The 576,716-nt window shown below is 36.7% G+C and overlaps 26 protein-coding genes and 4 long non-coding RNA genes across 47 annotated transcripts; 17 read left to right on the top strand and 13 right to left on the bottom strand.

Annotated features, from left to right (window-relative positions):
- The first annotated feature begins 20,848 nt into the window (after positions 1 to 20,848).
- Positions 20,849 to 25,351, top strand: LOC127971655 (WD40 repeat-containing protein SMU1-like). The gene is made up of 12 exons (XM_052574832.1): positions 20,849 to 21,015; positions 21,384 to 21,594; positions 21,685 to 21,837; positions 22,241 to 22,351; positions 22,468 to 22,596; positions 22,687 to 22,806; positions 22,880 to 22,996; positions 23,832 to 23,959; positions 24,041 to 24,167; positions 24,259 to 24,426; positions 24,517 to 24,669; positions 24,989 to 25,351. Exons 1-12 carry the CDS (start codon positions 20,990 to 20,992, stop codon positions 25,085 to 25,087), a joined length of 1,542 nt encoding a protein of 513 aa, XP_052430792.1. The 5' UTR covers positions 20,849 to 20,989; the 3' UTR covers positions 25,088 to 25,351.
- A 416-nt stretch (positions 25,352 to 25,767) lies between these two features.
- On the bottom strand, positions 25,768 to 40,939 carry LOC127971654 (elongator complex protein 1). 2 transcript variants are annotated; one of them, XM_052574830.1, is made up of 37 exons: positions 40,798 to 40,939; positions 40,097 to 40,262; positions 39,776 to 39,928; positions 39,573 to 39,654; positions 38,957 to 39,037; positions 38,734 to 38,819; positions 38,485 to 38,584; positions 38,160 to 38,250; positions 37,939 to 38,062; positions 37,741 to 37,834; positions 36,692 to 36,922; positions 36,337 to 36,507; positions 36,177 to 36,261; positions 34,420 to 34,575; positions 34,120 to 34,226; positions 33,898 to 34,001; positions 33,751 to 33,804; positions 33,534 to 33,639; positions 32,641 to 32,756; positions 32,489 to 32,562; positions 32,215 to 32,293; positions 31,985 to 32,064; positions 31,767 to 31,904; positions 31,520 to 31,605; positions 31,273 to 31,421; positions 29,538 to 29,661; positions 29,322 to 29,419; positions 29,016 to 29,217; positions 28,872 to 28,933; positions 28,728 to 28,790; positions 28,462 to 28,522; positions 28,256 to 28,369; positions 27,960 to 28,071; positions 26,819 to 26,946; positions 26,405 to 26,556; positions 26,024 to 26,099; positions 25,768 to 25,948 (listed from the first exon to the last, which is right to left on the bottom strand). In XM_052574830.1, the coding sequence occupies exons 2-37, from the start codon at positions 40,244 to 40,246 to the stop codon at positions 25,881 to 25,883; spliced, it is 3,957 nt and encodes a 1,318-aa protein (XP_052430790.1). In that variant the 5' UTR covers positions 40,247 to 40,262; positions 40,798 to 40,939; the 3' UTR covers positions 25,768 to 25,880. The 2 variants fall into 2 exon arrangements, with proteins under 2 accessions (XP_052430790.1, XP_052430791.1); XM_052574831.1 differs by lacking the exons at positions 38,485 to 38,584; positions 38,734 to 38,819; positions 38,957 to 39,037; ... (2 more) ...; positions 40,097 to 40,262; positions 40,798 to 40,939 and having other exon boundaries at positions 37,939 to 38,076; positions 38,160 to 38,224.
- Positions 40,940 to 42,013: 1,074 nt separating this feature from the next.
- LOC127971531 (TBC1 domain family member 2A) lies at positions 42,014 to 57,504 on the top strand. The gene is made up of 14 exons (XM_052574600.1): positions 42,014 to 42,192; positions 43,646 to 44,085; positions 44,986 to 45,133; positions 47,831 to 47,954; positions 49,113 to 49,222; positions 49,305 to 49,495; positions 49,577 to 49,960; positions 50,587 to 50,697; positions 53,106 to 53,278; positions 53,443 to 53,943; positions 55,085 to 55,205; positions 55,372 to 55,557; positions 55,773 to 55,894; positions 57,164 to 57,504. Exons 2-14 carry the CDS (start codon positions 43,654 to 43,656, stop codon positions 57,363 to 57,365), a joined length of 2,805 nt encoding a protein of 934 aa, XP_052430560.1. The 5' UTR covers positions 42,014 to 42,192; positions 43,646 to 43,653; the 3' UTR covers positions 57,366 to 57,504.
- Positions 57,505 to 58,409: 905 nt separating this feature from the next.
- Positions 58,410 to 89,865, bottom strand: LOC127971532 (choline transporter-like protein 1). Of its 4 annotated transcripts, none has more exons than XM_052574602.1 (16): positions 87,457 to 87,608; positions 86,154 to 86,243; positions 84,609 to 84,751; positions 73,219 to 73,355; positions 72,309 to 72,402; positions 72,040 to 72,209; positions 71,577 to 71,666; positions 70,041 to 70,207; positions 69,756 to 69,942; positions 68,740 to 68,908; positions 67,935 to 68,091; positions 66,913 to 66,996; positions 66,680 to 66,817; positions 65,520 to 65,756; positions 64,022 to 64,126; positions 58,410 to 62,335 (listed from the first exon to the last, which is right to left on the bottom strand). In XM_052574602.1, exons 1-16 carry the CDS (start codon positions 87,526 to 87,528, stop codon positions 62,312 to 62,314), a joined length of 2,064 nt encoding a protein of 687 aa, XP_052430562.1. In that variant the 5' UTR covers positions 87,529 to 87,608; the 3' UTR covers positions 58,410 to 62,311. The 4 variants fall into 4 exon arrangements, with proteins under 4 accessions (XP_052430562.1, XP_052430563.1, XP_052430565.1 ...); XM_052574603.1 differs by having other exon boundaries at positions 64,049 to 64,126; XM_052574605.1 differs by having other exon boundaries at positions 87,225 to 87,575.
- A 4,465-nt stretch (positions 89,866 to 94,330) lies between these two features.
- On the top strand, positions 94,331 to 126,085 carry abca1b (ATP-binding cassette, sub-family A (ABC1), member 1B). The gene is made up of 47 exons (XM_052574235.1): positions 94,331 to 94,488; positions 95,956 to 96,056; positions 97,074 to 97,167; positions 99,528 to 99,669; positions 99,781 to 99,899; positions 103,230 to 103,351; positions 103,869 to 104,060; positions 105,794 to 105,883; positions 108,456 to 108,696; positions 109,164 to 109,303; positions 109,380 to 109,496; positions 109,596 to 109,790; positions 110,371 to 110,576; positions 110,670 to 110,846; positions 111,024 to 111,246; positions 112,126 to 112,347; positions 113,298 to 113,613; positions 113,827 to 114,001; positions 114,166 to 114,297; positions 114,394 to 114,533; positions 114,614 to 114,751; positions 114,860 to 115,080; positions 115,160 to 115,235; positions 115,336 to 115,574; positions 115,693 to 115,744; positions 115,845 to 115,958; positions 116,049 to 116,197; positions 116,561 to 116,685; positions 116,771 to 116,869; positions 116,971 to 117,255; positions 117,340 to 117,478; positions 117,567 to 117,647; positions 117,737 to 117,906; positions 118,001 to 118,178; positions 118,281 to 118,396; positions 118,778 to 118,922; positions 119,036 to 119,159; positions 119,983 to 120,112; positions 120,221 to 120,341; positions 120,447 to 120,509; positions 120,601 to 120,707; positions 120,864 to 121,005; positions 121,828 to 121,962; positions 122,394 to 122,497; positions 122,756 to 122,848; positions 123,478 to 123,721; positions 124,594 to 126,085. The coding sequence occupies exons 2-47, from the start codon at positions 95,991 to 95,993 to the stop codon at positions 124,735 to 124,737; spliced, it is 6,843 nt and encodes a 2,280-aa protein (XP_052430195.1). The 5' UTR covers positions 94,331 to 94,488; positions 95,956 to 95,990; the 3' UTR covers positions 124,738 to 126,085.
- A 117-nt stretch (positions 126,086 to 126,202) lies between these two features.
- Positions 126,203 to 132,172, bottom strand: nipsnap3a (nipsnap homolog 3A (C. elegans)). 2 transcript variants are annotated; one of them, XM_052574233.1, is made up of 6 exons: positions 131,993 to 132,172; positions 130,650 to 130,860; positions 129,689 to 129,850; positions 129,255 to 129,404; positions 126,654 to 126,740; positions 126,203 to 126,524 (listed from the first exon to the last, which is right to left on the bottom strand). In XM_052574233.1, the coding sequence occupies exons 1-6, from the start codon at positions 132,068 to 132,070 to the stop codon at positions 126,448 to 126,450; spliced, it is 765 nt and encodes a 254-aa protein (XP_052430193.1). In that variant the 5' UTR covers positions 132,071 to 132,172; the 3' UTR covers positions 126,203 to 126,447. The 2 variants fall into 2 exon arrangements, with proteins under 2 accessions (XP_052430193.1, XP_052430194.1); XM_052574234.1 differs by having other exon boundaries at positions 130,650 to 130,857; positions 131,993 to 132,171.
- Positions 132,173 to 133,109: 937 nt separating this feature from the next.
- Positions 133,110 to 135,111, bottom strand: LOC127971754 (uncharacterized). Its single transcript, XR_008156907.1, has 3 exons — positions 134,962 to 135,111; positions 133,846 to 134,234; positions 133,110 to 133,552 (listed from the first exon to the last, which is right to left on the bottom strand). It is a non-coding gene; the product is annotated as an uncharacterized LOC127971754 (long non-coding RNA).
- Positions 135,112 to 136,100: 989 nt separating this feature from the next.
- LOC127971877 (probable pancreatic secretory proteinase inhibitor) lies at positions 136,101 to 137,449 on the top strand. Its single transcript, XM_052575155.1, has 4 exons — positions 136,101 to 136,409; positions 136,535 to 136,566; positions 136,668 to 136,780; positions 136,910 to 137,449. Exons 1-4 carry the CDS (start codon positions 136,358 to 136,360, stop codon positions 136,953 to 136,955), a joined length of 243 nt encoding a protein of 80 aa, XP_052431115.1. The 5' UTR covers positions 136,101 to 136,357; the 3' UTR covers positions 136,956 to 137,449.
- Positions 137,450 to 137,660: 211 nt separating this feature from the next.
- Positions 137,661 to 140,049, top strand: LOC127971848 (probable tRNA(His) guanylyltransferase). The gene is made up of 6 exons (XM_052575102.1): positions 137,661 to 138,132; positions 138,251 to 138,427; positions 138,560 to 138,729; positions 139,135 to 139,223; positions 139,615 to 139,722; positions 139,806 to 140,049. The coding sequence occupies exons 1-6, from the start codon at positions 137,945 to 137,947 to the stop codon at positions 139,965 to 139,967; spliced, it is 894 nt and encodes a 297-aa protein (XP_052431062.1). The 5' UTR covers positions 137,661 to 137,944; the 3' UTR covers positions 139,968 to 140,049.
- Positions 140,050 to 141,465: 1,416 nt separating this feature from the next.
- Positions 141,466 to 168,344, top strand: LOC127971846 (disintegrin and metalloproteinase domain-containing protein 19). Its single transcript, XM_052575100.1, has 23 exons — positions 141,466 to 141,783; positions 141,947 to 142,059; positions 144,379 to 144,449; positions 151,516 to 151,594; positions 151,930 to 152,006; positions 153,352 to 153,556; positions 155,557 to 155,622; positions 156,904 to 156,975; positions 157,073 to 157,239; positions 159,521 to 159,605; positions 159,687 to 159,826; positions 159,951 to 160,128; positions 160,236 to 160,325; positions 161,004 to 161,199; positions 161,603 to 161,708; positions 162,616 to 162,829; positions 162,920 to 162,997; positions 164,117 to 164,225; positions 164,330 to 164,471; positions 164,576 to 164,663; positions 165,611 to 165,835; positions 166,884 to 166,977; positions 167,095 to 168,344. The coding sequence occupies exons 1-22, from the start codon at positions 141,660 to 141,662 to the stop codon at positions 166,944 to 166,946; spliced, it is 2,688 nt and encodes an 895-aa protein (XP_052431060.1). The 5' UTR covers positions 141,466 to 141,659; the 3' UTR covers positions 166,947 to 166,977; positions 167,095 to 168,344.
- Positions 168,345 to 169,069: 725 nt separating this feature from the next.
- Positions 169,070 to 170,020, top strand: LOC127971851 (uncharacterized). Its single transcript, XR_008156939.1, has 3 exons — positions 169,070 to 169,273; positions 169,598 to 169,699; positions 169,840 to 170,020. It is a non-coding gene; the product is annotated as an uncharacterized LOC127971851 (long non-coding RNA).
- A 5,691-nt stretch (positions 170,021 to 175,711) lies between these two features.
- On the bottom strand, positions 175,712 to 314,794 carry LOC127971849 (collagen alpha-1(XXIII) chain). The gene is made up of 32 exons (XM_052575103.1): positions 314,082 to 314,794; positions 313,163 to 313,232; positions 219,248 to 219,292; positions 217,921 to 217,928; positions 217,144 to 217,170; positions 209,890 to 209,916; positions 209,347 to 209,373; positions 207,378 to 207,404; positions 206,721 to 206,747; positions 202,020 to 202,091; positions 201,345 to 201,461; positions 185,694 to 185,720; positions 185,561 to 185,587; positions 184,259 to 184,312; positions 183,776 to 183,838; positions 183,565 to 183,609; positions 182,909 to 182,986; positions 182,660 to 182,683; positions 181,679 to 181,732; positions 181,472 to 181,516; positions 181,252 to 181,332; positions 181,113 to 181,166; positions 180,962 to 181,027; positions 180,765 to 180,791; positions 180,460 to 180,519; positions 180,210 to 180,281; positions 179,905 to 179,931; positions 179,738 to 179,791; positions 179,532 to 179,618; positions 179,188 to 179,256; positions 178,209 to 178,247; positions 175,712 to 177,614 (listed from the first exon to the last, which is right to left on the bottom strand). The coding sequence occupies exons 1-32, from the start codon at positions 314,352 to 314,354 to the stop codon at positions 177,564 to 177,566; spliced, it is 1,824 nt and encodes a 607-aa protein (XP_052431063.1). The 5' UTR covers positions 314,355 to 314,794; the 3' UTR covers positions 175,712 to 177,563.
- Positions 314,795 to 315,387: 593 nt separating this feature from the next.
- LOC127971847 (dual specificity protein kinase CLK4) lies at positions 315,388 to 321,051 on the bottom strand. Its single transcript, XM_052575101.1, has 13 exons — positions 320,884 to 321,051; positions 320,319 to 320,470; positions 319,145 to 319,403; positions 318,508 to 318,598; positions 318,136 to 318,202; positions 317,660 to 317,776; positions 317,320 to 317,486; positions 317,138 to 317,232; positions 316,692 to 316,821; positions 316,465 to 316,547; positions 316,280 to 316,359; positions 316,004 to 316,094; positions 315,388 to 315,884 (listed from the first exon to the last, which is right to left on the bottom strand). Exons 2-13 carry the CDS (start codon positions 320,468 to 320,470, stop codon positions 315,738 to 315,740), a joined length of 1,479 nt encoding a protein of 492 aa, XP_052431061.1. The 5' UTR covers positions 320,884 to 321,051; the 3' UTR covers positions 315,388 to 315,737.
- A 2,590-nt stretch (positions 321,052 to 323,641) lies between these two features.
- Positions 323,642 to 327,225, top strand: LOC127971803 (guanine nucleotide-binding protein subunit beta-2-like 1). Its single transcript, XM_052575033.1, has 8 exons — positions 323,642 to 323,878; positions 324,148 to 324,319; positions 325,062 to 325,209; positions 325,688 to 325,783; positions 326,029 to 326,139; positions 326,368 to 326,508; positions 326,760 to 326,870; positions 327,117 to 327,225. The coding sequence occupies exons 1-8, from the start codon at positions 323,770 to 323,772 to the stop codon at positions 327,180 to 327,182; spliced, it is 954 nt and encodes a 317-aa protein (XP_052430993.1). The 5' UTR covers positions 323,642 to 323,769; the 3' UTR covers positions 327,183 to 327,225.
- A 108-nt stretch (positions 327,226 to 327,333) lies between these two features.
- On the top strand, positions 327,334 to 330,277 carry nme5 (NME/NM23 family member 5). 2 transcript variants are annotated; one of them, XM_052575035.1, is made up of 5 exons: positions 327,334 to 327,748; positions 328,167 to 328,372; positions 328,736 to 328,836; positions 328,918 to 329,036; positions 329,788 to 330,274. In XM_052575035.1, exons 1-5 carry the CDS (start codon positions 327,605 to 327,607, stop codon positions 329,872 to 329,874), a joined length of 657 nt encoding a protein of 218 aa, XP_052430995.1. In that variant the 5' UTR covers positions 327,334 to 327,604; the 3' UTR covers positions 329,875 to 330,274. The 2 variants fall into 2 exon arrangements, with proteins under 2 accessions (XP_052430995.1, XP_052430994.1); XM_052575034.1 differs by having other exon boundaries at positions 328,736 to 329,036; positions 329,788 to 330,277.
- Positions 330,278 to 330,521: 244 nt separating this feature from the next.
- On the top strand, positions 330,522 to 334,494 carry LOC127971801 (heterogeneous nuclear ribonucleoprotein A/B). 2 transcript variants are annotated; one of them, XM_052575031.1, is made up of 9 exons: positions 330,522 to 330,670; positions 330,898 to 331,143; positions 331,479 to 331,647; positions 331,730 to 331,888; positions 332,148 to 332,303; positions 332,413 to 332,500; positions 333,163 to 333,327; positions 333,430 to 333,515; positions 333,781 to 334,494. In XM_052575031.1, exons 2-8 carry the CDS (start codon positions 330,926 to 330,928, stop codon positions 333,498 to 333,500), a joined length of 1,026 nt encoding a protein of 341 aa, XP_052430991.1. In that variant the 5' UTR covers positions 330,522 to 330,670; positions 330,898 to 330,925; the 3' UTR covers positions 333,501 to 333,515; positions 333,781 to 334,494. The 2 variants fall into 2 exon arrangements, with proteins under 2 accessions (XP_052430991.1, XP_052430992.1); XM_052575032.1 differs by lacking the exon at positions 333,430 to 333,515.
- A 742-nt stretch (positions 334,495 to 335,236) lies between these two features.
- LOC127971805 (eukaryotic translation initiation factor 4E-binding protein 3-like) lies at positions 335,237 to 339,263 on the bottom strand. The gene is made up of 3 exons (XM_052575037.1): positions 338,909 to 339,263; positions 336,414 to 336,587; positions 335,237 to 335,805 (listed from the first exon to the last, which is right to left on the bottom strand). The coding sequence occupies exons 1-3, from the start codon at positions 339,039 to 339,041 to the stop codon at positions 335,774 to 335,776; spliced, it is 339 nt and encodes a 112-aa protein (XP_052430997.1). The 5' UTR covers positions 339,042 to 339,263; the 3' UTR covers positions 335,237 to 335,773.
- A 647-nt stretch (positions 339,264 to 339,910) lies between these two features.
- Positions 339,911 to 349,573, top strand: hnrnph1 (heterogeneous nuclear ribonucleoprotein H1). 4 transcript variants are annotated; one of them, XM_052575027.1, is made up of 11 exons: positions 339,911 to 340,123; positions 340,538 to 340,635; positions 340,719 to 340,874; positions 341,318 to 341,461; positions 342,090 to 342,228; positions 343,699 to 343,877; positions 344,822 to 344,925; positions 345,042 to 345,177; positions 347,156 to 347,239; positions 347,324 to 347,422; positions 348,794 to 349,573. In XM_052575027.1, exons 2-11 carry the CDS (start codon positions 340,551 to 340,553, stop codon positions 348,895 to 348,897), a joined length of 1,230 nt encoding a protein of 409 aa, XP_052430987.1. In that variant the 5' UTR covers positions 339,911 to 340,123; positions 340,538 to 340,550; the 3' UTR covers positions 348,898 to 349,573. The 4 variants fall into 4 exon arrangements, with proteins under 4 accessions (XP_052430987.1, XP_052430990.1, XP_052430989.1 ...); XM_052575030.1 differs by having other exon boundaries at positions 339,912 to 340,123; positions 348,790 to 348,914; XM_052575029.1 differs by having other exon boundaries at positions 339,913 to 340,123; positions 347,324 to 347,554; positions 348,794 to 348,943.
- Positions 349,526 to 360,263, bottom strand: LOC127971799 (RUN and FYVE domain-containing protein 1-like). Its single transcript, XM_052575026.1, has 17 exons — positions 359,944 to 360,263; positions 357,171 to 357,344; positions 356,182 to 356,299; positions 355,971 to 356,072; positions 355,727 to 355,850; positions 355,583 to 355,644; positions 355,342 to 355,477; positions 355,102 to 355,203; positions 354,766 to 354,882; positions 353,822 to 353,989; positions 353,631 to 353,728; positions 353,312 to 353,431; positions 352,569 to 352,698; positions 352,367 to 352,461; positions 352,052 to 352,100; positions 350,734 to 350,811; positions 349,526 to 350,657 (listed from the first exon to the last, which is right to left on the bottom strand). The coding sequence occupies exons 1-17, from the start codon at positions 360,224 to 360,226 to the stop codon at positions 350,517 to 350,519; spliced, it is 2,097 nt and encodes a 698-aa protein (XP_052430986.1). The 5' UTR covers positions 360,227 to 360,263; the 3' UTR covers positions 349,526 to 350,516.
- A 1,260-nt stretch (positions 360,264 to 361,523) lies between these two features.
- On the top strand, positions 361,524 to 363,968 carry hbegfa (heparin-binding EGF-like growth factor a). The gene is made up of 6 exons (XM_052575282.1): positions 361,524 to 361,720; positions 362,305 to 362,514; positions 362,669 to 362,873; positions 362,978 to 363,133; positions 363,215 to 363,307; positions 363,401 to 363,968. Exons 1-5 carry the CDS (start codon positions 361,678 to 361,680, stop codon positions 363,285 to 363,287), a joined length of 687 nt encoding a protein of 228 aa, XP_052431242.1. The 5' UTR covers positions 361,524 to 361,677; the 3' UTR covers positions 363,288 to 363,307; positions 363,401 to 363,968.
- Positions 363,969 to 378,687: 14,719 nt separating this feature from the next.
- LOC127971061 (uncharacterized) lies at positions 378,688 to 380,388 on the top strand. Its single transcript, XR_008156739.1, has 3 exons — positions 378,688 to 379,323; positions 379,795 to 380,048; positions 380,294 to 380,388. It is a non-coding gene; the product is annotated as an uncharacterized LOC127971061 (long non-coding RNA).
- Positions 380,389 to 380,462: 74 nt separating this feature from the next.
- On the top strand, positions 380,463 to 382,034 carry LOC127971060 (uncharacterized). The gene is made up of 3 exons (XR_008156738.1): positions 380,463 to 380,514; positions 380,643 to 380,707; positions 381,372 to 382,034. It is a non-coding gene; the product is annotated as an uncharacterized LOC127971060 (long non-coding RNA).
- A 9,505-nt stretch (positions 382,035 to 391,539) lies between these two features.
- ctsf (cathepsin F) lies at positions 391,540 to 413,211 on the top strand. Of its 2 annotated transcripts, none has more exons than XM_052574495.1 (14): positions 391,540 to 391,659; positions 408,111 to 408,230; positions 408,538 to 408,619; positions 408,814 to 408,872; positions 409,442 to 409,514; positions 409,808 to 409,921; positions 410,112 to 410,260; positions 410,398 to 410,494; positions 410,707 to 410,787; positions 410,867 to 410,986; positions 411,534 to 411,598; positions 411,794 to 411,884; positions 412,046 to 412,104; positions 412,306 to 413,211. In XM_052574495.1, exons 2-14 carry the CDS (start codon positions 408,138 to 408,140, stop codon positions 412,378 to 412,380), a joined length of 1,158 nt encoding a protein of 385 aa, XP_052430455.1. In that variant the 5' UTR covers positions 391,540 to 391,659; positions 408,111 to 408,137; the 3' UTR covers positions 412,381 to 413,211. The 2 variants fall into 2 exon arrangements, with proteins under 2 accessions (XP_052430455.1, XP_052430453.1); XM_052574493.1 differs by lacking the exon at positions 391,540 to 391,659 and adding an exon at positions 406,936 to 407,410.
- Positions 394,357 to 404,295, bottom strand: si:ch73-43g23.1 (uncharacterized). The gene is made up of 2 exons (XM_052574492.1): positions 402,646 to 404,295; positions 394,357 to 402,258 (listed from the first exon to the last, which is right to left on the bottom strand). The coding sequence occupies exon 2, from the start codon at positions 402,165 to 402,167 to the stop codon at positions 395,049 to 395,051; it is 7,119 nt and encodes a 2,372-aa protein (XP_052430452.1). The 5' UTR covers positions 402,168 to 402,258; positions 402,646 to 404,295; the 3' UTR covers positions 394,357 to 395,048.
- LOC127971473 (tRNA 2'-phosphotransferase 1) lies at positions 404,437 to 406,559 on the bottom strand. Its single transcript, XM_052574496.1, has 7 exons — positions 406,318 to 406,559; positions 405,872 to 405,953; positions 405,524 to 405,693; positions 405,208 to 405,385; positions 404,957 to 405,013; positions 404,745 to 404,855; positions 404,437 to 404,575 (listed from the first exon to the last, which is right to left on the bottom strand). The coding sequence occupies exons 1-7, from the start codon at positions 406,444 to 406,446 to the stop codon at positions 404,553 to 404,555; spliced, it is 750 nt and encodes a 249-aa protein (XP_052430456.1). The 5' UTR covers positions 406,447 to 406,559; the 3' UTR covers positions 404,437 to 404,552.
- A 399-nt stretch (positions 413,212 to 413,610) lies between the features above and the next one.
- On the bottom strand, positions 413,611 to 473,103 carry LOC127971719 (storkhead-box protein 2). 6 transcript variants are annotated; one of them, XM_052574930.1, is made up of 5 exons: positions 432,768 to 433,194; positions 432,203 to 432,366; positions 429,227 to 429,379; positions 420,776 to 423,029; positions 413,611 to 416,051 (listed from the first exon to the last, which is right to left on the bottom strand). In XM_052574930.1, the coding sequence occupies exons 3-5, from the start codon at positions 429,357 to 429,359 to the stop codon at positions 415,862 to 415,864; spliced, it is 2,577 nt and encodes an 858-aa protein (XP_052430890.1). In that variant the 5' UTR covers positions 429,360 to 429,379; positions 432,203 to 432,366; positions 432,768 to 433,194; the 3' UTR covers positions 413,611 to 415,861. The 6 variants fall into 6 exon arrangements, with proteins under 6 accessions (XP_052430890.1, XP_052430886.1, XP_052430887.1 ...); XM_052574926.1 differs by lacking the exons at positions 432,203 to 432,366; positions 432,768 to 433,194 and adding an exon at positions 472,227 to 473,103; XM_052574927.1 differs by lacking the exons at positions 432,203 to 432,366; positions 432,768 to 433,194 and adding an exon at positions 451,742 to 452,420.
- A 5,518-nt stretch (positions 473,104 to 478,621) lies between these two features.
- Positions 478,622 to 495,396, bottom strand: LOC127971817 (trafficking protein particle complex subunit 11). Its single transcript, XM_052575056.1, has 30 exons — positions 495,262 to 495,396; positions 494,551 to 494,774; positions 494,247 to 494,416; positions 493,537 to 493,607; positions 493,335 to 493,449; positions 492,978 to 493,077; positions 492,625 to 492,698; positions 492,443 to 492,539; positions 489,128 to 489,261; positions 488,241 to 488,388; positions 488,057 to 488,150; positions 487,847 to 487,926; positions 487,555 to 487,633; positions 487,397 to 487,451; positions 487,166 to 487,311; positions 487,022 to 487,083; positions 486,737 to 486,869; positions 485,989 to 486,119; positions 485,746 to 485,901; positions 485,461 to 485,648; positions 485,107 to 485,255; positions 483,280 to 483,401; positions 483,054 to 483,173; positions 482,841 to 482,906; positions 482,459 to 482,615; positions 482,258 to 482,369; positions 481,987 to 482,078; positions 481,244 to 481,377; positions 479,258 to 479,425; positions 478,622 to 479,023 (listed from the first exon to the last, which is right to left on the bottom strand). Exons 2-30 carry the CDS (start codon positions 494,752 to 494,754, stop codon positions 478,985 to 478,987), a joined length of 3,396 nt encoding a protein of 1,131 aa, XP_052431016.1. The 5' UTR covers positions 494,755 to 494,774; positions 495,262 to 495,396; the 3' UTR covers positions 478,622 to 478,984.
- A 579-nt stretch (positions 495,397 to 495,975) lies between these two features.
- LOC127971830 (histidine--tRNA ligase) lies at positions 495,976 to 503,366 on the top strand. 2 transcript variants are annotated; one of them, XM_052575072.1, is made up of 14 exons: positions 495,989 to 496,136; positions 496,811 to 497,114; positions 497,949 to 498,038; positions 498,111 to 498,230; positions 498,317 to 498,412; positions 498,705 to 498,830; positions 499,084 to 499,191; positions 499,704 to 499,802; positions 500,739 to 500,832; positions 500,935 to 501,062; positions 501,402 to 501,674; positions 502,528 to 502,644; positions 502,735 to 502,881; positions 503,140 to 503,366. In XM_052575072.1, exons 2-14 carry the CDS (start codon positions 497,004 to 497,006, stop codon positions 503,191 to 503,193), a joined length of 1,563 nt encoding a protein of 520 aa, XP_052431032.1. In that variant the 5' UTR covers positions 495,989 to 496,136; positions 496,811 to 497,003; the 3' UTR covers positions 503,194 to 503,366. The 2 variants fall into 2 exon arrangements, with proteins under 2 accessions (XP_052431033.1, XP_052431032.1); XM_052575073.1 differs by lacking the exon at positions 496,811 to 497,114 and having other exon boundaries at positions 495,976 to 496,136.
- A 488-nt stretch (positions 503,367 to 503,854) lies between these two features.
- On the bottom strand, positions 503,855 to 509,035 carry LOC127971074 (dead end protein 1). Its single transcript, XM_052573829.1, has 4 exons — positions 508,903 to 509,035; positions 508,636 to 508,741; positions 506,944 to 507,405; positions 503,855 to 504,831 (listed from the first exon to the last, which is right to left on the bottom strand). The coding sequence occupies exons 1-4, from the start codon at positions 508,984 to 508,986 to the stop codon at positions 504,290 to 504,292; spliced, it is 1,194 nt and encodes a 397-aa protein (XP_052429789.1). The 5' UTR covers positions 508,987 to 509,035; the 3' UTR covers positions 503,855 to 504,289.
- Positions 509,036 to 521,987: 12,952 nt separating this feature from the next.
- Positions 521,988 to 555,178, top strand: LOC127970875 (GDNF family receptor alpha-4-like). Its single transcript, XM_052573567.1, has 8 exons — positions 521,988 to 522,552; positions 531,851 to 532,135; positions 536,243 to 536,335; positions 537,451 to 537,799; positions 540,330 to 540,439; positions 540,852 to 540,986; positions 542,904 to 543,034; positions 548,534 to 555,178. Exons 1-8 carry the CDS (start codon positions 522,510 to 522,512, stop codon positions 548,759 to 548,761), a joined length of 1,374 nt encoding a protein of 457 aa, XP_052429527.1. The 5' UTR covers positions 521,988 to 522,509; the 3' UTR covers positions 548,762 to 555,178.
- The last annotated feature ends 21,538 nt before the right edge of the window (positions 555,179 to 576,716 follow it).

Below are 576,716 nucleotides of genomic sequence, written 5' to 3'. Positions count from 1 at the left end.
TATGTACAAGTTTGTAACAATTTGCTGGGTATTAAAAATCTGCTGGAGGGAATTAGAGATCATATGCTGGCCTTTATTCACACCCACAGGACATCAGCAGCAGAAGAACCACCTGTGGAGATCTGTCAAAATACATACGCTCACTAATTACTTTACCAGAGGTCACTTCACTCTGTACAGGTGGCAGTAATTCTGCCAACAGAGTTTCTCAGAACTTTGGTTTTTTATAAAGAGCATTTTATTTGGAACATTACTTGGAAAAAGAAAATTTTGATGACACGAACAGCATAATAAAATTGAAAACAGATGAAAGAAACCTAAAACAGCAAATAAGCAGCCATACACTGTTCCTTAAAAGCACACGTAAAATTGTTTAAATTATTTATTGCATTAATTTTTTTTTTTTTTTTTTTTTTTTTTTTACTTTTCACTGGAGAAAGCATTATTATGGATAGAAGACTCATATCTTAGTCAATTTGAAGTTGAAAGGCATTAATGATTAATTTGTTATTTTAGAAACATGCAGCTTTTCACTTCACAAGACATTAACTGATGGACTTGAGTCTTTAACTGATGGACTGGAGTGGATTACTTATGGATTATTGTGATGTTTGGTAACACTTTATTTTAAGGTGTCCTTGTTACACATTACGTGTTCTTACTATTATAATAACAATAAATTATGGTAAATGACATGCAAGTAACCTTAAACCAAACCCTAATCCTAACCCTACCCATAAAGTATAAGTAGTTCATTAAAATTACTCAGTCCTTCTATACTGTACAATTACACTGTAAAAAGTGTGATGCTTTTAACAGCTGTTTAGACTCTCATTCCGATGGCACCCATTCACTTGCAGAGGATTCACCAGTGAGTAAGTCATAAACTCGTTCTAATAAATGAGGAGGAAAGCTCATTTGAGCACATTTTCAGCAAATTTAAATTTCTTTAATGAACATGTTTTCACATAAGGCACATTTTCATTTAATCAATTCACAGCAAAAAAAAAAAAAAAAAAAGTGTTTGTAAATGTGAACAATTACTTTCCTTATTTTTCCAATAATTAATATGACCATATATCCCTTTTCCATATTCCTAATTTACCATTTATTTATTATTATGATGATGATGATGATGATGATGATGATGATTATTATTACTATTATTATTATTATTATTATTATTATTATTATTATTGCTCTAGTAAATTCAATAATGAACATATTCTATACACTGAGTTTTCTTTTGAAAATCCTTTAAAAAAAAAAAAAAATTATATCCCCCATACAGGTGAGATAATTACATTCTCTCATAATTCACTAATATTTCTGTTTCTTTGCTTCTTCACCTCAGCTGTCTTATTTTTAGAAAGCATGTGGGCTGTAATTCACTATTTTTTCCCTTTACAGTCACGTTATGTTCCTTCTTCTTACATGGCCCACTTTCACTCTCCAGTGACACTGTGTACAGAGGAGCTCACTCCAGATCTCCACTTTAAAGGCACAGTCCACCAGTGCTGAACCACAGGAATTGCCTCCCTCTGAGGTCGTAGTTTATTGTTTTCAAACATCTGCTTGAAAACAGGAAAAGAGAGACATGTTTATATTCTCTGACAGTATGTTCTTGCACTCGCCTTTTCTCAAATGGCTGAAAACCGGAACAAGCTTATACAAAAGATTTCTATTTCAAACAAATGCTATATATGTATATATATTTTTTTATATTTTTATTTTTTTTACAATCCAACAAGTCTCTTTTCTACCAACCAACAAGTTACAGTATTTATGGCTAATATTAGGAGCACACTAGCATACAGATGACTTCGAAGCTACCAGACATGAACTACAAGCCACAAAAGTCTCTTTTCTGTTTTATTTTCTCCATCGGTGACATTTGCTTTTTCTCAAAGTGACAGTTTTGAAAGGAGCGGTACAGTCAGAAAATGTCACTGCATAGCATGTCAATGTGGGCAGAAACTGTTGATGCTGATCTGAAATCAGCTTTGTGGTGTTACCAGCAGCGGTGATATTTTAAGACGGGTGGAACTGTGTCTGACGCTGGTCTTGGATCAGCCAAATGTCCATCCGGACAGACTCTGAAATGCTTGCTAAAGGGCAGGTCTCCTGGGATATCTGCCGTCTCTCATCCTGCTGATGTCCTGATGCCGCATGCAGAACCACAGGAGAAGCAGAGAAATAGCACTGCTCTGTAAAAATCGTTTTTGCACGTTTTGATTTAATTTAGGTGTTGTTTCACAAAACTTTCATTATAAATATAAAATATAAAAGCTTTTCCCTGATTTATCCTGCTTAATACTTTTCTTTCTCCCACTATCCTGCACTACAATCTGATTTGTACTACGCTTGCTTTCAGAACTACTCAGCTTCAAGCGTAAGACTTGTCATGTTAACGTGTCTCATCTCAGCTTTGTACCTCAATATAGCACTGGAACTGCATAAGCACTTATATATATATATATATATATATATATATATATATATATATATATATATATATATATAAAATTTACTCCCAAAGAGATGAATTCATATTGCATTTGCATAGTATTCGTAAGATTAAATATGTAGCCACATGTAGTTGCTAGGGTGTTCAAAGTGGTTGCTTGGCAATTCAAGTTGGTCTATAAATATATTGTTTCAAAGCAGCTTCACGGTAATAAAAAGAAAAAAAAAACAGAATTAGTGATGTAAACTTCATCAAATTTGAGACAAATCTGAAACATTTTGTAAAACAGTTCTAAAAAGACAACAGTGTCATTCAGCACAAGTCTGATCAGTTCAGTTCAATAACAATCTAAAGTTCATCAATTATAAAACAAGCTCAAATCACTACTGAAGACAGTAGTGTCATCATTCAGTTTGAATCAGTGCGATTTTGATTCAATATAGATCAATTCAGCAAAATTTGTCAATTGTAAAACAAATGTGATTCAGCTATAAAGCGGCTCAACAGAAGACAATAGTGTTTTCATTCAGCTCAGTTCAGTTTAATCAATTAATAATAATAATGAATATTTAGTGCCATTTAAACACCAACTAATTGAGCTGAAGGAGACAGTGGCAAGGAACCTAAACTCCATCAGTTGACATAAACTGAGGAAAAAACCTTGGAAGAAACCAGGCTTATACAAAGGAATAGCCTATGCTTTGACTTATGATTTTAGACTGTGACACATGTCCATTTTAAGAATTTACAATATTAATGTGGTTTATTTGATTCTAAAGTGGCTAGGCTGGTTCTTTTTGGCCCAACTGCAGACCTCAACTAAAGACATTTCTAAAAGAACACATTGTCTCATTGATTCTTTTGCCCATTTTATCATCCAGCAACATCAACAAACCCATGTGTCATATGTCCATAGTTGTGCAGCAAATGTATTATTTAGGCTTACAGTTTGTTCAAATCAATAACCTCAAGAATCAGCAACACAAACGGCAGTCAGTATTTGACAAGTTTGATCTTCGTTTTAGGATGTTGCAGTCAGTCCAAGTGTACAGAGAACAAGCAAATTACATATTCAAATTGCTAGAGCTTACTCATTTGATGTCCCATTGACACAGAACATTGCATAAAAAGCTATTGATTTCCTTTGTGTATGTGATTGAAGGCGATGCCAGAAAGCCTGTCAGAATGCCACATTGTTTGGTTTCATTTACGCAATGAGAGAGATGTGTGTGCGTGCATTTGCTTGTAATTGTCCTTGAGAAGAAGTGTTTTCTCACAGAGGAATCTCCACACATCATCTTTAACTGTAGGTGACACATAATCTACAAATGGTTGGATGCCTGAAAATGGGATTTCAATTATGCAAAGGCCGACACTATAGAGCCAAAATGAAATTCAAGCAACTAAACGGGAACGTGCAAAAAATATAAAAAGATGTCAAGGAGCAGAACTTCTCGATGCAGGATTCGGCCCACAAACCATTTATCCACGCTGGGTTATAAACACTCGTGCTCAGCCAGAACCTCTCCTCCCACGCACCATATTTGCTATTGCTGCATGCATTGGTAAGCATTCATCTGCCTCTACTTCAGCATATGCAGGGGATCAACCCGGCTTGCATTTAGGTCTTATTCTTTACTGGACAGGAGAGCAGTGCAAAGGCTTTTCTTTCTTTGTGACTGCTAGCTTCCTGGTTTCTGCTCATTATACGTGTGGTTTCTTTTCTCAGAATGTTTAAAAAAAAAAAATCTTCTTACATGATTGCATCAGTATTTGTAGGTGTTCCTTTGAGCAGATCTACAATATCTAAGAATGAACAGCTTCAAAAACAAATCTTTTTATGCGTCTACTTCAGAGATCTACACATTTGTTATGAATTCTGTTTCTAAAGATTTGGACTGGAACTGGAATTGCTGGGAATTTTGCAACAATACTGCAACAAGTCACTAAGTTCAATATTCGGAAAAAATTTCATTATATTATGCGAACAATGGAGAAACATTATATTAGGAAAACATTTTTAATGGCTAAATTAATTATTCAAGGGTTTGGGCTATAATACTATAATTATATTATATTATATTATATTATATTATATTATATTATATTATATTATATTATATTATATTATATTATATTATATTATATTATATTATATTATATTATATTATATTATATTATATTATATTATATTATATTATATTATTTCTTCCAGATCCTAGAACAGACACAACTCTCTCTCTCTCTCTCTCTCTCTCTCTCTCTCTCTCTCTCTCTCTCTCTCTCTCTCTCTCTCTCTCTCTGTGTGTGTGCGTGTGTGTGTGTGTGTGGCCGACGCAGCTGAAGGCTGATCCTGACATATCGATTTGTCTTGCATGTTGAGTGTGTGTGGTCTGTCTTGCATATTGAATGCATAAGTGTGGGTTTGTTTTCAATGCTGAGTGACTATTTATCCCAGCAGTGTCTACAGATATTGACCGGGGAACTTCTGACAAGCCAAACCCTCCTCTGTTCTCTTCTGACTTTTTCTCCCCTGGCCTCCAGTTTCTCTCTACATACTAAATAAGATTTTGTATTTAACAAAGCACGGCTCATCTAAATGCCCTTGTAAGTCTGTGTGTGTGCACTTGAGTGTGTGGCTCTTGCTGGCCACTCTCCCTCCATATCAATGTGCCTTCTTCAGATGAAAGCAAAGTAATTAGCATGTTAACTGTATTCTAATTAAGCAAGCACGTTTCATTCATCCTACAAAGCTGTCTCTAATCATCCGTTCTTTCTCCGTTTCATTTAGAATTGGATGGGCATTGTGCAACAACATTGTGCTACGTACACATAATAGTGAGTGATTCAATATCATTTTTCAATAAAACCATAAAGTCGCCTTAATCTATCAGCTGCTTCACTATCGCCTTTCATAACTTTTTATTGAGGAAATTACCATTCAAAGCTGCATGATATTGCACCTATGAAGGCAATAGTAAAGGTGCAGAATTTACCCCACCTACAAATTTCATACTGTAAGAAGCGTTTCTTCATCACTTAAATAAGATCAAATCCTTCGTAACTTCACACATTGAAAATTAACCCAGAGTTACATTACACTATATTATATAATTGTGTCCATTCTAACATAAAGCCTCTTAATGATGGCCAGATTATTAGTATCATCTCACATGTGAGATAAATTTAACCTCTGTGAGTCATCCGCAGCAGGATTTAAGGGACAGACATAATGCTTGTAAAAGAAAGGCAATAAAAATGTATTTGTTCTGAAAATGTAGGGACTGTAGGGGTCTAAAAATATGGTTTTCTAAATGTGATTGCATTTAATGATCCAGTACTGATTTTTAAAGTCAATCATTTTTGCTTTTACTTCTTTGTATATGTAATATCTACTTTACTGTATATATAGAAATTATAAGCTGTATAAGCAAATTGACATTTGCAATTAAAACACTTTAATTGAATCTAAATTAACTGAATCAGGTAAAATCCACTCAAATTAAGACTTTGATTTGAAAGGAATAGTTGAAAATGTACTTATTCTTGCTCATCAATGGATCCTTTGCAGTGAATGGGTGCCATCAGAATGAGAGTCCAAACAGCTGATAAAAACATCAAAGAAATCCACAAGTAATTCACATGAGTCCAGTCCATCAATTAAAGCCTTTTGGAGTGAAAAGCTGTTTGTTTGTGAGAAATAAATTCATCATTAAGATGTTTTTAACTTCAAACCATCGTTTCTGATTAAAATATGCATCTATAATCCATAATAATGTTTACTCCAGTGAAACAGTCCATCCCCTGTTGTTCTCTCACATCAAAATCCACAGACATACAGTATTTGTTTAGAATTGTTTTTATACTGTTTGCGTAAACGTTGTTTGATCTGTGCATATTTCTCTCCTATTTCAGACGAGATGAGCAATATTATGTATAGAGGACTCAAATGAATTTAAAACATCTTAATGAATTTGTTACAAATATGCAGTTTTTACTTCAAAAGATGTTAACTAATGGACACTAGCCATGCTTATGGGTTGTAACTTACAAGTCATAACTTGTGGGTTATTTTTATGTTTTTATCAACTGTTTGGCCTCTTATTCTGACAGCACCCATTCACTGCAAAAGATCTATTAGTGAGCAAGTAATGCAATGCTAAATTTACCCAAATCTGTGTCACTGAAACATTTATATATATGGATGATGATCTGAGGATGAAAAACTTTAATTGTATGAAACATTCCTAATTGAATTACTATAAATTACAGCTGATAAGTGGAATGAAGACTTGTGATTAAAAGTTGATATCAGGAGGAAAAAAAACATCAAGGCCTACTAATAAAACAGTTCAGAAAGTTTAATTTATATTGCTCATAAAACTTTTGATTACATTTTTTTAATGCTTGAAATTAATTTTGAAGATACATATAAATTGTGCCTACAAATAACATGTTACTTCTATAGTGAACTTGAAAATATTTTCTGACAGTTATCAGCAATTCAATGTGCAAACGTATTCATTCTAACACACTTGTTTTGATATATAAAGAGCTATTTAATCTCTGAGTGTTTTTTATTTTTATTATTATTATTATTGACATATGCTTTCCTACAACTCTGCTGTCATAGGAATATATAGCCCTGACAACTGATATACAAGAGATACATGTTTAGATGTCATCACCGAGCAGCATGTATGACTGCAGGACCTGGTACATGTTATCAGACCACTCATCAGACAGCAAAGGCATCATAGTGGGGTGACAGACTGATCTGGAGGTTAGGACAAGATGAAAGTGATGGACACTGTGGAGAAGAGACTCTACACAGCATTATACTTGCAGCATGCCAGCTCTGATCAAAGCCTGGAGCATTGCAGAAACGACTCAGCAAACACACAGGAACATGGAGGAGAGCGAGAGACAGTATAAAACACCTTCTCAAGCAGCCTGGTGTCATTTCCTTTTCACTGCAGTCCTGACACACACACACACACACACACATACACATACAGAGCTTTTGTATTTTTCTACTTCTTGCTCCAGGACCTGAATTAGCACTCCTGGCTCCGGATCCAGTGCTATTTGGGACTAACTGCGTTAATGGTTACAGCACTGCCGTTGGCTGTTAATATGCTCTCTATTATGACATCCATCCAAAATATTTCAGTCAAAGGTCTGTGTCAAAATGTTCCCATACCACCATTTCTATGGCATAGATTGGACCAAATTCTGTGATTAATCATTCTTCCAACCCAAATTCTGCCCTGGATTATCAGAACTCCTTGTATCCAAAAATGATTCATTATTAATACGTTAAATTATGCAAATCTAATAGAATTTCACACATTCTAGAACATTCTTCAGGAAATGTGTCCAACTGTGCCTGTAATTTCCTGCCAGGTCGGAATTTTAATCATTTTGACTGATGAAGGTTATATTTTTGGAGATTAGAGCAGGATCGTTGGTCTTTGGTAACACATTGGGTCATTTTAGCAGCTCATCAAGTTTTCAGTGAAATCCGTCCCTGTTAAATCAAACTGAACCTTACAATTTCCATTGTTCCATTAAAAAGGACTAATTAACAGGTTCTACTTCCAGCCACATAGTAATTTGAATAAGTAGCTTTGATGTGAAACACGTTACTTGTTTAGTTTCCTAATCAAAATGTTCAGTTCTTGAATATTTTGTGCCAACTTACTTACTTTCTTTGTGTTCTGACTATAAGTTCATATTTTTGTTGCATAATCTGAAACTGGGCATGGGATTTTCAGTTCCCAGCATGCTTTGCACAAGACTGCAGTCACCCTGCATCCCAATGTTCATACTATCCATCCTAACTAGTATGTGAGATTAGAATAAGTTTGTCCCAAATTATATTATATTGAAAAGATTAAGTCCCCAGATGGTCTACAATTTCAGGAAGGCTTTTGAAGTGTGGATCCATGCACACTCTAATACATAATGTTACACAATCCATTATTTTAACCTGGTAAAAAATATTTATTTAATGTCTCTGTGTTATTTTTCATCTGCAACAACAATTTGAACTTTTATAAACATCTGTTTGGCTGTTAACTTTTAAATGCATCATTATGCAAAAATATGAGCAGATTTCTCTGCATAAAGACCCAAGGATGGCAGATTAACGTGTTTCTTCTTTTCTCTCCAATACCCTCTTAAGACCCGAGAAAAAGCTGCAGGAAAACAATATATTTTTTAAATCACAAATTCATTTTTAGTTTTCAAGATTTTTTTATACCAAACTTTCTATAAAGATGATTCTCTACTATATTATAACAGAATGACAATTTTTCTTTCTGCAAAATGTGTGAGAAATACATTATATACATTATATACAATTTATCTATAAACTAAATCAAATTTGCATATTAATGTGTTTTTGGGGCAACGTGTAATGAAAAAAGTGTAATAATTGGAGTAATAATTGACAAGATTTTCATAATAATATATAATATTTCATATAATATTGTAATTAGATTTCTTTCCCTGTTCATTTGTTATATCTCCCAAAATGCATAATAAACTGAGAACATCAACTGAAATCAACGTCCTGTTTTTTAACAGAAAGTCATAATTTGATTTGAAATCCATTAACATTTTCCTGAAATGTTGATTTATGACACACAATTAAGAAATTTTATTTAAATGATCATTACAAAATGTTATCATATTTCCATAAGAGCGTCACTTAATTAATTTCAGACAGTTTGAAGACCAAGGAGAGGGAGTGGTCATGGTGAAACATCCAATCATGTGGTATCTCTGAAAAGCCCTGAATGTGCTCTGTACAGAACATCCAGATTTGAAACTGTGGCATGTAAAATCTCAGAGAAATTCACAAAAATAGAATGTCCTCATTTGAGGCCGCAGGGTCTTAAGAGGTTACGGTAAGAAGTTAAATTAAATTATGTAAATGTGTAGAAAGTGAACTGTGACAAGATGATTGACAGGCCAAATGTACTTATTTAAAAACTGTTTAAAAAGTATATTCTATATTTTAAAAAATAAAGAATGGTCCCAGGTTGTGGCTAGAAGGTATACAGCTAAAACCTGAAGCATAGAGTGTATAGTCACAGAAGGAGCGGAACTCATGACCCTCCAGGAAATCCCTTATATGGACAAATGCATCGCTATTATAGCTGTAATTGAATAAACTGAACACATAAATGTTTTGAATAATAAAACAAAGACAATAAACAATTGACTATTCAAGCAATCTCTGGTATTTTCATAATAATTAAGTATATTATTTTTAAAGTAGCATATGGAACATATTTTCTGCCTCATTCTGTGATAAGAAGCCATATCAGATCATTTTACTGGTGTTGTGGAGTAAAAAGCTTATAATGTTCTCGTGTGCTGGACTACAGGTTTAGAAATGTAAATACAAGGGAAGTTTAGCTTTAGACATTTTAATTTAAGCATGTTTAGCTACTTTTAAGTGGAATGTGAAAACAACATGGACACTTTCTTTCATCCAAAGATTTGTTGGATTTGTATTATTAGAGCTTTCCGACTTGAGTTCATGTGCATTGTCTGAAAATTATTTATCATGTGCGATGCGGGTGATGAAGCTTCTTACATCCATTTCAGAGAACCAGAGGACAAATATTTCAATCGATCGCTCAGGCATACTTGCTCAGGCATGGCACCGCAATGAAGGCACTGTATCTGACTATTTCTGATTCGGTTCTAGTAAATACTAGTTACATAGATACCGGTGCCATGTAGGTAGCAGGTTTCGGTACCCAACCTACCCCTTACAATAATGCAAAAAATTTAATTACTGTTGTACAGTATGACCAAAATTACGCTATATTTATGTGCACATGCCCAGTAGTTTTACCTTCTAGCCGTAACCTTGCTGCCTACTGTTTTATAAATACTGTGAATTCAGAAATAATGCATTTTTCACATGCTGGTTTTCATCAAAGAATATTTTAATGTTTTTAAAAGTTGGTTCTCAAACAGTTTTGGTTCCCATTAACTTCCATTGTTAGGTTAAAAAGTATAATTGGAATGATAGGAATATTCAAAATATCTTCTTTTGTGTTCCAGATAAGAATGTTGTACAGGTTTGGAATGACACAAGAGTGAGTAAATGATGACAGATTTTTCATATTGGGGCGGGTTATTGCTTTGTTATTTTATGTGATTGAGGCAGATGAGGAAAGAATAGTCTGATTTGTGTACCTGAGTAGTACTAGTTTTATTGGGACTTACTCAGTTCAGTTCCACTATATAAATTGTTTGAGCCTACATTATTATTATAGTAATAAAACAATTTCCAACATGGAACCACCATACACAACTAAATCAACTTAAGTTTTTTTTTTTTCTTTATTATTATTTTTGGATGCAACAGATCATTATTTTTTTTTCCATAATGCATACTTAATGCATCATATTTGTATTATTATTTGTATATGTTCATATTTTTATGTATTCATTCATGAATAATTTGCCATTTTTCCTGTTACAAAATGTCACAACTAATATCAAATATCCCCTAAACAAAGGAATTTAGTTTTTCTGGCATTCTATTTTCCAGCACAGCACTGCCATTATGCCTAGAAAGCAAAACTACATTTGAAAGATGGCTTTGACCTGTTAACCTTTACTACTCATTTAGACCCTTGTTTTGTCTTCAGGGATGTGATACTGTATGCACTGAGTCCTGGTTATAAACAAGGTGTCAATCAAACGGGTGCATGCAGAATCTAGACTGACTGAGTCGCTACATGCCTGCAGAATTACCCACGGCATTCCATCTGTCAGACGTATGCTAAAAAACAGCATGATCAATGCATTCAAATATTAATCAAACATGCTACATGTGCTCTGTTCTCTGCTGGGCTCTGTGGATCAATGGAATAAGTACACAACAAGCCTGTAGATAAATAAGATTCTGTTTTCATATAGCATTTTTTGCTGTATAAATGCACAAAAGAATTGACTCAAAAATCTGATACGGCTTTCAAGGACATCATGGCGTCCACTGTTGGTAGTGAATGCTGTTTCATCCTCGAGTAGTTTGAAAAAGAATGTTCATGAAACATGAAAGAGCTCTCAGAAGCTCAGCTAATGCACAGCACTGGAAGACTGAACACAAACAGACTGCGCCACAGATTTACAGACCTGCTGTGAAATGCAGCATCTTCCAAAGAATCGACCAACATTTCTGCATAGCTGGGTTAGTAGAATTAACTCAATTTAAAACTTACACTAAAACCATAAAGCAATTTTTGTTACTAAATAGGCTACACACACACACACACACACACACACACACATTAATAATAATAATTATTATTATTATTTAAACCAATTAAAATCTGTTCTTTTTTTAAATCTAAGGTACTAAAATAAGTAAAACAGAAAAAAAAGATTGAAAACTGATTATTTAAAAAAATCTGTTATTGTTATTACTATTTATTTTTTATATATATATACTTTTTTTTTTACTTTTTTCCCCAAAATATTATGTTTTATCTGTCATGTCATCGTTTGTTCTTCTTAAATGGCTTTAAACTCCAACATAGACTGTATTTTGGAGTCGTTCATATTAGTTTTATTCTAAAACAGACACAGTCTCTCCTGAATCAGGTAAGCGCAGGAGTCAAAGCAATGAAAACTCAGTCCGCTCTCATAAAGAGTGATGCCTTGAAATTGCTATCGATCGTTTCCTGTGAGGCAGCGAGAACACGGGAATTTAACCCACTAAATGTCTGATCAGATGCAGTCACTGTGAGAGAGAAACATTTCTGTTAAAATTCACTTTACATTGGCACAAAATCAGTCCACATCTCAGGGATAGATCTGAAGACATCGTGGGCTGGCCGTTACATATCGTGGCGTGAAATGAGGCCTTTAGGGATGAAACCAGAGGGTTTTACGAAAACTGATTCTGTTTCTAATACTTCCAGAAGTAGTGGATTGTAATCAGCATCTTCTCTCAAAAGATCCAAGAGCATGGAAGATCACTTCAAAGAACAACGCATGAATTAAATAGACATCAAGATCAAACCAAAGAGGAGGCAGAAGCCTGTAGGTAAAAACCTGTCTGGTCCAGGGCAGCAGACATCTCTGAATCTCAAGGTTTTTTTTTTTATTTATTTTTTTATTGCTCTCAGTGTGAGAGATCTTTTAAGATAGATTGGCTGGCCTTTAATATCAGCAGCAGTGTGTCCCGAAACTCCCTCCAGTCGCTTTGATTCTGTTTGTCATCTTTTTGTAGGCTTGTGGGAAATAGGCCCACTCCTCAGAGCGAAGCTAAGGGCAGTACAGGTGATACATAGACATGGACTGAAGTACTCAAAACATTTCAGGTAATGTGGCATTTGTTTTGGTGAAGACAGATGAAAAACATTCTGAATGGTCTCAAATGGAAAAGAAGGGAATATGAGGCAGATATTAGATTGTAGAGCAGAGCTGAGATCTCACAGCTTTTTATATATTATAAAAAATGACTTGTTTACTTTCTTGTGGTAAAGCATTTCCTATTATAACAAGGTTTTTTTTTATAGCCAGTAGCCACGTTAAACAGTATTAGTAGTGTTTTTAAAACAGCAGCAATAGATTTGTGATAAAAATACCAAATCATTTTTCCTCCCATGTTTTCTTCTAGAGTAGTTTTTATTGTTAACTAAAACTTTAAAAATCTGTTTCGTTATTTAAATCATTAATTGAAATAAAGCTGAAATAAAATATAAATATATAAAACTATAAATACTGTAAATAGAAGTTCTAAAATTGCTAAAACTAAAAATGTTATACATTAAAAAAACATATTAAAGCTAAATATAAAACAATATTAACCTTCTCTATTAAAACAGCACATGTCTTTTTTCTGTTAAATGTTAATAAACTCTCTCAATTCAATATCACAGAACTTCTGGTCCTGATTTTTTGTCACTGGCCCTAAAAAGTGTCTCTCACACTGAAGCCTAATTCATTTACTGAACTGTGATTTAGTATAGACATCAAATGGTAAAATGAAGTTTATGGCAGCTTGCTTTACCCTTCATTGCAAAGTGAGATGCTAAGTATGGAGCACTGGCCTCTCAGGCGGAAATGTTCTTTATGTCCCATACACCATGAACTAATCTGTTTGAGTGGAGGACTGTTATTTTCTCTGTCAGGTGGAATCTATTCTGAGAAGTCGGGATGAATTTGTGCCACGCAACGAATGGAGCTGCGGATACTGAGCTCTCGCCTATGAAGGTTCAAAAGAGTAAAAACAAATTATCTCCACACTGTGATTTCCTGAACATGCCAATTAAAGCATTGCTGGGTTTAGTTGAGCCAGTGGTTAGCACAGCACGACCAAACTTAAAATACTAAATTAATGAACATGAAAGGCAATGATTTGTCTTTGGTGGCACTTCAGAGAAAAAAACAGCAGATGGCATCAGAAAGAGAAATGTGGCTAGTTGTTACTTTTCACACTTTTTAACAGCACTGAATATATCTTTAATTGGGTTTATTTTTGAAAGTCAGTTTCTGTACAGGCCAACCATAAAGTGTTAAAAAATATTTTCTCAGTTGCTACCCAAGAAAATGATCAAGTTAATTGAACACAATAATGTAAAATAAAGACGGTGACAAAAATAGTTGCAATAAGTCACAAATGGAAACTGCATTAAAATACTGTATGTATAATAGGCTTTTAATAAAAAATGTATAATAAAAAAGGGTCTTTTTAAAAATGAAATTTTGAAAACAATTTAAATGCTGTTTTGGTGATTCTTAAATTCATGCAAAATATACGTAAAAAACTAACTATGAATGTTTAAAATTATATATCGTGGATATGATGATACTGAAATTTTAGTTTGAATTGAAAAAAAAAAATAGACTGTAAATGATTGTAATTTAAAACCATTTTGAACCGAGTTTATTTCCTGTGGTCATTTGTATCTTAGTACTTGATGAGATTATGATCTTTGTGATAATCTACACCTCTGCTTAAATTGTAATAAAGAATAATGCCCTTTTGTGACTTTTTTTAAACTAAATTCAAAATGATTTATTAATATCACAAGTAACGCAGCCCATGATCGGTCTGTCTATAAACCAGAAAATAACGACATTTTACAGTGACAGCATTTTTAGCTCGTAAACAATGGGTTATCAACATGACAGGTTCTTAGAAATCCCATAATGATGGATGGATCTAGTTTCATTTATGTGTAAAATAAGTATCAGATTCTATAGTGTAAGTAAATACCATTCCAGAGAGTAAAGGATATTGGTTTCAATGGATTGGGTGAATGGTTCTAGACTAATCCGGTGTGGAACAACCCTGTAAACCAGAACTGTTGTGAGATCATAAGTGCATGTTAGTGAGAAGGCACCAGAAAGCCATGGACTGATCGATACAGCTGCTCGCTGCACTGGAGCACTATGACAGCATGTCAATGTTTTGCTCATACACAAGAGTCAGCAGATGTTTTGAGAGATGAATTTATTTTCAATCACCTTTTTTACTGGAATCCACAGCAGAGTATTTTGGGACCTGCACAGATTTGATTGGTACGGCCGCTCAGTACGAGAGGAAATTAAGTTTTGGAGGAAGATCGTGTGCTTTTACTGAGAGCTGTACAATATCAAAGCAATAAAATTGCAAATTCCTTTTTTATTTTCATGCAGAATAAGTTATGTAACATCCAGACAGTATAATTACCATAATTACTCAAAGAATTGCCCAAATCCTAAGGAGAGAGTAAAATTAATTTTATATTTAAACCCAGCAAGTCATTTATGCTCTCATCAGGATTAAAGCCATTAAAATGTAGCCTACTCAGGCAGATACAGTTGACCAACGATTATTCTCAAGACATGAATCAATTCAGATTGAATTTATGATATTATGCTTCTAGAGCAAATAGAACCCATTATAATCGGTGAAATACAGACAGGCTGTCAGTAAAAACAGTTAGGTTACATAGGCAGATTATGATCTGTGAGGCCACATCTCGTCAGAATTTTGCAAGAGGAAATTTGATGAATTATATGAATTACATATGAATTTATATGATGAAAACATGATTTTTAGAAATAAAGTACACGTGAAGGTTTGCCCCAACCCCACACCTAAGCATAACCTTCACTGGGATGTCTGCGCATCGTACATATATGTATGAGAGAGATTAAGCATGAATTCATAATTAGCCGCCAATTTGTATAACCTTAGTATTAATTAATTAATTAATAAATAATCAGGCAATAAAAGTTGACTATTTATTCTCAGAATTTAGACTTTTTTTCCAATTCTGATTTAACATCTCACAGTTCTGTTATATCTCGCAATTGTATATTTATCAATTCTGACTTTAAAAAAGGGATAAACTTTCCTCAGAATTGTGAGACATAAAAAAAAGTTTATAGTTATTTTTTTATTATTATTACATAAACATTTATATCCACTGGCTTCCCTGTAAAATAGAATACAAATTGGCATAAGATTGTGCTAGAACTGCAAGATGTAACATCCAAGTCATGAGAAACAATGCAAATGCAAGATATGAAGTTGCAGATGAACACATCATGTATGTAATACATAGCAAAACTTATATTTTTGACCTGGTTCTCCACATTCACTTATCAGATCCAAGAATCAGTTACATTGTTGATGAAAATGTTTGCGTTCTACTCCACCGAAGGAAAGCGCAAATAAGGACAACTTTTAAAGAAAGTGAATCAAGGCTTTGCATTTTATTCTCAAGAAGAAAAAAAAACAATGTATAGAAATACCATTTTAAAAACTTTAATGTTTTTTTTTTTCAAAGTTGAGCACACAATTTCAGAATGCTGTGTAATGCACGAGACCCTGCAAAATACTTGAGACGCAAACACCTCCATAGGCAATTTGATAATACCTAGAATATCAAAATCAACTGCGGGCGGCAGATCCTTTTCCTATTTGGCGCCTAAACTCTGGAATAACCTACCTAACATTGTTGGGGAGGCAGACACACTCTTGCAGTTTAAATCTAGATTAAAGACCCATCTCTTTAACCTGGCATACACATAACATACTCATATGCTTTTAATATCCAAATCCGTTAAAGGTTTTTTAGGCTGCATTAATTAGGTAAACCGGAACCGGAAACACTTCACATAACACCCTATGTACCTTCTACATCATTAGAAGAATGGCATCTACGCTAATATTTGTCTGTTTCTCTCTTGTTCCGAGGTCACCGTGGCCACGAGATCCAGTCTGTATCCAGATCAGAGGGTCACTGCAGTCACCCGGATCCAGTACGTATCCAGACCAGATGTATCAGCACCTAGAAAGGACCTCTACTGCCCAGAAAGACAGCGGAGACCAGGACAACTAGAGCCCCAGATACAGATCCCCTGTAAAGACCTTGTCTCAGATGACCACCAGGAAAAGACCACAGGAAACAGATGATTCTTCTGCACAATCTGACTTTGCTGCAGCCTGGAATTGAACTACTGGTTTCATCTGGTCAGAGGAGAACTGGCCCCCCAACTGAGCCTGGTTTCTCCCAAGGTTTTTTTCTCAATTCTGTCACCGATGGAGTTTCGGTTCCTTGCCGCTGTCGCCTCTGGCTTGCTTAGTTGGGGTCACTTCATCTACAGCGATATCATTGACTTGATTGCAAATAAATGCACAGACACTATTTAAACTGAACAGAAATTACATCACTGAATTCAATGATGAACTGCCTTTAACTGTCATTTTGCATTATTGAGACACTGTTTTCCAAATGAATGTTGTTCAGTGCTTAGACGCAATGTATTTTGTTTAAAGCACTATATAAATAAAGGTGATTGATTGATTGATTGATCGAAAACCAATGGAAAACAGAGGAATGCAAAAAGCACGTGATTGTTATTTTCGTGTAAACTAATCCTTTAAATACTAGCCACTGCTCTTTGATTAGTCTGAAATGTAAGCATCCCTGCTGAACGACTCTCTTTTATTTTTTTTTTATTTTTTTTATTTTTTTGTGATGTGTCAGCCCCTCCACTCCAGATTGGCTGCTGTGCTTCGTTCAGTGCCCCATTAGTAGGAGGCATTCCCACTGAGGTCTGAGAAAGGTGGATTTAGTTATTATCGTCTTTCTGCTTGTGCGATGTGAAAGACTCAAGAAAATCAATAGGCTCTTTGGAAAAGGCAACACCTCTGATTGTATATTAAAACCAGAAGACATCAGATAATTTATGGATCTTTAAAATGTGTTTCTTCCAGTCTGCTGCTCTCAAGTAGGACAATTATCAATGCTTAAAACACACTTTCACTCTCTCTCTCTCTTTCAGTTAGTTTTCAAATTCTGACTTTTAGAGTTTCTAAATGATTGATGCATTTATGTTGGATATTACATTTCCCATAATAATAACATAAATGGAATAAACAGTGCCTCACAGTACTGGCAAGGGTCTATGACTAACTCAATATCCATGGCAGAGGTGTAAGTGTTGCAGACATAATTGGTGGACAGATTCAATTACATGTAATCAAACCACTAGCACAGCCCTTAGTGGTGGTTGCAAAAAAAAAAAAAGTTATATATTTGTTCCTTACAAAGACAACTTTTCAACAAAATGTTAATGGATCATGTTGCATGGATAACTGTGATGTTTTTATCAGCTGTTTGGGCTCTCATTCTGACGGCACCCATTCACTTCAGAGGAGGGTGAGCAAATGGTGTAATGCTACTTTTCTCCAAACCTGTTACAATAAAGAAACAAACTCATCTTTTGGGGTGAATTATTCCTTTTAAACAAAAATTATATCTGTAAATGGGTAAAAAAAAAAAAAAAAAAACAACAACCATGTTTTCCCTTTGAATTAAGTTTATTTTCCCCATTTCAGAAAACAAGAATTAATATGCTGAGTCATTTTCCTTCTCAAGTAGATGTATCTTGGTTTAAGAATATTAGATATAATATTTGTAAACAAGTCAAAAATACCGAATGAAAAAATTCTTATTCTTAAAGTTATACTGCTTTCTTCATTGGTGCCACTGTAAAGGCCCACTGTGAAATCTGATATTTGTAACAATATGTGAGGTCAGCAAACATCAACATATCAGCATATGTATGGAATACCAAAACATCTAGGACTATTAGTATTTAAATCACTGAAACCTATAATCATTAAACTAGTACTTAATTATAATGCATATTACCTTAGAAGGTTTGTCAGCCAGATTCAGAGTCGATAATTCTAGTGCTGTAGAATGAAGAGCATTTATCATGTAAAAAGATTTTTTCAAGCTTTAAACCTCTTGGTGCAGTAAATTGTAAGTGCAGAGATCAGCTTGCAAAAAATGATCAAACGTTCACAGACACTTTAGCTTCACACATGGCCTCCTTTAAAACAATAATAGCACTCCAGCCAATGATCCGGGTACAAGCAAAGCGTGTGAGCACTTTAGGCTTTTTTGCAGGTGTGTAGATAACAAAAAACTGCTTATAGTTGATCAACACTCTCTGTCTTTTTTTGTGCAATAAGACAGCTGCTTTATCATATGCTTACATACAAAATCCAATTCTAAATGATGTTCTAAATTAAGATTTACTAGAGTTATAGCTTCAGACTATACAAAAAGTAATTGTGACTATTTATTGCACATTTCAGAGTTTATGTCTCACTATTTTTACATTTGAATTGTGAGATATAAGACCTTTCTTAATTCTTTATTTCTTGATTGAAACAAGTTTCCTTAGTTACAAATGAACATTTAATGTTCCTTTTTCTTTCAGATGAACCATGAAAATAATACACTTGGCAACAGGCTTTAAATGATATTAGAGTCTATGTTCTCTTTTCTCAGGATGTGAGTGGTGGGACTGTTACCAATGATGAACAGGCTCATAAGTCCAGAATAATATATTAGCTAGAAAAAAATACCTCTGGTGTTATAATGTGTGCTGGTTCATAATAAAAGCTGCCCGCTGTAGCGCTCAATCTATTTGACACCTCATATTGACTAGTTCATATTAAACTCAAAACAGGTATGAGGTATTGTGCCTATTTTCAAAATGTCACACCCCTGTTACTTTTAGTCCCGATGTTTAATGGCAAGGATTTAATTTTAATAACGAAAAGAACAAATGCACGCTTGGGTGCAAATCACACAAGTCTGTTTTCTGTGGTAGGCCCAGATTTGGCACATTAATAAGGATGGGAAAGTAAGTGTTATTTCGTGGTGGGCAATTAGATTTGCAGCAGTGAGCTGCTTTTTCTGGGCAGTTAAATGCCCATGGCGTTGTGCCCTCATAAAAGACCAGCATGTGAGTCTGATGCAGCAATGAACGCTTTAACCTTGAGAGACCTTCAGTCTCAGGGCGCGCTGGAATAAAAGCGTCTTTTGGCGCCCCCTACAGACAAACGCGGAACTGCAGCTAATTACGTGAACAAGCAGAAGCGATGCGTGGAGATGATGATGATAATAATGGCACACCGGCCCTAGACAGAGCCTAGAATACAAAACATGCAATCACAGCAGGATTTTTCAAGTGTTTATGATCGTTACAGTCCGTGTTCAGATAGAGGACTCTTACTCCAGACTAATTTAGATGATCTTGGAGGAAAGATTAAATGGCATGGATTGGATTAATGAGACATCATCTTATTAACCACATATATACTAATATACTGTGTGTGTGTGTGTGTGTGTGTGTGTGTGTGTGTGTGTGTCTGATAATTAAAGCTTATGATATATTAATATTAATGTTTTTAATTTTTTTGCATGAAATAATTTATTTTTGTTTTTACATTTTATTCTTATTTTATTTTAAAGTGAAGTGAAGTGAAAGTGACATTCAGCCAAGTATGGTGACCCATACTCAGAATTTGTGCTCTGCATTTAACCCATCCGAAATGCACACACACACAGAGCAGTGAACACACACACACACACACACACTGTGAGCACACACCCGGAGCAGTGGGCAGCCATTTATGCTGCGGCGCCCGGGGAGCAGTTGGGGGTTCGATGCCTTGCTCAAGGGCACCTAAGTCGTGGTATTGAAGGTGGAGAGAGAGCTGTTCATGCACTCCCCCCACCCACAATTCCGTCCGGCCCGAGACTAGAACCCACAACCCTTCGATTGGGAGTCCGACCCTCTAACCATTAGGCCACGACTTCCCCCTAAATTAAAATAAAAAATATTATTATTTAAATTTTAAATAATAATAATAAAATCATATATAAAATCATAATCTCTTTTGGTGTTAAAATACAGATTTTTTGTCACTGAATAGTAGGCTAAAAAAAAGCATATTTTTTACCATTACCATATTAACCTTGGCAAACATAAAATTGAGATGTATTATAATTTGGATTATTTCAATGCAAATGGTGAGAATAACTGGTGAGGGTTTTGGTTGTAGCCGCTAGATGTCGCTGTTGTGTTCTGTTCAGATTTATTCAGAGCCGTAGAAGAAGACGCGCGTGTTGTTCCTGTCGCGGTGTGTCTTCAGCTTCTCACTGAACATCATTATCATTTTCAAAAATGTCTATTGAAATTGAGTCAGCAGAGTAAGTAAATTAAATTGCGTGTTCCCAAACATCATACACATGCATAATTGTGTATTTAAACGATTACACAAACTTTACAAGCTGTTTTTTTAGCGGTCAGCTAACGTTGGTTTTCTGTAGCTAACTGCGTTAGCATCATCAGGAGCTTGTTTTGCAGACAGCTTAGATATTAAATAGAATTTATCTCTTTTAGACATTTTGTATTTGATGTACTGAAGATCAGCCTGGTTAGTGTTTTGCCTGCTTTTAGTAGCAAAGGCAGCTCGCGATACCTCAAATACATTTTAATATATTAACGTTACTTTTAATATATTTGCTCTCCAGTCTTCCAGAGTACTACAATGTCTTCTCTCCTCATGTTTTTCCAGCGTTATTCGTCTGATCATGCAGTACCTGAAGGAAAACAACTTGCAGAAGACTTTAGCAACGCTCCAGGAGGAGACGACAGTGTCTCTAAACACAGTAGACAGTATTGAGAGTTTTGTGGCAGATATCAACAGCGGTCACTGGGACACTGTGCTTCAGGCTATACAGTCCCTCAAACTCCCCGACAAGACCCTCGTTGACCTTTACGAGCAGGTGAGGGGCAGATCAAATCAAGATTTTTATAAGTCGGTTATTATGGTGTGGCTCATTTTGAATATTGATTGAGCTTTGAAATTTTTGCAGGTTGTTCTTGAGCTGATTGAGCTCCGAGAGCTGGGAGCTGCCAGATCTTTGTTGAGGCAGACTGACCCCATGATTATGCTGAAACAAACCCAAGCTGAGCGATACATCCACCTGGAGAATCTTCTAGCACGCTCTTACTTTGACCCCAGAGAGGTGAGGTATCTGAAACAATGCACTTTATGAAAACCCAGCAACTTATTTTTTTTTTTTACATATTTAAACATATTGCATATGAAATAGAAATACATGTATCTAATAGCTCATGGTTTTTCCTACAAGGTTTTGTGAGACTATATCTAAGGGGGCTCAGGGACATTCTTTTTTTTTTTTTTTTTTTTTTACATTTTATAGGTAAATGCATTGACCTGGTGCACTTAGAAAGCAAAATTAAGAGCACCGTCCCATTTTTCCACAGAATAAATGTACTTTAGAAACGAAATAAGAGCATACATGATGACAGAATTTTCATTAACATTGGTTTATGTATATCTACTTGGATGTTTAACAGTTTCATTTCCATTGTGGATGAATTCTGAGCTGATCTATCTGTTTTTAGGCCTATCCTGATGGCAGCAGTAAGGAGAAGCGTAGAGCAGCTATAGCTCAGGCTCTCGCAGGTGAGGTCAGTGTGGTACCCCCGTCACGTCTGATGGCTCTGCTTGGACAGGTGAGTTAAACTGCCCTTGCAACAGTTATGCATTAGACATTGTACACTGGTCTCAGAATTACACTGGAGGAATAGTTCACATTACTGTAGTTGATGGTCTGCCTCTGTCTCTAAAGTCTCTGAAGTGGCAGCAGCATCAAGGTCTTCTGCCACCTGGTATGACCATCGATTTGTTCAGAGGTAAAGCAGCTGTGAAAGACGTCGAGGAGGAGCGCTTCCCCACTCAGCTGGCCAGACACATCAAGGTACAGGACCAGCATCTGTCCTCCACAGGAATTTAAGATACAGTGGAGATTTGGTACTCACCTTAGTGTGTGTTTTTTTTCACATTGTAGTTTGGTCAGAAGTCTCACGTCGAGTGCTCACGCTTCTCTCCTGATGGCCAGTATCTGGTTACTGGATCTGTGGATGGATTTATTGAAGTATGGAACTTCACTACTGGAAAAATCAGAAAGGTCTGTGAATCTGCATTTGTAGTTTATATATCGTTTATGCACGTTTATTCATGGATTTGTGTGTCTTGGACAGGATCTGAAGTATCAGGCTCAGGATAACTTCATGATGATGGATGACGCAGTGCTGTGCATGTCTTTCAGTCGGGACACCGAGATGATGGCCACAGGAGCCCAGGATGGCAAGATTAAGGTCTCATACACACTATATTAAAATTGGACAAATGATTAAAACATTCAGTATTCATTGATCATTTGTTTAACACAGAGATGCCCAAAACAGCCCCTCTGAAGTTCTTTAATTTGGCCAAGCATGCCATGTCATATCTTAAATTCTGATTATTATTTCTTATTTTGTATTAAAATGTATAAAATCTAATCGATCAGATATAAATCTGAAACGATAAATGTTTTTGTTTACTTAATATATGTTTGCTTACTGTGTATATTTATTATGCATATATAAATGTACATACATGTATATATTTTTCTTATGTAAACCTATATAAAAAAATTCTTAAATATTTACATGCATCTGTGTGCATTTATATATATATATATATATATATATATATATATATATATATATACACACATAATAAATATGCATTTATATGCTATATAGAAGTAAAACATTTTTGGATGCAATTATTTTTTATGTTATTTTGTATTAACAACATTATTATTCAAATTTGCATTTTATTTTTAATAGTTATATTGTGAATTTGTTTTCATTTTAATATTTTTGTTTTCAATTCCATGTAAGTTTTTGTCATATATAATACATATTTTTTTGTTTGTATTCTTTTTATTTGTTTTAGACAAAACTACAAATAAGATAATTGATATTTTCATTTCTGTATGAAAGGAACCTTTTAAAATATTGTATAATAAAAATAAAAAAAGATGCAAACACGATTCTGTTTGAATGGCAGATCATAGGGTTGCTTGCACTTTTCTACAGTAGGAAGGCTGATTTATTGGTTATTTTTAATGCTGAATGGGTCGTATTTATTTATTTTTTTCAGGTGTGGAAGATCCAGAGTGGCCAGTGTCTGCGGCGATACGAGCGTGCTCACAGTAAAGGTGTCACCTGTATCAGCTTCAGTAAAGACAGCAGTCAGATTCTCTCTGCATCCTTCGATCAGACCATTAGGTGAGCATCTCTTTTCACTGTCTTCAGTGTTCACACAAAAACCACAGCACAATTCACTTATGCTTGTTTTTTTCCCCCCAGGATACATGGATTAAAATCAGGCAAGTCTTTGAAGGAGTTCAGAGGTCATTCTTCATTTGTGAATGATGCCACACTCACTCCTGATGGCCATCACATCATTAGTGCCTCATCTGATGGAACTGTGAAGGTACAGATGTTAATGCATTATCTCGACTCTCTCAAGGAAAGGCGCATAAAATGTAACTTGTGTTTCGGTTTGACATCATCTTTCTTCCCAGATCTGGAACGTGAAGACCAGCGAATGCACCAACACCTTCAAATCTTTGGGCACGTCTGCGGGAACAGACATCACTGTCAACAACGTGATCCTGCTTCCTAAAAACCCAGAGCATTTTGTTGTGTGTAACCGATCCAACACTGTTGTAATCATGAACATGCAGGGCCAGGTGAGAAGGTCAAGTGTGTTGTTAATGTAAAAGATGAGAATATCGAAATGATTTGGGTTATTGTTTAGTAATCTCTTGTTCCTGTTGCAGATTGTGAGGAGTTTCAGCTCTGGTAAGAGAGAGGGTGGTGATTTTGTATGCTGCTCTCTGTCTCCACGTGGCGAGTGGATCTACTGTGTCGGCGAGGACTTTGTGCTTTACTGTTTCAGCACTGTCACAGGCAAACTAGAGAGAACCCTGACTGTAAGCACCTTTCATTTACTAGTTTTTATTAAATCAGCATGTACAAATGTTTGTATTTTTACGCAAAAGCTTAATGTAGCTTTAAGTCCGGTTAAAAAAAAAAAAAGACTATAATACATTTTCAAATAATTTGATGAAAAAATGTCATTGTGTAACAATAGTATATTGTAAATATATTATGGTTTCTGTGTATATAAAATCACATTTTAAATTTAATTTGATGTGGTCATTAAATTGGGATGTGAAAAATATAAATTATGTACGTGTATTTTTCTATGTATTAAAACAAATGCGATTTTTGTTTTGTTTTTTCCTACAGGTACACGAGAAGGATGTGATTGGTATTGCCCACCACCCACACCAGAATTTGATCGCCACATACAGTGAGGATGGGCTTCTCAAACTCTGGAAGCCGTAACCACGCAGATGTGATGTAATGTGGGGATTTGGATCGGTTGGGGCGGGAAGGAGAACATAATTAGAATACGTTGCCTACTTGTTTTTTTTTTTTTTTTACCCTTTTGTACATACCTGTTTTTTTTAATGCAGTGGATAAGTTTTTCAAATGGAAGCATCTGTAATTTATAGTAACAACAAGTTTTGTTCTTTTGATTCAACATTAGATCATTTTTTCTTGTCATTCTCTTCCTTTATGTCTCATAATTAAAGCATTTGACCACAAGTTGTTTCTTGCACATTGAAAAGCTAGAGTTTTAATAAAAAATAAAATTTGGATTTCTGTAATTAATCAACCCGAATTAAAAATTTGTAATCAAAGTTCAAATTTAATAGTATTTTAATATACTATAAATGAAGGCAAATAATGATGAATTTTTATTTTCAATTTATAGGAATAAAATGAGTCATTCAGCAGTGGCGGGCCCCTACACTGCAACTTATGAGATTAATCTGTATATGAATCTGAAGATATTAATTGGATAAGTAAAAAAAAAAGGAACATGGGTTAGTTTGGATTATGGGATTTAACAAGAAACTACCATAAAACGTAGAGTCACACATTCTTCACTTTACTCTAGTTTCAGACTAAATATGATGGTGAACTAAAGCTATGAAAAAATAAACTCAGAAGACAAGAAGTAATTTATTATTTTTTAATTATATCATAATTTCCCATTAAAATACAAATACACTATTTGCATAAAATGACCACAAAAAATGAAGGGGGAAAAAAGCCTAGAGACACATGCAAACTATTTGAGTATGCTGAGTTTCCACTTGACCGCGATCCTCATCTTGGGAGCCGACAGGGTTTCTGTGTCTGAGGAGTGAACAGAGTTATTGGAAATTCACAACGAATCCCATGAATGAAAAGAGCCTCACTGAAAGTACTCACCTTGCTGAGGCACAGCGGGTCTCTGCTGCTGAAATGATGCCATAATGCTATTGGCTGTTGAGTTTGGACCTGTGAGCTGAATAATTCAAGAATTTAAATATGAATAATTTACTGTCTTAGAATTCATAGAAATGTTATGAAAATATTTTTCCCGGAGCAAAAAAAAAAAGAAAAATGATCCTGTAAACCTAAATTATAAAACACATTGGCCAAAATGAAAAATATATTTGAAAATGAAACCGTATTAATAATATAAATGTTTAAAAATCTGAATATCGGTTCAATTCATCTCAAGTTCTACTTTAAAAGTATATTCAACTATAAAACAAAAACAACCCTAAATGCGCTGGAAGGGTCAGTGGGAGCCTGTGTGTGACTCACTGGGGTTTGGCTCTGCTGCTGGTTGTCAGTCCAGATCTCTGGAAGAGCGCTCTCCACGAGCTGGAGCAGCTCACCGTAGTCTCTCTGCAGGCTGCTGGCCGCAGCGTCAAACTGGAAGAGCACCAGAGCCTTCAGCAGGCTGTGAACCTCCTCTGCAGGGTCAGACAACAAAAATCGTCAGAATACAGCTACATAAGGAAACCGATCAGATTCATGTCAATACTGTCGAGTCCAAACTATGCCAAACATAAACTCTAAGATGCACATTTCTTGATGTCTGATTCACTTGAAATAGGTCCATATTTATTCATCAAACATCCATTCTATCCATCTTATAATTGCAATTTAAATGCATATATTCAGATTTAAATGAGTATTACATGTTTTGGTGTTTCTGTTGTGTCCTCAGCTCACCTCTCATCTTATCAACGATGGTGATGATTTGAGTAAGTGCGTTCAGGAGGGCGATGTCCTCGAATGGGCTTCCCTCCTTCAGACTGTGTTTCTTTCCCTCTGCTTTCCTACGATTCTTAGACGACCTCCTGCAGATCAGTTAGCAAACTTCAACCTTCACATTTGAGCTGCTGACAGGTTATAAGACACTGAAACAGTGACGTGTTTGTTGGGGATGCACCAAAATGAAAATTCTTGGCCAAGGCCTAAGAAAATTAAACACTGGGCCAAACACATAGCTTTTCACATTTTTTCCGCCAATTTTTTCACCATTGCATAAACGGAGTAGCCAAAATATGCTTTTTACTGTTTTACCTAGTTAAAAAAATCATTTACAAAATTACTATTTAAAAATATTTACTGAACACTGAATTTTTTTTTTACATTCTAGCAGACACTATACCAACAAAGCACAATTTAACTTAAAATTAACAAGTTAGTTTAAAATATTTTAGGCCATTTCTGAGACCTCCTTCTTGAATTAATAATGTATTTTTTTTACTGTACAAATAAATGCATCCTTGCTGAGCAGAAGAGTCTTCTTTTAATAAAACATGGGAAACATTAGGCTACAGAACCCAAATTGATAACTGTTTTATAATAAATGTATAAAAAGGACTGTTCTTATTTTATTTTAGAAATACATAAAAATGTTACTGAGTAATAGGTTCAGCAAATATTTCCCCGTGCTTTGGACTTTGAACCCTGGTGCTGTGAGCTCGCGCAGCTCTGTCTTTTATACATGCAATTTGTGCATGTATTAGAAAACATAACGTTCTTCGTTTTGTTTATTATTTCAATCATCATCCAGTAATCAGCAATGATCATCCCTTCCTCTTCTCATGGGTGGCATGGCTGTCTGTGTTTGTAATGATTTTTCCTTCTTTCTTGGACAATTTGAAATGCTTCCTCACTGCCAACATGTTTGCTGCATTAGTGCACGCCTCTACTTGATCACGTCACATTATTGTTCGGTACAATTTATTCGGTCTTTTATGGTTATTATACTTCTTTTGCTATTTTTGGACAAACAATTTCGGTTGCCCATCAATCAGTGTATCCTTAGTGTTTGTAAATTTGTCTTAGAAAAGATGTCACTCACGATGAAATGCGAGAGTTGCTGCGGGAGTATTTTGAGCCAAGATGGCTGCCGGTCAAGACGCTGCTGGCCTCCGAGTAGAGCTCAGCATCCGCACAGTCAGGGCCATCCTCGTCTGAAACACCAAGAGGTTGTCAGTGAGCAACAAGAAATAGAATAAAACCAAAAGTGTACTAATGAAGGTTTAATGTGATTCATGTAAGATAAAAAAAAATACAATATTTATTCAAAAAGGACACACCCAGAGTCTTCAGAAAAGCTAATAATATAAATGGAACGGAGAAATATTTCCTGTTTACCAAATAACTCCAGTCTGGCCTTGGCTTTGAGTTCTCGGACCACAGCAAGGCGGTTTTTGTGACGGATAAACAAAGCCTTCTGGGACTCCAGGAAAGACGTCTGATTACTGTGAGCTACAGGAAACCAATCATTCAATTAAGATACAGCACAAAATAAATAGAACATTAACAGGTCAATAAAAAAAAGAAAAAATATGATGGTTTACCATCTAGAAGAGCAGACTTCAGATCAGTCTCAATGATATCCTGTCTGTTGTACAAATAAATCTGAAACAAGAAATAAAAAAATGTAGGTTTTTATATAGCTACTGACAAAAAAAAAAAAAAAAAATTATATATATATATATATATATATATATATATATATATATATATAATGTATGTATATATAATGTATGTATGTATGTATGTATGTATGTATGGGTATATACATATAGTAAAACGGAGGAAAGAGATGAATGAAGAGGCTCACCAATCGGAGCGCTTCTTCCCATGCAGCTCCCTGTATCAGAGCAGAGATGGCCTCCTCACAATCCTGCCAACACACAGGTATGAGCACATGACACAGCAGACCACAGTCTTGGAAACAATGATGACTATGAAACATACACTCTACCTTAGCATACTGCTCCAAACACAGGGCGGCTTGCTTGTGCCTCCTGGCCTCCAGAAGTTTCTCTGAAAACATCAGACATACAACATGGCTTCCGGATATTCATAATCTCAGCAGGAAACATGCATACATGACAGAGATCTCCACCTGCCAGGTCTCGGGCGAGCAGTGCCAGCTGTTCAGGTGGTAATGGGATGTGTGTGGCCACAGCGAGGGCGTTTCTCCAGCTCGTACAGCTGACGAAGGCCTGCAGGGCACGAGCGTTCTCCCCACATCTCCACAGCAACAGTCCCGCCTGCTCCGCCTGCTCCTGCTCCACTAGATGCTCTGCATAGGCCACGCTCAGGGTCTGATGATGTCACAGGGGTCAAGGGTCAAGATCACGTCATCACTGCATATTTATGTCAATTCTGCTGTGGCCTTTTAGGTAGGATTTAATCAAATAAAACTTGCCTTGTACTGCTCACTGTTTGAAGAATAGAGCTCAAGAGCATCACTGTACAGTCTCTGATCCTTCACCAAGTTTAACAATTCTGTGAAATGTTCTTCACCTGAAAAACATGAAGCAGAACAGGAGAACCAAACAGGGATACAGACGGTAGAAGGGAGTGAATAAAAACAGAGGAATTTGCTGTCGGATTGCTCATGGATGTCCAACAAGGCTCTCACCACACTTGCTGAGGTGATGTAAGGCCTTCCTGTATCTCTTGAGGTGTTTATCGATGGTGTAGCGCTGGTAGTTCGGCTCCAGGGTCTTCAGCATGTTCAGAAATGGGAGGTACTCTTTAGGGTCCTACATGTTTGAGGAAAAAAACAAACAAACAAACTATAAACCAGTGCTAAACAGTGTCTACAACAGACGTGTGCTAGAACTAGATCAATCTCAGATCAGAAAAAGCTGTGTACATGGGAAACGCCTGTTGTAGTGTTATAATGCGATCTCTCTCAACTAATGGCCAGTTTCTATTTTCAATGTGTTGTACATTCCTTTTATAATATAAAATAATGTAATTGCAATAAAAAAGTATCTATAATAATAATACAACATATTATAGTAATACAAATATGTAAAATGGATGCTTATATGTGAACAAGAATTGAATTTATTATGTATTTATTGTATTTTGTTTCTCGTTTATAATATGTTTTAATATGATATAATAAAACAAATATGTCCAATGGCTGCTTATATGTGAAATTACAAAATGTATTATGTTTACTGAATAGTATTTTTTTTTAACTTCATACAAATTTTATTTGTAAAACAATAAATATATAACATAACAACATTATATTTAGGGCTGTGCAAAAAAATTGAATGCAATTTTCATGCGCATCTCGTCAGTAAAGGCGCTCCTGTGATTAGAAGTACATCTCCAGCACATGCGTTCAGATCAGGGTTGCCAGGTTTTCAAAACAAAACCCACTTGCTTCTCAAAACTAGTCCAAAACTAGCCCAATCACGTTTCCAATAGGTTCCCCGAAAAAAATTGTGTCCCTGGGTTAAAATACATGTTTTTGGCAGGGTTGCCTTAGTAAAATATTTTTAGGGGCTAAATATCACGTTATTTGTATTGGGGTCGCTTCGACCCGCGGACATGAAGAAAAAACAACCGCAGACTTGGCAACACTGGTTCAGTTGGAGCTGCATTTACTACACAGAGCCATAGTCCACCAACAAACTACACAAAAGCGCTTTCAAAATCGACAAAGAATCGCCTCTGATTTTGAAATCGATTTTGTGTAGATTGTCAGTGAACTACAGCTCTGTGTAGTAAAGGCCAACCAGTGTTGCCAAGTCTGCGGTTGTTTTTTTTTCATGTCTGCGGGTTGAAGCGACCCCAATACAAATAACGCGATGTTTAGCGCCTAAAATGCACATTTTACCAAGGGAACCCTGCCAAAAAAAAATTATTTTATCGCCTGAAATGAAACGCGATTGGGCTAGTTTCGAGAAGCAATTGGGCAGGTTTTGTTTACCCTGATCTGAACGCATGTGCTGGAGATATACTACTAATCACAGGAGTGCCTTTACTGATGAGATGTGCATGAAAATCGCATTCGATTTTTTGCAGAGCCCTAATTATATTATATTATAATGTATTTGAAATTCTGAAATTGTTAAATTGAATTTTAATTATATTAACAACATTAATAATACGTTTCATATGCAAAATGGCTGATTATGTGAAATTTTAAATGTAATTTTGTATTTACTCAATTGTACTTGTTTGTCTTGTAATATAAAATAATATTATACGGCAATACAAATATTAGAAAATGGCAGCTCATATCTGAAAAAATGTATTGTATTAATTTAATAATTAAAAACAAATTATATCATATAATAATGTTATAAAAACAAACAGTTAGGATGAATCAGAGTTGGAATCTTCTGACTGACCTTCTGAGATTTTTCAGCCACCATGAGCACTAGGTCAAAATCGTAGGTGCCGAGGGAGTGTTCATACAGCTCATTCACGTTAACGAGGAAGAGAAGATACTTCAGGGCTTCCTCTGCGCTCACACTGATGCTGCCACTGGCTGGGTTCACTAAATATTCAAGCACACACACACACACACACACACACACATGTAACAGACACATAATCAAACTTATTTTTATTGGGCTTGAGTGAATCGAGGCTCACCTCGTAACTCATGGACCTTCTGTAGAGCGATTTCTAGTTCTGGTGTTGTTTTTCTCACGTGTGATGTCAGAATACATAAACAATACCTGTGTATAGATGAAAGCATCTCAGAGGAGGAAGATCAGGGCTTGATGTACATCCTGTGTAAAATGTAATCTTATCTCATTTGGAGAGGGAAGTAGAAGGGCTGTACTATACTTCCTTCAATTTACATAACATAAGTAACATTTATAACCGTGGAACTGACTTTTGTGGGTCCAGAGTCTCCATTGTTGACCGTAACGCATCACAGATCATGTCCACCTTCTTTCCTCCTTTCCCTGAGGCAGAACTGGAGGCTGAGCGTGAAGGACATGGGTACATTGTTGTAGTGGTGTCTTCCTCTCTAAGAATGAAGAAATGTTTTTATTCAAAGACAAATGAAAGGGAAAAGGCATCAAAAAAGATTTAATCAATGCGTTTTACTTGAGTTCAGTGAGGAACAGGTTGATGTAGTTGATGGAGTCGATCTGTTTCAGGAACATCTCAATGTTTGCAAGAAACGCCTGCGAGAGGAATCATGGGATGGGGGGTAAATGGGAGTGGTGTTAATTATTTAGTGCCATTCTCTGAAAGAAAATGAAACCCATGGTGTAGAAGAATGTGTTTAGATGTTACTGTAAAAAAAGAAATGACAACAGAGGGAGGTCACTCACAGTTGGATTGTGGTCATAAATGAGGTTGAGGTTTATCCTCAGCTTCCTCATGCACTCGAAAGCATCTTTAAACCGGAGACTGAAACAAACAACACCAATTCAAATTATTCAAATCATTTAATTTATCAGGTATCATGTTTTACGTTTTATAGTAAACATATAATGCAATATAAAATAATGTGGAGAAATGAATCCCTTTTTTTTTCTTTTAAATAAGGTCAGTATTCTCTTTGTATATGTCACATTGTCTCAAGTTTTTCTAGATGTAAAATACCCATCAAGCCACTTTCTGAGCTGAGCAAGTACAAGAGCTTGATGATGAATGGTTTCCAGATTCCCCCGTGGCATCTGAAAACAAAACGAATCCATTTATCATTAAAATACATAATCTAAAAATACATAATCATATCAAGATGTTCAGCTGACCTGCAGGATGAGTCTGGTGTCCTGGGGAACCACAGAAACGATGCGAGAGCCTCGTTCTACCTTTCGTACAGTCTCATCATTCTGATTAGCATCTGAGCTCAGAGCTGACTGCAGACCTGCACAGGACACCAATATAGAAACAGAAGTAATTCAACATATTTCTATAATTATGGAACATATATATTTTAATAATCAAAAAATTTAATTTTAATTTTCAGCAGTCTTTCAGAACAGTAGCTTTTTTTTTTGCTGCAGCAGGAGAAGGCACTCTACACAATAATTTGTGTGTACAATAACTTACGAGCCTCAGAGTACGCAGACCAAAAGCGGTCATGTTATCTTATTTTCAAAACCTGCGGTTTGTGAATGTAGTTCTGGGAGTTATAATAATTATATAATTATAACAAAACATTTTGACGAGACTTTTAGATGCTGTGCAATGTGATCGGTTTGATGGTTGTTCCAGCTGTGCTGTCCCATCGCAAAGTCATGTCTTTTCAAACACGCATAAAGGAATTTATTCAGTGTTTCCATAGTAGTTCATGTCCATGTTTTGTTACCGGATAAGATATGTATTCTGCTTAATTAAGAGCATAAGTTCATTTATGCAAATTTTAAGAATGTATATGTATCTTTACATTTCTATCAAGCATTTTCTATGCAATATATGCATTAAAATAGGTGGATGGAAACATATCATATCATGTCATATCATCCTTTATAAATCATTCTAATATGCTGATTTGTTGCTCAAAAAACATTTCTTACCATCAATGTTTAAAACAGTTTTGTTGCTTTTCTTTGCAACTTTGATGCATTTCTTCAGGGTTATTTAATGAGTAGAAAGTTCGAATGAACAGCATATTTTTGTAACATGATGCATTCATGTGTACCTTTGACAGAGAGTGTGCTGAGGTTGAGACAGTGGCACATGTGAGAGTGTGTGGTGAGCAGGAGGAAGTCGTCATAAACTACAAACGAGGAGATATTGGAGGCCACCTGCGGAAGAGACACTCCAGTGAGCATACCAGCCAGGATTCTGGCACTAACACACTAAATGTAATGTGATTTAAATCCTTTTTATATCATTTTTGGGGTACTCGCACCTACCAGTGAGTCACCGATGTAGAGATGGGATCTCTCTGTGAGGCCTATCAAATGTTCCTATTAAAAGACAAATACATATGAAGCATTTATTGAAACTGACGGTAGCATGATGAAATAAAGGGCAGTGATAGATGGAGACTATATATTCACCTCTCCGCTGAGGGTACATAGTGCTGTCTGAACACAAGGCCGGGGGAAGTTAATGGTATTGCCAGAGGAATCCTTCCATTCTGTTAGACTGAGCTCTGAAGAGTCTGTATAGAAAATGATTCATTTTTAAATTGCATTAGGAAAAAAAATAAACAAGACAAGTGATGAAACAGATACTACGTAAAAGCCAAATCCAGTTCCTGTTATAATTAGTGGACTGACCCGTGTGAACTTTCCGGATCTGTCCGTCATCAAGTTGCAGTGCCACAGTGCCATTTCTGAGGCTGTGACACAAGCTGATCACAAAACCATCCACTGGAACATCTGACCTGAGAAATGACCAACACCAAGACTTTAAGAAAAAGAGACACTGCATAAAAGTTAAAACAAATTCTTAAGTTGTTATAATTCCCAGCCCCTGAGCTCATGTCTACGCTCGTTAGATCAGTCTGTCTTTGCATGAGCTACACGGAATACAAATGATGACAAGACCGGAGGAGTTAGTTGTTTTGGCATCAGTACCTGATCTCCAGCGTGTCCTTGGGGTCCTGGCTGTCTGATGGGGTGATTTTCAGCAGGCGGGTCAAGTATCTTCCATGAGCCACAGCCAAAAACAAATCGTCCTTCAACCACAGCAGCAAGCGCAGGGTCAGAGGTTCCTCCTGATCCATGGTGACCCTGAGAGAGAACATCTGCATCAGAATATATCCTACATGTAATAATTGATATGCTAGCCCGATGAGAAAATGACAGAAAAGAAATTAGCACAAATAATCCAAAAACAATGGAGAGTAGAACACAGTGGATTTTGCAGAAAATCACTGTGGAAACAGTCAATTTGTCAAAACAAATATGGAATATATTTTTATTTGTTGTATTTTTTCATGTTGTATATTGAGTTTGAGATCACTAAGCAGGGCTCCAAACCAAAAAATTGAGTAAGGAGTCAGTGGCTTCTATAAGAAAAAAAAAAAAAGGTTTTATGGGCCACAGAATAAACATATTTTATTTTCTTTATTAGTATTTTAATCCATCTTGTCTTGTAACTAAATGTCTTTTCCGACTTGAAATAAACAGTCACAAAGAATTGTTCATTATCTGTACCAATGTGGTGGACCATAAACATCACTTGGCCAGTTTCGGCTTCTCCTAAATGCATCCTGTAAAAGTTGGCATACACTATTAAAAATAAAGGTGCTTTCACAGTGCCATAGAAGAACCTGTTTTGTCTAAATGGTTTCATAAAGAACCTTTAACATCTGAAGAACCTTTACGTTTCACATGAGGTTCTCTGTGGCGAAAGAAGGTTCTTTAGATTATAAAAAGTTGAGAAAGAGATGGTTCTTTAAAATGGTTCCGTGAAGAACCTTTTATTTTTAAGAGTGTATGTCTTTCACATTTAAATTAAAGAGCGTTAAAGAGCGGCAAAAACGTTATTTATTGTTTGTATTTCATTATGAATTTGGAATAATTTTAAAGCCATTACTGGACGGTAAGTGTGCTTAAAATAATAAAGAGTCCAAGCATTAACAGAATACAGCATAGACCTAAGATCTTGTTAAGAAGAAACCATATTATTAATGATTATAAATGAAAATTGTTAACGCCGTTGCCCATACAGCTGACAGCTTTACATGTTGTAGTTTGTTCAAGTTGTGCTTGAAATAGACTTTGCTTTTGTGCACTTTCACTTCTAACATCTCCATCATTTCTCTTTCTCTCGCGCTGCTCAACTGAGCTGTTTTTATCAGGTGTGTGTCAGCGCTGCAGCACGGCAGAGGTGAGGATTGTTTGAAACTCTTTTTTTCCTCTAAAACTGTGATGTGCATTGTCTGACGTGAACATAGTAAATGATCGGATCGCAAAACAACCAGGAAAAAAGGCATTACATGCTAATTTTTAAGTTATAACAACATAAATACATAGATCTAGTCACCAGAAGCGACCTAAGCAAAAACTTGCAATTTAATATTTTTGGACACAAGTGCGACCATTTAAGTCGCAATTTGGAAACCTGCTAAGATTTTTAAGTAATAAATACTTTTATTCAGCAAATAATGCATTTAACTGATCAACAGCGACATTGTACAATGTACTTTTATTAATTATTTTAAATGGGTAATAATTATTTTTTTCTTACCGACCCCAGACTTTTACAGCTACACTACCATTCACAAAACATGTAAAGATTTTAGTGACACCTTCTTGTTAAATAAGGATTAGAGAAACATGACCAAATGTAAAACACAATCAACAGTCAAACTCAAAATCATCTGTACCTGTATGTCTTTCTTAAGACTAATGGTGCTGAGATGACTTTAAAGCCAGATACCCCAGGTACACCTTCATTTTCAGCTCCACCACCTGAATATTGGAAATTTAAGTCAGAAATCCTAAACAATGTAATGTTTGAATCAAGTTTCAAATGACATGACTCACCTGGTCCATAAACATGAATATGTCCATCGGCTGTGAGTGCAGCGAGCTCATTGGTCCTCTGGGCTTGAGAACGGAAGGTGACCAAGTTCACAGGAACAGGAAGTTGAAGTTCAAAAGCACACATAGGTGGAGGGATCACACACTGGCGGAAAGTTGTCACCAGGACTTTATCTGCAAAACACATTAGTTAAACACTGAAATCATTCAGACCATTAATTGTTGGACTGTACTCAAATGTCTTATTTACTCTAAAAAATTATGTAAAACTAGATGTGAGAAACAGCGTGTTGTCTGCAATTTATTAAAGTATAGAGATGAATTAATTATTCATGAGTTAGACAATGGTCAAGCCTACCTCCATCAATCACTGCCACATTGGCGTTATCATGGCAATCTGTGCCTCGACTGCGGTCAGTGCTCCAGCCCCAGTCATAGGTGTAGCTGGCCCATCCTCGAGTCAGGAGGTGGAGGCGCAAGGACTTCTCCGGATCCCAACATACACACGCCGGAGCCCTGAGGGGCTCACTGCCAAAATGCAAGCTTTGCTTCAGATACCAATGATAATTCCCGACTGTCCACAGCTGAACTGTGAAAGAAAGAGGTCAGATGTTTAAAACAAAGCATTATGGCGGTCTTGTTTGTGCATTTTAAAATGTTTATTTAATTAATTTTATTTTGACTGAAAACCACAGGGAGCCCTTCCCAGCTTTTGTTGATAAGCACATTTCATTACAAGCTCTTTTATTGATGAGTGCTTTTCATGACAAAAATGGGAAGATGGTTTGGTCTGAACTTCACAAACACATTCTGGGGACACCAAAGACCAATAACACATCTTGTAAGAAGGGGCATAAAAGGTGCCCTTAAATTTTTTAACTAGAAATGCATCAAAATGCATAGAACATACATGTCTGAGTACCATAAATATTCTTTTTCTAAATTCGTCAGGCTTGTAACTTTAAAATATCATAATATACTTCAAGATTCTGATTCTTAATAAGCTTTTCTTTTGGGATCTCCGTTGCTAAAGTCAACAGATTTTACTAACAGACCTATCAATCTCAGTGTAAAGATAACAATAATGCTGCCAGCTTTCTAAAGTCATTTTTACCCTCCTGTAATTTGGCTCCAAATCTCAGGTCAAACATTCCATTCTGACCGCTGCTAAAAATAGTGGATTACACAGTAAATATATATCTGTGGCATTTAATATTTTGGCTTTCATCACTATTTATGTATATTAGCAAAATCTAAAATCTGAGTTTGGAAAGCTTCCGAAGTTTAGTTGATTTGACACAGAATGACTTTGGTTTGTTTTGATTAATCATGACGCCATAATTAAGCAGCACTGATCAGTACTGGACACATCACTGAATATGAAAAGCAGTTCTATCTGCATCTTACTGTATGTGTTGGGATGGTTGTTCTCTCCAGGCTTTAAGTCCTCCATCCAAACAGCCAGAACAGTAGAGTCACTGTTCCACAGCAGCTCCTTTACCTGAGAAAAACACCAGCTTTTCAACAAAATCATCAGCTTTTCATGCACCATGACTTGTCTTTCAGATCTTTGAAAATGACATATAGAGAGTAGATGAGATCTACCTTGACCTGTTCCTTTCCAAAAGGCAGATTAAAATCTCCATGCAACAGTCCATTCTTTTCCATAAACACCACGCTGTGTTTGTTAGGGTGCCGCTGTGTGGAAGCGATCAGGCTGCCGGAGGGTCTAGAAGAAAAAATCTATTTTTGTCAGTTCACATCAGATCAGTCAGACGAACCACGAAGTCAAAGAAAAAAGTAAAAAGACATTCAGAATATTTTACTTCCAGCAGAGAGGCTGTTCCAGACCATTAACAGCCTCGCTGGTGGCCTGCAGAACACATTCTCGGTTCCAGATTCGAACCTTTCGAGCACCTGCAACAAAAAGTTGCTATATTTGACATTCACATTAATGCATCTGGCAGACGATTTTATGCAAAGTAACTTTCAAGATACACACTTTATCAGTTCATGCATTCTTTGGCAACCAAACACATGACCTTGGTGTTGTTAGCGCCATGTTCAGCTGTTTAAGCTACAGTAATAATGAACAATATTAACGGTCACAACTTTTCATGCAATAGCAATAACAGAAAGTGAGAGTCTCACCAGTCTGAGGACAAACAGTGCTGACTGCAAAGAACTGCCCATCACCACGCCATGTGATTCTTGGCTTCCTGTCGTCCCATGGCAGAGCAGGCTGCACTTCCTGTGAAAGTGTATGAGAAGAACTAGGTGAGAAAAAGACCATATTCAAACCAATGATCCCCTGATGATCCTCAGGTCAGTATCATACTTCCTAGCTGCAGCGAGTTGATTTGGTAAAGCAGAACGATGCTAAATGGAACAAAACCTTACTGCAGATTTCCGCTGGGCAGCTTGCTTGCCCTCAGAGCCATGAAATTGAGTCTCCTTCTTCCCCCAACCAACTGTGATGAACTTATCTAATGCACAGAAAAAAATAAATAAATAAAAAATCACTCATCAGACATGATATCTCCTCAAATACAGAGAACACAAGTCATTTATAAAAATATTATCATTATATTAAGAGGTAAATAAAGACTTTTATGAATTATACCTTCGCCAAAGTCATCCTGATTGATTGCAACCTCAGTTATTGGCTCAAAGTCCTTGGTCATCATGATAATTGTCTCCTGACCTGCAATATAAGACACAAACAAACACAATGAGAAAGAGGGAAATGGCACTATTATGCACTTCTAAACAGATATACATTGAGTGTCAGGGTTGTTATTGTTAACTAAACCTAAAGCCATTAAAAAAATTAAATAATAATCTGCTACTTGAAACAATATAAATGTTAAATGAAAAAAAAAAAAATTACCTAGTAACTTTTAATTTAGCAACACTTATCTTTTCTATTTAGTTTAACTGAATACCCTAAACATTTCGAATTATAATATAAATAAAAATGTTAAATAATCATTCAATTAACATAACATTTCATATATATATATATATATATATATATATATATATATATATATATATATATACACACACACACACACACACACACACACACACACACAAAACCAATAAAACTGACAAAAACACAAAAGTACTAAAACTTTAAATTAAAATGGAAAATATATACATAAAAATGAAATCAAAGTATATAATAACTATAATAACATCAAGTATTTTAAAATAGCACTGCTAGTGATATAGACCTGTGGTCAGAGCCACCAACTCTTGATCTGGGCTCCACGTCATGCCTGTTAGACCGCTTTCCACACTGCCAACACATTCTAACTGTGAGACAGAACTTGATATTGTTAATTAAAAAATACAACAACAGCATATATATTTCACATAATCATTTAGCAATCATTTTATACAATTATCAAAGCATTCAAAAGAAATGAATGATGACCTGACAGGTGTTGAGGTTGTAGAGAATGACATCACCACTGCCAGTGGCTACACACACTGACTCCTGATCTGGCAGATCTTGTATGGCCACCACAACCCCACTGCCGTCCTCTGGGAGGTAGTCCTCTGCCGTCAGTGAAACCTCTTTATGAACCTATCGAAACACATTATACAGTAAAATTCATGTATACCTATGTTGGTATTAGACATCCTGAACCAGAAACAATCATCCTGGAACAAAATGGGGTTACAACTATCATAAATCACCATTACTGGGATTTAAACTTCTAAGAAAACATTTTGTTTTTATTCTAAAAAAAACCTCTTCAGTCCGAGGGTCAAACTCTGTGATGGCAAGCTCAGAGGCCACCAGCACGGTTCCAGTCTCGCTCCTGATGGTGAAACACTGTGGGGATCCCGGGGAGGACAGATCCACACACCTGAAGCGCTGCAGCAGACTGAGGTTTCTCATTTTAGGTAGATGAGATCTGAAACAGTTTTGCAGTTTTTGTTAGATATATCTGATTGCAATCACTTATAAAAGACATGCATGACATGCATCGTGGGATGCTTTTTAAACAACTATGCATGATGGACATTCATTGGTTGCTTTCCCTGAAAATACATGTATACTTCAAAAAGTTTAATAGATTATAAACAATACATTTAGTCAAGTGTGTCCGAACTTAACCAGTGTTTCCATGGTACTGAGTGATTTCCAAATTGATGTATCATGGCATTTACATGATGCTGGTACTAATAATTCATCTCAAAAATACCATGTTACATGTCCAAAACACACGACATTACCATAGTACTAAAACATGGTAATTCATCTGACATCTGTTTAACAGGATCTACCTCCTTATCCAGTAAACAGTTGCTTTCAACATCAGAATAGTTCTTATGATTACAAAATGGAAAGGAAACTGGCACAAATCAAGACAGCGTATGTTTGAAAGATGTGCACAGCAAATCTAGTTGTAGTTATATAGAGACAACCATCAGTTATACTTAACTTACCTTGCTGTGTTTTTGACCTTTATTTTTTATATGAGGTAAATGATCATTTGCGGCATACACATTCACAACACACGCACGTTGTTGTCAGTGCAGCCTGTCCTGAACTCTGCCGAGAAACCGGCAGTGTGTGGTGACGCGAGCAAGTGCGCGCTCTGTCGTCTTGGAGGAACAGTAGGGACGTCCGATTCTTTTTTTTTTTTTTTTTTTTTTTGCCAAAGGAACCAAACAAATCACTGCCTGTCGACATGTTCGACAGAAGTGGTTCTCGGTTCAACGAGTCGGTCAGTTATAGGAAAGACTTTGCTTGTAGTCTGTGTTAACAGAGTTCAGTGGATTTACGACTGTAAGTTAGGAAACGTTGCTTTTTTAAATTGAGGTCAATTCAAGTCAATTTAAAATTTGCTTTATTGGCTTGACTATAAATTAATATTGCCAAATAAGATAAGTATACATGGACAGAAAAAAAAGAATATAATAGCAATGATAATATATTAAATGAACATCACAGTAATATAATATTATAAGATCTTAGAAGTATTAAACGTGTGATTATTAAAAATTATAACATCTGAACATTTGGTACCTAAGTCTTTAACTTAGAAACACACAAACATACTCAATGTGGTGGACAGTAGGGTAACACACTGAGGTCAGACACAACACACACATTCACCTGCTGTCTCTCTCTCTCTCTCTCTCTCTCTCTCTCTCTCTCTCTCTCTCTCTCTCTCTCACACACACACACACACCTGCTGTCTCTCTTTCTCTCTCTCACACACACACACACACACACACACACACACACCTGCTGTCTCTCAGACTGTGGCAAGTGCTCAGTCTCGAAGCAAGTGCTGCTGTCTGTCCCTCTCCTAATACCTATATGTTCCGTTTCACTAATGGCCGTGAAGTTCTGTATTAAGGTGGTGAATATGTTGAAGTAGAGGTTTCTTATGGAAATGTATTTCTAACAGTGAAGGAGGAAGTGCATCTCTGTCTCAATCTCTCCTGTCTGACAGTGAGCACCATCAGGACCCTCCGCTGCCTACCCCCTGGTTTTGACTATTAAAAGTTTACAAGTTTCAGAAATTCAACAGATAGCCTACTTGGTATGTGTATACTTATTTGAGACGAGCATTAGCCTACTTAAAAACAGTTTGAAGGCGATTAAATTCATGACACGCCCCCTAAAGACGCACGCAACACAATATTACACATTCCTGATGTGTAATATTTCCTGATTTCCATAATGCTGGCTGGGACTCGCTGAAAGAAATATGAGTCACTGGTAAAGAAAGGAAGTGAGCGGTGTGCGAGTTGTTTAGATCTGTAAGTGCCACGAGACGCGCCCTGGACAGACACATGGAGTAAAGAACACTCCGCTTTTCAACAAAGAAGGTATGTGATTATAACTATGTGCTGTAAACAGTGTGCTTCATTCAGTTTATTTATGTGATCGCGCATGTAAGAAAAGCTTTTTATGAGAATGACTTGACTACGATACAGCGAAGAGTTTATCCATTTTCATTTTTTCATACATTAACATGCATTATACTACTATTTAATGCTCGATAGTCCAGTATTAAATACAAATTTCATGCAACTTTATTGGAACTGTATTTTCCTATTTGAATTAATAATTTTTCTATTTGATACGAAGCATCATATAGCCTAATGTTTAATTATTTATTATTACAAAGAATTACCTGGAGTTGTACATTAATGTGCGTTGGTGATATGTAATTGTGAAATATCCCTATGTGGAAACTGAAATGAGGTAACAGCTACGCATAGGCCTATATTGTGCCATGGAATTTGCATAATGTATTGTCCTCCATGCTGCTACTGCTTCTTCTTTTTTAGTATGATAATATAGGAGAAGATGCCCTCCAGGACAAGATAACCTCCCCACTTATTTAAAAAAAAAAGGTTTAATTGTAGTGTATAATTTGTGTACCTGGTAAACAGTTATTTGTGGCATTATATGTTGAATATATATATATATATATATATATATATATATATATATATATATATATATATATATATATATATTTTATTTTATTTATTTATTTTTTTTTTTTTTTTTTGTCTATTTGTTAATAAGGGATTTGTGGGCGTACTGATGTTTCTATTAAAGAGTAGAAAATATTGTTTTTATTTTAAAGTAAAGACGATTTTGTAATTTTGGGGATTATTATTTCGTAATTCCACAATTTAGATGCACATTTAAGACTAATTGATTGAAATCATACGGTTTGAATTCAGTTTTGCTATTATGACATATTGTTAAAAAAAACAATGCACATGTATATGAATATGCTGTAATTCATAGAATAAATGTCCTGTTCATTTTAATATTTTACTAAGATTCTGCTTTGTCTGTCCTTAATTATTTATTTATACAGCTAAATTGTCATAACAGAAGAGAAAATAGATCAGATTATATATTATTCTATCAATTACAGTTAGAAAATATAAAAAAAATAAGAATATATAAGTAGGGTGGTAAGATGGATATTTCTAAATAATGTTACATTTTGTGTTTTACCAACTAAATTGGCAAATGTTTATATGTATATTCCTTCATAACACATTTCCTGCTACATCATCATCCTACACATGATAAACTTATACCTAAATATGTTACAGTTTAAAAATAAATGCACATTATCTTGCTCCTTCATACCCTAATATTGATGCTGTTTCATTTAGATATAGTGTATTATACATATCTTCTACAGAAGCCCAAATTACCATATTTTTATGGTGTGGCTATGCTAATAGATTTAATTTGATTACTTGAAGAACATTTTGTCTGATGTTACTTATTTCTATATATTCTCTTTAGATAACCAGATGGAGAGCGATGGAAGCTCCAGCACGCCGCCTCCACCGGACGTGCACGTATCTCCTGCAGATGAGTGTGTCGGCTCTGAGGAGACCCAACAACAGCGTTTGGGACGATCAGATGGGGCTCGGGATAAGAATGACACCCAGATCCATAACACTCTTCCTGATGGGACCTCTGCCACCCTCAGAGGGACACCCACTTCTTCCAGCACTAAACTATGTGGCTACCTCAACAAGCAGGGTGGACCTCTCAAAGCCTGGAAGTCCCGATGGTTTGTCTATGAGGAGAAGAGCTGTCAATTGTTTTACTACCGTATGGCACAGGATATCAATCCTCTGGGTAAGGTGGATCTGTCTTGTGCCACGTTCAGTTACCCGCTGCAGGGAGAGGAGGGAACCTTTCACATACAGACACCAGAGCGCACTGTCATTCTCAAGGTAAAGTAATCACATGGTTTGAAATAACAGATTTAAAAAAATATATATTGTGAAGCAACAAAGGGTGACAAGCTTGGGATAGGTTGGTACAGGAATTGTGAAAAAAATCACTGAAATGAACAAGGCAACTTTAGATTATTTTAATTTAAACTCATTTTATTTAACTACACAATAACAAAAAAAAAAAAACACATAAACATAAACTTGAAGGAAAATTAGAAATGATGCCTTGGTTACTTAATGAAATAACAATTAAGTTTGTTATTGCTATTAAAGCTGAAAATAAATAATAATTAAATATAAAGTTGTAGTACTTTAAATATTACAAAAAGTAAAACCAATAAAAATTAATTAATTAAATAAATTAAAACCACAGTAATGAGCATTGGAAGGAATATGTGCTTCACTGCAACAATACTGAATAAATCCCAGTGTGACTGGGAATGCCCCGTGGAAAAAAAAAGTGAAAGCAAAATTATGGCAATTACTGATTTAAGATTAGCAGTTCTAAAGGAATCTAATACTTTCTTCCTTTTTTTCTTTCTTTCTTTCTATCTATCTTTCTTTCTTTCATTCTTGTCTCCAAAGAGCTTATTTTTATTGGAGTCAGACAGCCTTTAAAATGGCACAGTGATCACATGACTGCACTTCATATTACACGCACCACATACTTACAGTATCAACAGAGAGAAAAGGCTGCTAGCTGTTCACATTTTGATAAAATATAAAGTTCTGATAAGTGGTCATTGGTTATGTTTTTTTTCTTAACTCTTAAAATATGATCACCCTCGAGTCTCTCTTTTGACTGTTAGACATTAGGGTTATGTATGGAGGAACAGCATCTTGAGTAAGACAACAATATTTCCTTTCAACAGTCTTCAAACATGATTTTGTTTTTAGGCAGCTAACAGGGATGCCCAGATGTACTGGTTGCAGCAGCTGCAGTTGAAACGTACCTTATACAGGGAGCAGCAAGCTGAACATAAGTCCATATCCAGACCAGACAACCACAAATTGGAAAGCACCCCATTAGGAAACAACTCCCATGGTAAGAGCCTAACATCTTAGTAATAGTGAAACCTGACACTGAATACATGAAACTAAAAAAGGTTTTTACTGCATTATGGAAATTACACTGTTTATGTAATATGATATGGTTGAATGCACTTTATTTTTCCAAGTAAAGTTCAGTTGTTTGGCCAGTCACGTGATATTAAGTTAACAGAAAGTGAAAGATAATCAGAGCCAGTCAGATCTTGAGGATAATTCCAGAACGCTTGGAATCTGTGCACCAAAATAGTGTTTTAACTGACTGTTTCTATTGCCAGAGGAGCTACTTCACCTTCAAACTGATCAGATAATGATGAAAAAAGAAGAACAATGAAAACTCAAAATGTTGCCTAATTATAATTACTAAAATTAAAAATAAATTACATATAAAAACTAGTAAAAATGTCAAAAGCACTTAACAATGAACTAAAAATGTAATAAATACTATAATGATATGTACTGTACAGACTACTAAAATATATTCTAGGACCATTATGTTAAAAAAAAATTCCTTTTTGTTTTGTGACCGTATTTTCAAGACAAATAAGCACATTTGTATCAACATTTTTATTATCAGAGTGTGTCACTATTTTTTGAGAATTTAACTTTGTTTTAATTATTATTATTATTATTATTATTATTATTGTAAATCTCTTTATTGTCTAAAGTGATTCTCTTTAAAAAATACTGTAATTTTGTATTTATTTTTTTAATGACAGCAAATACTACCATAATGTATATACTTTTTTTTTTTCATTAAAAACTGAAAATATAACTCAAATACTTTGATTGCTAGAGTTACTTCACCTTCAGACTTTTATAAATTCTTCTTTCAATTTTCTGACTGGGTGTTACACCCAAAACTATATCTGGTGTTCAAAAGAAAATATCAATTTCCCAAAATAGAGGCCATTGTAACTAAACAAAGTTACTAAACCAAGGGCTCTGGATTATGAGCCCAGGCCAGAGACAGAGACAGGAAGCAGAGTGAAGAATAGAGGGAGGAAATCAGAAGATTAGCTGCAAGGGAGCTGCTAAAATTGACCAATCAGATGCCACGTCACTCTGCAACAATGTTATAGTCAGTCATCATGATCTGTAGCCCCAGGAGGAGGCTGCAAAAGCTCACTCTGATATTTCGTTTGATATGTCATCAGGACTCATTTGGTCTCCAGACAGTTTGTGCATGTACTGTCTACCCTCATTCTGTTATCTGTCTTAGCAGAAGGGTGTGGAGACATGACTGAAAATGTTCCGCAAACTTCAAGACAACATTTTGCAATTCTGGAAAAAGGGTGGGATGGATATTGATATCCATCTTTTTTTTTTTTTTTTTTTTTTTTTTTATTACACACTACATCTCTCAAAAAATATAAAAAATTATAAAAGCACATGGTCACTAAAAAACATAATATATGATTTTTGAAGTGTAATTTAAACTAATTTTTGAGGCACCCAAAATGTTTGCCAATTAAAGTGGAAATGTGGCAGCAGTACTTTGATACTAATTACTTTTTGGTGTATAACAGCTATATTCGGATAACTGGATTCATTAATGAATTAATTGCAAGTTGTTCCCGGTCTCTTATCGTTTCCAGTGCATTAATACATAATTTCCAGGAATCCCAAGTATACAGGGTTGGGCTCCTCGTGCTAAAAGCACATTCATTACTTACTTTGACAGCCATCCCTTTCCAACCTCAGGCTGTGGTATCCAGGCATTAAGCAACAGCTTTCGAATAAGAGTCAAATGCAGAAAAAGAAGAAGTGAAAGTCTGAGCAGCTGAATCTGTAGAAAATCTGGAATATTGCATCACCAGACAAAGACAGACAGTATGGATATTTATTTATTTTTTAATCAATGCTAGCTTGTGGTTAGCATATAGATCTTTTAAAGAGTACTTATGTGATTATTAGACATTCCAGGCATGCTGGGACATGTTCTGTACCTCACCCTGTGCTAAACAACATTGTTTTGTTCTGTCATTAGAAAAGAGGCAGGTAAAGCAAGATAGAGAAGAAAACAAATATAACATTGTACTGGCATGAGCTTTATTTTTCTTTATGAGTTTTTTTTTTATTTTATACTCTACCATTCAAAAGTTGGGGGTCAGTAAGATTATTTTTCTTTTTAAAGACATTAAGAAATAAATACATCTATTCTGCAAGGATTCATTAAATTGATCAAAAGTGACTACAATTATACAATATATATTTCAGATAAATGTGTGTTCTTTTTTTAACTTCATATTCATCAAAGAATCCTGAAAATAAATGGCATGGTTTCCACAAAAATATTAAGCAGCACAACTGTTTTCAACTTTGAAAAAAAAAAAAAGAATGTTTCTTGAGCAGCAAATCAGCGTATTAGAATGATTTCTGAAGGACCATGTGACACTGAAGACTGGCGTGATGCTGAAAATTCAGCTTTGCATCGCAGGAATAAATTACATTTTAAAAAATACATTTATATACAAAAGTTATTTTACAATTCTCAATATTTTATTTCCAAAACATAAAATCTTACTGTGATCTCAGCATTAAAAAAAAAAATGGTTGCATGTGTCTCTTACCAAACAATTAAGAAACAAGAAAATCTCATGATCTGAAAGCATGTTTTGTCATACTGGTTTATCAGGTGTGTTTAACCCAGTGGATTTGCTGCTGAACATTCTTTCTGCCTTCTCTTACACAGCTGACTTCTTGCCCATAGTGAAGACACCTTCTGGCCTAGTGGGTGAAGAAGCAGCCAGTCTGCCTGCACCTGGGTTAAACAGCCCGCTCAACATGTCAATCAAACATCCACTCATTGAGCTGCAGTGAGTACATGTGCTTATGATGTTTACTCTGTCTATATATGTCTATATATCTATGTTTCTAGGGAAAAATGAAAAATGGTCCACGCTTACAGTCTGCGTCAGTGCCTTCCCAAAAAAACTGTTTTGTAATTCTTCGAATTTCTGTAGAATTATTATTTTAAGGAAGTTAGACCCACAAGCATATATGTCATTTCCTGGGATGTTATTTTACACAGTGACCGCATTGTTTTATGTTCTCGTACTAGACAACATCAGATAAAAGAAAACAGTAATGGGATTTAATCCTGGTATTTTAAAAGGCAATACTTATTTTAATAATAAACCAAGAAACATGGGCTTGTTTTTTGTTCAATGTTTAATGTGGGCATTGTACAAAATAATTGATCTAATATATGATTAGGAAGTAATATTAGTTTCAGCTCAGTCTCAGTGAAAGTGGGAAGTTGCTTCTATTTCTTAATAAAACACACCACGACAAACACTATTTCATCGTCATCATCAATGTCAAACATTACTAAACCGATTACATAAGCATACAAAGGGGCCTTTAAAAAAAAAAAAAAAAATTCAGAAAAATTCTGAAGCATCGCTATTGCTGTTACTTGTATTTACTTTGAGACTGAAACTAACCAATCAGCACTTGACTTTCACCAAGTGAGCTATGTGTGTGTTTTTTTGTTGTTGAGTATTGTTTTTAAAGCATCAGATTTTATGACTCATACAGTGTGATATAGGAGCATTTACATCTCTTATTCGTGAAGGGAAAAAGAACAGACCCAAATTGAGGAAAAATTTGGTGCTGATGAAGGCATTATAAATTTCGATAGCTTGTAATGGGGGGAGTTTTATAGAATTATACTAGAAGACAACAATCGTGTTTACAACAGGTTTTGCAAGAAAAGTTTTGTCATGTTTATAATTTACAGGCCTTAGAAATTTGCCTATCAAATATAATCCAGTAGAGATTGATTAGACTTTATCTTATGATTAATAAGATGCGCACTGCACAATTAAACCCTACAGTGCCCTTTGTTCATTTAAGCCACCTAGCATCCATCTACAACACACTTAGCATCATCAACAAGTTTTGTACCCGCCCTTCTCTTCCAAAAATGAAGTTATTATTGCTAATCAGTTGTTTCTCTGTTTGATTTATAGGAACACAATGCGCAGTTTCCGTAACCGGCACTCACAGGAAATTAGACAAAGTGTTTTCCATATTGATGACTCGACTGACAAACAAAAAACACCCTCATCTAAGACATCCAGTAAGTACCACAACATTTCTCACTAGAAAAATAATAAACTATTGTTTCAAATTAAAATGCTCATGGCCACCGTCCTCCTTAGCTTTAGCGGTCCCCACAGCCTGTTCTTCTCAAAGCCCAGAATCCCCTGCTAATGCCAGGTCTGAGCAAGATCTCTCCAGCATTTCAACAATCAGAAAGAGTAAAGAAACGTCCAAATCACTGGAGCTCAAGGACACATCTCGACAACAACATGAAAAACTTTACCTGGCAGAAGAGGTCAAAGCGCAGAAGGTAAAGTGAGAAAGTTAATAACCTCTTCAGATTCTCATATAAGATTAATCAACTGAAAGTCATGTATGTGTGTATTGTCAGGAGTTGGTGTTGCTGTTGCATAAGGTGCTAGAAGCTGCTCAGCTGGAGAAGCGCACCTGTGCTCAGTTTCTAGCCGCTGAGGGGGAGCAGGAGCGCTTGGAGCTCCTCAGACACGGCGAGCGGCATGCGGCCGAACTGCGAGACCATCTGGAGTCCCTGCAGCAAGAGAACGAAAACCTGCGGAGGGATCTAAACCAGAGGGACGCCCATATCGCCGAACTCCAGGAGAGTGTCCAGCTCCTGATGCACAAGAATCAGGCCAAACAGGAAGTGATATTGAAGCTATCTGAGAAGTTAACAGTCTGTGGGGAAGACCAGCATTGCACCAATGGGCTGCGGTCAGAAGCCTTAAAACAGCTAACAATCGAGAATGAGAATTTGAAAGTGAGAAAATACAGCATTTTTACATACAAATAGATGGTATTACAATATATTTCTCTATATTTACATAAAATATTGTCCTTTTTGTAAGTATTATTTTATTATATACTATATATTAGATAGATAGATAGATAGATAGATAGATAGATAGATAGATAGATAGATAGATAGATAGATAGATAGATTAGAGAACATTAAATTGATAAAAATTAACAGTAAAAAAAAACATACAAAATGTAAAAATGGAATTCAATTTCAAATAAATGCTTTTCAATTTTCTAATCAGCAAGGAAAAAAAATGATTGTGGTTTCTACATGATACATGGTTTAGTATGGTACAGAGTACAGCTGTTTTCTATAATGATAATAACAAACAACAGTTATTTAAAATTGTATTAATATTTAACAATATTACTATTTTTACTTATTTTTTATCATATAAATGCAGCAAGAGACTTCTATAAAAAAAAAACCTACATCAAAACTTACCAACCCCAAACTTTTGAATATATATCTAATAATATAAATGTGCATTTTTTATGAGGAGTTTAACTACATTTTATGCTTCCGAAATGACTGTGCCAAGCAACTTTACTCTAAGCCCAAACATGATCATATCTCTATTTCAGGATGATTTGAAGGCATATAAAACGCAAAACCAGTACCTGAACTCTGAGATCTATCATCTGACGACACTTTGGAGAAAAAGTTGCGCACAGGAGCAAAGTCTGATAGTAAAGGTACATTATTTTTCACTCAAGATTTCTTGCACCAGAAACAGATAAATTTTGCTAATGTCTTTACACTTTTACTGATTGGCTAATATAAACACTAAATGTATGGAGTTAGAAATGTGTCTTTATTACATGCGAGAAAATAAAAGATCTGAGAGAAAAAAAAAAGTTTGAGAGAAAAAGTTATCACACTGATAGCAAAAAAACATTTCATGAGAGAAAAAAGAATATTTGAGAGAAAAAGTTTTCATGCCAATAGCAAAAAATAATAATATTTGAGACTAAAAAAAGTTTTGAGAGAAAGTATTTTCTCATAGAACATAAAAAAATATACATTTGAAATTTTAAAAATTACTTCTGAGAAAAAATCTCTCTCAAAATACTTTGAAAAAAAAACTCTCAAATATATATTTTTTGCTATCAGTGTGAAAATATTTTCTCAAAAAAAAAAAAGTGTTTCTCTCGAAACGCTTTTCTTTGCTCTTGATGCAATTTCTTGCTCTCGTGTCAGGATTTTGCTTTCACTGTGAGAATTGTGTCATGGGCGGGGCCACGTTCCTATTGGCCAGTCAGGTGAGCATCGTCTTGTCTTGGGAGTCGAACTGAATCATTACACCATTGTTCGGTTCACCTGCATAGATGCCGCCTCTGCCTTATGGCTAGTTAAGTTGAGCACAGACACTCCAATGTTTGGGTAAGATGATGACACACAGCTGGCTGAGCAAGTTCAGTATCACTGAAGATTAAACATTAAAAAATAGCACTCATATTCATGAATGAATGTGTATTATATTATTTGCTTGCTAATCGCTAGTAAAGCTAACCAGCCATCATGCTAGGTAAACTTGCAAACTCACCTGGTTTATACTATGTTTAAATCAAATGCCAAATTAATGTTTTGATTTAGATAGTTTCACGCCTTATTTAGTGAGTAGTGAGCAGTGATTGATATACCGTTTGAAAGTGTCCCACCTAGTTTTGTTTAAAATAGTCTTTGTATGGTTGTTGCACTACATGTTTAGCTACACTGCATGTATAGCTCGCGAACTCAGCTACACAGGGCTTATTCTAAATATTTTTTACCATCTAGCTGAGGTCTAGAGCTGACAAGGTTAATTGCAGGTCTAGGACTAACTCTTACATTAGCAACCCACAAATATGTTTGTGCCTGTACTGTCATGGTAATTATTTTTTCTTTTAAATCTTTCAAACGGTATGTCAATCACTGTCTAACGTTAGCTAGTTGTAGGGTTGCCACCTTCCATGCATACTAACGTTAGTTGAAAGTTGTGCGGGAGGTTGTAAGAACAAGCAGTTACTCTTCAGGTGCTTTGAGGCTAGCAAGTGCAAAGGTAGAAACTAGCTCACTACTCACTAAATAAGGCGTGAAACTATCTAAATCAAAACATTAATTTGGCATTTGATTTAAACATAGTATAAACCAGGTGAGTTTGCAAGTTTACCTAGCATGATGGCTGGTTAGCTTTACTAGCGATTAGCAAGCAAATAATATAATACACGTTCATTCATGAATATGAGTGCTATTTTTTAATGTTTAATCTTCAGTGATACTGAACTTGCTCAGCCAGCTGTGTGTCATCATCTTACCCAAACATTGGAGAGTCCGTGCTCAACTAAACTAGCCATAAGGCAGAGGCGGCATCTATGCAGGTGAACCGAACAATGGTGTAATGATTCAGTTCGACTCCCAAGACAAGACGATGCTCACCTGACTGGCCAATAGGAACGTGGCCCCGCCCATGACACAATTCTCACAGTGAAAGCAAAATCCTGACACGAGAGCAAGAAATTGCATCAAGAGCAAAGAAAAGCGTTTCGAGAGAAACACTTTTTTTTTTTAGAGAAAATATTTTCACACTGATAGCAAAACATATATATTTGAGAGTTTTTTTCAAAGTATTTTGAGAGAGATTTTTTTTCTCAGAAATAATTTTAAAAATTTCAAATGTATATTTTTTTATGTTCTATGACAAAATACTTTATCTCAAAACTTTTTTTAGTCTCAAATATTATTATTTTTTGCTATTGGCATGAAAACTTTTTCTCTCAAATATTCTTTTTTCTCTCATGAAATGTTTTTTTGCTATCAGTGTGATAACTTTTTCTCTCAAACTTTTTTTTTTCTCTCAGATCTTTTATTTTCTCGCATGTAATAAAGAACCAAAACTCACTCCATACTCTTCCTGAACTGAGAGAATAGTGTTTTGAAACTTAGAGTGTGTTCACTTCCATATCAAAAGTTATTGCATTATATTTTTTAATAATATACATTACATTTTTATAATATAAGCGCTTAAAAATGGCTCAGAGCCAGTTGCGATGGTAATCTGAGACAGTAAACATCAAAAAGTGTTTGAAAGTTGGATTTAGTGTTGTTACTGTGTGTGTGCCAGTGTGCTGTTCTGGAGGCCAGTAGCTCTCAGACGGAAAGCAGATACCTGGGAATCCTCCAGAAGCTCCAGGAGAGTAAAGAATTGAATCCAGAGCAGAGAGAAGCAGTCAAAAAGGTGGTTAAGGATGCAGTTCGGGCAGACCTGAGCACTGCCGTCAAACTAAACTCAATCAGGTAAACGGTCCCATCAGTTTACCCCAAATACAAATTCTGTTCATCCTGTTCTTTTCGTCTGTGGAGCCTTGCTGTCAGCAGGCCTTATATCACAAACATTTTCCCATAAATGTTTGTCAGAGTTCTATTTATGTTGGAACTCACAGTTCCCTGACATTCCACAGGGACTACGATGAATATGGATTTAGGATTGCAATGGACTATAAAGTTGAGGACCTAAAGCTCCTTGCTAAGATCCAGGCCCTGGAGATCCGATCCCCAGCCCTGCTGAACCAGGAGGAATGCGATGGGCCATTGTTGGCTCGTTGCGCTCAGCTCCTGTTTGGACGCCCTGAAGGAGAACGGTCTTCATCCACAGAACTGAAGAATCTCCTCCGGACGGGTTTACCACGCGAGTACCGTGCGAGGGTTTGGCGTTTTATGACACAGACTAGGACCAAATCTCTAAAAGAGCGTCATCCCAACTGCTATCAGGAACTGTGCGAGAAGAGCAGAACCTCGCCTCACCTGGTGCCCAGACAGATCCAGCTGGACCTGGATCGTACGCTGACCTCCAATCAATACTTTTCCCCTCCTTCAAGCCCCTTGATTCAGAAGCTGGAGAGAGTTCTGCAGGCGTTCTCTTGGCAAAACCCCACCATCGGCTACGTGCAGGGACTCAACAGGTAATTAGCCTCCATAGACATTAAGAGATTTGGATTTGATTAGAGGTGATTATAGAACTATTGTGAGTATTACAAGTAATGGCCTGTCACAAGCTATTAGAGTAAGCAGGCCACTTCTTGTTAAATTTTTTTTTAATAAAATTAAGGGGAGAACTGGGTATATTACTTAAGAACAAAAAAATGGCAAAAGCTGAATAAGGTTTAAGACAACTATTTGAAAATCTGGAATCCGAGGGTGCAAAAAATCTAAATATTCAGTAATTCGCCTTTAAATTTTCCAAATGGGGTTCTTAGCATTGCATGTTACTAAACAAAGGTTCAATTTTGATATATTTAAAGTAGGAAATTTACTAAATATCTTCACAGAACATGATCTATACTTAATATCCTAATGATTTTGAGCATAAAAGAAAAAAATGATCATTTTGACCCATACAATGTATGTTTGGCTATTGCTACAAATATCCCCTGTGCGACTTATGACTTGTTTGGTTGTCCCAAGGTCAAAAATTTGCATAAAAATAGAAATAAATAAAATAGAATAATTTAGTATAATGCTAACAAAAAATAAAAACTGTCTAACTTTGTCAAGATTTACTACTAACCACTTTATAAAAAGTCTTTATCTAATCATTTAAAATAAATATATTTTTTTATTAATTATATTATATAATTTATTTCAAAGTTATAGTTTATAATATCTTATATAATATAAAATATGATATAATTTTTGAAAGAAGTCAATATCTTATTACATAATTTATTTATTGAAACTTGCTGATTTTAAGTGTGGTCTCAGATTCTCTACTTACCAAAGCTATGTGGTAAGTGACACAAATGACATGCAAAGTAATAAGTGCCTCGTGTGCCATGCTGAACACTGCGTACTAACAATTTAATACCATAACATGTATTGTACTGACATCTGCTGGTCATTTGTAGATCAACAACATTCTGATGGAGGGTACCTTACCAGTGTTCCAGTTTTTTGAGTAGCAATTTGGAGGGTTTTGTTGTGAAAACCTGGCAACCCTTCTTACAGGCTAAACATAGTTAGGTGTAGGTTTACTGTGAGGGCAACAATATCTATATGGGGAAAAAAAAAAAAGTAAAATAACACCATCAATGCCACTGTGTGCAGACTGGCAGCCATTGCTCTGCTGATACTACAGGATGAAGAAGATGCCTTCTGGTGCTTGGAAGTGATTGTGGACTACATCATGCCTCCCCATTACTACACTAAAGACCTGGTGGGCTGTCAGGTGGGAACTCCACATTAATCCTAAAACTTGCTGTTTATTAATTTAATGGTTCAGATTTTCAGTCCCAGATTTTCAGTATGGTCTCAGACTATTATACACTACTGCTTTTAAATGTTTGGAAGCCAGTATTGAAATATGTTTCACTTTCTTCTTCCCTTCTCTCCAGGCCGACCAGCGTGTGCTAAAAGATCTCATGTCTGAGAAGCTGCCTCGACTCACGGCTCATCTGGAAGCGCTGAAAGTAGACGTGTCACTCATCACTGTTGAATGGTTTCTGGTGTTGTTCGTTGAGAGTCTGCCTGCACGCATACTGTTTAAAGTATGGGACGCCTTCCTGTATGAGGGCATCAAGGTACTGTAAAGCATTCTGGGGAGATGCTGTATGGATCAGTACCTGGGGCTCTAATAGTTTGAGCTTTCTGGATATTCCGCTGAATATAACCCTCATTTTGACTCCAATCCACTTGTGTAAAATATCTACATTTCCCATCATTTTCACAAAAATGACAAGCCTACAGGCCAAATACGAGGACACAACATTGAACCAGATTCCCTTGTGTTTCACAGGTGATATTTCGTTATGCATTGGCTCTTTTCAAATACAAAGAGGAAAGCATCTTAAAGATCAACGACAGTGTTGAGATGTACCAGTTTCTCCGCATCTTCCCCTACACCATTGCAGATGGAAGGTAAGATGAAGGATAGCAAATGGAAGAAAGAACAGAGCAGAGCACAGAGTGTGAAAAAAAGAGCAAGAGTAACATAAAATATACATACAGAATACCGTATATATAATGACCTAACATGCTCTTCTACAGTATGGAATAGTAATATTATCGTGCATACGATGCATTCTAAAAGTATTAAAGCATTATACAGTAAATTTACTCATGCCTTATGCTATAGGATATAATTATTATGCATGGTTGCAACTTTGAAGGAGTATAAAGAGTTTCCAAAGACTTTCTAAAAGACTTTACTCTGTAAAGATATCGGCAGGTATTATAATGTATTGTTTGTGATAAGAAACAAAGGAGGGTATATTAATAAGCATTGTAACCAGTACACATTTTACACAATAAAAATTGCATAATCAATATATATTGTACTATTGTAATTTAAATAGTATATATTAGTCCATCTAAATGTATACCTGTTATATATGTACCGTATTTTTCGGACTATAAGTCGCACCTGAGTATAAGTCGCATCAGTCCAAAAATACATCATGATGAGGAAAAAAACATATATAAGTCGCATTTATAAAAAAAAAAAAAAAAAAAAAAGTTGCATTTATTTAGAAACAAGAGAAAACATTACCGTCTCCAGCCACGAGAGGGCGTCTTCAGTGGTAGACTACAGGAGAACTGAGCAGCATAGAGCGCCCTCTCGCTTCTGTAGATGGTAATGTTTTCTCTTGGTTCAGGTCTCTTAGTTCATTTCTCTTGGTTCATGTCAAATTAATTTTAATAAATAAGTCGCACCTGACTATAAGTCGCAGGACCAGCCAAACTATGAAAAAAGTGTGACTTATGGTCCAGAAAATACGGTATATACAGTAAATATTACTTCATAAATGTGCTACTAATTCCACAGATCTCAGTTTCTCTCTGGAGCTCCTGGTATTGTAGAAATGTAGCTATTTTTGCAGCAGTCAGACATCACCATATATAATTCATTGAGCCATAGTAAAAACAAAGCAGCCTGCATCTGTAAGAAACAGAATATGGGTCAGATGCCTCTGTGGTGTGGCTATTTTAAAAAAGTATTCCCCTGATACTGTGCACACACCTGCTCACTCCTGTTTCCAGTGCATGGCATCGTTTCAAAAACACAATGAAGAAAAGCTGGCTTGGGGAGAGTTTTTCCAAACCACAGGTTTCTGCAGGAAATAAACAGAGGAGCTAATTCGTCGCTGGAGTTTCAATCTCAATATAACTCGTCTTTCTCGTCCCCAGGAAACTGACAAGCATTGCCTTCAACGATATGAACCCGCTGCCCATGAAGCTGCTACAGAACCGGCGCGCCGCACATCTGGAACGCCTCCACGCTGAGATTAAAGAGCTGGAGAACTTACGGGAAGCATTCAAAGCTGAACAAGTCCAGTGCAAAGACAAAGAGCTGGACACCCTGGCCAGTGAGGACGAAGAGGAGGTATAAGATATCAAACATAAGCTCTTGATGCATGAAAACACTAAAGAAAAAGAACTCATAAATTAATCTGTAACCATATTCCAAGTCTATATAATGGGTGGCTAATATATGATGAGGAATAGACCAAACACAAATATCATTTGCTTACAAATCTTTCCATCAGCTACTTTTTAGTGCCTTTATCAGAATGATATGAAGGTGAGTAAATGATAGCAAAGACACTGGATAAATGGTTTGACCAAAACGGTCATTTTATCAGCAAAAAAGCAGCACTGATCTTAGTATTAGGTGTGTTGAGGCCCTAATTATTTGGTCTGATATGCATGTGCAACTACACTACTGTTCAAAAGTTTGGGGTCAGTCAAATGTATAATTATAAATTCATTAAATCTTCAGTTCTGCAGGGCCACATTAAAATTATCAAAAGTGATAGTAAAGGCTTGTCAAGTTTTCCACTAAAATATTAAGCAGCATAACGGTTTATAACACTGATAATAAGAAATAATTTTAGCAGCAAATCTGTATATTAGAATGATATACTGTGATATATATATATATATATATATATATATATATATATAAATTATTCAGCTTAGCCATCACAGCAATTAAATTATATATATAAATATATATATATATATATAAACTACGTAAAACAGGTATTTTACATTGTAATATCATTTCACAATATTGCTGTTTTACTGTATTTTTTAATCAAACAAATGCAGCATTGAAGTTTTTAGAAAACTTACCAACCACAAGCTTTTGAATGGTAGCGTGCATGTAATGTCTTTGGCAAATATTTGTTTTTAAATTGTCTTTTATTGTGTTGTTGTTTTTTTTGTAAAAAAATGTTTTGTTTCTACTGTATATATATATATATATATATATATATATATCACATGCAAGCCTATATTATCGGCATCATGCAGAGTTCACAGACTAATATGATATAAAATAAATGCACATAATAAAACACTTTAAAAAATAAACGTTCACTTCACTTTGTCTTCATATTGAGGGTGAACATCTGACACATCTGAAGAAACATTGTCCTTTTTTTCCCGCACTTTATTACTTTAAAAAACAGGATACGTATGAAATCATAAATATAAAAATCAAACAAATCAACAAAAACTTAGTTCAGTGTTACAAACAACTTTACTGCAGGTAAGAGCTATAGCTAATATCACACCAGAGGAGTAAACTGATGTATTGCCCATCCATAACTGTGTCCGATAACAGAATTGGTCTATTCCCCGTGTGACACGTGTGAACAGAAGCACAGTTTCCCAAAATGAAGAGAAATACACTCACAATCTCATCTCGAAAAAAAAATCAAATAAGAACAGTGGCTTGTCGCATAATAAAGCTATTGTTCTATCAGTGTTAAGTCACATGTATTCTAATGCCAAACAGTTCACGTTCCTACAAAAATGGCTCATTGTTTTAAAGAGTTAGAAAAGTCCCAGGTCAGGAGCATGCAGGTCGTGTGTGTGTGTGTGTGTGTGTGTGTGTATACAGTGGTTATGGGTCTACTAGCTTGCCTCTAAGCACAGCTCATCTGTTTCGTTCTAATACACACTGACAGGACGAGAGAAGTCACGGCTGATACTGAGATGCTTTCAGTGATTTAGAGAAAGAAGAAAAAGGCTGTGATCAAAAAACGAAAGCCAACCGGTTTTCCACCAGGTAGCAGAAGAGAGAGTTTGTGCACTTCTTACATTTCCCTTTGTGCACATTTGGCAATATAAAGTGGAGTTGTGAGCCAAAGCCGATGTCTGAGGCCAAAAAGATCCTGTTCCAGTGAATATGACACAGGAGTCCGTATAAAAAAAAAAAAAACCTTCTCAAGCAGTAAATGCTCATTGTAAGTTCAGTTTTCCAGTCCAAATCCTTAGGTTGAAACCCGCCGAGTCCAAAGAACTGATCTTAGTTCAGCATCAAAAGATGCATCTCACAAAAGCTTTTTTTTTTTTTTTTTTTTTGCATAAACAAAACATTTTTAGATTTCTTTTTGCATTGTTGACATTATTGTAAAAAAAAAAAATCATAATTGCACAATCATAACTGCATTGTAGTGTGATGTGATGTGTGTGTGTGTGTGTGTGTGTGTGTATGTGTTTTAAATTGTATTTGTATGCCGTTAAATTACATTACATACATTTTGTTCAATTAAACAAAAGATAATTTTTAATAATTATATAGTATTAGGCAAAACATTTGTATAAAATAATTACAGTAGTGATAATTAAGCACATTTCCCTTCAGATTTTCCTGAAAATAATGTCACAATGACAAATAACCTTAATGGGTCTCATTTTCTTTATGCAAAACATTTTTTTCCTTTTGATTTTGGGGTGACGTTTTTGTGAGATTCACCCTAAAAGACAAGTTCCACCATTCATCTTGAAAACACAACCTACTTCATCAAGTTCATGTTACCTGATAATACTGTGGGTTGCGGAACCAGAAACTGCAATGTCAAACATTTAAAAGACAATTTTGTTGACAGAGAAGATTTTCTTTAAACATTTATGAAACATCTCTATATTGAATGCGCTATATAAGACGATTTTAACTATAAATGTTTTACAGCTATAATTAATTCATCTCTGTGTTTAATGTATGCCATCTTAGTGCAATATTTAACATGCTTTCAGCATAAGTTTTGTGTGGCAAATGTTAAATCTCTTAAGATTTTTTCTTCTTAATTCATGCTCATAATAACATAACTCTGGTACACTGTGTTCATTTCTGAACCCTTCCCCAAAAAATCTCATTTTAAGATAATTGACAACATTTCCCTCCAATGCAAGACAAAAAAACATGGAATAAAAATGATAAAGAACAACAATTCCTCAGTCAATATTTATCAATATGTAACATGACATTCAAAACATCCATACAAAAACTGCACACATCGATTTAGCTAAATCGGACATTTGTTAGAAAACTAAAAACCAATAGACTGCAGAATCCTCTGCGCGTAAATTAATTATAAATATTCTCCTCAGCCAGACTGAACACACTCTGACAGATGATGGGTTAGTTAAATTACTGTGAATGGTTAGATCTGTTTAAGGCTTATGAGCTGTTTGTTCTGCACTCAACTAGTCTGTGTAATCCAGCAGGGGGCGACATTCACTCGATTGGTTAAGGCAAAATACAAGTTTCATGTGACTCTTCTCTTCCACTGCAATAGCAGAAAAAAAAAAAACTGTTTCCTTTCAAGATACTTTGCATGAGTAGGAAGACTTAAGTTTGATGCGGATATTAAAGTCGGTGCCCCAAGGCATCTTGCTAGATAAAGACCAAACTCTCCATTGGTTGCAAAGAATCAAAGCGAAAGAGAACAAATATTGTGCTGTAAAGACAACTATGTAAAAGTTAACATTAGTTCATTTCTCCCAAAAATGGAAATGCAACATTTTGTTTGGATGATGAATTGCACCCAAGGAGAGCTCGGTGCTTTATGCCGTGGATCAACATCAGGGATGCTCATGCACTTAATTTCTGTTGAGTGAGGCGAAGTTCTGTTACTTTAACAACCAAAGACAATGTCCAAGCCACGTCGCAGCACCAGAATTGCCCCGCTGCTGATTTATGAACAAGACTAGTCTTGTGTTTCTGAAGTATGAACTGTTTTGTATTATTTCTGAAGATAAGGTAGACATCAAAGATTTGGAATTATTACAATTTTACATTTATGGAAAGAATCTCTTATTCTCACCAAGGCTGCATATATCTGATTAAAATACATTAAACAGTAATACTGTAAAATATTTATATAGTTTTAATATATTTTAAAATGTAATTTATTCCTGTAATGCACAGCTGAATTCTCAGCCTCATTACTCCAGTCTTCAGTGTCACAAGATCCTTTAGAAATCATTCTCATTATTATTAAAGTTGAATATGGTTTTTTGCTTCATATTTTTGTGGAACCATGATAAACTACTATACAAAACGTCTGAATTAGATTTTTTTTGTTGTTGTTATCAATGGTAAAGTTGTGCTGCTTAATTTCATTGTGGAAACCATGATTACATTTGACCAAGTTTCTTTATTGATGAATAGAAAGTTCAAAAGAACAGCATTTTTATTGATCAAATAAATGCAGCCTTGCTGAGCAAAAACATAAAAAAAAAAAAAAAATCATAACCATTTATATTTTCTTGTGATGTAACTGAACTGTTATTGTTTGTTTTATTTATTATTATTTTTTATTTTTTTTGCTGTAATTTCACTTCAGTTACAGCAACTGTGGATTGTAGTCAGAAACCATTAATGTCTTCCTCCCAGTTTAAGGTAACCAGACCCAGTTTCTATCAGCACTAACAGTCACTTTTTCAGTTGACTTTTACAGTTTTATCGCAACTCAAAAACAAACTAAAATTACCACCATTGGAGGGAAACCAACCAACCTCACACAAATAAAATACAAGGACAAGACCCTCATTTTCAGGCATGGTAACGTTATTTTAGTAAAATAACACAACCGAGCATTTTGTTTTTTCTTTTTTGAAAATTAAGAAATAAAAAGCGTAGATGCTTCATTATTTGAATTAAATGAAACAAAAAGAACAAGTGCTGCACTGGAGTATGTGGGTTTCTCATAAACGCAAAGAAAACCAATTAAAAAAGGTTTGTTATGAAAAATTGACATAATAAAAACAGTGATTCTAAACATTATTAATACTGTGTTTCACTAGATGGCAACTGGGTTTTTTTAGTCTTATAAAAAGGACATCACTACGAAAAATGCATCAGGCTTTTTAAAATATGCAGCGCTCCAATATAAAGTGCTTCATTACATTGTTATTTCATTGTTTTACAGTTTCTTATTAAAATATTGTATTCCCTGGAGTGAAACCATAGTAAACATGTTACACATTGGTAAAAATAAACATTTTGGAATGTCTCTAAAAAGTCCCATGGGCTGATTTTGGTCAAGCAGAGCTTGTCCCGGGACCCTACAGGAAAGAAACATGTTATTAGTCTTATTTACTCCTAAACAAACCAACAACCAATCAACTCATCTGGATCTGGAGGAGTTAGTCCACTTCAATCAATTTCAAGCAGCAGAATGCAAAAAATTGGTTAATTATTTTTTTTAATTGCATCAGAAAAAGCAGGTGTGTGAAGCATGCATATGGAGCATACGGCTGTTATGATGGATGTTAAAGGCTGTCTTGAAACCAGATTCTCAGCCCTAAAACACATCAACACTATTCATAGTAACTGAATTTCAGGAACATGGGAAGTATATGGGCAGTTGACAAATGTATTGTGCACTTTTAAAAACGATCATGAATTTCTAAAGCAACTGCATGTAGTTTTGTGTATTTTTGCGACTTCTGAGTCCCCTACAGCTGAGTGGAATTACAGTCGTATTTACAGTGGATAACTGAACATGTCCATTTGTTGTTGACATAAAAAAAATCCACACTTTCTGCTGAATTTCGTTTCCTGCTTACCAAACATACATACTCCCATAGCAGACACATGGAATGTTTTTGCTCATCAAATGAAAGTGGAGCCTAGTTTGTGCAAAAAAAGTATTCATGTAGCTTCATAACATTACGGTTGAACCACTGATGTCACATGGACATTTTTAACAATGCCCTTACTACTTTCAGGGCCTTGAATGCATCTATTGGATTGCTGTCTCTACACAGGGTAAGAAAGCTCTCGGATTTCATCAAAAATATCTTAATTTGTGTTCCGAAGATGAATGAAGGTCTTATGGGTTTGGAATGACATGAGTGTGAGTGTTTTTTGGGTGAACTATCCTTTTAAATAAAGCATGAATTGTCAATTACTGAGTGATCAGCGTCAGATGGTTTTCTTTAAAACTAACTAGACATCCTACAATACACTGACTATTCAATTTGAGGAACATCATACAGAAATGATTAACATTTCATGTTAACAACCCATATACAGTCAGTCCTAATCTCATGCTAGCAAACAAACTGTCTCCCTCCTGACCCACTTATAATTCTAATAGTGAAACTGCATAATTTTCCATTGTTTATCAAGAAAGCAAGGAGTCTTGTGGTTATCAGCTAATTTGCTAATTGAGAGTCGTGGAAATATGAAGATGAATATCAGCGTGAGAGATAATGTCTTTATTTTTCTCTACTCTTCTTGTTTTTCCAGCTTGGTAGTTTCAATTATCTTCCCTCCAAATAGCAACATGGTGATTTTAAGGCAATGGATATACAGTACAATACAGTTTATAGCTGCCATATGAGTTCAAGACAGTCAATAAAAAAAAAGAAGAGGCAAGAATGGAATGAAAAAAAAAGATGAAAAAATAATAATAATCCACAGATAGAAAAATAGAAGTTCATGCTCTGTTAGTGCGATGCATAGAAAGTATAGATGGAGTGATAGATGGATGGAAGGAGGTGAGGAAGCGTTAGTCAGCATGCAGCAGCAGCCACCGGCGTGTTCTGGAGCAATGTGACCAGGAAGAAGAGGGTGGAGGTGGGCAGGCAGACAGACAGGAAGATGATCATGTCTTGTGTGAGGCAGAGCACCAGTGTGTGCTCCGACAGGACCCAGTCCATCAGCACACACAGCAGCAGGTAGTACAGGTGGAACTCCTGCAAGGCCTGCCACTCCGCCCCTGCCCCACCCACGTCACCACTCACCATGGCCTTAACCTCCGTCAACTCTACCTCTTCCTTGGGACGGGCGCGCTTGCTGCGCCCCCGCTCCTCCATCACCATTGACCTCCTGCTGTTCTCCACAAACTCCTGCAGGAGAGGAAAGTAATAAATCAAACTATAGTCCAGTACAACTGCTTCCTAGAGGCTGTTGTCACACTAGGTTTGATATCTTCGTCTGAAACCCACTATCTCTGCAACCGTTCGCTTGGGTGAACATGCAAATCATATCTCAACCCCCAAATAATACAAGTAATAAAAGATTATTAGCTTATGTAAGAAGCATTAAGACCTTTCAATGATAATTAAGCAAAGAAAATTCCCAGATATTCACTACTGTAACGTGAAAGAAAATCTAATACCGGCAGAACAAATACTGTAGATTATATATAATGTTTTTTAATCACTATAAATTAAAGACAGAACATACTATCAACTTGTATAAATGCACATATAGGTGCGTGTAAATTAAATACATAAATATAAATTGAAAATAACTAGAATTATTTTATTAAAAACATCCAACATGTAAAACATCTGGATTTATTATCTGATGACAATTTGGGGGGAATATAAAAAATATTCAAATATTATTCAAATGCAATAGTTTTAAAACGTGTCTAAATATATGTATAGAAAAAATGGGGTTAAATGTCTGTTTGATGCAAGATGCCTTGCAAGAAATGCTTACAGTAAGATATATTATTTGGAATGTTGAAAAAGCTTTAAAAGCATTTACACTGGAAACAAAATATTGGTGTAGAAGAAAAATTATTCACTCAAAAATTGATAAAAGAAATTGTGCGAATGAATTACATAAAAATTAATGTCATCAATAGCAGATCCCTTCCGCAACTTTCATAACAACAGCAAATTCTATTCCACACTCCTTACACCAGAAGACCATTTTCAAGCAGACTAGGCTACTGTTCCTCAGCTTTCCCACCGAAAACATGCTGAAATGGAGCCAGTAAGTGCAGACTGAACAGATATTTTCACCCAAAGCAGAAAGAAAACAGCTGACGTTCCAAAGCTAGTTTTTTTTGCTACAACCTTTACTGTTAGCGAGTTCGCATTTCTGAGGTTTCTGTGCAGCACCTCAAGGCTCAAGCCTTCTCCTTTGATATCTCAAAGCTGTTGGCTACACCATTTGGCTGACGATGTAAAAAAGTAGAAAGCAGCTTTAAAGGAGAGAACAAGAAACCCCCCTTGTGAGTTTTTCCCCTTGAAAAATCAACGAGCTTTTCAAAACAAAAGTTGAAAGTTGTCCAAAGAGAATATCTGGGACACCATCTGAATCTTAAAATATTAACGTATCCAGGCCAGCAGAGAGCCTGCATTCAAAAGACGAACGAAGCTACAACACAAAACAGAAACGTGACTCAGATGGCAAGTGCGCTCTCAACACTGAGACTATTTATGGCGTTCTGATCCAACAGCAGACATGAGAGAATTGCACAGATTCTCTTCAGCGGTGACTCACCATCAGGGCCTTGTCCATGTAGAACTCCCTCCCGTGTGTGCCGTTGTTGTATTTGGTGTCGATGGCAAAGCAGAGGAAGAGCACGTCCACCACGATCTCGAAAATGGACAGGAAGCAGTGTGCCACCAGGAACGCGAACAGACACACGATGATGAGCGGCAGGACCCACTCGGTGTAATCTCTCTGATAGTTCAGAGCTAACACCCCAGAGAACGCCGTGCACGCCACAATCAGGATCTGCACGGGGAGAAATATGCAAATGATGATGTGTCTTTTAGGCTTCTTAACTAGTTCATCCATCAAGACTTGCTTTGAAATCTAGCTTCATAAATAAGATGGCTGAAGTGACTTAACCTAAAACACGGTGTGTTAACATGAAACTTACTGTCTGAACTTATTGCTTATTCTTGAGGCTTTTAGTGCATGTCTGTTAAACTTTTGGACTTCATATTCATCAATCAAAAAGCTTGAAAAATTGTAGCATGGTTTCCACAACAAAATTACCGTATTTTTCGGACTATAAGTCGCACCTGAGTATAAGTCGCATCAGTCCAAAAATACGTCATGACGAGGAAAAAAACATATATAAGTCGCACTGGACTATAAGTCGCATTTATTTACAACCAAGAACAAAGAGAAAACATTGTGGTCTACCCCTAATAAACATAGAGCGCCCTCTCGCGGCTGTAGACGGTAATGTTTTCTCTTGGTTAATTTCTCTCGGTTAATGTCAAATTAATTTTGATAAATAAGTTGCACCTGACTATAAGTCGCAGGACCAGCCAAACTATGAAAAAAAGTGACTTAAAGTCTGGAAAATACGATAGTGTTTCTAAGTTGATAATAATAAGAAATGTATCTTAAGCAGCAAATCCGCATAATAGAATGATTTCTGAAGGATCATGTGACACTGAAGACTGGAGCAATGATGCTGAAAAAGCAGCATTGCATTAAAGAAATAAATTAAATTTTTAAATATATTATAATAGAAAACTGTTATTTTAAATTGCAATAATATTTCACAGTATTGCTGTTTTTACAGTATTTTTTATTCAAAGAAATGCAGTCTAAACTGCACTATTCGAATAACAGTTTAGCTGGCTACCTTTATCTTTTTTTTAATACTTAACGACCACTATCAAAACTCATCTGTCTTTCACCTTGCCCAGGAAGAGAACACAATCTCCAATGGTGTTGATGGTTGCCACCCTAAGAGCGTTTTCCACCAGGATCATGAAGGCGTCGCGGGCCGAGGTGCAGAAACTGGTGCTGTTTATGGCCGTTGCCGCATATGCATTCTTGAAACAGATCGCAAAAATTAATACATCAAACAAAAAGAGCTACAATTTCGACTTCAATTTGTACTGTATAAGTTATCCATCGACTAACCTACCTGATTCAAATAATTGAGGCACTTCTCCAGACACCACAGACAGCAGATACAGGCCTTCAGCATGCAGCGTGCACAAGCATTTTCCTGAAACAGAATCAGAACGAGCACAAATATTTTCCACAGTGCATATCTGATGCACATTTGTCAGCCGCTTGCTTTATGCTCCAAATCTGCCTCTTTAAAGCTGGCACTGTTATCTATTAGAGTTCATTATATTCCCAAGATCCCCAGCCATATATCAAGTAAATGATACGTCACCTAAGTGGAACCCAAGAGGACAGTAATAAATTGCTTTCAGTACTATCTTCAAAAGATACCCACCCAACACACCAAGATAATACCAAAATAAGTATGTAGAAGAACATTTTCAGACAAGTTAAGTAATGATCACCTGACTGCTGATTCAAAAAGCAAAAGCCAATTCAATATATTTTTCCACTTAGCTTTTAGCCACTGCATTATTCTTAAAAATGGCAAGTCAAAATTGAGCCCATTTACTTTACTGATTTTATTGTGCATTATTTATTAGTAAACACCATTCTAAAGAAAAAAAAAACGAAATTGTTCACCCAGGATTACCATTAATAAAATTAAAACCATAAATATAAATTAAACATTAACTAAAATAGAAAAAGAAAATAGAAAAAAAACTATTTTCTTTTAACTTGAAGTATTAAAATAACTAAAACTAATAAATAAAAACTATATAGACATTCAAAAAACTGATAATAAAATACAAATAACACAATGAGATTAGTAACCATAAAAACATGAAAATAAAATCAATTCTCAACCATGAAAACATTTAAATACAAAACTCATATTTAGCATATAATATTATCATGATACTCCTAAGTCCCTTATGTTAGTTAATTGTGTATGAAATAGTCCCAAAAACTCTGATGAAAACTGTGTGCCATAAGCATAAATATGCATGACATCAGTTAAGATTCTTGCAACGAGAGATATTTGCAATTTAGATCCAACAACCCAAGGACACGTCAAGCGAACTGCCTCCCTACCTTTCCTTTGAGTTGGTTGTGGATGTACATGAGAATGAGGCGTGGGATCTTGACGAGGGTGATGATGAAGGAGCCCTTGGCCACAGTGCCCAGGTGATAACGCACCAGCCGCAGCACCGATGACAGGATGGGCGTCACCGGGAGTTTGGTTTTGTCCCTGCATTGATAAGAAAAATAAATTACTGCAAAAAACAAATGCAGTCTTCTTTCCAGGTGGCAACTGTGAGCTATTTCAAGAACAACTTCATGAATACAGGATAAGTTGAAGACAAGTACAATTATAGGCTTATAGTTCAGCCAAAAATAAAAATGTGCTAAAATCTAGTCACCCTGGCCTCAGGCAACAAATTTGCATAAATTTTGCATTACATGATTTGTTCACCAATGGATCCTCTGCAGTGAATGGGTGCCGTCAGAATGAGAGTCTAATCAGCTGATAAAAACATCACAATAATCCACTCTAGTCCATCAATTAACGTCTTGTGAAGCAAAAGGTCCAAAATCCATTAACACATATTTTAGCCTAAAGCAACGGTTTAAAGTTATACATGGAGATAAACTGGAGTTGTGTGGATTATTGGGATGTTTTTATCAGCTGTTTGGACTCTCATTCCGACGGCACCCATTCACTGCAGAGGATCCACTGATGAACAAGTGATGTAATGCTACATTTCTCCAAATCTGTTGAAATTAAGAAACAAACTTATCTACACATTTTCTTGTCAAAGGTGATGCTGTTAATATACAGCATCCCCTTTAACAAGAAAAGTGGTATTTGAGGGCATTTTTTACAAAATATACAGACCTTGTGAAATAGTAGGTTACCACCGCACCAGCTACGGTCATCTGCTGACAAGCCAGGATGAACTCACTGATCCAGATCAGTCCCACTGCGTGGTACCAGGTCATGTACTGCAGCACTCCTGTGAGCCTGAACTCAACCAGCCCAGTATCCTCGCTCTTCTCGGGGTTCCCTGTGAACACAAGTGTACAAGCTAATGCCTGAGATTACACATTTAAAATGAGAACGAGATGCCCATGCAAAGTCGGTTCATTTGTGCTGCAGTATGTAAATGTCCTACATTATCTGTACTAAATGACTTGAACAGAAGGCTTGCACACATTACATCTGAGAAAAAAAGCTAAGCAAAGCAATTCTTAAAATTGTTCATATTTCCTTTTGCACATCTTTACTTCAAATTATGCGTTTAAGTTATTTAAGGGACAACCAAATATAATTACATGATGAGTGATAACAGACTGCTTTTAAATAAAAATAACAAAACGAATACCTTGATTATGTTTCCCGAAGTGATATCAGACATCAAAACATTATGATGTACTGTATTAGGAAAGATAACTATTTAATACGTTTAAAACCTGGCAAAGAATGTACTGTGACAATAAAATAATAATGAATAAATAAATCAGTATAAAATAAAGATTACATTAAAAACTAATGAAATAAACTAAATAAAATAATAAAAAGAAAGAAAAAATTCTTCGAATTACCAAACTGCTCCATGCATCTGATTGCACTATTGTGTATATTTTGCACTTAAAATGCAGATCCATTATAGAATGTGCAATTCGATTTTAAGTTCATGGTTTAATGGATATTGAAACCAAAAATAATGAGAAGTCTGATATAATTTACCCATCAAGTCATGACTTTCTTTCTTCAGTAAAAACTAAATCAAGTTGTTAAACAAAATGAATGCTGTTTTTTCTCCATACATTGCAGCCTCCATACAGCCTAACTGATGAAAGAAGTTGATTTTTTAGTTTTATTTTTAAAACCCACAGGGATCTTCATCTCACCAGTGGTGCCGAGGAAGAGGAGGACCATGATCCAGTAGACCCAAAACAGAGAAAGAGCAAGGAACGTGCAGAAGGGCTGCAGTGCCAACAGCGGCAGGTGGATAAACACTTTTCCCGCCACGTGGAACAAGGCGATGGTCAGAGCAACCCTTTTTCTCATAAACAACATCAGAAGCAACAAAATTCCCTGCAGGAGCAGAAAGATGGAAATTGGCAGCATGACACAGCAAAAACACCAGCCTGGATCTCTTTCATATTTCACTTTCCATTTCTCTGAGGGCTTACAGTGAACACGGTCGCTGAAACAGCGTAGATGAGCAGTCCTTGAGCGTGGTTTTTGGTGGTCTTCATGCCACCGTTGGGTTTTTCTGTTTCTCTCAGATCTTTAGTCATGGTCTCATTCATTGTCATTCTATAGTCTATGTACAACCACCACAGAGCACTGGTACCTCCTGAGAAAAGCCAAGAACAGACGTCACATTCACATTCAACACTGCAAAAACAGGTGTAAGCCTAAAATAAAACCCACATTTTTAATTATGATTCAACTTTGTGTGGAACTGCATCCCTTTGGAACAGACACATAGCTCTGGCTGATAGTCAATATCAGTTTGTCTGTTTTTCAGGCAAAAATACTATTTACAACACAAGAATCTCTTTCCTGAAGTAGAATAAGACATCAAATCATTATAACATTTGATATTAAGATAGATAACTGTTAAGTACTTTTGAAACCTGGAAAAAAATATATATTTTGAGAAAAATGAAATGAAATAAAATTCATAATATATATATATATATATATATATATATATATATATATATATATATATATATATATATATATATATATATATATATATATATATATATAATATAACAATAAAATAAAACAACATTATTAAATATTAATAAAATAAAAATAAATAATAAAACTATTAAATCGATCGAAATAGACCAAAGTAAAATAGAAAAATAATATGTATATGAAATAAAAAAAATAGCAAAATAAATGTTTAAAATATTATTTAAATATTATTTAAAAATATATTAAAAAAAATATACAATTTTGTGCAAAAATCTTAGGCCACTAGCATTTTCACCAACAAAAATGGTTTTAAGTCAGTTATTTCTATATTTTGCTGTAATGTGTCAGTATTAAATATCACTTTACATTTCCAAAAAATATTTTTGCCATTAATTGTAATAATCCAGAGAGATTTGAGTCTGACAGCAGCCAGTGTTCCACACAGAGATCTGACCTCACCATCATCAGTCTGTCTGGAATAACATGAAGAAACAGTTGTCATTCAACTTTGCTTTGTCATTCTTCCACATACACAGTATACAGAAGAACGTAATGTTGTTTCTAATTGACCAAGGTGCAAAGACACTGACCCTTGTTGTCATGAACACGTGTGTATACTTGGTTTGTCAGACATAAGAGTACATTAAATCCAGACGGACTGGATGATGGTGAGATCAGATCCAGTGTGGAGCAATGGCTGCTGTCTCAAAAATCTCACTGGATTATTACATTTAATGGCAAAACATAATGTTTGGAAATGTAAACTGATATTTCATACTGACACACTACAACAAAACATAGAATTAACTGACTTAAAACCATTTTTTGTTGGTAAAAATACTAGTGGCCTAAGACTTTTGCACAGTATATATAAAAATAAAATAAAATAAAATGTTGACAAGTGTCCAAACTGTTCTAATTAGAATGAGCTATTCTGCACTCAAGATTAGGATGTGCAAATAGAAAAGGAAAAAATTCTGAGCTTGGGAAAAGAGCAGAGAAAGCAGACTTGCCCAGGGAACCCAGAATCACCAGTCCAGTGAGGATCCAAACCAGGACAGCAGAGATGTAACGAATGATCACCATGAGGATCATAGACAAAACTGCAGCATGCACAGAACAGGATCAGCATATAGAGGAAAACTCCAGACTAAACTACAATTAGTAGTTCAGCGTTATCTAAATGCATTGGAATATGAAACTTAAAAGTGTTGCAAATGCTGTTTCATGTCATCTTAAAGAAAGGACAAAATACTTCAGCTTTCATTTGATAGTGGCTCAAAATACTATAAAAATTACAATGGTGCATCGATTTAGATTTTAATTCTTTAATAGTGTAGAACTTAATTAACCTTGATTTGATATGGGTAAACTGTAATTATCCATTTCAACTCATTTTACAGATAAACACACAATCAGAAAATTGAATCAAATGAGCCTCAGCAGCAGCAGCAGTCAGAGAAAGTAAAGGGTTACCTAACGCCAGCAGACACAGCCCAACAATGATCTCTTTGCTGGCTGCCACCCCAGCAATCAGCCTGTTTAACATGCTGTTATCACTGACAAACGTGACCACCGCTTCAGCAAACTTAGCATAGCAGGAAATATCCACCGGCGTGCAGCGGTTAAACACTGGAAGAGCTTTGCTGCAGAGATCGAAAAGGCCAGAGGATAGAGGACAGATCAAGAGAGAAAAGAGCTGTGCTTTACAGGGAGAGTTTGTTTGTCAAGAGTTTGTTTCATACCTCTCTGGGACTGGAAGTTTGGGACATTTTTCGAAGCGCTCTGAAAGGCTTGGGTACTTATGACCAGGTAACTCGTATGAACAAAGCTCAGACCCTAAAAGAGAAGAAAAATAGGCAATATTATCAACATCACCCCTATAATGCTAGGTCATGCTAAGACAGTCTGTAAGTTTGATATTAAACAAGCTCTGGCTAAGAATAGCTTAAATCTAATTTTAATAAAACATTTTAGTTAACAATAATAACACTGATTCAATGGATAATTCACCAAAAATATATGACAACAGAAATATTTTCATTATATTGACAATGTTTTCAACAGAATTTAGGGAAAAAGTGGGACTTTTATTCATGTGGTCCTAATCTTCTTTACATGGGCAAACATCACCCTGTCATTAAATGGCCAGGCCAATATATCTGTATATATCGGTTTGAGCAGGGATGTGAAATGAGACAAATTAAATCACTGTCAACTCACTAAGCATTTAATATGAATCTAAACTCCATTATGAACTTTCCTTATGTACAGAAAATACAGTGAAACTCCAGCCAAACAATGATGACATTCATACTCTCCCTTAGTGTTTGATGGGACGTGTCAAACCGTATAGATGGCAAGACTGGACTGCAAACAATCTTTGTTTGAATCTATATTTAGTTAGTTCAACCCTGACCGGGTCTTACCAGCTGTGCCTGACAGAAACATATGTGTGTATTTATGTGTGTGTGCTGCTCTTGTTGGAGCCCCTGAGTAAAGAAATATTGAAAAGACACACACTCAGGGTCACAACCATATATATGATGGACACTTTTGTCTCTTCCATGGGTAGATGTCAAGGTCCTGCCATTATATCTGTGATGATGACATCATGTTACATGCCCTCAACAGCTAGTTGGTTGATCAACTCACCATTCATCATGGCAAACTTCTTGAGGTCGTAGTAAGTTGCCAGTTCCTCAGAGGGACATTGTGACACGCACAGCGCCATGGACTTTATTTTTCTCTGAATGATGTCTATGTTGCACGGATCCAGGAAAAATACGAATCTGTAAATAAAACAATAAAATTAAATTTTTCAAAACACTAAGAGTATCCAACTTAAATCTGATGACAAATGAAATACCAAAGCATGTTGTTTATTTCGTGGAGTTTGATCGGATACTATCCTGACTACGTCAGACTTCCTACTTCCGCTCAATTTCATTTCGCTTCTGTACTCAGTCTGATACAGCGTTTCTGTCCAAATTCAGGGTCTGCATCCTCCTTAGGATCCTTCCTACCTGGTTGAAGGAGGATGGGTCCTCCGACGACCGCAAAAACCGGAAGTCGGTGTTTGTGAATTTGGACAGCCTACCCTTCTTTCAGTTCCCTCCCTTACCCGTTGCTCATATCCTGTCGCCTAGCAACCGTGACAGCGCTAAGCAAGACGCGGGTGAAGAGCTCATCGTTCTCTCCCCGGAGCTTTATAAACACTTCTGTCTGCTCTTTCGTCCTTAGAAGCGTTAAAAACAGCTTCAATCACTAACAAATAAGCTGTGTGTAAGGGGATATTCACACAGGCAGTAAGGAAGAAGCTAGTTTACGAAAGTAAACTTTTTTTTTTTTTACATATACACGTACAAATGTAAAAAAAAATGCTTAAAGCTAAAACAAAATGCCTAACTAGAAAACCACTGAAAATATATATTTTTGAAAAGCCAGTTTTTAAAAAACATCGAAAATAATACTCCTCCCCCACTCCGCTACCGCTCGCTTCGTCCTGCCGAAAAGAATTATGGGATAGGTAGGACGCGAAAGGATCCACCACACCCATCCTTCCAATTCGGGGAAAAGAAGGACGCATTTGTGGGCCGCATTTGAAGGATCCTACGAATTTGGACAGCCTTCGTCGCGGCGCTGTGACGTAACATCCTTCAAATGAGTCCTCCGAAGGATGTAGACCCTGAATTAGGACACAGCAAGTATCAGAGCTTTCTGTTTGCCACCGGTCTGGAAACAGCCGGGCCAATCAACGAACAGAGGGCGGGCTGAGAGCCGTGACATAGATGCTTAGCGTCGAGTTTTACATTGTAGGTTAGAGAAATCGAAAACCGAAACGACCGCGGAAATGGGAAACGAGACACGGGATGCAATTCGCTCTGTTATGTAGAACATTCAACTCTTTTTCAAACTGCAAAAGTCGTTTACAGCCATGTTCACTCCGGTATTTCGCTCACATCATCATGTGTTAACAACAGGTTTACATTTACATTTACATTTAATCATTTAGCAGACGCTTTTATCCAAAGCGACTTACAAATGAGAACAATAGAAGCAGTCAGGTCAACAAGAGAACAACAACAGAATACAAGTGCCATGACAAGTCTCGGTTTACAGTGGAAGTTCAATCATAGATTTGAGTTCGATGCATGATGTCTGTGCTTCGATGCGGCTGTACAGGCGCATAACATACGTCATAACTAAACGTATCTGATTGGCTACGGGTAACCAATGATTTTAAACTTCAGACAAGCGCCCCCTAGCGAGAGAGAAAACACTTCTCTATTATGCCATTCCACACTCTGTCTACGAAGCAAAGTGAAGTAGCAGAGTCTGGTATTACCAGGCTAATCGGATACCACTGTGGGATTTAAAACATGGCATTGTGTGTTAAAGATTTACTCTGGACAGCAGATATTTTTGTCACATGACTATCCAGCCCTGTTTTTTGGCAAAGGGGAACTGAGAGCTTGTTTATGAGGAAAGCCTCCTCTACGGCTTTACTTCAGCGTTTCATGCATTGTGAAGTGGGCACGGCACCCACATGGGGACGAGGGACCCATTGTTTTGTGTGTTCAGCACAGAAACAGACTGTCAGTAGAAAATGAAGATGCACACGCTTGAGGAAATAGCACTTCAGCATTAGTAAAGAGCTTGTCAAAACAGCCTGGCCTAAAAAAAGGTTTACTGTAAGAACGTAGCCCAGATCTGACCTGAAGCTAGTCTAATGTGGAAGCATTGGAAGAAATAGCATTTTTAAAAATCTCAAACTACAAATTCAGGCATCTAGAAAAGCTTAACGAGATGCTGTGTCAGAGAACGCTTTGGGAACGCCTCCAGCATGTCTGGCTCTGAATCACGTGTGTAATTAGTCCAATGGATGGGCAAGGCGTCAAAGGCGGGTGATGTCAGAGACCAAAAACTCAAAAGCATGTGTAACAAATCCAGCATTAGCCTCTAGGAAATCAAGTCAAGTCTGCATTATTATCAATTCTTCCACATGTACAGTACATACATACAGAGAATTGAAATTGCGTTACTCTCAGACAAAAGGTGCATACAGATAACATTAACAGTACAGCCTAAAAATCTAGATTAAATATAAAATACAACTATACAATAAAGGCGTGTAAAAAAAATAAAAAAAAAAATAAAAATAAAGTTAAATAAAGCAGTGCAAGACACATGGTAGATAGAGTGCATACCAGTGAAGTGAACAAACAGTGCAGATAAAAAGATTTTAGTGCAAAAAAAAAGCTTATTCAGTATGACTGAAGTGACAATGTATTTAAACTAACTGATGAGGTAGTAGAATACCAGTTCTATGCTGAATGAGGTATTGAGCAGACCAATGCTGCACAAAGTGACTGGTGCATCTCATCATATGTTGGGGTTGGGCGTCATAGTTCAGTGGTGCCTGGGGCAAAGGGGGAAGGGGGGCAAGTTCGGGAATAAGTTCAGCTTCCTGACAGCCTGATGAATGAAGCTGTCATTCAATCTGCTGGTCCTGGCCTTGAGACTCTGCAGTCTCCTCCCTGATGGAAGCAGACTGAAGAAGCTGTGTGACGGGTGAGTGAGTTCACCTGCAATGCAGAAGGCTTTGCAGGTGAAGCGGGCTCCATAAATGTCCTGGAGGGAGGGGAGAGAGACACCAATGATCTTCTCAGCTGCTCTCAACATGCGTTGTAGAGTCTTCCGGCAGGACGCGTTGCAGGCGCCATACCACACAGTGATGCAGCTCGTCAGGATGCTCTCGATGGTGCCTCTGTAGAAGGTTACATGATGGGGGGTGGGGCTCTGGCTCTTCTGAAGAGGAGGGGGCATTACAGTGTGATTCAGTGTGATGTTGCTGGATGTGGATGTGCTGGACTGCTTACACATATTCCAGTCAGTGGTGTCAAAACAGTCTTGAAGAACCTCTGACGACCCTTCCTGCCACACTTGAATTTGTTTGTGAACTGGTTTGGTGACTTTAATGCTGGTGTGCTGGTGTACAAATTGGGGGGGGGGGGGGCGAAGCAGGCTCCAGCATGGATGTGGCGGCTTAGTTTCCAGAAAGCACTCATCCAACTTGCTTTTCTGCAATTCAGCCTTTTTCTTTGTGGGCCAATCGATGTTTAACTTGGCCACAGCACATGTTACCACCTCCAAGACATCTGCATTCTGGAGGGACTGAGGGGGCGAATCCTCATTGACATCCACCATGTCAACCTCCTCGGAGGAAGACAGGTGAAGTGCCGAACCCACTCCCCGGGGAGAAATAGCGCCAGAGCACACTTCCGATCTCAGAGAACGGATGCTTGATCTGGTTGGTAAGGAAAAAGAAAGGGACTCGCCTGTCTCCATTCCCTCTGCCAGATCCATCTGTGAACCCCACAAGCATGATCGCCGCTCTGCCTCGCAGAAGCGAGATCAGTGCTGTGAGGAGCGGAAAACATGCAGGGGAAGCTGCTCAAAAGCCGACTTTGCATGCTCCGCTCCAAGGCAGACAATGCACAAACTGTGTGTATCCACATCCGTAATGTAACGCGGGCAGGGAGGAACACACATCTTGAAACACTGCCTGCCCTCGCCCAGTTTGTGTTTGGTCTGTATGCAGGCATTAGCATGACAGTGATGTGGTCTGAGGCACTGAGGCGGGGGAGGGCTTTGTGTTTGGTGTAAACAAAGTCTAAGATGTTATTACCTCATGTCGGAAAGTTAATGTGTTGGTGTATTTTTGGAAACACACTCTTTAAGTCTGCATGGTTGAAATGCCCAGCTATAATGAGAAAAGCATCAGGGTGGGCTGTCTGCTGCTAACTGATGTGCTGGTACAGTTCATTTAGTGCATCATTCCTTTTGCTGGTGTTCGGAGGAATGTAAACAGCAATGAGCAGTATGGCAGTATATTCCCTCGGCAGACAGAATGGCCTTAATAATCATAAACACCACCAGGGGTGAGCAGTGTTTGCAGACCACAACAGCATCGTGGCACCACGCATCATTGATGTAAACACAAAGCACACCGCTGCGGGTTCTACCTCCCGTGACGAGAGGGAAGCATGCGAGGTGACACTCTGTTTTTGTGCCTCCCTGTATGAGGAGCTGGTACTCGGTGAAGACTGTCCCCACCTGGCAGCCTTCAGAACTAGAGAGCGATGAGGGAGGAACCAGTGGAACGCCGCCACCTGTTTGCAAGCCTCCTGGTACCTGTCGAAGATGGTGTTAATGGCATCATCGAAGAGGCCCTGAGGACACAAGTGGGGTGTCCATTAGGCAGATCCTATCTTTCTCTCTCATGTCAGAAAGGGTCAGCCATAAATGTCTCTCCACTGCCACCATCACTCCCAATGGCACGGGCAGTCTCCTTGGTAGCATGGAGAGACAAATCAATGGTCCTCCTGAGCTCCGTGAAATCCAAGGTTTTTCTCTTGTTCCTCGAGCAGGTCGGCTTGGAACGCCTGTAACATCGCCATGGTGTGCAGACATGCACCAGCCTGACCGGCTGCCTAGTACCCTTTGCCCACCAGTGCTAAAGTGGTATGCAGTGTCTTAGAGGGCAGTGCTGGAGCCTTTAAAGACGATGCCAGGCCGGGAGACAGATAGTTCATGAGCATCTGTTTTACCCAGGGAATTGTCTTATAATAACACTCACTCATCCCCACCATACGGCCATAATGAACGGAAGCAGGAATGAAGAGGCGATGCAAGAATGGCTTTGCCCATCATTTACACACCTCGATGTGCAAATTGGGGGGGGCAGGCTCCAGCATGCATGTGGCGGCTTAGTTTGCAGAAAGCTCTCATCCAACTTGCTTTTCTGCAATTCAGCCTTTTTTTTGGGCCAATCTATGTTTAACTTGGCCAAAGCACAAGTTACCACCTCCAAGACATCTGCATACTGGAGGGACTAAGGGGGCGAATCCTCATTGACGTCCACCATGTCAACCTCCTCAGAGGAAGACAGGTGAAGTGCCGAACCCACTCCCCGGGGAGAAGTAGTGCCAGAGCACACTTCCAATCTCAGAGAACGGATGCTGGATCTGGTGGGTAAGGAAAAAGAAAGGGACTCGCCTGTCTCCATTCCCTCTGCCAGATCCATCTGTGAACCCCACAAGCATCATCGCCACTCTGCCTCGCAAAAGCGAGATCAGTGCCGTGAGGAAAGCTCAGGAAGGCTCCCATGGCAAAGAGAGCCTTCCTGGAGCGGAGAACATGCAGGGGAAGCTGCTCAAAAGCCGACTTTGCATGCTCTGCTCCGAGGCAGACAACGCACAAACTGTGTGTATCCACATCCGCAATGTAACGCGGGCAGGGAGGAACACACAGCTTGAAACACTGCCTGCCCTCGCCCAGTTTGTGTTTGGTCTTGTCTCATATTTTTGACATTATTATGGACAAACAACACCAAATAAGACTTACAAACAAATTTCAGACTGACACACACAGAGAGCAACTCAATTCTCTGCATGTATGTACTGTACATGTGGAAGAATTGACAATAAACACACTTGACTTGACTTGACTCAGAGGCTAATGCCGGCTTCACCACACGTGCTTTTAAGCTTCCAGGTCTCTGACGTCACCCGCCTATGAAGTCTTGCCCATCCATTGGACTGATTACACACGTGATTCAGAGGCGGTCATGTTGGAGGCGTTCCCAAAGCGTTCATCAATGCAGCTCAAGTTCCTTAAGAGGAACTGGAATTTTTAAGGGACATCATAAAAGAACAAAAGTTTTATTTACTACATAGACATCAGTGATGTGCGGGTTGATCCAAAATGAGCGGGTGCCTGCGTTCACCCCCGCGGTTGCCCGTGTTTACGAGTCATTCAAAATTATTTTTTAAGATATTCAGGTCGCGGTCGGTCGGGTCCTAGTACTAAACACATTTTTTAAATACATAGGCCTACACTTTATTGGCTGAATAACTGGCATGAAGATGATGCACGAGCTCAGTCTGCACGTAGATGGAGGCAGCAAAGAAGACTGCATGGGGAGCAACGGCGCTGTTTTTGGTAAAACATGATTTCAACGACTTCATTAAGTTTTGTTTTATAGAGAACTCTTTTCTTTTCATTTTGTATAAATTTTATCTTAATTTTGATCAATGTTTTATCAATCAGTTACCCGTATTTAATAAATAAGAAGCAAATATATAGCCTAGCAGACAATGTAATAAGGCGTCGGCACGAACACTTGCATTGCATGTGAACTAAACTCAGCGTGTGCCTCACAGATTTGAGAAATATAGGCTACATATTACAGACAACTTGAAATGTCTTCTTTTAAACTAAAATATTCAAATCAAAATAAATGGGCTACTCTCTGATGATGTAATCCACATGAAATGTGCATTTCTCTCTGGCGTTCATGGCGAGTCTGCATCGTCAACTTCATCTTTGCAGTGACACAGAAAACACCAGTTTATTACTAAACAATTAAATGACTCCTTGCATATTTTCAAACCAGCAGGCCATTCTGGGTTGAGTCTGGGTTGAGTGAGACCCCACGGAATGAGCGAGCGGATCGGGATATTCCCAAATGCGCTCTCCACTCACGAGCTCTGATCGGAACCAACACTAGCCTCAATGTCTGCTGACCTTGCAGAAACATACAAATAGACATAGACAGACTAGACTATTTTAGTACAAATTATGAGCTTACTGACGATTTTTTATAATTCTTGACAAAATTATAACAATTATTTTTTTTTGCCTAGTTAGTTTTGCCTACGTTCCTATGGCCCAATGACGTTACGATGAGCATTTACTGCTTTTTAAAAATGTGGGTCAGGAAGAGGGTCGGGTTCAATATTTTATTTTTATTTTTTTGCGGTCCGAGTTGCGGGTGGGTTAGTTGAAAACGTTGGTCAGGTGCGGGTTATTAATACATTGACCCACGCATCACTGATAGACATACACTGATCTTTAAAAGTTTGGGGTCAGTAAGGGTTTTTTTTTATGCTTTTGAAAGAAGTCTCTTATGCTTACCAAAATTGCAATTAATTTATTAAAATACAGTAAAAACAGAAATAAATAACTTTTGTATTTTAATATTGTAAAATGTTTTCCTGTGTTTGAAAAACTTTTTTCAGCATCATTAGTCTTCACTGTCACATGATCTTTGAGAAATCATCTAATATGCTGATTTGATGTTCAAGAAACATTTATCATTATTTTCAAAATTGAAAGCTGAATATTTTTTGTGGAAAACATGATAATGGATGAAAAGTTCAAAAGAACAGCATAAATCTGGAATATAATTATTTTGTTACACTGTAAATGTATTCGGTTTAATTAATGTGTGGTGAATAAACATGTTAATTTTCTTCCCAAAAATAAATAAATAAATACATAAATCTTACTGACCTAGCCTGATGAACAAAAGTGAGAAAAATCGCAGGCATCTAGAGGTTAATGCACAGAATCTTGGCAACTGAAATTATTCTGCCAAAAATAGCAGAAACAAATGTGTTTTTGGCCAAATAAGCAAGGATGTACTGAATGTTCGGCAACCGAATAAGCAATTCTGAACAATGACATGACGTGATCAAACAGAGGTGCACACTAATGCAGCAAACAGCAAAAAGTCTCAGAGAAAGACCCAAAAATCGATACAACCACCAACAGCAAGAGACTGTTTAGTGCTGCATCTCATGCCTCCAATGAGAAGAGGAAGGGGTGGTTGTTACTTGTACGATGATTGAAATCGTGAAATGGTCTTAAAGGTTTAGTTCACCCAAAAATAGAAATTATCCTGTGTTTTACTTACCCTCAAAGCATCCTAGGATGTTCATTTCGGTTATTTTTCCTAACTGACAACCAACGCTTGTTAACCGATTAATAACTATTAATCAACAAGATTATTTTAAATTAGAATCTATATAAATTAGAAAGGATAAGTGTTTGTGAACTGTTAAAAATACTAACATTTGTTTCCCAGGAATTAATTTTACATATGCAAAAGCAACAAAAAACAGAATATGAGGATTCACATGGTCTTCATATCACATAACACACCTGCAGCGCTTCTGCGAGCGGAGAAAAACATAATGAAGCTAGGCTATATATAGTGAATAAATTGGCCTATACGAGAAACAGATTTTTACTTGAATAATAAATTACGAAAATAAACGAAAAACTGGAGGGTTTGGATTCATTTCTGTGCTGCGCAAAATGGAAACAGATGGCAGAAAGCTGCATTCTATTTTTCTTTAGGGTTATTTTACACACAAAGATTTGTTTTTATTGTGAATGTGCACAAATATCAGAACAGCATGCAAAATAAATATTTAACCTGCAAGACTCTAAAGCACATGCAAATAATGTACTTTTGTGATTGCAAATAAGTGTAGTGTCTAGTTGGTGTACCGCTGAGATAACATTTGATGTGAATGTGTGACGTGTTGTACAGTATATTGAGACGGAGGCACGCTGTAGCACGATACTACGGTATTAGTACAGAAACAAAACCATTTCAACTTACTTCTACAAACCTTTGAGCCCTTTTATGATGACTTGTTGTACCCAAGCACTGTAAATACTAAGTGAAATAGCATACTAGTTGAGCTGCCGAGCAAGTTTACTACGTCAGAAAAGCCATATATATGAAGCTGATTAAGTGATGCAAGTCCAAAAGTTTATAAATCATGCATTATGGTAGAAGTGTTTTGAGGTCATAACACAGTATTGTCCCAGAAACCACACAAAAATCATTGTTTATAAATCAATAATCTTCCCGTGTAATCATACATTTTTGTGAAATGGAATAAAAGTTGTTGGTGTTTTACTGCCACTAGTGTTCACTGTAGCTTGAAATTGCTGTGAATTTATATAGGTATATTTGTATAGGTATGTTTTGAAGTTTGCAAAACCATATGAAGAGATGCATATTTCCAGCGAGTGTAGGTTGGCATTGTGATGTGTGTGCGTGTGTGTGTGCAAGTAAAAAGGAGAAAGATATGGAAATTAGTGTAGTGCTGCTCAGGGGTGATTACACGTCTCTAGTGGTTCTTTATTTTGAGCCACAGTTAAAGCTGTAATAAGAGGAAGACAAGAAATGAGCAGTCACGCCTTCCTGTAGGAACAACTCACTCTAGGTGGTATTTACCACATCCGTCTCTTTTATGACATGAATAAATAAAGCAATTACTCAGAGCTATGTGGTTGTAATAGGATAAGCAAACACCTAGACACATACTAATTCACACAAAGGCAGCATCAACCTCATGAAAAAAAACAACTAAATGTGAAACGCCAAAATAAAATCTGCTAATCACAAAAGAAAGATTCTGCAAATGGCCAGTTGACATGACATGTAATTTTACTGTCCTCAAAGGCTATAATTTGCATCTTTTATTTTCATCATGACTGGACAGCAAAGAACTTTCTTACCATAAACATAAAATAATATATTCAAATTGTGCATTGTTTCATTAGCAATTTCATGTCGAATGTGACTAGAAAATTGCCCTGGGAGGTGATTGCCCCCTTCATGAACTGTGAAATACAGACATACATCAAAATGATTATCATGGATATAAATGGCATTTAAATACACTGCTATTTAAGGGTTTGAGTTCAGCAAGAAAAATAAAACATTGTATGCTTACCAATGCATCAGTAATATATATATATATAGCAAATTATTATTATATATTATCAGTTTTCTATTTGAACATATTTTAAATGTTATGAATTCCTATGACAAAGTTGAATTTTCAGCATCACTACTCCAGTCTTCAGTGTTATATGATCCTTTAGAAATCATTCTAATTTGCTGCTCTTATTGCTGCTTTTATAATCAATATATTTTTTTGCTTTTTTTATCTGCTTTTCGTTCAATTATTTTATTTCAGGATACTTTGACAAATATAAAGCACAAAAGAACAGCATATATTTGAAATAGGAATTTTCTGTTACTTTTTTAATATCTTTACTGTCACTTTTAAACAATTTAATCATTCCAGAATAAAAGTAGTAACTTTTTTCAAGAAAAAGAAAGAAGTTTTAAAGAGTAGTGTATGTTGACAATTTATATATATTTTTAAAATATTTTTTTACTTTTTCATCATCATTATTATTATTATTATTTTTGATAGTGATTACATATTACCTTAAACATGACATAAATGCTCTTTAAAAACCAATATCCAAACAAGAATAACACATTTGTTAAGCTTTTAAGTCATTTGGTAATACAAATAGAGAAATTACCCTAAATATTCTTTCATCTGCAATCCTGTATGACTTTGTTTCTCCTTCAAAACATTAAAAAAAGACACTGGGGTCAAAAAAACACAGGACCCCACAGACTTTCATCATATGGGCAATTTTAAAAAAAACACTTCTTTTATCTTCCACAAGTCGACAGATGGTAAGACATAAGGGTGAGTAAACAATGACAGAATTTTAGGGTGAGCATCTCTTTAACAGCTTAAAATTGCATTTGTATGAAGCCTAAATATCATTAAATATAGAGGTAAACCGAATGCACTCCGCAAGTGCAGCCATCTATCTTTGACAGCTCCAGCAAGACATTTTCAAGCCATTAAATTCACATCTGCTCTTACAAGCCAGTGAATACTCCACCAAATGAATCACTCTGCCTCGTGATGAGTCAGATCTCAGACCCATCTCTAAAAAGCTACCAACAATTCAGATCAACCACACCTGAAAGCCAAAAACCATCATTTGACAGTGCTGCAAATGAAAAGGCCCATAATACCGGTCTTTTCTGCAGGCTAGCACCCATTAAGGGCTGCACACTGTGACAGTACCTGTCCTCAGGGCCTGTACTGAATTATTCAAGGCTCGTGTGTGTAGCTCAGATAGTCCTCTGCGATCTCGAGGTGAAACGCCAGCCATTTGACATTTTCATTGATGTGATAATCGAAGGGCAAGAGCTGGAGCACTCTGATTTTAACGCTGACCATTAACGATGGAAAAAAACGAGTGTGTAAAAGCAGAGCATGAAAGAAAAAATGAGGGTTTGTGATGGGGCCAAGTGTAAAAAATAAATGGGTGAGAGAGGGAGGGAAGGCAAGCTGACTCACTTTCTGTCAGTATGGTCAAGACCACTCAGCCGGACCCCTTCGATGGGCTCGTTGCGTTGGCCGCATGTATTCCCGTAGCTGTCATATCCAAAGACGAGCCGTGCCGCCCCTCCAGTCGCGATGGTAAACCCACAGATGCCACACTGGAATGATGAGGGTCAAAAAAAAAAGAAAGAGTCAAACTCATTTGCAGCAAAGACTAAATAATTAACAGGACAAACATCATTACAGAGAAATTCACCACTAAATCAAAAGATTCCTGTGAATTTCTTCATTTGTGTAAGACATGCATGTTGAGACATACACTAACACTAACATTTTCAATGAGAAACTGCTGTGAGACCACATACAATCACAGCCAGTCAGAATACATTTCATGTCTACTGGTATGTGGAGCAGGATATTTTAGAGCAGTGAGATTTCACACTGGCTGGAGGTACCCTGTAAAACACCACAGAAATAGAAACCAAAATGACGCTCATCGTGACTGGTTGCAAAAACCACAGCACGGTGACAAAACATTATTTATCAAAAGAGAAATTTCAAGAAAAAAAGCTGAGCCATTAAATATTTAGGCCTGGTGTTTCTGCAATATCATGTAAACAGCGATGGATGAATGAATTACCATGGTGAGATGTTGCATTATATTGCTACTCACTAACTATCTATCAAAAGAAAACTAATAAAAAAATTTTTACAGTAAAATTACAATACTAATATTTATAGATGCCTTAATTTCTTCTTTTTCAAACATTAAACCATTCAACATTTATTTACACTATTAAAGCAGCTCTATTGTTGATAAGCACTTAATATTACAAGCATGGGAAGATGGATGCTGCATGTTGTGTTTCCAAATGCACATTAAATCAAACTCAGAGCACATGCAGAAATGATTTCATGTGGAGCGGCATTTAGTGCAAACTGAGCCGCTCCAAACACTAGCAGATGAGCTGCTCATGTGTAAGAACACTCTGAAACATACAGTACCCTTATTTATTATTATTTATCAACACATTTATTTATTAATTAAACCACACTGCACCATATTGTGATTTAGTTTTTATCTAAAATATTCATGCAGCCCCAGCGTTAATTATTGCTTTTAGCTTTTTTATATATCTATTATTGTTTTTTTGTTTGTTTGTTTTTTTGTGAGAGACGAAAAAGAACATAGCCTGTCCAAGAATCCTAAATTCTACATCTGCTTCACATCATAGTCCTGATTTACCTCTCTGTGTTTATTTTATTTTTTTTAAGCATGTACATTATCTTTATTTTCACAATAATAAATTAACAAATGCATGGATAAGAAATACAGAATTGCCCTGGACAACTTACTGCTGAATGCAAAAACTGACCAAGTAGAACTATAAAAATCCCTGTTAGTATATCATTAAGCAGTATATCAAAACTACCCAGTACCTGTATATGTAAATACAAAGTAACATGAGCACTGACTATAATACAGTGTGACCAGAAGTACTTTCATAACCTGCATAAATGAAGATAATATTGTCTATAAATTATGAACTGTTGACTTACCATTCCCATAAGGAACAATGTAAATAAGAGGAACCATGGCAGATCCGTGCAGTTCCGCTCCTCCAAAGGTTTCCAGTCTCTTTTTGGCCTCTGAAATACAAAAGACACAATGCTGGCTGTTCAATCATGCTTAAAATGATTATCATTTAATTTTAAACAACACGTCTTCACATTAAAGACAAACTGATAAGCAATACTGTCTTCCAAGATTTATACTTTTTCCACTTAATTGGTTCACAACTTTTTGATACAGAAATTTTTAAATAAGTCTTTTATAAAAACACTGCCCATTAAATTGGGAAAAAAACATTTATAAAAAAAGTTACATTTACATTAGTTATTTATTACTATTATTATTATTATTATTATTATTATTATTATTATTGCTTTATTTGAGTATTATTGTATTATTGTATGAATATGATTATTATTACCTATTACTTTATAGGTCAGTAATTGATAATAAATATATATTTGTGTAACTTTGTTTTACATATCGGTTATCAAGCACTTAAATATAAAAATCATCAAGAAAACAACCTAACTCAATGTCTTCTTTACATAACTAGTTAGCATGCTGCAAACGTTAAACAGTATTTTTATATAAGGCCTCGCAAATGTAACCTGTCAAAACGGGCATATTCAAAAATCAATTTCACATAACGGGTACCGACCAAAATTGATATGCATTTATAAATAACCCTCTTTGTGTAACCAGTGTGTTATAAGAGGACAGCAGAGCCTGTAAACATCTTTTCTAACACACTTCACTATGATGATGGGAAGCAAAAAACAAAGACAACGGTCTAACGCGTTGTATTTTATTGCAAAGGCGAAATCATCACATAACGGTCATTATCAAATGCATTCATTGCTATGTGCGAGCGCATAGGACATAATAATAGGATTACATGCAGTGCAAGCGACAGTACAGCACTTCACTGGCCCGTCAAAGGCGATCAGCCGTGAAACAATGTATCACAGCGACAGCAACAATGTAACAATGCATCAACACATCCGGGCGAGATTCGATACATTGTGTCGCGTATTGTCGCGTGCAGCATCGCTTACCTCTGCGCTTCCACAGCATCCCATTGCCGGAGGGAGGTTAGGACCGCAAAAAAACTAAACGCTACACCGCAGGAAAACAATAACCCCAACTTGCAGGGAGTTGACGGTGTGTTTTTTACCCTGCATTAATCGCGCGCGTCGATCACATGAATCTAATCGGAGGGCTTTCCCCGGATACACTGCATAATAATGTTTGTTCGCTCCTTTCGTTCCAGGTAAAAGGGATTATTACTTTAGGATTTATCGCCCAGCACTTCCTGGTGGGATGAGCAGGTGCAGCCGGAAAAGAACGGCAGCCGTCCATTCACAGCACGAGCTGGATGAGGAGGAACGCGCGCTGAATGCAGGGACGCTGGAGGAACCCGGGAACTTCAAACCTGCGGTTTCATTGTGGACCGTTTGTCTAGAATAAATCTAGTTTAAAAGATGAAGCTTGATAAAACAAAATGTTTGTCGACTAACATTTGACAAATCACATTCTAAACATAATCGCTTCACTGCTTGTTTAGAAGAAATCGAGAAGAAGAAAAAAACTATATGCATATTTCGGACTTTAAGCACCAGTAAAATATCAAAATTGATTCGAAATTATAATTGTTTAGTGTATTTAAGTAATTTTTAAACGTTTCCAACATCAAGCTATTACATATTCTCACTGTCACTCAAATCCTGGAAAGGAGAATACTAAAATTGTGCTTTCCATTTAAAAATAAATAAATAAATAATAATAATAAATAAAAATTTAAACCCACAAAAATCAATTAAATATTTATAGTGGTTTAGTTTTGAGATGTGAGTGTTATCACAAAAAAAGTGAAAGATTTATTAATAAAATGTATACTGTGAATCAATAGTTCACCCAAAAACAAGCATTTGCAGAAAAGTTTGTTTCTTGCTTACCAATGGACCCTTCTGCAGTGAATGGGTGCCGTCAGAATGAGAGTATAACAGATGATTAAAACGGCCCAATAATCCACATTTGAAGTGAAAAGTCATTAAAGTGTTTTTAACTTCAAATCATTGCTAAAATACGAGTCTTCTATACATAATATTGCTTTCTCCAGTGAAAAAGTAATCTTGTCTGAATGAGGAGAGAAATATGCATGCAGAGATGAAGCACAGTTTACAAGTAAAAACAGTTCTAAACCAAGATCAGTGGATTTTATTGTGAAAGAAGAACAGGGGATGGACTTTTTTTTTTACTGGAGGAAGCGTAATGGAAAATGGAAGCTGTGGTTTAAATTAAAACGTCTTATAATGAGTTTATTTCTTCTGTTCCGATGAAGAAACAAACTTTGTGTACAAACTATCCTACTGTGTACCCAAGGAACTTCATTACATTTTCCAAGTGGTTTTGATGACGTCACTGAATGAACCATTCTCAGTCTTTTTCACAGTCCATGCAGGAATGTATGGGTTCCATTTTTATGTTTCTCAGAAATCTGACCATTTAGAAAAAGTGGGTCCAGCCAGTGATCTCAGACTCCCAAACAGGGCCTTAAATATCCTTTCACTTTCAAAACACATGGAAAAGTCCAAATGTGTGGGAGCTACAGTTATTGTTAATTCTGTAGCAAAAAAAAAACAAAAACACATGTACCCTAACAATAACTGTAGTAAATTTAATATTTCTGATGGAAAGTAAAGTTGTATATAGCTTCATATGGAATTTAGTCATAAACATTCCTATCTTCCGGTGATATAAAAATGAAATAACCCTGACTGAATGAATTTAAGAAAGATTAAGCTTTGGCTTTGGTCAGACCTCAATGCATATGAGTACAGATTTCTATAAAATTCTGTAAAAATGGAAGTGAAAGATCTCTGTTTGACCACTATGAGCAGCACAAACATAAGTCGATATGGTCAACATCACCACCCTGTTGGGAATCTGCGTCACTGATGCCACTCAGTGTGCTAGTCACTGTGAAAACTAAATCAAAACACACACGTTTATACAGGAACTCTATTTCCAAAACTCTTCTTTGTGTACTTAAACTGGAGATTTCAAAATTTTAAATAGTACTAGAATAATAGTAAATTACCACAATAGTTGATGGTGTGTTAAGAACAGCTTAATAACTCCTAAAACAGTTCAAACTCTCAGAGTATTCAAAATATCACCAAATAAACTTGAAACTTCAACTTTTCAAAGTGCTGCAAGTCACAACCAGCTTTGAAAGTTGACTTCATTTCTTTAAAACTGTTTAAGAAAGTTAGACATATGTAAATAATTATAGATTTATTTTACAGCAAGGCATTCCTTCGTGACAACCTAACAGTAAGAACATATCTGTTTTTTTTTTCTATGTTCTGTTTACTTTTAGAAGTCGCACTTTTACTTTTGGCCTGTTCAAAACTCGTCAGTCATTTGAATCGTTTCAATTATCATTTGATAATGTCCCACCTTTATCCAGCTGGACCTCGGCCGATTGAAGCTTGATGTTGACCGTTTCCCCTCGCTCATCTTCGGCGGTGTGCAGTATCAAATCGCTCAATCTGTGAGGGGTAGAGCCTCAGCTCAAAAACCCCAGCCCGGGACACAGAAGAGCTGCATTGTTACATTGTTCTTTGTAGTACCAGGGAGAGAGTGAACAAAGTGAGTTATTGTGTGTGTGTCATGGCGAAAATTAAGTAGAAAAAGAGAAAGAAGGAGAGAAAGAAAGAGGGAAAATCCTCTCCATATTACTAGACAATACAAATTATTTTTATTGTCAAACTAAATGTGATTTAATGAGTCTGCCCACTAGAGGGAGCTCATAAACAACAAATACAGTATTACTCAAAACGGACGCTTACACCTTCCAGAATGTTTATACCAGGTGCGTAGATTACGCGGGGGACGTGAAATTCGGGGAAATATCCCCCGCCCTTGTAAATCAAATGTGTTCGCATAAAGGCTTTCAAGAGCTTTTGTGAATAAATAAAACTCAAAGAGACGGGATAGTTTGCGCATGAACTGATATTTTATTCGGACCCAGAATACAGCGAGATGAACTTCACTAAACACTCGTGCAGTGTTTGTTTGTTTGTTTGTTTGTTTCATTCATCCTCGAAGCCGGAGCGCGCTCTCGCGCAGAAAGTCATAACAGGAAGCTCCTAATATGGACAAAAGCGTCCAGCTATCGCTGAATGAAGAACTGACAGAAGAAGTTTGACAGAAGAACTGAAAATTGTGTGTGTGTGTGGGGGGGGGGGGGGGGGGGGGCATTAATATACGATTGCTACAATATATGGTTTTTCAAGTCATCTCCAGCAGGTGATAAATACAGTACATGAACAAAACAGTGCTAATTGACATAAATTTATTACAGTATAGAAACTATTCTGCCTTTTTATGTGATAAATAAGTGTTTGTAGTATATATTTTAAAAAAAAATCATTATTATTTGTTATTGTCCAGTAGTTATAGATTTCTAAGCCAATTAAAAGCTAGAAATTAGAGAATAATTAAAGTTGCCTATAATATCCACTACCAAGTCTCTTCTGTACACCAAGCCTGCATTTATTTGATCCAAAGTACAGCAAAACAGTAAACAGAAATATTTTTTACTAGACTATTTAAAATAACTGTTTTCTATTTGAATATATTTCAAAATGTAATTTATTGAGATTTTAAAGCTTGCTAAAAAAAAATATTAATTTCTATAATTTATTTTCCAAAAAAAATATTTTTTAGGAATGATATACAATGTTGCAAAGGTGTTTTGTTTCACATAAATGATGATCTTTGGACTCTTCTATTCATCAAAGAATGCTAAAAAAAATGTTTACTCATGTTTTTGATAATCAGAAAATCAGCATATTAGAATGATTTGATTTCTGAAGGATGTGACACTAAAGATTAGAGTAATGATGCTGAAAATTCACCTTTGATCACAGGAATAAATAACATATTTAAATAAATTAAAATAGAAAATAGTTATTTTAAATGGTAAAAATATTTCACAACATTACTGCTTTTGCTGTACTTTGGATCAAATAAAGGCAGGCTTGGTTAGCAGAAGAGGCTTCTTTTAAAACAATAAAAATCTTACTGTTCAAAAACTGTTGACTGGTAGGCTATAGATTAAAGAAATGTTCTATTGTAATGTTTTATATTATATTGTAGTGTTTAATATATATATAATTTCTGTCCCTTTCACTTCTGAAAAAATGGCTACGCCCCTGGTTTATACTGTATGCTAAAGTATCACTATATTTTGAATATTATAATAATTTTTAAATAATGAAAGTCAGTTAGTTTTCAAAGCTTAATATGAACTCAAATCTGTTTGGGTTTTCTATTCACTGTTTAACTTTGCTGGTATAGTCCATGTCAGTATGTTAAGTTCTTATTATCTGTCTTTCTACGTGCTTGGTACTGCAAATATAAGGGTCATGACCAACTTTATATCTAACATAACTGGGTGAAACATTCAATTTACTCTCCTACTCCATGTTTATGTGCAATCTTCACCAGTTTAAGTGAACATCTAGACTTATTATGCAGAACTTATACATGTTTAGAATATATTTTGCAGTCTCTACAGCAGGAGGCTGTTTCGCGCTTACAAACAAAACAGGCCTGTTTTACTCCTTAAACCCATGTAGCCTGAACTTTCCCCTTAAATGTGCTGAAACAGCATTGACGTGTCTGTCACACTCTTCTGAAGTCAGCATGTATTCCTTGTTTATTAGTCCATTGTCAGCTTAGGCATTATTATTGTTCCATAAGAACCTTTACTCTATTTCTAACAAAGAGTAATGTGATATTTATGTGTCATATTAACATTCAAGCTCTCTGCTTCTAGCTTTCCATGCTACCCTTTCAAAGAAAGTGTCAGCTGCTTATATTTTATGGACATAAAACCTTGCAGGTATTTTCTCCGCAGGACACACTGACCTCAGAGTAGAGGAATGACGCACTTCACTAAGAAACCAAACTTATAGGAAACGTTACATATCCTCAGATTTAAGCATCACAGTTTAAGCAATTTGTATGATTATTAATTAAACTAAATAACAAAATAATATATTAATTTGTTTATTAGGGTGACCATACATTTTACTTTTCCTGGACAGGAAAAAGGATTTCAAAATTGCCTAAAATGTCAGGGTTTTGGTTTTATTTTTCTATTGACATGCTCTATAAGGACTAATTGCACATTATATATATGTGAATTTGCATTGCTTTGACCATTCTTTGTAGATACAACCTTCCTGCATGTCGCAATGGTACGGCAAGTAACACACTGAATTAAATGTGAAATATATATATATATATATATATATATATTTTTTTTTTTTTTTTACAGAATAAACAGCAGAAAAAAGTAGCAGAGGCAAGCCTAAAATGCATAGTTATCCAAAGAAGACATACAACAGGAAAAAAATATATATTTTTACAGTAGCATCTAAACTTGTTATTGTAGCCAGTGTTTCAGAAATGAAACTTAACTGGCTTCATCTGGCGAATTATGACATTGGCAACACTTTCTAATCGTTTTTTTTATGGTAGCAAGTGTAGAGCATGTGTTCCCAGGGTTTTATACAGATGTTTTCCATTATTTCATCACCCTCCTCCACTAAAAATGTCAGAAATATTTCATGATGATTCCTGTTAGCAGAGTAACTGACAGCAGTGGATTGTATGTGCCAACAGATAAAAGCACTACATGAAGTGGTAATATCAGCTGACCCTTCCTCCAGAAAGTTAGATCATAGTCAGGTTACTTAAGGTCACTGGCTGTTTGACTGGAGCTGTTTTCAAACCTTCCTATTGTCTTCTTGATCGCACTGCGTACTAAGAAATCATTTTAGGATTGTCATGTATAAATTGTATGGGAATTAAATTGTCTGTTTTGTTCAGTTAGTATTATGAAATACCGTTACTGCCCCTATAAATGAAGATAGCACTGGAACATTAAACAAGGTAAATTTAGATACTGAGCTCTGCAGCATTTCTGAAAATTAAGATGACTCACTGTTTGCGTTTCTCACAATGCCTGAATACCGGATTTGGTTTGACTCTAGGTCCAGGATTTTACAGAATTTCACTATGCCAGTTACATCTATATTGCAACATCACTGACAAACAACACACACAGAGAAAGTAAATGTTGGCATTTGCCATGTCACACGATTGTAATTCAGTTTGTACCTGTGTTTACTCAGATGGTTTATGGAAAATAGTTCCCTGATCAGGATCAAAGGATTAAGAACACAATAATAATAAGTGGCAGTGCATAGCTTGAAACATCTTATTCTGGACCAGTTTGAAGTCTCCGCCTACATTCACCAAGAAAAAACATCAAAAACAATACAGCCTACCTGGCCATCACAAGCCATCTTGCAGATACACCAAATACAGTTCCTAATGACGGGACATTGAGTCTGTCGAGCTGAAGATGACCTTTGACACAGTTCCCATAAATGGTCTTTCACTTAGCACTTCATCTTCACATTCATGGATCATTTCCCATCAATGCAGATGATTAAACTTGGATAAATCCAAACTAAATGGTAATATAAACCTTATTTACCATTCTTCAACCACTGTGAAATTTCACTGGCTATTAGAGGCTAAATGTTAAATAATAACATTTTATGTTCTAAGGCAATGTCTCAGTTCTTATGTTTATATATATATATATATATATATGTGTGTGTGTGTGTGTGTGTGTGTGTGTGTGTGTGTGTGTGTGTGTAGGCTGTATTTAATATTTTCTTAGCAAATTGCTGTCCTTTTTGCATTCAAAGACTTTAATTACGGTTGAGTATTTCATCTCATCAACTGTATACAAAGAAATAGATCCCAATGTTGTGAAAAGGGAAAGGGATTGTGCCAAGTGTTGTAATATGCCAGATTGCTTGCTTTTAAGACCCCAGACTGCATAAAAATACTTTTTCATCATATATGTAATAACTCTTTTATAATAAGATTCTTTCATTTATGGCCATTAAAAAGCAAAAAAAAAAAGTCATATTTTCCCAAGCACCAGTAGTGTTGTTTTCATGGTACTCGTTTGTCAGCAGATGTTTGTAGTTATGCCGTTTAAGAGCTGTTTTGGGCTCCACGTGTTGATCCAGACGCAGTTAAATGAGCAGCTCACTGGATGACCGACAGTAACCCCGGCGCCCAGAGCGGATGCGCTATAAAACCACTTCAAAACCTTCAGATGCTCCTCCACACGAGAACCACCGACCAACACCGGCGTCAGTCCACAAGGACGACTATACATCCGATTTATTTGGATTACAGTGAATGTCCATCCGCTGTCTGGTAAGATATACTTATGCTTCGTCTTCTTTGACATCGTTATGTATGTTTTTAATGTTTTGGAGAAAATGAACGGCAAACGCAAATGTTTCAGGTAGCGTATTATGGAAAACAATACAAATACCATGACAATATTTTTGTGTTTATGACGAGAGAGTAGACGTTGTCAAAGGAAATCGTTGAATGAAAGTTAATTTAGTTGCTGTTTTTTTCTTTGACGTAACACTTAACATAAAATTGTGCGACACGTAGTTTTTATTTAACTTAAGAACAGCTGTTGAAACAAAACCTGACGTTTTTTTTTTTTTTTTTAAAGTAAAAATAACACTAGAATATCAAAAGGTGGCAACGTGTGGTTCTTGATCAGCAGATAAAAAAGACGAAAAGTGCTGTAAGAGATAGGCAACAGAACAATGAACAAGACAGACAAAGGTAGCCCTAAGTTTACATTCCTTAAAGTAACAAGGAAAATCAAAGTGATGACAAATCCACAACCTGGAGTAAAAGAAAAAAATTAGATGTTTTCCCACTTTTGGTTGAATTTTTTTTTTTTTTAGACATAACATAACTACTGTACCAAGCTAAATGAGTGGTAGTGTTTAAAACGTGAAAAATGAAAAAGAAAACGTCTACAGTAGACATGTTTTCTTTTTCATTTTTCACGTTTTAAACACTACCTCTACACTTATCTATATGAAAGCTTTTACCACCTGCATCTGTAATAGTGGAAGACATAATGTGCAAGTTGTCGGGAAAGAAAAGCTGTCTGAATTCTCAGAATGAAATGCAGCCTCAAGCATTTCAGCCGAACATAATGGGGAACACCTGGAATAGTTGATGACCAGATGAATGTATATAAACATTTTCCTTATTTTACTTTACTTTTTGTAATATTTTGTCTAAAGGTTCAATAAACAACAACAAAAAAATCCTATTAATTCTTATGTCAGGCTTTACAGGCATAGGTTATGTTTCCATCCAAGCTCATCACAAACCTGATCATTTCCGTTTTAGTTTACCTGATTAAATCACTGAAAGGATCAGACAGTGAGAACAATGTATGCGTTAGATGAAGATCACTCAAGAATGCCTGGACCCTTTTCGCATTTGAATAGCTTTGTTAGCATAGAGCAAGGGCACTATGATTCTCTCCCTGACTTCCAGCAAATCTGTGCATTTTAAATGAAGCTCTTTGATCAAACGTGACCATTAAGAGGGAAGCTACCTACCCCAGAGACCCTAATGGCCTGTGAAATAACTTGCTTGATTATTCTCTGACACTATAAAGTCCATCACTTTCAGGAATTCTGGGGATTGGCCTTCCCTAAAATGGGGCAGGAGAGGAGAGATGAAAAGGGAAGACGTGAGCGAGCAGCAGAGAGTCAGATAGGAGGGCTGCACTTTGTTCTGGACTTTTGAGCTGCTCTGTTGGTTTTTTTCGCTCCGTACATCTCCGTTGTGTCATTGCAGTTGAGAGCTGAGAGTGAAGAGGGACCCGAGTGAAGATGTCTATCTCCACTCAGCTGGGTCTGCTGTTGTGGAAGAACTTCACCTACAGAAGGAGACAAACGGTAAGCACCACAGATTCAGTATATAAATATATATATATATATATATATATGATCTATTTTTTTTCTTCAGATTTTTTTAATTGTTTTTAATATGCCATCATAAAAAAGAATAACATTAATTAAAATACAAATATAATTTTTTTCCCAACATTATGTAAAATTTGTTATTGTTATGACAGCTCTTCATTCCTTATAATATAATTATAGAATCTTGAGCTGTTTACAGTCTATAACAATCCACATATTAAGTAAGACATTTTTATATAATTTCAATACAGAATGCTTTTATACTATGATTCTCAGTTCACTGCTTACGCAAACAGTATTTGTGTTGCTCTTCTAGAGGTAAAAGGGATGCAAATACAGACAGACATAGAATTCAAATCTCCATCACCTCAAAATAGGGTATATTACTCTTTAAACCATTAAAAAAGCACTGTGGTTGTACCATACTATGGTAATTTGATGTATAGCGTGGTACTGTAACGTGTATATTTACAAGGTTCTTCCCAAATGTCTTGTTCCATAATACAAACAATTCAAAACATTGCATATTAATTACGTTGCAAAACCTAAAGACATGGTGCGCATGATTTAATTTTATATTGTTAAATGGCTTGAAACAGTACAATACTGATGCATTTAAATTTGTATGCATTAAAGTAAATAAGCATTACCCATAAAAGTGCTAAAGAATGACTATAGAATGAGTGGTCAGGTGGGCTTCATTCCCCGTTGGATCTGTGTAGACATGCCATGTTCCCAGTGGATGTTCCTCTCTGAGGTTGTTCTATATCTGTTATGTCTGATCGATCCCCTGTCATATATTAATAATAAATGTTGTTAATAAAAACCTGCCCTTGATGACATTACACACCAGAAGCCCTTACCTTAGACATTAGCTTTTTCCTGATAACTCTATTAGTCATGTTTCACTGGGGCCAAAGATGGTCTCTAGTGTCTGCACTTTGCAGAAAACGCTGACTGTTTTTGTCCTCTTGTGTTTAACTTGTTCAGCTCCAACTGCTGACGGAGATTGTGTGGCCTCTCTTTATTTTCTTCATCCTGATTGCTGTGAGGTTGAACTACCCGCCTTATGAGCAACACGAATGTAAGTATACTCCTCGGTTTTGTACCTGTTAAAAGAGAGAAATCACATTTTAGAAGTAGCGGTGTTGTGATGTGTCTACACAATGCATCATTTATCCTGTTTGGTAGCATTAATTTCCTGACATTACATTGAAAAACTAAATGGCTGCCACGTGTTGATGCAAAATAACTTTTGGAATGTAACTTGTGCATATTAATTACGTTGCAAAACCTAAAGACATGGTGCGCATTGTGCAAAAACGCACGTTTCGTTTCGTTCCATGGCGTTTTATGATCTATCATTATCAGATGTGTCAAACTGGCAGGGTGTCTATGAGTTCATAATGATAACTGGAGTAATTGGTGTTCTCTTAGTCACACTGGATGTGTATAAAGATGATGCTATCAGGAGCATGTCAGGGTTTAAATAGTGCCATATAGACAAAGTGACCACCATTTCTGAGCACAAAAAAACACAAAATGGTCTATATTTTAATATTAGCTAGTCATCTGATTCATGTTTATCTGATTCAGCTTATAAATGCGTTTATCAGTTTATCATTATTTCTTGTTTTTATAGTTTTTATTGTGCTTGATTGGCTTTCTAATAGATACATTTTATGTCACCATGTCCTGAGTAATGCTACTCATGCCGAGCTGTAAACTAGCCAGGAATTCAAAACACAAGTCTTGACTAGTGTTCATTTGAAAAGACATACTACAAAACAGATCCGATTTTGTGAGATTGTGAACTTTCTGTTCTTCTTTATGGAATGGTGAACCTTTGTCACAAGATCCTGTTGACGTACAAATGTGTCTGTGTGCTACCACTTTGGTTTATAGAGGAAATAGAAGGTCCTGTGTATAATTTCACTTCTCCCAGAGTCTGGAGTGTGCTGATGGACAAATAGATTTGTCATATGCGAGTACTTGCATGTTGCAACTTCTCTTTGTGAAGTGATTAAATGGACAGAAAGAACAATGTCCATCATGTAGGTAATAATATATTTTAAGTCTTCAAAACCAGCAATATTAAGTTGCCCTAAGGCTGTAAATACAGGATTATGTGGAATTAACGGGAATTATTATATTCCACAAAATAGTAGATTTTTTTGTTGTGTGATATTTTTTAAAATGTATTACTGCTGTAAACACAAGATTAATGATTAAGTAGATGAATAAAAAAAAAGATATATATTTATAGTTTTTTTTTAGGTGAAATGTTTTCTTCCATATAATGTCGTGTTAACAGGGAACTTAAAAGTGCTGGTTTTTTGCATCATAAGGAAATTATTACATGAAACGAAATATTGAAGTTTGTTTTGTATTTTATTTTTGAAAAATATTTTTATGATGATTAAATTAAAATAAATCTTTTTAAATTAAATTCAACAAAAATTAAAAGGAGCAGGACAAACATTACCATGATACACACATTTTTTACATTGTAAAATTTAAAAAAATATAGAATCGTTTTTTCATTAAATTTATGAAAAAGTAATGTTTTTACATTACTGTAGCGTGAACTCGTGTTTGATTACCGTACATTAAAAACATTTTCATTATATGATTTTCTTTCTTTTGATATTATGACCCAGTTATGTTCTTGATAGATATTTTGAGGGATATCCTCTTATAAATTATTTGAAATTAAATAAATATATGAGGAATTGAACAAATAGTCCCTGAATTGATTACATCACATTTGAAGCATTATCTTATCTTTGCTGTGCTCAGCAGTGCAGCAGCTGGCAGTCTTAAGGTTGACTGATAGCAGACCTGAATATTTGACTCATTATAGAAATAACAGTGAGTCTTTGGGGAGGCATAGGTTGCATATACAACTTAGGTAATCACTTGATAAGGTCCCCTCATAAGGTACGCATCCTCGAGGGATGGACAGTCAGATGTTTGCTGATGTTTTTTAGGTCTTTGGGAAGATAAGGCAGTCTAAGGGTACACGTCAATCATTTGTACTGTATATGGGGATGGGCCACAGCATTGGGATATAGAAATAATGAAAATCTCATCCGGAACATCGTGCCCATGCAGTTAGATGTCAATCTGATAATGTATCTGCACTATCTAGAACTCCCTTTATCAGGATCATGTGTCATATATTAAGTAAATGTACTTTTGAAGTCAAAGATGCATTATCTGGGGGTGGGGGGGGGGGCAAGATAGATTATGGTTTTACTGGGAGAAATAATGCTTTTTAAAACTTTTTCAGATATCATTGCTCTATGCCAGTGTCTCGATTATGCTGGTTTTATCGTGTAGACTTTCTCTTTTTCTGCTCTCAAAGAAAGCCTTAATGTGGAAACTCTCTTTTCATTCCTCTTCAGTGAGGTATTTCATTTAGTCTCCCTTTATTTGTTGCAGGTCACTTTCCCAACAAAGCCATGCCCTCAGCAGGCACCCTGCCCTGGATCCAGGGCATCGTCTGCAATGCCAACAATCCCTGCTTCCGACACCCAACCCCCGGGGAGTCTCCAGGAGTCGTTGGAAATTTCAACGATTCCATGTAAGTTGTTGCCTACAGCTGAAGGTTTCAAAATGGCACTATAATGTGGCCAATTACGTGTAATACAAGACCATGCATGCAGTTTGGTAGTAATTCCCATTTCTTTTTCAGAATCTCACGCCTGTTTTCTGATGCCAAGAAGATCTTACTGTATAGTCAAAATGACAAGAGCTTAGACGGATTCAAGGAGCTTATCAGAGCAGTTAAAGTCATGCAAAACAACACAGCTGGTGAGTACAGAATTGCCTGGAATGAAAACAGTTCTTCATGTGTTTCCAAACATCAAATGCTGCTCTTCTCCATAAAGTGAAGGCATAAAGTGACAAAAAGCTCTAAAAAGGACAAAACACATCATTAATAATCCATATGACTTGTGTGCTGTATTCCAAGTCTTCTAAAATCCTATTATAACTTATATTTTCATCAAGTTTGAATATGCTTTGAGCCCTTTTTTTATTTAATTTTTTATAAATGACTTGAAAACGTATATTTTAGCTTGTACCTTTTCATGTTCCACCAGAGTTGGTTGGGTTTGCAGTTACAAAGGGCATAAATGTCATGTCATTTTTGGCTGAACTATGTTATGTTTTTTTGCCCTTTTCAGCAATTGTACTGTTCCATAGCGAACACATCTCCTAGCATAAAGTGACTTATTCTAATTATCAGTTAATCCTTGTAAGTATATAACGAAAGGTTAATGCCCATCAGTCTTTGAGGATTTGTTGGGACAGTGCAATTTTTCCACTGGGAGAGGAGGAAGTGGGTGGATGAATGAAGGATCAAGCCTTTTTATACAAGCCATGACAAGTAACTCTCAGGGCTTGTGTGGGTGTAAATATGCACAAACATCCCAGAATCCATTCCTTTAGCATTACCTGCCCTATTCACTTAGTGTGTGCTGGGTATACAGCATGAATTGTCTCTTCCCGTTCACAGACTTCTCTTCTCACGCTAAGTGGGCTTTAATTGCATTTCTCTGCCTAATGGAGAAAAGGTTGCACAGACAACATCACAGAATGTCTGTGGTATAAATATACAGAATGTTTTTAACAAAAAGTGAAGTATGATGACATTTTTAGATCTGTGACAGAGTGAAATGGGGAGATTACTTCATTGTTTTCATAGATGACAGACAAAAACAGGATCAAATGGTCCAAAACTTACCTAAATTCACAGTTAACCGTAATACACCTTCAGAATAGAGTTCAGAAAATTCTCGAGGAAAAAGAGCCATGGCAGTCCACCTGTTCAATTAAAGCTTCATCATTGTCGTGTATAACAATAGGAATGCTTTGAACTCGCCTTCCAGTCACTGTGGGGCTCGTCGTGGCATCCGCATGCTGAGATCTCATACATTTTTGTCTTTATTCTCCTCTTTTGATTACAACTAATGGCAACAGAGATAAAAGGGTTGAGTTCTCTGGGTTTAGGTTATATTTATCGCTTGAACCCATTCGCACCTAGATCTTTTGCTATGATTAGCTGTGATGCTGAATTCACAAAGAGCTTTAAATAGCTGCTTTACATTAGCCTATAATAATAATAATAATAATAATAAATTACAACATTTATGAAAAACATCATGCCCAGAATATGATGCTAATTGTTGTAATGGACAAAGAAAATTGTAATGGTTCTGTTTGGTTATTGAGGGTTGAGTTGAGCAAATGACTTGTATATTGACATAGCTGTCCTGATCACTACGACTTAGATGGTTTGTGCAGTTTCTGGAAAACAGAAACATAAAGGTACACTACTGTTCAAAAGTTTGGGGTCAGTAAGATGATTTTGTTTACAAGAAATTAATACTTTTATTCAGTAAGGATGCTTTAAAATGGTCTAAAGTGACAGTAAATACACTTATAACGTTACAAGAGATTTCCGTTCGAAATAAATGCTGTTCTTTTGACTTTTGAACTTTCTATTCATTGAAGAATCAGTTTCCAGAACAACTGTTTTAAACACTGATGATAATAAGATTTCTTAATGAAATCAGCGTATCAGAATGATTTCTGAAGGAGCGTGTCACATTGCAGACTGGAGTAATGATGCTGAACATTCAGCGCTATTTGTCTTCACAGGAATAAATTACATTTAAAAAATATATAAAAATAAAAAGCCATTTTAAATAATAATACTGTTTCACAATTTTTGTGTTTTTACTTATTTTATAAAATAAATACAGTCCTGTGAGCATAAGAAACTTTCAAATACATTTAAAAAATAAAAAATAACAATCTTACCAACCCCAAACTTTTGAATGTCGGAGTGAATTTCAAGACAACAGTTTAAACTGTCTGAGAACTGGATTATGTTTGTTTTTTTCACCACGGCTCATTTAGACTCTTTAGACCCTCTCATTTTATGCTTGCATATGCCTGTACTACCTAAAAATGCCTAACAGATGTAATTGGCCATGACTTTACAGATGTCCCTGCACATGTCTTTTCAGACCCTAGTTTACTCCCCTATTTCTCTCCCTTTACCCTCTTTTCAAAAGAATAATTTGTGGGGAAGCGATTGAATAGTTCAGGAATCTGCCACCTCCTGGGGCTCCGGCCCTCCCTAGCAACAAACACACTTCCAGCCTTTGTTTCCCTGAACAGCACAGATGGAAGACATGGAGACAGTTGGGCTGCTCCGGGTGAGGGTTATCATGGGTAGTTGTCAGCTAGGTGTGAATGGCTACACTTTTCCATTCACATCAGGTATAACTTTAGACGTATGGATTGGAGATGGGGTTTCTTCTATCAAGCAACATGAGAGACGTCCTCAAATTTACAGACTTGATCCCAGTTTTTACACACATTTCCATCAAAAAAAAAAGGGATCTGAAAAACGTTTAGTCTGACCAATCTTTGACTTTCAACAGATCCATCTTTGCATTTAAGGATTTTTGTTTCAACTGTGAGTTGTCATATTCAACAGATAATGTAAAAAAGCGACTTCACGTTTTAAGATTCATATGGTTAAGGAATTGCATTATTAGCATCAAACATTTGAATGATAGTGTGATGCAACAGATTTAAGGAAGGATTTCTCACACAAGTCTGTACAATTTTTCCTGGATTTGTGTGGGCTACTGCAGCCTCTGTTTTAAACTCCAGAACATTTAGGAAACTAGACTCCCTGTACGTTGTTTGTGGAATCACGCGATGAATCCGTCATCACTTCTTTCCACGCCCAGGTCAACCGTACCTGCCGGCCTGCTCAGACATGAACCTGAACCTTGAAAGGGGAACGAAATTTAAGGAGAGCACACGAGTGTGTAGTTAACACTCTCAAAGGCTCTTCACCTGAATGAACAGCTCTAAATTCCAGCATGTGAGAGCATGTACTCTGATTAAAAGTTTGAGGTTTTGTACGAATGCAATTTAAATCTGAACTAATAGTAAATGGGGTGTGTTTCCAAAAACAGTAATCCTAAAATGTGGGGGGCGGGTCTTCTGAAATTAAAAGTCTGGTCAAATTGCTGAAAACCGATAACTACAGCCATTGTATGGTGGTTTTGTGAAACATTGCTTAACACGCACACACTAAAGTGGTATGTTTGTCCTTAGGTTTCAAGCTAAAGGACTTCCTGGGTGAAAATGAAACCCTTTCCATGTTCCTCCAACAAAACGCCTCCTTTTCCCATAATCAGGTGCAGAATATTCTGGAAGCTGATGTAAATCTTGAAAAGGTGAGAATTTGAAAGCATTATTTTCAGAATAAATGGTGGCCATGACTAATTAAGTACTTCTTCCATGCCCAAAGACCCAAACCTCACACTTGCTCTACTGTAACTACACTGCATACAGTTTGGAAGGCATGGTCATAGTTTTTAGGTCCTTTTTGATAGTTTACCCCACACATGCTGCTAAATTGACCCTAGGAATCCGTTAAAGAGAGGCAACCAGCATGCAACTTGATTATTGTTTGTAAATCAATAGCTGTTAGCCATGTGACATGCCCTCGGGACATTACATAATCTAAAGTCCTCATAAATGACCATAGACAGCCTAGTTTTACCCTAATGTAGCCTCTCATTCAAGGCATCTAGTCTAAGTGCCTTATGATTCCCCTGCCCTGATAACAAACTCATGGGTCATATGAAAAGCTCTGTCCCCTTCTATCTCCAAAACCCCTCACAGATCACATAAACACCTTTTGTCTGCTCTCACTCCTACTGCTTATCACCGATGCTCCTCATGTTTCAGGTGCTGATCAAAGGTTTTGGCGTCCATCTGAGAGACATGTGCAGCACCACCACACTTGAGGATTTTGTGAGCATTCCAGACGAAAGGGTGGCGAGATTCACCCAGGAGCTCATCTGCAGCGCTCCCAAAAGCTGGCTAGACCAGGCCGAGGGACACTTCAAGTCCAACTTGGATTTCCTCAAACCTATTAAGGTAAGAAACATCGTACAGTGAATCAAAATGAACAGATTTCATAAATGTTTTTAATAATAAATAAATTGCTATTACCATAAAATATGTAACATTAAATAAAATTACCATGTATTAAAATTATCATAATGTAAAAAAGAAATATATATATATATATATGTCAATGTCATAAATTCCACCCAAAAAAATAAATAAATAATTAAAACATGAATAATAGTAATAAAATGTCTTTTTTTTGGGGGGGGGGGTATTTATTATTATTATTATTATTAGTATTATGCATTTAAATAATAAATTTATTTTTCTATATATTTTAAATGGTCATTTTTAAGGGTCAAATAATAACGTTTAACTAAGATATTAAATATTTTTAATGAGAATCATAATTGAGAGCAATTTAAAAAAGAGAGTAATTTAAAAAAGGCACAAAAAAAAAAAAAATATAAAAGATTATAAACTTTTATGTTTAATAGTCAAGAAAATAATTTTCCAGTGCACAAAAAATCCTAATGGTCCTAAAAGACACTTAATTTTCTACATGCGATTCAGATTTTTACATTCTACCATTTAGCATCTTCAGATAACTTTGTTCATTTCATAAGAGTGTCCAGATTATACATAATTAGTTTTTTGTTGCAGAGGACACAAGCGGTTTTACTGTAGACAAACGTAAATGGCAAGTCTAGAGCCCTAGACGAGTCCAGATGGGGTGGCTTTGTTGTCAGGAAAAGGTGTTAATTAAACTGTTACTTAATAAATTCCCCCACCTTGTGTTTGAGGGTGACAGAGGTCATCATCTTATCACCTAAAGAAGTGCAATAGAGTCCTCCGCTGCTGTTGCTGAGTTGTTAAAAACAAAACCAGGTGACTTTATCATTGGCATGCAATGTGCTGAGACACAAAAAACTCAACAACCAGCTTAAAGGGAAAGAGGAAAAAAGAAAGCACGAATGAGCTGGTTATGACGAGCGTGGGAGGACGCATGTCGCTGCACGTTGCCCTACACACCTACCTTCATATATATCCTGAAGGCACAGCTGGTAGTTACAACAGCTTCAGTTCCTCTCTTCTGCTTCTCCCTATGAGCGTTTAAAAGAGATACGAAGATGTCCGTTTGACTCACAGATCTCACTGGTCAACGAAAGATGATTTTGACTCATCTTTAGGATTCTTGGGAGTGAAGTGCAGTGGAAAACCAGATTAATATGTCATCTTAGTTTTATTTCGCTGGCTGATGGCATGTAGAATACATGAAATAAATATGGACTTGTGTAACTTTTATGGTTCTCTGATCATTTACAGACATGCAAATTAGATAGAAGTAATTACACGAGGGCAACTAAAGGGCAACTAACTAGATCTGATTTAACAGTCATATAAACTCAGTGACACACAATACTGTAGATGACATAACCTATTCAGGTTTATGCATATTATCATTTCATTATAGTCATCTACTATAACTTCACGTAAATGAAAACAGTGTTTCATAAAAAAATATATATATATAAAACATAATTTGATAGCATATATATGTTTGTTTTATTTAATGTAATGTAAAACAAAATGTTAATTATATTAATAAAACATATACACTATACTACTACTTTATTTATTTTTTTGTTGTGTGTGTGTGTATAAATATATATTATATATATGTATATGTACATATGTATATGTATAAATATATAAACTAATCAGTGTATTTAATGAAATCTTTTCTCTGCTTTTTACAGTCAGAGATAAGGACTAATGCCACTGATGTCCGTCTAGTTGCCAAAGCTACAGACAACCTTCTGGAAAGCCTGGGATCACTGGCTGTGGAGGTAGACTTCATATTATTCCCTTATCATCAAAGTGTATGCGTTTATCACTCCAGACAATGTAGAACAATCCTGAGCAGTCCTGTGGTACTAGTAGTTGTCTATCATATTTAAAACAACCAGCACACAGCAAGGCTCTAGAATCATCCCATGAGAGTGTAAGTGACATTTAATGGTGAGGACAACTGCAGGGCCAGTGACGCAGCAGTAAAGGTGTCGCACTGGGCCTGTATGTGTCGATGGGTTCGGTAGGGTCTCGTTTGCCAGCTGTAGCAGTGCACAGCAGGAGGAAGAGAAAGTTGGTTCAGCTCCTAGCTGGACAGATATACAACCAAGCACAGCTGAACAAGCATCCAGAGAGAGAGTAACACAATCTACTCAGCAGTCAGTATCCAAAAACCGCAAGAAAGACGTTTGCTTAACACAGTGAGATGGGCGTTCATGACCTGTTTGCCCATACAAAAGCCTCTCTGTTTTCTGCTCAACTGAGAGGGAAACCTTTGGCTATTCAAGTCTACATGAATGGAGCATTAAAGTCAACCCACTGTCTAGTTCGCTGGCTCACTTTCACGTTTGAGACGGATGGTGAATTCCATTAACCTTTCAATGTGTTGGTAAGAGACTAGACGAAGTGCAAAAAAACATTTTCATTACTCTAGTCTTCAGTGTCACAATATTCTTCAGAAAGTATTCTAATATGTTGGTTTACTGCTCAAGAAACATGTTCTATTATTATCACTGTTGCAAAGATTCTTTGATGAAAAGATATTGCAAAAGAACAGCATTTATTTGAAATATAGATCATAGATCAAGATTATAAATGTCTTTGATGTCACTTTTTATCAATTGAATGCGTTTTTTTCTAAATGAGCTTACTTATTGCAGCATTTTGGTTGTGGATCACGATTTCCCAAAAAATATTAAGTAGCAAAAAGTTTCTTGTGCACCAAATTAGCATATTAGTAATAGTATGGGTTCATTCTATTTATTCTGGAACTCAGAAGCTGCATGCAACTTTTCTCTGTACAGCTTAGTGAAGTTTAGATGGCTCATTATCCCTTGATTTCTTGCTCTCTCCCCCTCTGTGAGAGTGTTTTGTTTTTGCAGTAGGACATCTGTTGCACCCTCCGCCCTTCATTCTCTGTGCACTTTTACACAAAATCAGCGGCACGTGATTTGTTTGCTTGCTGAGTCAGATCCGTAAGGCTCACATGGTTTCATCCTGCAGAGTTGTATGCCGTACACCACACCTGCTTCAAAACAAAAGACGGGCAGAAGCAATTTACTTGGATGTGTTCGAAACACTTACTGCTTACTGCATACTGCCTACTATTTTGTTTAACTGTACACACTATATACTCGGTATAAATACTGTATACTACAGAAAAAGTAAGAGTAGTGTGCTTAGCAGAACCTCCAAAAAAATCAAGTTTACAGAAGAAGTGAAAATACACCTGTAGGAAAGAAAAAGCAATAATAATGTGTTATATTTGTTTCTCTTACACAGCAGGCAGATTAAATGGAGACACACAGACTTTTTCTTTATATTTATAATAAAAATTAAAGTGTTCTCAGGGCATTTGGGTTTTTTTAAATGTGAAATGTCGTGACCAGCACAGAATAACATTTCTTTTCCTGTCAGCCAACCTCGAAAAGCAAACCTCCCAGCTTAGAAATGCATTTATGAGAGACTTTTATTTTATGTTTGACAAAACCCTTTGTGTGTTTAAAAAGCAGAACCAGTTTTCATGGGAGGGTTTGTTTGTCTAAAGTGAGTTGTGTTGGGTTTTGTCAGGCCCTTGGGGCATTGACTTTCTGGATTCAGGATTGTTGGGTAAAACCTCTAAACATGAGCTACACAATGACAGTAGCTGTCGAGGATTAGGCAAACACCATCACTAACATTATCTCTCCTAATAGCAGACAATTTTCTCTCTGATGAAATGTTACAGGGATAGTTCACCCAAAATGTACATTCTTCTGTTATTTACTCACTCTCAAAAACTGTATGACTTTATTTCTTGAGTGAAACACAAAAGGAGACGATTGTTTTGCTTCTTTTCAGTTAGGATGAATAGAAACTGGAGCTTTCATGCATCAAAAAGGACACAAAAGCAGCATAAAAGTATCATGACAGCAGTTCAAACTAGTTGCGCACTAATATTCCAAAGATCCTTTGGATTTGGGAGTTATTTGATTTAGTTTACAAAAACAGTCTGAATGATTTGGTCACAAACCAAAGATCTTCAGTGAATAATGACTTGAACTCTGTTCTGTTCCAAATACTGTTACTATTATATGGTTTTAAAAGATTTGGATATAGTGTGCAAGTTTTTTACTTTTACTTTTATAGTACTTTTGATGTTTGAAACTGAGAGTGATTAGTCATTTTCATTATATGTCCTTTTGTGTTCCATGGAAAAACAAATTCAACAAATTCTTTAAAGATACACCAGTTTAATATAAAACCTGACACGCCTGTTTAACAAACTAACGGAAACCTCTTAAGTAAACTTGTTGTGTATCAGCCGTCTTGACTTGGCGATTATAGTTGTATCCTCTGTCATTCTTTCAGCTGGCCAGTATGAGGAGCTGGAGTGACCTGCGAAACGAGATCCTGTTTCTGTCAGAAAACGCCACCGGCTCGCCGAGTCTGATGTACCAGGCTGTGTCCCGAATCGTGTGTGGACACCCGGAAGGCGGTGGCCTCAAGATCAAATCCCTCAACTGGTATGAGGACAGCAACTTCCAGGCGCTGTTTGGCAACCACAATGAGAGTGATGACGAACCAGTTTCAGTCTATGACAACACCACCAGTACGTCAAAGCTACAATAGTGTTTAGTATTTTTATATACTATTATAGTTTTTTATTAATATTTAGAATTAGCTTTTGTCTTCATTTTTAGAATTTTTTGGCCTTTTTTGTCTTATCATTTTTTATTTTTTTTTATTTTTTTGTTATTATATATATATATATATATATATATATATATATATATATATATTTAATTAACTTGATATATAATAAATTCTATGTCTCAGGGCAGGTTGATGTTTAAAAAAAAAAATCAATACATGAATATAGAATTTCCCTATAAAATTTATGTTATTTTATTGCGCCTTTTATTTAAATTGCGCTTTTTTATAGTTTTAGTTTTAGTTAACAATAATATCCCTGAACTACATCAGAAATAACCATGCTTTTTCATAAACAAAATGAATTGCGTTTGAAATATGGTAGTAGCGTACTTAAATGCATCTTCTTATGTATTGTGCTTCTAGCTCCATACTGTAACAACTTGATGAAGAACATGGAAGCCAGTCCTATCTCTCGAATGATCTGGAGAGCACTGAAACCTCTCTTGATGGGGAAGATCCTCTACACACCACACAGCCCTGCAACACAGAAGATCATTCATGAGGTAACCATCCTGGAAAAAAAAAAATGTGCATGGTACTTGCCCTGATTTGTTGCTAAAAATCTTTGTTCTTTCCCAGGTCAACAAGACATTTCAGGAGCTCGGAGTTCTACGAGATTTAGGCGGAATGTGGGAAGAAGCCAGACCGAAGGTTTGGAACTTCATGGAGAACAGTGAAGAAATGGATCTGATGCGGGTATGATCTGCCTAACTCTGATTACTGCCTCCATTTGGCTGGAGTTTACCAATGTTGAAGCTCATTGTAATTTCCATTTCATTGTTCTTCTAAACACAGATCCTTCTTCGAAACAATGCCACTGCTAGTTTCTTCAGTGCCCAGTTGGCTGGGACTCAATGGAGTGTGGAGGATGTTATAAGCTTCTTGTCTAAGCACTCCGAGGACACACGTCCCCATGGGACAGCATTTACGTGGCGGGATGTCTTCAATGAGACGGATCAGGCCATTATGAGCATATCCCGTTTCATGGAGGTCAGAACAGCTCTCTTCATGCTACCTTTTCCTTTCTTTTCTCCTCCTACACGTGTCCTTTCTATCTCATAATCCATCTGTCTCCCACATACATACTTTCACATAAAACACATCAACAACCATTCATAAGTCACATAGCATGTCGCAACCAGCACATTTGTCGAGAGAAAGGCACATGCAAGAGGTGTTTGTACGTCCTGTTCCAATGAATTGTGTGGGTTTTTTAGTTTGTAATATGTCTAAGTCAGCAACATGACGTATGTTAATATAACAAAATGAGATGTGAAAGATAAAAAGGAAGTGAAAATCAACATGAATGTAGGCTCAAGTGATGTATAACATGACTGGAGAAGACAAACAACACGCAGTCATTTCTAATGGGTCAAAAGTTCCCTTTTACAGTAAAACAAGACCAAGCTATTACGGATCACATAGATTATTCTAGGTCAGCTATAAAAGTTATTGATTAAATTACCCACTGGAGCATGCTTATAATCTAATATGGTCAAATAAAATCAACTCATTATCAAAAGATAGATAAAGCCACATTGTGACTGAATGGTGTTGTTTTTTTCAACAGTGTGTAAACCTGGATAAACTTGAACCTGTGAGCACAGAGGAGAAAATGGTGAACGAGTCCATGATTCTTCTGGATAACAGAAAGTTTTGGGCAGGAATTGTGTTTCTGGACATTCAGTCCAACAGCTCTGAACTTCCCCAACACGTCAATTACAAGATCCGCATGGACATCGACAATGTGGAGCGCACAAACAAGATTAAAGATGGGTAAGTTGGTGTTTTCTTTTCTTAAATGCCTAGTGATGGAAACGAGACTGTGTGCTATGAAATCACATGCTTATTGTGCTTTTTGCCTGGCAGGTATTGGGATCCCGGTCCTAGGGCTGATCCGTTCGAGGATATGAGGTATATTTGGGGAGGATTTACTTACCTACAGGATATAGTTGAACACAGCATCATCAGAGCAGTTACTGGGACCAAAGAGAAGACTGGTGTTTACATCCAACAGATGCCTTATCCATGTTATGTAGATGATATGTAAGTATTCCACTTCACTGCAAATAAACCTAGTTGAATAAAAGAGACTGCAAATTATGAAGGACTATCTTTAAACTATTTCCCTTGCAGTAAAAAGACTGCTTCGTGCTAAACTTTCAGAATGTTCTGTAACAGTTGGAAGTGGAACAATTATTTAATAAAATCTTTTTCCTGTAGTTTCCTTCGCATTATGAGCCGTTCCATGCCGCTTTTCATGACTCTGGCCTGGATGTACTCAGTGGCCATCATCATCAAAGGTGTTGTCTATGAGAAGGAGGCCCGGCTCAAGGAGACCATGAGGATTATGGGATTGGACAATGGTATCCTGTGGTTAAGTTGGTTCATTAGCAGCTTCATCCCTCTTCTCATCAGCGCAGGCCTGCTAGTTCTTCTACTCAAGGTACTAAAAAGACAGATCTTAAGACCTTAAGTTGTTTTCTAGGAAGTGCACTTTTAGCCTTACAAAAAAACATTAAGTACTCAATTTAGTTATGACAAATTATTTATACTGTAATGCAATTTTGACTTTTTTTTTTTTAATGTAATGAAATTACATTTTTATTAAATTAAATTAGAACAAAATGAATTAAAAACTAAATAAAAATGAAGATGAATAAAATAAAAAATATGAAAATAATAAAATATACAAGAAATAATGACAAAAGCACAAAAAATTACTGCAAACAAGTAAATGTAAATAAATAAAAAATGAGAGATAAAGCTAATTCAAAATACTATAATATAAAATAAATAAGTAAATAATACTAACTTAATAATAAGACTTATTATTATTAATACTGTTATTATTGTTATTTTAGTATCTTTGAGATACTATTTTAGTTTGTATTTATATTTTGAACAATTTATTCATATTTATATTTTCATTTTAAGTTTTAGTAATTTAATTATGTTTAGTTCAAGTTCAACATTACAGTTGATAGGAATTTATCTTGGTATGCTCATACATACTTTATGTAGTTTTAGTAACAAAAATGTACATATATATGCATGTGTGTGTGTTTGTAAAACACATTTTTTTATTTCTGTTAGTTTTAGTTATTTAGTTTATATATATATATATATATATATATATATATATATATATATATATATATATATATATATATATATATATATATATATACATACCCTATAGTAACCCTGATTATTATTATTCATTATAATAAAGATTATTATTCATTATGTGGCATTCTTTAAGAAATCGTCATTAATAGAAGCTTAACAGAGTCAATAAAGCTGATTTCTTTTATCTTTCCAGATGGGTAATCTCCTGCCCTACAGTGACCCTGGCGTAGTCTTCCTCTTCCTCGTGTCATTCGCTGTGGTAACCATCATGCAGTGTTTTCTGATCAGTACGGCGTTCGCACGTGCCAACCTGGCAGCGGCTTGCGGGGGCATTATCTACTTCACCCTCTACCTGCCTTATGTGCTCTGTGTGGCTTGGCAAGACTATGTGGGCTTCAGCGCCAAAGTCATTGCTGTAAGTACCAAAAAACATTTTTTTAAATATCAGTTACAAAGTTCAAATGTGTATGTGTGCAGCGTCATTAATTGTTGGCCTTAGGTTATCATACTGTATATTGCATAAGAAAACTAATTTATACTGCTCTCTTTATCTAAAATGACTTACAGGTGCGATGAGAATATCGTAACTGTAAAATCGCACTTTAAACCCATTGTAGGCTTTGGTTCCGGACTCTAGATTACAAGGAATCTTCACTTGGGTGTTCCTGCTGAAACTAGTTAAATGCTTGTGCTAGATTAAAGGTCTGGGCCACTAATACAAGAGTTCAGTTAGAGGTCAGCCAGTGTTACTGAGATTACTTTGACCAAGGCACTTAACCCTAGATGGATTGATCCTGCGCAGGTCCACTCCAGGTCCTGCTGAAAAAACCTGAGATTAAGTGTCCAGCTCAAGGGCACAGATTTAATAGGGAATATCAACCAGTACATTTACAGTACATGGATTTTTGAAAGTAATTTGAACTATTTGAGTTTAACTAAACTATTTTTAAAGAGCATGATTTAATCTGACTCAAATCATACCAGATTATTTTTTCTTTTTTATATTACATATTATATATTTTTATCTAAACACTCCCAAATCAGTTATCAAAATTAAGTGAATTTAAGCTTGAAATAAGAAATAAATTTGCCTTGTAGGGTTAGAAAAATAAAATAATTGACCTTTTTTTTATTCCCAATTTTAAGCATAAACTAAAAAAAAGCCATACTACTCATTTTATGTAATTTCGCTTCAAGTAAATATATCTTGATTGAATTAATTTTTTTTATATTTTTGTACAAGACAAAAATACTGGGTGAGAAATTCCCTTTATGCATTGTAGATAAACCTTGACTAGCATTATAAGTGGACTTCAGGTGGAAAAAACTGAACACTACTTACTTTTAATTTGGTTGTGTTCACAGAGCTTACTGTCTCCAGTGGCATTTGGATTTGGCTGTGAGTATTTTGCCCTGTTTGAAGAGCAGGGAGTGGGCATCCAATGGAATAACCTCTTCTCCAGCCCAATGGAAGAAGACAACTACAACCTCACCACCTGCCTCATCCTCATGTACTTTGATGCCTTCCTGTATGGGGTCATGACCTGGTACATTGAGGCTGTGTTCCCAGGGCAGTATGGCATTCCCAGGCCATGGTACTTCCCTTTCAGTAAATCCTACTGGTTTGGAGAGAGCAACACAAAAAATACTGCCGTTCATGGAAAGAAGGGCAATGCTGGAGGTAAGAAGTTTTTATAAGTGATACACCAATATTAAAATTCTGAACTGATGACTGTTTTCACATTATGGCCGATTACTGACTATAAAGCTAATTTTTATGCTATTTTTAAAAAGGCACGTTAGTGTCAGTTTAGATCTTTGAATTTGTTTACTATATATAATCTTCAATACAATTGATTAATAATTTTTTGTGTTGTTGTTGTTTTTTTTAAAGCCGTCTGCATTGAAGAGGAACCCACTCACCTTGAATTGGGAGTTTACATTAAGAATCTTGTGAAGGTCTACCGTCATGGCAAAAAGCTAGCAGTCGATGGGTTGACACTTGGCTTCTATGAGGGGCAAATAACTTCTTTCCTAGGTCACAATGGAGCTGGAAAAACCACCACCATGTACGTTTAAATTTCACTTTATATTCACCCTAGATTTGTCACTTTCATAGTAGAATGGTTTCTGAAGGATCATATGGATTGGAGTAATGGCTGCTTAAACCAACAAAAGTTTTTCTTTTTTTGGTTATAATATCTAACCCACCAATTTGCCTTCATTGTTTTAGGTCTATCCTAACTGGCCTATTCCCTCCCACCTCTGGCACTGCATATATCATGGGCAAAGATATTCGCTCAGAGCTCAGTTCCATTAGACGGAGTCTCGGAGTGTGTCCACAACACAATGTCCTCTTCAGCATGTAAGTGCTTTAATTCAAAAACAACACAAGTCACATACTAGATGATGTTAAGATTTGTATAGTTCTGTGAATTCTAATCTACCTGTCATATTTCAGGTTGACAGTAGAGGAGCACATCTGGTTCTACGCCCGTCTGAAGGGTCTGTCTGAGGAGGATGTGAAGGCTGAGACGGAGCAGATTCTGACTGATACTGGCCTTCCACACAAACGCAAGTCCAGGACCAGCCAGCTGTCAGGTGAGTGCCATTACAGCCTCTGAAATTATGATTTGATGGTTGTTTGATTTGTTGCAAACTGACATTTTTGTGCTCCTCAGGTGGTATGCAGAGGAAACTCTCGGTAGCCCTTGCTTTTGTTGGAGGGTCAAAGGTTGTCATTTTGGACGAGCCCACTGCTGGTGTGGACCCATACGCTCGAAGAGGCATCTGGGACCTTCTTCTGAAGTATCGTACAGGTAACTACTCCATTCGTTTTGTATTTTAAAACAAAGAAAATTTCCATTAGATCTTATTGAATCTATTATTTTTAAAATAATTAATTATGAAGACTGGGTATTTCTTAGGTCGGACTATCCTCCTTTCTACCCATCATATGGATGAAGCAGATATTCTGGGCGATCGTATTGCTATCATCTCCCATGGAAAGCTTTGTTGTGTGGGCTCTTCGCTCTTTCTTAAGACTCAACTTGGAACTGGATACTATCTTACCTTGGTGAAGAAAAACACTGAGCCTTCTCTCAGCTCATGCAGGAACTCGAGCAGCACTGTGTCCTTTGTTAAGAAAGTAAGTGCACTTCAGTTTGCAAAAACACTCGATGAGCACATTGATTTGTTGTTTCGCTTATAAGCTCATTGTTTTTTAGGATGACAATGCATCTGAGAGCAGTTCGGATGCTGGTCTAGGTAGTGATCAAGAAAGCGAGGCCGCCACTGCGATAGGTAAGACACCACCTGACCTCATACTTTCAAATGATGAATAACTTTTCAGTTCATGAGATTAAAACTGAATCTTCACTAAAGTTTCCAATATGTCCTGCAGGAACTACATGGCCTGAATCTCCTGTTGTTCCTGTTGATGTAGACCTCATCTCCAGTCTAATCCTGAAGCACGTTCCTGCTTCTCGCATGGTGGAAGACCTCGGTCATGAGATCACATATGTGTTGCCGTACGAGTCTGCCAAAGATGGTGCTTTCGTTGAGCTCTTCCATGACCTGGATGATCGGCTCGCTGACCTTGGCATTTCCAGCTATGGTATCTCAGATACTACACTTGAAGAGGTACTGTATGTGCAGCTTGTCTTGGCTTTCATCTGTCAACAAAAAGCTATAGGATGTCAGCTATGATTTTTTACTACATATGCAAGTTACTAATCATCTTTCTTGGGTGTCTTTATAGATTTTCCTTAAGGTGGCAGAGGACAGTGGAGTTGATGCTGAAATCATCTCAGGTAAATTTGTACCTCACTATTAGCTCTCTAGTCATCTGAATAATCAGTACATAGACAAAAATCCAGAAAATATCTCATCTTGTATTTTTAATTTTGTTAGATGGAACTGTGCCAGTTCCCAGACATAGACGACACGCATTTGGTGCTGACCACCAGAGCTGCCTCAAACCACTGACCGAAGATGATGACAGCAACGACTCTGACGTTGATCCAGGTAAACCTTAAAAGCCCTACAACATCTATAATACTGTATCTTTACAGTAGAGTCAGCCATAATTTTCCTGTTGATGTATTTGATCACCAGAATCAAAAGAAACAGACTATTTGAGCGTTTCCAATGGGAAAGGGTCATATCAAGTGAAAGGCTGGAGTTTGAAGAGGCAGCAGTTTGTGGCTTTACTGTGGAAGAGATTTCTGTATGCTCGCCGCTCAAGGAAAGGCTTCTTTGCACAGGTAGGAATGGGAAATATAGTCAGTAAAAAATAAACCTAGTCTCCATTTACCAAAAGCATCATAAGACTAAGGAGATGAAAGAAACTACCAATGGTTTCTACGAATCCCAAATATATTGTAAGCCTAAGTAGATCGTAGACACTGTTAGTGCCAGTGGTTTCTTTGATTCCCCAAAACAATGTAAGCCTAAATAGATTGTATACACTATTGGTGGCAATGCTTTCTTTCACAATCCAATTAGATCGTAGAGACTACCGATGCCAGTGGTTTCTATAATCTAGTTAGGCTTATGCTATTTTGGGGATACACAGCCCATGTCAGTACAGTTCAGTTTTGATCAACTCACTTTGATTCTCTTTGCAGATTGTTCTTCCCGCTGTGTTTGTGTGCATTGCTCTGGTATTCAGTCTTATTGTGCCACCATTCGGAAAATATCCCAGCCTGGCTCTCAATCCCTGGATGTATGAAGAACAGTTCACATTTATCAGGTATGACAAGGATGTTCTACTCAACATTTAGTTGAAATAATTGCATGGAACCACTGAAATTAAATACAGTGTATTTTCATTGCAGTGATGATGCTCCACATGATATAAGCACACAAAAGTTACTCAGCGCTTTATTAGATGATCCTGGCTTTGGAACACGATGCATGGAAGGAGAACCAATTCCGTAAGTATCTTTTTTTCTGTACGTATTAAACCTTTATTTCTTTAACAGCTAATATTTTTAATTTAAGAAAAAACTAAGCTTGTCGTCTCCCTTGGTTTTAGCGATGCTCCCTGTACAATGGGCGATGAGGAATGGTCTACACAAGAAGTTTCAGAAAGCGTGATGGAAATTTTCACGTCAACAAACTGGACCATGGACAACCCATCACCTGCTTGTGAATGCAGCTGTAATGGCAAAAAGAAGATGCTTCCAGAATGCCCTGCTGGTGCAGGTGGACTGCCACCTCCTCAGATTAAGATGAGTGAAACTGAGACCCTCCAGAACCTGACGGGACGGAACATCTCAGACTATCTCGTGAAGACCTATGCACAGATCATTGGGAAAAGGTATGGCCTGATAGTCTATCCACATGAAATGAAGTAGTTCAGTATAGCGTCATTCAACACATTAACAGACTGTTTCTTTCATAGCTTAAAAAACAAGATATGGGTGAATGAATTCAGATATGGAGGATTTTCATTGGGAGCTAGAAGCACTCAGGTACTTCCTCCTGCTGAAGAGATCGACGACGCCATCTCCAGAGTCAGGGAAATCTTCCAACTGGGGAAGGTAAGTCGAAACGTTGACTCTTAGGAAATTAATCAGATATTTCTCCGGAATTGTGCATTAAGTATTTCTTCTTATCCTACGATTGTAGGACTCAGGATCAGCGGCCGACCGTTTTTTAAAAAGCCTGTCTGGCTTCATCAATGGGCTGGACACTAAGAATAATGTCAAGGTGAGTCACAACTGGATGACTGCTATTTTTAAACCCATTATAGACATTCTAGTGAACTTGAAATGATCTTTATTGACATTTTTTTCCAGATATGGTTCAATAACAAGGGCTGGCACAGTATTGGAGCCTTCCTCAATGTAATGAACAATGGTATCTTGCGTGCCAACTTACAACCTGGCAGAGACCCCCATCAGTTTGGCATCACTGCGTTTAACCATCCGCTCAATCTGACCAAGGAACAGCTTTCTCAAGTGGCCCTGTAAGCATTGAAACTGAATGAATGCAGTTTAAATAACGTTAAGCAAATTGTTCATGTGGGTCTAATCTCTGAACCCTGATTCTTGGGATTTCAGAATGACCACCTCAGTGGACGTGCTGGTTTCCATCTGTGTGATCTTCGCCATGTCCTTCGTCCCCGCCAGCTTCGTTGTCTTCCTCATTCAGGAGCGAGTGAATAAGGCCAAGCACATGCAGTTTATCAGCGGAGTGCAGCCATACCTCTACTGGCTGGCCAACTTTCTCTGGGATATGGTAAGTGTTTGATTTCACTTTCAAATCTCATAATACACCACTCACCTACTTGGCTGCTGACCCAAAATCTCTAATGCACATTTCTGCCTGTTTTTGGTACAGTGCAATTATGTAGTTCCTGCTACTCTGGTGATCCTGATCTTTGTGTGCTTTCAACAAAAAGCCTACGTCTCTGCAACCAACCTGCCTGTTCTTGCCCTTCTACTGCTTCTTTATGGGTAAGACAGACAGATCCACTTAACTGATAATTCCAGTAAGGAAATAGACAGTCTGATCCCTAGATATTGCTGTGGTCCTACATGGGGCCTCTGTAAATATCTGCAGTGAATGAGCCCACCCTCATATAGATAATACACTCTGTTCCGCAGATATGTAAAAACCCCTCTGGGGTCCCAAATGGGATTATACATTATACTTTCTAAAGTCAAAAGAGGCCACAACCTGGGAATCTTCCTTAGTGAAAAGAGCCCACCCTCATGTTTCTGTGATATAATAGTATCTAGATACACTTGGGGCCTGACATGGGACCTCAATACAAAGCCAATTTGCACATATAACATTTTCTCTGATAATAAATACTTATTCTTGTCTCTCTTCAGATGGTCCATCACTCCTCTTATGTATCCGGCTTCATTCCTCTTCAAAATCCCCAGCACTGCTTATGTGGTGCTCACTAGTGTCAATATCCTCATTGGGATCAATGGCAGCGTGTCCACTTTTGTCATGGACTTATTTGGAAGTAATGTAAGAAATGTGTTTTTTGGTTTCATCCTAATGCAGTCTTACGATTTGCTATTCTTAGCAGTAATTCTCAAGCACACAACATGATTTCTAATGCGGCTCATCCTCTGCTGCAGGAGGTTGGTGGCCTAAATGACATCCTGAAGAACGTTTTGCTCATCTTCCCGCATTTCTGCCTGGGTCGAGGTCTCATCGACATGGTGAAGAATCAGGCCATGGCTGACGCTCTGGAGAGATTTGGTAAGATTAGCTTGCTCCACTTAAAATTTTAAAGGATAGTTCACCCAGAAATGAAAAATTTCATTAATTTCTCACACTCATGTCGTTCCAAACCCCTAAGACCTTCATCCATCTTTGAAACAGATATTTCTGATGAATTCTGAGAGCTCTCTGACCCTACCATTGACAGCAAGGATCCTTACACGATCAAGGCTCAGAAACATAGCAAAGACATAATCCAGAAATCCAGAAACCATAGCAAAGAAATAATCCATGTGACATCAGTGGTCTAACCATAATTTTACAAAGCTACAAAGATACTTTTTGTGCACAAAGAAACAAAAATAATGACCAATTTATTCAACAATTCATGCAATGTATGTAAATGGATATGCTGTTTACTTTAAGATCAAAGCGTAAACAATGTAAACAGCGTATTTGCATATGGTGCTGCAGACGCAGAACAGCAAATGTTGTTTACGTATGTTATACTATCCAAAATGGTGCTATAGGGTGGAGGAGACGAGTTGTTGAATTAAGTTTTTTTTTTCTTTACACACAAAAAGTGTACTTGTAGCTTCATAAAATTATGGTTGAACCACTGATGTCACATGGTTTATTTTAACAATGCCCTTGCTATTTTTCTGAGCCTTGATATTGTCTATGGGAGAGTCAGAGAGCTCTCAGAATTCATCAAAAATACTATCCCTTTAAATTTTTTTGACAAAGATTCCATGAATAAGAGCAAAGAAGTTCAGAGTTTGACCTCATCAGCTTGATCTATGTCTACTGTCTACTAAGGGTCATTATTATAGATGCTGAATGTTCTCTTACTTTGCATTAGGTGAGAACCGTTTCCGTTCTCCATTGGAGTGGGACATGGTGGGCAAGAATCTTTTTGCTATGGCTGTGGAAGGATTGGTTTTCTTCATCATCACAGTCCTTATCCAGTACCGTTTTTTCTTTAAACCCAAGTAAGCAACATCACAACACGACTTTCTGAAACAAATTACATTTATATGAAATGCTAATGAAATTATGGATAAGAAGATTTAAGAAGATGTTTTAATCATTTTCCACAGGTCTTTAAGTGCCAAGTTGACTCCGATTGGAGAGGAAGATGAGGATGTGGCCAGAGAGAGGCAGAGAATCATGAGTGGAGCTGGACAGGGAGACATTCTTGAACTCAGACAACTCACTAAGGTCTGCCGAAATCCTCTGCTGATGATCACAGACATCAACTTTAGTTTTTCAAATTTAGTCAAATAAATGGGGCCCTCATCATTATGTCATCCTTGTCTTTTTCAGGTGTACAAGCGGAAACAGAAGCCCGCTGTCGATCGTCTGTGTGTTGGCATTCCTCCAGGAGAGGTAATTGATGACAGCTGGCTCATGATCAGCCTCATCCGAATGAGTCACGTCTAGTGTAAGACCACAAACTTTTCTTTCCTCCTTCTTTCAGTGTTTTGGTCTGCTTGGTGTCAACGGAGCTGGAAAGACAAGTACTTTTAAAATGCTGACTGGAGACTCTGTGGTCACCAAAGGAGAAGCATTCTTGGCTGGGAAAAGGTATGGACAGTAAAATACATTTAGTTATTAAATTAGAACAGATGGTACTTCCTTATAGCAACTTAGTCTGTTATAAACACATAGGTCATAGGTTAATCCTAAAATTCTGTGAGTGTGAATGCATTGTTTGATGACCTTGCTCTTTCTCAATTCTAGTATACTCCGAGAAATAGATGAAGTACATCAGAACATGGGCTACTGCCCTCAGTTTGATGCCATCAATGATCTGCTGACAGGACGGGAACACCTGGAATTCTATGCCATCCTGCGCGGTGTACCCGAGAATCAAGTTTGTGAGGTGAGCAGAGTATATGAACTAAAATGAGTTTTTAAACAGTGTTTTGTTATCATTTTATTATTTTAATATAATTTCAAGGTATGTGAGATTTAGGGTGAATCATATAGGTCCCCGTCATATTTAACCCCAAATAAAAAATAAACCCTGAAATTGTACATGCTCCAAAAAATAAAATGAGACCTATTTTGTCACATTTGACATGTATAATTTAACAAGTAGGTGCTTGCACCATCATATTGTTCAATTAAAAAAAAAAAAATTAAAGCATTTAGACAGACTTAAAGGTATGCTGATTTAATAAAAAAATAATTGTACAAAATATAAAAATACTGTATTTCAGTAATAATTTCCACTGACAATACATTGAATTACAAAAATATATATATATTGCATAAATGTTTTGCATTTTGACCATTAACCACATTTCCCCATAATTCTCATCTCATTATTGTCATGCATAAAAATTATTTATACAGCCTTCAACTTATGCTGATTTAAACTTAAAATACACAAAAAATATGAAAAAGGGAAAACATTTATATATTATAGTAATGATAAATCACAATTAAGAACAAACTGAATTCCAAAAAATAGGATATACATACATACAGTACATATATATATATATATATATATATATATATATATATATATATATATATATATATACACACACATATATATATATATATATATATACAATGTTTTCTTTGTTTTTTATAATAATATAATATAATAAATTCCTTGATTTTACGTTAAATGTGACCTGGTTTTGTGAGATTAACCCTAATAGGAACTATTAATATGTTGTTTCTTGGGCAGGTGGCGGAGTGGGGTATCCGTAAACTAGGCCTCGTGAAGTACGTGGATAAGAAAGCAGGAAGCTACAGTGGTGGCAACATGCGCAAACTCTCCACCGCCATATCACTCATTGGAGCCCCACCAGTGGTCTTCCTGGTATGTGCATCTCTTCAAACACACACACACACACGTATACACAAAGACACTTACACAACTGGCTCGATGTCTTATGCCTCCCAGGGTGAATGTCTGCAAAAGAATCAACAAAAACAACATTAGTCTAGATCAAATGACCACTGTTTGGTTATTCTCTCAGCTGGTTTTCCTGCTCTGGTTGTATAAGAAGTTCAAGACTATGACACCCCCAGAGCTAAACTATCCTGACCTCTTTAGCCTTTGCTTTCAGAGAGGCCTCACAATGGGTTGATTACACAAAGATCACATGAGCACACTTGATAGCCAGCAAGCCTGTTTCGGTTCACTTGAGTGTGCGATACACTTGTGAAGAAAAGATGGTGTAGCTAATCAGTGTGTGTTTCCTGTTGAAACATGGTCGAATATGAGCCTGGCTGTGCTTTTGGTTACAGGATGAGCCCACCACTGGAATGGACCCCAAAGCACGACGAGCACTGTGGAACTGCATCCACAGCGTCATCAAAGAGGGACGCTCTGTCGTACTTACCTCACACAGGTACATTCACCACAGTCAAAGTTTATGCACTTAAACTGAACACTAACAGTCAGCTAAAGTTATAGACAAGGACGTTAAGTGAGCTAATGCTAGACAGCTACACTGGCAGCGTTAATGATAGTATTGTTTTCCTCTAAAATCTCCATGTCTTCTTAGTTTAGCTTCAATTTATGCTAAGCTTAGACTTTCATCTATCACTAGAGGGCAGTATTTAATCGGTTTTCTTCCACACTAACCTGTGTTCTGTTCACTCTTTAGTATGGAGGAATGTGAAGCGCTGTGCACCAGGATGGCCATCATGGTGAACGGCAGGTTCCGCTGTCTGGGTAGCGTCCAGCACCTGAAGAACAGGTAAGATCCTGAATAATAGAGTGCAGCGACCGGGTTCTAGAAGCAAGAATCTCATTCATTTCCTGCATTGGGGAATTGGTTTTCAAATATGTATAGACAAACCTAATGTGTGCTGTGAGGTTGTTAGTCAATCATCTATGCTTTGTTGAGTTCATCAGTTCAAACTGTTCGTTTTTTAAAATTGTGTGTAACAATGGAATTCTTGTGGAAAAACTACATTACCCATGATTCTGCAAAAAAATCTCTACCAATCAGAGAGCAGCAACAAATCAATAGTTTTATATTTGTCATTTTAATCAATTTTGTCATTACCAATGCTTCATGAGATTGTAGTTCTTTCCCTCATTGAAATGATTAAGTACACAGCCTTTTTGTCCAAATTTCATAGATTTTTTGACTCTAAATTAAAGTTTTTGATTCACCTTTTAGGTGGATGGTTTGGTTCATGCTATATTTAAACTATTAAAGGTATAGTGTGTTAATTCTGCACATTAGCGGCGTCATTTAATTGCAAAAATAATGACTCAAATCAAGAACATTAAGCATAAAGCATACATTACTTTTTACACATGTGGGAGGGCTTTGATGCATATATATGTATGTGACATCACTTGCTCCTCTTCCTGCAGATTTGGCGATGGGTACACCATAATTCTGAAGGTTGCGGGCCCAGATCCTGACCTGCAGCCGGTGATGAAGTTCATTGAGAGCGAGCTGCCAGGAAGCACCCTGAAAGAAAAACACAGAAACATGCTGCAATACCAGCTTCCCTCGTCCCTCACCTCCCTCGCGCACATCTTCAGCATCCTCGCTAAGAACAAAGAGTTTCTCAGGATAGAAGACTACTCTGTGTCCCAAACCACTCTGGACCAGGTGAGGGGGCATTTCCAACCCTAAAATATAACTGGCACATTTCTGATTAGGGTTTATGTACTGGGGACAAGAGGAAGTTAAACAACAGTCAACTGTTGAAAGGATAGTCATCATTTACAGACAGAATTTTTATTTCTTGGTGGACTGTCCTTTTGGGACATGGCATATGATAAGTATTCATTAAAGACAGCAAAAAAAATTGGTACTACAACAACATAGTATAATTAACTAAAACTTAAGCCATTAAAAACCTTTGTATTACTTAAAATGAAATAAACGCTAACTGGAATCAAATGCATTTTAAAAAATATACATTTATTTTAGCTAATTGCCAAGGCAGCATTTTTCATGTTAAAGCTTAACACGATGTACTACAATAACTAAAAGAAAAACTTAAATAAAAATAAATAAATATCTTAAAAGTTTGTGGAAGAATATAAAATATTAAAGTTACTACAAAAATATGGCAAAAGCCCCACAAAACCACGAAAAGTTTAACTAATTAAAATTGCAAAAGATTCAAAATATTAATAAAAACACAAAAGATTATCTCAATGCTTAGAAAATAACATTGATTCACAACACATTTAATTCCCATAGTGTTAAAAGTGAATGTTTGGCAGTAAATAATGTTAAATAATTATTGGATAAAATTACTTTTTCAGCAGAAAAGTTAGATATTTTTACATTTTGATTTAAAATAAGGAAAATTACAACAATTTAAAAACTTTTTTGTAAAAAAAATGTTTTATATAAATGTCTGCCTTTAAATCTCATAAACTAGTATAGTATTTAGTATATAATAATATTTATTATGTTTCTTTTTTTTTATCTTGTTGTGATTACTAAATACTCTTCTTCCCAATCATCAGGTATTTGTTAACTTTGCCATGGACCAGAGTGACGATCACTCAGACAGCTCCATTCATCGTAAAGACACAGCAATCAACATGGCCCTCCTGAGCCCTCTGTCTGCTAAAGAGAACACGGAGAAGCCAGTAGAAAGCTTTGTGTGAGCCGGAGACTCTCTTTACACTACATGCTAACTGAAACAAGTGGATTCCACATATTTCACAATGTTTCTGTGGCCTTTGAGTTGCGGTCTGCCGTTCTGACCTCTGTCTGAAGATAAACGTCTTCACCGGTCAGCGGAGAAGCAGATGCTGCAGCTGAGACACTCAATGCAAGTCAATGCAAAAAGAAATTAAAAAGACTTCCCTCGTGTTTCTAGCCTGGCTGAATCCAAACCACGTTAGTCACAGTGTTAAAAACCTGAAGCCAAAATTTCTGGACAGACTCTATTTTGTGCAGTCGTCGACAGAGATCGATTTTCATCGTGCAATATAATCGGCTCGATGGAATAATACCAATGATCGATAATTCAGGGTCAGTGTATTTGTATTTTATTTTTTATTAAGACTAGAAGACTGGGAATCACATGCTGAAGAATCAGAATCGTTTGTGTGGCCCAGGGCTGAACTGCAAAACTGGAAACTGTACTATGTTAAAATGATTTTGTCCTTGATATGTCTTTATTTATAAACAAGCAATTGTTTTAGGTGTTTTAAATAGTCAGAAGGGGCATTATTTTATAGGCTGTTCTATCCAAGAGTGCCTCATGTTATCTTAATACTTGTCTTTGTGCATGGGCGAAACAAAAAAGTGATTGACTTCGTAGTAAAAAAAAAAATATATATATATATAAAAAATAATAAAAGAAAGTTTATACAACTAAGCTTTTGGGTTACAATATGTAACATACCTCGACTGACAAGGGACATCCTAGTGGATGCTCCAGGAGTCGCATGAACAACTTCGAAGGAAATCATTTAAAACATACCATTTATGTGCCTTCTTTCATATAAGGGCATCTGGTCTGCCCTTCATTGGATCTCTGGACAATTAAATTCAGAAATCAATAAACAACACTGATTCCAGCTGTATAACATAGCTGTTCATTACAGTAAGTGTGATCTCTGTCCATACATTGGATTGTTAAATCAGTATTTTGGATCTCATTGGGATTGGCGACAGCGTTGTCCGCCTTTCATCCAAGCACTTTACTTGCTGTGTTAATTGGAATTTATTTAAAGTCAAAATGTGTTAATCTTTTTGCACTGGATTCTCCACAGACAATGTTTTTACTGTTTGTCATTTACGGTTTAGTATTGGTTTGGGTTCGACCAAAACCACAGAACAACAACAACAACAAAAAACCTTCAAGGAAAAAAACGTTTTAGTGCCACAGTGATGTTCCTCATTTAATACCTGTTTACATTTCAAATTTATGGCTGTGGATTGTATGTTACTCGCTTTGTACACTTACTGTATTTAGACAATTAAATGACAATTCTACAACCCTAACACTGTTTGATCTGTGACCTCATATTTGGGACGTTCAACAGATGGTTTGTTTTCAGCGTCAGACTGCTTAAAATGTAACCAAAAGAAGCTATTGATGAAAAAATGCACATTTTGACATTTCTGACTTTGATATGTAAGCATTTATTTAGAAACAGAATGACATTGTGAAACACTGTGCAGTAGCTTGAAGACAGAAGTCTTACTGTGATGCAAAGCATTATTTTGATTCACAATCATTATTTGACCATCAGCAGAAACTTGCTAGAATTTAATCGGTTTATCAGTTCACTGATCTCATGCACTGCATAAATACAAATTTCCTCTACATTTACATAAGTCTGGAGTCAAAGCATGAAGCCATTTTATTTCATTGGTGAGAAAGCGCAGGGGAACATGAGTTTGTTCTTCTGTGATACCAGGTACACCGCACTTTCCCTTACTGCAAAAAAATAGAAAATACAAACAGTAAAATAGAAATATATAATTTTTCAGAGACAGAAATTCCCAGAATGCTCTGATAATAATGGTATGATAATGTCCTGTGTAATGAGTTATATTTAAGATTGACCTGCCGCCACCACTCTGGCGTCTTCATGAGATGTACGCCGTATCGATGCCCGCTCGTCTGCACTCTCATACCACCATAAAACATGCACTGTGCATGGAAATAACAGAACATAAATATATATATATATATATAAAGCTCACCAAGGCTGTATTTATTTGATCAAAAATGCAGTAATATTGAGAAACAATTGCTATTAAATAGTTCTATATTTAAAATTTAATTTATTCCTGTAATGTTTAAGGGTTAGTTCACCCAAAAATCTTAATTATGTAATTAATAACTCACCCTCATGTCGTTCCAAACCCGTAAGACCTCAGTTCATCTTCTGAACACAGTTTAAGATATTTTAGATTTAGTCCGAGAGCTCTCAGTCCCTCCATTGAAACTGTGTACGGTATACTGTCCATGTCCAGAAAGGCAAGAAAAACATCATCAAGCAGTCCATGTGACATCAGAGGGTCAGTTAGAATATTTTGAAGCATCGACAATACATTTTGGTCCAAAAATAGCAAAAACTACAAATTTATGCAACCGGTTCTTGACTCGTGAACGAGTCATTATCTGGCTCGGCTCTGTGTTCATCTTCAGTTCTCTCTTCACAGTAGTTCAGTCAATGTACTGTTTGAGTGCATGCATTACTCCGGGATATTGGTTTGTTTGAACTCAGAGGGAGTGTCAGCCACATTAAAACAGTGAACAGCTTAAGTCATTTGTGGATTAATGCGTATTAGAGATGAGAACCGTTTAAAACGATTCAGTTCAATTTGGTGAATTGGTTCAAAAAGATCCGGTTACATCAAATGATTCGTTCGTGAACCAGATATGACAAACTGCTTTGTTTTTAACTTGCTCGCAACAGACACGGAAGAGAAGACAATGCTGAATAAAGTCGTAGTTTTTGCTATTTTTGGACCAAAATGTATTTTCGATGCTTCAAAAAATTCTAACGGACCCTCTGATGTCACATGGACTACTTTGAAGATGTTTTTCGGACTTTTCTGGACATGGACAGTATACCGTACACACAGCTTCAATGGATGGACTGAGAGCTCTCGCACTAAATCTAAAATCTAAAATCTTAAACTGTGTTCAGAAGATGAATAGAGGTCTTACGGGTTTGGTACGATATGAGGGTGAGTTATGGGGTAGTTGCATATCTCCGCCATCTTGGATTTCCAGTCTTGCGAGAGTGTGCGTAGATATTTCCGGTTGTGCTAAACGCCAGTGCAGAGAACCAGAGAAATTCTAATATTACCTTCTATATATGTTTACAGGATTTATAATATCACTTCAAATGCAAATAAGATTTACACTGCTATTATTACTATTCTATAAGTGTTAACTGAGCCAATGCATTTGAAACTGTGTATGTTTGGGTCCGGTGAATGAATTAAATACACTTTTGTTCCTATACTGTTCACGAAATGAAAATTGAACTCATGGTGTGTACACACAGATACATAATTTATTTTTACATTATACAAATTATGTAAATGTAAAAATTACTTATTTCTCGAAAATGTTTGTATTACATTGATTATTATTTTTTTGTTTAATGAAAATGTTCACCTTGTAAGACATGGGCTGTGATTTATCTTCACATTTCTCAATTGTGCACATACATTAGTTTGTTTTTCTTCATCATTTACACAACATATTTTATTATTTGAGATAGTCAACTTTGCATCAAACATTTTGAAATGAAAAAAAAAAACGGGCTATAAAATAATAAAACTAACACATGACTAATTTTAATAATTGTTTTATCTGAAGAATTCGTAACAAAATACATGCGCTGCTTATAGACAAAATTATTTATGCTGCAGATATTTTAAAAAACAGATAAACATTGATAAAAACACATGAATGCAAACAGCGATCTTTTAATTAATGCAAACCTACCATAATAGCATTACGTTAAATTTTACAAAGTTATAAAGTTAATAAAACATACATACTTTATTAGAAATATCTGTCTCGTTTGACAGTCAGAAGCCTTATGATCTTATAGATAACAGTCAGAACAAAATCAGCTCTCCGAAAATGTAAAGTATTGCATATTTGAGTGGTTTGTGTTTGAAAAGAAGAAATCCCTGTGGACTGATTAACCTGAAGCTGACGCTGATCTGCATAATCAACAGAAGAATAAAACAATCTCCGCGTTGTATCTTGATTAATTTCCACACAGAGGTACGCAAAAATTTAGGGAGGAAGTTTCCTTGTGTCTTTGATATACCACTATTCGCTGTTAAATTTGAAAAACATGAATTATATCCATCTAGCCAAGTTTCGTATGTAAGTTTCCCTTACAGTCAATGCGTGTGTCTCAGGACCGGAAATAAGTATGTACACACTCGCTTCGCTGAAGCTCACCGGCGCCATCTTGTGCACCTAGCCCATTAATGACATCATTTTGATTTTTGTGTGAACTAACCCTTTAACACTGAATTTTGATTCACTATGAACTGATATAGCAATTATTCCAAGATTATTTCATGAATATAAATATTTTTTTACATTATGAATGCCTGTACTGTTGTCTACTTCGTAGACTAAAAGTACCCCCCCCCCAAAAAAAAACAAAAACAAACATACACTCACCTTGATTGAGCGGTCCAAATTCAGAGTGAAAAACCCCAACTGCGTGGGCATATCGTGACCCGGTGTGGATGCCCACTGCTGCCTGAAACGCCTTGCCCCACACCGCAGGACCGCCTGGCTTCATCTGGAAGGTGGACAGCTCGAAAACTCCTGCAAATAAACAAGATTTGAAATAAAAAGCCAATTAGATAATTTTGCCTAGAATATTTGAAATCTGTGCAACTTTGTTTTGTTAATAATTTATGAATTTGTATGCACAATTATAATGACAGAAAGGGGACTATTTGGGAAACCTCTTTGAAAACAATCATTATGATCAATGTATAAGTTTTTTTTTTATTTGATTATGTTTATATCACCTATAGTACCATGTGAGCATGCACTGGTGGCCCTCTGAAAATCAGTGTATGAATGTTAATGCACATAGTTGTCACCTCCATCTTTGGGTGGCTTCTGAACTTTGCTCCATGGTACGAGGTACAACACCTCATTATCCTGAGAGCTCAGCATGGGCAGCGCTTTAGAGATGTACTGCTCAATCCAGTTGGGGTCTTGAGCCAGGGCTGCCCGCACAGATGCACGCTGAGCATAGCTGTCTAAACACCATCACAATAAAAACAGAAAGAAGTGTTTCTTATAGAGTAGCAAGTGAGCTGCATTGTGCTTTTAGACATTTTAAATAAAATGCATATTATCTTAGTAAGATTACTTGTTAACTGCATTAACACTAAGAATGTTTAAAATTATTATACCTCATTTGTGTTATGGACATTTTGACCTGGAGAGGATTTTATTTTTCATGAAAATGCAAGTTAATGTTATCACATTAGACTAAAAATTACTAAGTCTGGTCACAAAGGGTATAAAAACTTCCCACCAATATTTTTGTACTTTTTATTTTTCCATCTTGCACAACTGTGCTGTTCCCAGTCAAAACTTCCAGACTACAAAAAATGCTTGTAATTTCTTTGTCTTGTTCTTTCAGTTAGTACATTTTTTGTTTTACTTTTCTGGAACGGATCAATTGTAGGCCTCATTGATCTGAACTCAGTTTCTGAGTGTGAAAAAAAATCCTTGTGGTCATTTTGAGATTACTCACTTAAAAAACTGGGGTGCATAATCTGAAAAAAAAAAAAAATTTGATCCACAATTTGGTGATAATATAGCATAATGAGAGATTAACATTAGTTTTTTAGTAATATTTGACCAGGGAAAGAATTGCCAGCACAGCACAAGTGTTTTAAATAAGTAGTAATGTGGGACACCTCCCAACCACTAGAATTTAAGAGTAAGGCTCCCTAGAAGAGAAATGTTTGGTTGCATTTTCCTTATTTATGAATCCTATAAAGTTTTTAAAAGCATAGATTAAACATTGAAGAATTCAGTCATTCTCACCATACTTCCAGATGTGGAAAACCTGATTAAGACCTCCATATTCCACACTCCAGTATCCAACGAGCTCTGAGTGGGCTGTCCGCAGGTGGATCTTCTCATTGGTCAGTTTGAGGAAGGCAGCGTTGAGATGTGGCTGGATGTAATAGGTGCGGAACTCATAGAAGGTTCCGTTCTGCTGCTGAGGTCCAGTGGAGATCCATGCCTTGGGCTGCTTGGGAAATGGAAAACAAACTGCTAGTGTCACCATGTGGTCATTACTGGAACGGTTCAACTTCAATACAAGATCTACACTTGTCTGAATATATATGAACCATGAGATCACATAAAACTGACTCTAAGAAAACACAGCTCCAGGCTTCTGCTTCTTTTTTATTTCAATTTCCTAGGATTTTTTAAGGCACTGTCCCTCATTCTAAACAATGAGTGGATTTTAAAAACCTTGAAACTAACATGTGATGTTTAAGATAAAATGTACAAATGTTTACATTCTACAGGCTTAGACAAGTCAATTCCCACTGAAGTACAAAGGCCTGGAAATTATGTCCCTTATCCTGTATATATGATATACAGCATTTTATAACTCCATGCAAGGACATGTTAAAAACTGAACAGCTAGACACACTGTGTATAAATATAGAAGGGTCAAAAAGTGTCAGACCACATTGGGAATTCATTTTCTTTTGGACCTTTAAAGATGAAAATGAAAGAAGAAAGAAAATGTGTTTTTGCATTTATTTGCATTATAAATCAATCTTGTGAACTCCACTAAAGGTCAGGTTTTCCTAATTTTCACTAGATATTCTTTGGATCTTTCTCAAATCATGCTGTTGAACAAGGACATTAGGTTTGACAAATGTTTGGAGCTTATGCAGCTCAACTGCTGCTGCCGTGAAGAGTCATATTAAGACATTTCAACTTTTCACAGAAACTGTAATGCTCATGATCTATTTTGTTATGAATTTTTGCAGTAGAATGTAAAATATAAGCAATTTTACCAGTAGCCTCGAAAATTTGGAACTCACTTATTAATATATGCATTAAAAATATGGTCCTTTTTAATGAAACACATTGTGTCTATGAAACACTTCTGCGATTATTCCATGCTTTTGTAACCCATGACCCTGCCAAGGTCTTAACAAATAATGTTACAATGGAGTTACATGATCATATGACTACAGTGGTGGGGCGTCCTCTGACACACCTCCAAAAACTAGCGTTTGTCTTTTAATTCAGTGCCATTAAAAAGTAACACAGGTTCAGAATCATACAATTGTTCTGTAAAGAAAACCTGAATTGTTGAATGTGAGCCATTTCCCCATGTGTAAATATATGATTAAACTCACCGTAGGTCGGCTTTTCACAGACAAACAGTGTTCTGCGTGACGTGACGCGTTCCGGAAAAGAGCACGTAATTGTATCATTTTATCAGTTTGTCTCTGAACAGTAGCTTCAGCGTGATTGACAAGTCAGATGAGACGTGCAGGACTGAACGAAGTTCACTGTCACTACGGAAGCCGGAAAGTACCAATGCACAAATTCGCTGCATAAAATCAGCTCTTGTGCAATATGTAAATTTATTTTAGTGAGTTGTTTTTATTTATTTATTTATTTTTGTTGTTGTTATCAACCTTTAACTTATTACATTTATTAAAAAACGTACAGCATAAGGAAAGAGGTTGGAGAGGGGGTTCAGCGAAAAATCGGCAGCTGTCAGCAGGAAGTGGCTGTCATTGGCAGCAGGAAGTGGCTGCCAATAAAACCGGATGGCAGCTGTCGCTAATACCCGGAAATTGGAGGAGGCTGCCGGCGGCAACAAGACAAATAAATAATTATATACACTTATGATTATGTTTAATACTTTTTTAAATAAGTATAAAGGTCAGTATTGTATATTATTTGATTTAAAATATTGATCAAATATAAACAAAGAAATAAAATCATTTTGCTAAACGTTAAGTTCCAGCTGAATGTTTATGCATGCATGTATCATTGTCTGTGTGAAATAAAACAATTTATATTTATATACGAGAGTGGCACTTACTGGGTGTATGTTGTATATTTATTATAGGCAATATACACAAATGACTGAAAAGAGAGAAGTCTCAGAGACCTTTATTTAAAATCATAATTTGCGGTTATATTTGTAGTATTTCAAGAAACAACTATACATATATATATATATATATATATATATAGTATAAAGTAGCTGTTAAATTTGTAACTGGGTTAGTAAGTTGTCAAAGTCAGTGCTTTACAATGTAAACAGTATAAAATATATCCAGTAAGCAAGCAGACTAAAATATCAATCAGAATCACTAACAACAATCCGGAGGTATTTTCAAGACTCTTAGATCAGAACTGATGAGGTATACAGAGTTACTTCTCCAGCATCTTGCACCAATCACTGTAAAACCCATCTCTCCTCATTTTCCTCTTGCAACATGGTCAAGTCAAGCATCGTTTATTTATATAGTGCTTTTAATAATACAGATCAAAGCAAAGCAACTTTACAATATTAAATAGGAAAATAGTGTGTCAGTCAATAATGCAGAAGGACATTAGTAAACTCAGTTTTTAGTCAGTTTAAAAGGCAGATTATCATTCAATTCAGTGATGTCATCCTTCAGCTTGGTTCAGTTTAAATCGTATCTGTGGAATCATTTGCAATCATGTCAATGATATCACTGTAAATGAAGTGACCACAACGAAGCAAGCCAGGGGCGACAAGGAACCAAAACTCCACCGGTGACAAAATGGAGAAAAAACAAGGTCTTTACAGGGGATCTGTATCTGGGGCTCTAGTTGTCCTGGTCTCCGCTGTCTTTCAGGGATGTAGAGGTCCTTTCTAGGTGCGATCCACCATCTGGTCTGGATACGTACTGGATCCGGGTGACTGCAGTGACCTTCGAATAAGAAAGAAACAGATTAATATAATTGAAGATGTTAATATCTATACGATGTTTGATAGGGAGCCAGTGAAGTGTTTACAGAACTGGGCTAATCCGGTCATACTTCCTGATTCTAGGAAGAACTCTAGCTGCTGCATTTTATTATTCATAAGAAAATGGTGACTTTAATACCTAAATTGCTTTATTAACAGTAGACATGCATGCACAGCCATATTAATGATTATTCCCATTGCATCTTGTCATCATGTACAGAGCAGTGATTACATTTTCATGCATAATTTGCACACCTGGTAAGCAGTTGTTGTAAACCTCGTCGCAGTGTCTGCAGGGTGTACATTTTGTTGAATTCCTGACATGGCTTAGACTTGTTCTCCATTTTGTTCCACCTGTATATTGAGATGAGGAGCATGAAAACAGCATTATTACAAAGATAAACATTCAGACATGGCAACTGAGAAATGTAATGTTATGGCACCTTTTTAAACCTCTAATCAAATATGTAAAAGAAGATACTCAGTCAAGCCAGCTGGATTGTGCCCTCTTTCGAAAGGAGTCTGTATACAGTACAGCAGACTTCTGAATTTGGAACAAACCAAAGACGGACTTAGTAATGTAGCATCACCCCCTCCTCCAGGATCACGTAAAGAAGAATTTCCAACAGGACAGCATCTGGCAACTATTGGGTATTACAAAAAAAAAAAAGGTGTCAGTGCCATGGTTTTGTCTCAAGATGCACATCAGTAATGTTTTTTTTTTTTTTTTCTAAATGCATGTTTACAAAAGCTACTTCAATGTTCTAAATTTAACTACAGCCTAATCCTGGCTTAATCCAAGCCCTGTCTGTGAAACTAGACCTAAAAGTTATAAGGAATTATGAACCGGTCCATTATATTTTGTATAGATAATAAAAAATAAAATAGTTTTGCATTCACATGCTTACAACTTCAACTGGTACACAGAACAGTTCTGCACATGCATAGTATTAGAGAAAACACACCTCAATAGTGCAAAAAAAAAAAAAAAAAAAAACTTCTTTTAAGAACGCTTAAGTTAATGTATATCACACAATCTCCTGAAAGACTTAACATGCAAAAATATATGGTTAGTGTTGCACATTTATCTTCTATCATTCCAGTCAAACAACATTCTTTTATATTATTCAATAGACGGTTAACACGCTAACAAACGTTAATATTTAATGGTACATCAAACGTAATTTGAAGTTAATGGTAGGCCCCTAACAAGGTACACAAACAAGGTTGCTACCACTAATTAGATTTCATTGAACAATTAAACCAAAGTAGGCACCAAGTCTACCAAGTCGTCCACCAAGATAACAATTAAAATCAAACTTACAACGCAAAAAAACATTAATTACTCCGATGACCAATTTCTGAACTTACCGTTTGATCAATCGCAACCATTACTGAAGCGTTTGGGTGCAGTTATATCTGATTGGTTGCGCCCACGTTGGTCGATACTGATTGGCTCCCACCGAATGGCAGGTCCCGCCTACCACCCGGCTGCCAGTTACTGCCTTCCGGCTGTCAATGGCAGCCACTTCCTGCTGCCAGCTGCCGATTTTTTATCTGAACCCCTGCTGGTTGTCGCGTTAGATGTTTCTGACATAAACAAATACTAATCCTTATAGTTTGCCTTAAAAATGCTAGAAATGTTTTTTTTTTTCCATATATATATATATATCACAATATGCAGAATCTTTATTTATTTATTTATTGCAGGTCACACACACAAGGACATTTTAAATTTACAGCTTTCAAACTCCAAAACACATTAAAAATCCATAAAAGTACCAATTCGGTGATCTGTGATTTTTTTTAAGTTATTAAAACGATTGACCACCAAAAACAACAATTGTCATAATTTACTCACCATTCCAAACCTGTATGCATTTCTTTCATCAACTAATTATTATTATTATTATTATTATTATTATTATTATTATTATTTTGATAAATAATTTTCAATTTAAATTTCAATGTATTAAGTTATTCAAAGATAGCCTGTTTGGGGGGAGGGGGGGTATTCAACAATTATATAATAATAATTGTAGTTTTAAAAAATCATGTAGAATATAGTACCTTATATTTGAATACTTATTGCTTTAATTACTTGATTTATTTTTGGTTAAATTTGCCAGAATTTCTGTTTTGTTTTGGGCCATATTTTCACACCTCTATAGCTCTATATAATTGTTAAAATCAGGAGTTCCATTTTGCACTTTTTCATAAGTATTAAAAATTATATTTCAGGAATTTTTTAACACGAGGTTCTCTTTTGCTAGACATATGCATTTTTAAGTTCAAAGTGTTTATCAATCCAATATTCACTGCTAAATTATGTAGTGAAATTTTACATTACATAATTATTGTTAAATGCATTCCATGTTTGTGGAATTCCATTAATTTCACTTTGGGGCCAATAAACAGGGACACACCTCCCAGCCAGACCTGTTTTGAGGGATATTATACAGACCAATGCATTTTGGATTGTGCTCAGCAATTTTTGGACAGACTGGAATGTTTATCCCTTAATAAAGAGAGAGACAATAGAGAGGCTCTGTTCTCAGTGTTGTTGATGGTGGGTAGGTGGGGCAGAGAGCCATGAAAATATCAGCTCCTCTCCTCCTCCTCCTCCTCACTTTCAAACTATATGTGGCTGGGCATCAACAATACAATACTCATAAACGAGCTGGAAGTCATTAGTTGCTGAGTAAAAGCTCTCTGGCAGAACAAATACAGATTACCCTTTTAAAATCCAGAGTTCTTTCATTTAAGTATGACTGGAACAGCAGTGGTTCTGATGAACCTGCTCCTCATCCTCTCTGTGGGTAGGTCACTCCTATTGGAATTTTTAAAAAGCACTGTTATTATTTGAATCATTTATGTGTGTCATTTGCAATTTACTACAGAATTATTGCAATGAGAATAATCCGACAGTTCCCCTTTTTTTCAGGTGCAGAGGATAAATCAAGACTCCACCGCAGGGTAAGTCCATTTATGCACTAAAACTCAGAACAAACACCTATTAGAAGATGATTTATGATGCAGAACTATGCACTGTGTATGTTTTTTTTTTAATCTGACAGCCTGCGTGTGGGGGTTTGAGTGTCAATCAAGCATGCCCTCTCAACTATTCTCCCGTATGTGGTAATGATGGCATCACATACGTCAATGAATGCACCCTGTGTGTGCAGAGAATGTAAGTCCATTGATTTGCTTCTGTTTGTGTGGGATAACAGCATTACTGTACGGATTTTGCTGTTAGTTAGTAAGAGTTATGGAACGGATGCTGGGATTTTGAATCACTGAAAGGGTGTTTGTTTTTTAGGCACACTAATGCAGACATTTTGATTGTGAAAGACGAACAATGCTGAGGTGGAGGACCTTATGAAATCAACGCTTTGCTTTTCATATCTATGTTTGTTTAAGAGTGTTGTTTGCTATGGTCATCTAGGGGATGTGATCAGTATACCTATAAACAGTGGATGTGTGAACACCTAGCAAATGTTAAAATTAAAAATATTAGTACTAAAAGTGTCAGTTTTATCACATCTCAGTGACTTTGAGTGAATAGCGTTTCATTTTCTAAGTCTTTTTAAGTCTTTAAGATTTCATGATACTGTCTTTCTTTAAAATATGTATTTCTATAATATAAATGTATTCCTTTGTTTCTGAAGGAGCTTGCTTTGAGTGCAATGTTTTAGGAGTGAAGATTTGGAGTTACCGCTTATTTTTCCAAATATAACAAAATATAACAAAAATGGAAATGTGACATGATAACAGATGACAAACAGTGGGAAGACAAGCATTTATACATTTACCCTTTTTTGCTAATAAAATAAACATACTTGGCCAAACAAATGTAAAACTGACCAGCTTCACTTTGTCTTACTTTTCTTTGCATGATCTTTTAACTCTCTTCAAAATTACCAAAGAAACATCTCATTCTATTAAAAACATTGCTGACAGAAATTTTGGATTTGTGTCAGATGCAAGTCATTACGTTTTTTAAATCTTCTAAAGCAACGGATGTTGGGTAAACTGTGTGGCGGAACAACATTTTCAGAACTGTATTTGTTTGAGGGACTCTATAAGGTGACGTACCAATACAATGACCGCTTACGCACATGTTTTGATACCACATACTTCCGGGTGAAGAATAATATTTTGTAAACAGCATAGTGTTGAATATTTAAAAATACAACGCGTTTTATGATAAACACTCGTTGGAGTTCATCACGAGATAAGAAAATAAACATTTGATTAATGACAGCAATCCGGTTACGCCTCACAATTTTTCAGAACTAACAGCATGATTTAATTTAAACATATTAAATAACTCGTATTTTTCCTGAATATCCTTATGCTAAGACTGTTATCGGTCAACTTTAGAGGACTTGCAGACCACAAGACACCCTTAAATCTTAATTTCAGTACATCATCTGGCATGGCCAAAAGCAAATTTGAATACGTGAGAAACTTTGAGCTCGACGATACATGTTTGAGAAACTGTTACATTGTGGTTCGGCTAGATGGACGCAACTTCCACAAGTAAGTGCTTCTGTACACCTAAAACATGCTATTGCAGTCTTGTGTTTTCACAATTTCGAGGAGGGTAGAAAATGAGTGATGACTGAAGTGATTTTCAAAGTGATCTTTTTGATTCCAGGTTTTCTGAGCAGCATAACTTCATGAAACCCAATGATAACCGAGCTCTGGGTGTGATGAGCCGCAGTGCCCATTCAGTCATGGAAGAGCTGGAAGACATCACTATAGCCTATGGACAGAGTGATGAGTTCAGCTTTGTGTTCAAAAGATCCACCACTTGGTTCAAAAGAAGGGCCAGGTACAATGCTGTAAATAAAGACATTGACAGAATCTGCATTAGTTACCATCTTAATGGAAAACACCACAGCTGGAAGTTGTGCAGTGTTATGCTTTCTAGGAAACTCACCCATTAAATATTTTCTCTCTACAGTAAACTAATGACCCATGTGACGTCCCAGTTTTCCTCTAGCTTTGTTTACTACTGGAAGGAGTATTTTGGGGAGCAGCCGCTACTGTACCCCCCCAGCTTTGATGGCAGGGTGGTTCTGTATCCGAGCAATCGTAACCTAAGAGACTATCTAAGCTGGAGACAGGCAGATTGTAAGTGAATGTATTTTGTAAATGGATTAAGTTATAAAATGTGTTTGACTGTAACATGCTTAAAACTGTATAATAGAATGAAGTAGAATCATTGTTGACTTTATCTTTTTCCTGTGATTGTACTTTTTTAATGACAAGCCTTTGATTGTTAATATGGTTGTTGTATTAACATGTTTGCTTGTAATGGAGCATGAATGTACACACATTCTATATTTTTATAACAAATATATTGTTTTATTTTGATTATGCATTAAAATATAAATGCAAAATAAAATCCATTATTTTTAGGGGTCTTAGAAATGAACATCTAGCTATAGAGACTATTTCAATATATAACAATGGATTTAGAATAGTTTCAGAATTGCACATTTTTTTGTAAATTTCACATTTGTTATTTCTATACAGGTCACATTAACAATTTGTACAACACAACATTTTGGACGCTGGTTCAGAAAGGTGGACTGACCAAAATACAAGCTGAGGAGAGACTCAGTGTATGATCAATTAAAGTATTATTTGTTTATTTGAGTTTTTTTTTAATGTTTGTTCTGATTTGTTTTCTTTTCTAGACCAGTTATCATATAGATTTGGTTCGAGAATCTGGATTGAGAATGCTTGTCACTAATGTAATATGACTATCACAGTTTATAAAAGCAGACTAGGTTTTGTCTGTCTTTTAGGAATATTATCCAATAAACATATAACCAGATACATAATCAGTTCTTAATTACCAATATAATACATACATGTCTAATTGTGCCTTAAAATATTTTATTTTTCTATGTAAGTTTAATTAAACACCTACTTCCAGTAGGTGTTTTGTCTGTTCACATTACATAACTGTAATGAAGAAACTAAATGTTGCATGATTTTTCCCATACACAGGGAACACAAGCGGCAGATAAGAATGAGATCTTGTTTTCTGAGTTCAGTATCAATTACAATGATGAATCCCCAATGCACAAAAAAGGCACAACTTTAATATGGGAAAAGGTAAGCTGCAGTTGCAAAAATAATTCTTTAAATTATCTATTATTTTAAGTGAAAATTGTATTTCTCAAATTCTTTACTTTTAGGTGAATGAAACCACAACTAAATGGATCAAGAAGCAAGATGAAGGAGAGACAGAAATGAATGTAACCCGGATAAGAAAGCAGGTCACAAGTCATTCCTCTGATATCATTGGAGATCAGTTCTGGGAAGAACATCCAGACATTCTGGAAAGCGACCAGTGTTGATCACATGGTTGAAAGACTGTACCACACCAAATGCAAGTTGATTTTTCTCTTTGGTATTTAATAAAAAAAATGAAAAACTCTACTTTGTGTTTTATAGTTTTTCTAGTTTGGAGGAAAAGCAGCAGAATGAAGGGGGATGTTGCCATGTTATTTTCCCCTCTTAAGATTCCTAGAAGAGATAAGGAATAACACAAGGATCTTATTCTCTCCTGCAGGGATGAGCATCTGTTTCGCCTCACCCCCTACTGTTTCCTTTCTGTGTGGAGATGACTTTAAAAAGTCAGTTTTTTTTCTCAAGCCAAATTTCAGTGTCATTACATATCCTGTACGATGGGGCACATTTAATGAAATGAAAATTAAATAATTACTTTAAGAAATATTTCAGGTTACACTTAGGCCACAGCATTTGTGGCATAATGCTGATTACAACAAAAATTACTTCGATTATTGACCCCTTTTCTTTAAAAAAAGGAAGAGGAAAAAATTAATTAAATTATAATAAAGTTTTGGTGACAGTTTTATGGTAGAAGTAAAATGTCCAATGGCCAATTTCCGGATGATTTCAAATAAAAAATGTGAATCTTATAATTCCATAAAAGCACATAAAAATTGTGCGTTGTTTAAAAAACTGTTCAAGTTGAGCTCAATCCACAGCAAGAGTTGTAATGTAATGTCGAAGCTTTAACAGATCTTTAACAGCGTGTGCTGGTCCTTCCTGTACTTTGATGTCGGACACAATTAGATGAAGTCACAGAATTATTGCTCACACAGCATGTAGTCTGGTCACAAAATCTCTCTCTCCTTATCTGTGCTTCTAGTTTTAATGAATCACTGCAAGCACCAACATCTCCCTTCTACTCTACTCTTTCTGCTAGCTGTTTTGAAGCCAAGGTGTATATTATTACACACAGTGTTGTGTGTAGTGTGTAATATGGTATCCCTGACCTTGTTTCGTGCTTAACTTATGACAGCAAATATACACTGTCACTGTAACAGCTGTAAGTGCCTTTCAAGACCAAGCATGAACCAGATATTTTTACCACTAATATTTAAGCAAAGGTCAGTATTATAGCTCTCCCGGTATGTACGCTGCTGATGGAAATCTCAGTTTATTTTCGTTTTAATGAATTACACTTCACTCTGTGCTAGTTACTTGGTGTCAAGGAGTATTTTATTTCATATAAGGTTATATTGGGTAACCCTGACCTCATTTTGTGCTTAAATTATAAGTGAGTACTGTATAACAGCATGTTGTGTGTAACAACTGTACATGCCAGCTAAAGACCGAAGACGTCTATTAGTAGAGGAGTTATTTTTCTTCATCATAAATCATGTAATTTTTATTGTAGGATTCTGTTACTGTAATAAAGATGTGATAATGTAAATAGACGGATGGATGGATGGATGGATGGATGGATGGATAGATAGATAGATAGATAGATAGATAGATAGATAGATGGGTGTTTTTATGAATGGTGGAGGCACGAGGCAGGCTGAAGCGGGGAGGTGCTTAATAGAGAGCTGTAAAGATGCGCTCCGGCTCTCACTGACTCTGTCGGTCTCTGCAGACACACACACACACACATACCGGTGCTGTTCATCATGAATGCTGTTTATAATCGATGATAATTCATCGTGCACGGCTCCTTTATTTCGTGCTTTTTTATTTATTTATTTTTATTTTTACATTTTATGATGCATTTGGATCGCTGCATGGTCGCGAGCGCAGTGCAGTTCCGATTATTTGTATTGTTATGTTGTTGTTGTTTGCATCTCTCTTTAAGATGTGCTGCACATGGGGAGGACATATACACGGGTGAGTGTTATCGTTCATAGTCATTGTACAAGAATACTGAGTGCTCGTTGTTGTCTTTCGTGGAAGTCTACGTGGAATAGAAGATGAGCGCTGGAACTCTAGCTAGAAATTGTGTCAGATTTATTATTTATTGCTTACGTGATTGATTTTTTTGCACTTTTAGATCAACGTTGCCATAGAGACTCATCTCGCATCCATGACAACCCGGAGCACTTTATCACTTATCCACAGTGGATCAGCTCTGCCAGACACAAACGATCTCATGAGAGCCATAAGGTATTGAGACAGACTCTTAAGAACTATTGTTTCGAGAATGAGAATCATTTTAGTATAGTGCATCAGAGGTTTATTATGCTTTATATCGTCAAACTACATCTTTGCAGGCTTAATTTGTCGTAAGATGGTTTGTGAATCAAACATTTTATTTTTCTAATTCAATACATTAAATTTCAGAATAACAATGTCAGTGAAAAGTTGAACTAAAGCGTTTTCAAAAGTCTTGGTGTATTGTCATGAACTCCTTAGTGTGTGTTATCCAGAATTATTTAAAATAATCAAAAAATCATCTTGTGTTTAACCTATTATAAAGGCAAAAACATTTGTCCTTTAGTAAACCAAAGTTCAACTAATCAGTTTAACAAGGTTTCTTTTGTCATAAGTGACTTAAATGACCTATTAAACTAAATACATTTCTGCTTTTAGCATATATTTAGTTTAAATTTGCTAAATTTAGTTTTTCTCAGTGTGTGTGTGTGTGTGTGTGTGTGTGTGTGTGTATATACAGTATTGTTCAAAATAATAGCAGTACAATGTGACTAACCAGAATAATCAAGGTTTTTCGTATATTTTTTTATTGCTACGTGGCAAACAAGTTACCAGTAGGTTCAGTAGATTCTCAGAAAACAAATGAGACCCAGCATTCATGATATGCACGCTCTTAAGGCTGTGCAATTGGGCAATTAGTTGAATTAGTTGAAAGGGATGTGTTCAAAAAAATAGCAGTGTGGCATTCAATCACTGAGGTCATCAATTTTGTGAAGAAACAGGTGTAAATCAGGTGGCCCCTATTTAAGGATGAAGCCAACACTTGTTGAACATGCATTTGAAAGCTGAGGAAAATGGGTCGTTCAAGACATTGTTCAGAAGAACAGCGTACTTTGATTAAAAAGTTGATTAGAGAGGGGAAAACCTATAAAGAGGTGCAAAAATGATAGGCTGTTCAGCTAAAATGATCTCCAATGCCTTAAAATGGAGAGCAAAACCAGAGAGACGTGGAAGAAAACGGAAGACAACCATCAAAATGGATAGAAGAATAACCAGAATGGCAAAGGCTCAGCCAATGATCACCTCCAGGATGATCAAAGACAGTCTGGAGTTACCTGTAAGTACTGTGACAGTTAGAAGACGTCTGTGTGAAGCTAATCTATTTTCAAGAATCCCCCGCCAAGTCCCTCTGTTAAAAAAAAGGCATATGCAGAAGAGGTTACAATTTGCCAAAGAACACATCAACTGGCCTAAAGAGAAATGGAGGAACATTTTGTGGACTGATGAGAGTAAAATTGTTCTTTTTGGGTCCAAGGGCCACAGGCAGTTTGTGAGACGACCCCCAAACTCTGAATTCAAGCCACAGTACACAGTGAAGACAGTGAAGCATGGAGGTGCAAGCATCATGATATGGGCATGTTTCTCCTACTATGGTGTTGGGCCTATTTATCGCATACCAGGGATCATGGATCAGTTTGCATATGTTAAAATACTTGAAGAGGTCATGTTGCCCTATGCTGAAGAGGACATGCCCTTGAAATGGTTGTTTCAACAAGACAATGACCCAAAACACACTAGTAAACGGGCAAAGTCTTGGTTCCAAACCAACAAAATTAATGTTATGGAGTGGCCAGCCCAATCTCCAGACCTTAATCCAATTGAGAACTTGTGGGGTGATATCAAAAATGCTGTTTCTGAAGCAAAACCAAGAAATTTGAATGAATTGTGGAATGTTGTTAAAGAATCATGGAGTGGAATAACAGCTGAGAGGTGCCACAAGTTGGTTGACTCCATGCCACACAGATGTCAAGCAGTTTTAAAAAACTGTGGTCATACAACTAAATATTAGTTTAGTGATTCACAGGATTGCTAAATCCCAGAAAAAAAAAATGTTTGTACAAAATAGTTTTGAGTTTGTACAGTCAAAGGTAGACACTGCTATTTTTTTGAACACACCCCTTTCAACTAATTGCCCAATTGCACAGCCTTAAGAGCGTGCATATCATGAATGCTGGGTCTTGTTTGTTTTCTGACAATCTACTGAACCTACTGGTAACTTGTTTGCCACGTAGCAATAAAAAACTATACTAAAAACCTTGATTATTCTGGTTAGTCACATTGTACTGCTATTATTTTGAACAATACTGTATATATATATATATATATATATATATATATATATATATATATGTATATGTATATACCTGTAAAGAAACTTGCCTCTTTCATAGTCTATTTTTTTTTTTTTCATTATCATGTATCTACCACCGTTTTTGCATAATTGAATTTATTGGGTAATTCTATTCTAACCTGATTGATTTACCTTCCCAGCATCCATCTGAGGTAGAGGTCAAAATTACTGCAGGAGGAGAAGATCTGATTCTACAGCTCCAGAGAAATGAGTGAGTTTGTGCACGTAGCTGTATAAATAAGCATCTCCATTCACTGTCCCGCTTTACTCCACTATAGCCACATATAACTTACCAACCGGAGGTGTCGTGATATATTCGTAATGAAATTCAGTTCATAGCGTTGTGCCATAAATACACATCTGAGGTTTCCCTTTTCATTTTGGCACAAGCAGATGTGCATGTGTTGATGGAGTGCGAGTATTAAGCCATATGGAAATGACATTTGATACGCCTGCTCCAGGACACAGGAAACTGGGTGCATCACATGGTTTATTTTCTCCCCCAGGAATGCATTGCAGAGTAAGTAAATTAGTGGACATGATAACAGACAACAGAATAAATCAGGTCTATTGTTTCTGAGGTGTATCATTGGCATTAAAAGGCTAGTGACAAGACTTCAAAAGACCTCCCGCTTTGATTTTCTGTGGCAAGGATTGTGCTGGATGCCTCAGAAAACCCAGGTTGCAACCAGCATAATCCTAGTCTAGTTTTGACATAAAAAAGTATTTTGTTTTCCTATGGAATCTAATCTTCCTTAAATCAAGATACATTTACTTGAGATGCAAATGTAAGTTTTTAAAAATTATCTTTATGCATAAAACAAGAACAAATATCTGTCAGTGCATTATGAAAAGCTTGTTTTCCCTTTGAATTAAGCTGAAGTCTGAACCACTTGCCAGATTTTTGTTCTTGCTTTACTCATACAGTTCTGTGGAAGAACATCATTTTTATGTGATACAGTTAAAGTTGCTTCCTTATCCTAGTGGTAGGGAGCATTAGTATTCTTTTTTGTGTAAAATGGATTATTCTCTTGATTTATTCTTATATTTCTTTCATTTATTCTTAAACATTTCTATAAGACTTTAGGGACCAATTCTCACTATTAACTATACTCATAGCATGCATTATTAACATATTGGCTGTTTATTAGTAGCCTACTTATAAAGCACATATTCTGCATGACCATATTCTACATCCCTAATCCTACCCAATACCTAAAAAAAAATGCATTGAGCCAAAAAGTATGACCAAAATGTATTTATTCTTATACATAAAAAGGCACTTCTATGGCATCCCTTTTGGGTCCTTTATGTTTATAGTGTACATTCTTCCTCATGCACGAATTGTGAAACGGCTGTGGTGCAACTCTGCAAGTTGTGTCAGATTAGTAAAGGTATTATCTGAAAATCAGAGCAGACTGAAAAAGCCATGGGCTAGCAACTGAAGATCCATCCAGAGCACGACTCCATGGTGTCTGACTGAGATAAGCCCAGTGGACAACACCCTGCTGTGTGCATTTGTTACAGATGCAACTTTGTTGAAAACGTTCTTTGGTTTGATGAAAACAATAAGCACCGTTTCGCAGGCACTACATTGTGTCTGTTTATTTTTAGGAAGGATGTGGTTGATAATTCGCAAGAATTTAATCCTGTTTTACACATAATATTGAGTAACTAATTCACAGAGACAAGTTGTTATAGGATTCCAATCTGATGCAATGTCAAACTGTTAGGAAGTCATGGTCACTGACCAACAGCAGTGTTTTGAATAGCAGCATCATTAGATAATATCCATACAAAGTAAAATCAATTTTCAGTTCTGTTGTGTGTGAAGTATTGCAGAAATATAGAATAACTGGAAATTCGGGATTCCTATCCAAGCACTAAATATTAATACAAGCTGGGTTTAATTTCCTCTTGTGGATAATTTTTTAATTGTGTGACAAGATAAAAGCAAGGGAAATGGTTTTAAAGATATCCATCTCTGTACGAATACTCGGGGTTAATACTAATTGAGGTCAAGTTTCTCATTAATTCGAGATATTTTAGATAGTCTTTTGTGTGTTTACTATGAGTCACTCCTACTTCTGAAAGCCTGTGAACTAGTGTGTATCCCTCTGTTTAGCCTTTAAACCTCCATCTTCACCCATGGGTTATTCAGTGGGAAAAACAATCAATGCTAATTAGGTTTCTTGACAGATGATTTTGAGTGCAGGAAATTCTAACATAAATTTCAGCTTCTCTCACATTAAACTGCAACTGAGGTCTCACTAATACACAATTACATACTGAACTGATAAATCTTTAACAGTTAAAGCCAGTTTGTGCACTGGTTTTTTTATATGCACATGAACCTTTAGCACTTTCAGCTAAAATTTTATATGAAATACACTCTATAATCGAGTGAATGTTTGGCTGTCAGTGATGTAAACGTTAAACATTTTCTGCAACAATGGTATAAAGCTGAATCTCTGTGCTTTCTGCCTTCTTGTTTAGTCGTACGCCTTATTTGCTCCATATAAAAGTAAGTGCTCATGCATAGAATATCAAAAAGCAGCTGTGAATCTCCAGGCATCTGTAGTCAGTGGCCGTCATCCAGGATAGATCCATCACAGGCTGAAGGAAAAAGCTTTTGTGTGTGTGTGTGTGTGTGTGTGTGTGCTGGAGGGGTAGCCAGGCTTTTATTCTAATGAATGTTTGCCCTCATGGACCCAGAGGAGGTGATTGGGTTTAGTTCCAGCCAGGGCGCTGCTGATTTAGTTTTTTTTTTAGGGTGGCAAGTCTGGGCTATGACTTGAAGGTCAGTCGAGAGATGTTATTCATGGCTCAAGTTTTACGAAGTAGCAGTGAACCCCAAACTAGAGTCCTTGTTCTCTTTTCCACCCATATACATTAGGATAATTCATGCCAGACTTTAGACTGTGTCTGCTGATCTGGCAGTACAGTTTCTCTCGCTCTATCCCTATTGTATTTCTGTCTGTTTTCTCTCTCCATAGGGCTGACAGATCTCAGAGGATGCATTAGTCTCGGCTCTGCCGCCATGTCCTCCCTAATAGTTATTTCTAAATGCTTGCTTGTGACATCAGAATGATACATAATCAGGGGATTGTTAGGTCACTAGTGGTTATTTATTAATAAAGTCAACCTGAAATGTCATTAACAACCATTTTGCTTTTATAGTGCATCATATTTTGGAATCAAATAGAAATTAGGTAGAGGAGGACTTGGGTTTACCATCTGGAGTTGATTGGATTGTAAAAAATGGGTGTTAGGTAAAAAAAAAAAAAAAAGACAGGCGGTTTGGTGTATTGACTTTTTTTTGATGAAATATTACAAAGACTAACATTTGTGCACCAACATATCATTCACAATAAGTCCAGGAATGTGCATTAACCCTGTAAATCTGTAAATAATAGTCAGGAAAATGTTTTTCTCTCAATGATGTATGGATAATCAAAGTTACTCCAGGCCTGTAAATGTACATCTTTAAGTATTACCAACAAAATCCTTAGGTTTACTTTATAAAAAATAAGTATGGACTTCAGAGCAAAAGATTACACCTGTAGAATTGTACTAAAAAGACTTAATCAGACGACAGAAAGTTTCGATCATGTTGATCATTAAGAGGCCTCAGAAATTTGTGTATAAAATATGATACAGTCTTTATAGGGTTAAGAAAGTAAATAGTTTCAATATAGACTTTATGTTACGTTTAATGTGTGCGCTCTGCATTCTGTTGCTTTTGTTTATTTCCTGAAGCATGCATTGGCTCATTTGACTTTCAGATGACCCCTCTGGGAGCCTGACTGGCTGTCAGTTAGAGGGCAAAGTGCTCGGACAGGCTTTTAGGCTTGCATACGCTCTAGCAAAGGGCAATAAAAGCCCCTCCATCACAGCGATGGCCAAGGCAATGCCCTCAATTACATCATCCTCCCCTCCAGCCCATTCTCTCTCCTTTTTCACCCTTTCCAATCATTCTCTGTCTGTTTGTGATGTCCTTATTTCATCTTTCTCTCTCCCTCCTCCCACGCCCTCCATCTAGAATGATGTCATTTGATATGAGGAGAAAATGTGGCCCACTGACCCTTGAGACGCAGCCCGTCTATACTGAAATGAGCTCTTTGTTTCAGCTGCTGCCAGACGGCCGTGTCTCAAACACACAGCTCTTCATCACTGCATCTGTCGGGCCCCGTTCCAAACCTTTTGCTCCGAGGGTGGAAAATCATTCCTATCCATTTTGCATCTTTGTGTTGTAATATATGAATATTCTTTTTTTTATGTTACACAGAGGGAGGGAAGAAGAAAAATGACTTATTATCATTTGAATGTAATTTATTTAAAGCAAACTTGAGCTAAGGAATTTGACAAAAAGCTGATTTGCATGCAATCCTGTTCAATTTCGACCAAGAGTTTACAACAGAACACTAAACTTTACAAAGGGCCTTTATTATTCTCAAATCAAACACTTTATTGGACCTTTAGACAAAATCTACATTTATATGTTTTTTTTAAGTATCATATTTGTTACACACATAGTGTGACATAGGAGAATACAGAGCTCATACTCTGAGGAGAAAACACCTTAATTATATTCAGAGGCCTAAAATCAAAAACATTCACGTTAGAGCAGGTTCTTATATTTATGAGGACGGAAATTACTATGAAGCTTGTATATCAGTGAGATCTTTATAACAACAAACCACTTACATAAAATGCATATAAATATCAGTTGTCACTCTATATCATCCAGCACTATGTCTTCAGCTAATATTTAAATTCTTAGTTTTATGATTGATTCTGTCGAGTGTTTATTCTGTGGGCAAAACATAATGCAATGCAATGCAATAGAATATCGTTTGAGAGATGTTAATTTAACATTGCTTAACAGCATGATGTATCATTTTTGATAAACACACTTTTTTGACGTTTTTTTTTTCTTCCTAAAACTGATGGAATATGAATACAATATGGTTATCAAGTAAGTTAAATCAAGTTGGTTTAAGTGTTCGTCTTTAAATATTACTAATATTATAAAATGTATTCATAAAGATAAAGATTTCACAACAAAAAAAAAAACTGTATGCTAAATAAAAGCCTTTGTTATAGAGACATTTTTTTTTATAAAGATGGGAAATAAAATTTGATTGCCAAACATTAATGGACGGTCACGATGATTGGCGCGTTAAGAAAACAGTTATTCGAGGGCTCCTTGTACAGTTAGTTAGTTTGGGCCGCACTCAAACTCTCTAGAGAGTCTATTTTTGCCAGCGCTTGTTTTATAGGTGTCTATTGTAAGTGTTTGCTATCGCGTAGCTAAAACAACTGCCAAGGCACCACTTAAAATGTCTGTTAATCGCCCACCTGGTAGGCACAACATCCTTCTTTCTGTCAGTAAAATTCCTCCTATCTCTTTCTCACTCACTCTGTTTTTCCAGAGCCTAAGGGACTATAGCATCATGCTCAGCCAGAGTCAGTTTATTGTGAATTTATGAGTCTTCTTGTTTGCCCAGGGGCTGTTTAAGACTGGGCTCAATATAGCATGACATTTTGGGTCATTGGGCGGCAGTGTGGCAGATTAAGTGCAAGCCTTGTTTTAGTTCCCTCAGCAGAGGGTTGGATCAACAGGCGTGCATTGTTTAAAAGGGTATTAGATACACTCATGAAGCCTTTTGGCCTACTACCCCATATTTTGTCTTGAGTGCTTCTCCATACTCTTTGATTGTATTTGGAAGCAGAATGACCTTGGTGGTGTTCGCTGTCAAATAAAAGATTTTGACATAGAAAATTATACGCCTTTATTTGTCCATCAAAAACTGACTGGGCCACCAGTATATGTTGCCTCAGTTTGTTGTTGTCTGTTAAAAAGATGGTCAGTGCACACTTTTTCTTTCCAAAAGCATGACCTTGTAAGTTCCTATTCTTAATTAGATGTCAGAGCTAATACATTTGATAACAGGGTGAAAAATGTTCATGCATAAGTGTTTTGCATGTATTTGCATATATTACTTTAAAATCAAACAGGAGAGGCTTTTATTTTATAAAAATCAATCACAATTAAATTCAGAAGTTGAATTGTATGTAACTGTAAAAACCTGATAATGTTCAAATCAGTTCTGACATAGCTTCTATCCAGAATTGCCTTCATATTAGCATTAGGGGACATAAACTGTTAATGTGATAAACTGTAAATATGATTATATGACCTTAAAGGACCCATGTGTGATCGTATTTCTACTTGTGGCATTATTTTAAGACCCAGTGTATATCAGAAGGGTGTATGACCGGTATATCTCTATGCACTCGAGTCCATGACACTTTTTCTCCCTGGCAGAGATCCAGGGTCCTGGAGGGCCAGTGCAGACTTGTGCTGCCTGGTGGGTGTTCTTGTTTGGGGATGATGGAGGTTGTGGCCCAGTAGGTCTGGATTGTGTCCAGCAAGTGTTGTTGGGCCAACTTATTTAAACAAAGGGGGACAGATGCTTGAGATGTATATGTTTGTGTATGAGAGAATGAGAGGCAGAATGAGATCACAATATGTGGTTAGGTTTAGACAAACTCATTAGTAAGTCAAACTGTCACATCAAATCTAATTTTAGTTGTAGTCTGTTTCAGTTCTTATTTTTTTGGTGTACATACTGCATCATTTAATTTTTTTAACAAAGGTTAAAACAAGGTGCTACAAACAATGTGGTTTATAAACTGGCTGTCTTTGTTGTATGCTGGTGATAATTTGGATGTCAGATGTGGGGGTACAGAACAAGAAAATCACCATAATCACAATTATTACTGTGTCTTCAATGTATATCTCAGATCTGAGTGTTATTTGAAGTCATTGTGAAAATCGTTTGTTAGTCTTGTTAAGGGAAATTAAATATTTAGGGCCAGTTTAGCACTAGTGGTCTTGTTTCAAGGAGGAGAAAGAAGAGTATATAAGTACAATAAACAGACTGTTCTCAGTCTGTAAGCATTTTAACTGAGTATCTCTGATTCTCAAAGCATTCAGCCGCTTTAGATGGATCTTTAATGAGCTCAAGGACATTAAAGGAAAGAGAACTCACACTGTCAGACATTTCTTTGTGAAGAAATGCTCTCATATCATCTGATACGAATCAAATCCTGATTTGTGTGTGACTCCAAAAAAGGAATGGAAACCAGTTGGAAGTGTTTATGTTATTCCTTTATGGACGTGATGGAAATTGTCTGGTTATATACCAGCTGTGCGCTGATTAAATGTATAACTGAATGATTTTGTCTTGTTCTGTATGTTCTTCTCCAAGGGAGCTGTTCTCCTCTGAATATCAGGAAATATGGTACAATCCGAATGGAGACCGCCAGTTTTCCAAGCCTTCCAACAGGGTGAGTGCAGGGGTCGTCCCACAATCTTTTTCCTTCTAAATTACATATTAGTAGCTTATATTGTCGTGGTAATTTTGTTGACACCGTATTCTAATAGGCTCTAAATCACTACAGGAACAAGTAATTTGTTTTGCTATTCCTTTTATCAGTGCTTAAAATTATTCAGTTATGTCTGATGTTAATTTTGTGAAAGTAATTCCAGTTAATATAAATGAATATGACATCCATTAGGCATGATCACATGTTTTTCCCTTTTCCCCCACATTTTTTGTGTGCTACATATATATATACTGGACCTAGTGTATATGATGTATATAGTGCTGTTTTGCTTACAGGATCACTGTTATTATCATGGGTCAGTCAAAGGGATCCAGGGCTCAAGTCTGGTCATCAGCACCTGTGCTGGACTCAGGTAAGATCCACAGCAGATCTGCATACATGCATATTGTGTGAAAAAATGCATGTTCTTTAGCTATTCTTTAGTAATTATTTATAGTGACAACAGTATTGCAATCAAGTCATTTTAAAAAAAAACTTTACAATTATTTTTCTAGTTCCTCTTAGTGCCAGTAGTGGTTCAGAAATTACACTTTCAAAATGTAACCAGGTAAAATCAAGATAAATCATTGCCTGCTTTGAGCTATAGCTTCATTTTCTTATTTATACACGATACATTTCAGAAGAAAACACACTATATTTATTTCTTCTTTACTTTATATTTTATTTACTGAATTTATTTTTATTTTTATTTTCTTTTGTTTTCTTTTTATTTCGTTTAGTAATTGGGACTTTCACAAACCATTTTAGTTCTATTTTCTAAGCTGTCAGACTCTAAAAACTACAGCACTAGTGCTATGACTTTGCATTATGAGGACATATTTTCCGTTGTGCAAAAGTTCTAGTTTATTAGCCCGGAAGTGAGTTCAGCGAGTTCACTGTAGTAGCATGGCCTGGTCTCTGAGTGGGCCGAGGGTAGATGTATAGAGTCCTGTTGAGTGCTCAAACAGGAGAAGAACAGACATGCATTGACTGATCCAACAGATCAATGAATATTTAAGCAAGCACAGTTTGAATGGGTGAGGTTTGACTGGAGAAGGGGAAAACTAGAGCGTTTTATAGTGTATACACACTCCCTTCCAGATGATTTTCACAGCTGCGGTGTATGATTCCACTAAATGAGAACAATGAAGGCATTTTGTTAATGTTTTAATGTATTATGAACGTGTCAACAGATACCCAGCATGTTTTAGTTGACTTTTGAGAATATTGTTAATGTTACTGAGCATTCTGCAACTTTGTAGCATTTATAGACAATTAGCAGTTCCATGAATCTTAATCTTATGTTTTGGCTTCTTTTTATGGTTCTTGTGTTTTGCGTTTCTGCAGTGGAAGCATTTTTATTGATAGTTGGCCATCACTGCACATCTGTGAAGGATTGTGTGTAACTATGCTTGTATTTGGGCAAAACTGGGGTATCCAGGAAGCAAGGAAATCTGTTTTTGCTTAAATAACCAAGTTCAGCATAAAACACAAGTTGGCTATCAATTCATTTTTATTCCTTTATTCCTTCACCCTCCCATCCGGGATAAAGATCATTTTGTGTGGTGAAGCTACTCTGCTTCCCGTGCGAAACCCTGATGAGTGGTTTCCATCCTGTCAGCCTGTTTAATTGTCCATAACTACAATTGTCCCCTTTGTCATTCAGTCTCAAGGTTTAAACATTCTCATGACTGACATGTTGTCTTCTCAATCCCCAGGGGCATGATAACGGTCAATAACAGCGTGAGCTACATGATCGAACCGCTAGCTAACCAAACACACTCTCAGGGACATGTCGTTTTCAACGCTCAGAGTCTGAAACTGCCAGTGGGCACCTGCGGACACTACCATGGAGACGGGAATCACCCGGAAAGCCTTCAAGAGCTGATTGATGTCATGGCAAAGCCTCATCAGACCAATAGGGTGAGAACATGAGTAACATTTTGAAACCTTGAACCAAATCCAAACTAGAGATCCTCTCAAATCAGTGTATGGTTAGTTAGTATGTTAGTTTTAAAACTATTGTAATATAAAATTAACACAGGATAAAAAAGCAAGTAGTTTTAGAAGGAATAAATCTTTATTAATAAATCCTTATCTGTAAAATGTCTGTACACTACTTTTCTCTCTCATATATATTTATTTCACAGTGTTATGAAAAAGTTTTTGCCCCCTTCTGGTTTTTTTATTTTTATCTTTTGCATATGTCACACTTGAATGATTCAGATCAAACTACTTTTAATATTACACAAAGATAACTGAGGAAATACAAAATGCAGTTTTACAATAATGATTTAATTTAAAGTGAAAAAAGCTGTCCAAACCTACTTGACACTACGCGAAAAAATAATTGCCCCATAAATCTAATAACTGGTTGTGCCACCCTTTGCAGCAACAACTGCAAACCAAATATTTGCTAAAACTGGCAATGAGTCTTTCACATCGCTGTGGAGGAATCTTGGACCGCTCTTCTTTGTTGAATTGTTTTAATTTAGCCACACTGGTGGGTTTTCGTGTATGAATAGACTGTTTAATGTCATGCCACAGCATCTCAATCTTATTTTAAGTCTGGACTTTGACTTGGTAACTCTAAAGCCTGAATTTTGTTTTTGAATCATGAACACTCACCATAACTGAGGCAAGTGAAGCCTGCAGCTCTTTAGATATTGTTCTGGATTATTTTATGATCTCCTGGATGAGTCGTCGTTGTGCTCTTGGAGTAATTCTGGTAGGCCAAACACTCCTGGGAAGGTTCACCACTGTTCCAAGCTTTCTCCATTTGTTGATAAATGGCTCTGAGCATGGTTCGCTAGAGTCCCAAATCTTTAGAAATGGCTTTATAACACTTTCCAGACTGATACTTTACACCAATTTTGTCTCTCATCTGTTCTTGAATTTCTTTAGATCGTGACATGATATGTTGCTCTTTAAGCATGCTTCACTTTGTCAGACAGCTTCTGTTAATTCAACAGGTCTGGCAGTAATCAGGCTTGGGTGTGGCTAGTGAAATTTAACTCCGCTTTCTAAAATAATGTGCTTAATTACAGTTCTTTCATGATTTAAATTGCAATTATTTTTGGGCCAGGTAGGTTTGGGCAGCTTTTTTCCCTTACTAAATTAAATAATCATTTAAAAACTGCTTTTGTATTTACTTGCATTATCTTTGTGTAATATTACAATTTATTTAATGATCTGAATTTTTTAAGTGTGACAAATATGCAAAAAATAAAAAACAGGACGTGGGCAAAAACCTTTTCACGGAAATGTATATATATCTAAGCTGTGGTGTTCACATTAGTATATATTTATAATATATTTATATATAACCAGGTATATATATATATATATATATATATATATATATATATATATATATATATATATATATATATATATTATAAATTGCCTATATGTTTAATGTTTCTTGCTAGGTTTAGGTTATTGGAATTGTACTTTTTTTTTTTTTTTTTTTTCAAAGTTTTGAGAAACATTATACCAGATGAATATAAAATATAAAATTTGGTTTAACCTCCTTAAAATGACATTAAGTAGACATTTATTGATTAAGCACCTCCTTTCACATTTTGTTTAAAAAAGAGTTAAGAGTTCAGGCCCTATTTTGTATATTATTCTTGGAAAGTACCAGATAATAAACTTGTTATTTAAATAAATGTGAAGAGCTGACTAAAGTGGTACTAAACCAAAGACACATTGTTCTTGTGTTGGCTTACATGAATCGAGTGTCTGTCCCTGTCCGAAGACACAGGATGTCCCCCAGTCCCAATTAGTCATGTCTCACAGTATTTAAATTCATAAACTCAGACTTAGAAGTAGTGACTCAGCGCTTCTTCTTTAGTATATCAAATTAGCCTAACCTAGCCTCAAATTATGCTCATCCCTATCTTTTCTATCTCTTCCTGCAGGGAAAAAGGGATGTCAGTAGTAGCATGAAATACGTGGAGCTGATGGTGGTGGCCGACCATGCAGAGGTAAAATCTCTTAAAGGTGCAATAGGACATCTTGGAAATGGTTAACTTTAGCCTGATAGCACTGAAAGCGAACATCCCATCCTTCCTGCAAATATCCATCTAAAGCCATGCCTCCTGAACGCATATGCGCACACAGACCAGAGACAACATTACTACAATACATCAAATATGTCATTAACCTGTGAAAAAAACTTTATAGCAAATAGATAGAGATTTTACTCTTGTCTTATTCATGTCAATGTAGATTAACTCAAACAGACGAACAATAGACTCTGCTCAAAAGATAAAAAAATATATATAGAAACACAACGTATGAGATGTTTAATCAGTTTCAAACTGCTTCAGCTTAAAATGATTCAGACAGTTTGTTTTTCTTTTTATCAGCATTTTATGTAAGTCATATGTATCACATAAATCATCACAATTATAAGCCAGCTGGCTGCTTTGGATAGAACTGTCTGGGAAAAAACAATGACCATTACCTGATAGCTCTGGAGCTTCAGATATTGTCTGTTTGTTGACTCACTCCACTGTACCTCTGCAGATCTGACTCGTTTCCTGTCATGACTCATGATAGAATTATCTCATCATCAACACCTATGTCAGTGGTTCTCAACTTGATTGGCCTTGGGACCCATGTTTTTCCATGGTCGTCAAGCCGCAACCGACTTACACGTATATTTATATATATATATATATATATATATATATATATATATATATATATATATATATAGAAACAAACCTGATTCCAAAAAAAGTTGAGACACTGTACAAATTGTAAGTAAAAGAGGAGTGGAATAATTTACAATCTTATAAACTTATATTTTATCAGAATATAGATAACATATCAAATGTTGAAAGTGAGACATTTTGAAATGTCATGCCAAATATTGGCTCATTTTGGATTTCATGAGAGCTACACATTCCAAAAAAGTTGATACAGGTAGCAATAAGAGGTCGGAAAAGTCAACATCACTGCATTCTGTTTTTATTCACAATTTGTACAGTGTCCCAACTTTTTTTGAATCGGGTTTGTATATAGAATTTTTTGAAAAACAAAAACAAAGCAAATTTATTTCACAAAAATAAAGTTAAGACTGTTAAAAATATTACAATTTGACCAATACTGAATAAAGATAAATAAATATACGTTTTTTGTTGTTGATGTCATTTCTGTGGCCGTACACCCACCAGTTGAGAAACACTGACCTACATGAAACAAAATTTATCTCAGCCATCTATGGTCAAAGAGGCATATTAATAGTGTCTCTTTTTCAGTTTGTGAAGCTCGGTCGGAGCCTTAACAATACCAAAGAGAAGCTGCTTGAAGCAGCTAACTTTGTGGATAAGGTGAGATTGTTGTGAAGTGTACTATTAAGCACACTCTTTATCATTTACCTGCTTCTGGACACTTAATATACAGTATTATGTGATTTGATGTTCCCAGTTTTACAAATCCTTTAACATCCGCGTGGCTCTGATCTGGTTGGAGATCTGGAATGATCAAGACAAGATCACTGTGACCGACAACCCCTACAGCACCCTGGGTGCATTTCTGAACTGGAGGAGGAAAAACCTGCCACAGCTGCCCAATGACAACGCTCAGCTAGTAACGTCAGTCTTGCTCTAGCTCCTCCCACCTCATTAACATATGAGCAGAAAATAATGATCTCTGATAATAATCTTAAAGGGGTAATGAACTGAAATAAATTAATTCCCTTGATCTTTTGAAATAAGAGGTCATTATAATATAAAAACATCCGGTCTAAAAAGAGCTTACATTGAAGACAGCTCAATACAAATGACAGCTTGTGGAATGTACAATTCTATGAAGTTAATAGTGTGGCTAAACACCACCTCCACAGAAGATGATCAATGCCCGCTTCTACATCACTGCCTGTTTAGCCCCGCCCTACCCATTCGCACCTATAGGACCCTATAATACACCCGGCACAATGCGACGCAAGCGGTTTGCTAGTTTCAGTCCGGCAATGTTCGCATATTCCCATCCCGCGCAATGTCATTTAATTAGCAAATGCATGCTGGCTCAATGCTATTTTAATGAGCTGAAAATAGACTGCGCCATAGACCAACTCAAACCTGGTCTAAAGTCTTGCGCAATGTTTTTCTTTAGGGCTTTACACTTTGCGTTTAGATTGTTAAAATAGGGCCCATAGTGTTTATGAGAGTTACAAACGCAGGTCTACGCAGAACTCAAAGAATAAACTTTATTTTATGAACTTTATTCTAAATGAAGTTCGAGACTGTCAGTAAGAACTTGATCCTTCGTTCACTTAATTTTACTGTGGATTCATTTGTAAACAAGGCACAGTTCAAAGTGGGATTTTCAGAAATATTGAAACAAAAAGACAATGCTTGGATCTGACAGTAATGCCGGAACCCTACAAGTGCGAATATTTTATTGCGTGGTCACTATTGCTTTGTCTGTTATTACAGATCGTTTGATATGTACAGAGTACTTGTGTTTTTAATCAAAAACACAGTAGAGTCCATCTATGAAGGATGTAGGCTGTCAAACATACACAACCAGTCATATCAGTGGGTGTTTACTTCCGAGTCTAAAATCTTCCACTCCTGTTCAAACAGTGTTCTGATGAGGGGGGTTCAAACAGATAAGAAAATAGCTTATTCTAAATTATGATGGTTTTTGAAGTAAAAATCAAGTGGTCACCTGAGAACAGTACAAAATAAAAAACAAAGGCAGTACATGACCCCTTTAAAATTTTTACATTTTCGACTTTACAGTCTACTGTCCATTATCAAGTGTCAAGTGTAGCCATACATGAAGCTTTCTGTTTGTTAACTTGAACCTGATATGTGGATATCTTTTACCCTCACAACACAAAAATATGAATCACTTTGATTCCTGTAGAAATGACTGGATATTGCACATTAATTGTGCAATAACAATAATGGTAAAAGTGACTAGTTCCTGGGGGTAAAATACTTTTCTTTTTTTTTTGGTGAGGTTCCCTGTTGCAGAAAGAAAGCTGCCAACAGGACATAAAATTATCATAAAACTTGTCCATAATGCTCTGTAATCCAAATCTCCTGAAGCGATTTTATAAAGTTGTGTGAAACAGATAATTCTCGTCGTCCAGATTTGAGGATCCCTGATCTAGACTTTACAACATGGGGAAATAATAGCTGGGATTATTTATCTATGTTGGAAATTAGTAAGTAGAGGACACTTTTACATATGATTTGGGAATGTTCTTTAATTCAGCCATTCTGGCATAAAATTAAAAAAATATTTGAAGAGTGATTGTACTTTAATTTACCTGTGGAACCACAATTATGCCTTTTTGGATATAAATCAGTTCACCTAATATAGAAAAAATAATGCATTTACCCTTATTAAGATTGGTTGTATCACAGCTGCACGGATGATCTTGCACAACTGGATATGCCCTAAAACCCCTGAATTGAAAGATTGGATTAATGGGATGATTGGAATTGCATCATATCAGTGCATGTTGGGGAGACAGACTAAGAGTGAGGGAGAAATGAAAAAAAAAAACATGGGATAATTTTTGGCTGCTTATAAAAATAGTGTGATGAGCAGGACTTCTTAACAACTGTTTAATTTCCATGTGCTTTTGTTTTGTTACATTGATGGTGACAAGTGGCTGAATATGTAATTGATTGGAAAGGTGAGTATGGAATACTGTGGTGATGTACGAAGTCATGACTGTTGAACAATGAAAAAGTTGGATTATGCGAGTTTGAAAGGAAATGTGAGCGAGGAAATGATAAAATGTTCATTTTTGGGTGAACCATCCCTTTAAATGTTCTGCTAGTCAGTGCATTGGTTTGATTTGATTCCTCATTGGTTTTATTGGTATTTCATCAGTTGTTTTTGTTGTTTTTGTAGGGGTGTTTCTTTTAAGGGCACCATCATTGGTCTGGCTCCCCTAAAAGCCATGTGTTCTGAATACCAGTCCGGTGGAGTCAATTCGGTAAATTCACCTATACAGCATTATTCCAGTTTTATAGCCATGTGTGCTCAGTTTTTGTTTCATCTGTCTCTCCCTCTATAGGACCACTCTGAAAAAGCTGTGGGGGTGGCTGCCACCATGGCTCATGAAATGGGGCATAATTTTGGTATGAGCCACGATAGTCCAGGCTGCTGTCTCGCTAATCCCAAAGATGGAGGCTGTATTATGGCTGCTGCCACAGGGTGAGAACCAAAGATGCTATCTCATCTCAGCTCTGCATAACATTAGTAAATAATGACAGAATTGACAATTTTTCGTGAACTGTCACTTTAAAATAAACTTAACATAAAAGTCAATGTTCTTCAGGGATCCGTTCCCTCGTGTCTTCAACTCCTGCAATCAGAAAGAGCTGAAGCACTACCTGAGCTCCGGCGGAGGGAAGTGCTTGTTCAACCCTCCCAACACCAGGGTCATGTACGGCGGGCAGCGCTGTGGAAACGGATACCTGGAGAAAGGAGAAGAGTGTGATTGTGGGGAAGTGGAGGTCAGGAGAGAGTTTCATTGCTTCCTCTGTTTCCTTTTCTCCCACGCTTTTATTCCGATTGATCTTTCACTCTCACATTTTCCATTTCTGTTTCCTTTGCTACAAAGGAGTGCTCAAGTCCCTGTTGCAATGCCAACAACTGCACGCTAAAGATTGGAGCGGAGTGCGCACATGGAGTTTGCTGTCATGAGTGCAAGGTGAATCCCTGCAAGACTCATCTCACACTCTCTCTACAAAATTCCTGTGGTGACAAACAAACAAAAAAGGATTTTTAGCATGAATTTTTTTATATGATTTGTTAGTGTTACCTAATGGTGTGAATTAAGGAATAAATAAATAAATAACATGTTTTTTGTGTGTGTTTTGTGATGTTTAATGTAAATAAGCAAACTAACAAATAAGGATTTTTTAAAAATTGGTCGATGACTTTAAATGGTAAGAATAAATATATAAATAAATAAATGTTTATTAGTGCTCTGTGATTTTATGATGAGTTTAATTAAAGTAAATAAGCAAAAAAAAAAAATGTTTTGATTACTTTTAAATGGTAAGAATAAATAAACAAACAAACAAACAAAAAGCATGTGGTGTTGCATTAGAGGTTAGTTAGAGGGTTTTTAAGAGAGTAGTTTAAGTAATGTTTTTAACCTTAATTATTAATTCATCAGTCAGCTAATACAACAAAGCTTTTATACTCAAGATTTGCCATCTGCATAAAAATGTGTTATAATTATAATTTTTTTCTTTATAATATTGTTTGGAATTTAGACAGGTCTCAAATGCAAGTGTAGTTCTCTGTTAATATTTTAAGAAAAACCGACTGTATTGTAAATGAGTACAGTTTGATCTGTTTGTTTTCTCCCACTCTTGACCAGCTGAAGAGTCCAGGAGTGCTGTGCCGTGCTCCTTCAGGCTCCTGTGACCTGCCTGAGTACTGTGATGGGAAATCAGAGTCCTGCCCTGCTAACTTTTACCTGGTGGATGGCAGCAGTTGTGCGGGTGGCAGTGCCTACTGTTACACAGGAAATTGCTTGACGCTGGAGCAACAGTGCCTCTCTCTCTGGGGCAAAGGTCTGTGAGGTGCTAAGGTCTGATGAAAGAAGACCAATCGCCCAATATTCAGTCACTGTCTCCACAAATATAGCAGTTAATCAGCATATTAGAATGAATTCTGAAAGTGTAATGATGCTGAATTAGCTTTGCGTCACAGGAATATATTAAAATTATATATGTTTGTTCCTTTTTCAAAAGAAATCCATGGTTCAGTGTACTTTAGTTTACTGTATGGTAGATACTGTGCTTGGCTGTGATCTTAGTATCTGAATGTGAGGCCATCTGCTGCTCTCTGTAGCCATCAGAGAAAGCATCTGAGATATACCTTAGATTATAGCATTCACATAACCATTAACTTAAGACATGAGTGTTTGTTCTGTTCTGTTTCTGCTGTAAGGCTAATTTTCTGTCTCTGTCATAGATGCCCGTCCTGCTCCTGATATTTGCTTTACTGAGGTAAATAAAGCAGGCGATACCTATGGAAACTGTGGCAGTTTCATGGGTACATACAGGAAATGCACTGAAAGGTGAGATGCACTTACTTTTAGTTACACTACTGATCAAATGTTTTAAATTATTACGATTTTTTTGTTTTTTCTTGGAAGAGCTCTGTTATGCTCAACAAGGCTACATTTATTTGCTAAAAAAAATAGTTAAAACCGTAATATTATCTATCATTTCAAAAAACTTTTTCTTTTGTAATAACACATTTTAAAATGTAATTAATTCCTGTGTTGCGAAAGCTGAATTTCCAGCATCTTTACTCCAGTCTGTTGTGTCACATGATCCTTCAGAAATCAGGCTAATATTTGATGCTCAACAAAAAATTTCTTATTTTCAATGTTGGAAATAGGTTTTTGTCGCTTAATATTCTTGTGGTAACTGTGAAAGAAAAATAAATTGTTATGAATTAAATAAAGCAATTAAATGGACAAATTAAATAATCAAATTCATTAAAACATCACAGGAATAATTGCATTTTAAAATGTTATATTAGTCGACCGATATTTGTTTTTCAGGCCTGATTAAGTATTATCAAGTAGACCGAAAATCTATGTTTATTTTAAAAATTAAAATTAATGTAAAAGTTAAGAATAACAAGGGCTCTGAAAAAAACTTTTTTTCAAATGCTTTTAATTTATGTAACTGGCAAATCAGTTTTGAAAATGACCAATACCGATAACTATAGAAATGCTTAATATCGGCGCCGATAACCAGTTGACCCCTTATTCAAATATAAAAGTTATTATACATTTTTAATAATATTCAAAACAGTACTGCTTTTAATGTATTCTTGATTCAGTAAATGTAGCCTTGGTGAGCATCAGAGATTGAAAAGCATTATTAAATCTTAATTATTCTAAACTTTTGACCAGTAGTTTATGTCAACATCGGTTGGGCCTATCACAGACGTTCTTTTGGTCTTCTGTTTAGGAATGTTAAATGTGGGAAGATTCAGTGTCTGAGCGCTGCCAGCAAGCCTTTAGAATCCAACGCCGTCGCCATAGACACCAACGTCCTGGATGGTCAACAGAAGATCCTGTGCAGAGGGACACATGTGTACCAGCAAGGTCAGGCCAGTGAGGAGAAGAGTGACAGCCTAGACCCAGGCCTGGTTCAGACTGGGACCAAATGTGGGGAGAATGCGGTAGGTACTGATAAACTGAACAGATCTATCAATTTAAGTGTACTGAGAATTTATTACATTAACTTTTTGCTTCATTTTCTATCTGAACAGATCTGTTTTGAAGGGGAATGCCGCAATGCGTCCTTCATGCAAGCTGATGAATGCAATGCCAAATGTCATGGCCACGGCGTAAGTTCATATAGCTTATTTATATGTAGAGCTGGCTGAGCTTTATTGTACATACATGGTCAACTTATAGCAACTGAAGCATGTCCTCTTAACATCATTTCCTCTAATGGTAAATACTCATCTATTACGATAAGTGAAAAAAATCCCTCACTGTTCTCGCTATTAATCACATGTGGGTTGTGTCCATATATATATATATATCACTAATTCAAGTAATGAGGTCACTTGAGGATATGACAAAAGTGTTTGGGGAAATTGGAATATTTTTGGATGTGCTAAACTCACCGCAGACTTCAGTAGTATAACCAGTTCCACTGAATGTAGGTCACTATTACTGTATAAGCTAGTGTTTTTTAATAGAACAAAATCATTGTCTGTACTGTGGGAAAGATAAAAAAAAAATTAACTCACTCTTGTGTTGTTCTCTAACTGTATGATCTTTAGAAAGGAATATTTCTGAAGACTTTTTAAGCAGCTTTTTTTGCCCACAGTGTCTTCCGAGGTCCTAAAAGAACAAAAAATACATAAAACAAGCAAAGAAAGTACTGTAATCCCTATTTTGCATTCTATATATTCAAAGTCTACTGAAGTAATACAAAGTAAAAAAAAACAAAACAATTATATCTCATATAAAATATCATTGATTATGGTAACACTTTATTTCGATAATCCACTTTAGACATTCTTCTAACAGTAAGTAACTTTGCAACTACATGTCAACTAGCAGTTAGTAGAGTATTAGTAGACTGTCTGCTTAATATCTTCTGACACTTTCTTTGTCAACTTATTTAACTAATCCTAAACCTAACCTAACCTTACAGTCTACTCTGAGAGTTAGTAGACATGTAGTTTCAAATAATAAGATTTAGTTGATATGTAGCTGACATGAAGTTGACATGTAGTTACTTATTGTTAGTAGAATGTCTAAAGTGGACTATCAAAATAAAGTGTAAGCTTAATTACTGACGATCTTTCCATCTGCTGTAGCCACATCAAAGCTAAAGTAATAAGTCTAATCTAATGGTCTATATTGTAGTCTGTTCTTTTCAGGTTTAATTTTGGAGCGATCTATTCCTTTATATTGTTTTTCTAAAAATGTTTTTACGTTTTCCCTTGCAGCTCTGTAATAATAACCACAACTGTCATTGTAACTCGGGTTGGGCACCACCGTTTTGTGAGACGTCGGGTTCAGGAGGGAGTTTGGACAGTGGGCCTGTGATCACACACAGTACGTCAACAGGCTCTGAATGAAAAAAAATGAATATTTCATTGAATGTTATCTTAAATTTGCTCTTTTGTTGATGCATTTTGTTCTTGTCTTATCTTATGCAGGCAACCTTTATCTTGTTCTGGTTCTCCTGATTTTTTTTGTCCTTCTGGGATTGGCTGTCCTTGGTGTCTATTGGCGCTGCTTCAAACAGAAGCTCCTTTCCACCAAAAGCCCCACCCTCCCTGCTACCCAAATATGCATCAAGTAATCTAATTTCTTAACTGTCAAATGCAAACACATTTATGCAGTGATCTTTATGTATTTGGCACTTCTTGCATTAGAAAATGTGTTATTTCTCGTCTTGTCAGTGTTCCAGACACCCCTGAGACTAAAAGTCACACCACGGGTCATGTCAACCCAGTGTTCCTGCCAAAGAAATCTCATGCTGATGATCAGGTGTGAAGTTGTTTTGTTGTCAGCGTGGGTTTGCAGTAAATGCATCCAAAAGCACAATTTCGTGGATCATTGGCTTCGTTCCAATATAGAGAGCAAAAATATTCTGTATCCAACTCAAATCCATTTAGATGTCTGTCGATCAAACAGCAACAAACCGTCTATATCAGAGCTGTTATTAACTAAAACTAAAGCTATTAAAAACTATTTTCGTTAATTTAAATAAAGCTGAAAGAAATTGTATATTTAAAAAACTATACTTAAAATTAAAAACTGGCAATGTCAACTAACAGAAATGAGGGAATTAAATTGAACTAAAATAAATAGAAATATTTTAAAAAGCACATTACAAAATTACTAAAATGAAATAGAAATGAAAACTGAAGATATAATATATTAAAAGCTAATTCAAAACTATTAATAAACACTGATACGTATGTGATTTTAAATCTTATTAAAATCTGATTTTGGGGAATGCACAGGCAAGATGGATTTCTGGGGGTTTATTCTGTCATTTTGGACACAATAGAAACTAACCAGAGCTTAGGGGAGAAATGCCTCAGATATTTACAATGTGTGAGCAATGATACCCATGAAAATCAATTTCTGGGGTTGAATTTCATCTAAAACGCATACTGACATGAGCAGAGAAAAAAATCCTTTATTCATCTTTCAATGCAGTGACAGTGAATCTTATGTCTCTTGGCATTCATTCATTTCTATAGCAACTCTTGTAGAAATACTGTATATCGACTACGCTGTCTGACCAATTATTTGATACCCTGATTTGATTATTTACAAAATGATAGTGTGGAAATTTCATTTGAATTGGTGCAGCCATTGTCACTGAAAATAACCCGCATTCCACCCTCCCAAGAATCCTTGTGAAATGTATTCATTGTTATGATCGAATCGATTATTCATATTCATATTGTGCTTGTATTGTTCAGGCCAGTCCTCGAGCGAATCCTATAGGTCCACCCATATCCAAACATTCTGCCGTTCGACCCGCTGTGAAACCACCTCCAATCCCAGCCTACGCTGCACACACGCAGAGTTTACAGCATTCAGAGTCGCCCAAGCCGTCTCCATCAGCACCCCCCAGAACAAGACCGCTACCACCCAACAGACCCCCTCCACCCTGTCCCATAACCAAACCCTCCTGGCCTGCAGAAGTGAGTGTCTTCCTGAGCAAATGCACCTCTAGATCAGTCATGCAGTGCAATATTTCTTAACATTTAGTCTATCTGCATAATTGTAGTGGATTGATTTGATGTGCCAAGCAGGTTATTTAATCAGGTAAATGTTCTTTCAAGTCTTTGAGTCAGTCGACCCTACAAAGGATTCACATTTAATGGAGTGGAAACCCTGATAAGAACATGGGTGAAATATTTAGGTACAATCATCAAGGGAACCAAACAATGGAACTGTTTTCACTTTTAAGCAAAATACAGATACAAAATAGTTCAGAAATTTACAATTTTCAATTAAGGAAAAGGGTTCACATGACAAATGATATTCAACAATTCAGAATTAAAACAAGTTCAGTTAAAAGAAATCTATTCAAACTGCAAAATGAACTGATTAGCATAATGCTAGCTTGAATAAACTTGAGGATTCTTGAAGGCTTGATTGTATATGGACTGATTTATAAACTTCTATTTTGAACAGTGGACCAATTTAACAAATTACATTTTCATTTTATTTGCACAGCAGACTAATTAAGAACGGTTGGTTTAAAACCCTATTGGCCCCATAGCCCCTCCCCCTTCGGTACATAATTAAAAACTGTGACAGTTAAGTGAATGAAGTGTCCAACATTCCTCACTTAGTTTTTTTTTCTCCCTTTTATTGAAAGTCATGAAAACACTATTGTGGAGTTTTTTTTTTTTCTTCTTTTGCTATTTGAGCAAATGAGAATGCAAGAAAATATATTAGTGGTACTCTCCCATTCACTGCTATTCAAGTTAACCCAACTATGATGACTGCTGAGAAACCCAATTTATACGTGGGAAAAATGTCCATTGTAAGAATAAATGAAATTAGTTTTTCTACTTCTAAATAATTAGACATGCTAAAACATTTGGTAAGAATTTGGTAACAATAAAACATAAGGTTGTAATTTCACCTAAAATGCTGATCAAGTGACTCAAAACATCATGTCGGTCACATAATAAATGACTCTGATTGTGGGTTATCAAATATTTGTCATGTTTCATTCAGATGCTGCCTAAGAATGGCGTGCCAGTGTCACCAGCCATGATGCAGAAAGGGAATCCAACCTGATGCCCCCTTCTGGGCCTTTTCATAATGCCAGGTAATCAGAAGGGAGAAGTCAAAAGCACAGAACACTAGCATGCTGTTAGAAATAATAATAATAATGACTATTATTATAAATGATTAGTTGGTAATTCTTAATATGATTGTGCTTTAGGTTCCAAAGAGAAGTTTCTGGAAAGAGCTGAGTCACAGTGAAGGTCATTGGAGTGCTATATTGATCAACTCTGCACCTTTAAGATGTCTGTAAGAGTGACCAATCAACCTGCCTCGCTCATAGTGATCTCCGCCTTATTGACTTGAACACAGAATGAAGGATACCTTCCAACTTTTTTCAGGGGGTGCCATATGTTGCATTTTCTTTATTATATCTATTTATTACAGAGACCTCAGTGAAAAGAAAAACAAAAAACTATGAAGTATGGCATTATAATATAATAAGAGCATGGGTCATCTAAAAAAATATCTTGCACCGAGAATATGAAATGTAAATTTTTGCACGCAGGTGTAATACATTGTAAGTACTTTATATACAAATAATGAACTGGAAAATGGGAGCAGATTTGTCTAGTCTTGAACTAACTTGCACTGTCAGTCCAGTTTAGTTTAGTACTATGAATAATCTGTACTCAGGAAACAGCTCTGCAAATGGATATATATATAAAAAAAAAAAAGATAAAAGATTTCATAGCAATAATAATTCAAAAACTTAAACGGTTTAAATTGTATAGCACTGGGTTAACTTCTGTGTTGTCATATAATATGTATAGTATGTTCTGTGTAAGAAGTTTAAAAAAATGACCTGTCTTGAAGGGTGTTTTCAATGATGCTGGACAAGAAAGGGTTAAAATTACAAATGGTGCTTTGCTTTTGAAATCTTAAATGAGAGAAATTCGCTAATTACCTTTTCAGAAAACTCTTGATTAAATGCTCTGTTAAATACGTCAATTTACCCAGGGATTTAGGTTTATATAACCTATAAACATGTAAATATGTAGCTATTTTAAGTTATTTTTTTTCTATGGTTAGCAGTCATTTGATGGGGAGGGATCTCTGGACAATGAATTTTTTATTTCTCCTTTCATAATGTTTTATGACCTACTATGACCAAGGAACTTGTTTTCTGTCAGATTTATTTATGTTGTAGTTAAACTTCATACATACATTATAAAATGCAATGACGCCTTAAATTTGGGTTTACATGAATGTTATTTTATTGGTCATAGTGTTTATCATGGAAGTGTTTGTGTACTTGTGGATGTTTAGTGTGGCTTGATATTGCACTGCATAGGACGTCAGAAAGAGTCACTGTCATTTTTTATTGCATTTTATATTACTTAATTTTAGTTTCTTTATTAAAAATAAAAAAAAACATTGTCATATTAAAATGCTGTAATGCTGTGCCTTCCACGTGATGACAGAATTTTTTTTTCGCTTTATCTTTAATTAATCTTTATCTTCATTTAATATAGTTTTAATCCATCTATTCAGTTTATATTATTTCTTATTCTTGTAATGATTAAATAAGAACATCTGTGTAAATGTTTGAAGTAGAATAATATTTCTATATTCCTGCCTTTATGCAGAATTGCACTTTTGAATGCCCTTATGAAAAAGTAGCATACTTCAAGTTTATTTTAAGTAAAAAAATACTTAAGTAAAGTTCAAGTATATTTTTAGGTATACTTCATGTAGCATACAAAGTATACAAATATCAGTGTTCTAGTAGTATACTTGCAAGTGTACAGATTCAATACTCCTTACTATTATTATTACCTCTTCATCGGTCGACATTTTATTCCATAACGTTACAGTTTTAATACTTTTTCATGTCAGATGATCGTGTTACATGTGTTAGTATCTGTTAGTTATGCTAACAGAAATTCTGTGCAGAAGAAGTGTACTAGCGCCCTCTACCGTATAATAATGAAAACTCGGATTCTAGTAGTATAGCTCAAATATGTTTAGAATTTTTTGTAAGTATCAGTCAAGTATACTTAAATGTAATTTTAAGTATATTTAGGAGTAGCCTACATAAAGCCCATTTCTGAGAATTTGGCTGTACTGGAGGTACTTCGGAAGTGAACGCCCTCATTCTCCTGCGGGTGACTTTTATTTTGAAACGCTGAATTCCTGTCCGTCATTTTGCCAGTAATTGTTGTTCTTGTTCTCGATTGGATACCCTTGCGCTCGCTTACAAAATCCGAATTTAGGAAAGATTTTTCGGTGTTTCCGACTTCACTAGCAAACCACCAACGAAAATTTAATTTAATAAACATGGACCAACTGGAAGACCCCGCTGGATCGGATAATAAACGAGCTATAGAGCGAAAAAGGTAGGCTCTCTCTTGTAAACAACAGCCTGTTTATCAGCGCTAGGAAGCTTCTAGTGTTTGGATCGCAGCCATTTAACCTCTAAAGAACCACTTAAATCTAGTTTATCGCTGATTAATGTCAAAGTGAGCTGGGTTAACGTCACGTTAATAAATTGTTAACATATATTACTATCAGCTTTTTAATGTTGCGCATTAGTTGTTGGGAACCGGTAGGTCATATCGTTAGACTGGTGTATCATGACCCCGAAGCTCCAGCATCATGGTATTTATTATTATATATTTTCGTTCTCATAGGTTCTCATATGTTTTCTTTCGTTTTCATAGGAGTTAAAGATGCCAAAGGAGGACTTAAGAGAGGACAAGCTTTCAACATCAGCACCGTCCATCACTTTGTTCCTCACCCAATCCCCTAAACATCAGGCACAGGTGGAAACACTCACAGCCACGTTTTGTAGATTTAGACAGTGTTCAAATACATTATCGGATTTTAATATACAATAGAACAAGCTACAATGTAATGCATTATTCTGTTAAAGTAATATGTCTCTCTCTCTTCTCCCTGACAGGCACTGGTTTAGCCAGAGTCCTCACCCCAATACTCCATTTAAGTTCAGTGGTTTCATACAGGTGTTTTGATGGGAGGTAACGAAGGAGGTGGACAAGGAGGAGAGCGATGGAGCCTCTTCGGAGTGCGGCCCATCGTGCAGAAATCCCCCACTGACCCAGGATCAGAAACCAACACACCTGGCAAGAATCTGTTATATGGAGATATTCATTTAGCTAATTATAACCTAAGATTTCTTTGTTTATCCTTTATACAATATTTGTTCAGCAACAAGATTAATTTAGTTTATTCCGTTCTGAAATTAACTATCATCGTCCATTTTTAGTAAAATTTGCATGTTCAGCGTTATCAGCATATAATCATTGATAACGTAGGGACATTTATAATATATAGCATATTTCTACTGCTTTTTCGAAGATGTCAGTAAAACTGAGAATTATTGGAGTGTGTTTAAATTCAGTGTGTTATTTTTCTTATTCTTTGTTTGCATGATTACAGGGGGATTCACGCTGCACTCATACTTTGGAGTTCAGAAGTCCAATACGATGGATGCCATGAAAACCCAAATAAATCTCACAGTTGAAGATCCCGCCAATTTCAAATCTCCCAAGATGGAGATGAGCGGCGAGGACGGAAAGAAAACATCCTGTCACAGACTCAGACACCGAGACATGAATATTCTTACTCCTTCCGGCTTCTGAACTCCACAAGTCTTGAACTCTCCTAAGCTTCCTCGCCTTTTACATACACTGTACAGCACAAAATAACTCAACCATTACTTGTCGTTTTAGGGTCTCTTGTGACAAACAACACACCAATTCATCCTGTTTCCCCATGTAACATATAGAATTTCCCTTTAAATTAGATAAGAGATGTAGAATCTCTTAGATTAGTGCCAAGCTTTATTTATAGTTGTTTTTATTTGTTTTATCCCCCCAAAAGACCATTTTTTTTTTCTTTTTTAGCATTTTGAATGTTTTTTTTTTTATTATTACTGTGTGCTATGATAAAGTGATTGCTTTTGAATATTGTGGTTTAAATCTACCACAGTAAAAACCTACAGAAAACTGCAGTCAAAATATGCATAATTATCAATAGGCTTGTGTTTTTAGGCGTGAGATACATTCATGAGATCATCTGTTTATAGTAAATCTACATTTTGTGAACCATTTTGAAAAGCTTGTGTATACATAAGTAGACCTGTTTCAACAGCCTTTTGCATTAGGTTGATGGATTTCATCAATGCATGTGTAGTAGTTCTAAAGCACATCAGCAGCGTAATGTACTGTTGCACACATCTGTTTATTGCCACAATAAAACATGCAATCCAAAAGTCAGATTTGACTAAACAGTCAGGTATGCATCTTTCCACATAGTTGAAAAATGTTTAAATGCCATTTTTGTGACTTAAATGATCTGCTTATGTAGTTCAGGCTACTAATTTATTTTATTAATTGATGACATTCGATTAACGTAGTATTTTATGTGGTGTGGTTCCCCGTGTGCAATAAGCTACAGCATTGTTTGTATCAGCATGCTGAAAGCACCTCATTTCTATCACTGGGTTTCACACTTCATTTTATTTATTTTTTTCATATAGTTTTGTTTTATTGTATGTCCCTTTATCAAATAAAGCAGTAAAGTACTTTTTACATGGTTGCTGTACATTCTAAAGCTGGGAATAATTTTACTGTTGCTGTAGTGTAGTGAAAATGCTTCGGCTTTACAATATCCCACATTTTTTAACTTGACATGTTGTTGTTTGTTTTCTGTAGTGCTTTAATCTGTTTTTATTATGTTATGTTTTGTAAGACTGAATTGGCTTTTGCATCTTAGGCCAAAGTGTATAACACCCGTCATGTGTTGTAGTACTATCACACATTTCCTGTTCATATTGCTCAGTTTGGGTATTTGATTTCTATAATAAAACGTTGCTATCAAGCATAAAAAGACATTTTGATTGTGATTGTATTTGATTTATTTTCAGAAACAATTAATGTGATACAAAAAAAAAAGACAATACGACTGTATCTGCAATTTTATATATATTCATTATATTTAAAATGAAAAGTTACAATAGGAACTTTACAAAATATCTTCTTGGAACATGATCTTTACTTAAAATCCAAATTTTTGGCATAAAAGAAAAATCAATAATTTTGACCGTTACAATTTATTGTTGGCTATTGCTACACATAGACCCGTGCAACTTCTGACTGGTTATGTGGTTCAGGGTAATATTAAAGGATATATAAAGATATAATAGAAACAGAATAAACATATAATAAGACCTGCCAAGGACCAGAAGATTTTTTATTATATATATTGTATATACAGTACAGACCAAAAGTTTGGAAACATTACTATTTTTAATGTTTTTGAAAGACGTTTCTTCTGCTCATCAAGCCTGCATGTATTTGATCAAAAAAACAGAAAAAAACAGTAATATTGTGAAATATTATTACAACTTAAAATAATAGTTTTCTATTTGAATATACTTAAAAAAAAAATATTCCTGTGATGCAAAGCTGAATTTTCAGCATCATTACTCCAGCCTTCAGTGTCACATGTAACATCCAGTCTATCACATGATTATTTAGAAATCATTCAAATATTCTGATTTATTATGAGTGTTGGAAACAGTTCTGCTGTCTAATATATATATTCTATTAATATATTTTCTTTACTATTACTTTTTATCAATTTAACACATCCTTGCTGAATAAAAGTATTGATTTTATTTAAAAAGAAGAAAAAAAGCAATAAATTACTGACCCCAAATTACTGACCAGTAGTGTATATTGTTATTACAAAATATTTATATTTTAAAAACAGCTTTTTTTTTTTTTTTTTTATTCATCAAAGTATCCTCATCACATCACAGAAGATCACATGTTCTGAAAAAATATTAAGCAGCACAGCTGTTTCCAACTTTGATAATGAATCATCATATTAGAATGATTTCTAAAGGATCATGTGATAATGATCCTAAAAATTCAGCTTTGCATCCCAGAAATAAATGATAATTTAAAGTATAATAAATTTAAAAACAATTATTTTAAATTGTAATAATATATCACAATATTATTTTTTTTTTCTGTATTTTTGATCAAATAAATGCAGGCTTGATGAGCAGAAGAAACTTTTCAAAAACATTAAAAATAGTAATGTTTCCAAACTTTTGGTCTGTACTGTATATATATATATATATATATATATATATATATATATATATATATATATATATATATATATATATATATATATATATATATTGTGTGTGTGTATATATATATTTACAAATCAACTGTCTTCATCATTATTGTGGTTTGAGATTTCCAGAATTTATATTGTAGGGATGGTCATATGTGTGTGTGTGTGTGTGTGTGTGTGTGTGTGTGTGTGTGTGTGTGTGTGTGTGTGTGTGTGTGCAGGCTCATCTGAAAAAAACTATATCATTTTTGGTAACATTTCAAAAAGTGAAACTTTCATATATTCTAGACTCATTACATGTAAAGTAAAACATGAAAAAAAAATGATGATTGATGATAAGAGCTTACAGCTCATGAGGGTAAAAAATCCAGTATCTCAAAATGTTAGAATATTTCCTAAGATTAATAAAAAAAAAACTAATAAATAAATAAAATAAAAGGATTTGAAAAACAGAAAAGTTTAAGGTATGTTCATTTATTCTCTAAATTCTGGGGTCTGGGCTCCTTTAGCACTAATGACAGCATCAGTGAGGTGTTGATATGAAAGTGATCATACTGTGGCACTATTGAGCCTTCAGCTCATCTGTATTGTTGAATCGACTGATTTCATCTTTCTCTTGAAAATATCTCATGGATTCCACATGGGGTTCAGGTCAGGCATGTTGACTGGCCAGTCAAGCCCAGTAATATCATGGTCAGCAAACCACTTGGAAGTGGTTTTGGAACTGTGGGCAGGTGCTAAAGTCCTGCTGCAAAGGGTTTGTTAGCTGATGGAAGCATAAAGTGCTCCAAAATTTCCCGGTAGATGGCTGCATTGACTTTGGACTTGATAAGACACAATGGACCAATATCAGCAGATGTCATGGCACCCCAAATCATCACTGACTTCGGAAACTACACCCTGGACTTCAAGCAGCATGGATTCTGTGCCTCTCCAGTCTTCCTCCGGACTCCAGACCCTGATTTCCAAATGAAATGCAAAATTTACTTGTATCTGATAAAAAAACTTTACAACAGTCCAGTTCTTTTTCTCCCTAGCCCAGGTAAGACTCTTCTGTTTCTGTTTCAGAAGTGGCTTGGTAGCCCCTTTCCTGAAGATGTCTTAGCTTGGTGACTCTTGATGCGCTGACTCCTGCTTCTGTCCAATCCTTGTGAAGCTCTCCCAAGTGTCTGAATTGGCTTTGCTTGACACTATTCTCAAGCTTGCGGTCATCCCTGTTGCTTGTTCACCCATTTTCCTCCTTCCTGTCAACTTTGCATTTAATATGCTTTGATACAGCACTCTGTGAACAGCATGTAAATATTCTAATATTTTGAGATACAGGATTTTTTTACTTTCATGAGCTGTGAACTCTAATCATCCAAATTAAAACATAATAAACCTTTTGAAATATTTTACTTTACATGTAATGAATCTAGAAAATATGAAAGTTTCCTTTTTTGAAAAGTTACAAAAAAAACAGGATTTTTTCCATGATTTTAACTGTTTTTTTTATATGCATCTGTAAATACTGTATATTTTTATTTAAAAAAATCTTGTTCTTGGCAGGACATATTAGATAATTTCAGCAGCTGCAACATGAAGCAATTATTTTCTGTATGACCTTATTAGTCTCTAAAATCATTCTTGGCCCACTCTTCTTTAAAACGGAGTACCAGTTTGTTGAGGTTTGTGGGCATTTGTTTATGCACAGCCCTTACTACAGCATTTCAGTCAGGATGAGGTCTGGACTTTGACTTGGCTATTGCAACACTTAGATTCTTTTACTTTTCAACTGTCCTGTTGTAGATTTGCTGGTGTGTTTGGGATCATTGTACTGTTGCAATTTTTGCCAAGCTTTAGCTGTCGGATGGATGGGCTCAGATTTGACTCAAGAGGAGTTCAAGATCAACTCTGGCTGTGGAGGTAAGGAAAACAAGTCCCAAACCGTCAACCCTCCACCAGCTTGTGACTTTTGTTATGAGGGTTTTGTTTCTTCTGGCACATCTTCCTAACTTACTACACTTTCGGTTGTTTTCCTAATTGTACTGTCTTTATCATTTAACATGTTAACTGAGGCTTGTAGAGTCTGAGGTATAGTTGTTGGACTATTGTCTATTGAACCAAGTATTATAAAGTCTGTCCATGGGATACATTTACCTGGGATGTCCGCTCCTTGGAAGATTCAGTGTCTTACACTTGTGAATAATCTTCCTCACTGTGAAATGATGGACTTCAGATTGTTGGGAAATAGCCGCATTTCCCTTCCAAGATTGAAGGCAGCAACAAAATGTTTTAAAAACATTATATCCATATAAATCCATCATTTACAAAGCATTATGAAACTCTTTACTTACGGTTTGCCATGCAGCTGCTTTATCTTTCTTTACGAACTTTCCATTACACTGTGCCTTGTTCACAAAACAATCTTTAGTCAAATGCTCAGAATAAACATATAATCCACCAGCAAGTTTTTCTGCTGTCAGAAGACTCAAACGTGTGGAGTATGTCAGAAAATGAATGCACACCATATCCAACAGACATAGCAAGTGATTATAATTAGTTAGATTTGTTTAATTTGCATCTGGCAAACACACGTGGGTGGGGCTTATAATATATGATCATATGCAAATATATTTGTCCATATGATGTCACAGATCCCACAATATCTAAACGAGCCATTTTTGGAGCTTTAATAAATGCTTTATTTATAACGAGGAAGATGAAACCTGCAGGATGTTTAAATGGTACAAGCATTTTTATATGTCAAAACCTCAAAAAAATCTTCTGTCATAACCTGTTTAGTTACCTTGGCATTTAAAGTCAACAGAAAACTACACTCTTACTCATTACTTGTGCAATGTGACATAGTTTCCAAGTGAAACAGAATATTTATGCAATAATGAAAAAGAGCAGGATTCGATTTCATCCATCATTGACCATGAAAAGTGTCAGAGAAACAGTCTGAATGTGAGTTTACAGGGGATTGTGGAGAAGTTTTGAAACACCACACACTTTTTGACCATGACCAAGGTCAAAGCCAAAGGAAACACAGTTTTTACTAATTTACTAGTAGCAAACTTTAATTTCTATTTTATAAAACATCTTTGAAAGCAAACCTATGCATGTAATGGCTGTCAGGCAGTCTGTAAGGCTGTTTTCCTTACCCCATTTCAACTATTAAATACAAACACTGTTTCAGCAGCAAAATATCCCCAAAATCACCTTTCAATATCTTCAAAATCAAACATTATTTGTGTTTAAAAAAAAAGAGAGAAAGAAACACCTGTAAAGAAATCAAAAAGCAATCAAATGTTTTGAAAATGTCCTCCCATTCTGTTTTGTTTCTATAATGCTATTGGTCAATCACATTTTTCTTTTACAGTTATGTATATCACATCATAGAAACATAGCATCATTTTGTCAGCCATTTAACATCAATGACAGCCTTATAAAAATTCAAATGCAGTATCTGTAACATATATGCATTATAAGAACTTTTACATGATCTGACCACCAGTTATTTTAGAATAAACAATAAATATTTCAGAAAAGCTTATGTAGAAAGGTTTTAAATCCCTGAAAGAGGGTACACCATCATGGAAATGTATGCTGAACATGCTAAAATGCCTTTAAAAAAACATCTCTTCTGGATGTCTTTTCTCTGTGTTAAATCTTGAAAAGCCAAAGAAAGAAAATGAGATTGATAAAATGGAATCTCCAATGTTTTCTTTGCTTTCATGCTATGAAAGATAATAGAGCAATACTTTGTCAAACTTGAGTCCTCGTAATGGCTGAACTGAGGCTACGAAAACACCTCCAGTTCACCTGGCCACCTTCAAAAAGCACTTCAGTATATATATCATAAATTACTCTGAACAATAATATGGAATATGTATCAAGGATTGTGACGTTAAAAACAACGGCAGGTAGTCACATTCAACTTACACTCAATCTCAAAGTATCACAAAAAATGTGAGCAACATGTAGATGCAGTAGTAAATAAACAGGTACGGCATAACACTCGAATCTCGCTCACTATATGATTTAAAACATATGTAGTATTTATTTTGTTACCAATGATTTCTGCATTAATAAGTAAATGCTTGCCATCCAAAGTTATTCTTTGGGCGTCAATTCCAGATGGTTTGTGTTTTTGCTTGCGGGTTAAAAACTACAAAAAAACAAGCATTAAACAGTAACACATAAGAAATAAATCATTATAAATGACTGTTCATTGATATTCTCAAAATAAAGATCTGTTCTGTATAATCTCCGATGCTAAAGCCTCTTATATCAGACTGCTGTTGCTGTCCTGTGGAGCAACTGCTTCCATGAGGCCAATCCCCGATCTCTTATCATCTTCAAGAGCTCAACTATGCTCCTCCATGAAAAATATTGACCATATCGAGGGCTGTCTGCACCCTCATTCGACCTGCATACTGAGGACAGTCAATATTAACCAATATTATTGAGATGCCGTCACTTGAGGGACTGTAAAGTTATTTAAACTCCTCGGGTTCTTGAAGAACATCAAGGCTGGGAGAGACGTTTCCTTTTGAGTTTCTGAAGCATTCCCTGTTCCTTTGAAAATAAAAAGGAATATGATGCAAAATTCTTGTACTGGCACCAGTTGAGCAGGTCGGTCCAGCATGCCCATGCAACATTCCCCGGGCACATTACAGGCATCTTATGGTGAACAATACTGTCATTTTATGCTCCAGGAATAAAAAAGAAAAAATTCAATAACCCAAATGGACACCAAAAAAAGCAGTATCCACTATTTGGTTTACAATTTCTGATAAAAAAGGTTGAAAAAATAACACTGATGAATGTTAATCGAAGTCTCTTGTCTTTATAAAATGTAAAAAGATTTAAAAAGTGAAAAAGCTGTATGAAATTGCAATATATATCACATCAATATGTACAGACGACATGCCTCAGGTTACACATCACTGCAAAAGAACAACAAACAAATGACATTAGTGATGAGCAAAGCCGAATCCAAAAGAAAAATCTAAAAATGTAACATTAAACAGCTATGTGGCATGTGTACTGATGCACACTGCAGTCGATTCATTTCAATATGCAGTTGTTAATATTACAGTCACACACATGAACTGCACAGTCAGGGTTATGGAATATTCAAGTATCATAAATGCTTTGTTTTTTACTGACCTTGTGCCAGCAACCTGGTATTGGAAGTCCGTCAGGACCCTTGAATGTAAGAAAGAAAAAAAATGGTGTAAGAGCAAAGAATCAATTTTTAACCATATTGCAATTCTAATTAACAAATGCATGTGTTAAAATGTTTTTAAAAATTATCAGTTTTAATTTTCACAATTATCTGTAAGCAAACACTGCACACAAAATCCAAATAAAACTGTATATTTTATTAATAAATATGTAGACTTCAGCCTAAAAACTCAAACTCCACAAAGGATCACAACACCACAAAAAATAAAACAAATTATAAATGCATGCTTGCAAAACTCACAATAATGTCGTGTTATGGAGTAACGCTAATAAAATATGAATGAGATTTTGCTTGACAAGTTACAATATTTCTCGTTGATCTTAGTTCATAATTAATGCATCAGTTTGGGTTTTATAAACCTTGAATAAACACGAATGTTCTCTAACTGTTATCTCTATTGTGTTGTACATGCACTACCATTTAAATGTTTGGGTCATAAGATTTTCTAATGTTTTGAAAAAAGTATTTTTGCTCACCAAGGCTAATTATTTGTATTTTCAGCTTCATTACTCCATTCTTCATTGTCATATGATCCTTCAGAAATTATTCTAATATGAATCATTTCTGCTGCTCATGAAAATTTCTTATTATTATTAAAGTTGAAAAGAGTTGCTCTGATTCTTAAAATAAATATAAAGTTAAAAAGAGCAATTATTTGAAAAAGAACATGTTATAGTTTGAGCAGCCACTTTTGATCAACTTAATGCATCCTTGCTGAATAAAAGTATTAATTTCTTTCAAATAAATCAATCTGACTGGCCCCAATCATGTGAACGGTAATGTACCAGGATGTATATGGCAGACATAGGATAGTTTAAAAGAAGTAGTTAAAAGGCGAAAGCAGGAAGTGTCAGAAATCTGCAGGTATAAACAGAGCAGAGAGAGAGAGAGATACTGTACCAGTGGGCAGGGGGCCTCGGGGGCCGGCAGCCCCGTTTCCACTGCCTCTTTTTTACATCCATCAGCTCCCTGTCAGCGAGAGCACACATATACAATATACACTGCCATAATGACTAAAAACACACACTCGCGCTAGAGAGACCAATCAAAGAGAAACTGAAGCAGAACATCAGTCTATAGAAACATACAGAAGAAAGGGGAGGAAATGTGGAAAAGGGGAAAAGATGTCTGTGAAATATCGGTGTTCCCAGATGGGCACACTTTGTTGTTCCTGACAGAATTACCCGGTGTGAATCTGTAACACATCACCACATATAAACATGAAAAGTAGCTATAACACGCACCACGGGACAGGGCTGATCCAGACCCGGCGGCCCCTGTTCGCCTTTCATTCCCTTGAGCCCTCTCTTTCCAACAGGACCGCGATCTCCCTGTGAACAGGAGGATCAGTGAGATCATTGTAAGTAAAGGACTATGTACAGTCAGTAAATGAATAAATGAACATGTATGAAAGCTCCATTGGTTATCTGAGGTAAATATCATACAGTACCCGGACTCCTTTCTCTCCGCGATCACCCCTGTCTCCCTTAATGCCAGGAAAACCCTACAGTAAATTCAAACCTTATATTACACTGGAAAACTTCTATTGAAAAACCAAAGCTCAATCCTTAAGACGTATGTACAGTAAGAATGCATGAATGAATGAATGCTGCTTACATCTAATCCAGGTTCCCCTTGTTTTCCCTGTGAAAGATAACAAAAATGTTTTTAGCTACATTTATATTTAATCTGTGGCTTATCTGGAAAGTACTAATGTAATATTATTTTACAGTTAGGTTTAGGCATTATTTCTGACATTTATCAAATCGAAAATCATTCATAAAACCACAGAGGGGTTAAAAAAGGAATACTGAAATAATGAAATAGAGATAAAATAGAATGAAATAAACCCCACAAATACATCTGGTCAAACCCAATTGTCATTAAGAACAGTAATTAGTTGAATTTATGATTTGATTTACCTTTTCACCCTTTGTGCCGGGAAGACCAACTAATCCTGTTGCTCCTGGGGGCCCTTGAGGACCCTGAAGGCCCTATAAAACATAATAATAGGTATGAAACATTTGGATATGGTATGGTTATGGCTTACAGATGTTATGAGCATGGATAACACCATAATCACAACATCCACAGGCCAGTTTTACGTTTGTGAATATTGCTTTTGTTTTTAAATCCTGGACTACTGCATTATGGGATTAGATGTGGTCTCACTTGTATTCCTCCGGCACCAGTTTCTCCCTTCTCTCCTTTAATACTCTCCCCTGGATCCCCCTATGAGAGATTCAACACAGCGTTAGTCTGATACTATGCATGGAGTGTGATTTTACTGGATATCTCCATTTATTAGGACGTTGAAAGTAGTTAAGTTAGCTTTGTGATGACAGGTTTCATATCAACACAAACAGTTTGATAAATCACAAAATTTAGGATAAATCACTAAATTAATAGACTCTGTTTAAAGTCTGAAAAATAAAATAAAATAAAATAAAATAAAATAAAATAAAATTAACACCTACTTTGGGGCCTGGCAAGCCACGGTGACCCTAAAACACAAATAATATCCGTCATAATCTTTGAATGATGTTATGATGACACTCTTAAAAGTCAAAATCTTGCAGTTAAATGGCAAAAAAAAGATTTTATGAGAATTTATGGTCAGGTTTATCGAATTAACTGAAAGCATAATATCATGCATATCTAAAATGTGCCTCACCATGTATCCAGGCGGTCCTGGTGGACCTGGAAGCCCTGGTGGTCCAGGCTGTGAAATCATCTGAACCTATAGACAGCCATAAAACCACAGCTAAATATAACTTAATTCATAATGCTAGAATATTAATAAATAAATCAGCAACTTTACTGACTAGATTGTCTTCTAGTATAGAGTCTCCTTTCTCTCCTTTCTGCCCATCCATTCCCTATAACACATTTGATTAATATTATAAATCATAATATGACAACAAATAAATAAGATTTAGAAGATTTATCACTTGGAATACTTACAGAGGGTCCAGAGAGGCCCATTTCTCCTTTCTCCCCCCTGGCTCCAGGTTCACCAGGCTCCCCAGTGTCTCCTTTTTCACCCTGATGATCATAACAATCCAAATATTGATTAGCAACTCATCTGCAAGAACCTCCGAATAGCTCATTTACTGTAGGTTCTATATAGGTGCTTGTCCTATATATATATTTATATAAAATAAAGACAAAACAACTGATTCACCTTTTCGCCATCAACCCCAGCAGGGCCAGGCAAACCAAGTTCACCCTGTTTGAATGAATGAAATGGATCAGAGCTGATATTTGTCTTGATACTAATAGTTAGATCGTTTAGTTCTAGCACAAGCTTTGTGTGGCTTTAAATACAAAAATTATGGAAATGATACACTCTGAGCCACTCATTAGGAGTTTAGCAGATTTCAATATTCACCTGTGAACCTTCTTTTCCGGGTGGTCCCGGGGGTCCAGGAGGGCCAGGTGGTCCCTGTTAGTTAGGCAAGCAGAACAGACCGAATTAAAACGTATAAAATGGTCTTTTTGCAAAACCACTTTGCTTTTTGAGAACCACAAACCTCTGATAGACCTCATTTTACGACTGCTATAAAACAGGAAATGTTGTTCCAATATAATTCTTCATGTGAAATCTTGAGGAGTATGAAAACAACATCCTGAATGATACTTCACAATGTTGATGGCATTCTTTGAAGGAAATATTGCTGTTCTTTAGTCTGATACAAACCATAATTATGGCTGACATTTTAGCATTTCCTTGTCACCATATTCAATGTATCTGTCACGCTTTGTGGCTCGATAAACATTTCAGACTAATTATACTGTTGATAGAGATGACCACAAAGCCTTGCAAATGTCCAAAATGATCAAATTCCTATTTTTCCTCCTATTTCTCAATTGCAATATGACAAAACACAGAATTTCAAAGAATGGCATCATCTAGAGCATGCAAACAGACATTATAAATGAAACCACAAGAAGAATTAATTAATCAAACAACCAAGATCCACATTCTCAGTACAAGAAACAACAACATTTGCAACTAACGACTTCTAATTTTATCAAAGATGTCTTGGCATGTTACATAAAGAATATGTTTCAAAGCATACTTATTTTAAAGGTTTTTTTTTTTTTTTTTTGCATTTCATTTTGTCAGCGATGTTTGCTTCACACCATTTTACAACATAATGTTGCATGCATGCTACCAGCTTTGATTATAATATTTACATTGAATTACTGAACATTAATCTTGAATGATATTTTAAATTAGCATTATATGCTGAAATAATAATGAATTTTCAATTCACAAGCACACACAGTGAGTATTTGTTAAGGAGAAGTAGGCCACACATTCAACTGAAATAACCTAAAATGGCAACTCATGCTATATTACAGTTACCGAGACACTGATGGTTTTGATAGCCTGCCAGAACAAAAAAAAAAAAAGTAAATCAAGTCTGACTGAAATTTCAGAACATATTATGGCATTTGGTTTTAATATAACCAGTCATCGGTTGTTTACATAATTGCATTTCAAGAAGTTTAACCAGTAACATCGAGTTTACATGATTCCAGATGACCAACTGGCAAAAATAACAGTTGTTAGGAAGTTTTTCTAGCAATTACCATCAATAAAATCGCGGCTCACCTGAAAGGCATCTAAGAGTTTGCCGTTGAAGTCAATGATGTCACTGGATCCTGATGTGCCTTTTTCACCAGGGTGGCCCTGCCGCGATCAAAACAACTGTTACACAACTGATCACACACATGTAAGTATTCTCAGATGTGAAGAGGTGTTTCTCTGCTTTTATTTTATCTAAAGCAACATTCTTTGCAATCAAGACATACATTATATCAGTTCATGTATTAGCTGAGAATTAAACCTATGATCTTGGCATTGCTAGCAAAATTGACTTTTGTTGCAGTTGCTTGTTCATTTCTAAATCTATGTTTTCAAAGGTATGCTCAATTTTTATACATTGTATCCCAAGTTTACAATACTATAGTATTTTTAAATGCTGACTAGGTGTATTATAAAAATCTTAAATAATTGTAATTTTATTTCATTTACAGAAACTCTGGAAAGCTATGTGTGCTACAAACCGGTGCTTATTTATGATTATGAATTTAAAAAAAAGTTAAGAAATAGTTTGCAGCATAACTGACTCTTTGTGTACAACTAAAATAACTGAAAGCAAATGACACTCGAAGCCTCTCATTCAAGGTATAAAAGTCTTAAACAATGGTCAGCATAAAATTGATCTGAGCACACTTTGAATAAACATATGATGCATCGTTCCTCACCGGTTCGCCCTGGGGCCCTTGATCTCCAGTGTCTCCCTTATCTCCCTGTGAAATACACAGCCCAAATCCAACCAATACAGTCAAGAACACTGATGTTTCTCATTTACTATAAGTCTTGTCTTTTGTAGAAATCACTGTGTGTGTGTGTGTGTGTGTATATAAATATATATATATAATATATATATATATATATATATATCCCAACGCTCACCTTCAAGCCAGGCAGTCCATCGGTTCCTCGGTCACCCTGAGGACCTGGCTCTCCCTGCTCACCCTGCCAAACATATAAAGAGCATTTACATTAATACAGAACAGATCGCAGAGAGAAATACTGCAGCAGAAGATGCTTGGACAGAGCAGTCAGATCCATATGAAGCCCATTACTCTATGAAATCATTCTAATTACGCTGCTAATGATTAAAGTAATGGTCAGAGGCTATGGTGAAATCAAGCACATGATCAAATCCCCAAAATATGCTGAGAAGATTGAATGAAACTGAACCTATGAGACTAAAGAGTGCAAAACAGAAGATAAATACACAGAAAATTAACAGGTTAAACATAATATTGCTTGATGTCTCTTGTTTAAATACCAAAAAGAAGGAAAAGGACCTTGAAATAGTATTTTTTTGGATCATAATGGTGGGTTTTTCGATATTTTGGTGTCAAAACCAGAGGAAGAATGACCTCTGACCTTTGGCCCTGGGGTTCCCTGTGGTCCTGGGTAACCCTGATCACCAACTTCACCCTGTAAAACAGTTAAAGATCCAGTTTACAGGCATTTAAAGACATTCAACACTAAAACATGGAAGAAGCAACAGATTTATTTTTCTATATTGTGATATCGTGGGGACTTGGATCTGTCCATCAGTTGTTGATTGGATGGATGCAGATCTGAATGTGAGTTTGACCTTAGTTTTGACTATATATATAATTTTTTATTTGTTCTGTTTTCATTTTTCTTGTTGTAAAAGGTTTAGTAATTTTGTTGAACATTTTATATTATTATATGAATTATTTTAATATATCTAACTCAACTTAACAAAATAAAAAAATGGTGCATTGGCAACTAGTTAAAATAAAATAAAATACTGTAAATTTTATGTAGTTTAGTTTAAGTAATGAATGTTTTCTTTTGGTTTTAGTTTTAATTATCAATTATAACACTGACACTCACTAGAAGATTAAGTTATGACATTTTAATTTAAAATTATGGGCTTAAAGGTAAATAATTATATATTAAAAAGAAACATATGCATACATGAATCGTGTACAATAAGATAAGTAATATGTATTTAGAAAACCAACTACTTACTACAAAAACTTCCCTACTTACTTTCTTAATATCGATGGTCTTATTGTGAACAATACATAATTGCATATTATTAAAAAGAAAAATTCTGGTCTTGGTAATTTTTCAATGTAAAAGCTTTCTTTTTCCTTATTGGTGAACATCACCAAAAAACCCTCCAGTCACATATGAATAGCACTTTCATATGTATAAAAATACAGTCCAGCCCTACATTTTCTTGTATCCTGTTTCATTTAGAAATAAAATCACATTACAGAATTAAAAATGGTTGCCCCATTTTCCATTTCATGCTGACTTTTTGTAGAACAGGTCCATGTGGCTGCAACACCACGGCTAGAACTCACTCGCATACAGTATGTTTCTCATCTTAGTCTCACACACAAACGTACACATGTACTAAAACCAAGCTGATATTACACATTAGAAGTCATTCCAGTGAAACAGGCAGAAACTAATTTAAGACCTCATACAGACGTCAGTGTTTAAGGACAGCTGAAGTCAGCAAGCACTTACTAGCACAAAGGGCAAAACACTCAAACATGCTGTTCATATTTATGCCAAGAGGAAAGAATTTAGTCTTTCAGAAAATTGCGAAAGCTAGACATTTTCCTAAAAAAAAAAAACAAGAAACATCTTAGCCTCAAGGATGAGCACACACACAGGTTTGATATGTTTTAATCTTACCGGTTTTCCTGGTAAACCTCTTTGTCCCTGCAGAGAGAGAAAACTTGTTTGAAAGAAAGTAACATACAATAATATAATGTGAGCCATGAAGACCATGACCATGCTGATCAGAAACAGTGCTGGTTACACTCACCTCCATTCCTTCTCGTCCAGGAGCACCCTAGAGAGACAGAAAGTATTTAAGAGTTACTTTAATAAACCAAACTTTCAAGATGTATGTCAGTGTTTGATTGATGCCAGAGCTCTTTTCTGAAAGAGACTGGAGAACCAAATGTCATGTGCCAATGCTTAAGTTGCAGTTCATCATTATAGACATTAAATGGCTTGTTGGGTTAGTTTGTGGTATGAGTTTCACATTAAATATTAAGTCAAGTCAAATGTATAGCACAGTCCACACAACTCCAGTCCATCAATTCATGTCTTGTGATGTGAAAAGCTCTGTTTGCAAGAAGCAAATCCATCACTAAGACACAATTTAATTATAAAATGCAATTAATTCTCAAGTCTAAACATTTTCTTGTCTGAAACAGGAGAGAGATATGCACAGATCAAGCCATTTATATGTGTCTTTCATTTAACCACCAGGGGGCAGTAATGCACGACTTTGCTTATTTCGGTTGAACGTTTGCTATCAAATATTATAACCACCAATAGCAACCACCTGCTCACATTGATGCGAAGTTATCATACATTTCTTATCATTTTATAACAGAGGTTTTGAGTGTTTTTGCCATACACAGAGAGAAAAAGAGTGTAAATAACTGCATGCATCTTTTGGATGTGTGTTAGAATACTATAAACTTAATAGGATGTTTTTCATTTTTTGTAATCGATATTCTTGTCCTCATTCTGGATCTAAATTATCAACAGAATAAGTGAAGACATGGCACAAATATGCATACACACAATCTAGTCAGATGTAGTATTTTATGTCAAGCAGACTTCAAAGCTGGTATTCAGCCACAATACAGAGAGAAATAATTTTCTGTTCCCTGTCAAAAATGAACAAAACCAGAGGAAGCGCTTGGAAAAATCAGAAGCACTGTATTGTTCGCTTTCCCCATCTTCCTTCAAGCTGTGCTTCTTAACAAGGTGGTTTTGCCAGTGAAAAACACAACAATAGGAGATAACTAGCTAGTAAGTTATGTCAGGGAAACATCTGTGACCAACATGTTGCAGAATTTCATAGATTTCAGCTTTCATAAAATATTTCTTTATACACAAGCTTGACAACAAAGTAGAGCTGTGCAAACAGTGTGTTTTTTATTTTTCACAGGACTCTTATGAAAAGCTCTACTTCTGCACAGTCACACCGACTCCTTGTGCATATGCTGTTTTAGCCTATTATGTGATTTTAGACTCATCAAATGATATCACAATTGTGTTACTTTGTGCTTGAAGTCAGTGATATAGATGTTGGTACCTGGTTTATATATATTCATAAGTATCTTGCTTATATATGCATATTAGATCTGCCAAATGCGACTAAATGCATAACATAATTAAATTTAAAGGGTTAGTTCACCCAAAAATTAAAATACTGAATGTAAACAAAGCTGATTACATTGATCATGTCCTGGCATACTCTCCAAAATGACGGTAACTCGGGGAAGAGAATTGCTGAACAAATTATGTTATTATTGTTTTCTTTGTGCATAAACAGTAGCTCGTAGCTTCTGTGCATTGATCGTGGTAATATCATTGCTGTCTGTGGAGGGTCAGAAAGCTGTCAGATTCCATCAAAAATATCTGAATTTGTGTTCTGAAGATGAACAAAGTTCTTATGGGTTTGGAACGACACGAGGGTGAATAATTAATGACATAATTTAAATGTTTGGGTAAACTATTCCTTTAACCCCTTTGCGTGCAAACATCGCTGACGGCCCCAGTTTATTATTGTTTCACTTTCACAGCACATTAAACATCACTGTCTTACTTCATCTGGACAAACTGTGCATCAATGGAAAGTTTAAAGACTCAAGCTTCGATATTTGACCAATATTTTGATAAAACATTGTTGCAGTGACAGATATTTAGTGATTTATGTCAGGAGTGCAAAATAATAAATCCGTATTATGCCACATTTTGAATAGAAATTCACAACTCACTCATATTCAGTCACGTCAAGAGCGGTTTATTTGTGTTCACATAGACTCACTGAACAGCGTCAATAAGGATTTACAGACCAAAGATGCATATCTGCGGAGATATATGGATATATTTACTCTTGTTTACTTCATATTTCTTCAGACAGAATCGTCATTTCTATTCATTTTCCACGGATTTACGCGATCAGATGATAAACAGCCTCTCCCAGCGATCTCTGTGTGCGTGCAGTAGTCACAGCTCGTGCGGTGTGTGACTCAGACTCTGATTGGGTCTTTCAAACATCAATCTTAGAGTTTCATATCTGGACACCGCCCCATCGTGTCACATGCTTCCTGCACACTTCCTGGTAGTTATCTGGCCAAAACAACACTGAAACACCTCTGTACACACAAAATATCCGAATAATAAACCCGCGATTACGATAGTAAAGCTTGGTATGAGAATTTCTTGAGATCTGGGGCGTTTTTATAAAAAAAATCGAAAATGTACATCGGAAATGCTAACTTGTGCAGCGATGAAAAAGGCTACAAATAACATATTTTTACAACAGTAAACGACCAAATTCCACCCCTGATCGCTAAAGGAAGTTATTATAAACACTCGATCGGGGTTTAAAGTGAGTTTTGAGTAAAAGTGTACTAATAATTTCATAAATTGTCAGATGTAGCTTGATGCTAACGTTAGCACCAATGCTACTAATAGCAGGTGCTTTTCTTCTTCATAATGCATTTTTGTCTCAATAATTCACGTAAGGTCGTAAGAAAATGTTTTGTTGTATTTTTATAGTAAGACTTTTGATAAATAAGGGCTAAATGCAAAGAGAGACTGAAGTGAGATCGCTGCTTTGTTGCTTTGTAAAGCCTGAAAAACCACAATCAAGGCTAATAAAGGTGGAATAAAAACAAAAGAATAATGATAAAAGAATAATGCGGATAATGTGTCATACTTGGCGGAGGTGTGAAAGAACCGTTTGGTGAGAACAATACAATCATGATTCGGGCAGTTTTCAACAGTGAAACATACACAAAGAGCACAGGAAAGTTTACATGTGAGATCTTACATAGATGACAAGGGCCATAAATCAATCTGATTAGCCTTCTCTAAAAACACACATGACATGGCCTTAGAAAATATTTCATAAAATTCACAGTTTTACAGATTCGATTATGAAATTTTTTATGAAGTCTTGGAAGACTTGTGGCCTTAGCTACACTGTGTTTTCAAACTCATTTCCTACATCAACATTTTTTTAAATACATTTAAAACATATGTTTTTAATATTTTTATTTTTGTTTTTATGTTTGAGCTTATATATCTCTATTATCATAACAGTCTGAGTGATTCTGATTCCTGAACAGTAAACTTTAAAGTGTCAGCTTTGTGAACAAAGGTTGATTATGTATCTAGTCAGAAAGAATCATGAGCAGAAACCTTTTTATTTTGGGTATGTAATTTCGGTCTCCATGCCAAAAAAGGGGGGTTACTAGTAAGGGGTTAATATAGTTAATGCATTTATGTAAGTTTTCTTTGTTTCTTTTTTTTTGTACACACACACACACATACAGTACAGACCAAAAGTTTGGACACACCTTCTCATTCAAAGAGTTTTCTTTATTTTCATGACTACTGAAGGCATCAAGGGCTATTTGACCAAGAAGGAGAGTGAAGGGGTGCTGCGCCAGATGACCTGGCCTCCAAAGTCAGCAGACCTGAACCCAATCGAGATGGTTTAGGGGTGAGCTGGACCACAGACAGACGGCAAAAGGGCCAACAAGTGCTAAGCATCTCTCTGGGAACTCCTTCAAGACTGTTGGAAGATCATTTCAGGTGACTACCTCTTGAAGCTCATCAAGAGAATGCCAAGAGTGTGCAAAGCAGTAATCAAAGCAAAAGGTGGCTACTTTGAAGAACCTACAATATGACATATTTTCAGTTGTTTCACACTTTTTTGTTATGTATATAATTCCTCATGTGTTAATTCATAGTTTTGATGCCTTCAGTGTGACTCTACAATTTTCATAATCATGAAAATGAAGAAAACTCTTTGAATGAGAAGATGTGTACAAACATGTTGCTGCCTTCCACAATTTATATTTCCTTCAGAAAATGCTAATATATAGGGTGAATACTGGTAAAGTGGGACGATGGGTAAAGTGGGACAGTTAAGCTTAATAATTTTTATCTTTACATGGATATGTTTTTTTTTTTACTAAAAATCAACACTGAGCTCATCAGTAGCAAGTATGTGATAAAAAAAATTAATAAATTCTGTGGCTATGACATCACTTCCGGGATGTGGCACATCATATTTAACAACCTTGCAGTGAACTATGATGGTAAGTAAAATGACATAGCATTCTGAGGTAAATAATGTTAAGGTTATAAAAATAAAACAACTCATGGATCATTTATAATTGTTACATATTTTGTTATAGGATGTGATGGTGAATCCGAATTTTTAAAACTCACATTCATATTAATCTTCTTGGGGTTTTTTTATGCAATTTTGACACTGTCCCAGTTTGCCAATAGCATATTTTTAAATTGGGACAGGGTAGTACTGGCAAACTGGGACAGCCATTCAAGTCATTCTAATGGAGGAATTGAGTTACCTTTTTATATGTCCCTCATACATTTAGTTAGTTAGCTAGATATTTCAACAAAGACTGACTTAAACTACGCCAGCTCTCAAGCATTCACCATGAGACACACGCAATTAACACTTTTCACACCCTCTCACGCCACACATCCATTTTCTCACGCACAGAAAAATCGCACGGAGACCGACAGACTAGACAGAGCGGGTTACTTATGATATAAAAAAAAAATCTCAGCTCTCTCTGTTAATGAAGGTTATTATTATTATTATTTTTTATTTGTATGAAATAAATTTAACCCAATATAAAATTTTGTGGGCAGGCGAGGGAGTGGGTGGGTTAAATTTGCTGTACCTGCACCCCTTCTTAAAAAAAGTGATGTTTATATTAATGTTGTTGTTGTTTATATTGTTATTGCGTCATCAGCGGGGGATACAAGCAAGAGAAGGCTCGGCTGGTGCTGGAGCTGAGGGAAACCACTGACCAGCTGGTGAGAGCAGCGGGCACCCAGATAAGAACGGGAAGAAAGTGGAAAGCCCAAGAAGAGGTCAACATGGCAATCGCTAGGCTGAAGCACCGCGAGGTGGTTGGCAGAGTCCAGGAGGGTCGAGCAGGCCTTGGGAGGGGCGATGTTCCCTTGTTCTGGTCAAAGGCTTCCAAAGAAGACCGGAAAGCCATGGTGGTGGCGGAAGTGGCAAGAACTGAGCACGAACGCCTTAACGTCAAAGCTGTGTCCCAGGGCCAGCAAGGACGTTGGACGTCATGGGAAGGCCTCACAGACAGGTCCATGTCATGGTCCGACCTATGGAAGATCCCCCAAGCTAGGCTCAGCTTTCTGATCAGAGCAACCTATGACACCTTGCCTTGTCCCCGAAACCTCCACCAATGGTTTGGGGCCGAAGAGACATGTTCCCTTTGTAACACCAGCAACGCAAGCCTCCAGCACATCCTGTCGGGCTGCACGACGGCATTGTCCCAAGGCCGCTATAGGTGGCGACATGACCAAGTACTGAAAAAGCTGGCAGAGGTATCAGAGTCATGCAGAAAGGAGGCGAATAGTAGACCTTCCGCTCGAGGTTGGCATGCCATCCAGTTCGCGAGGGCTGGAGAGAGCATCAGACCCTCCCGCCAGAGAGACACAGCAAGGCTCCTCTCACCGGGAAGTGAGTGGACTATGAGGGTCGACTTGGGAAGGCAGCTCCAGTTCCCCAGGGAAATAGTGGAAACATCCCTGCGGCCCGACCTCATAATGTGGTCAGAGACTTGCAAGACCGTCCTCCTCGTGGAACTCACTGTACCATGGGAGGGGGGTGGGGGGGTGGAGGCCGCGTATGAGCGGAAGCGAGCCAAGTACTCTGATCTGGCGGCAGAGTGCAGGGAGGCGGGCTGGAAAGCCGTTATCTGCCCTGTGGAAGTGGGGTGTAGGGGCTTTGTAGGTTCCTCAACCGCTCGCCTACTCCGCGACATGGGATGCACAGGAGCAAGGCATCGGAAAGCCATGAAAGAGCTGGCAGAGGAGGCAGAGAAAGGCAGCTTCTGGCTGTGGCTAAGGAGGAAGGAGAAGGTTTGGGGGGCAAACACCTAGGGCATCAGCAGGGGGTGGCAGGGAGAGATCCCTGCCATCGCTCCGCCACCACGAGACGTACTGGGGTTAAAGGAGCGAAACGTCGATGAGTGGTGGTCCCCAGCTGACGACCCGCTCAGGCTCACAAAAGTGTTCAGTGAGGTGCCATGACACACAAGTTCAAAAGGCACCGGAGGAGGTGCGTCAGGCAGTGATGCCCAGCAGGAAAACCAACACCTGTATCTTGATATGCACAATCTGGAGGAATCCAGTGACTACTGTGAAAGGGCAGTTGGCATCCAGGGAAGTCTGGAGGACAACCAGGAAAGACTGGATGACCGCAGGAAAGTCTGCACCGGGAGTGGAAGGCTAGTTACCTAACCCACTAGTCCCACAAAAGGGACACCCTGATCTCACTACGAAAACGAATAAGGAAAAACAGCCCGAAGGCCCTCCGAGAGGCGGGATGGAAGAAGGGCCAAGACTGACGGATTTCCCGGTAACGACTGGAACGGATACGGACAAAGATTCTAGGATCACGAGAAGATGCAGGTGTGGGTGGGAGAAAGAGACCACCTTCAGAGGGTTGCGGATCCACCAGGGTAGGAAGAAGTGTGTAGAGGGAGGCCAACAGCAACATTGCACTGCAAACGCAGGTCAGACAAGAGGAACCCAAGGCCAGGTCGCAAACCACAGCGCTGAGGGATCCACCGTTGCTGTAGAAAGGCAGGTGGAGGACACAGGAGGGCCCGTGATGGACGCCAATGCCTCTGAGAGTGGCACTGACGAAGACACACACAGAGCACAAAGCAACCCCAACAACCGCGAGCAAAGCCATAGGACAGAGAGGAAAGAACCCGGAAGGAGGCAGATGGTCAAGTGGCCAAAAGCTAATGAAGTGGCGGTCTGGCAGAAGCTGGACAAGGACCTCAGCCTGATCCTGGAGCACTCATTGCATGGCCAGGTGGAAAATAAGCTGAACCGCATCGGAGACATCCTGTACGATGAATGCATAGGCAGACTCGGAGTAACAGCTGGAAAGCGGAGAGCTTGCCCAGTGCAGAAGGGGAGGAGGGAGAGGGAGATCGGACAGTTGGTGAAGAGGCGACGTCAACTCCGGAAACAGTGGAGGAAGGCAAGCAGAGAAGAGAAGGAAGGCCTGAAACCACTGTGGGACGAGGTGAGGAAAGAGCTTGCCGGCCTACGGAGGGCAGAGCGCATCCGTAAGCGCAGAAGGCGGAAGGAGAAAGAGAGGAGTAACTTCTTCAAAAATCCTTTCAAGCATGCCAGACAGCTGCTAGAGGATAAGAGAAGCGGAAAGCTGGAGATTACCAAGTCTGAGCTGGAGAACTACATAAAGGAGCAGTACAGTGACCCAGCGAAGTCAACTCCGCTGGGATCCCCTGGGTATGTTCCTCGCCCAGCTCCCCCAACCTCCCTCTTTGACGCTGCCCTCCCCAAACTCAGCGAGGTAACAGAGGCGGTCCGGAAGGCAAGAACAGCCTCAGCCCCAGGCCCTAACGGGATACCATACAAGCTGTATAAGTATTGCCCGGGGGTCTTGAGACACCTCTGGAATCTGCTGAGAGTGGCTTGGAGAAACAAAGTCATCCCGTCAGAGTGGCAGAGAGCTGTCACAGTTTTCATCCCAAAAGAGCAAAACTCCAGCACGATCGGCCAGTTTAGGAGTATCGCCCTCCTGAATGTCGAAGGGAAGATCTTCTTCTCCATCCTGGCCAAGAGGTTGACCAGCTACCTCACAGGAAACGGGTACATTGACACCAGTTGCCAGAAGGCAGGTGTGCCAGGCTTCCCAGGGTGTGTGGAACACTCATCAGTGATATGGGAGCAGATCCAAAGGGCGAAAAGAGAGAGAGGTGACCTGCACGTAGTATGGCTCGATCTTGCCAACGCATACGGGTCAGTCCCCCACCAACTCATCGAGTTCGCCTTGGACTTCTTCCACGTCCCAGTCGATATTAGAGCCCTGGTGGCCAAGTACTTTGGAGACCTCCAGATGTGCTGCACCCACCAGGACTTTACAACAGGCTGGCAACAGCTGGAAGTAGGCATTGCCATGGGATGCTCAATCTCGCCCATCTTGTTCATCGCAGCCTTTGAGATCATCCTCATAGGGGCTAGGAAGATGGTCGGAGGAGTGAAACTGCCGTCAGGACAAAGGCTACCAGCAGTTAGAGGTTACATGGATGATATCACCACCATACTCCAGACAGCAGCATGCACAACAAGGCTGCTGAAGAGGATTGACGAGCTTGTGGGCTGGGCGAGGATGAAGATAAAACCATCCAAGTCACGCAGTTTGTCGATCAAGAAAGGAGTTCGAAATGACAACACCATCTTTGTCGCAGGCGGTGAAAATATCCCATTGGTGAAAGATCAACCTGTCCGTAGCCTGGGTCGTACCTACACAGCAGAGCTCTCAGACAGGCAGATGGGGGAGACGGTGAGGAAGCAGCTCGCAGATGGCCTGGCCAAGATCAACCGAAGCCAACTCCCCGGAAAGCACAAAGTGTGGTGTTACCAGGCCATACTGTACCAAAGGGTGATGTGGCCACTGAAGATGAGCGAAATCCCCTTATCAGTGGTAAACAAGATGGACGGGCTGGCAAACTCGTTCATCAGGAAGTGGCTGGGACTACCAAGATGCTTCTCGGAGGTAGGCCTCTTCGGGAGGAACACGCTACAACTACCACTGCGATCCATCAGCGGGGGATACAAGCAAGAGAAGGCTCGGCTGGTGCTGGAGCTGAGGGAAACCACTGACCAGCTGGTGAGAGCAGCGGGCACCCAGATAAGAACGGGAAGAAAGTGGAAAGCCCAAGAAGAGGTCAACATGGCAATCGCTAGGCTGAAGCACCGCGAGGTGGTTGGCAGAGTCCAGGAGGGTCGAGCAGGCCTTGGGAGGGGCGATGTTCCCTTGTTCTGGTCAAAGGCTTCCAAAGAAGACCGGAAAGCCATGGTGGTGGCGGAAGTGGCAAGAACTGAGCACGAACGCCTTAACGTCAAAGCTGTGTCCCAGGGCCAGCAAGGACGTTGGACGTCATGGGAAGGCCTCACAGACAGGTCCATGTCATGGTCCGACCTATGGAAGATCCCCCAAGCTAGGCTCAGCTTTCTGATCAGAGCAACCTATGACACCTTGCCTTGTCCCCGAAACCTCCACCAATGGTTTGGGGCCGAAGAGACATGTTCCCTTTGTAACACCAGCAACGCAAGCCTCCAGCACATCCTGTCGGGCTGCACGACGGCATTGTCCCAAGGCCGCTATAGGTGGCGACATGACCAAGTACTGAAAAAGCTGGCAGAGGTATCAGAGTCATGCAGAAAGGAGGCGAATAGTAGACCTTCCGCTCGAGGTTGGCATGCCATCCAGTTCGCGAGGGCTGGAGAGAGCATCAGACCCTCCCGCCAGAGAGACACAGCAAGGCTCCTCTCACCGGGAAGTGAGTGGACTATGAGGGTCGACTTGGGAAGGCAGCTCCAGTTCCCCAGGGAAATAGTGGAAACATCCCTGCGGCCCGACCTCATAATGTGGTCAGAGACTTGCAAGACCGTCCTCCTCGTGGAACTCACTGTACCATGGGAGGGGGGTGGGGGGGTGGAGGCCGCGTATGAGCGGAAGCGAGCCAAGTACTCTGATCTGGCGGCAGAGTGCAGGGAGGCGGGCTGGAAAGCCGTTATCTGCCCTGTGGAAGTGGGGTGTAGGGGCTTTGTAGGTTCCTCAACCGCTCGCCTACTCCGCGACATGGGATGCACAGGAGCAAGGCATCGGAAAGCCATGAAAGAGCTGGCAGAGGAGGCAGAGAAAGGCAGCTTCTGGCTGTGGCTAAGGAGGAAGGAGAAGGTTTGGGGGGCAAACACCTAGGGCATCAGCAGGGGGTGGCAGGGAGAGATCCCTGCCATCGCTCCGCCACCACGAGACGTACTGGGGTTAAAGGAGCGAAACGTCGATGAGTGGTGGTCCCCAGCTGACGACCCGCTCAGGCTCACAAAAGTGTTCAGTGAGGTGCCATGACACACAAGTTCAAAAGGCACCGGAGGAGGTGCGTCAGGCAGTGATGCCCAGCAGGAAAACCAACACCTGTATCTTGATATGTGTATTTAATTTATAAGGCCTACACTTGAATAACTACTGAATGTGTTTTAAGGGTCCCAGTTTTCCAATAAAGGTGTCCCAGTTTGACAGTAGCGCCTTGAAAAATGTGGTTTAGGGTCATTGTGTGTTTGAGGAAGAGTCATCCATCCTGTATTTAATGTTTCTTTCTTTTTTATGGTCTATAGTATAGTAGAGCTCCTAAGCTATTTAGAATAGTATCATATGAGCGGCTAAGACATTTGGATCATAATGAAAAAATATGCAGAATATAAATTATCAGAAAGTGTCCCACTTTACCAGTATTCACCCTATATATATATATATATATATATATATATATATATATATATATATATATATATATATATATGATACCATTCAAAGCCTTGATTTGTTGTAAAGCTATTTTTCTTTTTGAATATATTTAAATTAGAGGTGGGCATAGATTATTTTTTTTAATCTAGATTAATCTCACTGTGATCTTGAAATTAATCTAAATTAATCTAGATTAAAATGGCTCATTCGAATTCTGCCGAAGACATTCAGAATATGTGTTACCCAAATAAAATTGACAAAGAGTAAGTCTTTGAGAAGGGGTTTATCAAGCTAGGTGGTGCATTAGAAAAGGGGCTCATCTCCTGTTTCCAAAATGTATCACAAAGTGCTTGAAAAAGCTGTAAACTAATTCCACATTGCACAAGGTGCAAACAACATTACTCCTGTTTCACACCAATGTTTAAGTTTTTTTTTTTTTAAGTTTGTAGGTGTCAAGGTACATTTTTGGTTTGACTGTTAAAACTACAAAGAAATTCAGTCAAGAGCAGTGAGTGATTTTCATTTTCATTTTCTTGGATTAACATTACAGCAGCCAGTCGCTAAATTAGGCGTGGTCACTTTAAGAGACCATGAACGCATCCAATATAATACACATCCCATTTTTTTCCTCAACTGTTTACTTTCACTTAAGAAATAACTGACAGTTTTTTTCGAGCATAATTTCCAAGGTGGATATTTTGACATATTTTGTATGTATTTGTCGACACGAGCAAAAATAAGCAAATTCGATGTTCTAGTGTTTTGAGACGCCTTTCTCTGCGTGAGCCCTGAACACCAGAACACTGTGGTGCTGAATTGGGCTCTTTCACATCTATTTGTTTGTTCAAACTGCGATTTGAATTTGTTCATTCGGGTGCAGGAGGAACTTCGAGGTGAACTTCGCAGAAGAGAGCTCGGTTCAGTGTCGCTGTCCGTGATACACGACTCTCTCTCTCGTGCGCACCTAACGGCACGCGCTACTCTGTTCAGCTTTTCCGCGTCTAGTTTTTGGATGCTTTAATGTTTAAATCGACAAGCACTTTCGTGACGATGCGCAGCAGTGGCCTGTCAACTGTCCTGAGCATCTTTTTAGGCTGGCCTCAGCGAGTCAGTTATATAAAATATCAAGGTGAAAGTTACCATAGCTTGCTTAGTATAGACCCAGCTCCCAACCCAACTTTGAGAATAGATTAACGGCGATATTTTTTTTATCACCCGATAAGAGTCTCGCGTTAACGCAGCACGTTAACGGCGATAACGGCCCACCACTAATTTAAATGTGTAGTTTATTCCTGTGATGTTAAAGCTGAATATTTAGAATCATTACTCCAGTCTTTAGGGTCTCGTGATCCTTCAGAAATCATTCTAATATGCTGATTTGCTACTGAAAAAATAAATCAAATATAATACTGTTGAAAATTATTGATGAATAGAATGTTCAAAAGAACAGCTTTTATTTGAAATAGAAATCTTTTGTAACATTAAAAATGTCTATACTGTCACTTTTAATCAAATTATTACATCCTTGATGTAAAAAGCAATAATTTCACTATATATATATATATATATATATATATATATATATATATATATATATATATGTATGTATATATATATATATATATATATACACACACACACACACACACACACACACACACATAAATATATTTGAACTATAGTTTGATGCAGATAATCCTGAGTAAATGAGATTTCCCAGATGTTTGCCAAACCCCCAAATGTCATATAAAATCAAGCAAAGTGAGTTTGGTAATTTAAAATGTCAGTCAGAGGGCTTCTTCATATATGAATGAACAGTTGTTGGTCAGAGTAAGCTGTAATATGCTGCAGATTTACTGCTGATAGTCAAAACCTTGGCTTGTGGAACTAAAAGTCTAATAAGAGCAGCATTACAGACTTCCACAGAAGAGAGGATATACCGGCTCTCATAAGTTGCCGCTATGCAGAAATAATTTCTGCATGGTATTGCAAAATAAATGGACAGACCAGTATACAGTACCACTGAGAACCAGCCCAGTTTGAGAGAAATAAAACCATTTCTAGTTCGTTTTTATTCCAAATTAAACTGCCTTCATGATAAGAAACTAAAAAGTATGAACTGAATTTGAAGCAACCTAAAGCGAGAAATGGTGGTAGGACTGTTCCTGATCCTGGATTTGTGCCATATCTCCTTTTGGGACGTTCAGAAACATCAGAGCTTGTCAAGAACACACTGTGGCTGTGTCTTACCCAAACCAGATGAGTCTTTAGCCTTAAAGTCTATATTTGGTTTAGCTTTAGGTGAACAGCAGTGCACTGGCATAGACTGTGGTTTTCAAACGCCCCGCCGGGGGGATGATGAACTGAATTTGCCCCTTTCCCCTCTAACCTCTCTCTCTCAACAAAACACAACCGTCAGATGACAGAGGCCAGAGCGGAGCAACGCTAATGCCTTTAACCTCTAATGTACAACCTGTAACTGTTGTAAACCACAGGCTGCTATAGTATAAAAACAGCTTCAATGATAAATCCAATTGTACAATTAGGCCCCCCTAGGTGAAAAAAAAAAATATATATATTAGTGCTGTCAATCGATTAAAAAAAATTAACTAATTAATTGCACAATTTTTTAAAATTAATCGCGATTAATCGCGATTAATCGCAATTAAAAGACTGAAACTTTTTGGATATGTAAATGTAAAATGTAAATAATTAATGTAAACTCAAGACAAAGAAACTATTTAAATTCAAAATATGATTGTTTATTGGAATTTTTGTTTAACTTGTAACACAGATTTTCTCATGTAAACAACATACCTGCAATAAACCATCAATATCCTCCAAATTAACTGTTGGCTTGAAAGCCATATTTATTACAGAAATAAAAACACAGGCATGTAAGTACCATTTGAATTTCAAAACAATCAATGCCAACAAAAATGATTTCCATGTTGAATTCTAAGTGGACTGCAAAAAAATTCCAAAGTATAGTCATTGCCAGTGCTTTAAGTGGGCCGGTACGCACCGGTACTCAGTACCTCCACTTCCAAATATAGCTCTTGAGCGTACCGCCACCTCTCCGTGCGCCCAGAACGTGCTTGTAGCGTACCGGTACGCTCATTTGGACATCTGTTTTAATAGAGGTTTTAATCTTTTACCTGCACTGCCGATTTTCACAGCGCCCTTCACAATGCAAGCTTCCTAATTCATCCCACCCAGAGCAGAAACTACATTACCCATTCACCCTTAAGTTATACAAGTGAATAGCGCATGTGTCGCCTTTCCCACTGTTAAGTGTCAACAACTCAACGTGGCCGGAGAAGGTGTGTGAAACTCGTTGTGAGTTATACTAAAGCAAAATCTTGAGTATTAATTGTCTGATAAACATTAAAAACTGTCTGCAGAGGTTGAGTCGTCCTGCAGCCCCCGCTGGCTGTTCATTGGCTGCAACATCTTTTTTCTAAGTTCTAAAAAAATACCGTAGATGGCAAGGCACAAATTTAGATATTCATTTATCTAATTAATCTATAGCCTATGCACAAAGACAATATGATCTTTTTGTCCCCTTTTTGTTTTAAAGCTTGATGAAGAGAGAGAGCGCAAGTTGCTGCAGCTGCGACGAGGACAGTGATGCACGCGTACAGGAGTGATTGACAGTTCGCGGCACTGTGTACAAAAAATACTCCGCTACACAATTATTTCGTTATTTTCGTTTAAGCTTATTAACGTTAGCGTTACAGAAAGGTCTGATTTACGCACTGTTACAGTGATTGTTTTTTTTTTTTTTAAACAATGACATTTGTTCATGATTTTAATGTTGCTGTTTCTTGTGGCAGACTGAAGAGTAATCCGGCAGAGTTTTATACTGAAACTTTCCGTCTAAAAGTCCTTCCTTGGTCTTAACCATATTTCTTTGCACGTTGAACACACATAGGCCACAACTGGAAATAAAAAAAACTGCAACCGCGTTAATTGCGTTTTTTTTTTTTTACGCGTTAAATATTTCAAATTAATCGAATGCGTTAACGCGCTAATTTTGACAGCACTAATATATATATAAATCGAAGTTTGTGGTGTTAGTTGGTGCCCCACACCATTTACTTACTCTGTGTATGCTTTTAAATAACATTTTAAAATAACTCTTGTTACAATGAGCTGAGCAAACACAATTCTTGAACATTTGTCCCAGCTATTTTCATTATGTGATTATGTTTAAGCAAACATAATGATTTTTTGTTGAGACTGCATGAATCACGAGTGGGTTTTGTTGACAAACAGTAACAAATTGGGCAGCAGATTTGTAGTTCCCTGTGTGCTTTGCATGGGACTGCACTCCCAGAATAAATGATACAATTAAGTGTAATTTTGTATGTTTTTGAGTAAAGAATAAGACTTTTTAGTGTTTATTGTTAAGTAATAATGGACATTTAGAAGAGTTTCCATTCTGCTTTTGAGATTCTATTTTGTTTAATTAATTAACTTTTTTGTTTTGTTGGTCACTTTTTTAGTCTTGTTGTGTAGTTTTATTTCAGTTAAGTTTAGTTAAATTTAAGTACGGCTTAAGCATCCAAATCCACTGTAAAAAAAAAAAAAAAAAAAAATGGGTTGAATGAAACAGATTATTGGATGACATTTTACAAGAATGTACTATTTCACTCCTACTTCAATTTGTTACATTGTTGCTCTGTGTTTCTCTCTAATAATTGGCGATTTTTTTCTACATCATGTTTCTACACCTTTTTGTCAGTTTAAATAATACTCTTTTTTCAGGCCACTGTGAATGCATTTATCATATATGAAAATGCACATATAATTTATGAAACTAATTTTAAAGTCAATTAAGAGAATAAGATCTGTCAATATCTTTCAGAGGTTATGCAAAATATATTTGCCTTGACTGGACCTAGTATAGGTATAGTCTGTTCCTGATTTGATTTGAGTTGTTATATTTGAGCATTTAAAAAAGATTCAAATAATCCTGTTGTAGCCTGAACAATTTTCAAGAGATGACCCATTTAAGCAAGGAAACGTGTATTTTTTTAAGGCATTACAGAAGCAGGTAAAATGAGCGGAGCGTCTTACTGGTTCTCCCGGTGGGCCGCGGGGACCGTCCTTCCCTGTGTTTCCTGGGGGCCCTCTTGCACCGGGTGCTCCAGGAGGGCCTGGAGGTCCAGGTGGCCCAGCTTGTCCTTGATCACCCTGATGGAAACATAGACATGTGATATATTGTATTTTATATATATATATATATATATATATATATATATATATATATATATATATATATATATATATATATATAACAATTTTTTTCTTAAATGCATGCGTGTCTGTATTTATATAAACATAATAAATATACACAGTACACACATATATTATATACACAAAAACTTTTATTTTGGATGCAAATAATAATGATTAATCATGGCCAAGAACTAATCTTTGCAAAGTGACATTATTTTAGATACATTTCCTTATCCAAAATATAAAGTCTATTGTTTTGTTGTTGTTTTTGATTATGTGGTAAAATATGACCCAGATATTTTTTCGTGAGATCCACCCTGTATCAGCCTCATTCACTAAAACAGCAAACTTGCATGCAATGCTCTGATCCTTCACACATAAGGTTATTTGATGGTAAATACTTAGACACACAAACAATAATACAAGCAATCACGCAAAAGGACATGGGTTAAAAACGAGGAAGATGAAGATGTAGTAAGGGGAGTGTCTGCACATGCCTTGCACACATGCTACCTTCAGCATACGCCTCTGGAAGCTGGGCTGATCGGCCGAGATATAGCTGTGATCGTAACGAGGAAAGACCATCTGTGCATGTGAGTCGTCAATACAAGGAGACAGGAAAAACAGATGGAGGGAAAGACAAAGGAGAAACAATAAGAGCACTGAAAACCTCAGACTGAGGGATAGTGAGGGAACAGAGCAAGATCTCAGGGGCCATGAAGGGAGACGGCCGTCCCGGACATGGAGCGGCTTGGAGATGAAGGCAATGGCAGCAGAGAAGAGACAAACCTTAATGAGAATCTGATTACTATGCAGCCCTGCATGAGTGCCATGACCCTGCGAGAGGAACAGGATGAACAGAGGAGCAGAGATACAAAGAGCAGTCATCAAAAAGCACTGACAGGGCATTTCGCTGCCACTGGAATGAAAATATCAAACCCAGCTGAGCACCTTGCAGGATCTTGGTTGATTTACTTTTAGTTCAACATATACCCTACCCTTCTAATGACAGACCTGTGTATAACAGTCAGACCAATTATATTTGACTGTTCTGAAATAAAAGAAACAAAACATTTTCACACTACCTTTCAAAAGTTTGGGGTCAGTAAAAAAAAAATACATATTCACGAAAGATACATTAAATTATCAAAAGCGACATTAATTTATAATGTTACAATAGATTTTAATTTCAAATAAATGCTGTTCTTTTAAACTTTCAATTCAACAAAAAAAATTGTATCATGGTTTCCTCATTAAGAAAAAAAAATAATACTATTTTCAACACTAATAATCAGAAATGTTTCTTGAGCAGCTGAAAATTCAGCTTTGACACCACGGGAATAAATTAAATTTTAAAATCTATTAAAATAGAAGAATTATTGTGTTTAATGTATTTTTGATTAAATAAATACAGTCAATAGACTTATTAAACAGGTGCATCTCAGTGAATTAGAATGCCGTGGAAAAGTTCATTTATTTCAGTAATTCAACTCAAATTGTGAAACTTGTGTATTATGCTCAAATTTAACAAAAAACAACCAATTCACCATCTCAACAAATTAGAATACTTTTTAAGACCAATAAAAACAAAAAACAGCCCAGTTCTTCTTCTCCTTAGCCCAGGTAAGACGCCTCTGACGTTGTCTGTGATTCAGGAGTGGCTCAACAAGAGGAATACGACAACTGTAGTCAAATTCTTGACATGTCTGTGTGTGGTGGCTCTTGATGCCTTGAACCCAGCCTCAGTTCATTACTTGTGAAGTTCACTCAAATTCTTGAACTGATTTTACTTGAGAAAATCCTCATAAGGCTGCGGTTCTCTCGGTTGGTTTTGCATCTTTATCTTCCACACTTTTTCGTTCCACTCAACTTTCTGTTAACATGCTTGCATACAGCACTCTGTGAACAGCCATCTTCTTTGCAAATGAATGTTTGTGGCTTACCCTCCTTGTGAAGGGTGTCATTGATTGTCTTCTGAACAACTGTCAGATCAGCAGTCTTCCCCATGATTGTGTAGCCTATATATATATATATATATATATATATATATATATATATATATATATATATATATATATATATATAGAAATATATATATATATATATATATATATAGAAATATATATATATATATATATATATATATATAGAAATATATATATATATATAGAAATATATATATATATATATATATATATATATATATATATATATATATATAGAAATATATATATATATAGAAATATATATATATATATATATAGAAATATATATATAGAAATATATATATATATATATATAGAAATATATATATATATATATATATATATATATATATATATATATATATATATATTTTTTTTTTTTTTTTTTATAAAATTAGGGCTGTCATTGGTAACACGTTAATGACTGCAATTAATTTTAGAATCCTTAAAGTGTTCAAATAATTTAACACAACGCAAAATTACTGAAGCACAATTTCTATTCTAACCCTTTAACCCAATTTTGCTTCTCCGCTTGCAATCAGATAATTTTAAGCTGCTAAACTCCGGGAAAGTTTTCAGTCTATTGATCAAGTAAGCAAATGCATTCAAACCATCCTTCCAAAACAACATTAATTCAGAGATTGCAGATAAAACAGAGAATTGCGTTTTCAGTGAATTATTCATTCCAGTGTCTTTCGCTTTTAAACACGAGCTCTGTCATATTCTGTGATCGTCTCTAAAGTGTGCAAGCCCTCACACGTCACACGCGCTGTGTAAAGAACAGACTTAACAAATTGTCAACATCTCGCCACTGTATGGCCAGATGAGACGCAAACTACTTTTTCTCAACTGGATAACCAGTCTTGCTAGTAATGTTTTGATGGATGAAGACTGTAATCAAGGTTTTCACTTTGGATGGGTTAAATGCAGAGCATGAATTGTGAGTATGGGTCACCATACTTGGCTGTATGTACGTCACTAACACTTTTTCTTTTTTTTAATACTGAATGGATCCGTGTACTATAGTAGATATATGCAGTCAGTAGACGTTTGGTTTAGATTTTTTTCTGTCATCTCCATGTTGTCCTGATAGGTATCACAACTTGATTTCTCTAAAATGTAAAAAAAAGCTCTTTGCTTTTGCACTGTACACATTCTATAAAATTCCGATTTTTTTATTTCATATGTGATTATATGGGCCCCTTATATCATTTAGTTCTTTGATGTCCTTTTGGAGTTTCTAAGTGTCTTTTTTGGAAAAAACATCAAAATTTATCTTGAAAAAAGCGAATTTGATAAAAAATTGTAATCGATTGACAGCCGTAATAATAATATAATATAATATAATATAATATAATATAATATAATATAATATAACATAATATAATATAATATAATATAATATAATATAATATAATATAATAATTAAAAGATTATGAATGAACTCCCATTTCTTCTCATTGGATATGACTGGATCGGTTATTCAAACTCTATGCTATGTCATGAAAATTAAAAACAATGCTCGCAATTTTGACTTGCCCTGAACACATCAAAAGGGCAATGTCTTTGGACTGTCTGAATACAACTGTGATTCAAATACAAAATGAGCAAATAACGTAAAATTGTTGGTTTTGCCACCCTGAAATAACACTGAACAAAAACCATGGCTTTATTTTTGTCTTCTTAAATCACACTGGTCTGGTCAATGTATTTATGTTTGCTTGTCTCTGTAAACCACAGTCTGAGGACTGGATTGTGCTGACAGCAGTAACAGAGAGCAGCTCGAGAGGCACAGACAAATGTCACATGTCTTCCGCAAGAGATTTTATATAAGTCTGTGCCCTTCAGGTGAGGATGGACGTCTCTTTTTTCTCTCCTTAAAAAGACTTGGAGAATGGAAAGTGACAAAAATGAAAAAGCGAAAGGATTATTTTAAAGCTTTTCACTGTCTTTTTAAATCATGTTGCAGGAAATCTAAGAAAGAAAGTTAGAGCCTTGCAAATAAGAAAGAGAAATGAAGAAGAAAACAGAGAGAAAGTGGGAGTGACAGAATGTTGATGCCAGCGTGAGCATGAGGGTTGAGTTAGCAGGGATGTGGTGACCCGAGGGATCCTTGAGGTTTCCCACACTGCTGCTTTACTCAGCAATACACACACGCTCAACTAACTAAGCTTCCCATAGACTTCTATTGTTCCAACGCTATCTAAATTACGCTAATTATATTTACTGCAGACTAACCTCAATCCTAAAATAAAACTTGTGGCATTTTTAGAAGAGAATAAAGACATTATTTACTCTATATTTTTCCTTTTTTAGTGCTTCCCCACAGGGAGGTTTGTTAAGATTTAGTTATGGCCTCGAGACATTTTTCATTGTTTTTATGCTCAGAAACATGCGATCTCTTACATATACACAGATTCACACACAGCATACACTTTAGTGAATCAGAATAGATTCAAATCAGAACTGCCGTGTTTATATATATATATATATATATATATATATATATATATATATATATATATATATATATATATATATATATATACACTGTATATATATACACAAGTTTACATTTTTATACTGAATTGCAACAATTATATTGCAAAATAATAAATAGAAATAAACAGAAATTTATAATAGGGGTACATCAAATTGCTTAATTTAAATAAATACTTATTTTACAGTGAATTCAAAATTATTTGAAAAGTAAACATTTAAATTATCCATTGACACAGATGATGGCAATTTCACATTAGGCTAAATAAATACTTCACCGTTTATTGCTGATCATTTCAAAATAGCCAAATATTAACTTATAATGATAGGGGCGGGGCTACTGGCACATGTGGGCATTGTCACTCTAAAGAAATTACCCAACTTAATCAAAAAAAATTTGATTAATTTTTTTTTTCTTCTCATGTCTACTTTAGTTGCCCATCTCGTTTATCTGGACATCAGTGTCTTGCCATGTTTTTAAATGTGTGTTTGAAAAATAATAAAGAAAGATCAAGACAATATGAGCAAGAGAGAATATTGAATCTATTAAATGAAACACACACAGTTCAGCCCTTCATTTCTGATTTATGATGTACCATCTATCTTCACAAATGTCAGGTATCGCCCTCATTACTCTGAGGCAAATGTGACATTCTGTTCCTCTGATGGTAAGGGAAAATATGAATAATGTCTATACATTTATAAGTGACAGAAATATGTATGTACTGACCCTTGGCCCAGTATCTCCTTGATCACCCTACAACACAAACAGACAAGAAATTCAATTAGCAACACATGTGAACTGAAATAGATGTTTTGATATTCTAAAGAAGAGGATTTGCATTTTGACTGATTGCTAAGGTGTCTATGTGATTGTTTATGTTGCTGTAATTCATCCGTTCACACCAAAGGTTAAAAAGGTGTTGGAAATAAGAAGAAAAATTTAATTGACAAACACTTTTAATAATTTAGCCTCAGTCATAATTTGACCTGGTTTACTATTTACTATCTATTTAAAGTACCATAACAAGAAAGCATACAAATAAAATCAGGGCAGAGAATGTACATAACAGTTTACTAATCACTATAAATGAGGAACACTGATCTGGGGGAAAGAGCATCCTGATGCTCCATGTTTTAGTTTTGTTGTGCATATATTATTTGTCACTGCAATCAGAAAAAAAAAGACTTCAAGAAGGTCTTCATTTAACACAGGTTTCTCGTTTCTCAAATTCGATGCCTGACACGGTTTACATCCCGTCCAAAACATGTGTTTGAAGAGAAAAGCCAATGCATCTGCTTGATGAGAAACTGAGATCGGAAGCAGAACGAAACATCCTGTTTGTGCATGTGTGCTGTACAATATTGACCAAAAAAAATGGTATACCTTATCTCCTTTTGGTCCTGGCAGCCCCTGGAAATAAAAGAGTAGGGTGTAATGATTAGACAGACTGTCCAACATGAAAAATTGATATGACAAAAGTCTATAGGAAAATAGCTTAGCATAGTTAAAAAAAATACCATGTGAACCATAAGTCATTCACTAAGAGTCTTTAGTGTCTCAATGTCCTCTTTTTCAAAGTCATCTATTTCCCCAAATAAAAGTACAGGCAGCACCTCACATCTGCAGTAGATATAGCTGTAATCTTTGATCTTAAAAGTCATTTGCAAATAACATGATCAAAAGTCTGGGAATACGATGAACGTACAACTGACTGAAACTAAGAAGATGGTTTGAGTGAATGTGAGTGGAAATGACAGGGAAGAGAGTCTATGGCAACATCCACACCTCAAGACATGTGCCAAATTCACATTTTCTGCTCAAATCTTTCATTTTTATGAGCTTGTTCACATGACCTTCTTACTGTGACCCATATCAGACAATGGTCTGCACTGACAAGGCTTCGAAACTGATCTACATGTGTAAAACACATTGCTTTGAAAAAAAAATATATATAATAAAAATAGAGCCAATGCTAGGGAAGGTGATGCAAAAAAAAAATATTGGTTATATTGGTTTCCTATTTTAATATACTATGTATTTCTGTGATGCAGCACAGTCTTCAGTGTCACATGATCCTTCAGAAATCATTATAATATGCTGATTTATTGTCAGTGTTGTTTTGTTGTGCTGCTTAATATTTTCCGGAACCTGTGATACTTTTTTAACATACTTTATTCAAAATATAAATATGTTTTAGTCTTTTATCAATTAAACACATTCTTGCTCAATAAAACTATTAATTTCTTTAAAAAAATTGAAAAAATTGACTGACCCCAAATGTTTGAATAGTAGTGTATATTGTAACACAACATTTCTATTTTGAATAAATGCTGTTCTTTTTAACTTTTTTATTTATCAAAGAATCCTGAAAAAATATCACGGGTCCCAAAAATATTAAGCAGCACATCTGTTTCCAACACTGATTAAAAATATTAGATATATTAGATTTCTGAAGGATTACGTGACACTGAAGACTGGAGCAAAGATAATAAAAAAATTCACAGGAATAAATTACATTTTGGAATAAAAGGGAATAGATCATGGTTATTTTAAATTGCAATAATATTTGACAAAGTTACACTTTTTTCTGTATTTTTGATCAAATAGATCAGTCTTGATGAGCATAAGAAAACTTTTTTTTTAAAAACCATTTAAAATCTTACTGGTCTTACTTATTTTCTCAAAAACCTCAAATAAATAAATAGCTTTAACTAATTAATTTGTGTTTGTTTGTTTGGAATAAAATGTAAAATGTTAAATTGCTGTAATTACCGTTAACACTGAAGTCACATTGTAGAAACACAATTTTCAGCTTGAATGAGACCTACAGAGAATGACCACGTCTGACTTTCTTTCATGCGAGTCAAAACAAAACAACTGTCTTTCACAGGAAGCCACAGATGAATGGCATTTTGAGGTGGTCTGCTTTCCAGAAGAAGTGGTTTACGTTACATTGGACAAATGGGCTTTCCTTTGGCAGCGCTAAAGAGCGCGACAGGGTTCATAGACGACCGCCTGCAGCTCAAGCTAACAATGATGAATTCTCTCCTTTTGGTGTGTAATCCATTACGTCCATCTCATTTGCGGATAGACATACAAGGTAAAAGACACTTTGTGGTGTAGGACACCCAATCTGAGGTGATAAATGGCTTGAAAACTTAAATAGAGTTTAATCCCCCCTTTAAACCATAATTCCTTATGCACACAGTATGAATGAACGACTTGCAAATGTGTGTAAGGGTTTGTAACTTCCATAAACCACTGAATGAAGCAGTTAATAAGCAGCACTTATTTATTTATAATATAAGATGATAACCTTCATGGCACAGTAGAGATTTGAAATTGTATTTACCTGGCTTCCTTTAGGTCCAGGAATACCCTGCAAATAAACAAAATAATTATTATATTTAGATTCAAAAAGAGCTTAGCAACACCAAGTCTCTATGATATTGTGGTTTCTAATCATGATTCAGGTCCCTCTTTCTTTTTCTTCTTTTTCAACCATTCAAAAATCATAACTCTGATTGCTTATGAAAGTCACACAACCGAGGCATCATTTATATTTGCAATATTTTATATTTGCAATAGATTTGCATACTTTGTCAATGGGGTGGTATAAGGTACAAAAGCTAAAAGGCACATCTTTTTACCTTATTTATCGCTAAATGGTACATATTAGTACCTAAAATGTACATAATAACAACTTTTGAAAGGAAACATCATCACTGACAGTTTTGTACCATTTTTTTTTACCTTGGAAAGCCAGATTAAGTAATTAAATGTCCAGTAATGTGAGAATCCAGAACCTGTTCTCCACAAACACACACACACACACACATACACACACACACACACACACACACATATTGTCTCTTTAAAGCTTAGGAATACTCACAGGTTTGCCATCCAGACCGAGTGGACCCTGAACAGTGGAAAAAGAGAAAAAACAGATGATTAAACTCCAGGAGTCCACCAGACAGCCAGTCAGAAAAAGGGAAAGTGCAGATAGACTCTGAAGGGACGTGTGAGGGGTAAATCAAAAGATGAAGATCAGAAGAGAAGAGAAAAACAGAAAGAAATGAAAATGATCATGTTGGGCCATGTTGTCTTTCTTCTGTTCTTAGGAATAGCACTAGAGTCCAGTTTAATTTTACTTATAAGCTAAATCTTGTTATTGAAACCAATACCACTAGTGAGCACAAATTCTAAATTCAAGATTAGTATTGTCGTATTAATCAAGTATGATTCATGCACCAACAGTTTTCAGACTTTAATCCTTTCAAAAGATTCAAATGCAAGAATAGTCAATGTCTAGAAAAATAGTTGGGCATGTCTAGCCTGAGCTTCTTCATGTGTTTTGTTGCATTATACATATGGCTAGAAATAAAACAACCTAATTGATAACTCATTTCAATATTTAACAAATATAATTCAACACAAATTTATCATGTTTTAAAATCAGTTTTAGTCAGACCAGGTAATTAAAGGCTGTGCAGATGTGCCACGTTGGCAGTATAAAATAGCTTTTATTACTTTTATTTTATAGAAAACTTTGTGAGACTGTGGGACTGTAACGGGAGCAATCCAGTATGGACACTCATCTATGCAGTCATGCAAAAGGTGACCTTACAGGATTTATTTTTGTTCAGAACGCGTGATGTCAAAGGTGAAAATCCCGATTTAAAAGTGTCATGAAGCACCGAGACTTGTTCTAAAAGTAGCAGTGCCAGATAAATCACATACTTTTGAATGAAGTGTGGGAGGTCATCAAAATGCCAGAGACCTTTGAACTTTAAAACATATATCGCTACAATTTCAGGTCCTTTTTTTTGTTGTTGTCCCAAAAGTTAGTTGGACCCTTGTAACAATCCCACGTCAAAAATGCACCATCAGTTTATTTCCAGCTATTCGTTTGTGTGTGTTAAGGTAGAAAAGAGGAAACATGTTTCCCAAAACAATGCATAAACAAAGTTTTGGAAACAGAGAGAGGGACATAAGCCTCAGTTGCAACATGTGTGTTGGTCACTCAGAACTGTCTTAACTAATGCATTAAATTTTTTTTTTTTTTAAATCCTCATAAAAAGTGTAAATGTTCTGTGTAAACAATGAGTGACATTATGAGTGACATTCCTTTAAAGTAAAGCCTACAAAAAAAGTTTAAAGTTTTTTAAAAGTATTTTAAACTTGCTTTGATCAGAAACTGTATTGTACTTCATCTATGTCATTCTTTGAGAACACAATATGAATTTGCAGGTCAGAGTTCACCAAATGAAAAATTGGTGCCCATGTGTTTGCGTGCGTACGAAGTGAACACAGGGTCTATTGTGACAGGCCCTTCAAACTTTAATGAAGTACCTGGACCCAAAAGTAAGGGAACATCCTGGGCTAAAATAACGAACACTAAAGCTTCTGCCTTTGAATAAACAGACAAAAGATGTACGAGTCCATTGTGGACAATAAACAATCCCTGTTCTTAAGCGTTCCCAGAGGTATGTTAAGGACAGGACGTTTGTTTTGAGGACGTGCTACAAGCTCTAATCATACATCTGGGAGCGTTTACATGGCTTGCTCTCTGCAGAGCCTCCTCATGCTGAGCAGACACCATGTGCACAGGTCAATGCCAGCGGACTTCCTGCAAGAGAAATGAATGAATCAGCGAAGACATTTAACTCTGATTTATGAGCATAGTACTCAGGGTCTGAGACACTTTAAGTTCATCATTGTGAGGAGGAGGTCGGTCTTCCCACTGGTCACTGTTGCTGGGTCTCAATCTGTTGACCCTCAGGGCCGAAGACTTGCATTTGTAATTGAGCAATCCATCCAAATTATTGGGGGATTAAAGGTTTTCATCCTCAAAAATCCAAGAAACGTGACCAAAAAACAAGCCACTGTTTACTTTTTTCACGGACAAGCATCACTCACATTATGATCCAAGAATGTATCCTTCAAATTTTGTTATTTGTCTTGAACCTGAAGGTCCATATGGATGCCACACATGAACTAAGACAACTCAATTTATGACCCCCTGAAGAGTGAAGGTAGTGACCGTGAAAAAATCAAATCCATTCGTTATTCCCAAACTGGCTTTTCATTCCTCTCCTGCAACATACTGATTGGCCAAAGTACAAAACCTCCAAGAAAAAACCTATAATAAAACAATTAAATGAAGATGAATCCTGGCTATCTAGTTTTGTTGTGTGCACTGCTGAATTCCGAGGAGGAACGGCAGGAAAGCATTCCAAAGTAGCACAGATTTACCACATATATTTAACCACAAAGTGCAAAGGAGTGAGAAAGAGGATTCGAATTACCAGTAAAGCCTCAAGAAAATGAAATAATGACTTTTTAGTCTGTTGCCCTTTGCCAGCGTTAAAGTTTTTCAACTTTGCTATAAATCATAAATTCATCACAGGGTAATCGAAACGCTTTGAGTTCAGGCCTACAAAAGCATTCCTGCAAAAATTGGACTTCGTGGTGGGCTCAATGGTGCTTCGCGGGAAATCTGGAGGGATTGTATCAATAGGCCCTTGGAGTCAAATTAAGACTTAAATGTTTTAATTAAAAGAATCTTTCACAGGTTTTGACTGCCTTCACCTAATTAAGAGATTGTGTTTGGGTTGGACGGTGTAGAAATGACCCATCTATTGTTGCCAATCTCTCGTTTTAAGCCTTTAAATGCACTGCAACTTTTCCAGTAAAAATATCTAAACATGATTTACTTGAAGAATATTGCACAAGACACTAAGAATTGTTTTTTAGAGAACATATATCAAATGAAATTTTAATTTAAGATTTTTCGTGTCCCACTTGCAAATTGCAGCAATAAAATGAAGCATAAACCTCAGAAACCTAAATTTTAAATAAACAAGACAAAAATACTGAAGACAGCATGAAATCACAATTCACCCTTGTCTATTTTGTAAGCGCATGTAACTGATCTTATCGTGAATGATTTATCTATGTGCATGTTTCATTTTTATATATATTTTTATACATTTTATCATTTTAATGAATCCTGATATATTCAAGGATTACACAAATCGAATAAAATTAGATATTAAATGGATTATGAATTCATCTATTTTTTTGACTGAGAAAAACGTGATTAGGTCAATCATTTGGGGAAATGAAGTGGACAGCGAATAGAGATGCATACAGTGTTGTTGTTCAGGTTTCATTTTTCTGCATGAAAGAAACCCAAGAAGCACAATCTCATCTCCGTGTGGCTCTGCAGGGAGAGACGAGCCCTCATCTGGATCCAATGTCTATGAAGTCTCCACGTCTCTCTGTTCTACTTTCTTCTCTGAAGGGAATATCATTTATTCGACTCTTTATACTTCAAGTACATGGAAATACTTTGAGATATGTGACATTCATTTCTCTCCCGCCGGACCGCCAAGAAAGATGTTCCTGGATTTCAAAAAAGAAACACTACCATGCCAATATTCATGACATATTTTGGCCCCAATGTTCGGTAACAAGAATTGGTATACTAGACATTTTTAGATAAAATAGATTTGTACATTCTCTGAAGAAAATAAAAGTTCTGTGTGCACACATACAACTGTCGTCTTTATCAGTGGGATGACATAACACACCTTTTTTAGTTGTTGACCTTTTCAAAAACATTTGTAGTACATTGTTGTTCTGTAAATTGCCTAAAATGTCAACGTTTTGGCTTTGTTATGTTATTGATGTCCTCTTTACAGTCCTCATACTTTATATGTATTTGATTGCTTTCACGACTGGTCGATTATATATATTGGTCAGACTACTTTTCAATCACTACCTTCAGCAAGTATGAAAACAACAGGAAAACAAAGCCTAAACCAGGACATTTTGTGCAGTTTAGTAATCCTGGCCACGACACGTTCGGAAAAAAGAGTCACCCATCCATCATATGCACAAATCCAAAGGGATCATTTATAAAAGAACCTGAACGACAGTCTCGTGAGAGCCGTTCTCAGCAGCGTCTGCATGTAATACAGTCTGTTTACGATACTGCTAATCAAATCACAGCCTCAAATGAGCACCGGCAACATGTGGGCACCACCTGAGCTTATAAGAACAATGTCGAAGCTTCTACACACACGTTGTGTCCACATATGTGAGTAACATTAACCCAGCGCACTTAACAGAACAGATTTAACCTGGATCTACCTGGATTCCATCAAATGTATATGCGTACACTTCCTGTTTAGCTCCTGTTGCTCATCAGCTAAACTCCTCTGGGCTTGTGTAACAGTGTAAATGATATTTACTTGAAATCATCTGCTTTTAGTCATTAATAATCCCCACTATATGACGTAAGTTAACACAAACTGTCTGTCAAACCAGTTTACAGGATAAGAACAATCACGTTGTGAGGGAGTAAAGGGGGTTGTTTAAAAGATGGCTATTGCTGGTGAATGGAGAGAAATCACTAGCGTATGTTTCACAGTTGCTGGCCCGAAAGCATTTTGAGATTGCGTTGTAAACCGTAAAAGGATGTGGATTTGGGGCGAGTTCACACACGCACCTGTCGTTCTGTACCAGATGCTACAGAGGCTTGGCAGATGCTAATGGACATGCTCCAGTTTAGGAAATCCGATCCACTCACATATAGTGAGCTATTCTACTATTGAGCCCAATGAGCTTCAGCTGTATTCCAAACAAATGCCAGCACACCCCAAGGTTTTTCATTTTTTAATGTTTAAATCCTTTACTCTAAGTTAAATGTAATGTTACATTTAATTTGTTTGTGAATATTGCATTCCTATTATTGTAATAAATAATGATGATAATAATAATAATTATAACCTTTGGTAAAGAAATTCCCAGCTTACATTACACACATAACACACACACACACACACACACACACACACACATACATATATATATATATATATATATATATATATATATATATATATATATATATATATATATATATATATATATATATATATATATATATATATACATACACACAGTATATATATATTTAAATATATCTATATCTTCATCTATCTATCTTATTATTCCCATCAATATATAAATAAAATATAATGTAAATATGTATTTTTACAACATGATTTTCATTACTTTATTATACTATTTTACTAGGAGTGAATATATTTCATTATGCAGATATTGCATTTCAATTAAAATAAAAATAAAAAAGTCAATTTATTAGCTGATTTAATTGTGTCAGATATATTTTTATTACTTTATCAATGTAATTAGAATTAGATTTTTCCCTGTATAATTTAGTTTTGCATGTATACATATACACATATAATAAACCAAACAAAATCTTTAGGGTGAAATATGACCCAGACCTTTCTTTGTTTCAGTGTGTGACAGTGTGTGTAGCATGTACACACACACACACCTGTCTATAATTAGCCACAGACTTTTCCCGGCAAACACACAAATCTGGGAAAACCATGAGTGTACCTCTGATACTAATTTGCTGGGCATGACTGACCCAGCCTGGCACAGACCGTTATCTAGAGGCTGATCTCACAGCAGATACGCCACAGCATATCAGCACAAACATCACTCTGATTTACTGCAACGATACCAGAGATAATGGGTACAGAGACAGGAAGTGGTAATGTAATAAATAAAGCTGCAGTATAATTGGCTAAAGAGCACAGTAAGGCTTACTCAGAGCTCCTAGACAAATATACACTTAATGAACTCACACTTCACGCCGCGAGGTGAGTAAGGCCTGTTAACTAAACATCTCTTGATATTTGGTGCCAAACCAAGGGGTCCACAATTAAGATCTAGACAAAACAAGGTACAAAGCCTCATTCGATTTGCGACTAACCACAATCTGACCCCAGGTTCACCTTGACATGTTCCAGATCAGCCTGCTGCTTATCATTCTGCTGTTCCACTGAGAGCCACTAGAGGCCCCCAGACCACTTCTCCACTGGATCACACAATCAAAGCAATGATCCAATTCAGATGGAAATCTGGACCCCAAGAATTGATCTCATGTTTGTATCTACATAAACAGAGATACTTAAAAATATATAAACTGACTATTGATTGTTTGACTTGGGGTTGTTTCATAAGTGATTCAATTATGACTTACAGTTTACCAAGCAAAGATCTTTTTATTTGAACACAAACAAAGTACTCTAGTCAAATCCCAGTTTTCAGAAAACAATCATCAGATGTGCTGTACTTGAACAGATCAGAGTAGCTCTGCCCGTATGTCACAGTTCAAATGTTTTTTCTAAGCTCGATTCATTTCTAAACGCCTGACTGCCTTCCCAGTACTTTCCATTTCAAGGTTCAAGAAACCAGGAAATTATAAACTAAGAGTCCTAAGTGTCTCTGGCCTGCTGTCCCGCACCCACGTTTAGCCAAAGGGATGAATCTACAGCGTTTTCAACAGAGAAACACCATTACCAGTGTAATTGAGCCCAGGAGCGCTTTCACTCTTTCCAGGAAACTCAGCATCATTATCGGCCATGTTGCAGAAATACCAGCGAAAGGGTTCATTCTTCATCAAAGATGAAGGTGTCGATGATGAAGAGAGCAGGAGAACAGTTTGAAGCGTTTTATTCCAGGCTTTAGACACTATTCCTAACAGACCTTTCACTGCATAAGCTGTGTAATTCATTTTCCTTTAAAAAAAAAGATATATTGTATGACCCAGCTAACAAAATGGTGTGCTATTGTTTCCGTTAAGTTTCGAAATTGTTATTTTGGAATGTTCGCTGAACGTCCAAAGCATTTTTAATTGTTATGTGAATGTTAGAAAACACTTTTTGAGGGAACATTCAATTTCATCATTTTGCAAACATTATATGAAACTATCTTAAACTATCTTAAACTATACTTTTGAATGTTATGTAAACCATCTAAAACATTTAACTTTTATTAAAAGCTATTTAAATTGTTTAAAACCAGAAGAACGTCCAACTAAATTGTTTCAGAAAACAGAAAAATTTTCCATGAATGATTTTGTACAATATATATTGTATTAATTAATATATCTGTTACTGGGGAGCCGCACAGGTATTTAGTGAGACAGAAAAGAAAACATTGAGATCAACAATAAATCAAAAGGAAGTGATAGAAGCAATTAGAAAAAGATGGAGATTAAAACCCAAGAAAGAAACTAGATAATTTAAAGGACATTTACCGGGTAACCGTCTCGCCCAGGTTTGCCCTGTGCAAAGAAAAATTAGATATAATAAATAAATATAGACCTACAGTAGATTCAAAAAGATAAATCTCAAGGTAATATAAAGAGAACTTCAAGTGTTTTAGGGTTTCTTTATGTTGCAATAGCCCTCAAAGTAAATAAACTGGTGGACCTCTGCTTTACAGAAGACTAGAAACTAAACGTGAAATTTATACCTAAACTGTGAAAATGTCGAAAGCTGTCACATAATATGACATCTGCAAGCATTAAACAGATCAATGAAATCTATGGATTAGAAGCCACATATCTGTTTGCAACAAGGTGTTGACGGCATGGTTTTAACCTAAATCTAAAGCAGGTGACACACAGTCTGCAACCTGTTCTTACACTGAGTTACACTTTTTGTTGGATACCAGAACTTTAATGCTGGTTTTGAATATTCTAGAACTTTAACATCAGAAGCACCAGATCTCCTAAAGCATCCAGCTGCTCTGAAGCGAATATTCCAGAACTTGATTCTTTAAGCTTTATTCTGGAATCTCAGAAGCATGCTAATTATAGAAAGCACATTTTTTATTTGAAGGTTCTAGAAATGTAAGAATAAGTCAGACAAACTTGGAGCAAATATTCAGAATGCATGAAAGATTCCAGAACTTGAAGGCCATTTCTCAGGTTTTATGACTCACCCTTCAAACGTTTTGTCAGCCTTACCACAATACAGAGCCCATATCTGCCTAATGTCATTATTTTGAAGTGTGAGGACAGGGTACTTACTGGGGGTCCTGAAAAATAAAACAACAACAAAAAACAGACCTTTAAAACAATTCAAATGTCTTTTAAGTTTCAGTTGATAACACAAAATCACACTTCCACTCTTTTAACAAAAAGGTAACCTCTAAACCTTTTTTTTTTTAATGTTCTTCGGTTTTCTGAAATGTTCATCAGGTAGTTGTTATGACCCTCAGAGGAGACAAAGGAGTTTTAAAGATGTGTTGAGGTTTTATGAGGCAGAAAGTTGTTGGCGTATTGGTGTATTTACACACGTCTAGACGCTGGCAGACTCTTTAAGAGTTTAAAAGATAACATTCACTCAGCACAGTCAAGCTCTGAGCATTGTGAACGACACGGCTTCACCATTTGGAAAGCATTTAGGAGTAGGATGTTGAAAGAGAAAAATAACGAGAGTGTGTTTCACGGTTTAATTGAGCACATCAGTATTGTTTAGCAAAAAGACTAATCTTTTAATTGACGAGGGTTCTAATGAAACGAGCGCTTTTAATGATTGAACTATCATGGATGTATAAGACCAGCCTAATGTTTGCGCTAATTAGACTGCTAAATATCTTCCAGCTTTCCAACCATATTTTCTCCTTCATCCTAGAGAAACAAACAGACTGTTGTGCAACTAAGAACCTCTTCCTCCATCCACCTCCACACTCGACTCGTCCCGTCGCTTTACGGCCCAAACGACAACAAGCAGACGCAGCTAAACAGAACCACATCTAGCAGACTTAGTGACAAAACGACCCACTATCTCTCTGTAAATAAAGTGCTCTGCCAACGTTTGAAGTTCCTCTCCCAGGGCAGCGGGGCTGGAACAAGTTTGAAAAACAGATGTAAAGAATTGCCATTGTGTGGGAACGCCGCAAACCCAGATTTAAACGGATATGGTCAGAAGGTGAATATAGGATCTGCTTTACAAACTGTAAACATTATCCAAAGATAATCTTATGGCGTAATGTTGAGACATCATCTGGACACCTACTTAAGATTCCCAAGCTTTACTGATGGCTTCCTCTGCAAGTGATGCGATATTGAATCATTCTATTCATTAAAACCTCTCTCAGTCTGTGCCCTTGAGAGCCACATGTGTGTCTACAACACAGCTCACTTAGAAATACATCAGCAGATTTATTTGTATCAGTCTCGAGTTTAATACCTCTGAATCATCTGAGGGTCTACGGTGACTCAAAACCACAGCCATTGAGGACTTCCTCTCAGTCACATCTAATGATTATGAATTAGGGACTCTAGTAACAATGTTTATAGAAAAGTGCTAGCCATCAAGCATGAGGAACATTAATTGAGAGATCACACTCACCAGGGTCGCCTCTTCTGCCCATCCGTCCACGTTTCCCAGGAGGACCTGAAGTCAAAAAAGAAGTGAAAAGACTTAATAAATATTTTACATAAAACAGTTTTTGCATTTGACTTCCATTTATGAGTCATTAATGAGATTTCTGAACATACGGATTCACTAAAATGATTTTCCCTAGAATCCTGAGTGAATGCAGAGCTGAAGTTGTTATGAACTTTCAAATGTACGTCAGTTCCACAAAGAAATGTCTGGGTTACATTAGAAAGCACAATCAAATCAAAACATTTATTGTACATTTTAGTAGATTTTAATTTGATACGATTTTCAAAACAATAAAAAAATCTCATTAGAATAATGCAGCAATAGCGAAAATAGTTTTGGTTAAAATGATCTTGTATTTTGGTTTTTATGTCTATTTTATTATTTCCAGATCAATGACAATTGGTAGATCCCCTGTTAAAGTCTCCTGCTGTAATGTTAAAAAAAGCCTGATTCTCATTAAATGTAACATAGTAATGAAAATCATCTTACCAAGACAAAAATATTTTTTATATAAATGATAAAAACTGCATTAATTAAATTGAGTACAACAAATGCTATGAAGTAGAATTGTACTCCACAGTTTAAATAATATATATTTTTTTGGTTTACAGTAATGGGAATGAGATTGTTGTCTGCAAACAACGTACTGACAATAGAAGAAGGGAGTTTAAATTTGCTTAATTTTCATTAAAGTGGTCATGAACTGAGAAGCATTTACTTTGCCTTTTTCTAATCCTAACGCTAGACGTAGTTTAACGTGGTTACAAACAATGCACAATTCAACGCAGTATTTTTCAAGAAGATTGAAACTAAAAGACTACGCTCTGCTCACTATATTGGATCCAAATGTTTTCATAGTCACTATTTCTTTGTCTCTTCTTATAGATTGTTTGATATGTATTAAGTTATTTATGCATTTTTGACCTATATCACAGCAGTGTACACTGTGTTTGAATGTAAGCTGGGCGTTTTCTTCTGGGTGAACAATCTGCCATGCCTGTTCAAACAGTGTTCTGATGAGAGGGGTCAAAACAGGAGAGTTAATAGCTTATTACTTTTTATGTTTTTTGATGCCAAAATCTTGATAACATTATAAGTGAACCTAAGAGAAAAGTACAAAATAAAAACAGAGGCCATTCATGACCCCTTTAAAAAAATAAATAATACAATGCAATACAATTATTTTCTAAAAATGTAACTATTTTCTTTATGCTGTAACAGTTTTTATGAGATTCACACTAGCAGAAGTCCATATGATCCAAATTTACGCAGTAACTTGACCAAGGCAGTAGAAAGGTGTAAAAACAGCACTGCATGTGTGATGCAGAAACCAGGACAATTTCAGATGAAATGATGGAAACAGTCTGGATTAGGTGAAAATCCATTGTTCACAGACAAATGCAGATGAAGTGTGCATATCTGTGCACCTTGCATTACTTCCTGTTCGTGTATATGAAAGTCAGAACAAAGCGACAAAGGGGATTCCTCCCAGACGGTAGCCAGGCCCCCCTCCTCTTTGTTCCTCTGGTTAACCGATTAACCCCACCTTCTCTCTGTCCCCTGGGCACTAAATCATTTCCATCAACCTCTTTCCCTCCTCTCTTCTTAAGGTACTGTGAAATAGAAACCATATCTGAGCGAGGCAGGAGAAGGGGATGCTAACAAGCTCAGGTCGCAGACACACTTTTCTTGTTGGCATTATTATTATTGTTCTACGTAAATCAACCCCTGCTGGTTAAACCCCTATTAGAAAAATTGTCAAGAAAGGGTCTCAGGGTTTCACTTCCCCGGTGCGGTTCGCATAACTAAATCTAGAGCATCCGGCATCGTTATTGGAATGTTCAAGGTACAATTCAACTTAAAGGAACAGTAGGTCTAAAAATTGTTTTGAACAGATTTGGAAAAATTTTACATTATGAATCCTTTGCAATGAATGGATGCTGTCAGAATGAGAAACAGCTAATAAAAGCATCACAATACACAAGTAATACCCACAACTCCAGTCCATCAATCAACTCTTGTGGAGTGAAAAGCTGTGAGTTTGTAACAAAACATTCAATTATTAAGACATATGTAACTTAAAACCATTGCGTCCAGTTTAAATTCAAGTCCTCTTTCCATAAATTAGTTTTCTCCAGTTTATGCCAAACATGTGACTTTTCACTTCACAATATGTTACATGATGGACTGGAGTTGTGTGGATTACTGTGATGTTTTAATCAGCTGTTTGGACTCTCACTCTGACGGCACCCATTCACTGCATTCACTGGTGAGCAAGTGCTGTACTGTAATACTACATTTCTTCAGATCTGTTCTGATGAAGAAACAAACTCACCCACATCTTAAATGACCTGAAGGTATGTACATTTTCAGCAAACTGTAACGTTTGGGTGAACTATTCCTTTAAACTCTATCTGTGACATATTGTTGATTAACAGAAAATACATTCTACAGTACATTCTACAAGCTAAAATTAGGTTTATACTCCTAATGCAATTAAAATTCAGCAAACTGTGTGCTAACCAGGTGTTTCCTGCAATTTTTCTATCCATAGTGAATTTTAAATCAGAGTGTCAAAACACAATTACAGTCAGAGGTCTTGATAAGATTTTTTTCCAAAACGTTACAAAATTCTTATCAACCTCAAACTTTTGAACAATATTGCATATTGAAATAACTAATATTGTTAACCAACATGGCAACAAAACCTGTTTGAAATCAAGCAGTCATACAATTCCATTTACTGCCGCTGAAATTACAAACTTCACCTAATGGTTTTAACAAAAATGAGCTTCACATTACTGCTTGGAAATCTCTCCAGGACAAAGTGCACTGTTGACTTCAGTTGTAAATACGTAAGTGTACACAATTTAGTTTTATTTTTATGAACTGATGAACTTGTTGAAGTAATTATCCAATGCAAACACCAGGACCTTATTGATGCTTAAATTAGAAAATGAACTCAAACTTTTATAAAACCTGTATATAATTTTTTTTTTTAATTCTACAAACCTGTCTGTCCTTTAAGATGCACTTTCAATCTTTATCTTCTAACATTCTCTTTCTATTGCTCTCTCTTTCTCTAAAGTGGTCTGTTCTATATCATATACGGCTTTCAGCTCAACTTCCCCTATTGTAATGACGTCCCAGAGTTTGTGCATGATAACACAAATCATTGTCAACATAGTGAAAATAGTGAGCCGTGGCTTCATCTTTGAGCTCTCTTGCTTACTGCACTACACACTATCACGTTACAAAAGACCAAACCACAACGGCTATAAATACAAGTCTAACTATGTTCTTCACCAGCAGAGCTCATAAACACTATGAGGAACTGAGGATGAAGGCTCTATGCTGAAGACGCCGACGAAAGGGGCCTCTCGTGCTTTTTATCTGTCAGCATTTGATGAACTGTCTCATGGACAATTATCGTAAAAGTAACAACTGCGAGATTAAAAACTTGAATCTGGATGCAATCGAGGTCTCTGGCATTTTAAATATCTCCTGTGTTCTCCCCTATAGCTGTCCCGTTACATTAACATTAAGAAATCGGATCATTATTTTCAGCTTTGACGATCTAACCGCTCAAATTCCGATCCTTATCCGATTGAGAAAGTCTGGTTCTTATAGTCACGCATAGGATTGATTTAGCTACTGTGACATTTTGTCTTAAACTAATAATAACGTCATTGTTTTCCTCCGGCTTTGTGTTGGGCGCAACAACTGTTCACAATAAGCATCAACTGTGAAATCACAGAATTTGATCCTCTCAATTTCTAAATCACAACTGTGTGTTTGTCTCCAATATCCCTTGTTGACAAAATGAATGTCTAAAAATGGAAAGGAAATGAAATTAATAGCAGAATGAGTGTGTGTGGCATGTGTTGGCTTTACACTGTGACAACGCTTTAGGAAATTTTTACGTTATCTGTCTAACAGGAAGTTCAAACATTATCCCATTATTCAATTATTTAACACTGTTAACTCAATAAAATAATACATTGAACTTGAACCAGTTCCTCTTACATACCTTTAGAAAAATCAACCACGAAATGGTAGAAACCACTAACTTTAAATGGGTAGTTGATTAATAACTAGACTTATTAAAGTTAACCTAACCAAAAATAATTTATTAATGTTAAAAATAAATGTTAACTGAAAAAATATATATATATATAAAAAAGTAAACTTTTAGCTATCTCCTTATTTTCATTTATTTGAATTAAAAGAACTAAAACTAACAAATAAAAATGCTAACACTGTATATTAAGGCCCTATTAGTTATGCATTAACCCTCAAAGACCGAAACAGCCGACTGCGGCTAAAAATAACTGTTCATCTTTAATGTTTAATAACTTTTGAACAGATAATCCAATCTGAATGCTTGAAAAAATTGATGTAAAGCAGAGATTCTCCACGTTATCTCATTTGGATATTCACAGGAGACGTAGTGTACATGATTACGTCATCACATTTTGACAAAATTGATTCAGATTGGTTCAAACTGTCCCATACTAAACCAATAAATAGTCTTTTGAACTACTACTTAACATATTTCTTTGGAAATATGAACGAAAACAAAGTGAAAGTAAAGTCTGTCATGAGTGCATGAATACAAACACAAAATAACACATTTGCATGAGAAAACTCTCTGAAAAAGCACAAAAAAAACACACAACAGAGTACTTTGACATAAAACAAATAAAAAACAGGGATGAAACAGTGGTACATATCTGATAAAGCACTGGGATTTATGTCTTGGGTCGCTAGGCGATAGGGATGGGCCATACCACATTTTTTCCATACGGTACGATACCGATACTTTTGTTACAATTTTAACGATTCTGATGGTTTTGTTATCATATAACACTCTTTCCATTTCCTCTACTCATTAAAATGTTAACATCTCTAATGTTAGTTAATGAAATAGCCCTGTTTTTCACTTAAAAGCGTGAATAATAATATTGTAATAAATGGCTATAACTTGCTTGGGGAATGGTATATGTAAACAAAATTTTATTTGCAAGTATAAAACACCCAGGCACAACTTTGTAAAGAAAAATATCGAAACTTTAGGATTTTCTGTTTGAGTACACAGTAAAAAACACCCAACTGTTGCTTGCATTTTCCTTAAAATTATGTAATTTTATTCATTCTTAGAGAAAACAAAAGTAAAATTGAGACTTTAAATTAATTAAACTTAAACTAAGTTCTCCTGTTTAAAACTATATATGGCAATTGATGCCGACTGCTAGACTGCAAAACATTTGTTACAGTATTCATTAATATTGTTAACAGTAGTTAATAAAATACATATGTTCATTATTTGTTCATGTTAGCTCAGATCCATTAAATAGTATTACCAGATAAAGATTTTGTTTTTAATAATGTACTAGTAAATGCTGAAAGATAAGTATGCTTTAACAGTACAGTATTTTCATTCTTAGTTTGTTGAGTAATGAAGTTAATTACGACCATTCACAAATAGAACCTTATTGTACGTGTTTCCAGAAAAAAGTTTAAAACTGCATATTAAATTGTTTTTTTAAATAATATAAAAAAGACAAAGTCTCACAACAAAATCACTAAACTTGAACTAAAATTCAAGTAAAAACAATTAATATTTAAAATTTTAGTATTTTATGTATATATAAATATACATATATATATATATATATAAGATTAATCGTGATTGTACTGTGCATTTATTATGTATATATAAAGAAACACATATACAGCATATATTTTTAAAATATTTACATGTGCAGTATGTATTTATATTTATAAAAATTATATCATATAGAAACACACTTAATATATAAACGTAACATTTTCTTAAATATATGCATGCATGTGTGTGTATTTATGTAACACACAGTACACACTCCTATATTATGTAAACAAAAACTTTTATTTTGGATGTGATAAATCGTGATGAATAGTTTGACAGCACTTAAATAACAGAAGAGGAGAGGAGAGGACTTTTATACAAAAATGCATATATAACACACCATTGAGGATAAGTGTAATACTATACTCCAGAGAATGTATGGAAATTTTATTGTCTTTACATTGTAACACCCATGATGACATTTTGTTTAAAAAAAAATCAATTTATAATAAATACAACATAAAATTAACATAATAACTATGTCATGTTTTGTCTGATTCATCCAGGTAGTGAATTTCCATTTATGTTGAAAAAATTATGATTCTAAATACCAAAAATATATAGAAAATCAAGACTATATCTTCCGTATTACCATATGTTCTTCCACAGACAAAGCATAAAACAGCAACCAACATACATCGAAGAGATATTTGCCAGTATCCTTGTAATATATAAACTAATATGACAATGACCAGACCTTCATAGTTTGAACATGCTTGCTTTCTAGTCATGCTTTTCATGCACTAAACAAAAGCAATAAGCAATTTTTGCATCATTGTTTCAGAGAACATGTGTAAATCTTTATTTTCTGTTCTTATGAACAGTGTTGTGCTGTACTGAATTAACTGCAAAAACACCTGACTGTTTTTCAGGCTTAAATATGATATGCACTGCACAGCTTCATTGAGTTTCCTCCTATTTCTGTGGCTTTATGGTGACTGTTTTGTATTGTTTCAGCTTTATTAACCAGCCAAAGAAGAGCAGATGAAACCTGGCCATCGGGTATTTTGAACTGAATAACACTTTTCGCTCAAATGATTTTAATAATACACATATGATTTTTTTTTTTCATAATAACCGTTTGTTAGCACATTTTAGCTTTAAATGTTCAAAAACTTGAGATTTTTTTATGAATCTGCAGCATCTGCGCACATTTATTGTCCAACCACAGCAAAACAAACACGGATTTCACTTCCTCCAAACATGACCCATTTAACATTGCTTTTGTGCAAAGATTAAATCAACAATTTAAGCGGCAATGCACCAAAAGAAACACATGGAAACCCACCATTAGCATGTAAATGTAATGCGTGCGGGTCGGCGTTTGCCCGTGTAAGTGCGGCTATTAGGAGTTTGGCCCTTGCGTGATGGAGTGTTAACTCGCTTGACCTCCAGATAAACAACTCTGTCCCTCCACCCCCAACCGCCTGGCAGTGAAACATTTCCATCTGTTTGTTGACGCTGGAAGTGTTGGTGTTTATGAGAGGGGCCGGACTCGACAGGGTCCCAGACGCTCGTTGGGTGGCTCTCCCATTAGAACGAGTGATTATACTAGTGAACAGTGAGAGGATGTTCAGACTCACGCTCCGTCAAATGCTACATGACAAAAGCAGCTTGGGATCCAGGTTAAAAAGTCATGAAGTAGTTACTGATTAAGACAAGTTTGAGGTTAAAGTCATTAATCACGAATAGCACAGGAAATGTAACTGCGCACAAATTGATAACACACTGCGTAAACCTGATATTTCTTACATGTTTTTAAAGTCATAATAAGCCCCATAATGATGTATTTATGTTATCTGAAAATCAGCAAGGCCACCGTGTTGTTTCTGATGGTTGCAAGTGATTGTTGTCTCTATACCACTCTGGAACAAGTTGAGTGTAAGACTGTAAGATTTTCCTGATACAGTATAAACATAAGTGGAACATTCCAGTGAAATAATCAAACCAGACAGCATCTGCTTTCTACAAAGGTGTTAGACCCATTAAATCCAATTACAGTTACAAAACAACAGTCCAGCGTCCAAAATTAACACTCGCCAAGTATTAGATGCTAGTAAAAACAAGCTTTGGGGTACAGTAAGTAAGGAGACTTTGTAGTGAGTGATTACAATGAGTTTCCTTGCCAGTTGGCTGAACATAATACATGAATAAAATAGAAGTGGGAGAACAACAATCTGACCCTCGTTTATTTCAGTGACACACAAGTCATCTACTAAGATCAGTCACAAAACTTTGCTTCATCAAAGACTTTGATCTAAAAAAAAAAAATTACTTTAAACTGTTTTTCTTTCGATACATAAATAAACATAAATTAATGAAATTATTTCATTTATATATATTAAAATCTGTACAGCCTAAAACAGCAAAATAACCAAAATCCACAACGGCTTTTGTGGCAAATAAATAAAGTAAACAACAGGATAAAAATTACAGATTATTTCAATGTTTTTATGACAAAATGTAATTTTCTTACGCACGGAAAACATAATTCTCCAATTCTCTCCTTTAGAAACACAAACACATACAGCATGTATCAGATCTGCGCCATGTTTAAATATAACTAAACTGCGCTCCTGCCCACCTCTTCCAACCAAGCCAGGGACTGCTAAACGAAAGATCACACTAGTCAATCAGGTTCTGACACGGTTAAGATTGCCTAGTGTGAGCACATCCTAATTATTCTCCTGCATCCCGCACACACGAGTCTCTACCGGCCCATCAAGTGTTGTCCCGCACAGCACTCTGCTGCGATGGGTCCCACAGTCATGCAGGTCTCTAATAGGAAGATGCCTGGCTGCTATTATGTTATGATCAAGGCTCTGGACTCTGAGCATGACTTGTTTTCTTATAACAAACTATAAAATATTTTCTATAAAAACTTTAATGTCCTAGCAGTGACAAATGGCTTGTTTTAAATTGAATTGGATTGCATTAATGTTATAAGTTGAGATTTAGCCTACAATAAAAAATTTTACTGCTACTATGTAAAAGGAACACTGCTGTAAAAAACACCTTATTTGTTTGCAAACCAAATGTTATTACACTTTTGTCCATATAGCAGTAGACTTACTTTTAAATGCACAATAAAATTATTTTGGTATACAGGTTGTAGGAACTGCCTCTAGAGGGCACATTACCAAAACAATAACAATCGTGTGGTTTGATGACGCTAAGAAGGAGTGTGGAAGGATGGGATTTGTTGTCTTCTACCCAACCGCTCAAGGCCATCAATCAGTTTATATGAAAACGATTACCACTTGTTCAGCAAATATATACACTTGTTTACATTCAAACACAATAATTGGCCAAACATAGCAAATGCGAGTTCAACGATTTGCGCAAGAAGATTACATACAAAGTGAATGCAAACGTGATCAGACTATGCATCGTACGCTTACGTTTACAGGAGCTGTCCTTGTTGACAGAACCAGCGGCAGACAGTAAACAGTAATTATGTTCCATAAATAAGTAACACAATCCACCATAAAATGTGCAAGAAGAAGTAAATAAGGAACTGCTTGAAGCAAGCTAGTGGTTTGCTGGATGCTAGAAACTACTTCCGCATTTGCCCACGACACTGTTGTCATGTGGTTTCTACGTCAGTAAAGGTGGTCACAAAGGGTAACTAACGTCATTGAAAGGCGACTGCACTGCCCCGTGTCCCTGTTTAGAATGGGAATTTTTTCATGATTTACAAGTAGTTGAAAACATTAGAGATATTGTTAGTAATCAGCTGAACAAACTATAAACCACTAGCCTAGTGGTTTTTGGATATTTTACTGCAAATATATTACAAATTGTACCTTTAACTGTGATTAATGATTAATCGCAGACAATAATGTGATATACTGTATGTATATATGTATATTTATATTTATATTTATATATATATTTAGTTTGTTAGTTAGTCTAAAATAGATCTCCTGTCAACATGAAAGTTATCTGTGGTATCTGGTTAAAAATCCACATGCAATGCAGCAAACAGGTACATGATCATATGGTCTTGATTACACACTCATATTTTGGCGCTCCATTAAACCCAGTCTAGGCAAAACTCTAGACTGAATGAGCATGCAAGGTATGAAAGTCGGCACAAAAGGCATGAAAAACAGTTTGGACAATCATCTGCTTTAAAACTGCTTTACTGGAAGGCTTAGTGATTCCCTGGGTTTTTAAATATTGCAGACAAACTCACAAAGTCTGAGATGAAAACATTCATAACTCAAGCATTAGACATTTTAAATAGAGCATTACTGCAGCCTGTTATCATTAAGTCAGTTTCTGATGACTGTAAACCACAAGCTCAGGTTTTGGGGAAGCGGAAATCTTTTTAGCAGGTTTTAGTATTGATGTGAAAATCACTGTAAAGTAAGCAAAGATTTTCTTATCCCTATTGGAGGAAAGAATTTGTTTAACCATGCCTAGTGACCACAGCATTAGTCAGCGGGTATCGTTACCTTTATGTATGCTTCAACTTTGCAGCCACTTCAGCTGTTCATTGATAAAACATGTTTGATAGTGTAGCATTTTCAGTTTAACTACTAAGACTACAGGGGGCGATATTCAGTCTCAAGTAAACTTATAATTGGGATTTCATCTCATTAAAACGCATGAGAAGAAGATTGCAAGAGGAGAGGAGTCCAGATTGACAGCGCTTACTGTTTAGGGTGACCTTGGGAACATATTTACAGCCATGCTGTAAGACTTGTGAAATTCTGCCAGATCACGAGCCTCTAAGCATTTCAGACATTTGGTTGTGCAGCCAAATACAGTCAGACAAAAATGACTGGCCATCCTTTACAGCTCTGAACACCTAACTTATTGATTTCACAGCAGAGACTGCCAGAAGCCAGAAGCTTCAGTGAACAGCTCATTCGTCACCAGAAAACTGAGAAAGTGTGGAGAGTGAGAAATAGAGAGAGGATTCGCAGCATGTGTTGAAATTGCACAAACTTATATTATGATTGTCTAAAGCATTACAGATCTACTATTTATCCCTGACCATCCCGATAAAATAAAAATATATGTTTAAAAGAATATAAAATAATACATAAAATAATATACATACTATTTTAAAAAATGAACATTCAGTTCACGGGGCAACAGCTCTGGTGGACATTCCTGCATTCAGCATGCCAATTGCACGCTTCCTCAAACATGAACATCTGTGGCATTGTGCTGCATGATAAAACTGCACATTTTAGACTTTTACTGTGGCCAGCCTAAGGCACACCTGTGTAATAATCATGCTGTCTAATCAGCATCTTGATATGCCACACCTGTGAGGTGGATGGATTATCTTGGCAAAGGAGAAGTGCTCACTAACACAGATTTAGATGGAGTTGTGAACAATATTTAAGAGGAATAGGCCTTTTGTGTAAATAGAAAAAGTCTTAGATCTTTAAGTTCAGCTCATAAAAAATGGGGACAAAAACAAAAGTATTGCATTTAGAATATAGTTCAGTATATATATATATATATATATATATATATATATATATATATATATATATATATATATATATATATATATATATATATATATATATATATATATATATATATTAATAAGCTCAAAACTTAAATTCTAATGAAAAATTATGAGAACTTCTCCATATTGGACCTTGTTCAATAGTTCAAAAAGAAAATAGAGGGCTAGATTGACATTAGAGTGTAAAATAGACTACATTAATTAGACTATTCTTCCCATATTAATGCAATTTTTTATTCATATTCTGTGATTTAAACTTAGTGAATATTTTGAAAGAAAATAAATTTAAAATTACTAGTTTAAAATGAAAACATGTCTGGAATGAAACACTATTTCTGTCAAATCTATCTGTGCCAGGCACACTTCACTCAACAAGATCGGATTCTTGGCCCTTCATTGCTCTGAAAACACAAAACCACACATGAAAACACCTCAAAGAACCTTCCATATGTCACTTAATACGTAAGTGTTACATGGTGGTGAGAAAGATCTGCATGACATCAGCAATATTATTTTAAATGAAAATCAATAGCATATGGTAAAAACACATTTGGAGTGTCAGTGAAATGTAGACCCTTGCCGAGGTAATTAAGTACTTTTCCTTCGAGATATTTACACACGGGATGTATTTTTGACAGCGGTGAAGATGTGCCAAGTCCATAGTGCTGTCTGGATTACTACGTCAAGCTTCCATGTTTAATGGGACATTATGATTGTCCAACTTTGAGGAAACTCATCTCAACTTAGACAATAGGGTATTCTCTTCTGGGATTTCGCTCACTGCTGTTTAACTTTCCGCTGGCAAAATTGTTTTTGGTGGCTTGCGAGATCACAGCCAAATGCAACTGAGGTTCCTGGAATAAACACTGCACTAGGGCAGAGCACTGCCATTGTCTTAATGTGACTCGAGGAGCAAAATAAAAAAAAACACTATACATCTCCGTCAAAATTACATGCTCGGATGCCAGATGTGAGAAGGCAGCTTACAACTGAATCCCTCAAACTATTACGCTACAATTACCCAACAAAGATTAACAAATGCAGGAGCAAACCATGCGTTTCTGAAGAGCTTCAGCATGTGTCACACTCTCCAAGCAGACTGGCCTTGGGCTAGACGTCCCTTATGAAAGACTGGATTGTCCATCTTTTCAGAGACTTTAAAAATAATCAAACACAATACGTTGCTCAACATGATCTGGTGCGTGTCCAAGTGAACTGATCGGGCGTAGTCAACCGTTCCTGAATGACACACTCACTTTGATTACACTCAATTTGGGCTCTTCCTGTGCTTTTTGGACCATATAAGATGGGAACGATCTAAAAATTGTAGGCTATGTAATATTAAACAAATGCAACATGTCATGTTTGACTTTATACAGTCTGGCATCCCTGTTCCCACTCAGTTTTCCCAGTTATTGGCTGTTCTCTGTGGTCGGATGTGTTCTGTTGTCTTAATGCCTTCCAGCAATATTTCTGAATAAACTCTGAATAGACTGCTCATCTGTGCTGCCTGGTTTAAATATTCATGTACTGTATGTATAATTAGTGTATTGGGCTGATTGTCTCTTTTAACACTCATTTCCTGTTTTTTAGTATACTGACTCTGATTAGGTGACTCACTATGATATGGACAAATCACAAATTACTAAATCATAAAACCGTAGTATTTTTCCTACTAAGCAATGAAACTAAATAAAGAACATATGGAGATGTCTCCTGTTTCTCATATTTTTCGTCTAGAGAAAAAACCTCAGTAAACTCGCAAAAGATTATAGTAATGTCTCAAACAGTGCTCAAGATATAGAAAGATACCACAGAACATTACACATTTCTCATCAAATACTATACACAGCTATACACAGTTACTTTATAGTTTTGTAATCTCACTTTATCATACGTTTGTTTACATTTATGAACTGCTATTGTCAGTGTTATTTTAGTATCATTGAGATACTATAATTTGTTATTAAGAATTTTAATTAGTTTTTATTTTTAATTGTAACTGTAATTAATTGTAAGTAATTTGGATTTTAACTAAATACTATAATAGTATATAAGTAATACCAAAATAACACTGCTGTTGTTTGCAACCTACATAATTAGACAGTATTTTTATGCTACAAGTGGATGTTACACACTAGAATGCCGCAATACCAAATAACTAAAAAGATAAAAAGGGTCAAGTTTGACTGCATGTTGACTTGCTGATCAAGTCTCCAGAGTTAAAGCCACTTCTGAGCAATACCACGTTTCTCTGGGATGTTACCACAATTTCAGCAAAGTTAAACACTTTCCAGAATATTTTGTAATGTTGTTTGCGTCAACATAAAAAAATGCCCTGGATAAAGGGGAAAAGACAATAACACCATCAAAAATCCATTAAAAAACAATCAAACAACATTATCCAAAGTGATGCAGACATACACAAACACAAACCTATTTAATTACACAAGTAACTGCTCTGCTCGCGATACTGGGCCACATATGGCGGTGGTGTGGGCGGATGGGCCATCAAACACTGCGCCCTGCAGATTTGCCATCCATTAGTCGGAGTGTGAGAGATCCCCTTCATGTTGACAGCACAAAGCTACACGTGTGTTTGAGTTGAAGCTGACCCTGAACCAACCACATTTTTTAAAGGTGATTTATGATTCGCTAATGCCAGAAATGATGATTCGGTGAACCAGGCACTTCATCATGTGGGAAAAGGCCACACAAGGAGGCTAAAGGTCACACTGAAAGTCCACCGGAGATGTGGTTTAACACAAATCAGTTTCTGTAGGCCAATGTAACAGACTATAATCGAACTTAAGTGCAACAGGTATTTCAGGAGCAGCTAGTGAGATGCTGAAAAAAACAATAACAAAATAAATAAAAATGATTATTAATTCTAGCGTTCCAAAGGTTGATATCAGCATTCTTTATTTATTAAATAAATAATTAATACTTTTATTTATCAAGGATACATTAAATTAATCAAATGACTTTTTTGTGTTTGCTATCCATTTTTACCAAATATTTCTATTACAAATAAATGTGTTTCTTTTGTCATTTTCATCAAAGAAACTAAGAAATGAATGAAGAAATGTTTCTGAGCATCTAATTAGCATATTAGAATTATTTCTGAAGGATCATGTACTGTAATTCGGAAGACTGGAGTAATGATGCTAAAATAAATGTAAGACTTTTTTTTATCGATTTCACTAATACCAAACTTTTAAACATGCTTCAGTCAACAAATTTTTAACAGCTGGATTAAACACAGACTATTATAAAATGTAATGCATTATCACAGTGTGTAAAAATAAATTTTTATTGCTTATACTTCGGATTTGTGACTTTAATGAACCAGTAAACCTAAGTATTAAACTTGCCTCAGATGAGTCACTGAAAGTAAAGAAGCAAATGAAACCACTGTTTGTGGTTGAACACTATCTAAATCATCTTTTCGACCAATCAGAGCAATCTAATGCACTCAGAGGTCACACCGGCGGCCTGCCAAGTAATTATTGGATTTGCTAAATTTAAGTATCTATCAGCCTATTCAAACACATGAAAGACATTTCTCAGAAAAAATATAAAAAATGTGCAATCTGTTTTATATAATTGACTTTAGCCGCTGGCCAAAGGAGGCCCATTTCTTGAACATACAACAGGGGCCATGATGTGCCCTGTATACTCCATATGCTACTTATATAAATATTTAACCGCAAATAATAAGAGTTTGTATGTAGCACACAGTTAACTAGGAACATGATTATGTTGAAATTAAGTTAAAAACACATTTATCAGTTAATGCTGAACATGCTCATGTTATTTTAAAGAAAGAACACTATCAGACAGAAGAAAGACATAACAATGGGCATGTGTCCAAGCTGCATTCAAAAATAAGAAACAAGCTGTACCTTCAGGGTTACGTCTTTATTTCCTTTGTGGTAGGGGTTTCCTTTTCTGGGGGGTGGTTTTCTCTAAGACTAAAAGATTCATATATGGAAGCCTGTTTCCACCATGGAATGAGTGAGTGAATGAGTGAAATTTAGAAATTTAGAGATCATGCAACTTTGAGTTTATATTCCAGAAGTCTTGTTTTTTCCTCAGAATTCTGAGTTTACATCTGCAACTCTGACTTTGGAACCACTGATGGCACATGGACTATTTTAACGATTTCCTTACTACCTTTATGGGCCTTGAACGTGTCAGTTGTGTTGCTTTCTATGGAGGGTCAGAAAGCTCTTGGATTTCATCTTTGTGTGTACTATATCTTGAATGCATATGCATATTTACATGCTATCTGTGCCACATCATAAAGTTGTGAGTCGTTCAATGCTCTTTTTGGACTCTGGGGACATTTGACACCTCATGATATGACCTTTTAAAGACCTTTTATTAATGGAGTAAGAACTTTCACAGTGACCTTTAGGCTTACCTGATGTCTACGTTATCATATTTTGCATAGCAGGATTGAGTCCCTCAAGCTGTACATACAGCAGGCGCTGAGGATAGTGAAGGGAATGCATGTGACAGGATTCCAGGAGACAGATTATTGAATTATGGAGACGTCAGAAATGCTTGCCGGTCAGTGTGGAAGCAGAGCAGATGTAGATAACAGAACAAGTCATGATGTGTATCATAAAATATGCCAGTCAAGAGCAGAAAACAGAGCTGGTCTGAGGGAAAAATACTGTGCAGGTATACGTTTACAGAGCACTTCCATCTCCTCAAGTGAACTGGGATGGGTGCACAAAAAGTGAAGTGACATTCAGCCAAGTATGGTGACCCATACTCAGAATTTGTGCTCTGCATTTAACCCATCCGAAATGCACACACACAGAGCTGTGAACACACACACACACACTGGGAGCAAACACCCGGAGCAGTGGGCAGCCATTTATGCTGTTGCGCCCGGGGAGCAGTTGGGGGTTCGATGCCTTGCTCAAGGGCACCTAAGTCGTGGTATTGAAGGTGGAGAGAGAGCTGTTCATGCACTACCCCCACCCACAATTCCGTCCGGCCCGAGACTAGAATTCACAACTCTTCGATTGGGAGTCCAACCCTCTAACCATTAGGCCACGACTTCCCCTTTAAATGATCTGCAACTTCAGCTTGCAAGAAATAAATTTGACATAGACTAGAGACACTAACAAACCATTAATAACAGAACCAAAAGAAAGCTATGCACAAATAAATTATTCATTTACATTTGTTATTGTTTGACAGCTCTAATACAAAGCTTCTGTTACCAATCCCAAAGCGCCATCTCACCTTCATGTCTCATCCAATTTCATTCTAACCATAAATAACTTTGTAACTACATGTCAAGTAACTCTCATTCATTTTCAACTAAATGCCATCTAACTCTCATTATGTCTCAGTCTATTCATACTATTTATTAGTAGGCAAAATATGGCAAAAATAAATAAATAAAAATAAATCCCGGATTGAGGACATCCATTACATGTTCACATAGGAAACAACTGAAAAACAGCACAGCAGGTGGATGCAAGAACTGTTTCGGTGTGAATGGCCGCTTATTCACTGGATTTAGCACAGCAGTAGCTGAATTTTTTTTTGTTAACTTACAAAATGTAACGTGATTACAATAATTTAAATAAATGTAAATTAATAATTATTTCATTATTTTATTTAATTTCAACTGTTATTCAAACAACAAATAAATTATATATCGAAAGTGAGCAGAGAAAATGTACATTATCACTGACTATAGTTTAGAATTTGTGAGAGTGCAGAATTCAGTCATAGAGAAAACTCAAAATGGCAGAAAGCGACATTCTATTCGTTCATTTGCTGTTCTTCTGCTGGTGGTTATCAAACAGCGTTGCACTACTGCGGGCGCCCCCTTCTGGATTGAGGGTGAATTGCCTGTATTCGGTGTAAGGCCTCATGCATTGAACCGATGTGTCCGTAGACTCTGTACCATGATGTTAAGGTATAAATACATGTATCGTTACACTCCTAGTAGACTCTTAACGTGTTGAGGTTAGTAGAATAAGCTGACATGTATTTGCAAAGTTATTTATAGCCAGTAGAATGTATTTTGTGGGACCAGCAAAATAAAGAGTTAGAAGATGTTAAGCGGACACTATACCAATTCTTTGGTATAATTCAAATGACATATAGTGGCAAAGTTATTTATAAATAGTAAAGTGTCTAAGGTGGACTATCAAAATTAAGTGTTACCCATAACCTATTGAGTATGCATGCACATGTGCTGTTTTCACAAATTGGCAAGACATAACGGTATTGTTGAAAAAATATGTACTTTGAAACCCATTTTAGAAACTTTAGGGGGAATTTTCGGGTCCCCAAAATGGCATTGTTGCGTAAATGAATTGCTAAAAGGCAAATGGTGTTGTGTAAACAGTCCAAAGAGGATGTTCATTTCAATATTGTGGGAAAAAACTGGCAACAGAAAGAAAACTTTTCCCATAGGTGTGGTGGAGCCACAATACCCACTATGTGGCCCAAATGGAGGCCGAACTTATAAAGAAAACAAAAGAAATGGGAGATCAAAAGAAGAAAAAAGATATTACCAGGCCGCAAACAGGAAATATTGATAAAGATTTAAAAGCAAAAGTGGATAGCTAGACAATACTGTGTTCTGACCACCATCACACTGATCCACCACAAGAGATTTCAGACCTCCTCTACACCACTACATCTGGGATCAATGAGCGTTCAGGGCTTCTGATTGGTGTGGGATGAGTGGGAGAAGCCTAGAGCAATCAACCAATGACAGAGCCAATAGGATGCCTATGTGAGCGTCCAGCTATAGTTTGCTACCAGAGAGGTGTAATCTGGAGCACAGACACAGGACAAACATCTTTTATGGAATACACATCTGTAAGATCTGTAAAATTCGCCTTCCCTTTTAACCGCTGTCTAAACTCTAGAAGCTACACTAATCAGACTGGAAGAAGAGCAGCTTTAAGAGTGATGAATGTCGGCTGCTTCAGAGCTGGTGTGTGTTTACTGTTTGTGGTTGAGTTTTACAGAGGATGCAACACTGTTTACAGAGGGACTAAAACTGTAGCTGACCAGAGCTCAGAAGAGACACCACTGGCACTTGAGATTTAAAAGCCCTTCATTCCCACAAGATCAGAAATCTGAATTGTTCATTATTAGGTTTGATGTTCAATTGTGATTGTTAATCTCAAATAAAGTTTACATTGGGGTGAATACTGACTGTTTATGCAGGCTACACATCCGACACAAGATGAGCAGTTTAGAGGAACATTGGTGGACATCTTGAACATTACAGCGTTCAGTTTATAGTAGCTGATCATCAAGGGAAAGTGTAGAGGAGGGGAAAAAGTAACTCATGTATACAGAACAGAACACATGATTTATACATCAGCTCTCTGAATGTATACAGATCTCCACTTTTTCCAAATCCGTGTTGGGTTTGTTCAGTAATGTTGTGATGGCAAGAAAGGTCAAACTGCCTTTAAATTTCACTGATAAACTAAATACTCATGAAAAATAATGGCTTTTTATTACGTAAGGTTTACTATTTGACTTAAGGACTTTTCAAGTTCTCCTGGGAAGTTCCTTAGATATTGCAATTATGTGATACATGTAGCAAGTAATATAAATAAATGATAAAATACTGTTTGTTCTCTCTTTTCACTTCCTGACAAAGACAGGAAGGTTTTTAGTGCTATTGCAACCAAAGCAAATGATACACATTAAATGTGTAATTGCTGCTGTATCTGTGGATTTTTATCTTGTGCATTGCCACAGAGCATTATAGAAAACATAAAACATAAAAATCCCACAACCTCATGAACCAGCTAAATTACTTGTATTTTTTTGTACCTTTCAATTCTCAAGAGCATACAGTAAAAACTGAATGCCATAAACCAAACATTATTCTATGCTCTAATTCAATTCACTCACTTAAAAAATCTCCCAGCAATCTGAAGTACTATATGAAACATCCTAGATACTGTAAGACCTTTATTTTTCGGCTGAGATCGTGCCTTTTGAAGCTGCATCTAACTGAAATTTGGACCTTCAACCCATTGGATCCAATTAAAGTCTACTATATGGAGATATGGATGTTTTCCTCAAAAATCTTCATTTCTTTTCAACTAAAGAAGGAATATCTAGGATGAAATGGGGGTGAGTACCTTTTCAGGTTTTTTTTTTTTTTTGAAAGTGAACTAATCCTTTAAAAACTGTGTCTGTAGAAACTGAGACATAAATGCATGTTTGTTATAAATAGCTTAAAATCAAACGATCTTGTTCCATATGACCACTCCATGTCATTCATAGCTCTTACCCCAACAAACTGCATCTCCTCAGGGGCAGCAGCTGTGTCTCTGTCCCCGTCTGCCTCCTCAAGTCTGGGATGCCCCTTCTTACCCCCGTGTCTGACAACTGCCGAGTTGAAAGTGAAGGCCTAGCTGCTTTTGATTAAGTTATTTGCTTGCTATAGCACAGGCTGAAGGAAGTTCCTTACTGCCAACTCCTGTCAACAATCTGCGGTCTGTAGAGCAGACGCATGTCACAAACACAGACCCAACAGTCACCAGGACATACATCTGACATCACTGACATGCAAATGGATCCAGACTGAGTATGTGGTTTGTAACATCTCTGTAGAATTCAAGTAAACAATTCAAAAATGTATTAGAATAATACAATATATATTTAAAATATAAAATATTATGCTTATTTAATTCATTAATTAATTAATAGATGATTCATTCAAATTGTTTTAATACAGTGTTATACACACTAAATAATTTGAATATAAATATTCTACAAATATTTTAAATATATGTTTTAAATCTTACCCTATATACTATATGTGGTTTTGTATACAACCTAAGGTTTCCTATTTAGCAAGAATCTACTCAATCGAGTGGTCAAATTCATCTTAATTAGTCACTCACAATAACAATCTGGGAAAAATCAGTTTAAAACTGAACAACCAGATGAGATAAATCCGACAGCAAACTTGAAAAAGTTGAAAAACTTGCTGAGAGCACCAATTTAATAAATTACTTTTGGATTAAATCATTGTTCCCCATCCAATGTCATCCATTCACAATGTCACAATGGTTTCTAGCTGGTCATTTGGTTTTGGTGGATGTTCTATCAGCTCTGGTTAGCTGGCACACAGTAGGGAACTGTTTAAACATGTTTCCAAGGCTTGTCCACCTTTGGTAAGTGTGACCTGATTTTTCTAGCTGGAAGTGTATTCAAATAAAGTTGACATGAGTGCAGATCCATTTAAACAACTCAGGTTCTTCAGGGCAAAATCTTTTAGTCATTTAGTCTACAGATCCTAGGGACGGTAGAGCCTCAGGACTGAAGAATGGAGTTCTGAAGAAGTTCTGCGCTGGTATTCGGTTTCACCTTACTTGTCATAGGTCAATACAATAGCCTGGTCTGATTATGTCTTGCAGGTATTGTCTGAATAAAAAACAAAATCAGATCAACGGTTCGGTCTGTGAATAGTTATGACTGGAGTCATCCAGTACTAACAATAACAGTAATACAATTTAGTTATTAATATGAAAAGTAATGTTTCAAGGCCCGGAGGTAAGCTGAGTGTATATGACACACTGATGAAGCTAATGAAAGTTTCAGATGGCTCTATCAGAAAAGTCAACACAGATGGCCTGGGACTGCAAACCTTTGCTTAAGCCTCATTTCTGAGTCATGCCAAGAAATAACAGAGAAAGAAGGTACTTATTTGACAAACTACATGCATAGAAAACAGAAGTGCTTAAACTGAATACGCGTTACAGAATACATAACCAGAGCTCTTCCATCACTCGCTTTCACTTCATTCAGTCTGTATGAGTTTGGGATTGTGTGTGCGCAATCATGCAAAGAGAACATGCAGATGTGCTAAACAACATTTTCCCAGGTTTGTCCCTCTGAGCCCAAGTGCTGGCCCCAACATTTATCTTCCAGATCACTCCATCTGATTTCAATAATAGAAAAATAGAACAACAGAACAAACATACAAATGTAATAACAAATTTTAGAACAAATATTGGAACAAACAAACAATAGAACAAATGAACATATGATAGATTGATGGACAGATGGACAGACCGACAGACAGACAGACAGGCAGACAGACAGACAGATAGACAGATAGATAGATGGATAGATGGATAGATGGATAGATGGATAGATAGATAGATAGATAGATAGATAGATAGATAGATAGATAGATAGATAGATAGATAGAGTGTGCACTAGAGTGTGTTGCATTTGAGAGTTGAACCCAAACTCCTCTTGAGTTTATCAATGTTTTGAGAGACGATAGGTACAGTTGGTGTTCTCAGGCCTGGGCTCTCACACATGGTCTAAGCACGAACATGCCGAGAGGCTTGAGCGCTCTATTTAGAAAAGGTTTTAAACATGCTACACATTACTTGTGACCACATATTTTGGCACAGTCCTCTAAAGGGTCGCCTTACCTGTGTAAACGTCAAGAACGTGGCCTTGATTACTGTCAAAACAATACCATCAAAAGCAAACCACTTAAAACAACTCACCTAAGATTAAGTCTTTACCACTTCCACATGTAACATTGCCTAACAGCTTCTTAAGTGTGGAAGACTTCTACGCTAAGAGATGATGACAGAATCACTGTTCAAAATGCATAAAATAACATATTATTACTGAGATTATTACTGATAAACATTTCAGTAAAAAAAGTGTCTCACATATCTCAAACATTGGTTAAATGTAATAATTACCTGACAAAATACACTTGTTGAATGATTTTTGTTGAATGCAAATGTTAAACGTGTCTGGTTTTCAATTTCTGATTTGGGAGACACATTCACAAATGATTAACCTGATCACATTTTTTTTACTTTATTAATACTGATTTTAATTGTAATGCAAAGAACGGTTATCAGGACATAAGCTGTCATGCACAATAAAAGAGCCTGTGCAGCGACATGAAATATAATTTAACACAAAAAGCCTGCCTAGACGGTGGACTTGCGTTTTTTTACGTTTTTTTTTTTTTTTTGAGCGCTGTGTGGACAAATTGTTTCTATGCACTCACTATTTTATTTCTTGATAACAGACCGCTGCTAACTATAACACACAAATATCGAGCCTCTTCCTTCGATCTAGAATGTTGTAGTCGCTCATCATTCATGTTCGCTCCGGGTGTTGTGTGTTCAGCAGTTTCATGTTGCAGCCACAGGCTGGCAGCAACAGGAGTATGAGACCTGTAACTTGAGCAACAGCGTGAAGCTGCGAACTCATTATGAATATTTTAAGGCATAACAGCTGATGATAAAGCAGACACAATTGTGGATGAAATTGAAGAGAGATTTTATTTTAGTTTTTATTTTATACAAAACATTTTCGTCTCGTCTTTTTTCGTCAACAATAATGCATGTTAATTTAGTCTTTGTCAGCATTTTTGGACAGTGGTGCAGTCTTGTCATCGTCTCGTCTTAGTCATGAAATAAAAAATTGTTGACGAACATATTTCATCTCGTCTCGTCTGACGAAACTAACACTATACTGTACATTATTGTAGGTCCTCTATGCCCTGCCTCTCTCAAATGCGTTGTTTTCTACAAAGTCCCTCCTTCTGACAAGCACAGTTGGCTCTGATTGGCCAACTGACCCAGTGCATTGTGATTGGCTGAACACCGCAAGTACTCATCAGAAATGTAACACCCCTTTCCATAATCACAAGTTTCATCTTTCAAAATAAATGTAAAGACAGTTAATAATGTCCTTAGTTTTACCATCAGTTCAAGCTTGAAAGAAGAATAGAGTCGTGTGACAGATGAAGCTTGTATGTGTTTACAGTACACAAGCCACGGATGGTTAAGACAGCTGACTCCACTGTGTGACAGTCTCTCGCTCTCTCGCTCTCTCTCTCTCACACACACACACACACACACACATACGAGCGCACACACACACACATGCGCAACACACAATATTCCCCATTTGAAAATTCAACAGCAAATCCTTAAATTAATAACAAAAAACATACTTCCAGTAGCTTATTCAGAAGCGCCAGATTGTCGTAGCTAAGTCAGAATTACCTCTTCTCCTAGGTTCCTGAAAAGGTCGTCCATTAAATGCGTTGCTGTTCTGTTGTAAGTAATCTTAAAGATTCCTAAATGCATGTACTATTGGAAGGTCAAATAAAGTGCTTTTGCTTTCAAGTAGATACACACAGCATCTCCCTCTCATGGCTACTTCAGCACTAACTGCGCTTAAGGCGGGTGTACACGGTGCGAATTCGGATGGTCGGAAGATCGTATGTCCACACACACGGCACGAGTGAGTTTATCTGAAATCGTACGGACGAGATGATATACGACACGATTTTACAACCTGTGAATTCCAGAAGCAATCGCACGAAATTGATAGACACGTTCGACTCCGCTGCACGCACAGAAGGATCACTGTATGACATTAAAGTACAGCTAGAGCGATAAGAGAGCACACATATCCAATGCATTCGAATCGCTCTCGCGGTACTTTGATGTCATACAGGTGATCATTCTGTGCAGCGCTGCTTCAAGTTGAACGCACCTAATATAACTGCTCTCCCTCTCTCATAACTGCATATAAAATATTGATACAAGCTGTGACTGTTTCCTACACGTACAGGTTATTTTTTAGCAATAGGAAACCGGGACGTTTGGTCACCCTGTGTGTGTGTTCTTGTATATATAAATATCTGAAATAGGTATTACAATGTAAACATGGTTTGTGAGGACAATTCCTTTGACCTCGTAAACCAAATGGCTTTAAAAAATAATATACAGTGTTTAATAGAAATTTTGAAACATTTATTTTCCGTGATGGATAGAGGTATTGGATGGGGATATACAGTATAGATAGCTCATGAACTTTTTAGACATGTTTAAAAATGATCGGGAGGTCGGGAAGTGCTCGTAAGCCACTCTGCTCGGCTCATAATTCATCGCAAATGATACGAGCTGAGACCATACGCGCATATGCGATTTCCACACGATTGAAAAAAAATCGCATGCGAACTCGTAAGACAGCAAAAATCGCACCGTGTACGCCCGCCTTTACTGAAACCACGCCTTCTTTCTTTGCGTGAACATTTGGGCAGCATTATGAAAATATTTCCACATAGTGACGTAGTCATGTGGGTCATGTTTGAATGAGCCGTTTTATTGTGGCGTGGCAGAGTCTTAACTTTAATAAAGAATATCTCTTTGGATTTGAGACTTTAGTCTTTGCATCTTTACAGATCTTCTTTATGCACCAAGAGCTTGTAACACTCCAAAGAGAGAATTTATTCTGCAGACCATACTTTGAGAAACCCTGCTTTAAAGAGCCCTCCAAACAAATCATGAAATAACACACACACACACACACACACAAACAAATATTTAGGGCCCTATTTTAACGATCTGAAACGCAAGTGTCAAAGCGCGAAGCGAAAGTAAGTTTGTGGGCGGGTCTCGGCGCTGTTGCTATTTTCCCGGCGGGATAAATGGCTCTTGCGCCCGGCGCAAATCTAAAATGGGTTGGTCTGAAGTAGCTTCATTATTCATAGGTGTGGTTTGGGCGTAACGTGAAATAAACCAATCAGAGCGTCATCCAACATTCCCTTTAAAAGCAGGTGCGCAAGTTCCATTATGGATTGCTATTATTATGGCGTATTTACCAGGCGCACGCCAGGAGCGGTTCACAGCCGAGGAGACTGATGTTCTTGTAAGAGCAGTGAAAGACAGAGAAGTTGTGTTGTATGGGGATGGGAGAAACCCACCCAAAATAGCGTCGGTTAAACAGGCGTGGGAGGAAATAGCCACAATTGTTTCATCGATTTTTTTTTTCCTGGTTCTTGACGGACAAACCAATTTGTCAGATGTCCTTATACATATATGACCTCAAACAGGTCTGATCCTTAATTACTACAAGTAGCCTGAATAATTTGTAAGCTAGATTTATGCCTATTTTTTCACATCTTCGTGGCACACCACAATGATTTCCGTCATCTCATGTGTTAATATTTTTTTTAAGTGTAACAATTTATAATTTGCAAAAATAACTGTTGCATCTGTCTAGATTACATGAACAAAGTGTATGCGCGTTGTGCACGCTATACATTATGGTCAAGCATGCGCCCTTAAAATAGCATAATGAACAACGCGCAACGCGCCACTGACTTTAGACTAGGTTTTTTCTGGTCAGTGGCGCAATTGTTTAATGGAACATCAAAATAGCACCAGGGATTGTTTGCGCCGGAACACGCCTCCTTTTTTGCGCTGAACCGCCCAGGGAGCGCAAGTTCATTCACTAGTTTAGCGACGTGCTTCTGTGGAGGGAAAAGCACGCTTTGCGCGGGTGCAAAATAGGAATGACACATGCGTCGGTGTACAAAGTCAATTGCGCTGGGTGCAAGATAGGGCCCATTATGTATTTAGCTAAATATTCATTTCACTACATTATCAACAGTACACTAATATATTTCTTGCAAAATATAATACTTCAAGAGTAAAAGTTATAGGCTACTTATACATAGTTGTAGAAACTTTTGTATGACTTCTCTCATATCCATGAAAATGTTTCCAGATGCCTACCTGTCTGCAAACTCTGGGAAATGCAGCTTTTCTTAACAAAGCCTGAAATAAGAGCAGTAGTGAGTGAAAGAGAGTCTGGTGAAGGGGTGTGGGAAGACAGAGGGCAAGGTCAGGGTTAAAGGTCACATGTCTGGACCAGGTCAAGCGAGGGGGCAGATATCCATTAAAAGCACATCCTGTGCATTTGCTGTGACTGCAGGCATACTAGATAAAGCCTGGTAGATACTAAATAATGATTATTCTTTCTGCCTTTTTATAAGATATATAAATAATACAAAATATGCAGTAATATATATATATATATATATATATATATATATATATATATATATATATATATATATATATATATATATATATATATATATATATATATATATATATATATATATAATTTCATAGAAGAATCCTAAAAAACATTTTTTATCAAATGCTATGTTTTTTATGTACAGTATAATATCTCATTTTAAATATTCATGTTTGTTACACTGTTTATCCATAAATTAATACAATGATGAATAATATTTAACTATTTGAATTAGAACCAATATAAAATATACTAACAAACAGCATTATTTATCAACATGCATTTCATAAAATATTTACATTTTACATCACCAGCAAAATTACTGCAAATTCATAGTGAATATTTGCTCAGCCCTCACAATCAGATGCAGTTTTTAACACAATTTTTCACAAACATAATGTATAGCTGTTTGTTTCAGACAGGACATCAGTGCTGTGCTAAGTACTTCTGTTAAGGTTAAGGGTCCTCCAGAAAGAAGCAAAGGGCACAGGTCATGTGAACTGGCTGATCTACTCGCTGTGGTTTGTTTAGCAGAAATAATGTTCTCCGGTGCCCTCAGGAAGAGCTGTCGCAGGTGAGTCAAAGGTGGGTCAAGAGATGAGTGTCTGTATTTATACATGTGCATTTGGGAAACAGAAAGGAAAAAAGACAAAACATGCAAAGATGACAGCACTTTTGTCATGCATTTTGAGGCTTTGAATGTGTTGTTTACACCAGACAAGTGCAAAGAATAAAGCGACTCCGCACATCACACACTGACAAATGCATCAACATTTTTGTTCCGCTTGTTGTGAAATCACACCAACCAAAACAATAAGTCAAACTGAGACAGAGAATGAGTCAGAAAAGGACAGATAGTAAAACAGAAAATCAAAGAGGTTTGCTCTCCATCTGAGACACAAATACACCCTGTTACCGAAAACGTCTCAAAACCCAGACGTTTTTCATGGAGATCAGAGAGATAAATAGCATAATAAACAAGTCCGTTAGACAGAAGATCAAAAATTTAAGGAATGAACACCAAACGTGAGGAAAATATTTGTAGTAACTCTATTAAAAAAAGCTTCATTTTATCACAGCTGGCCAGCGAATATCCTCAATTTTATTTATCATACAAGTATGAGAAAATGTCTGTGTGTTCAGGGCACAACAATTACTATTCACTATTTAGCAGCTTTGGGACCAAATGTATTTTTAACTTTTGCAAAAGACAGTTAAAACATTTAAAAACAACCAGATTTAAAATTAATAACAACATTTGAATAAAAAATCATGAAAAAACAAAAACATATAAGACTGCTTGTATTCTCAGGTCTATAACATTAAATTATTTTTTTAAAACCTTTAATATAAAAAAGTTGTTTTTTTTTTTTTTTTAAATTTAAAATTATTGGAATACATTTTAAAAGAAAATACTATTTCATTCTTTATAATTTCATGTTCAATTCAGAGTGTTACTTGCCACTTGTAATTATTTGTGAAATTTAATATTAATTTCTGAGTGAAAATTTAAAGTATTTTTTTTTTCTCCTTGTAGATAACGTAATGATTTTCACCCTAATAATGCAAATCACTATTGTGTGGTGAGCAAAACATATATTAAACAATTGAATACCTTGTGAATATATTTTTGACTAGACGAGACATGAACCACATCTAACAAGAGAGAGAAGGAAAACATATTGTCATCTTCTGCTATGTAGTTTCTGTTAGTTATACAAAGTAACTACTAAAATTACAAAGATTACAAAGCTTAAAGCCTGTGTTGTTAAGCCCCTAAAATCCTTAAAAAACAACTGGTCTTCAGGGATGTTGCTTTTTCTTTTCATGAATCTCTTTTGAATCTCTCATGAATCTTGGCATCTCAACAAAGAATTTTCCATTTTGAGTTGTCTCTTTGATTGCTGAATGATAATATTGTGGTTTTTCCTCCATAGTCTCTGCTGGGGGGAGGGGGTCCCACATTCCACATGTGGGACTGCAGTGGCATTAAAATAAATGCAGATGACATTATAGATGTGCAGATTTCATCTTAAGCTTCAACAAAAAGCATTTAAATAATCAGTCATGCATGGGAAATTCAAATTGTTTAAGCTGTTTTTGTTCTTTAAGGTCTGTGTCTTGTATAACTTCCTTGTCTTTTTCTCTCATAGAATTTTTTCTTGTTTGAGAAGACCATCTAGCAATCATGGAAATTATTATTTGTTTTTTTCTAAACTGTAAAAAAGATTTGGAAATTAAAATATTTGTATAGGAGTATGTTTAATGAAAATTATATGTACAGATTCAGTTTACTACATCAATATTCTATAATAATAATTATAATACACAATTATTAATAGTAATACTATTGTAATAGTAATTATAAGTGGGACAGTATCAAATTCACTCGCTCACATAATTTAGCATAGGGCCATTCGCACCGTTTTAGTTCCAGAACTAAATGTACAGTACTAAAGAACTGGGGTGATTTTGCGCGAACTATTTCCCAGCACCATTTTAAGGGTTGAATTCGGACCAACAGTGTGTTCTAATAAGTGACATAAGCTGGTCCATAGCGATGTCATTTGTGCATGGTGTTCAACAACGTTAACAAAGAAGAACAACATTAACAACAGGAGGATGGAGGATGCTTTGATCGGAGCTGTGTTTATGTTGCGTCTCGCAGGTTTCATGGACATAGAATGTCGACATATACGTAAAGCGATTAAAAGAATGGAAAAGAAGATTAAGAATCTCCAACGATGACGGCAGTGCTACATTTGCTACAATTGCCTGCACTTCAGCGTCCGTCCATATATCGCTGTTCATCATACTTGCGAAATAAGTTGACACAATGTTTACATTATGTTTACACTGTTTTAAATCATGGCGTGTGAGGGCGTTTTCGAACGCTTCTGACCAATCAATGTATACTTACGTCACGTGTAGTACCAGTTGCGCTGGTTAGACCCTGCTCCGGAGTAGGAGCTAATTTGGTTCTCGAACAAGGCAGTCTGGTACTAAAATAGCACCCAGTTCCGGAGATGTGAAATGCCCAAAAGTGGGTAGTTCCACAATTAGTTCTGGTACTATAAAAAAGGTTCCTGTGTGCAAAAGGCCCTTACGACAGGTCATTACAGTTCCACTACAGCAAGATGGCTGGAATAACAGGGAAAATTCTGATCTCTCAGTAGGTCAGCATCTTCAAAACACTCCCTGCTCCCCCAAGCAAAGGTAGTGTTTGCCAGAGGGGTCCGGTAACCCCTACGGCCCGCTTGGAACCTAAGAGGCAGCACATCGCCCAGATTCAGTTAGCCTGCCAAAGATGTTAGCCAATTCCCTTTACTGAAATCAACATCAAACCAGCTGATGCAAATTCCTGTAGGAAACACTGAATTGCATTCAATAACTATACCATAAAGGTTAAAGTCATGGCATAGCGATTAGTGCATTGGCTAAAAGTGGCAAAAAGTCTGAAAAGATCCAAGGAAGCCAAGGAAGTTGACACTAAAATTATTATTATTATTATTATTTGTATTAATTATGTGCAAAATAGGCCTTGCAACTAAAAAGTTTACATGTATTTGTGTTTAAAAATATAAGAAAGTTTAAAACCCTGATTTGCAGGATTTTGCTATTTTCTTGCAATAAAAATTAAAGCTGCAGTCTGTAACTTTTTTGTGTTCAAAACTTACAAAATGTATTCTGTATTCTGTAAGTTGTAAATAAAACAAAAATCTACTTCAAAATTTCACATTAAATTTGATTACTTGCGTTTTTGTAAGTGAAAAATTTAATTAAGTTTTTGAGTAAAAATGATTTCGACACCAGTGTAAAATAAAGTAAAATAAAATTAATACTAGATAATAGTGTGTCAAACATATCTAATGGGTCTTTGAACAGTAAACATGGAATATTTGCCTTTAATACATTAAAAAAGGCTACTGTAGGTAGAAGCAAAGTATGAACACACCTGTTTAATTCCAGCTGGTTAATATTACTACATGCATAATCAAAACTTGAAACGGTCTCGCATACAAACAGTTCTACGCATCCCACGTGCAACTTATTTGTGACAGCAGCTGAATTGAAGATAACCCAACTTCACTACTCACATAATCACATGACTCAGATCAGATTCCTCAGTCTCTGCCATTGAGAGGTGCAGAGAGGAAACCCTGTAAGCTCATGCTGTCCACAAGCTGGATATTTTAATTTTAACAAGGTCGTGTTGAAATGTGTGTACTTGTGGGGGGTTTTGTTTTTAATGCTGTACTATTGTTCACATATGTACAGCCTGGGCTAAAAATTAACACAATTAGTACAAATTCGGCTTTAGTGAGTAAATAAAATAGCCAGATGGTCTGTAACTGTTCTCTAAACTGCAAAATAAAAACATGGTTGAAATTGCAATGCATGGAGAGATTTGACTGCATGATGTGTTTTCGTATTTAAAGGGGGGGTGAAATCCTAATTTTCACTCAATATCGTGTTAATCTTGAGTACCTATAGAGTAGTACTGCATCCTTCATAACTCCAAAAAGTCTTTAGTTTTATTATATTCATAAGAGAAAGATAGTCTGTACCGATTTTTCCCGGAACAACACGACCGGCTGGAGGCGTGACGTGTGGGCGGAGCTAAAGAATCACGAGCGCCAGTAGGCTTTTGCGTTGAGATTGTTTGGAAGCTGTGACATTACCGTAAGGAAAAAAACATCCAAAACAAACCATGGCTAACAGTCAGATTCAGCGTATATTTATGATCCAGAATCAGATCCAGAGGCTGAAATTTAACAAGAGCAGCATCAGCAACGACGTCTCTATGTGGTATGTACTGAAACTGTATATATTTGCTTAGCGGTTTTGGAAAATGACTAAGTTCCACTTTATGTCGTCTTTTTTTTTTTTTTTTTTTTTTAAGCTGTACATGTGGAAAGTGCAGTTTGATGACAACATCACATGTTGTTTACTTGATGTGCTTACGCGCCGATAGCTAAGTTAACAACACAGAGATATTTGAAGCAGTTTTACTCACCGCATGCGGTTCCAACACACGATCGTGACCCTTTTTCGTTGGGACTGCATTATCCTTAAGAAATAAACGATATGCAAATCCGACGTCAAACTGGGCCTTGTTTGTAAAACAAGCATCTTCGAAATGCAGGGAACAAACAAAAACACTTGCACAACTCCGTTGATGCTCTGTAAAAATAAACTCCATCCACTGGTCCCTTAATGATGTTTTTTTTGGTAATCTGTGCAGGGTTGTCTTGCCCTGGCAACCAAAAACACACTCCTTTTGTGACATTTCGAGACGCTCTCGCTCTGATCAGTGAATGCTTGTGCTCAGACTCTCAATGCTCTTCTCTACGGGAGCGCGCGCTCTTCCGGCAGATGTGCCCTCAGGACCCATATAAGGAAATTCCGCTCCATCTAACGTCACACAGAGCCATACTCGAAAAAAACTTTCCGAAACTTGTGACAAACCGGAAGGAGTATTTTTGGAACAGAAATTTGTCCATGTTTAGCATGGGAATCCAACTCTTTAACAGTGTAAAAAACTCAGTATGCATGAAATAGCATTTCACCCCCCGTTTAATGCATGTATTTACACGTACAGCCATGGTCCAAAATAAAAAAATTGGCTTTGGCAAGTAAATGTAATGGAAGCTGGTCTGCAACTGTTGTCTGAAAAAATAATGTAAAGACTTTTCTAGTAATAAAAGAAATTAGAAATGACAAAATATATAATTTTTATTAAGAAAAAATATCTCTAAAATTTTGAAAACAATGATCTAGTTAAAATAATTAAACTTACACCTAATGCAATTATATTTCATTGTGTGTGTGTGTGTGTGTGTGTGTGTGTGTGTGTGTATATATATATATATATATATATATATATATATATATATATATATATATATACATATATATATATATATACATATATATATATATATAATTTATTTAATAATTTTTTTGCATTTTGTTTTGCTTTTTTTCATTTTGATATGCTGCCTACCTTAGTTCAGGAAATGAATTACAATTTATTTATGAATGGCACACAACCCTTCAGAGGTTATGTATGGCATGAAATCGTTGATAGATATGGAAGAAGAAATAAAGAGAGAGAGAGAGAGAGGAAGATGAATAAGGCGGCATGCTCTAATACTTTGGGAGAAAGAAAGTTTTGCCAGAGCGAGACTAAGAGGTGTTGGAAAGATTCACTCATCCTGTTTTCCTGTGCTTGATTCTGAGCCAGCTTATAAACCCTAAGCAACAACTAAAACATCCAAGTGCCTCAAACTCAGTAACCTTCAGTTCATCTACATGATGAATAGATGCAAATCCTTGAATTCATCAGTTTATTGCTCTGGATTGTAATGGTTATGTGCAGGCCATCTGCAAAATGTATGCATAATTGTATAAAAAATTGAAAATGGTGAGAGAGAAGAACATTAAACGGTGACATCATTACTTCGAGTACATCTGGAGGCAACACTGTGGCCTTGTTCTAACGGGCAATTAATCTGGTCCAGCAGTGAGTGATGAGTGGAGGTTTGCATAACAGCGTTTTATCCATCTCGTCTCTTTTCTCCTCTGCCCTCTTTTTCCTTCTCCCTCCCATTGCTCAGACAAGACTCTGATCCAAAAGATCAGGCAATGAACCAGTAAATAAAACTGCTTTATGTATTTAAGCTAAAAAGAAAAAAATAATTCTGACTGGAATATTACAAAAATTATGTAATTAAACACTGAATGATTGAATGAGCATAATAATACAGCTTATAAGCAACACCTAAGCATATCTAAATATGCTTAAATCAAGATAAATTGTGCATATTTTCACAATGACTTAAAGGTACAGGTTGTAGGACCTGCCACGAGAGGGCGCACTATCAAAACAATAACAATCGCATGGTTTGATGACACTAAGAAGGAGCGTGGGATGATGGGATTTGTTGTCTTCTACCCAACCGCTGATGGCCATCAATCAGACGGAAATATAAATCATGGATTTAACGGATGAGGTAAAGTTTTATAAATGTTGTGCTTGATGTGCTAATTTTCAAACGCGAGTTCAATGATTTGCGCGAGTAGATTACATACAAAGTCAATGCATCGGGTCCTCGCACGGATCTAGAGACGCGATGCCCCGTGTTTGGCCTGTATGCCCCATAATACTAATCTTGTTGGTCGTTATAATAGCATACGTTTTCTGTAAAGATACGAATACAAACAACGCACCTGTCGAGCAAAACAAAAGTTTACGGGAGCTGTCCTTGTTGACAGAACCAGCGGCAGACGGTAAACAGTAATTATGTTCCATAAATAAGTAACACAATCCACCATAAAACGTGCAAGAAGAAGTAAATAAGGAACTGCTTGAAGCAAGCTAGTGGTTTGCTGGACGCTAGACACTAATTCCACATTTGTCCGTGACACTGTTGTCATGTGGTTTCTACATGAGTAAAGGCGGTAACAAAGGGTAACTAACGTCATTAACAGGCGACTGCACTGCCTCGTGTCCCTGTTTAGAATGGGAATTTTCTCATGATTTACAAGTAGTTGAAAACATTAGAGATATTGTTAGTAATCAGCTGGACAAAATATATAACACTAGCCTAGTGTTTTTTGGATATTTTACTTCAAATATCTTACAAATTGTACCTGTAGATATTAAGGATTGTTTTCTGAAAATTTGGTCAGAATTAAGTGAATTGATGCTTAAAACAGTACAAATATACTCTGCTCATGGGGTAATTATATATATATAATTATATAATTATTTAATTATATACTAAATTTACTATATGCACTTTGTGAATGTCATCAGCTTTTAACATTTTTGTGTACCTAATAATAGAATTTTGTTAATTTTTTCTCATTTGTTTAAGCACTTTACTTTAATGATACATCACATTTCTATATTTATTCTGATTTAAAATATATATATTTATAATACTATAATTCAGTAAAAAAATAAAAATAGAAACTAACAAACTTAAGTAAAACTCATTCAAAATTAATTCTAGTGGCCCCATAAATGGGTCCTGACCATGTGTGTACACACAGATGAGGAAGTGAAGTTCAAAAGTATCAAAGTCATTTGTTTCTTTACTATTTTAAGTACCAGAAACAGACCATAATAAGCCATAATGGGCAACATGATATTCTCTAAATAAAGGCCATGCATCACTGTCCCATGCTTTTAATAAACTCTTTGTAGTTTCAAGACGTCAAACAGCCTCAGATACTGTGGCTAAAGAGATGTTTGATATGATTCAGAGTGTTTACTACTGTTACTCATGTAGTAGATGACTTCAGGAAGTATGAGGCACTGATTGCCTAGAACAGATTACGGTTGTGGACTGAAAAGCTTATTGGATTATAGGAACGTTCATTTACACATGTGACTAACATGAGTAGTTTGTACAGCAATGAATGGAACATGTAATCAAATTACCATTAAATACACTAAACATGAACGCAATGTGCAGTGGCATATTTTACTCCACATATGCTCTTTGCTAATTTGAATTATGTACAGTACAGGGTTGAATATGGTGATATGGTAGTATCAAACTGACTTCCTTGTGAAGTGTTTAAATACATTTACATTAACAACATCTGAGTCATGAAAAAAAGAGAGAAGATATCCAATCCCACATGTCTGATTGGGTTCAGCAGCCTATCAAGATCTTTTGGTTGAAGCATAGGTCTGGAGAAATAATTTACGGTCTTGGGGCCCCAGTTGTGCGTCGCCTGAGACAAATCAAATTATACATTTGATGTACTACAACCAAACATTCTCAGAGGCTGTGAAAGCCTAAGATAAAAGGATGTAAACTGTCTTTTATGTTATGCATTTGGAGGACTGATGGACGCTTTGAGAGGTGCTCGGCTGTTCTGCTCTGCAGTCCTTCCAACTCTCTATTCAACGATTAAAGTGTTTTTGAAAATATGAGCAACGCTTTATGGGCAGTTAATAACTAGCCGCCTTCTCGCTGGTATTACTGCCAAATATATGTCTGCTCTGTATATCTGATGCTGAGGTGAAGAATTGGCCAGTTCAAGTAGACACGTTTGCTGGTGACAAACCTACAGGATTTCAGCTATCACATTTAATCATTATCTAAAAACACCAGCTAAAAAAAAGAACAAATGCATGTGGAAAGAAAGAAAACAGGTGGCGTAGTTTTCTACAAAGCAGAACACACATCTAAAATTAGTATGGAAATACTTAATGCTTGATTCATGTCTTCATTAAACCCCAGTGAATATACAACAGGCATGTAAACCGTAATGTATTTTAGACTCATGTGTACTGGCTTTCTTCTGTGAGCAAGTATGCACTCCCACACAAACACATTAAGACCTCTTTTATTTCTAAATTACAACAAGAATCGTTAAAGTCTGTTGCGCAAGTCATTACAACTGAATGCACCATTTTACAACCAGACCAAAGCAGACAGGAACAGGAACAACAAAAACAAAATGTGCCTTTTAAATCAGCCACAATCATTTCACACGTTGTACGCAGAATTTAATATAAAATGATTAATGTTGCCGTTTTGTAACTTTTAATTGCACATATATTGTAATTGCCAGTCTTAAAACCCCACAATCAAAATCTGTAAGTTAAAATACAAGTTTTCAAGCTCTCTGAACTGAATTTGTACAAAACACCTGAAGTCATTTAACCATAATGAATAAACCACATGAGAATGAACAACTGTAGCTCTCCAGAAAGATCTGGATTAGATATAAATTACAGATACATTTTACCTTCCTTAGGCTGATAATCCATACTACCCAAGGGAATATTGGAAAATTTGTAAATATTATTTTACACACCTGTTTCTCCTCTCAAAATAACATATCTGCCTGATGACCATCCAAAAGTCTTGCAAAAACCATTTCTGGTTAATCCAGTTTCTCAGTGGAATAATCCTGACCAAAGTCTATAAATCTCTTGACAGAGTTAATTCTGTGTTTGGTTACACAAGAAGCAGTGATAGTCCATAAGTCTAAATTTAAGCATCATAGTCATAACCCTCAGAGAAACCATGAACAATGTAATGGGCAGCATTTGCTCTTTGAAACCAAGCCACTTACTGGAAAATAGCAGTTCTATAGTTCTGCCAACAACTGACATTTTCTAACTAACAAGCACAATATTTGGTGTCTGACTACCAGTGTAAGCAATGATTTTGCACCATAGGTACTGCTTCAGCTTTATAAGATTCCTAAAAAAAAACAAAGAATGTGTAGAAATCATGCTTTGCATGCCAAATTGTATGACATTCAATGGTACAATAGCTCCCCTTTCAGTTGGTCACATTCTACATTACATCGACTGACATTAAGGTCTTCAATCGGGAGCCCCAAATTACCTTTGAGCATTAGAAGAAAAGACCAATGAGAATTGGCGAGTGGAATTTGCATTCCAAGCCACTCCCCCATAAGATGGTGGTGTGCACTCACTCATTCAGATTTTTGCATCGGAGCCGATTGCTATGTGAGTGCTGCTTTCTAAAAGAAGAAGAGGAATCTTCATCATCTACAAGCTACAGGAGTTCTCACATTTTCCATAGGGACCCCTAACATCAGTCAACGTAACGTTGAACGTGACTTATTGAAAGGGAACATCTCGGTTATGTATGTAAACCTCGTTGCCTGAAGGAGGGAAACGAGATGTTACGTCCCTTATGTCATAACCTCGAACTACACTGAATGCCGTGTTACATCTCGGCTCCTCAGCACAAACCTGAATGAGTGGGTGCACTCTGCCATTTTATATACCAGTATGTACAGGGGCGTGGCTTGGCATGCAAATTCCACTTGCCAATTCTCATTGGCCTTTTCTTCTAAACCCCAGAGGTGATTGGGGCTCCCGAGTGAGACCCCTAATGTCATTATACGTAACGTCTCTGTTCCTTCCTTCACGGAATGAGGGTTACATACGTGACAGAGACATTCAGCGGCTCTCAATCCCAGTCCTCGCTGATTTCTTTCTTAATTAACACACCTGATTCAGATAACTAGCTCATTAGAAGAAAGTTACATGCATGAACTGTGTTCCGACTGATATGATCACTACATTGCTCCGTACTCCCTGAGCAGGGGAAATCTGTTGGAAGTTTACTTCACTTCGGAACATTAATTCACGGATTTGCTGCCTGCAGCGTCTTCAAACACATTGAAGTGTGACATCATAGACCACTTTATATAAATAAAATGTAAATTCACATCTCGCACACTTTAATGACCTTTGCATGGAACATATACACGGTCAAATTGAACAACTTGATGAAATAATCACAGCAGGTGGTGGGGGTTGGGGAGATGGGGTGGCTACTGGGTTTGGGAAACACTGCAATAGTTGAGCTAAAATATTTGTACTAAGATGAGCAACTAGATATAAAATGATTGGATTATCAATGTTTTTACTTAAAATGTCACACCTTCACCCATTCAGAGAAATTATGAGACAAAGAAACACTTATCATTAGCGCTTACAAACCAAGCTACATTAAACATTAATGTAAATGCCAAGTGAAAATACATCTTTAAAAAAAAATTCTACACTTTAGCATCACATTCAACCCTCAGAGAAACTATGAACAAAGTAGCATTTGATTTATGAAACAAAACCTCATGATGATATCTAACTATCTAACTGGTTGTTAACCAGTGTTAACAATGTTTTGACTCCATAGAATATTCTTTATCTTTATGTTTATTGTTGTAGAAAATATTAGACAAAAGTTATTAATTATCCATCTTCAAGAATCGGCTAAAAACACATCTCTTCAATCTTTATTTGACCCTCTAACTCTAGCACTCTCTATTCGAATATATATATATATATATATATATATATATATATATATATATATATATATATATATATATATATATATATACACACACACATATAATCTTGCCATTTTTAGACTTTCACTCTATTCATTTACTAAATGCTTGTTTTCTTGAAAAAAATACCATTAGCTTCTCTATACTTTTTGTATTCTTTTTCTTTTCTTTTTATATATGATGTTATAAATTACATTAAGCTAACTGAGACTTGTTATAGCATTTGTGTATCATTGCTCTTTTGTTGATTTTGATTGCTTCCATTGTCCTCATTTGTAAGTCACTTTGGATAAAAGGCTCTGCTAAATGACTACATTTAAATGTAATGTAAATGTATGTTTCACAATTTGCATTCACACTTTGCATTCAAACCAAATAATATGAAACGTACCGGTAAGTTGTTAGCAGAAGCCATCAATAGCCGTGTTTCCACTGTCGGGCCAAAAGCGGGCGTGCTAGTGCATGCCAGGGCCACTCACGTTTCCACCATCACTTCCAATGTTTGATCGTGCCTCGTCTTTGCTTCCTCTGAGCCAACGACCTGGGTTTTTTGGACAGACGAATACCTTGGGCCAAAGCGGTCCAGCTGGGGCTAGAGGAGTGGCTATGAACAAAGGCAGAGTTTCTCCATGTCTGGAGAGCGTCAGCACCGTGGATCATTTCATAAAGCCAACAGCTACAACACCACCAACATCAAAAACTTTTTAAAACAAGTTGAGCTCAAAACTCACTTTCATTCAGCGTGTTTGAAATAACTTGATCCAATGTGGATTATAATCACCATACAAGGCAGAAATATTTATAATTGATGCAAAAGACTATGCACGGTAGGCATTAACGTTATCATAGTATGCGACCGCTTGGAGAAATCAGACATTAGTATTTATTTACCTACATATTTTATCTGTCATAAGTTTCGCCTCGAGAGTTTAGCTCCATGTAGGCTAATGGTTTTTGTTCTCAAGCTTTTAAAAAAATATAGAAATGTCATTCTTTCTAAATGTGATATATATAGGCTACTGTGAATACAAATGATTATGTTTGACTATGTTCATAACACTTTTTTTCTGTGTGACTACTTTTCATTCCTGATCAATTAATTCATTATGATCAATGTATCACTTATTATTGTAAAATATAAATGCTTTTGGAATTAAATATGTAACAAAGCATGCAACCAAACAGCCGCTTTTATCGTGTTCGTTTTGTGATCACGCTATTTCCAGTGACTTATTTCTTATTCATTTTCTGATAACTTCTCTTTGTTTGTGAAATAATGGGGTTGCATGAAGTTGTTCCTGAGAGGCGTGTGAAGGGCGGGTTTCAGTGAAGCACAGCAGAGCTTCTGGCCCGACGGTGGAAACGCAGCGCTATGTTGGCCTTGGTGCTACAGGTCCGAGACCATTAGCCCCACCCGGCCCGTTTAAAGCACTGGCTTGCACTGGCCCGACTGTGGAAAAGCAGCTAATGTAACTATAACAATTCGTGCAAATGATTATCATTTAAATTGATAGAGGCCTGCATAGCATTAGTGCCTTGCGAACCAAATTACTTGAAATGTAGCAATACAACAATAACAACTACAGATATACTGTATTACAACATTTACAGTGGTTAATATAAGTAAGTACTGCAAATAGTCACAAGCATTGGTTAAACTACAAAATAAAAAACTGCTTAGCATTGACTACTGTAATAGTCTTCTGTCAATAACTTTCAGCATTCAAGAGATTTAGTAGCTACAACGTTCATCGTTCCCATAAACTGGGATCTACCACTAATTGTTTGGTTTGGAGATGTACACATCCTTCACTACCTCAATATAAAAACAAATAAGCATTTCTATGATCTAAAATGCATCATAATTAAAGCTCACAGAAGCTTGTGTTCGGCACAACAAGGCCTGGATGGACCCTACATTTTCTTGTTCAGTCATAAAATTTTTTGTAGACTAGGGTGAGGAACGACCGTGTTCGGGCAGGGAGGAGTTTATTATTGAACTGTACGCAACAGCGTTTGATCTCACGCTACGAAGTTCCCCATGGCGAGCTCCCAGCATCACTCAACTGACACAGCCATGCCCCATAAAGTACGCTAAACTGTCAAGCTCTCATCTCCACATTTGTACAGCTGTCGTTTTACTACCTTTTATTTGGTTTCAAGTGTAATGCAAGTTCTCTCGCTGGGCCTGTTTTGCTAGATAACCATATATCTGTTGTTTGACTGATGGCTTGTAAAGCTCCCCAACACCATGTCCGCTGATGCTAGCTTGATCTGGCAGTGGACCACTTTTCTAAACATGTTTTTGCAAGTTAAAGGTGAATTCCCATTTCCCTAAATGGACCATCATTGGCTTCGTGTTTGTTGTTCACTCGGAGGCCAGCCAACCAGACTGCTTGCTGTTTTCACAGTAAAGAAGTTCAGTTGTACTTCAAGACAAGTTGTCTTCTGTTCTCTGACTGTAAGGTCGTGGAGGTTAAGACCACACAGAACGATTATTTGGGAAGAGATCTTATCACACCCCTTGATTCCTTGATCTCTGAAAAATGCACCCGCTCACTGCTACTACACCCACTCTGCAATTTGCAGCAGATCACCAGTCCTATACCTTGTCAGTGAACATAAAGTAGAGTTTAAGAGATGCTAATCAGTTCTGGGGTTCTTTGCCAAGCTACGTACACTAACGCTGCATTAGCCTGGCTCTTTCTCTGGTTAGACCGTGTGGACAGACATCCCCAAACCGATGACAAGAGGAGGTCATAGTCCCCACTGAACTCCCACTGAGTACGCCATAACTCAGCTCTAGCAGGAATGAGGAGTTTGGGGAGGCAAATCGTCTGTGACAGGATCACACCATGAGTGAATATGTGTCTCTGTGTATGTACATGTTTTTAAGGGTGAGTGAAAGGGAGGTTTATTACTGTTTGCTAAGGCAATTGCTCATTCATTTCTTTTTCTTTTCTTCTTTTTACTTTGGCAGCAACTTTTCCCACAACATTTGTGCTATGGACAATGCAATCAGACTTACAAGTTTTCCTCAGATTTGAAGGATTATTGCAGAAAATAATCTCTGTGACCAATAAAAGTTCATGATCCTTACATGCTTTGTTCAGCATGATAATCTTCACAAATTAACACAACTTTCAGGAATTTTGAAGCCTAAACACTAGGAGTGGGCAATATACGGGTGGATACGATTAACCGGTAGAAATGATATTATACAGTAAATTGGATCTGGGAAGCTCTTAAAGTGACAACAGTCTAATATTCCTGCTGTCTGTTGTTCATTTTAGTCAAACTAAAAAAAAAATCTTTCAGTGCTCTTGACTAAATCACTTTTGCAGAATATTTGTACATATTTTGCATATTACTTTTTGCATATTTTGCAGTGCAGAATATGTTTTATACATTTGATTACTTTAACCAATGTACTGTATGTAGCATTTCATATTTATTTGTTCTACTGTATTTTTGTCCTATTATTTGTTATTTGTTTTTTATTCTTGTTTATTTTCACCTAACCCTAACTTGTTTACTTTCTATGGTATCAAAAATGTTGATATGATAAATACCTAAACAGAGACCTAAATCAAAAATAACTATATTGTGATATATATTGTTACAGTAAATAAATTTACTCATATCATGATATTAGATTTTGGTCATATCGCCCATCCTACCAAACACAATCGGCAGAAGTAAAAAGCTGATTGTATAGGCTATAAACAAACTACAACATTATGGTATTACTTGTCACTAAGCTTCCAACAACTTTTTTTAAACTTTTCTTTATTTAAAAACAAAATTTGAACTGCAAATTTGAGTTCTAATAGTTTGACTGCAATTATAAACACATGGAGAAAAAGTGACTAGTGAGAAGTTTAGGTTACCTGTTCAACGTGATAACCATTATGTAGGGGTGTGCCGGTTTCAGAATTGGTGATGACGGTTATGACATGAGTCAAATGTGACGGTTCATAACATAACCGTCGGGGGGGGGGGATTGGATCTGCTGTAGAGTCAATTGGTTGTTCTTGGAGATAGCGGGTTAACTCCGTGTCAGCGCGCGCTCTGATCGGTAAAGGGGCAGAGATTTCAGACTAGAGATCGACCGATATGGGTTTTTCTATAGCCGATGCCGATGCCGATGTTTAGAGGTCAGGGTCAGCCGATGGCCGATATGTGCTGCCGATTTTTAGGGCCGATATCTTGGAGTTTTCCCCTTGATTTGCATGCTAAAATGTCACACTAATAATAAGTGGATGCACAACACATTTTTTCTAAACCTATCATAATTTATTGAGCACTGACTTGAACCATCTCTTCATTCATCTTAATTTAGTGCACTAAAATTAATAAACTGACCAAGTATTAAATATATAAAACAGGTAATATATATATATATATATATATATATATATATATATATATATATATATATATATATAAAATGTCAATAATTTACATAAAAGTTTTAGAGCATTTACATTTATCAAGTAGAATTTTTCAAGTTTGTTGGAACATAAATGTAAACTTAAATATACATTTAAATAAATACAATTTTAGAAATAAAAATCAATTAAACTGAAAAATATAAAAAAAATAAATATATAAAAAATAAATAACAGTAGTGCTGCAAAGACACTAGCAACCAGCAACATTTGTGTTTGGTATAAATGACACAGAACACCTAAAGTGCATTCTAATTTCGAACTTACATCGCAGTCTGTTCATTATTAAAATAAAGTAGAGTCAACCAAACATTTAAAAAGTTACACTGGTCAGTTTAAATACACCGTATACCGGTCCTCTCTGCTGTTATGCAAAGGACGTTTTTGCTCATGTGAAGAGGATGATTTTTCCGTCTAGTTTACATTTAAAAAAATATTATAGATTAACATTCAGATACATTGCGAATATGGAAACATTTGGATATGTGCAGAACGAGACGTGAGCAATAACCTCCAAATACATCTAGTCAAACCCGCGCTCGCTCGTCCTCGTATGGACTTAGTGCACATGGCATAATATCTTCTTTTTAACATAATAATAAGGACTTCTCATCTCCCAGTCTGCTGTGATGAAGTGAGCAGTTATCATCACAGAGCTCTCCGTCCCCCTGGACGTCCACCCGTCTGTCGTGAACGCAACAGAGGATGCTCGGGATAGCTCATCCACAACTTTTTTCTTCTCCTGTTCATAAAGATCTGGCACAATCTTTTCACTCTAACCTCTTTCCTTCATCATTATATCTGACAGGGAAGCCAAAATGCGCGGGGCGTTCAAGCTCCTCCGCTCGGCATTATCACTGAGTGTGGACTGAACATGCGCAACTTTTTTTCTTTTTTTTTTTTCATAAATCAATCCGCGGGTCACGCGTATGCCGAACTGAAGATATTGATCTGAACGGATCACGGATCAATGATGATTCGTTGCACCACTACTATAGTGTCATTTGAAAACATTGCAGTTGCGTTTCAAAATACAACAACGAGCACCACGAAACCATTTAAAGAGGCGCATTCAGCGGTCTCCTTGACAGGAAACATTCAGCAAAGTAAAATGATCTCAAACGTATGGCGCGCTCTCTTCATTTTATCAAACGATCATAATCACATTTATTCATTTTACAGTCCTGCTACTAGCATTTTATTAATACTAAAACCCCTTTAATTCAGGTGAGAAAGCTTTTTTTTCCAAGTGGCTTTTGCACATAATAATAATACCGCTGCAGACGCATTTTGCAGCATTAAGGTTATTGCTTGACCGTTAATTTAAACGACGATCGATCATGGAAATTATCAAATATTGACATCCCTAAATACAAATGAGTTGGATGGAAAACTGGTTATTGTCTGCATCAAACCATGCTTCCGAACACATGTGATTCACCGTTCTGGGCAGCTCTCAGAGCGCGGTGCTGTCTGTGAGCGGGGCGGAGAACGGAGCCCTCAATCACGCTGCAGTGTTTGTAGGAGCTGACAACTTCTCCACCCCATTTACAGAGTGAAATTCACTGACTACCTTTATCTCGCAGGTCTGTTGTTGAATCTTCCAAAAGCTTCACATGCAGTGGCTGCAGCAGCACTTTCCACCGCACCAATAACACGGGGCTGTCCGCCGACGTGCCTGACTTTAAATCGGCGCTAATAAACACGGATATCGGCCGATGCCGATATATTAAAAATTGACAAATATCGGCCCGATTTATCGGCCGAGCGATATATCGGTCGACCTCTATTTCAGACCTCCGTTTATTAAGGAGATCTGACAAAACTCATCATCCGCGCCAACGTTTTTTGAGCATATTTCAAAGCCGCACCCGCCCGCCATCCACTGATTGTTTTGCGGTCTATGGCGATGCAATGCTTTGCTGATGCGAGCCGCAAAAAAAAAGCCATTGTCTGTTCTAGAAAGGATGCAGCAAAGATATTTAATGTTAATGTATGAGGCATAGGCCTACACTGAGTTTCATTTATGATGAGATGCGCTCTAGTTCACAGTGCAGGGCAAGTGAACGCGGCGCGCTAGCGCTTCCATGTCACGATTATCACTGTCTGCTATATTTGCTTTTTATTTATTAAAATACATGCAATGGGTTGATGAAACATTTATTAAAATTAAGATAAAATTTGTACAAAACGAAATTTTTAAGAAAGGTTTTCTACAAAGCAAAATTTTATGAAGTGGTAAATGTCATGTCTGACGATTTACAAAACTTCATTAAGTGGTAAAAACCATGTCTCCCGATATATTGCGCATCTTATGATCCTATCTAAAAAATGAAAACAATTTTTGATAAAAAAAAATGTTTGTAAAAAATATTTGAATGAGACGGTTTTGGCGGTTATAGAGTTCTAATGACGGTGTTCAACTATAACCGCCGGTCTCACGGTTATATACTAACCGTCATACCCCTACCATTATGATGATGAAACCCCATTTAGACACTTAAAGCCACTAAGAACACTTTAGCATCTGCACTGCAACATCCTGGCATCAGTGTGGCACGTTTTGCACATGCAAGCACTAATAATTTATTCAAAATAACTTTATTTTGTGTGTCTTAAGGATCAAGTAACAAAATGAACTGTGCAGGACAAAACTGTCCTAAATGCATACTTATGCATACTTCATTTTCGACCCTATTCCATTAGTCATCCTTATGTTTTCAACAGAAACACTCTAATTTCACCACATGCTGTAGACCATGTACTCCATCAGAAAGACACGTTAGCAACGGTGCAATAAGCACTACATATTTAGCAATTTGTCATGAACAGACAACACAAAGCAGCTCCCTTCTTAACAAGTAATTCATTTCCTCAAAGCATGAGGAGGGGGGTATTTTTAGACAAGGTGATTAACATTGCAGCAACTCTCAATGAAGAGCCAGTCAGATGAAAAAAATGAACAATTGTATCCAGACTCACTGCAATACACAAATCACTTCCATATGAATGAGGAATACCACAAAGACCAGACTATAACTCTCTTTTCTCCATCAAATTTATTCCCAACAAGCTTAGTTCCTGGTGATTGTCTGACAGGACCTTTTTAATTGTTATCGGAATTTTATAGTGTAAACAAACCATTACTAGGCACAAAAAAAAACATAACCCGAAAATGAGTCGGAGAGAAAGAGTTGGCTTGTTAAATCTCAAGCAACAACTGTTATTTTTCAAAATTAAAACAAAATGTGTACATTTATAAAGAAAAGGAGCTTTAGTACAAATAATATACATTTCTATTTACACTTTGTCTGAATAGCAACAGTATTTGTATGTACTGTAAACAAGATGCTATTTGTTGCTATTTACACTTGGAGCAAACAAAATCTACCACTATTTACACTCGCTGTAAGTAGCATCTACCTTCATTTACAATTAATGTAAATACCCACTGCTAAATATAAATATCATCAAGTTGATTTCATGTTGTTTAAAGTATATTTTTAGTTCTTTGTGCATACATAGTGTATTGAGAAAAGGTCAGGTAACCTTGCTCGCTGTGGAAGAACAACAGCGGAGGGGCCCATTGTAAGACTCGTGACTGCATGACAGCCCATAAATTGTATTAATTCCCGGTGATGGACAGCTGCTGACAGAGAAAGAGAATGGCAGACACAAAATAAAAAAAGACTGAAATACCTGATGGAGGAGAAGGTGGATTGGCCCAGTGAAGCCACAGCCAGTGCCATGAGAAAAGAGAGAGAGAGAAGGGAGAACAAATTACTTTGGGCAGTTAAATTCTCTTCATAGCACAAAATCTGTATATCAATTTATGTTAAATTTATCACTGTAACATCTATAAAATGTACAAAAAAACACCTGAGATCATCAGAACTTGTTAAAAAAGTATTACAGCAATATTCAGTAATATGTAAATGTTCCTGAAATAATCTTAATATACCAAATTCTTAAAATGGGTTTTCAATGTACTGACAGCTTTAATATACTGAAAAAAAGAAAGCCACATGATAGATAGATAGATAAATAGATAGATAGTGTAAAAGAGAAAGGGCAGAGATAGAGACAAATATGAGTGTGTTTGCAGTAATGCCAAGCGTGTGCCCTTTGACTGGACCCCCCTCTCTCTTTTCCCCATCTCTTCTCTGCGGGATCCTGTTTCATGAGACACTCACACACACGACCATCAATCACACACACACTCACCACTGTCTTCCAGCAGCTGCCCGGCCCTGAACCATCTCTCACATTGTAACACAATAGGGGAGCGTGTCAGGGGTGTGTGTGAATGTGTTCTGTCCAATGCAAAGTCCCGAGAAGTACAACTCTCTCCCGCTATTCACTTTGGACTTGTACTGCACAGAGTTTCGCTGCCTCTTTAACCTCATCCTGCATGAGAGCAACAATGGGTACACAATCACAATCATTGCCTTGCCGGACTTTGGCCTCCCCAGTTTCGGTAACAGTTGACGATCGTTAACAGTTGATAAAATAAACTTTTCCCAAAACCTGTCGCGATTAGGGCCAACAACATCACCTCCATTCAACATGTAAAACAAACACTCTGCGAATAGCATCCCGTGTCTCCGTGTCTGCTGTCGTTTTCGATTTCCCTAACCTAAACTAAGAACATTCGGCGCTTAGCATCTATGTCACGGCTCTCAGCCCGCCCTCTGTTCGTCTCAGACTAAGTACAGAAGCGAACTGAAATTGAGTGGAAGTACAAGGACTTGAACACAGCAGTAGTTCACTGACAAGCTAGGCGATAGAACACAAATTCAAGTTCATTTCAGAGTTGTTCACAAAACCTCATTATTTTCTCTCTATTTATTTAAAAACTTGATTAGTTGTTCATTCTGCTTCATTACATGAAAATTAATTCTGACATTGTGTATTTTTCCTTCATTTGGCTTTTCCCTCTTTTCCAGAATATTGTGGGCTCTGCGGTCAAACATTATCAAGCAAACGTCTCACTTCTATAAAGAAGATGAACCTCACATCCAAATCAAACACCATTGTTGTTTATTCAGGATCTAACTCCCCCCACCTCTTCTTTCGTATCCTGTTCAGTCTACCCCCAAATTCCCATGATACCTACTCTTTGACATCTCCTGCTTTCTGCATGCCTTCAAATCCTTCTTTCCACTCTGTATCCCACTCTCTCCGTCCAACACTGACTTTTATGTGTTTATCTTTGAAGGGCTTCTGCAGACCCAGCTGGACGACTCTGATGCGAAGGTCCATAAGACCACCTCTGACTCCAGAGGGTCTCTGGCACACGATCTGGCACAGGGCATATTGAAACACCCCTTCTTGCAGTGAATTGAGCCGTTCGTGTCAGTGATTAGGAAGACACAATGGAAAGCCCAATCCATATTCACTTTTTAGAGATTTATTGAACTGAGACTAAATTCAGTTCACAACCTTTTTTTTATGTAAAATGAAACCCGGGCAAAATTTCAACCTGAAATGGATCATTGCTTGACACAGTCAGTAAATCGTGGTGTTGAATCCTTGACTAAAGACTTGTGCAGACATCTTAAGTTTTGGTTTCCACAAGACTGATTTTCAAAAAAGAAGCCTTTGTGTTATGAATAACTGTTAAATTCCTTACAAAATCCAGTGATTTCTGTTGTATTTATGGCGTCTATAAAGTAAAACCCAGGATCTGCTCACTTTTCACATACTGATTGCACTTTCTCTCTCGTTTCTATCATTTGTTTCCCATTGTAATATTGCATGTCAAAAATGTTTAGTACATTGTCAGGACATTAACACCATAATATGCCAAACATTTTTTTTTCCTCTCTTCTTCTAATAATTTTTGTAATTATTCATATCTTGTCTTCGTTAGAAGCTGACCAGCAGTGCTCAGCGTTTGTGTCAATCTGCATTCAGTTTTTAGAGACTTATTGAACTCAGATTCAATTCTGACCATAACCTTACAGCCTTCTTTTTGTAAATTGAATCCTGGGCAAAATGTCAACCTGAATGGAACATTGACCAACACAGTCAGTTAATCGTAGCTTTGAGGCCCTTCATTTTAAAGTAATTGACTAAAGACTTGTGTAGACATTTTAAGCTTGGGTTTCCACAAAACAAATATTAAAAAAGAAGGCTTTGTTACACATTATGCAAAGAATAACTGTTAAACCATTTGCAAAATTCAATGTTTTCTGGAGTTCTGTTTAAAAATAAACGTGTAAACTGTTTTCATTCAGAAATTGCTAGTAAATTACAAAGAAATAGCAAGTAATACATTTAATTAAATACATCAAAATATTGAAGTAGAAGACTGAAACTATATTTTGTTTTATTAATAACTTATTACAAAGTATTAAGTAAAGCCCCAGATCTACTCTCTTTCACAAACCGATGCCACTTTGGCTCTCTTTCCCATCATTTTCAGTCCTCACCGCTGTCTTTATCATTAAAAGTGTCAAAAAGCTTACAAATAACAATTAAATCTCATTATTTTAAACTAAACCCCACAACTGTGTGATTAGAAACATGGTGCAAAGTGCTGACAAATGTTTCCCACGGTAATATTGCGCGTCAAAAATGTTCAATTCATCATCAGGACATTAACAACATAATATGCATGAAAAGCTCCCTAGTAAAAACATATTTTCTTTCTCTTTATTGTTTAGTGATTATAAACATCTTGTCTTCATCAGAAGCTGACCAGCAATGCTCAAGCATGCTATTATTAACATATGGACAGCATAGACGTCTGAATTACCATAAAAATGAATTACTATTAAAAACATTTGTTTCTGGATGCAGCAACTTTTTTATTATTATTTTTCCGCAACAAAATATATAGCCTCTAAACTGTCTAAAAACTGACTGAAAGACAGGAAAGTTCAATCCATTCGTATGTCTTCCTTGACTTCTTCCTTCATCCCTCAACCTTTCATCAGCTGCACCTTTTGCATCTTCAGTTTCAGAATATCCCATAGTGTGATGTGAATCACAGCCATGCACCATTATTACCCCCCTCAGAAATCAAATTATCTGCTCAGCTCAGGAACAGCAGTGCTGCGTGTATCTGGTATCATTCTATTTTGGCTGTGTTTTAACCACACATGGATCATCAAGACTTCAATGTGGACCACTTTGAACAAGCTCCCCATCTGAAGCTGCAACTAATTCAAGCCAGAGACTATTATAACAACACATACCATGTACATATGCATACACAAAACCAATTACAAAGCACTGGACTGAGCTATGAAGCCATGCAATTGCATGCCCAAATATGGGTGTTCCTTCAACTAAAGGCCTGGGGGCATTTAAAAAAAAAAAGAAAAAAAAAAACTTTATTAAAGCACACGTTTCCAAATTTGACTAGTTTAATTCATTAATATGCTAGCTTCAAGAGTAAAAACACAAAAAAAAGTAATTTTCCTGAACTCTCAATCTTCTGACTCAACAACTGTCAATTCCACCACATCACAAAGTAAGAATTGTATTTAGTCTGTGATGTACACGTCAGAGGTAGAAATGACATTTTAAATATTTGTGGAATAAAATGGAAGACTCTTTTGGCTTGCTTATGTAAATACTAAATACACACAATTCTGTGTCCTAAATACATACTGAAATCATATTTCAATTTTTTGCCATAATACAAAAAAGATACAGTATGACTGGAAAGCCACAGTTACAATTTGTGTGTGTGTGTGTGTGTGTGTGTGATATTTACCTTTATTTTTAACATTTTTATGATGGATTTTCATGTTTTAAAAAGCAAAACTCTGGGTTTGGACTAAAATGCATAAAATGATTTTTTAAATGATATTACAAAATTACAACTTCACTGCAAATGCAGCATAATAAAATAAGTAATATTTACCTTCATTTTTACTTATTTATTTATGAATCACATCTTTTGAAAATGTTATTCGTACAAAATTGCTGGAGAACTGTCTACAAAGCTTACATTTATGTAGAAAAAAACGATTTACATTCTCTGTTTAGGTTATCACAATTTAAAAAAAAATTCTTACGCAGGTTTTTCATATTTTAAAATTAAATGTCTAGGTATTGGACAATAATAAAACAAAATTTGAAAAGTAGCAAACATAAATAATGAAAACCAAGACGGTGTTAACAAAACAAAACGAAAAAAGTTCAAATCTGTTGGTTTTAATAAAAATCCATGCCTGAGATATAAAATTACCCACAGTCAGAAAAACACCCAAACACAACTGCTCACACACAAGAACAACAACAGCGCTTCAATGCACCAGGCCAATAACCTTAAATAAGCCAGGCCCTGGAGATTTTATCACTTGAAGTTCCTCTCCCCAGTGGGCTAAAACAACATTGCACAATATGTGTCCTATTTCGCAGGACTCTTTTGTGCTCTGGTGTAAGCTAAACACAATGGGGGGTTCAGAGTCGTAATATGGAGCAGACTGCGAGAAGAACGCCGGCTCTGGACGACTAGCGAGCACCACTACGGTGGTCCAGCTAACTGCCATTGAGGTAGACTTTAGATTTGATGATGTGTATGTGAACTGACAGGCCTTTGGACAGCCTATTTTACGTTAATGAGAGCACACGGTCTATGCCATGCAACCAAAGACTCAAGCTAAAGTAAATACGGGACTTTAATGAGGTTTATTGTTGTCTTCTTGAACAGAAATAAAGATGTCAGAATGAATATGTGGTTATGTGGCTGTAAATTAATTCCATCTCCAGTTACACTAACAAAACAATGATCTCTCATGCCAAATCTGCTTGTCCAGCCAGGAACAACCACGTTTGGGACAGTTTGTGAGCCATTTAGTTTATTTGTGAGTCAGTATGTGAAGGGTCTGCTCACTGTTAGGACATTATGTGGTGCTCTTCTGAGAAGTTTACTCCAAGTACAAAGAAATGCCTTGGTCTGTTTGTAGTCTGCAAAAACAAGCATGAGCTGGATGGAGAAGGATTCTCAGAAGATTCTCAGCAGCGACGCTTAATCACCGTAGTCACACGATCGTGGATGCAATGCTTTATCAGAACCAAACTAAAGCCTAACATGAGGATACCTTTGGTTAGACAATATGCTTAAAGGGTTAGTTCACTCAAAAAATGAAAATGATGTCATTAATGACTCACCCGCATGTCGTTCCAAACCCGTAAAACCTCCATTCATCTTCGGAACACAGTTTAAGATCTTTTAGATTTAATCTGAGAGCTTTCTGACCCTCCATTAAAAATGTATGTATGGTATACTGTCCATTTACAGAAAAATAATAAAAACATCATCAAAGTAGTCCATGTGACATCAGAGGGTCAGTTAGAATTTGTTGAAGCATCGAAATTACATTTTGGTCCAAAAATAACAAAAATGTTAAATTAACATTGGCACAGAATCAGTTCAGAATCAATCACCAAAAGAATCAGTTCGGTTCAGACACTCTGTGTGTCATTCTGCTTCACGCTGAATCACACTTGCGCAGTATCATCAGCTCCTCGGTTCTCGAATCGGACGCGTCTGACAGAAACGGTTCTCGGTTCAGTGTACTGGTGATCCAGAACTGATGCAACCGGTTCTTGACTCGAGAACGAGTCAATCTTTTGTTCGTTATCTGGCTCGGCTCGGTGTTCATCTTCAGTTCTCTCTTCACAGTAGTTCAGTCAATGTACTGTTTGAGTACATGCATTACTCCGGGATATTGGTTTGTTTGAACTCAGAGGGAGTGTCAGTCACATTAAAACAGTGAACAGCTTAAGTCATTTGTGGATTAATGCGTATTGGAGACACGAACTGTTTAAAATGATTCAGTTCGATTTGGTGAACTTGTTCAAGAAGAACCGGTTACATCGAGTGATTTGTTTGTGAACCGGATATCACAAACTGCAGTGTTGTGAACACCCTCACAACAGACCCGGAAGAGAAGACAATGCTGAATAAATTAATAATTTTTGTTATTTTTGGACCAAAATGTATTTTCGATGCTTCAAATAATTCTAACTGACCCTCTGATGTCACATGGACTACTTTGAAGATGTTTTTCTAACCTTTCTGGACATGGACATTATACCGTACATACAGTTTCAATGGAGGGACTGAGAGCTCTCGGACTAAATCTAAAATATCTTAAACCATGTTCCAAAGATAAACGGAGGTCTTACAGGTTTAGAATGACATGAGGGTGAGTCATTAATGACATAATTTTAATTTTTGGGTGAACTAACCATTTGATTAGTATGCTTCATTTTCAATTTTGGTTTAAACTATGACCTGGACATTTTTCGATGAGATTAATGCAAGAATTTGAGTGAGATGAAGGCATTCAAACCAGATTTCCTGCAGTCCTTTGGCTGACACGCTATGGCTGGTTTCTATGTAACATGGGGTACCTGTATTGGAGTTGATATCTACACATGTGTGCAGATGTCTCATGTCTGACTTTCTGGCTGTTCGGGTGGTTGCCATGTGCCTTGTGTTCAGCAGCAGCTGGGCTGACACTTGTCTTACAGGTTTTTCAAAACATATGGCACATCTGGCAACCCCAAACAGGGACTCCCTCATCAACCCCCATGGACTTTTACTGTGCTGATTGGAAAGAGATCTTTCATTTTCATTTTATGCCCCTCCGAATATGATCAATGAAGGAGAAAAGATGCCAAGGATCTGTCTTTGATCTGTACTGAGAGATCCTGGGAAATATGACATGGCAAGATTACACTTCAAAGAGCTCTGCCATCAGGCTGTTTAGAATTGCTTGGTGATAGTCAATATTAACTGCCACATAAATATTAAAAGACTGTAAATGGTAATCGAAAAGTTACATGTGGCTGAAAAACTTGTCATGCTGTATCGTTTTGTAACTCCATATTGATTTGGTGTCTTAGACATTTATAGTGTCCTTAATAAAAGCAAAAAACCAGAGTGAAATGTCATAATCACAGCCGATCAGAATGTTTTTGATGTGTAATGTATTGTATGAGTCTGATTTTGGACCAATGAGATTTCACTGTGGGTGGGGCTTACAGAAAAAGGCCAATATCACGTTGCGTAAACTTGGGACAAAAAAAAAAAACATGAAAGTGTTTGGCAGATATTTCTAATAACAAAATTTCCAGAACACAACAGGAGGTGTTAAGCGAACTTGTTCCATCCAAGCTTTATCAAAGCAATTCTGAAGCAAAGCACAACCATCTGACTGTCTTTGCTGACTCTGCTCTCCCAAAACTGGTCTAGTTAAGCTCAGGGAACACAGGCAGGATAGTTTTGACAGCGCTAAACAAACTGACCCGGGCAGAGGAAGGCCGCTAATTCACCCTGGTTTTAATCCTACGATCTAACAGGATCTGTTGAACTCAAGCCTGGACTGTCTTCAGCTTTTTACACATATTATTTCTGACTGGTAAAGGAATCAATAATATGTACAGTACAGGGGCAAGTTTGGTCCTAAACTCTGCAAGACAGCGACTCTTTAATTGGCTACTCTTGATTTAGTAATGCAAATACACATAAAAGCAATATTAATTATTTTCGAGGCTAAACAGATCTGGTTAACTTAAATACTAAAAACAAGCCCAATACAATCACAGTTATTTTCAATAATGTATTATCTTCTCATCAAAATGGATTTTGAGCCTTAGAACTTGAAAACACTCTGCGGGCAGATGTAACTCTACTGTTAGTGTGGAGATGCAAACAAAAGAGCCGAACAATTCCCATCATATGCTTCACTAAAAAAAGGATGATTTGCTGTGACAGTCCGATATACAAGACCAGACCAAAGGCTGAAATGAATCCAGACACTCATGATGGTTGAAGGTACACTGGGGAAAGTAGCGTGTGTTTCTTCCTCAGTTCTCTCAAACCTACAAACAAACAAGTACAGAAGGAATACCATGATGCAAACAATTACCTCAACCATTGAATCAAAGGCCTGGCATTAATTTCCCTCTAGTTCAAGACATATTCAGAGCTCAGCTGAATAAATAAATAGCCTAGCTTTGGAAGACCTTTTATTTTTTTTGGTTAGGGAGGTTGAGTAATTGGTGGCCATCTCATTTCTTCTCATCTTTGGAAAACCACACTATGCTTCTATTCAGACTTGAGCATGGGGAACAATACATCTACAGTATGATGCCATAAGATACACTCACACAGAGATACACACACACACACACAAAAAAACTGAGATAGTATTTAAGCCAAGTAAGATTAAGTAAACTGCATTAAAAAAGGGCGCACAACCGTATTCAATTTTATTTATGACTCAGCCGATGGAAAATTATGACTGGGGGAATCAACTTATAACATAAACTTGGCTCTAGAAAAGGTCTGTATTCCACAATAAGACAATAGTGGTATTTTATAAAATCAATCTTGGCAGCCCATTCTGTTACATAATGGATATTTGCCCAGATCGGTTAAAAGTGAAACAGTGCATTGCAAAACAGAGCTGAGTATTTATATTAACAGCATCTTGGAACGATACATCCGAAACACAAGATAAATACACGGATAAACAGACGCACACAAAGCTTGGGTATTCAATAAACACTTTTATGTAATTTCATGTAAACCAGTGAACATTTTCAAACACAAAAAGTCAAGTTAAAGTTTAAGATGCAACAAAAAACGTCTGAGTGAAGAAATGCAATGCAAAGACAACTTCTCTTATAGTAAATGTAATGAGAATTCTCGTACAAGTTCTCTGGGTCGGCAAACTGGCCGCTGAAAAGAAAAGCTACTGTAAAACCTTTTTCTGTGTGTTAAAATTCTGCATGCACTAGTAAAACTGCTGTTAAACAGAAAGCCTTTAAAACATCTGAATAGTTGCCTGAGCTCTAATCTGCCTCTGGATAACGTGACTGGAGCCAGAGGAGTAGCCTGAGAAGACTTTGAGAGATCTCTTGAGCTGAAGAGGTTTCGTCTGAAGTGCACCTGGCTCTGGTCGACATTGGCACAGGTGCAACACAAACATCGATGCACAAACAGGAAACTACAAATGCGCTACAAATGTATCCCTTTAAGTCGAGTGCAGTGTTGAAAAGAACCCCGAGGACTCACTGAGATGATTCTACGAAAATAAACAGTCTCTCTTCTCGGGCCTAAAAAGGTCATTCACTTTCACACAAATACTAAACAAATGGAAATCAGGTTGTGTGAGTCAGACACCAATTAATGTCAAAAATATATATGTATATTCACAGTTCAATTGCAGTGTTTACATCAAGAGGTTAAAGTCTGGATGGTTAGTCTGCCCCTGCTGGTAGATAATGTAACTACATCCTTCAGGGGTTTAATTTTTTCATCGATAAGCCATGTGTTCTTACTAATATTTTTTATATATATAAATGTATTACAATTTAAAACAAGATTTTCTATTTTTCTATTTTTACAAATTTAATTAATTCCTATGATGGCAAAGTTAAATTTTCCGCATAATTACTCCAGTGTCACATGATAATTCTAATATGCTGATTTGCTACTCAAGAAACATTTCTTCTTATTATTAATGCTGAAAACAGTTATGCCGGTTAATATTTTTGTTGAAAGATCATCTTTATTTTTACAGAATTATTTGATAACTGATAGTAAAAAATAAATTTAAAATTCTTGAAATTGCTGTCGTTTTTGATTGATTTAATGCATTCTTTTGAATAAAATAATTTATACTGACCTCAAACTTTTAAACAGTATTGTACATTATTTTTCCAAGGGAACAAAGTTGCCATGTTGTGATGTTAAAAAGGCACAACTATACATAAAATTTATTTTATTTTCCAATTAATTTTTCTATTTTTATCAATTTCCATCTACATTTATGTATTTTTTATTCTCATCCTATTTTTTTATTATCTTCTGTAGTTGTTGTCTCTGTGTACTGAAAGCTTGTGACACTAAAACAAATTCCTTGAATGCGCAAGCATACTTGGCCATAAAGCTTTTTATGATTCTGATTCTGAAATGGGTGACAAAAATCCAATAAACTTACATTGAATAAGTGATCTAAACCATATCTAGAAATCACAATATGTCTTTTAATGTGGGTCTGTAAGCAACTAGTCTCGCATAGTCAGACCTTCAGACTGACGGCTGAAGGTCAGGAATTCATGGCAGCTTTCATTGGCCAAGGCACCGACATGTCAAACAACCAATCACAGTTCGTTTCGTTCATTGTCACATTTCGGGGCATGGAAATGTTGCGACAATAACAGACCGGTGCGTAAAACTCGTTGCTCATTTTCAAAGTTGTAAACACAATTGCCACCTTCTTTCGTGAAGGGTTTTGGTATCACAGCATCAGTTTCCAGTCAGAATGTTAAAGAATGCAAAACACGCAATTCAACCAATCCGATGACGACTTCAAAACTCCTGAAGGGTTTCCACTTTTGTGTTCCGTATCCATCAGATATTTAACCAACAGTCCATGGACATGACGTCTGAAGCTGAGGCTAGTAAGCAACCACCCAGAACAGAATCATGGAAGCAAGTTTTGCATAAACAACCATCACTCACACTTTCCCTATAAAAAGCAAAAATCTAGTAAAATAAGTCACTCTCCAAGGCGGAGAGTATAAGGTTGTTAAATCAAAGATCACTTTAACTGGGCATATTCAATGCATTTTTTTTCCGCCCAAATTTCTTGGATGAATTTCTCCTTCTTACTGGAAATAAATGTTCATTCTGCTTTTTGTCCTCATGCCAGGCAATTCCCTATTATCTGTACTGCAAGATTTATTTTTTTTCCTTCAACCTGCTTCGTGAAAGAACAAAACAACTCTCAGTTCAGAATGTTTAAGGTTTAAAAAAAGAGAGAAATGTCACAATGCCACTTTGTAAAAATATATATCTTTTTCTTCCAAGCTTCTAAATTATATTGTTGCTGTCCACCTCCCATGCTGGCAGCACACCACAAGACCTGTGAGCCTAAATCAAAGCCAAACTTCTTCCACGACCTCCATGACCCGCAGGCTTTGACAATATTAAATGAACCTTCATCATGCAACAACATCCCACTGAGCCATAGTTACGTTAATTCACACTCCCTGCGAATAGAGAACCACCATGAGTCACAGACATGGTGACCTTTGACCCTGTGACTGCCCCTGTAATCCTGGCCCAGTTTATTTCTGCTGCTCAGTGAAGGGAAAGGGAGAGGGAAACGGCTGATGTCATAAAGGGAAATGCAGTGAGGTGTGAGAGGAACAGGAAATGAGCATCCACTCCACAATAAGATGGATTTCAGGCCAATCAGATTGCTGGCTGGACTCCACTGGACTAAGCAGAAAAGATGGAAGCTTCTGTGAGGTTTGATCAGAATATACAAAGTGGATTAATCTGTCTGAACCTCTCTTATGTCTAAGAAAAACTACTAGGATTGACCCCCTGGAGAATGTCTGAAACACTCCATTGATGTGAAACTAGACAGGAAGAGTTTCTAATAAACATCTTTGGGTTTTGACTGTCTTAAAGGAATAGTTTGTCTAAAAAGGAACATTTATAGTTAAAAATCTGTATGACCTTCTTTCTTTTTTAAACAAAAAATGACAAATGTTTTGTATGACTTGGAATACAGTTTTATGGTGTTGTTGAAACCTTTCTGAAGCTTAAGGCTTTACATTTTTTTTTAAAGATATCAATAAAAAAAAGATACTTTGGACTATAGAAGGTTTGATGTTAAACTGACTTAAGGATGAAATTGTTTCTTACAAACACAAACCTTTCACTTCACGGTTTAATTGATGGACTGGGGCCTTGTGGATTATTGTGATGTTTTTATCGGCTGTTTGGACTCTCATTCTGATGGCACCCATTCACTGCAATGGGTCCATGGATGAGCAAGTGATGTAATGGTACATTTCTGCAAATCTGTTCTGATAAAAGAAACAAACTCACCTACAAACAGAACGGTCTGAGGGTAAGTACATTTTTAGGTGAATTATTCTTTTAATTTACAGTGATTGATCAACAAGGGAAAGTATGGCTTTTAGTTAAAAATGTTACTGAATTCAGCTTAAGGCTTTCTTGTCTTAAAACATATTGTAATTGCATGGAAATCATGCAGCAACCAAGTACTTCTTACAGAAAAAGAAAGTCAGACAGGTTTGGAACAACAAGTGGGTAAGTAAATGATCATTTTTGGCTGAACTAGTCCTCTAAGACACTGAGGTATAATTTTACAAAATTATGATCATAGTCAATTGCAATAATACCTGTCAGTTTAAAGTTTTGGCTGCAGTTGAGCTGAATATGCCCTAGTGCTGCATTAAGTCCAACATTCATGGTTGATACTCTCTCCCTGGACGGCACATGTTTACCCAGCATTCCCTTGCTACACATACTGTAGAGTTCACCATTGACAAAGAGAGGTTAAACACAGCCTTTCTTATGCTGCTGCCTTCATGCGGATCCATTTCATTAAATACGGCATTGAATAGCACTGAATTTAGCAGAAAAATAAGATCTGTCCCTATGGGATGAAAATTTCCCGCTCCAATGAAAACAATAATATTCTCGCTCAGGGCTAGAGTGATTTCAAGAACGCTACACATAAATTTACATCCTATATCTGGTCTACAAATGTGAAACATAATATAAGGAAAATGTACATCCTATATCTGGTCTACAAATTTGAAACATAATATAAGGAAAATTCCAAGGTAAGATACATGCGGCACATGGCATGACTCTCTACGTTAATGAGCTGAAGAGAACATGGATATATGCAAACTCTGATTACTGTATGTATCTGGTTGCAAAAATGACTGAAAACAAAACAATCAAAACTATGCATGACCTGCAATAATTTCTAAAAATACTTTCATAGTCCATACCATAATTTCTTAAAATCTGGATTGTGTAAATATTGATCACAATAGGTGATTATTTTAAATGAGTGTGATTTTTTTATTTTTAGATTTTAGATTTTACTTTGAAAGACAATTATTGCCATTATAATAATGCACAGAAATATCTCATTATTTAAAACAGATAGATAGATAGACAGATTAACTTATGCTAATTTAAATAAAAATGTATATACATATTGTATTACAGTTGAGAGATTTTAAGGGGAAACCTAGAAGGGAAAAAAGGCCTGATTATCTTCATGCAAAACATAATTTTGGATGTATTTTCTTGTTTCTTTTCTGTCTCGATTGCCCGGTGTAACCTAGACATGTTTTCCTGAGATTCACCCCAAGAGCTGTTTTCTCACTTGCTTTTTGAACTGTATATACATTGCTTTTAAGTGTCGATGATTTCAGACTTGTTGTGACCCATGTTACATGGCCTACAGTTATTTTGAGGAAATCGAAACCATCCTTTGAATCTGAAAGATCGTGTTCTCTGTGTGGGAAGGTTCACCATTACCCTGCACCTCATCCTCAGTCAAACCTGTTTCTGCTTCAACATCAAAAACATGCCAAGGAGAGGCCAATTTAGGAAGAATTCACTTTCTCAGCGCACGCACGCAGACTTGCATCCACACATCCACGCACACCCTCAGAAACCGTCACCTTTGCATGCAGATACATGGTCACTGCAAATAATTCCTGCTCCTTCCTGACTAGAGAAAATAAGAGAGAGCTGAAAGATGCCTCTGTGAAAATGGAACCATCTGCTGACATTTGCCCACTTCAAAAGATACTATAGATGCTGGGATGAAGTGATTGAATGCAACGCAAATAAACATAAAAAGAAGATAAAATCTGTATGGCCATGTTCATTTAATAATCGAAGAAAAGCACCTTTCATCACTTACTGTAGCCCCCAGTCATTCATTTGGATGTTTTTTATGGGTACGAGGATGCTGTATTTTCTGCCTGTTGAATATGTAACAGACTTGGTTCTCTGTCTCAGGATCACAATACTGATCTCAAAATTACATTATTTCTGTTACATGCACACTAATGTTTAAAAGTTGAAGGTCAATAAAATTTTAAGTTTTTCTCTTATAATCACCACGGCTGCATTTATATGATCAAAAATGTAGTAAAACATTAATACTGTGAAAAATAATAATATAAAATAACTTTTCTAATAATGTAATTTATTTCTGTGATCAAAGCTAAATTTTCAGCATCATTACTCCAGTCTCCAGTGTCACACAATCCTTCAGAAAAATGCAGATTTGTTGTTAAAAAAAACTTTCTTATCCTTATATATACACACACACACACACACACAGACAACATAAATAATGTGGTGTGCTTGATATCTGAAGTCCGCCGCTCACAACTGATGTTCAGTAAACTTAGCCAGTAACAGAGGTTTTCCCAGGGATCTTTAGTAAAACATCTCAAGAGCTGTCAAGATGCTGTTATTATTTGCACTTCTGAGAAGTTCCTGTTTGCATGGACTGGTCCCCATCCAGGTATACTACACGAGTGGTTTTTCAAAGCTTTTTCATTGCTTGATTTCCTTGGAGCAGATTTCTATAAACTTCCACAGGTGCATAATAAAACAAAAGGGCTCGAACCGAGTGAGAGTTATGTACAGTAAGTGGCTTTTACTGACAAAAACAAGTAAGATTGCTTGCATTAGAGAAATAAATGAGAATTTTGGGCCGTAAAACAGAACTATTTTTACCACAATACAGTTTTTCCCCAAAGGCACTAAAAAATGAAACTTTACTCACCCTCATGTTGCTCCAACATATGTCACATATGACTTTCTTTCTTCCATGAAATGTAAAAGGAAAGATTTATCAGAGTTTTCCCAGGTGCTCTTTTTTTTGTAATTTTTATTAGATTTTTAAGTCAATATATATATTTTTTATAAATTTTTATTTAAGTTTTATTTTGAGGTGTTTTAGTTCATTAAGATGAAAGTTTTCTATATTTTATTTAAGTTCACATTTATTTAGTTAACTTTTTTAGTCAAGTATAATATTCATGATCCATAAAAGTCAAGCTCTATATTTCAAATCATTTTGAAGCTGTTTGATTTCTTACATTTTGGTCGTTTCCTCAAAGCTATCAAATGGATTCAGGAGACATGGGAAACAGCAGCCTGTCTTTGTATGGGAAAAAAAGTTGTGCAAAGGTTATTTAAAAAATAAGTTTGTGTATTACACAGTATAAGTAACTGTAATAGTTACATTAAATGGTGACAGAATTTTCATTTTTTGGTCAATTATGGTTTTAAAATCATTGAGCACAAACCGTATTGATTTCTTTCTTTTTATAGAACAGATGGTTCGGTCAAGACTGAATGCAAATCAGCTCACATTCAATACAGAAAATGTGGTTTTTGCATTTTCACAGCAAATCCAATCCCTACAACCACAACAAAAATGAGAATCAGTGCCAGCCACGTCTCACTTCCATCTGAAATCATTCGAGCGAGTGGACAGGGACAGATTGAATGTTACTGCTATTAACTCCAGTGCTCTTTTCCCTCATGGATGAAGCCTCGCTTTAAATGCAAGAAAAGAAAACGCAGAAGCCCTTTTCACTCTGTAAGGCCAAAAGAGCTGCACAATGTGTTTTCACTTTTTGGCATGCCAAAGAAAAGATCTTTTTTCATTTCAAACTGGATCTAGTATTATATCTCTTCTGAGATTGCCAGGTTGACAGTTGGACCTCGCAGAGCATCTGGATTTTCCTCATTGATAAAAATGCAATTGAGAAAGTTCTGAATACGAAACTGACACATGCGGTTCTAATAAAGCCATACGTAAGTGACACTCAAACCCTTTACTTATGCTGCCTGGGTGTCTCATCTGTCTGGCTTACCGTTGTCTTATCACACTTAGCCATCTCACAGGTCCCCATAACACGTTGTGTTTGAGACGATAACCGTGTCACCCAACCCTTCCAGAAGGCCAGAACCCCCTTGAAAAGCACAAGCTCTTGCAAGATGACCCCTCGTGTAATAATGTGTTCGTTTTAACCCGTCGTATCGCCACGCACCGAATCCAGTCTCTCTCAGAGGAAAGTCTGAGGAATGTATTTGAAGGGGTAATTGTAAGTGCCTCTGAAACTTCTCAAGGTAATTGATTTAAAATGCTGCCAGAGAATCAACTTTGCGTCTTTCTGATGGACTGGCCATGAATGAAGCAGGAGTTGTGAACTATATCAATGCATGCACTACTATTCAAAGCTTTGGGGTTGGTAAGGGTTTTTAATGTTTTTAAAAGAATTCTCTCATGCTCACCAAGGTTACATTTACTTAATCAGAAATACAGTAAAAATGTCAAATTAAAAATAGCTTTTTTTCTTGTTCCTTATTTTATTGTATTTTTTAACTGTAATTTATTCCTGTGATACCAAAGCTGAACTTTAAACAGCATTTATATTATATTATTATCAATAAGTTATCATTTATATTTATATTCTGATTTTGTAGGTAAGAAACCTTTTTATTGGTATCAGTGCTGATTAATATATTTGATAGCTTTTTTGGTGGGGGTCTCGGAGTCATCGATGCAACCAGGAGATGAAGAGAGCTGAGATCCACATCGCCTAGCACATCTTCGTCTCTGCCACCCCAGGGTGCTAGCGCGACCAGTGCCGTTGCTAGGAGGGCGCTAGCGCCTCTGCCTCATGAGTGGACGATAGCCCTGAAGACGCCTAGCAATGGTATACCTTTAGTGGTAGTATACCTTTAGTTAAGCTATATCTTAAGAGTCTTCGTAGCACACTGAGACACAGCGTTATTGGGAAAGGCAGCCCAAGTATGATGCGTATGATGCGTAATGGAGATTCCAAAGCGCTTTTCTTTGGTCAGAACCATGGAGAGCGATCGCGGATAGGTTCGTCCTATGCACCAAATTGTTTTTTACAATGCAACAAAATATTTAAAGAGCATCAAGCTATTAAAATCTATATTATGTATAATCACAGATAATCTAACAGTATATTTGTCAGTAATTTTTATTAGGTGAAACAGTGATTGGATAACGTTTTTAATTTAACTTTCACAATTTGTCAGGCCCATCCAAACTGGAAACTGGAATGATGTGCCATGTGCCATGCCTGGTTCGTGCTTAAGTAAAAAAAAAAAAATGTCTGGCCAATCCGAGGCCAGTGTTTAAGTGTTTAGCTGTGTCCTGTTGCATTAATTATTCAGATATTAAAAGCAGGGAATGTGTCTTATCAGTTATATCCATTGCTTCTGCATTCTAAGTCTTGCATTCGACGATGACACACACAAACCAGGATGAAGACGAGGAAGAGGACTCTGAAAGAAAGCAAGCAATTTGGATGCTAAAATAAAAGAGGAAGTCAATTAGAACTATAGGAAAAACAAAGGGCATGGAGAAATCAAGAGTTTGGAAACTACCGGCGACATCAGCTACCAACGACGACCTGATCGGCTGAGAAAACCAACAGTAGTTGATGACAGACAAATCACAAAAGCTTTGAAAATGAACCATAAAATACATGTCTGTAAAATCAGCAACAACCTCCAGAAATCTGGGGTGATGCTCTGTCAATCTAAAGACTGCAGGAGGATTTAACACAGAATTACAGATGCTACACAGGAAAATGCAAACCTCTTTTTTGACACGCAAACCTCTGATCAGTTGATGGACCAATGAGACAAAGATTAACCTTTCTCTAAGAGATTGGAAAGCAAAAGTGTGGAGAAAACAGGGAACTGCAAATGATCCCAAGCATACAAGCTCATCTGTAAAGCTTGGTGGAGGTGGTGTCATGGCATGGGATGCATGGCTGTCTCTAGAACATAACCTCTTCATTTTAATGATGACTTCATGTATGATGGCAGTACATGGCAGAATGGATTTGGAAGAGTACAAAATACAATACAAAATGCCACCAAACTCATTAGAAACCACTTCATATTGGATCAGGACAATGACCCAAAACACCCTGACAGTTCAGTCAAGGACTTTATCAGGGCAAAGTAATGTAAAGTCTTAGATGGCCCAAATCAATCTCCAGATTTAAATCTGACGGAATATGACTTTCACCATCTGAAGAGGAGACTAAAGACAGAAAATCCCCAAAACAAGCAACAGTTGGAATTGGCTGCATTAAAGGCTGCATTTCAAAGCATAAGACCAAGAGTCTGGTGATGTCTATGGGTTTCAGACTCACTGCTCTGATTGCATGTGAGGGATATGCAACTAAATTCAACTGTTCCAATACTTATGCTCACATCTATTAGTGGGATGAACTCTAAAAGTGCTGTCCTTTTTATTTGGTAAAACATGTATATGTGGAAAGACCTAATAATAAAATGTGACATCTTGTCTTTAATGTTCCAATACTTATGGACGGCACTGTATATATATATATATATATATATATATATATATATATATATATATATATATATATATATATATATATAAATATATATATATATACACACACACACATACATACATACACACACACACATATATAACAGTCATAAAAACTTAATGAATAAATTAACTTTATTAAAAGACTTTGTGAGGAAATGTGCTTTATTGTCACAAAGATAATTTCATAATGCAAAATATCTGGTCTTAATGGTCTTAAAATATGCAAAACATAATTTCTTATTTTATTCCTTTGTATTATGGTGTAAACTATGATATAGAGAATCACCTGATTGGTTTTTGGACACACAAGCCATGAAACTATTTTATTCTATTTTTACATTCATTTCGAAGATAAAGATCAGTCTTATTAAGCTGAATGCTTCCCAAATGCCATTTCAAAACAAAGGCGAAATCATTGTATGCTAATGCTCATGGCGTGTTTGCAGTAAACTTTGGCCTGCTCTTACAAATAACTATGTAAATCTGTTTTTAGTCATGCCAATTATCTCTTAAAAGAGAACACAGGAAATGCTTATCTGCATGGACAGGAAGGTCATGTGACAGCTCTCACACATATAGTGAACAATCATCAGGCAAAAATTATTCTCAGATGAACTTACAACACAAAATTTGGTTTCATTTTTCATCAACAAATGATTGTGGACAGGATATGGGTGACAGGCTCAAATGTTAACATCTTTAGCTGCTCAGCAGATGACAAACTACCAGAGCCTAGCAAGCCTTTACACAGGACCATGCACAAACAATGGCTAGCATAACCCAACTGACCCTTCAGATACCCGAAACCCCCTGCTGTCCCAGACATATATCACCACAAACACACCAAATAACAATTACTCGATTAAGTAAATTTTTTCTTTATTTACTTAATAATAAGTATCCTTGAACTAACAATCTAAACTTTACCTCTGCTTTGGGGAAAGTACAAGGATAAATTTGGGCAGCAAAAAAATAAAATGTATGCAGCACTATGGTGCAAGACCTTACATAACACCACATTTTGTCACATAAACATAACAAGATATATACATAAACATAACAAAGTCTATAACTTGATGACTTCAACATGAGATGAGTTCATGCAACACGTTATGCAACATTTATTTCAGTGACGTCATTCAGCTTTGTCCTATCAAAGTGAGCAGTGCTAGAGAACAACTAATTATTCTACAAATTTTCAATAGCATGAATTTAGTTTTGATGTTTTCGGCTAACAAAAAGTAGCATGTGGTTATACTTAGGACATTTGATTCATTTTAGTGAATAAGTTACTTTATATTTTTTGAAAATATTTGGTTAAATCTGTTCATCACTATGTGTTAAAATAATTGTAACTATTCATGAATATTTTCTACTTGTAATATTAGTAACCCTTACCTGTGAGATGCAAAAAAAAACTTGAGATTGATTGGGTTGATTGGGAAAATGTTACTGTTAATGTTAATGTTGTTAAATGTTAATTCTATCAGTAGTGCTGAGTGTTATTTCAGAATGTACGGAAGACGATATTGCAAACTGTGGATTAACTAATTGATAAATAATGATATTTACCAGTCTCTTCTCAATTACTTCACGATGGCCGGCCAGCCTAGTCACGCTCCTCTGATAGCCAGCGTCCCGCCATCCCAGAGGGAAACATCTGGAACAGCGCCGGGGAAGAGCCCCTCCCCCCCACTCTTAGTTAAACACTGCAGCGCTGCTAATAAGAACCAGTTGCATCATTTAGCAAAGTGCTGATGAATGACCCGTTTCAGTAATGCTCGTTGTTTTTAAGAGAGCAGGGGCGCGCTTTGACACTGGCCATGAGAGATAGTCTTGTAGTCAGGCAAGAGACAGGCTACAGGATAACAGACACTGTGTTCATTAACACTGCTCTCGTCTGTAAAAACATTACTTTAGGCATGAAACAGCTACTGTGAGTTAAGCTATATTTGACACAAAAATGTCATACTTCATACTTCAAAAAGGCAAATCTGTCCGGACACTCTGCTTTTTAGTGCCCTTCTGTTGGTTTATTACAAGTTGAGCTGTATTGACAGCATCTGATTACCAAATAAAATTATTTCTGTCCTCAATTTCAATCCAAAAAGCACTGTGCTTACAATGGATGTTTATTGCAGAAATTGAAAAACTGTTCAAATGCACCTTTATCACACTGTTTTAAAAAGTATTGCCACTATATGTGTTAGCAAGTAGGATAAAATCTTCACAAAACAACAAAGTCACCACAACGCATAGAACTAAATTTGTTGTGTTCTACTATTTTTGTTTTGTTTTGCTAATTTAGTTGTGTTGCAACTTGTTTCCGTTGTGTGGTGGAGAGTTTGTTTGTAGAGTTCATTAAATCATGTCAGTAATGCATAAACATTTTTTTTTTTCAATTATTGTTCATGGGAATCAACAACATACCAAGTTTTCGATGGATCCAAAATTGTATTAAACTCACAGGATGAATCTAAACAAGTAGGCCGAGAGAATGTGCAAATGGTGCAGAACTGATTTCTAGATTAAGAAAAAGCTCAAGTATATTTTTGTAAAATAAATGTAATAAATGTAAAATACATTTAATAAATTGTTCATTAAAATGGTTTTATATAGAACCATTTTGGGGTTCCATACATGAAGCAGCTGATAGAACTATTTGTGGTTCTAAATAGAACCATTTCTTTTAAGAATGTATAAGAGTTTAGATTTTTTGAATATTGTGTTAAAAATGCAAGTTAATTTTGCTATTGGTCTGATTATTACCAACTAGAGGAGTTAGAAAAATATAATATATGCTGTTGCATTATTCTATGATTTAGCCTCGGTTAGAGGATATATTAATTTGTTTTTAGAAGCACTGTATTGTAAGTTACCAAGTTTAATTTTTGCAATTTGTGAATGTATTTGTATCGGTAGACGATAGACTCATGGACCATATATGAACTGATTTTTCCCTCACCCCTATTAATAACAGTACTCTTTTTTTCACTGTTTCATTCATTCACACACAGACACACACATATCAGGCTCTTGATCCAGTGGTCTGCTCAGTCCAGCTGTGAGGTCAGATGTTAGTGGGGTTGATTATGAGCAGTGAGCATCTGTCTACACCATCTGATAAACCTGCTCCTTCCACCTTAAAACAGCACGTGAAAAATGCAAAAAGGGGGTTTCATCACCTAACGACCACTCGAGACCTCTGTCTTTATACACTGACCTCAGGTCTGTAAAGGAGGCGGCAGAGATCACGGGGCAAATGCCTGACCGTGTCAATCAGACGAGCATCAAGCACATGTGCCACGTTAATGAAATGACCTGTCAATCACAGTGTCAGTGGATGTGCACAGGTGTGTAGAGTGAGAGAAGAAATGGCATCAAACACCATAAAACACTCACACATGCCTCCTAATAGAACCACAGAAAAGGCCATGGCGCAAACATTCCCAAATAAAGACATAGTGCTTTAAAAGAGCAGACAGCGGACAGGCATCAGTAATTTAGATATAAACGAAGCCTGACAGTATCACATCTACAGCAGTCTGAAAATAACTGAAACCATTACATGACTTAAAATCAAGCAATATCTATTACAAACAAACCTGTCTAAACTTTTTTGTTCATTGGTTTTGTAGTATTTGTAACAACCGGCTAATTGGAAATGCTATTTATGACTACATCTTCACATTTTCAGTGTGTTTGATAGAGTGTTGCTTTGCAGTTTTTAAAGAGTTCTGAGTGGTTGCTGTTGCAAAAACATGTAGATGCAGTAAATCCATGTAAGTCTTCACCTGTTTTATCATGTTAACCACTTATGTATTTTTATGAATTCAATTTTATATATATTATATATATATACTATATATATTAAACAAATTACATATTAATAAAGAATACAGAATAGAAGAAAAATATATTTAAAGTAAATATATTTAATATTCATATTTATTATAGATTTTATTATAGATTATAGTTGTGTCTTTCCTAATAATGCAGTCACAGAATCATTCAGCCAGTCAATTCCCTCAAACCCAATAATTCATTCATGAAAATAAAATGTTCTGAATTCAACAGTATGAGTGACTCACTGAACCATTCACTCAACTGACTCCTTAAAAAACAATGATTCATTCGTTTTTGTTTTGGCTTTTCGGTGATTATGCTAGAAAAAAAAGTAAATGGCACTATTGTGTCTAAAATGTAAATTACTTGAAATGATCGTCTTTTTTTAACTTTTGTTTAATAGTAACATCACATGCTGTTGGTCTGAGCATCTTTTGCAACTGTCTGACTGAGACGACTTGTTAGCTTTCATAAATTGACGACTGGCCATCTAAGAAAGTGCCAATGAGAAGCATCATGACAAACCAGTTTCCGGTTGAATAAAATATTTAGACTAGTCGACAAGTAAGTTAGTCATCTTTTTTTTCTTTTCTTTTTTCCTAAAAGACTGGTAATAACTTTTCAGTTACATATAAAGATAAGTTTTTCTAATGTGAATATGAAAGTAAATACTAATGGTATTTGGTTAAACCAGTTCTTAAGACACAGTCTAAATATAGTAAATATGGTTTTGCAACTGGCCCCAGACCCTTTGTAAGTCCTGTCCTGTCATTTTTGCCATGTGCCTGCTGAATATTACAAACACGAGACACTAAAAGGCAGTGTGTTACTGATCCAGCAGAGCTGATTGTTCAGACGGCTGGAACTAATGTATTGTCCATCAGACAGATTATCATCAGCAGTCATCTGGCCACACACACAGGCCACAGATCAATGATACCAGCGCAATCCACCAGTTAATGGACCATGATCCTCTCAATCTGATCTGAGACACTGCAACAAAAGCCTGGATTTATTTGATTCAACTGGAATTTAAAAAGCAAGGGATATCATCTAAGCAAGATGCATGCAATTCAAATAACCAAGACGATGGCATATGCCTGCACAAAACAACATGTTTACTGGAGCTGAACATATAGGCCAACATGCTGAGTGTAAACTTGGCAAATATCAGGGCCAAGTCATGCCTCATAGAAAAGACTTAATATGAAGCAGTCAAGCATTCGGATGGAGGAGATTTTTTAGGCATGATTCTAAACAAAGAGGAACAAACAGATTTTTTTCCACATCACAAATTCACATTATGCAAATACTCCAAATCTAATTTGATAACACAACACGCACTTTCTGCTAATTTTCAGATCACAAATAAAGAGCTCTCCAAATGAAATAAAAGTGTAATATTGAATTTCTGAAAGACATATTTTGAATCATTTCTTATTCGTTTGAGCCCCCTAGCAAGGGCCTGAAGAACCACATCATTAACTTCTTACTTTAATGAGCTCACGACTTCCTCCATTTGGGGCAGGGATCCTGTCTATTGAGGGCAGAGGATCTCTGCAGGGGTACTGCACAACGTGTGTATGTGTGTGTGTTTATGTGTGTAGGATGCTAGAGGCTGTAAGCTCAGGGTTTTATGAGCTGGTACCTCCTGTCTGACACAAATTTACAGAAAAGAATTGTTTCCTGAGGCCCACACTGCCAATCAAACAATTCTTAAAACCATATACACACATATATGTAATTGTAAACTCATAATAAAATATATTTATTAACAGTTTTAAATGTACGGTTTTCAAAAAAAAATATTAAGCAGCACAACTGACACAAAATGTAGCTTTTTTTTTTTTTTAAATACATTTTTAAACGTACTAAACAGAAAGCAATTATTTTCATTGTAATAATATTTCCCATGTTCCATATGGGAGACTTAAATAATCTTACTAACCCCAAGTTTTTGAACAGTATTATATAGTTCTCACACACAAACACAAAAATCTTCTATAACAAATTCCATGCCAAGCTCTTTTATTAAACCAAAAAAGAAAAAAAGTAGAGTTGGATCCCCTTCTATATGGTGCATTGGAGATTTCATACATCATCATATTGGTGTAACCCTACACAGCTGCTGACATGTGAGAAAGTCCTCTGGAAAACCTCCATTCCCTGATCCTCATTAACCTCTTCGGCCACAACTGCGGCCTTTCAGGGAGAATCAAAACACGGCCGCTGATTAAGACAAACTTGCCGTACAGGAAGCCTGTAAACATGCGGTATGAGTGCACAGGGTCAAGGTGATTTAGCATTCCCAGTACACTGAGAGGATGTGTATGACAGAAACGCAGGACATTTCACAGCAGAATCCACACAGAGAAGACGAAGTCACACTTTGTTGGTAATTCAATCCGTTCCCTGTGTATATTTAAATTATGTCTGACCAAATCCCCCTCTGCCATGGGACAACATAAAGGTGGCCAGGCTCAACAACATGCTGCCATAAATACAGGGTGAGCAATCTGCATGAAATGTTGTGTCAAAATATTTTTATGGTCTTCATGCTTCATTGGTGTGTGTGTGTGTGTGTGCTTGTGTGTGTGTGTGTGGTAATAAAAAAAAAAACCTAGTCATCTCAGATTTATAAAATTCAATGTATAGATACATGTAATGAGATATTCAACTTTAATATCAACCAATAATATGATTTGCACATAAAGTTCTATTGAATCAAAATTTCTGTTAATTTTTACAATTTTACTGAGAATGAAATGTAAAAATATCCATGACCACAGCTCCAGCTAAACTGTGAATGAATCATATTGACAACTGACAGCAACTAACAACAGCCCAAGGACTGGCATGTGGCGTAGTGTGATTTCCTTGGCATGTCTTTATGTTGTATAATGTAAGGAGTAAAACATTTGATCAGCTGTTGAAGAGAATCTGTCAGTGGCATGAGAGTTTACTGACCTCTGTTAGGAGCTGCTATTCAGAACTGTCTTTAAAGGAAGCCAAACTCTGTCCTCAATGAGTGCAGGACAGCTGTCCCCACACCCAAATGGACAGGATGACCTTGGACTCGGTGTATGTGCATGTACATGCTTAGCCATATGGTTGGATTTGGGGCTGACAAATCTTCCCTTTGGAGATACTCATACCCTCATAAATTAAATACATAAGAAATAAGGGTAACAGTTTAGGGGATCAATTCTCACTATTAACTAGTTGCATAGTGGTTGTTTATTAGTACTTATAAAGCACATATTCTGCATGACCATACTGTACATCCCTAATCCCAATACCTAAACTTAACTACTACTTTACTAACTATTGATAAGCAGCAAATTAGGAGTTCATTGAGGCAAAAGTCGAAGTCAATGGTTTGTTAATACTGAGAATTGGAAACAAAGTGTGACTGAAATAAGAAGTTATAATTTAAATAATTCTATTTAATCTAAAAATCTAAAACATTTTACTTTAGGGTTAAGGTAATATTTCAAAGTGTTGCTGTTTTTGCTGTATTTTTTATCAAATAAATGCAGCCTTGGCGGCAAGAGACATTTTTCAAAAACATCAAGCCTTAATTATTCCAAACTTTTGAGCATGTATGTACAAAAATAGGTAGAGAAAAAAGAGAGAGACAGCAAAGGAGAGAGAGAGAAGGCGGAAAGGTTAAGTAAGAGATGGTATGAGAACAGCTTGTACCATAATTCCCAGCTGCTACATGCCAAGGCAACTTCAGTGCTACTAGCTTTTCACATCTGAAGAGGGCTTTAGTGAACACTTCTTGGGCAGAATATTAGGCAAGCATGTATCGTTCCTGTTCAGTTTGGCAATGGCAATACCAAGATCATGGGTTCCATTCCCAAGAAATGCATGAACTGGTATGCATCAAATGCAATGTAAAAGAGACGGACAAACCCAAGAGAACCCCAGTCTCTAACAACTATTACAAACAAAAACTGAAAGGCGCTCTTAGGAAATTCTGAACAGATATTTGAATTTCAAGTCATGTTGTCCTAGTTATATTATATAACTATGGTATGCTGCCTCTTATGTCAGGTCACGTCATACCTCTGCTATACTCACTCCACTGGCTTCCAATCTCAGCTAGGATCAAGTTCAAAACACTTGTCTTGGCATACAAGGCCGTCAATGGACACGCTGATGTGTAGGGTCATTATTCGCCAACTTTGACTGAGATCATCACAGTGCATGCTTTTTCTGTCCTCACAACCAAATGTTGGCCTCAATTTCTTCTATATCAGAGAACAGCAGAATCCTCCCATTCCCAATTACAGCAGTTTGTGTTTTTAGCACTCTGAATCTTTGAAGTTCATATGTAAAGCTAAATCACTTTACAATTTTCAATTTGATTAAATGAAGACCAAATGGAAATGTTTCTGAGAGAAAACATGCCAGGATATCAATATGTTCAATATGGACAAAATGTTTCAGCTTTTTCTTCCAAGACCAAAACTATTATTCATTTAATTGCATTTATTGTTATGTCTCAACAAATTTTAGGAGAAACATCTGAGACTAAATTGATACTTAAATGAAGCATAACAGATATGTGATTTAATAATAATAGTAACAATTAAAACACAAATAAAACATCTACTGCGATAATTGCAACCAAAAATATTGCTGCAACCAGAGAAAAATAACTTTTCGAAACTTAAAAAATGCAAATATTCAGATTTGTCTGGAATAGTTTTGGAGAGCTGAAATCATTGACGAAACAGTTACATTTCATTGTGCTTCTTCAATGGAGATTGATTTAAAAACCCAAGATTGATATATGCTTTAATTGTTAATATGTGAACAAAACTAAACATTTTGCTACTTGTAGCATGCCTGCCATTCAATAAAAACAATAAGATTTGTGCTTTTGATATGAAACAAAGTGTCATCTTTCAAATTCACAACAATTTCTAACAATAAATGTCATGTTGCCGCTTTTTAAAGTGGTGTGACAGATTGCTTTATCCATCTTGAGTTCAAGCAGCAGCACAGAGTGCATGGGAACCACGAGTGCATTATCTCTTCCTCTTTACTAGTAGTTATAGCACAAAATAAACATAAATGTACATTAGAAGGTATAGGAACAGTACATTAGAAAAAAAAAGAAACACTACATGTAACTCATTCAAGATTTTAGCTGCAGAAAGACATCATTACAACAATGTAAGCAATCTCACGTGAAGCTACATTTACTTAAAGGGTTAGTTCAGCCAGGAATGAAAATTAGCCTGTGTTTTACTCACACTCAAAGCATCCTAGGTGTATGTGACTTTCTTCTCTCAGACGAATCATATAGACGAGTTATATAAAAAATTGTCCTTGCTTTTCCAAGCTTTACAAATGGCATGGGCATGGGTGTTTTGGTTCAACAGTCCAAAAGTAGTCAAATAAAGAGCATCCATCCATATTAAAATGTGCATCACAAGGCTCGTGTGTGTGAATAAAGGCCTCTTGTAGCGAATCAATTCATTTTTGTAAAAAAAAAAAAAAACACCTTTGTATGTGTGTTCATGAGTGACTGCCTTTCTGGCGGATGACATAGGACATAAACGCAGGGCATGCGCGGGTGAGTCCAACATTTGTTTATAGGAGCAAAGGAAACAAAGTTTTCTTACATTACCAAAGGAAAATCAGTCTCTTCTTGGCTTATATCGAAATTGTCTGACATTTTCTTAACAAATCCTGTTTCTGTGCTTCTAATTCGTGACAGGCTTTTTGCTATGTTCTCCCTCCGTCGTGCTTTCCGCATTCGTCAATAATCACCAGCGCTTACACTATGCATACATCTATACTTCATCCCCCGGGACAGCTTCTGCCAACAACAGTTAGCAGAAGTTAAAAATGGATGTTTATATCTTTTTAAATATGGATATTTTTCTTACAAAAACACATCGTTTTGCTACAGGATGCCTTTTTTTAACCTCCCGGAGCAGTGTGAGGCATGTTTTAATATGGATTGATGTACTTTATTAGACTTCTTTTGGACTGTTGAACAAAAGACACAGGACTGCCTAGAGGGTAAGTAAAACATGGACTAATTTCTATTTTTGGGTGAACTATCCCTTTAATAAGAAAGCCATTATATGTCCATAGCTCATTATTTTGATAGAAAAAACATATCTTGAGGAGAATTTTCCTAGATATAAACACTATTACATATTTACTATATTTTTTCTATTTCAAATGTTAATGATGTCTTTATTGTTACATAAAATGTATTTTCAGTTTTTGCCTACATTAAAACTTTTTTGTTTTGGTAAAAAAATGCATTTCTGTAAATCAATACAATGCTTAAAAGTTTTCAAGCTATGTGGCCTGAGTGATTTGGTCCAGCATTCCACACATTTTTTATCTAACTACCACACCAAGTGGCAATTATCAAGACGGACAGAAACATCTCAATATAGTCCTCATCTCTTTGTGCGTGTAGTGGATACATGCAAACAGTGGAACGCACACAACACTTTCCCTCTCACGCTTACCTTGGTAGCCTATAAACGCACTGCTCATGAAAGACTGTTTTCCTAGATGTCAAAAATACTTTCTGGTCACACGCAAGGAGACAGGATGCACCATTCTGTGTGGTATGAGCTTGTCAGTGTCAAAACGACCAGACTGGTGGATTCACAAGGCCTGCAGAGCATTTAGCAGCATTTACAGTCTTGTTACAGCTTACATTGAATCCTATAATGGCTTTTAGCATTAGAAAAATTCTGCAGAAAATCTGAGAATCAATTCTGCTCATGCAGAAATAATTAGTTGATCATTTCATTTTGTGAGTCAGGAATCAAATCAGTCTGAATAAAAGTTTAGCAATTGTTTATGACATCTGGCTCTGTGACAGGTCTTTAAATAATCCTTCAATTGAGAAAAATGCTTGAATGGTTTACAAAACTGTTCCTATGAAAGAGTACTATTTTAAATAATGACTAACAAACTGCCAGTGCTTCATTTATTAACATTTTCATTTTGAGTAACTTAACGATTGGCCTGTCGTAATCTGAGAGATCTTAAGACAGAGTGGGTGGCAATAGGGCTGCGGTTTTTGGAGGAACAAGCATTTCAAACCCCAAAGCTCTTTGGTTTTCATCTGACATGTTACTCAGTAGACAAATAATCCTGTAAAGTGCGTAAGACGGCCAAAAAAATAAATAAATATATGATCTTTGAAAAAAAGTACATGTAATGCAAACAAGGTGCATTTTTTTTCTCTTTTTTTAATGAAAAGCTATTATTCGGATATGATCAGATGAAATATTAACATACTGTAAAATACAAATTATCATTTTAAAAAGATCGTTATGCTAAACTGCACAAACTGCTAAACAGCACAAACTTTTTAAAAAATAATTTAATAATAATTAATAAATAATTAAGAATGATGTAAATAAAATTAATTCTAACCAGTGCAAAATATTTTTTATAATAATAATAAAATTAAAAAATATCAACGCTTAGCAGTGTTCAGTCAAATAATCAGCCAATATGTGGGGGGAAAGCACTATTCACTATTCTCTGCTGCATATTGCACATTTTAGCAAAAAAAAATTTTTTTGATACACACAATATCTACATAGTTTTCACAAAAAAACATATTATATAATATGTATATAATTTATTATTCTGCAGCACTCATAAGAATAGTATGTTATTCCTGACAGTTTTAATTAGCTAATTTTATTCAAAGATTGTATTCTATTATCTGTCCTCAGTTTAGTTCTATATTTACATCAGGTGTTACACTGTCTGTCAGTCATTGGAAAAGAAGTCAAAGAACTGATACCCAGTAGGAAGAGGAGGATGTTCGTAACGTGACGGCAAACATTAATTCCTAACATCTCATGCTGCGACAACAAGCAAAGATCCCCCCACCCCCCACCATTCCCAGTCTGTCTCAAATTCCTGTCCGGGCCATCCACCTTTGGATCTCTTAATCTCCCTCAGGGACTGACGGCTGTGGGGTCTCAGACTTCATAATCCGTTTCATGACTGTTCCAGATACATCCCTCTAACCCTGGAGGTGACGATCCACACTCATTTCCAGCACCAGTCAACATGAGACGGGTTTAATGCCCTCATGTTTAACCGGGTGCACTCTCAAGCCGCAGAAGGGAATCGACATCGCTAAATGCTAAAATTAGAAATGAGATTCTTGTTTGCAGTGGTTGAAACACGCCATATCTTGATCTGGACAATCAATTTAAAATAGTCCAAACAAGGAGCAACTGAGGCCTGATAGTGACCTTGGCATTCTGGTAATGACGTAAACACAGACACTGACAGTCAGTCAAGACTAAACTGAATCAAAACAAATGGCTGAATTTACAGCCTCAAGGAAAAAAGTTGCAGTCCGAATTTAATTTTGATGAGATAAAATAATTTGTGCCACGAAATAATGGCAAGAAAACAAAAGCTAAACTCAATTACATACAGCTCAACCAGAGTAATCTGATTAATTAACAAATGACTCTTATGAACCGATTCGTTACAGTGAATCAAAAACATACAGCGCAAACTGTGTACGAACAAATAGCAATTCAATTACTTCAGTTATTTTTAGTGATACAAAAACATACAGTGAAATCCGCATGATAACTCGATGAAACCAATATATAGATGTTTATGATATATGATTTTGTAATGATTATACACATTTCAATGTAATTGATGGACATCTGATTTAAAGTTAAATTAATTTAAATAAAGTTTAATACATTTATAAATTAAGTTGGTCACTGAGCAGTTTTTGGTTGTTTACTATATCTGTTAAAACAAATAGCATTTGAACTGCAGGTTAATTATTTTTGTACATTTTTTATGTTTTATTTGCGTAATTTAAGAAGTTAAAAGATACTATTTACAGCATGAAAATGTATTCTGTATGCAAGAAAATTGGGCAGTATAACTGAAATCTCCCCCAAATGGATCAGAAATGAATCAAAATTAGGAAGTCAATACAAACTATTAAAAAAAACATACACACACGCTCTGGCAAACACAATGTGACTTTTCTACGGTCAAGTACAACTCACAATGTCTTCAGAAAAGAAAATAAATTATAGGCAGACTTATGATTTGTTCAAATTCAACAATGTATTCTGGGTTCATTAGCATGAAAAGTCTGGGTCTCGGACACATGGCAACCACTTGGAAGCCCTTTTGAAAGTATGGCACATTAATGAAAGACAGGCAAGCCAAAGCCCAAAAGCCTGTTCAAATCCACACTAACAGTTTTTTTGAGAACCTCCCCTGGAAAGTCAAACTAATTAGACATATCAATGAGTGATATAAGAATCATTTAAAGTGCCATATGATTTCATCAGATGCCCATTTAGTTGTTTTGAGGTAATCCGATCTTGTTTTTCCTGATTTAATGAAGACTGCATGTTCTGATGATGAGCTTGTCTGCTCTTTCCACTGTATTCAATTAAGACGCTCAAATCTGTCTGTCACATCTGTATGTTTTCATGTTTTGCTCACTTTCTGTAAGCTCTTTATGTTTTATTATTATTATTATTCAATGAAAACTGCATGCTCAAATCAGGAAGACATCTATTCTTCCTGCTTTTCTTCCTTACAAGGAGTCAAGTTTTGCCAGGTTAGCATCAAAGGCTTCTATTATACCTGGAGAAAGTTATCCGCTAGCATTCATCTCAGTAGCTGCTGAAGGACCCCCCAGAAGTATTTGATTTGATCTTTGCTCAACACTAAGCTGTCACTGGGGCAGCAGCCTTTCAAAAAGGTACTAATATTTAGGTACTAAAATGTACACTTAAACAGTCCCTCCAGAAAAACTTGATTTAATGCATAATCAGCCAAAGGCCGTATATTTATGCGGGGTCGCATTTTTTCAAATACGCCGATCTTTTGCCGCATAAATTACCGATTTCAGAAAGTAAAATATGCGGGGCTAGTATGATTTCATAATGCCTGTATTTTGTTGCAAAAAACTATATGCAAATATATTAGCAGAAAGTTGAAAAATGTTGCGTTTACTCCACACAAGTAAAGTGCCATTTCCCCCTATTGCCATGGGAACCTTATGAAGTGACGTAATTACGTGACGTGAACATCATCTGCAAACCCCACGGTGAAACTAAGGGGAAACTTGAAGCACACAAATCATTCTTATTTGTCAACAAAAATATGCGCAAATCATTCTTATTTGCCAACAAAAATAAGCGCAAAAGAACGCGCTAAGCAGTTTCCCGATTTATTACATGACAGTGGAGCCAAAATATATTGCGAGAACTTGCGAAAACTGCGGTTTGATGAAATAGAGAAAAAAGGGTGATTCCTCCAACAGCCCCTTCTCACTAGGCTACTAACACTGTTGTAGTTTTATTCAGAAGTTGATGCAACTTTACAGTTTTTGCTACAGAACAGTACCAAAAACTTACAGTTGTAATTATATTAGTAGTATGTAAAATAATTTACGTTGCAGTAAGAGATTGCAACTTAAATATTCTGTGATTTAGAATGCTCACTTATCATAGGAAGTAATAAGAAATTACTCTTTACATTAAGGTAGTAGCCTAGTGAGCCTTTTTTTTCTCTTCTTCATCAAACCGCAGTTTTTGCAAGTTCACGCAATTTCATCGCATAAAATTGCAAAAATATCCTGCATATTCCATCGCATTTTTTAAGAAAACGTGCCGCAAAATCAAGGATTTTTGCCTGCAACAATCACAAAAAAAATCAGTGTTTTTCTGGAGGGACTGCTTAAAGTACTAATATGTATATTTAAGGTACTTATATGCACCTTATAAGGGTAAATAAGGTACAAAAAAGTACCTTAGTCCTTTCTTTTTTTTGTGAGAGAGAAAGATGCACAAACAGATGGCAACTAAATACCACTGACCTGTTTAATTTATTTTTTTCTTTTCAGAAAAATTGCAAACAATCTACCTTAAAAAGAGAAGCAATGCATAATTTCCAAAACTCAAAGACATGAGGCAACTTTAGTCACAGACATGCTGAACTACTAAATGGGCAAAATCCTGATTTTGAATTTTGTCCAAACTGTCTGTTTGCATTGCAAGTGAGCCACTCAGTCTAAAATTAATAGAAGCAAACATCCTAAAAGGATGAATACCATCATGTTTTATTGTTTTGCACCCACCGCTGGGGCTGCAAAAGGTGAACTGCTGATGGACAGTTAGCAGTAGCTGAATCATTAGAGGAGAGGCCAGGTTAATGAGGTCATCTGACACAGCCAGTGCGCTGATGGAGGTCTGGTCCTTAAAGAGCAGAGTGGGGGTAAGGACAGCGGGATATTGGGTTCAGGAGGGGTGCGGGGGAATGGAAGCGGGTGTTGCGTTGGTCTAATTGTCCAGTGAGGCCAGCAGGACGCCCTGAGGGGTATGTGCTCAATGCTGACATGTGAGACATATTATAAACACCATCATCCCCAATGTCACCATCAGAAGACTTTAAATCTACTTTTGAAAAGTAGATACCTAACATGAGACAATTTATTATTATACACATTCAAAATATATTGTGCAAACATATATTGCAAGTCACAATGACATTTTCAGTATTTATTCACATGGGGACCTGTAAGAAGGACTGGATCAGTTCACACTTAAACACATAAGTTCTGCTCTTTTGGTTTACTATAATATTTACCTGAATTAATGTGATTAATCTGAATATTTATGTGTCTATGTGGTGTCTTTCTGTTGAGTTGTCTTCACACATATAAACTAACAAACAGTATGACAAATATGGTCTGATTCACAAACAAATAACTCTCTTTTAGCGAATCAAAAATATACAGCATGACTCTGACTCATGACTATGTAGCTGGACTCATGAACAAATGATTCCTATGAGCCGATTCGTCTAGTCAGTAATAAAGCATACGACCAGAGTAGTCTGTTTCACAAACTAGGCTCGTAGCCATGAGGTCAACGAGGTCCAAATACAATTTGTTCTCTGAATGACTAATTTGCTGTTTAAAACTCCTCATATGAATCTATTTATGTATAATTAAGTTTAACACTAATAAACGGATCTGTAGAACAAGTAGGTTACAGACTGAAATGAAATCAAACATTAACCATGAAGAAGTCTAGTAGTTCAGTTTTCAAGTCATGCTTAGAACATTCATAAGAGCAGTAGACAAAGTTATCATCTATACAGCAAAGATAATTAATGAAAACTATAACTTAATATATATTGTTGCATGATTAATAAACAACTGATAAAATTATCCACCCCTTACATATAGTAAAATATTCACAAATTGTTCTTTTTGTGAAATAAATACATACAACAAAAACATTGTTGTTCGACTCACATATAAATTACTCTTTTGAGCCAGTTCTTTTTAGTGAATCCAACACATTAAGTGTTGCCATCTCTGTTTGAAACCTGCAATTGCCGTTATTTGTGAAATTTTCATCATTACATGGGTTGTGCATTGACATGGCTTCATCTGAACAAGTAACATGTCTGCCAATTTTGTTATGACCAACTGAGGAGGAAAAAAAGTATAACAATGCATTGCACTACCAAGGGTGATTAAATCTAATGATCTCTTAGTTCATATCACATCCATGCAAATTATTGTTTTTATACTTTTTTCTCAAAATGTTCATGTTAACAACATCAGCATTGCGTGACTGTGTATATAGTGTGTATTAGCATTACCTAATACACACTATGTGCGCCGCCGCTCCCAACACGCGCATAACGCACTGTGCGTAGGGCACCAAGTGCTGAGGAGGCACCAAAAATAGCCTAATGATTTTTTTTTTTTTTTAATGCAGGTATTATTTCATTAGCCTATAGAAATATTAGGCACATTTTAGCCATGTATATGTAACAAAAAAGGGGGAACAAGAAAGATATTTAATAATTAATATAGTGAATAAAAAACGCTCTTCTCTGGACCCCGAAAATTTTGCCATGAAACTTCATTCCAATAAATAACAAATATTGCTGACTTGAGTGTTTCCAGCTCTCTCTTTACGTTCGTCCGTTTATTGACGTTGAAAAAGGAAACGTCTTTTTTTTAGACATTTTACAATCGATTCAATGAACACTTATGTCTTAAAAATCGAAAATGATTTTTTCACAAAAGTGACAGCCCTAGTACTTATTGATGATTATTTCATTTAATTTATTCAAAGTGACATTGAATTTGCCAAAAAAAAAAAAAAAGTCTGGATTATTTTTTTATTTTGCTATTCTGTTGACTGTTTACAAAGTCAGCAAAGCTGTGAAGATTTTCCTTCTCTTTTAAGTGTTCTTAAGTTTTATACTGTGATGCTGCTATTGTGTGTTATTGTTATTGAGTTATGTTTGGTAATAAAAAGTTAAACTGGCAAAAACAAACATTTTTTTTTTCTTTCTCGGGGTCGGGGGCATCATAAAGGAATTATGCTTAGTGCACCAAAATGGCTAGCAGCGGCACTGATTACCTGTAGACTACTGGTGACTACGAGTGAATCTCCAGCTGTCTAATAATTGTCGTATAGACCTCCGCCATCAAAATGATAAGTTTATTTATTCCAGCTGCTGAGAGAAGAGCTATTAATGATCCACCACCTGCAATATCCTCACATGCGATTTAGCCTAGCCAGGACTCCTTCTTCATATCAACAAATGCAACATAATAAGTAATGCAAAGATGAACATTGCCGTGTTTATATTTCTCACGAAAACCAACCAGTTCTACTCAAATTAGAAAACATTGCTACAAGCTTACTGTTGGGAATTGGGCTAAGGTAAGGAGATGAATACTGGCTGGTTATGTACTTGACCAAAAATATATTTTGGATCATTTTTACCTGAAAAAGTTACAGACTAGTTTTAACTGAAACACATCAGTTAACAAATCAACATCTGATTCACATACTAAACTGCAATTTGTCGTTATTTTCAGTCAGTATTTTTGGGTATATTTTCAGATCTTAAAGAGAAATGTATGTGTAGGCAACCATTTATATGTCTACAAAAGTCTTTATGTCATGAGATCAGAAGAAAAGGTAATTTTCAAGATTAATGAAGATTCAATCAAGTATGCAAATCTTTGACTAATAGTGCAAGTTTCGAAAATTAGCATTATTAAGTCCATGATGAACAAGAAATAAAACTTGAATACATTTCAGATGCCTTCAATAGGCTTAAAATATCTTTAACTGAGTGTCCAATAAACAGTCAGAATAAATCTTAGACACACAACAGCTGACAATCTGTCAGCATAGCAAAGTTACTAAATATACTGGACAATTATTCTACCACACAGGAAGGGATCGTTTTCTGTTTTCCTCCACCTGTTGAAAGAGAATTATCCTTCACAATTCATCTGATGTCCACAGAGAGGAATAGATGACTCTAATCCACCTTCTATGAGGTTAGAGTTAAAACAAATAACTTTTGCAATACCAAACAGCATGTACCACAAGGTTAAATGTAATAATTAATGTATTTTCTGCAGTGGTTTACCACAGGGTTTGCTGCCAAACATTCATACACACTTAATAGCTAACCCTTGCAGTCTGGGGATTCCGGGACAGATATTGGCTGACTACATACCATAGAAATTTTGTGGTTAAGAGTGTTCACCAATACACAGTGAAAGCAATGCACAACATCTGGAAAAACTTATATATATATGAATATTTGGGATCTGATGTTTGACACTTTTTAACATATCAACTTGGAAGAACAAATTGCATTCTTGAATATCATGAGATTGAGACAGGCTTGTTATAGTTAACTAAAACCATATATACAATCATTGTTAATTTTTACCTGAAAAGTTTAGCTTTACATATATATAAAAAAAAGGATTTTCATATTCGAATTGGATTTTTCAAATTTTGCTGATATTCATATAACATTAGGACTAATATGCTTGCTATCTGCAAAAAGAGCCCGAATGCACATGAACGTTTCTGCAGGGCTCTGAATGAACTCATTTTGTGGACGCATTCTTCACGAAACAATATGCAGAAACACTGCAGCAAAACTCAAAAAATTCACAGCGTCTCATTATAATGGTATGGGTGTGACAGTCCAGTCATAGTTATTAATATTCTTCTTTGTTGTTTGTCCTACTCCTGCTGCGCGGTAAAGAGATATCACCATAGCACTACAATAAAGTGCTTGACTCAAAACCAAATGCAATTTATATCAGATAAATAATATATCCACGATATATAAACTGGCTGAAATGTTTTGAAATCACTTGTACCTTACCTGTTCGAAAAAATCCAGTCTCTGCCTGTGTCAGTTTGAGTCTTGGTAAAGTTTTTAAATGTCTGCCGCCAAGATGCTCCTCTGTCGGTCACGGATTATAGAAGTGAAACATAAATCTATAGGGGTGGTTGGATTTATTCACGCACTTTAAAATATTTATTTGAAGCTTCTTTCTTTTGAGATTCTTATTCACGGCTTTATCATAATAGGCTGCATATTAACTTATTGGGAGAAAACCGCAAGTTCTGTGTGAAATCAGATATTTGAGCGCTCACATATAGTCAGAATGGCATAATCATAACAGCCCGCGAATATTCGACTGTGAGATTGGTAGTCGAAGCAGGCTCCTCGAATCGAAGCATAGAATCGTCGACTATTTGGGGTCACCCCTATAAATTATATAGACATACATAAAAAATTGCAAAAATCACTTTAACTCAAAAATTAAATAAAAAAATTAAAATAAATTCAAAATATCAATAATAACTATTATAGTATTGAGATAGGAATGAATTCCCAATTTTTAGGATATACATTTCAGAGCCACACACTTCTTTTACAGTGTCATAAACATGTAAACATCACTCCAATTCTTAGATCTCTACACTGTTTGCCGGTTTGTCAGAGAATAGACTTTAAAAAATATTATCTTTGTATATACCCCTATATAACCTAGCTCCTGTATTTCTCTCTGAACTTCTTCATCTTGACACTCCGTCTAGAAGCCTACGATCCTCTGATCAGGCTTTGTCGATAGTCCCTCATGTAAGGCTTATGTGTAGTGGGGAGCGTGCATTTGCGGTGGCATGGCCATGACTTTGGAATACCCTGCCTTTAGAGATTAGAATAGCCCCTTCTCTGTCTGTTTTAAAGTCATTGCTAAAAATGTACTTGTAAATATTCTATACAAATAAAATGAACCTGAACTTGCACCCTTGTGTCAAATAAGTGCTTTTCAGTGACACATTCAAATATTCATCAACTGAAGTGTTCATCAATTTTCATTTATTTATTTATTTTTATTTTTGGAGAAAAGATGTTTTAGTTTTATTTTGTTATTTTAACAACCATCTTTTATCCCTGTTTTGTGTAATACTGGGAGTTTGTTTGCATTACCAAATCTAACTTAAGACCATTAAAGGATCATTCCAGGCTCATTTAAGAACCTTTTAAGACAATCCATATAGAAACAGCAGGCTCTAATCACAGTAATTGCTCATTGAAGCCAGTCATTGCTATTAAAACACATTTAAATGGATTTTTGGCTCAATATCAGCAAGAAGGATTTTAGCAATGCTGTTCTGATTAAACGCTCCCTTACTGCATACCTATAGCATATCTCTCTCATTAACTCGCTCTCGTTACAGAACGAGTCTCAATCCTTAAAACATTTATAAACAGGCTACTGATAAACACTGATTTATAAGACACATTTGAGAACACTACTGAACATATAATGAAGATAGTCTTTTAGCGCAAACGGCATAAGACCTTTTCGACTACTGAAGTTGGTTTACTCATGTCTGTTGTGTTGAGCAAAAGGCAAATTAATGACGACCCCCTAAAAGCATGAAGCCATTTGCTGTAAACTCTGAGTAAATTCAACAAACCCAGTTTTACAGAGGTAATAAAAAAGACTACAACCCATAGTATTTCCGTTTCATAGTTCCCACAGACAAAACAAAACATGCTGAATCCATGAAGGACACATACTAATAACCCTGTTTTAGAGATGGAGAGAAACAAAACAAATACACATATATTTTGAACAGATAACATTACATATAACAGTAACTGTTATAGATAACATATAAGTATGCTTGTTGTAATACCTGCTGTCCTTCTCAATTGTCTAGTAATGGGAATAGTTTTACAAAGCGCAGTGCTTACAGCACACATCTGGATCTTTGAAGTACGTCAGCAGAGCGATGAACTTTCAACCAGTAATCAACTGTTTTTCATCCGTTTAAATGAACGATAATCTTCTATAATTTGATAAGATGTGGTTTAAAGATAAAACGTCTGTGTTGAGAAGCGATCAACCTGTCAGTAATAAACGTTACAATCTTTAATCTATAACGTTTTCTCAAACAGCAATAACTCGAATTTTAGAAAGATTTAGCAAGAATGACTTTTAGAAAAAGGTATATCCCATACACCAATTCTATTTATGTGTGTGTGTATATATATATCCATAAATTATATATATGAAAACTAGTAGAAATCGTAACAGTTCCATATATTAACATAAATATCTTGTCATACAAATATGTATGTTTATGTGTAAGCATTGTTTATATTTGTTATGTACATGTATATCCATTCGAAACCTGTCAATAAATGCTGATATTATATAAATGAACATAAAAGATAGACATGTTTAAAATGTGAATGTGTTCTTATATGATTGAAATATTTACTTGAAAACCTCACGGGTACTTTAGATAAATATTTTAGGCCAAAGTGGTTTGGTTGACAAAGTTTTGTAATCCCTGGCTTCACAGTAAAAAAAAAAAAAAAAAAACATTAAATAAAGGCAAGTCTGTATGGCTAATTGCGCAATACCACGAAATAACTGTTTAACGATCTTAATTAGCTTACAAGCTCATGTATTTTCCTTTTCTTTATGTGAGCAATTTAAGGCTATGAAGAAAACCACACACACATACATTGGTAGCATGCAGGCTCAAACACACACATTTGCACATTGAGAAGAAAGACAAGCACTAACTTTTTTAACAGGTGCTGAAAGATTCTCACTCAGGCAGAGGTCCAGGGCGGCCCATGCTACTGCAACCCGAAAGTTATAAAAGCACTCTTCCTGCCAAATGGGATTTTAGAGGTTACACAGAACGTTTACGACAGAAGACTTCACTCGACTGCGGTTAGGGAACGACAGGATAGATCGATACTTAATTGTAAACTGCCTCAAAAGTGGTGGGGAAAAGTCGGAGTTCTGTTAGTCTTTAAAGTGTACATCAAAGGAGCACAAATGGCTTCAGGAACGAAAGTATCATTGTAAACCGTGTCTAAATCAATTTTCTCTGTTTATCTTTAAATAATTTAAAAGATCTAATAACACCATTTATCACCAGGCTGCATCATTGGATTTTAAAATATGCTATTTATTCATTTAATAAGGACCGTTTAATGATAGTATAGGTTGGATGGTTTGAATGTTACAGACAGATGCGACTACCACAGTCATGTTTCAGCTCAGTTTGGGTTTTGGTCCACTGAAAACATCACAAACATGTAGACATATGAGAAGTGGTGAATAAAACCAAATTTGACATTTTCTATAGAAAATATGAGCAGTAAATTTTTTCCCCGGATTCTAGAGTGCTAATGGTTTACCAGGTTTTGCTCTGCAGAGTGGTTTTTAGGTGACTGCTAGACGTTTCTCACATAATGCATTTATTAGTGCTGTCAAATGATTAATCGCAATTAATCACATTCAAAATAAAAGTTTTTGTTTACATAATATATATATTTTTCTGAAATACATACATGCATGTGTGTATATTTGTATATACATAATGAATATACACCGCATACAAACATATTCTATAATCAAAAACCTTTATTTTGGATGTGATTAATTGCGATTAATCTTTTGACAGCACTAGTTATTCTATGGAAACATGCTTTTTTCAAAGATTTTTACATTTTAAAAAGTTAAACTTTTAAGAAATGCATCTGGCTCAATATTTTTGGCATAAACTAATTTTTTAATTAACTTTTTGATTATCAAGACCATTTGATTAAGTGTATTTGATTAATATTTTATTCATATTTTAAGTGATAAGTATTAATACCATATGTATATATATTTGTGTGTGTATGTGTGTGTGTGTGTGTGTGTGGATAAATGTAAAATAAATTTTTGCACATTTTAGCATCGTCCAAATGAAAAGCTTTATAAAATATTTACAATTTTATTATCTGGCACAATTTTTTATATCTGGCACAAATCTAGATGACCAAGTGTGCTTCGCTAAAATGCAAGCAGTTATCAGATTTGCCAGTCTTTATGAAGCTGCCCAGCCTTGTCAAGGGAACAAAATTTGGGTTCAGTATTGAATTCATACAGGATAGGATCTGAATGTGGCCTGAAACTTCACACTGTAACAGCAGACTGAACAAAGAGTGAACCAGGATAGCGCTTGAATTTTTCATATCAACATCAGGGACATTTTAGACTGCATATTAAAAGGCACCTTGCACTTGAACTTTTAAAATTAACATTTCAACAGAACATAATAGATCTATTAAACATAGTGATAAATATCAAAATGAACAAAATGTAAAAAATATATTGTAGTTATTTGCCATTGCACCACGTCCTAGTCTAATCAAGAAAGCTTACTGAAGTCTACACTGCGGAAACATGCAGCTGTATACAGATGCACATCTGAGATCAGGTTCAAGGTGGGAGTTCAAGGAGAATCCATTGTGTGAAGGTGGTAAGCCGCTCAAAGCAACTGATGCACACAAGCGTAAAGTGTTAACCGTTTTTCACGCTCTCCCTCGTTAAATTTAATGGCAACTTTCCATGTCACCTGTAACATTCAATAATGAAACTTAACACAATATAATCACTTCCATTCCCCCATCAGCGCCTCTCGTTCCCATGCAACACCTTGGCGCACTGGAATCTAGTGACCTACAGTAAGAGCGCTGTGTCAGACTCCACAAGGGGGAAGGCAATTCTGGAATGTGGCCCACACGTGGTCACAAATCTGATCAAATTAAATCATTTTTAACAAATGCCAGTAATGAAACCTTTCTATATGAGGTTTCATGACTGTGTATGAGGCTAAGCTACGCAATCCACTGCACAAGAGTTGTTGTACAAAATTAATTTTCCATGCTGTATTAGCCGGGTCTTAAAAAGAGACATGCTTTAATAAATTCGCCCCATTATCAGCCTTGAACTCCAGGGACAGTAAAGGTCATCAGGCACATGAGGGTTAGCAGAGCCTTCTATTTTAGTTAATACTGCAAGCTATGCTGAGAGACTGTTTGAGATGCCACACTGCAAATCTCCTCCGTACCAAAGACAAATCATACTCCTTGTACAGTACAAGCCCGCAGGCAAAAATGGCGAGATATATTAAGATATTATTGTCTGTTCACTATTTTTTGACCCAGTGTGACGTCAACATACAGTAACAGGCAATAAGACATCACATGCAATTTTCTAATCTAAATCAACTGATCAGTGCTGTAACAAAAAAGCTGGATAAATGTGCATTTGTTCATTTTTAATGAAAATATATAATTTAAATTATTAAAAAATATTTTATTTTACTTTACTTGCAGTATGAAAATTTAGAAATTGGCTTTTGTTTTCGTTAAGCCAGAGTATGAGTTAAATCATATTTCTTCTTGCTCATTTGGATGAAGGAATTTTTTTTTTTTTTTTTTACAATATATTTAGTTTCATCTCAGTGTCACTCATGTTATTATACATGATTCATATATACATCATTCCCTACTGAATATTGTTTTTCAGTCAAAATATGTCACATTAAAGATGTTAAATGCATTTGAAGCGGTTTCAAATTGTTTTTAAACCATAAATCTGAGCACACCACCTGCCTCAGTGAACTATTAGCTAGAAATGTTTTATAAGCGGTTGGGGTCGGTACGGTTGAAGTATTTAGACTCCACCAACAGGGCTGTGAGCTGTTTATTTTTCAGAAGGAAGAATGCAAAGAGTGTGGTTTTACAAAGCAAACTTTAATAAGATGGCTGTTGAAAGACAAGTAAAGGGGAACGTTTCGAGGGGCCTGCCGTGCCACCCATACAGAGACTGGGGTCAACATCCTTTGCTCCTCTTAACCTGCTGACTACTGTCAGAACATAAGTGCTCAATATCATCAGTAATATAAAAGATGTCGTAACATTAAATGATAGTGGGTCATGGCCTAAAAATGCAAGACAGGAGAAAACAAGCTATATGCAAATAACAATATAAATATTAATGATATTCGTAAATAAATAAATAAAATTAATTCATTAAAAGTTTGAAACTGACATGAAATTATTGTCAGAATATTCTTAAGCACAAAAAAGACAATATATTTTAAACAAAAATACTAGTGTCGCCACTTGACATTCAATGCAAAATGAGTCCTGCAGCAAAATCTGCTCTGCTTCATATAGCAGTTCTGCACAGATGTGCATGTGCGCATTCATAACTGCATACCACTAAACAACTGTGAGTATGTGTACATATGTAACAGAAGGAAGGTCCTAATTCTTAGTTGCACGTCCCGTCTCTTTTGCACAGCCATGGGCAGCATATCTAATTGCACCACTTCCTGGTGAGATATTACACATATGCACATGCCCTGGCCGGATATTTTAAGCCGGACCTTTTGGAGGGATGAAAGTAAATACAGTGCTGAGTCCATCAGATCCCACTGCCACACCCGAAACCCTCTCTGATTTCTGAGTGCTGCTAAAAACCCATCCAGATTAAGCCTTTCTAACACCTTTTGTATGTTAATACCACTCACAGTCATTAACAGGTCAAAGATCAATTATTCACTGGTGTTTAATATAGTAATCTCTAGCAGGCAAAATATGAAACACTGTATTTCACTGTTGTTTCAAATGAGATGAGCCCAATACTTTCAGTTGTGCTTTGATGTGCTTGATAGAAATGGAAGCTTTAGCCTAAGTTCTGCCAGGAAGACTCAATCACTTCGTCACTAATTACCTTCATCATTATCCAATCACGTCTTTATACTCCTGTATAAAAGATCGTACTTACACATGTTTGAGTTCGCAGATGCCAACGCGACAACAACCTCCACCCTCCCCACCACCACCAGGATGGTCCTGTCCTTACCTTCCAGGGGGGGTCTGCTGCGCCCCTGCCTTCGTCTTCAGGCAGGAAATGCAGATTCGCTACCCTCGGATTACGAACCATGGACGGGGCCTTCCGCCAAAGAAATTTATAATTGTGCTCGCTGAGCTGTCAATAAATGTATGCTTCGTACATTCCTCTATCTCCCGAGTCTTTCTGGTAGAACTGTGTAACTATGAGTAAATATGATATCCTGGCCACTCTTTTTGTCCACTTATGATGTTGACTATGTAAGGCCAGGTCACAGTTCACCAAACTTGAACGTTCATTTGCAATGGAATGCAAAATGTCTATGAATCAGCTTGCATTTCCAGTCTCCCATGTACGCATATGCAAATGTGAATTGATGTCAAGGAAACACAAAGTCTAGTAGTTGCATTTTTTTCAGAGTTTTATCAGCTATTTTTTTTTATCATCCATTCACTGCAGATGATCCATTGGTGCAAAATGCTACATTTCCCCAAAGCTGAAACAAACTCAATCACATCTTGGATGAACTGAGGGAGCATACGTTTTCAGCAAATGTCATTTTTGGGTGAGCAAATCCTTTGATTAATGATTAATGGGAATCAAACCCTCAGTCCTGGTATATCAGTAGCATTCTCTACTGTTTCAGCTGCATAATGCTGTGAAGCATCATTTGGATACCAGCCAGCAAATCAGATTTGAGGTTAAGAAATTGATTGCCATTTTTCTGTGCAGCATGCATCAGACTTTCAGCAGGTGGTCCATGAGCATGATTTTTGAGGCTTAGACTAGGCAAAACGTGGAATGCATTTACATTTATGCATTTATGCTTTTATCAAAAGACATTTATATTGCATTTAGCAAACTCATTTTATCAATTCATGCAAATCCTCGGAACTGGTCCCATGATCTTGGCATTCCTAATGCAATGCTGTACTGTTTGAGATACAGGTTCACTATACACAACAAACAGGACACAGATAATCCTAGTCCATTCACACAAAGTATTAATGTGTTAAAAAATGAATCAGTTAATCAGCGTTTCTTCAAGTGAAATAGGCATAAGACAAAGAGACCTCTAGCTTCAGTCAAAAACTACAAAACACACACCACACCTACAGCTCAGATGTTTCCTGAATAGACTTTCAAAAAAGGGTGATGAAAGACAATAAATCCTTAGAGACAATGATTGTAGGAAAGGGGAGAAATGCATCCATGACCTTGTCCTACCTTTCCAAGGACTAAATAGAGTGACAGAGAACATGCAAGCCTGAAAAATGAAACAGGGAGATTTGACCGAGTTAAAGACCTCTCGTGCTTTCATTTGAGAGTTACAGCTTGTTGTCAAACAGGGCCTGGTGTTTGGTGGAAAAGGGTGATAACAGATGGGGAATTGTTTAGCATGCAAGGACAACCATCTCAGTCGACAGATAATTAGGGGAACTCACTCTACTGTGGAGATGAATAGAGGAAGTAGAAATGAAAGAAACTATGTGCTTAAGGAGAAAGACATGACAGCGACCGTCTACAACTCCTGCAAGTGCATTTCTACAATTCTGAAAAATCTTAGAAAGTAAAAAAAATCACAGTTGTGGTTAGCATGGTCAATTCTTTCCCATTTTAAAAATTCAACTCTTCAAGGGTGTGTTCAATAAAAGTAAAAAAAATAATTAATTAATTAATTAATTACTTTAAAAAATGCTCTCCATTTTCTAAATCCATTTTATTTTTTATTAAAAGGCTTTCACAATCAATAATAATGATAAAAGCCCTGAAATAATTATTATTATGTATGAGTTTTAAAAAAAATGGAATTTTCCAAATTAAAGTAGACTGATTTTTTTATATATTTTAATATCATGTTTTAATTATATAAAAAAATCTAATAAACTTTTGTGCTTAACAAATAGTCAGTCAGGTTTTAAAGAGGTCATATGATGCGATTTCAATTTTTCCATTCTCTTTAGAGTGTTACAAGCTCTTGGTGCATAAAGAAGATCTGTAAAGTTGCAAAGATTAAAGTCTCAAACCCAAAGAGATATTCTTTATTAAAATTAAGACTCATCCACACCCCCCTAAAACGGCTCATTCTAACACGCCCCACATAGCTACGTCACTATGTGGGAAGATTTGCATAATGCAGTCCAAATGTTCACACAAAGAAAGAGGCCGCGGCTCATTCAACACCTCCGGCATAAACACATTGCATTACACTAAATAATTTTCTTTTTATCAACATCATATGACCCCTTTAAACTATTCCTCCCATCAGTGTCCTTCCAAACATCTCCTGTAGGGGGCATTATATCCTGCCCAATGGCGAGCGCTTTGGGCTCATGTCTGTTGTGCAGACAGAAATACTTCTCCCTCTGATCCTGCCTGCCAGGACCGCTCAAAACTCTTCAGGTTTCAGGTGGCAACCATTGCTTCTAAAATGAAAGGGTCTCACCTTACAGTTCAGTTCTTCTGTTGGGCCTTCTGCAGCACTACTCACACAAACAAACAGAAATACACACACACTCACACAGACGCATACTCGGGGCCCCTTCACACACACACTCACGCTCAGAACCTATAAACAGATGCTTATGACCTCCCTCTTGTCCTGCGACATCAATGTCTCCCCTCAGATGTGAACCAGCATACATTTATGGAAACACTGGATTTTAAAGGGCACCATGACTCAATGTAAAGAGGGATTGTGAAAAAGAAGGACAGCAGTTCCTCGAAGTTTCTCAATGCACCCAAACTCAAATTACCACCAACCCCATGTTTAACAACCACATTTTGTGAAAGAGGAGCCCAAAAAAAACCTCTCCGCAACCACCAATTCATCAATATGCAACAGCTGCACGTTTTCTCCTCCCCTCTGTATTTATAATCACAATTGGAAATGCATAGAGCTGTGTAAAGTGAATATAATCTTTACTAATTGTAATTGCCTTAAGAAACCCTGCATGTAACGACTGCAGTCAGCCAAAATAATCACTCAATAAACTCTAAAAGCATGAAAGACTGATTATATTACTTCTAAACAGACATTAAACATTTAAGGTATCTTTAAAAGAATGAAATGAGAAACATCAAACTACATAATTATGTAGGAAATAAATGACTTTACAGTTAAGCATCATTATCCAACAATATTTAACTGACCGATCAGAATCAAATATTCCTCTCATCCACATCACAGCTTTGCAATCACTGTTCAAGAACAAGAAATTGATGAATTTATCAGTTTCTGTAAGGTTTCATCCCACATTTTGGAACTGAACACTGTTCTGAGAGCAGATACGTGGACGTACCTGGAGGACAGTTGCAGTCTTGTGTCACGTCTCTTGCCACACGCAACTTCGGCATCGCTTCATTCACCCTCTGAAATGTGATAAACAACATGGAGGAAATTAATTATTACAATTTTGGTTATAGAGGTCAAAGGTCAAATTTTATGAATCAGTCATCAATAAATCCATCCTGATTATCACTCTGATAATCAGAATATTGAATAGACACCAGAAGTGTCAGTGGTCATGGGTCTACATATTTGAATAGAAAAAAGGTGTGAATTTGCCATTACTGCTTAGTTTAAATAGTTTATAAAAACACTGGCAAACAACATAGTATGATTACACTAATAGTACTGGATTACATAGTAACCTACTGATTATTCAGCGGCGTTCCTTTATTAAGATGTGACACGTAAGTAATTTATGTTGATTTTACACACTTTACTATATTACAATATACATTTTTTATATAAACTGACGTATACAGTATATATTTGAATACTGTAATTCTTGATATAGGACGGGGAAAGAATGTAGTCTATAGCACATTCACTTTAGTTTATTTTAATACATCACAATTAGAAGAATTATCTTTAGTACAAGAATTTAAATTAAGCATGTTTATTAAATTAAAAATCACTCTTATCACATAAACGCACCTGTTGCTCCACATGCAGAATTATAAGCTATCTATAATCCTTTATGCTAGACAGATAGATAGGAGTTTTCAGATTTCATACTATTTTGGTAAATGTATTACTTAGTTAAATAGGTTTAAAACTCTCTGGCAACAGCGAGCAGGCTATGCGTTGATTAATGGTTTTAATTAGAACAAGCGGCAAAATTAATCAGAGCCTAAATTAAATTGGAAAACATACTACAGAAACACGTGAAACATGTGTTGCAGCTTTCCTTTATGAAGAATTCAAATGCTTGCCTCCTGTAAGAGTGTTTCAATGGATTCCCGCAGTTCCTGTGGGACAGAGATGTCCTTGGGTGATTCTTGACAGATGTCAGTCATCTTTATCTCCAGCTCGCGCAGCCTGCTCTCCATCTGATGCGTTTTGAAACTCATGAGAAAACACACCGCTATTGAACTCAGCGATAACACTAGACACACTATGGTTGGAAAAGACACCAAATAGCGCTGACAAAACGGTTTCGCAGAATTCTGTTTGCTTTCTATATTTCCGTCCGCAGATTGATCCATTCTGTTAAAAGTCTCCAGTTAGTTTCCGATAGTTAGATGACTTGTAGTATTGATCAGCTCTTGATCGATGAGATGTGGCTGTCAGAGTGAGTAGCGCGGAGCAGCACACGGTGCTTTGAACAGCATGAGTGTCTCAAAACCTTGTATGAGGACTACCTAGTGAACGGCGTTTTCGTCCGTCATAGACGCGTGTCGATTCATAGATTCTTAAATTGGCCAAATGTTGCGCGCGCCTGTGACGTCTGTGAGTAACGAGCATGAAATGACTGGCGGAGAGCGTCCAAAAGCAGCTATGAACAATGTGTGAGAGTTTTATCTATTTCAGGCTGTTTTCTCCACACACAGAATCTGTTTGAGAATTAGTCTGTACAATATTTTGTGGAGACATTTTAAAATGAATTTCTTTAGGAGTTTTTGCGGATGCATTCTGTTCATCTTGCGCCCATGGTACAGCTGTACAGACTGGCAAGATTAATCTTTTCTGCGAGATTAAACGTTACACGTACAACCGACAAATAATGCCAGTAATAAAGTATTTGTCTATGCTTCCACCGATGACGATAACAAAAATGATTAAGGCAAAACGTTGTTGCGATGTTCGTATCTTTCAAATACATTTTTATAACGTTTGTGAAAAGTTTGAAAACCAATGTATGCGTTTGTTTGTTTGTGTATGTGTGTGTGTGTATGTATTATGTATATATATACAGTAGTCAACATTTTAAGGATCAAAGCCTTTCATCAGTTGTTCTAAAACCAAAACCATACCCATTCTTGTCTTATGACAACTTTTGATCCACTTCAAATGTTGACTAATATATATTGTTTATCTATAGTATATAGTGTATCTAGTATATGTACACACACGTTAAATATAAACCAAACTATCCCTAAACCACACTTTGACTGTCCCTCATCGACAATGCTTTAATAAACACAGAAGCAGAAATACATTTTGCAAGTGAAAATTGAGTTGTGATCTACCGCCCCCTATTGCCCGCCTGAGAACATTACACCACCATGAGACAACCGATATTGATCAACTTATTTTATTTACATAAAGGAAAAACTGAAAAGACATTTACAAATATCACTACGTTTATATTGATAATGCTAACAAATCTGTGACAATTATCGTACGTTTAATACCCTAAAACCTTGCCCCATTCACAGTTACTCATCATTCTGTCATGTAATGCAGACAACACAAGCACAAATCAATGAAGAAATCCAGAGCAATAGGTCACACTAAACTGAAAAACAAGCACAATAAATATAAACAAGAAGGGAGCAGAGTATGATCTATACAGAGGACTGATACAGTCAACTGAAACAGCCTCTCTCAGAGAGGAACTATAGCAAAAAATCAAGAGAATCCATCACTTATTTCTTTGTCTTCCTGATCAAGTCGAAAAAAGGGTGTTTGATGGCTTCATCCAGGGTGATCCGCTTCGTGACATCATATTCCAGCATCCTCTCTATGAGATCAAACAGCTGTACATGGTCAGAGCTACTGGATGCCATGTATTGCTGCAAAGAAATTAAAAAGTCATATTTCTTAAGTTGCTTGTTTCTAGATGTCTCATCGGCTTCAAGTAAAAATAAAAACCACAACTGACCCAAAACTTGAATGAGAATGAGAAACTTACTCTCAACGGCTTGCACTTCTTCCGAACATAACGACCCGAGGAGCTGTGAACCTCCCAGTCCAGCTTATCATGGTGAACGTATCTCTTCTTCCTGCATAATTAGAGAAAAAAAAAGCCATTTTGATTCTTGTTTACATTGTTTACTTCAGGCATCTGTGGTTCCTAGATAACGATTTTTCCAATTTTACCCAAAAATGTGTTTTCCATTTCCATGACTAAATTAGAGTTGTAAAATGTATATATTACCACAAATCCTGCAAAAAATCCTGAAATTACCTTGTTTTCTGCAGCATGTGTGTGGGTATAGGGCCCAGCACTCGCTCCATCATGGCCAGATGCTCTTTACTGTCATGTGTCTGTAATTTAAAAAAACAGAAACTAATTTATAAGTTCTGAAACAACAAGTCATGTGTATCCAAAGTGACCATAAATGAACTAATGTGAACTCAGAGGAAAGTGACCTGAAATAGAGTCGATCCCAGATAATACTCAATAAGAATGCAACCCACACTCCACACATCACAGGAATGACTCCAGCCTAGATCTGTTAGAAACAGACAGATAGCTCCGTTATAGCTCACAATAAATGCAATCATATCAAGTGTGCCATGTACCTCAGAATATATATTTATATATATATATATATATATATATATATATAAAAATCAATGGATCAGTAACTACTTACCCAGAATAACCTCTGGAGCTCGGTAATGTCGAGTGGACACCACTGAGGTGTGATGCTCATGCTCGTATGTTGCATTCCCAAAATCAACTACTTTCACATCAGGATTCTTTACCGTTCTCTCATCCCTCTTCTACAATTTCAAACAAGACAATTAATGCACAATCAGTTCTGTTTTTGTTAACTAAAACTATTGAAAGTATCCAAGATTGGGCTGAACTGGAATATATTTAATGACAAATTTAAACAAAAATTTGAAAAAGTCCCACTAACAAATAACTGAAATACGTTTACACTGAATTACTACAATTACTAAAACTTCAGTAATTTTGAGTATTAGAATTTTTTTAAAAATAGAATTGTTCTATAAAACCTTAAAAAAAAACATTTTTAAAATATTAAATATTATTTATAGAACATAATACTAAATGTAGTCAGTCTTTCCTTACCATTTTTGGATTGTACTTGATGTCAAACTCTGAATTAATAAAGAGGATGTTCTCTGGTTTCAAGTCAGTGTGTGTCAGCTTACTCTTGTGAAGAACTAAGACAAAGAAATACAAAAAAATTACATCAATGTTTTGTTCAAAATACACTTAAAAAATGCATTCAAGCTAGATCCATGACTCACATCTGACTGCTCTGATGATCTGGTAGGCCATGTGCCTGATGTGGTTCATAGAGAAGGGCTGAAAGCTATTTTCCTTCAGAAAATCATACGTGCTCAAGCCCAGCAGCTCAAAGGCGATGCAGATGTGTCCGTGGTGATCAAACCAGTCATACATCCGGACACAAGCACTGGAGAAAGGAAAAATAGATATGAAATACTGCATTCCTAATATGCAGTCTGGACTTCTATACACTCAGGAGGCTGTAAATTTCAAATTAAGCGTGATATATTATACAGCCATGCATCACAGAGGCATAAATTACTTAAGATTTCTTTCTTATCTGTTTTCAACGGCACTTACTATCTTCTGTCACAGTCAAGTGAGTTAATCTGCTCCAGCACCTCGACCTCAGACACAGCCGCATCACGATAGCGATCAATGTTTTTTATGATCTTCAGTGCAATGCGAGCTCCTCCCCTGAAATAAGAACATACAGTAGTATCATTTACACACAGGAGAACACACACAAATGCCTGCACTTATTATCCAACACTTAATCAACCCGAAGCATTTCCCAAAAAACATTTCAAATTTAAAGCAGTCATGAAATAAATTATATTTTTTCTAAATTTGCTGAAAATGTAATAAAAAAAAATCTATAAATAAAAACATAATTTTCGAGTGAAACGGCATTAATTTCATAAATTTTATTTTAATGTATGCCACAATTCAGAAGGTCTGTTGTTATTTCCATTTAATAGCAAACTTTAAGTATCAGATTTGTCTTGGGGAGACCAATAAATTTTAACATGGTAAAACATGGCATGAAGACTTACTTTTCATGATCAATGCACTCCACCACTTTACCAAAGGCTCCCTCTCCAAGTGTGCACACAATCTCATCTACGGGTTTAAAGACAGACAGTTAGAAACATGAAATTGACACAATGGTCCATCAAACCCTTTCAAAAGACTGCGCTGCGTTTTGAAACACTCAAATTAGAAAAGCAATGCATAAATAATCAACGAACTTAAGACAATACTAGACTGGTGATACACACATCTGGATAAGTCTAAGTGTTCTGTCACAACTGCATTTATCAGGAGCCCAAAATTAGTGTGTAAAATTAGTCTGATCCCACAACAGAAAATAAGCAGTGAAAGAAATTAAAAGATACAGTAGATACAAAAAAGTGTGTATTCTATACATCTTGCTCTCAGCATGTCTCCACTGTGATAGATCAGGTGCCCCTCCTCATCATCCTCAACACTCCTGGATCTTTTCCTGCGATGGCTCCTCTGGGGTTTCGGACCAACGCCAACATCATCATCACCACCATCATCATTAACCCATGAGAATCGGGGACCAGAACGCGCCATTCATTCATTCACGATTGGGGGGGGAAGTGATTCGGCCCATTCAGATACCCGCAGCAGCAAGGCCCGGCCACAGGGAGCAGTCAACGCAAATTCAGCCCGCGAGAAACACACAGGGCCCACCACATCGTGTGTGTTACAGAAGAAAAACAATGGCAACATATTTTTTTAGATGAGATACTTTCTCAAACCATTATGTAGACAATTATAACAATTCACCATTGAAAAACATTGTGTTTTTTATTCCCCATTCATGAATGAGGTGCTTTAAAACAATTTTATGTGCTTTGGATATGAAACTAATGTTATGTCTTGAGTAAGAACCCTCTTATTATATCATAATATTAGCATAATTTCACCCAACATTCTTCCTGTCCAATGAGGAACTCCCAAAGTGCAAACAACAAGAAAGAAGGCACAGAAAACAGACAGTTGCACATGGCAACAAGAGGCAGACAGTGGTCATACCGAGTCAGAGTGACGGTGCCGGTGTCTGTGCCGGCTGCTCCGCCTGCTGTTGCCAGAGGATTTGCTGTAATGGTGCCAGTCTCGATCACGCTCCCGGCCCCGGTCTCCATCACGGCACCTGGATCTGTCCCGGTCTCCACCTCGCTCTCTCTCTTTGTCTTTACAAGCACCTCGGCTGTCATCCTCATTGTCTTTGAATACAGCTCGCCTGTCTTTAGCTTCCAGCCTTTCATTTGAGCTCCTTGTCTCAAGGTAATGCCTATTAACAATAATAAAAAGAAACAATTTGATATACAGGCAAATCTACAAAATAAAATGCATCTTATTCTTAGTTTCCAGCCTACTATTTGTGCTCCATAAATCAGTGCATACTGACTGATTCACATTGGACTGAAGATAATAAAAATCACTCTAGTTACTGTTTTCTATCCGGTGTCTTTATGAGCGAAATTAGGAAAAATTTATATTTATATACATTATTTACATTTATGAAAAAAAAAAAAAATCAGCACCTAAAAAGACATTGCTGGGACAAAGACCAAAAAAGTTTCATCATCAAATAAATAAATAAATGTTTTTAGCTAAATGTAGTATGACCACTTTTGCTTTTATATTCTTTAATAAGCATAGACCAGAATAAGAATGTTGTTTACGTTTTATGTAAATATATTTATCACTTTGAATGAAGACATTATGTTCACAAGTTATTTAAAAATATATTGCTAAGAATAAAAAGGTTTTTTTTTGGTGGGGGGGGGACTTTTGATAGAAAAACATGTATATATATAACGCTGAGGCGCTGATGACAATCCAGACAAACTCCAAATGTTAGGGAAAATTAAAGGATCTGGATTTTAGTTACTAGCTTAAACCAATGCACTAACAGATGATAAATCACATCTAAATTAACAAGACTGACATATTGAGGTAATGTTATCAAATGTTTTCAAGGAATCTTCCAAGAAGGTGGCAAACCAGTCAAACAAGTATTATACAACACACTGCCAGAAGATGTCCACATAAGGCTCAGTGGGCCCTGGCCAAAGATCACACAACCCTCAAATTAGTAACTAACGTTAACTGGGAAACTAATATCAGTATAAGATGCCTTTATACAATTTGTTGATTTAAAAGGACTCAAAATAAATACAATAAGTTAGAGAATGGTTCTCACCCGTCGCTGTACTTGTGATGATGGTGTTTTTTCCTGTATTTATTCTCTCTCTCGCTGCTGTGCGAGTCTCGTCTGTGTCTCTTTCTGTTCTCCATTCTCTCCTCCAGACTCTCTTCTCTCAGCCAGGGAGAACGCAATCGCATTTGTCTCATCTGATAAAACAAACATAATACAAATAAATAACGTTTATATTAAGTGACGTTACACATGACGTCCTATATCCTCAGAATCTGTGCAACATATAACGTTAGAGCTGGGTCCACAAATACAGAGGCCTCTTTGTTCTAACGCCTCGTGTCAGGGAAGTGTTTGCACGATGCAAATTTTTATCTTTAGGAAGTCTAAAAATTAAGTTTTGAAGATAATAACAATAAATGAAACCCATTTAGACAACAAAATGCATTTTTGTGACTTAACTGAACAGTTGAGATTAACAAAGCACACCGTCAGTAAATTAGTAGCGACGTCGTTAACGCGTTTGACTAAATAAATATAATACATGTTATAAAGAAGATACTACAGTGTGTGAGTGCAGTAATTAGTAAATATGTAAACATTACTTTACCTGGCTTAAGAAAGTCCTCTAAATAAAAGCAATACTCGGTGATATAAACGGATTTATTTCCTCCGTCTCCTCTGAGTTTGATGTCGTTGGTGTGGTTCAAAATGGTGTCTGTCGAGCTGGAATGTTCGAGAACTAGTCCTTACGTCATCGGATCTGGAGCGCGCCTGCACAAGGCGCGCGAGAACTAGTGTGTACTTGGAGGGTGCTGTTACACAAGTAAACAAGAGGAGCAGCTAACCTAAACATTACACAAGATGTTGTGCCTTAAAATAATGGTAACCTAACCTGTTAGTCCAATATATTTCCTTCTCTATTCTTTCTTTCTTTTTATTTTTTAAAAATAAATAATTAATTTATTGCTTTGAATTAGAGAAAGTACTTTTTCCTTGCCCTTTATTTTTGCCCTTGTTATTATTATATTATATTATATTATATTATATTATATTATATTATATTATATTATATTATATTATATTATATTATATGTATTATATTATATTAGAATCAGAATAAGCTTTTTTGCCAGGTATGTTTACACACACGATGAATTTGTTTTAGTGACAGGGGCTCCACAGTGCAACAGTATGACAGTGACAAGACAGGACACAGATAATAAAAAAAATAACATAAAAATAGACAATGTACAATATAGACAATTATGTATGTTGTTTTGGGGGGGTTGTATGGGTTTGTTTGTCCTCGGCTACGGGATGTACGATATGGTACAATATTTCATTTTATTTTATTTTATTTTTTTATATCAAGATTTTATCACGATTCTTTGTCATGTTGGTTTTTCTATTTTGCAAGCTGTTTGAGCATTACAGCCAAACTAATTTCCCTATTATAAAGACAAAGCCTATTAAGGTACAAAAATACAGAAATTTAGGCCAAAGTGGGTGAAAATAAAAAATGTTGTTATTATTTTTTCTTTGTTATTAAAAAAATGAGAACTAAGATGCACATTACAAATACACATAATATACAAATAAAATAAACAGTGTTTTATTTTCAGGTATAATAGGTGTATTTAGCAGGAGCATTAAAAAAATGTAATGAACAAATATAATAATAAAACACTTTATTCATTGATCCTATTAAAGCAACTGTATTAAAGTTTTTCAGTCAAGTGTATTTAGTGATTTTTCTCTTTGTGTTTGGTGTTTTATTAACATTAAAGGAATAATTATTCTAAAAATTAAATAAATTAGTGTTTTATTTTTATACCTTCATGTACTCACTCAAAAGTAGTTTTAACCCTTAATGGGTTTCCTTCTTCTGCTAAACGTAAAGCTATTTTGAAGAACAATGTGTCAACTGTTTGGTTACCCAGATTCTTCAAAATATCTTCTTTTGTGTTCAGCACAAAAAAAGAAACATGTGAGTGAATAAACAATGAAATAAATTATATTTGGGGCTTTTTTGTTTTCATGCGTGGGATAGCTGATTTAATTTGGGCAAGTGGAGGTTTGACTATATACATACATATGCTGTGTGTGTATATAGCTTATACATACATACATACATACACAAAAAAAAAAAAAAAAATTGACCAAACCATCCCCTCTGAAATTTGATGAACATTAATTTAACCAACACTTTACTCATATATTGGTAAAATTATTATATATTGTTATTTTTATATTTATATTAATATATTAACATTTTATTAATATTTTAAGTATGGTAGGCTGTTGTAAGCAGTCTATATTTAAACAATACTATAGTATTTTAACTATAACAAGCAAAAAATAAAACATTATAATTTTTTTATTGTATTGTTTGTGAAACTGAACCAATTGTCATTTGTTTACTGGTTCACTGTAGATTTTTCTTGGTGTTGCTAAAGGTAATATGCATATATTTAGGGATGGGCAGTATTTATGATGAATGTATTTAGTGTTTTGTATTTTTGTAGTTTTAAAATACTGTAAAATGTCTACATGATGCCATCATAAAAATGCGTCCTCTAATTGGTGCCTATTCAGTAGTTTGACCAGACTTGTTAGTACACTATTACTAGTACACTATACTGTACTTCTAAGGCTTTCGATAGTTTCAGTGGTTTGAGTTGGGTCAATACTCCTTGACCAGGATACCATTAGGATACCATTATTATGAGTAATTCACAAACTGTTACTTATTAAACTGTTACTTTAAAAGTATCCTTCATCTGATATGTGAATATTTAATCTGTTAACTGGTTGAATTTGTTAGATATTTTGCATGACTTGAGCAGAGAAAAGCTACTGTCAAACATTGTTTACTTATTTACTTGTTAAATACAAAATATAGTAGTTTATTTTTATACATGGTGTGGCTGCTGTATTTTGTAATATTTTTGATACACTTAAAATGAAGGTATTTGGTATCTTTACATACATATTGGTGTATCTTTGCCCAGTCCTGCATATATTCATGTAAAAAAAAAAAAATAACCACTTGAGTCTACTCTACACCATTTTAACAACTTGCACCTTATACACCTGTAGCAAACATACTGTTTTAATGATTGTACAACACAGGAAACATTCAAGAATGTAAGTCCCTCTAGTCTTTGGTAAAACATCACATAGATTTTGTATACATGTATAAATATAAACATACATATCTTAATGAATAATACACTAAAACACATACACATTTATTAACATTAACAATAAAATAAGACGTCTGTAATATACACACTAGATGGCAGTAAACTGTTCACATGAGCTATCTGACGCGAAAACGCGGACTGAAGAAGACGGTTCACCCTCAAGAGTTTTGCTTCCGGTGTGCTCCTTCCTTTTCCTCTTGCCACAGTGTGAGAGATATAGGGGGACTCGGCCCTCCGACAAAATCCAAGTCCATCCACCTTCATAGGTGATTTTTTCCTAAGCCAAAATGACCGAACAGATGACAGTAAGGGGGACCCTCAAGGGCCATAGTGGATGGGTCACCCAAATCGCCACCACACCCCAGTTTCCCGACATGATTCTTTCCGCGTCCCGGGGTAAGTGTCTTCAGAGCCGCGCTGGAGCACAACGAACACACGAGCTTTTAAACTGACGCTGAATAACTCCGTTCAGTTCTTGTTCTGTATAACACTGATATTTTAATCTTTTACACTATTTTAATATTTTACACTATCGAGAGCTCGTTTATTGTAAAATAGATGTTTATAATGCAACATTGGTGAATGGTAGTACTTACGTTAGTGTTTTATTAATGTATAAAATGCTTCCAGAACTGTTGGGTGATCTTCTCTTGTCCTCTATACAGACAAGAGCATCATCATGTGGAAGCTGACCCGTGATGAGACCAGCTATGGCATCCCCCAGCGTGCTCTGAAGGGCCATTCCCACTTTGTGAGTGATGTTGTAATCTCGTCTGATGGTCAGTTCGCCCTGTCTGGCTCCTGGGACAGCACCCTGCGCCTGTGGGACCTGACCACGTGAGTATTTGGAGGGAAAGGGCAGTCATTTGAAATCTGTTCCACTGGATCCGAAGTGGTGATGAAACTTGAATGCCATCTGTGTCACTGTGATGATAAAGAGGCTGTTTCTGAACTTAAAACTCTTAGAAACCCAATGAATGTGCAATTGTGTGTCAGAAGTTTTCAATCTGTTAGATGCCACAGACCCCCAAATATGATAGTCCTAGATGCCAGATGGAAAGATACCATCATCTGTGAGCGAGAGACCTCCTCCTTAAATTCTTAATAGTATCTTTCATGAAGGCCGTGATTATACTGTGAAAAATTTAATATTATGAATGTCTAAATATTATTTGGAGAACAATTTGTTATATTACCCCAGCCCCCCCACACACACACTTATCATATAAGTGTATAGTATTTAAGGATGAAGAACCCCCCCAACGTAAATATTGTCTTTATCTGGTCTGTGAACATTTTTTGGACAACAATTATAAATATACTTCCACAAGATGGATGCAGAAAAACTTAAGAATTGTAAGCACAAGTAGTTATGTAAAGTTTAGTCTTTAGAATTTTTATTTTCCTTAAAAAATTGTAAAATAGCCTGTTATGGTGATAAACTTTAAAACCAACTTTATAGTCAGAATAATTCCATACCATATTTTTTCTGGAGTGTGCGATCAGATTTAAGAACATAGTTTGCACCATTACATCTTGATGTCTGATTAAACTGAATTTGTCTGTTTTTCTCACTCAGTGGCACTACAACCCGCCGTTTTGTTGGACACACCAAGGATGTTCTGAGCGTGGCTTTCTCTGCTGACAACCGTCAGATCGTGTCTGGATCCAGAGACAAGACCATCAAGCTGTGGAACACCCTGGGAGTCTGCAAGTACACCATCCAGGTGGGCCTCTAAATGCTCTTTATACAGGTTTAGAGCTCACTTTATGGAGAGGTTGTTAGTGGACGTAGTCTTTGACCATCTAACATAAACAGGGAAAATTTAATCAGGGTTTTCTTAGGGGTCCTGGAAAATCATATTAGTCTTGTATAAGTTCAGTCTGATTCAATTTAAGGTCATTAAGTCTTCATTTATATGGTACAACAAATCTTGTCATCTTAAGAGGACTTAAATCGAAACGGAATCTCAATATTTCTTAATTTGATAAAGTACAAAAGGCGATTAAGTCATCATGTAAATGTCTGCCTGTTTAAGTGAAAGAATCTGAGATGCATTTTATTTAGAGTTTGTACTGGATGATCAAATGCAGTATTTAATGTGCATGTCATAAAGGCTTTAGTATTAAAAACTCCACAGATACCCTGATGTTTAGGTTAATGTTTGGTTTGCTGTTCTGAAACCCTTTTTGACTCGCCCACAGGATGACAGCCACACTGAATGGGTGTCCTGTGTGCGTTTCTCTCCCAACAGCAGCAACCCCATCATTGTGTCCGGCGGATGGGACAAAACGGTCAAGGTGAGACCTTTGTCTGTCCCTTAATGTAAACTAGAATAGTCGCTCTGTATTTGTAATGACTTTACCCTGTGATTAAACAAATCCACAAACATATTGTCTGAGCTCTTGGGCTCTGATGACAAGTCCTGCAATTATGATGGGTAACAGATTGAAACCTAAAAAGGGAACAACTTAATCAGGGCAGCTTGCATGGATAGACAGACTGTCTGCATTGGCAAATATTCAAAGTTACGTGTTTGTTACAGGTATGGAATCTTGCTAACTGCAAGCTGAAGACCAACCACATTGGCCACACTGGATACCTGAACACCGTGACCGTGTCACCTGATGGATCTCTGTGTGCCTCTGGTGGAAAGGTACTGGTCACTTTTTTTTTTTCTAGTTTTCACTAATGCAGTTAGTCAACAGGTTAGAGTTCTGAGATGACCAGGTAAAGATGATGAAACCTTAATGCCATCTGAATTCATGTGATTATAAAAGAGGCTGTTTCTGAATACAAAAAAACATGGGGGGGTGGGGAAAAAATTCAGTTTTCAGAACTCCTTTTTAAATTTCCTATTTGAATTTGTTTGTCCTCATTACAGGATGGACAAGCCATGCTGTGGGACCTGAACGAGGGCAAGCACCTTTACACCCTGGACGGTGGTGACAACATCAATGCCCTTTGCTTCAGCCCCAACCGCTACTGGCTGTGTGCCGCCACTGGACCTAGCATCAAGATCTGGGTGAGTTTATGTACATGAACGCATCCCATTCATATATGCTCCATATGCAAGGTTTTTCAAATGCAAAAATGTCCTTTTGCTGTCTTATATATTAAATATTGGAAGTATATTGGACCACAGAAATCAGTGATGAAAGTTCAATGCCTTCTGTAATTCTATGATGATAAAGAGGCTGTTTCTGAGAACTGTTGGCCCAACCAGGTTTCATATCATACATTGCTGTTGCAAAGCTGATGGTTTTCTCTCAACAGGATCTGGAGGGCAAGATCATTGTTGATGAGCTGAAGCAGGACATCATCACCACCAACAGCAAGGCTGAGCCACCTCAGTGCACTTGTCTGGCCTGGTCTGCTGACGGACAGGTATGTTTTATTTACAGTAGCCTTTACTGCCCAGAATGAGTTTCTGAACTATTCCTTGCATTTCATTAGTCTGCAAATGTTGGCTTGATCAGCTGCTCCCGTTGATTATTCCCAATCACTTCTAACATCTGAAACCTTATGGTGACAGTCCTGCAAATATGAGGGGGCAGTAAATGATTTGAAATCAGTAGCAAGTGCTTCTAAAGAGATGCATGATTATAATTCCTGTCTCTTTTCTCATCACAGACTCTCTTTGCTGGCTACACTGACAACCTGATCAGAGTGTGGCAGGTGACCATTGGAACCAGATAGACACCTTTTCTAATGTCTAAATAAAAAGTCTTTTAAAAAGTTACAGTTGACTTTGTGTTTACTTTTTACAATTTCCCTGCCTTTAAAGTACAAAAGAAACGCAACTATGCGAATCATTGAACTAGGATTGAATAGCCGCTAGATGGCGCGACTGTGGATTTAATTTATTTGACTGTTGCCTAGCAACAAGGTCAACAAACCAGAATCAACGGTGAGGACTAGACATGAAACAGACGCTTGAATTAAATGAGCTATTTTACTGTTGTAAGAAAACGTTAATTGTCCTTCCATTCTTGTAAACGTTTTGCACTTTATAATTTGGGAAATGTTCCCTTGGCTGTTCAACAACTTTAATTGTAATTGTTAAAGTCCAGCACCTTAAAAACTGAAAAATAGCGTTAACAATAACTTAGCTGTTTGAAATGGAGTGCGACAGTCCTCAAAAACAGATGCCTGCTCCTCGTATCTTCGTGGAGAGAACCCTGGCTTTAATCAAACCTGATGCCATCCACAAAACTGATGAAATTGAGGATCTTATTCTTCAATCTGGCTTTACAATTCTTCAGGTAAGTTACGTATTGATCGGACATGTCACACGTGGCATGTGTTTTTTATTTTTTTTTTGTACAATACAATTTTTGCACTACGCATAATGTGAAATATTCACGTGCTGAATTGACAATCCCTTATTCTGGTCATTTTGTAAGCACAAGACAGTCGTGTAGTGTCATGCCATTACATTGTTTAAAATTAGTCTGATGAAATGTATTAAAACGGCAAAAAACTATGCTATCACGGTATCTATTTCCTTCCTTCTTGCCGGTACTAATCGCATGTATTTCTCATGTGTAACTCGCTTGGATAGAGGCGTCTGTTTATTAAATAAATATAACCTTATCAGCTAATAGTTAATATTGTGTAGCCAGTGCTTTATTTTAAGAATTAGATTCGCATCGTTCTTATTTTGATTTTTCCATTTACCAGAAAAGAAGACTTCAGCTAAGTCCAGAGCAATGCAGTGATTTCTACGCTGAGCATTATGGGAAGCTGCATTTTCCCCATTTGACTGCCTTCATGAGCTCTGGACCGGTTGTTGCTCTAGCACTGGCCCGACACCAGGCTATTGCCACCTGGAAAGCCATAATGGGACCAGTCAGCAGCATAAAAGCTAGAGAGACACATCCTGACTGGTAATGAGTGGCACTGAAAGAATCTTCTGTCTATGCAGGTGGTTTAATGATAAAATGGACTTAAAGTAATTTTGTTCATGTATTGTAGGGAGAACTATCACAGTGCACCAATAACTGTGCCTTTTAAATCCCTGGCAAAATAAATGAGATGCTTTTGTTGGATTTTATGGACTTCGGGATAATAATTTACAAAACCAGTGTTCACCAAAACCAATGCCTAAATCAATCACACAGTTCATTTGTCATTACAACAAAGCTATATTTATTATGCATGCTGTAATATATGTAGGCTAACAGTCATATTTCTTCTTTCTGGGAAATACACCTCTGGGCACACATCCTCAATGTGAATGCCACCCTCAGTCTGAGAGCGAGATTTGGCACGTGTGACCTGAGAAACGCTGTGCATGGCAGTGAATCCTTCTCTGCTGCGGAGAGGGAGATCAGGTTCATGTTTCCCAACTGTGAGTCAATCCAACCTTGTCCAGATGAGTTCAGTGAACAGGATATGAAAGCGTACTTTTGGTCTTTGTCATCTGTTTCAGCTGTGATTGAACCTATTCCTATGGGAGATGCTGCCAAAGATTACCTGAGCCGGTACGTCAACCCAACACTTCTCACCGGACTGACAGAGCTGAGCAAGAAAAAGCCACTGGACCCTTTTGTAAGTCTCTCTTTTGATTTAAAAGTCCTTCAGATAGATTTGAAATTAATTGAGGGCAAATACATAATGAAAGAATTGTAATTTTGGAAGTATTTCTATAAAATTGTTAAACTGGTTTCCTGTCTTTTGACACAGAAAAAAGGACAATTGATCTTAATCCAAACCTTCAGAATGTTGTTTAAAACTTTTAAGTAGGAATGGGATGCCTTTGATCCCCAAAAAAAATCAGGATAATACCGATCCTAGCAGATGGGTTGATTTCATGCACAAAATATAATAAATCTCTACAACTGTTTACTACAAAAACTTCCAGTTTAGTAAATGCTTTACATTTACATTTATCGCTGAAAATTAATAACAATGACTGACACAATCAACAGAGATGAACCAGTCAAAAGAAGTTTCAACTATTTGCATCACTTATTCCATGTATATTTGTTTGTATTTATTTGCTGTTGGTCAGGTGAGGGGTTGATTGTTTAAAAAAAGCTGATTATGGAAAGGGATATTTATATTGTTTTACTGTGCTGTTCACTTTCTTCAAATAAAAGACTTGGACAGTTCTGATCCAGATTAAACTTTTTTTTCTGGATTTCATAAAACAGTAGTCAACATTTGAGGTGGATCAAAAAAGTTAATCAAAATAATGCATTTAGGATTTAGGACAACTTGATGAAAGGTTTTGATCCACTTCAAATGTTGACTCTTGTATATCGATATAATATTTCTGCACTGTTATTTTTCTTTACAGACATGGCTTGCAGACTGGTTGATGAAGAATAACCCCAATAAGCCCAAGATATCTGATGGAACAGTAGTAGAGGAGGCAGCAGTGTGATTTATTTTTTTCTTTCCTCAAGCAAGAAGAATCGACCAGCAATAAGTTACTGTATTGCTCCTTTTTGGACGTCTCATTTGAACTGTTTTATAAAATAAAGTTTGGCAATTTTGTCTAGCCCTTTTTATTGTGCTGTCTTAATGTGTAAGTTCTGAATTGTCATGGTTAATTTAAATTGTAAGATACATTTTCTAATTTACAGTATCCTGTCACTGATTACTTGTAACAGTAGAAACATTTAGCATTATTCCGCATCAAATAAAATTGTAAGATTAAAAAAAAAATACCCTTCTGCTGGTGATAAATATTTAATTCACTAAAAGTTTTGAAAGTGAAGATTATCTGATCTAATAATGAAAATAATTAAAGACCTATTGCTAAAGCAGCTGTAACCTCCTTCCTATTATTATTTTCACTAAACAGACAAAAAAAATCCAAATTCAAGCGCCTGTTTCTTGCATTATCTGCTTTATAGCTCGCTTCTCTTTAAAAACCTTTCTCCCTTAATTTAAAAGTGCTAAACAACATGAACAAGAACAAAAACACTTCTTCCCCCTACTCGACACGAAGGTTCAGAAGAAGCGCGTTTGGGGGAGGGTTTCTATGACGTGAAAGCGACACGTTTGATTGGCTATTAGAATGATAGGCGTTCAAAGCCAGCCAATCAAATGAGCCCTTACTAAACTTCCTTTAGCTTCCATCCAGTAATATAAAACCGACCGCTTGTCGGCGCAACAAGGAAGGGCCCACACCGCGGAAAGCATTCCACGAAGAGTTTTCACTTGCTGCTTTTACGGTAAAGTATTTACGTGTAAATTATGAATTTGTTAGCCTCCGTGTACGTATTAGTTGCGTTAACGCTTATATTAAATTATAGCTCCGTAACGGTGTGTATTTATGATGTAGGAATACGAAATGTTTATGTTCTTGTTGCGTATGAGAATGCAAGCGCCGCTGTTCAAAATGGTGGTTCAGATGCATTACATAAGGCTTCCTTTCGTAACCATTTCACTTTCGCTGCAGTTTTAGGTTTTCACATTAAACTACCACCATGTCAGACGCCGAGCAGCAGTATATGGAAACCTCAGAGAACGGCCACGAGGACGATCTGAACGGAGCCGGGCAGTACGAGGAGGGCACCGGGGAAGCGCAGGCCGCGGCACCGGGAGACACCGGTGCAGACGACACGGCCGGGGACGAGGAAGACCCGCAGAATGGCTCATCGGACGGGGGGCAAATTGATGCCAGCAAAGGAGAGGAAGATGCGGGGTAGGTTAAAGGAATAATTGTGCAAAATGTTGGGACTTAAAATCCTTTGTTCCTTCCCGTCTTTGTTGGCGCCATGTGTCTTTTGAAGGGGGATGGGCGTGCGACGGTGAATTGAACACGGAGAGGGGCTTTAAAATGCACTCTTAATTGTTTCCTAAAGCGAGCGTTTTTGTATTTTTGTTTGCTTAATTAATATATCTGTGGTGTCTTGTAGTTATTTCTATTTATTTGTAGAAATAGAGGGTTTTAAATGCAAGAATAGTGGACATTTATTAGATGTGTGCTACCACGCCCCCTCCTGGTCTCACTCTCGATCTTCTGCTTCGTTTCCTCAGGAAAATGTTTGTTGGAGGGCTCAGCTGGGACACTAGTAAAAAGGATCTTAAAGATTACTTCTCTAAATTTGGAGAGGTGACAGACTGCACCATCAAAATGGACCCCAACACTGGGCGATCAAGGGGATTTGGGTTTATTCTTTTTAAAGAGCCAGCCAGTGTAGACAAGGTAAGCTTTCGTGCTTCGGTAAAACCCCGAAGTCTTGTGATTTCTTTGATGGTAAGCTAAATCGTTGTTTCTCTTTGCACAGGTTTTAGCACAAAAAGAGCACAGACTTGATGGACGACAGATCGACCCCAAGAAGGCAATGGCCATGAAGAAAGAACCTGTTAAGAAGATCTTTGTCGGTGGCCTGAACCCTGAAACTACAGAAGAGAGGATCCGCGAGTATTTTGGTCCCTTTGGCGAGGTAATGAAGCACTCCTTTAGAGATTAAGCAAGTTTAACAAATCCTGGAAAAAATGCTTTGGCTTGTGTTTGTGTAATTAGAGTAATTGTAATGTAATTACTGTATGTTGCCCATGTCAAGTTTCTAGATTGATCTTTGCACATTTTCTGTGCATAGTTTTTTTTTTTTTTTGACTTTTTTATTAACAGATGTGTTTGCTGTTTTGGAGGTTTTATTTTTTTGTACACATTTGTTAACATGATCATTTTTGCCACTGCAGATTGAGACTATTGAACTTCCAATGGATCCAAAGACAAATAAGAGGAGAGGGTTTGTCTTCATTACCTTCAAGGAAGAAGAGTCTGTCAAGAAAGTTGTAGAAAAGAAATATCACAACGTCAGTGGAACCAAGGACACGACTGGAAAAGAAGGCCTTGTGAGTGTTTCCAGTGTGAAGTTTAGCTTGAAATCACTGATAGATGTGACACACATTCTGCCATTATGATATCAATCACTCATTTAACTTTTTTCTTCTTTTTCCCCAGTGTGAGATTAAGATTGCACAGCCAAAAGAAGTGTACCAGCAGCAGCAGTATGGAGGTCGTTTCGGAGGAAGAGGAAGGGGGCGTGGAGGTCAGTACCCCTTCAAGTTCACTCCAGTTGGACTGTCTCACCAGCCTCTCAAACTGTAGGCTGCATTAGTCTGTGCAGAGTTTACATAGATGACTGCACACACATGTACAGAGATATGCATTAGAAAAACAACTGAGGCACGTCACTTATTTATAAAGAGCTTCATACAATGCAAATTGTTTCAAAAGCACATAATAGTAATAAACAGGAAGAATGGGAACTTCAAATATGACTAATATAAATGCAGTTCATTGAGCCAAGTCAGTTCAGTAACTGAAGTTACTGCGGTTTTGGAACAAGTTCAATTCTGCTATAAGTAGCTCTGCAGCAGATCATGTTTATGACAGAGGCTGGTTTAAACAAACTGATGAATCTGAATTTCTGATTTTTTGTGAAAATGAAATTTGTAATGCATGGTCTTGTTGGAATTTATTCTTGCTCTCATGCAGGTATTTTAATGTAATTCCTCTTGCGCATAAGTCTTCAGATGTAATCTGTCTTAAAAGCTTTGGCTGATCCCAGATCTGATTAATCTAAATCCGTTCTAATGTCCCACAACGCTTGAGTAGAGACCAATCGCTTTGTGGTTTTACTAGTTTCTTACAGATATCAGCACATTACTGTGCCATGATGTTTAAAAATGGTTTGGTTTCGTTTTATAGGCCAGGGTCAGAACTGGAATCAGGGCTACAATAACTACTGGAATCAAGGCTACGGTAACCAAGGTTATGGCTACGGCGGCCAACAAGGTTATGGTGGATACGGAGGCTACGGCAACTATGATTACTCGGGTGGATACTATGGCTACGGCGGCGGATATGACTACAGTAAGCACTGATTGTCCTTGGGGTTTCCTCCCTGTCCCCGTCAGGTTCTTGTGAATGCAAGGGACTCAAGTTCCTTTCTCTGCTCTTTTCTTACCCCCCTAGACCAGGGCAATACAAGCTATGGAAAAACTCCAAGACGTGGGGCTCACCAGGGTAGCTACAAGCCATACTGATCATGTGTAGTGCAGGTATGCATTTTAATTATATTTTTCCCACCACTCATGGTAAGGTTAATTTGGTTGTGTTGCTCCATAACGAAGTCATCTCCATTTACCCAGCCCAACTAGAAGGCAGATAGAGCGATCCAATTGGGGGTGGGTTTTGGTGGTCCAGTAGGGTTGTAGCAGTAGATCATGACAGGCCCCCCCCCATCTCTTCACCTCATTTTTTTTCACATGTTAACGGTTTACATGGATTCATGCAGCTAAATCTCAGTCTTTTCTCTGTTTGAAGGTCGTAAAGCTACCGAGCAGGAGCCAGCGGTCTGGTCACAGTGAACATTGGGGTCTTTTACTTTTGGAAGTTGGCGGAATCTGGACTTCTGCTTCATTTTGTACAGAAAACATAAGGAATTGGGGGGCACAAATGTCACTTCTCACATTTGTTTTATAATTTTTTTTTTTTCGTTGTGTCCTTTTTACATTTCCAGAGATGGAAGTGTTATTTTTTTACTGTACTTTTTGGTACCTTTTTGAATCTAATGTTATTGTGTGGTTGTATTTTACATCATGGCTGTGTCTACCACATCTAGGCTCAGAGCTCTCAAAATGCTTTCAAAATAAGCAGGTTGTTAATTTTTCTTTAGTGCTTCTAGATTATTTTTTTCCCCTGTGTCACCTGTGCTCTGTTTTGCAAAGTTGCATGGCTTCAAGAAGAGATAAAAAAGGGATTTCCTTCCGATTGTAAGCTTGTCCATTGAAATCTGTTAGTGGCCAGTCTTTGTGACTACCCTATTTTTATTTTTTCTTAATTTTTTTTCCCTCTACTGCTTTTAGGGAGATTTCCTCCCGTCTTGTTAGATATTTAAGAGTGGCTTTAATAGTGATTCAACTATACCTCAAGACATACACAGGTAACTGTAACAAGATTCTTTCTCGAAACACTGGATACACATTCCTCCAGTGTCTTGGACAAATGTCAAGAAATAAACTTGATTTTTAAGATGTCTATTGTCTAAGTCTTTTGCTTTCAATTTTCATAGTTATCTTCCTGATCCAACAAACCCTAGTTTGCATTTAAAGAATTTAGAATGACTATCTAAAAAGTGCTGGAAAGATTTAACATTATTGTACAAACTGACAGTGAAAACTGGGTTGTTGTGAAGTTAAGCTCGTACAGTCAGGATTGTTTTATAGAGGCAGCTGGAAGTATAAAAGAAGTGGTCACTGGTTAGGCCCGTTTGTATCTAAAGCTGATGGTAATAATTTTTTTTGGAACACAGCTTCGATGGACATGCATGGATAAAGCATCTTGTTCCAAACTTAACTTGTTATATAAAGAGACAGCACATCTGCATCTTTCACTTCTGCTTTTGTTAAAACCTACAGTTCTATTTAAAGCAACGGCAGACTTTTTACATTTACATAAGTGTTTTTGAGGTGATCTATGTAGTGGATTTGGAGTGAGTTTTAAGTGGCATGACCGTGTGTAGTTACAGCATCTACAAGCAGAGGCCATGCTAACCAGCCTGTAGATAACCTATAGATTCTGTATATAGGGCACACACTACTGTTTAAGTTTAGTGTTTTTTTTTTTTTTTGTAAGTAGTACAATTTTAAGAATGCATGTAACTGATTTAAGGTGACAAAGACTTGTATATTTCATTAAATGCTGTATTGCATTTTCCACAAAAGCAAGTAGCACAGTGGTTTTCAGAAAGGTTTCCTGATATTTTCCCAATAAACTCTTTAACAGATCAAATGACTATTTATTTTTTTCTCATTTTTTTATTTAATTTTATTTCATTCAAAATAATAAAACCTGAGGAAATCCAGGCAAATGAAACACCAGGATAACCCTGAGGGCACACAATGGTGTACATTTATGTTCTGATGTGCTTTTTTAAGTGAAACACCAAATTTATGCAACAGACAGTCATTTGGCATACAGTCCATCTTTACCATTAAACAAGAAATTAGAAATTGTGCCATGGTTTTGCCCGGCTCCCGCACAATGCTGCATTTTCTTAAAATAATAAAAATAAAAAAGTACCATATGTACAATAAAGAAATTTAAAACACTGCCACTTGTCAAAGAATTGTGTTTTCTTCTTCTGGTAAACACCTAACAAATACTTTTAAACAAAAGAATAAGACACCCTTTGGGTGTTTAGCTCATTAAAAAGCCCTGTAATCTGGTGAATATGTAATGTCTGCTGATCGTGGGGTGAGCAGCAACATCCCGACAGATTTAATAGAGAATTCTCCACAGGAGGTAGATGAAAGACTCAAATGTCCATTTCAAACTGGTTGTCTTCAGCTAAAAGAAAACAAAAAAAAGAGGTTGATTAGAGTGTTTCTTTGAGATATTCTATGGAAGCCTGTTCTCACAACAAAAAACAATTGTGACACTCAATATTCTTGCAATTTAGACTTTATCTGAATTCAGAGTTTCAATCTGGCAACTGTTTGACTTATATCACAGTTATAACTTTTTCCTTGAAATAGCTAATTTATCTCGTAAACTCAGAATTCAGAGAAATGAACACCATATTGCATCTTGTTTTTATTTATTATTTATTTTTAATGTAATTGCAACTTTTTTCTTGCAGCTCAAACTTTTTGTCTAGCAATTTTGAGTTCGTCTTGGAATTCTGACTTTATATCTCTATTTTAATTCTGAGATTATACATCACAATTCTGATTTATCCTTGCAATTGTGAGATTATATCCTGATTACATCTGGCCATTCATTTTTTTGTTGTTGTTTTTCAAATAAAAAATGTAATTGCAAGACTAAACATAGTCCAGGCAGGATTTTCAAAAATAATTAGTTTCGGGAGAAATCAGAGGGCTTTAAGTTTCCTGGAAATTTCATTGAAGAACAGGTTTTCTGTTATTTATTTCTAGAACAGACATCAGTTTTACCTGCCAGATCCTTCTCCTCCTCCAACTCCTCTTTGAGTTCCTGCAGTTTGGACACTGGATGGTGTGAAGGAACGGTCACTCCAGGAATCTGGGGCAAACAACAGGGTGGGGTCCGGGCAATGGGAGAGTTCCTGCAGTCCAGGAGGAACTTTCTGTCATAAATGATCCGAGTTCCTGCATGGAGGAGGGATAGAACGTATATTACAGCCACCAATCAGACAGCTAGAAAAACATTTACATTCTAGGCTGCAGGGTACAACGTGCAAGAAAAACAACAACTTAGGATTCCAGCCATGTTTAAAGCACTCAAACACAGACAATAAAATGTGACTGAAGAGGATTTCTTGAACAGCAATTTTAATCTATTTAACAAGACAAAAAAAGAGAGATAGCAAGGAACTTGATGTGCCACTCAACACATCAGCACTATCAGATTGCAAACAAAGACTGAAACGTTTGACATGTCACATGTGAAAAGAAGCACTCAAGCTCCCACAATGCAAAACAGGGTGAACTGAATTGCAGGACTCAGCACCTCCCATTTTAGTTCTAGGAAATATGAGCACATCTGCACGTGAGCAAGGAAAGCCGAGGCATGAGGGAACCACGATGTAACAGATGAACATGTTGTGAACAAACCTGTGGAGCTTAAGTAGCCCCGGTTAGGTTTGTTCTGATTGCTAGCATGTGTTCAATTGTATCTGAAGCTATACTGTACCCAACAGTCCTACCAGTGGATGATAAACATGTTATGCAATCTTTTGCCATTTAGTTCAGTGTGTTCTGGACGAGAGGGCTGAGAGACGGGGGGAGGGGCAGGGTGTGGACGGAGCTGGTGACAGGGGCTGGACGAACAGTGGTCTCAACTGTGAGCTGCTCTGCTCGGAGGAATGCAGAGAGACCAACCCAACAGTTTCAGTGGGACTTTGTTCAGCTGGAGCATGTTTTGTTCCCTGATTGCTCTTCAGCTTCTTAGAATTCAAGATAGTAGAAGTTTTTAAATCACAGGACAATTAAGTATAGCACAAGTGTGCAATTTTTGCAAATTGTGACATTGTGTTAATTTATTTGTTATTTAAAGAAACGGTACAAAAAAACTTCCTTAGTGATGTATGAATTTTTTCACCCCAATAATAATAAAAAAAGTTATTGGGTCATTGTTGTTGTTTTCAATCATTTTAATTGTTGGGAGTAGTGTGTAATGTAAATATTGTGACATGTTCATGACAATGAAGCACAACTTTTACAAATTTGTTATATATACATATATACATACACACATATACACATATATATATATATATATATATATATATATATATGAATGCAGATGCCTCTGATCTGTTATTTTGCTTCCACCCTGAGGGAAACATCCATGATACAGTGGCTCCAATGAACCCATTTCCCCGAGCACATACAGTTCTGTTATTCCTGAAATCCACAGCAGCTGTGGAGGAGGAGGGGTGTTTCTAAGAATTGCCCCCTCCTCCTCTCATGTGCTACAGTTACAGCCACTTGCGAAAGATATTCTAGTGAGGGACAAAGGAGATTGAGAAACATGTGGGGTGGAGGGTCCTGCCCATTAAAAAAAAGGGGTCAAGCATTTGTTTTTCGCAAGATAAGATTAACTCAATGCCTAGTATCATATGGGACATGCAAGTTGCAAATCAGATAACCAGACATTGTTTCATAACAAGTATGGCAGTTGGGCTATCTTGCTGCAGACAGCCTGCCAAAAATGATTAACTTGTTGTTCAAAACAAACGTTTGTGTAGCAACAGAAATGCACACTATATCTCAGATCATTACAATCCAATAAAATGAACATAGGTTTTAGTTTTAATGTACTTTGTTCAAATACATGCCCATCCTCTAACTTAATGCATGCATGCATAATAAATAAAAAACAGTGTCTTTTTGCAAGTCAATCAATGTAGCATGGTTAAAAAGGATTGCAACAGAATTTCATATCACTTAAAATAGTTGAGATTGTTCAGTTCAACACATGGTGAGTGGTGAGTTGGAACACCATTACTTCAATCAGTTAGAAAGGAGATTCATTGCTTAAAAAAAAAAAAAAATAATAATAATAATAATAATAATAATTCGCAATCATTCTCATGCAAAAATATAAAAGATTTAAAGGACAAAAAAAATGCTTAAGGGGAAAAAAATGAAAAAAGTGTCTTTGTGGTTTTTTTTTATGTGTTAAGAAGGGGATTGCAACATGTCTCTCCAAAAATGTTTTGCACACTACTGAAGTAAAACCCAGCCTAAACTAGACCAATATGGTTTGTTGGTCTTGGCAGGAAAACATGGTCTTAGCTGGTTTAAGTTGGTCTCACAAACTGATCAACTGAGCAGTGCACAAAACTCACCTAAAACCAACAAACAGACCATGCAGAGAGCAGAGAGCAAAGAAGAATCTTTTCTATTCCTCTAAATCCATGTCCACCAACCTACAGTAACTGTACAGGCATGAAGCACAGTCTTACCCCCTGGTGTGGTGGAGAAGAGGGTTCCTCCAGGGGTCTGGCTGTAGCAGTCTGGGAGCTGGGACCAGTCTTTGAGGTGCAGGACACGCGTGGGAATGGGGCAGCTCTTGCTCTGCTGTGTGTCGGCGGACATCGTGGCTGAAACGCGCTGTGTGTAAGGGCTCTGAACACTCGTCTATATGAAGTGTTTGGTTAGGATGAAACTTAGCTCAAAGTTTCAACAACATAAAAACTTCAAAGTTATTTCTAGCGTGTTGCAGACAGCGCTGGTCTCGTGATCTGTCTGTCTGCTGGGGTGAGGGGTATTTAACAGCAGCTCAGACTACGTGACTCGCATCATGTGATAAACGACACTTGAGCAACAACAAAAACAGGCGCTGTAACACGCAGGGTTGCCAGATCTCTCGGGGAAGTTGATTTGTTTTTTTTACAAAACTTCTGCCAAGGATTTGAATTTCCACGGCACTTAGACAAATATATGTATATATAAATATGGAAGTCAAGTTTCTACAAATATAAATAAATAAACAAATAGTTCGTTAGTTATAATAGTAATCATGACATTAAAAATCTATTAGATAAAAATCAATCTTTTTTTTTTTTTGTAAATTGCATTTTGTTAATTGAAAAACAATTAAATTAATAATAGGGTTGTAAATGCAGCCGTTATAGAAGGATACATATTGTATATTTCTCAGAAGAAGAAAAAATCTATATTTTACAGGCCTGGCAAATGCGAATATAAACCTTTCTATCTATGATACAAACAGAATCTGTTCAAAGGTGTGAAATGTTTAATTCGTTTAGGATTCTTTGTATGTAAATAGTAACATATAAGTTCCTGATAGTGATAGAGATAGAGAATGTACTTCGTGTTCTGAAATAATATGGCACACCTCTTTTTTACAGTCTGTGTGACACACTAAATGTATATACTGTGTCGTGTAGATTTAGAGCGCTGTAATGTCACATCCCAAACAGAAGGTGTCGCCAAACGCCTCTGTAGTTTCTCAATCCGCCTCAGGTCAGGGAAGAGCACCGTTTATCGCTCGTTCATACGTGAGCACACTTCAGCTTCTCGCGTTTTATTATTATTTACTTATTCTCGACATATATAAGAAGTCGTATGGTAAAATACGTAATTAAGGGGTAGATAAATCACTTCACTTTGCTTCGGTTGAGTAGAGGAAGCGTCTTTGCAGGGTTTATCAGAAGGTATGCGGTTCAGCTAACGTTAGCTCTCAAAGCTAACAGTTTCGTTTCCTCAATAAAGAGTTTCACTCGTTTATTATGTAAATAACTATTTGCTTTTCACATAGAGCCTTGTTTTATGCTTTAAAGGGATTTTCTTGTTTTTTCGTTTTAACTGAATAGAGAATGAATTGGTAATGTTTAGGTGCATGATTGATTAGATTAGCTGTAATTAATAGCTGGCCCTGTTGTTTATTTATTTATTCTGTCTGAGAATTTTACTGTATATGTTTTTAGTTTGGAGTTTACCATGCAGACATGCTTAATTTGATATGCAGATAAGTGTCTGAAATTCGGATCACTTTAAAATAAATATTAGTTTTGGTGTTATGTTATAGTGAATTAAATGGCACTGTCCTGTATATTGTGTTTTTACAGGGTTGTGTCCAGCATGGCGGATGGAGAGGGTTTTGTGGTGAGAGTCAGAGGTTTGCCGTGGTCCTGTTCTGTTGATGAAGTTCAGAGATTTTTCTCAGGTAAAAAAAAAATCCTCTGCTTAAATCTTTTGCAATTAGGTTTTATTCCTTACCTGACTAATTCTAGCTAAATATCATCTCAGAGTGCAAAATTGCCAACAATGGGACAAGCATACACTTCACATACACACGGGAAGGGCGACCAAGTGGAGAAGCATTTGTAGAGTTCGAATCAGAAGAAGATCTTAAAATTGCGGTGAAGAGAGATCGTGAAACAATGGGCCACCGTTATGTAGAAGGTAGGCAGCTGCTTTTGCCTTAGGATCCTTAAAGGAATAATTCACCCAAAAATGAAAATTTGCTTAAAATGTATACACCCACACAGGCTGTCCTTGTAGTTGAGTCTGTTTCTTCATCAGAACAGATTTGGTGATTGCTGTGGATCCTTTGCAGTGAATGGGTGCCGTCAGAATGAGAGTCCAAACAGCTGATGAAAACATCACAATAATCCACATGAATCCAGTTCACAATTAATGTCTTGTGAATGGCACCCATTCACTGCTGACAACAAGTGATTTAATACATTTCTCCAAATCTGATGAAGAATCTGAATGCTGATGAAGAAACAAACTCATCTACATCTTGGATGACCTAAGGGTTTTGGGAAATAATTTCTTTTTTGTTGGTGAACTACACTAAATATTTCAAGATAAAATACTGATCGATTCACATGTGCTTTCAGTATTCAAATCCAATAGTGTTGAGATGGACTGGGTTTTGAAGCACACTGGACCGAACTGCCCGGACACAGGAGGGGACGGCCTGGTTAGGCTTCGTGGTCTGCCATTTGGATGCAGCAAGGAGGAAATTGTCCAGTTTTTTGCAGGTATGTCCGATAGGAATTTAGAATGGCCCTTTTTACTCAAAATGAAACAATATGCCACCATTTATCTTAGGTTTATTTTAGTTCATCGGACCATCATTTGCACTTAAATGAACTTTGAACATTTAAATTAAAGAGCTCAGTTTCAGTCATATAATCTTTAAAATTAGGAATAGTTGAAATTTGCATTGAATCTTAAGAATTGGACCATCCAGAAGGACCAAGATGGGTCACTTTTTATCCAGCGTTGTCCGTTTATGTAATTGATTAATTTGTGCTTTCTTTTTTCTTCTAAATTAAACTGCCTCAGCCCTTTTTGTATTTTTATATACCTAAGATACAGGTGCACAACAATCTAGGTACATTTTGGGGCTTACCAAATAAACAAGAGATGGGTTGAGACAGAAGCTCAAGAGGCATTTGATTTAAGTGACCCTTCTTTTTCTTGCACAAAATTATCCGTAAATTGTGCCAGAAAAGGTTCAAATGTATTGTGGCCCCATTTGGAATGTTTATCTAGTACCATTGCTCATTTGACATAAAGAGAAACCCATAGAGTAATTTAAAGTCTTGTTAATGGGCTTGTGACTTAATTTGTCCCCCACTGGGGTTATCTGTCCTTGGGTTGAAGGGTTGGAAATCGTGCCAAATGGGATAACATTGCCGGTGGACTTCCAGGGGAGGAGTACGGGGGAGGCCTTCGTGCAGTTTGCTTCACAGGATATAGCCGAAAAGGCTCTAAAGAAACACAAGGAAAGAATAGGGCACAGGTGGGGATGGCTGGTTGGTTGCCTGGATACGTTGCTTTTCTTATGGTGTTCACCTCAATAAATCATCCACTGCAGAAATGGCAAGATATGACCACAGATGATTGACGGCAAACACAAAAAATACAAGGAAGATGAGGTCCAGAAGCCTTAAAGATTATGTATTATTAGTGCTGAGTGAACCATTGAGTTGCACTGTAGATTTATGCCCCGTTTACACTAGTACTGGGACTGGCAACCGACTTCTTGTTTACACTTACGCGCATGCCAAGTGTGCATGTATGGTCACATGATATGTGTTTTCGGTGATGTGTAGACGGAGATAGTTTCTGAAACGCCAGTGTGAGCGCAGATCGTTTTAATTCTATAACGCCGTTTAAAAACGGAAACTAGTGTAGACAGTTTAGTGAATTTTTACTCATTTATATGTGCATTCAAATCATTTTGGGTTGTAAAAGGCAGTTATATCAGTCAGATGTATTAAAGTTGCAGTAGAATTTCTGCAAAATTATTTGGCAAAAAGCATTCATGGTAAACTGTGTTTGGTGTAGCGATGTATGAAGCACAGTTCACAAAGAAGACACTTTCAAACAGCTTTCTGATGGTTGTAGTGGATTCATAAAAAGCATGAACCTTTTGCTAAATCTGCAAGGGGAAATCTTTTGTCCTCACATGAAATTCATGATCAAGTGGATTCCTATGAAATGAATGGGTCTCAACTATAATTGCACCTTAATCAACGTATTAAGTATGTATTTGGACTTGTTATATGTTTGACGAGTAATATTGTGAAATATTATTACAATTTAAAGAGATAGTTCACCAAATTAATTTAGAATTTTCTTCCTCACCACTTCACTCTCCAGTGTCACACAATTCTTGAAATATGGTGATTTTGCTGCTCAAGGAACATTTCTTTTTATTTGAGGTGTTTGACGTCAGCCCTTCCCTGTTACCGATAGGCTAGTCACACGTTCACTCAGCACTAAGTTTTATGCAATAGGGATCTCTCAGTTTTTCTACCATTTGAAGACTTCAGATCACGAGGACCCAGTTGAACAGGTAATACAAAGTTAACCCTAACAGTCTGAAGTGCTTTGCTAGCAGAGAACGAAAGCAGCATGTCAGTCCAATAAGACCCAGACCACAGTAACACATTGCCAGCTGCCTTCGGGTGACCATAAGAAAAGTTTTTTTGTAATTAAGGGTTGAATGAAACTCAATATTTAAGGGTTCTTTATTTTCTGTCTCTCTCTGTCTTTTTTTTCTTTTTTTTTTTCGGAAATACTGTTATGTAAAGTCACTGAACGCAGAGGCTGACTCTTAATTAGTGTCATCCCAGACTCATTCTAACTAAGGGTGTTTGTTCATTAGACCCGTTTTCAGACAGCCCTTATTTATACTGCACGCAGGAAATGCTCTTGTCTGTTGCCGGTAGACCCTGGTGCCATTACTCTGCATTTATGTCCTTAGGTACATAGAGATCTTCAAGAGCAGCCGAGCGGAGGTGCGCACACATTATGAACCCCAGCGTAAGGTCATGGGCATGCAGAGACCGGGGCCCTACGACAGGCCTGGAGGCGGCCGCGGATACAACAGTATGGGCAGAGGAGTCTCCTTTGAGAGAACGAGACGTGGAGGCTACGGTGGAGGTGAAGTATTTTTGGTTGTTATTAACATTTCTACAAATACTGTTGATAGAGCTTAATAATATTCATTTTTGTGTACTGCTTTAATATATCTCACTATTGTTCAAAAGTTTGGGGTTAGTAAGATTTTTTCTAAAGTATTTTATTCTCACAAAGGCTGCATTTTTTTTTTCAATAATATGGTAAAACTGTTACATGATCTTTCTGAAATCATTTCTAATATGCTGATTTTCTGCTCAAGAAATATTATCTTGAAATGCTGTAAACATTGTTATGCTGCTTTATATTTTTGTGGAAGCTGAGATACTTTTTTTCAGGATTCTTTAATGATTTATATTCATTTAATAAAAATATAGTCTGTATATTAAATTATTATCTGTTACTTTGGATGAGGTACTGCCTTGCTGAAAAAAAGGTGTCAATTAAAAAAAATCTTGATGAGCCCAGATACATTTTTTGTGGATGTTTCATTTTACAGGGTTATGTGATTGATAGAAGGTTAAAGAACATTTGCTGTCACTTTTGATTTAATGCATCCTTACTAAATTTAAGTATCATTAGAATCATAAAAAAAATAAGAAAAAAGTACCACAAACTTTGGATGGTAGTTTGCATATAGATAGAAATGCAGACACTATGGCACTCGGTTAAAGTAGTTCCAAAATAATAGTTGCAGATTTAGACTGCTAATAGTTGTAGTTTCAAACCTTATGTGATTTCAAGGAACTTTCCTTGTAATAAACTGTTTTATGTCACTTTAGATAAGACCGTCTCTGATAAATGAAGAATAAGGGAATAGCTTTGCTATTTGAGATAAATCTTTGCATTTTGCCCTGTTTCTGCAGCTTCCTGTCAAGATGCTTGTGCACAGTTAAGTAAAACAGCTATAGGCTTATCAGGCAGAATATTTTTTTCTTAACCTGTACTTGCTCTTATTTGCTTCAAAGATGGCCGTTATGGGGACAGCAGCTCCTCCTTTCAGAGCACAACGGGACATTGTGTGCACATGAGAGGCCTTCCATACAGAGCCACTGAAACTGACATATACAATGTAAGTCCTTATACACACACACACACGTTTTTCAATTATCTGTTAATACAAAGTATTTATTTGATTACATATATGTTTGATTATATATGTGTCTTTCGCCATATTTTTTTCGCTAGTTCTTCTCTCCACTGAACCCAGTGCGTGTTCACCTGGAGATCGGCCCTGATGGAAGAGTAACAGGTGAAGCGGATGTAGAATTTGCCACCCATGAGGACGCAGTGGCAGCCATGTCGAAGGACAAAGCCAATATGCGTAAGTGTTGGTAGAGGAAGTAAAACTGAAAGCTTTTTATTAAAGGGATAGTTAACCCAAAAATGAAAAGTCTGCAGTTTGTTTACCCACATCCTTTAACCTTTTAACTGTCACCCCCATTTTTGAACATAGACGTGAAAGTACACTATTCACGCTTAAATTGTTATAATTCATAAACGCTTTTGAATACAGACCAAAGGTTGGTCTCTTTTTAAAGAAGACAATCTGCAGATTATTGCAGAATTTTTAAAAAATGAAAGCATAAAAAAGTTATAGAAGTTTACATTTACTGTAAATACATTTATTATTTTATTTTTATTATATTTTATTTAAAATAAATATTTTATAAAATGTTTTAATCCAAAATTGTTATAAAAGTAAAGCCATATGTCTAAATAAGTTGTGTTCCAAATTTGTAGTTGATATAAAAAAATTGTAGGTTCATATGCAATTTTGTTTAGGCGTTATACCACAAAAAGCCACCGGGGGCCATTGAAACTCCATTGAATTTTTTGGATGCATTTTTCTGTCACAAATGTATCAATTTCTCCCTCAATATTATGTCTATGACAAAATAACCACCAAATATAGAATCTTGAGACTCAGACCTTTCCAACGATATGTATTTTGTCAAGATTATGAAAAGTTTTGATTCTAAAAGACCGTAATATAAATGGAATATGACCCCTCCCACTAAGGGGGAGGAGCATGCTAAAATATTTTAAAGTATGATTTCCATGGTAACGCAGTGTCCGATTTCAAAATGGTTTTCACAAGATGAATTTGGAGTATTTAAGCTTTCAAATGATATATAATTTATGATGATTACTAAAACATGTGATAGGGAAAAAGGAAGCGGAGTAGATTTTTTGTGACAAAGGTCAGAACTCCTGTTATGATGTATATGTTTTGAGGTGCACTCTCTTTATAAATTAATCTTTTACTGTTCCTTCATCATTTTTAACAACAAAACGTGGTCAAATATCTATTTAGGAGTCTTAGACCTTTCCAACGATATATAGTTTGTCATGATTAGATTAGGATATAATTGTAATATATTGAAGTAAATTTAGGCGTCCCGTATACGGGACGGTGACAGTTTTAAAATATCTTATTTTGTGTCAGAAGATAGTCTAGAAGAAATCTAGGTTTGGAACTACTTGAAATTGAGTAAATTATGAGATAAATAGTTTTTGAGTAAACGGTTTAAATTCAGTCCTATTAATGGGTCTTGAACGTCTGGATTCTTCTATTGAAGGAAACTGAACACCTTAATTAATAAATGATGGATGATATTCTGGAGCCTAAAGCCCAAAGTATACTTTGTTTTTTGCGTTCCCTAGTGTATGCAAACAGTCGAATGTGCAACCTTTCAAAATATTCTCCATTTGATTGTGAGAACGAACGCAGGCGGTCGACACATGCACTATGGAAATGCATAACTTTGTCCAGCATGTTGTTTTTTTTCCCTAGAAGTTATGTTCGATAAAAATGTCTTTCCACTCTTTTACAAACCCTCTGACGCAAGCACTTGACAGCCACAGCTGTCTATTGTTGTTGCATTCTGATATTTTGTTGTTGTTCCGTTTCTTTAGTTTCTTATTCCACTGTAAAACAATGGCCTGGGGGCAGTGCTGCCACTTTGTGGAACAACTGATTACTGCAAAAGCAATCAGTGTACAAAGTAGGGGCAGTTACAAAAATCACAGGGTGCCCATACTATTCTGATGATTAAAATTTGCATCACGCACTGTACACTGACCCTTGCGTGCACGTAAAAACTGAAGTATACTTTAGGCTTAACCGAGAGGTTTTTTTTTTTTTAAGTTTATAAATCACAAACACCTTTTAAGAATCCACTTAGCATTTAAACCGGCAGACGACAAAACTGCAGCATATCCTTGTAATAAACCGAATGTTAACTTCTGTTGGAGTGGATGCTAAATACATTTTGTCATCTGTCTTTATCCTCATGCAGAACACCGTTATGTGGAGCTGTTCCTAAACTCCACGGCAGGGGGCGGAAGTGGAGGATATGGTGGCCAAATGATGGGCGGTATGGGTAAGACCCCGTCTTCACCTCTCCTTCAGACATTAGTAACTTCTACTGAGCAGCGCTCATAAATGCATAATTGTGGCTCTGCAGGAAACCAGTCGTCATATGGACACAGCAGCCAACAGATGGGCTCTGGCTACAGTGGAGGTTATGGTAACCAGAGTGGCATGGGGGGCTACAGTGACTACAGTGAGTGTCAGCTCTTCCGTAGCTCTGCTAGCCGGTTCCCTGCCAAATCCTATCGCCCTTGGACCCCTAGGGGTAGCTGTTTGTAATGCCTGATTAAAAAGCCTTTCGTGTTATCCTGTTGTAGCTGATCAGGTAAATACAATCACAATTAAACAGTACTTCCAATGCCAATAATACAATTTTAATAAAGTTTGTCTGGATTTTACATTGACTACTTACATAATATCTTTCTGTTGAATAAATGTGTACCTTTTAAATATCAATGTTCACATATTTAACAGAGAACAATTCAGTAAAGGTTGCATGTAAAATGCGTTGATTATGGTGATGGTTAGCTTACTAACCAAAAAACAGGCATTTGATAAATGACATCATCTGTGTCCCAATTCAGGGGCAAGTCTCTGAAGGCCAAACCAGATTTTGTTTAAATGGGATGGTCCCGCTAATGGTGGATTGCTGCTGTTGCACAAAAAGATGCAGTCTCTGAATTAGGATATCCAGAATTTGTACACAGTTATATATAAAGAAAAAAATTCTAATGTTTTTATTGATTGCATTGTGCTGGTTTATTGATGCATATTGCTGGTTAAGGCTTAGTATTTTAGGATTTATAATTGGGTTCCAAATAGACCATCCAGAAAGTTCTTCAAGCTGCTGGAATCTTTTAGGGGTCCAAGTGGGTTAGAATTTGACGCATCGCTCAAGGCTCTATCACATGACCTCCATCAAAGTCTCCCAATCATCAAACCAGCATTATCTCTGACACTGCATCGCATGCACTTTAAATTATGTAATGTTTACACCCAAAGTTTAAACGGTTTCACCTTTGACCCCATCTGACTATTTGAACTAAAGTGCAGGTATTGATTGCCAAACAGTTCACCTGATGTATTGTTACATGGCTTATGCCATTAACTAAAAACAAACTAAACGGGTGCATATATATATATATATATATATATATATATATATATATATATATATATATATATATATTAAATTTTTACCCAGTTATGTTAGTAAACAAAAGCAATAAGCAGTATCATAAGAGATATATCACTCATTAAAACATCGTTAGATAACTATGGTAGCTAACTATTTATTTATTTTTTAAATAGTACATTGTTAAATTACATTAAAATGAAAACTTGGCAGCTAGCTGAAATAAATCTTATATTTCAAGTGACAAATGTTTTTGTAATGGTTGTAATGTTTGTAAAGTTAACTACAATAACCATGTAAATCACCCATCCATGACAAACCTGCATCACTTGTCATGTGACCAGGCCTTGAGAGTCGTAGTATATACGGTGATTCTTTGCGCACTGAGAACTCCCTGGTCCTAAAATGTGTATTTCTTTCTCCTGTCAGGTAATCAGGGCGGAATGGGGAGCAGTTACTATGGTGGAGGGAGCCGCGGGTCCATGGGAATGAACGGCCTCAACAGCTGCATGGGAGGAGGCTGGGGGATGTAGCCTTCAGGCCTTTCAGAGCTTTATAACCTTCATTTGAACAGTGTCCTCTTTCATTTGTTTGTTCTTTGTTCCTTGCTTCCTTCGAAGTTGTGTTTGGAGCTGTACACAACCTAACTTCTTTTTCCCTTTTGACATGGTTGAAAACAAATCCTGACTAGAGGTAGTAATTTATGTTAAAGAGAAACTTTATTTGCTGAAATGTGACACAGCCCATGTATCACACTGGAGAGGTGCCTGTAAATCTGTTATTACAGTAGAGTATTAAAGAGGTGATTTTTGTTTCCTCTAAGGGCCAACTTTCTCAAAGCCTTTCGTACAGCTTGATATCTTTGCACATGGAGGTCTAACTCTTATCAGTGATTGTAGCATCATATCTTAAACTTTTGGCTCCTGCAAAGGTGTTTTGCCTGTACTTAATGCTTACTCCAGGCTGATCGTTTAAAGAGTGTTTAAGTTTAGAAAAAAAAAAAAAAAAAAGATTTTTGTATAATTTTAAAGCATGGTGGGAAGTGGACAGGTTTCCTTTTAGATGCATGTTATTGTTTGCATTTGATTTTTTTTTCCCATGCATTGTATCACTTGTGATTTCAGTGTAGTGGACAAATGTCCTCATGGCTTCACAGATGGATTAATACTTTGAGGCAGTGTTTATTAAACCGTACACACTTCTATAAAATCTTCGAAACTTCATTACAGCTTTATGAACAGAACAGGAGACAAAAGAGGGTACAACACAGGAAAATGTCATACAATGTAAAATACATTTTGTATTCAGAGAGCCTTAAGAATTTTATATTTTAAAAAAATGCTTTTGTTTTACTGGCATGAGCAAAAAGTTGGAGAAAATACAATCCATCTGCTCTTTAATCTTGCATACTATTAATGTGATCTTTCCTTTGGACAATGAAAAATCATTTACAGACTTGGGGCCTTATTCATGATAGTAACAGAACAAATGTGTTCATAAAACCATCATTTTTCAATTCTGTTTATGTAAGAATGGTTTTATGAATGATTTATACATTTTGTCGAACAATTTGCATATCTATTATCTTCATACGGGAACTGGTTCCAACTTTTGACCTTTGATATTGGTATGTTTTTTGTATGACATGCACGGGTTAAATATTTATAGCACAAGCACGTGCTCCCAAAAAAAAAAAAAAAAGTGATAATTAGTGAAAGATTACAATTCAGTAATTACGTGTCTCCTTAAAAAATTTAATTGAACACACCAGAATTTAAAAAATCATTACAAAAATTAATTCTGTCCTATTTTGATAAGTATCGAAATATGTATCCTCTGCATCCACTCTTGGTGAACACGTGAAAGGCTTATATATGTTAGTGCTCTCCCTAAAATGGAGACTATCATTACAAATACAATCAAATTAATGTTAGTTTCTAATTATCCATGCGTCTTCCTGTCAAAAAACAAAACAAAAAAAAAACCTCTTTGCATATGATTTTGCAGCGATCAAAAGATTTTAGTCAAATGGAAGCCAGTGGTGCCATGAGTAATTAATGCATAAGTGTTAAAAACAGAGATTGAGAGTTTGATTAATACACTTGGCCTTGTAGTTTCTCGCACACACGGTCAGCAGAGATGTTGAATGCTGTCAGGAGCTGATGGAGCTTCTCTGGAGCAGGAGGGAATGGCAGACGTCACACACGCGGACAGGTCTGGGGTATGAGGGCAGAGCCAGCTCATTGCTGGAGCAGCTGTTGCAGTAGATGTCTCCACAGTTCCTGCAATGGTGCTTCAAGCAGAAAAAGCAAGAGTTGAGTACATGCCAAAGCCTGCCGTGTAGTGACCGAGAGTGGAGCATTACTCACCTTTCTCCGAGAGATTGAAAATTCTTTTTGGCACTGCTTGCACTGTGTAGCATCATTGTCTTTTAGCCAGGTATGACTCTTGAGAAGACAATTATCGAGAGAAAAAATAAATCAATTACAATTATCTGGATAACTGAACGTTACATAAATTATTGGGGTGAAAAAAATGAATACCTTTATTACAAGTACTGGTCATATAATTAGAATATCATCAAAAAGTTTATTTCACTAATTCCATTCAAAAATGAAACTTGTATATCATATTCATTCATTACACACAGACTGATATATTTAAAATGTTTATTTCTTAAGTTTGATGATTATAACTGACAACTAAGGAAAATCCCAAATTTAGTATCTCAGAAAATTGTGAAAAGGTTCAATATTGAAGAGACCTGGTGCCACACTTTAATCAGCTAATTAACTCAAAACACCTGCAAAGGCCTTTAAATGGTCTCTCAGTCTAGTTCTGTAGGCTACACAATCATGGGGAAGACTGCTGACCTTACAGTTGTCCAAAAGACCACCATTGACACCTTGCACAAGGAGGGCAAGACACAAAAGGTCATTGCAAAAGAAGCTGACTGTTCACAGAGCTCTGTGTCAAAGCACATAAATAGAGAGGTGAAGGGAAGGAAAAGATGGTAGAAAAAAAGTGTACAAGCAATAGGGATAACCGCACCCTGGAGAGGATTGTGAAATAAAACCCATTCAAAAATGTGGGGGAGATTCACAAAGAGTGGACTGCAGCTGGAGTCAGTGCTTCAAGAACCACTGCACAGACGTATGCAAGACATGGGTTTCAGCTGTCGCATTCCTTGTGTCAAGCCACTCTTGAACAACAGACAGCATCAGAAGCATCTCAAGACAAAATGGTATCCCTGTTCTTAATTGGCCAGCAAACTCGCCTGACCTTATCCCCACAGAAAATCTATGGGGTATTGAAGAGGAAGATGTGATATACCTGACCCAACAATGCAGAAGAGCTGAAGGCCACTATCAGAGCAACCTGGGCTCTCATAACACCTGAGCAGTGCCACAGACTGATCGACTCCATGCCATGCCGCATTGCTGCAGTAATTCAGGCAAAAGGAGCCCCAACTAAGTATTGAGTGCTGTACATGCTCATACTTTTCAGTTCAGTTTCAAAACCGACAGTAAAGATAATTTGACAAAAGTAAATCACATCAGTAAGTGTACAAGAAGTTACACAGCAAAAAAAAAAAAGAAGAATACGTGGAAAGCAATACAAATAAGTGATCATTAGCTTTGCTGTGCAAATGGACACAATAAAGGTAACCTCATGAAGCTCTTTTACCTTCAAGGCTTTGTTGACCTCTTTGAAGTCCTCCATCTTGAGTTTGGATCTGAAAGCAGGATTTTAGTTCAAGACATTTAGCACACTGCAAAGTTTTTCAGCTATAAAATTAACACTTTCAGCTGTAAAGCAGCTCTAAAATGACAGAAGCATCATTCAGCTGAAGTTAGTTCAGCGTTGACTGAATTCAGTTCAAAAAGACTGTCAGTGTTGCAGAGTTCATTAATTATGATACACAATCGGATTCAAGCAGCTCTACAGAAGACAACTGTGATTGTTCAGAAATACCAGAAAATATGAGTGGAGGTGTCTTACTGGCTGAGATGAAGGCCCATCTCCTGTAGACCCTGTTCCTGCTCCTCACACAGTTGCTGGAGCTGTTTCTTCTCCTGTCGAAGATCAAGAAGCTCCTGTGGAAACAAAGGTAAGAGTGTCATCGTTTATTAACACCATAATACAAAACCTTCACTCTTGCTTTGATTTTCTGTTTTGTGGCTGAAGCAGCGGTGTATCTGACCGTCTGCAGGCCCTGCAGCTGCTGCAGTTGTGTGCGCAGCTCTGTGCTGTTGTCCTGTTCTCTCTGAAGCTCTCTCTGTAGCTTCTGCCGCTGCTCCTTCTCTGTGCTGAGCTCGGACTCTAGGCCTGCCCTGAAAGGAGAACAGAAACAACACATGAATCGCAAAAAAAAATCTAAATCTAAATCTAAAGGGGTGAAATTATTGCCCCCTTTTTTCACCTCATCTTTTTTTACTTAATTATTTTTGAACTTACAGGTCAACAAAAAATACATCTTTAGAGAACAAAAACAATTGGGGGAATACATAAACTACTAAAAAATTTAATAAATGTATAATATAAAATGTATTTAAAAAAATGTTCTCTAATGCAGGATGAGATTTCTAAAGTGACTTTAAAAGTAAATGTAAATTCGAAACAAATACTTTACAGCTGGTTTAAATTTAAAGGGACAGTTCTCCCAAAAATCATAATTCTGTCATCATTTATGCCCTCTCCACTTGTTCCAAACCTGTATGGGTTTCTTTCTTTTGCTGAACACACAAGACAACTATGGAAGTCGACTGTATGGTTACCAACATTCATCAAAATATATATTTTTTTTGTGTGTTCATCAGCTGAAAGAAATCCATACAGGTTTGGAACAACTTAAGTGTGTGAGAGAAATGACAAAGTTTTTTTTATTTTTGGATGAACTATCCCTTCAAGGTATCTATGCATTTTAAGAAGCTTGATTTACACTACCGGAGTGTGTCGAGATCAGCGAGACGCTTCTGCAGAGCGTTCACTTTTCCTTTCATCTCCGATCTCAGCTCATTCTGGCTTTCATCCGTGTTCTTGCACACATTTTCTGAATTTTGAAGCCTAAGGAGCAAGCACTCATGTTTATCAGGTCTAGAAAAACAACATTCATATCATTTCATACATGTGGTTTCAAACCTGTATGACTTGTTTCACCTACATTCTTCCAAAGATCATAAAAAAAAAAAAACTAAGTCATTAGGTTTGGAACAACATATGGGTGGCTAAATAATGAATTATTTTGAGTGAATTGTCCCGGCACCTCTGCTCTAATTCCTTCATGGCTGCTTCCATCTGAATCATCTTCTCTTCCAGCTCTTGCATGTCCTCCACTTTTTTCTGGGCCACTCGGTCAGACTCCTAACAGGTTAAATGACAAGAATTAAGTTTTGTCTGATTACAGCTAATCCTATTCCAGTAACATTAAGTTTTTCAGTCAATAAGATGTAACACCTGTGCTTTGTTGAACATCTGTAGGTTGAGATTCTTGACTTGGTCTAGTTGTTGTCGAAGCGCGCCCAGCGAGTCTTGTTTCTCATGGGTGTCCTTTTCCAGGAGTTTCATTGCAACTTCCATTTCCTGCTTCAGACTGATCTGCAGCTCCAGCTCCTTTTGCAGCTCCTGATTTGCCAAACTGTTTATTCAGATACTTTGACTGGCTCCATTATATATTATAAATTACATTAATGCATTAAAGGGATGAAAATTCTGTCATAATTTATGAAACCTCAAGTTTTCCCAAACCTTGTATGGGTTTCTGTCTTCTGTTGAACATATAAAATGATATTATAAAACAAATAGTTCCGGCCCTTGATTCTGATTGGTTGAGCTGTGTTCGAAGCTGTTAAAAATTACTCTATAAACATACACCTTTGTGTACTTCTGTATGTTGCTTGGCCACCACTTTGTTGGAACCACAGCTGTTTCTGAGGAACTACATTGTTTGGTGGAAGAATGAGGTTTTTATTTATATCATTACACTTTGATATAAATGCTCCGTTTTATTCTGTGAAACCTTACTACACATATGGAATAATTGTTTAAGCAACAAGCCCCATGAAGCCGTGGTTTACAGTGAATTTATAATACTGCCTAACAATGCTCCTTAACTGTTATAAATTCACTGTAAACCACAGCTTCTTGGGGCTTATTGCTTTATTTTGAATACTGACATTCATTGTATTTTTTTCCCCATACTATGAAAGTAACTGGGGAGCAGCAACTGTTTGGTTTTTCACATCCTTAAAAATATTTCAGGAAAAGAAACTACATGAGGGTGGGTATAATTTCTTTTTTTTTGGGGTGAACTATCCTTGACTTATTCTGACCCTGTATGCAATATACAATACAGACTCAAATCCGATTTTACATTTAGAGCTGAATTATTTTATTCTTACCTGCCGGATTCGTTTCTCCTCCTTGTATTGCTTCCAGACTACATTGTACATTTCATCCAAACCCTGCCGTGTCTGTCGATATGTTTCTAGCTCAACCTGGCTGTCATGTAGAGTCACCTAAACAACAATCCAAAGTGAGGCAAAGCAAGCAAACTTTCTTTTGGAAAGACAAAATATCATTTATTAGTAATAAACCAACAGACAGGCCTACATTTGGCCATTTTTAGGGTCTGGCATAAGTTGTTCCAAACTTTTTCTAGCGACTTTTCCAGTGAACAAATTATTTCACACTGATTGATTGCGTTCATAATATAACATTTCTATTGCAATTCTCACCTCCTCTTTCCTCTGACTGGATTGGAGAATATTAGCATTTTCTTGTTTAAGTTGTTCCTGCTCTTCGCGCAGAACATTGATTCTGTCTGTGGCTGCTGTAAGCTGAACAAAAGACATTAAATACATTTATTTTTCCATGTTAATCCCGTATTTAATAATGTGCACAATAAAGACCAATAAAAGACAATATGCAAAATATAAGGACATAATAAAGTAAATCAATCAATCAAATATTTCCACCTCCTCAATGAGTTTGCTGTTGGTCTTCTCCAGTGAGTCCATCTTGGCCTGAAGATCGGTCACTGTGCAGCTCAGATGCCGGTTCACTTCTTCTATGTAGTGCTTCTGGTCAAGAATGGCTGTCATTTTTGAATCACTGTAAGCAGTTAAAGAATTAGAAAGAGTCAAAATGACTAAACCAGCTCTTGCCATGTAATTAGTGATTTAATGCTAAATCTTTGCTAAGTGATCACACACTCACTCCTGTGTGTTCTCAGTTGTTTGTTGATCTTTTAGATACATTGAAAAGTCAATGACGCCCACCTGCAGCAACAAGAACGCAGTGTTTAGCGTCAGTGTTAAAGAGCACATCTGATGACATGGTTTGGACGGCAATATGTTTCACCTGGGAATCCAGATCCTCTCCTTTCACACACAGATTGGCATCGATCACATTCAGACCCACCAGCATCCCTACAATCACAGCCCCCTCCTCCTCCATTAAGAGAGCCCCGGGGTCATAAAACTCCCTGAGACAGAAAAAAAACGCAGAACTGAATAGCACTACAATACTGTATTTTATATGACATAACACAAATTCTGTAGAAGGGTCTAAATATTAAAGATCATTGGAATTGAATTGTTCTTACCCAAGAAGGTCTCTTCTATTTATTAGCACTTTCATGTAGTCTGCAATTTTTTTCTGCATTAGAGCCAGATGAAGCCATGCTCGAGCTCGCCCGAGGCCTGTCCTGAAACAACACAGAATCTCATGAGTGTAAATATATAATCACGCTCACCTATTCCACTGTTTCAGACAGGATATTATATTCAAGACAAACGCCTGTGATGGGAACCTACTTGATTCCAGGCATATCCCGCACACTGGTGGCAATGTCAGCTGACTCTGGGCACAGTTTCTCGATCAACTCCAGGGGAGCCCAGACAGACTTATTCTGACCAATGAAAGTCTTCTTCACTGCAAAGGAGGAGAGAGAGAAACATGCAGGATTTAAGCCATAACCTGTCAAGAATATCTAGGTTTTACACTCCAAAAGTCAAAACAAATAAATGAGAAAGAAATCATATTTTCCTTCAAGTAATAAAGCCTTTAAGTTTTCATAACAATTAAACATTTCCCACCTGAAAAAAAAATGTAAGTACCTCAAAACCCCGAAGCAGCGTTATTATTGTCGACTTAAATTAAAAAATATAAAACCATAAAAATACATTGAAATAAAATATTTAAAAATACATATTAAACGTATTGCATTTCAGCTAGTAACCAAGGGCACATTTCTCATTTTCACATTTCTAAAAAAAAAATAAAATAAATAATAATAATATACACACACATATATATATATATATATAAAATATTCATTAAAAACGAAAACAATATATCAATGCTTTGAAAAGAACACTGCTCTGAAGTATTTTTAAAAAATCATGCAAGGACATTTATGTCATTTTCTAAACGAATTACATTGCAGCATTTTATTTTTAGTGTACAATAAATATTTTTATATAATAAAAATGACTATTAAAATAACTATTAAAATAACTCCGACTGAAATGTGCAACATCCAAACTAAAAGTCAGACTATAAATATGCTTCATGTTCATAAATAAGTAAATAGCTAGATCATGTATTGTGTACAAACAAATAACTAGATACATGTACATAAGTGTAAAATATTTATTTAAAAAAATACAGCATTTTTTTATTCTTCTCATTTGATTCTGATGGTGAAATGTGACCGGAGTATGTTTCTGTGAGAGTTAACCCTACGAATGCAGTCACATTTGGTAATTCTACATTCACTTTTAGGATTTATGGCCCATCTCACCTTTAAAGCCATGTTTAAGGCAATGCTCCAGAACCACAAAGAACTGCTGCAGAGGTGGATATTCAGAGTCCAGCGTGCGGCCGAGACTGAGGGAGGACTGGATCAGAACCTTAATGCTGAGCTTCATCATGCTGAGGAGGTTTGACCTCTCCACCACCATGGGATCCTTCACAGCTGGACAACACAGATGCATGAACACAAACACTTCCTGTGGCATCTGCAGGACTAATCAGCTCACGGTCGCTTAGTTTAACTGGTGAGTCAGTGTAATTAAATGCAAATGAAAAAACAATGACTTCAATATTACAGTAACTTAGAATAATAAATTAAGAGTCTAAAACTGAACATGAGGGGAAGTGGAAGTTCCTGCTGGAAAAAATACAAGAGTCAGGAAGCAGGTGCATTTTCATTTCCTGTATACTGTAATGGTCTACAATACAATTATGTCACATATTGGAATCACACCACAAAAACATAACACTAGCTGCATTCAAATTTATAAATGACTTGTTACACTCATTGATGCCTAATCAAAAAGGATAATGGCCCGATAAGAGTTGCAAGTAGCCTGTGTGATGCAATCAACTGGACCTGTACATTCTTTTGAATGGTAAACTTCTAGATCTCTATTACAAGTCTGTACTGTTTGATGGAGCAGTGCTGCAGTCACAAGATAAAATGAGTTTTTGTCTTTTACTAAACTACATCATGTTCATATATCATAGTATTTGGGCAGCTGACATGATATTTCCAGCAGTGTCAACAGTGTTCTCTAGGTTGGCATTTTATATTTTTGAGTATATATACTCTAATCCACAATTACATTTTTACTAGTGCAGTTTCATACTTCTCACCAAGAAAATATAAAAGCATTGATTATTTTCTTGTGATTTTCAAAACAGTAAGACACAAGGGAGAGCTGGGGGACCATGGAAAAGTAAAAAAAACAACAACAAAACAGAGTAAAACCGATAAATAAATAAAATAATCCAAAAAATATCATTACACTAAAATAAATGCAAATTTTGGATAAAATAAATAATTAATAAAAATAATTTGATTAAAAAAGGCATTTTGATTTAAAAAGTAACTATAATTCAAATAACCTACAGTATTATTGTTTAAAATGACATAATTAAAAGGTTGATTCAAATAAAGCGGAAATAATAAAAATAAAAAAATAAATTATTTAAAATAGAATAAATAAGAATAATGTTAATAATACGCAGTACAATATATTAGGTAGAAAATGTGAAAAATACTTTAAACATAATATACTGCACATATGTTTTATTATTAATTTTTACTAAAACAAAACTGGGTATTTACATACAGATGCAGTAGCTGGCATCTAAAATATGACACTGCATGTGATATTTGTAGTTTCAGATTGTCTTTTCCCACAGGTTTATTTTAAGGGGTCATATTATGCTTTTTTTAAAGATCATTATTTTGTGTATTTGGTGTAATAGAATATTTTTTCAAATACTGTACATTATTGTAGGTCCTCTATGCACTGCCTCTCTCAAATTCTCTCATTTTCTACAAAGTCCCTCTTTCTGACAAGCATGGTCTGCTCTGATTGGCCAACTGACCCAGTTCATTGTGATTGGCCAAACACCGTAAGCACTTGTCGGAAATATAAGGCCCCTTTCTATAATCACAAGCATCATCTTTCAAAATAAATGTAAAGACATGTCCTTAGTTTTACCATCAGTTCCAGCCTGAAAGAGGAACAGAGTCCCATGACATACAAGCTTCATCACTGTGTCTGTGTTTGCAGTACACAAGCCACAGACGGTTAAGACACCTGACTCCACTGTGTGACCATGCGTCTCTCTCTCTCCCTCTCCCTCTCCCTCTCCCTCTCTCTCTCTCTCACACACACACACAATGTGCAAAACTCTGCATTTAAACAGTCAATAGCAAATACTTAAACTAATAATAAAACATATTTACAGTAGCTGATTCAGAAGCCCCAGATTGTTGTAGCAAAATCAGAATTGCCTCCTCTCCTAGGTTCACGAAACAGTCATCCATTAAATGCGTTGCTGTTCTGTTGTAAGTAATCTTAAAGATTCCTAAATGGATCTACTTTCTGAAGGCCAAATAAAGTGCTTTTGCTTTCACCTAAATACACAGCATCTCCCTGACATGGCTGCTTCAACACTAACTGCGGTTACTGAAACCACACCTTCTTTCTTTGCGTGAACATTTGGGTGGCATTATGCAAATATTTCCACATAGTGACGTAGACATGTGGGTCGTGTTTGAACGAGACGTTTTATAGCTGTGTGGCAGTCTTAACTTTAATAAAGGATATCTCTTGGGATTTGATACTTTAATCTTTGCAACTTTACAATCTTCTTTATGCACCAAGAGCTTGTTACACCCCAAAAATAAATGAAAAATTGAAATCGCATCATATGACGCCTTTAAGAAAACATCAAGCTAAATATAAAATTAAATAAATCAAATAAAGTAAACATACACACATTCCCTTATTCATTTGTACCAATCTGAAAGTCAGATTTTCATATTGCCTTTAAACATGTTCAGAATCTTGACGCACCAATTTATGTAATGTAAAAGTACTGCGCGCATGTGTATTTATATTCAATATTATGGCAATACTAGTTACTAGTCCCATTTCAAAAATAAGGTATTATCGTTGTACGTTATGATTTCTGTTATTGATTGCTTATCTAAAGCGCAGTCAGTTAACTTTCTTATTCCTATATTTAAATATTAGAGAGCTGAACAGGTGTCATACCTGCCGTCTTCAGGGGGTGTGAGGTGTCAGAGGTGTGTTGTGATGTGTCTGATGCCTTTAACCCCGCGCTGTAGTGATTCACTCCACTGCTCAGCGTCTCCGTCGCCTTCCGAGCAAACGACAGAATCGGCGCTGACCAGGAGCTGTCTGCCCGTTTGTCCTTATGGACCTCGTCGGTATCGTTGGCGACATCATTTTGCCCAGGTTCCGTAGCCCCTGGTTGTTCTTCTTTTGCAGGAACGTCTTCGCATTCAACTTTGATGTTTGGATCCTCGTCCGCCATGTTTACTTGTCAAAACATGTGACTCGAGACCAGAGCAATCGGCTTTTGATCGCTCAGGGGAGACAAATCAATCAGCGATCGAGGTTTATTATTATTATTATTATTATTATTATTATTATTATTATTATTATTATTATTATTATTATTATTATTATTATTATTATTATTATTATTATTATCTAGACATCAATAAAAAATAGATTACTAAATACGTAGAAATTAGACGAATAGAACAGAAAGAAGGAATATATTGAACATAAATCAAATAAATCAAATACAAAATAAACCAACATTAATTAAAAAAAAAGTAAAACATATTCAAAATAGATTGAAAACTTACCCACATACGTACAGACATGTTTTAAACATTTTAAAGTTTAATAAATTATGTGTGCATATTGGTTGGACTGTCGAATGTATCCACTAGATGGCAGTAGCGAACGCCGCTTTGCTTTCTTCAAATGCTGCTCTGCTTTCTGCTCAGTGTGTTGTAAAATATCCAAAACTAGGGAAAGACTTGCAAAGTATTTTTAATGATTTTAAGACAACTTGAGTTTTAAAAAAATAGATAGTTGTGATAGTTTACCAAAAATAAATCATTTATGAAAGAATGCAATCGTTGGTAATAATGTCAAGGATTAAAAATAATGAAGGATGATTGATTTGTTAGATCTTAAAAGGTTTTGACCCGTAACTTTCATTAAAATTTCATTATCAGAGCATTAGTGAATGTCTGTTTAAACACATTAACATATTTTGAAAGAACCATATTTTCAACATGCTTTACATAAATATTTTCCCTTAATGTGCTTATACTGATCCACTTGCATGGCTCTCATGCAAATGAAATTATAATGACATAATATTATGTTCTTTTTATTACTTCAACCTCGTGATCAAAACCATTTCAGTAGAGAATGCTGATTAGCAGATTTGTTGCGATGGATTTTCAAAGTGAGCCTTTATTTACTGCTGTTGAACGTGTAAAATTGTATCTATAATGCCAACTTTACTAATACCAGAATATACAATCTGTTATAAAATTTGTGAGAGTTTATGAAATATCTCATCTCCTGCTTTTTTATTGTTTACAAAGTAGGTCAGATGATCACAGGTGGGTGTATTTGTAGCACAGTAGGAGGGTTAAAACTTATGGGGGAAAAAAGAAGAAAGAGATGCAGACCAATAAAACAGCTAATAAAACATCATCAAAGGATTTTATCTTGATACACGATCTGTGACAGCTCTTATAGTGGGCGTGGCCACACTCATATTTAAGAGGCTGTGACTGGGACGCGGCTGATTTTTAACCTTGACGCAAGAGAGACGCTCACGGTAACAAAGTTAGCCACGAAGTAACAGTCTACGGTGGCTTCAAAGGAATTAACACTGGTGGAAGGATTTTAATTTTGAAAGCTGAATCTATCGTCTTCATTACCAGAAGGGAAAATATGAAGTTTTTAACTGTTTTGCGTCTTTTCGTCTTTGCCATCGGTGAGTATAACTGACAGACCGAGGTTGCTTGTTGCTAAAGGGTGTCGCATTACAACCCCTTGCTAGTCATACAAGTGTAAAATGCTCAGTTTTTGGTAAAGAAACGTGGGAATTACTAATAAAATGAGGATAAATTCATAACATGACTTGTTTCATATTCAACTGATGCTTTTTTTTTTTTTTACCGTGCAAAACATCTAACCTATTAATGGGTCAACAATGTCATTCAGTCATTCTGTTTTAAGAATATTCTAGGATAGATTTATTTTTGTCTCGTGCGTTCATTCGTTAGCTCAGTGTCTGTGCATGCAGGATTTTTGTAAATGAACCCCCTCAGCACCCACTATGGGTTTTAGGTAATGCACATAACCTATTATTAGTTTTAAAACATGCTTATTTGTATGTCAGTCTCTGGATCGTGAAATTAACTTGACTGTATTCTTTCTAGTTTAAAGGGAAACTATTAGTGGGCTCTATGCATTAATAACAAAAATAATACTCCAGCAAGTATATCATTTACATTGTAGTCAACAATCAATCAAACTGACTAAGTTTTAATGTCTATTCACTGTTTTTCCATTCAGTGGCTGTCACATCAGTGAGCAGTGCGTCTATAGAGCGGTTCGAGAGCGAGAGGCCTTCACAGACCGCTGTGATTGATCTTCTGGAGGCACTGAGTGAGAAGAGATCTACTGTGGACAACAAGCAAGTGGACTATGAGGGGGAAGAGGAGTATTACTATGATGATGATGAAGAGGAGGATGAGTTTTCAGGGGATTACGCAGTGCCACTTGGTAATTAATTTAAACATGCGCATTTAGCAGATGCTATTATCTCAATAGAGGGCCATAAGCAGTTTGACACAGATTTTGTGATTTTCATTTATGCTGTAGTTTAAATTTTAGGATGAATAACTGTACATTTCTTCTTCTTCTCCGACCAAAACAGTTGCTTTTTCAAGCAAACCCAAAGACCCGAGTGCAGTGTTGAATGCGGAGAAACTTGAGGGCTCGAAGAGGAAGGGGCTCGGAAGGAAGAAGGCCAAAGGAAAGGGTAAAGGCAAGAAAAGGAATCCATGTCTAAAAAAGTACAAGGACTTTTGCATCCACGGAACCTGCCAGTATTTCAGGAACTTAAAGGGCCCCTCATGCATGTAAGCCCTTCCTTTAACCCATTTCTCCTGTCATTTTTGTCACTCTTTCATTGAAATGGTTATTTATAAAACAGTTTATGAAAAAAAAAAAAAATTTGTTCCAGATGTGACAAGGGCTATTCTGGAGAGCGATGTCACCTTTTCATCCTGGAAGTAAAGCAGAATGAGGGAGCGTATAACCCCACTACAGCGCTTGCTGTGGTGGCCGTGGTTCTCTCTTCATTGTGTCTCACCATCATTGGACTTTTAATTGCACTCAGGTTTGTATTTAATCACCCCCACTAAATTTCTTTCATCAGATGTTTGCAGTCTACTATAATGTCAATCTTTGTATCATCTAGGTTTCACAAGCAAGGTGCATATGATGTGGAAAATGAGGAGAAAGTGAAACTGGGGGCAGCCCCACACCACTAAATGAGACGAGAGAGAGAACGGTGAGTGAGCTCATCCATTCATACACGCTGCGTAAAATCAACCAGCATGATTTGACTCGGTCGCCTGACATCTGCATTCTGGTTTTATTTCAGGGCAACCGTGTGGAAATTCTACCTCAAAATGAAGTGGCAAAGTTGAATGTTGTGCGGCGCAGCGGGCAGAGCGGGCTGGAGAGGAGGATAGAGTGACAGCATTTGTTTGGCAAGAGTCATGGCGCCTCCGTGAAGGGCCTGACTCACGAATGACTCGCTAAATGGTTCATAGGAGAGCTCAAAACCTGCCATGAACTGGAACTCTGACAAACAGACTCGGTCAGGAAGAGAAACCGAGCTGTTCGATGCAGAATGAGAAGGAACTCTTCGGGGTTGGGAATGTAGTTTGAGTTTTAGAGGCTAGGCTTTTTCTAGTCCTGAAGAAGCTTGGCCTGAAATAAGTATTCTTACAAATAAGCATTTTTGTTCATGTCTTGTGCACTGTGTGTTTAATCGTTGCTGGCTATGCTTTAATTTATTTATTTATGTATATATCTATATAAAACTATTAATATTTATTTGGATTTAGACCAACTTTGTCCAGACCTAATGCACTGGCAATGTATTTGAAAGTCTCTGTGTTGTATGTTGATGTAATATTTTATTTATTAAAAAAAAGCAGTAGTAATCCGTGTCTATTCAGTAAATGAGTACCGAACAATGGTAGACTGAAAATCAAAACCGTATATTATAATGGTATGTTTATTTTTTTTTTTTTATGCATTTAATTAAGATAATATTTGCAATGATTATTTTTTTTTGTATTTTGATGTACAGGACTGTGTTAGAATGTGTATTTCAGCAAACTTTATGAAAAGTCATATTTCAAAGAATTTTTTTTTTTGGCCAGTAAAATGCGTACACTGTTACTGAACAGTGTTCCTAATAAGAAATGTGAACTATTATTTCGTTTTCTGTTTATTTAATTTCAGCATCCTGCTATATAAGACTCCGTAGTGGTTTTCTCATTGTATGTATGGAGTATTAAAAAAAATGCTCCGACAATAAATTAAGGCAAAAAATAAAACCTCTTTATATAAAAGACCACGTTATTGTAATTTCATTAAAGAATTGTATGCTCATTATTTTCCCAAGGAGGAAGATTCCAGTGTGATGCAATGAGTCATTTCCTCATGAGAGCAGTTAGGACCGGTTTCCCATTTTGAAGATATTTTTGAAAACTAGAATACTGTAATGTCTACATTTTGGTATAAAAAGACAATTTTGTCTAGTCTGTCTCCTGCTCTCAATTCCAAAAATGTCTTTCATGTGACATGCACCTGTATCCTGAGCATGTGATCTGCATTGTGGCTTTTTGACAATAAACACTCTTTCACAAACACACCCATCACATGCAACTTCTCACCTTGCATTATCTGTTTGCATCATCGTGAAATTGCACTTCCTTGACAGAAAATTGCAATACTTGTTGGACAAGCATTTTATACTCAACTGTAATTACTTCTGATCAATAAAAACTGGATCCGGGACGGATTTAAAAGATTTAAAATTCTGATTCTGATTTAAAAGAGGAAACCACACCACAGAGCTCATTTCCTTTTGCATGTTTGAAGTCGGTTTCAGATCCTTTTGTTGGTTTTTTTAACCTCTGACCCTCACTGTTTTAAACCAGCGTTTAAACATTTGTGGCAAACCACCTCCGCAAAATGCATTAACAAGCTCAGCTTGTTCCACAGAGTGCCTGTCTGCTTGAATGAATGACTCACGCTGTTTGTTTGTAAAGCTCCTGTTGGGTGACATCATTCATACAGGGGCTTCGGAAGAAGTGTCCCACTGCTGATAAACAAAATAAATAATAAAAGTTCACTCAGCTTTGGGGTAATTGGATATGGTGGGGTCAGCTGACCGATCTGGCAGGGGATTTCGGTTGTTCAACACACGCTGGGTGGTCGACAGCCCTCTTTTAGGGATGACATCATTCTCGTGTTTTATGAGCTATCCAATCTAGCTCTGCCACATCTGTACATATGGGTTTGGGTCACACCCTGGCAGTATGTTGAGCTTACATTTCATAATCTAGGAAGGTTATGATGACATACCAGAGCAGAAATGCCCCTCAACTAAGTCCAGTTTCTCCTAAGCTTCTTTACAAGAAAATACTGTCAGTCTTGTTTCATTAGAATTAACTGCGAAACATACTAGTGATTTTTTTTTTCTGAAACTATCACTGCTCTCAGATGAGGATAAAACTTCAGCTCATTTAACACTACAGTGTTGTGTAGAGCTGTTTTATAGCTAAATTGAATTTGTTTCATAACTGATGAATCTTGCAACATCAGCACTGTTTTGGGCGGTTTACACAGAGCACACTTTTGCTTTTAAAAAAGAGGAATGAAGAAAAGGCAATGCAATGCAATTTTCCATAGTTTTTCTACGCACACATGCACTAGATGCATTTAACCATTGCGGTCGCGTCTCACACATGATATGGCATTCAAACAACACTGCCAAAGCCCCTTTAAGGCAAGTCATTTCACTCGGCAGCCATATTTGAAATCTCTTTGAATAGGGAAACTTAAAATTCTCATTATCATTTTATGATTAAATTTCCTATCTGAAATCACGTATGAAAACTGACAACAACTGTCTAATATATGTTGTTTCTTTTGCCCAAATAGCCTATTTTTTCATGCTAGACCAGCCAGCTCTCATGAGCAATCCAGAGATTGTCTTACTTTACTGTCTTATTTAATGTAGTATTTACTGTTGGAAAATGTGTAATGGCTAACTTGGATCACATGAGGCACCTTAGTCATAAAACGGCCTCTGGTCTCCTTCCTTGTGTACCACCAAAGCCACAGCATTAGCAATATCCATTACACTTTTATGGCTAAAGTTTGCAGGCTTGCCTCAGAAGCTGCTGTCACTTAGAAGCCATTTTGAAAACTGTATTTTGTCGACTTAAAGTTTTTTTTGGAAGGATATTTTGTCAACTGAACAATCGGTAGCCATGTTGTAACGCAACAGTTCAATCCATTTAATTCACTGCACTTCTTTTCCTCAAGCCTAATTTTTATTCCTGTCAAAAATTGAATATGAACTGAATCACCACCAAACTGGCATAATCTAAATAATAACCCTATTGTTTTCTGTAGAGGTGCTTATAGCTAATTTGCACTTGTTTAATAATTTATATACTTTACACAGCCATTGAATTGAAGTGAATTAGCAAAACTGACTTGAGCTGCTTTACAGTGGAATTTCAATTTATTTTATATTTGATGAATTTCGCATCACTGATTTTGTAACTTTCCTGTTTATTACTGTGAATCCGCTTTGAAACAGTCTGTATTGTATAAAGCAGTATATAAATAAAGGTGACTTGAAGTACACTCAGACATTTCTTGTAGTGGCTTTACCTTTGAGACATCTCCACCGGTTGAGTAAGATGACTCAGTTGAGTAACATTTATTGTTTGCCAGTAAAAACGTGCCTTTTCTCAAAACCCATTTGTTGAGCAAGGTGTTTCCTGCTGTAACAATGGCTCATTTCCAATGTACAATGGAAGTGCGCACGCTGACAGTTGGGGATCTCATTAGGCCACCAGAATGTGTTGGGCTAAAGGTTCTTTATACATATCTCCAGAAGGTGTTGTGTCTTAGGTGTCTGTTTTCACTCACTCACCTGTGTTGAGCAGGGTGTGCATGTGGTGTATTACTGACTATCTGGCAGCGCAGAAGAGCAGCTGCCGCAGAGTCGGACACACAGTCACTCCGCCGGTGAAACACAAGATCTGATGGATGAGGTGTCGACAGAGCCATTGTGATTCAACACTGAAGGTGCCTGATAGAGACACTCGTTCACTATTTACAGCTCAAAGGGGAATCTAGAAATACTGTCTGAACATTTGCAGAATTTTGCATTTGTAGGATATAAAATATAGGGAGTTGTGAGTGGTGGGTGACAATGTGTTGCTATATTGTTCTCAGTGGTCATCAGCAGGTTGCTAAGTGGTTGCTAGGTGGCCACAAAATTTGCTTCCATAGTCCTTTACAATAGAAGCAGCGAGATAAAAAGTAGCAATTACTTTTTTTTAAAAATTATTCCGTGGTGGTAAGGGGCTTCCAATATTATTGGCTTTCCATAATGGACATATAAATATAAAATATTTATGATATATATATATATATATATATATATATATATATATATATATATATATATATATATATATATATATATATATATATATATATATAAAATCTTTATAATCAATATTGATATAATACGTAATGATGAAGTTGCATTATCCAAAGCACATGGCAGTCTGAGGACATAGACAGGCTCGGGATTATGGGTAGGAATTGAATGTTTACAGTAATCAGACTTCTAATGTCTCATGGTGCATCTCTACATAAACAACAACTGTCTGACTGTCTGTTTTTCTACTAGAGAGCCAGTAGTCCACTTCATCTTCTGTCCTGATGGCCCACATGAGTTGCTCATCTTTCACCATGACCTCATGCTGCTGGACAGACACTTGTGTATCTTTATCACGTTATTAAATTCTCACCCGTCTATTTAGATCCCCTGGGGGGTCCGAGCCGGATTGTATGTCAAATGTGAGGAGAGGATATGATAACGCTGGGAGGAGTGGAGCAGAGAGGAGACAAAATGACTAAGAAGCCATCTCTTTTTTTGCTCCAGCTCCTGCACAAACAAATTCAGTTGCTTTTTCAGTGGACGCTATCAATAAATGTTGGAAATCAGATTGTGTTCCAGGGCTGTGGCTTGTGTTGAGCATTTTTACCACATTGCAGAATTCAGTCAGAAGGGTGGGAAGGATGTCTTGCACTTTACTCACAAATTTAAACAAGAGCCTCCACCCCCTTCACAGCCTCACATTTCCGGTGAATGCGGTTGGGCAGGATTAGGCTAAAGCGTGCATGCCTTTCTTCCAGGATGATTCTTCCATGAGCCACTGTTTTGCAGAGCATGCTGATTTTAAACAGTTAACCAGGTCAGACTTTCTGAAAATGTCACATTAGGTTGCAGCTATGGTTGAATGACAAAAAAGAGATCGCAACTTATACCTCACTACTGAACAGATACTAAAAACAAGAGGGAAAAAGTCCACTTACAGACAGTGGCAGCCAATGGGGCAAGTACACAATAAATGTTAGCACATTTTGTTCATATGAACATATCGTAGTATGAGTCAATATGATTTTTAAACATGTAAAAAGACTGACAGGAGGGAATTAATAAGAAAAAGGTTTTTGTGCTGAAATACTATTTAACTGTTTAGTGAATTTGGCCCACTGAGGACTCAAACATAAGTAAAAACCTCTTAGTGAATAATGACCAAACACACAACAAAACAATTTAAAGAAAATTAAAAGAAACCATCTCACGCCAAACATCATGAGTTCACGTGAAAAATACATCACGGAGCAAAGAGGAAATGACAATGCACCAACAGACAAGACAGAGCAGGATTCATTTTGGTATGAAACAAAGTCTCAGTATTCAAATTATTTCATTTAGTAAGAAATTCAAACAATAAATACTGGGCTCTTTAATGTGTCGTGACAGATCTCTGTAGTGCCTCAGTTAAAGTGGCTTGTGAACCGATGATATCTTCCTCTTTACTAGTAATAGCACAAAATAAACATGAGTGAGTGTCAGAAGTTATCTTTTCCAATCACAGAATACACAGCATTTTCAGAGCTGTAGCACAAGAGCATGCACTGTGTGCCATTTTTCAAGTTCAAGTCCACTGACGTTAATCTACTCTCCCGTCTGATTTGTTTGTTGGACAAAATGGTAGATTTCCCCATTATTACTGGTTAGATCCCCCGTTAATCCAAATTGGGTCTGGAGAGAAACAGTGAATGAAGGAATCCTTGAATTTTTGTGTCTTATGGTCACCAAGGCTGCATTCATTTGATCAAACATAGAGTTAAAATATCTGTTAAAATTAATATCTGTGACCCAAAGCATGGATTTTCAGCATCATCACGGTCTTTAGTGTCACGTGATCCTTCATAAATCATCTGATTCATTGCTAAAGAAATGATCAGTATATATTATTATCAGTTGCTGAAAACAGTTGTGCTGCTACTTATATATTTGTGGAAACTGTGAAAGTAAAAAAAGCTCTGGTACTTTGGCTCTGTTTTCTGTTTTCTTGATGAAGCCAAACTCCAAGAAGTTTCCTTTAAGAAGCCTGAATCAGTCTGGCTCTCTGATTTGCATGTTGTCTGGTTTCTGAACAGCGAGCCACAGAGAGGTGGGAGCTGTAGTCATGGCCCGAGGAATGCTGGAGGGGATTTTTCACATTGTGAGCTCACTGCTCTCCAGTAAAAGCTTGGCTTTACAAAAAAGAGATGTAGTAATGGCAAGAATCATCAACATGCTTTTTAAGGAGTGATCCATCCCTGTAGTATTAGAACAATGTCCAGGTTTTTCATCTGCACGCAGCCCTGTTCAAAAGACCAGCACAGACATGTGTTTTTGTTTTTACATCAATGCATCATTTCCTTTATCAGTTTTTTTTGTCACGTTTTGCAGTAAAAGTGCTTAAAACATGAAAAATCCTAACACGATTCACAACAATACACTTCTACAGTAAGTACAACATCCATTCTAGTCCCAGATCCCTCAACTTTCGACCTTTGCAATAAGCGGAAGCCGTAATTTGACCACAAACCAGACCAGATCCCAGAGTCATCGACTCTAATGTCACAGCGCAGGGTTTTGGCATTTCTTCCAGGGATGAACAAAGCCTGGCTCAGAGCACTTACAAGTGATTTTTTCTGTGTGCTCCACACTTCTTACTCTTTCAAAAGCTGACTGGACAGAAATATGAAAAACGCTTTATTGCTAACAGTCACTTAGACCTGATAGATCATTAAAAGTATCTGCGGTGAGCGCTGATTACTCAGCCATGTCCCCCGGTGAATGTGTAAGCGTGAGTCAGAGCACCCAGCTTTTGTGTCTCCATGTGAAACCTCTTCCAATCGGTGCCCCCTGTTGTGTTTTCCAGGGTTGACGGGCAGATGAGTCGCCCCCAGGGACAATGAGATGATGTAGGCTTGTACAGGTCTGGCCCATCATCAATGAACTCGGATCAAACACTCACCACAATATATGGCATCAGGCAAATGTTACACTGATGACCTCGTACGTTCTGTGAGTCAACGGACAATTTCATTCAGTGAATCTGAAACACGACTGAATCACAGCTACGAACAATTAAGCTGATTATGCAAATACTAAATAAACATGGTGAGAGTGGCAATATTGACACTGACTCCATTATTAGATCAATGTTGAGGCTCCATCCTTTCTGGGTCCACATCATAAAAGCTCTAAACAAAGACCTGTGAATGTGACATGGTTTATATTCAGATATTGTACTCGTGTGTTATCTTACAGCTTGACCCACTACTTGCGTCTGTGACTGTTTCTGGGGTCTAATTCATGTTCTACGTAAATCTATGATAGTCCGTTTCCACCACTGAATAAAAATAAATAAATAAATAAATAAGGTAATTGTGACTTTTTATTATTATCATTTTTATTTTTTACTAACAATTCTGAGAAAGAAAAAAAAACTGCAAGATGTTATTTTAGATTTTTTTTTTTCATTCTCATTTTATTCATGTTTTGTTGCATCTCACAATTTTGACTTTTTACCTTACAGTTTTGGCTTTTTCCCTTCAAAAAAAAAAAACAATAAATTTTTTTTGTTATATCTCATTTCTGTGTCTGTGTGTGATTTTCATCTTTGGGTTTCTGCCACAGATTAAAAGAATTTAAAGATAATTGTTTGATTTTATCTAATAATTCTGACATGTTATCTCAGAAATGCAAGCTACGCACAATACAAGACTTTTTTTCTTGCAATTCTGAGGAAATAGTCAAAATTTTGGGATATAAAAACAGAATTGCAAGATATAAACAGAATTGTTTGTTTCTTTGTTTATATTAGTTTTTTTTGTTTTTTGGAAACAAACTTCCAAACTAATCTGAAGACATATTAAATGTGTTTAACACTTAAACAGGATATTAAATGAGAAGAAAATGCATTTTTAAATTGGTATATTAACCAATATTTCTGAAAGATTGAGGACAGTTTCCAGACCACCTGCAGGAGGGGCTTGCTGTAAAACCAATATTCCCCTGCTAATAAAGCTGTACTGAAAGCAGGAACGAGACCATGGAACAGAATACAAAGACAGACTTTTATAGCTAGTCATTAGCTGGTGATTAAACACTGTGCAAGTGGATCTGTGGGCATAAAACACACATCTGCCGAGGTTGATGTTGAGTCTTTACTCCCTGGCTCAAAGAAACCCAATGGAGATTAAAGGAATGAGTCTGTTCCCTGCTAACATTACGGGTCATTCCCCAGCATTCCTTGTGTAGGCTCGACTGATATTATGGGATGGTCACAGAAACTGAGAAGCGGCTTTTGTTTTCTTTTGCTTCTCACGCCAGCTGGCCTATAACAAGAATACAAGGTGGATCCTGTGTAGATGCCCTTCCTTGATATTGTAATATGAAATGTTATGAAACGTTCTCTGGAATATTTGATTCTGATTGACACAAAGAGTCAAAGAGAGCCCTTATTGTCAGTATGTCATGTTTTTGGGAAGAAATTAATACATATATTTAGCAAAGACTCAAAAATATTAAGCAGCATAACTGTTTTCAGCATCAATAATAATAAGAAATGTTTCTTGAGCAGCAAATTAGCACATTAGAATGATTTCTGAAGGACCGTGTGACACTAAAGACTGGAGTAATGATGCTGAAAATACAGCTTTGCTTCACAGGAGTAAATATTGTATTTAAATAATATAAAAAAACATATTCAAATAAAAAAAATATTTTAAACTGTTTTAAAACAACGACATTTGAACTGTAGTGTATTTCTGTAAATTGACTATTAACTGCATATTTGGCCTTTTTTGTTTGACTTCTCCTTTTTCAGTGTCAGATTAAAGGTGTTAGATCATGCAACATGAAAAATTCCCTAATCTTTTAAGATGAAACTATGATAACATGCTGTAACTCAAAATTTCCTTGCCATTTTAAAAATGCATAATAAGTGAAACTATCTAGAAAAATGCCTCACTCTGAAATCATTGGATTACAGATGTCAAAACATAAAAAATTAACATTTACACATCCAACAACGCCTATTCAGAATTCAGAAACATGGCCCGCCTAATCACAGTGAGGAAGTAAAAAAAAAAAAGTTGAATATATACTATTAACCTTAAAGCCACATGGGAAAGTCCCCCCAAATGATAGAAACCAATGTTATTTTTAACAGGATTCCGCATCATTTCAGTATTTTAATGGTTTGTGTAGAACATTTCAGTGCATATTTTTTTTCTATCAAATGTAATGCATAATTTGCGGTCAATCAATCAATCAATCAATCCATTTTTGAAGAAGTATAGGCACAGCATCAGAAAATGGTCCATTTTGTTCTAAGGGTCAGGAGAGGGTTAAAAACAGTCATTAAACTCATGGCTATCTTGGTACAAAAAAAAACCTTAACAATAAAAGTGAAAAATACATAAAGCTGTTCTGAAGGCACACAAACTTTGACGTCTCCTTTCAGCGTTCAACAAACACTGTCAACAAGTAGCTCTGACAAATTGCAGCATAAAATCAGCCTTTATTTTTTTTTTTAGAAATGAGAGCAGTTGTTTCCCATTTCCATTCACCAGAAGCTTATGCTATCTTTCTTCTCCTTGTGGGATCTATTCTTGGGTGTTTTGAGGCAGGGTTCTTCCCCTTCTGGGTTTTCTATAAATAACTTCAGACCTTTAAAGTGTCAGTTCACCCAGAAATTCATTAATTACTTACCCTCATGTCCCATAAGACCTTCGTTCATCTTCAGAACACAAAGTAAGATATTTTTGATGAATTCTGGGAGCTGTCTGACCCTCCCATATACTGCAATGTAATTAACACAATCAAGGTTCAGAAATGTAGCAAGGACATCAGTAAAATAATCCATGTGACATCAGGGGTTCAACCGTAATATTACGAAGCTACGAGAATACTGTTTGTATGCTAAGAAAACAGAAATAATAACTTTATTAAACAATTCATCTCCTCTGCGTCACCCTAGCACCATTTTGGAGATTATCCACTGAATGTAAGCAGTGTACGCTGTTCTGTGTCATCCGCAAACGAATCATGAATCAGTTCAATGAACAAATCAATGGCTCACTCAGAAAAACACAAAAGAAGATATTTTGAAGAATGGTAGCCATTGACATCCATAGTATGGGGGAAATAAACACTACTGAAGTCAATGCCAGCAACTGTTTGGTTGAACATCATTTACATTTTTAGGTTAACTATCCCTTTAATTACTGATGTGCGTCACGAAATGTCCTGTACCTATGTAGTATGGCTCCTTTCACACTAGCGCTTGGCTGAAAATACGGTTGTCAGACCTAAAATATAGGCTACGAGGGTGAGTCTGGTTATGTGGTTGTCAGTCACATAAATTCTGTCTATCTTCCATCCAAGCCGCTCCCCTCATTTTTGTGTAGTTTTGCCAGGTCTGTGGTTTTCCTGTGAAATTGGGCTACTTTAAAGGTGACATATCATGAACATTTTAAAATGACTCGGAAAGTCTCCAAGTTTTAAGTGCTATAATCAGGTCCCCAGGGAATCTAACAATCAAAGAAATGGAAAAAATGAACCCAGTAACTTTGTTTTGGAAAACCTTTTTCTGCAAGCTTCTAAGAATACGAGCGTGTCAGATTTCGCTCCCTTGGTGACGTGGCAAACGGAGCTCTTTATAATATTACCTCCCCTCAATCTGTGAGTTTATACCCACAGCGCCTGTTTGTGCGCGGCAGTTAGGCCTTTAATTTGTATTTATTTTATTCTAATTTTTTTTAAATGTTCACTAGTTCCCGCCTCAAAATGTAATAATAAATGATCTCTGGAGTATTTTGAAACTTCAGACATATTTCGGGGATACCAGAGACTTGTAAAAAGGGGCATAATATGTCTCTTTAACACCTTTGCCAAGGGTTGTTGCAACCTCAATAACATGATATTTAGCCCCTGGAATGTGAATTTTACCAGCAGAACCAAAGCCAAAAAATATATATTTTACCTCCCGGAAGGTGATTTATACTATAAACGCTACTGAAAATTAACTTAGATCTGATGGATAAACTCTCGTCTCGACTGGACTTTCATTGCTTCATATGTGATAAGACTTTATAGTTTTATGGACATTTGTCATATTAATTTAGTCACTGTCGCTATGGTTAAAATCAACAGAATATGGGTTTGATGTGAACTCACACCTATAAATGTGGTTGTCCCGGACACTGACAGTGTTTACATTGCTTTGATTTAGTGTTTTGAGCAAAAAAATTGGAATAAGTAAATGAATTGTTTGTACATACAAACAGAAAACATAGCTGTTGTTGTTGGGAATGAAAAACGATTTATATGACGCATTCGGATTCCCTGCAGGTCATTCCTGAAGAATGCCACCTACATGCTAAGACAGAATGTGTAATCTGTTGCTACGGGCTACATTCTTTATCAGATCTTTTATCTGATATGAACCCTTCCGGTGAGACCTTTTATTACAAAGCTGAGACTGATGACTAATGCTGTGACTGTCAACGCCAGTAGCGTCAATGGAGGGATTTTTTCATCAGGGGTGTTCAAGCAATGGAAGCCCAGGAACTCCCTGAACACCCACGACACACTTATCACGTTTCCTTTGTTTATTGAGAGGCCCACTCTGGCCTCACTGGATGCTTGTCATCACAGAGTGAATTGTTCTTTTCTAAGCTAACACAAAACCCAGAGTCGGTGAACTGTGTTCTTTTACCAGGTGTCAAATCTTTACAACAGGTAAAGAATGAAGGTCGTACTCAAGGTTTGTTAATGTTAACCAGTGTACAAAGGTCAAATTGAGCCTCAGGAGCTTTCGTGTGGGAGGTTAATCTTTATTAGGTATAGGAGTGTTTGTGTGTTTATCTATAAGAGTTAATTTTAGAGAACCTGTCAAGAAAATGTCCTAGTCTTAAAGAAAATTAAATTAAAGAAATATTATACTTTAAGTAAATGTCTATTTTTTAAACATTTATTTTAAATCGGCAAAAATTTTCAGCAAAGTATTGCAAAAATATCATTCTAAACATAAATGCTTATAATTATTATTTTGATCACAGTTGCGACTAATGCTACCAGAATTTGGATGGAAAAGTTCTTAATTTTCCTTCAATCAATGCTACAGTGCAATCCTCATGGTCTTACATTTTCCATGCAATTTTTGATTATATGATTTTGACATGAAATATGATTTGGGCATGATTCTGCGAGATCCAACCACATCATCCGATTGCTGTAACATCTGTCTGGCAAACCTGTCATCAGGTTTCTGTAATAAAAGAGGTTCCCTTCTGGTTTATCGTGATGACACCCTAATGACTGATAGAAAAACATACGGTTTTGTTTTGGCATGTTATTTCTGTTGCTCTTAGTTTCTCAGAACAGCTGGACTTTAACCTCCGCTCCAGACTTTCCATTCACTGCCGGCAAATGACAATTCTGAATTTATTATAACATGCTGTAAGCTTACACAGTGTGCATATTGCATAAATAAAAAAGGCCACAACCCAAAGTAAAGACCTCTGTCTGGCTTACCCTGCCATGGTGTCATCAAGAGCAGCTGTCCATACTGAGGAAAGCCAGGCCAGTGTACTGTATCAATGCTTCACAGAGTTTCCTGACCTTCACACAATGTGGCCTGTGAAATCCCACAACACCATATCAGGGCTTGCAGCAAGATCATTCTAGCAAGTGCTGCATTTTAGAGTTTCTTAAAAAGGGTTACTGAGAGTCAAAACACACAATACACTCTAAAAAACGCTGGGTTGTTTTTTCAACCCAACTGCTGGGTTGAGGCCGTTGGATAGGACTTTGGGATGTTTTAACCCAAGTTTGGGTTGAAAATAAGGTTTAAAAAAAAAAAATTTAACCCAGCGGGTCTGGGTTGAGGACGCGGACGTGAAGGAGAGCACGCACGTCACGTCAAGATCGTACGTCTCCAGTGCGAGCAGCCGCCATTTTCTCAGCGTGATAGTGATGGGAAGTTCGGATCATTTTACCGACTCGGACTTTTGAGTCTCGTTCAGCAAAATGAACGAATCTTTTTTCGAGTCATTTCGTTCATTTCGTTCATTTTAGCAAAATGTTATTAAAATATTAAGTGCTACCTCCTCAACACATCTAGTACTTACGCAAACGTTGATCACACCACAAACAATACAAAAATAAAATGCTATGAGATAAAGAAAAAAAATACTCATTCTTTACCTGGGTCTTCAGTCTGTGATTAGCTCATCTCACCTCTTATCTGACAAGAAGTCCTCGGGTTTAAGTCATTCCTTAATCACGTGACAGCCCCATACGCAAAACTAACGCGGTCTTGAGCCGGAAAGAGAATTGATTAGTTCATCTCATGAGTCTTTCGGGTCGAGTTTGACTCGTTCCTTAATCACGTGACAGCCCCATACGCGAAACCAACGCGGTCTCGAGCCGGAAAGAGAATTGATTAGTTCATCTCATGAGTCTTTCGGGTCGAGTTTGACTCGTTCCTTAATCACGTGACAGCCCCATACGCGAAACCAACGCGGTCTCGAGCCGGAAAGAGAATTGATTAGTTCATCTCATGAGTCTTTCGGGTCGAGTTTGACTCGTTCCTTAATCACGTGACAGCCCCATGCGCTATTTCTGACATTTCTGTCACCGTGTTTTTGTTACTGTTTGTTGAGGATCTGTGGTTTGTTATTATTTTATAAATAAATAAAACCCTGTTATAAATAAAATTTTGATTAATTTGTCTTCTTGACTGTCTATCGGTAAATAAACACTAGGCTATATAATAATATAATAATCCAAGCTTACAATAAAAAGTATTTATAGACTAGTTTGTTCATTTTTACTCCAATTTTGAGTTTGCTGGTATAATAATTGCTTTTCCTAGGCAGACTTGACATATTGGTGTAATATATGTATAAGAAGATTGCCCAAAAAAGGACATAATGACATACATTAAAAGCAAATAACATTTTGAATTGAATTATTAATGTTAAAGACAAATGTTAAAGACATTAAGGTTATGATAACTTCAGCTTTAACAGTTTTAACCCAGCTCAGAGTGAGGAGTTTCAGATCCTGGTACACTGCCAGTGCAGGGCCATGTTTTGGGAAGACTTTGACAAGAGGGTAGCAAGCTTGAGGCCTTCTGCTACCTCTTCTAAGACCTCAGATGCTATGATGGCCAACCTTGCAGAGCCACTCTTACCCCGCACATCAGACCCTCTGGCCTGGTGGAGGAGATGTTCACCAGTTTACACAAGCCTTTCTGAAGTCACAAAGACAAGACTTTGCATTGTGGCCACATCCGTGCCATCTGAATTTTTTTTTTCTAAAACTGGGCAGATTATCTCAGATAGAAGAACTCACAGACTCAGCCCATCCAAGGTCAGGGAGCTTGTTTTTTTTTTAATAATGTAAACATGCCTTAAAGCAAGTCCTAAAAATATAGCCACAGTGTGTTATTTATTTTAAAGCTTATTTATTTTTATTTATTTAGAAAAAGACTAGCTTGTTGTGCAATATTTTTGTTGTTGTGATTTTAAAAGGTAATTTGTTATTGTTATAAGGCTCCATAGCTTTAGTATCTCTTAATTTTCATTTATTTTTTATTCAAATGGTTTAAAATTATTTTGTGAATAGCTTGTTGTGCAATATTTAGTTTTTCTTTTTTTTTATATTGTACTTTTAAAGTTCATTTGTTAAGGTTATTAGACCCTGTGGCTTTATTATCTTTTAATTTTAATTTCATTTTTAATTATTTACATTTTTATTATTTTAATTTATTTTGGAATAGTTGTCCTCTTTGTTACAAAGCTTTTCTGTAATAAACAATAAACAACTATTCAAAAGTATGTACAGTGTTTTTAATGTTTATAAAGTGTCATATGTTACAAAAGTATGGTTTACACAGACAATCTGATTTAATAACTGCACAACTAAACAAAAACAAACAAACAGACAGAAAAAAAGATCAACATTTTAAGCATAACCAACTCTTTATTTCCACATTCAGTGTTATGGAAAAGTACCACCATGACAGAAATTAAAAACAACAATTTGAAACCAGAAATGCATCACGTTACTGTAAGAGTAAATAATACTAATAATAAATAAGTACTACGCACCCATTTTGTAAGGAAAGTTGTAAATGAACTAATTACTCTAGCCAATGTTGTCTCACAGTACAAAAGAACGAAAAACCCGAAGAACCGAAAGATGAACTATTCAATTATCTGCATTCTTTTACTGTCAGTGTCTATGGTTTTAGCGTATGGGTCTGTCACGTGATTAAGGAACGACTCGACCCGAAGACTCATGAGATGAACTAATCAATTCTCTTTCCGGCTCATATTGCATTGGGTTCAACGTATTGGGCTGTCACGTGATTGAGGAACGAGTCAAAAACCCGATAGACTCGAACTATGAACTAATCAATTCTCTTTCCGGCTCATGCTGCATTGGGTTTAATGTATTGGGCTGTCACGTGATTGAGGAACGAGTCAAAAACCCGATAGACTCGAACTATGAACTAATCAATTCTCTTTCCGGCTCATGCTGCATTGGGTTTAATGTATTGGGCTGTCACGTGATTGAGGAACGAGTCAAAAACCCGATAGACTCGAACTATGAACTAATCAATTCTCTTTCCGGCTCAAGACTGCATTGACTGACAGGTGAATTACTACGACTAGAACAGAACCCATAGAATAATGCGCATGCGCGACTGAACGAATCACTCCCCGAGACGACTCGTTCTTCCCGAGTCACATTAAAGATTCGTTCAAAATGAACGAATCGTTCAAGAACGACACATCACTATGATAGAAGCGAGAAGCGAGTGAAAGACTATGGTAAGTAAATATTCAAAATGTAAAGTTATCTTTTATTGTTTACCCGGTTGTATGAAAGGCGGAAGGTTTTATGAAAGGTGGAAACAAAGGAGCTTAAAGTTATATATATATATATATATATATATATATATATATTTTAAAAAAAACGGACGCGGTTTTCGCCTCAGACACGGAGTACTTAACTGCCTCATGTAACGTTACTGAATGGAGGATGTACTTTTAATATAACGTCTGTGAATGTATTTTGTCATATTTACATAAGATTTTACATTATCTGTACTTTTTGAGGCGTTAACAGACGGTTATGGTCACGGTTACGCTCATGTGAATTTGTCTTTTTTTTTCGCGGTTAAACTGAATGTATGTTTGTCTCCTAAAGGAAACGGCATTGTGTAGTAAAGACTAGCATAATTATTTTGAGGCTGTTGAAGTGTTAACTGTTAAAAGTATGTTTTACATGTACTATTTCAGACTTGTCCGGCTCCTGTTTTCATTGTCCTCGCGCTGAGAGTTAAAGACACAGAAGCTGTTTGTGTGAGGAGTCACAGACCTGTGTGAGGATGAGGAGGAGGTGTTCTTCTGAAGAGAGGGACAGACGGTTTAAGGAGAGTAAGCTTCAGAATAACATCAAGTTATCTTTATTTTTACTAAGACTAAAATAATGTTGTTGTTTTTTTAGATGTTGCAATCCAGAGACAAGATAACTTCATTCTTTTGAGACTGATGTAAGTTAAGTTATTATTACTTTTTTTTTTTTAGAAAATTAATGTTTATGTTGTGTCCTGCCTGTTAACTTCACATTTTGATGCAAAAACAGTGTGATTTTATATATATATATATATATATATATATATATATATATATATATATGTGTGTGTGTGTCTGTATGTGTGTATATATATGTATGTATATATATGTATGTATGTATATGTTAATATTTTATTGAAACCATTGATGTCCCTCTTTGCAGAACTCAAACTAACTGGAGTTAAGGACACAGAAGTCTGCTTGTGTGAGGAGGAGGTTTTCTCAGCTTCTTCTGAAGAGAGGGAAAGATCGTTTAAGGCAAGTAAACTTCATAATTTCATGTTATCAGTTGTTGTTGTGTTTTACTAAGAGTAAAATAATATTTGTTTTTGTAGATGTTAAAAGCAAGAGACATGGGAGAGCATCGTTCCTTTGAGATTTTATGTAAGTTATTTTTAGAAAATAAATTTTTCTGTTGTCTCCTGCCTGTTTAATTCACATTTTGATGCAACAACAGTGTGATTACGTGCTCATTTCATTAAGACCATTGATGTCTGTGTTTTTTATTGCAGAAATCAAACCAACTTTGGAGTTGTCTGATTTGGAGAGTCATTATTCTTGGTCTGCGTTCTTAGAGGTAAAGTTCACACAAAAAATCATTTACTTGCCCTCAAGTCATTCCAAACCTATAAGACTTTTGTCTGTCTTTACAACATAAATTAATATATTTTTAGTTTTCTCATAATATTTGTTAATCCATTTATAGTTTAGATAATCAGTATTTTCAAGCTTCATAAATATAGTTATTGTAGAAGTAAATTCTGATATTTATATATGAATACATCTTAAATTATATGATAGCAAACATGTATGTTCAAAATAAAATACTGGTCTCCCAGACCAGCAATGGAGGACACAAAAAGAGAATATTAAATATATTCATATGCTTTCCAAAAAATGAGCAGAGTTTGTATGAGTCTGGAAAAACACGGGGAGAGTAAATTATGAACATTTTAATTATTTGGTGAACTAACGGTTTGAAGAGAATGTCATGTCTGTTTTAATGTTTCAGTAAAGAAGCTTTCTGAAAGCGATATTTATTCAAACAATATTGCATGTCCTCACACTAGTGCTGCCATTAGACTTCATGAGAGCTGTGATAGACAGACATTAAACAACCTCACAAAGTGTTGAAACTTTAAAACCGATTATTTACCTATCCTTACGGATGTGAATACACCTCTACCTGAAAATGGATAGTTTAATTAAATGTTTAATTTTTTCATATGTGTTTCTCTTAGGCCACTGACGAAGAACAGGCGGTGACTGGGATGAATGCTGGTCAGAGAGGAGAATCTTCTTTCCCCTAAACTGATGCAGCGGTGGTTTTAAAGGAGGACGCTGCCCTGGATGATGTAGAAGATGTCACATGCTGTGCTGATGGGGCTTCTTCATGACTACATCAGTTATGCTAAAGAGATCATGAAAATTGACCGTGATGCATGATCTGTATTCATGGACTATGAAACAAACTGTAAGTGTATAATTTGTTAAAAAAAAAAAAAAAAAGTTAAATGCTTTTTCTGTGTTGTTTAGTAGAAGAGTTTACACTCTGTCATTCATACACCTGCTCACATTTTCACACACACACACACACACATGCGTCTGTTAAATGTTATAATATCAAAGTTAATGTTGTGATTTATTTGTGTACAGTCATGCCAGAATAGTTGGAAAAAACCTAACTAATTGTAAATTTATTGTATGTGTTTTCGTATATTTTTATACAATATATACAATTGAACAAAGTCCAATTTGATCTTAAGTTATATTCATCAAATGTTCAATGCTTTGTTTATGAACTCTGTAGCTGTTAATGCCATCCTTTTCTGCATTTCTTCTAACATGTTACTTTTTGACTTTTCTCTTGTTTTTAATAAATATTTTCCTTTTGATAATTATTATTTGTGTGTAAAAGTGATATTTAAAATGAACAACATTTCTAGGTTTAATGCCTAGCTCAATTTGGGTTAATTTTAACGTAGAAATGCATTGTTTCCCCACATGGCTGCACTCTGCGAGTTTATTTTCTGCCAGCAGGAGGCGCTAAGAGCGGGAGAGGTAGGTTTCTCCGGTAACGGCTGCAGAGCGGTACTGAGCTCACAAACGCTGCCTTATCAAGCACATGCGAAATGATATCGAACATTTTCTAAATACAGTAGTTTTCCTTCTGAAATACAGTGATAAAAAACACCCGCTCTGTTTTTTGAAACCTTGCAATATAGTCATTTTAAACTATAAAAAAGGCAACCCAGCAGGCTGGGTTAAATATGATAACCCAACTGGTTGGGTTAAAACAACCCAGCGCTGGGTTCGTCCCTTTTTGACCCAGCGCTGGGTTGTCAAAATAACCCAAATTGGGTTGTTTTCAACCCAGCAGTTTTTAGAGTGTAGAACATGTCCCTTGACAGCTATATTTTTCCATTGCTGACAGCTTAGTAACAACCGAGAAAATGAAATGTGTGCTAATGTCAAACACAGAGGTTACATCACATATGAAACTACATTATTATTCTTTATTTAGCGAGCATTTATTCTTATCCAAAGGGTCTTAAAGGGATACCTCACCCAAAATAAAAAATCCTGTCATCATTCTGTTACTCACCCTCATGGCATTGTATGCTGCTACTTTTTTTATAGGATGCAAAATAGAAATTCTAAACAATGTTAATGCTTTTCTTTTATATAAAATGGCCATGGCTTTTAAGTTGCAAGATGTTAAAGATACTTCCAAATATCATTTAAAAAACAAATTTCACACCATATGTCAGGTCTTAAGCTCACACTGGTTTTAAAATCCTAATCGATTATGAAATCTGATTGCAGAAAACATAAGGAGAATCTTTGCGGATTACCCTCCCTCAAATCTTAAGCATGCACACACTACAAGATTTGAAAACTGTGGCACATCACATGCTACAAGATATTATTAAGATTATCATGCCAGAGTGAGAGCCTCACGTGATTTTAGCAAGCAGATCATTACTGATATCAAAGACAGGTGCTGATATTTCAGTGATGTTTACATGTAATATAGCTAGCAGCTTTTTGCATTCACCCGGTATTTTCAAAACTGAGGCGATTTCACTCCAGCACTTCTCTTTCTCCTTATGGTTGTGATACGTTTTCGACACATTATACAGACAACCTGTGGGCCACAAACTTAGACTTCAACCCCTATGCTGACCATCCAAATATACACTCATTTAGATATGAAAATCTGAAAGAGCATATTTTTGTTTTTACAGTCGTTCCTGTTTGCATCAGTGGTTAAGGGAACTGGTATGAAGAAGCTCAGTGATCATAATTATGGCTTGGGTGGAGGTAAGGATCTGCCTAGGCATGCTGGGTGCTCCCTGAGCTTTGCGACGCTCTCACAACTCTGGAATGCTGTCCAAAATTTCCACAAAGCCCAAAATGAATCTGGTTTCTAATACAGCTATTATTTTCAGGTTGTGTGTTGGATATTCTCAATAAACAGTTCCTGAAATTTTTAAGCTACTGCAATGCTGTTGTGGGAAATATGGCACCTTGGATGTGACTCCACCAAGTTTTAGATTAGTGCTCTGTGATTATTTCGTGATTTGACTGTACCGTGTCAGGCAAGTATGTTCATCCAGAAACAAATAGAAGTACTAACCATGGAACACACTGTCCCACAAATAAAAGAATGCGAAAATACAGCAAGTAAACTTACATACTTTGATTGGTTAGACTGTGGCTCATCAGACTTAACATATAAGGGAGGTTTAGACGTTGTTTTACTGTGACAACATATTAAATTTTGTGTAATGCAGTGGAGAACATTCTTTTGCTTTTTTCCAGCACTGTTATTTTAAATTATTAGTGGTGAATGCCATGGTTAGGGATATATTATATAAATAATACACTTAAGCAATAATATTAGTAATGCTTGCCTGTGTTACAGTCTGTAACTCAGCAAAATGAAAGCCTCGTACCTTCCAAAACTGGATTTAGCAGCAACTGCCTGGCACAGTGACAGAGGGTTTCATACTCTCATCATTGGAATGACCCCCAAGAGTTTACTTTGGTCTGAGGAAGGAGATTCATGTGTGACTTACACCATCAATCACAACCCATCATGTCGTTCCAGATCTGAATGTGATTTGAAATGGGATATAAATAAAGCTATACTTTTTGGAAGTGGGTTGCCACAGAAATGCAGTGGACAGAATGTTTCTACTTGGTGTTTTACAATTCAAACATGAGCGTGCTTGTTCACTGAGGTCATCTTGTTGTTTTAAAGGGGTCATATGATGCGATTAAAATTTTTCCTTTTCCCTTTGGAGTGTTACAAGCTCTTGGTGCATAAAGAAGATCTGTAAAGTTGCAAAGACTAAAGTCTCAAATCCAAAGAGATATTCTTTATTAAAGTTAAGAGTGCCACGCCGCTATAAAACGTCTCGTTCAAACACGACCCACATGTCTACATCACTATGTGGAAATATTTGCGTATTACCATGCAAAGAAAGAAGGTGTGGTTTCAGTAACCGCAGTTAGTGTTGAAGCAGCCATGTCAGGGAGATGCTGTGTGTATTTAGGTGAAAGCAAAAGCACTTTATTTGGCCTTCAGAAAGTAGATGCATTTAGGAATCTTTAAGATTACTTACAACAGAACAGCAAAGCATTTTATGCTCGACCGATTCGTGAACCTATGAGAGGAAGTAATTCTGACTTTGCTACGACAATCTGGCACTTCTGTATCAGCTACTGGAAGTATGTTTTATTATTAGTTTAATTATTTGCTATAGAATGTTCAAATGCGGAGTTTTGCACGTCATGTGTGTGTGTGTGTGTGTGTGTGTGTGAGAGAGAGAGAGAGAGAGAGAGATGGTCACACAGTGGAGACAGCTGTCTTAACCGTCCGTGGCTTGTGTACTACAAACACATAGGAGCTTCATTACTGTGTCTGTCACGTGACTCTGTTCTACTTTCGTGCTTGAACGAATGGTAAATCTAAGGACATTATTAACTGTCTTTATATTTATTTTGATTGATGAAGCTCGTGATTATGGAAAGGGGCGTTACATTTCCGACAAGTGCTTACGGTGTTTGGCCAATCACAATGCACTGGGTCAGTTGGCCAATCAGAGCAGACCATGCTTGTCGGAAAGATGGACTTTGTAGAAAATTACACGTTTGAGAGAGGCAGTGCATAGAGGACCTACAATAATGTACAGTATTTGCAAAATAATGTTTTTTTTTTTTTTTTTAATTAGAGCATGTCAACATATTCTGTTACACCAAATACATAAAATAATGATCTTTAAAAAAGCAACATGTGACCCCTTTAAAGCACATTTTAAAGCTCAAGTGTGTTTTCTGCGGGATTGCAGGCATAATGATTCTTGCAAACAGGTTTCATGCGTCATTCATTGGTGAGATAATCAGATAGTTCTGCCTCAAATTCATGCCATTAGTAGAACCAAAGTCAATTCATGAGTAATGAAAGATCAAAAGTAAATTATATACTATACGAATATAACTTTGGGGTATAATTGTATCCAAATGCATTTATTTTACTAGTTTATTGCAAATTTGCAATGAATATATTTATTTTTGTAAAAAAATTTCTGTGCATGGTTTGGCCAGACAATTGGTGAGTCTGTCCAAGTCTCAAATGTAAATTCGGCATTCAGTCTGCTGAGGTGTCACTATTCAATTCAACTATGACCTGATTGTGCTGGCAGTCAGGGTGTCTATGGTCTGTGATGGGTGATGACATCTAGTTTCAACACCTGTCAGATGGGTGCAAACCCCCCAGCTCTCAGCATGTGTGAAGGCAGAGAGTATTTGTGGTCACTGGGCTTGTGGTTGTAGAAAGAGTGACATTTGTATAATTAATGGGACCCCTGTCGAGGTTGTGAGAGAGATTTATTGAGTATTCAAAGACTCCTGAAGTTTACTCACTCTTCAAGAAATTCAAGAATGTATTATTGTTTTAAACAATGGCAGATTTTCTACTCTATCTCGCAGATGACTTTATTCAGCTTTCTTGAGTGATTTGAAAAAAAAGCAGTGTCCTTAAGGACTAAGGGTTAATGCTTACAATTGCAGAAAGTAATTTTATAGTAGTCAAATGTTTGGATGACGCAAGGACCAAAAAAAAAAAAAAAAAAAGTCTCACAGTGAATGAGAAACCAAAGCCAAACCAGAATGCCATAAAACAAACCTGGATTAAATCAGCTTTTGTTTGAGTGCATGAGCCTCTTTTGAGCCGGTTAAGCAACCATGCAAAACCACACAGAACTGCATTGCAACATTCAAAAGAATACCTTACAATCCACTGAAAAGCAGAATACCTTGAAAACCACATAGAAATTTCCTAGTAGCATTTTTGTACAAGAAAAAATGACTTATATTTACTCCACAAAACAAAACAAAAAATATCTATCTATCGATCTATCTATCTATCTATCTATCTATCTATATATATATATATATATATATATATATATATATATATATATATATATATATATATATATATATATTGTATGGTGCAAATAGAAACCACACAGAATTTACTGACTGACAGCGGAGTGACAATCTTGGGAGACAGAGTACAGAAAAAGTTTTCCTTGTTTTTAAAATACCACCAGCCAATTAGCACTAGGCCATTAGCAAATGCCTTAATGACAAACACATCCTGCACAGCATAAATCTGCCACCACTCACACACATATATAAAGCCACATATGAGAATTTACTGTAAACACCAACAAATAATCAAAGACTTAAAATAATTAGACGTGTAAACCTCAGACTGTAATTGCAGGAATAATGTCTGGTGGGAAAAAACACAAACACTAAGACTTGCTATGGGGCCCATATGAACCCCTCTGTGGCCACAACCTGCGCCAAGCTTTGCTGTAGTGATGGACACTCCCCCACTTGATAAATATAGCCTGCTCCCTCCTTATTATCATGGCTGGAATAGCATTAGCCAGCCATCATGAACTCGATATACAAGCCGCATAAACATTCACAGACTCTGTGAGCGGCCAACTGAAAAACCTGGACTCAAATCCTGCTGGAAACAAAAACGATGTGGTCGCGTGTTTTGCGTAAAAGGACAGTGAGTGAGAACTAAATATGATGTTGGAAGGTTGTTTCTCGCAGACTCTTTTAGCCGCATTGTGATGATTGAAGAACTGACTCACGCTGTTGGTTTGCCCACTCTTGAGAATTCTCAGAAGGAAGGGGTTTTGTCAGGGGGCGGGCAGGATGTACACAACAGTGACCACAGGAAACTGATGCAGGAGTCATGGATAGGTGTTTTGAGTAAACAATAAACCCATAGGAAAGAAAAACTAAAAATGACACCTCATGACAATAATGAGCATGTAAGGAGACTTTAAACACAATTTCACTTACGCTCATGTTATTCCATTCCTTTAAGACTTTAAATATATGTTTTGTTTTTTTACTCCAATGTTCTCTAGAGAAATCAAACAGATTTACAATGGCATCAGGGTGATCAAACGATGAAAGGAACAATAACGATAACTATCAGCGGGTGTTGCATGCATCAGTCCAAAAGAAGTTATATAAGAGTGTCTCTCCATAATAAAAAGTGTCTCACATGGCTACGGGGGGAGAAAAAAGGCCTTCTGTAGTGAATTGATCTGTTTTTGTAAGAAAAATATCCATATTCAAAATATAATAAACACTTTAATGTAGCTTACGCTCACTGTTGTACACGGAAGCAGCTAGGGGTGGATGACGTATGGAGGTCAGCTTTACACATGCGCTGCTCAGAAGTGATGAATGCGGAAACGCAGGGGAGAGACCAAAACAAAACAATGGTCACTACTTAGAAATACAAAATGTGGATTTGTAAACAAGAATGTTGGAGGATTTCGATATAAGCCAAGAGAAGACAAATTTTCCTTTGCTCCTGTTAACCACCATTGGTTTTCACGAGACTCACTGGAGCATGCACAACTTTGACCTCATAAGTTATTCCCCAGAACTGCTTAATTTACAACTGTGAGCACAAGAGAGATTAAAGGGATTATTACGCTTTGAATATGGATATTATTCTTACGAAAATGCATCGATTCACAACAGGAGGCCTTTGTTCGCCCCCTGGAGCCATGTGAGACACTTTTTTGTAACTTCTTTTGGACTGATGCATGCAACACCCACTGAGTGGCATGAAACAGCTTGAAAGATCAAAGACAATTTTTAACATGACTCCGAATGGATTTGTCTGAAAGAAAGTCATATAAACCTAGGATGACTTCAAGGTGAGTAATTTATGGGCTAATTTTCATTTTTGGGTGAACTAACCCTTAAAGGCGCGGTGGATTCTGACTGGCTGTAAATGTTTTTATCAATTATTAGTTCGAAATCATTTTTAAAGTGATTCCAACAATATCGCTCCTCTGTATTACTATCATAGATGTGGTGTGGACTTCCCTGCTCTCATAGAATCTGAAAGGTTACTAAAACTTTCACTGTAAAAATATTATTAAAATCTTCTCTGTATCTTAAAATGTACTGATAACCACCATAATACAGGTGACACAGTAGAAAGCCACATGATGAGCTTATCATAAGTTGCCTGTCCATAAAACATAGCAAGTATTCTTGTACAGAAGGAGCACAGGGTCATAAACATAATACAACAACTAGGTAACACACATGATGCTAAAATAATGCAATAAACTACAGAATTACTCATAAGAATAATAATCAGAAACAAAACTATTTAAACACAACCATATGCGATGTGTCACACAGGAACATCTAGGAATGTCCTTTTGCTATTTTTCACCACAAATTACATGGTAATTCATAGTGAAAGTATTTTACAATAACATTACATTTAATGCAATCTTGAAACATTTACAGTTTTTCACCATTTATGGCAAAGCAACTTGAAGTTAACACTTAACATGTTTTCACCATACAGTACTGTATATGGCATGTTCTTTTACTGTAGCATTTTTACAGTCATTTTCTGTAAACATTACAATTTACAGTGTAGGACTCCTGAGCTATAAAAGAAAAACTTGAATCTCAAAAATGTAAATAAAAAAATGTTTTAACAACAGATGCGAATCAGGATGCATCAGTTTGTGTGGCATGATTACTGTGGCGTGACTGGTTTGATACATCTCTGGTCTGGTAATAAATATAATTATTTTGCGATTGTTTAACACAGCACTTGGACTTTCCTCACTAATGGTGTCATACTGACTGAGTAAGCAGGGCAATATCTGCGGAAATTAGAAAGTGTTTTGTTCTGAAAAGTGATTTGTCAGCATTTGTGTGGACATGATAAGAGGAGAGGGAAATAGGGAAGAATTGAAAGACAAAGAATAGAAACAGGAAAAAGAAAACAAAAAAGAAATTTCCCTAACAATAACTAGTGATGTGTTCGAAGTGAGTTGACCTCACTGTAAATGCTGTCATTTCACAGGAATTCTCAGTGCTGTGTCATCAATCCAAGAGCTTTGCCTACACTGCATTAACTATAACCACTATTTCTGTTTACTATTAAAAATCAAAAGATTATTTATCGATCGCTGTCCTTATCAATCTGTCTCAACCTAATACATCCTCAAAATTAGACTTTTTGAATAAACAGTCACATGCAGCATGCCACCACCCACTCTTTCAGCTCAAGCATTTGACTTTAAATTTCTGACATGCCTTTGGGTTGCTTTATAGTGTCACCACAGAATTTCAAAGCCTTCCCCAGCATTCCTTGGGGCTGTGTTGATCAAATGCCATACTGACATCAAAGTGAGTGAGTGGGCATCAACAATAAGCAGTTTATTATTGCAGGAGGTAAGAAGAGATATCAAAAAGAAATGCATCTGTCATGCTTTCCGAGATTATCGGCACCCTACTGATAAGGGTTTTGTAGTAGAAACCAATCGTGGGTGTCTCTAAGAATAACTGGCGGTGAAACATGCCACCATAAGGCAATGAAATTCAAATACATCAATTCTGAAGCACTGTACATGCTCACTTACATATGGTTGTGATCAGACACTAAAACAAAATACTTAATAAAAATCCAGACACCCTAATTTTTATATTTGTAAAACATACAACTGGGGATGTGACACATCAGGGTTCTTGAGAAAGGGTGATTTCATAGATGAAGTCAGTATTTGGATACACTAATCCAGAAGTAAAAGGGAGACATATTTTTACCCATAAGTCACCATAAATGTGACACACTCTGCTATTTTTTGTGTCCAGACTCCTGTTCTGTAATCTTTCTGGAACTATAATGTCAGTCTAACCTTGTGTTTTCATTTAATATATAACAAAATCCAATAATGTGAGATCCAGATTTGATCCCTCAGCCGTGCCGGGAAGGGGAATCCCCTCGTCTGAACTGTGTCACTGGAAACAGGGTTTCACTTTTCACATGTGTATAACACTGACTGATTAAAACCTCTTGCTTCACGAGCCATTTCCTTCTCATTTTATGTGCGTTTTACAAGGGAATTATCGTGTTGCCATAACACACACATATAGTAGCTTAATTTCCCCTCACCTTTGTCCTGTAATTGTTGATAGTTTAGTGGTTTTATTCTCTCAACACACACCGAGGCTCTCTAGGGGAAACGTCCCACTGCGAATTCCTTCCAACCCTTCAAGTTTCAGGCCTCAGTGAGAGTCCAGTGTCCTGTGGAAAAGACATACCGAAAGAAGTGCTTAAGTGCTTACATCATTAAGTAACATTCAAAATATGTTCCGTACGTTCTTGAGGAAAGGGAAAGTAAATCTGTTTAGTGTAAATCAGTCAGAGCTTTAAGTTATTACACTGTTTGATTTAACTTTTTTTTTTTAATTCTATTTAACCGATGCAAATGTATTGTATAACCAAAAACAAAAAAAAGCAAGGGATTTATTTTCCTATTTTACTTTATTTTATATATTATTTACATATACCTCATGTTTTTGAAGATACATAGATATAATTGTATTTGTATTATATCACCAAAAAGTGGCATTTATTAAATAATAATAATAATAGTAATAATAAAAACAAGGTTTGTTATATTATGTTTTCCTAATGGGAACTGAATTCATACATTCACACACTATTTTAAAATAGTGGTTCAGAAAATTAAAATGGAATGCAAATGCAATGAAATTCAGACATTTTTATGTGTGACTTACATAGCAAAACTTTGGGACCACTGTATATGTGACTGTGGTTAATAAGTCAATGTCTGCAAACAGGAATTTAAAAAATGCCTGACGCAATAAAATAGCTCTTCAGTGAAATATAAGCAGGTGAAGCTTCTTCTCTCGGTTGTGTATGTTTGTGGGTGTGACTGCACCACCTGCCGGTACCTCAGCAAACAGTCTGTTCTCCGCCCTCTATCGGGGTTGGGCCTGCAAACGGAAGCATTGTTTGGTTCATTTGTTGCTATGTTGACCCGACCGGAAGGGCAGCGGAAATACGTTTCCTAATCTAACCTGAGTACCTGATTCATTCATCCGGCAGGTACACAGACTTCATTCATCCTGCAGGCAAGTTCATTCATGACTGCGCTTCTTGCTGATGTCATCCCCGGAATGCGTCCATATATGGTCTATCCTTCAAAGCAGAACATGGTACAAGACGTTGTTAACACTTCTGCTGTGTTTTTTAGTATGTGAGTTAGTGAGTAATGAGCTATTATGTAGCAATAGCATTTACTCACCTCCCAAGGGCAACTGAACTCATCTAAGGAGTTGCTTCCTTTTGGTAATTTTGTCTGAAAAATATAAATATATATAATTAAATAAAATTACAAATACAAAGCGACTAACCCTACAAAAACGTTAGGGAATTCCCTTCCTGCAGCAAGGTTAAGCGCCATGCTGGAGGAGGCAGTTGTGGTGAGGGTAAAGCGTTAATCCTTAATCTCACCTGGGGGGATTTAGATCTTCATCTCTGCTAGAACTTAATTTTAAAACATAAATTTTTATATTTAAGAAGTGGAATAAAGATTTCCTTTAAGATTTGAACAAATACATAGTGCCACTTTATTATACATTAAAAAAAAATATTAGTTGTGAATAAATTGGAGTACACTTTACAAGAAAATACTATATATACAAAACACTAATTCAGTGTGATTTGTTGTTTCTTTGCAATTGTTTGAAAAACATTTACTTTCAAATAAATTTCACTCAGAAATTGCTAGTAAATTTTGCACATGGTGTGCATGGTACTTCAGTGTACATCTAAAAAAATCTGTCAACCTGAGTATTCTAGTCAAATATTTTATCACCACCAAATTGAATAAGTTATTAACCAAAGTTTAGTTAATAACTGTAATTAAAGAAATATAACTGGAATTGTTTCAGTGAAGAGAAGGTTTGTCAACACCAAACTATACATTTTGCATTACAAAGTTTTACCTGAAAATTGATAAAGTTTTGAAGGGTTTTTAGACCATATAGTCTCAACCTCATGGCACACAAAATTGGAAACACTTCAGGAGTCTTGAAGTCGTCGGATTGGTTGGCATACAGTATGACATATACAGTATTTCTGGGAGACGTTTTTATAGAGTTCTTTAATTTTCTGCCTGGAAACAAAGATGCCATGGCGCCAAACCCCTTCACGAAGTAAAAGGCCATTGTATTTACAACTTCGACATTGAGAACTTACTTATCAGGTCAACTAAATGCTGAATTTTTGAAAATATGTGAAACGTGTGAAGTTCAGGCATAGACTCTTGAGAAACATGATTGGTTGCTTTACCTGTCAGTCATTTGGCTTCTTGAGTGGTCCTTGGCCTTTCAAAGCAGCCAAGGTTTCCAGACCTTCTGCCGTCAGCCTGAAGCCCTGGCTATGCAAGACTAGACAAGCAGATGTCTGTTTGAAATGTGAGCTACAGGAATTTGTACTTAAAAATGTATTCTTCTTTATATTTCTACACAATTATAGGGGAAGAACACTTCATTCCCCATTCCCTGTTGCATTTCTCTAAATTACAATTCAATAAATTTCTCTTCCTTTAATTCAGATTCAACTTCCATTAGGATTTTGCTGAAATTCCAAGTCATGTTTTGAAAGGGATTCCAATTCTTCATTTTTGAATTTTACCTGAACCTGATACAGTCATTATCACACACAAACCAGAAGGATACTGAATGGCCAGCTGTTCGAGATTTGCCCTTACATACTGAGAAATGGTATAGTAAAGTTGTTTTGTCTATAAGTTCTCTTACTCATCATGGAACAGCACATAAGGAAACGTTTATGTAAAGATCAGTCCTTGCACCAAGACATTCTTGTTTTAATTTCCACTCTACTCCCCTTGTCTGCCTGCTTGGAGGATCCTGAATGAAGTCATTGGCAAACTCGAATATCTTTGTGTTTTCAGTCAAACACCCCACAAACAGAGTCAAGGCCCTCTCCCCTACAAAGCTGTCTGCCCACACAGACACTTCCATTAGCCTTTCTTACAGTATGATCAGACAGGTCAGGAAATCAAATTCAGTCATTTATGGGTGTGGCTGCAGTTTGAGAGAAGGGAGAAGACTGTTTACTTGAATAAGTGGAAACATATTCCACAAAACGTCACAGCTTAGACCATGGTGGTCCATTATGTCACATAGGCCGTGTTGAACACCCAAATAAAAGAAACACCCAGAAATAGTTCACACCAGTCAAAACAAGAGCTACTTAGCTGACAGAATGACTTTAGAGTTGATAGAAATACATAAAAAGTGGCTATATTATATATTTACAGATTAATCTAACCGAATCATGAATTATTATTAGAATGGCTATAACATTAGGCCAGAATTAGTTTCTTTCCCTTACACAAAGTACACCACATCATATCCATTCACATCCAAAGAAAGCATTAGACAGGATGTTAGACCTTGTCCACTAGGTGTCATCCTGAGATAAATCGACAGCTCAGCTGTGTCCATATTCTATAAGTGGATCATCTTTTATTACAGTATGTTGTGGCTAGCAAATGTGGTTCTCCTAAACTGGATGCCATGTGATTTACCAAAATGGAAACTCTTCTTTTACATCTGCGCTTTATAATGTTACACAAAATGTGACAAAAAAGATATGTGGTAGACATAATATTTTACACTGTGATCATATGATTAAAACAGTAATTACAGAAGTTGAAGTACAAGTTTAGCTTTATGCATACTGAAATAAGTCATATGTTGCAGTTGACATTCAATGAAGAAAAAAGACTGAGACTTGGATTTTGCAGACAGTTATCTTTAATGGGGTGTATCTGTGTGTAAAAAATAGCAAATGACAATCTTCTGAAGATAGAAACTATGTCTGTGGTTGTAATACTCATGAACTTGTGGATTTTGCTCATCCACATTCTTTAAATTTATCCAGATGTACTGCATCTATATGCATGTCCCAATGCACATCAAAGGTGTTGCACAAACCAATTACGTCATGTCATTCATTACACGTCATATTATGTATTTGTTAAATAATGTCCCTTAAAGGTGAAAATGCCAAACACATTATTGCAGCTAAATAAATCCCTCCAGAAAGATAACTTTTAATGGTGTTAAAAGAAGACACTGTTTATTAAACCCTTAAACCCTGACAGCTATTGCAAGATAAGGCCTACCATTGCATAAGCCTGGACTATACAAGGAAAGCTAGGGCTTGTCCAAATGATAAACTGAAATTATATCAGACAATGACAACCATGATATGTCAATGTCAGAAAAAAAATCTGTTTTGGGTCTTCATGAGGAGACTTTCAGAGTAAATATTTAAATGAAATGAGCAGTAAAATATTGTTATTTGTAAATGAGTAGTTACAGCCTTTGACAAGACATTTTACACTTTTATATCCCACTAGAATTCAAAATGCTGTCGACCATAACAGATTTCAAATGTAAACAGACCATATGTATCCACTGATGTTTCATGCTCTTCGTCCCCCTGAAGGAGGCATGCTTGATGGCTTGTGGTAGCATTCTGAAGGGGTTGCATTTGGGCTTGCATTCATCCCAGTGGGGATGTAATACATGCTTTCTAGATAGCTTTGATCCAGTGATGAATGGCCTTTCGGTTCATTTTTTGGCATCTGGCTTGCAGGGCTTCCATACCTTAAGGAAGTCTGGTGAAGTGTGGTGGGCACAGGAGGTGGCTCCGGATGGCGAACTTGCGGGGCAGTACCTGAGATTGCTGGATAAGATGGCACTGCATAAGGCAGGTACTGTGGTGCATACAACCCAGGACTGTGCAGAGAGGAGTAGGGCGGTGCAGCTGGTGGATATAGCCCTGAATGGGACATTGCCTGATGTGGTATGAGAACTTCTACATACTGGCCCAATTCAGGATCAAACAACATTTTTCTGAGTGGTTGCATTGGTACCTCAATGTAGAAGTATTTACCAGTCTCTGGATCAAGAAGAACACGACGAGGACCTTGGCCACAGCTGAGCCCACTTGCATTCTCTGGATACAATACACCAGCTCCACCTGGACCTTCATTTGCGTAATCGTGGCCAAAAGATGGTGTCAAATCTTGAGGATTAAACAACTGCGGCCGGGGATCCAGAGTAGACATGTTAGCTGAATGAGAATACTCATGATAGGGAGCAGGACCTGCTGCCTGAGGTGAAGGGTGATTGGCTGGCCGTCTATCTGCATGCAGCCCAGAAACTGGAGGATTGTCATCACCATAGGATTGTGAGTTTGAAACAGGGCAAGCTCGTGGATGCTGAAGAGGCTGAATCAAAGCTGAGGCATGAGGTATTGTGGTATTGGAGACTGGTAGACCATCTGGTCTGCACTGATGAGGACGAACTTGAGCTTGCGGAGGACCACCGGGACAGGTAAGGACTTGGCCTGGAGACCGAGAGGCTGCTGGTACCCGTTCCTGTGGACTGTTGTTGGGATGTCCTTGATGCGAATGAGAACTTGGCATGCAGGAGCAAGAACATTGCTTAGTTGTTGGATGATACCTGCATGGGCTATGTGGGGGTAAGTCTGAGAGCCGTAGCGGGCTGAAACTCTCTCGCTCATCATAGCTGGGAGGATCATCTGAAGCGTAGAAAAGATTGTCATGTGTGTGAAAACGATTATTCGATGAAGCTCTTGTCACAGATGGTGTGTGGTTAAGTGCTTGTGGTCCTGGTGAGTTAGAAGCAAAGGAACTATCTAGTATCGACTGGTCTTGACTGAATGATGGGGTCTGCAGCTGGCAAGTGCTGGTTGTTTGCAAGAAAGCAGAAGATTGCTGTTGATCCAGACTGGCCAGTGTCTTTGTGGTGGATTTTTGCACAAGACTTGGAGTTTTAGTGACTGGGATGGATGGTGGCTTGCAGCTTGATACAGCTGATACAGCCAGTCTTTTTGTATCTCTTGATGAAGTTTCGTTTCGTTGATCCTTGTGTGTCATTGTTGATGGTGTTTCATTTTTCTTTGATTCACTACTTGATATTGTTTGCTGTTTAATAACAGACAATGGCTGAGTATCTGCTTTTGATGGGTCACTTGGCGCAGACTTAATTTCTGCAAATGATTGTTTATAGCTGGGTTTTGGTGGTACAAATGGCTTTAGTCTATCAGTGGATATTGATCTCACTTGTATGGGTAACTCAATCTCTTTTGATGCATTCACTGGCGTGGCATTGTTTTTTGTAATGCTTGAAAAAGACCTCACCTCTGGTTTGCCACATGTTGCTAAATAAGTTGGAATTTGTGTCATAGTCGTAGTGGCAGTTTCCTTTTTTTCTTGTTCCTTTGAAGGTTCTTCTGTCAGTGTTCCCTTGGGACTCTCACTTGGTTGAGATGTTCTCGACGAATCATTGACAAAAGCTGTTGGATTGCAAGGCAATGATGTATTTTCTGCCTTTACTTGTACTTCACTTGAAATGCTTTCTGATAAACACCCCTGTAACGGTACCTCAAGCCTGTTGACATGTTTAGCGGTAGCACTTGTACCTTCAGTGAGAACATCACAGACTCCAATGTCAGCCTGCATCCCTTTTTCTTTCAGTAGCATGGATACAGAGTGGCTGTTGCTTGCAGCTTTCATCTGAGTAGAGTCAAGAATTGTAGGGGAAACGGTCTTTGTCTTGGATGTGCAATCCGGTAGAACCACCAACGCAGAAACTTCTCGCTCCTTACTTGGGGGTCTAGGGGGCATCTTAGAACTCTGATCACAGTGAATGTAAGATCTTTTATTGATACTTCCTGATTCAGGTACTGCATCTGAGGTTGTAGAGTGAGAATATGGTGTTTTTTCTTTTGACTCAGTCTTTGTTGAAGAGCCTTTGGATGTTATTTCAGGGATGTCAACATCTCTTTTTGACTCTGCGCTCACCCATGGTTGTGATATTTTTGATATGTCAACAGGCAGTTTTTCATCTTGACAGTGCATTGCTTTGCTGCCTGATGTTTGTTTGTCCTTCCAACTGATGGCTTTGCATTCAATGTGTAAGGTTGGAGGAGTTTGCGGTGGCTTCTCTCTTTCCCTTTGAATCACTGCGTCTTCTGCAGTAGAGGTTGAATTTGATGCTTTGAAAGACAGGTTGTATGTGTTTTTCACTAACTTCCTCACATCCCTAACTCTGTGTATAACAGATTTTTTGTTGCTGTCATCATCGTCTTCAGTCTCTATGAGTTTAGTAGACTTGATGTTTATATCTTCTGCAGCTTTCTCTATTGCCTGAGATTTGGATATTTCTCTGGACTGTTCCAGATCAGGGGACAAAGACACTTTCAGAGAAGATGTCTTTTTTCCTTTGATAGTAGAAGGTTTCAAAGTTATCTCTGGGGTTTTCGACATAAATACACTCTTTCCAGCCAGTTGTTCCTGGTTTTCCGGTGTCATCTGGCGCTTCCTTATGTCTCTGGTTGTCATTCTGTTCTGCATGCTTATTGCTGGTGTAGCAACAACAGGACTTGTGTTACTGATACTGGCATTTGCTGAGTCATTATTGTACTTCTCTTCAAGGTTGCTACCTCCTCCCTCTTTCCTATCACTCTTGCTGTTTTTTATTTTGTCATCAACTTGTGGAAGGGCCACTATAGGCTTGGTTTCTTCCCTTGCAATGATGCCAGCAATTTGAGCTTCCCCAGTGTTAAAGAATGCAGGTCTTAAGAATGGCTTTGGAGGAACTTTTGGAGCACACTTCTTCGGCTGATGATGTGAAACTCTCTTCTCTCCAACAGCAAAATCTTCAGATGAAAGAGTACATTCAGAATGCTGGCTAGAGCTTAAACTATGTTTCTCCATGGTACTTAGTACGCCATCAAAAGAGCTGGGGCTGACATCAGGATGTTTATTTCTATCTCCAGAAGGACTTGGGTCTTTGCTTTTTGATGTCTCTTTTTGCACATCTTGCATTTTCTTTGACAATACACTCTTGATAATGCAAGATGCCATTTGTGTCTTAGGGGAGCCATCATCTAAAGACACAGACTTCTGCAAGGTCTTTTTCCTGTCATTTTGAGGTGAATTTGGCACCTCCTTGGAAACTTCCTCTTGCACAATAGCTGGCATGCTATGTTGACGAACAAGTGAGTCTTTCGAGCGTCTATATGTGGAGGGTGAATTCATAATATTTTCATTGTTTCCTTTATGCTTTGATTCATCTGTGTTCCGCCTTAACAGCTGGATCTGCCTTTTAGGTACGGTCCTCTTTCCTCTACTGGACTCTTCCTTGCTCTCTAATGCAACATCCACACACTCAAAACTCCCCATTTCAAAGCGTTTGTTGGGGTACAGGCTGTCATGGAGTAAAAAAGATGAACCATCATTTTCATGTAAAGCTGAGCCACGTAAATCTGCATAGGTCATCCATGCAACAGCACCAGGGCTGTCTACAGTCGATGGCTGTGAAACATTTGTAGAGGATCTGTGGCTTGAATTGTACACATCCAAATAATCCACCTGAGGACTAGATAGGCTTCTGAAAGCCAGATCTGTAAACCACTTAACTTCATTGTCTGCTTCATCAAATTCACTTCCCATGCTGGAGGTCTCACCAGTATATTCTGGAGGAAGAAAGCCTTCACTGCTGTATTTACCCTGGGCAGCTGACTGGAGCCTCCTGGCGCCGACCTTGTTCTCTTGTTGTGAGCCCTGAGCTCTGAGCTGACACTGTTGCTGCAAAGTTGTTGGGTGAGACTCAAAATAACAGCGAGCTGGAATTCCCGACTTTGGGTCTCGACTTGAGAGAGCTGGGCTGTGGCCTGCAGGCTCTTTTCTATTCCTGGCACTGAATGACAGTTCAACCTGTTCCCCTCTGTAACTACACTCTCCAATAGTCTCCTCCCCCTCTCCCTCCTTCTTTCCACTCTCCTCTTTTTGCCTGCATGGTTGCCTGTCAAATTCACCACCATTGTCCTTACTGATAAGGCTTTCTGGGCTTTCTCTTAATGCTACAGGCACTTGACTAAGCCTCTTGTCACTGCTTGGGGAATCATTTTTCAACATTTCTGTTCCCTTGTTTCTATCAAAAACCTCAACATGGCATTGTTTGTTCTCTACAGATGCCACTGGCTTTGGCAGAGATACATCCAATGGACACATGGAGGTTAAATCAGTTGTGTTTTCAGTTACATTTTCTTGACTTTCCTCAGTTTTTTCTGTGGACGATCCAGAATCTGAGGTTTTAGAGGTTGAATCTTGCAGAGTCTGAACTAGTGGTCCACTACGTTTACATTCATCTGGGACAAATGAAAGGCTTTTTAGGGTCTTTGAGTCAACATGGTCATCAAATTGGTCTATTGGGTTAGAGAAAGGATGACTAACTCCATCACAGATTATGGATAAACTCTGATTTTCTGCCTTTTCAAGAGAAATGGCAGGCTCCGGCTGGAGATCAGAAGATAGTGTTTTGTGTTTGGTATGGTCTGATGTAGCTGATGAGGGCCTTGATCTGCTCTCTGGTGTTAGCAAAAAGTTCCTTGAACTAGGTAAGACAGAGGTGTCATTTCCAAAAAGATAGCTGGAAGTTTCAGAAGAGTTGCCACAGAAATTTGTTTCTACTGCAGGTGATTGGGTTAAATCTTCGGTTGGTGTAACATTATATGTGATGCCTGGGGATTTTGTATTTTGTGTGAGAACACTATATGATATTGTTTTGATTTGAGGTGAGCAGGTAAATGATCTCAATTCCAGTGAAGGGGCTGGGGAATTGGGTTCTGGTGTTAGGTAATTTTCTCTGCTGTTTGGAGTGGAGGTAATGCTCCTTAACGCGGGTGTGGAATCTCTACTGCATGTAGGTGTTGCGGTGTAATCAGTTCCTGTGATGGCAGGAGAGGATGGCAGATCATTTGGTTCCACTGAAAAAATCATTCTCTTATTTGTAGGTGATGGGGTGATGGTATAGCCCACCGGTGAGTGAATTATTTCAGGTTCTGGCGAGTGAGCTGGAATGGAGTGATCAGGAGAGGAGTGTATATCACTGTGACCACAAGGGGAAGATGTTGAGGCATCAGGTTCAATTGAATAAACCCATCTCTCATTTGTAGGTGATGGACTGATGTTGTAGCATGGAGATGAGTGAATGATTACTGGTTCTGAGTGATCAGGAGAAGAGCAAATATCACTGTATTCAATCCTTGTGACTTCAGGGAAGGATGGTGAGTCTTCAGGTTCAGTCGAAGAAACTGTTCTCTCATTTGTAGGTGATGGGCTGATGGTGTAACCCACAGGGGAGTGAATCATTACTTGTTCTGGTGAGTGAGCAGATGCTGAGTGATGAGGAGAAGAGCAGGTTTTATTGATCGCAGGTGATTCCGGTCTTTCTCTTCCATCTATGGATGAATTTACCAGTCCTCTTGTTTCAGTAGAAATGTCAGACACAGTTAGGGGATCTATTTCCCCATTATCATTGGTAGGTAGTGTAGATACAGATAAAGTAGCACAATTAGTGTCCTCAAAGTCTGGAATCTCCGATGTGTTCCTAAATTTAATTGGACACAAATTCAGCAGCTCAGGTGAAGATTTACCTGTGGACGCAGGCGTGGAGGTAGTTTTCCTGCTTACAGGGGAGGTGGAGGTTAATCTGGGTACTGGCATGACACTGGGTATGGGTAGAAAGTTGATATCTTTGTTAGAAGATGAAGTAAACATTTCCTGCATAAGGCTGCATTCTGTTGGAGAAGGGTTTGATAGTTCTGATACAGAGCCACTGTTCATTGTTCCTTGCACAAAGAGAATGTTTTGCTCTTGTGGACTACAATAGATCATACTCTCTTTGTCCTCAGAAGACATCACAACATTTTGTTTAAGTGGAGATGCTGCCAAAGATTCACAATCTGACTCAAATATTTGTTTATCTAAAAATGGGCTTGTGCTTATATGTTGTGGTGTTCTATTAATTCCTTCTTGCTCAAAAACAGCAGGTTCTTTCTCTTCTGAAGAGCAGGATGTAGGATTAGAAGGGTTATTTGCCGGATTATTCAGGGTGGTAGCTGGTGTTGAATTCACATACTGTGGTTCAGATGCATTTGTGATTGCCGTTTCATTCACTGGGGCAGTGATTACTGACACTTGGGATTCTTCCCAAGTTTTTTCTGTTTGTGAAAGGTCATTACTATTGACTTTGGATGCAGGTGGTGTGCAGTCTAGTTGGTTAAGTCCATTTTTGGAATCAGACAAGATGGGTGATTTAGTTGGTGGTGAACGTGATTCCCTGGTCTCAAATGTGGAAAAATCCAGTGTATTTTCTGGAGAAGGTGTGTTGTAAGTGACTTCAGCATTGTCACTTAAGTCAGATCCATTGGCAGTGTGGTAAGATCCCGAAGAGTCATTGGTATCATCTACTACAATAGACTGATCCACTTCCCTCCTGATAAACGTGGCAGAGGATGGGCTGCTGGAAAGTGACGGAGACTCGCCTTCATCCCCAAAAATGTCACACAGGCAGGTTGTTTCAGATATGGCATTATGATGGCTAGGGATTGAAGTGATATCAAAGATCTCCACACGATTTGGCCTTTCATGACTCTGCAGGTTGAACGTGTGTGGAGCGCTGCGAAGAAACGAGTAGCTGTCGCCCTCTAGAACCCAGCGTTCCATTTCTTCACTTCAGAGACCACAGACATTGGGATGTCTCACTTTTATAAAGACATGAACTGGTCACTTCATCAGTTGTTGAATGTTTTTAGACCTGAAACATAAAAAGAAACAACCATGAAAACTTGGTACTTTAAGAAGATACTTCTCATGACAAATCCCAAAATTTATATAGAAAGTGTTTTGTAAGCTTTATACAAAGTTTTTGAAAGCGACAGTCTATCTGAGATTATAGCTACTTGAAACAAATGTGTCTTCCAAATAAAATACATTTTAAAGTTTTGCTTATACAAAATTATAATAGTAATAGTAAACAGGATTACTTATAAGATTACAGGATTACTCTTATGACTACTGATAGATATAAATCAAAGAAAACTTACTTGATGGAAAAATACAGTAACTTTGCCGGTGTTAAACATGTTCCAACTCACATGCAGAAATCAAAGTTCACATAAAAGTCATCAGATATGATACTTGCCATTTTTGCTGTTTTCCATGTGGCCAGTTTGAATGAAACAACCACTCCAGAAAACATTCACAGGGGACAGTTATGCACTGTACCATGAGCTGTGAATGAGGCTCCAACTGGGGGGTCCAGGTTTCCTGTGAGTGCCAAACTGACCCTTCATCGAAACAGGCCACTCAGTGCACAGATATGTCCAGCCCCTCAAGCTAAGTCCAAAAAAAATGCTACGACTCCAGTACCATTAGCCGCGTCTGAGCTCATAGAGCCCAGCTATTTCAAACATTAATTGACACCACTTTAAAAAAAAAAAAAGACAGAAGCATGCACAAAAAAGAAGCTTTTTTTTTTTTAATCAGGCTTGGACATGGGTGTATGTCTCTGCCAAGCTTTACAGGGTGTTACAGCTAGAAGCAGGTGCTGTGATAGGATAGACAGAGTCTGTGAGTGGAATCTGACACACTAGGCCAAGACAGTCATAGGGGCTCACTAATTTTAGACCTCTTCTATCAGGGGAAACTTTGCTTTGAGAGGCTGCCTAGAGACGATAAGGACACAAAATGCCAGTTTTACAAAGTACACACCAACTGAACTTTAATATTAGATTGCAACATCCAGCTCTTGAAAACTCTTGCTTATACCTTATGAGTCTACAAATAAAGACCCCAGCATAGGTGATTCAACCTAAAGAGCTCCAATAAGTTTTTTTCTTTTCTTTTATAAACATAAGTTTGGGAAAGTGATTCTTTGCTTTTAGCTTGAAAATGCTGACAGTTGAACATTATAAAAAAAATGCATAAAATATAACCTAATGACCGCTTGAAATTCTTGAGCTAGCTTCTTTGCACATTTTACAGCCCTTTGTTTCAGTGCATCATAGTATTTTTATTCCATGTGGTTACAAACTAGTCCATCGTCTTATGGGGAAAGAATGCTGAGCACTTCTGCGATGCAGGGATTTAGTGTTCACACCACACTACTGACAGAAATCCAAAAGCACAGCAGCTTGACAATACCAAGAATAGGTCTTTGATCAACTCATGGACAGTCAAAACAGAATTCTGAATGACCATGAATAAAAGCTATAGACTTGAATTATCATGGAGCCACTGGACATTTAATACCTTTGACTGAAAGGTAGTGTGCTTTTACAGAACAGAAACAAGATTAATTGCAGACGCCACAAAAAAAAAGGTGTTATTTATCTCTAGCACACTGTTACCTAACACACTGTACATAAATATGCTTGCAGAAATCCCCCTGCAGAAACATGACACGTTTCTATCTTGAGCTCAGTGTATTTAGATATTCTATTTTTTGACAAATATGCAGTGGACAGAAACTGCCCCACAAATAAAACAGGCTTAGGAGGTCACTTGACAATTTGTATACAAAACACCACATAACCTTGTAGATACACCACTGACTCCATTATATATGTAGTGCAGGAAATTCAGATTTTGTCCTTATTTGGAGATAACAGACTAACTGCAAAGCATAATTGCATAATAAAATGTCTATTTCAATGCATTGAATCTAATACTTCTACTACTGTCTTAGGAACTTTCTGGATAACATCATGTCTCAATCTAACAAAGCATATTCGGTGACTACTGTCTAACTGCACGGCAGTTATATATGAGGTTAAATGCACTCAAAAAAAAAAAAAGACCATCAGTCCTTGTCTTCCCATGAACCCTTCTAAAAGTGATCTGTGGGTGTTCAGTTTATCTCAATAATTTACATTTCTATTTTTTTTTTGATGTCAGAGTATAATCAACTCTGTTAATAAATAATGTAACATAATTGTTTCTAACAAAAAAACAAAAAGTTTTTATTTAGAAGATGTTCTATTTTAATGTTTTCAAAAGTACAATCTCCAGCTTTTGGTTTTGAGGTCGGAATGAGATCCTCTCCGACAGCTAATGAAGTTCAATTTCACAAGCTGAAAGAAAAAAAAACATACTTAATGTTTTCTTAAAATCCAGTTATCATCAACCTGTACAATATCAAATGCACACAAAGGAATATTGTAAGATTACTGGAAGTCTTATCATACTGATTATCGTATTTTATCAGTAAAACTCGATGAGCTGGCTGTGAAAGTGACTCACGTGAGGGCTTCAGTCTTTGTGCTCGAGAGAAATAGCGCGGTGCTAACATCCCAGCAGCATCTCCAGGGGTCAAGAGTACGCCATTGTCTGACCAGAAGAACTGAATCCCATCTAAACACCAACCAGAGGGGAGAGGGATCATTTCAACTCCAGCTCTAACATTGTTAAACCTATTCACCTTTAAACTGGTTTTAAAAACGTTTTCTTCATACCTTTCATAGCTTTCGCAACATCAATATACACCGCTAGATCGCAACTCGGTCTCATTCCTAAAAACAGAAAAGAGACCATTTACAATTGTAAATAACCAAATGTATTTAAATTATGTTTAAAAATCATATTTGCATATTTTGTAGACATATTCTTCATATTCCGAACTGCTTTCTGCTATCCTAGTTTTACCATCAAAATAAAAAATGTAATAAAGACCTCTATAAATGAATCTAATCTGAATGTCACGCACCACTGATGACTCCGCCCTCTCCAGGAAGTCCAGGTGCCAGATGTATGTGAGTTCTGTTCATTCTGCTGATGCCCTGACTGCGTATAGAGGGCCAGTGTTTCATATATGAGCCATGAACAGCTTCTCTCGGACAGTCCGGATCATCAAGTGCTACTGCTCTCAGCTCCAGATCTGTAACCTGATTGAGACACATACTGTAACAACATTTATCAAAGTATATGTAAACTTGTGTCAAACAAATGCTCCAGTGACCATGTTCAGATTTCAAATCTATTCGTCTATTGTAGTCTTCACATGACCTCTGATCCAAACGGACCTGCACTGAGTGACCCTGATTGGCTCGTATCTGAAGACGACCATCCTCGGGGTGGTTGCAAAGCTTGAATCGCTGTTTGTCGTTGCTGTCCACCACTCGCTCCACATCCTGCAGTGAAAACGAGCAGAACTGCTGATGAGCCAGAAGTTCATCCACAAACACAAAACCATCTGTGGACGAGGACACATCATTAGAGACAGACAAAAGGGATGACTGAAATTATAAATTATGAATAAATCAATTGTTTTCTTGTCCAACAACAAAAGTAATCATCCTCCGCTCACTTTGTAAGCAGACAGGATGAGTGTACAATCCTCATCATCAATCATACACTTCATATCATCTCACCCGAGTTCAACTGCAGACCCATCTTAATGGCACCATGGCGTAATGCGTAAGACAGAGATTTAGACAGACGCACATCTCTGCTCTGAAAGATGCAAAATAGAAATATAATTCAATTCAATTCAATTCTTTCAAAACTTTAACACAGAAAATGTACACAAAACACTGTTATTAGTCTACAATTCACACTTCACACATGAGATGTGACCTGCTATACTTGTAACTGTTTATAAAAGCATTTTGTTTTTCATAATGAAATTCATAATAGTTATTTTGTTTTCTATGGACTTATATTGAAACTAAATTATAAAACTTAACCAAAATCATGTTTTTTATTTTTATCTTATTGTACCAAAATATAAAATTAACAAAATGACAAAAATGTTTAAATCAGAACAATAATTAACTGTGAGAAGACCAGAGAAGTGATAAATCACTGTTTCTCCCACCTCTTCATTCCGGTTTCCTTTTCCTCGTCTTCCTCCTCGAGGTTGACAGTCCATTATGAAACACTCGTTGTTATTGTATCCTTCACCAACACAGCTATCGGATATATGACCTAATGCAGTTACAACCATTCATCAAAACGAATATTATACATGTATACTCCTTTATGCTTTCGTTGCTGAAATTCACGTGACCAACCGGAACAGCGGAAACAGTGAAAGAAGTATTAACGAGCGGCCAGCAGGGGGTTAGGAAAGACTTTGTTTTATCTATATTCTGAGAGATTTGCACCATCTAGCGGTGATAAATGCCTTGATGTATGTATGATCTTTTAGATGAAGTGTAAACTAGAGATTATTAATAGAATATAACAAGAAATTAAAATAATATTTTTGGAACACTTTCACTACTGGCCAACAATTTAAAAATAAATAAAATCTTTCACTTGTAATCCATAATTTTTGAGATTTACAAACAAATTATTGTTGCTGTTGTTATTATTATTTAATTTTTTTTTTTACCAAAATATATTCCGCCCCTCCCAGAGGGGCATGTGTCGTCTATCTTTGTGCGTGGTTTCTTTTACTGTCTATTATGGGTGTCACTGCATCTTTCAGTCGTCCATCTTTGTGCGGGGCTTGAGTCTTTCAGTCGACCATCTTTGTGCGGGGCATGAGTCTTTCAGTCGTCCATCTTTGTGCGGGGCATGTGTCTTTCAGTCGTCCATCTTTGTGCGGGGCGTCTCAGACTGACGCTGTGCCGACTCCGAGTGGAGCAACAAAACACTACGAGCTTACGATCTAAAAATAAAGACCTGCGCGGATCCTACTTCGCTGCTTTCTCTTGCTAAAGCTCGACATGTACTTTAACCGCGGTTACCCTGTCATCGCCTTCTGCGCTCTGGTCGGGCTAATTCTGGGTTCAGAAGATGGCGCGGATCGCCCGGTTACCGGAGCTCCGGGATCCCCGGTCCGTCTGTCGGAGTCAGACCCCGGGGTTATGAAAGCAGTTAAATTCGCAGAGGAACGATATAATATGGGCTCTAACGCGATGCACATACGCCGTGTTAGCAAAATCCTTTCGGCCAGCAAACAGGTATTGTAGAATTATAAATTACTAATTCGTTAAAATGTCAAATATTTATGTTATTAACGGGTAAAAAACCAGGTAACATTATATAATATTGTTGTTCAATGTTATTGTTGATATATGTCATTGTTAATGTCTTATTTATGACGTTACTTATTGATTTACGCGATTCTGATATTGGACAACAAGTTTATTATAAGGAGCTATTTTTACCGCATTCATGTGATTTGACAAACGTGCGCAGAGCCCTCAAATACATAACAGTGCTGAGCTTGTTTAAACAGAACAACACTGCGCGATTTTTACGCATTTGTTCATTAGGGTAGTTGAGATGAAAGCAGCGCACTTTTGAGCCCATACTAATGTTTTTATGTAATTTTTTCTTATACAATGATTACAATAAAAAATAATAATAAAAGGCAAAAATGTATTTCAAGAAAGGTTTACAAAGTTTAATTTTTTTTTAAATTTGGTATATTTAAAATCTGTTAAAAAGCCTACTGTTGTATAAATACCACAAATTCTTGCAGCTTGTAATATCAGTTATTTATATGAATTATTAGAACGTTTCTATAAATCTTTATCTATTAAATGTCAGTCTTTATTGAAATATGTAACAAATGTATTAAGATTATTTATAGAAGTTTAATGTTCCACAACCATAATTATATAAGAATCTTTAATTTGTGTTCTGTGTCTTCCACAGCTGGTAAAAGGTGTTCGGTACAGTATTATGGTTGAGATCGGAAACACTCAGTGTAAGAAATCCCTAAAGCTGAGTGGTGTGGACACCTGTGACTTTTCCCCAGAGCCTCACAAACAGAAGGTGAGCAAACACTAATTCTTAAATCATATAAAACATTACTACTCCGTGTCTTGTGATGGCCAATTCAGATGATTCTGTAACAGTAGATACACAGCACACAACCCATTTCATTTTGTCCATTATTAGCATTTTTCCTGGTTTGATTCAGATTTTATGTTAAAAATAATTCAAATCCAGTATGATATAACCCAATGTTTTTGTTAAAAAATTAGCTAGAAGTTTAACAAAAGTTCAACATGCCCATTTTTGTGAATGTACAATGCATATTCCCTCTTCTAATCACCCCATTCTGTCTGTCTCTCCACAGACGGAGGTTTGTTTGTTTGAGGTTTGGGACATTCCCTGGGAAAATAAATCCACCCTACTAAAACAGAAATGCCAGCCTGCGGGTCAGTAGCCTGGGACAGATGGCAGATCTGTCAGCCTCATGTAGTCCAAATCATCTTTATCACTTGATATACTGCTGTGGTGTAAAACACAGAGACATGCATACTCATTGTAATGTTTTAGGACAGTATATCAAGTGATTTTGATCATACATCCACATGCATTTGTAGATAAATTAATATTGTTCATGCCTTAGTTTCCAAGGAGCTCAGAAAGGTTGCAGCCGTACCTCTAACCTATGGCAAACCCATGAAGGTATGGATAAGTGTGCAGTGTACACCAAAAATGTAATTCAAATTGCAATTAACCCTATAAAGTCTACTGTATCAAATATTGAAATACCTATTGTGCACTATCATCTACATGCTATCGGTTTGTCTGATTATTAGTATAAGCATAAAACAGCTTTACAAGTAAATGTAAGAATAACTTTTATATTGTTAGGAATATTAGGAGATGAACGCTTACCAGGGACCGATGCATCCATACTTCACTTTAAAAAAAAATCATGGTACAATATGAGTATCAAATATAATACATGAGGCTTTTGAGAAATATTTTTTCCTCCTCAATTATGAGCTCTATATTCTCATTATTATATTATATGAGCTATGTAAAAGCCTGATGACAAACAAACATAAACGAAAAAACATGACTTTAAGATCTTTTTCATATTTTGCATATAGAATTCAATAAACAGTTCCATTACAAATTTAGTTTTTCGAACCATTATTTCATATGTCAGGCTTTACAGGGTTAAATATTTGTGAGCTTTTCATCAAGCATTTTATGGTTAATTTTTTTTATTTTTTTGCTATTTTCAGGAAACTGTAGAGCTTCTGACTGAGTTTAAAAACTTTATGATCACATACAATCGAACATACAGCTCCCAAGAAGGTAAAGCACAGAACATACTTTACATTACTATGAATCTGTCGCACCTGTACTTTATTCTACATTTTACAGTGTAATTTCCCAGGCACAAATTTGTAATAATAAACAAGTAATCAGTTTGTAATCTTGTGCAATTGTATAAGTATCCATATATTTATTACCTCTCACATAGATACCATAATGTAAACTATTACCATATTAGTTGTCTACATTAGTATGTAATTGAATGGCTATTTGTAATACACATAACACAATCAAAATCCCTTCTTTAAGCACTGATCCATTAAACTCCACAGAGGCAGAGAAGCGTCTGCGCATTTTCCAGGAGAATATGAAAACGGCTCAAACGCTGCAGTCTCTGGAACAGGGCTCAGCTGAGTACGGGGTCACCAAGTTCAGTGACCTCACAGGTTTGTTTATGGATTTGTTAATTACTCTGTTAATAAAATGAGCAAAAATTGCCAATTAGTGGTCAAAGGTAAGTCCAATCCAAGCCAAAATGAACATTATTAACAATGATGCTTTAACAAAACACTTGTCTAATATATATTGAGTATAAGATCCTATCAAAGCATCTAATCCCAACCTTTGTGTGTTTAGAGGATGAGTTCAGAATGATGTACCTGAACCCAATGCTGAGTCAGTGGAGCCTGAAGAAGGAGATGAAGCCAGCGACTCCGGCTAGTTCGGCTGCTCCTGACAGCTGGGACTGGAGGGAGCACGGGGCAGTCAGTCCTGTGAAGGATCAGGTATGATGATGGCACAGAATAGCTTAATAGAGAGCCCATCAGTGAAATATCAGGCGGAGTACGTCTGCAGAACTGAACTTCAAATGAAAAGGTTTTATTATAATTAGTTCAACATTTTAACTGACCGTCTGGTGAAGGGCATGTGTGGCTCCTGTTGGGCATTTTCTGTGACTGGAAACATTGAGGGACAGTGGTTCAAGAAAACCGGACAGCTTCTTTCCCTCTCCGAGCAGGGTAAATATAAACTACACTACTGTTGTATTTTTAAAGAAATTAATACTTTTAATCAGCAAGGATGCATTCAAATTGATCAGAAATGACAGTAAAGACATTTAGAATGACAAAAGATTTGTATTTCAAATAAATACTGTTCTTTTGAACTTTCTATTCAGCAAAGAATCCTGAGCAAATTCAGTGAAAAGGTAGATTGATTTCTTTTCTCACAGAATTAGTGGACTGTGATAAACTGGACCAGGCGTGTGGAGGTGGATTGCCGTCTAACGCTTACGAAGCCATTGAGAAGCTTGGTAAGAAATAACATTCCCTAGAAGGCAATTTCAATGAACATGTCCAATATAAACGTGCTTCTTTCTTGTACCTATAAAGGAGGTCTTGAGACAGAAACGGACTACAACTACACCGGACACAAGCAGAGCTGTGATTTCTCTTCAGGGAAGGTGGCCGCATTCATTAACAGCTCTGTTGAGCTTCCTGACAATGAAAACGGTGAGAGCGAGATGTGTCAATAAACTCAATTCAGTTAAAAACTCATTCAAACAACACTGATGATGGAAATACCTGCACTGGAGGAAATTAAAGCAGGAAATTAAAAATATCAAATATTTATATCAGCACATTTGCAGAGAAATATGAGCTGTTTGAGTGTTTGAAATGGAAATACTCCTGTGTTCAAACATTTGAGTAAGATTTATTTAAATGTTTAACTCACCAAGGCTGCATTTAGATTATTTGATCAAAAATGCTAAATATTATTACAATTTAAAATAAAAATTTTCTTTGACTATATATATCAAAACACAATTTATTCCTGTGATACAAAGCTACATTTTTAGAATCATTATTCAAGTTTCAGTGTCCCATGATTATTTAGAAATCATTATATGATGGTTTGCTGCTTAAGAAACAACTTTTTAAAATATCAATTTTAAATAGTTTTACTGTATTTACACAAATTTTACAAGAACAGCAGAGATTTAAAGATTTTTTTGTTACAGTAGAACTGAAAAATGTCTTTATTGGTATTGTCTTGTAGAGATTGCTGCTTGGCTGGCTGAGAACGGTCCGGTCTCTGCTGCACTCAATGCTTTCGCCATGCAGGTAAAACAAATACACCATGGAGCTGCCTCACTGGAAAAATATACCATAAGCATGAGTTAATATATTTCCCTTTAATGTTTCGGGAAAAATTGTATGTAATGTAATTGATGAGAAAACAGTATATCTGGTCCTACAGAAACAAAAATACATTAACTGATTTCTTGAAGTTGCCTTTTTTTTTTTTACTGTCTGTAGTTCTACAGAAAGGGAGTGTCTCATCCTCTAAAGATCTTCTGCAACCCCTGGATGATTGATCACGCTGTGCTGCTTGTGGGATTCGGACAACGTGAGTTCTATTGATTTCAATGTTTGTACTGATACAGATGAGAACTTCAGTTGTTTAAACGCCAAGGCTATGGTTTCAGAATACTTTGGAATGGATATACATTTACAGGCATATAGAATCAGTCAACAGAGTGGTGTTTATCTTTCTGCTTTTTGGTGCAGGTGATGGCGTTCCATTCTGGGCCATCAAGAACAGCTGGGGAGAGGACTATGGAGAGCAGGTATGAAAAGTCACCTCAACAATGTGCAGGAAAGTGGCAGCAGCAATCATTATTTGACGTTTGATCACATTTTGAGCTGCAATATGAAAACTGCTATAAAAATAACTAAACATTTGGCCCTGCTCGTAACTTACATGTAGGTGTTTGTAGAATATGTGATAGCACAGAAATGTTCAAATTGTTCCTGTACTTCTCTTATAGGGTTACTATTACCTGTACAGAGGATCCAGACTGTGTGGAATCAACAAGATGTGCTCATCTGCAATTGTGAATTAGATGCACACATACACACACACACACACACAGCAAGCAAGCAAGCAAACATTTGAAAACAGCCCAGTCATGAATCTGATGATCGTGCACAGAGAGTTCACTCTGTTTCGGTCATCATGTGATCTGTGAACACAGTGTAAACACACATTCTGCACATATATTATCCTCGTAAGCACATCATTCTCAGTAGTTCAGATAAATGAAGTATTTCTCTTGAGCTCATGCGCTTTAGTTAGCAGTCATTTTTCCGTTACATTATGCTATAGCTGAATTTGTTGTACATTACCTCAGATCCCATGTGATGTGACAGACACAGCAGATGACCAAATAGCAAATAGGTACAAGATAACAGCAGTTTACCATGCTACTACTAAAACATTACCTAGTCCATGTTTTATTGTGATTTTAGACTAGGTAATTTAGTTGTATTTTACTCTAACCAGTTTTCTTATTCTGTGTTTTATTATCTAATTGTTAATTTAATTTTAAAACAATGAGTTGAGCCTGTGTCGTATTTGCTTTTAACCCTGCTGAACAGATTAGCAGTTATACATTTTTAACAGTGTATTTTATTTTTTTTCAAGTGCATTTTACTGAGTATTTTGAGCTGCTATTATTGGAAACTAGATTTTGCACACTATGAATTTCCACAGTATATTGTGATCATTGCGTTAATGCAAGTATGGCTGTTTTTACCCGCACAATTTTTTTTTTTTACCATATTTTGCTGCATAGGAAAAAGTTGCTAATGCTTCTTCCAAGTTGTGGCAGAAAATATGCATTCCTCAGTTGTTGTATCTCTAATGCATTATTAAAGCTGTAATGGTGAATAAACTCCCAAATGTCTGTCATGCTTTATGCTGAAATAACAATTGTGCAATAAATGAGCAATATTAATTTAGGCAAGGCTTATATTAGTTTCAAATTTTAGCCACTTTAAAATGTGTGCAACCCAGGATGAAAGCAAACAACAAATGAAGCAAGAGAACAATGGGTAACCTCCGAGGTTTGTTTCGAGTTAAAAGTGGAACTTGAAGTGTTGTCTGGGTGGTTTTACGGTTTTAGATGAAACGGCAAAAATCACTGGAAAAAAAACGAAAATATATAAATTATTAAATACTTTTCATCCAAGGTCAATGCTTTGAGTTTGCAGATTTTGTGAAGCCCTCTAGTGGTTATTTGTGGTACTTTATTTCCATACATGGCATTGACCTCAACAGAGATCACACACAGTTAAATGAAACATGTCATGTTATTTTATTGTCTTAAAAAGTTACACAATCCCCAAGGAAGGGATTTAGTACACTAAAACATTTAACAGCACAACTACACAAACGGGGAATTTCTTTTTTTAAATATGATAGACTTTACCAAAAAAAAAAAAAAAATCCCCCTTGTAGGTTTTTATACTCCGCTTGACAGATAGGCCATCTCTTACAGAATGACATAATGTCACAAGAAGGGACAATGTTATTGAGAACCATAAGAAATGCATCATGTTCTGGGAAGACATTTCATGGACTATCAGTATTTCGTATGAAATATGTTCATTATAAACAGAACATCCATTCGGATGATTTTTTTCCCTTCTTTTTACAGTCACCAGAGAACAGGCATTAGTGCAAAAATGGTTTAACAAGGTAGTCCTGGCTGCAGTTTATCCATTTATTGGAGAGCATGACATTTTAGTCCTCTAGACTCATGAGGGGACTCGTACTCAGATGAATATGACAGATGTTCACTAAACGGAGCAGAAAACATTGTTTCACAGAATAAAAAAAATACAATTTTATAACTTAAATGTAAAAATTTAGAAATCACTGGTTTTTAAATATTGGGGCAAAACAGGGCAAAGAACAAATGTTAATGCATCAAATAATTATTTTGTGTAAACTTGTTTGAAAACATGATTTCTGGCTTTGTTGCTTTATTAATAATTTATTCAAGACTTGTTCACAGGTCAGATACAAATTGTGTATGGTCACGTGACTAGACTTGTCAATATTTATAAAAATGAGCTGACTGATGTCAAATATTTATCATAAATACTGAGAAATTGAGCATTCAACCTTAAGAATGAAGAAAATATCACACTATCATAACCATATATGTATTAATTTGCTGTAGCCACTTTAGTTTTCTAGTGTTGGTAATAGTAACAGGATCCAAATTTTTTTAATTTTTTTTGCGATCTATATGATAGAGGTGGCAAATTATAGAAAGGGAACAAGTTGATGTATATATAAACTAATGTAATATAAAAAACTGAAACATTATTAATATTTAAAATAACCCATTTTCTATTTTCATATTTTAAAAGTGTTAAAAACAATGCAGTCACCCCCCCCATAAATAAATAAATAAAATAATAATTACGTTTTGCCCCACATCTCAAAAAGCATTGAAATATTGTTCTAAATGCTTACCATGAATTTGTGCACTAAAATAACTGAAGAAAAATCATAACATTGTAATCATAACAATAATCATAATAACAATAAATAACTGAACATGGCAGGACATTTCAGAGATATGAAGTTCTAAATGATCCACTCTATATGGGTCCTATATGATTCCAAACTCTACACAAGTCTCCTTTCTATTACGATGAGATTTGGCTCTATTAGTTTGAGAACAGTAGGTTCCTAACGCTTGATGATGGAGATGTGATTGAAAAGCACTAGCAGTACATTCACAGTTTGCAAGCTGATAGTGGTTGGTCTAATACAGCGGGCGTAAGGTGGGGTGGACGTCTCTCATGTCTCCCTCTACAGCTGTACAAATAGTGGAGGTAGCAATGTGTGTATTCTGTGTCATCTACGAATTGAGCACCTGGTTAAAAGAGTAACTCTGGAGATAAGAAAAAGAAAAATGATTCCAAAATGTTTTCTTTTTCTTTTTTAAATAATATAATGCTCCATTCAATGAGAAAGCACCAGTAATATTTAAATTGGTATTTTTTTTTTTTATAAACAAATAATGCATTAGCGGTGGTATGTTTCGTTCCGATTCTACATAAATGTCCCAGAGAGATCCCAGGACGCAGGACGATACACAAGGATGCGCTAGAACGATTCCAGCAGAAACATGATTTCCAGGGAGATTATCGTGGCCTTCAAATTTCGGCCAAAGTCAGTAGAGTTCAGAGGGACCTGAGCGTACAGAGGGACACACCAGACAGAGCGATGGATGAACAGGCAGAGGCAACGCAGCCAAGTTTGGATCAGAAGACAGTTAAGACCCGTAGAGGATGCATGAAGCTATAAAGGACACCTACAAATGAGTTTGATCGAGGATTTCATCCCAAAGAGATCGGCGTAAATTTAGTCCTAATGAAGTGACTTGTTTGTCTGCAGCAGTATTTGTTACAAATATCCCAAATAGTAAAAGACACCTCCAGTGAATGGTGATGAATTGAAACACGTCTACATTAGAAAAGCGCAGGAACAGGCGTCACACGAGCGCTTGGCGGCCGTCCCCATCACTACACGCTGGTGATGGAGGCCTGCTTCTCCGTGCGGTTGGCGGGCGGCTCACGGATGGTGCGGAAGCTGGGGGGCTGGTAGGGCGGCGGGGGTCTTTTGGTGCCAATGTGTCCTGGACTCAAAGCCATATTCTGTCGCCTGCTATTTTCCACATTACTCGAGGTGTTCGAAGCAAGGCTTTCCCGCGTGCTGAAGCAGTACAGAAGGACAGAAAGGGAAAGAGAATGAAAGTGTTATGAAGAAAGCAGAAATGGAAAACCGATTAGTAACAGGCTGAAAAAGGAACAAAGATGGGGTTAGTCAAGGTTACCAATCACAAACTTGTTATTAATGCTGATCAGGGTTGTGCACCATTCACAACTGAACTGAGAATGCAGTTTGACTTCCAAAGAATCTGCATCTGAATTTGCAAACAGGATGTAGAATTTGATTATAAAGTCACAGAATTAAAATGGAATACATTTTTAAATGAAGCCAAGCATAAGTCTTCTTGTCAATATTTTATCAGGAAAACAATGCAGTGGATAATTCTTGTGGTGCTGTAAAGACATATTAAAATGATGAGAAAGGGAGGAATACAAACCTGAAGGGACAGAACATCTATAAAGGTTAAGGGTGATGATACATGGATTTATATGTTAAGTCTAAAAGCCCAGTGTCAACAGATGCTACTCTCAGAAAAGCCAAACCTTCCCAAAGTAAGATGGATGACTGAGTGAGAGTTCTGGAAAAGTCTTCATTTAAAAAATAAAAAAAAAGAATTTGAAAATATCAAATTATTCGGCTCATTTTAAATGTAACTGCCTAAATTTCAAAGGGGGAACCAAAATGTATTTAATAAATCAAATTACAAGCGGAATCCATTCAGGTAACACACGGCCAAACTTCAACTAACTAGCACATATATTAAATATCAGCATCATTATCAGTTTTTTCCCCCTACAAATACACATCTAATTTTTATTTTATTATATATATATATATATATATATATATATATATATATATATATAGATATAGATATATATATATATATATATATATATATATATATATATATATATATATATATATATATATATATATATATATATATATATATTTTGTTATTGCAATAATGAATTAGCTTTTAACCACTTAAAGCATACATTTGATAGAGACTTCTGTTGGGTAGGGGTGAAGGGGCAGGCAATATGACCAAAATCTCATATCAAGATGAGAGTAATTATAACGCCCACCTCCCCTTTCTGGACATTTTACAATAAAAAGTGTTGTTGGTCCAACAAACTACAAAATGAAAAAACATTTGAGCTTTTATTTCCAGGTTTTTTCATCTGGATCTGATACACAACTTAGGATAGCATCTTTTGTTTGAACCCACCCATTGCTCATGTGACCAAAAGTATTGGAACATGACTGACAGGTGTGTTTTGTTGCCCTGGTGTTTCCTATTATATTGATTATTCAAACAATAAATTGCAGCACTGAATGTCTGTGCTCAGTTTCAGATTTGGATTTTGCATGTGCAGACTGCATTTAAAGTTAGATGCGTAACCAACATGAAAACCAGAGAGCTGTCTATGGTTGAAAGACAAGAAATTGTGAAGCTGAGAGAAGATGGAGAATCAATCAAAGCTATTGCACAAACACTGGCCAGTACAACCATTTGGAATGTCCTGAGGAAGAAACAAACCACTGATGTACCAACAGGTAGACCAAGAAAAAAGATCGGCAGTTGATGACACAAACACTGTGACCGCTGTAAAGAAAGACATTAAAACAACAGTTAGTGACATCAGCAACCACCTCCAGACGGGCTCATTAATCTTAACTGATGATATAACATGACAGCAGCAGCAAAATGAACTCCGAAGTCTACAGAGATATATTCATAATATCATGCAGTAAGATAATGACAGCAACAAATGAGTCAGGGATGGAAATTAGCACCCGCCACCAGCCAAATGCGGGTGATTTTGTGTTGTGCGGGTAAACTCGCTTCACCTACCGGCCAACATAGCAGGTAAATAAAAATAGCATACTGTTTCACCCGGCTGGTGGACAAAAAAGTTAATTTCCATCCCTGGTGTGTTTACAACAAGCAATAAAGTAATATCATTTGAAGTAGATCCGTAGAGAAAGGCAGTGTAAACTGGGCTCGAAACGGCAGCGTTGTTCCCAGTAACGTTACAGTGTTTGCAGCTTAAGTTAGTGCTGCTGGCAGAGTGATATATTTGTTGGTTATGTACAATACGTTTAATAGCACGCGCTCATGATATACAAGATCGCGTGAAGAGTTGAATTTGTTATCGCGCACAAATTTTCGCATACAATCACGTCTCTGTCAAACCCCGGTAAGTTCATTCTTCTCCAGCATTCTGCAACATTTTAGATTATAAGGACAGTTTGTGTTTATCTTATTGTTTTTAAAGGCATAATAAGCAAACTAACTAACAGCATTATCGGTCGCGTGTAACTGCTGTCCGGGGGATGCATTTTATTTTTCGAGTCCTCAAGTACTAACTCAGCAGTTAGCTCTGTGGCTAGTAAGTTGTTACACTGTTAAATTTTTTTGTAGAAACATCATTGTATCGCTACACATGTTTGACAGTTCTAGCGTGATGAGGCACGTAAAAACGATGTATTAAAAATGTTGTGCGTTCATTTGTCGATTTTCATATGCAGTTACACATTGCCGGTTAAAAACAAGAAAGTGCCTGGTAAAAACATTGAGTGGCTGGTAGATTTTGAAATCCATCAGCCACAGTGGCCTGTGGACAAAAAAGTTAATTTCCATCCCTGAAATGAGTTCATCAGGGGCAAAAAGTGGAAGGTTTAAGACTGGCCAAGTCAATCTCCAGACTTAAACCCAATAGAGTATGCATTTTACCTGCTAAAAAAAGAGACGGAAGGGAGTAACTCCCAAAACTGAAAGAGCCTGTGGTGAAAGCCTGGAAAAGCATCACAAAAAAAGAACAAAAGGTCAGTGGGTCACAGGCTTGATGCAGTTATTGCAAAAATAATTTGCAACTAAATATTAAGTCTTATTCACTTCTGTCAATCTGTTCAAATACTTCTGGTCACATGAGCAATGGGTGGGTTCAAACAAAAGGTGCTATCTTCGAAGTTGTGTTTATCAGATCCAAATGGAAGTAAAAGCTGAAAAGTTGATCTCGTCTCATTTTTATTTCTTTATTTTTTCCTGGATGTGCACTTTTTTAATCTAGGTAATATATTAAACAATAATAAGTATTTAGAAGACTTTTGACATACTGCTGGAAACAATTTTAGCTTGAATGAAAACACAAGGACTTGCACAAAACTAACACACACACACACCAACAGGGTAAAAATTGCAACTGAACCACTGCATGAAAAACAACATACTTTAATCTGGGAAAACAAACAAACTAAAAACACAATAAAAAATAAAAAAGAAAGATATCACGGGGGCACATTTTGTTCCTCAAATGTTTGAAATGTCTCATCAGGCTTTTGGCACTAAGCGGGGTCGCCGTCACTGTAGTGAAGCGCTCCTAACACGCTCTGCCTCGCAGGGTGACCTGAGTATCAGCACAGTGCTCGTTTTTCTTCACCCAATCACATTTTTCTAAACAAAGTCAGAAAACATCCGCTTCATCAATTTCAGCAGTTCAAGAAGTCCGATTTTTAAAACACAAGGTATAGTTCCTCAAATGGATGTCACAAACTTCATTCTGGATGTCACTGAGCCTTTTTAATGTTGGATTTTTGCCTACAGAACAGACTTATCCAACTTTAAAGAGTCAATAAGTTTGCGGTATGAGAGGTTTCAGACATTTGGAGATGCAATCAAAGGGTCTGGGTTCAGGTTGAAGGGGAGGACAAGGATAACGGAAGTTGCATCATGTGCTCAAAGCAATTCATTCTTTAAGTAAGGCCTCAAACATATCAATAGATAAAGTGACAGACATGTGCTTATCCATTTTATATTGTGATCATTTTGAGAACAATGTCAATTAACCCAATGGATTTTGGATGAGAACACAATGCAACAACGCAGCACTTAACCATACAAACATGATGTTCAATTCACACAAAAATTAAAAAATGAGCACCCAATACAACATTATTTAAACAAAAAAACAGTTAAGGACAAAACCAATAGTGTAAACCATTTCAAAGACTGCAGTTATAGAACTGGTAGTGGTTGACCTACATTAAGGTGTTTTCGGTACCTCTTACATGTTAGGGCCTCTTCCATTTTAGTGAAAATGTGATTCATGGTAGTATTAAGCCTCCAATATACTCTAAGCAAACCTTTTTATAAATGTGTCAGAATGCATATTTGTAATGCAATGTGTAAAATGCATTCTTATTACTTCTGCATGGGCCACTATAGTGGTCAGTTATATTTTAAGTCAACAGCAGAAATAACAATTTTACAATCTTGCAAAGCAAGTTAAAGTTATTTAAACAGTTGGTGTTTAGAGCTAGTTATCTGAAATATAACCCATCAGATTTAATGGCACAGACATTTTAAATTACTGAGGTTAATTACTGCCACAATAATGCAATATATATGCTATGCATGTACAACAGGACAGTGTGCCTACAACATGTTAGCTAGGCTTCTGTGTTTTTGTACTTGCATAAAGTATGTTTCTGGCCTTAAGGTCATTCACAGGGGTAGTTACTACTGCTTAAAATAAGAAAATGTAAGGTTTGCATGTATTTGGATTAAACTAACGCTCTACAGAATTCATGCCTATAAAAGCATAAAACCCTAAATGTTCCTGTGAGTTAACACTGAGTTAAAAACAAGGATAATAACGTATGTCTATTCATAGAATAGCATACCCCTCATTTCAGACTCACCCCATTGCCAACGCAATAAATGAGACAAACCCTTAACGTGGCCCTGAGTGCCTTACCGTGGGGAATTAAATCCACTGTCCACAGTCACACTGCTGGAGTCCATACTGTCCAATCGGGTAGAATGGACTGATTTTTGGCTGTTGTTGCTCTCACCTTCCTTGGGACTTAGAAAGGTAAGGTTCTTCTCAAACTTCCGTTGCAAATCCCGCTCTTTCTCCCGTTCCAGCAGCCATTGCATTGTCCCTCCCTCTTCTCGAACTTTCTCTTCCACCCGGTTCTTATGACTAGTCTCTTCAGAGTCATCATCCGACACATTATAATAGTCGAAGGTGGTTTCTGCGCATGAAGCTTGCTCCTGAGCCGAGGATGGTGGCACGGTCAGTGGTAGAGGTTTATCAAAATGCTCCTGAGTCTCCAGGACCTCTGTCGACTTGGTGTGAGGGGACCTACCTATCGTACCTGGCCTTGAGAAGCTGTTCTCAACATAGTCTGGAGGTTTGAACAAAGTCTCTTGGCTGTAAACCTCTGGCATTTTGTCCAAGTCACCTGAGTCGGGATTGTGTTGGTGCAACAGTCGTCCATTGGGGAGATGCTCGGGGGTTTGGCTCGTTGACCCTATAGAAATGCTACTTTGTCCCTTTGCTGACTCCTCTTTATATTCTGTAGGGTGAGGTGGCGTAAGATGAGGGGTCAGTCGCTCCGAGGAGATCCCCTGCCAGACACTATCTGTAAAGTCATGGCTGGGTTTTGCAAGAGAAGGTGGGGCAGACAGAGAGACTTCATTTGCTGCAGTGCACTGGAAGTAGTCATCTACCGGTGTTTTGGGAGAGCAAGACTTCAAGTCATTGAAAGCAGGAAGACTATCCCTACTTTTACTCTTCTCCAGCGTCCGGTAAAGCACAGCATCCTCTGAGGATCCTCTTCCAACATCAGGCACACAAACGTCAGGGTGTAATCTAGCAGCAGAGAGCATGATGCGGGAATAGTGGGTCGCCTGTGCAGATGCCCTCAAAGTACCGTCATCAGTGTAGTACCGACTCCTGTCATCGGGACTGCACTCAAAGTTCTCTGGGCCTCCCAAGTATGGACCACCTAGTGGTCCCTTGGAGTTGTCCATGGAACGTGACCTTTCTTTGGCCTTGTCCGACCTCTCATTCCGTGACTTTCTCTCTTGCGTATGACTATGACTTCGGTGGACTTTGGAATGTGACTGTGCCCTAGATGGTTCTGGGAATGGCATTTCTGTCCGCCGCTTTGCCAGTTCCCCAGAAACATCCCACTCTGGAGCGGTGGTAAAATGAGACTCCACAATATTGGGGTTGCTGTGAACCATATACTTCCCCCTATTCCGCTCCATGGACATCATGGTTTCGCGTGGTGAACGTACCAATGAGGAGCTGTAGAATCTGTAATCCCGATCATAGGTTATGTCCAGATTGGATCCTTCAGATGGATCCCCCCTGGATGCACGTGTTTTGCTATGGGAACGTGATGCCTTGCCCTGCTGGGCCTTTCGATGGCTGCGGCTCCTCTTGCTGCGGGCACTCTGCTGAGCCGAGGAGTTGGCTTTGTTCCGCTGCGCCTTCTCCTCCTCCAACCGCTTCATTACAGCTGTGTGACGAGCAAGGTTCTCCACCGTGAGATCTGGGTTGATCCGACGGATGATCTCCATCTCTACCTCTCTAGGAACAGTGCTCGGTGTCTCCTCGTCCCGCAGTGGCCACTCCTCAGGTGGAAACTGGGCTGAAAATGTGGCTAGATGTTTCGTCTTGTCCTTCTTGAAGCTCAACCTGAAAAGCTTTAGGCCGAACTTCTTAGACTGCTTTTCCCCGCTGCTGCTGCTTCCGTCTTTGTTTTTACTGTTTGTCTCGGTTTTAAATGGAAAACTAAGCGAACTCTTACTCTTCTCTGTTGGCTGCTGCTGAGGGGTCGGAGACACAGGAGAAGACTCTTTATGCTCCTTAGACCTTCTCTGTAAGGTTAAGGTATGCGTACTAGGGATGTCCTCCCGGTAGCTGTTGTAGGAGTCACTGTGGTTCTTGGGGTGAGGTCTTTCCCGGACACATCCCGAAGTGGAGGGTGTCATGGTACTCGAGTGAGGAGAAGTACACGGCTGCTGCTGCTGCATGCGTTCTGGTATCCTCTCGTCAAGGTGGTACCACTTGCTGTTAGTCCTAATGAGGGAAGGGGTGATGAAGTATGTCTGCTGGGTAACAATGAAATAACCCTCTGGGGTGGGGTAGATCTTCCGCTCTCGGACCAGCATGTTGAGCGTATGCCGCAGGATTTCCATACTTGGAGTGGGGACGCCTACCAGATAGAAAGAGACAGAAGACAATCAGGTCCAATGCCCCAAATCAAACATCTTGATAACAACAACACCCATATTACACTGATAATCACAATCTTAATATGATTGTACACAAGGTGCATTTGTACATGATGACCAATATTATAATGGGATTTAAAAAATACATTTACACTACACTTCACTACATTACAATACTTCCATTTATAACAACTAGGGGTAGGCGATATACTGGTAGTCACGATTAACTGTCAGAAATGAATGTGGTCTCTATCATAGTTAAACAGTCATGTGGTATTGCTGTGGTATGTGGTCATGAAAACGTATCATTTGCACACATTTTTTAAGCATTGCTGTTTAAAAAAAAGTGATAAGCCGTTGAAATGCAGTCAGCAGTGAAAGGGAACTCTTAAAGTAACAGCAATCTAAAATTCCTGCTCTTTCATTCATGTTAATCAAACAAAAAAGGGATAGAGAATCTCTTACTGCTCTTGACTGAATCACTTTTGTAACTTTAATAAGCATATCTATTTAATTAACACAGTGAAGAATATGCAGTGTTTTATACATTTGATCAGTGAGTTTTTTTATTTTTATTTAGACTACATAGTGATATATATTGTTATATGGTAATATAGGATTTTGGTCATATCGCCCTAATAACTGTATTACTGTGCATTATTCATTGCCTGCCCTCCATGTCTGGTTGACTGGTTTCACTGCTTTGCTCCTCTGTTGGGATTACTCCCCGTTACATCATGGAGTTTTTAAAGCCAGCCTAGTGTGACGCAATACACCCCCCTCCCACCTGCTGCAGCTAAAATGCAGAAGGCAACACCCCATTCAAACATCAACATTTTTTTGGGGGGGGCGAGGGTGAGGAAGGTCTACAGGATATGTCTCTGTATGTGTCTGCTCTATATACCTATGTGGTCCAAATAGAGATATTTCTGTGCATTTGAGATCACACTTCTAAAGAAAAATACAAAGTCTGTGAGCATTTTCTCCACTCCCGAACTCTTTTCAAACAGTACAGAATCCTCAACATGTGTCAAATATGGAGTTAAAGAGTTGCTTGATTGCCGTTTTGGTTTGGCTTTGTCACTTACATTTGTAGTCCAGAGCACTTCTACATGTAGACACTGAGGTGGAGAAGGGTTGCTTGTACTTACATCATAGTTGCTGCTTAGTTTCCCTGTCAATGAGGTGCAATCCTAATTCAACCTTACAAACACACTCTCCCTCACTCAAACACACACACACACACACACACTTAAATGACTGTCTAATCCAATAGAGAACAACAGCCTTTCACTTACTGCAGAAATTCACTTTAGTTCTAAATGTCTACAGCTGTTGAGTTGAGAAGTTCCTCAACAAGATCTCTTGAAAGATGTGTTACATTCAAATTACTATTGAACGTGTTTGCAAGTTTGTACACACCTATTCCTCATTCTAAAAAATATGAAATAAGACAAATGGAACTATTGAATGGGATGGGAACATGACCATGGCTGGACTTCAACAACACTACATCTCTAACCAGCAGACATTTTTGTGTAAAACTGATATAAAAAGAAAAGGCCATCTTGATGCATCAACACAGACAAATGTCCATTCTTTCTAACCCAATACTGGGAAACACTTCAGAGAGTTAAATAAAATTATAATTATTATTATTATTATTATTATTCATCAATAGCAGCATCCAATGAATGTTCAATGGGTGTACCATAAGACATCCTAAACTCTCTATTAACTAACCAATGACCATTTTCTTTCAAGTGTAAGGATACACTCCTACACAAAAAGATACCTTTAACTCAACTAAACAACTAGTTTTTTTCTCTTTTAGATTACACAGAAAAAAACATCAGAAGAATACACAGAGCCTGTGTTGCAGAACTTTCCATCTCAATGTTTTACGTTCAGATGTCAGAAGAAGGGTGTATTTTTTCTCTCCAAACAAACAGACTTTGAACTGAATTGGAGAATAAGGAGCCAAGCAATAAGAATATGATGCTGTGTGCCTCACCAAAATAAAGACTTCTTTTTATGACAGGATCTTTGCAACATCCTAAGCAGCTTTCTCCAAAATAAACATCAATGGATTTGAAGCCAAAACCGAAACTTCATGATGGTGGTGGGGGGGGGGGGGTCTATCCTGCAATACTTGCAGTGAGACGAACTGCTACATGAGTCATATGAAAATGTACTCTGTGGAATAACATATTACATTTCAATGATGCCTGTATGCTTTATTTGTACAGCCAATGTATCCCATACGAGTCTCTCTCCAACAGACTTTTATCTGTCTAACATAACAAAACAATCCCCATATGACTTTTACAAAGACTCTGGAATGCATATATACAGTACATGTATTATTTTGGCAGATGCTTTTATCTAAAGTGACAGTTCAAGGTTACCTTACCTACCGAGTCAAACGAAACCAACTCAGGTACCATATTCACACACACAGATTCTGACCTGCCTTCCCGATGCTAGTATTATCGCCCAAGTGGAGAGGTTATGATCCAGGTGTGTAAACATACAGCTTTTGTGTTCAGGGAGTGAACTGAAAGGATGAGGTCATGATTCTATAGCAACCGCATTTGCCTCACAACATAAGGGACACAGAGCTCATTATGACTCAGCATCTTCAGCTCACTCTCACATGACAATCAACATCACACTTACTGTATGAGCTGCTGAATCTTACAAAACTGTTTGGTACAAAAAAACATGACTGGCATGTAATGAAACAATTAGGGCAGTGCCAATTAAATTTGAGCTAGACAATATGTTGAATGAACCACAATGTATTTGCTATGATTTTTCTAGACAATGTCATAGTAATGAATGTTGAATATTTACCATAAAATGTACTAAAGATCAACTTAAAAATCTATCCTTGTTTCTTGCATATTATACCTCTGATTTAAATGTCTTGACTATCTAGTCAGAAACCAGGAGTTTTAGCTTTATCAATCAGTCATAGTGTACATTTGCATAGTTTACACTTCAATTAACAAAGGATTATTAGTGATGTCAAAATTTGCATTAAAGGATGCAATTAATTTTCCCAGTTTAACAGCATTAAAAATATTAATGCATTTAAAGCGGGGTGGAGCTACGGTTGGCCATCCCACACACAACTGCTGCTTCGGTCTTTTTTTTTTATCATGACAAGAATTGCATTCATTCAGATGCATAACATCTTTATGATCACATCAAACAAAATACTTTTCAGATGTGAATTTCAACTTCGCCTCAGCACATTCAGCAGCAGCAGCTCTTAAAGTAATAGCAGCCAAATAACCTGATAACCCAGCAGCTGTGATGAAGAACAAAAAAAGCAGAAAAATATGGAAATCTATTTTTGTAGCTTTATGGAATCATATAGATTTAATTTAGAATTTAGTGTATGATAATGTAAAATTTCTACATCTTTCCTAGTTGCTGAAGGGCAAAGGGAAATATGACATTTATTATAATTCATACTAGGGCTGCCCCCTAATATTAGACTATCCGTGAGTCAACTAGAAGAGGCTTGGTTGACCAAAATTTTATTAGTCGCTGAATTATTATTATTATTTTTTTTAAATCCACAGGTGAAGTCACGCAGTCTATGATGGGCAGAATGTTAATGGCTGATTTTTGTGGTAATGCAGCACATCCAAATACTCATCTTTCATTCATCCACCTCAAATATAACTTATCTGAAATGTGTAAGTATTAGCAACTTTACACGGCAGCTAAATCTAATGTTAACCAAGAGAAATGTGTACTGTTCAAGTGTCTGTGTGGAGTGTGGAAGCTGAACAGTAGCGATCACTGCAGGACAGATGGAGGCCTCGGTGCGGTCGCTTGCTCTTAAAAATACTCCCTAATTTTTGGATATAAAGCGTAATACATCTTTCGAATCTTTAAAGACTTGGGTGCACTCACAACAACAACAGATTATTATAAAATAAAATAATATACAATTTAAATGTCTGTAAGGCATTACAGAGTAAAATGTCTACTTTCAAATGAACCAATTAAAATGGAATAAAAATATTCTTATGTAATGAAAAATGCATAAAGGTACATCACTACTGCGGAGATGACGAGCCAGTGTTGCCGACTTCATGTCCTAAGCCAAAAACAAAGCAAGCACGTTTATCAAATGTTAATGCAATTTCCTTACTGTTTTTCCGCGACACATTAACATTACTTCTGCAGTACACTTGTGGCAAACTTTATGTGTGCTTGAACGCTTATTAGGCTATGTAGGCAATTAAAGGCTCATTATAAGAATTTACATGGTTTATTAATATACTTGCGATTATCTGTCTAATGCTTAAAATGAATGACTACTAGTCGACCAGGAAAATCCTTAGTCGAGGGCAGCCTTAATATATACACTAGTCAACATTTGAAGTGAATCAAAACCTTTCATCAAAGCTGTCCTAGAACCAATATGTGTTTCTTTCGCAATTCATGCATAACATTCAAGTCTTTTGCTGGAGGAATGGCAAGCTATCCCTCAACACAATATCCAAAAAATGTATCTCAAGCATGCACAGGCGATCTGAGGCTGTGATCACTATCAGAGGTGGGCACATTGACAACTTGCTTGTTTTGTTTAAATGCAAAACCTTTGTTGTTTCTTGTTCATGACTTACAATTCATAAATGTTTTACAGTATGAACTCAGATTTTTGAGCTGCTGTAACATGTGCAGTAACATCCAACGCTATCTCACGGCCAATTCGTACGTATTTTACGAGGTGGCTTATTCGTACGAATTTGTACGACCTCACTCGTACGATTTGTCTAAACCCCAGTGACGGTTAGGTTTAGGGGTGGGGTTAGGTGTAGGTCATTCGTACAAATTCATACGAATTGTGCAACTTGTAAAATATGTACGATTTGGCAACAAGATATGAGTGAGGTCGTACGAATTCGTACGAATAAGCCACCTTGTAAAAAATGTACGAACTGCCGTGAGATCGGGTTGTAACATCTTGTTTTGTTGAACTGAAAAAGCTTTCTTTCCAGGGTCCTGCTTCAAGCTCTGATGCTCCACACAGAGTGACTACAATACAGTAGTGTACAGTACAGTATCCAGTGCATCACCATTATGACCATTGCGCTGGCATACATGTTATACATTGATTTTGAACAATAACCATTCTTGTCTTAGGACAACTTTGAAGAACTTTTTAGATCTACTTCAAATGTTGACTACCTTGTATATAAAATAAATGTTAAAATAGATAGCTCTCAATTATACATTGTAATGTTAAATGGCTATAGTCAATGGTTAAATCGTAGGAAAAAGAACAGTTTCCATGATTGGTTTCAGTGATACTCTCCTTCAGTCATAAAAAATGCCATTAAACAAACTGACTTTGTTGTTTCTACATTGATTTGAAGATTAAATGTGAAATGATTGCAATGTAATAATATTTTTAAAAACTTTAATGTTAGGTGGGATTAATTCCACCTAATTGCGAATAATAATTAAAAAAAAGTGTGATTAATTAATGCTTTCATCAATTGACAGAACTAATTATATTTAATTAAACAACCAAAACCAACATTTCTTTATAAAAAAAGGGGAAAAAAGTGTGTTTCTCACTTTAGGTATATTCATTCACTATGTATGCGTGTATTGTTAACAGCCACAATTGTAAGTCGCTTTGGATAAAAGCGTCTGCAAAATTACTAAATGTAAAGTCTGTTACTACCACACCCTCTGAGAAAATACTAAAACACATTTTCCCTCATAATCCAACCACTAATTTCAACAAAACATCATTATCCTGTGCTTTTTTTCTGCAAAATAGTATATAACAACGGATGTTAAACTTTCCGTATCACTGCTGTGACCACATCATTGTTTATAAAGCTCCAAATATGAGACTTCAGCCAGACGTTGCAGGATATGGCTATTATCATGTGCAAATGGCTGTGTAAACTGTTACAATGTGTGTTACTGGCCAAAACTGAATAAACTAAAATCACTGAACCATTATAAAACAGATTTAGCATGTAAAACTTACAGATGCTTTGAGCCAAAAGAAAGATTAAAAGAATAATGTGCAAAAAGCTAACCGTAGCATATTTTAGGATCATTACGATTTATTGTGACATTTATTTTAAAGTGTATTTTCTTTACTGATTTTCTGTGATATCATAGAGGATGTTACCTGGGAAGCATGTTGCTAGGTGTTCGATGAGAGTCTCTTGTGTGACAGTCTTACGAGCGGAGTTCATGGCAGAAATGGCCAGGCACAGGATTTCTCCCAGTGGGATGAACTGGGATTGGCTGATGGGAGACATACTGATGGGAGACACATCACCTACAAAAGGACAAAGATCAAAGGTCAAAGATCACATCAGTGTAGCAGAGGTGAAACGTTAAAGGTTGCCGGCTTTAATGCAGAACGTGTGCCATGACTTTTTAGAGGAGCTGATCAAAAGTTATGTGTAAGGTCATGTTTAAAAACGCACACACACAATAAACTAACAGAACAATTAATTAAGTGCCCGATATTTCACTATTTTGAGATTATCTGCATCCCTCGATATAATCTCTAAAAAAATTATAATAAAAAATAAAATAAAATAAAAAGATACTACTATGGATGTATAGATAGAAATACATTTCTGGCACAAAACTATAAGTCAGCAATTATTGTCATGTTATGGCAAATAATAAATGGCTGTTACTTAAATTCTCTATTATGTGCTTAAACTAAAATAAAAATTAAAAAACAATTAAAAGACTTTTTATTATAAAAACAATAGAAAATATTTTTCAATGCTAAAGAGTTTTAAATGAAAAGTTAATTTTTGCAACACAATATAACAGAGACTATGAGATATGATTTATAATATATTTAACAATATTTAAAAATGATAAACGAGTGCTTGGTGAAAGCAAAGAGCATGAGGTAATCTAGTGTAATCTAATCAGAATGCAATCTAAATGTAAAAATATGCAAAAATGCCCAATTAAATATAAATTAAAAAGGTCACTTATACCAATTGGGTGGCAATATACTGTTCATACCCAGATAAGCAAGTAAGTGTTTACTTCATTTCAGCAATTTTTCTATAAATCTCATTTTCTGTCATTATTTTGTATTATCAATATCAGCATTATACTAGTCAGAAATTTTGGCAATGACGTTTAAAAAAAAAAAACCTTATCAGTTGATCACTAAAACACACTCTCGAAACCGCACCTTGGCGAGAAATCGCTGGCAGTGCAACAAAAAACACTTTCCAACGTTTTAATCTTCAGTCTGTTTTTGAAAAGCGCTGCAGCAGAAATAACACAACCCACCTTTAGCCCACTGAGATTAAATCTTTGCCCTTGACACAACTCTATCATCCTTTACTGACTGAACACTTGCTCTCAGGACCGAACCGCATTCTGTACTACTCAAAGACCTCTCCCAAAAATAGCACAGAACATCTAGTGCTAGAACCTCCAGTAAAGACCCTGAAGAGATGAGGCAACACAACCAGCCAGCAGGCCTTGGCACCTGGGTAAGAAGCTCAGCATGGATCCCTGGCTCTTAGAATCCAAATCAGGCTTATCAGGTGTGCAAAGTGAGGACAGAAACATACTGGTAATGCACCTTACCTTCCTGGCTGGTGAAGAACAAGGGTAAGCTGATTAAGACAAAACACATGTGCACAAAGTGAAGGAGTGTCCATGTGAAGATGGAAAGCAACAATCTGACACTCTGAGGGTGGGCAGACTGATAAAGATGAAACACTGACCTAAGATCTGTTCGATGCAGGTTATGAGGGACAGTAGATGCAGGAATCTGATTGTAGATGAACATGAAAGGTTATGTTTCTTCTAGCGGAGACATGAACTGTAGATACGCATAGGTGTCCCATTTACACTCTGGTCTGGTGCCAAGAAGTTGTCAAACCTGCTCAAATAACCCAGGTGTTCAAGTAACACGAGATTAACAGGACACTAGACAAGTGAGCAGTTTGGGTTCAAAGGCGATCCAGGCACAAACATGTGTAGAATTAAGAATATCCTTTAGTACGAGATCACTTGAGAAATATCGGAGTTAAGGGCAAAACAAGAGTCTAAAGAAATAGTGAATAACCTGCACAGACCGCATGCGTACTTCACAAAACATACCAATCGCTGGCTGAAACTTGCTTCATGTACCCGAAAACAAAGTCATGCTACAAGGAAGAACTAAATCAAATAGATGTCTAGGTAAGTTACATTAAATCCTTTGAATATACTCAGTTTTGAGGAACATAGTAAGAATTCTGCCTTATCTAAAATTCTGTCTGGCCAAAGGCAATCAAGTACTAATTATTTTCCTTCAAGTCTTCACACATCTTGAAGTCAACACAAAGTTTTATTTCAGCTATTTGCCAAAGGAATATTTTATTCAGTTCAACCTTATGTACTAAAACTAAAACTGATACTTCTGATAAAACTGATATAAACACTGTATACCATTTTTAAATTGTATGTATACATATATATTAAAAAAGGTTGACAAAAAAACAACAAAATTACTAAAACATTAACATTAAAATATAAAAAATAAAATAAAATCTATAAGCAGCAAGTATCACAAACTTATGTTTAATAATAGTTCATGAACTACTGTTCTTTGCTAGTTTGTGTTCAGTCATCATAATACATTAACGGTTAAACTCAATTTAATTGAAAAGTATTTAAAGGTAAATATATAATAAAGTATTTTCTAATAAAGTCTTCTAATCTTCTGATAAAGTATAAACCATGTCTCAACTTCACTGTTAATTCACACTGTTAGCTATTGCATAAATGTTAACACACAAAACTGTACTTTACTGTAAAGTTTTTCCCACACAGGTCTGTTATTGCGTCATCATCTATTTAATATAAATCCCACTCCAAAAAGCACAACAACAAAATAAACATTACTTACTTTGCATGCTTGCCAAAAAAATAAATAAATGAATAAACTCTGAATAAGTGGGACGTTGCTGGCCAGAATAAGTTAAAAAAACTTTGACTAATTACCAAATGAAAATAAACTGAGAATAAATATGAACCAATACATAAAGCGAAAGTTACTTAACAAAACTTTAACCAGGCTTAAACTGCCTAATCGTGGATACATTAAAGTCATTTAATGCCATTCCCTCACCCTCATGGGTGTAGGACTCTCTAACTCCCCTGAGAGATATTAAACGCCAGACCACCTCTCCTCACAGACACTGACATCACTGTTTTCTTCTCCTTCCAGGAAAGAGCTCCAACCGCCCGACTGGGACTGCGGTCCTGCGGCCCAGTCACTCGTGACCACAGACCCTGTATAGTAAACACACTGCAGTCCAAACATCACTTCGCCAGCGGTCAGAGCAATATCTCACAGTTCATCACTACCATACATCTCACACAGAGCTCCTCAACTAGAAAACCTTATCTGTGTGAAGAAAAAGAAGTGAAGGGGACACATAAATCATATCAGGGTGGACCATGAATAATTAGGTGATTTTTAATTTATTTGCAAAATCAAGTGATTTTCTGAATGTCAGGTAAGAGGGAATTAAGCAATGTTTGCCTTAAAGCACACTACATAGGTTTAAAACAAACAAACAAAAAAGACAAATGCGCTGTTGAGTCACTTCTAAAAATAAAGCTCCCATCGAGAAACTAAGAAAAGGCAACACTGATCCAAATCTTCAAACAATCATTACATTTTTCCTTACCACACAAGTGTACTTTGGCATAAACGCTGCTTTCAGATCAAGCTGGGTCTTATTCCAGAAGAATTGGTTTCATTACACAACAGCAGTAGTGAAAGAGGACAGAGGGGAGGAGCTGCTCTCTGCGTCCTGAGTGAGCTTTGATCTCTCTGATGGTCCGAGCGTGTTGAGATGGTGGTGATAGCATTCAGCAGCTCTCTGCATTACAATGAGTCCTGAAACTCAAACATCGCCATCAAACTATCATGCTGTGTTCGGACTAAAAACAAGCAGGCAGAATTACTAGGAGACGATGAAAAAGGGGAAAAAACAATGAAAAACTACTGGGAAAAAAATAACAACAAATATACTTGATTCTGAGTCCCGATAATAATGGTTCATTTCGAGACAGACACTGAGAATAATAACTCGTGTCGATTCAGTGGGTTTATTTAGAGAAAAATTCATCAAAATGATGAGACTTTGTACAAATTATTTAAAAAAACAGTGAGATAAGCATGTTCATATGCATAAATACAGCCGTTATCAAAATTTTACATACATTTTGCAGTATCTGTATTTATTGTATGTATTTATTTAGTACTGACCTGAATAAGATATTTCACATAAAAGGTGTTTACATATAGTCCACAAGAAAAAATAATAGATGACGGAAGGAAAAACTATGCCTTAAGAGTCTTTAATCTGCTTAATACGACTGAGGCACAAATACATTGAGATATTATAAGCAATATCATTATCTTTTCTGTATTTGTGAAAAGCAGTATACAAAAATTAGACTTGACAAGATCATTTGCTTGTGAATTTAACTACATGGAAAACCAATGATCATGCTTTACATGGCACATTATAACAACTCATTATGATAACTACTATAATAAGCACATATTGTTGCTACAGTAAAACGAGGGTAAGTTCATAATTAGCTATTAATAATATAAACAGAAATGTTCTGAAAGCTTCTAGCTCGAATATATATATATATATCCGTAAAAAAAAGGTAAAGAGGAACAATTGTTACAAAATAGTATATTTCTTTAATGTACTTTAGATGTCAATAGGATATGACCATGACACATATCCATTCAGCACCAAGATATATATTAAAATACTATGGCAATGCCACCTGATATCATCACTGCGCTCTACTTTATAGTTAGGAAAAACTCTAAACAGAAATACTGATTTAAACTTTCAGATGCCCTGGATGGCAAAGCTTGTCGGAAATAAACAGTGGAAACTTTCACAGAGAGCTGGGAAACCAGGAAGTGACCTCACACACAACAAAGAGCTGCATTATCAGAAGCAAAATGGAAAACATGTGATGTTGCTGCCAGCTCTAACCCCCAGCAGGGAGACAGGAAGAGAAGGGCAGACATTTTCAAACCGTCCTGCTCCATTTGTCCACCCCTCACCCCCCTCTAACAGTAGGCCCGGAGCAGGGGGCTCGCCTGATGGCTGATGGGGGGAAGACACAGACACAAGTGCCGAGGGGTTAAAAGCATAGTCTGTTTTTATCTGATCGCGCCTGCAACAGCTGCATCACAGCCCTGGTGAGATCAGCACCTCCCCGACAGGGTTAATACAACACAAGCGTGCAAAAAAATCAAGCATGACATGACAAAAAAAGAGGATGATAGAGAGACAACCATCCTTGAACATGAATGTATTTTGCTCCGGAGGCGTTTTCGCTGTCAAATAATGGAGGAGGAGGTACGCAGAAGACGCGCTCACGTCTGCCGCTGCCGTAGTAAACAATCACCCCACAGCTTGGGCTCTTTGTCCAAACACTTCCAGATCAACCCCACCCCCTCTTTTGTGATTCATTCTGACAACGCCACGGCACGCAGCCTAATTACAGTGTGCAGACGCATCAGCCGTGCCTGCGATCAAAGAGAGAAGATCAAGCTCTACCTTGGTTTATTCCGTGCGGCTCCAGCTCCTAAAATCCAAGCAGACTTTGGGATCCTTCCGAGAGCCTTCCACAGACAAATGAGCATTCACTCCAGGGTCTTACCCAGCATGCTCTGGTCCACACAAAGAGATGGGAGGTGTGACCAATCACATTGGGGCTGAACTTGCACGTTTTTTTTTGGGGAGGTGGGGGTACTTACAACACTTGCTCACTACCAGGAATGCCCACTGACACAGTCTAGTGGGCAGCCCTTTCAGAAAAGGTTATGTTAACGCATCTCTGTTGAACATACCTAGTGCATGTTCATCCGCTAGCCATATTTTCTCTCTTTCCGATGCTCAGCTTCAGCTTCCACCGATTTTCCCCAGATTCTGCTAATTAATATTTAAAAGAATCAGGCTCAATGCAGTCATTCCTATGCAAAAACCTGTATTGTGAGGAAGAAGACAAACACACACATACACACACACACGTTGAATGACATCACGCATCACAATCGTCCCGAATCTAACGTCACTTCCATCTGAAGGCAAACGATGAGTGTGTATCATCATGGTAGCTGTTAATGTGGCGAAGGGGTGTGAGAGGAGGAGCGGGACGGAGAGAGGGGGAAGGGGTTATCGCTGGGAGAGGGGGAGGGGTGTCTCTTAAAGGACACATGGGCGATCACAAAAGGCTCAGGCTTTATTCAGAAACACAGAGGATCTGCTGTCTCATGCTGTCAGCCCCTGAAATGAATTCAGGTTCCCAGGGCTGACTGACAGGATACCCTACAGAAGGAATCGTTAATCACTTTGTGAATAAATGCTTCATGTCCAACCATGGTAAATCCCTTTTTAATAGAAAATGGAAAATGTTTTTTTTTTACTAACAGGCTTATTTTAATGGGAAAGAATATAACATTTTTAAAAGCATTTTAAAGGTTCCTTTTAAAGAGCCAGTAAGATGAAAATTCCAAGCATCCTATCACTGTTTATAAGTCCTGTACATTAGGTTTAAATCCATCCAAGGTTAAAAAACATTGTCATTTTGTTAAAATATCATTTTAAAATTACCTCAATTCTCAGAGATCCCCAAACGGTTTGCGCGAAGCTGTTCAAAAGATTCAGTTTCCTTAAACCCCACCTTTCGGTAGCATACTGTGTTCTGATTGGTCAACTAACATAGTCAGTTTTGATTGGTTGTTTCGCACACACCTTCACGGTAAACAATGCGATTAATTCCATCAGGTGCGTGATTTCAAATAGAGCAGCTATTACTACACAGAGCCGTTGTTAACTGAGAAGATGCGCAAATAAACGCTGAAAATGAACGTGGATTTGCGCAGCTTCTCTGTTAACAACGGCTCTGTGTAGTAACAGCTGCTCTATGTGAAATCACGCACCTGATGGAATTAACCGCTGATTAGAGAACCGGCTTTACTGACGAGATGCGCTTAACGATCGGCCGATTGTGATCGGCGTAGCCCTAGAATTAATCTAAATGGATTTATAGCATTTTGGATCAAACTTTTCATATATTTTGGACCGAATAAATGCAGGCTTGATGAATGTAAGAGACAACTTTGAAAAACCTAAAAAACTAGTTTACCAATCCTAAATTTCTTGAATGGTAATATAAAACAAAATAATATATAAACACATACACACACACTGATTTGCTGTTAAACACAAATGGGAAAGAAAAAATAATGAGAAAGCTACAGCGAGACCTATGGGAACCCAGTATCATAACAGCAATTTTAACACAGGAAAGCATCAAACGCATGTTTGGCTGAAAATACCCCTACTGTTGCATTGTTTTAGAAATCTGAAATTATGATTTAAAATTTTAAACTTGCCATAAAACTAGAACCATTAAACCACAAACTGAATCACTTCAGGGGTCTTATAACATATGTTTAAGTAGAAATATTCAGAAATAATCTGCCACTTTTCTGACATCTTAGATACAAATTAAGCAGTTTAGTTCCATAAATATAAATACAGTAACAAATGTCTGTGCTGACAATAACTTTTCCTGTATGCACAAAAAAAAAAAAATACACTGTTGCTTAAAAACACTAAGACACAGAGGCACTACTGTAAACACACACACACACACACACAGAAAGAGCACATTTGTCACTCTGGTATTGCGTGTCAGGATTTCTAACAGGAGTGACCAGATGCCACAACAAATTATCTTGTGACTTGTGTTAGAGGGTGGGACTAAACAATGAGATTGTTTTATTTAAAAGGAGATCATCTTCTATCTCTGGAATTGTTTTTTAACTGATTTGAAGAAATGGAATAACCTAAAATGTACAAAAATCACTAATGCACCATTTTTTAAACCAAAAAGTGTGCACACTTAGGCCAAAAAAACAAAACATTTTCAGTAGACCCAGTTAAACTAATCAAACATCTCCCAACACAAACAACATTTACACAAAAGGCGAAATGCCATTTCTTTATTTGTTCCAAATTCTCTTGAATCCCAGCTAAATGTGCTGAGACAATTATAAATAAGCCATATGCTGATTTCCTCAAAAGTGTAAACAATGTTTTCAAACGAGTTTGTCACATTCATAATTTTTGTAATTTAATTCAGCTTGAATTGCTTGTACCATCTGAACAGTTTCCCTGATCCTCTAGTTGCTGTTATGGTTGTAACACTAGAGGGTGATGAGAGAAAGTCTAGGCATGCAAGATAGTGAAGTTGAAAGCAATTCCTGCCACAGATCTGAAAGAATTCCAATTTTTGGCTACTTCTTGCGAGTCTTGAGTCTCATCTCCAGGATGGATCAAAACATCTAAAAGCTGTCAGGCGGCATTTTTCTGCTACTCCACTCAAATTCGTGTGGCAGCATGTTTATGCCCCATGGATCTTTCTTGACTTCAATCACGGCACAACCTAAATGAATGAGATGTGTGTCTCTTAGAAAACAGAAGCTCAGACTGTTTGGCACATCTTACACACACACACAAAAAAGACTAGGTTTCATGGCTCTGCTCTAGGGGAGACATCAAAGAAAACGATTCTAGCTCAAAATATGACTGCCCTCCACATACCCTCTACAGATCACTATAGTACTACGTCTGTGATGCAATTGTAGCTGAAAACATCGAAATCGGCACTAAGATTTAAATATAATACAGAAATCATGGTGACCAAATGATCCTATGGCATGTATGTTTTGATGTAAATGATTTCAGATCAACTGCCAATACCCCACAGTGCAGAAGGGGCTTCCGTTTGCTGCTTGGTCTGTAAATGGGTTTCATTTGAATGACAGACTACAATGGCAACATTAAACAAACAAACTCAACCAAACATATACACTGGTTTGATATTAAATACCCCATGAGAAATAGGATTTCAGTCTGTTAGCTTTGATCCCACCTACGTGCTATAGTGAAATTGTAAACTAATAATGTACAATCTTTCTCATCTGGGAAAACACTCCGACTCATCCTACATTTTGCAGATTTTTGATAATATCCCTTCTCCAATATAACCTCCTGAATTTTCCATGCATCCAGTGAAAGCAGAAATAGGAAATGTACAATCTAATATACATTTTATATATGAAATAATACAATAAAAAAAAAAGTAAATACATAAAATAAATAACTTTCAACATTGCATTTGCACAACTGACGTGTAAAACTTTTTACAAATATTATAACATTATTAAAAATATATATTCAATAAAATTATTATAATATTTATTATTATGAATAAAATATATAGAGTGATATACAGGTTTTCAGATTCTTTTTCAAACAAAAACTCTCATGTGCTTGCTAGAATGATATCACTGAACTGGTGCATGACCCTGAGGATATGACACTTGACTCCACCAATGTAGTGCAAACACTTAGAAAAGGTGTGTGTATGATTGTGTGAGAAGTGTTTACATTGTCCTCACACCATTAAAACAGACTGGATCTCTGCTTACCAAAAAGAAAACCAACAACAAGCATCAATACAACTTCTTTTTAAACCACACAAATCTCTTTTAAAGAATGGTTTAACAGATGTGATTTTAAATAAACTTTATTTTAAAAGCCTGAAACGCAGCTGCAGGAATGAACTGAAGATCTGTGCTTTAAACAAACAGCAGCAACATCTAACAGAACAGTAAATGTGATGCTTGGTTGTGCAAAAGTCTCTTGATTCTAAACGGATTCTGTCAAAAGGTGAACTCCTTAAAGTAAACACTGTGAGTAATACTAATGAGATCCTAGTATAACTTGTTCCTGAACTGTAATGCGTAGCTCAGACAATAACAGCAAGATCAGATTCAGCTCTGATGCTGGACAGAACTGAGGATTTGACTCCTATCGCTCTACATAGTGCCGGATTATAAAACACACTAATCTCTGTGCTAGTGCTCCATATCTCTGATGACGACTGGGGTGTTTGGTTCACTCTAGTTATTTTACATATCAAAGTGGAGTAAAAACACAAATAAAGTTGTTCATATGGTATTGCACATTTAATTTAATGCATACACATGTATTTAGATACTAGTATCTCATATACAAGTTGCATGTGAGATACTATAAGCAGGGCGTTAAGCTGCATGCTCTGCAGTTATAAATGCACAGATGCATCTCACACGCACAGCTGCTGCAGGTTTCCATCCATCATTTAACAAATGTTCTCCAGTGTGCTGGAGGGTTAAAAATATATGCTGAAATGCACAGGGCAAATCACGCACAGGCAACAGTGTCTCGAACACGGCACATAAAACAGGTCAAAACACCAGCAGATACACTCTTGTGCTTTCCATTTGATTTAAATATGCATCTGACAATTCTGATAATGACATAAAAAACATTCAGTGCTGTCAAGCGATTTATCGGGATTTAATGTATAAATATTTAATATATAAACATCAGAACTCTTTTAAATATATACATGCATGAGTATATTTATACATAATTATACACAGAACACACATATTACGCAAACAAAAACTTTTATTTTGGATGTGATTAATCGCGATTAATTGTTTGACATTAGTTTGCTAGACATGAAAAGAATAGGTGACCAAATATAGAAATCATTTACTCGCCCTTAAATTTCAAACCATATGAATTCTAAAGTTTCAAAGAATAAGCTCATATGCCATTTATTTAAAGTTTTGTTAAGTTAGAAGTTACAGTTTCGTATAAAAAAACGTTTACTCTTTTTAACAAATCTAGTCTGCCGGATCCATTCACAACTCGTTTACAGTCTGTTCAAAATGACCATTTTTGGGTAAACTATTCATTAAAGCAAATGGATTACCACATCTTTGTGAAACAAAAGTATTGATCCCTTTCTAAACAACGATTCTTCTTGCATCGCATGACTGAAAAACACTCAAATAAACCCCATTAACTAATTATATGAGCTGAGAACAAATTAGTCTCATCTGGCTGGGTGCATATAAAGACTTATTGAGATATTCAAAAACAGACATTAAAAAGTGGAGTATGTGTTGGGGTAAATGTGCAAAGTACATGTGTGTGTTTCTCCACAGGGGGCATTCTTGCATCAGGCAGCAGAGGGGCCACGATGGGTTAACGGGTTCATTCTGTATCCCAGCATGCACTGCTACATCCTTTATGTCGCAGTGTATGCGTGGGAGCAGACATGTCAGTAGATGATGATGTGCGTATAGGTAAATGTGTGTGTGCATCTTTTGCAGTCAAAAACAATACTGGAATTTCTTTCGCTGATGTTGAACACCTGATGGTATAGACACTGAAATCCATTCGCAACTGCATCATTTCAACGGCAGGGAAATCATATAAATATGCTGTTAACAGTGTTAACATCTGATAAAGCCAATATTGACAGAATTGCCAATAGTGAATGCTCAGGCCTCGCTCACGACCTGAGGCACCAATGAATGTCATTGCACATTAGTCATGGGTCACGATGGTCAACTAATCAACTGTGTGTCTGAAAATTGACTGGTCAATTAGTGAGCTCAACTAGTTTATATAGACTTCTTCTTACATCCATTCATCCATCTATCCATATATATTACATTATATTATAAAAACACAAGCATCCAAAGGTTTGGGGTCAGTTGTTGCTGTAATTACTTTTACTCAGCAATTCTTTATATTGATAAAAAGTGACAATAAAAGACATTAATGTTGGAAAGATGTCAATTTCAAATTAATGCTGTTCTTTAAAACGCTCCATTGATTGAAAAATCTTTGGAAACAAAATGTACCACTAAGCACAACTGTTTTCAACATTAATAATAAGAAATGTTACTTTAGCCGCAAATCAGCATATTAGATTGATGTCTGAAGGATCATGTGAGACTGAAGACAAGTAATGATGCAGAAGATTCAGCTTTGCATCACATCGATAAATGATGTTTTTAAAATAATAATAATAATAATAATAATAAATTTTATTAATAATAATAAAATAATGTTTTACATGTAATATTTATCTATATTATTATTTGTATTTTATTTCCAATGAAATAAATGCAGGCTTTGTGAGCATTACAGACTTCTAACTAGTGCTGGGCGATATGGCAAAAAAAAAAAAAAAATCTGAACATTTGACTGATTTTCAATTTTTTGAGATTTTTAACGAGGCATCTTAAAGTAACTACAACATGATTTCTTTATTAACCCTATAGTGCACCACACATTGAAGTTGTCAACATGATATAAATGTTAAACAAATCACTTGTTAAATATCTGAACTACAACTACATCTTGTACAAACTTGTCTTATACATATTAGATTATGTTCAAGGTATAACACCATTCGACTATTATTAACTATAAATATTCTGTAAAAACAACAGTAGCTTTCAGCCTGTTACCATGATGCAAACATGAAAGATCAGACATACAGCAGTAGTTATGTTTTTTTCTATCCGCTTACGCTGCTTTCCCATCGATTTTTCTGTGTTTGACTGTTGCACTCACATCTCTTGCAGCGTCTCATGCATGAAACGACATTCTAAATAAACGGGGCTCAAGTTAAAAGAATGAATGAAGGAATAAAATTAGGTCAAGTTTTTCCTATTCCACTGCCCGTGCCGCAAGTTTGTTAACAAAAAAAGTGCATTCAGTTTGAATGGCAGCTAGTGACATGAGTGCGTCACATGTGAGCGGTTAATCACGTGCGCCGACATAAGGTTGAATCGTTCTTCTCTCTTTACTGATTTGATTTGCATACTGTCAGTTGTCTCCTTCTAACAATTGGTAATATTTCTATTTAAAATCACAATTTCTCAATTTAAATAAATCGTGGCAAAGCATGCAATTTAAATAAATCAATAAAAATCAGAAAATAAAAATAAATAATTCGCCCAGCCCTACTTCAAACATTTAAAAGAAATCTCACCAACTTCAAACTTATGAACAGTATATTGTTCTTGAATGGCAATCAGTAAATAAACTTGTTGACCTTCAACAGTGTAATGTCTGTCAGTGTGAACACATTAACTGAGCAACTGCTAACAAAATACAGGTTTCGCCAGCCTGCTGAAGTAACAATTCCTTACGATCAAACCAGTCACTGTCTGCTGATGATGCCAAAACATCAGTAGAAACATCTGGAATAAAAGACTTTCAGTGTAAGAGGGAGGCAGAGCTTTGGTAAATAAATCTTCATTTAAATTAATCTGACATCATATGAATTACGACCTCATTTCACAATGCATAAACAACAAACTTTACATTTACCAGGACCAAATGTAATTCAAGATCTGAAATACTGCAGTAGGGCATCCTATCAATGCCAGGGAGATGCAAAACTAAGGATGCACAGAAAAGAAAAATCTTGTCCAAACCTGAAACCAAACAAAATGAAACACTGGCCCTAAGGCCAATTTACATTTTCCCTGTGTATTTAGCCAATTTTTTCACCATCGCAAAAAAAAATAAATAAATAAAAAAAATAAAAAATGCACATTTTGGCTATTGTTTTGTCTTGCTTTTCAAAGAAAAAATCAATTACAAGGCAATTTAACAGTGGCCTTTTTTTTCTTTTTTTTTTTACATTTTAGCAAATATTATACCAACAAAGCAAAATTAAACTTGAAATTAAACTTGGCCATTTTTGAGACCACCTTCTTGAATCATGCATGTCATTGGCTAAAGACAAAAAGAAAAGAAAAAGAAGGAACACTTTGAGCATTAAATCAGTCTATTTAGTTTGATTTCTGAAAGGTCCTGTGAAACTGAAGACTTGAGCAATGATGCTGAAAATTCACAAGCTTTAAATCACAGCAATCAATTACATTTTATTACATATTCACAAACAAATCCGTTATTTAAAATATGAATATTATTTCACAATATTAGTTGTCCAAATAAATGCAGCCTTGCTGAGCAGAAAATACTTATTTTTTAAAACATTAGAAAATATTACAGATCCCAATTTCAGAATCAGAATCACATTTGAACACTGTGTCAATGCTATAATAAACATTAATAGACCTGTTGTAATTATTATTACCATTTTTATTGTCTTTTTAATTTACAGAAAAACTGTAAAAATTACAATACTAACATTTAAGAATGTGGATGGAAAACCTCAGTGCTTCTTTTTGTTGACAGAAGATTTATAAATGATTCTTATTACGAATATGTTCCTCACATTCATCACATTATCACATGATTTGTCACGATTTTAATCTTCATACAATTAGGGCTGTCACAATAACAAATTTTGCTGGACGATAAATTGTCCAAGAAATTATTGCGATAAACGATATTATTGTCATTCTAAGACCAGTTTCAACTAATATAATGATAATGGCATAACGCAGGTACACCTTTTCAAAGATCAATAAACTTATTTTATTTTATGGCAGATTCAGTGCAAGAAATACCAACATGTTGACTTTGTGTGACTTAAAATGTATTAATTTTGTATGTTATATTATGTTTATATGCCAGTTATGGATGCTCATATTGACAGTTTAACCGTCAACCGAAAGTAAACATTTTGACCGATGTAACACCTCAGGATGTATGTGTGTGTGTGTGTGTGTGTGTGTGTGTGAACTCACTGGGCGCATTGACACAGCTGAGCAAGCCAAATGAAGCGAGCGAAAAATAGGCCCATTTCGAGAGAAAGGGCAACGAAGTTACTTGCAAAATATGCTACGCGGTATTAAAATAAAGCAGTAGTGCAAGTACAATGCAATATCACTTGAGCATCCACAAACAAATGAAAGGCATTTCCCAAAGCTGGTCACTTTAGGGAGACGTTATCTCTTTATTCCCAGGACATCTGTGCCATCGGAGAGGATGTTTGCTACCGCAGATTGCGCTCCAGACTTACCCCACATCGTTTAGTTAAAAAACATTTTTTTGTTAAAAAATTTAAAAAAGAAATTATCGCGGCCGAGAAAATTATCGAGCTCATTTTTTTTTATTGTGCGATTAATTGATTTATCGACTATCGCGACAGGCCTACATACAGTGACCACCAACAACCACCGCTTCCTCTTCTCATCGAAGACATGTGATGCAGTACCAAACTGTTTCTTGCTCTCAGTGCTTGTAATGATTTTTGCGTCTTTCTCGAACAGTTTTGAATGCTTCCACACTGCCGACAAGTTTGCTGCATTATAAAGAGTGCGCGTCTCTCACTCTACCCTGGTTGCAGTGTGATTGTGTCACCAAAAATGTCATTGCTCATTACAATTTATTCTGTCTTTTTCGCGTTTTCATTTTTGTCATTTTCAGCCGAATAATTTCAGTTGCCAAACATTCGGTCAAACACTTTCTAAGCATTCCATGTGAAAATTCATCCCTTTTAAATTCAAGCACTAAAGAAATACTGAAGCTAAATGCACATTCTTGCATTCAGGCTGAGATTTGCTTTTACAGTTTAACAAGCTAAAGCATAGCATTTTAAAACTCACCCAGAGAGGTTGCATCTCTCTAAACCCTCAAAACCAAATTTAAAATGTAAACATTTTTTACAAAAAAAGAACCAACTATTCCAACCCATTTTCAATTAACAGTCAAAACTTTAACTTGGACACCAGGACATGTACTGAACTGCAGCATTCATTCATTCAATGGCAAGAACCCTTGAACAGCAATAAGCATGACATACTCCAAAATGAATGCTGTCTTTTACAGAGCAATAAGCTGAGAAAACCACAAAGAATTCTGGAAATGTTTGAAGTTTAACACTCTCTCAATGGAAATGCTGGATAATACTGCACAGCCCTACTCAAAAGGAGGTGATGACAACCTTGTCTGTTTTAAAATGGCTTTCTATCCCTGTATTCTTGTCGCACAATCTGCAATTTACGGCCTGAATGGAGTTTCAAAGTAGGCTCGATGAATGAAAGATTAAAAGAATACCCAAGACATAAAGAAAGGCAAAACAAAGTGTTCAAATAAAAGAAAGTACATTAGCAGGCTGAAGCCATCTTTGAAAACTTCAAGGTTTACAGCTTCAGTCGCTTCCGCAATAACTGGAAGACCAAAAGACGAAGAAATAAAAACCGTGATTATAAAATGCCAAAGGGCTGCACAGCAGATTTTAAGTTAGCTGGAGAACTAACAGAGGCTTCTAAGTTGGGGCCCACTGACATCTTACAGTTTACTGAGACTGTGTGATGTCTAGGATAGGGATGGGAAAGAATGGTAAAAAAATATGCGAAAGACCAATATGTAGATATCTGAGTGAGGGAGAGAGAGCTCTGGACTGTATAAAGATCTGTACAGCCTTTTTCTGGATTTAAGGCTTTTAACAAAGTTGATTACCGTAAATGGGAATCCATTATGTGTTACTTCATAGTTTCAATTAATCTGTTTTACCATTAGGATCTATTGTACTTCCCACCAAAATAAATAATAAATGTGATAGAGATATTAGCTAATTTCTATTTAGCCAAGAAAAAAAAGGAAGATTTCCTGTGACTGCAATACTGTGAAGTGATTGCATTACTAAAATATAAAAAAAGTTATAAATATTATATAAACAGCTAATATATTATATATATCTCAATCATTTATACAGTGTGAGAATAAAAATAAGCTTTATATTATAAACGCAACATGTTTTTATATTGGTGGTCACGCTTTATTTTAAGGTCCAATGCTTGCTATTATCAAAACTTTAACTCCGACTTATGCCTTCATAAACTCCTAAATTGCCGCTTTTAGTTAGTAAGGCAGTTGTTAATTTCATGTATTGGGTAAGATTGAAAATGTAGAATATGGTCATGAAGATTATGTGCTTTATAAGTACAAATAAACAACCAACATATTAATAATAGGCATGAAAGTAAGCAACTAGTTAATAATGGCAATTGGTCCCTAGTGTTACCATTGTTGTTGCATTATTCAAAACAAGAGAGACAACCTAAAAGTGACAAAAAAAAGAAAGTGTTACATTATCTTAAGTTAATGTCAAGTATGTTACCCATAAATACAGTTTGTTTTCTCTCAAACTTTCCAGTTTGCAAACCCCTCATTTAACACATCATTGAACTTCACATGCTGAATCTGAACTGGCGTCACTAGACACGAAGCCACTCACACTATTAGAAAGACTGAAAAAAAGAAAGGGAGACTGTTAAGAACTTTGCGACATGTTCAGAATCCAAATAAATCATGAACAATGAAAACATGGTGTGCAACTGTGTGTGTTCCAGTGTGTGTGAGTGCACTTGTGTGGTGGGTACATGGCAATTCTGATTGGCTTGCCAATACTTAAGCGTTCCCATCCAATCAAATGACTAGAGGACCGCTCCTTTTCATGGCATCCAAAGCTGCTCTCTAAGAGTCTGGAAGGAAATGCATAGAGCACCAACAAACAAAAAGCATTCAAAAATGACAATCAAGCTCAAACAGTCTCTAACAATCAAACAGCTTGTGGTAAATAACATACTCAAAAGCCAATCTGATGAATGACTGGGAATGACACAATGAAGCAGCTTTCCAATAAACATACATTAATTCATTATAACTCATGACATTTTATTTTTTTGGAAGATCATAATAGTGCACATATGACAGAGACTTTGAACTGTGGTTAAGATGTAAACATATGGAAAAGTTAATCCAAACAGCTTGTTATGTGCACAAAAAGCCTTAAAGAAAAATCCTTAATGGAGTCAAGTTTTATGGCAAAACTATTATTTTGTAATCATAACGCTTGCAGATAATGCTTCTGTGCTCATTACTGAATGTCTATTAATCCGTAACGATTCAACATTCATCATGTCCTAACATGCTTTTGAGAAAGAAAAAAAAACTACCATACTTTTCATTCTATTAAAACATTTCACTTATATCAGTGCTCACTAATTTTGTTAGATCACTACAACATTATTATGATAAGCAGTGAAGCTTAACCTGATTATGTGTTAGTAAGTAGTTCTTTGATAAAGCATTTTTCACATTGTATAAAGAGAGAGTTCTAAAGGTTGATAAGGGTAATTGGTCAGATCCAGTCTCATGGTTCACTGACATCTAAGCTTGTTGCTTTTAGAAAATCAACCAACAATTACTCGGTATGCTCTGAACTGCAGGACCAGCTGTTATTTATTTTAGAGCTGCTATGTGACACTCCAGCCAGTCTGATACCAGTGGGGTCAGATTAGAAATAATGACCAAAAGTCAGTCAAGTCTGATTGCAGCATTACGATGCCTTTCCAAGATGAAAAAGTCTCTGATCAGGGCAGTTAGCGATTTAGAATAAATAGTCTACAAATCATTAATCTCTTAATACTGTAATGGCAAGGTATCTAGTTCCATATGTGCCACAAAATTGGCGTCTTATTTTTAATTTAAAAGCATTACAAAGTTTAAGGTCCCTTAATTCAGAAAATTTTTGAATAGCATGGGACGCAAGTCTTCAAACGCCATCAAGGAACTGCAGGTGGAAGTCTATCCCACAACAGATGTCCCATTTGAAGCATCTACTGAACCGAAGTCTGGGATTTCGCCACCATTCAAGTGAATCCCTCCAAAATCCACAAGCTGACATGGAGCTTTGACATTGAGTGAGAGAACATGTGTATGTGTTCGAAGTGGATCTAAAAGGCTCAAGATGTGTAGCAGCTTAAATCACATTAGAAGTTTCCATTTTAGGTTTCAAGATATGATAGGTTTTCCTAAATTAGCAATGCACAAATCTTTCCTCCTACTGTAGCACAATTTTTCTCTCAGAGGCTGCAACTAAAACGTATTACTTATTGCCTCAAATTAATTACACATTTGAAACCAATGCAGACTTCCCTAACGTTACTTTCCTAATGACTCTGGGAACTTCTCCAGAAAACCCCCTATAGTCAGTCAGTGTAATTTTGTGCTGAGCGACAGCCAGGTAAGATAACAGTAAATCTCTCTCCCAACTCACCCATGACAGCATAAAATTCCCTATAATTGTTTTAAAACTCCTTGTCTGAGAAAAACACTAAACTGGGGAGCAAAGACTTTGGAAACCAGAAAATATGACTGGACTTAACAGAGGAGCCAGTCAAAACAAATCAATAACAAAATCTAAAACCCCACAAAAGTGTCTGTGTACAGCTGTTAATTGTCAACCTCATCCCTCGAACTGATTTGCATGTGGATAATTGCATACCATGACTCCCTCACTGACCTGCATGAATTAGCACTCCATGCTAGGCATGTGTTACTGAAAATGCAAAAGAGTAATGAAAGACAAGAAAACACAAGGTCAAGTTCAGCATCAACCATAAAGCCAAAGCTTACGACTTTATCTCTGAACAATGCAGATGATTGTGCGACCTTTACTTCATAGTTTTTAGCTTCCCGCCCCCAACTAACACTCCTGCACGAGAATGCAAGCCAGAAGTCAGGAGTTTGTTACAATCCGCAAACTCACTCGACCGGCAGCACACCGCCACCACACTAAAAATATTGCATGAGCATGTGAGGAATTCAGAGTCATTTGATTTTCTGTGGGTTTTAACCAATATTGGGGAGCAAAGGGTTCCAACATTTGTCTGAAGAAGTACAATAAGATGATAGTATTTCAGTAGTTTATGGTCATTTCTTTCCTGCATGAATAAAGAAATAAATACAGTCCAGAAATGTAAGTTTAAAAGTACATTCATTTCATACTAAGTACAATAACATATTTACTGACTAATCGCTCTAGACTTACAGATTTAAAAAATAAACTTAATTTGTGCACTTCTTGTGCACAACAAATATTTCTTGTTATTAAGCCTAAAATGTGTTTTAATACCATTATTAATGAGGATTATATGACCTTTGAATAATAACTGTCTTTAAATGAAAAAGTACACTTGCAATAGTTGCACTATAGTACAATCTAATCTACTTCAGTATATCTTTAGTTCTATATCTCTACTTCCACACAATTGTTGTGCATTAAGTACAAAATTCTTCCGATTTTGCAGACTTTAAGTATACCAGTTTAGTATACCAAAAGTATAATTAAGCACATAAATATGTAAATGTATTTGCAACATACTTCGCATTAAATAAATACCCAACTTGAAATGCAAAACTATGTGCAGTTTTATTCAAAATTAATAAAATAGAAGTACTGTTCATCATCATCTCCTTTAACCAACTTCACTGACTAGTGTACATCTTCCGATCTGTATTGTAGCGTTACATTGTCATTTTGTAATTTTACCAATGATCAAATACAGACAATGATTGTAGTTATGATTTAAATGCAACCCTTGCATTTGAATCTGGAGTAGCTACAATGATTTGCCTTTAAGATTGAAAGGAACAGCTGTTTCTAGGATTCCTTCTGATTGCAGGAATCATTAACAACAGGAACTGCCTCTTCAACAAACCAACAGCAGGCTTTGCAACCAAAACCAAACACCAGTGCTTTGATATGAGTCATGACAACTCTCTAAATAATTACTAATTTATGTCCTTTCAATGGAGTTTCACTGTTTTAAAGGAACTGTACATTACAATCAAAGTTGAGATTAACAAGCCCTGTACATCAAGAGAGAGCAGTCCAATCATTTTAACCAACTTTAAAATAGAACCTCAAACTTTCACAGCCCCACACATTGAATCGCATGCTAGAGCTTTGTGCACCAAATGATAACCCAAACTCCACAATGACCACATTATTTAACCTTTGACACCCAATGTTGCTAGTAAACATGAAGGATCCTCAAACCAATGTGGTTTATTCATTACCATTCAGTTTTACCTCAAGTCTCTCTCCCTTCAAATGAAGAAAAATGGAACATAGCCATTTTTCACAGGCCAGCGTGAATTTGAGCTGTGCACCTTCATGTATGTGCATCAACAAGTGAACCATAATTCACATACCACTGACACCAAATATGGAAGGCAAAAACATTTTAGGGGACCATCAAGTGGTGCATTTCATGTCAGGCTCAAGTTCCCTCCAACTGTCGGTTTACACGTCTGTTCTGGACTTTGTTGGTGAGACTGCTGGATGTAGACCAATCAAACTGGGATTGGGTAATCCTTGGTCATCGCCTCTTAATTCTCTCGTTAGCGCAGAGGAGAGCGGCTGTAATGAGGGGGCTCTGGCACAGCGGCAATAAGAGTATTTATTTTTATGGGAGCACTCTGTTGTTTCAGGCCTTGAGCTTGGGTCTGGGATCTCTCTGCAGTGATTTGGTATAATGACATCCAACAGGAAACCTTAATTAGCTGATCAAAATATGAGATGCAGTTTATCCTGTTATATATTTTGCCATCTGGGTCTGAACAAGTTGGGTAAAGTATCACAAAACGAGCACATGTGAAATCAACTTAGCTTATCATATCGTGACAACAGGTCTCAGCACATCCAGAATATCTGGTTCCAGTACATCATATAATAAACGCAAATTTAGATTTGGAATACAGATGAGCAAAACTACACATTTTCTTTGTCGTCTTGTCGGTAAGTTGTCTGTATGACTAGTTACTCTTAAGGATAGAGATTCTTTTAGACTGACTAAAAGGCTTACCAAATCTTTTTGACATTAAGAATGAGTTTCAGTTTTCATTTTTCCAGTTATTACTGGATGAGGAATTTAAAAATGATTTGGTTTTACTTCATTTACATCATTGACAAAATATTTTAAAGCTGTGTTACTACAGCTAGAACAATTTATATTCAACTCCAAAAGCCCATTTCATCATTTTCCTGACTTCTCTTGGCATGGAAATCAAAATCCCGAAATTCCCTGTGGAAGTACTGATTGTATAATTAGGTTGATTTAGGGGCACATCCACTGGTCCTCGATCAGATGCATTTCTTAAGGGACACATTCTTGTTCAGAAGCAGTTGAAAAGAGTGCAAAAGAAAGGCACAGAATGCAATAGTCTTAAGATGTTTTTTTAAACATTTGAACTATTTTAGCTTTTGTATGAGACAGTACTGTGCACATGAACCAACATTAAAATAATGACAAAATTAATAGAATTCAAAATATTTGACATATTCAACAAATATGTAGGCTATAAACTTTTATTGCACAAAACTACTTGAAGTCTAACAATAATTATCTTGAAATTCACAAGTTGCGCTTTGATGGCTACAGCTGATCTGCTTTAAGAGAATGAATTTATGGATGCAACATCTAAGAGAGCTTCCCATGCTGAGATTCTAACAGCACAATAAAACTAGAAAGCCAAAACATTGCATCTATAAATTAATCCCCTGCAAATCATTGCTGCTAAAAATAATAATGCAAAAGCAAAAATAGAATAAAATCTTGAATAACTTGTCAACCTCATTGAGCCATCTCTAGAAACTTGTTAAATAACAAACTATATGAAATAACAAAAGCAAACAAATTCCAAATCAAGTGTTCTTAAAACGTGGAGTAGCCGCTCAACACAAGCTCCAGATGCAACAAAACTCGGCTAACACTTGCACACACAATTGCATGTTCAGACAGTGTGGAGCAAATGCTAAAAATAGCTGACCTGCATCTGTAATGCAACAGACATAATCATCTCATAGCCCTAAATCTGGTGAAAATCATTGGTTCTTCAAACACAAAATGTAGGATGGCTGTAAAATCAGATGCACAAATTTACGAAGTGTTGCTTTTGCCATAGAAGCGTAAAAGACAACTGACCTGTTATCATGAATCCTTGAGGGCAGTGAGAGATGAAGTGTTTAGGGTAATGTTTGTGGAGCCGGTAGTCTTTTTCGCTCCGTGACCGCGTGCGATCGGAGGCTCGGTCCGAGAATTCGGAACTGGGCCAGCCCCTGCGCAAAGTGGTGCTGCGTGTTTTTTTCATGATGAGCCCGGATAAACGCAGCGTGCCGGCACCAGCTCTGATATCACACCACCGCGATCACACTCCAAACATGGCGGGATACCGTCGTTATCCACCTCTCCCCACTTCTGTCAGTCCAATGTAAGTGCATCCAGTGAAACGCACGCACACACACTCAATCACAGATGTTCGGGTTGTGGAATCCCTTAGGAATGGTTTGGGGTCCTCCCGGTCCTGAATTGGTCAACTGAAGATGCATCAAGCAACACATCACCCTCCACACACCTAATCCTGGCTTACGCTTTCTGCAAACAGAAGCACACATGCACAGAACTCTCACATGCTCGCCGATCGCAGTGGCATGTGGATGGAAGACGAGGAGGTGTGTGGGAGTGGAGGGAGGAAGGGTACGAGGGGACTCATGTAGGAGAGATGGGAGGAGGGGGTTTTAGAGGGGTCGGTGTGGGGGCTGTGAAGTTTTCGCACCGTGAGAAGAAACCTAGCTTCAGACAAAAGATCAATTCAGTCACGCTTCACTCCACTAGTGCAGAGCCATCGAGACAAAGGAGACCCCCAATAACAAATTAGACTTTTAAGACCAGAAACCAAAGAGAAGACAAAGTCTTCATGTGCAGGGCAAGGGTCCTCCAACCATGCAGAAATGACAAGCGGGGGGCAAAAAAACCTATATGTGAGAGACAAGATCCAAATCCTCCTCCTCCTCTGATTCAAATCCAATTGAGGAAAGAGCTCAATCGGTTTAAGAAAAATAACATGTCACATAGAGACCCGCTTGGGTGCATTGGAAGACTTCGAGAATTCTGACGCGTTGAAGGTCCGTCCGTCTTCTAGTCTTTCTCCAGGCTGTGTTGTCTGACCTGCCTCTCTTGCACCAAGCACTCGTAAAAGCGAGGTTGGTGCATACAGCTCCTACTTTTCACCTGATGATTTGAAGAGCTGTCCGTCTTCAGACTTGTTGATCCAGTCAGGGTGCGCTTCTCGCCACAAAGAGACGGCGAGAGAAAGCCCTGAAGGTTCTCACTTTCTGGCAGACCGCCCAGCCTATAGAATCCCTGAGCTTTATTTACATACGCTGCCTCGCAAGCTCTCCAGACAGTCGAACCGTCGCAGTAAAGAGCGTGTGAGAAATGAGGACGAGGGGTCCCTTATCTGCAAGAGATGGATGACAAAAGAGTTGAGTCTTGCAGTGCCTTTTCCAAAACAACATATTTTCTCTCTCTTCTCTGCTTTTTTCACTAAAAATCCCTTCATTCTCCAGGCAAAGTCATTCACAATTCCCACTCGCTCTCGTCAGTTGAAGCACCAGCTGCAAGAGAAATTCCTCTTGAATGCAATTAAAGAGATCCCTCCACGGCAGCGTGAGCGGGAAAAAGGGGGTTCGGAGAGCAGCGTGGAATGGTGAATGGAGATCTCTTCCGCCCTCCCTTTCTCTCTCTCGCTCTGTCACGCTGTCATCCCTCCCTACCTCTCCTGACAGCAGCGCAAACGTGCAGCTGTTTGAGAACACAGCCAGACACTGCATGTCAGCAGACTGTGACAGGATCTCTCGCTTTCATGCATGGGAAACACACATTGCATTATTTAGTCAGAGTTGGAGATCACACACAAAGTCACACAAGAAGCAAAATGCTGGACATTTTGGTGTGTTTATCCTTTAATAAATCAAAGGCAAAAATTAAAATTCATAAAAAAAAAATAATAATAATAATAATAATAATAACTTATAAAACTATAATAAAATTCTATGAAAGTAGTAATTTGAATCATCCATCCAAAATAAATCCAAAAAATGTTTGAGCTGTCACAAAAAGTTATTAATAATTGATTATTAAATTGAGGGCAGTGTCCCACAACAAGCTGTACTCTTTTAGATAAATTTTTTCAAAAAAAAAAAAAAAATTCTAATAGTAGGGGACTGCACATTGTTAGTGCACAAATTAGACTAGTAAAAGTGTAGAAGTATTGTTTTCTGAAAGTCCACAGGGCCAATGGCACCCACAGTTAGGAATAGGGATGCACGATCATGATTTTTCATGGCCGATACGATACCGATTTTTTACAAGCAAACTTGCCGATTCCGATACCTTTTTCCGATGTTTTTTTTTTTCAGCTACAAACAAGAAAGAAGGAAAATATGCATAAACAAAATGTTTATTTGATATTTAATAGTCCAAACTGGCTTTTGGCTATTGAAAACAATAACCGTAACCATCTTAAATTAACAGCAGTAACTGCACAGTAAGTAGCCTAAATTCAATACAAACACAGATGGTACAGACATCAGCATTTAGCTTTTGTTTTTTAATTGGGTTGAAACTACATAGCCCTACAACAGCCCTTAAATGAAAAAAAATAATTGTAACCATGTGAAATTAAAAGCAACCAGTGCATAGTTCTACAATCCAAACAACACACATTCAATAAGCTGTTTCTTAATCAGCATTCAGTATTTGTTTTACTTTTAAAATTTGGTTTAAAAAAAAAAAAGCCTAACCAGTGAGAAAAAAGTATGCTATATAAATAAATTATTCCAAAATGTTAAAATCAAATAATGTTGGTGTGAATAAAACAAATATCAAAGTGTTTCATTCGTCTAATTACAAAAAATAAAATAAACAGGGTAATGATTCACATCTATATTTTTTACTTGAGCCAATGAAAAGTAAATTACTATTGACTATTACTATTGTTAAAAAATATAGATGTGAATCATTACCATAAAATGTTTTAATTGGATGAATGAAACTCTTTTTTTTCAGGGTACTACAGCAGGTGATTTTTAAATCAAGTTAAGTCGATGTATTTTTAAGTTAAAATAAAAATAATCATCCTATACAGAACTGACATTTACTTCTGGCTTTTCAAACATGTATGCAAGGTTTACTTTATATAAAAAAAATCAAAATAAAAAAAATCAATTTTGTCACAGTTTAGTCTGTTTCGTTTCTCATCCAACACATGAGAAGTTGAGCTGAACATCGCTTCACTGTCTCCGTTTCTGTAGGGACAGGTACAGTACGCTCACACAGGAACGAGGCTCTTATTTGTGCGCAGTACACTAGCTGCTGTTTGCTTCCTGCTATCTGTGCTTCAGACATGTAGCCCTGCACTTTCAGTGCTGTACGGCTGCCGTGTCCTGTGCACAGATTTCGAAATACTCTCTCACACAAATGACATGATAGCGAATGATTACAATGTAGTCTGTGCACCCGGGCGCACTTCTGGAAAAATCGGCCAAAAAATTACCAAAAACCGTCCGATTGCCGATCATGTATTTTCTGCAAAAAAACGTCCGGTTCCGATTTATGGCCGGTCAACCGGTGCATCCCTAGTTAGGAACCACCTTAAACACCATTTAAGATACTCTGTGTGTGAGATGTTTGAATTTGGCTCTACGTTTCAACAAACTGTATTTAACAAGGCTGCTCTGTCTTTCTGACTCGTTTACCTCCGCAGGGCAGATCATTAATCAGAGGGAGGACTCCCTCTCTGTCCGGCCAAATGAGCAGCGAGAAACTAATGTTTTTCCAATAAGCCACAGATCAAAAGGTCACCCATCCACAATAAAGCAGACCATCACCATCTTTCTCATTAATATCAACAATCTGTGCCCACGGCTTGCAGCAAACAAACTGGCAGCAGTGTTTCCTGAATGGAAACAAAAGGATGAAGGTAACTTATTCAAAAAATGGAACAAATAATGTATTTATGAGGAACTAAATGGTGTCTTTTGAGCTTCAGAAATGGTTTGGTTGAGCACTGATGCTTTGCAGGCAGAGGGTGTTGGGTTACACAGCTCTTAATGGAACACTATAGAGTCATGGAGAGCAGAAACCTGCTGTAGGTCAAATGCAACCTTGGCTCACTAGTACAGACTTTGCAGGAGTCTTGGCAAATGTGGTTTATAACTTTCCATGAGGTCTGGACCGTTTTGAGGAAGACAACGCATCCACTGTGGCTAGTTTTATCTATTTGGATATAGAGCATGGCATTAGCAACACTAAGGTCATGGGTTTGATTCCCAGAGAATAAATAGGTTGAATGCAAAAAAAATCCGAGGTTGTCAGAATTTGCATTTAACATTCTCTGACCAATAGCAACACCAAATGTATTCAACTCAGCCAATAAAAACGTTCCACTGTCTGTACATCATGGCATGACAGTTTCGCTGGGAAACCCTCTGCTGTCGTTTCATGCCTTACAAACCATTAAAGCTTCATTCTTCCATGGCTCTCTGAGTCTGGTAATCTCTGGGTCGGGCCATGGTGCCAGTTCACATTATGGGTCTGTTATGGTTCATATTTCTGGTTGTAATATGTCAGTGATGACGGGAATGCAGAATGAAAGACGAGAATTTCAGATTCAGTGTGCAGTAACGAAAAGCCATCTAAAGTGTCTCTCTTCTATTAGTTTCTGTCAAGCCATTGTCAACTTGTTCCGGTCCTCTCCATGTGACCAATCCCACACTTATGCTAGGCTGCAGGTTTTTTTTAATCCACTCCCCCCACTGCATGAGAAAAACGTGTTCTGAATTATCAACCCTGCCCCCCGCTTGCAAACCATACTGTTTTCCTTCTCTCTCGCCCTCTTTTCTCCCAGGAACATCACAATCTCCTTCTCCCTCCTCACAGCACCCCATACTGTAAGAAACACACCGTTGATTCTCCCACGCCAACAATCTCAAACACACCTCCATTAGTGAGTGTCAGAAAGCGCTCCTAGCTACACAGACAGCTCTGTTTGTCCATATTTAGGCCTTTCCACCTTCAAAAATACCACAAATCACTCTTACATGTGCCATAGTAATGAAACAATTAAACAAGCTCTTCTCTGACTATAGGAATCAGCGTGTTGAAACGAAGTTGCCTCTTATTTTGCACCAGTCTGAACATGCAATCACAAGTACATCAGGTCTTTGGACTAAGGATTTCAAAAGCAAAAATGCTCTGAACACAACAGAAGTAAAAAAAAAAGACAATTAACAAGAAAAAAGAAAACTACTTACTGCTATTAGATTATTTTTTGTATACCTGAATAACTTTCAGTGCTAAATAAAATTCACTACCTGAATAAAATGTCTATCAACGACTGAAGTTGCTAACATGCCACTCTATGGTGTCGGCTTTCAGCAACAATGCAAACGGTGATAAAGTTTAATCCGCAGCTTAAGTCATGAGACATACTATTGTACTTTTTTAATCCTGGCACTTTGCCTCTGCTCCCATGAGAAATGCATGGGCCTATTTCCTTATCTAACCTGTTTTCATGTGGCACCTGATTCAGTAGTTCATCAGCTCATTAGTAAAGTGCACATGAGCTGAAATGGGTACATGTCCACTGGTGTGGAAGAAACCAGCTCAATATCACCAAAAACCCCAGCGGCCTGCTGCTTAAAGAGCATCTGTAAAATGTAGCTACAGCAAGAGTGGTTGTCTTCGGCATGCTTTATGATTTTCTTTTGACAACACTGAAAAAAAATAAAATAATATAAAATAAGACATGATATATATTTATATCTTACCTTCACACCAGTTGACACATGCAGTAAAATGTGCAGAGGAATCTAGAGCTTGATTGAGAAACACTGATCTAGAACCATCTCCATTAGTGGCCCTACACAATCTGACCAGAAAGAATCAGCAGTAATGTCTGTTTACAAGAGTCCATGTAAGATGTGGTGTGTATTATGAAGTCAAGATGGGAAAAGCATGCTGCTCTTGATTCTACTGACACCGGGTGAATGTTTTGGATTATAAAGTTGGTACGAGGACATATTTCTGAAAAATGCAGTTTTACTTAAACCGAATGTGTTCTTTCCCTCATATATCAAAGTATAAGCCCTTAAAGGGGTCATATCATGGAAAACAAATGTTTATGTTCTTTTGAAATAAATTATTTTTATGTACTATGTAATATTTACAACTTAAAGTTGCCTCCCTAGTTCATCCAGAACATTTAAGCTACAGGTCACCGAGAAGTCATGACTACTGTGAAGCTACAATGAGTATGTTATTTACTGTACATGTTCCTAATCAGGACCTAAAACTAACAATCTCCCACACCTAAATGTCCCTCGACTTGAGAAATTTAACCGCCTTAAATATTTTGTAGCTGCCATGAAACTGTAAATACATTATTTCATACAAAAAAAAAAATGATTTTTATTTACTCAAATTAAAAAAAATGTATTACTAAGGAAATAACACTATAGTATGATATACTACAATATCATACATTTAAGCTATAAAATAATTTATTTTCATTTAATTATTACTTTATATAACAACTGTACAATTACAATACTAATTTATGGCTGTCTTTTTTCTTTCAAATGTTAAATCAGAGCTTTTATTTTGGAGAAAAAACGTTTGAAATGATTGAAAAATGCCTGTTTCTAATTAAACGCAGCTTCTAAATCATAACTGTTTACAGTAAGGGAAACCTTGACCAACATTAAAATCACCAGGCGAAAAAAAAAAAAAAAGAGGAGTCTCAAACTGAAAGCATTAATAATTGTACAATATGCAAAAGATGGGGATGTTGCATGCAAACTGAATGAGGAGAGCTCTCCATGTGCACGTCCTGAGAGGAAAGAACCGATGCCAAGCTGCTGCCAATGAGGCCAGGCCTCTGGACTCCTCCTGCTGCAGCCTAATTTCAGTAAAAATGAGCAATTATAGCCCTCCATGAAATAAATAGCCAGTGCTGAATGACCTCTGCCAAACCACAACTGCATGGCCTCAGTCCAACCTTAAACCTGCAGGAGGAACTTTAACATTCATTAGGTACCTGAGCGCAACGTTCTCACCATTCTAGACAGTTCTGTGCTTCTCAAGGGATGGCAGACTGATGCGTTTAGAAGTTGTGGATGTGAAATAATGTGATCATATTGTACAGATTAAAGAGCAGAGGACTAAAGGTGGTTTCAAATGACATGGTGCACAAAGTACATTAGAGCTCTGTGATTGTGTTAGTAGGTTTAAAATGCATTGACCAATTTAAAGCCATTTTTATTTCCCTGACGTTACTGATAAAATATCAGCCTTTCTTTAAAAATATTTTTGCTACGATGCCTTTAAGACTCTACATGGGCCTTACATTGACCCTTGATGTTTTTTTCTTTCACTCATATACACAATCTACAAACACCCCAAACTCTTTAATCTAATTTTCAGATGATACATGCCCTATATTAAGTCAAGCTGTGCACATTAGGACATGACTGTTTCCATTTTCCATGCACAAAAAGCTTCGGAAGACCTCGACGCGTCACATACATCTTGGCATTCTGACATTTGTTTGGCCATCCCCGAGGAAAACTTTTATCACCCTCACTCCCTAAAACCGCACACAAGCGCGATCTTTAATCCTGCTCTACATCTTTCAACAGGCTGGTCTATTACAAAAACATGGCTTTAACGAAGAGAAATGAAGCTGCCTGGCACATTTGTTAAGCCCCAAATTAAAATAGAACAAGGAGAAGTTACATTTTGCTTAAAGAAATTGCTTGATTGTTACTGTTAGTTAAAAATATTCCTGTTGAGTTCTATCATTGTTGTCATTACAGTCAACCTATGCAATAAAATAAGTATTTTACCATAAAAAAAAAGGTTTTCATTACACTCAAAATTTGTTTATATATAAAAGTACTATAATACAAAGCAATCAATTCACATGCATATAAATAAAGTAATTCTATTTCTGACAGATGAATTAAAGTAGCTACTACATCAAAAATAGAAAAAAGGCGACCGCCAGCTGAACAGCCGCTTCCAGTTTGGACGGCTCTGTTGATTGTAATGGGAGCGATCTAGTTTCACTCGTGTCTGGTGTAGATGCACATAACCAAACTTTTTTGACAGATGCAAGCACTCAGGTTTGTTTGTTGTCATCTCCTAGGCTACAGATGCATTTTTGCATTTTAGGACTATAATAGGCCTGTATATTAGGCCACAGGATTTAAAGGGATACACACCCCCCAAAAAAGAAGACACTTCTGTCATCTACTAATCCTCACTTTTTTTTTTGTGTGTGTGAAAAACTAGATATTTTTAAGAACGTTGGAAACCAAACAACTTTGGAGCCCATTAATGTTCCACAGATGAAAAAAAAGAAATGAGGGCTGATAAATGATAACAGAATTTCTGTTTTTGGGCGGAATATACCAAAACATTTGGCTTAAGGCCAAAACAAAATTCAAAAAGCAAAAACTGATTTGAGTGTCAGAATTAAGGATTTAACTGCTAACATTTGAAGGCTTGCATCTATCCGATTCAAAACGGATTATCATTTATATCAGTTGTCATCATTTACTCTCTCTCATGTTGTTCCAAAACCTGTATGAAGTTCTTCATTCTGCTGAACACAAAAGATGAGATTTTGAAGAATGCTGTTGGTAATCAATAAACTGATGATAGCCATTGACTTCCATGGTATTTCTTAAGTAACTCATACAGGTTTTGAGAGTGATTTAATGATTACAGAACTTAAAATTTTTTGGTTTTCTTGAAAATAATGTCATAATGCAAAAAAAGTAATAACAGTACTATAATAATAGGACAGAAATTGACATATGACCCCTCTATGGCATGTTCTACAGAGTTTTTGTTTGAGGCATCTTTTTTTTGCCATTTTACCCGTTAGTATAAATATTAGAGGATTCCTAAAAAAAAGATCAAAAGCTGTGAAAGTGGCAGTGAACTCCGTTCGAACTCTGGCTCAGAGGCGGCACTGAATTAATGCAACTAGGTCGCCCGCGCACAAATGACGGCTTCAGTCAGGCAGCCAGAGCTGCTTCATTAGGGAGCACAGTGCAGCCGTTTCAAACAGAATCCATCATGTGAAGTAGACTGAAATCCAAGCTATTAAAGGGAAACCCCTCTGCTCTTCAAAGGCAGCGGGAACGAGCAGGAACAGATATCTCTATTGCACCCCTGCCACCCCACAGCCGTAAGATGACCGCTACGTCTTTGTTGAGTTGCACGCTCCTAATCAACACCATAGAATCGATACATTCTAGCTTCAAACATACAGAGCCCTACTTTCATGGTCTGATTGTAAAGCGATTTGGTCCAAAACCTCTCCATGGCACCGTGGTGTTAAGTTAAGCACTTGGCTGGCATGAATATATGCCGTGTCTCTCTGAGGGCTCCGAAGCGCTTCTCGCCAAGGCTAATCATGGTTTAGCAATGAGCGCAGCGGCAACATTTTTATCGCAGAGGTCTTAATGAGTGCACCATACGTTTGGCGAGGCCAATTTGAGTTGTGTCCAAAAAAACTTAAACGAAAAAGTCCTGCCTTTCTCTTGAATTGTTCATCAACAGTCAGAATCGTCTGAGATATGGTCACTGATACTTTGAAATCTCCACTGCTTTCATTCAACTCTGTTTCCACAGCGGTGAAGCACATGGGCATTGGCTCGCAGCCCAGAGAGGAAACTTCATCATGATTTGAGCAATATAATATTTGAGTAATTTATTCCCGGGGTCCAGGGCCAGACTCGCATCCAGGGTTGATTTAGGAGTCCCTGCTTTGTTATAACTCACGGCAGACATTCTGGAATAGGGCAATTTCAGCTCAGCTGCGTGTAGTTTGGAAACACACTATCATGGCAGAATTGAATAAAATTAAAGAAAATAAAACTTTTTTTAGGCTCCGATTAAAATAAAACACGGCTCAGTTTCATAAAAATACAGTTTAGACATGAGCAAATGCTTCAAAAGTGAGAAATTGTTTTATATCGCCTAAAATGGGCTTCACTAAGCAATAGCAGAGGCATACATATCTTCATTACGTGTTAGACTTGACAGAATATTTTAGGAATTAAAGGAATAGTTCATCCTAAAATGAACATTTTGTCATCATTTACTCACCCTCGTGTTGTTTTGACCATGTATTTTCTTTCTTCAAAGAAACGCAAGAAAAAAAATCATCAGAATTTGTTTTCCATCACATTACTGCAGATCTAAATACATATACAAGGATGAAATTGAAAATTGTGAGATTATCTTGTAATACTGAAAAGTGATTGAGCTCAACAAAGATGCATTTATTTGATCACAAAACCAGTCTTAATTATACTTTTTTTATTATTGAGATTAATGCATCATTTGAAAGCTGAATAAATAAGCTTGCCATTGATGTATGGTTTGTTAGGATCAGACAACATATGGCCAAGATACAGCTATTTGAAAATCTGGAATCGCCTTTGAAGTTGTCCAAATCAAGTTCTTGGCAATGCATATTACTAATCAAAAATTTATTTATGGTAGGAAATTTACTAAATATATTGATGGAACATGATCTTTACTTAATATCCTAATGATTTTAGGCATAAAAGAAAAATGTATAATTTTGACCCATACTATGTTTTTTTTTTGCTATTGCTAAAAGTTTACCCCAGCGACTTAAGACTGGTTTTGTGGTCCAGGGTCACATATGCTGATTTGCTGCTCAAGTAACATCTTTTATTATTATTACCAATGTTGAAAACAGTTGTGCTGCTTCATAGTTTGATGGTAATAATGATTTAGTATTCGATTAATAGAAAATATTTTAAAATAGATATTTTGAAACATGCCTAACTGTCATTTTTGATTAATTTACTAGGAAAATGAATAACTGACCCAAAACATGGGATTGGTATTTTTACATATAGCTCACAAGTTGTACAGACAATTTTTTTTTTAGGATAATCTTTGCTCTTTTTATAGAAAAGAGAAGCTTAGATATGCTGCCTAACATAGACAATTTAGAGTTTGAATAACAGGATGGGGAATAAATGTGCATTATTTTAACCGAGCTACTCAATTTCTGCATTGTTTCTGATCCAGGTGATGGATGATAAGAGATTTGCCAACACCCTGCAGCAAACTGGCAACCAGAACATTTAAAAATGGTTGCAATCAATGCTTTAATCAGCTAGAATAACAAGACATCTCTCTCACAAACACACATATGGTGTTCCAACAAGCTGGAAAGCTTTTCATATACATTATTTTATTTAATAAGGGTACGAATCCAGGCTACAGATTCAATCATTGTTGTGATAGTCATTAGTGTATAATTATCATTATCAAAAGGCTCCTTATTCAGGCACAAAATTGCAGGAATAATGAAAACCTGATGATTTTGTTCTCACTCACTGGAGAAGTGATTCAGGACTCACAACATTCGAGCGCCGTCTAACCGGCTGAATTATGTTAGTCTATGAATTTTATGAGGCATGGCGGATATTTTCTTGGAAACTGTTAAATGCTGTATCCAGACATTTGAAAGCCCTAGACAGACTACAGAAACAAGTAGCATTTGAAATGTTTGAAATATGTCATCTTAAAGAATTAAATGTTATGAATAAGAATTATGCCTTCAGTAAAAAAAAATATAAAAAGACGACTAATGATTTTCGTCTTGCAGCTGACAGCTATATCTAGAGACAGTGAGCAACACTTTAGCAAGCACCCATATCACCCTGTATGTGCCCCACACAGAATGTACAAATCTACCTCTGATTACAGAATCAACTAAATGCTATGCTGAGCCCCTACTCTTGTCAAGAAAGCATCTAAACCTCCAAATCTGGAGATCACCCTGAATTTCTAGGATAGAAAGAGAAGCGAGGACATTCAAAGTGAGTGAAAGCCAATGTGTGAGTGAATGTCATCTGGCCCTTCAGAGCAGCCCATTCATAACTTCAGGTCACAAGGTAAAAGAAAACAAAGAAATCTGTGCCAAGAATTGAAAGCTTTGTTTTTCTTCTGTGAGAGAAGACCTGGGATTGAGTTCCGGAATCATTTGGCCAGTGTCCCCTGTTCCACAGTTGCCATAGCGCCCACAGGATGTCTTCCAGATGACATAAGAACTCAATGGAAGCCACTGGAGCGATGCTGCAATGAAAGGCATGTGTGTCGAAGGACTAGGCCATTAAGAAAATATTCATGAACTATTAGTGCTGATTTTTGTGGTGAAATAAACTTTTTTGCCTCAAAAGAATCAGTTCAAATGGTCCATTTAAGTGAATCAGTTCTAGGCATTATTTTATAATAAACTATTGAATGGTAGTGTATACATACATTTGAACAAAAAGGTCAGTAAATTTACATGCATTAAAAAATTTTTTACAGACATAAACTTAAAAGATAGTTTATATTAAAGTTTTACAACAACTTTTAATTAAACATATTTTACTAGGTTATTATATTAGTGGATATACATAAAGGATTAAATATTTTTTATCCTGTGTAAATGTAGTGTGGGGAAACATTTTTTTTTGGGGGGGGGGGGGGGTTAAATTGTATTTTAGTTCTTACATCATCAACATTTTAAACTGATTTTGATTGGCACCAAAAAAAAAGTTTTTCTATATGGCAATTCAGGGCAAACAGGCTACATATTAAAATTCATCAAGATAAAATATTCAAAAGGATGAAAATATTCTGCTATATTGCACAAGCCCTGATGTGCTGTAAAGCCACATCACTGAAAACAAAACAATTTCAACATGTCTTACATTAAAAAGTGGTCAGCTGTCGTAACTGATTAAATGGAATCTGGATTACGTATCAGATTCCAAAAATGTAATACATCAACAGCAAATGATTTATTATTTATCGATTATTCCCAATTCTTCTTTTTTTATCTTATCAAATTTTCCTTTCTAAAACGTACTAGTCATAATGTTTAGCTTTGAATACACACAATATAGAATGGCCATGTAAATTAATTTGTGCCCCATACTTCTGAATCTAAGGGGATAAAAGCACCTCAGTTAATTATAACATGTTAATACTTTAATAATTTAACAACATTCATGTTCAAAGTTCTCTGATGTCAGATAATGGTCACAGAGACATGCAGGTAAACCAATAAAATATTTCAAATGTAATTTAATTTATTCATTTTAATTTTACATTTTTATAATTTGATTAAATAGTCTTTTCATGAACTCAAACCCTCTGCAGTTCTTTCATTCAGCAATGTTTGGGAAAACCTGGAGAAATGCATTTCATGATGTTGATAGAGAATGGAATGGGTTTTATTATCTTTGCTTTTTTTTAACAATAATAATCCCATCTATATCTATAAAAAAAATCTATAAAAGTTAGGGCAAATGTAATCCAAAAGTAGTCAGAATACATTACCTAAAATGAGTAATCTAGATTAAATTACTGACCACAATTTTTAGCATGTACGTAATTTGTAATCAGTAACAGACTACAACGTGATGTGTAGAGACCAAGTGAATCAACATGTAACGCATTCGTCTTTAATAACATATTTCATACACGGTCTGACATCACACAATGACTTCTAAATATCAAGTTCCCTGCATCTTTAAAGTTCGCAATTGTATTAAACTGTGCTTTAATACTTTGACTGGAACTAAATGCATTTGTAAAGACTCCAGTAAAAACTAAAAGCAGGCCTGTCTTTATGAATGTCTAAAGTGCCATTTTCTAATCAAGTTCATTTAAAACACATTGTTCTTTGGTGTCTGAGAGATTTTGATGTTGCCTGCACATGTTCTCCAGATAATTTGCCTGAATATCAGTTACAAAAACACCAAACTATACCAATGTACTGATATACACAACAGGACAACCACCATTCACACAGCTGATTTATATGTCATCTCTTATGCTGGAATTGGGTCACACTGGACTGTTATCGATTATCTCTACTATTAATCAAACGAGAGACAGACGCAGTGAATATGGAAAGCAATTATGCATGCACAAACTGTGAGGATCGAACATACAGGAGTGGATGTTTCGTTTGCGACGAGTACAAAATGTCTAAAATAGGACAACCATTTGCAAATACTGAACTTTTAAAGTGGAGTGAATTATGAATATGATATATACCATGTCAATATCACCGCATGTTTTAGCAAATGGAAAGAGCGAGGAGACAATTAAAGAAAATAGAAATAAAAAAAGGGAAATTTAGATATAAAACAGGGCAACCTTGTGACTGTTAAAGGACTACTTAGGAACATTGCGACAACATTGTACAAAATGCAAAAGCTTACTGGTACTGATGTGTCACTCTTGGCATTATACTGTGAAAAGCATCACACCAACAGTGAACCAATGAACTATTATCTCTCTCAAACACTATGCACAATCAATAGTCCCTGAGTCTAAACACTGATAATGAACTGCTATCTGACTCTGCCCTCTAGTGGGGAGAAGCAGTCCATCACCACAAGACACAGCAACATGTGAATTACACAAGCAGTGTCTTTCCTGGATATAAAAGATGAAGATTGACACTGTTATGATGTCATCATGACCTCACTGCTCACTAGCATTAAATTACCTGAAAACTTAATTTTACAAGCGCTAGCTCCATGAGGTTTAGAGCCGTAGGATGTTCAATATTGTCCAAATATATGCTCAGCTAGAGGAATGACTTCACCCATACACGAAGCCTCTTAGGCAAATCTCAAGGCATTACAATGTATGCAATCACAGGATGTGTTAGATTGCCATGAGTAAGGCGGATTTAGCTTAGTGTGCAAAGCACTTGATGAATCTTCTCAGTACTGCACCAGCAGGAGGAGCCGTGCACAGTGCACCTCAAAGCTTTTGATCCGTCTTAAGTGGATGAGATGTAGATGACCTCACCGCTGGGACTACCAGACACCACAGGACCGCTCTGGTATGTCTCAGCTCCATGACGGCCCATTGAGTCATCACAAGCACTGCCTCTCTAGCAAGTTTGAGTCGCCTTGCAATTATCCAATGAAGATGATTTTAAAGCTAATATAACACCATTTACTAGTATTAACTCAGTTATGGATTTACAGCCTAATCCGCAGTTATTCGCCTAAATGAAGCCTGTCAAAATCTTTGTTATAAAATATCATTATGTTCATATCATGCCGTTTTTAAAGCAATCTGACAAACAAAAACACACGGAGTCAAGAGTGCAAGCATTGCCAAACACGTTCTCTCCATGAGTTTATGACTCTTTACTTGTGAAAACGTGGTAATATCCACCCCCGACAAACCAGGCGCTTTGGAATGTGTCCGACTGGAGTTAGTCATCCATAAATCACCAACTAGATGGCATACTGGTATAGCTACCGCAGCCCGCATCTGAAAAGATGCCAATCAACAACAGTTGCCATGTCAATACAAGCCAAACAGAAAAGAACAGCATGAGAATGAGTCGAATCTCTCGTCCTTACAAGTGGACCGTTCACTGATCCTGAAATCACTGAGCCTGAGGGGGTCAATCTCATAAAACTTGTCAAATGTCTGGGTCATATTTCATCCAAAAAACAAACGGTCTTTAAGATTTGTTCGCACTGTGACTTCCACAGCATTTATTTTTAACATTGTAACATATATACACTTCATGTTTATGTTTCTCATGACTTTTTCAGTCCGAAAAAACTTGCTTTTCTCACAAAACTAAAATGTAAAAACATTTAATTAAAAAACATGGGTGAATTTTGAACGGCTTTGAATACATGCTATGAATAATAAGTTTGGATACATAATTTTGGTCTCAATAATAGTTTTTTTTAATATTTCATATCACATATTTTTAGACAGATGCTCCATCACAGTAAAAAAAAAAAAAAGTGTTAATTAAATGTATGTTTCCTTTATGCAAAAATCTAATAAATAAATAAAAATACTAACAACTACTAACTAACACTGACTACAATTGCTACTACTAAGAAAAAAAAATATATATAACAAAAAAATATATATATTTTGAAATAAAATGTAAGAGATTCACAACTAAAAGCATGAGGTAATTGCATCAGCTCCTTAATTACTCTGTGATTGGCTCAAACTCTTTGACATCAGACTGCTTACGTCAGAGTCCTAACCTTGCACACGCTTTTAAAACATTAATCTTTTTGGCTTTGCACACACTGCATCAATATGGAAAATGCAGGTCAATGGTCAAATTTCTTACGTCTCTAAACGAAATGTTTAATTTACAATAATTCTGTTTTTTTGCATGTGTGGATATACTGTAGATGTATTGGAGGAAAAGCTAATTACATTTTGAAACATAGGCTGAGAAAGGTTTGCTCGGGTTTGCTCAAAGTGCAGGTCACAAGTTAAAAGCAATGCATAACAGCACTGACTAAATGTATAGAGCTAAATGTTGCTCTCATTCTGTTCTGAGTGGGTTTCTAGTTTCTCTTATAATTACGGAGCTCAGGATGATACTGCAATAAAAAGGTCTTGGATCATTGCACAGGAAACTCTCAAACCGGGGTGAGATTTATGAGCAGTATAGTCAGTTGAGGGCATGGCCTTTCTCTCTCATCCCCCGGAATCAGCCTGTACACACACACACACACACACACACACACACACACACACACACACACACACAGGTGAGACCACACAGCCCTCATTCAGCCATGGGCAAAGGAGAAGTGGCTCATTCCTGCACACATTTTTCAAACACAAACACATAGACTCAATCAATGTTGTTAAGGCATGCTTGCCTGAGTCACAGTATAATTTGCCAAAAGTAATTTTAGTAATTTAAAAGCTGCCGTTTAGAAAGTGCATAATCTGCATAACTGTACAGCACAACCTAATATTATCTGAGCTTATGTTTTCATATTAAACACTGGCTTTCACTTCATGAGGGAACAAAGAATGCTAACAGCCACCTGTTTTCAACACTTCAGACTCAAAGTGTGATGCAAAGGAACACACAGATGTTTTTATTCTGTGTGGTTGTCAGGGTGTTTCTAGGAGGATCTGGTCTGGGTTGTTGCTAGAAGGTCACCAGACCAGGGGCCCGTTCTTCGTACGTCGCTTATTACATCTAAGATCAAATGACACATCCAAGATGATATCATCGTGCTAATCATGATCCGGCTAATTGGGTTCTTCGAACACACCTGTTGTGTATGATTAGTATCGCTGGATTGAGTTAACTGAAATAATTGCGCGTTCATGTGTTGGCTTAAAAGGGGATATGTATCGATACTCGAAACCAGCGATTGGCTGGTGGCAAGACGGCAATGACGTCATATAATTTAAAACGACACCTGATGAAAAACTTGACAAATTTCTGGACTTTTATAAGGAAACAGCCAAGCAAACAAAACAACATAAATGTTATAATAGATACATGAAACAGATACATGTTTCCATTTTATTAGAAATTTTTTCATGATTCCCAATTATTTAGATTCGCAATTTATAATAATTGTGCAGTCTTTACATTTTTATTTCAATGTAGAAATTATCTATTCATTTCATTTTATATTTGGACAGATTTGTTACGTGACAGCATTAATGAAAGTTTCTTAAGGGTCAATATCATGTTATCTGCATCTCCTGCGCTCCATCAAGCCACTCTTATAATAGCAGTCATCACTCAAAATAATGCACGACTCTATTATCTGTATAGCATGTGTGTTAGACTCTGTTAGAATACAATTATGAAGTAATAATTTTATGACAAATAAATATTTCAGTGAGTAAAACTGGCTGTCTATAGTAGTCTGTTATGGACTACACATCATTTTTATATTATTTTTAAATAATTTTTTTTAATGATTATTATTTTAAATTATTGTCTCTGGATCAGTACGATACTCTTGTAATAAAGTAGCGGTGGTAGCAGACATATTTTGAGTTTCAGTTCTGGTTGAAAAGAAGCGATCTAATCCTGTTTACATGAAATAAGCTGCTCCCGAGCAGGTTTAAGCTGACGGACCTGTCGCTATGACAGCAGCTCCGGGATGAGCTTCGAAGAACCAAACGATCCAAGATCACGCCAAATCGTCAACAATCAAATCCAGCTAACGGAGTTAGCGACGTACGAAGAACGGGCCACAAGTCTCTGTGATATTCTAATGTCCCTTCTTAAAGTTGTTACATTTCTTAAGTTTTATCAATAGCACATCTATCATCAATTTAAAGTATCTTTTTTTCCTAAAATGTATCTTGAAGATGCCGCATCAAGTTAAAAATAATAATTTAACTTTTAAATCCGTCTTAAGACCATTATATTCTCATTCTACTTTGACTTGCTCTTTTTATATTACAAGAACAGAACCTATTCAAACACACCTATTGGGCTTTAGGCCAAAATAAAGGCCTACTTCATTTTTTGGGATGCACCGAATTTTCAGCCTAAAAATCAAACTGGTAAAATTATGCAACCCTCCTAGGGCATTTAATCGCATTCAAAAAAATAAATAAAAAAAAGTTTATACCATGTGTGTTTGTACTGTGTATATTATGCATACATAAGTACACATGTATACATAATTTTTTTTTTATATATACTTGCATAAAATTTATATTATGTATAAATATAATTTTTTCATATATATCATATATATATATATATATATATATATATATATATATATATATATATATATATATCATAATATAATTACTTATCACACTTTCTGAACTTTTCTTGTCTCAAAGTCTGTAATGTAATATCAAAATGAACTATATTGTGAAGTGAACATGCAAAGAATGTCTCTGTCCATCAATAGAGGGTTTTTCCTCTACAACTCAGCTGTTCCGCAAGACATGTCAAACACAAAGAGATGGATACAGCCTAGCTTTTTCTCCTGCAAAAATAGGAGAGAGAGAGAGAGAGAGAGAGATGCAAGTAGAGTAGGATAGAAGAAAGAAAACCCTGATGCCTACAGCGACACTCCTCAAAAACCTGCTGTTTGTCAAGTACCTTTCCTCTTTCCTTAACTACACTAAGAACATGCCACAATACACAGACCTGTCCCATAATCTACAGTGCTGCAGTAACAGTAATAGCTACTGATAAAGAGTGCTGCTGTCCTCAGTGTGTGTCCATGGGGCTGAATATGGGACAGCAGTTTTCTGCACTAATTAGTCTGAATAATGAAGCCAAACATCACAGGTCTTGAGTATATTAGCTTCATTCACAACTTCAAAACTCAGAATTTCTTCAAGGAGACAACCAAAACTTATGCTAGTTGTTAAGACTAGAAATGTACTATAATTCTCACAATGTGCAATAGCTCCAGCACTTAAGGGAAGGCCTGTTCCTTTAAGAGAAGAACAAACACATGCATCCTCTGCCTTAATGATCAAAAGAAGGTTTCGGGTTACAGTGATCAAATTCCTCAATATCTCACAGCTGAAGACAAAGGCTGAGTCTGAAACCTTAAAAACGCTGCATATGTAGGGAGTTTGTGACCATCATTGCACATCTGAATGAAATCAATAACCATTTCTACAGAGAATTGAAGTACTTAAATGTATGCTTGCTTATTTTAAGGGTCATTTGAGGTTTTTTTGGAGATCACTGGAGTTGACATTATAGCCTTGTCAGTTGTTGAACCACGTTTTTTCTTACAAAAGCAAGAAATCATTGACTGTACAGAAAAACAGCAGCCTCAATGTTGATCACAGAACAAGCAAGCACAAGCAAATCATGTTTTCTAAAACAAATGAAATATTTGTTATAAAAATGGTTGCATATGAAGATAGTGTCAACTCAAAAGTACAATTAAATATAAACATCAGGTCAGTCATATTCCTGGAGATCTTCCATCATGAAAAGTTTAGAGCTCAGCTAGAAATACAACTTTCAACATTTATTTACTACACAAATATTCATAAACTATAGTATGTACATGGTGTTCATGCGCAACAAGAACTATACAATTACTATAGTACATTAAAAAAACATGGCACTACCGTAATTGTACCTACTCAAAAAGTACATAACACCACAGTAATGAATGAATGTCATTTTCAAATACAATAGTATTTGCATGGAGCTGCAAGGTACTTCGAACAAAACTATAAATTAAAGTGGCACATATCCAAAAACCATGGCATCATCATCATCATGGTTTATTTCCAAAAACCATAACACCATGTCGAAAACATCATAGTAATACAAAGCTACTTTGATATATATACCATAGCAAATGATTGTAAGATTCAAAGACTGCTATATTTGCATGGTGCAGCAAGGTACTTCGAAGATCACCATAAAATGACCATCCCACATATCCAAAGAAGTTATGGCACTGCCATGGTGCTTGTCCAAAACACCTAACAATAAATCACATGACAATCAGATATATACCGTGGCACTAAATGATTAACATATTCATACAGCATGACAGGCCAAAACAGCGGCATGAAATGATCACAGAACATATCCAAAAACCAGTGGCCCTACCCTGGTGCCATGTTCAAAACCATGGTAACACCATGGTACTTCAATGGACGATCACCAGGAGCCAGACTGGCCACTAATGAAGCCCTCATCCTTGCATAAACTTCATATATGCAGCACATGGATGATTCTTACCGAGGTATTTGATGTCGAAGCCCTGCGGTGGTTTGAGGGACCTCCTCATCCAAGCCTCCCTCAACACCTCCAGGTGATCCTCCTTGCCCTGGATCAGCAACACATGCTCGTCTATCCAGCCCAGGAAGAAGGTCTCAGCTATGGCATCGGCCACCATCTTATTCCAGAAATATTTCATGTTTAGGGATTTGAAGTCGGCGAATATCTCGTAGCCGGTGTGATGTTGTGGCGGCTGCTCGCTCTCCGTCACTCCGGGCGCGTCCTCCGCCACGACGCGCGACAGCACGATGGCCAGAGAGTGCGGCGCGATCTGCAGGAAAGGCTCCATTGCTCTCCTCGAAGATGCTTCGTTAGACTCGACGCATTCCACGCGCGTGAAAGCGCAAATAAGGCGATGGATGGATTGATTGATTGACTGATTGAGCGCGCGCCCGCAACCAAACAAAGAGCGCGTTTGCGCGTTAGTTCATTTGACCTGCCTGTCTGCAGTTATTGTAATAAAAGAACATTATGGTGATATAGAAAGGAATAAGGTCATTATTATTTCAAACAAAGGCTCGGGTGGATGCGGAATGTCATTTTAAGGGTAAAATACGCAGGTGATCATGTTATTCTCCGCTGAAATCGCCGCATATTATCCATTCCTCACCTTGATCAGAGACAACGACGTGAAGATAATGACATCCTCTTCCAGCAGGCATGCGGGATGGAGAAAAACATTACCTTAACGTCCCAGGATGAAAAATATGCTCGCGTCAAAAGCAAAAATGAGAATTCTCGTCTTATTTTTTCCCTCGTCGAGATGCGGTGATCCCTGCAGGCCGGTGCGTGACGATGCCTGTGTGGTTTACGGTGTGTAAAGCAGGTTATTACCTTGAAGCTCCCGCAGCTCTGATAGCGATGCCCTCTAACGGCGGAGGGGAGGCACTGCAGGCGCAATCCCCAGTCAAAAATAAAGATGCTCTGTATTTACTCACATCCATATCGTTACAGACCAGTTTTGTTTTTTGTTTTTTTTTTTCGTTCAGCGAAACACAGAATAACGAAGTTTAAAGAATGTATTTTCAAAATAGTGGCAATGAGCAGTCTGAGATACAGCCTGAAATCACCACTCGACAAGTGCAACATATTCCAAGCTGTCTGAAGTCATACGATAGTTTTACTTGAAAAACGGACTGAAATTAAACTATTATTCATTAAATATTCTCCTTTCAGATATCAGTTATTGACTGTTAGCTGTCAGTGCTTTAAACTTGAGATCCGATTCATCTGCGAACCGATTCACCAGCTCCATGCATGCGTTTTAATCGCTCTTTGAAGTGATTGTGCACAGTTATTTCGAAGTTATTATGTGTATTTTAACTTGCATATATGCGTTTTGACAGCATGTATTAGCTACGTGAAACATAGCAAAACCACTCATTTATCAAGAAGAAACAAAGCAACCATGATTCCGATAGCAGGACTTCCCGCTCCTTGAGTTCTTACCTGCACTTCAAAGCTGATCATTTACACCGGTCTTATTCCTTGCCCTATGTAAGCCTTCTTTTGTTCCACATACATTTTCCTCTTTTGTTTTTTATCCGCCATCTCTATCTCTCTGTTGTTGTTAGGCTTGGCTAATGTCCTCCTAATCATGATTAGACACACCCCTTACTGCTGATTGGCTACAAGTTTTTTTTGGTACTAGCCCTACTTTTTGAAAAAATACATACCCCACCTTTAAAGGATTTCCTATATAAACAGACTCTAATGCATAAACTCTTATGATCAAACATAAAAATCTTTACTGTGTTATATATTTATTAAAATTATATATTTACCAGAGGTTGCATCCCACTCACCACCATCAGAAATTATTCTATTACAATTGGAAAGAAAAAAAATCCAGATATCCTGACAAATTTATCAATTCAATTACAATATTCAGACTATAGAGACTCACCTTATGTTACTACCCTATGATATCTATTATTGCAGCAAGAAGAGGCAGGGTGGACAGTTTGGAGATTTTGTTCTTTTTTTTTTTTACTCAGGCTCAGACATGTAAACATGTCTCTGCTGTGCTATTTGCTTCTCCTGTTTCAAAATAGCCACAGGTGGTATGTAATTTAATGCTTTAGTATGAAGATGGGGAGCATGTTGCTAACCTACAGGAGGATGTTAAACTTGCCTGCTGTCTCCACAACAGTTCTTTTTCTAGCTTCTCTCAGACGTGAGCAACTGTGGAAGCTCCTATGACACCACCTGCCCCACCTATATCAGTCAGGTTGACACCTGGTTGTGACGAGTCTGAGGGTTACATCACTTCGCAGCCATTGTGTCAACAGCCATCACCCTCGCCAAAGGGAAAGAGTCAAAGATCAGGGAGGTTGCATCCCTCCCATCTCCATCCACATGTGGAGCTACCATCTCGGGCAGGGACCCTCACCCCATGTGCATCATGTGTATGGGTCCGAAGCACACAAACATTGCTGGCAGATCCACAAACATGTGCTCACTGTGCGTCATTGCTGGTGAAAATCTTAGAAAGGAGCCTGAGAGTGGCTATGGCTAGCAAGCAGGGCCCTTGTCTGTCTGGAGCGGCCACACAGTCTGTGGTGACTGACCATCTGACGCAAGCCAGTACGAGTTGTGCATACATGATGGAAGCCGAATCCCCGGAAACGCCTCCGCTGTTTGAGGGCCTTCTCACATAGGAGGAGGGTGACAATCCTTCATGCTTGCATAAGGAAAATGTCCTGCTACTGGTCTAACCCCTTTAAGAGCAAACTCCCTGCCAAGGGGTATTCCATATTGGAGATTCAAGGGATGGGGAAGCTGGGGTAGGCTGGACCCCCAATGGTAGAGACTTTAGTGGCCTATCAGCTCCATCCAAATTGGTGCTCAATTTCTGCCTCCTCTCAGATTCCGCTGCCGAGTAAGATGGAGCGACTGACTGCGATATATCAGAGGATGTATAAATACGCTGGGAAGTCTGTATGCTTGCTGAACCCGTTGACTCAAGTGGAGATTTTGCCGGAGATGGGGCAGCAGCTGGACTCAGGAGTGCCGAACCTGGCACTCTGGGACGAAATTTGCATGGTGAATGATTCTGCATTCTTCCCGCCGCGCGGTTCAAAGAGGTGAAGGTGAGAATACAGCCTTCTTGTTCTGAGTTCAGTAAGGGCCTGGTCAATAAGCTCTCCTCAAAGTCAGAGAGATGAGGGAGTCATGTCCAACAGTGTCACCAAGCAGTCACACAGTGGTTTTGGGGGAACTGATAATAAAGAATGCATCATAACATCCAAGCCACGGGCAGAGGGCGATATGCAGTGGGAGCCAATGCGGTGGCAGTGATGATGACATCACTGTGCGACGTGAACCCGGCAGAGGACTTCTCTCTGCCTGAATAGCCATTTGGCATGCATGCGCAGTTCACCCATGGGTTATGTCAATGACTTCACAGAGTTACAGACTTTAGTTTGCCATGAAACCACCTTGATTCAGCAGAGTGATTGTGTCAGTGGCTGAGAGAGAATCGACTTGTGTCCTGACGGCTGAAATTGAATTTACCACCCTCACCCAGAGAGAATATCTCTCTGGTCTTGGCCCATGAGAGGTGGAATTTGAATGCAGCAAGTGCAGGAGCCTCCTCTACTCACTCACTTTATAGCAATAAATGGCAAATCTTTGAAGAATGGTCTCAGCAGGGTCATATTGTCCCTTTTCAATGCTCAGTGAAGGATATTTTATGCTTTCTTCAAGATCTTCTAGATAAGGGGAAGGCTTTCTCCACCATTAAGGTGTATTTAGCAGATATTTCAGCTTGTCATGTAGGTTTTGGCAAGAAATTAGCAAGCCAGCATCCTTTGATAAAGCATTTTATCAAAGGGGCGTGCTGCAAACAGCTGGTATTTAGAAAGATGGTTCCTTTATGGGATTTATCCATCATCCTAGAAGTCCTTTCTCAACATCCTTTTGAGCCATTGGAGGGAGTTGGGCTTAAGTTGATCTCTTTTAAGATGGTGCTGCTCATAGCCTTAGTAAAGGCTAATGTGAGTGACTTATAGCCCGTCATGTTTGCAATTCGCTGCAGGGCTCACTAAGCTTTCCTTTCATCCTAACCAAGCTTTTGTGCCTAAGGTAGTTGACTCAGCAAATAGGTGCCCATCTACTGAACTAAGGAGCAAAAGTTGAATTCATTATGTCAGTACAGGCTTTTCATATGTTTGTGAGGAGAACAGCAGGCTTTAGGACTTATGACCAGCTATTTGTGTTATGGGCTACTCCTCACAAAGGGAAGCCATTGTCTTGTAAACGTCTGTCTCATTGGATCATAGATGCTATATCTTTAGCTTATCTGCAAGGGTATTCAACTTCCCAAGGGCCTGAGAGCCCACTCCACTCTGGGGATGTCTATACCATGGGCCTCCCTCATGGGAGCAGCAAGTTGGGCTATGCCTCGTAGTTTTGTGTGGTTTCATAGACTGGACATGTCTGAGCCATCCCTAGGACATGCAGTGCTGTGAGCCAGTAGGTCAGTGCCCATTTAAAAGGTTAATTCACCAAAAAAATTAAAATTAGCCTAGAAATTACCCTCAAGTCATCCTAGGTGTATATTACTTTCTTCTTTCAGATCAATCCAGTCAGAGTTATATTAAAAATGATCTTTGATCTTTCTTTCAAGCTGTTTAAATGGTGCTCAGCAGGTGTTGCAGTGCATCAGTTCAAAAGAGGTTAAATAAAAAGTGCTCATTCTTAATAAAAAAAAAGTGTCTCACAAGGCTCTAGGGGGTGAACAAAGTAATTCTGTAGTGAATCGATTCATTTTTGTAAGAAAAATAACCATATTCTAAACGTTATTAATTTAATCTAGTTTGTGCTCACTGTTGTACACGGAAGCAGCTCTGGGTGGATATCATAGGAGATTACACAGTTGGTCATGCCCAAAGCGATCCCCCGTAGTGAAACACCTCACTCTGCTATCAAAAAAAAAAAAAAAAAAAAAAAAACAGGTTTAGGCTAATTAACCCATCGTTTCCCTTTGTTTCAGTAAATGTAGTCAGTTATTACTAGAATCTAAGCTCAATCCACTATCACACAAGCATTCTGTGTATATCTTGTTTTATGAATTAATTAAAAATAAATATGTTATCGTTATCCCCTCCCCCCACACACACCTACTGTTTATATATATATATATATATATATATATAAAATATACTTTTGCCTCCAAAGAATTAAGATATATTAGATAATTTTTTTTAATTGTTACATTCAAAACAATTTAGCACATTTTGCCCTGAAACTCTCAATATCATAATGCATCTAGATGTAATTTTTTTAATAATTTGTCATTTCCATTACTATATAATACAGTTAGAATTATGTTTTTAAATTTGTTCAACGTTTCAATAATGTGTTATTTCCATTATGTTGATATGAATTTAGAGGCTAGAGTTGCTTAAAATATTCTTTATTTCTCTAAAATACTATTTTTTCCCCTTCTTAGTGTTAGAGTGAGAAATGACCGTACCTTACAGTTTGACATGATTTGTGACATTCACCTAAACAGAAATCAGATCCTAAAAATCTCAAACATTGTGAGGCTCTGATAACAGACACATTGTCAATGTACATTTTTTATTCTCTGGCGATGTTCATATATTTCCATGCCAATAAAGCTTCATGAATCTTATAACAATGGCTTTCTCATGCTGACGATTTTCGGACAGTCATTTCCTCCTCCTGTCAAACAAACTCTCCCACATGTCCACATCATTGTAAGGTAATATGTTTAATGGAAGCCAAGTAGCCATAACCTCACGTAGCCTGGTTTGTTTCCAAGTCTGTGAGCTATAAAAGAGGATAAGAGAACAAAGAGACTTCTCACCTAGGAAACAAAATCAAACTCTGGTATCTGTTTTGCTTTATAGGAACCCAGCAGGTTTGTATTGTAGAGGCAATGTATTTTTACCTAAAGGTGAGGTTGCCTACAGAGTGAATTAAGTTTAAAGGAATGGTTCACCTCAAAATTAAAATTCTATGCTAAGGCTGATGAGAGGTACTGCACAAACTGGTGAATGCACCCAATTTTAACTAAACTTTATCTGAAACCAGCTGAGAAGTGCTCTGGATTCTGTTTAGGATCAACTTTCTTTTTACCTCCACAAGCCAAACAAATTATCATATGATCGGATTGAATCCTGGAGTGTTTTATTACGTTTTTTTACATGACACTTTCTTAATAACCACAGCAAGATGATTAAAAAATGGCTGAATTAATGAAGGTTTGTGTAATTAAAATGTATAATCAAATATAAAAATCGTTTACAGTGTATACATATGGTGAGATTTTCTACACTTCTGTCCAATCACAGAGCACCTCTTGAGGGACACAAGCAACAACAACCAAAAAAAAAAAAAGTTTATTCAACAGCTAGTTTCATGTCAGTTTAATGATTTCTAACATTATTTAGCAGTTATTTAGTTTTAGTTACAAGGTTATTTTTCAAAAACATTTTAGAGAATAGGATTATTATTACAGATGATTATTATTATCTGTTATTTAAAAACCAAATCTCATGCAAGCTACATTTCAGTCTTGTTTGACAAGCAACAATCTAGACAACAAAATCAGCTGAAATCCTTCATATTTAAAGTTAAGTTCAAATCATTAAGCTGTAAACACGTGTTCTCCGAGGAATGTTCAGCCTTCAACCTGCAATAGTATCCATGACAACACTTCCGAGCTGGGAGATGTGCTTCTCTCTTCCTCACGCTGCTTCTATGGAAGTGTCATTTCTGCCCTGAGGCTGAGAAATCAGAACAGACACGATACAGCGACCATTACGAACTTGAAACATTCTCGCACATAAATTTAGTTTCATCCATTAGGCTTTTATCCATGATCCCATTTAATTCAGTTTGAATTTGAATGGAATTGGTCACACTCACAGGATGATCAGCTCAATTCTGATTGGTACACAATGTTTTCTGACGTCAAGAATCATTTGATAGATAAAACTGAGGTGTGTTTAAAACTTTACCTTGACAAAGATGCGTGAAGGCAGGAAGCGACGTAGCAGTTGATTGGAGATGTTTGGAAAGCGCAGCAGGTTGATGTTGAGCTGAGGAAGACCTTGATATCCCGCCATCAGAGGATAGAAGTTATACAACATCTCCTGTTCTGCACCGGGCAAAATCCTCATTCGCACCTGCACACAGACACAGAATGAGAGCGAGACCTGGCAGCTGGAATAGAAGTTTAAGGGTCCTGGGCTTGTTGATAATCACTGTGTAAAGAGGAACAAATACATTTTTATTTTATTTGTTACTTGTTTGATTACTCTTCTAAGAGAATTTTGCTTCCCACTATGTATAGCTTTCAGACAACCTTAGACTTCTTGTGAGTGAATTTACTCTGGATCATCTGGATGTGTTTTTTCCATTAGTTTTTTATTAAGACACATTAAAAGTAGAGGTCGACCGATATATCGATCGGCCGATATATAGGGCCGATATTTGTCATTTTTTTATATATCGGCATCAGCATCGTGATTGAGGGCTATGTTACTTCCCCCCGGCTCACAGACAGCACTGTGCTTCGAGAGACAGCTGTCCTGATGCTGCCCAGATCGGTGAATGACATTTGTCCAGAAGCATGGTTTGATGCAAACAATAGTCAGGTTTCCATCCAACTCATTTGCATTTAGGGATGTTAATATTCAATTTCCATGATCGTTCATTGTTTAAATTAAAGATCAATTAATAACCTTAATACTGCAAAATACATCTGCAGCGGTATTATTATTATGTGCCAAAGCCACTTGGAAAAAAAGCTTTCTCACCCGAATTAAAGGGGTTTTAGTCCGAATAAAATGCTAGTAGCAGGACTGTAAAATGAATAGATGTGATTTAAATGGTTTGGTGGTGCTCATTGTTGTATTTTAAAATGCAATTGCAATGTTTTCAAATGACACTGTAGTATTAAAAATAAAATTATTCCAAACGTAACTGTGGTGCTTGTGGCTGTGCTGCGCAGTCAGTGAACCTCTTTTTTCACATCAAACATTTTATGCAAGTATTATGAGAAGTACTTTATTTGATCCTGTTCTGCAAAATGTTCGATTTTGAACTTTTGCGTTCCGCTAGGCCTATTGTTTTAAAAAATCCGGTATTTACAGTGCGTTAGATCGCGACAGTGCATGCGTGCTTGCATACGAGGATGAGTGAGCGCAGGTTTGGCTAGATGTATTTGGAGGTTATTGCTCACGTCTCCACATATCCAAATGTTTCGATATTCGCAATGTATCTGAATGATAAACTATAATTTCTTTTTATTTTTTATGTAAACTAGACAGAAAAGATCATCCTCTTCACATGAGCAAAAGGGTGGAGTGGAGTGGTATACTACGGTCTATTTAAACTGGCCAGTGTAACTTTTTATATATATGTTATATATGGTTGACTGTACTTTATATTAATAATGAACACACTGCGATGTAAGTTTGAAATTAGAATGTACTTTAGATGTTCTGTGTCATTTATACCGAACACAAATGTTGCTGGTTGCTAGTGTGTTTGCAGCACTACTATTATTTATTTTTTAGATATTTTATTTTTTATATTTTTCAGTTTAATTGATTCTTATTTATAAAATTGTATTTATTTTATTTAAATGTATGATTTAAGTTTACATTTATGTTCCAACAAATTAGAAAAATTCGGCTTGATAAATGCTCTTAAACTTTTATGTAAATGATTGACAATCACTAATAATCATGATTGACAAACATGCAAATGAAGGGGAAAACTTCAAGATATCGGCCCTAAAAATCGGCAGCACATATCGGCCATCGGCTGACCCTGACCTCTAAACATCGGCATCAGCTATAGAAAAACCCATATCGGTCGATCTCTAATTAAAAGTTTCTTTATTTTTGAAAAGGGAAAAAGCAAATATATCCATTTAGTTAAGTATTCATCAAATAAAATGTATGTGAAGGAAACATGAAGCCACTTTCTGCACTGACCTGTTTGAGTCCACTAAACATAAAAGCATCGCTGGGCTCCACACTGATCTCGACATCCTGAACCAACCCAGTTCTATTCTCCAGATGGTACCGAACAGGTAAAGACTCACGCACGCAACCAAACGATGGCAGCTCTAGAACAAAAGAGGGTGAAGGTCTACTCAACAGCAAGAATGATAACAATTATAACTATATTTGCATCGTCACCAACCAACACTAACGGTCTGTTTAATCTAAGCTTATGTGCTGCCTTTTCAAAAAAATGGAAGTGGATGTAGGTGACCTGCTACTAATTTTCAATTCACAAAATTATGCAAAAACAGGTGCTTTTGGGTATACGAGACAAAAGGAGTTGGGAGAATTTGTTACTCTGCTTAAAAAGTTTAGTTTTTGAAGACAAATGTTATTCATACTTCCATGAGTCAGTATCAATTTCAGCTTCTTGTTGCATTTACACAGCTTTAAGCAGCAGATGCCCTCAGCATGCTACATTTGAGTGCATCTACACGGTGAAACTAGCTAGTGTAATCTGAACCAACAGTGAATTTAGCTAACAGTCAATGTAGTGGAAAAAAGAAGAACACAACAGTTTGCACTGCAACAAAGGAGGCAAGATAATGTTGTCGGAACAAGCACTAACTAAGTGAGGTAATTGTATTTTTACATTGTTTTCTGTGTAGAGCTATTTTGCAGTGTCTTCTGCTGTTACTACACTACTGATTTTAATATAAAAACAGACTGACCTGCATGGACATAAAGAGGAATATTCTCCACCATCACATGTGGCAGAGTAATGATCGTTCTCACCAATGATGTCTCAGCAAATGCTGACTTTCTGGATTAAAAAAATTCATACAAGAAATTAAAGGCTGTGTGCTTTGTGAGTATTTATTTAAGCAAGTTACAAATGTACGAACTTTAACATTCTTAGTAAATGGCTCATAAGACAATAGCATGAGAAAAGGAGAGTCATCACTTGCATAAAATATGCAGGGTAAAAGTGAGTGCTGTCACCTCTTCCAGGAAATGACGTAGTGTCCAGATGCCACAGTACTGGTGCCGTTCTGAACAGGAGGACATTTGAGCAGGAAACACTCACTGGCACATTCGCTGGTCTGAAGCGTGACTGGACACACAGCAGAAATGAATTACACTCATGCCCTAAATAAATGTATTCTTTTAAAAATACCGCCTTCAGAAATAAAGTTCTCCCACCTCCTTCAACTTGACTCTGGGGCTGATCGATGGCATTCATACTGGAGGCCAGCTGCACTTCACTGTTCACCAACTCGATCGGCCAAGGGGACGCACTCAAAATATCCATCATCAACAAGAAGGGGATGTCCACGTACACGTGCTCCAAATTCTCAAACTGACACACACACAGAAAACTGTAGCAACCTTACAAAATATGTGTTCTTTTAAAAACTGGACACAAAATTTAAACACCTGTCATCATTTATTCATCTTCATCTACAAAACATCTCCTTTTGTGTTCCATGTATAAAAAGTATTCAGGTTTAGAACAAGATAAGACTGGGTAAATAATGACAGAATTTTCATAACTTAAGTATTAATATATTCACTTAGCTCTTACCTTACTGGACACAAACTTCATAGCCACTTCAAATGGAACAACCGTTTCTAATGTGATGGTTTCATCCTGCAGGCGAAGAACAAACACACAACGGTGTATAGATTATGCCTCAGGAAACTAGGTTGCGGTGAAATTTTTGTCTGGCTTTGACTTAATCTTCACAAAATCTTTCTGTAGCAAGTTTCGATGACAGGCTGTTGGGATTCTGCGTACTTTGTGACATTTGCAGGGGATGTCCTTGCCCTCGACCGTGGCACTCACAGAATAAGCCACGTGAAACAGTAATATTCTGGATCCAGTGCTCACGCAGTGGATGTACAGGGGCTTCACAATCTGACACACAAGAACACATGTACACATCATTACACTGAAGTCAAGATCACCTGATGACCAGTTTTAATCAATTCAGTCTGTAAAACTCAGTGAAAAGAAGCAGCACCTTCTGTCCAGGATGCAGATCTCCGAGGGGAATGTCAGGGAGCAGGGCAGGATGAGAATCATCACACGCCTCAGTGCCGTTTAGTGTGATTTGGGTTGACTGTGTGAGATTGGCATCCTGACCTAATGGAAAAAAAAAGAAATAAACACAAATACATTTCAATTAAATTATATATATATATACGAAAACAGGGACACATTAAATTTATCAAAACTGACAGTCTGGACCAGATGTATATGTCAAATTAGGGGTTTAACGGAATGTGTATTTGTACCGGACCGTTTCGGTACATGGCTTTTGGTACGGTGCACGTGTATACTGAATGACCGAATGCAATATTTTGTACGTGGAATGTAGGTTCATTTTCGTGTTTCCAAACGAACATATTAAGTGGCAGAAGTCTCCGTGTTTAGCGCAAATCCCACCCTGCAGCTGATTCTAAGGCCGGTGACTCACTGGCTGCGTGGCGTGAACATGGCGTTTATGCTGCGTGTCAGTTGCGTGACGGTGGCTTCGCGTTTTCTGTGTCTTCACACGCCAGAATCGTGCCTGACGCGGCGATGGCACGCTGCTGCTACTGTAGGTGACTAGAGGGAGTCGGCCGACCAGGATCTTGTCTTCACGACAACAACATCTATACTTCATGTTGAGCATAAATATAAAGCCTACTGATAAAGGACACCGTCAACAGTATTGACGGCAAAAAAGCCTATGTTTTACAGGTGCAATATGCCAGTGTGTCACCGGCCTACGGTTTTCAAAAGGCATCACGTGGGTGTGAACATCACTACAACTAGGAAAAAAAACGATTGTAATTCAAACGCTGCTCCCGTCGGCATTAAAACAGACCTTTGCTCTTAATTCCGATCGGTCCAACGCAATAGCGAAATCTGAGCTGGTCTAAAAACTGAAACTGTTGATGCTGCAAAAGTTATATATATATTTTTTTAAATATGAGCAGGCCTACAAGCTGGGATTGGTAATGCTGCACTGTAATCATAGTTATTTATTTATGTTTTTCATTATATTTTATTATATGATATTGGTTTGAGACTGAGAGTATATTATTTAGTGGAGAACTTTGCAGCAGTATTTTATTTCTTATTCTTTTTTTATTTTATATATATTTTATTAAAAGTATTTTAAAAAAGTGTAAACAAATTGTAAAAAAAAAGTTTATAGTAATAAACAACCTGCAATTTAATGTTTGCATTTCTTTCCCTTACTGTAACGAAAATGAACCGAACCGTGACTTTAAAACCGAGGTACGTAGCGAACCGTGATTTTTGCGTACCGTTACACCCCTATGTCAAATAAATGGTGTTTTTCTTTCTATTCATCAAATAATCATGAAAAACATGCATCATGATTTGCACAGAAAGATTGTGCAGCACAGCTGTTTTCGACATTGAAAATAACAGAAATGTCTCTGAAGATCATGAGACATTGGAAAACTTGTAGTTATGATACTGAAAATGTATGACAGGAATAAATTACATTTTGAAATAGAACAATTATTTTAAACTGAAATAATATTTCACATTATTACTGTAATCAAATTAGTGGAGCAATTTTTTTTTTGTTGACCATATGGATAAAAGCCCTTTTTTTGACAAAATACACAGATGTTTTTCATGCATGATGTGCAGATGCGACTAATTGATAATGACATTTGTTGTCGATGATTTTTATTATCGATTAGTTTTTGCAGCCCTAAAAAAGAAACCTCAAATCATGTCTTTTGAGAGGCATGCTTTTACTTTTGTAAGCAGTAAGCATTTACTTAAACGTAAAGATGGGTTTTGTTCCAGACAACACAGTATGTACCTGGTTTGAGGCCTGCAGTAAGTTTAATGTCTTTGGCCACAGTGTCCTCTTCTGATTGGATGGTAACAATCATACAATACATCTCATTGGTCAGTGCTGGAGGCTCATGAGTCAGCTGTACAGAGATTTTAGGCACTCTGGAAATGATCCTAAAAAGGCATGATGGAAAGGAAAGCATTGCTGTTTTAGGTTTATAATTTTTCAACTGTAAACTAAAGAAATGCTTCTTGGAATGTGTATTAAGAAATTAAATGAGGTCCAAATTGATTTAAATATTTCTGTACAATACTGACAATGACATAATAGAATTCCAGATTTTTAATATATGTATCTATTTTTTTTTTTTTTACTTACATAGTGCTGGACTGTATAGTAACTGTGTCCCAATCCACCTGCTGCTCTGGGAGGCGTGTCCTCCTCTTAAAGGACCGGCATGCCTGCAAAGTCTCATGGGAAGAGGCAGCATCCCCCCAACCACCCCGCCAGTTCAGATAGACACATCGGGCCGTCTCTCTGCCTAACATGAGTCCCACACTCGTAATCTGAAAGAGAAACAAAAATAAAACAAAATATACTATGTGATTAATTGTGACACCAGTAAATCTGTCGATATAAAATAAATGAAAATATTCATTTCACCTCAATCTTCTTTCCAACATCTTCTGTTTTTGCTACAAATTTGAAGCAGTATTTGCGAGTCTTGCCGGGGACGAGACACATGTTCTCCTGGGTGGAAGGTTCTAGAATATCCTTCCCTTTAGAGGCGTCCTCCAGCAAACAGTACTGGTTATACTCCTGCAATTCAAACACATCCACTGAGAAATGGAGTTGTGCATGAGTGTGTGTGTGTGTGTGTGTGTGTGTGTGTTAGGTGTGCTGTACCTGGTTGCTGAGGCAGACACTTAGTTTTGAGAAGCACACAGGATGTGGGCAGTCAGCTCTCACATAGACGTGTAGCTGGACAGGCTCATCTATGTGGAAACTAGGGGACACAAACTTGGCTTTGCACTGAACTGAAAATAAACAAACAATATTTTATATTAAATAATATTCATATGCCACCGTTCAAAAGTTTGGGGCCAGTAAAAAAAAAAAAAAAAAAAGAAAAGAAAAGAAATTCACACTTTTATTCATTAAAAATTCTTTATATTGAACAAAATTGAAATGTAAATATTTGTTATAAAGATTTTTAACTTTCTGATCATAAAAGAACACTTAAAAAAAAGTATTACAGTTTCTACAAACAATTAAACTGACAATAAGAAGAAGTGTTTCTGAGCATCATATTAGAATAATTTCTGAAGGATCATGTGACACAGAAGACTGGAGTAATGATGCTGAAAGTTCAACTTTGCATCACAGGAATAAATTACATTATTACATAAAAATATTAAAACAGTTATTTTAAATTTGAATCATATTTCACAAAATTACTATTTTACTGCGATTTGTCAGATAAACGCAGCCTTGATAAGCATAAAAGATATCTTCTTATGTTGGGTTTGGAGCAACATTATTACATTAATTAAATTTTTGGGGGCCGTGAACTATATATTTAAATATAGGGGTTACAGCCAGGATTGCAGTTCTCCAATCGATGATTATGACCAATCAGGCCAAAAGTGCTTACCAAAGGGCACATAGTCCTGGACCTCAATGGTGAACTCATTATTGCCGGCCAGAGAGATGCGATCACTCCACAGAGACTGGGCCGCCTTCACAGACAACGGGTCACAGTCCGGTTCAGGCTCTGGGACTTCATTCTGACAATCAGAAAATAAAGTGTCAGTTTCATAAGAACTACAACTCTATCGATAGCAGAAGTTACAGAATACTAAGACACTATATTTCATGCATAAATAGGATTATTTTCAGCTGTATCACTCAGCCCAGTGTGCTATATTTCCATACATACCATGAGCACTTTAGTCAGATTCTTCTCAATCCTGGACTTCTGCTCTTCAGGGAGGATAGAGGCTAAACACACATTTATGATTCTGTTAATGCAGTAACTTTTAATTGAGGTGAAGTTGAGAGTCAATACATGCCGTTTATGCACCTCTGCCCACGAGCTCCATGGAGTACGTGATGTAGTCTTTCACTTGACCCATGAGGTACGAGCACTTCAAAGCCGTGCACAATATAGACGTCAGCAGAGACCACCAGCGCTCTGTACGGTAGTCACACATCACATAATCCAACAGTCTGGGGAGTCAGAATACAACAGTTAGATGTACAGCTGAGTTCTATTTACATAGGTCAAACTCACAGTATACCAAATTTAACTCACTTTAATGCTTTGGTGTAGTCTTTTGCATGGTAATATTCCTCCCCCATCTGAACCACTGCGGAGGGAAACAGAAAATTGAGAGAACAAAAATGATTTACTATGCATTTAAATACAGAACAGAGAATCTGGCTGATTAATATGTGTGTTTTTGGACTAACTGAGATGGCTCTTCATCCGTGGACACTTGTACTTCTTAAACTGAGCGACAGCATTGCTGAGGAGGGCAATGATCAGCTCCTGACAGAAACACACACAAAACAAATTCTGTAAGAAACATAACATTTTGGTCCCTAAACAAGACTCTTAGCATGATTTATTATTGTTGACTCATCTCTTTGAGAATTCAGACCTGAATATTTGCATCTTAAAACATGAGTCTGAAGTCAAATTCTAAAATGAACATGAACTTATAACTTATAATGAAATAACAGGCATTTAAGAAAATCCCACCGAATGAGGGATGTCCCTCTCTTTAACTTGAAGAGCGAGGATGCCTTGTTTCTCCTTCTCAGAATCTGGAGGATCAATGCCTGAGGAATTAAAGTTCACTAAATCAGAAAGAAGACAACATAACACACCTGGATAACACCTGGATATAGGTCTGTGACGATTACTATCATTATATATATATATATCTATGGTTATTAATGAATTTCTCACTCTGATGTCCCTGTCTCCAAGGTCTCTGTCCGTAAAAGTCTAGCGCTCCGGAGATGGTCTCTAATGGGCCAGGTGCAGGGTAGCCCACGCCTGGCTGGAACAGTAAGAGTTGGAGATTTTGCATAACAAAATAAAATCAACTCAGATAACATTAATGATGCATTGCATTGTGGGTAGCAAATACCTCATGACTACAAAGCTGCCCCGCTTGCTGCTTGCGCTCCTGTGCATAATAAGCAGCCTGTTGATAGTAGAAACCTGGGTTCTGGGTCTGAATAGCGGTGAGGCCCAGTTTAATGGCCTCATCGAACAGATCACCAAATGACTGGAACCTACAGAGATGGAAGAAACAAGCAAAGGAGTGCATGTATAAAATCAAGACCAGAGGTCACCCATTAGTTGAATCACTTATCAAATGGGATTATAAAATGTAGTATAAAAATGTTTTTTTTTTCTCTATACTTTTCTCCCCGTGTATTAGGTTTGTTGAGCAACATGCTCAAACATTGTGGAATGAGTCAGTTGGTGCACTGGTTTTGTTTTTCTTACATCATTACATAGACGTTATGTTTTCAGACGTTATGTTTTCTATCTTCATAATAAATTTATTACTCAACACATACATTTTGTGAAGAAAACATGAGTGGTGCTTGTCATGGCAAATGGGTTACTGCAAGAGAGCTCTAAATGGTTAATAGGGCATGGTTAGATAGTTGCCAGTGTGATTTTTAAAGAATTTGCATTCTGAGTGAAAACAGCCCACTCCCTTTACTCTACAATGTTCCGATCCAGAGATCTTGCATTATATTTCAATAGAAGGCTATGGTTTTATATGCTAACAACAACAGTAATAATACGAAAAACCATGTTTATGCATAACATTCAATCAAAAATAATACAAAGTAATTCATGTTTATGCAATGGGCAGGACATAAACAAACTCTAACTGAAAGATGGACATTTTTAGATTTGCAATTAAACACTTTAAAAACCCCTTGAAACAGTTAAAATACTGTTTTTGTCCGAAAACATGAAATAAAAATGTGTGCACGTGGCAGGGTTGAATCTTACTGTTTGGACATCCAGGCCGTGTGTTCAAACGCCAGCTCAGCGCTACCAATTTTCTTCTTGCACAGGTCGATGTGTTTGCGGAACTGAGCAATGGCATCCAGCGGGGTGTTGTGCTGAAAGCAGAGCCTGCAGATCTGTGAGAGAAGACCACGGGTAGACACTCAATGAAGAGAAACACTCTGAACAAAACACAACTGAACGTGACGATGCTATTTAGAAAAGAATGAAAACAGGAAATGAACTCGGGCCAGTTTCCTGTGTGGTGTTTACAGCTGATTAGATGACACCTCATACAGGCGATGTACACATTTCTCATTTTCGTTTAGTTTAAAGTGCCCCTATGGACCCTTTTCCCAAGACTGTGATGGCGTGTTTAGAATCGTAAATCCTCAAAGGTTTTTCAAATGTGTCTTTTTTTTTTATGTATGTACATTTATAATACTATTCTTTGTATTATATCACCTTTTCATAAAAAAAAAAAAAAAAAAAAAAAAAAAACGAGGGTGTTTCTAATTTTTTTTCTTTTTATTGAAAGTCATGAAAACAGCATTGTGGAGTTTTTCAGATTCAGAATGAGCTTTATTGCCAAGTATGTTTATACATGCAAAGAATTAGTTTTCATGATTAAAGCTCTGCAGTGCAACAGAATGATAGCGACAGAACAAAAAACACATAATAAAATAATAAAAAATACAAAAATTACAAATAAGTTGGTAAGGAATGACAATATACAAATTGACAATTGTATGGCAGGTATATTACAAAATGCAGTTATGTATGTACAGGTATATTATGTGCAAAATATAAGTGTACACTAAGTATGTGTGTTAGATAAATAAGAGTATGTGTATATAAATATAAATAGTGTAGTATATTCCACAGTTATTATCAAGTGTTCATTAGATGGATTGCCTGAGGGAAGAAACTGGTCCTGTGTCTGGTCGTTCTGGTGCTCAGAGCTTTGTAGAGTCGACCAGAAGGCAACAGTTCAAAGAGAGAGTGTCCTGGATGTGAGGGGTCCAGAGTGATTTCGCCAGCCCTTTTACTCACTCTGGATAAGTACAGTTCTTGAATAGAAGGGAGGGTTGTACCAATGATTCGCTCAGCAGTCCGGACTACCCTCTGTAGTCTTCTGAGGTCAGATTTAGAAGCTGAGCTGAAACAGACAGTTACTGAAGTGCAGAAGATGGATTCAGCAGCTCCTGTGGCAGGTTAAACTTCCTCAGCTGGCGAAGGAAGTACAACCTCTGCTGGGCCTTTTTCACAATGGAGTCAATGTGAATGTCCCACTTCAGGTCCTGAGAGATAGTGGTGCCCAGGAACCTGACTGACTCCACTGCAGTCACAGTGCTGTTCATGATAGTGAGTGTGGTATGTGCAGGGGGGATTCTCCCCAAGTCCACAATCATCTCCACTGTTCTGAGTGTGTTAAGCTCCAGGTTGTTGAGAGTGCACCAGACAGCCAGCTCTTTAATTTCCTGTCTGTAAGAGGACTCATCACCATCCTGAATGAGGCCGATGAGTGTTGTGTCGTCTGCAAACTTCAGGAGCTTGACAGAGGGGTCCTTAGATGTGCAATCATTAGTGTACAGGGAGAAGAGTAGCGGGGAGAGAACGCAGCCCTGGGGAGCTCCGGTGCTGATTGTACGGGTGCTGGATGTGTATTTTCCCAGCCTCACTAGCTGCTGCCTGTCTGTCAGGAAGATGTTGATCCACTGACAGATGGAGGTGGGCACGGAGAGCTGAGTTAGTTTGGGCAGGAGGAGGTTTGGGATGATAGTGTTAAAGGCCGAACTGAAGTCCACAAACAGGATCCTCACATAAGTCCCCGGTCTGTCAAGGTGTTGCAGAACATAATGCAGTCCAATGTTTACTGCATCGTACACAGACCTGTTTGCTCTGTAGGCAAACTGAAGAGGATCCAGCAAGGGTCCATTAATGTCCTTCAGGTGGGCCAGCACCAGTGTTTCAAATGACTTCATGACACAGGCCAGTAGTCATTTAGTCCTGTAATTTTGGATTTCTTTGGGATGGGATGATGGTGGAGCATTTGAAGCATGAAGGGACTTCACACAGCTCCAGTGATCTGTTTAAGATCTGTGTGAAGATGTGGGCCAGCTGGTCAGCACAGGATATCAGACAGGCTGGTGTAACACAATCTGGGCCTGGTGCTTTTTTTCCTTTTCTGCTTCCGGAAGACCTGGCACACAGCATCCCTGCTTATCTGTATTGATGGTGTGGGGGAGAGGTGGGTTACAGGAGTTATGAATGGTGTGAACGCTTGTTTGGAGAGGCATTCAGGTAGGGGGACAATGCCTTGTATAAACAGACTAAATACACCGGAAAAGGAGATCAGAATTGTTTTTTGATTTCTTTTACTATTTGAGCAAATGGGAATGCAAAACATATATTTTTGGCACTCTCCTATTTATTGGTCTTCAAGTTAACCCAACTATGACGACTTCAGCTGCTGAAAAACCCATAAATATGAAAAAAGGTCCATTATAGGTTTTTGAAAATGCAGTGTGTGTAACACAGCTCTAAGTGAATGAAAACATCCTGCTAAGCTTTAAACTTCCCACACAGTGAAGTAGACGTGGGGGCGTGTTTAAACAAGGAGTTTTAGGAGGGAGTGGATGAGTCTTAACTTTTAAATAGAATATCCCTTTGGGTTTGAGACTTCAGTCTTTGCAACTTATGGATCTTATCTATTCACAAACAGCTTGTAACACTCAAAAGAGAAAGGAAGACTTGAAATCACATTATATGACCCCTTTAAAACAAATCCCAAGTTGTTTTAAGTTGACGTCAACATGATACATTAGCCTATTGTCCGTCCACTTGTATGTCTTTTTGCTTCGTCTGAATGAAAATGCAAATTCATTCTTTGCCACTAGGTGCTACTGTTACTGCGGTTGTGAGTAGTGTTACAGGCTCATAATATTAACTCAATTCCAAGGCCATCTGCTGTTTTTAGAAGAAACAGAATTGAAATTGGATCTTTCTTTGTTTTTTGTTTTTGGGTGAAATAATGTATAAACCCTGCTTATTTGCTTATGAATTCTTAAAAATATCCACGATAAAAGGTACATATAATAAAAAAAAAAAAAAAGTAAAACTTATATTCATATATATATATATATAAAATGTGAAAAAAAACTGTAAAAATGACAAAACACGTAAAAATTGTAATTAAAAAACTTTGAACTCAAAATATTGTCAATGATACAACGATAATATCAATGCCACTAAAATGATACCCCTCAAAGCAATAAGCAAGCACCATCCACACTTTTTTCAGGACATCTAGTTCACCTTGTAGTTGATGAATCCAGCCATGGTTTTGATCTCAAGCATGTTGGTTTCATGAGCTCGGAGTTCATGAACGAGGCTATACGCGGTCCTGTAATATCTGTAAGACAGCATATGGAATGTGTGTGAGTTATCATAAATTAAAACAAAAAAGCAGCGTCAAAATTGCTGTTGAGAGCACTTACTTGAGGGCGTTCTGAGTGTCCTGCTTTAGTTCACTGAAGAAGCCCATTTTAAACTGGTGCCTGACAAACAGCAACTAGAATTCACAGCATTCATAGGTTACTATTGTGCAAGTTGAGCTTTTTCACACTAAACAGATAACCAATAAATTAAGAATCACAATAAAAATAACAATTGTTAATTACTTATTTAGAAAGAGGCAACTTCATGCCACAATCTTAGTGTAGGATTCACATTCAAAAGAATCCTGAATTAATTTCTTGCTGTTTATACTTGTTGTAATGCCTCTTTTGAGTGTTAGGAACTTCATTATAAAGAAATTCAGGTTTTATATTTGCAGTCAGGTCCTGGTTACCTGGTGTGTAGTTTTATTGAGGAACTCCTTGTGAGATTTCACTCTCCTGATCTCATTATAATAGTAGGTCTGTGCATGTTCGTAGAAAGCGTTTTCCAACCTGCAGGCATATAAATATATAACACACAAAACTAACGTGTGAATATACAAGTCAGTCGCTTCGGTCCCTTTTTGTCATGTAATCTAGGCTGCGATCGAGGCTATATTAACCATATTTTTAAAAGACAAGAAAGGTGCAGCCATTTGTAATTTGGATGCATAAGCAAGTCGTTTTCGATTTGATCACATACAAAGACGGATCTGAATAGGTCTTTCGGGGATAATGAACACACACTCTGCATCTAGAGAGACTCTAACCTAATGATGTATCCCACCAGGTGGTCAGTATGGGGCAGGACAAACAGGGACTTCCCAGACAGGTCACAGGCAGCACATAGAGCAGAAGCCCTCTCAGATGCCACCAGATCTTCACCTGAGACACAACCACATCTTCACCCATCATCATCTGCTCAAGACATACACTGAACTTCCTGAATCATGGATTTCAGTTTTGTAATACCTGGTGGGAGAGGAGTTTTCTTCTGAATCAAAACAACAGCAACCTTTGTGTTTCTTCCTTGTAAACTTGTCCTGTGAGAAACAGATATATCTCAAAGCAGCAAACAAGAACAAAAAAACACCTGGATTTGTCTATTCACCCAAGAGTTTTGGATTTTGTTACAAAATGATTTATTTTAGTATTATTTACATACAATTACTTTATATATATATATATATATATATATATATATATATATATATATATATATATATATATATATATATATATATATATTATAATTTTATATTAAATTTAATTTAATAATTTTATATAGATTTTATTATTTGAATTAACTTTAATTTGTATATTTTACCTTTTAATTTTGTAACTTTAGAATTTTGCCTTTGACATTTTGTTTTTGTCTTTTTGTAAATATTTCTATTTAGCGTTCATTTATTTTTATTTCATTTTAGGTTTTAGTAACTATGTGTTTTCCATTTGTATCAGATTTTAGAAGTATTTCTATTTAGCTTTAATTGGTTTTTAATTCAGTTAACTAAAAGCTAGATTTAGTCATTTTAGTTCTACAAATTATTTATTTGAGTTTTTATTTATTTTTTTATTAATCTAATATACATATATATGAGCTTTACTGCAATATCCAGGAACTATTTTAACAGTTTAATATTAGCACCAAATTGAGCATTGTGACCTTCATAAAACTATACCTGACAATTTCCACTTTGGTTGCACATTCGGATTGCTTTTCCTTCCACTGCGGATCGTCCCAGTCCAGCTCATAGAACAGCACGACCAGCGCAGGCACCAGATTGAGATGTTTATTCATCCAGCCCGTCTTCAGTATCCCTTTAGGGATGTACCACTCATATGATGTTCTCTAACATAAAAAGAAAGTGTCAACACGGTTACCCAACAGCCCAGTAGTGTCCAAATCATAAGAATTATTTATAAAGAGCATAAAGCATATTTTTTAGTATATTTTTAGATAGTTTCAAAGCTCTTTTGTCTCACCTTGGTTCTGCACTTTGGATACTCGTGGTCTCCGGCCAAAACTTTAAAAGAGATGGGCACTCTGTCTGCCCGCCGGTTGGCACAGAAGGCATCCCATATGGCTCTGTGGATGGCATTATAAACCACGTCTAGTCCTGTCAGAGCCACAAAGGCCATAGGCCTGCAGCACAGCTCTGGGGGAAGATCCCATTGAGCTGGACTCATGATGCCGGCCAACAGATCCCCTGACCAGCACAAAATAAACACACATCAACTCAATATTATAGACTGAGAGGCAAGATTCTTTAATTTGATATGGGTTGTTCATTGGAGATAGATGACCATGGTTTATGTTCTCAAGTATCCTGCAGACATAGACTTGAACAACAGAAATCTCGGGATATGAAGACAGGAAATAAACGACACTGACAAATACACATATTAATCTATATATAAACAGTTTGCAAAAAAAAAAAGTCATTAGATTCACATATATTCATATTACATTATATATATGATAAATCTAATGACGTTTTTTTTTTTTTTTTTTTTGCAAACTGTCAAAGGATAAACTGCAAAGCATCTGAATCCTTCAGTTATCACCCGTGACAGGCTGATGCTACTCTGTGAATGCTAAAGCTAACGCTCAGTAACAGCCTGTTAAACATTAACATGCGCACCGCTGTCACTTATAACAAGTAAATATTGGTGTATGAGCTGGGATGTATTTACCTTTAGTTTCAAGTAGTGTTTTGCTCGGTTTTCAGCAGGCTTGCCTAATGCCTAACGTTACATTTCTGTACTGCTCTTGTTTTTAATTCAATGTAAACCCCACCTTCATCATGACATATGACTGCTTCTTCTTTCGGCGGCTCTTCGCATCGTGTTGCAGGAGACGCGTGTTTTTACCGCCACCTGCTGGACTCATGCTGTTCTTACAGCCACTCCACAGACTTTAATAATAATACATATATTTTTAGGTATAAAATTCTATTAATATCTATTAAGAATAAATATAAAATATATAAAATAAAACTTGAGCAAGTATTTATTATAAATATGCATGAAACTAGCTGGATCACTACTACTTTTCTTTTTAAACAACAACAACAACAATAATGTTAATAATAATAATAATAATACTTATTATTATTATTATTATTATTATTATTATTATCATCATCATCGTTGTTGTTGTTGTTATAAACAATAATGTATTTGTTAATCAATTTATCAAGATATAGAGAATAATATGTTTACGTATATGAATATATTATAAATATGTATTAAACTAGCTCAAGCACTAATACAATTCCATTCCTTTTTTTAAGTAACAACAACAACAACAACAAACAATAATAATAATTGCAATTTTTAAAAAGCAATTTTTATTATCTTCATTGAAATTCTTAGCGCCTCTAGTGTTCATCGGCGCATGCGCAGTGACGTTTAAGGTGTGCGCCGCAGTAGCTGCAGTTCCGTCCCAGGTTCATCATCGGCTGTCTGTCTGGAGCACCATGGCCGATAAAGCACAGCTACAGGAGGCGATTAAAACACAAGGAGAGGTCGTCAGGAAACTGAAATCAGAGAAAGCGAGTAAAGAACAGGTTAGTATGAGATTTGAAGCTTAATGACGGAACACATGAAGTGATCGGTGGCTTCCTGCTGTATCTTTGATGTAAGAAAACGGGACATCATAAATATTTACGTCTCCTCTGCAGGACAGGTTATGATCTGTTTTATTGGTTTTAATTTATTCCATTGTCGTAATTCCGTATTTAATGAATGTTATTCTGTATTAGAAATGCGGCATGTTGCTAACTGTTAGCCAGCTGATGCAATCTGTCCGTCATGGTGGACATCATTACTGTATGTGGATGGAGGATGTATCTGTAACGATATTATGAAATAATACAATAATAATATTTAGTTACAGTGACTGCTGTTGATTTAGAATGGAAATGTGACGCTAATGAGTGTCCAGTGATAAATCACGTGATTGAAAATCATTATTGTACTCCAGTATATCTGTAGAACAAATCTTAAACAATAGAAAAATGAAAATATGAAAAAAGACCAACGACAAGTCTATGTAAAAGAGAGGCAAGTTAGGTCATATATGGGGTATCTCTGATTCATGGGGTGTTAAAAAGGCCCTATTAACAGTTATGTGCTCATCTTAGAGGTGTGGGGTGTTTCTAGCTCAGTTTGGGGGTGCTGGTTGATTTTGACAGCCTCCTCTCATGTTTTGCTTTCTCATTGCTGTGATGCCTCTCTTAAGGGCCCGTAGTGACAGGGTTGCTCACCACTTTTCTCCTGTTCTTCCTGCTTGTTGGCGCGGATACCACCTCCACCATCATCATCATCATCATCATCGCTGCACACCTGGATTATCCTCGCTGTTTGTGGGATCGGATCGGATCTGTTTTTGGACTGTATGGTATTGTGATTGGTGTGTGTTTGGACTGTGCATAATGAACGCTCTGGGGCTGGTCTCCATGCGGCTGTGTGCTGGACTCATGGGCCGTCGCTCTGCTGTCAACCTGCCATTTCTGCGCTTCTCCTCTGGAATGACTTTATCACAGGTACCTTTTTATTTGAGTCACAGGCCAGTCACTGCTCATCTTATGACTTTTAGTTTACCATGCTGCCTGTAGTCTGCTCACATCCTATTTACCTATCCAAAAACAATACTCAACTTATTGAAGAGCAAAAATAAATGTACTTAAAGGTGAGAAAATAGCAGGTCAAATTTCACTTCAAAGTCAAGAAATATGTATATGTATATATTTAATTTGTTACTATTTATACAGTACTATTTGGGATTAGTAATAAAAAGGGAAATTATTTCAACAAAGATGCATTCAATTTCTGAAGAGTAACAGTGCAGACATGTAATGTTACAAATAATTTATTTTTCAAATAAAACCTGTTCTTTTGAACTTTCCTTTAATCAATGAATCCTGTAAAGATGTATCATTGTTTTTTTCACAAAATTTTTAAGCAGCACCACTGCTCACAGCATTGATAATGATAATGGTAAGACCAATTCTTGAGGAGATCTGCACATTAGAAAAATTTCTGAAGGATCATGTGACTAAAGCAGTGGCTGCTGTAAATTTATGCTACTCCATCACAGGAATAATAACAGTTATTTTAAATTGTAATGAAAGGCTGAGAAAATAACAGGTCACTTGAAATCGATCTTGATTTCCTTCATGCAGACAGAAATTTAAGTCATCCTATTTGGACAAAATAGTAAATAAATAAATACAAATTAAATGAGAATTTAAATGTAATTTAGAACAATTTTGCATTACAAGAGAATTGGGGTAAAAATATATATATTTATTTTTATTTTTTATTTTATTTTTTTTAGGAAAAAAAATTGTTCTGAAGGTAAAAACTCTGTTTTTCAGATTGATGATGAAGTGGCCAAACTGTTGCAGCTCAAAGCTCAGCTGGGAGGAGATGAGGGAAAACATGTGTTTGTTCTCAAGACAGCCAAGGTACATAAACCACTGACATTTTAGACACAGGTTTGTTCGCAGTGTGCAATATCTTTCGTTTCTTCTCTGTAGGGAACCAGGGACTATAACCCCAAGCAAATGGCTATCAGAGAAAAGGTTTTCAATATCATCGTCAGCTGCTTTAAACGCCATGGTGCTGAAACCATCGATACCCCCGTCTTTGAGCTGAAGGTCTCTTTAGCAGTTACACATCAGTTTGTGCATCACATAATTGCATTCATTCACCATAATGACCCTGTTTATTTGTGTTTCTGTAGGAAACGTTGACGGGGAAGTACGGCGAAGACTCCAAACTCATCTACGATCTGAAGGACCAGGGAGGAGAACTTCTGTCTCTGAGATATGACCTCACTGTATCCATCAGACATGCGTTTATTGATCTAATATTGAATCTTTTCGAGACACATAGCTGGGTGGGGAAAGTCAGATTGATTTGCATCTGTTAGCTTGTTTGATTTTTATTTAAATGGACAGAAATTATCAAGTGAAATCCAGAAATAGCATCAACAGAAATCAGAGTGCTTTTTTTTATTTCTCTAAAAGCTATTTTGGATTGTGCTTAAATCACTAGAATGTGTGTACAATCTCACCATAACAATCTCAACAGTGCTGTCAGCATTTGGCTCCTTGATTTCTTCTCCTCAGGTCCCATTTGCTCGCTATCTCGCTTTGAATAAAATCACCAACATTAAGCGCTACCACATTGCTAAAGTGTACCGCAGAGACAACCCCGCCATGACCCGGGGCAGATACAGGGAGTTCTACCAGTGTGTGAGTACCTCAATCCTCAAATCAGCTGTTACTATTATTAGTATTACTTGGACTAGTATATGTTAACGTAAAAAATCTTTGTTTGCTGGTTGAATTTGTTAAACTTGTATTTTATTAATTTATTGTTTTTGCCATGAAAATAGCCTAAGATGTTGACATGTCATTAAATAAACATATAGTACTACTACTTGTAGTAGTAAGAATTGTTGTTATTCATGTGAATGTAAATAATTCTTGATCTTTGTGGCTGCAGGATTTCGATATTGCAGGTCAGTATGATGCCATGATCCCTGATGCCGAGTGTCTGAAAATTGTCTACGAGATCCTGAACGAATTAGATCTGGGGGATTTTCGTATCAAGGTTGGTTGCTGGTCGACATGAGAAATTGACAGTACTATGGGCTGTGTCTGAAAGCAGAAAAATTCTGCAACAAGGCACGCCATAATCCAGTGATGTTGTCACATCCTGTTTGCGGAGATGCTTTCATCTGACTGATTTTTGAAGGCAGCATCGATGCATCCTTTGCTAGTGATATCCCACTATCCTGTGCACTCCATTCAGTGACAGGTGATCTTAAAATAATAAAAATGGCGTCAAAATGTTGCAGTGTGTAACCAACCTTGCACACTTTTGATATTGTTTCTAATAAGAAATTAGTATTTAAATAATTTAATATTTTCTTAGTTATAATCCAAAACTCTCTCTATGCTGATGTATATCATTAAACTACTATGCTGCCTCAGAAGCCCGTCCTGAATTGTGCCTGCAGAATCCGTGAGGAAACATGTCAGCCTTCAGAAGCAGTCTCTGTAGAACCTTTTGTTGTGCATTTATCAGCTTGAGATGGGATATTCACTGTAGTGGTGTTTCAGGTGAATGACCGACGAATTCTAGATGGAATGTTTGCTGTGTGCGGCGTTCCTGACGAGAAGTTCCGCACAATCTGCTCCACAGTGGACAAACTGGACAAGGTGAGAGATCAAACATTAACATTAGGCTTTCTGTTGCAAGAGAATGTTTTCTTAGTGATTGTTTGAAATAATAGAATGCATTTAAGGTAGGGTTTAGACAGATTTTAAGAATCAATTCTATCTATCAAAGTTTTGCCTTTGAATTCGTTAGCCATAAATTGGAATGTATAACCTGGCAAACTGTATGCATTTTGACCTTAAAATACGCTGGTATGATTTGTCACTTTAAACTACGCAAAAATCTAGTGACGGCCCCTGTTCACGCGCAGTATTCAAAACAAGCAAAAAAAAAAAAAAGATGTAGAGTTCAACCAATCAGAGCGTTTGTTTGTTTTTGCGTTTTATATCTCAGCTAGTAGCCTATAGTTTATAGTTTCAGTTCAAAACGTCTCGCATTCGCCCCGTCAGATGTTCTGACAGAAAGGCTGCATGTGAGGCTGTCTGAGACGCTGTACTGGACTGTACTGGAATATTTAGTTTTTTTGCTTTTTGAAATTGCATAAAAAAAAATACAAAATAAAAAACGAAATCGCAATAATGAGCTAAACAGTTACGCTAAACAGTAAAAACAGTAAACTGTAAGCCCCCCCCCCCCCCCCCCCGCGACACTGAGTGTACTCAAAAAACATTCCAAGGTTGGCAGGTCTGCGATGTACAGTGCATTTCACCTACTCTACAATCTATTAATTAAAGCTGTAAATTATACAGGGAACCCTGTTGGTTGGTACATTGCTATAATATTGAAGGTTAAAATTAATAACAGTCCATATTCAATCAACTCTCAAAACCAGCTCATAAACATTTCAAATTGCACCGAATTTAAAAGCTGAGACTTCATATCTAAAGTAGCAAAGCTTGTTGGGATTATTGAATAGTGGGTTGATATGATTGAACCCAGGCCTAGTTTAAGGTTTGACGTGCTCGTTGTGTTTGTAGACGGCCTGGGAGGATGTAAGAAAGGAGATGGTGAATGAGAAAGGTCTTTCAGAGGATGTGGCCGATCGGATCGGAGCGTATGTGAGCATGCAGGGTGAGTAAGCATTCGTCACACACACATCACCGTCAGTTTTTACCTGACCAGATGTGTTCCCTCTTGTATCTTCCGACATCTGCTGACATCTCTGACCTCCAGGTGGACAGGATCTGGCCGAGCGGCTGCTTCAGGACCCCAAACTGTCCCAGAACAAACAGGCCTGCGCTGGGCTCACAGATATGAAGCTGCTCTTCAGCTACCTGGAGCTCTTCCAGGTCACAGATAAGGTGAGGTCAGAGGTCAAAGAATGCGTTGAAAGAAAATTCAGTTATTTCCTGTTGTCCTTCATACTGAACCAAAGGTGTGTAACAAAATTAAGATGCTGTCTGTATCACGTCACACCTGATTTTTTTTTGTATGCTCCACACACATCTTCCTTACGTTTATTTATAATCCATTATAGAAGAAATACACACCCTATAAAATTTATTTCACCGGTATTTCATTTCAGTAAATGCAGCTGTAATTTCTTTTTTTTTCACACCCACTCACTGTCTGCCTCTGTGATCTTGTTCCTTTCGTTTGCCCTCATTAATTTTTAAATCTCTCTCTCTCTCTCACTCTAGGTGGTGTTTGATTTGAGTCTGGCTCGAGGACTGGACTACTACACTGGTGTGATTTATGAAGCCGTTCTGTCCCAGACCATCCCAGCGCCGGTGTGCACGCCCACAGAGCAGAACGGGGCGGATGAGGCTGGCGTGAGTGTTGGGAGCGTGGCTGGTGGAGGGCGATACGATGGTCTGGTGGGCATGTTTGACCCCAAGGGCAGGAAAGTGCCCTGTGTTGGCGTCAGCATTGGGATTGAAAGGATCTTTTCCATCATGGAGCAGAAGGCCGAGGTGAGTGAGAGAGGGGCTGGAGGGTATATAATGCCTTTTTTTTTTTTTGCTTTTGAAGTTTGTTTTTTAAGAGAACATTTAGATATAATATAAAATGGCATTTGCAACAAAAACAAATGGGTATATTAATGTTTAGTTTTAAAATATTTAATGCTTTTTAAACATTTAGAAAGATCAATGGTTTATTTTTCATATTTATTTAATTAATGCTATTTCAAATTTACATTCAATTTATTGATAAAATCCATTTTTAGAATGGAGCTACTGTATTTTAGTATGAATGGTATATAAATTATTAAATAATTATATTATTAATAATTTTTATAAATTATTATAAAAGTTTTTTTTCTAAGGATATTTTTAGGATGGTGCCACTGCAACTTTAATGAAATATATTTATTAAATACATATTAAGAGTTAATTTTAAATATTTATTCATTCTTTTTAAACATTTGGGAAGATTTTTTTATTTTTTTATATTTAACATTATTGAAATTTTTATTCACTTTATTGAGTATATTTCTTAGAAAGGTGCCACTATTTTTATGATTAAAGTTATTTGAAATCTTTAGTTTAAAAACTTTTAAAACAATATTAATCATTTATTATTATGGTAAAAATAGTTTTAATTAATAAGTGCCTTTTAAAATGATTTGATTTATTTTTTGGAATGGTGCCACTGGTTTTTATTATGAAAGGTTGTTTATGATCTGTGTAGATTAACGGTTTCTATTAAAATATTTTAGTTATATAACTATTTTTATTACACTAAGAAAATTTTTTAGAATGGTGCCGCTGTGTTTTAAATGAAAAGTATTTCAATAGAAATGTGGAATGTTGTCATCTCCTGCAGGCATCTTCAGTGAAGGTGCGCACCACTGAAACTCAAGTGCTGGTGGCCTCAGCGCAGAAGAACCTTCTAGAAGAGCGACTCAAACTGACCAGCGAGCTTTGGAACGCTGGAATCAAGGTTGGTACATGCTTGAATGTCATTTCAAGAAAACCAAAATGAATGTGGAGTTGTATTATGGATCTCTGAGCTATGCATTATGTGCTACAGGCTGAAGTTTTATATAAGAAAAACCCGAAGCTGTTGAGCCAACTGCAGCACTGTGAGGAAACCGGGATTCCACTGGTGGCTATTTTAGGAGAACAAGAGCTCAAAGACGGAGTCGTCAAACTGCGTAATGTGGCCAGCCGAGAAGAAGTGCGTTTGATAGCCTCACAGATTGTTGACCATTTATAATTTTGATTAACTGATTATAAAACAGTCGTATGCCTTATTTCAAACTAAACGTTTCGAACAGGCTACATTTGTCACACAATATTGCATTGCATGCTTATTTATCTTCATGGAAATAAAGTTATTTTAAATTTTTACACCTAAATTTTTGGAAGTCCGATCAAACAAAAATGAACAAGAACATTTACAAAAATCACTAACATGCTGTCTGGTTTCCTGTAGGTTGATGTGCCCAGAGCAGATCTGGTGGATGAGATCAAAACAAGGACCTTGTAGTCTTGAAAACAGTCACCATAAGGACGACAGTGGACCCATTTACCAAACGCCAGTTACAATTGTGTCTGTAATCAAACATTGACACTTAAGGAGAAAGCATATTCAGCTCATAGCCTTCTCTTTCACAATGTGCTTGGATTATGTCAGATCTATCAATAAATGAGTAACTAAGATATTTTGTTTGTCTTTTATATTTGTGTCAGTTATATTTGTTTTAATGCCACATGCAAGATGCTACATTTATATGGTCTACATTCTGTGTAACTGTGTCTTTAAGACAGCCATGAATGTTAGTATTGCCAATGCAAATTATAATTATTGTAAATTAAAAAAAATTACAGAAGTAATATTTCTTAGACAACTGTCTAATTGTTCAGTAGTAATTATGCAAGTTGTGATTTTACAGCTAATGTCATTTTAGAAAATATTTAGTTTTACAATTTTATATATAGATTACTATTTGTTTTTTCTTATTGAGAATATAATAAAATTAAGAATTGATTATTTTAGTCTTATTTTATAAAATCACAACATTTTTGAAAGACCTCTCTTCATATCTAGCCATTTTCTGCATAAAAGTTTTGACTTCTTACCACAAGTATGAACAATAGCAATCGATCCAAGTCATAATCAGGGACTTGAGCAATAGCCTACACAATAATTCTTTCTTGAACAACTTATTTACTGTACAAAAGTCATTTATATAGTCAGTACAACCCATCAAACAAGGAAACAAGAGCACACCATGCAAAGTCTACAAACAATCGAAAAAAATCGTGAAAAATCAAATATGGTGAAAAACACTCAAAATAAGAAGTTGTGAAAACATGCAATCATCCAACTGTGATGAGGCTGACTAAAATAACAAATGATTAATATTACATTGTTAAAATATAATAAAACATAACAACGATAACATAATACTTCAAAACTATTCACTGCCCAGATTGCCTTTTTTTTTCCTTCTTCAACAAACTAAATACTTGTTTAATCATTAATTTCCACTCATTCATCTGACACTGGAACAGTACATGCCTTCAAACTGGAATACTGAACGTAAAACTGATAACGGTACATTACATTAGCAGCTCAAATTTTAGAAAGGTCGCAGATTTGAGACTTTACAGATGGTTTGGATCACCAGCTCGGCGACGGCCCGATAAACCTCCTCCTTCGTGGCCTGAGCGCTGGGGCCTGGAAGGACCTGGATGACCCCGTACAGGGGAATAAGAAAGCATGGGATCAGGACTTCGTAGCTGAAGCAGAGGAAGCCGTCGGAGCTGGCGTGATGGAAACGGACTTCATACTTCGGAGCACCGAGTCTGTTCACCTCGCACATCCACTGCAGCAGAGTCACGGCGTCGCAGTTCACGGGGCCTTGAGGCTTCATCTCATCTCTCGACAGGCCGGCCGGACCCCCCCCGGCCCGGAAGAAGGACTGGACAGAGGGGTGGGCCAGGATATCGTGGAGGGAGGGCTGAGGGTGCAGGAGGGGAGGGGTCATGGAGGGTTTGGGGAGGGGGCTCGGAGCAGGTGGGGTAAAGGTGCCGTCTTCTTGTTCGGTCTCAGATACATGATTTTTCTTGGAGAAGGACGTCCATTTCACAGTTATAGAAATGCCGTACTGCTTCTTAAAAGCTGAAAAGACAAGGGGTAAAAAAAATTACTTGAATACTTGAACATAATTTATTGAATGTTACAATACTTTCTCTTACTCCAGAGAAAAAAAGAAAAGAAAAAAAAAACATTACATAAAAATGTATATATAAGTACATTTTAGAAGACAGCATATTGTAAAAAGATGCACCACTCCTCATCATATTTTTGCCATCTCATTTACTGGCCTAAAAAAAATAGAAGACCGTTCTTAAAATTTTATTTTTTAATAAATTGTAAAATTTTAATTTATCCTGTGATGTTAAAGCTGAATGTTCAGCATCATTACTCCCGTCTTCAGTGTCACATGATCCTTCTAGTATGTTGATTTGCTGCTCAAGAAACATTTCATATTATCAAGGTTTAAAAACAGCTGACCTGCTTCACAGTTTGGTTGAAAATGTAATACTTTTTGAAATGGATTTTTTGATAAATAGAAAGTTTAAGAGAACAGCATTTATTAAAATGGTCCTATTTTAAAGTTTTTACAGCAGTTGAGTTTATTTTGGGGGTGTACTAGAACATGCTCTCAGGCTTTGTCACATAATTTACATCATTACAAAACTTTTTCTCCCCATCCTGTCTTAAATGGCTCGATTAATTGCGGGTTTGATGAAGACCTACCTTCAGAAAAACTAAATTTGTCATGATTGGTTAGCTGTCCCATGTAGTGGGTTGTGATTGGCGAACAGCTTAGACAGTGTTTCAGTACTGACCCGCCCCTTTTCAAAGCACCAAGTTCAGTTTACTTCGGCATAGTTAAAGATTGCGTCTATCAATTTGAGCCTGGATTCAGACCCCAAGAATACTGAACAAGAGGGTCGCACAGAACCATTGCACGCATGGATTTTGCAAGACATATTATAGTGGTAACCATAAACATATCTATGGTGGAAGTGTTATTGTTGTTGTTTTTTATTTTGAATAAATCACGTTTTAGATAGCATGTCAAAAACCGCTTAAAAATAACTGCATTTACTATGTACAGATAAGCCCAACGGTAATATGTAATGTTTACTGTTCTTTAATTTTAACATTATTACATGAATTGCAGTGAAACTGTTATAATTGTATTTATACCATAGTCCAGTGTTTCCCACAGGCTCCCACAGACTGGGAGGTAGCATATATATGCAAATTAATTCTCTGCCAGCAGGAGGCGCTGTTGGAATGGAAGAGATCAAGGTTTCCCCGGTAACGGCTGTACACAAAGCAGCACTCCGCTCACAAACGCTGCTTTATCAGACATTACATGCAAAATTAAATGATAATGACATCCAAAATTTTCTGAATTTTCCTTCAGAAATACAGTGATATTTAAGAAACCCGCACCGGGTTTCGATTTTGAAACGTACAGAACTCATGTTTATTCAACTACGTCAAGATTTCTGGGTAATCTATTTGTGGTGCAACAAAAAAATCTATGTATGGGAAACACTGTAGTCTCATAATTGAGGTGTAAATTCTGCAGATTACTTCATTGTCCAGTTTTGTACTGTCAGCAATTTATTAAACGTTTTCATTAATTGCAACACTGTCGTCTTGTCCGATGCACTCAACCAAGAGTTCTAATCTCGACCTCGCCCCTCCCCAACCCCCAAACATTCAAATTTCCATATTTTAATGATATTTTAATATGTGGCTTTATGACATCACAAAACGGAGAAGAAACTAATATCTTTAGTATAAACATAAATTGTAGTTCTTAAAAACTTTTTTTTTATTGAAATATCTCCCGTTGGAGTGGACTTTGAGATTTGTAACTTTGTAGATCTTTATGCCCAAACACAACACAATGACTACAATTCAAAAAGTGAAAAAGTATAATAGGACCCCTTTAAAACAGACACTGTCAATCAAATGCATCTTTGCGGAGTAAATGTATTAATTAAAAAAGTATTAATTAAAAATCCACACACGAGTATATTAATAAAATTTATAAACCTTGGTGTACTGCTTAATGCATACTACACAGTATATAAAATACTGTTCTGTAAATTCACATACTACACACACAACATACTGCATACTACTTTCTTTTTTAAATAATAGTCATTCAGTTAATAATCCAAATATTTCCATGCCCTGGCATACCTTGCACAAGCACTTTCTTGGCCATGGATGCGGCGTAGTGGGAGGAGTAGTTCACTAGGGCCACAAACTCTCTCCCTTTGGGCCCGGCCATCTTCAGCAGGACCTCCTCCACCCCTTCAGACATCATTCGCAGCATCCTCAGTAACTCCACCTGATTTATGCTAGTCGGAAGATCCCCCAGACGCAGCTGCCGCTTCTCTGTGCTGTTGCGCACCGTCAGGCAGCCCCCCTCCGGCAGACGGTAGTGATGCAGGGTCAAGACGGCGGTGGAGGCGGTGAGGGGGTCGCCGTACTTTGCGTAGGCGAAGCCTCGGTTCTGCCCGCTGAAGTTCATCATGAGACGAAACTCGTAAATAGTGCCAATGCTCTGGAAAAGAGGGATCAGGCGGTCCTCGTAGACGTCGCGCGGGATCTGACTGATGAAAACCTCACAGCCCGGCCCGGGAACAGGACCTCGCCAGCCTGGAGGAAAGAAAGTCAAAAGGAGTGATAATTTATGTTTTCTCAAAAACAAAAGTGACTGGGATTGCACTTCAAAAATATTTCACGACAAATGTTGGAAAGTTGAAATTTACACGTTTGAAAAACATATGTGACATGCATTCATAAACACACACACACACACACACAAACTTGTGTGTTATGCACATAGACTGATAGAAATTCTCATTTATATATTAATTTACATGTATATACACACACTTTTGACAAAATACACTTTTTGAAGGTGCTTTAATAAATACAAATAAAATAAAACAATATAAAAAAATAAAAACCCCTGGTTAGCTGTAACTTCAAAGCTTCATGAACCATCACAGACACTGAAATGCTCAGACTGTCAAGATCTTATATATATATATATATATAAAGCATTTATAGTTTGAGATATATTTCGTAGTACACCCAGCTGTTGGAGATATAAAGATCAAGGCAAATAAAAATCCTCACAATATGATCCTTTAAAAGTATAATCGTACTCTGAAAAACTGATGAAAACATCACATGACAAGCACTGACCAGAGTTTCAGACCAAAGCTGAATGTACTCGTTGAGAAATAAATACTAAGTACTACCTATGCACTCATGATTTGTTACATATAAAAGACATTTTATACATATGTATATATGTATTACTTTTAAAATGAACTCATTAGGGGATAGTAATATTCCTTTAGTGTGACAACTAAAACAGATATTACTTCAGCAGAAAGCACTGTTGGTGTCTGGTTTAAACGTGATTTACATCTAAAGTGATCAACACATTCAAATTTAAGTTACCAGTCTACAATTTTTTACATTAAAAAGTATCTTGAACTAACCATTTCCATCATGCAATAATGAAAACCCTCTAATCAGCACTAACTGAGCAGCAATGAGGACTTATAGTCTAACTGAGCTCCAGGTGTTCATGTTTTAATGGAGGAAAAGACTAAGCACAAAAGAGGCGTGGTTTAAACGTTCCTATCAGTTCTACATGACGAGGTGTTTTAAACCCAAGATGATGAAGATAAACGGTTTGTTTCTGCTCGGCTGAACCTTATGAAGGAAAATTAAGAAGCCATGTGCCACAGCTCTGTCTTCATCCACAGCACACTTCAGTCTCATGCTATGAGACATAAAAGAGCTTAAATGCCACATGTTGTGGTTTAATTCCGAAAGGCTGATCATCTCGGTTCACTCAAGAGCACTTACCAGGAGGAGGACCACCATACTTCCTCTGCCCATTGACCTGTGTTAAAGTGATTGAGCTTTTCTGCATCCATTCTTGAAGTGACTTCAGTCTCTGCGGGTTCAAAAGCTGCCAGAAATCAAATTAGAGAGGTGGTGTAACGCTTGCCGTGTTATATCGGTGAGCTGAAGTGCGTTCAAGCGCCAAACTTTGATGACACTCTTACTGTGCTAAGTTTTGGCAAACAAGTGTGCCATTTATAAATATTAAATGTAAATAAACTCACTGACCTGCTGTAGCTGCTGTCCCTCCATGTCGCCGTCCACCTGCGATGGCACACCTGTAAATTGGTGGAAAAGTCTAGCAAAGGTCATTAAAACAATGCCAAGTCTCTCTGGAGACTCTATTGGACACCCTTGAGGAAAGGGGGCGGATTCTGCGCAGCGCGCTCAAATTTCACTCCTAAGCAGAGATTGTGGTGATACTTACACAATTAATATTTTAAAGACAGCCGTTACATTTGTAATTGTACAAGTATGCATGAATGAATCTGTTATATACATTTTTAAAACCGGTTTAATTGGGAGAACAATAATTAGAGACGTTCCGCTCTTCACCAGCAGGTGGCAGCTTTGCATCATTAGAGTGAACGTTATTCAGCCTCGGCAACATTGTTACTGTTTAAAAACGTTTCATTTCACCTTTCGAGAGCCGTGTACAATATGTGCAAATGCGGTTTACTTTTTTCTTTTGGTTATTATGCGTACAAAACAGCAGGACATATGGAGATCTTCCAGTGTTTTTATTCCATTGAAAAGTGTTGTGTTAGGTGTCCTGCTGGGCTGAGTTTTCACAGGTCATGACCCCTGCGCCATAAAACTGTCTCCTGACACAAAAAGTGGACGCTTTTTAAAGATTTGTTTTGTTTTTCTTGGACATTTGATGCTTTATTTACTTTTTATTCCACAGGAAATTGGATTAAGAAAAACAAATGTTTTTCAAGATTTGTGTTTAGTTATTGGACATTCCATTTCTTTGTTTTTGTCTTGCTGTTTATAGTTTTTTTTATGTGTATTTTTTTTTTTACAGAAAATTAAAAGAAAATGCAATAAAACTATATTTATTAATGCACTAATTATTTTGTTGTTGTTGTTGTTTAGGGTAAGTGGATGCCACTAACTGAAATAAACTAAAGTAGGCAAGTGTACACTGCACAGAATGCAAGAGTTTCTATTCCAACCATTTATTTTATTAATTAATATTAAGATGTCAATTGTGAATACATCTCAATATATGTGTTACTTTAAGATGTGGTAGATTTATGTATGATATTATATTACATTATATATTCCAATTTTTTTTAATATAATCAAATTTGACAAAAATGTAAATTACAATACAATATAACTATTTATTCATGAGCTAATTAACTTTTTTGTTGTTTTTGCTTATGTTAACGTACCAGTTGATAAGTTCATATAACAATATAATAACTCATTTGAAACAAGCATCATCATATTTTTTTCCATATCGTATGTAACACTGAACACTGATCAGTATGAAAGCAAGAGTTCCATTCTGAACATATTTTTTTCACCTTCATTTTAAGCTGTCAAGTGTGAATAAATAATCTCAAGGTAACTCTGTTTGTAACTCTGCTTCAAAAGCTATGCTTGTTAAAGCATGCATTTTTTATTATGTACATAAAGAACTGTCTTCAGATGTATGCAATCATGACACCTTGTGTTTGATCATGCAAATGCCTAATTCAGATAAACACCATCTGAGGTTTTTTTTTTTTTTTCAGATGTTAGCGGATGAATTAAAGAGTTTAGTGTGTCATACAGCTCTGGCCAAGTTACAATAAAATGTAGGTCTGAGCACAAATGACATGAAAGTGATCAAAGACAGTATTTTATGCAGTGACTTTTGAATTAACACCAGCTTAGCACATGCATGAGTGCAGGTACACAGTTTGTCAGGGTAAAATGCTGCTGTGCCAGATGAAAGGCAGAACCTGGCTTAGTTCTCAGTGTGGCCTCCAGCTCTGACTTTTTAGCAGGAGAAAATCCCTCCGTTCCCTCACAGCCTTTTAATTCTCTGAAAAGAAAAACAGACAGAATAGACAACTACCATATGTTTTTCTTGCTCCCCTCTGCACCTCTCATCCCTTGCATCTTTCTATTTTCCGGGCTGTGAGATGTGCGATTCGTCTTTTTATTACAGTTTGTTTACATGGAAATAAACACATCAACACCTCCTAATGTAGTGAAGGTCATAAAGCCACCTCACACTGTCACATTGACTGCAGTCACAGTGATAATATTATTAAACACTTCATTTGATTTAGAGACTATGCAATTCATTTTCACAAATTGGACGTGCGGAAATTGTGACCTGCTAGTCAGGTCGCCTGTGGATTGATGGCTTTATTCAGCACCAGGTTTGAAGGTGATAAAAACCCATCATACATAGGGAGTTTTATAATTAAGTTGTATTCGGATATTACGGTCTTTCTTGTTTATCCAGAGCCTTGTCTCTGCCTTTGGCTAATTAATTCATAACCTTTTACATCTAAACATTAAAATTGGGCCTATCTGACTGATGTTATCCGGTTGCTATGCAATGTGTGCTGCGTAGCGACAGCAGTTCCTTCGCCGTGGGGTCGTCACGCACATCTGTGAGCCTGTCCTGAAATGCACACACACGCGCTCATACCCCAGCCGCTCCGCCTCATGGAGGGCTGATCCCAGCCCCTCTGCCACCCCGGGGCTCACCGAGGGACACACAATCTGTCCAATGTCAAAACTCATATCCTCAGTCCTGTCACTCATCCTGTAAACACACTCACACTAACTTTCAGGGCGTCTCAATGAACTTTAATCTTCTTTTGACATTTAGGAAGAGTGCTTGATCTGATATAGAGTTCTATGTTTCTGCTGTGAAATTCATTTTCTAGACAATGATGAATAATTGTGACATGTATGATATGATATACAAATAAATAAATAAATGTGTGTGTGTTTGTGTGCGTGTGTGTACTTGTTTATACTACATTGTGGGGACCAAATGTCCCCATAAGGATAGTAAAACCTGAATTTTTAATAAATAATAAATAAAAACATTATTAAAAATTGTAAATGATGTTTACCTGCAAGCTTAACAATGTAAACAGGTTTCTTGTAAGGGGTAGGTTTAGGGTTAGGGGATAGAAAATATTGTTTGGACATTGTAAAAATAATAGAAGTCTATGGAAAATCCAGACAATTCACAGAAATAAATGTGTGTGTGTGTGGCTGCATTTATCTAATAAAAACAAAGAAAAGCAGAAATATTATGAAATATTGTTCTAATGTAGAATAACTATTTTCTGTTTTAATATAATTTATTTTTGGATTTTTTTGTAATTTAAAAAATATATATATATATATATACATAACGGTAATATTGTGTAATATTGTGAAATATTATAAATATTATTACAGTATTAAGTATCCTATTTTCTGTTTTAACAGATTTGAAAAATGTCATTTATTCTTGTTAAAACTGAATTTTCAGCAGTCATTACTCAGTGACACTAGTGTCACGTGGTTGTCTATATAAAAAAACAAAAAAAACAAGGATGTATTCTAGCTCAAAATTCAATACAAATATTGATAACAAAATGTCTATTATTTATTGACAGAGTTGGTTAATCTGAACTGTCACTATAGGGCGGTAATGTTAAATTGATAATGTCACAGTGGTAGAATATCGGTTTGCCTGATATCGGTCCATGCAGTTTACTTTTCAACTAGCATATCTATTTCGCAAAAATATATTTATGTAAACTCAAAAATATATTTATGTCATATCTCTACAGATTAATGTTGATTTTATACACTAACATCACATTCTTTTTGTTTGTTCTTTCGACTAGCTTTGTATTCGTTCATTTATTCATTCAGGAGGTAATAAAGCAGCTTCCATCTTAAATGCAGGAAGAGATATCATTTCTTAAAAGCCTATCAGCGCCACAATAAATAGTAAACAGTAACTGTTTCAAAGAGAGGAACAGCTTGCTCATCGCTTAGAGGCTCCCTGATGTTTTAACCTGGGATAAACATGACTCACGTTTCTGTGCGTTCCTCCCTCCAGCCCCGCTAAAACCTGACTCTCGCAGCACAAACTACCGTATGCGTACTTAAAGTGTGTTTGCTGAGGCAATCGTCATTATTATTATAGCTCATACCTAAGGTTAGGAGTTTCTTCAAACATAAGAAGCATTAAACCTTAATGTGTGACTCACTCAAGGGACGTTCACCCAAAAACATTAAAATTCTGTCATCATTTAGGCTACACATAACCCCCCATAAACACTAACCCCCCCCCCCCCCCCCCCCCCCTGTGGAACATAAAAAAAAATATTTTGACGTCTTGGTAAAGAAACAGTTTAAATTCACATTGACTTCCACTGTATTTTGTATCCAATTGAAAAAGAAATTTAGCCTACAAAATATGTTACTGGTATGCACACTTTAAGTACTTGATTTAAAAGGTCCAAAAGTTTAAGATTCCAGCCCAGTGACGCTTTTGTACCTTTTTTTCTGACAGTGTAGCCATATAATAAAAGTCAAGGGGAAACTGTTTGATTACTGACATTCTACAAAACATCTTCTTTAATGTAGAAATAAACTTGCAGAGGTTTGGAACCACATGAGGGTGACATAAATGATGTCATAATATTCATTTTTGGTTGGAGTATCACTTTAAAATTGTGCAACAAATATGAATGACACCTCAAATCTATTAGGCCGAAAAATATTGCATGGACCTACTGGAGCCTCTGATGAAGTCTGAAATGACATTTCTAATTTATGAGCTCATGTGCATTTGTGTGTGTTTTAATAGTTGGACTTGTCCCTGCTTAGCACATGAATTGTTTTGTGTTTTTATTTTAGTTTTTGTGCCACATGCTTTTATTTGCTGGCTGATTGCATGTGCAGTGGTGTGTCTGTGTGTGTGTGTGTGTGTGTGTGTGAAACATATGTGAAAGTGATACATATGAACACTAGCAATCAAGGTGAACAGACGCTGCTAATTCAGGTTGCTGATAAAATGTGTCGATGGTCCTTTGTAGGGTTTTCATTACTGTAGCAGAGTCGTGCATCTGTGTTTTCTGAAGCATGCTGGTCAATATTAGTACTAGAGTCTATCTCAAAAGGACATGTTTGTTCTTCCTCCACCTCACCCTCCTCCTTTTCTCTGCCATCCCTCTCTCTCTCGCTCTGTTGTGATGGGTTTGATGCTGACAGCCAAGAAAAAGCCTTTCTACAGGATACACTTTACAATAAGGTTCCATTTGTTGACACTAATGCTAAAACACTTATCAATATTAGTTAAAGTTAACTTCTACATTTACTAATATAGTTTCCAAATGTTTTCTTAAGCTGAGCCCCATGAAATATTTACTAATTGAAGTTAATATTTCAATAATTTAACACCACCTTCATGTTCGCAAGATAATTATAGTTAATATTACTGACCACCATAAAATAATAAAATAAATGTTAAGTTAAATACAACTTGAGGCAAACAATTACTTTAAATAATTTAGACATTAAAAAACAATAACTAAAGAAAATGGCAAAAACACACAACAAATAACTAAAACTTTAACTAAATTATAATATAAAAACCAAAAACTAATTCAAAATATTGATATAATAGTATCCAAATTATACTAAAATAACACTAGTTCACAGTTCCTTTGATGTTGGTTAATGGTAACATAACATGCAAATAATGTACATGAAAGTATGTTTAGTAGAAGTTATCAAACTTGTGATTTTTCCCTGACAGATGAATAAAACAGGCTTCCATTGTTCTGGCCTGCTTGTGGGACATCTCTGCATCTAAGCAAGATTATATGGCATGAAAATTGACTAAGGATTTCATCCACTCTGCTGTGGTCAGATAAAGCTCTTCTGTGGCTGTACGGCCAGCAGGGGTCAGGACGAGCTACTTTCCCTCAAACCATCCAGATCCTTAATCAGGGGCCCGCAACCACACATGCCAATAACTTCATGCATTACTAACAAGCATTTACACACATTTATTTGATCTTCTTGCATAAATCACTGTGCTTTTGCATATTTGGCCCTAGGTCATTAACAAACAATGGCAGTTGTTGCCTAATGGATAGATAGGTGGACTTGTAACCTGAAGGTCTGGGGTCTGAGTCTCAGGTCCGGCAGGGATTGTATGTGGGAGTGAATGCTTCATCCTCAATACCAAGACTGAGGTGAGACCCTTGACCCCACAGCACTGAAACCTCAACTGCTGCTTGGGGTGTGTGTTTGTTTACCACTCCATACGTCATGCCCTTTCCTTTCCATATACTCTATCAGAGGAATATGAAACTTAATTTCCAAGTAATTAAAACTTCTACCAGACAAAGACAAAGTCTTTCAGTGTTAACAAGTTGTACTGTCATCATATGCTGAAATAATAATAATAAAAAATAAGCTGGGTTATTCTGAATGTGACAGGATGAAATGTTTTAAACCCAAATGTTTGGGTTATGAGGTTTTCTCATTAGCTTTAAGATTCAACAGGACTTTTCTATAATAGCTACAATAACCGAATAAACAGATTTCCTGCTTATTTTATTTGACAAGGTAGATATGTTCTGCTTTACCTGCCAGGCAAATAAATAAATAAATGAATAATATTATTAATTAAACATGGCTACAGTTTTGTCTTTTCATTATTATTGTTACAGTAGTGATGTGATGGTGAATTAATCAGAATTTGTGGACACATAAATGATTGTTTTAATTAAAATGAATTTTTCAGTTCAATTGTTTTCATTTTCTGTTCAAATTTGTCTTCGGCACTGGACTAAAAAAGACATTATTTATATAGTGTTAGAGAGAAAATCACTACATATTTGATATCGGTGATGTTCAGGTGGGTTATTATTATTTTTGTATTGTATTAAATATAATTTTATATCTAATATGTATATACACACATACACGCCAAAATGGCAATAAAATATATTGATATTTTAGCCAGTAAAGCATTTAACAGCATATTTTTGTTTACTGCTCTAATTAAAATGATTGATCGTGTTCATAGAATGACTCATATATGACAAACAAAGCTTTGAACTTGTTTAGCTCTCTCTTGCCAACTGTTTATTTGTTACACGGTTCATGTAATGCTGTTTTATGCCTATAATTTACTGCCAGTCAAAAGAGTCTAACAAGTATGTGTGAGAGATAAACATAAACAAACAAACAAACAAAAAACTTTATATTTTGTGTGCATTTGTGTAGCACAGAGACATAAAGTTGTTCTCTATCTGTGAGGGAGACATTCAAACGGGCCGTAAACTAAACACATCTGCCAACTTCCTCTTTTGGCCTCAGGTTATCAAAGCCCTGCAAAGCCAGTGATGTATAAAAAATCAGTTTGGAGATTTTCTCCACTTTCCCTTCATAACCTTGAAGATGAGAAAATATTTTATTCAGTGGATTTAGTCGTTTTAATATACCGTGTACATCCCCGCTGCTCGAGCTTATGTATATGTGTAGTGTTAGTTTGCATGTCAAAAATAGATTGCAAGAGATGAGAATAATGTTTATAATTGCAAAGGCCTTTGTGTTTATCTGTGTGTGCGTGTGTGTGTTTAACATGGAGAACTGGTGTAGTGTGAATTGCAGTAATTGCCTTGTTTGTTTTGTTTTGGCTGGTTCTGTGAGCTGGTAAGCCACTGCTTCACTGCCTCTGATTGTTTGTCATTTGCCATTTCAAGTGGAACTAACAAGCGTACAAACCGAGTGGGATCGAGATATTGTGTGTGTGCGTGTGTGTGTGCGTGCGTTTGTAATACTCTGAAGAAAATATATTGTCTCTTTTTTTCTCTTCTCTCATCAAGCGAAATATTCCTTCCACCTACGGACATTTTAATTTGTTACGACGTCCACATCTCTGTCATGTACACAGAGCCGGCTGATTATATGCCGGGCAGTAGTTGATGCGTGTGCGCGCGCGCTTGCCTTCGCTTTAGTGTGACACCTGAGTCACTGGAAGTACATTATCGCTAATGTCCACTTCTGTGAAGTGACCTCATAAATGACCGCTCGGCTACACTGGCAGTGAGATAAGAGTCTGATAGTGGAGTGCCACTGAAAAGGTCACAGCTATCGTAAAGCAATGATGGGCTGAGCGAGGGATGAGTGGAGAGGAAGAGAAAGAGAGAGCCAGAGAAGACAGACGAATGGAAAGATCTTTGTGATGATGATGAAGGGAAGAAATTGCAAGTGAGAAACGGTGTGGAAACAGGGGAAGGTAAAACATAAACATATGTTTAATAAAATGGACAATGCATTGAAGAACTTTTGGCGCGCTCTTTTGATTCGGACTATTAAGCATTCACACTAGCAATCAAGCACAAAACCGCAACCCTGGCAACACCCCAAACCATTACAGTTTTGATGAGTAGCTTACTAAAAGTAGCAAAGAATATTGTTCTGTAGTCTGACACATTAATTATTGTCAGAGTGTAGCTTTTCCATTAGCGAAACCTTCATGGTGAAGTAGCGCGACCGAGGAGAAGAAAACACTATCACCTAAACGGTCCTCCTCATAGCGTTGGCATGTCCGGTTCATTTCAGAGAAATCGATTCGTCGTAAATGCTCCTCTCTGATGCTGCGCTGGAAAGTCTGATTCATTCTAATGAATCAGTTCGTTCTAAATGTTCCTCTCATTCATAATGAATCGGTCCAAATAATTTCAGTTAATGAATCTCTTCATATGTCGTGTTGGAAAGTCTGATTCTTTCAAGTGGATCGATTCGTCCTAAATGAACCACTCCTCTCATATGTGACCCTGGACCACAAAACCAGTGTTAAAGCTGCAGTAGGTAACTTTTGTAAAAATGTATTTTTTACATTTTTGTGAAACCTGTCATTATGTCCTGACAGTAGAATATGAGATATATAATCTGTGAAAAAATCAAGCTCCTCTGGGTCCTCCAAGTGGCCCTATTGCCATGTGCAGAAATACACCGCTCCCAGTAAGAAACAACCAATCAGAGCTGCGGTCCGTAACTTTTTTTGTGTTCAAGATTTACGAAATGTATATAATAAGCAAGTACACCATAAATCCATTTTCCAAACTGAATCCTGAATCACTGGGGTACACCTATAATAATTATTTATATTCTGACTATTTTAGATTGCTTCAGGTGTACCGCGGCGGAGTAACCCAGTACCTTTGTGATTCTTCATAGACATAAACAGAGAAGTAGCTCCGGCTACAATGTTCTTCCGCAAGACGCAAGAAGTTCTGTTTATTAACTGCTAGAGTGGTTATGCTAAAGAGATTTATACATCACCTGAAAGCTGAATAAATACGTTTTCCATCGATGTATGGTTTATTAGGATCGGACAATATTTGGCCGAGATACAACTAGCTATTTGAAAATCTGGAATCTGAGGTTGTAAAAAAATCTAAATACTGTGAAAATCACCTTTGAAGTTGTCCAAGTGAATTCTTAGCCATGCATATTACTAATCAAAAATTAAGCTTTGATATATTTACAGTAGAAAATTTACAAAATATCTTCATGGAACATGATCTTTACTTAATATCCTAATGTTTTTTGGCTTAAAAGAAAAATATATAATTTTGACCCATAGGCTACTATGTTTTTTTTGACTATTGCTAAAAATATACCACAGCGACTTAAGATTGGTTTTGTGGTCCAGGGTCACATATGTACAGTAGCTGGTTAGTCTGATTCATTCCAATAAATCAGTTTATATATATATATATATATATATATATATATATATATATATATATATATATATATATATATATATATACTATATATAAATATATATACTGTATATATATATATATATATATATATATATATATATATAGTGATGGATTGTCTCATCATTTTAGTAAATCAGTTTAACCCTAAATGGCTCTCTCTCACACGTTGTGTTGGAAAGTCTGATTCGTTCTAATTAATCGGTTTGTCCTAAATGGTCCGCCCTTTTATATATTGAGATGGAAAGTCAGTGTAATAATCAAATCTCCATATTCATCGGGAAGAAGGAGGCGGGAACCGGCGCACAATCAAAACTCATTTTAATATTCAAAAGTAAATACAAAACGGCGCACCAGCCCCTCACGGACGACTGGTGCGCATAAATAAAAACCAAAACATAAAGTAATATCCCAGGCCTGGTCCTCTCTCGTCCTTCACGGTCGTCGCTCCAGTTTTATATCCTTCCATCTCCTACGTGGGACTCAATACTAGCGGTGGGGCTCAGGTGTAGCTCATCTCCAATCACTACACCTGGCCTCACTCCTCGTTCCCACGCCTCTCGGCCCCGCCCCACTCGCCACATACCCCCATCGCCCCTCGCAGGCCGGGGGGTACTCCCGAGACTGCGCTCTACTCCCCCCCCCCCCCCTTCCCTCCGGGGGAGACCGCTCACGGGGACCTGCGGGAACCTGGGGGGTAGGACAGACGAGGCGAGAGAAAAGGAGATGGAAGGAGGAGCGACAGGGACGAGAGAGGGGAGAGAGGAAGAAAAAAAAAAAAATCCGGTTCCCAGACGCACTGCTGCTCGGCCCTCCACCAGCTGGGTGATCTCCTCCGCGGTGCCTGTCGGTGGCACTGGACGGCCCTCGGCGGACGGCGCGACACTCCTCCGCCGCCCGATGGACGGCGACGGCTCCTCCGATTTTGGGCAGCGGCAGGAGTCCCCCGTTCCCTGCCCCTCCGGATTCCTTCACGGAGGCGGCAGGCTCCGGCCCCCTGGCGAACGGCGCCGACTCCTCCGCTCCCTCACGGACGGCAGCCGCCCCTCCTTGTCGTGGGCGGTCGGCAGCGAGCTCGCCCGTCCCCGGCAACTCGCTCCAGCCCACCGCCTCGAGCGTCCCTGGCGGCACATACCTCGCCTGCTCGAGGGCACCGCGGATTCACCACAGCGGCGAGGGATCTTCAGCAGCACGTCCCTCCTTCTCCCGGGTTTCGGCACCACTGTAATAATCAAATCTCCATATTCATCGGGAAGAAGGAGGTGGGAACCGGCGCACAATCAAAACTCATTTTAATATTCAAAAGTAAATACAAAACGGCGCACCAGCCCCTCACGGACGACTGGTGCGCATAAATAAAAACCAAAACATAAAGTAATATCCCAGGCCTGGTCCTCTCTCGTCCTTCACGGTCGTCGCTCCAGTTTTATATCCTTCCATCTCCTACGTGGGACTCGATACTAGCGGTGGGGCTCAGGTGTAGCTCATCTCCAATCACTACACCTGGCCTCACTCCTCGTTCCCACGCCTCTCGGCCCCGCCCCACTCGCCACAGTCAGATTCATTTCTAAATGTTTTTTCTCATACTGTATTTTGAGTTAGAAAGTCTGATTGATTCTTGTCAATTGGTCCGTTCTAAAAGGCCCGTTCTTTCTTATGTAGTGTTGGAAATTCTGAATCATTCTAGAGAATCGGGTCATGCGATGATTCATGCAAATGAATGAATTAACAACTTCAGCTCCCTTTACTATGAACTGTATTTTCAGCTTGGTTATAGAGACCATATTTGATTTAGTATACATATAGCCTACTTTTAAGATTTGATACTGTAACCCTAATTGCAACTGTCCATTCAAAAATTGAAAATTACACATCATAATGTATTTAACTACTTTTTCTTGAAGCTTTTAATGCAGCTAACAACCTCCCCAATACATCTTGACTGCAGTTTACTGAGAATTGTTATTAGGTTATAACTTGACAAGCTCACAGTTTCAAAGTAGTTTCAAGTTTAAACACTTTTTTTTAAAAAGTGTAAAAATCTAGTTACATCTGCTCTTTGAAAAAGGGGGATAAAGCTGCATCTTGCATTTGAAAAGAGGACAGTATGACCAGACTGCATGAAAATAAGAGAGAACAAAAGAAAAAGTGAAGTGTGGCTCTCCGGCCACTAAAAAGCCCAACCAGATGGAAGCACTCAGTGTGACACTCCAGAGCTGTGACATCATCAGGGCAATGGCTCTGTATGGCATTTACTCTGATTAGTTAAATGGCCATAATTGTCCGCTCAGCAAACCACTCGCACAGACACACACGCACACAGATGACCGTGCAGGCTGTTGCACTGCAGTAATCAACCGAATGTGTATCTTCATAAGCCTCCTGATTATAGACCCAGTTGTTGGGCCAAGTCAGACCACTTGGACAAATCAAATTCTCATTAAAGTTTCATTCGCAAATCCTGAAATTGGAACAGAAATACAGCCTTGGTATATCTCTGTAGTCCTGCCAACTAAACTTCAGAATCTAAAGTTCTAACGGTGTTGTTCTCGTTGTATCCACGGTCTGGACAGCTCATGGCCCTTATGGGATTTCTCTGTATGGAGTTTTGTAAACAAACTGAAACGGAATACCCTGTGAACTCTCTCAATGAAGTCTCGCCTGTTCCCATATTTATGTTTTGTAGCACTGTTAAATATTGTTTTGTGGGTGATCTCAATACTTATATCCAGATTACCTGGGTTTGTTCAATATTATAATTAAATATAACATTAATTTATATGGGTTTTAAACAGAAACAGATATACAAAAAGCAGTGGAATTTCGCAGCTTGATTTTATTAGATTTTTTATTAAATGTTATTTTAACATTTGTTCACACCAAGGACGTTAACTATAATGATAAAGGTATAGTTTATAAATGGTTATAAACTTAAAGTAATGGCACCATAACGATGAGGGCACTGAGGAACATTTAGAAAGATTTATTCCAGCTGATGAATGATAAAACAATGATAGCCAACCAGAATCCATCCTGCTTCTGAAGAGATTTAAAGCTACAGACGGCAAACCTGCAGCGTCTGTCTACAGTAAACAGAATGAAATCATTCAATGCTGTGGACGCTATAGTTATTGCTCTGCTGTGAATGGGCCTTTGCGCCCTTACATAGGTTCTCAGTAGTACAAAAAAACACCATAGGATAATTTTCATAAATTTTGTAAATATGCTAAGCTGAAGAACATAAGAGTTTTTTTTTATCTTAAAAAATTAAAGCCTAAAAGAGTTAATTATTATTTGGTAAACTTATGAACCGTTTTTAAACCACTGAGTGATTAAACCACAGTTTGACTGTCCTTTATCTCACTTTTTTAATCGCCGTAACATTTTACTATTGCTGAAAGATTCACTTGCAAACTTAGATACTTGCAGAGCAGGCTGAATTTCTCTAGCCTATAGGAGCACCGACCCAGCTCTCCAGAAGGCTGGTCAGGGATTTTGCATGGATGCCACAGAGAAAGGCCGAGCCAATCACAGGGAGGCAGCTGCATGTAAAATTCGCCGCTGAGTTTGAGGACTGGATTGAGCACATTGTGCTGTGGGACAACAGGAATCAAGCATCTGGGGTCGCTCTCACATATACTGTATTAAACTGATGCGCACTAATGCGCACACTGGCACATCTGACGCGCGCCTTCGGTTACGCTTCTATCACGGTGAGACGCGTTTAAATCGAGGATTATTATTTTAGACAGACTCCGATCGTGAGTATAACGGACATCAGCTGCGTTTGACAGTTTGTAATTTCCCCCGTTTGTTTGTTGTGTGAAATCATTGCTCCTCGGACACCCCTTACGCATTAGAAAGCTTCCGATATCGCACAAGTTTGTAACTGGAACTGGTTTTCGGACACGTCGTTTTGGAGATTTGTATCATTCGGACGGTGGTCCTCTTGTATGGATGTAGTGACTCGGACTGAGTCGGACCGATCCGGGGGTTCCAGACGCGCTTCCCCGAGATTCCCCAGCAGCATCACCGTCCAGCCGAGCGCATCCAGCAGCAGTCGACATGATCCTTCTGGGAATACTTCTAAATCTGTTCGTCATTAAGGGTAAGACTCTTAGAAACAGCCTCTATGACTTATTTTGACACATTAGGGTCAAACTTTAAATGGCAGTGTTTATGCATTACATTTACATGAATACATAAGTATTTACATCGCATATTTACTTAAATTAATGAACAGCCTGAAAAATATTCAGCTGTTTTGTAGAGCTGCCTTCATAAACAATTTATTTGTATAACTATTGTGATTCATTATATTTACATATATACAGTAATATAAAGGTGAGGTGAAAGATGAATGCAAACTATAGGGACTACCTACTATAGAAAAACCATGGTATTGTACATATTCTAATGAAAAAGATAGATAGATAGACAGATAGATAGATAGATAGATAGATAGATAGATATTTTTATGAATGGCTCTTTGGTGGTGAACTTAACTAAATGATACTATTGTAAAACCATGGTATTGTAAATTGAAGTATTGTCTGAGGGAAAATATGATAGAAAAGACAGCTAGCTAGATAGATAATAAATTTTTGGGTTGCGTTAACAGGCAGAAATATACAGTATAGAGCATAACACAATACATATAGAAAGATTAGAGACATCTACATTATAAACAATTTAAACAATACACAATATATTACAGACAAACAGACCAAGTTAGAAGAATGAGCACAACAGATATCATAAACAGATATCATAAACAAGTTTTTATCGTACACATATACATTTTTACTGGTTGCACGCGGTATGCTGTGTATTGGATGTATTATACACATTTTGCATGCATTATATTATATATGTCATGTATAGGTCATACCATCAGTGGTGGACAGTAACGGAGTAGCTTTACTTCGTTACTGTACTTAAGTACATTTTTCAAGTATCTGTACTTTACTGGAGTAGTTTTATTTTGTGCAACTTTTACTTTTACTTCACTACATTCCAAAGCAAAAAATCGTACTTTTTACTTCACTACATTTCATAAAACATATCGTTACTCCCTATATCACGTGCTCCGACACGCAGAAGCGGTGTCTGATTCATCATGAACGAACTGAGTCTTTTCAAAAGAAACTTTTAAATCGGATCGCGAATCGCACCAAACGATTCGTTTACGAATTAGAATGATCCGATTGCAGCTGTTCTGGAGTCGACCACTCACTGATTCAAATGAACCGTTTAGTGCGAGTCACCAGAAGTAAGAAGAACCGGGAGATCTTGTGAGCGCGTGTGCGTCTGATGTTGCTAAAAGTAAGTTATGTCGAAATTTTGGATTAATTATTGTAACTGAAAATCATATTTAGGTCAAAACTGTCAGTTGTTTGGGAACTAAATCCGTTGTAAAGAGAGATCTATTTAAGCCCACTCAAATGCTCGAGTGCAGACGATGCAGACACATCAATTTTAGGTAAAACAACAACAACAACAAAAACCTTAAAACAACACAGATTAAATACAATAACTCATGCATGTTCAAATTCACCGCTGCCGTAATGTTAACAGTTTTATTAAAATGTCCTTTGTGACGTCTGTTTTTATATTGTTTATCGACAGTAACGTTATACATATGTATATTGTTTGGATTAACTAGAAGAGTAGACAGACATGAATGTTCATCGTACTGAAAATAAGTAAATATTGTTAGCTGATGCTAACTGTCTAGCTAACAAGCTTGTTGGTGCTAAGTTGATGTAATTTTTATAAATGTCCAAATATTTTTATTCAGCCACACACACACACACACACACACACACACACACACACATATATATATATATATATATATATATATATATATATATATATATATATATATATATATATATATATATATAAATAGATTACATCTGGTTAGAAAAGAAAGGATGTGATGTTCAGAACATGGTAACTACAGTAATTATCAAAGTGGGAAGAGATGCACCCCGTTTGGCCGGGGGGTTTTACACCACAGACAAGATTTGAGAAGGAAAAAATCAATATGAATTTTCTTCCTAACTTCAGGCCTTATTATCATGTCATATATACAGTACAGACCAAAAGTTTGGACACACCTTCTCATTCAAAGAGTTTTCTTTATTTTCATGACTATTAAAATTGTAGATTCACACTGAAGGCATCAAAACTATGAATTAACACATGTGGAATTCTATACATGTATAACAAAAAAGTGTGAAACAACTGAAAATATGTCATATTCTAGGTTCTTCAAAGTAGCCACCTTTTGCTTTGATTACTGCTTTGCACACTCTTGGCTTTCTCTTGATGAGCTTCAAGAAATGGTCTTCCAACAGTCTTGAAGGAGTTCCCCGAGAGATGCTTAGCACTTGTTGGTTCTTTTGCCTTCTGTCTGAGGTCCAGCTCACCCCTAAACCATCTCGATTGGGTTCAGGTCCAGTGACTGTGGAGGCCAGGTCATCTGGCGCAGCACCCCATCACTCTCCTTCTTGGTCAAATAGCCCTTGATGCCTTCAGTGTGACTCTACAATCTTCATAGTCATGAAAATAAAGAAAACTCTTTGTATGAGTTTTCCAAACTTTTGGTCTGTACTGTAACTTTGATGTTCTGTAAAACAACTAACTTTAAAATACTTTTTTCTTACTGGTGAAAATCAGACGGTCATCTCTGTTTTCTCTCGGGTACATCACAGTGTAAGCTTCACAGTGAACATTACTCTCATCAGCGTAGTCCATATCAACAACAAAAATATTTTGACTCCATATAGTGGTTATTTTGGAAAAAAATCCCAGGTATTTTGAGCAGTAGGATTATAAAAAAATGTGCTAATATAAAATTAAATTAAGTAGCCTATGTAAAATTGCAAACATCTATCTTGCAGTACTTTTTTACTTAAGTACATAAAAAATTGAGTACTTTTGTACTTTCACTTGAGTAAGATTGAAAAAGGAGTACTTTTACTTTTACTGGAGTAATATTTTACCATATGTATCTGTACTTTTACTCAAGTACTTGACTTGTGTACTTCGTCCACCACTGCATACCATAACGTGCAGATCATCTGTAAAAGCCATAACAGCAGTGATTAAATTACAATTGCATGGAAACTTATTGCACAGGTGTGTTTTAGGGTGACCGCTGTGCCATGTGCTCGTGCTGAAACAATAGAAAGGGTTTCATTTTCTAGAGTGCTGTACACTGAGCAGAACAGATGTGTCTGTCACTCCCTCACATATGTTTGTACTTGCTTATTACATTTAACAAACACTGCACACTTTTAAGAGTATCCCCAATACCACCGGATTATCTTTTTATGCAGCTTGTAACAATAGCACAACCCTTTATGTTGTAAAACCAACATAAAGAGCATAAAAGAGCTTAACTAGTAAAATCACTTACTGTTAAATGTGTACAAAAACAAAAATGACCTTTAAGAGACCCTCCTTTAATGTAGCACTCTGAGCTCATCATTATGCTTTCAACAATAGGTAATTATATTTCATTCATACACAGTACTTTTAATAGTTAAATACAACACTGAGATTTACAGCCAATTAGATGTACTTTACAGCCCTCTGTTTATTTTCTTCACACCTTTGAATCACAACAGCATAATAGTTTTAATATCTTAGACATTACAGGAGCTCTTCCGAGAATGATAATCCGGACATGCCAGGTCTAAAAATACAATTTCAGTCAACAAATACCTGTATGTTAGGAGACATCTGTCACAGTCAATATTATCCTAATTATCTGATGGCAGAAACGCACACAGATATAAACAGAGACAGATTAGGCTGGTAAAGGGCAGCTCCATGGTGTTCCTGTAGCACAGCAACCAGCATTTTAGGGATCTGACTTTCTTTCCCCACCTGGGACGACAGGGTGCAATATTGCAAGTGTCATGTGCGAGTGCTTTGTAGCCCAAGTGGCATTCATCATCATGAGTGGTGTTTGTCGCACCCTGGTGCCACGAGAACACGCTGTAATGTGTGCGCTGATCGACAGGTTTATTTATTAGCTGTGTTAATGATTGCAGATTTGATGTGCTCACTTGTGCTGTGTGTATCCCCGGGGGTCGGGTCGTATATCAGCCACACAAATCGCAAAGGGACCCCCTGACGGATATCAAGTGGCAAAAAGATTTAATTTCCACAGTGTATTTGCATAAAGATTCGCATGCTTGAATATGTTTTTAAGAGGCGACCTGAGGTGGAAAGATGTGTACAAACATACCAAGTCAAAGATTGACGGCCTTCGGGCAGGTGCGCATGTGCGAACTCGTGCCAGCCGCGTGCCCAGGTGTGTTTCAGAAAAGGTACGCGTGCGCTACTCTGGACTTTGGCAGCTTCAACTCATCTGCCAGCGACAGATGCTGACAGGTCTGGGAAAAACATGACTGGCAGATCCGCTACAAAAAAATGAGCATTTTAATCTTGTTTTTCAGTAGAATATCTAAACATTCTCAAATTACTGACTTGAGAAGCAAAATAAAAATGACATTTTAATTTGAAAAAGTTATCAAAATTAAGTGATTTTATGCTTAACCCCTGTCTTGTTATCCGGTCATCTTCATGTTATCATATTAGACTAATATATACAGACTTTATTCACACAGGGTATAACAGCATGGAAAATTGCATAAGTGTTTTAGTTTTTTTTTTTTTTTTTTTTTAGGATTGTTGCCCATCTTATTATACTTAAGGTGTTTCTCAGACAAAATTGACTGCCCTACAAAAAAACTAAAACCTAACAAACACTTATAAATCTCTCATTATATTGCAACCAAATATTGGATTCAAAGTTGTTTTCTGTTAATTAGCACAAGTGTTGCTTTTTGGACCTGACTGATCATAGAGCTCATTGATCTGTGCTTCTGCACCTCAGTTTTTGAGTGAACATTGCCAAAATCATCCGGAAATAATATTTTTGTGCATAAGCTCAGATCAGTGAGGCCTATGATCTGTCAGGTCCAAAAAGAAATGCAAAGCCTGCGCTAATTGAAAGAAAACAGGTATCTTTGATATCTTTGAACATTGACTTAATACCTAAAACAATTTTTGCTGCTCAAGTAAATGTATCTTCAGATACTCGGACTGTAAAACAAGTGAAAAAAATACTGAGTATGAAAATATTTTTTGTTGCGTAATGCTTTCTTCCTCATTTCTGCTTTTACCCAAATGAGATTCTTGTGGAAAGCATGAGCTGCACAAGTTAAGAAATGTTTTGGGATGCTTTAATACACACAGGTGAACCAGGCTTCGTCAGCGCATATACTAATTGCATGGAGAAAAATATGCCATAATGCATCCCAGCCAAGGACATACCCAGGGACAGGCAGACAGCCTAATTACAGCCATTTTTAGCTAATCAAAGAGGAATCGTAAGAAAACGGTTTCAACAAACCACGCTGGACTAGTTAACAAAAAGGTAGTCTTCCCTCCGGGCATGTTTTCTTCACATATGAGGGGACGTTTCGGGTCTTTTCAGGGTCACGTGTGTGTTTTGTTGATAACCAGGATTTGGAAAGGCAAACACGGTGACAGCAGATGGTGTTGGACTCTCTCGCCTATCCTGGAAGATTCAAGCCAAGCGACAGAATCAGAAAGAGCGCGTGCGAGCATGTGTGTGCGTGAGCTCCACTCGCACACGGCTTTTATGATGATGTTGTAGCCAATTTTCATTAAAGGCGCTGAGCGCTGTGATTTAGCGGCGAGGACCGTCTCAGCATCACATTCCTGCAGTGCACTCCTTCCTCCCGGGGCTTTTGGATTGTCTTCCGTTTCTCCTCTCTGTCAATCACACGGGCCCATCCGACCCGGTTCTTTTAATATCGCCGCCATGCTTTGATCTGACGTGTCACCAATAGTGAATAGATACGGCGCTGTGACCCACATTTGACAAAACCCTCAATGCAGCAAATAACAGTGTGTGCTGGAAGTCTATACAGCATATTTGCTGCCGGAAAGACACTTAAATATAGTGTTAATGGCTTCTTCTTTGTTCCTTGACATTTGTCATCCTTGCTGAAAAACAGTCATTCACTGTTTTAAATGGATATGAGGGTTTGTTTGTGTGTGTTTTTCTTGAGTAATTTGTCTAAATTGTTGGTTTAGGTCCTGAGATGCAGCATGCTGTAATTTAGCTGATGGATACTTCAGTTTTGTGTGGATCGACAGAAGAGACGTTTTCTTGATATGCATCTTGATATAGTGGAGCTCGGTTTACCACAGAGGTTCAGACCGCTGTACACATTGATTAGTTAATCACGTTAGACCCGCAAATATCGACAGCTGGAGCCGGTTTGCTGTCGCTGGCCATAAATACGGTCACACAAGGATACTTAGATTTACAGTACGTGCTCGCGCTGTCTTTCTCTATTTCACTCACCTCTTTCTTTCTTTCACTCCCCTGTACAGCTGAGCTTCACTGCAGAAACTGCGTCTGTCGTTCTCTCTCAGTGTGTGCATGAGACTTAAAGCCTCAAGGTGTGTGTGTGTGTGTGTGTGTGTGTGTGTGTGTGTCACTGTCACTTGCTAAATGTGATTTTAGTGCGCGCACACACACATATCTCGTAATACCCGGCCAGCATGTGTTTGATTGCCATCAGCCTCCATACTGAGACGGTTTCCTATTGTGAGGCGTCTGCTGTCTGTCATTCTGTTTACTTTCTTTCTTTCTGTTTCTTTCTCACTCCATCGCTCACTTTTCAACTCATCTGTGCACTTGTCATTCTCTGTATCGTTCCCTGTTTTACAAAAAGAAAGACACAGAAATGAGATATTTTAGAAATTTTTTTTTTTTTTATTTATTGATTTTGTAATAGTAAATGAACTATGTCACTATTAACTACTGTAGTTGTTTAGTAGCATGCCTATTGTTAACATATTCACAGTTTATTAGTATTAATAAAGCATCCGCATATTCTACCTCCCTGATCCTACCCAATACCTAAACCTAAAAACTACCTTACTAATTATTAATAAGCACCTAATTAGGAGTTTATTGAGACAAGTCATAGTTAATAGTTTGATGATAGTGAGAATTGGACCTTAAAATAAAGTGAGACCAAAATAAATATTAACATAAATTAGTGTTATTCTAGTATAACTGAGACTTTACTTTTGTATTTTTCATATAAAAAGATTTAGTAATTTTGTCATTTTTATGAGTTAGTGTTTTTTAAACATCTATATAGGCTTTCATTTATTTTTGTTTCCTTTTTACACATTTTATTTTAACTTTCATTTGGTTTTCTTTGTTTTCTTACTTTTCAAATAGTTTCTTGTATCTAATCTTTATATGCAGACATTCAGTGGTTGTCTGAAAAATGTACACTTTGGCTCTGTTGAGCTATCAAACAAGCATCGAATACAGCAGCATTGACTCAGCCAATGGCGTGAGTTTAGGGCGGGGCTATCTAATGGCAGATTGAAAACCTGTTTGGAAGCAGACATAAATTCCGCAGTTCTGTTTGGTGACACTAGTGCAACGACACGCTTCACCTTTAAGAAGAAAAACGTCAACAGTGGCAGATCAAACACCTGTCTTTAAATTCAAACTAGCACGTAACATCTCAATATTGAACTGTTTGTCAAATATGTGTGAGATCAAAGTGTGTTTACTTGTCCGTTTAACTTCGACCGCCGCAGTAGATGGTCTTTCACGCATGGATCATCGCTCTGTGAGCTGTGGAAGGAGGTGCCATTTTGTGGTAGTGGAGTCCTGAGCCATGACCAACGCTTAGTCTGCCGGCCACAGCTGTGGATTCTCAATCACCACGTGCTTTAAAATGAGGCCTAGCGCAATTACAGCCCCTGCCGCTGCGAAGGAAAACAGACACAAAGGGGGATGGGGGTCGGGGGAGAAATACAAGAAAGAGAAACACATGTCTCATGCTTCTACAGGAGTGCAAGGCTTTTTCTCTCGCTACTTAATGAAAAACAGCAAACGTAGCCATGAGATTACACAGCCCTGTCACAGTTTCCCCTCAGGTCACCCTGAGACCCGGCTGACGGCGAGGGTCTCTGGAGTTGATGACGTCTGTCAGGTTTGAGCCTGAGAAGTGTGAGTCCTGAGAGTGTCTGTTGTCAAGGACTTGCGTTGAAACTCTTGATGTATGAAGTTGGTGAATGACGATTTTCTGCTCGTTTAAGTTATCTGTCCTCCCGCAATAGCGAGCCGGGAAATTCCCTTCAGAGAAGAGGTCTCTTTTAAATTATTTTACACATTATTAATTCTGCCCTTGAGTGCAAGTTAAGAGACTTTGATCTTCATTTTTTACACGGCCACTGTCAGAATGTTTTCTATGAGTCTAGAATGCAGATATTATAACTCTGATATAGTATAGAGAGAGTGATGAAAATTCACAAACTGTAATTCGTCATAACCAGGTCCACAGGGAGTCAGACCTGAACAGAAAACTCACTCACAAAGTTCTACATATTCTTCATATTTGTGTGTGTTCTCTTTTTTAATAGTCTCTGTTTTATGGTCAGCCAATTCATGAAATCAGATGTGAATTGGATTGGCTATACCCAACAGGAAGCTGAACTGGAATTTGAAGACAAAGACAGGAAGTAGAAATTACGAAATAGCAGTTCAAATAAATGTAATGTGCAATGTGTTATGGGAAATAAAGTGTACTATAAACTATCTGGCCTATAAACTTGAAAGACTTCTATGTATTTTATTTTTTTCAAAACAAGGCTTTGTCAAGGCAACATTCAACAAATTTTGTTTTTCTACTTAAAGGGATAGTTCACCCAAAAATGAGAATTCTGCAAATTAATACTCACCCATAAGACATTCATTTTAAAAGTATTCTTGTAGCTTCATAAAATTAACCAATGATGCCACATGGACTATTTTAACAATGTCCTTACTTCCTTTCTGGGCCTTGAACGTGTGAGTTGCATTGCTGTCTATGCAGAGTCAGAAAGTTCTTAGATTTAATTAAAAAATATCCAAAGAGGAACAAAGGTATTACGGGTTTAGAACAACATGAGGTTGAGTAATTCTGCAACCTCTTTGCTAATGTACCTCCAATTCAATTCAAATTCAGGAACTGACTGGGAATATTGGGATTCTCTATTGATTTTATAATGTTGTAGTTGCTCTTGGTTCCTTTAAAGACTTTTTGTGATGTTTAAATGCATTTCACTGTTGAGTTTTACTGAAATGTCATGTAGAAAAAAGCATGCATGGCAATAAAAAAATGTGTGATTCCATCTGGGCCTACCCACAACTGTGTCCAAATGCCTGTCTGTGGAGCCAAATGCTGTCTGCTAAATCAATTAGCTCACTGATAAAAACATATTTTTAATAAGCACTTGGTTTATTGATTTTAAAAGGAACTTTACTCACCATCCTCCAGGGGCTGTTCCCTCTGTGGTGCCAGTGTTCCCCGGGACTGTGGACTGCATAGAGGCTGTAAATGAATGTATGGTGGACCCCGAGTGTAAGCGGCAGTTCCGGCACCTGGAGTACTGCGTGGACGAGGAGGCGGTGGCTCCCCTCAGTCTGGAGGGGCGGCAGGTCTGCGTCGATGCCCAGAACAACCTCATGCACTATCAGAACCTGCAAGAATGCAAGTGTCAGCGAGGCTCTCGCTTGGAGCAACAGTGCCTGAGCGTTTACTGGACTGTCCGTTTTCCACAGGGTAAGAGGCAGAAGAGAGAGTTTTTACTTTTTGTATGATGATTGTTGTCAACAATAAGCCCTCTTATATTTCAGCCTCTCCTCTTCAACCACTTGGATCTGTTCTCATTTAGTTCCACCCTATTATTATTTTTTTCGATAAAAGTCCTGTTTGAATTACAAATGGTTTCTTGCAAAGGGAGCTCTAAGGGAGTCTGTGGAAAGTACAAAACAAAATACAAATACTTTTAGTTATAGACCAATATTTACTGTTAAAAGGACTATAAAAATACATTTAAATGATCAAAAATCCCATTGTAAAACTACATTATCGTTATTCATTAAATTGATCAAAATATTTCTGTTTCAAATAAACTCTGAAGTTATAATGATTGAAGGTAAAAAAAAAAAAAAATCATAGTAAGCATTGTTTGCAATATTGATGATAAGAAATGTTTTTGAGCAGCAGATAAGTATTTTAGAATATTCTTATGAAGGTATTATGTAACACTGAAGACTGGAATAATGATGCAGAAAATTCTACTTTGCATCACAGGAATAAAATATATTTTAAAGTACACTACCAGTCAAAAGTTTTTCAACAGTAAGAATTTTTTATGTTTTTATAGAATTCTCTTCTGCTCACCAAGCCTGCATTTATTTGATACAAAATATAGCAAAAGCAGTAATATTGTGAAATGTTTTTACTATTAAAAAAAAAAAATCTATTTTTATATATTTTAAAATGTAATTTATTCCTGTGATCAAAGCAACATTTTCAGCATCATTTCTTACTCCAGTCACGATCCTTCAGAAATCATTCTAATATTCTGATTTGCTGTTAAAGAAACATTTATTAGTAGTAGTAGTATCAATATTTAAAACAGCTGAGTACATTTTTTTCAAGGTGCTTTGATGAATAGAAAGATCCAAAGATCAGCATTTATCTGAAAGAAAAAGCTTTTGTAACATCATATGCAACACTGTTCAAAAGCTTGAGGTCAGTATATACATATTTTGGGGAAAGAAAATATAGAAATTATTACTTTTATTTAACAAGGATGCTTTAAACCGATCAAACCCCTAACCCTAAGTGATGATAACAACATGGTTACAAAAATAAATTCTGTTCTTCTGAAAACTATTGAAAACTGAAAACATTCTACTCATAATAAAACATTTCAGCATAATAAAAATGAATCTTTTTTGAGCAACAAATCAGAATATTAGAATGCTTTCTGAAGGATCATGTGACTGGAGTAATAATGCAATAAAATTCAGCTTTGAAATCACATGGATATATATATATATATATATATATATATATATATATATATATATATATATATATATATATATATATATATATATATATATATATATATATATATATATATATATATATAAATATTCAAAAAGAAAATGGTTATTTTAAATAGTAAAAAAAAAACTTTGGATCAAATAAATGCAGGCTCAGTGAGCAGAAGAGACATCTTTAAAAACTGTAGTGTAGACAGAACACCTATTTTAAACTGTAATAATATTTCACAGTATCAAAATTTACTGTATTTTTAAACAAAAGGGAGGCTTCGTGAATGTTTCAAAAACATTAAAAAAAAAAAATCTTACTGACTTTTGAGGGGTGTAAATATATATACATATAGTTATATTATAAGATATTATAGAAGTTAAATTGCTAATGCAGTTTCATGTTTTTTTAAAGACTCCCTAGAATATTCCCTGATTTAACTGCTCATGTCCAGCAATTCCCCAACCAGTGGATGTCATGATGAAAGGAGAAAGTGAATAAGAAAGTAAAAGAGGGAGTAGGTAACTCCAGAGAAAATTAATGCATAAAGAATTCAGTTAAATCAATTTCAAAATGACTGCCTTTGTTCTGTCGGTCATAAACAGTGTACTCACAGATCTCAGTGGATGTTCTTTCAGGACATGCCAAAATGCTTTAATGAGAGTGTTGAGTGAGCTACCAGAGGATTTAGATTTAGGCAGTAATAGCATTTAATGAGTGCTCAGTAATGTGTATGAGATGGCAAGGAAGCATAAAACCCAGTCAGACACTAAACAAACTACTGGCTCCCTGACAGTGCTATCGTGATTAATCTCGCCAGTCCCTCATCTGTTCATTACGCTCGGCGGGACGGACGCATACATGCAGGAACCCGAATATGCCACGTTCCGTCGAGGGCGTCTGGTTCCGTCTCACGGCTGAAGTTTCACGTTCGTGTGTTTGCTCATGAGCAAAAGAGATTACGGAGTTACTGGTGAATGACGTCCGGGGGATCGTCAAAGCACGGCTGCAAAATTAATTGATTCAGAGTCCATATTCCCACCCAATATGGCTTATTAATATTAAACCTTATGAAACAGGAAGATGGGTTCCCACAGCGACTCATCAAGAGCTGTTGTAAATGCTGACTAATCCCAGGCTTCTCCAGCAGCAAACTCGTCATGCGTCTGAGTGCAACGCAGGGGCCAGAAGGGCCCAGCCTGATCAACAGTCTCAGAAATAAGTGCTTTTAACACACATCAACTGGAAATGTCAAGTGTTCTTCTCCTGCGTGCTGCAAATGAAAACCGTCAGCGGCGGAATACGCAAGGCACGTAATTGTGAATGTAGCACACTTGATGTGGCGCCTCCGTAGATTGAAATGTGGCGTGCGAAAAAGATGACAGGAAGGATTCTGCCTGTTTGCATTTGTTTGAAGAGTCTGTGTGTGCCTAGGTTTTGATATAACCGAAATTTCAGAAAATGTCCCCGAAAGAATATCACAACATGACAAAAAACGCCTTTAGGGATGTTGACACAAAAATAACAGGCCTGTGAAATGACAAAGTGTGCATTTTAGAGTAAGGCTAAGAGTGTAGTAATTATAACGTGACTTTTTGAAGAAAATTGAGTGGTGTTTGCTGACAAATGTTTACAGTATTTGCTAATCTATTGCTAAGGCATCTGAAGTTATTGCTAGGTTCGAGCTATGGCTTCGCTAAATCTCTGTGATATTCAGATCTGTACATATAGATGATGCAAGGCAGGTTTATTTATATAATTGTAGCACATTTCATTCATAGTGGTAATTCATACAAATGAAAGAGAAAGATAAACGACACATTAAACTAAATTTAACACCATTTAAGAGTGAGAAAGGAAGGAAAAAAGGATAATAAAAAAGTGTAATTAAAAGATTCAAACAAATAAAAAAAATCATAAAGTAGTATAGTAAGAAGTACAATATAACAATGAAAAATAATAATAAAAGTTCAATTTAAAAATTAAAGTAAATGAAAATAATAAATCTACGTAGTCATTATAAAGAGAAATAATATAAAAGACATACATTTTAAAAATCTACATTTTATAAATCATAAATTGTAAAAATCTAAAATCAATAAATAAAATGTAAATCAATTGTATGAAACAAGTATATCTAAATAAAATAATACATTAAATAAAAATAAAAAAAATAAATGTCAAATAAATAAAAACAAATAACAATATCTTAATAATAAAAAAATAATAATAAATAAGTCTGTCTAATAAAGTATGATCTAAAATTATTAAAAAGGAAAGAAAAAGAACATATTAATAAAATAATAATATGCTGTAATGAATGCCCCCCCCCAATGTACTGTAAGTGAATTATTTCCAATTACTATATCATTCATGTTTCTAGCAAAAATATAGATGTGTTAATACTTAATACTTTAATAGCTTAATACTTTAAATTCTCATACATTATCTTATTTAAAAAATATAATAATATGAACAGAAAGTCCCCACAAGAGAAAACCCTACAACACAAGCTTGTGTGTGTGTGTGTGTGTGTGTGTGTGTATTTGTGTCTTCTTGGCATGCAGCATCCCCAGGGTTGTGTGATACAAATAGACTGGTCTCTGTTTGAACTGTGTCTTGATCCAGACCCCTCAATCTGTGGACATTGACAGTTCAACACTGACCTCTTATTAAAATCTGTAAGACTGTGCATAATTAAAGAAATACCATATGAAATTTGATAATATGCTGTGCTGTTAATTAGGTGTAGTGAAAAGGTAATGGTGCAGTTTGGTGAGCTTAATTAGTCTCAGACAGTTGTGTGTGTTTGTATTGCAGGTTATGATGACATTGAGACGTCCCCATATGAAGACATTGAACTGGAACTTGTGAGAAATAGCGAAACATCAAAACTAGCCTCAATAGTTTCAGGTACTGCAGCCACATCAGTGATCCGACAAAACTAAATGTGTTTTCCTCCACAGCTGAATGCACTGTGATGACGTACAGAAGTGTATGCTTGTATGTTTGTGCTTGTCTTGCAGTTGTTTTTTCTACATTGAAAAAAGGTGTAGGTTTTACTTTATACATTTTTTTACTCAGAAATTGCTGGTAACTTTCACAAATAGTTACAAAGAAATGGCAAGTAACATTGAATGTAAGGAGAATTTCATTCAAAAGTAAATTAGAAATTGCTGAAAATGTTCTCAGTTTGTTTCTTCGTCCGAACAGATTTGGAGAAATTGAGCATTGCATCACTTGCTCACCAATGGATCCCCTGCAGTGAATGGGTGCCGTCAGAATGACAGACCGAACAGCTGATTAAACATCACAATAATCCACACTCCTCCAGTCCATCAGTTAACATCTCGTGATGTGAAAAAGCTACGTTTTTGTAAAAAACAAAACATCAAGTTGTTTATTATTATCGTAAAACAGTTCTAAGTATAGTGGTGGATTTTGATGTGATAGGACAAAAGTTGATGAACGTTATTTTGGATTATGAATTTATGTTACCCGGAAATGACAGTTTAAAGTTAAAACACCTTATGATGGATTAGTTTCTTACAGATGCTTTTCAAATCAAAATTTGAAATGCATTAAATGTTGGACTGGAGTTGTGTGGATTACTTGTGGATTATTCTGGTGTTTTTGTCAGCTGTTTGAACCCTCATTCTGACGGCACCCATTCACTGCAGAGGATCCATTGATGAGCAAGTGTATTGCTTAATATCTCTAAATCTGTTCCGATGAAGAAACAAACTCAACTACATCTTAGATAGCCTGAAGGTGACGGAGTTTTCAGCAAATTTTTATTTTTGGGGGAACCATTTCTTTTGATTGTAAAATGTTGAAGTAGAAAAAATTAATTAATATTTTCTTGCAAAACATCCTTCGGTGAACTGTTTTATTTAAACCCCCCCCCCACCCACCCCATTTTTTTTACTGTGTGTGTGTGTGAAATCTAAAAGGTGTAACATACTGCTCTATACAGGCCCAGAAAGCATTTGGACACTTAATTCAAAGTGTTTTTTCCTCTTTCTCAGTGTCCTCCCTTCCTCTGACGGACCAGAACCAGTGTCTGAAAGCAGCTCAGGACTGTGGGTTGTACGAGAAGTGTGGTTCCCTGCGCTCTGAGTACGCCTTAGCTTGCACCAAGATCATACCTGGCACGAACCACTGTAACCGGCACAAATGTCACCGGGCCCTGCGGAGGTTCCTGGAGCGAGTTCCAGAGGAGTACAGCTTCGGTGTCTTATTTTGTCCCTGTTCGGATACTCTGTGCGGGGAGAGAAGGAGAAAAACCATTGTGCCCTCCTGTTCCTATGAGGAGCGAGACGGACAGCCCAACTGCCTCAATCTGGAGAGTTACTGCCTCAAAGACAACCTGTGCAGGTGAGACACATGTCTGTGAGCAGCTGGACATACTAAACATATCTGATTTGTGAATCAGCCATGTTTTCCCATCTGAGATTTTAAATCAATCTGCAACACCAGTTCACAAAACATATGTGAATCATACAGCAACATTACATTCAACACCTCAAAAAACGCATTAAACTAAACCATCAAGAGATTATAACAAAAAAGATTATAAATAAAAGTAACATTCAAATGAATGTTTGCTGCCTAGCATATATTAATAAATAAATAAATAAATAAATAAACTACATATGTTAGAATAATAGGTAAGAAATTATATGTATTTAATTGGATTTTATAAAACATGCATGAATCTTAGTTTTTTTGCATGTGAAAATGAAAATCATATTTCTGTTCATAGCTCATGGCTGCAACAAACTGAACTGGGACACATAACAACAAACACCTGTTCTGTAAAAAACAGGATGTAAATATCTGCTGAATCAATATTTTAAATTGGTTCTTTGAAATAACCAATTTGTGTAACTGATTGTGACATATTACACTCTCATCTGATGTTCTCAGCTTTGATAACAGCGCAGCATGATCATTTCCACCCTTCTTCTTGAAATACAAGACTTCCTTTTTATCTTCCTCTAGAAACAGATGTCTCTGGCAGTAATGCTTACCTAAGCATCATTAATAGCTCAGAACAAGCTGAGTTGGATGGAAGAAGGGACAACAGGTCGCATATATATATATATATATATATATATATAAAATTACAAAATTAATAGTACAAAATAACATAAGATATAAAAAAACCTAATGATTTATTAAAATATTAAAATAAAGCTAAAATAAAATCTCTAAATATAAGATCAAATAGTTTAGGCAACTAAACTATTTTCTATCAAGAACACTTAAAGGGGGGGTGAAATGCTCGTTTTCACTCAATATCGTGTTAATCTTGAGTACCTATAGAGTAGTACTGCATCCTTCATAACTCCAAAAAGTCTTTATTTTTTATTATATTTATAAGAGAAAGATAGTCTGTACCGATTTTTCCCGGAAAAACACGAGCGCCTAGAGGCGTGACGTGTGGGCGGAGCTAAAGAATCACGAGCGCCAGTAGGCTTTTGAGTTGAGAGCATGTGGAAGCTGTGACACAGATCCAGAGGCTGAAATTTAACAAGAGCAGCATCAGCAAAGGCGGTATGCTATGTGGTGTGTACTGAAACTGTATATATTTGCTTAGCGGTTTTGGAAAATGACTAAGTTCCACTTTATGTCGTCTTTTTTTTATTTTTATTTTTTTAAGCTGTACATGTGGAAAGTGCAGTTTGATGACAACATCGCATGTTGTTTACTTGATGTGCTTACGTGCTGATAGCTAAGTTAACAACACAGAGATATTAGAAGCAGTTTTACTCACCGCCTGCGGTTCCAACACACGATCGTGACCCTTTTCCGTTGGGACTGCATTATCCTTAAGAAATAAACGATGTCCGAAATGCAGGGAACAAACAAAAACACTTGCACAACTCCGTTGATGCTCTGTAAATATAAACTCCATCCACTGGTCCCTTAATGCTGTTTCTCTTTAGGAAATCTGTGCAGGGTTGTCTTGCCCTGGCAACCAAAAATACACTCCTTTTGTGACATTTCGCGACGCTCTCGCTCTGATCAGTGAATGTCTGTTGTGCTCTCAGTGCTCTGCTATACGGGAGCGCGTGCTCTTCCGGCAGAAGAGCGCGCACTCAGGATCCATATAAGGAAATTCCGCTCCATCTAACGTCACACAGAGCCATACTCGAAAAAAGGTTTCCGAGACTTGTGACAAACCGGAAGAGGTTTTTTTGGAACAGAAATACTCCTTCAAACGTACAACTTAATTTTTGAAACTTTGTCCATGTTTAGCATGGGAATCCAACAGTGTAAAAAACTCAGTATGCATGAAATAGCATTTCACCCCCCCTTTAATAGAAAATATAAAAATAAAAATAAAAATATATTATAAAGCCAATTCAAAATATGAATTTATATTTATATTTTATATATATATATATCAATCAAAATTAAATTATTCTAAAGTACCACTATTCTACAGCAGCACAAACAGATAAACCTTTCATAAACATTTTTTTATTTATGTATTTTTTTTTTAAATATCATGTAAATGTTTAAAACCTAGTGCATTTTTAAAGACAAAGCAGAGGCCACAGTTGCATCAGCAGTTAAATGACGTGCATGCAACTGGTAAACAATGAACCAAATAAGGTAAACCAGTAAATAGGTTAGGACCATAAGGCATTCATTACATCACCTAATTAATATTCATGAACAACACCGATAAAGTTTATAACACATCCCCCTTACTTTTCAAACCGTTCTGACGTCAATGACAAAAAAACATATGCATTCCACAGAACAAAAGCACATGGTATAAATCAGAAGAAAAAAAACTGATTTGAGCAACTGATCATGCAATCTGTCAGAATCTGACATACACGTATGTTCTAATAATCCTGTGTCCGTGTTCAAATTTGTCTGGTCTTGTCAGGTCAAGATTGGCTGATTTCCAGCAGAACTGTCAGCCGTCTTCTTACTCTTCCTCCGGCTGTCTCCGGGAAAGTGGAGCCGTGTGCCTCAAGGCCTACGCCGGGCTCATCGGTGAGAAACCATCTCGGATGACCTTGAAAAATGGATGCAAGCTTAATGAAGAGTACAAAACGCACAAATCGATACGTCACTGCACAGTCTGTACTTAAAGAATATTACATTTTTAATGTCAAGCACTTCTGCGTCCTGCTGGAGTGAGTTCACTGAAACTGGAAACAGTGTTGGGAATGATTGGTCAGAGCAGTTTGGGTTCAACTTCATGCCATGGTTTTACTTTAACCCAGTGTGCCACTTATATTGAATTAAAAGGACAACCTGAGGCCACATAATTAAACTGGAAGGGGTGTGGATAGACTACACTGGTTGGAGATTCTCCCAGATGGGCTTGGGGCTAATTGGCATGGGATCTTTTCCTCTGGCTGTCTCTCATCCCCTCTTTTCTGCTCCTTCCCTCACTCTACAGGAACCATCATGACACCAAACTACGTGAGTAACAGCAGTACAGAGGTGTCACAGTGGTGTAATTGCGAAGGCAGCGGGAATCAGTGGCAAGACTGCCTGCGAATCCTGCACATGTTCAACAGCAACAACTGCCTGCGTGAGCATCCCAGAATATCATTTACACATCATCTTAATGTTTTTCAAGAAGAGTGTAAATATGGAACTGTTCTGACAGATTTGCTGTTTCTTACAGACCCCTTTAAAAGGTTTAACGTTCACACTTTTCTTTTGTGTATGACATATTTCGTATTGAAACAGGAAGTTGGCACAGGTCCTTGTAGAAGCTGCTCGAATTCTGCATTAATTTTGAGCAAAGGTGCTTTAAATTGATCAAAAGTGACAGTAAGGACATTTATAATGTCAACTACTTATATAATTTTAAATATTTTAAACAGCTTCCTCAAAAATATCAAGCAGCAACTGTTTTAAGATTGATAGTAATAAGAAATGTTTCTTGAGCAGTAAGTCAGCATATTAGAATGATTTCTGAAGGATAGTGTGACACTGTAAATTCAACTTATTTTGAATAAATATGACGAATAAATTGCATTTTAAAATATACTCAAATATAAAAGTTATTTTAAATCATTTCACAGTAACACTGTTTTTATTGTGTTGTTGAGCATAAAAGGCTTCTTTAAAAATGTTCCTCTGACCCCAAACTTTTAAACAGTGTGCATGTCTGCTCTAAAATATCAACACAATGCTTAAACTATGATATTTATTTCTCTGCAGTCAAGTTTTCAATATGAACTGAAGCATTTATCATCAAATTCAACAAAATGATCTGAGCTATGTATTTATTTACACCCCTGCACAGAAGATGATATCAATATTTCATCCATTTTATCAGACGACTGTACATGTTAAATGTGGGTATGGACTTTAAGTATATTTTGTCAACCTTCAGAGTAGACAAGCATAACAGACATGAACTAAAACCCACAAAATTTACATTTCTTAATTTTCTTGAGATGTATAATTGGTTTTAAAATGTTTATACTTTAGATCATTATCCTTTCTTATTTTGCAAATAGGACTTAAAGGGTTAGTTCACCCAAAAAATAAAATTAGCTTTTGTTTTACTCACCCTCGAAGCATCCTAAGTGTATATGACTTTTTTCTTTCAGACGAATCCAGTCGGAGTTACATAAAACATTTTCCTGGCTATTCCAAGTTATATCATTGCAGTCAGCAGGTGTTGCAGATGAACAGTCTACATGTCGTCAAATAAAGTGCGTGCAATCATAATAAAAAGTGCCGCAGACGGCACCGGGGATGAATAAAGCCACCATGTAGCAAATCGCTTTGTTTTTGTAAGAAGATTTGTTATTTAAATGTAATAAAATCTTTGCTCTCACTTCCGTTATCTGTCATACGCAGATCCATTCCAGTGGATGTCACAGCACTTAATATGTGCAGTGTTCCCGCCCTTGATATGTTAGTCTCGCGAGTTTGTTTATAGGGGCAAAAGAAGCAAGGTTTCCTTACTTTAGCAAAGGAAAGCCTGTCTCCTCTTGGTTTATATCGAAAACCTTCAACATTTTTCTTTACTAATCTTCGGTTTGTACTTCTAATTCCTGACTGGCGTTTTGTTTTGATCCCTCTCATTCGTCACTTATAACACAATGCCGCACGTCTTACGTCATTCGCTGGAACTGCTTCAGTGTATGACAGTCAGCAGAAGTGAGAAAAAAGTGTTTATTACATTTGAAATATGGATATTTTTCTTACAAAAACACATGGATTATTCATCCCCCGGAGCCATCTGCGGCACTTTTTATTATGATTGCGTACTCTTTATTTGACGACTTGTGGACTCTTCAACTACAACACTTGCTGACTACAACGATATAGCTTGGAATAGCCAGGATAATTTTAAAAATAACTCCGACCAGATTTTGTCTGAAAGAAGAAAGTCATATACACCTAGGATGCTTCGAGGGTGAGTAAAACACAAGGTAATCTTTAAGTAAATGAAGCCTTAAACTCACACGGTCTCTTTATCTAACAGGTAATGCCATCGATAACATGGGAAGCTCCACCCCTCGCCCAGTAGAAGCCACGCCCCTTCCTCCTCCTCGCCCCTCCCCTCAGGTCCAGCGGGATGAGCTGAACGTCAACACCCTGCCTGAACCCAACGCAGTAAGCAGTGAACACTTTTTCTTAAAACAGCCACCACACAATCAAACTCCTCCAGCTGCAATGCTAACTCAACATAATTTACACAGAAGGACCATTTATAAAACTTTTGTATAATCAGGATAAACCTGATTCTTATTCCCGTCATAGCTTTGTGGTTAATTCTGGCCTTTGATACATGAGATCTGCAAAAAGACGAGCCAAACAAACCCGCAGTCCTTGCGCTTTGAGCATACTGATGGATCCGAGAAGCGAACTGAGACGTTAATGTGCGGCTGATTGTGTCACTGCAGAAACACACGGTCACACACCGTCGCCCTGCAGTCGCTACAGTAAGCACAAAAACGCTTGTTCAGAAAACCCACCTCCTGCATTTAATTTGGTTTCCTGTATATGTCGTGGGATGCTTCTAAACATTCCCTGTTAATTTACTGTATTGATTCAACTGTGGTGCATATATTTTGGAACAAGATTAATTAATGCAAGTTCTTCTTGTTCTGTCTCTTTAGCATTGTTAAAAAAGACCCATTTATTAGATCTAATCAATAGGTCATGATGCTTTGAATTAAAGGTCCCACCTCTGACCTATATTCACATGACCTTATTAAAATGCCGGATTTTACTGGTTTTAATGGATATGTTCACTTGGTTTTCATCTATACACAAAGATGGTAAATAAATGCCACATGCACCTAAAGGGATCAGTGTGGGGTCGGAAACTGCCACCTTCAATTCAATCAGAAATAATCACACAACCCACAGGCCCTCAAGAACACAATCATGGTAAGGAATTAAATCTATATCGATTTGCTCTTCCCTTTAGTCAGATTATATTGTGCTTTGGAATGAGGGTGTCAGCTTTATTTTTCTTTCATTATGGCCGGCCGCCAAACTTTAAATGACTCAAGGAGAATTAGTAGGCAGCGTCACTGAATCAGATCTTTAATTTTCCTCAATCTTGCGGTTGCCTTGGTTTTATGCTGTATCTGAAAGTGACCATATACTTTGTACAGCTTGAGATACAATTTCTTGAAACAGTGTTCAAGAGAAAAGTTATTAGCATATTATTTTGCAAAGACATTTAGTGATAGTCAGTTACCAGCCCAACCAGAATTGGGTAGATTACTTACAAACTGTAATCCATTACTGATACCAAATTACATGACACAATTTTTTTTTTATTTGTTTACCTGTATGTCATGTGACCATAACCAATGCCAGAGAACCATGAACATACAAATGTGATACTTCATTATTAAAAATATTTATTTTAATATCTCAGGGATACTTTAAATAAAAATATTAGGTGTAAGAGGATTCAGATGACAAAAAAGTTAGTTTGTGCATTTCAATGTGTTTGTACGGAACCCCGCACATGGCATCCAGGAAAAAAATAGTAGGCTAAATCGTGCGCAGGATTTACTAATTAGTTCCCTTGATTTATAAACTGTGCGCATGATTTATTAATTAGTCCCCTTGATTTATATATTGTGCGCAAGATTTACTAATTTACTATTTAGATTTACTAAATAGTAATCGTGTGCACGTTTTAGTACATCAAGGGAACGAATTAGTAAATTGTGCAAACAAATTTGTTTTTTCCTCCATGACATGTGCAGAGCTCTATATGTTTGAAAGACAAACACTTTCCTAAATAATACATAGTAAAGTAATCATGTAATCCATAAAGTAACTGAAGTGTGATTATGAGTATTTTAAATTGTAATTTAATATAATTACAAGTACTTAATTTTTGAAGAATGATTACGTAATCCAGATAACATATTATAAGTTACTGACCAGCTCTGATCCCAACTAACCCGCCAACCAACTCAAATAAATAAATAAATCTTTATTTAGTGCAATTTAATAATTGAATACATAAAGTGATTTAACTTGAGTTCAATTAAATAATTAACCTGTAGAAGCTAACTGTTAACATTAGCCAGCCTTGGCCCTATAGACAAGCTATTAGCATTTGCATAATATCTGTGCCAAAGTCATTTCTTGACATGCTTCAGTGAGTGTCACTATCCAAATAAATCAATGATATTTCTTGCAAAAAGCATTTTGTTGGCTACTTTCGAATGGTTGTCAACAAAGAAACATGCTTTTTGACAGCATAATGGTGTAATACTTAAGCTAACCTGCTAAACCCTGACCCCCATAGACAAGGTATTAGCATTAGTATAATAATCTGAGCCAGAGCCATTTCTTGATAGACAAATAGGCTAATAGAGATACAGGGAGTGACACCATCCAACAAAATTAGTTACTGTTGAAACATCTATTTTGCAGATTTCTTCCAAAAAGTGATTTTGTTAGCTACTTTTGAATGGATATCAATGCTTTTTGACAGCACAGTGGTGTAATGCTAAAGCTAACCGGCTAAACCCTGGCCCCCTGGTCATGTTTTTAGCATTAGCCATAGCATAATATCCAGCTGAAGTAATTTCTTGATAGCCGATCAGCTTTTAGCGCTTCGGGGAATGACACCATTCGTGATAGCAACACTTACTTGACTATGTATTGTAAAATGGATTGTATATTTGCTGCCCACATAAAAGAGAAGCAAATAATCCCTTGGCGTCCATAGGCGTACAGACTTTATCAAGAAACGCTGCTCTGATCTGTGTGTCTTTGTGTTTGTATGTCCTCACTTTGGACCGCGTTCACATCCTCTGTTCTCAGAACACACAGACCACAGCATTCAGCTTAGAGATAATCTGGGCCTGCAGACAAAAAGGATTCAATTCAGTTTCTGCTGTCATTTATTTCTTTCCTAGACTCTCTCTCGCACTCGTGTTCTCCAGCAAATCTCTCCTCTCCAAATGTCCCTGTCTTTCTTGATCTGTCTCTCTTGATGTGCTTCTCACTTTCTTGGCCTGTCTCTCTCTCTCTCTCTCTGAACGGATTAGCTAAAGGTGTTTGCAAGCAGCGGTGTATCAGTCAAACTTCATTAATATTAATGTATTCGCACCCATCTGTCTGTCTCTCTAGCTAACTCTCTTCTTCTCTTTCTCCTTCTTTTATCGTTCGTTCCTAATCCCTCTCCCTCACAATCTCTCCGTCCCTCTCACCTGACAAAGGCTCATCAACATTTTGCTCCTACTTTTCTAAAACTGTAATTCTCAGGTGTTTCATTTATTTCTCATATGATTCATTTCTCATATCACTATTCTACTAATTTAGTCTCAGATATTTCTCATAAAACTCCATGTAGCAAAGTTTAATATATATGAAATTGTTATTTTTATATTACATTATAAGGTGTTACATTTTGTTTTACTACCAAATTATATGTGATATCTTATTATTATTAATATTGAACTTACATTAGAAAAGTTTCTGTGACGTCTTGAAGAATATGATGCATGATGGGATACACTAAGCTGTGGATACCGCTCTGGAGCGATATTCGATATAGGGCACTGCGCTTTGGCATTTTTAAGATCTGGGCAGTCTTGGACACTTACTTCCTGTTATGCGCATGCACTCTAAAGTGGCCAAGACCGCAAGTGTGGGTATTTGGACAAGGCATGTTTCTCCTTTGTTTTTTATTTTGTCATTTGCAGTGCTTCATGGGATTGTAGTTATTTTCCTCATTGAAGCTTTTATGTACACAGTCTTGTACCTTTGTCTTTTTATTTTAGCTTCAAATAAAAGTTTATAATGTTGTGATTCACCCCTTAGTTGGTTGGTTTTGTTTATATCTTATAACCAAACCAACCCAAGTTTATATCTTATAAGTTTTTGATTTAGTTAAACTAAAGTCATCAATCTAAACTAAATTAAAGTGAGAAATGTTGTCTTAATTAGTCTTTTTATTTACATTTTTGTTTAATTTAAGTTAATGTTTATTTTATTTCAAGTGAAAAAATTTTTTCCCTAGTTTTACTCTATTTTAAGTTAATTAATAATGCTGGAAGGCACTGTTGCACTTAGCTGAGCCAGTGCTAAGCTACAGTGCAATGGACTACATCATCTGACAAAACCAAAAATCAGGTCTCATTACGTGATCATTTATGGATTAGAAGTTCTGTTTGTGTTTTTTTTTCTGTTTTATTTAATTTTAATATCAAAAGGTTAGTGAGAAGCAATCTGGACACCAATCAGTCTGGACACTGGTTATGAATGGTGTCTCCTTTGAAGGCATCTTGAGCAAAACAGCTCAAGGGGGGAGGGGTGAAATGCTCGTTTTCACTCAATATCCTGTTAATCTTGAGTACCTATTGAGTAGTACTGCATCCTTCATAACTCCAAAAAGTCTTTAGTTTTATTATATTCATAAGAGAAAGATAGTCTGTACCGATTTTTCCCGGAAAAACATGACCGACTGGAGGCGTGACGTGTGGGCGGAGCTAAAGAATCACGAGCGCCAGTAGGCTTTCGCGTTGAGAGCGTTTGGAAGCTGTGACATTACCGTGAGGAAAAAAACATCATCCAAAACAAACCATGGCTAACAGTCAGATTCAACCGTTTATTTATGTTCCAGAATCAGATCCCGAGGCTGAAACTGAACGAGAGCAGCATCAGCAACGACTCGCTCCGAGCGGGGCTCGAACCCGGGTCTCCAGCATGGGAAGCGGACGCACTAACAAGGAGGCAGAGATATTTTAAGCAGTTTTACTCACCGGATGCGGTTCCAACACACGATCGTGACCCTTTTTCGTTGGGATTGCATCATCCTTAAAAAATAAACGATACGCAAATCCGTCGTCAAACTGGGCCTTGTTTGTAAAACAAGCATCTACGAAATGCAGGGAACAAACACAAACACTTGCTCTTTAAAAATAAACTCCATCCACTGGTCCCTTAATGCTGTTTTTTTTTTTGGTAATCTGTGCAGGGTTTTCTTGCCCTGGCAACCAAAAACACACTCCTTTTGTGACATTTCGCGACGCTCTCGCTCTGATCAGTGAATGTCTGTGCTCTCAGTGCTCTGCTATACGGGAGCGAGCGCTCTTCCGGCAGAAGTGCCCTTAGGACCCATATAAGGAAATTCCGCTCCATCTAACGTCACACAGAACCATACTCGAAAAAAACTTTCCGAAACTTGTGACAAACCGGAAGGAGAATTTTTGGAACAGAAATACTCCTTCAAATGTACAACTTAATTTTTGAAACTTTGTCCATGTTTAGCATGGGAATCCAACTCTTTAACAGTGTAAAAAACTCAGTATGCATGAAATAGCATTTCACCCCCCCTTTAACAAAGCACATACAAAAGACCTGAACCAGAAGCGACCGTGACCTGTTCTACAGAAGTTGCAAAAAACATTTTATTTCATATGTCAGAAACATCTTTCAAATTGGCAAGTTTTGCACTTAACATTGTATAAAGCAACTTTCTCTCACTGAGAGAGATGCTTTGCAGCACATGTGGGTTTGCTTTCACTTAATTTGACCAGAAGCATTAACTCAGCATTAGTGTTCTCAGAAATCGTAAACTGACAAGTGTGCATAACCCCGATTAAAGAGACATTTCTCTGTTTCCAAAAGGTGACTGAAAGTGAAGAAGATGTGGAGGAAGAAGAAGAGGAGGAGGAGGAGGAAGAAGACCAAACCGAAGGAGGAGGAGGGTTCAACATCATCCCTCCGTTCTCAGATAAGGCGACAGTCACTAACCTGGGCTCTGAGGCTGGAAGAGTCCACAGCTCGGCCTCCACCCTCTCCATCCCTCACTTCCTACTCGCGGTCCTGCTGCTGATTGCTCTCCGCTGGGGGTAGAAACCCTCACTCACAAACACACACCTACACACACTCTTACACAAAACACGCAAACACACTTCCTCCTAAAGTACTCGCTCACATCCAGACTCTACCATCGAGGGACGACAAGAACGACAGATCGAAGTGCGAAACGAGCGGACAACTGTTCTATCCCTCTTTCCTTCTTTCATTCATTCATTTTCTCCTTCTCGGGAAGAGGGTCTGCTATAGATATAGATGCTTATTCATTAGGGAATCGCTTCCTGAACGGGATTCCCTGCCTGAATCATTTGAATCACACAGAAGACTCACGACTCCTCGGACTGACAGTAGCCGATGGTGAACGAATGATCTTGCCATGTATCTATCTATTGTATAATGTCAATGTGCTTCAGAAAAGCGAGTTAAACCAGGAAAGCGTTGGCTTTCCTTGGGTTTGGAAAACCCGCCGTGTTTATTGTCGCTGATCATGTCGTTGTATGAGATGAGACAAAATTTATGTGTTTGTAAGTATGTGATTCGCTTGACACGAGAGCAAAAAACATGTTGAGCACGATTTTCGAATCTACCCATTTCTCACGCCTCCATGTCTCTGGAATCAGGCCGCACACCTAATCACACACACACGCCTCTGCCCCGCTGCGGAGCCCATCGCGCAGATGCAAGCCGTTTCCATTTATTGCTCTATCTGCGATGTGCTTTCATTTTTTGACTCAGCACAGATTGTGCACTCTAACCAGGGGCATAAATAAAAAACACGTCCGCGAACAGAAAAAAACATGAGTAATAAAGGCGAAAATAAAGAAATAAACACACTAAATAAATAAATATACCCCCGCACAGCAGGTGTCGGAGTCCGGTCTGGGTTTAGAACCCGAGGGGAAGAAACAGGAAGTCATTTTCCACCCGCCTGTCGCCTGGTACCTCTCCCTGTGCCTGTTGTTTTACTTTCACAGAGATAATGGCTTACAACACAAACTGTTTATCTTGTTGTGTGTTCACGGGGACGAATGACTCGTGATGGGAACGAAATAGAAAAAAGAGATCAAGGGAGGGAACAGACGGAGACAGGGAGAGACTCAAACCCTCCAGCGAAGAGAAAAAACATACAGTCTAGAATCACATGCCTTTTCTGTTTCTTATAAATCTTTTGCTGACACCGATGCTTTTTTCTCAATCTCGTTTCGTTTCCTCGCTCCCGTGCATGTCCATCCGTGGAAGTGAGAGAGAGAGAACATGGGTGCACTTGTAGTGGATTGGATCAAGAACTTACTTCTCGACCGTTGAAGGAGTATGTTCAGTAGGTCTGTAGCATGAATACAAGATTTGGGGAGAATTGCAGAATTCTATTCCCCTTGGACTGCAAGTGGAAGCCCATTGTAAGTCTGTTCAAAAATATGACACATCATCACAATATTATCTACATAATCAAAATAGCCTTTAATCGCGATTAATCACTTGACAGCACTAATAATGTAATTTCTGTAACTTTTCAGTTGCTAAGAATTTTGTCTGGAAACAATTCAAAACAACTCTCTCTCTCTTTAAACTTTTAAAGGTTACTGTGATATGATATTTGGTAACACTTTCCTTAATGCCTTTATGTATAATGCATTATAAAGCCAGTTTTAATGCATTCATTATGTATTGTACAATCTCTTGAATAATTGTATCCATAGTTAATACATTATAACACTTTTTAATTGGTTATAATGATTACCCTTTATATACACATTATAACTTTTAATAACATTTTATAATGCATTACACATAAAGGTGTTAAGTAAAGTGTTAACCAATTCTTTGACGAATAGATACAGAATAGAACAGAAACAGGATTTTTTTTTTTTTTTTTTTACTGACAAACAAGTTCAAAAGACTAATTAAAAACTTATTTAAAAATCATCAAATAATCATTGAAACAAGATAAATCAACACAGCATAAGACTTATGCATGCAAAAAACACAAATGTATTTTGTCTTACTGCATTAGTAGAATTTTTAGTTTTAAGAATAATACTCACAGTAAAAATACATCGCATTTAATATCTAATGAAGTGCTAATGTAAGTAAATGAATCTTGTTGTAGGGATATTCAAATATTTTTCTGATAAGTAAAAAACTGATTCAGTCTCCATCTACTTCCTTCCAGATGGGTTTTTAGAGCATGAGTGCCACTGAACACATTTCCTTCCCTCCTCCTCCTCCTCCTCCTCCTCTTCTCTGGAAGAAATTAAAGCTTAGCTAAAGTGCCCATATCTCATCTGGCATTCTCAAGAAGCACCTTTGATTACACCGACATGACTTAACAATCAGATTCAGAACTGATCTATTATGCGGAGGAACACTGAGGGGTGCGCTCTGATTGAACAGACGTCGTGCTCCTCAACGTTTTCTTCTCCGTGGCAAGGTCAGTGAGCCACGCAACGCGCCCGCTCAATCAGTAGGGTTAATTAAGAGAAGAAACGAGAGCGCCTTTGGATTGATGCGCCTGTCGAAATAGCGGGCAGCCTTTATGATGGCTGTTGTTATTTTTTAATTGTTATCGGGGGCCAGTGTCGTCCGCCCAGCCATAACAGAGGGAGGCAGAGAATGAGTGACATTGGAGGAGGAGAGTAAAAGCATGGGTGTCAGTGATTCTCATTACAATATAAAAAAAAAAATAAACAAATAAACCATGCGTTAAATAAATGCACATTGCAGAAAAGTTTTGGGAGGCATAGACAGAAGAGAAGTATTAGCTCTGTTCTGAGACCTAGCGAGCTTCTTCTTAGTGTTTGAAGGCTACTGAAATGCAATAAGATACAACACCTTGTTTTGGTCAAATTTTAAAGTAGGCCTACACTTTCACACAATGTTGATTATAAATATTTTTACTCTTAAAAACTGATAAAAACAGTTCAATCTAATTAAGGAATGACTATCTTACCTAATTATTCTGTATATGCTGCAAAAATGATTTCTTAATGAGTTTTTAATTAGTCTTTTTTAACTTGCTTATCCATAAAAATATTTAAAAATCCTTCCGGGAAAACTACATAAGACATTAAAACTTGCATTTATTTTTTATGAGTATTAAAGAGTTTTAAATCATTTATGTTTTAAAAAATAAATAAATCTGCTAGTGCATCATACACTTGTATTATCGGAAATCATATACTAATATCTTATGCAGTGTTGTCTCTCAAGTGATGTTATCTGGTTCAAGGATGTTTGGAAATTGTAACTGGAGCACAAGACAAAAAATAAATCAAACGAATTACTGTGCATACACTGTAAAACATCGTAGAGAATGTTTAATTATTCTACATATTTTCTGCTGATTTTCAAGTAATCTTGTTTCAAGGATTCTATGAGTCTAACTTTTCCCCCACAATTATTATTTTTTGACTTGCGTTTTAGTGAAATATTTGTCAAACCCTTAAAATATTTACCTGAGCAACATCACATAAGATATAAAAACTTGAATGTAATATTAGAGTATTTTGTCTGTTCATTAACTCTCCCAGTGCAGCAAGACATAATACACTCCAGTTCTCAAAAAAACAAAAAACTAACTAAAACTAACAAACAATGCTGTGTTGCTTCTCAAGTAATTTAATCTTGTTTCAAGGATTTTTATATATTTTAACTGTAAAACAAAACTGTATTTAATGTGTATTGGCATATCATCCTGTTAGCTTAGCAGCACGCTAATATCAAACTCAAAATAGTAAGTCAAGTTTTCATGCTTGTAGCACAACTTCTCTAATAAATCTGGTTAACCAGCATAATCTTGTCTGGGTAAGCTAGCTGATCCACCAGGGAACACCCGTGTCGTGAACCAGCGTTCAAAACATGCCCAGTTCTGGGACAGAGCTAGAGAGACGGATCCCACACTAAATTAACCATAACAGTTCTGTTGTTTGCTTGCGTGTGCCGCATTACAACCACGACTTGGCCCATACACAGATTTGCTTCATATGAGTCTTACATTTCCTCCGCATCCATCTGCGCCTGTGTAAACAAGAGAAACCTGCCACAGCGAAGGCTCTGCGCCGAGCGCTAGATTGCAGGGAGCAAGGACAGGAAAAGAGATAAACACACAATAAGGGATAAAGGGATGGAGAAAGTGGAGGAGAGAGAGCGAGAGTATGGGTTAGAGAAAAAAGCACCCCGGCGAGAGAGCTGCGAGCGTGATTGAGAGAGAAAGAGAGGAGCGGGAAGATTGCAGTAGAGAGAGAGAGAGGAGTTTACCCTGTAGGCTCATAGCTTTATTATTATAGTATGCGGACACTGATTTATTTGGCGGCTGCAGGCACCCGTACTGAAACTCATTTCAGTTGTACTGATCTTGATTCGCTCTCTCTGTCTCTCTCTCTTTCTCTCTCTCTCCTCTGGCTGTGCATTGTGAGCCCACTGGACTGTCCCACTGTTTGTCACCCCACAATGCATCATCAATTGCATGAAAATAATCACCACTGCTAATGATGTTCTAATGAAGATACCCAAAATAGTCTGTATTTAATCTTCTTTTATGGAGTGCACTTACGTTTTTTTTTCCACAGCACTGTATTTTCACTTTTAATGATGGCTTGACAGATTTATTTTGTCTTGTTTTGTAGTTCATTTTAATGAAACTCTCAACAATGAGCACTCTAGTCTTCTTAAACATTGCAGGCCCACGTGAAATCAGTGACTGGTTGCACAGGGATTGCGTAAATTGCTTTCAAACAGGTCGCCCGGAGACTAACAAAAAAAGCAATGATTTGAATGGGCAATCTTCAAATTTGCTTACGTATTGTTTTCTCTGTATATTCAGGTGAAACAGGAATGTATTTCAACATTGAAACATCATTAAACTAAATTGAAGGTGAGTATCTATCCAACTGCAAATTTAAAGGTGCAGTCACACTTTAGGCTTTAATTGTGCTAATGAAGTATATGATTTGCTAAATCAGTTATTCTCTTTTGAAAATGTGCGTTCTGGGCCAGAATGTCGGTCTTTGTTTTGGTTTGTTAAACCCGACCACTGCCAGTTTACCCAAATGTATTTCGGCACTCCGGGTTGCCAGTTGGTGTAAAACACAGCGTCATCGTCAAGTGCGCTCGTTCCTGTTTGTGTAGTCAATCTGGCAACCTGCATGTGCGTCAAGTGTGAGAACGAGGGGTCAGTGGAAAAAAACCCTCTCCAATATTTTGAATTTGGACTGCAATACCTAGTTCAAACACTCGGTGTCAATCCTACATACAGTACCTTTAAACTACTATTTTATCACGATGCAGCTGTATTCTTTGTATTGAGATATGAGGTCAATAATGTTACATTTACATTTATCTGTATTGATTTACAAAGCAAAAAAGGATTTTCTAACCAAGTATTTTTTTGTCTTGTACTTTGGTAAATATCTAAACATTCTTAGATGAAGATTATACAAAATTATATAAGATATAAAGAGCAGTTTTCTGAATAAATGATCAAAATTAAAACACTTCACTTTGAATTAAGTTCTTTTTCACCCTATTGATTTTTTAAGTATAAACTCACTTCATTTTGATAAATATCTCAGAAAACAAGATTTTATACCTTAATTAACTTTGCTTCTCAAGTAAATGTATCTTAATTTAAGAATGTTTAGATATTTGTACTGTAAAACCAGTTAAAAATACTCATAAAAATCATTCTTTGTGGTGTAGCAGACGGTTTTAACCAGAGCGTCTCACAAATGAGGACTACAAAACAAGTAAACCATACATTTTTGGTGAAAAATCTTTTCACTTCACAAATTTGCAGGTCAGAGTTGACCAAATATGAGTTTTGTAATGGCAGAATCAACTAATCAACAAAGAATAAATGTTGAATAGAAGCGATTGGTGTAGCTTGACAACAACCTCACACATTTTACCATGCTTTTACCTCCAATCCAGAGCAGAAACGTGCGCTGATTCTGTCCGGCCTGATTATTTTCCTGAATGATGATTGTGTCAGTCATAACCCAGAATCATGCAGCCAGCCAATCAGAGCTCCCTCATTACTGCACATGCTCAGTCATGCTTAACGCTTCATGTGAAACTTCATGAACATTAAGGAACTGAAGTGGGAAGACACTTAAATAGCACACAAGATTAAGTTTGAAATAGTCATTATACTTGAAATACTTGCCATTCGGTGACTGGTTGAGTGGAGTTGTGGCGTGTGCTGTGGTTCGAGCATGTCTCTCTGTGCCATGTTGGACTTGCCTTTAACAAACCCCCTCCACACAAAGACACCTGAACCCTTCCTCGACCACTGCCCTCTGGGTCACTTTTCAGACCTGTTTAACTGTGCTGGTTCTTTCCTCTGCTCATCTTCTGTTAATGTGCCCTGTTTCCTATCAGGTGTAAAAATTAGAATTCACTGTTTCTGTGACCCATGATAATGTACCATCTCAAATAAAAGAAAGAAAACAAATCAACCGTGCTTGTCTAGATGTCATCATCTCTGCCTGAGGTAGCTGAAAGACGCAGCGCGTGTCAGCATGAACACGCAAAAATGAGATTAAATGGAGCTCAAACTGAGACCTTTGCATAAGTCTGCTGTTCTCAGGGGTTTCTCTGGAGAAAAAAAACCTCAGCTATCTCACATGTGTCTCCACATGAAGTCTGCAATCAAAACAGATTCAACGCCAGCTCAAACGTTGCTCATTAAACTCTGTTCAAATGATCATATTCAAATGATATCCTTAGACTACTGTTTTTAAAAGTCTGTCATGCTCAAAAATACAGTAAAAACAGCAACATTGTGAAATATAATTACAATTTAAAAGAATAGTTTTGTATTCTATTATAAATTATGACATGAGCTATCATGATTCATGATACTTTGATGAATAGAAAATTCAAAAGAACAGCAGTGATTTTTAAATAGAAATATATGGTAACATTATAAATGTCTTTACAGTCAAATGAATGCATTCTTTCTGAATCGTAGTATCTTTTTCTTCTAAATAAAAAATACATCCTGCAAAACAGTATAGTGTATGTCACTCATGAATGATTTTGCTTGCAAAGGCAATCTGACATACTGTAACATGTTTACAATAAGTGACAGAAGAAAGAAAGTCATTCTGGTTTGAGTAAATGATGACAGAATTTTCATTTTTAGTGAACTTTCCGTTTTAATTGTGATCTGGGTGTGTGTTTAATGTTTTGCATATATTATCAGTGATTCATACTGGCTCTGAAGTGAGTTTGTGCCGTCGGTGACCTCCCCTGGGGCGTGTCATTGTTCTAATTGCATCTGGGTTAATCAGAGCATCATCACCTCTGATAAAGGCAGCCGAGGTGCTGGTGGAGTCTCTCCGGCATATGGAAGCCGCTGAGAAAGCGTTTATTTATTAATCAGATTTCTCTGTGTCCCACTGAGTTTAATCACACAGTCTGCGATCTCTGACTTTCCCCTCCCAGAATACATCTCTGTTAGCACAGGCGTACGTGAACACTGCCCTCCGACGAGAACTACAGATCATAATTCTTCAAAGAGACATCAACTTTTACACCAGGGAATGTTTGGGTTTTGTGTTTGTGAGGATTTGTTTCTGCCTGACAGCTCGAGAGATCCAGCCGCCCTCCTCTGCTTCTCGTTGTTTCGCTCCATAATTGTGCGACGTCTCTTTCTCTGGCCAGAAGGCAGGCTTGATAGTTTTATCATTTAATAAGGCAATCGACTACATCAGTCAGACTCTCTCTCTCTCTCTGTTTTTCTTTAAAGAGATCCACAAATGAAAACACTGTCATTAACTACTCAACCTCACGTCTGACTTACTTTCTTCCATGGAAAACATATGGGGAACTTTTTAAGAATACACTGATGAATAATTTCAGTGTAACTTCATTGATTAAAGTAACATGAAAGCAGTCCATGAGAAGCTTTCAGGCCTGTCATCAAAGTTTTATTTTAGTATTATTTACAGCTTTTTGAATTTTGTTCTATTTTTCAGTTTTTGTTGTCATTGTTACATTTAGTTTTTAGATTTAATTTTTATTTTTAATTTGATTTGATTATAATTACTTTTAGTTTTGGTTTTAAATATTACTATTTGGGTTATTATGTATGTATATATATATATATATATATATATATATATATATATATATATATATATATATATATTAGGGGTGTAACGATACGCGTATTCGTATTGAACCGTTCGGTACGACGCTTTCGGTTCGGTACGCGGTACGCATTATGTATACCGAACGGTTCGTTGGAGTATTTAATTATATTTGAAAAAAAAAAAAAAAAAAAGAGAGAGAGAAATATAATGATATGCGTTCAACAAGGTAGCCCAATAACCCAAACAACGTAACAGGCAACGCCCCTGACACTCCCGAAGAAGAAAAAAACACCATCTTATATGTTTATGTTAGGCTACTCAGCAGGCGCTCGCTCACTCAGTACGAGCTGAAGGCTCGTTGCAAAATAGCCAATGCGTTTAACAGACTATAAATGAGAAGATCCTCCAATAACCAACAGGTCTGGTGTTTGGGTGCACTTTGGATTCCCTTTAAGCTATAATGGTGATGGCAAGAGAGTGGTGGATAAAAAAACAACGGTATGTCGCATCTGCAACATGACAGGGTACACCAGCGGGAATACAAAAAAAAAAAAAAAACACCAGCGGGAATATCTGGGATATATGCGTCAGTACTATCTGGGAAAAGACGAAAAAAAAGGAGAAACATGCACGCAGCAAACTATCCCTGCAGCATTTAGACACTATAGCTTACAGGGAATCCAACCCAAACACCAGACCTGTTGGTTATTTTGGGATCATATATTTCTGGTCTGTTAAATGCATTCGACATTTTGCAACGAGCCTTCAGCGCGTGCTGAGTGAGCGAGCGCCTTAGGGGCCGTTCACATATCGTGCCTAAAAACGCATGGAAAACGCTAAGCGCGTCTTTCTCCTCCTTTCCAAAGCGCTCGGGCAGAAGCGCTCATGAGGCGTCTGTCTTTGCTAAGCAACAATGACGTGCTCTCTCCATGAGACGCGGAAATTTCAGCGAAGGATAAATGGATTTGCAGCTCTAAAAATCGCTTGCAGTAGCTCTGCTACTAAATTTATTTCAAAATTGCAATCCATATACAACTATGATCAGCTGACACCCCTAATATATATATATATACACACACACACCAACACACACACACAATCACATTTATTAAAATTGAAATTTTTTTATAGTTTGTTTTAAATAATATCTGTGGAAGTCGTATGATAGCTTTGTGTGAGGAACAGTCATTATTCACTGAAAGTCATTAGAGTTTTGTGAATAAATCATTCTTTTAGGTCAGATTTTTAATGAATCGATTGATCCAGTTCACACACAAAAAAAGAACTGATCCAGTCCTTAATTGCCATTAATAGCTTACCGGAGGTGAGATTAATGAATAATGACTTTAATTTCAGTTTGTTCCTCACACAAAGTTATCGTACGACTTCAGTAGACCTGAAACAGAGTGCAGAAGTCGAGACTATTTTTTATGGGGCTTTTGCCATTTTGAAGCTTGAAAGATTCAGTCCCCATTCATTTTGACTCAAAAGAACGACCATTACATTATTCAAAAATTTTCCAGGAAATAATGGAAGTCATACAAGTTTGGAACAGCTTGAGGGTGAGTAAATGATGACAGAGTTTTCATCTTTGGCTGAACTATTCCTGTGTAAACATTGGGATGATTCAGTACTGAGATTCCTGCTGTAACCAGCCAGGTTCCCCGGGGAAGCTTTATTCTACTTCACTCCATCTACAGTCAATTAGAAATGGAGAAATGGAGGAGGGAGGTAGAGATGGAGAACACAAGGAGACAATGTAAAGCTTTTAATCTGTTAATGGAGGGATGGTCTGATTCATTTAATAGCTTAAGCACAGACAATGTTTGGGTTTGTATTAAACATTCATGTGGCTAATGCTGCAGAAGAAAATAGTGCAAACTTGACATTAGTTGTATCAATTTGGACTTCAGACTGCAGGCTGATTCACTTTTAGATCCACAACGCAGGGCCCTGGGCCCCTTTAATGCTAGCCTGCATACATTAAACCAGTTATATAATGAATTAACTTTGCTGACTAACCTCTGCTCACGTTTACTGTGAAACTGACCTATGACTGCTCACATTAGGGTTGGGTCAGATTTACAATTAAGTATTTGTTTTTTCAATTCAGAAGTGTGAATTAGATTTTAATTAACTACATTTCAATGGAAATACAAATTAAATTAAAATTAATTACATGTAATGCATTTTGGGAAATGAAATGTTCATCCACCAAAGACCACAAGAGTTAAATTATTAGGAAATATATGGTTCAAAAGTCTGGGGTCGGTATGACCTTTTAATGCTTTTTAAATAAGTTCCTTAGGTTTACTAATACTGCATTTATTTGATCAAATATACAGTACAATTGTAATATATATATATATAAAACAATTCATAACAACATTTTTTTCCTATTTTAATATTTACTCCAGTTACAGTATATAGGATTTTTTTTAGGATCATACCGCAGTCTTCAGTGTCATATGATCCAGAAACATTTCTTATTTGGAATTTTATTTTTATTTTTGCTACTTAATATTACTTTTTCAAGAATAAAAAATAGCTCAACATCATAAATGTCTGTATTGTCATTTTTGATCAATGAATGATGTCTCACGCTTATATCCGGTCGCTTCAGTCATTCACAGTTTACCCAGCAATCACAGCACACATTCCTTAGCCAACCGAATCTGACTTTATGTTAATAAATCACGTTTTCAACTAGATTCGACACTCACTTTTGCATGACACAAACTTTTCTGTTACACTGAAAAAAAAGTCAATTTTCCCCTCAAGTCCACTTAATAACCCACAAAAATATCTCATTATTCTTCTTGAATATGTGATTTTATTCAATTTTTTCCCCGAGGACGTCGTCTTCACAAATGAATATTTTTAGAAAATGCTGAAACTGGAACAGCGGCACTGATACAGAAATGACTTGCTGACAAATTGGCACAGGCTTATGTAAGAAATTGACTTACATGGATTAGTTCCACGTCTATCAGAATCCTTCAGGGTCAAAAGGTCAAGCAGATTCTCATAAAACTAGCGCAGAAGTCATCCATTTACCTGCTTCAGGTGGAGGTCTCAGATGTTAGTGCTTACAGTAGAAATTTTTCATTGCTTTTTTTCACAAAATTAGCGTCCACATATCACATTTTTCGCGAGCTATCACATTAACCAAAGCTCTGCGAAATGTATCCGTTATCGCAAGCAAGGCTTTACCTTCTGCATCATGGCTTTGGTCTCAAGTGGTGGCCGTCTCTTGGGCAGAGGATTATGGGGTGGGAAGAAGCTCGGGATTGTTGAGTCATGCTTTTTGAGAGCAGGGCTGGAGGTGGCCGTGCATCTCCATGGCTCATAGATTTGAGTACACTGATAGGTTGTCACAGGAAACACAGAACACTGCACTGCAGAGAGAGAGAGAGAGAGAGAGAGAGAGAGAGAGAGAGAGAGAGAGAGAGAGAGAGAGAGAGAGAGAGAGAGAGAGAGAGAGAGATAGAGTTACGTTATCAATACTGTCTACTGAAGCGTGTCATAATGTGCTCTTTTAATGGTACTTTCTGTATTAAAACCCTTAATTGAATCACACACAATGAAAATGATCCAGAATTTTCCCTCTGACAGGGGTCAAAGTGAGCCATTTCACAGAACACAATGAGAACAAAGAAATACTGTGTCATATACTGATCGACCTGTAGTCACAGACCGAATCCATTTGTCTTTTGTCATTCTAGTTCTGTATAACCTGGTTCATTCGGGGCTGTTAGGTTTGTGTAGCTCTGTGTGAATTGGCCACAGACAGCATAAAGGTGAGATCACACCAAGGACAATAACTATAACATTAACAATAAAGTTGAAATCACTCTAATTCTATGAGAATATAGTAGATTTCACGCCAACTATGATGATAATGACACAGAGGAACAATATCGTTGGAATCTCAGAGCATTTTTTTTTCCAGCTAATACAAAATAAAAACACTGACAGTCAATCTGAATCCATGCAAACTTTAAAAGAGCTTGAGATGACAAAACATATAATAAACAATGTTATCAAGCATTGGTGTGAACGCTAATATAGTTATTGTTAAAGTTATCTTTACAGTTATAGTTCTTGGTGTGAACATGTCTTAAAGGTTTATTCATACTGACTTCAGCTATCTCGACTACACTATCTCCATATAAGATAAAATGAGCACAATTTTTTGTGTGTATTCAGATTTAAGGTGTTTTTTGAAAAGTGAAATATGAAAAGCAACAAACAAGGAAAAACAGAAGTACATTTTACAATTTTAAAACAAATGTACTATAATATAATTAAAATTATGCCTCTCTCTTTATGTGTGTGTGCAATGGTGAAATGTAAAATGCAGATTTAATGAATAATAAGTAAATATAATACACATATAATAACTATAATAATATAGTATTTATATATATTTTTACCTATTATGGTGTGAAATAGCCCTTTATTTTTCTTTGTTCATGTCATAGCTTAGTTAAATGAAAATGGGAATGAATTGCTTGCTCTAGTTATATATACATCTCCAAGAGCTGAACCAACATTAAAAATAAAAATGATTTCCAAGACACCATTATTTGTTGTATTAATTAGAGATGTGATGCAAGCTAGGAAACATGATTGGAGGTCTCATCCTTTTCCCGTACAAACCTATACTCAGATGACAATAGCATAGCTGAGATGCTTTAGAGAGACTGTGGTTCAGCCCAGTGCAGCCTGTGAGAGGTTTGCTCTGTGAAGATCCCCGCTGGTGTCCAGAGTGCCAGGCATCATTCCAGAACATCTTTATTTCATTACAGCAGTAGCTCAGCAGTCGGTCTGTGTCTCTCGAAGGCTCCATCTGTTTCTGCTGCTCTTCCTACATCTGATTAAGAGACAGCACAACATCAATAGTCTGGATTCAGATCTAGTTTGACTGTTCTGCAATGGCTTTGCCAAAGCAATGGAATTTCTTAGTGCATAACACTGCCAATTAAATGTTGATAAATAAAACAAACAAACAGCAAATATAGACCAATTATAGTCACCAGAAAAACACTGAAAAAAAATCAAAGTACCAGCATCGCAGTAACCCTAGTAACCACAGCAACAGTGTTCACTCTGAGAGGCAGGATACATAAGCAAAAGTTTGAAGTGTGCACTTTCCATGCACTTTCAAACGAATGAAGAATGGAGCTTTCAGGATTCAAAATATATGCAAAATCACCAAAAACAATCAACTGCTTAATTATCAGAACTATCTTACTATCAAGATATTTTTTACTTGGGAAGTGCCTTAAGATCTTAAATCTTGTTTTCTGAAAAATGCATGAAAATGAAGTGGGTTTGTGCTTAAAAAAAAAATCCTGCCTGAGGGGTAAGAAAAATAAACTTAATTCTAAGGGAAGACTAGGTTTATTTTTCTAAGCCCATTAGGTATTTTTTCTCCCTGTTTTAGACATAAAGTCATTATTTTGATTGCATTTTTCAGAAAACAAAACTTCATATCTTGGGTGATTTTCTGAATGGGTTATTAACTCACTATGCAGCACTAGGGTCAACATTTTTTGGCCTGTTTATCACAAAAAGTTTTCACGCGATTCAAAATACTTTATATGACCCAGTTTTATGGTGCTTTCATGAAGCTTTTGGGTAATTTTGAAGCTTGCGAGCACCAGTCCTCATTCACTGTCATTATATTGAAAATAACAGCCAAGAAAAAAGCTTTTTTTGTGTGTAAACAATGACAAAATGATTATTCTGGGGTCGAAACATTTATTTTCCCAGAGAAAAAAAAACCCTGACATATTAACGAGATCTCATTTGCGGACGGCTGGGTAAATTTGCCTGCTAATGCAGATATGAGACAATGATTTATTTGGATGTTAATTTTTTTTTTCCAAACAGTATGACAATGTCCTACAATCTGATTTCTCTCTTTTTCTCCTCAGACTCTTGCACTCTTTCAGGGTGTGTGTGAGTGTGTGTTTTCAAACGGGTAGTTTGCTCTCTAATGGGGCCTGTGTTTTTAATGAGCACTAAGCTCTTGCCGTTTGCACACTCTCATATTCGGTCCCCTTCATTACTTCTTTATCACCCCTCTCTTTCTCCATCTCCATCCCTCCATCACCTGACCAGCACTTCTCCACTCCACTTCTTTCTTTTCTGTAGTTTAATTACTCTTGTTCTCTCGCGGTGCATTAGTATGGGTGTAGGGTGGTAACTGAAGTCTTTCTATACTTCACTGCTCTTGTGCTGCACTAATAACAGCCGCTGCAGTAATTTATAGTCTGTTGTCTGTTTTAAAGGCATCAGCATGTTTAATACACCTGCTCCACACAGTCACGCTCGTCTGGCCACTCTCTCTTTCTTCAGAGCGTCTCATCTCTCTCTCTCTCTCTCTCTCTCTCTCTGATGCTCGCTCATGCCATCACCTCAGGCGCTAAAATTCTGTCTTGCTGCTTTTATTTTTTCTCCTCTTCGTTCCATTCTCTTCTCTTCTCTTCCCTTCCCATCCGCACCGTCCATCTGCAGAACCTTGTGCATATCTGAGCTTTTTATCTCTCCATCGCTCCATCCATCACTCTGTTTGTGCGCTGCTTCCATCCATTTTTCTCACTCTTTCCTTGTCATTAATTCAAGATGACATCAGATCTATCGCTCTCACTTCCTCTCGCTCTTCTCCTCTTTATTTTTTCCATCAAGGGGTCACCTCTCTCTCTGAGTACGTACCAATCGCCCGATATTGTGCCCTGTAAAGTGCTCTTTTCAAGGTGTTCCTATGGAGTACAGTATGAAAGAGCAGACACATTTTGTCTATACAGTTGGCAGAAAATCAAACGGGTTTCCTTCTGCCATGAAAATGGTTGATTTATGCACATAATGCTATCAACTTCCTATAAATTTTAATGCTTACGGAATGTTACACATTGAAACACATTTAAGATATTCACAAGTTCAACATTTTTATTAGGACTATATCATTTTTTTATGCATTTTATGATTTAGTTATTAAAAATAAATAATGAATTAATCTATTTTCTGCAATACGTCAAACGCAGTTGGAGATCTGACATTGTTTTCAATTTATAAGTGAGATATTATTTAAAATAAAAGTATTAAAATACATTTGAAACCATATATATTTATAACTACTGTATATAAAACTATATATATAATTATAGATATAAAACGTGTTTTATTTGTCATTAGGTTGGTTTCAGTTGGTCATTGGGGTGTTTTTATTGCAAAGAGCTGGCATGTTTCTTGTGAAAAGCCAAAGACAAATTTGCACAGTAGTGAACAATTACTGTGATATATTATCGAACCTAATCTAAATAACTGACACTTGCGGCTCGCATGCGACCACCAGCTGCGGCAAAATGACGCAGCCGCGAAAAGAAAGCTCACATGTAATGATCCAAACACATGCCTACAAGAAAAAATGAAAGAAAATGGAGAGAAAAGGCGACAAAGTCGTGACAGAAGTTTTTGTGTGTGTGTGTGAGAACTTCTCATTGTACAGAGGAGGTTTTGAAGTTTCTTTCTCTGCTCTTTCCCCATGAGAACTGGCCTCCCTCTTTCTTCCTGTCAGCCCTCCAGATTGTTCTCTTTTCTCTGCAGCATTCTTTCCCTCCATCCTGCACAAACGAGTGTCGGGTTGCACTCAGCACCTGTTGGGGGTTGAAAGCATGTGGGATTAGACTGTTCACAGCTAACGAGTTCAAGGACTCCATTACTGCATCCACAGAACAGCCAGACACAGCAGTAGTCACAGGGCCAGGTGTAGATGTGTGATAGAGAGAGTGTTCGCTGCTCCTTACATACTGGGATATATCTAGAAGTTCACTAGACAAAATACAATACATGAAAACAATATTCTGCAAAGTTACCTCATTTCTACATGTATATTGCTTTTATTAATAATTATTTAATTATTTTCAATCTATTCTTTATTCTTTTTTATCCGTCTATATTATATATAAGTTTTACAATGTCCAGGTCACAGACAGACGAGTTTTATTATTTACATATAAGTAATAAAGCACCATACATGCACTGAAAGGCTAGAGGGGGTTGATTATATATATATATATATATATATATATATATATATATATATATATATATATATATATATATATATATATATATATATATATATATATACATATATACAGTATACACACACACACAAACATGCACCCAGAACCGTGCTGCTTTTACTTTAAATGTACATTACCCATAATTACCTTATTTCTGCTGACATGCTCTTTCATCTGTACATTCAATGTATTTAAATCATAACAGCAGTGGTCTGTCAGTTTCTATTAAATATAGTATCCGTCTGACCTGTTTTGACTGGCACAAGCAGTTTGTTGGAGATTATACATATTTTTATTTTATATATGAGATATTATTTTAAATAAAAAAATTATGAATAATAAATTTGAAACACAAAAAATAATTACATACACACACACACACACACATAGTATAACATCTTAAAATTGAATTTTTTTTAAATAATAAAGAAAATATTTGGTCACACTTTATTTTAAGGTCCAATTCTCACTATTAACTAACCATTAATTATGACTTTTGCCTCAATTAACTCCTAATTTGCTGCTTATTAATAGTTTATAAGGTAGTTGTTAAGTTTAGGTTACTGGGTAGGATTATGGATGTCATGCATTATATGTACTTTATAAGCACTAATTAACAGCCAATATGTTAATAATGCTAATAAGAAACTAGTTATTAATGAGAATTGGACCCTATACTAAAATGTTACCAAATATTTATAGACAGATAGAAAAAAATAAAGAATACATTGGAAAACTAATGTTTTTATTCTAATTTGTGCAATATGTCAAATCCAATTGGAAATCCTGCACAGAAATGTCAATGTCATTAATTATACAAGAAACATGAGTTAAAATAAGTGAAATTAAGAATGACAACACTCCTTTTCATTTTGTCTAATTGTAGGATAAAATAATTTCAGGCAACATTTAAAGCAATTCCAGTAACGTAGATCCTATAAAGCAGGTGTGTAAACTGTAATATTCTATGCTATAATATAATAAAATCTGCAATATTCTTAGCTATTCTGAGAAAAGCACATGGCAAGCTGCAGCCAATTATTTTCCAGTCATTTTTACACAATCCGGGACAGTTTGAAAATTCGGATGTAATCTTTTAAAGGAGCAGATGCAATCAGAAGCAGTTTGTTCAAGAACCTGCGGATGACTCACATAATTCCTGGATGGGATGATGAGCTTTTCGGAGAACATGCTTTTCACTCTGACACAACAGGAGTCAATCTCCAGGCCTCTGCGAAACTTTAAGTGAAAAGATGGGAGTAGAGAGAGAAATGGAGGAACACGGCTCTCCTTAGATTCCTCTCCCGAGAAACAATCAGGACGGAGACGTTCACTGTTCTCCAGTACTTTAAGAGGTAAATGGACTGTCAATCATGGGCTTCTGAATAAAACACATTATCCATCTCTCATGTTCGGAAATTCTCCATCAGTTTCTATCTCTGTCTCTTTCTTGTCGTCACTTTTGCTCATATAAGCCTGATCATTGAGGAGATGAGACTTTATATAACCATAAAATTTGTGGGCACATACACATCACACAGGCTCTCAGCAAACCATTCCTCTTGTCAGAGAAGAGAGCCTGGGTGAAAGACACAAACCCTGTCAAGAAAATGTCCCGGTCATACTTCACCCTATATATACACATAATATTACATTTCATATTTCTTTTGTAAATATTTAATCTTCCATTGTAATGTTATACTATATATACTATTATATCCCTAGTAAAAAAGTAATATATTTTAAATACATTTATAGTTCCAATCTATTAACATAACTACAGACATGTCGCTCAAGACTTACTGATATAAAAATTATAATTAAACTTTATTTGGAGTTCTAGATTGTGCACAATGCACATCTCTTAATATTAAGCCTAAAATGTGTTTTAATGTCACTATTGATGAGGATTGTATGTACTGAATAGTATTGGACTTTAAATATTTAAAGAGTACCTTAAGTATACTGGCAATAGTTCCACTTTGGCACAATCAAATATACTTCAGTATTTCTTTAGTTGGGCTTCAGTTCAATTAAAGTGCATTAAGTAGAAAATGAGTTGTTCCAATTTAGACTTTGACTATATCAGTTGAGTAACAATTGAATATCATTTTTATTAAGTACATAAATATGTAAATGTATTTGTAGTGTATTTAGCATGAAATGAATGTATTTCAAAAATTTTTAAGTATTTTTATTTTTAACTATACGGACATACTATATTATTATTTTATATATATTTTATTATTTTATTATTATATATATTTTATATATATTACATAATTTTTTTTTTTTTTTTACTTTATTACCGGCATAATATTTTGTATTTTATTTAGTGTGCACTTATATACAGTACAAATGTTTATTGACTTAAAGACCCATTCAATTAAGAAATTAATTGTATTTTGCACACTGGACAATAAAGCTTGACAAAATGTCTAAATAGGTTAATTTTCATTAATATTTCACATTAATAAAAAACTAAAGATAAATATAAATATAAGAGTAATGGGAGTTACAAATTGATTTAAAAGTACAAAATCTGGAAACATAACTCAAATTATGCCACTATACAAAAAATGTAAAACAGACCTTGAAATGAGCATCACCTGATTATATTCAGAAACTTTAGACAAAACATTACTCATGGACACAAGCACAAACACGTGTTCCCACAGCACACACGCACCCGTGACACACTGTCACATCACACAGATTGGCTCCCACACACACACTCACACACACACACACGAGTGCGAGGCTGTTTACCAGTAAGTCGTCCTGACGCACACCGCAGGGGTTAGAGGTCGATACTGAGAGCAGCTAACGTACAGCAAATCTCTCGGTGTGTTTTTACTGAGGTGAATAATTGATGCAGCCTGCTATCTCAAGGTCATGATTCTACTTCATCACTCTCTCATCTACGCCTCAAACTTCTGCTCTGATCTGAACAGAAATGCTGACTTCCTCTTCGTTCTACTATAACCAAATCCATTTGATCACTTCTGCTTTACTTTCTTTCTTTCTTTCTTTCTTTCATTTCTCCTTACGGAGATGACAAGTGCCCTTAATATCTCAATGGCGTCTCTTGGTTAGATTAGGAGAGCACATGAGGACTATTTCTCCTGAGAAAAAGGACCCAGTAATCTCACATGGGTCTCTTTTAGAAACTGAGAAGATCCTAATGTCTCTGATTGATCTAAAGTCAGAGATCTCAATTTGAACTCAAATATCTCGTCAAATTCTCCCAAAACCAAATTATCTAATCTACACTATCCACATTCATCTGTATGCAACATATTTCAACAGAAATAAGATTTAAGTGTTCATATGTATAATTAAATTTAAATAATATTCATATTTATTTAATCCACAGTATATAAAAATTCTACTTATATTTTAAATTTTATACGAAACTGAGACCAAGTTTATACTTAATTCACACAAAAATTATTTTCATCATGAAATATTTGATGTCATATATGAACCAATAGTATTTTGTCGTTGATTTCAAAACAACTACGGCATCTTTATATTGGAATGGAAATGAGATTAAAGAATTAAAAAATAAATAAAATGTATATAATTAAACATATTTTAAAGTTAATATAGAATTTACTTTTTATTTAATAAATTTTATTTAATCTCTGCAATATTAAAATTGTACCTCTGTTATTTTTAAAGAAATACTTGCAACCAGAAAAGATATAAAGATCACAGAAATATTAAAATTATAATCATTTTATTATTATTTATTATTATATAAATAATAAACTATTATTATTATTATAGTTTTAATCTTAACTGTTTATGACATGAGAACCAATAGCATAGAATAAAAATTAGAACTGAAATTAAGATAATATATTTATAATATATATTTATATATTATTACATTTTTAACATTTTTAGTTTTTTTTCATCAATATTAAAATTCTACTTATATGTCTTTTTTTTTTAAGAAACATCTGAGACCAAGTTGATGATAAAAATCATTTAATCAAATCCTGTATATGTTACACTATGTTACTTGTATATGATACACTAGATCCAATAATGTTTTGGCGTTGATGTCAAATCTCTACAGAAATGAGATTTACGCAATTTTCTGCAAACAGCAAATAAAGTTCATAACTGAGCTATCTGTGAGAAAGCAACCTCAGGCCAACTGAATTTTCCTCTGGGTTGCGTCGAAACACTGGAGGAATAAACTCTAGCAAACACAGCTGATAGAATAATGTTGAGATACCAGACACCTACAATGTCAAGCAACACCAGCAATGCTGACCTTTAGCATGCTATCTGACTGTGTTATCTTTCTCCTGTTCCTTCTTCACCTGTTTTCCTCTCTCCATCAGATGGTGTGGTGTGTTAGAGCTGACAGCTCGAGATGGAGGTGTAGCTGCTGTCAGACCTGCAGCACTGAGGATTGATAAACAGCAGCCGATGGTTCAGTGTGTGTGTGTGTGTGTGTGAGATGTCCTTGGACCAAATATGCACTCCCGTATAGATTTTTTCAGAAATTTCAGGAAGGTTTGCATATGTGTTGCTTTGGATTATCCCTGCGGCAGAGATTTTGAGTAAGACCTGTGGATGAAATATGAAACATAGTGAAAACTAAATGAGAAATATAGACAGAAAGAGAAAACAACATCAGTGAGAAGAACAAGAGAAGAAAACCGAACCACATGATAAGTGAAAAGAGATAAAAACTCTTGTCTTTTTAAATCAGAGTTGATCCTAATCAGCTGCAAACAGCCCTTTTCATATTCATATTTTGCTGAGGTTATATTCGTGCAGCATCACACTGGAAAGCTCCGCCCACAGTCAAATGCCATTGGTCTAAAATCATGCTGCACATAATTGTATATTAAACAATAAATATCTCAGAAAGGGAAAAATACGAAATAGAACTCCAAAAAAGAAAAAAAAGAAGAAAATTAAAATGAATCAAATGTAAATAAAGGAAATATTTCTTATTATTCTACATAAATGTGTCTACATTAAAATACAATTTTAAATAAAAGTATAAATATATGAAAATTAATCATAACATTAAATTAAATATCATTATTATTATTTAACTGCTATGATTTTATATAAGTAATTACAACAAATATATGATATTTGTTATTTAAAATATATTGCTAAATTTACATTTGCGCTCATAATTATGTGTATAAGGTGTATTAGATATTAATAATAATAATTATATTTATTTGAAATCCTTTATGCCTCACATCACAACATGATGATGTACAGTATTTATATTAATTTCCAAGGAATTAAGAGTGCTACTAAAGTATTAATGTTTTGGAAGATTAACTTTAAGTGAGAATCTAAATGTTAGAATGAAGAAATGCATGCACAATTAAACATCCAAAATCAACTAATATATAACTAATAGTAGCACTATATATGATATATTTAATAATATATCTAGATAATATATATATTTATTATTAATATAAAAAAATTCTTAATATCAACTGGTTACCGATATGGTAGTCATTTTGTGCAACCCTAATTATTATACAGTTCTGTTTGGCAAAGCTAGTAAAACAGAAATTATACACATTACCATTAAAATAGCATCAGCTGCACTGATGTGTGTGTGTGTGTGTGTGTGTGTGTGTGTGTTTGCACGTGTAAGCTTTGGGTGGGTGGGTGTTTTCTTTAAAGAAAGAGCAAGAGCAAGAGAAAGAGGATGAGGAGAAATGTAGGCCATGAGAAATGTGCGCCCTGCAGAGGAATCCACGCGATCGATTGTCATATTCATTTGATGTTGGGCACAATACAAAGTTAAAGGCCTGTATAAATAATCATAATTACAAAAAGCTCACAGATTGCTTTCCAATACACCGATCATTCGCTCTCTTCCGCCGGGGTCTGACGATTGATCTCTTCAGATTATTTGTGCGCTTTCTCTGTTTGTTTTATTTTCTTATGCTGTCGTACAGCGAGCTATATATTACGTTTCCTGCAATATTACAGAGCTGTGAGTAATGTGTAATGAGTAATGTGTGTGTGTGTGTGTGTGTTTAAATGAGAGCTGGTGTATCGCCAGGGGGTGTGAGTGAGAACAGGCCGCAGTAATTGAATCCCTGTCTCTGTGTCTGATCTAGCCATTATACAAGTGTCTCACACACACACACACACACACACTTGCACATCTGCACAAGCCACACAAACACAGATTCAGCCTAATTAAATTTCTAGCGCACATCACTTGGTTTTGTTCTTTTTTTACTCTTCAAATGTAATTTTTCCCTGAGGATGATAAAATAAACATTAAACGCAACTAACACACACAAATTGCTCTATTTTATAGGACATTTTGTCTCCAAGGCTCCAAGGGAAGTTCAGACTGCGGCAGAAGACGGAAGAGAAGACGATGTAGCGGTGTAAAGTGTTTGCTTTCTTGATGTGTCTGTATGTGCGTACATTTCTACAGGTGTGTGTGTTCTGTCGGAGTGTGTAACAGGTAATTCCCTCAAGTGGGATTTGGCATATGCCTTAAAGCACTGGTTCTCAAACCTGTCGTTCAGTACCCCCTGCCCTGCACAGTTTGTGTCTCCCTCAATTCTCACACCTGATTCAACTCATCAAGTCATCAGTGTAGACTGCGAGACCTGAAGTGGGTGTCAGATAGAGGGACACATACCAAACGTGCAGTTCTGGGGGTACTTCATGGGGAGGTTTGAGAACCCCTGCCTGAAAGGGATTATTCCCACAGAAAAAAAAAAATTCTGTCAGCATTTCAGACTGGGTTCCAAGGCACCATTATATGTCATGTCTAATGATCTAGATCAAATTCAAGTGAGCTTCAATCAAAACCAAGTAAACATTTAGTGACCTCACTGCTGATTTCTCACTATATATGGAGTCATAAGTTAACAGAAATGATAAATAAATCTACTCCTGTTAACCGCCCCATCAAACGCCATTTCAATTATTTCCACCAAATGCAAATCCTCACTGTAAGGATTGTGGGATATCACAGTCAAATATCAAAATCCAAAATTGCTTCCTACCTCTACAAAGACAGCATTTTTCGGTTTCCAGACTCAGAACTAAAACACACTGATACTCACCCAACACTCATTTTCATTCTGCAGCACACCAGCTCTAAACTTTGGCCTGGCAACCAATCACACAGCTTCAGAGTTCAGTCCTCCCGCTGTTCCCTCATCCAGCACAACAGTGTCCACCTCGCTTCGCTGTGAATAGAGCTCTTCCCCTGGGCCTCCGTCAACGCTGTGAACTTCACGCCAAACCGCAGCACAACTGTCTGCAACAAAACACCGCCTTTTATTCCAAACCATTTCCATTAAAGCACATTCTCACCTGTTTGAAAGAGAGTTTAATCAGCTGGAACACAAATCTGAGCTCATGCTGCTATCGAATGAGAGAAATAGCAAGGACTGATCTGAGATCCACCGATGGAGGCTCTTAGTGACGGGATTAGACACAGAGCAAAAGAAACCGATCTCGGATCAGGATGGACTGTCAGACAGGTGTTAGTCATTAGCAGTCTCATTAGAGGGTGACACGAAGGGAAAAAAAGACTCACGCAGATGTGAATTAGGTTCAGAGCTCCAGGCAGGTGGCAGATACTGGACAATCGCTCAACGTCAACCTCAATCCTGCCACGTCTCAGACAGATCACATCACGTCTGAGAGTTTGACGAGCTCTGAAGACGAACCTCAGTCTGTTTCTGTTTATGCCGGTGACATTTATGCGATTATGAACGAGAGGTTTGTTGTGATATGGTAAGTGTCTGCAGAGGGCCATTCTAACACAGCAGGGATGTTGACACCAAGACTCTCATTAGATACAATGAGGCTTAATGAGAGAAATTAATGATGCCAGGATCCTGCAATGTTTAATGTGTGCGTCTGTGCTTTTGGTTTTCCTGTAGGCATGACATTTCTGAAAACGTCTTTAGAAAAATAGAGACTAAAAATGGTTTGCAGGTCACTTTCACATTAGAAAAAAAAGTAAGCAAAATAATGAACTAACTATATAACAAACCATATTTAGGATAAGAAAATAAATGCACTTATCAATGTTTAAAATAAAGGGGAAATGTTGGGTAGGATTTGCATTGAAACAAATGTTTTCCCGATGTCCTTGCTATGTTTTTGGACCTGGGAACATTTCAGTTTCATTGCTGTCTATGGAGGTTCAGAAAAGCTTTTGGATTTCATCAAAATATCTTAATTTGTGTTCAGAAGATGAACAAAGGTAATACGGGTTTGGAATTACATGAGGGTGAGTAATTAATGACAGAATTTTCATTTTTGGGTGAACTAGCCCTAGAAGCATTTTCTTGTAAAATGAACTCCAGTTATATTGTGTATTTCTTTTTACAACTTTGATAAAACACTATAAAGTTTAAAAAACATTTAGAAAACAACAGTGTTAATATGCTTGTTTTCAGTGTTGGGTGTTATATTACAAGTAATGCAAGTTACGTAATTAGATAACTTTATTTTCAAGTAACTGGAAAAGTAATGCACTACTCTTTAATTTACAAGAAAATATCTGAATTACTTTTTCAAATAAGTAACGCTAGTTACTTTGTTTATCTATTTATGTACTGACAGCTCTTCTGTCCACATGTTGAGAGAAATCGGGAGTAAGTGCAGAGGCGTTGTGTGCGCTGTGTGAACATGTTACTGTAGTTCTAGACTAAACGTGGACATGTATTTATTCATCTTACTTGCACAAAGACAGATTCAGTATCCCTCAAAATGAATAAGAATAGTGAAATGAAAACTCAGAATATGACACAAACTTGCAATAATTATATATGTTGTAATGTAATACTAATACATTTCAATGTTTGGTTTTAAGTGAAATTTTAAGATTTCAATTTAATTTAATTAGAACAAATGCATAAAATGCATAAAAAGAAAACTGATTTTGCACCATGTCCCTAGGCATCATGTCATGTCTAATTATCTAGTGTCTAATTAGTGGTTCTCAACCCTGTTATTTGTGTCTAATGTAAAATCTGCATCCTTAAGCAAAGCCGGTTGAGAAGTGCTGATCCAGTTAAACTGAGCATCAGTTTATATTAAAAACAACAGATGTGACTGAGAGGTCTCCTCAAGGGTAGCTACAGGGACTGGCCACGTTTTCAGCAGTGATGTTTTTTTCCATTCATTTTCTCCATAAGCATTTTAAAATATCCTCAATAAATATTTGATTTGAGGCATAAAAGCTTTCTTGAAAACTTGGGAAATAGAATAAGGGTGCAAGACTTACAGGAATAGTTCCCCACAAAATTTAAATCTGCTTAAAACTTACTCAGGTCATCCAAGATGTATATGAGCTGGTTTCTTAATCAGATTTGGAATGAAGCATTATTATGGATTATGGACTCGTATTTTGTCCAGAAACAAAGATCTGAAGTTAAAAATGTCTTGATGGGTTTGTTTATTACAAACACCAGCCTACAACTCACTTCACAAGATGTTAATTGATGGACTGGGGTCATGCGGATTATACTTGTAGATTATTGTGATGTGTTTACAAACTATTGACTATAAGTCATAAATAGATAAATAAATAAATAAATATTAAAATGTATTCAAATATGCATCATTCACAAAGCTGCATTGGGAGCAAACAGTCACTGCTGAGCTTATTTACCGCAGCAACAACAACGTCTCTGATTGGTTGGTCTCTCTTCAGGTCTATAGAGATTGAGGATAGTGTATTTCTTTGAAAAATGAAGTTCAATTCACACTGATGTGGCTTCTTCAGAGATGTAGGCCTACTCCATCGATTAATAACCTTGGAGCTCATGGTAGGTCTGTCTGGAAAGGTTTATGTGTTATCACAAAAATCAATTTCTCTATGAAGAAAATGAATGGGATTTGTACTTCCGGTTTGCTGTTGTTTGCCCCAATCTACACCAATTGCTCAATAACCTTATCACATCCTCATCATCTCCACAACAACTTTACCCTAAAGAGTGTGTGCACAAGTGGGAATTTGAACTGTTATTGCTGTGAGGCTTGTGACAATAATGTTTTTGTGTAAATTTTTGTGTTAGATAGTAAAAGTCAATATGTTTGTGTGTGTGTGTGTTTAGTCCTCGGGGGAATGTTGGGTCTCTTTTTATCACTCACCGAGCATCATTACTCCTCCCTTCTTCATGTTCTCTCTTTCTCTCTCTCTGGCTCCTCAGGACAGACATCTTCATATTATATCTCTGTGGGGCAAAATATTTAGACAGACCATAATCAGATTGAACTTGAACCAAAAGAGTCGTGGGTGTATGTGTGTGTGAAATGATGGGAGAGGGTATTTCATTATGCTCGGGGAGAGATTGATACCACTCATCGGCTGGATGGAAAGAGGGAGAGAGGAAAGGATGAAGCACTTTATTTATTCAACACATCAATCTGAAATAACAATTCTACTAAGAGCATCTCTCTATCAGCACATCTGCTCCTCCCTCCTTCAATACAGCTCAATGTGTGATATGTGTCCTCTCTCTCTTTCTCTCTCTCTCTCTCTCACGCTTTTTCAAGTCAGCAGTGATCGTGTGTAAAGGTGTGTGTAACATGATGCTTTCATGCACCTATTACACACCTGTCTGAGCACAAAACACCTCCCTACCACACACGCACTAATAAAAACACCCTCCCAACTCACACACACTAGCACTGTAACCCAACACATCCCTACTTCAAACAAATACGCTGACGAACAAAGGTTTACTTAGACTTCTTTACTTTTATATAAAGCTAAAGTAACTCAAGAGCCCCACCTCAAAAAGAAAACAGAATCAAGTAAAATTTGTAATAAATTACACTACAATTCAAATGTTTGGCTTATTAAAAAGTGTTTACATTTGAAATCTGAATGTTTATCTTACAAAAACACATGGATTTCAGGCGGACCTTTATTCATCCTCCAGAGCTTTGCGAGGAACATTTTAATACAGATTCGTGCACTTTATTTCACATCTTTTGAGTGTTGACAACTAACACCCACTTACCCCCAGTGAAAGGCTTGGAAGAAAAATAACAATATTTAATACAACTTCGATTGGATTATTCTGAAAGAGGAAAGTCACATACACCTAGGATGCTTTGAGGGATAGCAGAATATGGACAAATGTCAATTTTGGGGTGAACTAACTCTTTAAGAAATTTGAGCATTATTTAAAAAAAAAAAAAAGTGACCCAAACATATGAATGGTAGTGTATATAAATATAACATATAAACATTATTTACTTATTGTTTTTCCAAATTATGTCCCCAAAATGAGGATTATTAAGATTTAGTGCACATTTGGTTCGTTTTTCCCCAAAAAGGCAGGACACAGTATTATGCAACACTTAAAAAAAATAAAAAATAAAAAAATAATAATAATAATGCCTTTATGGTTTATTAATTAAATGTTTATTGTTTTGATATCAGTTTTTACACTTCATTGTGTAACACAAAGGCTTTAAAACATTTAGATTCCTAAATATGTAGTTTCTATAAAAGTGGTGCTGTTTTTCTACTTACCATTAAATTACTTAATACATGAAAAAAACTTGAAGGGAAACATAAAATAATAATGTCATAGTATAAAACAACTTTGATGATCTCAGGCTCTAGTCATTGAAAAAATCAAATAGCAATAATATCAAATACAATACATTTTAACATTATTATTATTATTACAGCAACAGTAGTAATTATTTTATTTTATTTTATTTCCTTGAACTTCTCAGTGGACCAACAGCACTCTTTTGCAAACCCATTTGGAAAACCCTTGGTCTAAGAGACAC

This window comes from Carassius gibelio, chromosome B14 (assembly GCF_023724105.1).
Source record: "Carassius gibelio isolate Cgi1373 ecotype wild population from Czech Republic chromosome B14, carGib1.2-hapl.c, whole genome shotgun sequence".
Classification (NCBI taxonomy): domain Eukaryota; kingdom Metazoa; phylum Chordata; class Actinopteri; order Cypriniformes; family Cyprinidae; genus Carassius; species Carassius gibelio.
Note: the sequence above shows the minus strand (reverse complement) of the source record. Positions and strands in the feature narration are given on the sequence as shown.

Excerpts from the sequence above, each read along its gene's own strand:
- LOC127971655 (XM_052574832.1), top strand. The coding sequence starts at position 20,990 with ATGTCTATTGAAATTGAGTCAGCAGA. Across the intron at positions 21,838-22,240 it reads CTTACTTTGACCCCAGAGAG|GCCTATCCTGATGGCAGCAG; the intron begins GTGAGGTATCTG and ends ATCTGTTTTTAG. Across the intron at positions 24,168-24,258 it reads CATCTGATGGAACTGTGAAG|ATCTGGAACGTGAAGACCAG; the intron begins GTACAGATGTTA and ends CTTTCTTCCCAG.
- LOC127971654 (XM_052574830.1), bottom strand. The coding sequence starts at position 40,246 with ATGAGAAACCTCAGTCTGCTGCAGCGCTTCAGGTGTGTGGATCTGTCC. Across the intron at positions 36,262-36,336 it reads TATTCATGTTTATGGACCAG|GTGGTGGAGCTGAAAATGAA; the intron begins GTGAGTCATGTC and ends TCCAATATTCAG. Across the intron at positions 32,563-32,640 it reads ACACCAGACTCATCCTGCAG|ATGCCACGGGGGAATCTGGA; the intron begins GTCAGCTGAACA and ends TTTTGTTTTCAG.
- LOC127971531 (XM_052574600.1), top strand. The coding sequence starts at position 43,654 with ATGGAGAGCGATGGAAGCTCCAGCACGCCGCCTCCACCGGACGTGCAC. Across the intron at positions 49,223-49,304 it reads ACCCTCATCTAAGACATCCA|CTTTAGCGGTCCCCACAGCC; the intron begins GTAAGTACCACA and ends CGTCCTCCTTAG. Across the intron at positions 49,496-49,576 it reads AAGAGGTCAAAGCGCAGAAG|GAGTTGGTGTTGCTGTTGCA; the intron begins GTAAAGTGAGAA and ends GTGTATTGTCAG.
- LOC127971532 (XM_052574601.1), bottom strand. The coding sequence starts at position 89,691 with ATGAGCGAGGGGAAACGGTCAACATCAAGCTTCAATCGGCCGAGGTCC. Across the intron at positions 86,244-89,631 it reads CGAGGTCCAGCTGGATAAAG|AGGCCAAAAAGAGACTGGAA; the intron begins GTGGGACATTAT and ends TTTGTATTTCAG. Across the intron at positions 66,997-67,934 it reads ACAACCAACTCAAAGGAAAG|GAAAATGCTTGTGCACGCTG; the intron begins GTAGGGAGGCAG and ends ATTCTGTTTCAG.
- abca1b (XM_052574235.1), top strand. The coding sequence starts at position 95,991 with ATGTCTATCTCCACTCAGCTGGGTCTGCTGTTGTGGAAGAACTTCACC. Across the intron at positions 97,168-99,527 it reads GCCTTATGAGCAACACGAAT|GTCACTTTCCCAACAAAGCC; the intron begins GTAAGTATACTC and ends TATTTGTTGCAG. Across the intron at positions 115,745-115,844 it reads TGATGCTGAAATCATCTCAG|ATGGAACTGTGCCAGTTCCC; the intron begins GTAAATTTGTAC and ends TAATTTTGTTAG.
- nipsnap3a (XM_052574233.1), bottom strand. The coding sequence starts at position 132,070 with ATGATACAATTACGTGCTCTTTTCCGGAACGCGTCACGTCACGCAGAA. Across the intron at positions 129,851-130,649 it reads TTTCCACATCTGGAAGTATG|ACAGCTATGCTCAGCGTGCA; the intron begins GTGAGAATGACT and ends GATGGTGTTTAG. Across the intron at positions 126,525-126,653 it reads CGCCAGAGTGGTGGCGGCAG|TAAGGGAAAGTGCGGTGTAC; the intron begins GTCAATCTTAAA and ends ATTTTTTTGCAG.
- LOC127971877 (XM_052575155.1), top strand. The coding sequence starts at position 136,358 with ATGACTGGAACAGCAGTGGTTCTGATGAACCTGCTCCTCATCCTCTCT. Across the intron at positions 136,567-136,667 it reads AATCAAGACTCCACCGCAGG|CCTGCGTGTGGGGGTTTGAG; the intron begins GTAAGTCCATTT and ends TTAATCTGACAG. Across the intron at positions 136,781-136,909 it reads ACCCTGTGTGTGCAGAGAAT|GCACACTAATGCAGACATTT; the intron begins GTAAGTCCATTG and ends TTTGTTTTTTAG.
- LOC127971848 (XM_052575102.1), top strand. The coding sequence starts at position 137,945 with ATGCTAAGACTGTTATCGGTCAACTTTAGAGGACTTGCAGACCACAAG. Across the intron at positions 138,133-138,250 it reads GATGGACGCAACTTCCACAA|GTTTTCTGAGCAGCATAACT; the intron begins GTAAGTGCTTCT and ends TTTTGATTCCAG. Across the intron at positions 138,428-138,559 it reads TGGTTCAAAAGAAGGGCCAG|TAAACTAATGACCCATGTGA; the intron begins GTACAATGCTGT and ends TTCTCTCTACAG.
- LOC127971846 (XM_052575100.1), top strand. The coding sequence starts at position 141,660 with ATGATGCATTTGGATCGCTGCATGGTCGCGAGCGCAGTGCAGTTCCGA. Across the intron at positions 151,595-151,929 it reads TTTCCAAGCCTTCCAACAGG|GATCACTGTTATTATCATGG; the intron begins GTGAGTGCAGGG and ends TTTTGCTTACAG. Across the intron at positions 157,240-159,520 it reads GACAACGCTCAGCTAGTAAC|GGGTGTTTCTTTTAAGGGCA; the intron begins GTCAGTCTTGCT and ends TTGTTTTTGTAG.
- LOC127971849 (XM_052575103.1), bottom strand. The coding sequence starts at position 314,354 with ATGGATCAATCTGCGGACGGAAATATAGAAAGCAAACAGAATTCTGCG. Across the intron at positions 180,520-180,764 it reads GTGGCTTGCCAGGCCCCAAA|GGGGATCCAGGGGAGAGTAT; the intron begins GTAGGTGTTAAT and ends AATCTCTCATAG. Across the intron at positions 179,932-180,209 it reads CCGGCACAAAGGGTGAAAAG|GGAAAACAAGGGGAACCTGG; the intron begins GTAAATCAAATC and ends TATCTTTCACAG.
- LOC127971847 (XM_052575101.1), bottom strand. The coding sequence starts at position 320,470 with ATGAGACAAATGCGATTGCGTTCTCCCTGGCTGAGAGAAGAGAGTCTG. Across the intron at positions 317,487-317,659 it reads CTTGACTGTGACAGAAGATA|TGCTTGTGTCCGGATGTATG; the intron begins GTAAGTGCCGTT and ends TCCTTTCTCCAG. Across the intron at positions 317,233-317,319 it reads GATCATCAGAGCAGTCAGAT|TTCTTCACAAGAGTAAGCTG; the intron begins GTGAGTCATGGA and ends TCTTTGTCTTAG.
- LOC127971803 (XM_052575033.1), top strand. The coding sequence starts at position 323,770 with ATGACCGAACAGATGACAGTAAGGGGGACCCTCAAGGGCCATAGTGGA. Across the intron at positions 323,879-324,147 it reads GATTCTTTCCGCGTCCCGGG|ACAAGAGCATCATCATGTGG; the intron begins GTAAGTGTCTTC and ends TCCTCTATACAG. Across the intron at positions 326,871-327,116 it reads CCTGGTCTGCTGACGGACAG|ACTCTCTTTGCTGGCTACAC; the intron begins GTATGTTTTATT and ends TTCTCATCACAG.
- nme5 (XM_052575034.1), top strand. The coding sequence starts at position 327,605 with ATGGAGTGCGACAGTCCTCAAAAACAGATGCCTGCTCCTCGTATCTTC. Across the intron at positions 328,373-328,735 it reads AGAGAGACACATCCTGACTG|TCTGAGAGCGAGATTTGGCA; the intron begins GTAATGAGTGGC and ends TGCCACCCTCAG. Across the intron at positions 329,037-329,787 it reads AAAAGCCACTGGACCCTTTT|ACATGGCTTGCAGACTGGTT; the intron begins GTAAGTCTCTCT and ends TTTTCTTTACAG.
- LOC127971801 (XM_052575031.1), top strand. The coding sequence starts at position 330,926 with ATGTCAGACGCCGAGCAGCAGTATATGGAAACCTCAGAGAACGGCCAC. Across the intron at positions 332,501-333,162 it reads AAGAGGAAGGGGGCGTGGAG|GCCAGGGTCAGAACTGGAAT; the intron begins GTCAGTACCCCT and ends TTCGTTTTATAG. Across the intron at positions 333,328-333,429 it reads CGGCGGCGGATATGACTACA|ACCAGGGCAATACAAGCTAT; the intron begins GTAAGCACTGAT and ends TTACCCCCCTAG.
- LOC127971805 (XM_052575037.1), bottom strand. The coding sequence starts at position 339,041 with ATGTCCGCCGACACACAGCAGAGCAAGAGCTGCCCCATTCCCACGCGT. Across the intron at positions 336,588-338,908 it reads CTTCTCCACCACACCAGGGG|GAACTCGGATCATTTATGAC; the intron begins GTAAGACTGTGC and ends TCCTCCATGCAG. Across the intron at positions 335,806-336,413 it reads GGAGGAGAAGGATCTGGCAG|CTGAAGACAACCAGTTTGAA; the intron begins GTAAAACTGATG and ends GTTTTCTTTTAG.
- hnrnph1 (XM_052575027.1), top strand. The coding sequence starts at position 340,551 with ATGGCGGATGGAGAGGGTTTTGTGGTGAGAGTCAGAGGTTTGCCGTGG. Across the intron at positions 341,462-342,089 it reads AATTGTCCAGTTTTTTGCAG|GGTTGGAAATCGTGCCAAAT; the intron begins GTATGTCCGATA and ends CTTGGGTTGAAG. Across the intron at positions 343,878-344,821 it reads ACGTGGAGGCTACGGTGGAG|ATGGCCGTTATGGGGACAGC; the intron begins GTGAAGTATTTT and ends TTTGCTTCAAAG.
- LOC127971799 (XM_052575026.1), bottom strand. The coding sequence starts at position 360,226 with ATGGCGGACGAGGATCCAAACATCAAAGTTGAATGCGAAGACGTTCCT. Across the intron at positions 353,990-354,765 it reads AGGAGAAACGAATCCGGCAG|GAGCTGCAAAAGGAGCTGGA; the intron begins GTAAGAATAAAA and ends TTGGCAAATCAG. Across the intron at positions 353,432-353,630 it reads ATGAAGGAATTAGAGCAGAG|GCTTCAAAATTCAGAAAATG; the intron begins GTGCCGGGACAA and ends CTTGCTCCTTAG.
- hbegfa (XM_052575282.1), top strand. The coding sequence starts at position 361,678 with ATGAAGTTTTTAACTGTTTTGCGTCTTTTCGTCTTTGCCATCG. Across the intron at positions 361,721-362,304 it reads TCTTTTCGTCTTTGCCATCG|TGGCTGTCACATCAGTGAGC; the intron begins GTGAGTATAACT and ends TTTTCCATTCAG. Across the intron at positions 362,874-362,977 it reads TTAAAGGGCCCCTCATGCAT|ATGTGACAAGGGCTATTCTG; the intron begins GTAAGCCCTTCC and ends AATTTGTTCCAG.
- si:ch73-43g23.1 (XM_052574492.1), bottom strand. The coding sequence starts at position 402,167 with ATGGAACGCTGGGTTCTAGAGGGCGACAGCTACTCGTTTCTTCGCAGC.
- LOC127971473 (XM_052574496.1), bottom strand. The coding sequence starts at position 406,446 with ATGGTTGTAACTGCATTAGGTCATATATCCGATAGCTGTGTTGGTGAA. Across the intron at positions 405,954-406,317 it reads AAGGAAACCGGAATGAAGAG|AGCAGAGATGTGCGTCTGTC; the intron begins GTGGGAGAAACA and ends TGCATCTTTCAG. Across the intron at positions 404,856-404,956 it reads TGTTGCGAAAGCTATGAAAG|ATGGGATTCAGTTCTTCTGG; the intron begins GTATGAAGAAAA and ends GTTGGTGTTTAG.
- ctsf (XM_052574493.1), top strand. The coding sequence starts at position 407,174 with ATGTACTTTAACCGCGGTTACCCTGTCATCGCCTTCTGCGCTCTGGTC. Across the intron at positions 410,987-411,533 it reads GCTTCCTGACAATGAAAACG|AGATTGCTGCTTGGCTGGCT; the intron begins GTGAGAGCGAGA and ends ATTGTCTTGTAG. Across the intron at positions 412,105-412,305 it reads GAGAGGACTATGGAGAGCAG|GGTTACTATTACCTGTACAG; the intron begins GTATGAAAAGTC and ends CTTCTCTTATAG.
- LOC127971719 (XM_052574926.1), bottom strand. The coding sequence starts at position 472,554 with ATGGAGCCTTTCCTGCAGATCGCGCCGCACTCTCTGGCCATCGTGCTG. Across the intron at positions 429,380-472,226 it reads CTTCGACATCAAATACCTCG|GTGATGTGTCTCCCATCAGT; the intron begins GTAAGAATCATC and ends GTCCTTTTGTAG. Across the intron at positions 423,030-429,226 it reads CCTAGCAACATGCTTCCCAG|GCGTCCCCACTCCAAGTATG; the intron begins GTAACATCCTCT and ends TCTATCTGGTAG.
- LOC127971817 (XM_052575056.1), bottom strand. The coding sequence starts at position 494,754 with ATGAGTCCAGCTCAATGGGATCTTCCCCCAGAGCTGTGCTGCAGGCCT. Across the intron at positions 493,078-493,334 it reads CTGGTGGGATACATCATTAG|GTTGGAAAACGCTTTCTACG; the intron begins GTTAGAGTCTCT and ends ATATGCCTGCAG. Across the intron at positions 482,616-482,840 it reads TGAAGTTTGTGTCCAGTAAG|TTTGAGAATTTGGAGCACGT; the intron begins GTAAGAGCTAAG and ends TGTGTGTGTCAG.
- LOC127971830 (XM_052575072.1), top strand. The coding sequence starts at position 497,004 with ATGAACGCTCTGGGGCTGGTCTCCATGCGGCTGTGTGCTGGACTCATG. Across the intron at positions 497,115-497,948 it reads CTGGAATGACTTTATCACAG|ATTGATGATGAAGTGGCCAA; the intron begins GTACCTTTTTAT and ends TCTGTTTTTCAG. Across the intron at positions 498,231-498,316 it reads CCCCCGTCTTTGAGCTGAAG|GAAACGTTGACGGGGAAGTA; the intron begins GTCTCTTTAGCA and ends GTGTTTCTGTAG.
- LOC127971074 (XM_052573829.1), bottom strand. The coding sequence starts at position 508,986 with ATGACCTTTGCTAGACTTTTCCACCAATTTACAGGTGTGCCATCGCAG. Across the intron at positions 508,742-508,902 it reads AGGGACAGCAGCTACAGCAG|CTTTTGAACCCGCAGAGACT; the intron begins GTCAGTGAGTTT and ends GATTTCTGGCAG. Across the intron at positions 504,832-506,943 it reads CAAGAAAGTGCTTGTGCAAG|CTTTTAAGAAGCAGTACGGC; the intron begins GTATGCCAGGGC and ends TTGTCTTTTCAG.
- LOC127970875 (XM_052573567.1), top strand. The coding sequence starts at position 522,510 with ATGATCCTTCTGGGAATACTTCTAAATCTGTTCGTCATTAAGG. Across the intron at positions 537,800-540,329 it reads CTCAAAGACAACCTGTGCAG|GTCAAGATTGGCTGATTTCC; the intron begins GTGAGACACATG and ends TGGTCTTGTCAG. Across the intron at positions 540,987-542,903 it reads CAACAGCAACAACTGCCTGC|GTAATGCCATCGATAACATG; the intron begins GTGAGCATCCCA and ends TTTATCTAACAG.